At 42.7% G+C, this 564681-nt stretch overlaps 27 protein-coding genes, 1 long non-coding RNA gene, 3 other non-coding genes and 4 pseudogenes across 104 annotated transcripts; 19 read left to right on the top strand and 16 right to left on the bottom strand.

The window, feature by feature from the left end:
- The first annotated feature begins 9854 nt into the window (after positions 1–9854).
- Positions 9855–18409, top strand: SELENBP1 (selenium binding protein 1). The gene is made up of 12 exons (XM_045545076.1): positions 9855–9931; positions 13088–13144; positions 13306–13418; positions 13683–13868; positions 14564–14684; positions 15875–16057; positions 16322–16500; positions 16880–16958; positions 17050–17171; positions 17426–17518; positions 17675–17793; positions 18021–18409. The coding sequence occupies exons 1-12, from the start codon at positions 9928–9930 to the stop codon at positions 18181–18183; spliced, it is 1419 nt and encodes a 472-aa protein (XP_045401032.1). The 5' UTR covers positions 9855–9927; the 3' UTR covers positions 18184–18409.
- Positions 18410–29326: 10917 nt separating this feature from the next.
- RFX5 (regulatory factor X5) lies at positions 29327–35102 on the top strand. Of its 8 annotated transcripts, none has more exons than XM_045545074.1 (11): positions 29327–29503; positions 30108–30226; positions 30382–30510; positions 30720–30753; positions 30935–31017; positions 31280–31399; positions 31614–31733; positions 31874–31955; positions 32252–32453; positions 32694–32794; positions 32956–35102. In XM_045545074.1, the coding sequence occupies exons 3-11, from the start codon at positions 30395–30397 to the stop codon at positions 33934–33936; spliced, it is 1839 nt and encodes a 612-aa protein (XP_045401030.1). In that variant the 5' UTR covers positions 29327–29503; positions 30108–30226; positions 30382–30394; the 3' UTR covers positions 33937–35102. The 8 variants fall into 8 exon arrangements, with proteins under 8 accessions (XP_045401030.1, XP_045401029.1, XP_045401024.1 ...); XM_045545073.1 differs by having other exon boundaries at positions 29417–29503; positions 30108–30135; XM_045545068.1 differs by having other exon boundaries at positions 29417–29503; positions 30108–30233.
- Positions 35103–43351: 8249 nt separating this feature from the next.
- PI4KB (phosphatidylinositol 4-kinase beta) lies at positions 43352–71480 on the top strand. 6 transcript variants are annotated; one of them, XM_045545062.1, is made up of 13 exons: positions 43352–43760; positions 45460–45602; positions 51444–52380; positions 56977–57021; positions 59459–59686; positions 61080–61307; positions 62939–63048; positions 63642–63746; positions 63977–64100; positions 64887–65152; positions 69056–69188; positions 69421–69541; positions 70607–71480. In XM_045545062.1, exons 3-13 carry the CDS (start codon positions 51472–51474, stop codon positions 70786–70788), a joined length of 2451 nt encoding a protein of 816 aa, XP_045401018.1. In that variant the 5' UTR covers positions 43352–43760; positions 45460–45602; positions 51444–51471; the 3' UTR covers positions 70789–71480. The 6 variants fall into 6 exon arrangements, with proteins under 6 accessions (XP_045401018.1, XP_045401017.1, XP_045401019.1 ...); XM_045545061.1 differs by having other exon boundaries at positions 45403–45602; XM_045545063.1 differs by lacking the exon at positions 56977–57021 and having other exon boundaries at positions 45403–45602.
- Positions 61640–66453, bottom strand: LOC123633972. Its single transcript, XR_006733838.1, has 2 exons — positions 64675–66453; positions 61640–64094 (listed from the first exon to the last, which is right to left on the bottom strand). It is a non-coding gene; the product is annotated as an uncharacterized LOC123633972 (long non-coding RNA).
- Positions 71421–81537, bottom strand: ZNF687 (zinc finger protein 687). Of its 4 annotated transcripts, none has more exons than XM_045545058.1 (9): positions 80655–81537; positions 75249–77380; positions 74783–74889; positions 74353–74529; positions 74092–74254; positions 73578–73970; positions 73343–73455; positions 73013–73154; positions 71421–72864 (listed from the first exon to the last, which is right to left on the bottom strand). In XM_045545058.1, the coding sequence occupies exons 2-9, from the start codon at positions 77361–77363 to the stop codon at positions 72367–72369; spliced, it is 3708 nt and encodes a 1235-aa protein (XP_045401014.1). In that variant the 5' UTR covers positions 77364–77380; positions 80655–81537; the 3' UTR covers positions 71421–72366. The 4 variants fall into 4 exon arrangements, with proteins under 4 accessions (XP_045401014.1, XP_045401015.1, XP_045401016.1 ...); XM_045545057.1 differs by lacking the exon at positions 74783–74889 and adding an exon at positions 74923–75101 and having other exon boundaries at positions 71712–72864; XM_045545059.1 differs by lacking the exons at positions 74353–74529; positions 74783–74889 and adding an exon at positions 74923–75101.
- A 1956-nt stretch (positions 81538–83493) lies between these two features.
- Positions 83494–83555, top strand: LOC123636222. The gene has a single exon (XR_006734418.1). It is a non-coding gene; the product is annotated as a U7 small nuclear RNA (small nuclear RNA).
- Positions 83556–96516: 12961 nt separating this feature from the next.
- Positions 96517–97819, top strand: LOC123633967 (annotated as a pseudogene).
- An 11512-nt stretch (positions 97820–109331) lies between these two features.
- Positions 109332–118997, bottom strand: PSMD4 (proteasome 26S subunit ubiquitin receptor, non-ATPase 4). 2 transcript variants are annotated; one of them, XM_045545054.1, is made up of 10 exons: positions 118892–118997; positions 113157–113297; positions 112338–112452; positions 111886–111972; positions 111573–111641; positions 111204–111419; positions 110687–110804; positions 110368–110499; positions 110224–110291; positions 109332–109616 (listed from the first exon to the last, which is right to left on the bottom strand). In XM_045545054.1, exons 1-10 carry the CDS (start codon positions 118915–118917, stop codon positions 109446–109448), a joined length of 1143 nt encoding a protein of 380 aa, XP_045401010.1. In that variant the 5' UTR covers positions 118918–118997; the 3' UTR covers positions 109332–109445. The 2 variants fall into 2 exon arrangements, with proteins under 2 accessions (XP_045401010.1, XP_045401011.1); XM_045545055.1 differs by having other exon boundaries at positions 110696–110804; positions 118892–118980.
- On the top strand, positions 116078–117031 carry LOC123634137 (annotated as a pseudogene).
- LOC123636252 lies at positions 116160–116294 on the top strand. The gene has a single exon (XR_006734446.1). It is a non-coding gene; the product is annotated as a small nucleolar RNA SNORA70 (small nucleolar RNA).
- Positions 118998–125783: 6786 nt separating the features above from the next.
- PIP5K1A (phosphatidylinositol-4-phosphate 5-kinase type 1 alpha) lies at positions 125784–163630 on the bottom strand. Of its 9 annotated transcripts, XM_045545049.1 has the most exons (16): positions 163109–163612; positions 145985–146019; positions 145864–145893; positions 144063–144143; positions 141883–142013; positions 140663–140780; positions 139639–139791; positions 138645–138944; positions 136143–136348; positions 135310–135393; positions 134078–134126; positions 133783–133867; positions 132586–132732; positions 132280–132409; positions 127716–127761; positions 125784–127468 (listed from the first exon to the last, which is right to left on the bottom strand). In XM_045545049.1, the coding sequence occupies exons 1-16, from the start codon at positions 163188–163190 to the stop codon at positions 127466–127468; spliced, it is 1680 nt and encodes a 559-aa protein (XP_045401005.1). In that variant the 5' UTR covers positions 163191–163612; the 3' UTR covers positions 125784–127465. The 9 variants fall into 9 exon arrangements, with proteins under 9 accessions (XP_045401005.1, XP_045401008.1, XP_045401009.1 ...); XM_045545052.1 differs by lacking the exon at positions 145864–145893 and having other exon boundaries at positions 163109–163630; XM_045545053.1 differs by lacking the exon at positions 145864–145893 and having other exon boundaries at positions 145985–146016; positions 163109–163630.
- A 5614-nt stretch (positions 163631–169244) lies between these two features.
- On the top strand, positions 169245–180573 carry VPS72 (vacuolar protein sorting 72 homolog). Its single transcript, XM_045545044.1, has 6 exons — positions 169245–169447; positions 172766–172918; positions 173440–173554; positions 173946–174122; positions 179504–179648; positions 179995–180573. Exons 1-6 carry the CDS (start codon positions 169331–169333, stop codon positions 180380–180382), a joined length of 1095 nt encoding a protein of 364 aa, XP_045401000.1. The 5' UTR covers positions 169245–169330; the 3' UTR covers positions 180383–180573.
- A 1075-nt stretch (positions 180574–181648) lies between these two features.
- Positions 181649–185656, top strand: TMOD4 (tropomodulin 4). The gene is made up of 9 exons (XM_045545042.1): positions 181649–182312; positions 182519–182675; positions 182994–183110; positions 183621–183710; positions 183895–184025; positions 184120–184227; positions 184620–184763; positions 185009–185153; positions 185540–185656. The coding sequence occupies exons 1-9, from the start codon at positions 182190–182192 to the stop codon at positions 185560–185562; spliced, it is 1038 nt and encodes a 345-aa protein (XP_045400998.1). The 5' UTR covers positions 181649–182189; the 3' UTR covers positions 185563–185656.
- Positions 185657–186173: 517 nt separating this feature from the next.
- On the bottom strand, positions 186174–188418 carry SCNM1 (sodium channel modifier 1). The gene is made up of 7 exons (XM_045545041.1): positions 188246–188418; positions 187930–188000; positions 187459–187547; positions 187264–187361; positions 187083–187171; positions 186476–186661; positions 186174–186328 (listed from the first exon to the last, which is right to left on the bottom strand). The coding sequence occupies exons 1-7, from the start codon at positions 188333–188335 to the stop codon at positions 186229–186231; spliced, it is 723 nt and encodes a 240-aa protein (XP_045400997.1). The 5' UTR covers positions 188336–188418; the 3' UTR covers positions 186174–186228.
- Positions 188419–188499: 81 nt separating this feature from the next.
- LYSMD1 (LysM domain containing 1) lies at positions 188500–198086 on the top strand. Of its 3 annotated transcripts, none has more exons than XR_006733837.1 (4): positions 188500–189346; positions 196111–196475; positions 196875–197080; positions 197724–198086. XR_006733837.1 is itself a non-coding variant. In XM_045545038.1 (3 exons), the coding sequence occupies exons 1-3, from the start codon at positions 189167–189169 to the stop codon at positions 197011–197013; spliced, it is 684 nt and encodes a 227-aa protein (XP_045400994.1). In that variant the 5' UTR covers positions 188500–189166; the 3' UTR covers positions 197014–198086. The 3 variants fall into 3 exon arrangements, 1 of the variants encoding a protein (XP_045400994.1); XR_006733836.1 differs by having other exon boundaries at positions 197438–198086; XM_045545038.1 differs by having other exon boundaries at positions 196875–198086.
- A 4-nt stretch (positions 198087–198090) lies between these two features.
- TNFAIP8L2 (TNF alpha induced protein 8 like 2) lies at positions 198091–200881 on the bottom strand. 2 transcript variants are annotated; one of them, XM_045545039.1, is made up of 2 exons: positions 200797–200881; positions 198091–199172 (listed from the first exon to the last, which is right to left on the bottom strand). In XM_045545039.1, exon 2 carries the CDS (start codon positions 199138–199140, stop codon positions 198586–198588), a length of 555 nt encoding a protein of 184 aa, XP_045400995.1. In that variant the 5' UTR covers positions 199141–199172; positions 200797–200881; the 3' UTR covers positions 198091–198585. The 2 variants fall into 2 exon arrangements, with proteins under 2 accessions (XP_045400995.1, XP_045400996.1); XM_045545040.1 differs by having other exon boundaries at positions 198091–199196; positions 200797–200880.
- A 9913-nt stretch (positions 200882–210794) lies between these two features.
- On the top strand, positions 210795–224497 carry SEMA6C (semaphorin 6C). 10 transcript variants are annotated; one of them, XM_045545037.1, is made up of 19 exons: positions 210795–212778; positions 214493–214664; positions 217063–217177; positions 217456–217519; positions 217670–217726; positions 218085–218186; positions 218414–218504; positions 218716–218835; positions 219022–219110; positions 219410–219627; positions 219911–220042; positions 220340–220492; positions 220739–220912; positions 221195–221341; positions 221598–221675; positions 221803–221858; positions 222033–222077; positions 222436–222531; positions 222981–224497. In XM_045545037.1, the coding sequence occupies exons 2-19, from the start codon at positions 214547–214549 to the stop codon at positions 224015–224017; spliced, it is 2892 nt and encodes a 963-aa protein (XP_045400993.1). In that variant the 5' UTR covers positions 210795–212778; positions 214493–214546; the 3' UTR covers positions 224018–224497. The 10 variants fall into 10 exon arrangements, with proteins under 10 accessions (XP_045400993.1, XP_045400984.1, XP_045400986.1 ...); XM_045545028.1 differs by lacking the exon at positions 222436–222531 and adding an exon at positions 213128–213182; XM_045545030.1 differs by lacking the exon at positions 222436–222531 and having other exon boundaries at positions 221201–221341.
- A 12787-nt stretch (positions 224498–237284) lies between these two features.
- Positions 237285–263935, bottom strand: GABPB2 (GA binding protein transcription factor subunit beta 2). Of its 3 annotated transcripts, none has more exons than XM_045545024.1 (9): positions 263585–263935; positions 257515–257660; positions 255953–256120; positions 254833–255027; positions 252241–252391; positions 244672–244785; positions 242642–242827; positions 237998–238131; positions 237285–237847 (listed from the first exon to the last, which is right to left on the bottom strand). In XM_045545024.1, exons 2-9 carry the CDS (start codon positions 257620–257622, stop codon positions 237545–237547), a joined length of 1359 nt encoding a protein of 452 aa, XP_045400980.1. In that variant the 5' UTR covers positions 257623–257660; positions 263585–263935; the 3' UTR covers positions 237285–237544. The 3 variants fall into 3 exon arrangements, with proteins under 3 accessions (XP_045400980.1, XP_045400982.1, XP_045400981.1); XM_045545026.1 differs by having other exon boundaries at positions 257515–257622; positions 263585–263628; XM_045545025.1 differs by lacking the exon at positions 244672–244785.
- A 2465-nt stretch (positions 263936–266400) lies between these two features.
- Positions 266401–272338, bottom strand: MLLT11 (MLLT11 transcription factor 7 cofactor). 2 transcript variants are annotated; one of them, XM_045545020.1, is made up of 2 exons: positions 271195–272338; positions 266401–266909 (listed from the first exon to the last, which is right to left on the bottom strand). In XM_045545020.1, exon 2 carries the CDS (start codon positions 266901–266903, stop codon positions 266631–266633), a length of 273 nt encoding a protein of 90 aa, XP_045400976.1. In that variant the 5' UTR covers positions 266904–266909; positions 271195–272338; the 3' UTR covers positions 266401–266630. The 2 variants fall into 2 exon arrangements, with proteins under 2 accessions (XP_045400976.1, XP_045400978.1); XM_045545022.1 differs by having other exon boundaries at positions 271241–272082.
- CDC42SE1 (CDC42 small effector 1) lies at positions 272071–280278 on the top strand. Its single transcript, XM_045545023.1, has 5 exons — positions 272071–272263; positions 275609–275926; positions 276457–276567; positions 277561–277649; positions 277959–280278. Exons 2-4 carry the CDS (start codon positions 275873–275875, stop codon positions 277633–277635), a joined length of 240 nt encoding a protein of 79 aa, XP_045400979.1. The 5' UTR covers positions 272071–272263; positions 275609–275872; the 3' UTR covers positions 277636–277649; positions 277959–280278.
- Positions 280279–280690: 412 nt separating this feature from the next.
- C3H1orf56 (chromosome 3 C1orf56 homolog) lies at positions 280691–282974 on the bottom strand. The gene is made up of 2 exons (XM_045545015.1): positions 281768–282974; positions 280691–280817 (listed from the first exon to the last, which is right to left on the bottom strand). The coding sequence occupies exons 1-2, from the start codon at positions 282767–282769 to the stop codon at positions 280797–280799; spliced, it is 1023 nt and encodes a 340-aa protein (XP_045400971.1). The 5' UTR covers positions 282770–282974; the 3' UTR covers positions 280691–280796.
- Positions 282975–283054: 80 nt separating this feature from the next.
- BNIPL (BCL2 interacting protein like) lies at positions 283055–293153 on the bottom strand. 4 transcript variants are annotated; one of them, XM_045545017.1, is made up of 9 exons: positions 291881–293153; positions 291060–291112; positions 290251–290317; positions 286299–286481; positions 285944–286046; positions 285646–285777; positions 284717–284839; positions 284182–284280; positions 283055–283687 (listed from the first exon to the last, which is right to left on the bottom strand). In XM_045545017.1, the coding sequence occupies exons 1-9, from the start codon at positions 291894–291896 to the stop codon at positions 283651–283653; spliced, it is 813 nt and encodes a 270-aa protein (XP_045400973.1). In that variant the 5' UTR covers positions 291897–293153; the 3' UTR covers positions 283055–283650. The 4 variants fall into 4 exon arrangements, with proteins under 4 accessions (XP_045400973.1, XP_045400974.1, XP_045400975.1 ...); XM_045545018.1 differs by having other exon boundaries at positions 290251–290475; positions 291881–292030; XM_045545019.1 differs by having other exon boundaries at positions 284717–284803; positions 290251–290475; positions 291881–292030.
- LOC123633952 lies at positions 288036–289645 on the bottom strand (annotated as a pseudogene).
- Positions 293154–293453: 300 nt separating the features above from the next.
- On the bottom strand, positions 293454–312930 carry PRUNE1 (prune exopolyphosphatase 1). 2 transcript variants are annotated; one of them, XM_045545012.1, is made up of 9 exons: positions 312870–312930; positions 311346–311693; positions 304702–304794; positions 303843–304045; positions 301874–302058; positions 301006–301164; positions 299848–299942; positions 297769–297927; positions 293454–295396 (listed from the first exon to the last, which is right to left on the bottom strand). In XM_045545012.1, the coding sequence occupies exons 2-9, from the start codon at positions 311382–311384 to the stop codon at positions 294968–294970; spliced, it is 1362 nt and encodes a 453-aa protein (XP_045400968.1). In that variant the 5' UTR covers positions 311385–311693; positions 312870–312930; the 3' UTR covers positions 293454–294967. The 2 variants fall into 2 exon arrangements, with proteins under 2 accessions (XP_045400968.1, XP_045400970.1); XM_045545014.1 differs by lacking the exons at positions 301006–301164; positions 301874–302058; positions 304702–304794; positions 311346–311693; positions 312870–312930 and having other exon boundaries at positions 303843–303918.
- A 449-nt stretch (positions 312931–313379) lies between these two features.
- On the top strand, positions 313380–321138 carry MINDY1 (MINDY lysine 48 deubiquitinase 1). 5 transcript variants are annotated; one of them, XM_045545010.1, is made up of 10 exons: positions 313380–313465; positions 315639–316446; positions 316858–316915; positions 317330–317394; positions 317722–317880; positions 318206–318308; positions 318660–318802; positions 319653–319844; positions 320188–320313; positions 320600–321138. In XM_045545010.1, the coding sequence occupies exons 2-10, from the start codon at positions 315994–315996 to the stop codon at positions 320678–320680; spliced, it is 1380 nt and encodes a 459-aa protein (XP_045400966.1). In that variant the 5' UTR covers positions 313380–313465; positions 315639–315993; the 3' UTR covers positions 320681–321138. The 5 variants fall into 5 exon arrangements, with proteins under 5 accessions (XP_045400966.1, XP_045400965.1, XP_045400964.1 ...); XM_045545009.1 differs by having other exon boundaries at positions 320161–320313; XM_045545008.1 differs by having other exon boundaries at positions 320188–320686.
- On the bottom strand, positions 319895–334720 carry ANXA9 (annexin A9). 6 transcript variants are annotated; one of them, XM_045545003.1, is made up of 17 exons: positions 334603–334720; positions 333284–333438; positions 331145–331214; positions 330953–331058; positions 330708–330816; positions 330352–330442; positions 330080–330176; positions 329444–329538; positions 329107–329220; positions 328784–328874; positions 327403–327482; positions 327156–327215; positions 325864–325948; positions 325636–325731; positions 325479–325537; positions 322362–322484; positions 319895–322108 (listed from the first exon to the last, which is right to left on the bottom strand). In XM_045545003.1, the coding sequence occupies exons 5-17, from the start codon at positions 330797–330799 to the stop codon at positions 322046–322048; spliced, it is 1146 nt and encodes a 381-aa protein (XP_045400959.1). In that variant the 5' UTR covers positions 330800–330816; positions 330953–331058; positions 331145–331214; positions 333284–333438; positions 334603–334720; the 3' UTR covers positions 319895–322045. The 6 variants fall into 6 exon arrangements, with proteins under 6 accessions (XP_045400959.1, XP_045400960.1, XP_045400962.1 ...); XM_045545004.1 differs by having other exon boundaries at positions 333284–333426; XM_045545006.1 differs by lacking the exon at positions 330708–330816.
- Positions 334721–336769: 2049 nt separating this feature from the next.
- Positions 336770–346144, top strand: CERS2 (ceramide synthase 2). 2 transcript variants are annotated; one of them, XM_045545000.1, is made up of 11 exons: positions 336770–336787; positions 342232–342405; positions 342815–342932; positions 343132–343250; positions 343455–343512; positions 343619–343669; positions 343865–343957; positions 344150–344278; positions 344475–344581; positions 344718–344871; positions 345062–346144. In XM_045545000.1, exons 2-11 carry the CDS (start codon positions 342233–342235, stop codon positions 345200–345202), a joined length of 1143 nt encoding a protein of 380 aa, XP_045400956.1. In that variant the 5' UTR covers positions 336770–336787; position 342232; the 3' UTR covers positions 345203–346144. The 2 variants fall into 2 exon arrangements, with proteins under 2 accessions (XP_045400956.1, XP_045400954.1); XM_045544998.1 differs by lacking the exon at positions 336770–336787 and adding an exon at positions 337197–337311.
- LOC123636145 lies at positions 340414–340520 on the bottom strand. The gene has a single exon (XR_006734355.1). It is a non-coding gene; the product is annotated as a U6 spliceosomal RNA (small nuclear RNA).
- Positions 346145–346332: 188 nt separating the features above from the next.
- Positions 346333–380768, bottom strand: SETDB1 (SET domain bifurcated histone lysine methyltransferase 1). Of its 8 annotated transcripts, none has more exons than XM_045544992.1 (22): positions 380669–380768; positions 379329–379599; positions 377888–378039; positions 364493–364527; positions 363660–363759; positions 362419–362544; positions 362051–362252; positions 361411–361484; positions 359792–359982; positions 358901–359030; positions 358058–358232; positions 357810–357968; positions 355870–356511; positions 355478–355594; positions 351173–351342; positions 349971–350599; positions 348642–348670; positions 348393–348525; positions 347940–348105; positions 347349–347560; positions 347001–347089; positions 346333–346840 (listed from the first exon to the last, which is right to left on the bottom strand). In XM_045544992.1, the coding sequence occupies exons 2-22, from the start codon at positions 379586–379588 to the stop codon at positions 346723–346725; spliced, it is 3909 nt and encodes a 1302-aa protein (XP_045400948.1). In that variant the 5' UTR covers positions 379589–379599; positions 380669–380768; the 3' UTR covers positions 346333–346722. The 8 variants fall into 8 exon arrangements, with proteins under 8 accessions (XP_045400948.1, XP_045400953.1, XP_045400949.1 ...); XM_045544997.1 differs by having other exon boundaries at positions 357810–357965; XM_045544993.1 differs by having other exon boundaries at positions 380500–380672.
- A 7611-nt stretch (positions 380769–388379) lies between these two features.
- Positions 388380–388644, bottom strand: CTXND2 (cortexin domain containing 2). Its single transcript, XM_045544989.1, has one exon. It carries the CDS (start codon positions 388573–388575, stop codon positions 388408–388410), a length of 168 nt encoding a protein of 55 aa, XP_045400945.1. The 5' UTR covers positions 388576–388644; the 3' UTR covers positions 388380–388407.
- On the top strand, positions 388582–410475 carry LOC123634773 (annotated as a pseudogene).
- A 2956-nt stretch (positions 410476–413431) lies between these two features.
- On the top strand, positions 413432–474016 carry ARNT (aryl hydrocarbon receptor nuclear translocator). 12 transcript variants are annotated; one of them, XM_045544931.1, is made up of 22 exons: positions 413432–413652; positions 432967–433078; positions 437765–437809; positions 442722–442766; positions 445797–445841; positions 448261–448474; positions 451099–451312; positions 453126–453228; positions 455118–455183; positions 455599–455684; positions 457227–457303; positions 458449–458583; positions 460674–460748; positions 461953–462104; positions 467361–467471; positions 467666–467738; positions 467902–468025; positions 468217–468319; positions 468702–468849; positions 469922–470084; positions 470861–471027; positions 471980–474016. In XM_045544931.1, the coding sequence occupies exons 1-22, from the start codon at positions 413628–413630 to the stop codon at positions 472067–472069; spliced, it is 2373 nt and encodes a 790-aa protein (XP_045400887.1). In that variant the 5' UTR covers positions 413432–413627; the 3' UTR covers positions 472070–474016. The 12 variants fall into 12 exon arrangements, with proteins under 12 accessions (XP_045400887.1, XP_045400891.1, XP_045400893.1 ...); XM_045544932.1 differs by having other exon boundaries at positions 413473–413652; positions 469925–470084; XM_045544933.1 differs by lacking the exon at positions 413432–413652 and adding an exon at positions 430823–430919.
- A 1625-nt stretch (positions 474017–475641) lies between these two features.
- On the top strand, positions 475642–487100 carry CTSK (cathepsin K). 2 transcript variants are annotated; one of them, XM_045544970.1, is made up of 8 exons: positions 475642–476680; positions 478151–478271; positions 478743–478865; positions 478949–479104; positions 481422–481640; positions 483934–484099; positions 484358–484463; positions 486408–487100. In XM_045544970.1, exons 2-8 carry the CDS (start codon positions 478152–478154, stop codon positions 486505–486507), a joined length of 990 nt encoding a protein of 329 aa, XP_045400926.1. In that variant the 5' UTR covers positions 475642–476680; position 478151; the 3' UTR covers positions 486508–487100. The 2 variants fall into 2 exon arrangements, with proteins under 2 accessions (XP_045400926.1, XP_045400925.1); XM_045544969.1 differs by lacking the exon at positions 475642–476680 and having other exon boundaries at positions 476835–478271.
- Positions 487101–511816: 24716 nt separating this feature from the next.
- CTSS (cathepsin S) lies at positions 511817–537408 on the top strand. Its single transcript, XM_045544964.1, has 8 exons — positions 511817–512072; positions 513370–513496; positions 519819–519941; positions 522597–522749; positions 524672–524899; positions 526031–526196; positions 528623–528725; positions 536957–537408. The coding sequence occupies exons 1-8, from the start codon at positions 512047–512049 to the stop codon at positions 537054–537056; spliced, it is 1026 nt and encodes a 341-aa protein (XP_045400920.1). The 5' UTR covers positions 511817–512046; the 3' UTR covers positions 537057–537408.
- An 8222-nt stretch (positions 537409–545630) lies between these two features.
- Positions 545631–563066, top strand: HORMAD1 (HORMA domain containing 1). 2 transcript variants are annotated; one of them, XM_045544959.1, is made up of 14 exons: positions 545631–545663; positions 546427–546571; positions 548950–549013; positions 549450–549486; positions 551923–551943; positions 552193–552219; positions 553832–553899; positions 554376–554527; positions 556058–556317; positions 558361–558427; positions 558504–558580; positions 559310–559393; positions 561547–561615; positions 562969–563049. In XM_045544959.1, exons 1-14 carry the CDS (start codon positions 545631–545633, stop codon positions 563047–563049), a joined length of 1185 nt encoding a protein of 394 aa, XP_045400915.1. The 2 variants fall into 2 exon arrangements, with proteins under 2 accessions (XP_045400915.1, XP_045400913.1); XM_045544957.1 differs by lacking the exon at positions 551923–551943 and having other exon boundaries at positions 562969–563066.
- Positions 563067–564681: the final 1615 nt, after the last annotated feature.

Below are 564681 nucleotides of genomic sequence, written 5' to 3'. Positions count from 1 at the left end.
CCACATGGCACTTTCAGCATTTCCAGACAGGGCTGTGACCTTGGGGAGATCCCAGAGGAAACCAGCCCGATAGACATGGTGTATGGAAGACTGAGCAGGGTGGGCAGTGAGGCTCCTTCCCAGGCCCCCTCTTTGTTCCACGTAGAACTGAGGACCAGCTTCCCAAAGTCTCCAGATGTCAGTCTTCCTGGGACACTGGGAGTAGGATGCCCTACCTCCTTCCCAGGCAGCATCTAGGTGCTGAGGTGAGAAAGCAGAGGCCCTGGGCTCCCCAGAGGAAAGGATTTGTTTCTGCCTGTCCTGAGCCTTAGTAGAGAAACTGTGACTCAGGGATATGACTCCAGGGACCAAAGGTCCTTCCCAGCCCCAGTTGGAAAGCCTTTTATCTTCCTTTGGATATTTTATTCAAAGTATTGTAACATGTCTAAAATGGAAGCTTTATTAAGGGAGTTGATGGCTTAATTTGGGCCATTAACCAAGACTGATGTAATTCTGTCTTCTCAAGGCTCTTAAATGAGAGGATGCTAGCCAAGTGGGCCTCTGTGAATGTGGGGATTATTGCATAAAAGCCATTTTATTGCTCCTGTCTCAGCTCTTCTGGAGCCAGGCTTGGCACAGGAGGACGGCTGACGAGAGGGGGATGGTGATGGCAAATGTCACCTGTGTCCCTGTAACCAAAACTGCTACCTCTTCTAGACTGCATAATTGGTTTTCAAACCCACTTCACCTTTTCTTCTTGTACATTAGATGTGTAACAAGACACATAATTTCTGTTCTAGTCCCTTCTTTCTCCTTTTTTTTTTTTTTTTTTTTTGAGATAGGGTCTTGCCCTATCACCTGGGCTAGAGTGCAGTAGCAGCACCATAGCTCACTGCGGCATCCAATTCCCGGGCTCCAGCAATTCTCCTGTCTCAGCCTCTCAAGTAGCTGGGACTACAGGGGTGCACCACCACACCCAGCTAATTTTTGTACTTTTATTAGAGACAGGGTCTCATTCTTGCTCAGGCTGGTCTCAAACTCCTGGCCTCAAGTGATCTTCCAGCCAATGTGCTAGGATTACAGGAGTGAGCCACCGCAGCCACTGGCTTCTTTTTCCATTTTTTTTTTAAAAAGCAGGACATTTCACTGTGTTGCCCAGGCTGGACTCAAGCTCCTGGGCTCAAGGGATCCTCCCCCCTCAGCCTCCTTAGTAGCTGGGACTACAGGTGTGAGCCACCATGCCCTGTGAGCCTTCTTTTAACAGAAAATCAGTCTTTAGTGTACCTCCCTTTCTCGCCTATAGGTTAAAGATACTTAAGAGATTTATCAAAAGAGACAATAAAGGCTGGGCGCGGATTGCTTGAGGTCAGGAGTTAGAGATCAGCCTGAGCAAGAGCAAGACCCCCTTGAGGTCAGGAGTTAGAGACCAGCCTGAGCAAGAGCAAGACCCCGTCTCTGCTAAAAATAGGAAAATTAGCCAGGCACCATGGTGTGCGCCTATAGTCCCAGCTATTTGGGAGGCTGAGGCAGGAGGATTGCTTAAGTCCAGGAGTTTGAGGTTGCTGTGAGCTAAGCTGATGCCACGGCACTCTACTCAGGGCAACGGAGTGAGACTCTGTCTCACAAAAAAAAAAAAAAAAAAAAAAAAAAGACAATAGAAAAGTATGGACCCTCTTTAGATCTTGATTCAAACAAACTGTAAAATAAAAACTTATGGGACAATAAGGGAGGTTTGAACACTGAATATTTGGCAAGTAAAGACATTAATTTGTTTAGGTGTGATTATGGTATTGTGGCTTAAAATTTTCTTATCTTGAAGAGATGTATACTGAAACATTACTATGATGTTTTAAAAAATTCAGGGTGGAGGGAGGCTGGAAGGTATATTTGAAAGAAAATGGATTATAAGCTGATTTTTACTGAAGGTGGGTGATGTACCTGGGGATTCATTATACCATTCTCTCTACTTTTACATATATTCAAATTTTCCACTAACAGAAAGAGAGAGAGAGAGAGAGATCTCACTTTCTCTTTATTCTTTTCTTCTCTCTCCTTAAGAGATAGAGGTAAAATAGTGCAGAAGATAATGGTTGATTTTTATTTTTTTTCTTTTTAAAGTTCATTAATACTATTATTAACAATAAATCATTCAACTTTTCAGTCTTTGTGATGTTTTTGTTTTAAAGATTAAGTTTATTTCAAAAGTCCTCATGTAAACCAATCAGACATGAATAAAGTTTTTTATAATGAACTCGAATAAATCTTTGTAATAGCTATCTTTATTCTTGGGGTGACAATAGTATTACTGTGATAGTATTGTTTCCTTATTTTTATTAAAATTAGCTCTTCTCAAGATTGTTACTAGCAAATCTTGATTTTTATTAGTGTGCTAAGGCCAGATAGAAACATGATACTTTACAATTATATTTTAATTTCCTATGAACTATTTTATAGTAAAAAACTATTTGGCATTAAGTGTTCATATGCTCAAATTCTAAAACTAATCTTTAGTCCCCAACGGAACTTTGTACTCCAAGAGTTTTTAAATTTTAAGTACATTTACATAATAAATATCATTTGAATCACTAAGTTCTTTCTCATTGCTGAAATATTTGCTTTCCCTTATCCTTGGGCGTCGTGAATCACCTGATGTTGAGGGCCCCTGCGCTGGGTTCCGTTTTCTTGTTCGTCTTCAGTTCGGGCTGCCGGGGTGCTGCGGCCGGGCTGGGCTGTGGAGAGCGCGGCCGTCCCCCCCATCTTCACTTTCTTCTGCTTCCTCAATTTCTTCTGCTTCGGGAATTTTCTTTTTTTTATTTCCTCTTTGGAGGTTCACGTTCTCCAGGCACGTTTTTAGGACAGGCATAACAAGCGACCGCTTTCCCCACGTTCCTAACACTTGGATTTATCGGAGTAGTTTCGCCTCCGAACTCAGCTGCTCTTCCACTGTCGATAGCAACGCTTGCGTTGGTCACTCCACCAAGTAACTGTTTGTTGCCTATTGCGCTGCTACAGTTCTGTGCAGAGTCTTTATCCAAAAAGAAAACAAATGCAACCCCTTTACTCTTCCTGATATCTTTATCTTTCATTACAGTAACCTTTACGACTTTGCCATACTTGGCAATCATCCTGTATAAGTCACTGTTCGTCAAGGAAAAGGGCAAGGGGGATATACAGGCTGTGCTCCTATTTGGAGCCGATCCACCACGCATTTCTTGTCTTTTGGGTTTTTTTTGTGTGTGTGTGTGTATGTGTTTGTGACACAGTCTCACTCTATTGCCTGGGCCAGAGTGCCGTGCCGTCAGCCTAGCTCACAGCAAACCTCAAACTCCTGGGCTTAAGCGATCCTCCTGCCTCAGCCTCCCGGGTAGCTGGGACTACAGGAATGCGCCACCATGCCCGGCTAATTTTTTTTCTATATATATTTTTGGCTGTCCAGATCATTTCTTTCTATTTTTTTTTTTAATAGAGACGGAGGTCGCACTCTTGCTCAGGCTGGTCTCAATCTCCTGAGCTCAAACAATCCACCCACCTCGGCCTCCCAGAGTGCTAGGATTACAGGCGTGAGCCACCGCGCCCGGCCCCAGCACGCATTTCTTCAGGTGGGACGGGTCCAGGAGACCAAAAGAGCGTGAGCCTAGAGCCTCAGCTCAGCCTGGGGCTCAACCGCAACTCTTCCCTGTCCCTCGTAGTGGCCCTGGCTGGGGTCAGGCGCGGAGATGAGATCCTCACAGTTGCTTTTTAAACACCTTCCTTCCTCCACTTTGGTTTCTCCCTGGCCGTCATTAGGCTGCTAGCCCCTCCTCAGCACTGCCACTGGGAGGCCTGGGGCTGAGACAACCCACCTTCTGTTTCTGAGTTATTTCACTTAGGGTAACAGCCCCCAGGTCCATCCACGCTGCTGCAGAACACACACTTTCATTCTTTTTATGGCTGAATAGTATTCCATGGTGTATATATTCTCACTGGTAAGTGGGAGCTGAGTGACGTGCACACTCAGTCATAGAGAACTGGATGATAGACACTGGCTACTCGGGAGGCTGAGCCGGCGGGAGAGTGGGAAGCAGGTGAGGATGAAAAATTACTTAACAGGTACGATGTACGCAATTTGGGGAATGGTTACCCTAAAGGCCCAGACTTCACCCTACGCGCTATATCCATGCAATAAAACTGCATGTGTATTCCCTAAATCTATAAAAATAAAAAAAAAATTTAGAAAAACAGAATGAGTGGAAAAATTGGTGACATCTAAATAAAGTCTGTAATTTATTTAAAAAAAAAAAATACCGAATGGAGCTGCAGTGCCAGGAGCTTAAAGTGTTACTATCCCAGAGATAATTCCTGCAGCCCAGAGGTGAGAAGAGTCCATTCTGTAGTAACACAAAGAAGTAAACCATTTCAAGCTCAGTGGCAGGCCAGAGGGAGGATATTTCTGAGTGGATCGGCAGGGGGAGGAAGCCCTCCAAGTGCCCCTCAAATCACGCTCTTTACGGACAGCCTTGGCAGAGGGCAGTTAAAAAAAAATGTATTTCTCTTCTCTGAGCCATATTTTATTATCCCGAGCCCCAGGCTTTGAACTCATTGTCGTTCAGACACAGTGAGGTGACCGTGGCAGTTAGTAGACTGGGAAAATTCTGTTTCCTCAACGCAGGATGAAGAAAAAGGCCATTTGCTTCTCTAGGTTTGCTGTGAGCAGTACCTGAGCTAACTGCTAGTGTGCACGCCAGGCCTGGCGCCAGCCACCTCTGGTAACAGGTTCTCAGTAAACGCTACTCCCTTCATGTCTCCTACACGCCTCCGAGGCTGTGGAGTTGGTCTGTTAATCCGGGGAGAAATGAACAGGGCTCAGAAACCCTGCTTAACTGGTAAAAACCTCAACCTGTCCAGCCAGTCCTGCCTCGGGCCTCCACAGACTACTACATTTATGAGGTACAGGGATTTTGTGCACATTTGGGGTTTTTGGGTTCGTGCTAGTTGGTTTATGCTGTTTGTTTGCATGCAACTCTGGACCTGTGCTTACGAGGCAACCCCATCTAAAGTTGCACTCAGTCACCCTTACATAACCCTACTCCCTTCATAGCACTTGTCTGACTTGATCTTATTTGTTGGCATGTTTGGTGAGTAATGGCTCTCTGCCTAGAAAGTCATCTCTAGGAAGATAGCAACTTTGCCTTGTTCACCACTTTGTCAACCATACCTGGTTCAAAACAGGTGCTCTGGAAATGTTTGTGGAATATGAGAATGAATGAGTGAGTGAATGAATGAATGAATGGCAGATAGCAGGGGGTGGGGGGGAGCTACAGTACGAAAGGGACCAGGGCCAGCGCTTCTCCCCAGCACAGGCCTTCTCTGTGGCCCTCACCTGCATCGTATTTGATCTTCCATCCTTCCTTTCTTTCTCCTTATAGTTTTTCTTTTGATACCTTTATCTGAACTTTCGGTTACAAAACTAGTACTCATTATTTTAAAAAAATACAAAAGTATATAAAGTAAAGTAAAAATGGAAAATCATCCCCCTCCTTTCATTGCCTCTCTCCAAGGGAAAGCATGGTTAGCACTGATGAATACCCTCCGGTCTTTGTTCCGCAGCACAGGGCGTCTCGTCCTTCCCCCACCGCCCCCATGAAGACCCCACTGTTCAGTTCGGGACACAGCTGCTTCTTCACGCCAGAAAGAGTCCCTCTGTCCTGGGACTTCCAAGAAACAAAACCCCACAGCCTTCCACATGCCTTCTGGTTCTTCTGCCTCCTACTCCCCGTTCCCTGCAAACCAAACCCAAACATAAAACAGTGTGGAGTGACTGGAGAACCCGACAGCTCTGGAGTCAGTGGATCTGGGTGGGAATCCTGTGACCCTCTCTGAGCCTCAGTGGCTTCAGAGGTAAATGGGGTGGTATCCCCTGCAAGGTTAAATGGGCTGATGCCTACTAAGTGGTTCATACGTGTTAGTTCTCCTTCTTCCCTAATGTCCCTCCCTCTTATGGGACTTTTATTGCTTCCCTTTCATTTTGGTTTAGAAAACCAAGTTTCTTTTATTTTAATATTAAATTATTCTTAAAGACTCTAACTTTTTTGTTTTTTGTTTTTTGTTTTTTTTGAGACAGAGTCTCATTCTGTTGCCCGGGCTAGAGTGCTGTGGCTTCAGCCCAGCTCACAGCAACCTCCAACTCCTGGGCTCAAGCAATCCTCCTGCCTCAGCCTCCCAAGTAGCTGGGACTACAGGCATGTGCCACCATGCCCAGCTAATTTTTTTTCTATATATTTTTAGTTGTCTGGCTAAATTCTTTCTATTTTTAATAGAGACGGGGTCTCACTCTTGCTCAGGCTGGTCTTGAACTCCTGAGTTCAAACTATCCACCCGCCTCGGCCTCCCAGAGTGCTAGGATTACAGGCGTGAGCCATCACTCCTGGCGGAGACTCCAACTTTATCATCTCCCCTCCCTTCTCTCTGCTGGGTTAGCCTGTCTTTCCTCATTTCCCCATCTCATCCATCAGCGGTCTTGGGACCTGTTTAAAGAGGCCCAAAGTCATCTGGCCAAGGGTGGGGAAAAAACAAGGGAAGGAGCAGAGTCTTCCCTCCCCCTCTCTGTGGCCCATGGCCAGGCCTGGACTCCACTTCCTGTTTGTGGAGGCCAGGGCCAAAGTTCAGGGGAGCAGCAGTTACATAATCACCTGACTTTCCAAGTGTCAGCTCAATAATCTACCTCCTGCGATACTATGCGGTTCCGGGCTTGAAACAACAGAAATGAACGTCCACCCCAACTACCCCAGCCTTCCCACGCAGCCGCCTTGGGGTGAGGGTGCCCAGTATGGTGGTAGTGCCCTCCCTTCCAAGGTTTGCAGGCGTGGAGCTAAGTCCGACCCTCGGCTCAGGATCTGCCCAGAGCTCAGATGAGGGGCAGGAAGCTGGGCTGTCCCCAGCCAGCATCCCTTGCTGTGAAGCTCTGGTTGGCCTCTACCTGGAGACGGCAGATCAGACAGAGGAGGGAGCCCTTAAGCTCGTAAGAGGCAAAATCAGGAGTGCTTAGGAGATGATGCTGCTGATTGGGGTGCAATTCTCCCCACCTATTGTGGAAACCCAGGTTTTGTCTGTTCAGAAGAAGTACAGGTACCATGGGGCACTTCTCTGTTATCAGCCTGACCCCTCTACCTGGACCACCTCCATCTGCAGCCCAGACTGGGACAACTTTCCCCAACCACCTTGCTGGCTGGAGAGCAGGGTGCAGGCAGAAAGCTGCAGGCAGAGGTTGCTGGTGCCATGGAGGAGCCAGAGACCAGCCAGGTTAGAGCACAGGGATATGAAAGAACTATAGTCGACTACAGATTCTAGAACAAACAAAATAATAGCTTTTTTTGAGTTAATGACTCAATAACATTTTTTGTTGTTGTTGTTGAGACAGAGTCTCACTTTGTTGCCCGGGCTAGAGTGCCATGGAGTCAGCCTAGCTCACAGCAACCTCAAACTCCTGGGCTCAAGCGATCCTCTTGCCTCAGCCTCCTGAGTAGCTGGGACTACAGGCATGTGCCACCATGCCCGGCTAATTTTTCTATATATATTTTTAGTTGTCCATATAATTTCTTTCTTTCTATTTTTAGTAGAGACGGGGATCTCACTCTTGCTCAGGCTGGTCTCGAACTCCTGAGCTCAAACGATCCACCTGCCTCGGCCTCCCAGAGTGCTAGGATTACAGGCATGAGCCACTTCACCCAGCCTCAATAACTTTTTTTATTTTTGAAATAGGGTCTCGCTCTGTTGCCCAGGCTGGAGTACAGTGGTTTCATCATAGCTCACTGCAGCCTCAGTCTCCTGGGCTCAAGAGTCCTCCTGCCTATAGGCCAAGCCACCACGCCCAGATAATTTTTCTATTTTTTTGTAGAAACAGATCTCACTCTTGCTCAGGCTGGTTTCAAACTTCTGCTCCTCAAACAATCCTCCTGCCTTGGTCTCCCAAAGTGCGAGGATTACAGGTGTGAGCCACCGCACCAGGCCAAGAACTTTTGATAAGAAGGGGAGAGTTTCTTTGGATAGTGGGCTACCTCAAGCCAACAAGCAGGAGAGTAGAAAGGAGGTCAGAGACAGAGATCTCAGGAGAAAGAGGGGCAGAAGGGTGGAGGCAGGAGGGTGAGTGGAGGTAGCCAGGGCCTAGGGAAGCTGGCAAAGGCAAGGTGGCAGCCTTCGGGGAGGATTACTCTGATGCCTGGCAGGCTGGTGCAATGGTGAGGATGACAGACATAGGACAGAGCCAAGAGGGTTGAGTGACATTGGGAATAAAAGAAGACTCCTGCCCTGGCAGCCACAGAAGGTCTTCCTTGATGGACACATGACACTGATGGGAACCGGGAGGACAGATACCCATTGCACCAGGGCCCAGTTCTGCTCCCTTTCTCTCCACTCTGGTTTGGAAAGCTAGTAGCTCTTTCCACTGGCAATCTGAAGCCCAAATTTCGTCTTTTTTCCTGGCCAATAAAAACTGCATCCAAGGCGATGAAAATGGCTTCTGCAGACATAGTCAGCAGGTTCCTAGCAGAGTGGAAGGAGTTTCTCTAGGCAAGAAAACAAATCTGAGGAAAGAGGGGGACTTATTTTTAAGATGAGACAAATTTGAGTGGGTTTCACTGACCTCTCACTTATCCAGCCCTTTAAATACTGGCTTCGCAGTGGCTTCTCAGGGCGAGGGCAGTTCCAGAGGGAGTAAACGGGATCCATCCCCAACCCTGCTTTGAATAACCCTGCTTCAAGCTCTTCAGCTAGCAGTGAGCATTTACCTGGAAGCCATGGCATGTAGGGGCGGGGGGCATGTGTGCGTGTGTTATGTTAGCAGGCTCAGAAGCCCTGGAGAGTCATCAAATCCTCCAGTTGGATGATTCCTTCCCAACAGATAGAGACCCTGAGAGTTTTATGACTTGTCACAGGCCAGCAGCATGTTGGGCTGCTCTGGGCCCTGCCACCCTAGGAGCCGCTGAGGTACAGGCTGGGAGATGAGGCGGAGGCCCTCCACTTTCACCTCCTGAGGCTTAGAAGGGTGGTGGAGAGCAATAAGGGGCGCGGCTGATGTCCCTTCCACTTCACAGCTCAAGAGGAATGAAAGAAGCCGGGAAAAATGGTGTCTGGACACACTATTCAACCTGGGTGTCCCAGGGCGACTGTGGCAGGAAGACATGGCTGAAGAGTCCTTGGGTGAGTAGGACTGTGCCTTTTGGAGCACGGGTGTCTGGAATAAGAGGACAATCTTAGGAGAAAGCTGACCCTGGCTGTGGAGGTAAGAAGAGATGGGCCCACAGCCCTGGGTGCCCTTAAATGCCAAGAGACAGGTCTAGGGACATAGATGAGTATTTGGAGGCCCAGAACATGTGCATGCATGTGGCTACACAAGCACCTGCTCACCCTCACAGGCACACACCACACAAACGCAGGCACACACGCACATGCCACCCAGGTGTAAATACTCCGGCAGACACACACTGACATGCTAATGTTCGCAATTCCAGACATAGGCGCACACACACACACACACACACACACACACACAAGCACATGAGCACACTCACAGGTACACACTCACACACAGGCAGGTACACACTCATGCAGGCACACACGTAAAGGCACACGCATGGGCAACACATAGGTACACAGGAACATGCACACACCCAGACAATCCCATGCATACCCAGGCACGCACTAAAGAGCACAGGCACACACACACACACACACACACACACAAACACACACACCGTAACTCAAACACCAGCCACCCAGGCCCCTTGAGAGCCTCCTGGCTGGCTGCCCTGAGTAGTTTGCCCTGGGCTGCAGCCCAGGCCCTCCCCCTGCCCCGCCCCACGCCCAATTGGCTGTATAAATTCCCTCCCTTTAACCCTTCCCCGGCATAGCTGTCTCATCGCCTCTGCCTGCTCCTAGCAAACCCATCCAGACCGGAGCATACCAGCCAGCAGCATGGGTAAGGAGGGCGCTTGCCGGTACATTGCCCACCATGAATTTGGAGGGCCCTACCTCCAGGAGAGGACAGACAACCCCGAGGGGCAGCTAGGGGAGGGGCTGGTGGACTCTGCGTCATTGTCCCTACCCTGCACACTGCCCCCTGCATTTCCCAGCTTAGCCAAAGTTTCTGGGGAAGGAGCACAGAGGGACTGCTGGGAAGGGAGGTCCTGGGCTCCCACATAGCTCCATCCAGCAGGGGCTGAAGCCGGGGGTGCCCTTCTGCAGCTGAGACAATCAGGTGGGGAGCTCTGACCGTAGGAGAGAGACAATCCTGATTTCTTACAGCAGGGAGTAGGGAACCTGAGCCTTCAAGATCAGTGCCCCTGCCCCTCAAGCCCCCAGTTCTCCTACTCCTCCACCCATGCGTTCCTGGAGTGAACTCCAGGAGGAGTCTGAGCAGGCTGAGGAGAAGTCTGGGTTGGGTTGGGTTGGGAGCACTGAGGTCCCTGCTCCCCTGGAGCTGGCTCTTCCCTGGGCTGGCAGAATGCCCAGCAGCCAGCCTCGCCTGGAAAACCCAGTTGAACCTGGGCACAGTGGTGCACACCTGCAGTCCCAGCTGCTGGGAAGATCACTTGACCCCAGTGTTAGGGTGGAAAGCCTAGTAGCTGCTCACGGTGCGGGTGGAGAAAGATTTCTCATGCAGAGATGAAGATACATAAAAGTTAAAAAGTTTATTTTATCTTCTTAGGAAGAGAGAGATTGAGAGAGTGAGAGAGACAGAGGAAAGAGAGGGAGAGCAGGGAGACGGCATGGCATCCCAAAACCAGAGAAGGGGGTACCAGCACTGAGGCCAAGTGGCTTGCTGATTTTATGGGGACAAAAAGAAAGGAAAAATATAGTGATTGTCGTCAAATGAATCAGTTGAAACAGAAGTGGCTGCTACGAGATGTCTGGTTGTCCCTCTTTCTTGTTTTCTCTGCTCCTGGAGACTTGGTTATCTCTGAAATGTAGTCGAGCTTATCCCAGGGGATGTGATTTTGCCCCTGAGATATGGCTTGGGGCAGGAAACTGAGGCCTGGAGTTGCTCCCCTGCTGTCCGTCCTGGGGCTTCTCAGGATCTCCTGGAGGTTATACAGCCAGGGAATGTGAAGAGAAAGGTTTCTGTCTCCTTTCTGTCTGTCGGGCTGCTTGCTGGTGTTTGTGAAAATGGAACCCTACAAGACATCTCCCAGCTGGGGAGAGAAAAAGTGGGGAGAGCTCAGGATTGATCTTTAGCTGTTATTAGAAAATTGGGGGGTTAGATATTTTCCTGTTATTTCAGCAAAACCACCCCTTTCACCCAAGAGTTTGTGACCAGCCTGGGCAGCATGGCGAGACCCTGTCTCAAAAAAAGAAAAAAGAAACAATTGAGGTTTCCCTGGGTTCAGTTCAAATCCACAGAAGCTCAGGGACCTTGCTTGAGGTGCTTAAGACAGGCGGGTATTTCCCAGAAAGAGCAACGATTCTCCCTGGGACGGAGTGTCAGGCAGCGCTGACCCTAAGCAGTGGGGGGTCGGGGAGCTGTGAGGGTAGACGCTGTGGACTGGGCAACATCTCCTTCCACCTGTGTCTCTCTCTCTGTCTCTCTGTGGCTTTGTGGTGTTTGTATCTCTGTCTTGACGTTTTGGAGTTTTTTAATCTCCTTCCCCTTCTGTGTCCAGCAACCTCCTTCCCCTTTGGCATCGGTGCCAAGCCTTGACAGAGCTAGGTTGTGTTGCAGAACGAGTCTCCCTAATCTCTTTGGACTGGGCCTCTCTCACCCTGCCCCCACCCCAGCCCTCTCTTGGGGCACCAAGCACAGGCTGGCATTCTCCCTCCTCCGGCACAGCCCTACCCATATTTATCCAACACCTCACCTTGATGGAAATGCTTTAGAATACATTGTTTCTTCTGCCCCATATTTATGCAACACTTTTGTGAAAGTACTTTTGAATATGTTATCTTATTTGACTTTCACATCTACCTAAAGTAGGTAGGATGTTACTATTACCTCCTTTTAGCAAATGAAGGGGAGAAAATGGAGAATGTCCATTTTCTTGAACTTGAAACCAGTTTTCCAGACTCTCAAATGCTGCTGTTGCCTCTCAGCTTCCTAAGTCACTTGGCTGCTACGAGTGGGGGTTGGGCACCCGTGGAGGCTCCACTCTGGCTACTCCTGGCTCCCCACTTGCAAGCCCAGCCCTGGCCAGACCTGCGCGGGACAGGGCAGGGGGCAGTGCCCAGGCCTGTGAACTCCATGCGAGGATTTCTTTCAGCCTGCGGCTCCCTCTGGGCTATTCGTCAGCCCTTCTCCCCTGTTCATCACCCCTCTGATGCTGGGGTCCTGGCAGCTGTGATGTCCCAGCCCTCCTTCACAGTGCCGACTTTGGCCCTGTGGATTAGTGTGGTCTTTCTTGCCAGATTTCAGGGACAGGGAGGGCCTCTGAGCTCTCCAGAGTTGGGCCAAACTCTTACTTTACAGACAAAGGAAGTGGGGCCCACCCAGAAGTAGAAACTGGCCTCAGGACACCCAGCTGGCCCTGGCTGGCAGCCTGGGATCAAGACCCAGGGAAGAGAAAAGCAAGAAGTGTCCCGGCCCCTGGTCTAGACAGTTTGGTGAGGGAGCTGAGCAGGCCCCACTGCCACTCCCTAAGAGCGGGTCCCCAGAGCAGCCCGGGCTTCCCGTGCTTCTGCCAAGCTAGCGCAATGCTGCATACGTCACAGCCCCTCTTGCCTGTGTCTCATAAAGGCCCACTGTGGTATTCGTATTGTCCTCTTTTTACAGAGGATGCAGAGATTGAGGCTGGGGTGGGGGCCGGCTTGAGTACTTTGCCCACGTTCCCATGGCTAGTCCGTGGCGGGCTGAGGTCAGGACCCAAGTCGGCGTCATAACCACTGCACCACACAGCCTGGGCTGCACCTGCCCTCCTGCCACCCTCCCCTGGGCCCTGCCAGAGTGTCTGTCCACTGCAGGTCATGTCTCTCCAGCTCTTCCTGCCACACCCTCACATTCCCCTGGGTTCTGAGGGGGCCAGAGTGATGGGGCTGAAGAGGGGGGACCTGCCTGGCCCACCAGGGCAAGTGCTGCGGGACATAGGGAGGGAACCTTCAGCCTCCGGTGCAAAGTCCAGCCAAAGTACCCCCATTGTTTCTGCAGCTACCGAATGTGGGAAGTGCGGACCTGGCTACCCTACCCCTCTGGAGGCCATGAAAGGTAATCGCCGAAGGTCTGGAAGCCGGCACCCCTCTCCTGAGTCCAGGGCTGGTGGGGTTGGGGGTACCTCAGATCTGGCCTCCACCCTCTGGCACACCCAGGGCTGCACCTGCCATTCCTTCCCACCCTGCCAACCCCACTGCCTGCTTTCTACCCTCCAGGACCCCGGGAGGAGATTCTCTACCTGCCCTGCATTTACCGAAACACGGGCACTGAGGCCCCAGATTACCTGGCCACCGTGGATGTTGACCCCAAATCTCCCCAGTATTGCCAGGTGAGGTGAGACTTAGGCATCAGCTACCTTGAGACCCCTCTGGCCCTGGCCCTGGAGCTGCCGTTCCCCAGCTCCATCCTTCTTGGCCCTCCCTGGGTATGGTTGTGTAGGCTGTTCACTGCACCGAGGACAAGGGCAAGGGGAGTGCTAAAATCCAGCTTGTGCTACACTGTCAAACCAAATGGGTTGGGGGCAGGGGGCGCCTCTTCCAAAAGCAGAGAGGCATGGCCTGGTGGAGCACCACCCGCTATGTCCCCATCCTAGGTTATCCACCGGCTGCCCATGCCCAACCTGAAGGACGAGCTGCATCACTCAGGATGGAACACCTGCAGCAGCTGCTTCGGTGACAGCACCAAGTCGCGCACCAAGCTGGTGCTGCCCAGTCTCATCTCCTCCCGCATCTACGTGGTAGACGTGGGCTCGGAGCCCCGGGCACCAAAGCTACACAAGGCACGTCCTCTGCCCTTGCCGGCTCAGAGACCCTGATGCACCTGCAGCCCTCAGCAGCCTATAGGCAGGAAGCCAGCCCTAAACCAACTGCCTCTGGCTCTTGCACAGAATCTTGTTCAGCAATGGGGAGGGAACTGAGACCTCAGAGGAGAGTTACCTGGGCTTACTGGGCTGTCACCATCCAGCACCATGGGCCAGGATGGTGAGAAGAGAGAGAAGAGGGAGGCGGTTTCCTATGTCACACTGGGAGAGGGAGGGAGGCTTTTTTTCCCACCCAGTTGTGAGCTCAGGACTTCCCTTAGGCAGGAGTCTCCAGTCCTTCCTCTCAACACTTTGTTCAGTACCTTCTTGGGGCCAGGCACTCACTGTTGGCTGCTGCTGATACAAAGTTGACACTGGCATCAGCCCAGCCCAGAAGGAGCTTATGGTCTCACAGGGCTGTGAATGCCTTCAGGACCGACAAAGGGAGAAGTCAGTGCTTCCGCCTGGGGAGTTATTAACAATCTCTGACTTTCCCTTGGTGCTCTGTGGAAGTTACCAGACTGAACTCTGCCATATCCTCATAGGAAGAGTTGTGTCCCTGTTCTGAAGGAAAAGAGGACAGGCTTGGCAGATGGAAGTAGGGGACTATGAGGGTGAAGGGTGGGGACTCTCAGCCCTGTAAGATTCTCATGCCGTTCCCCACCCCTGCCCAGGTCATCGAGCCCAAGGACATCCAAGCCAAGTGCGGACTGGCCTACCTCCACACCAGCCACTGCCTGGCCAGCGGGGAGGTGATGATCAGCTCCCTGGGAGACCCCAAGGGCAATGGCAAAGGTACCAGCGGCTCTGTGTGCTCGTGAAAACTTCCACAGCTATGAAAGGAGGGAAGCCTCTGTCTGCAGGAGGAGCAGACCACAAGCTGGGGGAGGAATAGAATGACCTCCCAGGGAAAACCAACAGCCTGGGTCCCATCCAATGCTTAAAATGTTAGCAAGTAGCTTCAGTTGTTTTGATTATTTCTATGGAGATGAGCCTTGACTGATTAATTTGTTTAAAAGTTATAGTCAGAACAGTCATCCATGGGGAATGTGAGTACAGACATGGCCCCAGAAAACACATACATTTAGTAGCAGCCTTTGTGATATATGAGCGTATCTCACAATCTTTGGGATTCTTAATCTCCACATTTGCTAACTCATTACAGTGTGATCAGAGCTGACACTTATAACATGTCTACCGTGTGCTAGTGTAACCCCTGTTTTGCAGATAAGAAAGCTGGGGCACAGACTGGTTAAAAAACTTACTCAAGGTCACACAGCTAATAAGTCACAGAGCTGGAACTCAAACCCAGCAATCTGCGTCCAGAGTCTATGTCCTGCTTCTCCCAGAGCCTCATCTATTTCATCAGAACCCTCCCTCCGAGGGCTTGCAGGGGGCCCTCAGCTAAGGTCATCCAGCTCGGGTTACTGCACTAGACTCCATATGACTGCTTTGTCCAGGAGACGGGAGGAGTGTGACATTCCTAGACTTCATAACAGTTGGAATAGACATCTGGTTGTATTTGCAAGGATGTAGCAAGTTGTCATAACATACTCACTCATCAAGGGAGCAACATATTGGGCATTTGAGTTGAATTACAAATAAATATATTTTCACTGTCCTATTAAAAAAATGTAGTGAGCAGAATGGAGCTTAGGCTGTGGGAAGAATCCCACTCCAGAAGGACGAGGCTGGGCAAGGATGCTGAGTCCCAGATCTCTTGGCTCAAGGGAAGAAAAATTTCCCCTGTGGTCTGGCAGAGTGATGAGGTTGATGGGAGATGGGGCACTAGAGTAAAAGCCTCCACCTCCCACCTGGGCCTCTGGGTGGGACCCCTTGAACACCTAAATTTAAGGAGCTGGCAAACCCAGAGGCAGGAGAGGCAGGCAGCGGGCTGAGGGGCTCCCGGACATCCCTAGGTGAGGGCTGGGAGGGGTTGTGTCTCCACTATCTCTACCTGCCCCCCCACTTCCTTCCCTGCTCAGGGGGTTTCGTGCTGCTGGATGGGGAGACATTTGAGGTGAAGGGGACGTGGGAGCAGCCTGGGGGTGCTGCGCCAATGGGCTACGACTTCTGGTACCAGCCTCGACACAATGTCATGATCAGCACCGAATGGGGACCTCCCAATGTCCTTCGAGATGGCTTCAACCCCGCTGATGTGGAGGCGGGTGAGAATCCGCCCGTGCGTGGGCAGGAACCTTGGGCCCACAGCCCCTGCTTTCTGCACTGAGACCCCACTCCAAACCTCCAGCCCCCTCACTTCCCTCATGTGGCCCCGGACTCAGGGTGATGGTATAGGACGTGCTGCACGCTCAGACTCGCCCACGTGCCCTTCTGATCCCTCCCACCCGTTTTTCAACCTCCTGCCCCAGCCCTTGCCCCTGCCCTCCTGCCCTGATCCTGAGCCCATCCTCTGTCCCCACCCACCCCAGGGCTGTATGGGAGCCACTTACACGTGTGGGACTGGCAGCGCCATGAGATTGTGCAGACCCTACCCCTGAAGGACGGGCTTATTCCCCTGGAGATCCGCTTCCTGCACAACCCGGACGCTGCCCAGGGCTTCGTGGGCTGTGCCCTCAGCTCCAACATCCAGCGCTTCTACAAGAATGAGGTGACATGTCCTCTGGCCTTCTGCTCCCAGCAGTCATGTCAGCACCCCTGCCCGGGTCCCACCGGCCCAGGCTTCTCCAGCAACAAAAACACGAGGCCACATGCTCTGCCTGCCTCTCTTCTCTCAGTGCTAGGCCACCTTCCACCTGAACCCTAAGTGGCCATGTTTATTCACTCATTCAGAAACTATTTAGTGAGCTTCCTTCTGTGGTGGGTACTGTGCTGTGTGCTGGGAATGCAGGCGTGAAGCCCACCTTAAGGGGCCTGCATGCAGTTGGACCCTACTGGCAAGAAGACCCGATGTGACCCCCGGCCCCCAATTCTGATAAGCTCACCTCTCTGCCTCCTGTCCTCACCCTGCCCCTCTTGCCCCAATGTAGGGAGGTACTTGGTCAGTGGAGAAGGTGATCCAGGTGCCCCCCAAGAAAGTGAAGGGCTGGGTGCTGCCTGAGATGCCAGGTGAGTGCCTGGGAAATCAGAAGACTGGCTCCTAGCCTGAGAAACAAAAGTCCTTAAAGACTCTGACCTCAGTCACACCCACTCCCCCCAGGCCTGATCACTGACATCCTGCTGTCCCTGGATGACCGCTTCCTCTACTTCAGCAACTGGCTGCATGGGGACCTGCGGCAGTATGACGTGTCGGACCCGCAGAGGCCCCGCCTCACCGGACAGGTGGGAGCAGACGTCAGGGAGGAAGGAAAGACAAGAGGGTGGGGAGGGGGCAGAGGGTACAAACTGCCTAGGGATGACAGAGGAGGTGCAGGAAAAGCAAAAGATGGGCAGAGGGACAGTGCAGGCCCAGCACTATGGGGCCCAGGCCAGGCTTGGGGAAGGTGTCTGGATGGAGGGAGGGATCCTGAAGCGAGCTGCTCTGGCTTCCACACCTCCCACCTTGTCCTCCTTCGTCCTCCGCCTCTCCCCACCAGATCTTCCTTGGGGGCAGCATTGTTAAGGGAGGCCCTGTGCAAGTGCTGGAGGACCAGGAACTAAACTCCCAGCCAGAACCCCTGGTGGTCAAGGTAAGGGCCTCTCCCCCTACTCCCGGGACCCCTCGGACCCGGACTTGAGGAGTATGGGGGCAGCTTCTAAGCAGGCTCTGGGGGTTGGGGTGGTACCTGGGACCCACTCCTAGGATCTGTGTGTCACCCTGGAGTCTGACCTCTGGTTTTCTCAAGGGGAAACGTGTGGCTGGAGGCCCTCAGATGATCCAGCTTAGCCTAGACGGGAAGCGTGTCTATGTCACCACATCGCTGTACAGTGCCTGGGACAAACAGTTCTACCCTGATCTCATCAGGTGAGAGGCAGACTGCTCGGGCTCGCCTTCCCAGCCCTCCTCTCCCAGAGGGGTCATTTGGCTTTCTGAAGCCTCCTCAGGGACCCACCTGCACCTCCCCGGACAGATGGCCCCTTCAGAGCCTGTTCCGTGGGTTCCTTGGGAACCCACCACCTACTCTCACAAAATCGAGGGAAGGGGGTGGCCACCTCTGACCTCTCCTTTACCCCCTTCTCCTTTTCCACCAGGGAAGGCTCTGTGATGCTGCAGATCGATGTAGACACAGTAAAGGGGGGGCTGAAGCTGAACCCCAACTTCCTGGTGGACTTTGGGAAGGAGCCCCTCGGCCCAGCCCTGGCCCATGAGCTCCGCTACCCTGGGGGTGACTGCACCTCTGACATCTGGATCTGAAGTCCACCCCTCACAACCCACGCCCCACATTCGAACCCCTCACTTCTTCAGGGACCTGGCTTCACTCTGCTCTCTCTTGCCCCTGGCAGCTTGTCCCACCACAGCCACACTGAGCCTGTTGAAACATAGTAAGTCATATCTCCATTTACTGACCACTGCTGCTTCTTTCACTGTGCTGTTTTTACATGAGCTCTTGGAAGCACCAAGAAATAAACAGGTGAACCTATTCCTCGGACTGCCCGCCTCATCTTTGGGGGTATGGGGCGCACGATTCCTCCTCTGCTGACCCTTTGTGTCTTGTGTGTGAAAGGGATGAAGAGGACTCTGGGGGGGGTTATGGTGACTAGTTCAAACCAGTGATTCCAACATGATGCTAGTGATGCCCAAATCTCACTGTTATGGCCAGACAGAACCCAAAGATTTTGGGGGTGATTGTCACAAGGAGATCTGGGGGAAAGAATGTAAATCACTGTTTCTAAACTTCTTTAAAAAAAATCTGTGTTTTTTTTTTTTTTTTTTTTTTGAGACAGAGTCTCATTCCGTTGCCCTGAGTAGAGTGCTGTGGCATCATCATAGCTCACAGCAACCTCAAACTCTGGGGCTCAAGCAATCCTCCTGCCTCAGCCTCCCAAGTAGCTGGGACTACAGGTGTGCACTACCACACCCAGCTAATTTTTCTATTTTTAGTAGAGACGGGGTCTCACTCTTGCTCAGGCTGGTCTCAAACTCCTGAGCTCAAGCAATCCTCCCACCTCAGCCTCCCAGAGTGCTAGGATTACAGACATGAACCACCATGCCCAGCCAATGTGTGTGTGTTTTTTTTTTTTTAATTTGAGATGAGGTGTTGCTAAATTGCCCCGGCTGGTGTCAAACTCCTGGGCTCAAGTGATCCTCCCATCTCAGCCTATAGGTATGTGCCAGCTCACCCAGCTGTGCTTTTTTTTAAAACAAACCTAAAATCTCACACACAACCATGAGAATATAATCCTCTTACACATAGGAGACCACCCTTGATGCGAATGTGAAATCTATTTCCACTGCTGATTAGACTACTGGGAGAACACAGTTGTTGGGACGTTAAGTGTGTCACCTTCTACCTGGAAGGCAGAAACATGCAGGGGGCTGGAAATACCATGGTGAACCAACCCAACATACCAGGCCGTGGTACTCTTATCTCCTCACCCGGACGGTGTTTTAGAACCTTGCCCAAATTAGAGATGTCTCCTCTCCCTGTGCTAGGTCTTCAATTCTTTTTCTTTTTCTTTCTTTCTTTTTTTTTTTTTTTTGCGACAGGGTTTCACTCTGTCACATGGGCTAGAGTGTGGTGGCGTCATCACAGCTTACTACAACCTCAAGCTCCTGCCTCAAGGAGGAGGCTTGAGATCCTCTTGTCTCAGCTTCCCAAGTAGCTGGCTCTACAGGCATGTGCCACCACGTCTGGCTAATTTTTTTATTTTTTGCAGAGACAGGCTCTCACTGTGTTGCCCCAGCTGGTCTCGAACTCCTGGGTTCAAGTCATCCTCCCGCCTTGGCCTCCCAAAGTGCTGGGATTACAGGTGTGAGCCACTGTACCCAACCTTCAATTCTTTATAAAAGGAATCTGATAGAAGTTACAGGATCCTTAGAGACCACAGCTAAATAGTAATTCTATTGACTCCTTTATTTTCTGCCCCAGATAATATTAAGCAACATTCAGGTATTAGGTCAGGCGCGGTGGCTCATGCCTGTAATCCTAGCACTCTGGGAGGCTGGGGCGGGTGGATCACTCGAGGTCAGGAGTTCAAGACCAGCCTGAGCAAAAGCGAGACACCATCTCTACTAAACATAGAAAGAAACAAAACAAAACAAAACAAAATCATTCAGGTATTGACTCACATTCTTTTCAGTCATCTCCAAATATGTCTTTGTTTTAAACACTGGGGCAGTCTAGGACCCCCAGGATGGCCTGTCCACCCCAAGAATGCAGCATTCTTTCCCTGTGAGGTTCTTTTGTTTTTGTGTTTTTGTTTTTTGAGACAGACTCTTACTCTGTCTGTTGCCCGGACTAGAGTGCCGTGGTGTCAGCCTCGCTCACAGCAACCTCAAACTCCTGGGCTCAAGTGATCCTACTGCCTCAGCCTCCCGAGTACCTGGAACTACAGGCATGCGCCACCATGCCTGGCTAATTTTTTCTATATATTTTTAGCTGTAGAGATCATTTATTTCTATTTTTAGTAGAGATGGGGTCTCACTCTTGCTCAGGCTGGTCTCGAACTCCTGAGCTCAAATGATCCACCCGCCTCGGCCTCCCAGAGTGCTAGGATTACAGGCGTGAGCCACCATGCCTGGCCTCTCTGTGAGGTCTTTAAATATGCTCACTGAAACATCTACCTCAACTAGAGTCCTGATCTTGCCCCCCCCCCCCGCCCCCAACGCCTTAACTGCCATCTGAGCCTGGCTATCACATCCTCTGGAAAGCCCCCTTCCCTGACCCATCCAGGTCAGAGGCCTTTCTTAATGTCCACAAAACCTCCTGCACTAAACCTCAGCACACACACAGGCCACTTTGAATTGAAACTCCCTGTTAACGCCCAGCACCTAGCTTGGATATCAGCACTTAGCAAGCTTTAATGAATAAATGAACATAAAGGAAGTGCTTAAGGTGAGTAAGGAGTTACAGGGAGCCATGGGATTTACTGGGCCTTACCAGAAGTCTCTCTCCTAGGTCTCTGTCCTGTCTTCTTCAATAACTAAACTTCTGAATGAGAAAGGATAATATAGTTCTGTATCATTTCTCTATTTTCCCCAAAGTTTAAAATTCCCTTCATCAAGAGGAATCTTGAGCACTTGTCACACCAGAAGGCAAGGAAACTATGGAAGACAACTGGGGCTATGTCTAAAGGACACATGACATATCTGTATCTGACAAAAGATTTGTATCTAGAATGCATGAAAAACTCTCAAAACTCACAGTAAAAAAAACAAACACTCCAATTAGAAAATGGGCCAAAGACACAAACAGACATTTTACCAAAGAGTTTATATAGATGGTAAATAAACACATGAAAAGATGGTGAACATCATTAGCCGTTAGGGAAATGCAGGCTAGAACCATATGTGATATCACTACACACCTATCAGAATGGCTAAATAGAAAATAGTGATAATGTGAAATGGCAAGAATGCAGAACAGGATCATTCATAGGTGCTGGTGAATGTAAAATGGAACAGCCACTGTGGAAAACAGTTTGGCAGTTCTTTGTAAAATTAAACATGCACTTACCATACGGCCCAGCAGTTGCACCCTTGCTCATTTATCCCAGACAACTGAAAATATATGTTCACATAAAACCCTGTACAACATTGTTCATAGCGGCTTTACTGGTAATAGCCAAAAACTGGAAACAACCCAAATGTCCCTCAGTGGGTAAGTGGTTAAACACACCATGGGTACATCCACACCATGGGATACTACTCAGCAATAAAAAGGAATGAATAGTCGTTGATATACACAATTTGGATGGGTCTCAAGGGAATTATGCTGAGTGAAAAAAGCCAGTCTCAAAAGGTTACATGTAGTATAATTCCATTTGTATAACATTCTTTTTTTTTTTTTTTTTTTGAGGCAGAGTCCAGCTCTGTCACCCTGGCTAGAGTGCCATGGCGTCAGCCTACCTCACAGCAACCTCAAACTCCTGGGCTCAAGTGATCCTTCTGCCTCAGCCTCCCGAGTAGTTGGGACTACAGGCATGCGCCACCATGCCTGGCTAATTCTTTCTATATATTTTTAGTTGTCCAGCTAATTTCTTTCTATTTTTTAGTAGAGATGGGGTCTTGCTCTTGCTCAGGCTGGTCTTGAACTCCTGACCTTGAGCAATCCTCCCACCTCAGCCTCCCAGAGTGCTAGGATTACAGGCGTGAGCCACCATGCCCGGCCTGTATAACATTCTTGAAATGACAGAATCATAGAGTTGGAGAACAAATTAGTGGTTGCCAGGGGTTAGGGATGAGCGTGGCATTGGGGAGGTGGGTGTGGCTATAAAAGGGTAGCATGAGGGATCCTGGTGGTGATGAAACTGTTCTGTATCTTGACTGTGGTGGTCACACACAAATTTACAATGTGATACAATTACATAAAACTAAATACACATACACACAAATGAGTGTGTGTAAAACTGGTGAAATCTGAATAAGTTAGGTGGACTTTATCCATGTCAATCTCCTGGTTGTTCTACTGTACTTTGGTTATGCAAGATGTACAACTAGGGGAAACCGGGTAGAGGGCACATGAGATCTCTCTGTATTATTTCCTGCCAACTGTATGTGAATGTACAATTATCTCAAAATAAAAAGTGATATTAGGCTGGGCGTGGTGGCTCATGCCTGTAATCCTAGCACTCTGGGAGGCAGAGGCGGGAGGATTATATGAGCTCAGGAGTTCAAAACCAGACTCAGCAAGAGCGAGACCCTGTCTCTACTAAAAAAATAGAAAGAAATTCACTGGACAACTAAAAATATATATAAAAAACTAGCCAAGCATGGTGGTACATGCCTATAGTCCAAGCTACTCAGGAGTCTGACGCAGAAGGATTGCTTGAGCCCAGGAGTTTGAGGTTGCTGTGAGCTAGGCTGACGCCTCCACGGCACTCTAGCCCAGGCAACAGAGTGAGACTCTGTCTCAAAAAAAAAAAAAAAAAAAAATCAATAATGGAAATAGATTAAAATACAACAAATATGTTAAAATACAAACATTTATGATAACACACACATAAATCCCTGACTGGTCATGTTTGGAAGATGCTAGGATATCATCTCATTATTCTGAAAACTGGAAAATAAAGGAAAAGAATCAAGGATTTATCTTGCTTTTCCTCAGGAATTTGCTTCAGGGTAATGAAATAGTTGACCAGGAAAAGTTCTTTATAGAATTCCAGGTAGTAAATTCAGAAGGAATAATGAAATTGGAATAGCACCAATTTGTAACCTCTAATGACAAATGGATCTAGGCTATGATCAATGGCTGCTAAAATCATTAAATGGGACTGGAATGGAACCTTACAATGGATAGATCAGAGTGACAAAACCTGAACCCACTAATCAATTTTTACATCATAAAAGGAGAGACAACTAGGCATTCTGTGCTTCCTGTTGTAATGAGACAGAAGTACACACCACCACCTATGAAGTATTCTTGTCAAAAAATCAAAATGATTAGACTGAGCAAGAGTGAGACCCTGTCTCTACAAAAAATAGAAAAATTAGCCAGGTATGCTTGCGTGCACCTGTAGTTGCAGCTACTTGGGAGGCTGAAGCAGGAAGATCACTTGAGCCCAGGAGTTTGAGCTTGCAGTCAGCTATGATGACACCTCTGCACTCTAGCCCAGGTGACAGAGCAAGACCCTGTCTCAAAAAAAAAAAAAAAAAGAATCTGATCAAGCCTCTAGATCTTACATCAGTTTAAAGCAAATATAAGGAACAGAAGAACAAGTTTAAAAATACTATAAAGATCACACCTAATGGATGTGGTGTGCACGGTCTAGGGAATGGACATGCTTGAAGCTCTGACTTGGGTCAGGCAAAGGCAATATATGCAACCTAAATATTTGTACCCCCCGTAATATGCTGAAATAAAAAAAAGAAATATTTTGAAAAAAAATACTATAAAGACAGAAAACCCAGACTGTGGGAAATAAAATAGAGCAAATGACCTGTTTAGTGAACAAATAAATTAAGAGAGAGAGAGCCTATAGATTAGAAAGAATTAAGAAATACATTAACCAAAACCAAATGCAATGGAATGTGTAGCCTTTGTTGATCCTGGCTTGAACAGATCAATGGCAAAACATATTTTTTTAAGGAAACCTGGAGAAATGTGAACACTGGATGTGTAAGGATATTAAGAAATAATTTTTAATTTTTTAGGTGAAATAATGGCACTGGGACTTGTTAAAAGAGAGTCGTTATTTTTTAGTCATACTGACATGTTTACTGTAAATTCTGAAGTATTTACAAATAAATAACATAATGAATGCCTTTATTATATTAATTTAGAGTGGGTGAGTTGGAGATCAGATCAGATGTTGACAATTTTTAAAGCAGGACGATGGGTGTGTGTATGTGGGAGTTTATATGTTCTTCCTTCTCCTCTTGTATGTTTAAATATTTTCCATAGATTTTAGCTGCTCTTGCCACAAAAACAAAAAAATTAGTAACTACGTGACATACGTATTAAATATGTTAATTTGCTTCACTATAGTAATATCATGTATATCTTAAGTATACAGAACAAAATTAATTTTTTAAGAAAGAAAATTTTCCATAATAAAAACTAAAAAAAAAAAGCCCAAAAAACCCTATTCACCTTTATCCTGATCCTGGCCTCCTCTCACCATCTCTGATCCTACATCACTACAATAGACACTCCTAAAACAAGAGAGGCCCTCCTGTCACAGACAACCCAGACACCAGCAATCTGTGATCCATGCTGTACCCATGCTGACACCTCTCTCCGCTGCGTTTACAAAGATTCCACCCCACACCCCTGCACCAGGTGAGATGGGCAAAAATAGCAAAGCTGCGTGCACCATGGGAAAAGTCTCAAGTATCATCTAGGCTATCTCCTGCCAGCACCTCGGCCAGCTCCACACATTGGACTACAAGGCCAGGTAAAAGGTTCTAGAGAATCTGCTAAGCTCAGGGACACCCCAGAAAAGCTATAGTCCCAGTCCACCAGGACAAAGGATGTGACAGAGTGTTGAGAAATGTTCACCCATCATTGGTCTTTCGAGTGTGATTAGCCCTGTCAATCCAGTAAGTCTTCACAGGTAGCTTCGGGCAGTGGCACTCATCTGAGGGATTAGTGAGGTCCTCCTTCGTCTTGCCTTCCTGCATCCTACTTTTCCTACCTCACCTTCCAAGCATTTGGTTGCCTGGCTCCATGCTGGGAATATCTGCTCCTGGCTGCCTCTGGCACAGTATTGGGAGACCTTCCCTGACCTCCTGATTTCAATGCCCAGCAGACTCTCTGCTGTCAATACTACTGGACCTGGAGGAATATGTACAACATACGGCTAAGTGGAAAAAATCATCTGTAGAGTTATCTGTATAATCCCCACTTTTAAGAACAAATTCAACCACAACAGCAACAAAAACCACTATTTAGGTGGACATATGTTTCCAAGGACATCAAAGTGAGTAGTGAAAGATACTTACCAGAACATATTACCTCAGAGGGGCGAAGGTTTTTTATGAAATGTGACAAGCTGCTTCTAAAACTAATCTGGAAATGTAAATGTATAGTGTTCCAATTATCTAGTGCTATGTAACAAAGCACCCCAAAACTTAGGGGCTTAAAGCAATGATAATTATTTTTGCTCCTAAATCTGTACTTTGGACAGAGCTCAGTGGGAATAGCTTATCTCTGCTCAGTGTCAGCTGGGGCAGGTTAAAGACTGGGGGCTGGAATCATCTGATGGCTCACTTACATGCCTGGAGACTCATGCTGGCTGTCACTTGGAACCTCAGCTGGAGCTCTGACCAGAACACCCACACGTGGCCTTTCCATGTGTCTGCTTGGCTCCTCACAACATGGTGGCTGGGTTCCCAGGGTAAGTGTCCCAATAGAAAGAGCAAAGAGGAATCTGCAGCACCTATTCTAACCTACACTTGGAAGCCAAGCGCGTCACTTCTACCACATTCCAATTATTGAGGCAGTCACAAAGGCATTCCTGGGTTCAAAGGGACAGGAACCAGACTCTATCTCTTGATGGGGAAGTGGTAAGGTTCTGAAATACTGTGTGGAACCAGAAATGTTGTTGTGACCATATTTGAAAAATAAATCTTCCATATATAGGAATAATTTTTTCTTAACAAAACTAATAATGGAAAACTTTCAGCATTAGATACCAAAACATACTATATAATTACATTAATTAAAACACTGTGTTATGGGTAAAGGAATAGAAAAATAAGAATATGGTCCAGAAACACAACCAATTATACAAGGGAACTTAGCATATTATAAAAGTATATGATAAAACTGTAAAAGGAAACTTGGTTACAATAAGAAAATGATAAAGATATTGAAATGACTGGCCATCCACTTGGAAAACAAATTAAATTAGATGCTATGGAACATGTTCTTTATTGGCTGCTGAACAACCTCTTTTCCCTTGACTACCATAAGTAACTTCTATCTTCTATTTTATGTAATAATTCTATTGTTTTTTATTACTTAATTTTTTAACCACATATGTTTTTATCCATAAACAATATATTGCTCGGTTTTGCCTGACATTAAATATTTATAAATTGCATTGCACTGTATATTTTCTTTTGTGTTTTAGTTCTTTCACTTTCTGAAGTTCATCCACATGGAGGTGTATAGTTGCAGCTCATTCCTCTCCCTTGCTCTATGACATTCCATCAAATGAATATATCACAACCTGTCATGCCACTGTTGATAGACACTGGGTTGTTTCCAGTTTGTGCTAATGCAAGCAGCAAGACTATAAACTTTACTACCTTTGTCTTTAGGGCATATGTCTAGGAATAGGATTGCTGAGATATTAAGCATATACTGAGATACTCACCTATTCAACTTCACCAGGTAATAAATTATTTTCCAGAACAGCTTACCAGATTATATTCCCACAACAGTGAATGAGAGCTCCTGCTGACCCATAACCATGCCAACCCTCGATATTGCCACACTTTTTCTTTTTTTAAACAGAGTCTTGCACTGTCACCCTGGCTAGAGTACAGTGGTGTCATCATAGCTCACTGCAACCTGAAACTCCTGGGCTCAAGTGATCCTCCTGCCTCAGCCTCCTGAGTAGCTGGGACTATAGGTACATACCACCACACCCGGCTCATTTTTCTATTTTTTGTAGAGATGGGGTCTCACTCTTGCTCAGGCTGGTCTCAAACTCCTGAGCTCAGGCGATCCTCCCGCCTCGGCCTCCCACAGTGCTGGGTTTACAGGCGTGAGCCACTGTGCCTGGCCCTTTTTATTTTTTATTTGTAGGAGGTATTTATAAATTCCAGATAATAATCCTTTGTCAGTTATGTCTTAAAAATATCTTCTCCCAATTTGTAGCTTGTCTTTGTATTATTTTTATATTTTTTTAAAGTGAATTTAAGTTTTTAATATTAATGCCTCTGAATTTATCAATATTTTCCCTAATAGTTTGCATTTTTGTGTTTGGTTAAGAATTTCACACCCAATGTTAGTAGGCAATATATAACAGTGCCTAAGAGTAAATTCTGAATCCAAAGAGCCTAGATTCAGATCCTGGTTCTATCAACTACTAATTGTGTAACCTTGGGCAAATTATTAACCTCTGCATTCCTCAGTCTTCTCATCTGTAAAGTGGGGATAATCATAATATCTATCCGATAGAGTTGCTATGAGATAAAGAACTAACATATGTGAGATCCTTAGAACAGCCCGCAGGACATATTAAGCACTATATAAATATTTGCTTTTATGATGATGCTTATCAGACAATTTTCATTGTTACTTCTCAGGGCAAGGACCATACCCTATCTTAGCACAATGCCTGGTGTAAGTTAATAGTTCCCTTTTTTCCCCATCTCTAGCCTTTTTCCCCACTCAACCTCACCTTCTACAGTGTTGTCGAAATCATCTCCCATACATAGCTATGATACTTTCTCTCCCCTCACTGAAGCTTCCAATTATTTCCTGTTACTTGCACTTTTTTAAGCCAGCATAATTTACCCAAAACTCTATTTCCAATCAAAATGCTCTAGATTCTCCTTTATACCAAATAATGGTGTTTAGGTATCTATCCATCAATCTATACTCATGTTTGTACATGAGTGTCTGCAAATAAGTATCCATGCAGTCTGGGGCAGTGTTCAAGAGAATGGCCTCTGAAGGCAGATTGCCTGCCTTTGAATCTTGATTCTAGCACTTACTACAGATGTGACTGTGGACCAGTCCCTTCACCTTTCTAAATCTGTTTCCTCATCTGTAAAATGGAGACAGTAATAGTACCTATCTCAGAGAGCTGCTATGAGCATTACGAGGTGTTTGCATTTGGTATGGTGTCTGACACACAATAAACACCAAATAAATTTTAGCTCTTATTAGAAAACCTTGTTGCCAGTATATCTATATTCCCCAAACCCCACAATCCACTGGGTTCCTCCAGTGCTCACAGAAGCTGGTGATAAGGAAATGGAGGCTGTAAAGTGCAGCGGTGATAAGGCAGCACCGCTGTCTTCTTCACAAAAGCACATTGATGATAAGCCTGGAGAACATATTAGAAGTCAGGGCGGGCAAATACAGTTTTGCGTGTAACATGTGCCGTGCAAAACAAAATACATCCATTTAACAGACTGGCAACCTGTAGTCCATTTCCACTCTATAAAACTAGATCCAAAACTGGGTCTGTATGTGCATTTTTCATGGCAGAGTGTCTATTGCTTTCATCTGATTCATGACCTAAAAGAATTTTAACCAAGAGGGTCCAGAACCCATGCCTTACTCGGTATAATGTTCTCTGAGGGTAAAAAGCTCATGTGGACATCCAGCACCCCGTGTGGCAGTCAGTCAAAATTCCAGTGTTCACTGACTGCAAAACCAAGGGGATGCAAACGCATTAACAACTCCTTGGAAGGAAAGTATTATACATACGGGAAACCAAGGAACACTAAGGGGGATAACAGCATTTTTATTTAAATGTGGTACAACTGTTGAGGTTTCGAGGCCTCCATTAAGGATAAAGGAGAGCCCAGTGATTGCAGATTTGTTGTGAGTGTGTCTGCAGGTTGTATTGCATGTGGTTGGAGGGGTGGGCTATGTGAGCTTACAGCGAACTTCATCACTACTACCCATAATTTTCGGTTATTTTATCATCCATTGATTCTTTGCTTCCGGCATCTCTTAAGACAAAACTGAAACACAGAAGGAGAGGGCAAAAGAAAAGAAAGCTCCAAAGGAAGCCCAGCGCCTGGTCTCTCGTCCTGCGGTCCCTTTAAGAGAAGAATCTCTCGGGACCTGCAGTCCCAACCGACCCCAGTTTTAACCGAAACCTAACCCGGACTTCCCCCTCTCGACTCAAATAAGACCAACTTTGGATTTTCCCTCCCCTATTGACCAATCAGATTCTGTTACCAGGCAGACTTTAGCTGCCGCCGGTGCGAGCCTGGCGCCTTCTGTCTCCGGGTGGCAGCAACGACCAATGATAGAGCAGGCTGTCCGTGTATCTAGGCAGATCGCGGCTGTTGCAACCATTCAGAAAAAGGAAAATAAAGCAACGCACGAGCCGGCTGGGCCAGGACCGTGGGGCTGGGCTCCAGTGAAGGTGGCTACGAGGTAGTTTCTCTTTCTCCCCTACCTTTTATTGTTGCTTGTGTTGGAAGGCGACTGACTGTTCAGAGGTAGGGAGGGGGCAATATCAGTTGGGAGGAAAGCAGAAAAAGATTCTGGCTGTATTTTCAACAGCTTCCTCACCCATGTGCACGTGCCCCGAATCTGGGACCCCATTCCGCCTACCGGGTTTCCTACACCCAGCCCATGAGTTCCGTTGCGCTGAGCCCCCCACTTTGCAGCAACCAGGGATTGCATGGAGGGGGCAGGGAGGGAGGTGGGGGCGCGCTTCGGGATGGGATGTTGTGGAGATGACGTAGGGGCCGCGGACGTGGGGAGGGGGAGCGGCGGGGGAAGTCGTGGCGAGATTAAGTAATGAGAACTTGGGCCCAGTATTTTTTCCAGCCTGGAAGGGCACACAATATGTTCGTATCCTTTCTGACCTCCCAGGCATATTCAATGGTGAGGCGTATATTAGAGAATTCAGAGAACTTTGTTTTGTGGCTTGTTATTGTTGTTTTTGAAGGGGAGGAGGAGTTTGGGGTCAGAGACAGAAATGAAAATTTCGTTCTAACGTGGATTCCGCATCCCCCTGTCTCTTCCTTTACAGTTTTCCAGATTTAGGAGACTTCAGAAAGGTGGGGCAGATAGAATGGAGATGGCAAAGATCTCTTTGGGTATATATGGGCCTGGCGAAGTAATGGAATAATTTCTAATTTTTTGGAGAAGGCAAGTGGTGAGAAAAAGACCACTGGGGAAATTCAGAGGCTTTATTTCTGTTTCTCTGTCTTGGGGTGGAGAGATGAGGAGTGCCCTGGGGTCTGCAGGGGAAGGGGAGGCCAGTGTGAGTTAAATCTTCATGCCCTGTCCCCTCTCAACTCTAGCCCTCATGCCGGGATGGCAGAAGATGAGCCTGATGCTAAGAGCCCCAAGACTGGGGGAAGGACCCCCCCAGGTGGTGCTGAGGCTGGGGAACCTACCACCCTTCTTCAAAGGCTCCGAGGTACCATTTCGTAAGTACTCATCACCCTCTCCAGAATCCTGTTCCAGACCCTGAAGCACTTCACTTCCTCAAGTGCATCTGAGCAGGAGGAGATTCTTGGTCATGGCAGCAATTCTTGAGCACCTGCTAGGCATTTCAGTCCTTTTCCCTCCCTAGCAATCAGACAAAGGGATGGGGAAATCTCTTGTATGACCTCTAGCTTTCTCCTCTTCCCCACAGCAAGGCCGTGCAGAACAAAGTAGAGGGAATCCTGGTAAGTATGTTGGGGAAGAGCACAATAGAGAGATGGGATTGGCGGGGAGTAATTTCTAAGGTCCCTTTTTGGTCTGACAACCTCTAAGTCAGCTAGACTTTGTGGTAGGGATCAGAGGGTCCTACAATGGGTCCTTCTTGGCCTTTATTATTTCTCCTGCCTCTGTTCCCCACTACCTCAGCAAGATGTACAGAAATTCTCAGACAACGACAAGCTGTATCTCTACCTTCAGCTGCCCTCAGGGCCCAGCACTGGAGACAAAAGGTAGGTTTGATGGTAGAGGTTTAGATGTCAGAGGTTCTGATTCTTAGAGAAAGGCTCACTGGGGAGGGGGTAGGTGAACAGGAAGACTCATGACTACTGTCTTTGATCAGGAAGAAGGGTCCTTGCCCTGGCTTGGTTTACCAGGGAAAGGTAGATTCTGGATGGCATTATTTGGTCCAGCACTATTGAAGTGTTAGTCTGGGAAGAACCAGGACAACTGTTAGGGTCTTAGTAATGTTTGTCCCTTTTACTTGTCCTGCAGCTCAGAACCAAGTACGCTCAGCAATGAGGAATACATGTATGCCTATAGGTGGATCCGTAACCACCTAGAAGAGCACACTGACACCTGTCTGCCAAAGCAAAGCGTTTATGATGCCTATCGGTGGGTAGAGGGTTTGGGTGGGTGGGTGAGTGTGTTGGTAGGCACAGGACCACCCCCTCACTGCTGGAGAGCTCCCTGCCTTGATAGAGTCTGCCTTCTTAAAGGGTTCCTCACGCCTGATCCCTAGGAACCCTGAATTCCTCACATCTGATCCCCCTGATCCCATGGCCTCCTCCTCCTCTGAGTAGCTTCCTACCCTGCCCCCCTCACTCAGAAAGTACTGCGAGAGTCTCGCCTGTTGCCGCCCACTCAGCACAGCCAACTTTGGCAAAATCATCAGAGAGATCTTCCCTGACATCAAAGCTCGAAGGCTTGGAGGCCGGGGCCAGTCCAAGTATCCTTGACTGGAGAGGCTGGGGCTGGAGGACCTGGGGAAGGAAACCTAGGATGTGGAGAGGCAGGAGCAGAAATGGCTTAACTTGCCTGTGGGGCTTGGAGATTACCATGTGTTGGCTGCTCCTTAACTTGCATCAGATATTGCTACAGTGGCATACGAAGGAAGACCACGGTATCTATGCCATGCCTGCCTGGCCTTGACCTAAAGGGTTCTGAGAGTGTAAGTAACAAATAACCCTCCAATTCCACTCTTCTCTCCCAGGTAAAAGTCAGAGGTCTCTGGGAGATGTTTTGAGAGCTGACACAGTCTTGGTCATTATGTACATAGCTTCTGAGTGTATAGGATATGCCCTTCTGCCTACCCTATGGCTGACTCAGAGGATAAAGGGAATTTGTGGGTTTGGGGAGCTACTCCCATCCCCAGTCTGGTCTCAGCTTTGGTCAATGGTAGTGTCAGAAAGGGGGAAAGAGTCCTTTAGTTTGGAGGGTGATTGGGCATGTCCTTCCCCACTACAGCCAGAAATGGGCCCAGAAGTAACCCCAGCACCTCGGGATGAACTGGTAGAGGCAGCCTGCGCTCTGACCTGTGACTGGGCAGAGCGAATCCTGAAACGATCTTTCAGTTCCATCGTTGAAGTCGCCCGCTTCCTCCTACAGCAGCATCTCATCTCTGCCCGATCTGCACATGCCCATGTGCTTAAGGCCATGGGCCTCGCTGGTGAGTGGATGTTGCCTTATGTCTGAGAAGCCCTCAGCCACTTTCAACTTCAAAGGCCCCCCACATGCTAGAATAAAGACACCCCGTATTTGCCTCCTACTCATGGAGGCCCTTCTAAGACATGCTTTAGACACACCTCTTTCCAGTCTCTACCCATCAGTCAGTCAGAATCACCTCACTCCCGTATTCCTCAGTTTCCTCTTCATCCTCACTTTATTACCTTTTCTGGCACTTCTGCAGAAGAGGACGAACATGCCCCTCGGGAACGGTCATCTAAATCCAAGAATGGGATAGAGAACCTAGAGGGTGGAGCCCACAAGAAACCAGAGAGAACAGCCCAGGTAAGAAGGTTAATGACCCTGACTGCCATCCCGGGCTGGGAGCTTAGCATACCCTTCTCCTGTTGGATCTCATACTTTCTTACCTCCTGTGTGTCTGGTGCTTATGTTTCCTCCAAAATTCAGTCTCCATGCCTTACTGTGTTCTCCTCTTTACTTTTTAGCCTCCTAAGGAGCTGGAAGCCCGGGCTGGGGCTGGCCCTCCAGTGCGTGGAGAACGGAAGAAGAGTGTAGTTGAGAGCCCTGCCCCAGCAGCCAGTAACCCACAGGTTAATGCCCTAGTGGCCCGGCTGCCTCTGATCCTTCCCCGGGCCCCTCGCTCACTTATTCCACCAATCCCAGTCTCTCCACCCATCCTGGCCCCCAAGCTTTCTTCAGGTGCCCTGAAAGTGGCTACACTGCCTCTGTCCAGTAGGGCTGGGGGACCCCAGGCAGGTGTGCCCATCATTAACATGATCGTACCAACTGTTCCTGCTTTGCCTGGACCTGGGCCTGGGCGAGCTCCACCTGGGGGACTCACACAGCTCCAGGGCACAGAGAACAGGGAGGTAGGCATAGGTGGTGACCCAGGGCCCCATGACAAGGGTGTCAAGAGGACAGCTGAAGTACGTCTTAGTGAGGCCAGTGGGCAGGACCCACCAGCTAAAGCAGCAAAGCAGTATATAGAGGATACAGCAAGTGATGCCAAAAGAAAACGGGGGCGCCCTCGAAAAAAGTCAGGTGGAAGTGGGGACAGGAATTCTACCCCTGAGAAGTCTGCCATGGAATCCGCCCAGTCCTCGAGGTTACCATGGGAGATGTGGGGCTCTGGAAGGGAAAGCAACTCAGCTGGAGGGCCAGAGAGGCCAGGGCCAATGGGAGAGGCTGAGACGGGGGCAGTGCTCACCCAAGGTCAGGAATATGGTGCTGTTTCCAAAGGAGGAAGGGGCCCCAGTTCCCGGCATGCCAAAGAAGCAGAAGATAAAATTCCTCTTGTCCCCCCAAAAGTGAGTGTCATTAAGGGTAGTAGAAGCCAAAAGGAAGCTCTTCAGTTGGTAAAGGGAGAGGTAGACACTGCAGCACAGGGTAATGAAGACTTAAAAGGGCATGTGCTTCAAAGTTCCTTATCCTGTGAGCATAAAGACCCCAAAGCAACACCCCCATGATAGGTCTGTGGGGAAGAGTGTTTATATCCCATATGTTAACTCTACCTGTCTGCCTTGTAGGGGCCCTTTTCTGCACTTGCTTCTTATTCGGCTATTCTTTTCCAAAGGGAGTCCATTCTCCTCTGTATAGACAGCTGAGTCACCCAATCTCACATAGTGCCTAGTTGCTGCCTCTGACCTTTTCAGCTTGATACCCTTGGCTTTAGTGTAACCAATAAATCTGTAGTGACCTTCTTACCTGGATCCCTGTGCTATCCTGTGGGAAGATAGGGATGGGGTAAGTATGATGAATGTATAGGTTAAGGATCTTTTGAGTTTAAATCACAGAAAAACCTAACTCAAACTGGCTTAAAATAAAAAGGATTTATTGGCTCATGTAACTGGAAAGTCCAGAGATAGTGCTGGCTCCAGGTGAAGCTTGATCCAGTGGCTCCATATATCTCTAAATACTTTTCTCATTGCTCCACCTTCTGCAGAATCATCTTAAGTCTGGGCCATCTCATGTCGACAAGCATTCCTAGGGTTATATGTTTCCCCATTTCTGTCCAACCAGAAAGAGAAGGCATCTCTGTGCCAGGAATCCTAGCAAAAGCCTCAAGATTCACTCTGATTAGGCAGCCTAGGTCACATGTGCACCCCTGACCAATCACTGTAGCCAGGAGGATGGCATATGCTAATTTGCTTATTCTACATTATGGACTACACCTTTGGGGAAAAGGGTGGGATCAGCCTCCTCAGAATCACATGAATTCCCCAAATGGAAACTGGGAGAGGGAGTTGCTGGAGGAGCAGCTGACACCCACTGACACCCAGCTACTACTCTGCAGTACAGGTACTTTTAGCTTGCTAGGTTGAGATCAGCTAGACCTGCTCCGTTTTTCCTTCAGTCATGCATTTCCCTTGCTGCAACTGTAACCTCTTTTGATCTCAGAAGGAAGGAGAGGGAAGTCACTCTCCTGTGGGGACTGGCTCTTTAGTCTCATTTAGATGACAGTCCCTTTTTTTTCCTACCTACATCTCACAGATGGAGCTCCTTCCTTCTCCTGTTTCTTAATTTTCATTTTTTCCTCATTCTTGCTTCCCTATCCCTCACCTTATTGCCGCTTTCACCAACTAAAGTGAAAGATTTGCCTCCTAGTCATTTCATTAAATTCATTCTGTATCCACCAGGTGTCAGTCTCTTGTCATACATGTGTCAAGACTTGGCCAGCACTGTGGGGTTTAGGCTAGATGTATGGAAGGAGGTAGTTCTGCATGTCAGGGAGCACCAAAGGGAAGGGAGTCCAGACCCCCCAGGTGTGTCTTTGGGAAAAGCAGTAAACAAAGCAGTATTTATTGAGGATCTACTTTGTCCTCTACATAGGGTAGCTTCTGTCAGGGAATCTTGGTTCTTCCCAAGAAATATAGATCTTCTTTCAGGGAGACTTCATTTGTTCATTTATAATTTCGACCACAGCAGATTTTAAGAAATTATAATATGTATTATTTGATATCTATAAAGAATATATGTAACATGAATAAATTATGAAGCATAATAAAATGAGTACCTATGACCATCATTCAATGTACACATTAAAATATTAGAAATATCACTGAGTTTGTGTTCCTCCCTATCCTGTCCCCGTTCCTCTTCTTAGAAGTAACCACTGTCCTTAATTTTGTGTTTATTACCTGATGTGTATATATATATTTTTAACCACCTATGTATGTATTCTTAAAAAATGTTCAGTTTTGCCTGTTTTTTAAGCTTTACAAAATGTTATACTCTAACAGTCGCCTGCAGTTTGCGTTTTTTCACTTAACATTGTTTCTAAGATTCATCCATGTTGTTGTAGATAGCTATGATTCATTCATTTTCATCTGTATCATATTCCATCAAGTGCATAAACCACAAGTTATTTATCTATTTTACCTATCAATGGATATTTGGGCTGTTTCCAGTTTTTTGCTATTACAAACAATGCTGCTATGAACATTCTTATATGTTAGTGCCTTTGTTTTTAGAAGATTTCTAAAGAGGTTTCTAAGATGGTCCTTTGGTTTATTCACCCTCCAAGTTGGGGACTGTTCCCTCTCGTCTTATTCTCTGGAAGAGTTTACATCAGATTGAAATGAACTATTCCTTGAAAGTTTGGCAAAACTCACCTATAAAGCTATCTGAGCCTGGTGTTTCTTTGTGGGAATAATTTTAACTACTAGGCCAGGCGCGGTGGCCCATGCCTGTAATCCTAGCACTCTGGGAGGCCGAGGTCGGGAGGATCGCTTGAGGTCAGGAGTTCAAGACCAGCCTGAGCAAGAGCGAGACCCCTGTCTCTACAAAAAAAAAAATAGAAAGAAATGATCTGGACAGCCAAAACTATATATAGAAAAAAAATTAGCCGGGCATGGTGGCACATGCCTGTAGTCCTAGCTACTCGGGAGGCTTAGGCAGAAGGGTCGCTTGAGCCCAGGAGTTTGAGGTTGCTGTGAGCTAGGCTGACACCACGGCACTCTAGCCCAGGCAACAGAGCAAGACGCTGTCTCAAAAAAAAGTAATAATAATAATTGTAACTACTAGTTTAATTTCTTTAATAATTATAGACTATTTGGACTTTGTAATTTTTTTTTAATTCTTTTTTTTTTCAGAGACAGAGTCTTGCTCTGTCACCCAGGCTGGGGTGCAACAGTGTGATCATACCTCACTGCAGCCTCGAACTCCTGGGCTCAAGCAATCCTCCTGCCTCAGCCTCCTGAGTAGCTAGGACTACAGGCTTGCACCATGACGCCTGGCTAATTTTTTGTAGATAGGGTCTTGCTACATTGTCTAGGCTGGTCTCAAACTCCTGAGCTCAAATGATCCTCCTCCTGCCTCTGTCTTCCAAAGTACTGGGATTGCAGGTGGGAACCACTTTTTTTTTTTTTTTGAGACAGGGTCTCCCTCTGATGCCCAGCTGGAGTGTAGTGGCGTCACCAAAGCTCACTGCAACCTCAAACTCCTGGGCTCAAGCCATCCTGCCTCAGCCTCCTGTGTATCTGGGACTACAGGTGCATGCCACCATGCCTGGCTAATTTTTCCATTTTTAGTAGAGACGGAGTTTCACTGTTGCTCAGGCTGGTCTCCAACTCCTAGCCTCAAGCAATTCTCCTGCCTCAGCCTCCCAGAGTGCTAGGATTACAGGCGTGAGCCACTGCTCCGGCCCTCTATTTCTTCTTGAATTAGTATAGGTAAAATGTTTTTCTAGGATTTTGTGCATTTCATGTCTTTTATTACATGAAGTTCATATATTTCTAGATTTTCTTTTTTGCCTCTATTCTGTGGGTAGGCATATTCTCCTTTTCATTTTTACTGTTTACCTGTGCCCTCTCTCTTTTTGTTCCTTGATCAATTGCATCAGAAATTTGTTTATTTTACTTGTGTGTCTTCAGATACTACTTTGGGTTTTGTTGATCCTCCCCTTATGTGTGTTTTCCATTTCATTAATTATGTGTTTTATCTATAGTATCTCCTTTCTTCTGATTTCTTTAGGTTTAATTTTATGTTCTTTTATAACACCTTGACACTCAGCTAATTGATTTTCAGGCTGTCTTTTTTCTATGTTAAATTTTCAAGAACCTGCTTCCCTACATCCCATAAGTTTTTCTGTGCTGAACTAGTATTTTGTTAATCTGTCTTTACTATTTTACTGTCTTTACTATACTATCTTTACTATTTTAAGTTTTCAAGAACCTGCTTCTTTACATCCCACAGTTTTCTGTGCTGAACTTATCTGTTCTTAGTCTATGAAAATCCTATACCCTAAATTGGGGGTACTTCCCTCCAGAGAGGATTTGCATTTGCTTCTGCTAGGAACCAGGGGATGCTCCTGACCTGGGACTTGTATTAGTCCCTATAAGAGTCCAGGTTTAATTCAGGAGTCCCAGGTTTTTCTCCCTTCCTTGGCTAGGCCCAAGGTTTAGACTCTGTTCACAGTGCTGATATGGGGATTTGTCCTTATGGCAAACCTGCTTCTACTACTCCATGTTGCTCATCCTTTATATGGGTCTCAGCTTTTTTATTTTGAGGCAGGGTTGCTGTGTTGCCCAGGATGGTGTTGAACTCGTGGGCTCAAGTGATCCTTCCACTTCAGCCTCCTGAGTAGCTGGGATTATAGCTGTGCAACATTGCACCCAATTTGATTTTTTTTCTTTTTTCTTTTTTGAGATAGAGTTTTGCTCTGTCACCTGGCTAGAGTGCAGTGGCGTCATCATAGCTCACTGCAACCTCAAACTTCTGGGCTCAAGTGATCTTCCTGCCTCAGCCTCCTGAGTGGCTGGGACTACAGGAGTGTACCACTCTGCTGGCTGTTTTTTTCTATTTTTAGTAAAGATGTGGTCTCACTCCTGCTCAGGCTGGTCTCCAACTCCTGACCTCATGCAATCTTTCCGTCTCAGCCTCCCAGAGTGCTGGGATTACAGGCATAAGCCACTGTACCCCTTACTTTCTAATGAGCCTCCCTTACTTTCTAATGAACCCTGCAATGTACTAAAAATTATGTTTGCTGTAATTTAACGAGGATCTGGATGTATTTTAATGAGAGAGCCCTTTCACTTATCCATGATGCCAGAAGTAGGAGTCCATTACTGTGGTTTTGATATTTTCCCTCTTGTTTTCTAAGTGTCGGGCATTTGTTAGAAGTTGGTTTACTTAGACTCTGTCTTCAAACATTCTAGTTGGAGAGACAGACAAGTAAATAATGGTCACAGCACAGTGTGAATTATGTGAATAGTAAGCACAGAGGAGCAGCATATAGGTCAGACAGGGATCAGAGATGATTTCCTTGTAGAGGTGGGTAGGAGTTAGCTGGATAAATCTAACTCATAAAGCAAGGACAGAACAATATAAGACGTACAGTAAAAAGAGCGAAGTCATGATACTCTACTGCCTAAGAGCTGTAAATTCAAAGATATAAGTTTGGGCTGAGTAATTTGGGAAGGCTTCATGGAAAAGGGAGGCTTGAGTTAATAAGCCTTTAAGGTAAGTAGAGCTTGGAGAGGTGAAAAAGAGGAAGGCATTCCAGAAAAAGCAGAGGTGTGGATGTGGCATGGCAATACAACCTAGTAAAGAGACCTGTCAAGCAGAAGAGATATATATGAACAATAGTGAGAAATAAACTAGAAGAAGAACACACGACCATTGTAGTTATCTGTTGATTGAGTAAATGAATGAATGAACGAAAGGTATGAAGTTTGTATTAGAGGATGGAGGCACTGGAGTCTAAGGAATGAGCCAGGCAGCTGTTGCCTTTATCCATATGGGAGATGAGGGACTGGACCAGGCTGCAGACAGATTAGAAGTAATGGGCATATGGAAAAATAAACCACTGGTGATAGATAGATAGAATAGATAGAATCATCCAAGGAAATATTGTCCCAGACATTGGGGATATATTCATTAACTTTGGGGTACCAGACCTCCAGATGACTTTGAGATTTGCATATTTTAAAATGTAACATGGAACAAGTTATTCTTCTGTAGTTCAAGCAAACTTCACTTTATTAGGTGAAGGGCTAAACTAAGATTCACGGGAGTACCTACTGTTTCCTCTTTACCATTCCTCACTCTTCCCCCTTCTCTACAACCCCCCGTTCTCCACTCCTGTTACCTTCCTCACAGTGTTGTCTTCTCTCATTTTAGCTCTATCATAAACTTATTAAAGTTTGAAATAATCTTTTGCTATTAAACTAAGACAAACTCTGCATGTGTAGTCTATAGCCCCAAATAAACGAATCTGTTGTTTATTTTTGTGGTTAACAATCAGCTTTCTTTAGAAAATAAAGCAAATGCTGCATTCACAAAGCATACTAAATAGGGGAATTAATGTCATCCTATATGTGTCAAAGTATTTTGTCTCATGGTATGGTTCCTCAGTAGGCCTATATCTTTGTCTGAAAACATCCTACTGGTTCCATCCTATGAGATAAAGCTAAGCATTTTAGATAGGTAGGTAGGTAGGTAGGTAGGTAGATAGATACATCTATTTCGCATAGTATTTCTTAAGAAATGTTCATAGAGAGGCATTTGTTTACTGGAAAGAGCATGAGTTAGGTTCAAATCAGCTTTACCACTTACATATGATTTTGAACATTTCTTTAGCCTAGTTTTTTCAAACTGTAGATTGCAAACCATTAGTGGGTTGTGAAATAAACTTAGCAGAATGCAAAACAGCATTTTTAAAAAGTGAAATAAAATAGAATAAAAAATATCAGAGTGCATTGCACATAGTAAGACTATTGTTTCATGAAACTTTTATTTCAGTTAACACATATATGTATGTTCTTCAGTGGTCATGATAGAAAATGCATTTCTTATTGTGGGCCGAAGTAAAACAATTTTGAAAAACAATTAACCACTCTGAAGGTCAGTTTCCATAAAGTGGAATAAAATCTCTTTCATGGGATTGTAGTGAGAAATAAATGAGATAATATTTTTATTCATACACAGTAGGGGACTCAAGCAATAACTGCCAGCTTCTTTTTCATTTCCCTGAAAAGAAGCCCATAGTATCTATATATGGTTCAGGAAAAAAATTCAGTCTTTTATAGAAATTTCTTTACCCACAAGGTATTTAAGATATAGCCAGACACAGGTCCTCTGGTTTTACCAACTTTTGAATAATAAGCCAACTTCTTTCCCCAATTTGATGAAATTTCAATAAGACAAATGACATTATCTTACCCTGTTGGGACTTTCCTGCCCTTCCCACGCTCCAGTGTGCCACACACATACATACTTTCCCACCAGAGCAAGAGGAGTCACGTGCACAGAGGGCAGCATGGATTCTCATAGGGTCACCTGTCATCCATGTGCAACCATCCCTACCTGCAGTGGCTCCCTGAGATCTAAGATAGAGGTGAGTGATATTTGTTTCTATCAAAAGAGAATTAAAAAAAAATAGGTTCAGAGAAGTGAGGAATTTTAGGGAATATCACAGATATTATGCTTTTAAATTTAATATGAGGAAAAGAATAGCATTCAGTTTTATAATTTTACAATTAAGGAGACTAAAGAAAAGAATTGAGGCAAATGGGGGAAGAAAATGTAGTCAAAATATTTATTTTAAAATATTTTTATTAATTCATTTTTGAAAAATATCTTTATTTTCCCAAACAAAAAAATCAGTGAGACAACTGGCATTGTTTTAGGATTTTGGAACTCTAATGCCTGACTGGATTCTTATATCTTCTCCTGTAGTCAGTCTGTTGCTATATCAATAAATACTTTTCCCCCCTGTGGTAGAAACTAGGGATACAGCTAGATTACAAAGATGAGTTCTTTCCTGCCTTGAGGAGCTCAGGCTAGGGAGGACTAATGGCTGATAGAAACAAAGGGTGATCAAAAAACCTCCAGATACAGGCAAAAAGACAAAGTCATAAAGAGACACAAAGAAACTTACATATAGCCCTTAGAGCTATAAACAGAAAACTTGAAATAAACTCTTCTACTTAATACTGTGTGTTTATGTGTATTGAGGGGTGGTCTCACTTGGTTGATAAAGAACTTACAACTGACTGTAGCTAGAAAAAGTTCCTACTTCAAGTTTGAATGGAGATATTCCCGAAATTTTGTTTTTCTGTCATTGGAAAATAAGAAAACTTTCTACTATAAAAAGAGCTGTCATATCTCTTTCTACAATGTAACAAAAAGCTAGTTTTGTGGCCCCTTTGGAACCTATCCTTTGAGGGGATGTATGACATTTTAAACTCTAGGCTAATGCAGGGTCATTGCCTCCTGTTACTTGTGGGACAGCTGGTTGGAAGTTGGCCCAAAGCTGCTAGGCCTGACAGGTGGATTGGTGATTCCCCACAACAGACCAGTGGTGACAAATTTAAACTATCTTTGGCACTCTTGTCCTCTTTCTCTGCTCATCTTTCATTACTGTACTCCTGCTTTAACCGAGTTTATCTGCTTCCCTGCCTTTTTCCTCCTCATGATTTGAGCAAATTTCCATTTCTATACTTCAACATACAACTTTCTAGCCTTCAAAATGCTCTCTCGTCTTTTTTATTCTGCTGGATCATATCCAATATCTCTTCTAAGACCTGGCTCACAATATTCCAAAGAAGCCTTCCATTTATTCACCATATATTGACTGACATATATATCATATATATGTCCATATACATATAGGCCTTCTGTACTAATTTAACTAAACTCCACTATGTTCCTTCAGGAATTAGGTACCTCATTTGTTCTACTTTTGTACATACTGCATGTTTTATGCAGGCATTTTCAAGCTATTATTTTTCATTCTGCCTCCAAATTAAACACTGAAATAGTTACTCTCTTCTTTCATCTATCTATCCTATATTATTGTCTCAATAATAGTAACAATACTATAGTAATCTGTACTCTCTTGATCGTCACAAAACCCTGTAAGGTGTTAATATTACTGCATACACTTCAAAGACATAGAAAATGAGGTTCAAAGAGGTTATCTCAGATCAAACAGTGGCAGGGAAGATGACATCCAAGATCTGGGATCAAATAACTAGCCTCAATGAAGAATATTAAGTAAGGCCCTATGAAGGGTGTTGAATATTAAGCCCCAGTTAAGGCATTAGGAGAGAGGTTCCCAGGAAGAGGGCTCTCAATCAATATGTTAACAGACAAATCCACAAAACTAGTGTCAGAGGCCCTTTTGCAAGGCGTGTTTTTGCTTATTTGTTTAGTCTTATATGGTTTGGTTTTGTTTGGAAGGGATTATGCCCTCCAAGCCTTTGCCATTGCACTCACCTCTCCCAATCTGGCCCAGCCCAGCCCCTCCCTGGAGGACTCAGCGTCTGGATGCTGGAGGCCAAAGGCTGCCCAGGCAGGTGGTAGTCTTGGAGGCAGAACCGCGGCCTCCAGTCGGCCGAGCTAACGACGCGCCTAACAACGAAAGATTGACGCGGTTGGACCGCGCCATCCGCGAAGCGACAAGGGGCGTAATCTTGGCATCGTTCTTAAAGATCAGTAGGAAAAGAGTAGTGAGGGTGACTGTCTTCCCTGCCGGCCATCTCTTTCTCCTCTCCCTTCTGGGCCCCCGGCGTCCATCCCACAGCCAGACTTACTCAGGAGTCGTGTAGCAATGGGGAGGGGGAAAAGTCACTGATTAGCAATTATGGTAACTCGGTTGCTAACTCAAACGGGCTCATTTACATATAAGTTGCAAGTTAACGTTCTTTTGGAAGTGCGCAGTATGTACATAGTTCCCTAACAGGGCGCCCACGCCCACCTGCCCACCCGCCCTGCCACTTATCCAGCAAATTTTACTTCCTTCTCGGCTTCCTTAGCCTCGCCAACGCTATCTCTTAGGTCCTCCTCTCCACGATTGGCCCCTCCTCCCACCCGTAAGTCCCTCCCCTCGCCTTCTCCTCCCTCCCCGGCTTCCAAATAGCTCTTCCCCGCCCCCTTTTCTATTTCTGAACAGGCATGTTCCAGGCAGCTCACACGACTCCTTAGATTACTATGGCATCGATAGGGTCCTGAGCGTCGGGGAAGCCGGAAAGCGTGTCCTGGGGAAAAAGGCTTGGACGCAGAAGAATAATTTTACATCGAGATCTGCTGGGGAATTTATTTATTTTTGGTCTTGGTTGTACTGAGGGAGGAAGCGGAGGGTGTGTGGGTCAAACCTGAGGCAGCCTGAAGGCCCCCTCAGGCGGCGCCGCGGGCAGCCCCTCAGCCGGGGCCTGGTGCAGCCGCCGCGGCCGCTGTCAGGGAAGCGCAAGCGGCCAATGGAACCCGGCAGTGGCCGCTGCTGCTGAGGCGGCGGTGTCGGCAGTCCGACCCCGACCGCCCGCACCCCCTCCGCGGGAGTCACCCAGAGGTAAGCTACTCCTCCCCCGTGAGTCACCTTTGCCCTGCTGGTGGTGGTGGGGTGTTCTACCCTGTCCCGTACAGCCTCCCCCAACCTGGGTTCGACTACAAAACTGCCCTCCCGGTGGCAGCTGCACCCCGGGTTCCTTCTCCACCCTTTCCTCTCAGGCCTGGGGTCCTCCTCTGTTTTTTGGCTTCCTCTTCTGTTTAGCTCCTCCCTCTGCCCCGGGGATTCCCCCCTCCCTCACTGTTATCCCTGTTGCCTCCGTCTCGAATTATTATTTTTAAGTCATGAACCCTTTCCACATCAGAGTTCATATATGTTCATTCTTGTCTGTCCTTGTCTGAGTTCCTGTCCCAAACCTTTCCCGTGGACTTCGCCTTTATCTCTTTCCCTATTTTGCCCCTTTCCTCCCAGGTCTCTGCATCCCCAGCACGGGGTTTCCATTTCCCTGAACTAAAGATTGTATCCCTCCCTTCCTCTGCTTCTTCTGATTCCATTACCTCACCGTCACCCACCCACCTACCTAGCTCCTGGCTTCCAAGAACCGCCTAGTTCCTCCTCTTTAAGGGATCTCAGGCCTTTGTCATCATTCCTAAAGTACCATTTACATTCTACTTTGACCCTAGCCTCACCCTTCTTCTCTGGGGTGCTTTATGATCCCTCTAACTTTCTTTAGCTTCTCTTTCCCCCTCCTCAATCCCCCAACCCTCTAGAGGTTTGTTTCTGTAGGAGAGAGATCTGACAGTACCCCTTCCCATTCAGGATTTCCAGCTTTGACACCTCCAACAAGTTTCAAGGATTTTGCTGATCCCTGTGACACTTGGTTGTTTTCCCTATGGTCTTTATGTGTTCTCTTTCGTACTTTTTATCTCCTCATACCACTTATTTCAGGATCAGCTAAACCTTGAACTAAGAAGAAAAATGTGTTGGGAGGAGGCGGAGCCTCAGCTGTCTCAGGCTTTTTGGGATAAAAGGGTGTTTCTGAAGGATGGAGCAAATTTTGAAGAAGTCCCTATCAGATTACACTTTGCTGACTCCTCAGGAGCAGCCACTAGGAAGGTTGAGCAAGTCTGCATGGAAACTGAGGTTGTGCAAAATTTTGTTTCAGCTTATTTAATTTTAGGCTTGTGTTAAAGGAATTTACAGAATAGAATGTCTTCTCACCCCTGTCCAGATACAGAAGAATCAGTTTACTGTCTGTGGCTTACTAGAATAGTTTTGGTTGGTTCCATAAGAGCTCAGGCCTTGGGTGGAGTGCGGAGGTGGGTAACTGGGAAAAGGAACATGAGACAGTGGAAAGAGCTTGTACATTCACACTCAGGACTCCTGGGTTCAGCATGTAACTTCCTCACTTGACCTCTATAGTAATCTTCTTGGGAAAATGGTCCACTGTATAGTCATCAGTGCAGTACTAGGCTACTAGCAGGATGTATGTTGGGGGAAAAATTAGACTTGGTTTATTTGTTTACAAAACATTCTGGGTTTCTCAGACAAAAGGTATTTATTAGTGGTGGTTCAGTCATCCTGAGAATTTTCCGTCATCTTGGTCTTTCTGTTGGATCTTTCTAGTCTACAACCATGAATGTAAGTCATTTTGAAAGACAAGCTTCAGTCCGGTTTCTTTCATCTGCCCTGTTTTTTTCCCCAGTGCATTAAGTTGCTGATCACCTGTGCTGATCTTCCCATACTTGATCTATAACTCCAGATTCTACAGGTGGGAAGTATGTTTATTGGAAAGCCCTTTGAGGAAGATGACTGGAAAAGAGAACTTGGAATGAGCTGGGACTTAGGAATCTAGTTGTGGCCTTGCATGCCATGTCTCTTTCTTGGCCTGTGATAGCAAAGAAGGTATGTGAAGTTCCATTCATATTCCGACTCTAGGCCTGTTTGGAAGTAGTTATGCCACCTCGTCCCACTTCTCCCTTCTCTCTCCTCATTAGCCGGAGTGCAGCCTCTACATAATCCTCCTTTTTAGGGGAAGCTTCACTCCTTGGAGGCATCCCCAAGCAGAAATATGATTTCCCCTAGTTTCCCTGCTTCCTTCTCAGAGCTGAGTCCACACTGCATGAAAACAAGTTTGTTGAATGCCATCTGAAGCAGCAAGTTGAGATTCTTTGATTTGGGGAAGAGGTTTGGGAGGAACGTTTAAATAATTGGCATGAGACAAGAGAAGGCCTAGTTCAAGCACATTTGGGACTTGCAGTGGGGAAGAACAGTTCAGAGAGGAGTGAACATACAGGTTGCTTTCTTTGCCATCTGTCTGTTTCAGCAGGGGCTCCCAGAGCTGGCTTGGGCTGTCTGGCTGGAATCTGCTTATACCAGCTCCATGGCTCTGCACAGAGTTCTCAGCCTGATTCAATATTGACTTAACTATCTTGAGACCACTGCCCTCACTACCCTCCTTCTGGTAGCTTGGGAATGCCCTCTCCCCTGATGCCACCACCCTTTGGGGCCTTGAGTAAGCATTTACCTGTTTCAGGGGAGCTTGAGCCTGCCTGACTACTTGGCCCTGAGTTTCTACAAGGAAAAAGGAGTATTCGATCTCCACCTTTACCGTTGAGATCAAAGAGGAAAGATAGGTTGAGACCTTCTAAAAGAAAGGTTTGAGTTAAACCTTAAGACACAAGGAGGAACTTCTTAACAGCAGAACAGGCAGTCTAGGGTGATATGGAGCCTCTTTTGAAGAGCAACCTCTTTTTAAAAATTATTATTATTTTTAGACACAGGGTCTTTCTCTGTTGCCTGGGCTGAAGTATAATGGCACAATCATAGCTCACTGCAGCCTCAAACTCCTGGGCTCAAGTGATCCTCCTGCCTCAGCCTCCTGAGTAGCTAGGACTGCAGACACGCACCACCATGCATGGCTAATTTTTAAAGTTTTTGTAGGGACAGGGTCTGGCAATGTTGCCCAGGCTGGTGTCAAGTTCCTGGCCTCAAGCAATCCTCCTGCTTTATCCTCCCAGAGTGCTGGGATTACAGGTGCGAGCCACCAGGCCTGGCCCTAAAAATTATTAAAGGAATATATGCACTTGGTAGCAAATCCAGTGGTACTGAAAGAGTTTAATGATGAAAACCAACAGTCCCTTTCCATTCATTCCTATTCCTTCTCCCTCACAGTTAACCTCTTTAATTATCTGTGTTTAGTCCTGAAGGTTATCCCTTAGCTTTAAATAAAATGCTTATGCCTGTATTTCTTGACTTATTGTTACAAAAGAGAATTTAGCTTTAGAGAATTTATACCTCTTGTTTATGTAATTATGTCATTTTTATTTTTTTTCTACTGGATGCCTGTGAAACTTTAATATATTTGAACCTCCCTTTTTTTTTCCATTAACTTTTAACAGTCTCTCTTAACCCACCTTGCAGGGTGAAGACATTTCCACATCTGATGGATCCATCTCAAAGAATCATGAGATGTGGAAAAAAGGGTAGGGGAAAAGGATCCTTTAAAAAGAAGAGGAAAATTGAGCTCGCCTGCCTGCTTGGAGGCAGAGCACTAGATCATATGATCCCTTAAAGGCCATTCCATGAAAATAGAGGAACAGATAAAAACATCATGATTGGTCTGAACCAGTCCATATTTATCTAGCCCATGGAGAAAGATTTTAAGAAGGGAATGGCGATTAACTGGGGATTGATTATGGGTAGGGCTCTTTACCATTCTGTCCTAGCAGAGACCAGTCCAATAAGTCCTTTAATGGAGGCCAATGGAAGGTTGTTAGCCTAGAATCTTTTGAGGTGATGAGAAGTGGGAAGCCAGGTTAAGTGATAGTATGTATCCCCTCCCCCCAGAGTCCTCTGCAGACATGCACTTAACTGCTCAGTACACAGAACACATGTGTACACCCTCTCTGTTCTCTCCAGCTGCTGCTCTGCCCTTACTGTAACAAACCTTGATGCTCAGACCAGGATTCCCTACTTTGCCTAGATGGGAGTTATGGAACCCATTCAATTCTCAGCACTCCCTCTATTCCCACCTCCCTTTCCTAGAGGCCAGCTGCTAGGCTGGGGCACGGGAGGCCTCTTTTATTTCCCCTGCAATCTGGAAGGAGAGTTTAGGCTCCCAGGGTGAAGTTTGGAGCCTCAGTTGTCTGAATGTCCTTGAAGGCCATAGCAGTCATTTGGTATTAAAGGTTTGAATTCTATTCTGTCCCTTTTTTCTTATTCTTCTGACTTACAAGAGGAAGGATAGTGAACAGTGGACTTGTTCCTACTCTTTTTCTTTTGTTTCTAGTCCTTTTGCTTTCTTTAGAATGGCTACCCTCAAAGGTAAATTTTTTTGCATTCAAAAATGAATGGGCTGGGCGCAGTGGCTCATGCATGTAATCCTAGCACTCTGGGAGGCCGAGGAAGGTGGATGTAGATCGTTTGAGCTCAGGAGTTCGAGACCAGCCTGAGCAAGAGTGAGACCCCATCTCTATTAAAAATAGAAAGAAATTATATGGACAGCTAAAAATATATATAGAAAAAATTAGCTGGGCATGGTGGCGCATGTCTGTAGTCCCAGCTACTCGGGAGGCTGAGGCAGGAGGATTGCTTGAGCCCAGGAGTTTGAGGTTGCTGTAAGCTAGGCTGACGCCACGGCACTCTAGCCCAGGCAACAGAGTGAGACTCTGTCTCAAAAGAAAAAAAAAAAAAAAAAATGAATGAATTGATATTGAAGACCGTGTCTGGATTTAGGTTTTGAAGACTCCCATTTCTATTGTCTAAATTGTCAAAACAATCTAACCCTGTTCCCTTCAACCCCTTCTTCTCTCCATGACTTGCTTCAGATGTAGGTAGTCCCCAAGTCCCTTAGAGGCCAGTAGGGAGGCCCAGCTCCAGTTTGGTGGTTTCTAGTGGCAGAGCTGCTTATATAGGAGAGGAGTCTGGCTTTCCTGCACCTCTTGACATTGTTTGGTTCCCTGAGGAGTAAAGGCTGCCAGATGGGGAAATCTGTTCAGTGGTGAAGTCCTGTGAATACTGTGATGTGGGGTTCTTAGCTGAGCCCTGGGAGTTTCTCTTCTTTTGCCTTCCTCATGTAATAATCCCAATTGTAACTAGTTGGTATAAGCATCTGCTAAATTTCCTAGTGAGGTCCGAGATGTTGTATGTCGGAGAATGTCTGAACTCTGAACTTCATTTCCTTTGAAAGTTTTGAAAAGTGGACTTTTAGGAGCTTTCAGTGACTTGGAAGTCTCTGGAGTAGAAAAAAAGGGAAAGATGTACCAAGCATACAGAGATTGAGAAAAAGAGTTGGTTGTATAGGATGATTGAGGCCATCATGTGAGTTTCTAAGCAGACCTAAAAGGTATTGGTTCCGGCTGAATTACAGTGATCCTCTGATGAGGGTGCCCTACAAAGGTGCGGCAGGGAATGATTAAAGCTTCTTTCTTAATATTCCTGTGCCACCCATAGTTGCGAGTAGAGACAGATCCACATAGGCAGCCATGCTGGTTCTACTGCTCAGAGGACACTGCCTAATTTTGAGAGACAACAGAGTGAAAGAGTTGCCACTTTACCAATACCAAGCTCAAGCTGCATCAGGGATATTAAATTCAGGGATGAACTTCTTGTTTGACACAGTTGGGAGAAAGAAACTGAAGTAGGCTTTTTTGGTGATCTCTGAGAACAGAAGAGTTCCCCATCTGTCTTTCTGCAAAACTTTGGTGGTGACTGCTGGGAGGCAGAGAGCTGGACTATATGATATTGGCAGATCAAAGGAACCTTGAGTCTTAACATTTCAGAGGTGCGAGAAGAGGTACTGGAAGGGTGGTAGTGGAAAACGGCCTTCCAGAGTGACTAGAGAATCCATGGGCCTCCTTCTTCCACCTACCCAAAGTATATGCACCCAGGGTCACCAGGGTCAAAGGTAATGTCACTAATAGGTGGACATTACGTGCATTCAAGCTCTACAAAAGCCTTTCTCTTGCTCACACTTTTGAGCATGTTTGTGAAGAGGCCTCTGAATCCACTGTTAGCTATAGCCAGATTCTGGAGCCAGGTTGATCTGATGAAATTTCCTCCTGTTCTGCACTCACTCTCCTGATCTGGATTTGGTGAAGCTCTGAAGAATTGCACTTAGAGGGCAGTGGCCTTTTGTCAGCAGTGTTCTCTCACTGAATTTCCTTGCCAAGAGTCCCTCTGGAGAGGGGTTCTTAGTTATGTGGTTCCTGTTCCTCCTTGTTCTTTGGAAGTTCTAGACCAATGAGTCCTAGCCTGATTTCTTTTTGCCTTCTCACTGCCCCTTCTGTTCTTGGAGTGTGTATATGATAGTGGGGAAAGTAGCGTTGGGGTGGGAGAGCGCTATCATAAGTGTTTTACTCAAACAAGTATAACTCTAATTCACTTCCTTTATAAAACAATAGTAGTTTTATATTACACATACATACACACACATTGTTTACTAACATTTTAGGTGATTAGGATTCAACTAGCATTTATTGAGTACAAGTACTACTGTGTGCCAGGGACTGTGCTAGATCGTTTCACACACATGAAGTTATTTAATCCACACAGCAACAAGGAGAAGTATTTTTCCCACTTTGCAGTTGAGGAAGCTGAAACTCAGAAGATACGTGGCTTGCATAGGTTTATACATCTTATAAAGGCAGAGGATTTTGAACCCCAGCCTGTTTGCCTCCAAGTGCAGGGCTCTTTCCACTGTATGTCAGCTGTCACAGCACTAGAGAAAGGGAGGGTGATATCATGAAGTCAGGCAAGCAGAGAAATGGCACAACTTCAGCAGGGTTGATGATGGGTGTTTTAGAGCTGTTTTCTTCTAAGTGAAGCCTGGCGTAGTATTTGCTGGCCTTTATTCCCTGGGAGCTTTGAGTCTAAAAGGGACGGTAAGAATGTATCTGTAACTAGAAGAATGTATCCAGACTTCAAGGCCAGGCACGGTGGCTCACGCCTGTAATCCTAGCAGTCTGGGAGGCCCAGGCGGGAGGATCGCTTGAGCTCAGGAGTTTGAGACCAGCCTGAGCAAGAGCAAGACCCTGTCTCTACTAAAAATAACAAAAATTAGCCAGACAACTAAAAATAGAAACACAAAATTAGCCGGGCATGGTGGCGAGCACCTGTAGTCCCAGCTACTTGGGAGGATCACTTGAGCCAAGGAGTTTGAGGTTGCTGTGAGCTAGGCTGATGCCATGGCACTCTGGCCCAGGCAACAGAGTGAGACTCTGTCTCAAAAGAAAAAAAAAAAAAAGACTTCAATACTAAATAAAGGTGAGATGCACAGGACCTGTGTGTGGAATGTTATATAAGTAAGGACATACTCCTAAAGAGGAAAAGGAAAAAGGTTATGGCAGGCATTTAAAGGGAGACAGGAAGAGCAAGAGGATAGAAAAGTATTTGAAGAGGAATAAGGGAATAAAATTGAATTGCTCCCCAATCTACCTGAAGAATTTGTAAACCTATGTAAACATAACACATATAAAGCAACATTCACATATATTAGCTAAGAACAGAGGCTAAGCTGAGTAAGTGCAGAAGAAATAAAGAGTAATGTAGTGATAAGAAGTGGAGGTAGTCAGGGAAAGCTTCCTGGGAGGAGATGGCTTTCATCTGATTTTGAATGAGCCCAGGAAGACAAAAAGAGGTGCCTGGGAAGGTTTCATGGTGAAGGGAAGACCTGAGGATGGCACCACTAACCAGTGTGTGTATGTATCTCCCTTTTTGTTCCTTTCTTCCTCCCTCCTCCTATAGCTTGGAAGCTCGAAGTCTGGCTGTGGCCATGGGAGACACAGTAGTGGAGCCTGCCCCCTTGAAGCCAACTTCTGAGCCGACTCCTGGCCCAGCAGGGAATAATGGGGGATCCTTGCTAAGTGTCATCACAGAGGGGGTCGGGGAACTACCAGTGATTGACCCTGAGGTAGCCCAGAAGGCTTGCCAGGAGGTGCTGGAGAAAGTCAAGCTTTTGCATGGAGGCGTAGCCATCTCTAGCAGAGGCTCCCCACTGGAGTTGGTCAATGGGGATGGTGTGGACAGTGAGATCCGTTGCCTAGATGATCCACCTGCTCAGATCAGGGAGGAGGAAGATGAGATGGGGGCCACTGTGGCCTCGGGCACAACCAAAGGAACAAGAAGGCAGCGGCAAAATAACTCAGCTAAACAGTCTTGGCTGCTGAGGCTGTTTGAATCAAAACTGTTTGACATCTCCATGGCCATTTCATACCTTTATAACTCCAAGGAGCCTGGAGTGCAAGCCTACATCGGCAACCGGCTCTTCTGCTTTCGCGATGAGGATGTGGACTTCTATCTGCCCCAGCTGCTTAACATGTACATCCACATGGATGAGGATGTGGGTGATGCCATTAAGCCCTACATAGTCCACCGTTGCCGCCAGAGCATTAACTTTTCCCTCCAGTGTGCCCTGTTGCTTGGGGCCTACTCTTCAGACATGCACATTTCCACTCAACGACACTCCCGTGGGACCAAGCTACGGAAGCTGATCCTCTCAGATGAGTTGAAGCCAGCTCACCGAAAGAGGGAGCTGCCTTCCTTGAGCCCAGCCCCTGACACAGGGCTGTCTCCCTCTAAAAGGACTCACCAGCGTTCTAAGTCAGATGCCACCGCCAGCATAAGTCTCAGCAGCAACCTGAAACGAACAGCCAGCAACCCTAAAGTGGAGAATGAGGATGAGGTAAAATTCTGGGGAGGGACAGAGAGGCAGGTGGCAGAGGGCTGCACAGAGACAGGATGTCTTATATAGAGTTACTCTGTCCTTTCTGTCCTTCCCTCTGTTTCATTTCACTGATAAAAACATGGAATGTTAGAATGGAAAATGACCTTAGAATTCATGTATTCCAACTGCCTCATTTTACAGAGGAAGAACTCAGAAACCCAGAGATAAAGTGACTTGCCTCCGGTCATATGTGGCGAGGCTGATACTCCTGACTCTGTTCAAAGTTGTTTTTATTAAACTACACTCCCATTCCATTAACTGCCTACTTAGAATTGTGGCAGAGTCACTCGCCACCCTGACTTGAGACCTGGGATAGCTACTAGAGCCTTCAGAACAGCAACCATGGGAAAGGAAAAGGGGCTATTGTCTGTGTGTGTTGGGGAAAGGGGATGTTAGACCATCAGCTTCATTCTCCTGGCCACTCCTCCTCATAATCCCTCTCCCCTACCTCCTGAAGATCCTGGCTTTTGTTGACATAAGGGTAAAGTTCATTCTTATCACTGAGGCATCTGCAGAATGCCCGCCTGCCTGACCTTTCTTTGCAGGAAAGATTGCCTTGCTGATATCTCTCCCATATCATTTGGAAGAAGCATGAAGGGAAGAGAGAAGCAATCTTAGTCTGGAGCAAATCTAGTGCCCAGTCAAGGACCTGGAGGCTGGGAAGAAGAGGAAGCTACGGCAGCAGTTGGGGATATCCAATTTAGGAAATAGAGCAGGGAGGAGATGAGCACATCAGTAGGTTATACCCCCCCTACCCCACTCCACATCTGGACAGATAGCAAGGAAAGTTGCCCAGAGGACACCCAAGTGTTGGTGACCTGGTGTCCCAGCCAGACAATGGTGCCCCAGTCCCCGCCTCTGACTCACGATTGGCCAGGCTCCCATCCTGGCTGCCAGCCCAGCTTAGAAAAGAAGGGAGAAAAAAATGAGGAATTTGCACTTGTTGGAAAATGTGTATAGCCATGGTCCTGGCATCTGCTTCTGTGGGGCACATAACTCACCCACATTTTTGACACAATAGAACTTCTTTCAAGTAAAAGGAGGTTAGAGTGACTAGGGAAGGGAAAAGGCAGGAGGGAGGGGAGACTACAGAGCTTGCTCTCTCTGGAAATTTGGTATTTTATTATGATAATTTAATAATGGTAAAGCTAAAAGTGCAAACATTTATTGAGCACTTAATGTGTCAGGCATCACACCAACTACTTTATATTTAATCCCCACAACAACCCTAAGAGACAGGTATTATTTTACCAGTGAGGAAACTGACGCTAAGAGAGATTAGATGATTTGCCCAAGGTTTCTCAACTAGTGAATGTCAGACCAGGCCTCAGATCCACAGCTGGTGCTCATAACCATTCAGCTGAACTGCTTTGATTATTTCTCAGCATCTGGTTCCCCAGGTCTCCAGCTGTCAAAGGCCATTTGGGGAAGAAGAGCCCAGGCCATGGCCATCTTCCACATCCATGCATAGGCAAAGCCCAAGCTGTTCTCAGAAGCAGAATGGACCATTTTCATTTCTGGTTGAGCTTGGCAGTGAAGCCCAGGGTCATGAAGGGAGGTTGTTGCAGAGCAAGAAGAGTTTTCCCAAGTCTAGTATAACTAAGGTCATGAAAGATTTGAGAGCTGTCTCTTCTTGGGGTCAAGCCTGTAACCATATGAGTGTGAGCAACTGGAAGTGAATTCCTTGGTGCCTTTTGTCAGGCTTGGCTTTTCTCTGTATCCATTTTTAGTCCTCATCTTAGGACCAGAAAAGTTGAGGCCTCAGGGCTTTTCTTACTGTGTGCTGATCCTTGTCCCCTCTTCCTCACGTCTAACTCCCACTCCTACCTGCACTTAGAGGCAGGTATTCTGTGAGTCCTTATATCATCTAGGGGGAGTTACCTGACTCCTTATCTTGGGTTACTAGATCCAGGAAAGGAAGGAGATACTGCATCCCTGGGCACTCCTAGGTTATTCCATGCTGGCAGAATGAGACACCTGAATCCACTATGGCTCCTCAGAAAATGAGAGAGCAAGAAAGAGGGACAGAAGATAAATATGAATATCACTAGGTTTCTGAGCATTGGAAATCTTCAGCACAGGGGTCTCTCCTAACCCCTTTGTCATTTTGAGGATATGTCTATCAAGGCCTTTGTCTTCCAAATACCAAGGGAATTGGTTTTCCTTCTTCTGCTCCTCCCTGTCTCCTGTCATGCAACATTTATTCACTCAACAAATAGTTACTGACCTTGTACAGTGTGCACAGGTGTGGAGGATTGAAGATAAAATGCTGTCGTTCTCTCTAGGATCTTTTAAGGTAATATGAAAACCCCCATTTCTAGGGAACTGTTTAGTTTGTGACTCTCTTAAAAAGTTGTTTCCTGCCATAAGCATGAAGTATACAGCTTACTAAAATGAAGCACATAATTTTCTTAAGGCCTGAGCAGAGACACTATAGAAGGAGAATCTCTAGGGGGACCCTGACACTCTGCTCCCAATCTCTTGCCTTTTGGGTTCTGAGTTTATTTCTATGTTCCCACCACCAGTAAAGGAGCTCCAGAGGATGCGGTGGGGACCCAGGGACTGCTTGTACAGTTCTCTTCCTGCCTGGGGTCTTCCTGCAGAGCTCATCTAGATTTCACAGAGGGTTCCATTTCTTTCCTTTCCATGAGGATTCCTTTGCATCTCCCACCCTCAGCCTGTGCCCACCCACGCCCCTCCCCCCAACAATCAGAGGGCTCCAGCACTGATTTCTCCCATCTCCCACCATTTCCTCCATAAAGTGTGCCTTTTCAAAGCAATTTTATCAGCCTAGTCAGGGAACTTTGCTCAGGCAGTTTTCCTTCCCATTTGTAACCAAATTATAAATATTTTGGCATAGGGTGAAGGTATAGGAAGCAGAGAGTGAATTTAGGTACCACCCCCTCTGCACCCCCTGCCCCACATAATGACACTCTTAGTAGATCAGCTTTGTCTTTTCAGGACTACAACCTTTGTGCAGAGAAATCTGCTGCGTGTCACACTGGAAGCCCAAGTGGGCCTTCCAACCTGATATGGTGTGATGTCAGCTCTTGGCTTCAGCTTTACTCCTTGGAGCTGACTTAGTGTGAGTGACTCAAGCCCAGGGAGTAGGAGGAGAGGAGCAGGTCATAATATATACTTCTCCTTCCCCGGGGAAGTTAATGAGTCAGATGGGACCTGTGTGTGAAAGACTTATCAAAAGAGTCCTGCCTGCTGTTCCTTTCCCAACCAGCTCATGGGCAGAAATTGAACCACTAAGTCAAAATGGACTCTGACATCCTCTGTGCCTTAATTCGATCCAAAGTGGAATAGTTGTTGCCTTAGGGGAGTGTTTCCAAGTGTGGCTTCTCAAAGTGCTGCTCTCCCCAGATTCTTTAAGGAAGGACCTGACTATAGGACCTCCAGCTAGAATAGAACTTAAACCATGGAACTGAATTAAGTAGAATTTGAAATGCTGATCCAGAGAAGAAGCTGCCTTCCTGCCCTGGGAGCTCTCAGAACTTTGTCTCTTAAGTCCAGGCCCGCCACATGCTGCCTGTTTGTGCACACATGCTGCCCCTGCTCCCTGCTGTGGTAGATACTGTGGGATAGAACCCAGGATGGGCCCTGTGCATGAACACGGCTGCAGAGCTGCTGAATGAGAGTTTGACCACCATCTCTTTTTTCTGTCTTGCTCACAGACACCAGTAAGACACAGGGATGGGGTGTTGTTTAGATAAATCCTCTAGACTGGAACTGAGACAGCTGCTCTCCAGCTAGTCAGCTTTCTCAGATGAATTTAACTAGGATCCTAATTTATGTCAAAAAATTGTAATATATGGATGATTGTGCCATTGCACTGCAGCCTGGGTGACAGAGCAAGACCTTGTCTCAGAAAAAACAGTTGTAATATATTGAGTATCATGTGGAATAGCCTGATAGAGAGCCTAATGGGGGTTATGAGATTGATTTCTCCTCCACTCCTACCAGCGTCCAGCCCAGAGATTTCAGGTTCATAGATCTGGGATGCCCTTTGTCACACAAGTTCAAAGTTGGGATTCAGCTTTCCAGGGGGATAATGAGGCTGATCAGAGAGAAAGTATACGTGCCATTGAAAGTTTAGCTCTTCTTCCTCCCTGAGATTTCCAAGAAGCTGGAGGAACAAGGGGTTTCCAGTGTGGGGTCACTCAACTTGTTAAATTCAGTCCCTCTGTGGTGGTCCCCACGGAGGAGAGTTTGGTTGGCAGTGCAGAGCTACTACCTGAGGGACCCAGCTTTAGGGTTTTGTCCTACAAGGAAGATTCAGGTGAGAATAGAAGGGAATAAAATGAAAAGCGGAGGCTGCTTTGTCTCTTCACCCATTCTGACTTCAAGGTCTGAACTGGCCTTCTAGCATCTCCCACAGTGTCTGGGCAAGTGGCATTTCTGGGTTGATTTTCTTTCATTAAAGCAGAAAGGTAGAGCTTCACAAGAGAAGCAGTTATGATCCAAGTTGGAGCTAAATTCTTTGCCTTTGTCTCTCTCCCCTCCCTCCCTGCCCCCTCCTCCTCCCCTTGCCCTCTGGCCCTTTCCCAGGAGCTCTCCTCCAGCACCGAGAGTATTGATAATTCATTCAGTTCCGTAAGTGGGGCCAGGCTGGGACTGGGTGGCAGGCTCCCCCCATGGCCGCATTTCCTCTCCGTCCCCAGGTCTTCTGAGCCCCACCAGCCAAGGCTGGAGTTAAAGGCCCCTTTTCTCCCTGTGAGATCAGCTCCTCCCTCCAAGGCCTCCCAGATCTGGAGGAGTCTCCCTGACCTCCTCCATTTGCTGCGGATGTCCTGAGCCTGGCTGAGATGTACTCAGTTGATCCTTCTCTCAGAGACAGCTGGGATGCAGTGCTACTCAGCCCTCAGCTCCTTGTCTCTGGAGTAAACAGCTGGGAGAGAGGTAGAGTTCACTCCTGGATTGGAGCCAAGAACTGCCTGGCAGAAACCCCCAGGATCCTGTTTCTCCCACCCTTTCCCCATGGCTTCTGCCACCAGATTATCAAATATTTATTCAGAGTCTTCTAAATGATAGAAGCTGACTCCAAAAGCAAACAGGACTTGGCCTGAAGGAAAGTTTTACCTCCCCACAACTGGTTTTCTTTTTTAACTTCAACCACATTTTTTCCAGGTCTGAGTTCTTCCCTTTTCCCAGCTCACTGCCCAGGATGTCTCTTAATCCCATCCTCCTTTCTTGTTCCCTCTGGACTAACCTCTGACCCTCTGGTCCCACAGGGTCTTGGACCTTGTTGCTGGGCAAAGACGTGAGAGGAAATGCAGGACCCTCAGGGAGTTTGGATAATTCTTTACATTTTATTTTTGATTTGTCTACCCAATCAGTTTTCTATGTTCTGTGCTAATCCCCTTTCAATCATGATCCTGTCTCCTCCCATGTGGCAGAGCCTCTCTTGAGGCCCGGGGTCACATTTTCAACATGCTCATGTAATTTAGGGGCCCCCAAACCCAAATGCTGATGGGAAGGAATTCTGTCTTTTCTAATCTGAAATGACTAGGAATTGGTGGAGGTGGGGAGTCCTTGGGACAATGACCATTTGCCACCTGAATGGATGGATTAGGGGATCTGGATGAAGGAAGGAATGAGTCTTCATATTTCCTCTTCTTTTCTTTCTCTTTCTCTATTAGGCCTCCAGGATATTTCCAGGGACCATAGAAGCCCAGTTCTATTGTTTTCCTTCCTTTATCTCTTTTCAGCCCAGCCCCCTAAAGCATTCCTGACTGATTTAGACACCCTATTTCATTATTTGTGTGGTGAGCCAGCCCCCGTGGGGCAGAGGCTGAGAGATGAGCTTTTCCTTTGAACCCTGGCTTTGTTGCACATGGAGAGGCAGACCTGGTACTGCCCAGTTTTCAAAAGAAGCTCTTTTTTTTTAGCAGTGTGAGGGAGTGAGGGTAGAAATTCTCAATCAGGAAACTAAGCAAGGCACACATAGAAAGGGAGAGAAAAGCCTGGTGAGTGAAATGCTTCTAAAAGAGGGGGAGATGTCATTCTTATATGGCTGAGGGGAGATGGGATGGGGAGTTGGGGTGCTATCTTGATAAAATGCCCCTTATAGTAAAAGGACCTAGACTGTGAAAAGAGCCCTTCTTCATGTCTAGCCGAGTCTGTCTTTTTCCCCACCCCAACCTTACTCCCCAGACTGACTTTGCCCTTTCTGGGGATGACTGAAGTGCCCAGCATGAGGAGCCAAACTCACAGCAGGGACCTAATATGGGGAGCCTAGTTGCTGAGAGGTAGGAGAGGAGGACCCAAGGAGAAATCACTAGAAGAGACAGACCTTCAGGCTCATGACCAGGACCTAAAAGGAACTGTCGCTTTCTCCATCCACCTGCCCCCGCCTTCCTCCCTTCATCTGCTTTTTCTGTCTCCTTGATTGTTCTCTCATTAATGCAAAGTCTGCTCATCCTTGTCCCATCCCCTGCATGTGCATCACCTTGTAAGAGGTTGTGGGATGGATAGGAGAATACTGTGGAAATCAGCAGAAGTAATTGAAGGGCACCTTCCTTCTTCGAAAGCGGAAATATTAACTTGGAGCTCCCTTCCCTAGCCTTGTGGGCTTTGGCAGAGCCCCTTGGCAGAGTTCCAGCTCAAGGATCCAGATGGGGCGAGGGACAACCCTGTTCTTGAGATGAGTGAAACACTTCAATTGTAAGCAGCTATTCTCTCTGGGGCCCTGGCTAACCTCTCCAGATGTTGTCCCTCCACCCATTCGGAAGGCTTGGGACAGTCATTATGGAACTCAAGTCCAAGAGAAAAGGGGTACATCTCAGTTACCTGGACTCATGGCCCCCCTTACTCTCAAGATAGCCTATGGAGAAGGAATGTGCTGGCTATTCTCAATTCAAACAGCAAGGGATGGGTTGGAATCTCCTACTAGGGCCAAAAGGTCGCTCCTTTCCTGGAGTTCTCCATACACTAGGGCCTCTGGCCTGATTGGCCAGGAGTAATTGAGTGGGTGGGCCAATTTTTTCTATGGTTTCTTCATCATCTTTTGTTTTATCCCAATCCCCTGTAGCCTATTCGACTGGCTCCTGAGCGGGAATTCATCAAATCTCTGATGGCAATCGGCAAGCGGCTCGCCACGCTCCCCACCAAAGAGCAGAAAACACAGCGGCTCATCTCAGAGCTCTCCCTGCTCAACCATAAGCTCCCTGCCCGGGTTTGGCTACCCACTGCTGGCTTTGACCACCACGTGGTCCGCGTACCCCACACACAGGCTGTTGTCCTCAACTCTAAGGACAAGGTAGGTGCGCTCTGGCCCAAACCCTACCCCTGACATGACTCTACTGCCATGATTGTCCAGGGTTTGTGTGTATGCCCATGGATGCCTCCACCAAAGTCCTACACTTCTTCATAGTTCATGATCCATGTGTCAACCATGACTCTATCTCAGTGTTATTGTAATTTTGAGAGCCCTCATGTCCTCCTTCTTGGGCTTTGGTTTTTTGGGGGGTTTTTTTGAGATGGGTTTTAACTATGTTGCCCAGGCTGGTCTCGAACTCCTGGGTTTGAGTGATCCTCACACCTTCCTGAGAAGCTGGGATGACAGGCATAAGCCACTGCACCCAGTACGGGCTTTGTTTTTCTGTACCAAAGCCAAAGAAGCCTAATCTTTTCAGCTTGCCTGCTGTATCTTAGGAGAATTGCTCTCCACCTCCTCCTTATAGTCATTTTGGTAGCTCTTTCCCAGTACTTCTGTAACTCTTAGGATTTCCAGGTACAGCAGCCATGAAGGTAGAGAAATATTTTGTTTCTAAGACCTTTTTTGATCATAACGGGCAGACAGAAGGAGACAAAGATGCCCAATTCACACTGGAGAGAATTAGCTGAATTTGTCTGCCGGTTGGAATGAGTACTCATGGTTCAGGTTCTTCTTCCAGAGGAAGTATTAAAGATTAGAATCCTCCTTGGGAAAGTGCCCGGCTTTGTCCCAGTCTTTTTTTTTTTTTTTTTTTTTTTGAGACAGAGTCTTGCTTTGTTGCCCAGGCTAGAGTGAGTGCCGTAGCATCCTCCTAGCTCACAGCAACCTCAAACTCCTGGGCTTAAGCGATCCTACTGCCTCAGCCTCCCAGGTAGCTGGGACTACAGGCATGCGCCACCATGCCCTGCTAATTTTTTCTATATATATTTTAGTTGGCCAGATAATTTCTTCCTATTTTTAGTAGAGACGGGGGTCTCCCTCTTGCTCAGGCTGGTCTCGAACTCCTGAGCTCAAACGATCCACCCGCCTCGGCCTCCCAGAGTGCTAAGATTACAGGTGTGAGCCACCGCGCCCAGCCTGTCCCAGTCTTTTTGTTCACTTTAGCTCCCTGGGCCCTGTGTTTAGGACAAGCCCACAGAGGCTTCTAGTCCTCTCTTACAGGCTGTAACTGATAGGCTAGAGTGGTTTTTCCCAAGTGCATCATCTATACATTTTGAAACTCAGCTGAAACATTTTGAAAACTTGTGTACTTTCTCACCCAGATTCTTTATGTTGATGGTCATAGGACACATGCCTGCCCCAAGTATGGTGTTCACGGTATTGGGCTGATGGGTGAAGGCTAGAGCTAGGAGTAGGCAGCAGGAAGAACTGTGTTGATAGAGTTGAGATTTGTGGTGGAGGTAAGTTGCAAATACTGTTCTCACTCCCCCGCTAGGCTCCCTACCTGATCTATGTGGAAGTCCTTGAATGTGAAAACTTCGATACCACCAGTGTCCCTGCCCGGATTCCCGAGAACCGAATTCGGAGTACACGGTCCGTAGAGAACTTGCCCGAATGTGGTATCACCCATGAGCAGCGGGCTGGCAGCTTCAGCACTGTGCCCAACTATGACAATGATGATGAGGCCTGGTCGGTGGATGACATAGGCGAGCTGCAAGTGGAGGTGAGGGAGCTCCAAGGAGGTAATACTAGGACACAGCACTTATTCCCCAGGAGCTTCCAATATATCTGAAACAAGACAACATACCCCAAGGCAGGGTGAGGCAAGTACCCAAATGAGTGATGCAGGTGGTGAGGGGTACATAAGAGGGCAAGGCTCTGAACTTCTTTAGTCTAGAATAGATTCAGGAGAAGCTTGTACTCCTGCAGAAGGAATTCAGATTAAATGTAAAGAGATTCCAAGCCTAAGGGAATGAGGGAAATTTGATGAAAATATTTACTAAACATCCACTATATAAAGTTGTCTTAAGATAGCAGAGAATGATAAGTCATGCATTCATTCAAGAAATATTTATTGAGGATCTTCTGTGTGCCAGAGCTGAGTGCTGTGTGCTAGTGAACAAGACTTGGCCCCTGCCTGCAAGGGGGCTTAATAGGAGAGATAACAAGGCCAATAAGCTAGTTGTAGTATGGTATGATCCAGGTTGTGGTGGAGAGGATGGGCCATGATAGGAGCACCTGAGGGTGGGGGTAGCGCTCACTCCAGATTTGTGGTGAGCATCATAAACGATTTCCTGGAGGAAGTAATCTCAGCTGAGGCCTGAAGCGTGGGTAAGAATTAGCTGGACAAAGAATATTCTGGGCAGAGGAAATAGCATGTGCAAAGACCAGAAGATAAGAAGGAGCTTGGCCTATTACAGGAACTGAAAGAAATTGTGTCTGGCTGTGATGTACCCGTGTGAGGTGAGAAGTAGTGAAGAATGAGACTGGAGAGGTTGGCATGTGCCAGACTGTAGGAGGGGCCTTGTAAACTAGGAAAGAAACTTGAACTTTATTCTGGGGTCAGGAGGAGCCCCAGAGCAGGACCTTATGTAGGGCCATTAACGTGGCCAGATTTCACTTTGTGAAAAGACAGTATCTCTGTCTCAAGTTTACAGTCCAATTGGGCAGATTAGATACAGATATTTAAGAAAAAAAGTAATTGAGATATACAAGGCAGTGTGCTCTAGGTGACAAATGGAGTTGAGGAGAAATGCTCTGGTATAAAGGAAGGAGAGAAGGGACTTGATATGGGCCTTGGGGTCTGATAGAATATTTCATAATTAGAGATGGGGAGATAAGAGTGAATGACTTAGATTGAAGAAATCGTCAGAGGAATCTAGTCTGAAAAGGGTCTGCTTAGCACCCTAGCAGAGAATGGATCCCCAGCCTTGGGGGCAGGGTGGGGTATGAGGCTGAAAGTTCAGGCTTCCATGATGGTCATGGCAGTGGTTTGCAAACTTTAGTGCATTGGGAGTCTTCTGGAGAACTTGGTAAAAATTCAGACTTTCAAATCCCATTCCCAGTGATTCTAATTCAGATTGATGGTGGGGCCTGGGGATCTGCGTTCTAGCAAGCATCCCAGGTAATTCACACTTTGAGAAACACTGCAGTAGGTAGGGTCTTTGTGAGTGCTAAGCAGTTTGGGGTCCAAGTGATCAGGATGGTGTATAACCAGGGAGGCTTTCTGGAGAAGAGTTTAGAAGAGGGGTGGAGGTAGGATGAACATGCCATGGTGATGGCAAACAGGCAGGAGGTGGCAGAAAGGAGACCTGTGCATAGCACTTCTGACGAGTGCTCCCCTGCTCTCCCCAGCTCCCTGAAGTGCACACCAACAGCTGTGACAACATCTCTCAGTTCTCCGTGGACAGCATCACCAGCCAAGAGAGCAAGGAGCCTGTGTTTATTGCAGCGGGGGACATCCGGTATGGCCAGATTACATTGCCCCTCATACTTCAACCCTCTTTCAGGCACTGATTATCTTTTTGTCCCCTTCTTCTCTGTCTTAATCACCTGTTGTCAGCCTGTGTCTTTCCCTTTTCTCTCCTTATTCCATCCTTGTCCTGAAGCCACCAAACTTGAGGCAGTGAAGGTGCAGGTTGAGAAATTACTTGGGCTACTACAGAAGGAAATTAAATTTTAAAAGGACTCCAAAAGGATGAAAGCACCAGAGGAAGGAATTTGAGCAGTGTTTCTCAAAGTGGGGTCTCAAATTGACATGTGTCAGAATCAAGGGTGAAGGAGGAGGCCTTGTTGAAAGTGTAGATTCTGGAGTCAGACCCCATTCTGAATCAATCTTGGTGAAGGAATAGAGAGGCCTTGGTAATCTGCATTTTTACATGATTACAAACCACCAGGTTAGCAAAAAGTTTCCTTCCATGAGTCTTTCTCAGTCTGGGTTCCTATCTCTGTGTGCCCAGAATCCAGGAAACAGAACAGGAAATGCCAGCATAGACAGGGACATAAGACTCTGGGGTAGTAGCTCCTCCAAGCAAATGATGTATTTTCTTCCGGCTAGACGGCGCCTTTCGGAACAGCTGGCTCACACCCCCACGGCCTTCAAACGAGACCCAGAAGACCCTTCTGCAGTTGCTCTCAAAGAGCCCTGGCAGGAAAAAGTGCGGTGAGTTGGGTGGGGGGGGTGGTCTCTCTACCCCTCTTGTAGCCCGGAGGCAATTGCAGGTGCTCACTGCACCATCTTTATCATCCGTTAGCCTCCAAAAAGTCTGTCAGGCTCCCAGGCAGTCTGAGTCCTTGTCTTATGGGGCGTTTGCTTTGGATTTTTGGTAGAAGCCATATCTCTGGCTTCACCCTGGCCTTGCCCTTTGACACCCTTTTCTTCTCTCTTCACAGGCGGATCAGAGAGGGCTCCCCCTATGGCCATCTCCCCAATTGGCGGCTCCTGTCAGTCATTGTCAAATGTGGGGATGACCTTAGGCAAGAGCTGCTGGCCTTCCAGGTGTTAAAGCAACTGCAGGTAAGAGAAGGGAAAGAGAACGGAAGGGAACTCAGCCCAACTCCAGCCCACCTGAGATGACCACATAGGTTGTTCCGCAGGGAGCTCTGCTGGGGACCAACTTCCTACCCAGGTCTTAATTGGAGGTAGATTAAACTAAAGCTGGTGTTCCTTTCCTCTGGGAAGCACAGCCACAGAAACAGTGGCCTCTTTTGGCCCTTTTGTGAACTGCACCTGCCCTGTTCTCCAAACTCTCCAGACTCTAGTTTGGATCCACTGAACTTCAGGGCACTGGGTTTGTTTAGATCAGAACTTCCCAAATGGTCTGCAGCAGGTGGGTTGTAGTGTGCTGAGATATTGATCCCCTGAGCCCCTGGGTTGGTCACCTGCAAGCAGTTTTACTTGTTTGATCCAGTTCTTTATACTGTATACATATTTTCATTTTCTAAAGAAGCTTTCTCTGGACCTCAGTCCTTTATTCTTTGAACTTATAGTAATACCTCCCATTCTCCCTGCTTATGAAGTGACAATGAGGTTTCCTGCCCTCCCTGCCTTTCTTGGACTTTCTACCTATGTGATACCTTTTCCCACATACACTGGAGTGTAGTTTCTTGACTTTGTCAGGACTTGGACTTCCTTTCAGAACTTATTGGTCTTCAGTAGGATCAGGGAGTCTTATTCATTTGATGTGATGGCTTCAGAATCCAATGCTGCCAAGGAGAGGGGTTGGGGAAAACGGGGAGTTTTAGCCACCTCCTCTAGTTTGGAGAAAGATGACAGCCCCAATACTTCCATGTCTCCTCACAGTCCATTTGGGAACAGGAGCGAGTACCCCTCTGGATCAAGCCATACAAGATCCTTGTGATTTCGGCTGATAGTGGCATGATTGAACCAGTGGTCAATGCTGTGTCCATCCACCAGGTGAAGAAACAGTCACAGCTCTCCTTGCTCGATTACTTCCTACAAGAGCATGGCAGTTACACCACTGAGGCATTCCTCAGTGCCCAGCGCAATTTTGTGCAAAGTTGCGCGGGCTACTGCTTGGTCTGCTACCTGCTGCAAGTCAAGGACAGGTGGGTGTTTCCTGCCTCTCATCCTAACCTCTCTCTGGCATTCCCTTTATCACTTTATGTGTAGTTCTCAATTGCTTATTACCAGCCTCCATTGCCAAGATGTAATGATGAAACAAACGACATATTTTAAGGAGAGACAGATGTGTTCATATGACATTAAGCCAAAGAGACAGACTGACCAGTGCTAGGGTAAAAGGGCAAAGAAATGAAGGATTAATGGGACAAGTAAGGGTTTGAGTGAACAGGGTATTAAAGGACAAGGGAAAATGAAGACAGAAAAAGCTGTGAGGGAGGTGTGTCCCAGGTAGAGGAAATAATTCAATGTGATTAGGGCTCTGGCGGCACTGCAGGCAGGTGAGTAGTAGGCAGTGACATGAGATAGGTAAATTGAGGCCAGGTTAAGAAACGCCTTCATTGTGAAGCTGAACAGTTTTATTTTGCAGGCAGATGAATGACATGATCCAGTGTATTTAGTAAATAAATGCCCTATGGCATGTGCATGAGGGCAGATGTAACTGGGCCTTTGGCAACACAGTAAGAGGTAATGGGGTGCTGAGGGTGGTGTCTGAGAACAGGAAGAAGAAGATGGGTATGAGAGACATGGTGGAGATAAAGCTGAAACTCCCAGCCATGAACTCTCCTTACTTCTTATTCCAACATATGATTTCCACAACTCAACTATCTGTTATTTTGCCCAGAGCTGTCATTTCTTGCAAGATCACATGACGTTTTTGTACCTGACTACACCAATAGGTGAACCACATATTATACAAAGATAATTATACCACCTAGGCCCTGCCTTCTAAGAGGATTCTCCAGACAGTGACTCAGGGCCTGTGCTTTGAATGCTCCTGTGAGTTTCACCTCTCCCTGGGCACAGGGCAGCTTTCCTGCAAAGGCAGAAATGCAGTGCCCTGTACTGTCAGGGCTCCCAGTAGTATGGTGGCCCATTAGGATCTAGCTAATAGAGCAGCTGTCAGAAATCTAGCATCCATTAAGTGCCTGCTGTGGGCTGACATTCTTATATTTAAACCAGATGAAAACTCTGTCACACAAGTGTTTCCTCATGAGGGAAATAAAGGTCAGGTAGCTTTTGGAACCTGTGCTCATTCCATCCTGTCAGTCCCACAAATGAACCCAGCATAGGCTCTGCATTTGAGGGCTGCAGGGGAATGTAATTATTAATGAGGAATTTGGTTGCAAGCTTTAGACTGTCTCTAAATTGCCAGGATTTTTTTCTTTTTCTTTTTTTTTTTTTTAAGAGACACTGTCTTGCCCTATTGCTCAGGCTTGAGTGCAGTGGCATGATCATAGCTCACTGTAATCTTGAACTCCTAGGCTCAAGCAATCCCCCTGCCTCAGTCTCCCAAGTAGCTAGGACCACAGGCACATGCCACTATACTTGGCTAATTTTTTTTTTTAATTTCAATATATTTAGGGGGAACAAGTGTTTTTTGTTACATGTATGAATTATATAGTGGGGAAATCAGGGCTTTTAATGTACTCGTTGCTCAAATAGTGTATACCATACCCGATAGGTAATTTTTGATCTCTCATCCTCTGCCTTTTTAAAATTTTTTATAGAGACAAAGTCTCACTATGTTGCCCAGACTGGTGTTTAACTCCTGGCCTCAAGCCAGAATTTTTTTTTCTTTTATTCTTTTTTTTTTTTTTTTTTTTTTTTTTGAGGTAGAGTCCCGCTCTGTCACCCTGGCTAGAGTGCCATGGCATCAGTCTAGCTCACAGCAACCTCAAACTCCTGGGCTCAAGCAATCCTCTTGCCTCAGCCTCCCGAGTAGCTGGGACTACAGGCATGTGCCACCATGCCTGGCTAATTTTTTCTATTTTTAGTAGAGATGGGGTCTCGATCTTGCTCAGGCTGGTCTTGAACTCCTGACCTCAAGCAATACTCCCACCTCAGCCTCCCAGAGTACTAGGATTACAGGCGTGAGCCACCACACCTGGCCCAGAATTTTTTTTTTACAGACAGAATCTCATGCTGTCATCCAGGCTGGAGTGCAGGGGCACCGTCATAGCTCACTGTAGCCTCGAACTCCAGGGCTCAAGTGATCATCTGCCTTAGCCTCCCGGGTAGCTACGACTATAGGTGTGAGCCACTACACGGAGCCTAAGGTGTCAGGACTTTGAACCTAGGGCCCAGAGAGCCTAGAGCTCAGCACCAGGATTAAATAGATGGGTGGCAGGGAAGCTGGCACTAGTCAGGCCCCAGGGCTTTTCTTTAGAAAACTAATATGTTTGGAAGATGAGGAGTCCACTTGCCCAAGGCTTCTTGGGTGTGGCTCTGGGTCATGGTCCTCAAATTTGGCTCGGAATAAATCTCTTTATATTATTAAAATAATAATAACAGTAATGTGTTTGGAAGATCAGAGTCCATCTTTAAAGAAAAGAGGGCAGGTAGCTGGTAAACCATTCATAATAACTCAAAAAAGAGTAGATGTAGTCAAGCCATGAATGGAATCACCTACTGGAACAAAGTGGCAACAATGAATGGGTCCCCAAACTGGAAGCAGGTTTTAAGGTCTCTTTAACTGCTTCAAAATCGGTCCCAAACAGCTTTCTAGCTGGAACTAACTCCAGTAGTTAGGAAAGGAAAGGAAACTGCTCCTCACTAGCATTGGGACTTGGGCAAGTAAGTTATGTCCTTTCAGGGCCTCTGTTTCCTCACCTGTAAGAGGTTGGACTAGGACATCTCTCAGAAACTTTCTGGCTCTTAAGATTGTGCTAAATCTTAAGATTGTTGCTAAATCCTTAGTGTTTTCCCGGAGGGGGAAGGACTCAGATGGACTCAGTTCTCCCTTTGCCCTTCTCCTTTTGGCGGGTCAGACCATCCCCAGAGAAGGTGGCCCTCAGACCATGAACTCTTAGCCTAACAAAGCCTTCATTGACACTGAGGAGGTTGGTTATGCTGAATAGGCCAGGCCTCACGTGCTTAGCATGTTAATTGTTCCTTCATCTACTGGCCATTCATGTGGGAATCACAAAGACCTGGGACTTATCTTCCTTTAACTCTTCTACGGCTGCCCTGTAGTAGTACTATCTCCTGAGATATTTTACACAAGTGATTTTTTTTTTTTTTTTGAGACAGGGTCTCTCTTTGTCACCCAGGCTAGAGTGCAGTGGCCTCATCATAGCGCACAGCAACCTCAAACTCCTGGGCTCAAGTGATCCTCCTGCCTCAGCCTCCTGAGTAGCTGAGACTACAGGCGCATGCCATGATGCCTGACTAATTTTTCTACTTTTTGTAGAGACGAGGTCTCACTCTTGCTCAGGCTGGTCTCAAACTCCTAAGCTCAAACAATCCTCCTGCTACGGCCTCCCAAAGTGCTGAGATTACGGGGGTGAGCCACCGCGCCTGGCCTACACAGTGATTTAAAACTTACCCCCTGAAGCCCTCACACTGTTTTACTTTACAGCTCCACTCGGCCTACTTGCTTCTGTTGCTCCCTTCTGGTGCTGCTTCTGCTCTGCAGCGAGCTGATAGGAATTACAAATAAAACACTGGTAAATAGGTTCGGAATGGAGGCTTCCCTCTGAGCAAAGTGCTTGGGTTCCTTCCCTTGCTTCTGGATTCTCTACTTCATTGGGATCCTTCTGGGTGCTGTAAGTGCAACTTCTGGGAAATTGGAATAATCTTATGCTATTCTTATTAAATTGTTAATAATAGCAATTCTAGACCCGACAGCCTTTGTTAGCAGGTTACTTTTCTGACTTCCTTTCCTTCCACTGCTAGCTTTAGGTCCTAGGAGACTGGACCCAGAGTTATAGGCAGAGGAAACATGGCAGGAGACTCCCCCATGATGTCAGGTGGTCAGTGTATTGTGGCTTGAGCTTCCAGCCTGTCAGACTGACTACCGCCTCTTCCTCTGCTCTCCTTCCCCTCAGACACAATGGGAACATCCTTTTGGACGCAGAAGGCCACATCATCCACATCGACTTTGGCTTCATCCTGTCCAGCTCACCCCGAAACCTGGGCTTTGAGACGTCAGCCTTTAAGCTGACCACAGAGTTTGTGGATGTGAGTCAGGAAGGAGAGGTGCCTCTGGGGTCACTGTTCTTTCTCTGTCATGAGAGGGGAAGCTGATGGCTCCCCACAAATTAGGGTGAGGCAGGATTTCCTGGGAGCTTCCTGCCTGATTAGGGAGTAGGGCAACAACGGAGTTTGGCATGACTGCCCCAAGAGAGGAGGGAGATTGTTCTGGTAGGCCTGTTAGTCCACTTGTGCACACAACTGTCTTCTCCCTTCCCAGGTGATGGGTGGTCTGGATGGTGACATGTTCAACTACTATAAGATGCTCATGCTGCAAGGGCTGATCGCGGCTCGAAAACACATGGACAAGGTGGTGCAGATCGTGGAGATCATGCAGCAAGGTGGGGCTGGGGAGAGGCCAGGTGTCCACAGTGCTTCAGGATTCCTTAGGTTGGGGCCCTGGAGCATAGCACTTCTGGAAAATTGATGCCACCTTAAGACTTGGGTTGGGTGAGCCAGTTCCCAGAGGGTTTCCAGCTCTGATCCAGTGCCTTGTTTCTCCTTCAGAACATTCCTCCTGATCTCGGCAGGGCTAGGTCCAGGGGGTGGGGGAAAGGGCTGCAGAAACTACCTCCTAGGCATCCTCAGGGAGAGAACAGTCCCATTTACAGCCTCCTGGTCCCTCTCACCTCCCTACCCCTTGTCCAGCTCTGAGTTTTTCAGTTTCCTCCTTCCATTTGTCCTCCCTGTTCCACTGTGACCTCTGATTGCCCTGTCCTCGGCCACCCTTCCCTTTCCCACTACTCACCCCTCCTGCTCTAAACTGAGAAGTATATCCTCTGTCTCTCATCTTTATCTTCTTTCATTTTGGTTTTTCTCATTGCCTGACCATCTATAGTCTTTGGCCCAGAATCCCCTCCTGTCCCCATCCCCCTCCCCAAGGCCCCAGGTGCACACCAGGTCTGAGCTGCCAGTCTCCTCCTCCCCATCCCTGCCCCTACCCTACAGGTTGCCGTCGTTGCTCAGGAGCATCCCCGTCTGGCCCCGTGATGACGGTGGCCCAGGTCATCTGTGAGTGTCAGACGTAGCATAGGCAGAGGCCTGCAACCAGATAAGTGCCCAGCTCAGGGCCCATTCCCAAGAGCCTCTTCCCAGGCTGCCCTCTGGGTTCTAAGATTCTGCCCCCTTCCCCCTTACTTGGGGAGATGTGTTGGTCCTCTTCCCCCTCTACCCGTACGCCCTCACCTACAGAGGGGCTGAGGAGCATGGGATGATGAGGAGCTCGAGTCAGGGCCTTGTGCCATTTCCTTCTTTCCGCCCAAGCAGAACTGCATCCACGCTGTCAGGGATCTCTGAGGTGGGAGGGAAGGGGCACTTCAGATACCCCGGCTCCGTATTTGCTGTGGCTGTTGCTACTGCCCGCCTCCTACCCATTCATGACCCTCAACCCCCACTGCTTCCCCCAGGTTCTCAGCTTCCTTGCTTCCATGGCTCCAGCACCATTCGCAACCTCAAAGAGAGGTTCCACATGAGCATGACTGAGGAGCAGCTTCAGCTGCTGGTGGAGCAGATGGTGGATGGCAGCATGCGGTCCATCACCACCAAACTCTATGACGGCTTCCAGTACCTCACCAACGGCATCATGTGATACCCTCCTTCTCAGGCCCAGGGGTGGTGGGGGATCCAGGGGACCCTCCTGGAGGGGCCCTTGTCTGAGAAACCCCAAACCAGGAAACCACCTACCCAACCATCCACACAAGGGAAACAGAAGGCAAGAAATACAAAGGATCATGTGGTAACCGCAAGAGCTTGCCGGGGGGTGGGAGAGCCAGCTATGGGGTCCAGACTTGCTGGGCCCCCCTGCCCTCAGGCTCTGTGTCAGTATTACCACCTGACAGACTCCAGGACTCACTGCCCTCCGGAGAACAGAGGTGATGAATGTGAAGGACGCCAGGGCCTTCCTTCGCACCAGGATCTGAGAGGTTCTCCACAGGCCATCCTCGTCGTCTGTTCTGGGTCCCAGGCAGGTGGGAGAGCAGGTTCTTGGCACTTAGGACTCAATCCTGTGGTTGGCCTTTGGCCAGGCTGCTGCCCCGCTCTACCCCTCCCAGGAACTGGCCCCAAGCCCAGGTTCCCCCCGATAGGTGGGCTCTGAACTTGCTGAGGTTCCACACCTCAGGGGCGAGGAAGGGAATTACCACAACCCCTCCTGTGTATTGAGGGTACTGGCCTAGCTGTGGGGAATTCTTTACCCTGCTCCCTTCCCCACACCCAGGGAAATAGCTCTCAATTTTTTATTTTTAATTTTTGTTTGAAATAAAGTCCTTAGTTAGCCATCTGTGTCATTTCCAAATTGGTTTTCCTGGCGGTGGGGGAAGGGAGGGGATGGGTGATGAGTAAACAGACACCTCAGTGTCCAAGATACAGAAAGCAGCACACAGAAAGGGGAGGCGGCAGACTGCCTTTCCCCTGCCTGTCTTGGTCAACACTGCTTCTTCCCCGAGAAGTTTTGACTCTTGCTCCCTCCCAAGTCCACGTGGTCTAAGTCACATAAAAAGAGAGGCCTGAATAGGGGTTAAACCACGAGCAGTTTTAATGGTCTGGTTTTCTCCCTCCTATTTCCCCACTGTTAGTATTATTACTACAAGAATAAAGGATTCCTGAGAGCCTGTCCCCTCCTCTCCCTGGGCCCCCCCTTGACAGGACTCACCCCCACTAACCCAGCCCCTGAATTTCTGGGGGGAAAAAAAAAAAGTGAAAGGCACTGCAGGGGTGGGGGGCTTGAGTGCCAGGGACTTAGGGGTGGGGGGTGTTATGGCAGGGCCCGGCCCAGAGTAGGAAAATGCCAGTCTGTGCCTGAAGGAATTGTGGAGGGGTGTCCATGAGCCTCCCATCAGTCCTTCCCTGTGCCTGTCTGGCAGGCATATGAAAGTCCCACCCTCCCACCCCCAGTCCCATACTGGGGGTTCTGCAGCAGGAGCATAATTAGTGTTGGGCTCAGAAAGGAGAAATGGAGACCCACTCTACTAGGGCCCGAGGGCCTAACCCAAAGGGAGGCTGCAAATAACTATTAATATAATCCTCAAAAGCTTTTTCTTCGGGGTTGGGGAGAGGATTTGAACAAAATATGAATGTTAATGAAACTTCCCAGCCCGGGGACCAGGCAGCAGCAGGGAAAACTGGGCTCCTGGGAAAGAGGGGGGCTGGTGAGTCCCAGGCTTGAGGCCTAGTTGTCCCCACTGCCCCCTTGCCGAGCCCTGATGAACGCCATGCCATGCGTGCGGAAATGGGTCTTGAGGTTGAGAGGGCTGTCGCAGCTCTTGCCACAGACCTTACAGGTCAGAGGGCCTGCAGAAGCAGGCAAGGGTGAATCTCCACCATCTGGGTCAGACCTTGACAGAGGGGGGGCCTCTTCCTCCCCATCGCCCAGCCCCAGGGCACTGGCTCTACCCACACCCCGTCTCTTCTTGTGGCTGATGAAACGGTGCCGGCTCAGGGAGCCAGGGGAGGCAAAGCACAAGCCACAGTCGAGGCACTGCTGGGCACCACCACCCACCCGCAACCCGATGGCAAGGCTCTGTTCCACCGGTCCACCGCTTCGGTAGCGCAGGGGGCCATGGCCTCCCAACCCGGGTCCTCCTCTGGGGGACTTGGCTGGCGGTGTTGTGCTGTCAGGCTCCTCACTGCAAGAGTCAGAAGACTGGCGGCGTTTCCGACCTGTCCCCTGGAGGAGAGTGGCAGAAACCAGGCCTCACCATCTTCCCTAGTCTAGTCTCCAGCATCCCAGACCCCTAAGTTCCTGAGGCCAGAGTCATTAGCCAACACTTTCCCACTTTCATGGCCCTAACACAGCAGTTTGGGCCTACACCTACCTGGGCTCTGGCACCGGGACCGCGAGCCAGGGCATTCCCCCGGCCAGGGGACTGGGGCCCAAGCTGCAAGCCATGCCGGACCTGGACATGTTTCTCCAGGATCAGGCGGCTGCTGAAGGTGCGCTTTCCCTCTGTGCAATACCTGCAAGGGGGAGAGTGGGCAGGATGGCTCCGGGCACAGCCCCAAGGCCGAGGCTCCTGAGAGGAGGGGGCCACCAGAGCAGACAGAGACCTCAACCCTCAGTCCACTTAGACAAGCTCCATTGAGAAGATTCTGCAGGGTACTGGGGAAGTCACCTGCCAGGAAGGGGCTGGGGGGTCAAGGGTTACCTGCATGGGTAAACTCGCTTGATTCCCTCGTGATTGACTCTGACGTGGCGCCTCAGGCTGGGGGCAGAGCAGAAGGAGCGCTCACACAGGCGACAGGGAAACTTCTTCACTGACTAGGAGAGCAGGGATAGGAAATATCAGAGGCAGGCTCCAGACCCCATCCCAGTTGTCACACACACCAGTCCCAACACTGCCCTCCTTCCAGTCCATCTTACTCCCCTGGGGGCCCACTCACCTTGCCATGTTCCTTCTTCATGTGAGCCACATACTCATCACGCTCAGGGAACCAGGAGTGACAAAGGCCACAGGTCCAGCCGCTGCTGCTGCCGCTGCCGCCACCACTGCCACCACCATCGCCACCACCGCCACCGCTGCCGCCACTGCCACCCCCCCCACCCTTGATGCCTTTGCTCCCTACTTCCCGCCGGGGCCGTTTGGTTGGGCGGGGACGCTCAGGGGAGCTGGGTAGTTCCTCCTCTTCTGAAGATGAAGATGATTCCTCAGTAGCAGGGGCTGCCCCCCCCTGAGACACAGCCAGCTCCTCGGGCTCAGTCTTGGGGGTCAGAAGGGCACCCCCGGCTCCTTTCCCAGCAGGCTCCTCCCCCACATGCCCAGACTGATGGGTGTTCTGTGAGAGGGAGACAAGGGGGGGGGCCTGCTGTGGGGGAGGGCCTGGCTGCTGAGGTACAGTGACCCCAGCCCCAGGCCAACACAACTAAGCATTCATCCCCCATCCCTTTGTCCTGTACCTTGAGATGTTCCAGCATGGTCCTTTTTTGGGCAAAGAGCAGAGGACAAGATGGGCACTTAAAGACACTGACACGCTGGGGCAGCACGTGCTGGTCAAAGTGTGAGGTGAGGAGGGGTTTGTGAGTGTAGACCGTATCACACATGCCGCACTTGTAGATCATCCTGTGGAGGTGGAAAGACAGTGGGACGTTAGGCGGGGTGAGGGGGCCCCCTGTCCTCCAGCCCGCCCCCTCCTCCTCCCATCCTGCCCCAGGTCTCACTTGGCCTGCTGCGTGAGGAAGCTAGGATGCTGGCTGTAGAGGTGGGCATGGGCGCTGGGTGCAGACTTGAAGGCCATGGGGCAGATGGGGCACTTGTGGAAAACCTCGCAGTGCGACGCCTGGATGTGGGACTTGACAGAATTCATACCCCCAAACACCACTGCACAGCTGGGGCACCTTGGGGAGGAAGTGGGAGGCCCTATGGTTAGGTGGGGGGCATCTCCATGCCCACCCCCACCCCACTTATTCTGAGGGGCTGGGTGTCCTCCAAGAAGGAAATGAGCAACAGAACGTGAACAAGGCGGGGCAAGAAGGAGCCGCAGAGGCCCAGTTCCCCAAGGGAGGCCTGGCAGGGCAGAGCTGGAGCTCCAGAGGCAGCGCTGCTTCCCCCCAACTCTATGAGGAACGACGGGAAGGCAGGATATGATACCTCAGGGCTGAGTCTGCCAACACGACAGGGCTGAGGGATGCAGCAGGAGAGATGGGAGAGCTCCCCAAGAGGCCCTCTGAAAGGCAGGTGCCAGGAGACAGAAGACCCTAAAACAGCACGGAAGGAGGGGTATGAGGCACCTGTATCCTACACGGCGAGAGAAATGCAGACAGGCCTCCCGGAGATGGGTCTGAAAATTGGCTTGTAGGAAGTTGCCCCCACACTCGGGACAGACGTGCGGGGGTCGACTCTTATGCATGCGCTGGTGGGCGCTGAAGCTGCAACCATTGGGGAGCATCATGGGGCAGGTTGGGCACACCTGTCAATGGGTTAAACAAGGCAAGTTGGTGAGGAGTGGCCTGGCCCCCTTACGTTTCCTAACCAAGCCCCCAACACCTTTCTAGATCCTATCCCCACAGCATCTGGCTGTCCCTGCCCCAGATAAGAGCTGTGAAGGGCAACTCACAGTGCTAGTGGTCCCAGGGGCAGGAGGTCCGAGCTGCTGGAAGTGGGCTGCCATGCCAGCCTTGTCCCGGCACTGCTCCTTGCACTCCAGGCAGCGAAAGCACGTGTAAGCAGAGGTGGCAGGGGCAACAGGAGGCTCTGCTGAGAGCGGCAGAATAGGGGCCTCAGCAGCAATTGTTATAATGGTAGAGGAGGTGATGGCCCCCTCACCCTTGCCTAAGGCAGGCAAGACCAGAGGTCCAGGGACAGGTGGGACAGCCACAGGTAGCAGGGGCGTGATGTCCGGCTGCCCCACCATCTGGTCAAGGGCCACAGGCCTCATGACCAAATGCGAGCACTGCATGATGAGGCCCTTGTCCTTGTGCTCGCGGGCATGCAGGAGCAGACTGCACTTGTTAAAGAAGACCAGGCGGCGGGCACAGTGGTTGCAGGTGACCTCGATGCGCATGCTCCGGCGGTCATAGTGCCGTGCCAGACTCTTCTCCAGTGAGAAGGCGTCCCCACACTCAAGGCAGCGGTAGCCCGTCGGAGGCAGGGCCAAACCAGCCTCTGCCGGTGGGCTCAGGTTTGGCCTGTAGGCAGGCAGCAGGCTCTTGCTGTTGAGGACCTTGTTGAAGGCCTCCACCAGGCTGGACTGGGTCCGTGAGATCACTGTGCCAGCCCCGGAACCTGGCCCAGTGGCCGTCTTTGAAGGCTGCACCATCACCACTGAGGCACCATTCACCTTCTGCCCCCCTGTCCCCAGCCCTGCCCGCGCCTCAACCTTGGACAGGGCTTGGGGTACCAGGCTCAGCACATTCTTAGCAATCGTCTTAGGACTGGTGGCGGTCCCCCCAGGCAGAACCACAGCTTTGCGAGCCACGCTGGCTGCCATCAGCATGGCAGTACTGGCATTCTGGATGGTGGCCACAGGGAGCACGGTGCCCTTCAGCCTCGTACCATCACCCAACTGTACGCTCACCACCTTTGGACCCTCAGGGGCTGGTGTTGCAGGGGACAGCTTCAGGAGGCTAGCCTCAGCCAGGAAGGCCCCCTCAACCACGGGGACAGGGGGATCAGGGTCTGAGGGGACCCGGGTTACAGTCCTTGTGATACTCCCGCAGGATGTCTTAATGGTCTTGATCCGCACTTTAAGAGGCCTAGAGGAGCTGGAGGAGGCAGGGGAGTCATTGCTGTCCTCATCTGCAGCCTCAGCTCCACTAGAAGGACTATGGGGACTTCCCCGGGGAGACTTGTCCACCGGCCCCTCATCATCTTCTTCCTTCAGGGGCCTACAGCTAGGTACTTTGGGGGAGGCAGGAGGGCTCTCATGCTCTGGAGACTGCTTGAAGAAGGGCACTCCAGCAACCTGGGGAGGCGAGGCGCTGGCAGGGATGTTCGCGGCTTCGGGGCTAGAGCCTGAGGCTCCCTGGGCTACACCCTGGGGCTGAGGGGGGCTGCAGCTGCCCTGTTTCAAGGCCCCCAGTGGTGGGGAAGAACCAGATGACAGCAGGCCTGGGCCATTCTCCGGGGCCAGCTCAAAGGGAGAGGGGAAAGGAGGGGGGGTCACGGCCCCTTCCTGAGGAGGGGACGGTGCAGATGGAGGTAGGGGATCTGGGTGCTCCGCTGGCTCGGGCCCAAAATTCACAAAGAGGTCCAAGGGAGCTTTGCCTTCCATGGCTTTTTCTTTCCAGGTACCCTCAATGAGAGGAGCTGGAGAGTGAGGGTTTCCTGGGAGGGATGGCTCAGGGCCCCCAAAACCATTTTGCATTGGATGAGGCTCCACAGACCCTTCCTTAGTCAACCCCACAGCCTGGGCCCCGTCCCCTTCTGAACCCTCAGCCAGGGCCTCAGACTGCTCAGGACACACAGTGTTCTTGACTATGACGCTGACTATGGAAATGTCTGGCTGTGGCAGGCCATGGTCAGAAGCCTGGGCTGGAACCCCAGGGTCATCCCCAGCAGAGGCTGCTTCTGTGTCTCCAGATTCACTCCCCACACTGGGTTCTGGCTTCCCTGGGCCTCCTGGCCCCTCACTTTCTTCTGGCCCAGAGTGGATGGCTTCATTCGCATCAAGGTCAGGGATGTCAAAGGCAGCAAGGAGGTCATCGAAATCAGGGGTCTTCATGTCCCCCATAGCGGCAGGTCCCAGACCTGATAAAACAGGAAGAAGGGGGAGAAATTGAGATGTCTGGAAGAGAGCCCTGGACTTCTTCCCTCAGGATCTCCATACCGATCTTCTCTCAGAGCCTGTACACATTCCAACTTGTGTACTCCTCCACCATAGCAGGAATCCTAGACAGCTGCTGGAGGTGCCGCTTGGCCAAATCCTAAAATCAGAAGAGAGGCAGCATGCACATACCAGGGCAGGCTCCAAAATCCAGACAAAGCAGAGGAAAAGAGACTTCTCAGAAATACAGAGAAGGGCTGGGCATAGTGGCTCACACCTGTAATCCCAGCACTTTAGGAGGGCAAGGTGGGAGGATTGCTCGAGGCCAGGAGTGCAAGACCAGTCTAGGCAACACAGCAAGACCTCGCCTCTCCAGAAAAATCTAAACACTTAGCCGGATGTGGTGGTGTGCACCTATAGTCCCAGTCACTTGGGAGGCTGACGCAGGAGGACTGCTGGAGCCCAGGAGCTAGAGGCTGCAGTGAGCTATGATCGCACCACTGCACTCCAGCCTCAGTGACGGAGTGAGACCCTGTCCCTAAAAAGATAAAATAAAATAAAGAAAAAATACAGAGAAAGGTAAAAGAGCCAGAGGGAGCTCAGTGAACATCTTAGTTGAAGTCAGCTCATCTACCCCGTGTCCAGCAAAGAACTAATCAATTGATACTATTATTAAGAAGGAGGACATACACAATGCTGCTTTCAGTTTAAAGGCTCATTCACGTCAGCACAGGAACACTTCCTATTCTTCATGGGTCTTCTGGGGTCCACAGAGATCTGAAAGGCCATATGCACAAACGGGCAGTCACTGAAGCCAAGACTTAAGAAATGACTCTGGGTCAGCTTGACCATGGGCCTGCCATAGTAGCAAGTTACTTCAGTGCCTTCCTTTTGCTGTTTGAAAAAGTGGCATGTGATCTATATATCATAGGGTTACTCTGAGCATGACATGAAACTATAAATGTAAAAGTTAGATCCCGAATATGACTATTCATTCCAGCTGGACCAAACAAGGACACCTCAAGTCAAAGAGGACCTGGGAAGGAATAAACACTAGGAATCTGGGGCTGGGCTCACAGATAAGAGTCAAGGATCATGTAAGGTCAAGTCTGGAGCACTTGGGGCCATCACTTGCACCTGGAGATCTAGCTTGGTCAGCAGAGAGAAATGGACTCAGTAAAATCACCCAAGAAATCTAGACGGAAAGAATAAGACACAGGAACAGAAAGAGACAAAGAGAAGAGAGACAGAGGGGAAAACGGTGACGGCAGCCTGGTCACAAGGGCCCCAGCCTACGCCTCTCCTGTCACAAACACCTGCTGCTCGCTCACTACCTTCCCCAGCAGCCCGTCCTCCCCATCTTGCTCTCTCAGGGCTAAAACCCCCAGGGTACAAGCTTATCCAGCACAGCTGCCATAATAGGGACAAGCCAGGCTCCTCACCTCAGTCTACCCCCGACTCAAACTCCTTGCCCTTGCAATCTTCCTTTGGCAATAGTAGCCCAGAAGTCTCACCCAACCCCAACCTGGCACAGCACGGAACAAAAAATCCCACAAGACTTATATGGCACTAAATCAACAAGGAGGCCAGCTCAGAGTGTGTGGGGGACCCAGGTCTGTCCCCTACCAGTTTCTCCCCATAAGTGTTTCTGTTCTCAAAGAGCAACTAAAGAAGTCTCTATCCTTACACATTCCCTGCCCAGGATGCAAGCCATTTCCTAGGGCAAATTCTCTCACCTCTTCCAGCCTTCAAACTGTAACTAGAGACAGTCCCAGCAGGTGGCAGCTGGCATTGCTGGGGACCAAGGTGGGGGTGGGGGGAAAGGGTGCCAACTAGAAGAATAAAGTAGGAGTCCTCCCCTCCCCTCACCCCCTCACTTAATTCTGCAGACTCTGTGCTTAAACAAAGCCTTCATGCCTTGTCCCAGCCCTGATGAATCCATAGGGCCGTCCTCAGCCTGGCTCCCTCCAGGACCACAGAGGCCTGAGCAACCTTCCACTCAGGCCTCAGGAGAGTGGACTGGTAAAGCTCAGGCCAGGGGGGACTATGAGAAAACACCTGTGAACTCGCCTCCCCCAACCACCTCCCCCTTTGGCATCCAACTGACTTAGAGGTCATCCAATCACCACCCACCCAGAGCAAACAGTTGACTAAGCAGGAACCTCAAGGCCAAGCAGACTCCCCCACCCCACACCTAGGCCTTTCTGCAACTGCTGCACCCTGTCCCTAGGGCTCCCATCCCCCCCGCCCTCTTTTCCCACCGTTCTTCCCCGAAAGCCAAAGGAAGGGGCAGTACAGAAAGAGGGTGAACAGGACCAGGTAGGGTGGAGGCTCCACTGCTCTCTGCCCAGGCCCAAGGCCTGCTGCGCAGGAGGGCGAAGGGCCGGCGATTAGGTTGCGGCCAAGCTGGGCAGCGGGTGGAATTAAGTCCCTGCCATCTGCCGTGGACGGGCGCGGGGAGCAGGTCTGGGGTTGCGAGGAGGGGGCGGGGTGTACTTAAGAGAAGCTAAGGGGGAAACTGAGGCGCACGGCGCTTCTCTCGCTCCCACCGGCGTGCGAAGTGAAGATCCTGCGCCTCAGCCATGCCAGGCCCTTTGGGAGCCGCTGCGCAGTATCCTGGGGCCCAGGACTGCACAGGAAGGGGGGATGCACGGAAAGAGGGGGAGTGGGAAAAGGGCGCTCTCAGCATGACTCTCAGCTCTCCAGCCCGGGTCCGTCCCAACTCGGACCTCGTCCCCTCCCGTCTGTGCGCAGTGCAGCCTCCTCCCAGCGCGGACTCCCGGGGTCTCTCGAGACAGAGGAGTGATGGGAAAGCGCGCAGCGGGCCCAGGGCGCGAACCGGAGTACTGCTCAGGCCCCGACGCTGACCCGCGCCCAGTCGGGGTGCAGGCTCCGCTCCGGCCTGGCCCAGCTCCCCCGCCCCCACCCCCCGGACACGGACACCATTTTAGGTCGCGACATCCCGCAGCCTCCAGTCCCCGGGCCTCACTTCGGGCGCCTCTTGGGCTGGGGGCGCCAGGACTTGGGATCCCCGACCCTCCTCCTAGATTTACTCGGCTACGGGCTGTGCTTTCAACAGGCTGGGAGTTTCGCCCACCCACCCTAAGGGATGGAGGCGGCGTCTGGGCCTTCCTAGAAGCCGCCCCAGGGGGCGGCGCGGAGAAGGGGTAGTTGACCAAGTGGGGGAGGGGCGGGGGCATTTACCCGCCCCCCCAGGGGGCGGGGCCAAGGGCGGGTGTTTACGCCACGCACTCTTACCTGTTCCGCTCCTCGTGCGGGCCGAGACCCGGCGGTCTCTACCCGGCTCCAGCCGCCACGGCCGCCGCCGCCCTCCCGACGGCCGCCGCTACTTCCTGCTTCTCTCCGGTTCAGCCTCCCCCCTCCCTCCGCTCCCTCAGCGCTCCGGGCCTGGGCTGCCCGCTTTCGCACTCGCCATTGGCCCGCACCCCCGTCGTTCAGCGCTGCGCCCCTCCCAGCCCCGCGCGGGGTTGGCCTTAGGTACTGCCGCTCGGAGCTGGCCCCGCACGGTCCTCTTGTCCTCATTGGGCACGGGGCCTAGGCCCCCTCAAGATGCCGCTCCTCATTGGCTGCGCCGAGGTCCACCTGCCCCATCTGCACATCTCAAAAACGATTGGCCTCCGTCACTGTCGCTTAGAGAGCAGCCAGCCTGCCTCCGGGCTTTCCCACTGGAGGGGTGACTATCCCAGGTGCGTCTCCGCCCCCTCACTCCCTATTGGCCGCTGGAAGCTTGAGCTGCTGTTCCCTTATGCAAATATAAAGAACAGCCTCAGCGTGGTGGGCACTTGCAGCAGAACCTCTTCGAGTCGGAGCGGAACCTAGAAGGGTCGATCCGTTTGCGCTTTTTCAAACTAAGCCCCAATGTCAGTGATGCCGTGCAGAAATCACAGAATGCGACGCCACCCCAAACATTACGTCATCCGGTTGACTATTTCCTCGCAGTCTTCCCATGTCTAAATCGTCATATAATCTGGATGGATGTGGTCCTTGCGCGCGCGGGTCAGCTCCTGGGTCATGGCGTCACCCACAGCCCCTCCCTCCGCGGGAGGGCTCGGAAAGAACACAGAATTCGGAGTTTGGAAGGAACCGGGACCTGAAGGCTAGGAAGGGCTTGCGGACCGGAAGTGGGGGACAGGTGACGTTAGGAGTGCTGGCGTGGCTTGGCTCATTTCCAAAGGGAACTTAAAGCGGCAACGGATGGGCTTCCTGAGCATGGGAGGGAGGGGCCCCAGATCCATTTCCCATTTGAGGGCTCGTCTTTTCCCCGCCCCCAGCACAGGTGGCAGGGTGGGGTCGAGGCCGAGTTTTCCCGCGCTTTGTCGCCCCACCCCCCTGGAGGCGGGGGAAGGGGAGGAGTTGCTCGGAAAATGAATAACTTTGATGTTCTAATCAGCACTCACTTGCAGAATTCATCTGCAAGGCCGGTGTGCCACCTTGCGCACACTCAAGCCCCCCGGACGCCTCCGCAGCCTACAGCACACGCAGCCGCTCGCAAGAGGCGTGGTTTTCAGAGGTGGTTTTGTTAACCCCGGGTCCCAGGACACTAGACCCAGGCTCTTAGGTGCGCCCAGAGAATTTTCGTGCTGCATCTCAGTGTGAAGGAGAGCTTCTGGATGGGAATCTTGGGGCCACCACTTACCATATGGTGGCATCGGGCAAGTCGCTCAACCTCCTGTTTTCTCATGGGTAAAATGGGGATTGGATTATAATATCCACCCGACAAGATTAATTTTGTGAGGACTGAAAGAGGACTGAATGTAAAAGTGTTTTGTAAAGTAATTGGCAAATGAGATTAGTGCTCCTCCCTCCCCCCAGCCTCCTCCTCCCCCTTGCTCCGGCTCCCTGCGCTCTTCCTCCTCCGAACAACCCGTTTAGAATCCCGAGCTGGCTGTAAGCGCCTGGCACTCCATCCCCACCTCCCGCTCCGGGTCTCCCTGTTCGGAATAACAAAACTACTCGTATACGCGTACTATATGCGGGGTTTATTAGAACTTTATGTATATGAACTCAGTCAATCCTTGCTACAACCCTGGAGGGAAGTACTATTATTTCTTAGTCTTTTTGATTGTTTGTTTTGTTTTGTTATTTTTTTGAGACAGAGTCTCGCTCTATTGCTCCAGCTAGAATGCTGTGGCGTCATCATAGCTCACTGCAACCTCCCGCTCCTGGGCTCAAGCGATCATCCTGCCTCAGCCTCCCGAGTAGCTGGGACTACAGGCGCGTGCCACCACGTCTGGCTCATTTTTTCTATTTTTGTAGAGATTGCGGGGGCGTCTCACTCTTGCTCAGCCTGGTCTGGAACTCCTGACCTTGGGCAATCCTCCCAACTCGACCTCCCAGAGTGTTAGGATTCCAGGCGTGAGCCACCGCGCCCAGCCGGGAGGTACTATTATTATCTCTGTTTCACTGAAGAAAAAATTGAGGCACAAACAGGTTAAGTCAGGTGACTCATCCAAAGTCAGAGACAGTGGAGTTGAAATTCTAGGGGTCCAGAAAGCTAAACACTATACAGATTCCCTTGCCAGGAGGGTCCTGGATAGAGTAGCTCGTTCTTCTGTCACCATTCATTTAAGAAAAGTTTAAATCAACCAATATTTCTGGAACACCATCTGTGAGTCCAGCACTATTCAGGCGCTGGGGATACAGCAGTGAACAAAGCAGACGAGATTTCCTGTCATGAAACATAGGTTCCTGAGGCGAAAACAAACAACTATTAGAATGATAGCTGCCAAGGAAAAAAACAAAGCAGAGCTATCAAGCCATGAAAAGACAGGGAGGAATCTTCAATGTGTATGACTACGTGAAAGAAGCTCATCTGAAAAGGGTGCATACTGTATGATTCCATTCTAGAAAAGGCAAAACTACAGCGATGTGGAAAGACCAGTGGTTGCCAAGGGTTCAGGTGGAGGGAGAGAGAGAGGAATAGGTGGAGCACGGGGGACTTTTAGGGCACTGAGATTATTCTGTGTGATACTATGATAATGGATACATGACATTGTACAATTGTCAGAAGCCATGGAGTGTACAACAGAGTGAACCTTAATGTAAACTGTAGACTTTAGTTAATAATAATGTATCCAAGTGTTATAGCTCTTTTACAATTTGTCTAGCAGGTTTTCTGGTTCTCACTGGAAGACCCCTCCTCCCCACAATTTTTTATAAAAAACTTAAAGAAAAATAAATAATGTATCCATATCGGTTCATCAGTGGTAACAAATGTACCACAGCAAGGTAAGATGCTAATAATAGGGGAAAATGGAGTGGGAGGATACATGGAAACTCTTTACTTTCTGCTTGATTTTTCTGCAAACTTGAAATTGCTCTAAGAAATAAAATATATTAATTTTAAAAACAAAAACCCCCAAATTTTTAAAAGTATAAAATGAGGAGGCAGACAGGAAGTATGGGAGGGTTGTAATTTTAGATAGGGTAGACAATAACTTTAGTTAAGTGACAAGTAAGGGCCAGAAGGAGGTGAGAGAGTGAGCCGTGCAACTCTCTGGGACAAGAATGTTCAGGAAGAATGAACAAGTACAAGGTGGGAGTGTGTTTCAGAGAAGTAAGAGGGTGAGGAGTGAGTCAGGTCCCAGCGTGCTTTGGAGGCTATTGAGAGGTCTTTGGCATTTCCTCAGAATGGGATTGGAAGCTATCAAAAAGAGACAGATGTCATGGTAGCCTGACTTACCTTTTAAAAGAGTTGGAAGTGGGGTGTGAGAGAAAGAAAGACACTCAAAAGTGTGGGGCCTGAGGAAGTAGAAGCATGATGCTGCCACTTCCTGAGGTGGGAAGACTACAAAGAGAAGCAGGTTTCAGGGATTAGGTCAGTAGCTCAATTTCAGTCATGTTGAGTTATTACACATCCAAGTGGAGATATAAATTTGGGTGTCATTGGCTTATAGGTAGTATTTAAAACCCAGGTCATATGGATAAGATCACCAAGGGAGTGTGTGAGGATCAAAAGGAGAAAAAGTCCATGCATTGAACCATGGGGAACTCCAGAGTTTAAAGGTCAAGGAGATGAGAAGAACCAGCAAAGGAGACTGAGAAGGAATAGCAGAGACATGAAGGAGGGAACCAGGAGATTGTTGTGACCTTGAAGCCAAATAAAGGGTTTGCAGGAGGAGGAGGAAAAAGTGGTAAACAGATTCTACTAAAATATCAAGTAGGATGAAGCCTGAGAATTGACCAATGGAGTAAAGCAAAATGGAGGTCACTGGTGATCGTGATAAGGCAGATTTGGTGGATTGGAGGGGACAAAGTCTTGCATGGAATGGGTTCAAAACAACAGAGGAGGAAAAAAGAAAAAGGAGACAGTGACTACAGATAACTCTTTAAAAGGAGTGAAAGAGAGAAACGGGGTGGTAACTGGAGGGAAAAGAGCAATCAAGAAAGGACTGTTTCAAGATGAAGAAATTGTGGTGTTGGTACACTGGTGGGAAAGACCCGTAGAGAGAAAAAACTGATGTTGCAACAGAGAGATAAAGAAAAGTTCCTGAAGCTGTGTCCTTACAAAATGTGAGCAATGGGGTCTAATTCACAAAAAGAGGGGGTGCCTTACATAGGGCTAGGGACAGTTCATGCATAATAACCAGAGAAAAGGCAGAGTGCGTGCACGTGTGGCGAGGGCGCTGTGGAGTGTCTCTCTTGTTACTTCTGTTGTCTCAGTGGTTCAAGATCATCCTCTAGGATGATCTTGGAGTGAGGATGATGGATAAGCTAGGAGTTTGAGGAGAGAAAAGGTAAGAAATAGACACTCAGGAGAGAGGAATGCATGAGGAGAGGAGACGGGGACTGAGAGGCCAGGGGCTGGAAGGCTCATTGACATAGATATTGACATCGTCAGGAATTAGGACAGGAATAGTATAGGAGAGGCTGACAGTGGGGTGAGGCAGGAGACAACTACAACAAAGAAAGGTGGTGGATGCTGGAAACAGAAGGTACTGCTGCATGCACTTGTGTGTGTCTACGTGTGCATTTCTAGCTCTCCAAAGGTTCCTCTTACACTTTCCCAGGCAATAGTTACCACTATTCTGCTTCTATCACTATTGATTTACTGTTCTTGCACTTCAAATAAATGGAATCATACAGTATATAATTTTTTTTTTTTTGGTGAGACAGAGTCTCACTCTGTTGCCTGGGCTAGAGTGCTGTGGTGTCAGCCTAGCTCACAGCAACCTTAAACACCTAGGCATAAGCAATGCTTCTGCCTCAGTCTCCTGAGTGGCTGGGACTACAGGCATGTGCCACCATGCCTGGCTAATTTTTTCTATATATACTTTTAGTTGTCCAGATAATTTCTTTCTATTTTTAGTAGAGACGGGGTCTCACTCCTTGCTCAGGCTGCTCTTGAACTTCTGACCTCAAGCGATCCTCCCACCTCAGCCTCCCAGAGTGCTAGGATTACAGGCATGAGCCACTGTGCCTGGCCTAATTTTTCTATTTTTTTAGAGATGGGGTCTCACTTGTGCTCAATCTGGTTTTGAACTCCTGGCCTCAAGTGATCCTCTGGCCTCGACCTCCCAAAATGCTAGGATTATAGGCATGAGCCACCTTGCCTGGCCTGTGCTGGTTTTATGTATAAATACACTCTGAATCCAAGTCCTGTGTCAAGTATGTTAACTGCAGGTATTTCCTTACAGTCTGTGACTTGCCTTCCCACTCTCTTAGTGCTGCTTTTTGATGAACATTAAGTCCTTACTTTTTTAAAATTGAGGTGAAATTCATGTAACATGAAATGAATATTTTAAAGTGAATGATTGAGTGGCATTTAGCACATTCATAATGTGTATCTCCTCCACATCTTTCTAGTTCCAAAACATCTTCATCACCCCGAAAGGAAACCCTACATCCATTTAGCAATTGCTCCCCCACCCCTGGCAACCACCGCTCTGTGTTCTACCTCTATGGATTTTCCATCTGGATATTTCATATAAACGCAGTCCCTCAATATGTGATCTTTTGTGTCTGGCTTCTTTCACTTACATACAAATGTTTTCAAAGTTCATCCAAAAACCTCTTAATGTTTTTTAGAGCCTCCTCATTTTAATAAAATCCAGTTGAGCAATCTTTCTTTTATGGTTGGTGCTTTTTGTGTCCTGTTTAAGGTCAAGAAGTTGTTTTCCATTTCCCTTTTTTCTGTAAGGCTTATTTGTTTTACCTTTCACATTTGGGTTTATGATTTATCCTGAATTAACATTTGCATATTGTGTGAGGTTAGGGATCAAAGTTCATTTTTTCTCCATAGGGATAGTCACCATTTATTGAAAAGGCCATCCTTTCCCCACTGATCTGCCGTGGGGTAGTGCTGTGTTCTTGAGCCCCGTAACCTCCTGACACCCTCCCAACCTCCTGATCACAGCAAGGACAGCAGCCTCCCTGACAGACTCGTTCTGCCATGTTCTGTGGGGAGCCCAGACCAGAGCCCCCTCTACAGCCCTTCTGATAGCTTTAGAAGCACTGAAATCAGTAACTTAAATTCCTTTCTACTTGAAATACCTGGACTGGATTTTGTCTTGTGCACTGAAGCCTGGCCAATCAAACCCTCACAGTTGTGCATACAACTGTATACAACTCATCTGGCCTGTCCCCAGTGCTGTTTGTGGCATAGATTGTTACCTAAAGCTTAAGTTTCTTATTTCCCTAGCAGGTACCTTGTTAGAAGGTAGGTGGGATTATGGTGACAAAGAAGGGAAGAGCTTGCCTGTGGTTTGTTGTAGATAAACCTGCCACCTAAGGGAAAAGTGAGCCTCAGAGAGCACTAATACATGAGTCTGCAGAGTCCAGCCTCAAAGCCCCTCAGCCTCCTCCTCCCCACTACACTCCCACCCGGGGAGACTCACTCTTCAGAACTGGAAGTCCCCACAGCCCTGACCCCAGCATTCCCTCCTCAATCCACACCCTCTCCCTGGGGGACATCACCCACAAACATCTCTCACCTTGGCCTAACAACATTGCTTGGGTGTCACTTGCTCAGACCTCCTACCTGAGCTCCATGTGCCACCCAGAAATGCTACAGACACTTCCCAGCCCCACCGTGAGAGCCAAATTCACTGCTTTCTACCAAACGTTCTCTTGTTGTTGAACTTACATCTCAGGGAAAGTCACCACCACTAACCCACACGCAGAAACCCGGTGTCATCTTTTACCCGTCCCTCTCCCTTATCGTCTGTGATGACCGATCAGTGCCAAGGCCTGTCAATTCTACCTCCAAAATCCAACCCCAGGCCCAAGATTGCAACCCTTGTTCCAGCCACCACCATATCTGGTCTGGCTGTTCACAACAGATTCCTCACCCTTGTTCCACTCTGAGATTTTTTTTCTATAAAACAAAATTAATGATATTTAGATGTTTAAAACCCTTAATTCCCTCCAAATGGCTGCACAATCAAGGCCAAACTACTTGGCATGTCATACTAAACACTCTATTTAGCCTCATACGCTCCCTGCCAGCACCCTGTACAGACTGCGTGGCAGGTCCCTAAACACGCCACACTATTTGATGCCTTTGCACTACAGTTCTGTCAACATCAGTTCACTTCCCCTTTCCTTGTCTGCCTGGGACACTCCTCTTCTTGCAAAGCTGTGCCAGCGCTATCTTGCATACGTAGCTCTACTACTGCGCCTGTCATGATGATATGATTCATGTTCAGCTCTTTGTCTTGTCCCACTAGACTGTGGCATTCCTAAGGCCAGTCTCATCCATCTTTGTACCACCTGAAGCTACCTCAGAGCTTGGCCCAGAGCAGACACAAAATAAATATTTGTTAAATGAGTGAGTGCATAAGTGAATAAATAAATAAATACGAAACTGAGCAAGTAGTTTAATCTCTCCACACATCAGTTTTCTCATTTGGAAAATGGGAATAACACCTACCCTGCCTGCCTTCCAGAACTGTAAGACCTGCCAAGATAATGGACGTGACTGCTTTGTAACCTGAAAAGAAATGAAACTTGCAGACAGTTTACTCCTGTGTAGTGGATGGAGGTCCTTAGGAACCATATTCTTCCACTTTCTAGGACAAAGACGGCAAACTATGGGCCCATGGGCTGAGCATGGACTTTGTATTTTTTTTTTTTTTAATGTCAACATCATTCTTGTGGGCCCATGGGCTGAGCATGGACTATGTATTTTTTTTTTTTAATGTTAACATCATTCTTGGCTGGGCATGGTGGCTCATGCCTGTAATCCTAGCACTCTGAGAGGCCGAGGTGGGAGGATCACTTGAGGTCAGGAGTTCGAAACCACCCTGAACAAGAGTGAGACCCGTCTCTACTAAAAATAGAAAAAAATCAGCCAGGCGTGGTGGTGTAGGCCTGTAGTCCCAGCTGCTCAGGAGGCTGAGGCAGGAGGATCACATGAGCCCAGGAGTTTGAGGTTGCTGTGAGCTAGGCTGACGCCACCTACTCTAGCCCAGGCAACAAAGACTCTGTTTCCAAAAAAAAAAAAAAATCATTCTTTCCCAGCAATATAAGAAATGGAATATCACTGAAATCCCACCTGGTACCAGAGTGCCTTTATTCACTAGATAAAATATTTTAAATATCTTTCTTCAGATTTTAAAACATACTTTGATATTCTGAAATTTTTCAAACACATACAAAAGTAAACGAAAAAGCATAATGAACCCCCAGGTAATCATCAGCCAGCTCTAGCAATTATCAAATGAGGGCCGATATTTTTTTATCTGTACCCTGACAGATAAAACCTCCCTTATTATTATGAAAAAATGGGGCAAATTAAAACTGTGTGCCATCTGATACAATACAATGAAAGTAACACAGCATCATTTTGTGACATCCCTGCCAAAGAGGCATAACCTGAATCCATACATGAGGAAACATCAGACAAACCCAGATTAACGGACGATTAAAAATAACTGGGCTTGGGCCCAGCGCGGTGGCTCACGCCTATAATCCTAGCACTCTGGGAGGCCGGGGCAGGTGGATTGCTCAAGGTCAGGAGTTCGAGACCAGCCTGAGCAAGAACGAGACCCTGTCTCTACTAAAAATAGAAAGAAATTATCTGGCCAACTAAACATATATATAGAAAAAATTAGCCAGGCATGGTGGTGCATGCCTGTAGTCCCAGCTACTCGGGAGGCTGAGGCAGAAGGATCGCTTAAGCCCAGGAGTTTGAGGTTGCTGTGAGCTAGGCTGATGCCACGGCACTCACTCTAAGCCCGGACAACAAAGCAAGACTCTGTCTCAAAAAAGAAAAAAAGAAAAAACGAAAAACTGGGCTTTACTGAACAAGATCCTCTTAGGTTAAAAAATAATAATAATGATAAAATAACTGGGAAGCCAGGTGCAGTGACTCACATCTGTAATCCCAGAGAATCCAAAGGCTGAGGCAGGAGGATGGGAGGATCACTTGAGGCCGTAAGTTCAAGACCAGCATGGGCAACATAGGGAGACTACATCACTAAAAAACTGACAAAAGAAAAAAATTAGCTGGTCATGGTGGCACATGCCTGTAGTCTCGGCTACTCGGAGGCTGAGGTGGGAAGATCACTCAGGAGTTGAAGCCTGCAGTGAGTGAGCTATGATCATGCCACTGCACTCCAGCCTGGGGCACAGAGTGAGACCCCTTCTCTTAAAAAAAATAAATAACTGGCCAGTAATATTCTGAAGTGTCAAGGTCATAAAAATCAAGGAAAGATTAGGAAGTTTTCTTGGTCAAAGACATTTAGAAAGATACAACTAAGGCCAGGTGAGGTGGCTTATGCCTGTAATCTTAGCACTTTGGGAGGATGAGACCAAATGATCACTTGAGGTCAGGAGTTCAAGACCTGAGCAAGAGCAAGACCTCATCTCTACAAAAAATAGAAAAATTAGCCAGGCATGGTGGCACACACCTGTAGTCCCAGCTACTTGGGAGGCTGAGGCAGGAGGATCACTTGAGCCCGGGAGTTGGAGGTTGCAGTGAGCTATGATGACACTATTGCACTCTACCCAGGGCGATAGAACAAGACTCTGTCTTGGAAAAAAAAAAAAAGATATAACAACTAAATGCAAATGCAATGTGAGATTCTAAATGTTTTTTTTTTCTTTGCTATAAAGGCCATTTTCAGGCTATTTGGTGAAACTAATAGTCTGAGGATCATATCATAGTAATATAACAGTGTTAGTTTTCTGATTTGTGTGGTTGTTTTGTAGTTATGTAAGAGAATGTCCTTTTTTTATAGGAAATGCACACTAAAGTATTCAGAGATAATGAGCATTAAGTTGGCAACTTCCCTTTGGATGATTCAGGAAAAAATAAGTCCTTTGGACTATACTTGCATCTTTTATGTAAGTTTGACATCAGTTCAAAAGAAAAAAGAAGAGCACTCTGGGAGGCCGAGGCGGGTGGATCGTTTGAGCTCAGGAGTTTAAGACCAGCTTGAGCAAGAGCGAGACCCCGTCTCTACTAAAAATACAAAGAAATTATATGGACAACTAAAAATATATATAGAAAAAATTAGCCGGGCATGGTGGTGCATGCGTGTAGTCCCAGCTACTCGGGAGGCTGAAGCAGGAGGATCACTTGAGCCCAGGAGTTTGAGGTTGCTGTGAGCTAGGCTGACACTACACAGCACTCTAGCCCGGACAACAGAGTGAGACTCTGTCTCAAAAAAAAAAAAAAAAAGGCCGGGCGCGGTGGCTCACGCCTGTAATCCTAACACTCTGGGAGGCCGAGGCGAGTGGATCGTTTGAGCTCAGGAGTTCGAGACCAGCCTGAGCAAGAGCGAGACCCCGTCTCTACCAAAAAATAGAAAGAAATTATCTGGCCAACTAAAATATATACAGAAAAAAAATTAGCCGGGCATGGTGGCACATGCCTGTAGTCCCAGCTACTGGGCAGGCTGAGGCAGGAGGATCGCTTAAGCCCAGGAGTTTGAGGTTGCTGTGAGCTAGGCTGACGCCACGGCACTCACTCTGGCCTGGGCAACACAGCGAGACTCTGTCTCAAAAAAAAAAAAAAAAGAAAGAAAGAAAGAAAGAAGAGTTAATGGCTAATGGTGTTCTGAAGTTAATGAGATACTAATCCTTAGATTCAGGAATCCCAAGAAATCCCAAGCATGAAATATGAAAATAAATCTTCACCTAGACTCTTTATACTGAAAGCATAGAATATCAAAAACAAACAGAAGATATTACAATAAGCTGCAGAGAAAAAAAGACTTTTACAAAGAAATGGCAATTAGATGGATATCTGACTTCTGTACAACAACAGTGAAAGGCCAACAGTGGAGTGGTATCTTCAGAGTGCTGGGAGAACACATTCACCAATTCAGAAGTCTATCTAATATCTTTATGTATGAGGGTGAAATAAGAACATTTTCACACAAGCAAAAGCTGAGAAAGTTTACTACCAACATATCTTCACTAAAAGAACTATAGGATTTACTTCTAGAAGAATAAAAATTATCCCAGAAGGAAGGTCTAAGAAGGAAGAATTGGTGAGAAAAAAATTAGCAAACTTGTGGGTAAAGCTAAATCAACACAGCATGTATGAGACACTAATGATAATATCTAATTTATGTGATTAAAAAGCAAGATGGGCTTTTGGGTAAAGATAGTGCATTGTATATCCTCATTTGTTTTTGCTCCTTCCTGAAATCTACTGAAATGACAATAAGGGAGTTTTAAAAAGACACAAACTCACAAAAGCAAAGAGAATGGAAGAGACAACAACAGTGAAATCTTAGAAGCTAGAAAGCACATACTGGATGTGTTAACTGGGTAGACCAAAGAAAATAGAATTCTAAGTCAGTGGGCAAAGCTGGAAAACAAGCTGGTTATCCTACAGAACCCTATCATGATCAGGAGTCAATAATGCCAGATATGTCTAGAAGGGGATGATACAAGTGGGATGAAAAGTAGAATTATTTGAAAATCTGTTTAGGGAGGGTTGTATTTCCCTCTCCAGTCCGTGCAGCTCTGTGACTGCCCCTCCTCCACCTTGGCAGAAAACTTGAGGTTTATGCGCCAGAGAAGGCAGGAATATTATTCTAAAAACAGGAGGACTAAAAAAACATTTACATCCTAAATGCTGAGAACCTTAGCCGTGTTCCCCAACTCAGTACCCAGACCACTAGCAATCAGAACTATACTCTCCAAGTAGGCGACTGGAATATGTTTGCTTTGGAGAATCTGATCTAAAGATAAAGACCTTGAAGTTTCCCCAAGGAAAAGACCTGGCCAGATCATCCTAGAGAAAATCTTTCAGTTAACAGCTCCCCATCAGGGTTCAAAGATACTGTCTCCCATACACTCTGAGAAAGTAAGCTTAGCTGTGACCAAGAAAGTAACATTCCGCTCTGCCATTTGTCAAGCTGGAGTAACAAACACAGATAGTGCCAGCTGCAAAGTTCACAGGAAGCAATATTTCTCCTAAGGTATGCAGCAGTAAAGTGCAGAGGACCCCCTTTTGTGACTACTCCTTTCTTACTCACCGAGAAACTTTGTTCTCTGAAACCATAGGCTATAAGAAACATTGCTGTTTGAAATCATATCAGTAAGAATGAATATTCCACTTTCGCCTGAGGATCCAAGTTGCCTTGAATCAGAGAAGCAGCCTTGCTTCACAAACCAGGTGCAGAGCTTCAGCTAGGGGGTTTCTGGACACAGTATTCCATCAATGTTTACTTTGCAGTCCAGACCCGATATTAACTGTTTACAAAGATTCCTATTTACTATGAACCTTTTTGGCACCAGGGACTGGTTTCATGGAAGACAATTTTTCCATGACTGGGGTGGAGGATGTACTTCGGGATGATTCAAGCACATTACATTTATTGCACACTTTATTTCTATTATTATTATTACATTGTAATACATGATGAAATAATTATACAACTCACCATAATGCAGAGTCAGTAGAAGCCCTGAGCTTGTTTTCCTGCAACTAGATGGTCCTATCTGGGGGTGATGGGAGACAGTGACACCCGAAGTGTGTTGCTTATGTCCAGTCTACTGTGTGATCTCGTGTTGGTTGCTGTCACTGCAGAAAACCCTGCTTCACAAAGATAGGATGTTGCAAATGGAAGCAGGCTTTTCAGTGCTTTTGTGGCAATCTCAGGATATTCCGCCTTGACTTTAATCCAGAACATATGGAGATTTGAAGTGGTCTCAAACCTACTTTTAAGGCTACTGTCGTTTGTGATCTCAAGCAGTTGATCTTCTTCTAGCACAGACAAAGTCGATTCACTTGGCTTATTCAAAAATGGGCAGATCCATTCCTTCCCATTTGGGGGGTCTCTTGTGGTTGGGAAGTAATGGTCAAACTCTTTTGAAATCTGAGATAGGTGATCGTGTACCACGTGGGAGAAAGAAGGCCCTGGGTCAGTCTCTTTCAAAATCTCTGCTAATGTTTGAAACATGTCAAAAATCCCAATGTCACCCCCATAACTTCAGTTTGGCTTTGAATGCAGCCACTTTATCTGCTGACTTGAACACAGTTGTCATTCTCCCCTGAAGTGACAGGTTGAGTTCCTTGAGCAAGTTGAATATGTCACACAAATAAGTTTTGCGACCCATTCTGTGTCACTGAAATGTGCTGCCAGTAGTGACTGTTTTCTAAAAGAAATCTTTGGAGCAGCTCTTGTAACTCAAAAACTCTGGCCAGTGATCCACCTTTAGAAATCCAGCTCACTTCTGTGTGTAAGTAAAGATGTGTGCTCTGCGTCCATCTCCTCACAGAGCTGTGTGTGTGAGCAGACGTGAGTCAAGGGCAGGTACTTTAGTGTGGTTGATAATTTTAATCACATCCTGCAAAACATTGTTTAGTTCAGGTGACATTTTTCAGCTACCAGCATTTCTCTATGGATAACACAGTGCGTAGACTCACATTCAGAAGCGACCTCCTTGACCCAAGTAGTGAAACCAGAAAGCTGTCCAGTCGTGGCAATCGCTCTATCTGTGCATATACACGAAATGACCAATTTAGTTTTCTTGGTACGTAATCATTCAAAGACTTGAATAGTTCTCTAGCTGTGGTGTTGGTCGGCAACAAAAGTGCACATAACACATCCCCATGCACATCCTCCTGAAAACATATCTCACAAAAACAAGCATTGTGGCTGGGCACAGTGGCTCATGACTGTAATCCTAGCACTCGGGGAGGCCAAGGCGGGAGGATCGCTTGAGGTCAGGAGTTTGAGACCCGCCTGAGCAAGAGCGAGACCCAGTCTCTACTAAAAATTAAAAAAAAAATTAAAAAAAAAAGCATTGTTGCTTTGTTGTCAACATTGGTAGACTCGTCAACCTGGATTGTGTACCATGGTGACTGATAATCCTCTCTAACAATTGTGCCTCAATATCCTGTGCTGTTTCATCAACGTGTTTAGTTATGGTGCTAGCCAAAAGAGGAATACGTGCCACCTTTTGAACTGCAGCCTCTCCTAAAAGTTCACGGCAAATGTCCTCGGCAGCAGGCAGGATCAATTCTCCACCAACAGTAAAGGGCCTCTTAGCTTTAGTAATGTGGTTAGTCACTAAGAGTGAGGCTCTCAGTGCAGACTCATCTGATGAAGTGGTAGCCTTCAATAACTGCTTCTGTTCTTCATGTTCATGTTTTTTTCTTTTGAAAAATTCCAAAGGCTTGTCTTTTAATGCAGGGTGCTTGATCTCCATGTGGCGAAGCAGTTTTGAAGGTTTCGTGGCTTCAGTGGGTAGCCAGTGGCCACATGTTATACAAAGTGGGCTTGGAGAATGTGAATCACCTGTTGCAATGAACCCATAATTGAAAATACTCTTGGTATCTTCTTTTAAATGCAGCTTTCATTTTGTTGGCAGTCTTAGAGTCTTCTGCTGTCCCATCATTGGGTCTTTCCCCCTTTTCAAAGAAGCTCTCCAGCGACATTTACTCTTTACTCATTTTTGCTAGCCTTAGCTTGTGGGCTTACCAACACTGTGACTGAGACAAGCACGCAGTGCGGGAAAGAGGCGCAGACAGAAGTGGTAAGTACAATAATGGGCGGGCCACACATGGGCTGAAAGAAGTGTTGGATACTGACTTACAGCCTGTCACCAAGATGCAGTTATATAATTGAAGTACATCAACTCACTTGCCACTATAAAGCCTGCCACCAGATACAGCTTAATTGTCACTTGTCACTCAGCGATAGGGTTTTGATATGAGTCTACAAGCAATTGATTTATTATGGTCTTTGTGCAGTCAAACCTCTCTGCTAAGGATAATCTGTATATGCAGCTGCTCCCCAGCACTAGCATCACTGCCTCAGCTCCACCTTAGATCATCTGGCATTAGATTCTCATAAGGAGTGTGCAACCTAGATTCCTCGCAGGTGCAGTTCACAGTAGGGTTTGAGCTCCTATGAGAGTCTAATGCCGCTGCTGATCTGACAGGAGGTGGAGCTCAGGTTGTGATGCCAGCAATGGGGAGCGGCTATAAACACAGACGAAGCTTCACTCGCTTGCCCCCCTGCTCACCCTCTGCTGTGCAGCCCGGCTCCTAACAGGCCACAGGCTGGTCCTGATCCATGGCCCAGGGGTGGGGACCACAGTATTAGAACACTGCTTCATTCACCCAAGCTCCCCCCTTGCAAATCCTATAGTGTACCTATCTCTTCCTTTGTTTGGCAAGATGCCTTTCAGTACCTTTGATATGTGATATTCACTGCAACAAGCCAATAAACCCATCATGGTATTTGGCTGATGAGCTAGGATAACCCCCTTAAAGAAAACTAGAATCTTTGGCTTAGCAAAGCAAAAGAGTAAATCAAGAATGAAGTCTATAAATATATAGAACTATTATGTATCCATAATAATTTTTTTTTAAGGCAGGGTTTTGCTCTGTTGCACAGGCTGGAGTACATGTGCTGGCTCCTTCATGCTGCTTTTAGCAAAGTCCTACATGAGACACATCAATCAGGCTCGAGCTAGTCAGTAAACACAAAGAAATGAAGAGTTCGGGGTTCAGCAAAAGTTGGCGGCCCCCAAAAGTGGTTGGTGCTTGTATGAGTTGTTGAGGGTTTTTTATTCGTTATTCTTCCCTGGGCTAATTGTATGTTGAACTTTATGTGTATGTTTGATCACTGTCCTTTGGGGAATCAGACTGCTGCTACAGAGAAAGGAAAAGTCAATGTCAACTAGCAAAAATGGGAAAAATGAAATGGCGATTGCATGTTTTCATCCATACGGCAGTGCTGATGGAGGCGGAGAAAGAGTTTTATGGTGTGCCTTAAGAGCCCTGCAGAAAAAGTAGGTATCCTGAAGCAGTTTATGTTGTTTATACCAGCGACGATAACTTCAGGGGTCAACAGATACTAGAAGGTGCTTTCAGAAGATTTAACATCAGATTAACTCACCGAGTGCAGTTTGTTTTCTTAAGGAAATGCTACCTTATAGAACATTCACTCTATCCTCACTTCATACTGCTGGGCCAAAGTCTAGGACACACTTTTCTCGGCTCGGAAGCTCTGACGCAGTGTGCTCCTTATAACAATTCAACGGGATTCACTTTCACACTTCCTCTGTAAGTACACAGGGAGTTGCTGAGTTGGAAGCTATGTTCATTTGGCCACTATCAGCACTGACATGCTCTCCGTAGTGAAGAATCAAAATGTTGGATTTAATAATGCAGCCTTCATTACCAGCAATCCGTTACTCAGCAAGTAAAGCCCATCTACTACTATTTATTTGCTTTTATTTATGGACTTGTTGGTTCTTGCAGTAACGTGGTCATGGTCAATTCTTCTTGGACACTAAACCATATATTCTCTCACTGTGGAAGGCTGGGTGTCGCTCTAACATTGTTTATCCACCTTGTGATGTGCAGACATTTCTGGACATTCCCTTACATGAGAAAAAGTTGACCCCAGGACAATTTACTGGTTTCTGTTGGCCAATTTAGGCCTGAAAAGAATCATCCTTTGCAGATCAGAGCCTTTGCTAAATTGCTGAATAAGAAGGTGACTGAGTCATCCCCTTCTCTTAAACTTGTCCTCATTGCACGTTGTCGTAACAAAGATAAACTCAGGGTAAACCAACTGGGAAGGCTGTCTGAGGACTTAGGAGTTGAAGAAGATGTGGAATTTAAAATAAACATCCCATTTGATGAATTAAAGGATTACTTGTCTGAAGAAACAGTTGGTCTGCATGCCATGTGGAGTGACCAGTTTGGGGTAGGAGTTCAGGAGCGTTTGGCAGCTGGCACAGTCATCCTCGCTCACAATTCAGGGGGCCCGAAGCTTGACATCGCTGTTCCTCATGAAAGAGACGTAACTGGATTTCTAGCTGAGAGTGAAGAAGGCCATGCTGAGACTGTGGCTCATATTCTTTCTATGTCTGCAGAAAAGAGACTCCAAATCCGAAAAAATGCTCGAGCATCTGTAAGCAGATTCTCTGATCAGGAGTTTGAAGTGACATTCCTACCATCTGTGGAAAAGTTATTTAAATAATGCAATATATGTACAAGTTAAAGGTATTTTATATTAAAAAAAGAAGTGGTAATAATACTCTAGTAAAGAATGTACTTAGGAGCCCATACACAAAAAAAGCAGGAATAGAAAAGTTGGCTGAGGGTCTCATTACACAGAGACTGCTGGCTTGGAAAAACAACTGCTTCTCTAACCCGCTGGAGAAGTTAAGAACGGTAGCTGCTTAATAGCAGCTAAATAGCAGGAGATAACACTGTGGCCCCAAACCTTCTCCAAGCACCTTCTGTTAAGAGTTCTGCGACTGACAGTAGCGCAAGACTACGAGCAAAGATCAGATTAACGGTGTTGTCTCCCATTTCAAGCTACCATTAATCAGAGAGTTGGCAGGATGGTACAACAATCAAAATATAAGAGTTTTTAGGCTTAATATGATATGTAAGATCTTTGGCTACAGTAACTCATGCTTAACAATTGACTGGAAGTCTACTAATTATTTCAGGAACCACATTACCAAAACAAACTAGCTAATAAAAAACCCACACCTGGCCCACAACAGCCTATGACTAATATCTTGGATCCCAAACGCATCCCTCTAGAAGTGGCTGCCAAAGCTGTGGAGCCTTTAAGGAGCGTGTTAACCACCTGAGCCTCCTCAGATGGGCCGTGAGTGATAAGGGACAAAGAACAACCTCTCTGAGTGCAGAGCCAGGGCCATGGAGAACAGGGGAGTTTATCCCAGTGGGCAGACCTAGGGGAAGCCAGATAGACTAACCAAGCAACTTCCTCCTCTGTCAGCATATGTCATCCTTATTCTCCCAGATTTGATACACATTGTTGTTCTGGTGAGCTAATGCTGTGTAACACATCACTCTTGCAGCTAAGAGTGGCCATGTGACAAAATTCTGGCCAATGAAGTGAAAACAAAAGTTGTTGGGCAAGACTTCCAAGAAAGTTTTTTAAAAGAGAACAAAAGGCTGATATGGATTCTTTTCTGCCCTTTCCCCATTCCTTCTGATTCCCAGCTGGAAGGCAGATGTGATAGCTGGAGCTCCAACAGGCACTGTGGACCATGAGGTAATCTTGAGAATGAAAACCACAGGCTAAGGATGGGGAAGAGAAAGACAGAAGGAGCCTGGGCCCCAGTGATGATGGAGCAGCTTATGAACTACCTACCTATGGAGATTTTTTTACATGAGAGAAAAATAAAACTTGAATCTGATTTAAGCCACTGTTATTTTGGTCTCCATTATTAGCAGCCAAATGCATTTCCTACCTTAGGCAGTAGGTCTTCCTCACTGATTGTCTATGGGGGTAGGAATCCTTCAGTTTTGCTCATCATTTTTATCTTCTGCAACCTACATAGAATCTGGCACAGAGTAGGTATACAGTGAAGACTGTTGAATGAATCCTAGCACTTTAGGTCATAGCTGGTTTATCGAGCTGTCTGAACACAATAGGTACAAAGAGGAACAGGCCTTTCTTGCCTTCCCTCCCAACCACTGCCTCCAGCCCTGCTCTGTCAGCAGCCTTCCCCATCCCTGGAATGCATTTCTCAAGTAGGCCCGTAGCTTTCTGGTCATGTTCTTGGATGACAAGTCTTGAACAGTCCATTTTGAAGCTTCAATCTATTATCCTATTGCAAGCTTCCCCTCCCCCAGCACAGCTGGACCCGCAGCACAGAGACCTGCAAGGGCAAAGTGGAGAGAGCCTGTTCTTTGCTCTTCTCTCATCCTCCCTCTGGCTTCTCCAGGATTGGAATGGTGGGAGAAAGGAGAAGAGCAAAGTCTTACATATCTGAGCTCTTAGAGCCTTCTATGAGACAGGTACCTAAATGGCTTTCTCTTGGGGGTCCTTAGGGGACCCCCAGGCACCTGTACACTGCCCAGTTCTCTGGTGTTTGCAGTGCACTCCCCAGCCGACCTCTTGCATTGTACCCTAAGCTTTTGCTCCATAGCATCTTACCACTGGGGCCTTCTTGCCCTGCAGATACCCCTCTTGGGCAGAGTTCCACCCAGATCGCTCAAGCTTGGATACTTTCCATGCTGTCCTCTTGGTCTATGGGAAATTCTCACCCTTACCACGCCAGGTGCAGGAGTGCAGGCTACCCCAGCACCACCATCCCAGTCTAGGCCCAGCCAATCTCCCCCATGACCCATTCCCCACGCTGCCAGCAGACACTTGTTTCTATACATCTCCCAAATACCAGTAAATTCATGTCAAGCTCTTCCAGAACTCTCAGTGCTTTGCTTTTGTTCTTTGACAACACTGGGACAATAATTCTGCCACCCAGAAAACATCCAGCCAAGGACTGTGATGCCCACCTCTGTTTCTTGCAGGCCCTCCCAGTCTCTCGGTACTCTCCTGCCATGGGCTGTGACTTCCCCTCATCTCCCAAGGATTGAGGGAGGGGAAATAACGAAGCACTCCAGAACAGACCAACAACTCTACTGTGGTTTTTTATTTTTTCTCTTTTCAGAGACAGGATCTTGCTCTGTTGTCCAGGGCAGTCCTCCCACCTCAGCCTCTCAAGTAGCTAGGACTACGTGTGCATGCCACCACACTAGATAACTTATTTTTGTAGAAACAAGGTCTTACTATGTTGCCCAGGCTGGTCTCGAACTCCTGGCCTCAATGATCCTCCCACCTTGGCCTCCCAAAGCGCTGGGATTGCAGGCGTGAGCCACACATCCAGCCTATCGCCATGATTTTTTACTCCCAAGTCAAATTTGAAATCTCACATAGGCTTTCGGTGGTGACGGAGGCTGTCATGGCAGGAGCAGTTGTGCTCTTTCGTCTGGCCAGTAAAGTCTTTCTCTGCAATGTGGGGGCACCTGTGTGCACTTCTCTCCTTGAAGACTCAGTTCAAACTCCATGACAACAGGAAAAATCTCTCTCAACCACCTTTAACTTTCACAAGTACCATATGAGTTAGAGGAGTGAAGTAACTAACTGAAGGAAGTAGGGAGCTTCTGGTTAAATGCGGTGAACTGAGCACACATATTTACTCCCGTTCCCCCCAGAAACCACATTAAAATGAGAGTAAAGAAGTAAAAAAGCACAAAAGCACAAGGACACAGAGAGAAGACTCGTGTACATGAGAAGTGTAATCAGAAAAATGGAAAGCCAGATGTGTGAGGTAATGGACTGAAATTTGAGGATTTCCCATTCGACCCACGATGTGGGCAGGGAAGAGCCAAAAAGGAACAAAATAATCAGAGTCTTAGAACCCATAACAACTCAAAAAATTAAAGGTCCTTAGTCCTCTGAAAGCAGAGGGAGGGGATTGGAAAATTCCCTTTTGGGGATAATAACCGGCTCAGGAGGAAAAGCTTATGGCAGCTCAAAGGCTGGTCCCTCCCTCACGACCCCCAGGGAGGCCAGCAGCTGACAGTCTCTGCACGCTCCAGGGTTTCCAATCAGCTCTTTGGGGGTCTCTCGTCACTAGGGACAGGCAGCTAAGGAGCACCAGAGAGGGGAAAGCAGCCTCAAACATAAAAGACAGTAGCCAAAAGAAAAAGAGCCCAGAGGGTATCAGATAGGGAAGGAACCAGAAGAAAATGCCCCCAAAATTGCAATAATATCCTCAGAGAAGATATTACAGTCATGATATAAGAGCAAGATGCTCCTAGCACTCCGGGAGGCCGAGGCAGGAGGATTGCTTGAGGTCAGGAGTTCGAGATCAGCCTGAGCAAGAGCAAGACCCCCCATCTCTAATAAAAATAGAAAGAAATTAGCTGAACAACTAAAAATATATAGAAAAAAATTAGCTGGGCATGGTGGCGCATGCCTGTAGTCTCAGCCACTTGGGAGGCTGAGACAGAAGGATTGCTTGAGCCCCAGGAGTTTGAGGTTGCCATGAGCTAGGCTGACGCCATGGCACTCTAGCCTGGGCAACAGAGTAAGACTCTGTCTCAAAAAAAAAAAAAAAAAAAAAAAAGAACAAGATGCTATTTTTATTTATTTATTTATTTTATTTTTATCGCTCTTGCTCAGGCTGGTCTCAAACTCCTGAGCTCAAACGATCCACCCGCCTCGGCCTCCCAGAGTGTTAGGATTACAGGCATGAGCCACTGCGCTCAGCCAAAGATGCTATTTTTAAAAGGAACATTAAAAAAATAATAAAGACTTCTTGGATATTAAAAGTATGGAAACAGAAGTAACAAACTTAATAAAAGGATTCTAAGATAAAGTTAAGGAAACATCCTGGAGTGTAGAACAAAAAGACAAAGAAATTGAAAATAAGAAATAAAATGTAAGAAAATTAGAGATTCCATCCAGGAGATAGAATATCTGACTAATAGGAGCTCTAGAAAGACAGAACAAATAAATAGCTGAAGGGGCAAGTTATTAAATGAATAATTCAGTAATATTTACCTGAACTGAAGGAAATGAATTTCCAAATTAAAAGGGCCCATTAAATGCCCAGCATGGTAAATTTAAAAAACAAACATAGAGGCCAGGCACAGTGGCTCAGCCTGTAATCCTAGCACTCTGGGAGGCCGAGGCGGAAGGACCACTTGAGGTCAGGAGTTCAAGACCAGCCTGAGCAAGAGTGAGACCCCGTCTCTACTGAAAATAGAAAGAAATTATCTGGACAACTAAAAATATAGATAGAAAAAATTAGCTGGGCCTGGTGGCACATGCCTGTAGTCCCAGCTACTTGGGAGGCTAAGGCAGGAGGATTGCTTAAGCCCAGGAGTTTGAGGTTGTTGTGAGCTAGGCTGATGCCATGGCACTCTAGCCTCGGCAACAGAGTGAGACTCTGTCTCAAAAAAACAAAAAACAAAAAAACATAGTGAGATGCCATTTCTTAAAAAAACAGGAAAAATTAGTCAGGTGTGGTACACACCTATACCCCAACTACTAGGGAAGCTGAGGCAGGAGGATTGCTTGAGCCCAGGAGTTCAAGGCTGCAGTGAGTAACGATGATGACATTGCACTCTAGCCTGGGTAAAAGAGCAAGTCCCTGTCTCTGAAAAAAAATAAATAAAATTTAAATAAAATTTTAAAAGTTTTAAATCAAAGACTCAAGGTTTACATCATCATGAAATTTTGAATAAATATCAAGAACTTCTAAAAGCTTCCAGAGAGAAAATCAGAAGTCAAAAGAAGAAAAGTATTGGTGAAAATATGACATTGGGGCCAGGCGCAGTGGCTCACGCCTGCAATCCTAGCACTCTGGGAGGCTGAGACAGGTGGATCGCTCAAGGTCAAGAGTGCGAGACCAGCCTGAGCAAGAGCGAGACCCCGTCTCTACTAAAAATAGAAAGAAATGATCTGGACAGCTAAAATTATATATATAGAAAAAAATTAGCCGGGCATGGTGGCGCATGCCTGTAGTCCCAGCTACTCGGGAGGCTGAGGCAGGAGGATTGCTTAAGCCCAGAAGTTTGAGGTTGCTGTGAGCTTGACGCCACAGCACTCTAACCCCGGCAACAGGGCGAGATTCTGTCTCCAGAAAAAAAAAAAAAAGAAAGAAAATATGACATTGGGTATAAAATTAAATCTGACGGAAAATATGATATAAAAAACTTATGTGAAATTTGACCCAAAAAGGGAAGCAATACTAAAAAGCAAAGAGCTAATTGTCCAGTTTAGGAAGTTAGAAAAACAACAGAGTAAACCTGAAGAAAATGGAGGAATCTAATAGAATTGTAGGCTGACATTTATTTTGAATTAAGATTTTAGATACAACTGTGTTTTTGTGTCTGGCATTGCTGTCTAGAAGCCTGCTGTCAGCCTGACTTCTTTTCTTTCTTTCTTTGGTAGACGATCTATTTTTTCTTGCACTCTGATGTGTGCAGGTGGGGTGGGGAGGGAGGGTGAAGTGAGGGTATTTGAAGAAGGTAAAAGGGGCAGAACTTCAACACTGCTTGACAGTGAGAATGGAAGAGAGAAAAACCAAACATGAGTCATCCCGTTAGGAAACACCAAAAACAAAACAAGGCACAGGTGTGGGGGAAAGAAGATGAGACCAGCTTTGGGCTGGGGTGCTGCAGGCCATCTCGTGAAGATTCCCGTGTCTGTCTGGATGGTTCCACAGGTTTGAAATGTTGGAAGGGGAGCCAGGTGGAAGCACAGAGGCACGGGTCATTGGCAGTAGATGGGATAGATGCCAGATGTTGGAGACCTGGAGGGTGAGAAGCTGCGAATGTTGAAAGCAAGAGGGTGCAGAGTGAGGAGGAAGAAAGCTCAGGCCGCATCCCCAAAGAAAACTAACGCTTCAAAAAACAGCAGAGATGTATGCAACTATTACATACCAAGAAAGAAAGAGAGAGACAGAGAAAGGGAGGGAGGGAGGAAAAAGAAAAAAAGAAAAGAAAAAAGAGAAACCCTAAAAGAAAGCTGAAACAGAGGGGTCAAAGGTAGCTGGGAGAGATTGACTGGCACAGAAGCCAGGAGAAGTGTGTCCCCAGAAGGTGACAGCTTGCAGTGCTGTGGAGAGGGCAAGCCAGATAAGGGTTTCGTAAAGAGGTCACATGGACCTTGGCCAGAGAGGTTTCCCCAGGGAGGCAGGGGGTAGAGGAAGAGCTACTGTGCTGGGCTGAGGGGTGAGTAGAAGGTGAGGAGGTGGAGCTGGGAGAGCAGATTGTTCTGGAGTAGCTGGAGTGTGAAAAGGGAGGGGGCTAAAAAAGGAATTTTGTTTTATTTTTTAAAGATAACATTCTGATTCCAAAAATAGTTACATATTCTTTTCATAACACTTAGCACAGAAAAGTTCAAAGGATAGACAATTCTTTTTTTTTTTTTTGAGACAGAGTGTCACTTTGTTGCCCTGGATAGAGTGAGTGCGGTGGCATCAGCCTAGCTCACAGCAACCTCAAACTCCTGGGCTCAAGGGATCCTACTGCCTCAGCCTCCCGAGTAGCTGGGACTACAGGCATGCGCCACCATGCCCGGCTAATTTTTTCTATATATATTTTAGTTGGCCAGATAATTTCTTTCTATTTTTAGTAGAGACGGGGTCTCACTCTTGCTCAGGCTGGTCTTGAACTCCTGACCTCGAGCGATCCACCCGCCTCGGCCTCCCAGAGTGCTAGGATTACAGGCGTGAGCCACCGCGCCCAGCCTTAGACAATTCTTCTACAAACCCAGCTGACAGGGGCAAGTGTTCATCCTTAGGTGATGGTCCCTTAACTCGCCCACACATATTTGAATAAAATTTGACTACTTTGAGGGATGCATGTTCATTTCATGTATCGTGAGCATTTCTGTTTCAGTAAATAATCCATAATATTTTGTTTTTATTAAGGAAATAGATGTTTACTGTAAAATAAGCAATATTTAAATAGTAAAGTATAAAGTCTTACTTAAGGTAGGGCTATTTGTAGATCAGACTTGCGGCATACACGCTGCGAGGAAAGGGCCAGCAGGGCGGACTGGGAGGACAGAAGAGGCTGGGGAGAGAGGGCGTCATGGGTGGAGGGAAGGGGAGCCAGAGCTTCCTGCCTCCTGGCCTCGCGTCTCTGAAGAAGTCAGGTGTCCTGCTGGGAGTGGTGGGGGAGTGGAGGAAGGCAGGAAGTAGCTGCTACAGGGAACTGACCTGCAAGGCTGACCAGGGTCACTGAGGGCTGCTGAGCAGTGGCAAACTTCTGTTCAGCGGTGGCTCAACTTTCAGTAAGACAGGCCTGGATTTCCGTCCTGGTTCTGCCCCCTAATTAGCTACAAGTCCCTGGCCAAATTACCTAATCTCTCTGAACCTTAGAAGTCCAGATGAAAAAGTTGAAAAGGTAGATAGTTGAGGACCAATAATCCATGCTTGGGATTTAGCTGGGTTTGAAGTCAAATTATTGGCAAGATGGTGGTTAAAATGAGAGATTATGAGGTCTTTGCTCATTAGAAATGGAAGCACAGGAAGGAAGAGGCTAATAGTGAAAGAAAATAAGGGGTGAGTTCAAAGAATTGAAGTTATTTTTACATGTTTTACTGTACTACAAAAGACATTTTGCATTTTGAAAGTCATAAAACCAAAATAATCTGCATTTCTATCCCCCAGAAAAAAATATGACGTTTTCACTTACATCTTGTCAGTTCTTGCACTAAGCTGGCAAATGATCGGCATTGCTTTGTGACCTACAGTATAATCCAATGTTTTAGAGCATGGATTTGCTCATGCCTGTAATCCTAGCACTTTGCAAGGCCAAGATGGGAGGATCGCTTGAGGCCAGGAGTTCAAGACCCACACAAATATTGTTGTTCACTTTTGGTAATTCATTTCACATAATTCAATAAATTACATGAGATATTCAACATTTTATTATAGAATAGACTTTCTGTTAGATGATTTTTCCCAATTATAGGCTAATGTAAGTGTTCTGAGCACGTTTAAAATAGGCTAGGCTAAGCTATGATGTTTGCTCTGCATAGCTATGCAAGCTATGATGTTAGCTCAGGTGTGCCAATGCATTTTTGACTTATGACATTTTCAACTTAACTATGGGTTAATCAGGATATAATCCATCATAATTTGAGAAGCTTCTGTAACCAATATTGATTTAGTAGCAAGAACAGTTAAAGAACCCCTGCAAAACATTGGACAATCCAATAAAAAAAATGGACAAAAGACATGAAGAGACATTTCAGAAAAATGGAAATACAAAGATCTCTTAAAAAATGTGAAAGATGGTTTCATTAATAATCAGAAAAAGGCAAATCAAGACCATGTTGAGTTATCATCTTATCTTCACTAGACTGGCAGAAATTAAGATATCTTAACGATACCAAGGGCTGGAGAGGACATAGTCAATAGAAATGTTTTGTTTTCTGAGACAGGGTCTCCGTCTGTTGTCCAGGCTAGAGTGCAGTGGCCAGTGGCATCAGCACAGCTCACTACAACCTCAAACTCCTGGCCTCGAGTGATCATCCTGCCTCAGCCTCCCTCAGCCTCCCGAGTAGCTGAGACTACAAGCGTGTACCACCACACCCAGCTAATTTTTAAATTTTTTATAAAAATGGGGTCTCACTATTGCCCAGGCTGGTCTTGAATTCCTGGCCTCAAGTGATCCTTCCGCCTTAGCCTCCCAAAGTGCTAGGATTATAGATGTGAGCCACTGTGCCCAGCAATAGGAATTCTTATTCTACAAGAGTCAGTAGAAATTCATACAACCACTTTGGAAAATAATCTGGCATTATCCTTTAAAGTATCCTAAAGAAATTCTTGTATAGGTGTAATAGGAGAGATGTACAAAAAATTCCACTGTAACCCTCTTGATAAAAGAAAAATAACTGGGCTGGGCGCCTATAGTCCTAGCCACTCAGGAGGCTGAGGTGGGAGGATCCCTTGAGTGCTAAGATTGTGCCACTGTACTCCAGCCTGGGTGACAGAGTAAGACGCTGTCTCTCAAAAAAAAAAAAGAAGAAGAAGAAGAAAGAAAAAAGAAAAATAAACAACTGGAAGCAAAGCAAATGTCCAAAAGGAAGATGAACAGATTATAGTAAATTTACAGACTACTACACAATCATGAAAAGTAAATGAACAACAGCTACATGAAACAACTTTGATAAACCTCAGAAACAAAATGTTTTGTTAAAGAGCGGGTCCCAGGGCCAGGCGCGGTGGCTCATACCTGTAATCCTAGCACTCTGGGAGGCCGAGGCGGGAGGATCGCTCGAGGTCAGGAGTTTGAGACCAGCCTGAGCAAGAGCGAGACCTCGTCTCTACTAAAAATAGAAAGAAATTAGCTGGACAACTAAAAATATTTATAAAAAATTAGCAGGGCCTGGTGGCGCATGCCTGTAGTCCCAGCTACTGGGGAGGCTGAGGCAGGAGGATTGCTTGAGCCCAGGAGTTTGAGGTTGCTGTGAGCTAGGCTGATGCCACGGCACTCCCTCTAGCCCGGGCAACAGAGTAAGACTCTGTCTCAAAAAAAAAAAAAAAAAAAAAGAGCGAGTCCCACAAGTCTTACAGTATTATAAAACCATTTCCTATGAAGCTCAAAAACAAGCAACACTGAACATATTCTGGTTAGGAATCTATATGTACATGAAAAAACTGTGAAGGGGGAAAAAAAAGGAAACAATACATACAAAATTCAGGGTAACAGCCACTTCTGAGGGGGATGAAGAGGGGCAGGTTCAAGAAGACACACGCAGGTACGTGGCAAGGCACGAGGAACACTCCAGCTCTTCAATTCAGTGGCTTCTCATATGTTCATTTTGTTATGTTTCATGATTTAGATATAAGTTAAGTATTTTCTTTGTATGTGCCAAATATTAATCACTCTTTTAACATAATAAAGTGGAGGGGATCATGTGAATTTTGCTTTCTACTCCTATAACCCACGAGAAAACCTGGTTTGGTGCTCCACGAAGATGCGCTAGGTCTCACACTGTGGCTTCACAGACCCACCTGTGAAGGTCAGGCCCAAAGCATTCCTGGTCCTCGGTGTCTCAGTGTTGCCTGCGTTTCCATGTCTATCTCCTGCTGCTTGAGCCAGTCTCTGAGCTACTCAATTCCTCAAATATACGGGACTCAACTGTTACCTCTAGGAGCCTTCCCAGAGGCTGCCAGAGTTTGGCTCTTTCTCCTCCCTGTTCCCAAGTGCTTTGTTCATGCCTCTTTCAGCACTTGTCAGACATAAGGAATCGCTCTTCCCTAATCTCTGAGTCCCCAAGGATCAATACTGTTTTCTCTCTCTTTTTTTTTTACAGTCCAGCGGCTTTTATTAGGTTTGTCTCCTATGACATGAATTCATAGGGAATAGATTGAAGCAGCTCAAGGTCCTTTCTTTTGCTTCTGACAATGTGTGCTATGCCTATTATGCCACAAATTCGTAGGGGAACAGGTCCCAGCAGCTCAGGCTCCTTTCCATTGCTTCTCATGAAGTGTGCTTCTCTGGGTGGAGCAGGCTGGCACTTCAGTTGTACCAAGGTAACTTTCTCTTTGGCTTCCTTCTTTTCCTGATCATTTTCCTTCACGCATTTCAGGAGGCTATCTAGGCTCTTAGAGTGCTTAATTGCTCAATACGCACATTAATCCTCTTGACAAGAATCTTGCCCTTGTTTGTTTACAATTCCAACAGCATGCTGGGTAACACTGTAGACTCTCCCAGTTTTGCCATGGTAACATTTGTGGGGCGTGCCTTTTTCAACAGTACCCATTCCCTTGATGTAGACTACAATATCACCTTTCTTGTAGATTTGCATGTATGTGGCCAAAGGAACAACTCCACGTTTTCTAAAAGGCCTAGAGAACATGTATCGGGTGCCTCTCCTCTTTCCCTTTGTGTTTGTCATTTTGGCGAATTACTGGAAGATGGTGGCTCCCCAGTACTGTTTTCTATTCACCTCTGTGGCCCCAGGGCCCAACACAAAGTGGGCTCTTGGCAAAGCTTCTGTTAATGAGAAAGCGAGGAAGCCCCTAGGCAGGAGGAACTGAGGAGGGACTGTCACGGATGGAGCTGCGAGGAAGGGGAGCAGGTCAGGATTTGGAGACCAGGAAGCAAGACTTAGAGAATTAATAGGGAAGCTCGGGCCATGCACTCCTCTCCTCTCTCGCACTCAAAACTACGACTATTTGAAGAAAAAAAGAAAAAAAAGTTGCCAAGCTTTATTTAGATTGTAACGGTTACAGACAGCACACATCTAAACCCATATCCCGCCCCCAGGCAGTCTCTTGAGCAGGCTCAGCTGCCCTTTCCCTCCAGTCTCACTTCTTTTCCTCTTCCTTTTTGTCCTTCTTGCCATCCTTGGTGGCCTGGGAGGCCAGGGAGCCCATAGCATTTCGAATGGCTTCATTGTTGGGATCCACGCCTGGAAGGTTCTCTAGGACACTCTGAAGGAACTCGGGGTCCTGCATCACATCATAATCATCCTCTTCCTGAAAAAAGGCAGCGTTAGCTCAGGGCAGGGTGCGGGCCAGTGGAAAGCAAGCAGGTGTGGGGGACGGGAGCAGGCTGCGTGCGGCCTGAGCCCCCTCTCCTGACTGTGGGGGGAGGGGGGCGGTGAGGGCATCTCTGGCAGAGGGAAGGAAAGGACAAGTCAGCAAAATCCTACATGTGGTAGGAATGCAAACATTTATTACTGACCAAACCAAGAAGCCTGAGAATTTTGCTAATTGAACTCAGAGGGTAAACAGATGCCATCACATCTAGGTTTCCTGTTTTATCACACACCAGCCCTCCTCTATCTTCTTCCCAGACCCTCTTTTCACCCTCCAGGAAGATGAAATCCTAGATAACTGTCCAGACTGCTCCAACCAGCAAGGAAGGAAACGTACAGAACATTAGGACATTTCTCCTACTCTGCCCACTAGCACTCCGTTACCTTAGCAAGGTCTACACATAAGGAATTCATATCCACGTGTTTCCTTCCGTTCCTCACAGGACCCATCGCTGAAGCCCTGGGGGAGCAATGGTCCCAGCCCCAGAGGGCTGAGGATCACAATACGAGTGGATTTTAAACCCGGGGGCAGGGTTGGCCCTCACCTTGGCTGGCTCAGAAGTGTCCATGGCTGAGCTGGCATCAATGTCTGCTGAGTCCGCCTGGCCAAACTCTGAGGAAAAGAGGTCAGTCTGTTCAGTTCCATTTCCTCCCCTACCCTCTGCACCACCACCCAGGCCCGGGCTCACCTGCTCCCTGCAGGGACATCTGCATAGCATAAGCGATCTGCTCTTCCTCTGTCATGCTGCTTAGGTCAGGGAGCCCTGTGCGGCCAAATTCCTGTTGGCTGATGGTCATCTTCAGCAGGGCATCATCTGAGTCTGGAAAAAGGAAGAGAGGGGCAGGGTAGAACTGGTACCACACCTACACAGACCCACCCGCAAAGCCATTCCCTCAGCCCAGCGCCCCCATACACCCCTTCGCTGCTACACCTCCCCAGCCCCCTGCACCGTCTGCACCCAGCTTTCAACATTTAGCACCCTGCAGCCCCAGGACTTCAGATTCCACCTCTTTCACCTTCAGCCCCAGGCGTAGCAATCCCGGCCTCAGCAGCAGAAGCTGCAGCTGCCCGCCGGGCCTCCTCCTCCTGCCGCTGCCGCTGCTCTTCCATGGAAACGCGAAGGGCCTAGCAAAGGGCAGGACAAGAGCAGACGTTCCCCTGCCCTCACTCCTCCTGGGAGCAGGGGAAGTCATCTGGGTATGGGAAAGGAGCACAAACAGGTAGCTTCTGATTTTTCATATGGGAAAAAAGCTGGAGGGATAAGCAGTGGTATGGGAGAAAGGGAAGGATTTGGAAGAAGCCTGGGGTTTTAATCAGAAGAAGCAAAGGAGAAAGTCAGACATCGGTACCCGTAGAGATCAGACAGAATTATGGGGAAGAGGGAGTGAACTCAGGTCTTGGAAAATGAGTGAGTACTAAGGGAGTGTTTAGGACTGTCCAGCAGCACTGAAGCTCTATCATGAGTGTGTCAGTAGAGAACAAGGAAGGACCCCTGGGCTCTCCCCGGGGTCAACATTTGCTCACCAGGGCCAGCTCAGGATCGGCACTGGGATCCACTCCAAATTCAAAGTCACTGGCTCCAAGACCCAGCATGGCACCACCTTCACCAGCCAAAATCGGAGAACTAATGAGAGCATCAGCCAAGCTGGGCCCAGGAGGCACTGTCACCAGATGAGAACCGGTTCCGTCTTTGCCATTCAACGTGTTTACAAAGGCTGTCAGCTTTTCTGTGTTCACCTCCTGGGGAAGCAAGAACACACGATGCCCTCCTTCACGCCTTGCTCCCCAGTCTTTGCCATTTCTGTGCTACTCTCCCACAGTATGGGTCCTCCTCTGGGTAAGGACTGCTCTGTTTACACCCAAGTCAGCACCCCCCAATCAGTCCCTACTTACCTCTTCCCCAAAATTGATAATGTCAACATTTACTTTCTCCTTCTTAAGGCGTTTAGCCAGTTTCACCAGCTGGGAAGAAGGGGAGAAAAATCAAGAAATTTGTTCCATACTTGAAGGGGAAGGGATGCCCTCATAAAACCATACAGAAATCCACTGGCCTCCCCAAGACGCCCCAACAGAAACACTGAATTCTGCATGTCCACTTTTCCCCCAAGTGAAGAGCCCAATGCCTCTGCCAGCTTCTCCTAAGGGCTAACAGATCTCATTCCCAAACACGGGCCGCCCGCATTCCCCAGCTGTCTGTTGGACTCACATCCTTCTCGTTGTCCTCCACCGGACTTCCCACGAAGGCAATGATGCGCATCTTGTGATTCTTGCCTTGTCGGTGCTTCAGAGCCAGCTTGCAAAGGAAGAGAAATTCTTACTGTCAACCAGCTCTTTCCTCTGTCACTATTCTTGTTTCTTACAGTTTCTGTGTACCTCGTGTCTACCATCACACAAGACTGAACACCCCTCTTCTTGCTGTTTCTCTTTGTGGATAAAGAACAGGGGTTAATTCTCAGTTCTAGGGATTTTTCCTTTCACAATCCTCAACAGTTCTAGGATTCATCCCACCACATCCTCGCCACTCTAAGTTAGCTTTCCCTAGGTCCTCTCACTTTTCCTGCTCTGGTTCTAGCTCAAGATTCCAGGGCAGAAATGAATATGTTGGCGACAGAACCTCAGAGCAGAGAGGAACAATCAAGGGCACCCAGTGGGACTCACATGGGCCACACGGATGCCAGTGCAGAAGGTGATCTTGCCCTTGGGCTGCACAGTGTGGAGCTTGGACAGGATGCGGCCGGTGTCAGGGGTGAGTGTGGTCAGCACTTCACAGTCACTGGCATGTGGGAAAAGCATTTCAGTGGGTTCAGGTCAGCACAAGTACCTCCCAACTGCATCTGACTCACCTGTTCTTTAGAGACCTGGATTATAACCAATTTCTATTCTCCTTAATCAAACATTTAGTGTTTAGTAGATACCAAGCACAGAAATGGTAAGTGATTGGTTTTGTAAGAACTTGCCCTCTAACTCCCAATATTTCCCCCTAACTTCTCTCATCTTCCTTGCTCTCGGCCCTGAGAATCCTCCATAATCGGATGCTACTTTGTATCACTTGCACCCTTTCCATTTCCAGACCCATTTCCCAGCAAACAGCATGTACACTGGAGTGGGAGGTTACTCATTTGAGGATTATCAGGTCTTAAAACAAATCACTTCTGGGGTAACAGGATGCGTGATATATGCCCAGGGGCTCTGATCCAAAATTATTTCTCGTTGACTTTAAAATACACTGGGAAATTTCACCCTAGGAGATTTAGCTTCATAACTAAATTCAGGTTAATATTAAAAACAAGTTATAATATTATTTACATTTACACTGACCAGTGAGAAATACAGTCTGGAAGGCAAGGGGCAAAAGCAACCTCACAGAATCTACAAAAGGGAAGCATGTAACATGTGGCATGCAACATGTACCAGCAGGTCACATGAGGGAAATCAACCACCCACCTACCAAGGCCCCTCCTCCTCTGTCCCCCATACTTGGCCAGTGTGATGAGGCCCACGTTGTTCTCAGGGTTGCTGCGGGTCTTTGAGTGACATACTATGTTGACAGCATCCTGCTGAGCCTGCAGCCGGGTGGGTAAGAAGTCCCCGTTCCGCATATACTCACTGTTGTCCACACTGTCAGATTAGGGTTCAAGAAGGAAAGAGAAGAAATGTTGGAGAATCTCTCTGAAATCTTCTCCCCAGATCCAGGGACCCCCTTCGACACCACTCGTGTGAGGTATACCGTGGTGTACAAAAGCAGCTCTCAGTCTTTGTGGAACACAGAATCACCTGAAACTTTTCTTTTTAAATATGCAGATGACTGATTCTTAGCCCAGACTTACTGACTCAGAATGACCAGAGTAAGAAAACTTTTAAAAATCTCCATAAGCAACTCTGATAAGCACCAAAAGTAGTGATCTACTGATGTACACAGCATATAAAAATGTACCTTTTTATAAGCTACATTTAAGTGTTATTAAGCATTGTCAGATAAATATTCCAAGTCTGTCATTAAATGGGAGTAGTCCAAATACAGGAAACAAAGAAGATAATTTAAAAATATTTATAAGCTGGGCACAATGGTTCATGCCTATAATACCAGCACTCTGGGAGGCCGAGGCAGGAGGAGTTCAAGACCAGCCTGGGGCCGGGCATGGTGGCTCACGCCTGTAATTCTAGCACTCTGGGAGGCCGAGGCGGGCGGATTGTTTGAGCTCAGGAGTTCGAGACCAGCCTGAGCAAGAGTGAGACCCCATCTTTAAAAACAAACAAACAAAAAAAGACCAGCCTGGGCAACATAGCAAGACATCTCTACAAAAAATAAAAAAAAAATAGCCAGGCATGGAGGTGCACACCTGTAGTCCTAGCTATTCAGGAGGCTGACGCAGGAGGATCCCTTGAGCCCAGGAATTTAAGGTTGCAGTGAGCTATGATGCCACTGCATTCCAGCCTAGGTGACAGAATGAGACTCTGTCTCAAAAAATAATAATAATAAATTTATAAAATAACACACACTTGGCAGCACTAAGTGCAAGAAAGCGCAATACAATCATCTGATTAAATGCTTAACAGCTTTGGCAGCTGGACTGAACTGCAAAAATGAGGTTTCATGGATTTCAGGTCTCATCTCTTCTAGCCCTTCAACTCTTCACAATCAAAAGTATCCAGGCCGGGCGCGGTGCCTCACACCTGTAATCCTAGCACTCTGGGAGGCCAAGGCAGGAGGATTGCTTGAGGTCAGGAGTTCGAGACCAGCCTCAGCAAGAGCAAGACTCCGTCTCTACAAAAATAGAGAAAAATCTGCCGGACGTGGTGGCTCAGGCCTGTAAGTCCCAGCTACTTGGGAGGCTGAGGCAGGAGGATCGCTGAGCCCAGGAGTTTGAGGTTGCTGTGAGCTAGGCTGACGCCACGGCACTCTAGCCCAGGCAACAGAGTGAGATTCTGTCTCAAAAAAAAAAAAAAAAGCATCCAGATATAAAAAAAATAAAGTGGTTACTTAACCACTGACTAAAAATTTTTAAAAATAATAAACTAAAATAAAAATATCCAGATATGAAATATAATCTCCAGCTTTCCAGAGACCAAAAGAGGGCAGGTAAACGAAGCAGTTATTAAGCCCCTGGAGAGGATCAATTCGTGATAACCAGAGATCCCTGAAAGCTCTAACAGTCAATGATTCTATCTGTCCTAATGGAAGGAAGCAGTGCCCTTGACAAGATATCTCATTACTTTTTTTTTTTTTTGAGACAGAGTCTCGCTCTGTTGCTTGTGCTAGAGTGCCGTGGGGTCAGCCTAGCTCACAGCAACCTCAAACTCCCAGGCTCAAGCAATTCTCCTGCCTCAGCCTCTGAAGTAATTGGGACTACAGGCATGCGCCACTATGCCCGGCTAATTTTTTCTATATATTTTTAGTTGTCAGGATAATTTCTTTCTCCCAGAGTACTAGGATTATAGAAGTGAGCCACCGCGCCCAGCCAAGATATCGCATTTCTATTGGCAAGTAAAATATGGGTTTGGGGGCAATTTTTTTTCTTTAGTATGTTCTGTCTGGCAATAAATACAAACCAAAAATGGCAGAGAGGTAATTGAGAAGCTACTGGAAAACAAGTAGAAAAGGAAATGTGGGTAGAGTATCGCTAATCAGAAGATCTGAAATCCGAAATGCTCCCCAATCAGAAACTTTTGAGTGCCAACATGATGCCACGGGTAGAAAACTCCATACCTGACCTCACATGGCAGGCTGAAGTCTAAACAAAGGTGCACAACAGTTTATTCAGTATCTCCAATGGGAAAAAACACCTTCCAAGCTCTCTTTAGTTGCGATATACTGTCTTTTTTCTGATCACGCCCAGATTCCCCCACACAAGCACACCCACAAAAGGTAATAAAATGGCACTGGGCAGGCTGGTTGCACGAACAGCAGCTTCCCCATGACGCCCTCGCATGGAGGCCAAGACCTACGTGCATTATTCACTGTGATTTTTTTGCTTATTGTCTGCTCTGTGATATAAAAATATTGTTGAAAATGTCAAAAAGGCCTGCATGATATCCTCTGGGTAATGCCAATATTCCAAAATCTAAAAAGACCCGAGAAGTGAGACACTTCTGGTTTCAGGCATTGTGGATAAGGGATACTCAAGCCTGCATTAAAAGTCACACTATGGCCGGGCGCGGTAGCTCATGTCTGTAATCCTAGCACTTCGGGAGGCCAAGGCTGGAGGACTGCTTCAGGCCAGGAATTCTAAGACCAGCCTGTTTCAACAACAACAAGAAAGAGTTCCACTTGGTAGCCGGAGCACAGAGCAGATCCCAGAGAGCCCGGAGCAGCCACAGCTGCCGCAGCCAGCCCCAGTCACCAACACCGCAGCCATGAGCCACGAGGCCTCAGCGCTGCCCACACCAAGCCTGGCACCATGGGCAGTGGCACAGGGAGCGGTGGCTCAGGTGGCCTCACATTGGTGGCACCTGCTGGCGAGGACAAGAAGGTCATCGCACCTGCAGCCAATTAAGCAGACCGTGCTCCTTTCCTCATGGGGGCCCAGTGTGCAATAGCTGCAAACAGCAGCCTCCTTGGTAGTGTATGCAGCCTGTTGCTTGTATGGGTTGCTCTAAGGGACCTTGGAGACAGTCCCTTCTGATATATATTCATGTGTCAGACCTTGTGCTGTCCCCAGTCTGGGCTCCAGACAGGTATGAGCAGTGCCTTTGGAAAGCCCCAGGAGAAAAGGGTGCGGAGGTAGCAAATGTTACAGGTCCTGGTGGAGTTCCAGTTCAAGGCGGTAAATATGCGGCAGATCCTAACCAGTACAGATGCTATCCACACTGCAGGGGTCCTCCATGCAATTACCAGAATTACCAAAATAGTGAGAGTGGGGAAAAGAATGAGGGACTGGAGAGTGCTCCTGAAGGCTAGGTCCATCAACGCCAGCCCTACTGCCGGCAAAAGTTCCCACCTTACTATATGCGCAGACCCTATGGGCATCCACTCCAGTATTCCAACCCTCCTGTGCAGGGAGAAGTGATGGAGGGTGCTGACAACCACGGTGCAGGAGAACAAGGTAGGCCAGTGAGACAGTATATGTATCAGGGTTACAGACCATGATTCCGCAGAGGCCCTCCTCACCAAAGACAGCCCAGAAAAGATGGCAATGAAGATAAAGAAAATTAAGGAGATGAGACCCAAGGTCAGCAGTCACCTCAAATCGGTAACTTCAATTACACCCAGAAAACCCTAAACCACAAGATGGCAAAGTGTCAAAGAGACAAAAACAGCTGATCCACCAGCTGAGAATTCATCTGCTCCTGGGGCTGAGCAGGGTGGGGATGAGTTAATGCCGGCTTACATTCTCTGCCATCATCCGGTTTAGTAATCCAACAAGAAGAAATGAACATGAAATTCCAGCAAAAAGAAATGAATAAAAGATTGGAGCTGAAGACCTTAAGTGCCTGCTTTTTGCCCATTGACCAGATAACTAAAACTATCTGCATTATCTATGCAGCATGAGGTTTTTATTATTTTTACCTAAAAACATCTTTTTTGATAATAACAAACATGTTTTTTTTAAAAGCTTGGGTTTTCTCAATATGCCTTTAAAGGTTTTCAAATTGTTTCATATCTAGTCAAGTTGAGATTTTTAAGAACTCCATTTTGAATTTGTAATAAAAATTTACAACTTGATTTTTTTTAAAAAAAATCAACAAACTGTTGAGCTAGTAATACAGGTCTTAAATAATTAAAACAAAAAAAACCCCAAAACCCACACACACTAGTTTCTATTCCCTACTCCCTAATATGCTGGGTGTTTACACTTCACAGCCTTGTATGTACCTTTCCCCCTACCCTTCTCCTTCTTAGCATGTGTCTACCCTTTCAAGGCTCCTCTTAAATTTTTTTTTGAGGACTCCCCAAGTACCATGGCAACTAATATTTGTACAGTGCTCTACAGTTTACAGAGCACAATCACATACATTTCACTTGCCTGTGCTATAAGGGAGGTTGATGTTACCACTATTCCCGTTATATAGATAAAAGTGAGAGATTTACTAACATTCACAAGAACACGCAACTGTAAGTACCAGAAAACACAGGTTTTTGGATTCCAAATCCTGCCCTCTTTCTACTCTATCATATTTGTTCTCTCCCAGAGATTACCAGAGTTAGAAAACAAAAATATAAGATTCCCAGTTAAATTTGAATTTCAGATAAACAACTTTTTAGTATAAGTATGTCCCATTCAATGCTTGGGACATATTTATACTCATTGTTCACACTAAAAATTATTCATTGTTCATCTGAAATTCAAATTTAACTGGGAATCCTGTATTTTATCTGGCAATGCTATCCTCCTCCAAAAAAGAAAAAAGACGAAACCTCTTAGGTGTCTGTTCCATCCAACTGGCAATTTGTATGTGTTCATGTACTATTCTGTATTATAGTCTATGGTCACACTTAGAAAGAACTCTTGAAATCTTGCAAAAGTTTATGTCCTAGGCTTCTAATGTGACTCATAACAGGTACTCAGCCCAAGTCTGAGACTGGTGAAGAGATCTAGCTCATCGGATAAGAGCTTTTGTGTCAGACAGCCTTGGGTTTAAATCTTGATCCAGCACTTAACTAGCTGTGTAACTTTGGGCAAGTCACTTAAAATCGCTGGGACTTATTCTCATGAGACTTATACAGTATTCTCAACTGTAAAATGGAGAAATGTTTTATCTTAAAGTGTTGCCGTGAGTTTTAAATGACATATAGCAAACACAACGTCTGACACATAGAAAGCAATCTATAAACTGTACCTTTGAAGATGATACAGGGAAAGGTAATGGGGTTAGAGACGAGTGAATGGGGAAAAGGAAGGGGTTTATAATCTTCTTGCTAATATCCATTATTTTGACAAGAGAGGAGGGCAAAAGACTATCACGATGAGTGCGAGAAACAGGACTCTGGCTAAAGACAGAACTGGGGCTAATCGAGAGAAGACGACGCTGGAATAGAGAAAGACAGCAGGGGTCGCCGGGTCAATGCTGTCCGCGGGTTGGGGGTAACCCGGACCTGTCCGCCTCTCCTCGCCCTGGTATGACTCAGGGAGTTGATGGGGCTCTTTCCCTCCGGGCCCAAGGCCGCATCTCGCTCATGAGCCCCCCGCCCCAAGCCCAGGTTCGCCCGGCCGCGGAGCTACACGCACGCCAAACGCAGTCCCGCTCCCACGGGTCCCGAGCTAATTGCTCACCAAACCATAGTGCTTTCCAACACCATCTTGCCACCTTCCTCTGCTGACCCGTTCTCCGAGACTGCCTAATAACAACTCCTCCAATTGGCCCAGCGTTGTAACCAATCAAAGACCTCGGCGCAGCCAGTTGGTTCCGCCCCGTCCTCCGCGTTGCATTCTGGGAGTTGTAGGCGCCGAAATAAATGGGATTTGGGGGCGTGGGTAGAGGCTAGTACCACATAAGAAAGGCCTCACCTCCACTTTCTCTGCCATTCCAGCTCTAGGTCTCAGTGGGGTCCCCGCTGGCCGGATCTAAGAGAAAATATGGAAGAACCCTTGAAAGTGCTGTGTCTGTGTCTGATCCAGCATCGTCATTTTTAATCAGTGGTGGGATCACTAAACGTTCTAGAGCCTTCAGTTCCCCATAGCACTTTGTTAATCTAACTACTACTACAAAGCCCTCATACTCCTGAATTGAATTTCTTTGCATATCTATCTCCCCCACTTAATTAAGGGAAGGACAAGTGTCCTAATCTTTGCAATTCCCTAAGCCCAGTACAGAGCCTGACACATGGTAGGAGCCTAAAAAAGATTGGACAAATCAATTATTTTAACTAATCTCCCAAAGAACAAACCAGTAAACCATTTTGGTTTGTTAATCAAGAGTAACATTTAAAAATACTTTGGATTACTGTACACACACACACACACACACACACACACACACACACACACCCCTGGAAATTCCAGATCTCTATTTGGAGGAGGGAGAGGGAGAGGGAAGGATCATGTGTGGCGACAGAACAGCATACTTGGAGATGGGAGAGAGGAGTGTTGCAGATATTACTTAGATGTTAGTGAAGTTTTAATTAATATCTTAAAAATTATTGATAACCATCACAGTTTGTACAGGAGTAAAATTTCATATCCTTAGAAGAAAAAAAAAATCTATCAATATACCCACAGACAGGATAGAGGGAAAAATAAGAAAGCATAGGAAAAAAAAAATAGCCACAAGTTCAAATATAACAACCAAAATATTTAAAAAGTAAGATAAAAATTGTTTTTTAGAAAAACAGTTATGCAATGTAAACAGAAACCTCCAGCAACACTTCAAACTAAATGACCATAAAAGGTGAAAATAAAGGGTGAAAAAAACATCGGAATATCAGGAAATTGTAATAAAAGAAAGCATGTGGGCTGGGCACGGTGGCTCACACCTGTAATCCTAGGACTTTGGGAGGCCAAGTCTGGAGAATCACTCGAGGTCAGGAGTTCAAGATCAGCCTGAGCAAGAGTGAGACCCTGTGTCTACTAAAAATAGAAAAAAAATTAGCCAGGCGTGATGGTGTGTACCTGTAGTCCCAGTTACTTGAGAGGCTGAGGCAGGAGGATTGCTTTAGCCCAGGAGTTTGAGGTTGCTGGGAGCTAGGCTGATGCCATGACACTAGCCTGGGCAAAAGAGCAAGACTCTGTCTCAAAAAAAAAAAAAAAGAAAAGAAAAGAAAAGGAAGCATGTGCAGCTATAATAATATACGAAACAGAAATGAACAAATAACTGAAATTAGTTCAAAAGAAGAGTATTTCATAAAAGATTCATCAACAAAAATATGCTCTGGGTTAATTAGGCTAATGCAACTCCAAAACCAAGTTGAACATAAGGAATAATGTAAGTTAGTATTCTTCTAAATGTAAAAATATAATCCCAAAGACAGACATTCAACTCAAACAAATGACTAGGAACTGAATGAATAACGGCATTACTGTTCTGGGAAAACATGATCAATGATATCTGTGCAGAGAGGTGTCACTTTCTCACCTTTAGTCAGACACTTGATAGACTGTGACCAGTTTTTGGTTACAACACTTTTTAAACAAAACCAATTCATTTATTTGCCTTTGGGTAAGGCACTATTCTGGGCACTTAGAAGGGAACAAAAAATTCCTGTCCTCTTGGAGCTTACATTCTATGGAACAAGGCAGACAATAAACCAGTACGTGTGTATGCATATATACATATATATATATAATTTTTTATTTTGCAATAGGGACAGAGAGAGAGAAAGGGAGAGAGAGATCTCTCCAAATAATGGTAAAGTACTGTGGAGAAAAATAAATCAGCTGAAAAACAAAACCATGGTGGGTGAGTTTATTATTTTACATAAATAGAATATTAGAGAAGACTTACACTTGAACAGGATACCTGGAGAAAGGGCAAGTGCAAATGCTTTGAGGCAAAAGTGTACTTAAGAACAAGGAGGCCAGGCAGGGCATGGTGGCTCAAGCCTATAATCCTAGCACTCTGGGAGGCCAAGGCAGGAGGATTGCTTGAGATGAGGAGTTCAGAGTCTAGCCTGAGCAAGAGTGAGACCTCATCTCTACCAAAAAGATAGAGCGGGGCAGGGAAACTCAGCCGGGCATTGCAGTGAGCACCTGTAGTCCCAGCTACCCGGGAGGCTCAAGCAGAAGGATTGGTCAGAGCCCAGGAGTCAGAGGTTGCGGTGAGCTACGATGACACCACTGCACTCTCTCCAGGGTGGCAAAGTGAGACTCTGTCTCAATAAAAACAAACAAGGCAACTGAACACCCCTCCTCACAACCTCCCTCCCCTTCATTAAAAAAAAAAAAAAGAGCAAGGACGCCAGTAGAGGCTGGAATAAAGGGAGAAATGAGGCCAGAGAGGCAGAGAGTAGAGAGGCTAGATTATGTACAGCCTCATAGGCCATTTTAAAGACTCTTTTTTTACTGAGTGAGAAAATGAGGTATTGGACAGTTTTCAAGAGAAAATTGATAGGATCTGACTTATTATTTTAACAGAATCATTCTGGCTGCTGTGCTGAGAACAGATTGGGAGGGAAAAAGTGCAGGAGATAAATCATTAGAGACTACTTCAGTGATCAGATTATATGATGGTGGCTTATTCTAGGATGGTAACAAGAGGTGAAAGTGGTGACACATGGTTGGATTTTGAGTATACTGTAAAAGTAGGATACGAAGCTGACAGAATATGCCAAAGAATTTCATGGAGAATATAAGCACCAAGGAAAACACCAGAGTTGTTGGTCTAAGCAACTAGAAGAATGGAGTCACTATTTCCTGAGATGGGTGAGAAGAGGCAGGCACCAGAAATGCAGCTTGGTGTATACTAGGTTTTAGGTGCCTTTTAGACACCTAAATGACAATGTCCAGTAAGCAGGTGGATATGGTTATCTGAGTTTGTAGTCCAGAAAAGAGATAGAAATTGGGGGGTGAGTGAATGTAGACTAAGAAGAGAAGGGTCCTATGATCAAGACCTCATATTTCAACATTTAGAAGTTAGAGAGAAAAAGAGGAAACAGAAGAGAGGATGGAAATGGAGTGGTCCCTTGGTGAGGACAACCAGGAAAAAGTAGCATCCCAGAAGCTAAGAAGAAAGTGTTTCAAGGAGGAAGTAATAAACTGTCAGATGCTGCTGACATGTCAAATAAGATAAGGACTGAGCAGCATGGAGGTCATCAGTGACCTTAATGAGATGCTTTGGTTGGATAGTGGGGGCAAAAACTTGGAGTTCAAGAGAGAATGGAATAAAAAGCACTCTGTAAAAATTCATTGTAAGAAGACAATTGTGGGCCAGGCGTGGTGGCTCACGCCTGTAATCCTAGCACTCTGGGAGGCCGAGGCGGGTGGATCGCTCAAGGTCAAGAGTTCGAGACCAGCCTGAGCAAGAGCGAGACCCCGTCTCTACTAAAAATAGAAAGAAATTATCTGGCCAACTAAAATATATATAGAAAAAATTAGCCGGGCATGGTGGCGCATGCTGTAGTCCCAGCTACTCGGGAGGCTAAGGCAGGAGGATCGCTTAAGTCCATGAGTTTGAGGTTGTTGTGAGCTAGGCTGATGCCACGGCACTCACTCTAGCCCAGGCAACAAAGGGACACTCTGTCTCAAAAAAAAAAAAAGAAGACAATTGTGTAACTTTAAACACTGATCAGATATTTGCTATTAAGGAATTAATTTTTTAGGCACGACAATAGGGTTACAGTTCTTTTTTTTAAAAAAGAGTCCTTATCTCTTAAGAGTTGTAAATTAAAGTATTTGTGGGTGAAAGCATATAAAGTCTGGGATTTATTATATTTTACCATAATCCTTTGGAGGTGCAAAGAGAAAGTGGGGATAGGGCAGGAAGTATAGATGAAACAGATTGGAGTTATTTATGTTGATAATTATTGAAGCTGGGCTGTGCATACATGGCAGTTCACCATACTATTCTACTTTTGGCTTGGAAATCTCCATAATAAAAAAGAAAAAAGGAGTGGAAAGGAGAAATTGGAAACAGCAAGCAGATCCTTTATGATGGACTTTAAAAAAACAATTTTATTTATTTTTATTTTTTTGAAACAGAATCTCACTCTGTCACCCCAGCTAGAGTGCAGTGGCGTCATCACAGCTCACTGCAACCTCAAACTCGTGGGCTCAAGTGATCCTCCTGCCTCAGCCTCCCAAGTAGCTAGGACTACAGGGGCATGCCACCACACCTAGCTTTTCTATTTTCAGTAGACACAGGGTCTCACTCTTGCTCCAGCTAGTTTTGAACTCCTGACCTCAAGTGACCATCCTGCTTCAGCCTCTCAGAATGCTGAGATTACAGTGGTGAGCTAACACACCCAGCCCACAAAAAAACAATTTTAGAGATGATATTGACCTGATTTTCATGTCCTTGAGAAACCAATGCATAAAGGGTTTAATCTGGAATCTATTTTAACTGGCAAATGTGAGACTCCATCTCTGATTAATTATCTTTCAGAATAGCTAAGGTTGACATGCTTGGGAGTAAAACATTGGCCCAGATGAGGATTTCTAACTTTATCATTTTCATTTCCTTTTTAGTTTTAGAGGAAGTTTTACACTCATAGGCCCGACTTGCATTAATATCTGAATATAAATTACGGCATACAGCTGTAGATTAAGCACTAGCTGCTGAGCACCACTAGAGGGACCCTCTGATCCTAAGAGTGTATTTGCTCCACTCATTCAGCAGTTGAGAACATTGAAGAGGGAATGACAAAGTCAGGGTAACAGAAAGACCATTTATGCCTACATGCTCAGATCCAATTTCTTTAGGCAAAAGTTTTCTCCTTACCCAGTCCAAAGTAGGGCTGAGCCTGTGGGCTCAAATCAAATTCAAACCTTTGAAAATTCTCTATTCCTCTTCCAATTACTTGTTCTATCCTAAAGTTGTTTTTCTCTTACCATCTCAATATTCTCCCTTCCTTTCCAATTGTTGTCACTATCACCCTAGAGCCACATCACCTTACGCCTTAATTATTACTCCAACCAATCTGCTTTTTCTACCCATTCTGATAGAGCTTTAACAGATTAGTCCCTGAATTATTTTTTTTAGAGACAGCGAGTACAGTGGCTGGATCATTGCTCACTACAACTTCGAACTCCTGGATTCAAGCCATACTCCTGCTGCAGCCTCCTGAATAGCTAAGACTACAAGCAGGCACCACCATGCCTGGGTAATTTTTAAATTTTTTGTAGAGAGGAAGCTTCACTATGTTGCCCAGGCTGGTCTTGAACTCCTGGTCTCAAGCGATCCTCTTGCCTCAGCCTTACACAGTGCTGGAATTATAGGCATTAGCCAATATGCCTGGCCTGTCTCTGAATTATTTTGTATCACATCCTACTTAGGGGCAAAAATATTTCATGGTTCCCCATTGCCTACAGTTTAAAGTAAATTTTCCTTAGCCTAGCAATCAAGGTTTCCAATGTTGCCTCCATCCACATCTACTCCAATATTCTCACCACGGTCTCTTCCTTGTTCTCTAAAACAGACCATTCTCATGCTTCTATGTCCTTGTGCTGAAGTAAAACTTTCCAACACTTTTAGCACACAGTAACCTCTAATTTCCTTCCATTTTTATGTTCTGTACCACTCTTCCAGAGAACTTAAATCCTTGGCTGTATCACACCTAATATGTTGTTTTTGTGTATATGTATGCATGTATGTTCCTCCTAGACACTAGAAACTCTTGAAGGACAATTGCTTCTTTTGACCTCCAACTACCCTGTGCATTGCCCATCAGCTGCTACATAAATATTTGTAGAATGATCTTAACAAGATAGAGAATAGTGATATGGAAAGGAACAATGCTTAGTTAACTTGCTTCTATCCAAAGCTTCCTCACCTTCATGCCTTAGAAAGAGCTCTCCTCCCACCCTTTTTTGTCCAGTTTCCTATCAAAATAAAAGAGCCTAAGCTCATCCTCATGGAAGAGGAAAACACAGAGCTGGGGGAAGCAGTCTATGATTTTCTAAGAGTGACACTATAGGGCCAGGTCAGGGGAAGGAAAGGGAAAGAATCCTGACCTCAGACTTGCTTTTCCCAGTGTCTCTCTCCTTTCCTCCTAAACCTGAGTAAACTTTGAGCTTTAGATCTCCAAATCCCTCAGTTAAATTGGGCTGCAACCTAGGCCAGAGACCTATAGTAATTCCCTTCGTAGTCACTCACAGCTTTTCCCTGTTAAGTTAAGATGGTGGGTGTCATCACCTAAGAGCACATTCAGGAGAAACATTAATCGAGTGTCGGGCAGATGTGGGTAGGGGAGGGGATGGGTGTATACATACACAATGAGTGCGATGTGCACTGTCTAGGGGATGGATACATTCGAAGCTCTGACTGGGGGAGGGGGGGCAAGGGCAACATACATAACCTAAACTTTTATACCCCCACAATATGCTGAAATAAAAAAATTTAAAAAAAGAGATGGTGGGTGGCTGAAAAATAGGGAATGAAGCCATGGACTGAGGCTGGAGTGAGGAAAACAGGAAAGGATACAGCTTTTGTTCATGGCAACATGTATAAAACTGAGCCTGGGTGGTGAAGTAGGAGGGTGGAGCAGGTAGTATATGAAAAATCAAGAATAAGAGATCTAAATAACTGATTAAAGTTTAATACATTAAAACCAGATATTTATCACTTATACTGCATTCGCCATTTCTGAACAATACAAAGTAGAGGCAAATAGTGACACCTCATAAAAATGCTGATTCCCCATTCCTTTCCCTAAGACCCAGCCCTCCCTCAAATATTCCCTCCCACCCCTTACAGAACTCTGTCCTGAATAAAACACTTAAATACATCATAAATAGTAAATTACAAAAAAAAAAAAAAAATAGCAAGAATTCTTTCTTTCTTGTAAAAAAGAACATGGCAGCAAAGACAGGCAGCCAGAAACTGGCTGAGGGTGTCTAATATAGACAGTTATTTGGAGTATGGGCTGACCTACTATCAAGGTAGGGTGGGATGGGGAAGGGATAGTATGGGAATTCAACAATCTGCCTGAGACACCAGGCCCCCTTCTTCCCCTGACAAGAGTGGAAGGATCAGATGGAGGACCATAACTCTTGGAGATGGGGAGGAGAAAGCTTATGTAGCCCCCATTTCCAACTTCCCTGCTTGAAGACAAGGGGCAGGACATGTGGCACAGCAATGACCTCACCAAGGCAAAAATCTGCTGGCTCTCCATGAATTTAAGAAAATATTCTCTAGTCTCATAGATATGGACTGCCTGTTAAACAGACACAGGTGTCCCCCTCTCCGCCTCAGCTCCAGGAACAGCAGAACACTGCTGGAAAAGATGGGAAGAGCAAAAAAATCTCCTTTGGAGAATGATCTAAAATTCATTTGATTAAGTCTTCATATTTAGAAAAACAACCAGCATATATTTCAAATTGCAAAATATTAATAATCATTATGGCCTGGCAATGAGTAGGCTCCTGCCTAGGAAGGGCTCTGATATCTCAGCCCAATGACTGCTCTACCATTTTAACAAAAGGGATAAAGATTACCCCATGTCTCCTCTCTGCATTCCTTCAGCCTGCAAGAAATTCATCAAGAGAGGATTTGTTAAAGAGGAGCTGCTCCTGGCAACCACCACACTTCTGCTTCATAAACACCAGGTCCCTTCTGAGAGAACCCTATGAATAGGTCATAGGCATCTCTTCAACACTTCTAAAGTTTTGATCTGAAACTAGCTTGAAATTGTGTAATGTTTGTTCTTTTCCTTTTTTAAGGGGGAAAAAAAAAAGAAGAAGGTTAGGAGGTGGTTAAACACCCATACTCCCCCACAAAAAAACCTTTACAAAGTTTAAAGGGGTCTTCTTTCAGGTACCAGAGAGAAAGACTGAAGTGGGGATAATGTGCCAGCTAGTCTATCCTGAGGAAACTAAGAGTCCAGCTCCTGGTGAAAGGTAGATGAGGAGGAAGAAAACCGTCAAGTCTTGCAACTCTACTTCCAGCATAAAGAACGGGGGTTTGAAAAAAATATTCAGTTGCAGAAGCCAAGGTTAGCCAGTTGAAAATTCGTGCCACCCAACTCTAGAGTGGAAGGGATGCTGCTGTCTTCAACTGTCCAAGGCACTGATGCCCATTCATGAGGAAGGGGAAGGAGAAGAGGTTCTTCTTCAGAAAAGTGATGGAGAGCTCCACGCACTTCCATTATCTCCTTTTTTGATGACCAAGAAGAAAATTCAGCATTGCTGAAGCAAGGACTGACATCTTGGATCACAGAGACGGTAGAATCTTATTCCAGGTCTTCTGAGGTTTTCCACTCACTGAAAAAGGAAAAGGGTGTAAAGTTAAGGATGTGGAGTATGAGATAAGGTAGGAATGAAATTCAGGTTAATTTCAACCTGGCTGGCAAAGTTAAGTTTTCTTCTATTTCAGCCTTAGCTTCCAACTGTAAGGTACCAAAAGCACAAAATGTTCAAAAAAGCAAGATTTAACTTCTTGCTCCATTTCATCAGTGATTCTCTTTATTCCCTTCAAAGCATTTACCTCCCCCACATCCCAGACACTCACATGGGTGAACTCTGATTCTGCAACTTCAAGTTTTTCCAAGGTTGTACTAACAGGAGAAGAAAAAAAAAAAGGAGGCAGAGAGGAAAAGAATTAGAAGATAAAAAAGAATTCTCCTCTCAAGCCAAATCTTACCTTTTGCTTCTCTGTATTTCACTTCAGAATCAATTTAGGATTCAGAAAAAAGAGACTAAGCAGCTACTAGATTTAGAAGCACATTGTTTTAATTAACTATTTAGTTTCTTGAAAACCATAAAATATTTTCCCTTTTCTTTTCTGAGACAGAGTCTTGCTCTGTCACCCAGGCTGGAGTGCAGTGGCCCGACCATAGCTCACTGCAGCCATTAAGTCAGGTGATAGCCCCACCTCAGCCTCCTGAGTAGCTAGGACTAGAGGTATACTGGCTAATTCTTTTTTTTTTTTAATATTTTGTAGAGACGAGGTCTTGCTATATTACCCAGGATGGTCTCGAACTCCTGGCCTCAAGTGATCCTCCTACCTGGCCTCCCAAAGTGCGTGAGCCACTGAGCCGGCCCCTAGTACCCTTTTTGTCAATCTTCAGGGGTGATAGGCAGCCTCTAAGATTACCCACAATAATCCCTGCCTCCTGATATTTGTGCCATCATCTAATTCTCTCCTCTTGAGTATGGACTGCACTTAGTGATTCTCTTCTAGTGAAGAGAATGCAGCATAAGGAATGGAACGTCAATTCTGAGATTACGTTACAAAAAGCTTCCTGGACACATGTTCCCTCATTTGCTTGCTCTGAGGGAAGGAAACGGGGGGAAGACTCTGAGGGAAGTCAGTTGCCCTATGGATGGGGCAATGTGACAAGAAACTGAAGGAGTACCACTGGCCAACAGCCCTGAGTCCAACAGCCTTCAAGGCACAGAATCCTGCCAACAATCATATAAGTGAACTTAGAAGTTGATCCTCTGCCAGGTGAGCTTTCAGTCTGACAGCCTGACTAGAACCTCCTGAGAGACCCTGAGCCAAAGGTATTCATTCACCCAAGCCACAGAAACTGAGCTAATAAATGTTTATTGTTTTCAGTTACTAAGTTCTGGGGTAATTTGTTATACAATAGATAATATGGATTTTTATACCTGGAAGTAAGGTGCTACTGTAACAAAAATCTAAAACGTGGGAATGGCTTTAGGGAGTTTTAGTGAAAACTTAGTGTCCTGAATATGCCCAATATGTAGAATTTTGGACTTAAAGAGGGTTGCCTGTGAGGGTTTAAAGGAAAGTGAGAAAAACTTCACTGGAAATTGAAGAAAAGGAAATCCTTGCAATACAGGAGAACAAAGTTTAGCAACAATTTCATCTGTAAGGCCAGGCCCAGTGGCTCATGCCTGTAATCCTAACACTTTTGGAGGCCAAGGCAGGAGGATTACTTGAGGTCAGGAGTTAGAGACCAGCCTGATCAAGAGCAAGACCCCATCTCTACAAAAAATACAAAAATTAGCCAGGCATGGTGGTGCACAGCTATAGTCCCAGCTACTCGAGGTTGAGACAGGAGGATTGTTTAAGCCCAGGAGTCTGAGGTTGCAGTGAGCTATGATCACGTCACTGCACTCTAGCCTGGGTGACAGAGTGAGACCCTGTCTCAAAAAAAAAAAAAAAAAAAAAGACATAGGTAGTTACGTGAAAATTAGAGTATGTGCCTACTAATGTATCGTGTGATCTAACTAATGAGATTTCCAAGCAAAGTCCTAATGATGCCTCCTGGTTTCTTCTCGACACTCACAATAAAATATAAGAGAAGAGAAACAAATTAAGGAATTAAGGGAAGGACTTAATAGTTAGGTGGCCAGGCATAGTAGCTCACACCTGTAATTCTAGTGCTTTGAGAGGCCAAGGCAGGAGATCATCGCTTGAGCCCATGAGTTTGAGGTTGCTGTGAGCTAGGGTGCTGCCACGGCACTCTAGCCCAGGCAACAGAGAGAGACTCCGTCTTAGGAAAAAAAAAAAAAAAAAGACAGACAAAAAGATTAAGGGTATGGGCCGGACGCGGTGGCTCACACCTGTATTCCTAGCACTCTGGGAGGCCGAGCTCAGGAGTTTGAGACCAGCCTGAGCAAGAGTGAGAGAGAACCTGTCTCTACTAAAAATAGAAAGAAATTATCTGGCCACTAAAAATATATACGGGAAAAAATTAGCCGGGCATGGTGGTGCATGCCTGTAGTCCCAGTTACTCAGGAGGCTGAGGCAGTAGGATCACTTAAGCTGAGGAGTTTGAGGTTGCTGTGAGCTAGGCTGATGCCACGGCACTCACTCTAGCCCGGGCAACAAAGCAAGACTCTGTCAAAAAAAAAAAAAAAAAAGATTAAGGGTATGTTTCACAGATCCTCTCAACTGAAAAATAGGGTCTCTAAGCAGCTTAAGGCTCATTAAGAAGATACTCGTGAGTGTGGCTTTTTTCTAATGGTATGAATCCCAAGGAAATTCACAGGAGGCCCACAGAATCTTTTCAGCATAGCTCATTACAACCTGGAAATCCCAGGCTCAAGTGATCCTCCTGTCTCAGCCTTCTGAGCAGCTGGGACTACAGATGTCCGCCACCATGCCCAGCTAATTTTTCTATTTTTTTTTTGTAAAGACAGGTCTCACTATGTTGCTCAGGCTAGTTGTGAACTCCTGGCCTCAAGCAATCCTTCTGCCTCAGCTTTCTAAAATGTTAGATTATAGGTGTGAGCCATCACGCCCAGCCTCTACAAAATCTAAATCAGCAGAAACAAACCAGCTTGGACCAAGTGGGACAGAAACAGTGTGAAGTGAAAAGAAAACAGTGGATCCAAAATTCTACTGGAAAGAAGCAGGCTAAGAAAACTACTCAGTTGCAAACACATTCTAGCTTTCATAAAAAAGGAAGACTCAGAAGACAAAACCAAGAGTCCAGAGAGTACAGGCAAGAGCTATAGAGAATTATTCTTTTGCTTTGGGGCCTGATCAAAGAAACTCCAACAATTTCTGGATTTTGGAATAGCTAATGAAATCAGTGACTTCTTTGTGCCTCCTATTTTCCCCTTTTTGTATAAGAATGTGTACAGTGGTTATCTAATACCCATTACCACTGTATATTGGGCATGTGGGGAGCAGATAGCTTGTCTCTTTAGTTTCACAAATTGAGAGGAACTGTACACGAGGAGCTGTGCTTAAGGAATTACACCTAGGGAGCTCATCCAAACCTGGACCTAATTTAGGTAATAGAATTCTGGACTCTGAGCCAATGCTATAATGGGATGAGACTTTTGGAGACCTTGGATATTTTGCACAGTGATGTGAATCACTGGGGGCCAGAAGGCAGACTATGGCAGGCAGTTTCTAAGATGTCCCCCTGCCACCTTTTTTTTAGACAGAGTCTTCTCTGTTGCCCCGGGTAGAGTGCAGTAACATCATCATAACTCACTGTAACCCCAAACTCCTGGGCTCGAGCAATCCCCCTGACTCAGCCTCCTGAGTAGCTGGGACTATAGGTGTGTGCCAAAACGCTTGGCTAATTTTTCTATTTTTAGTGGAGACAGGTCTTACTCTTGCTCTTGCTCAGGCTGGTCTCAAACTCCTGACCTCAAGCAATCCTCCCACTTCAGCCTCCCAGAATGCTAGGATTACAGGTGTGAGCTACCACACCTAGCCTGATGGCCCTCATTGATCCCTGCCCTTGCATAATTCCTCCCTCTTGAGTATGGGCTACATTTAGTGAATAGAATGCAGCACAGGTTAACAGAATGTCAATTCTAAGATTAGGTTTCAAAAAGACTATGGCTTCTGCTTAGGCACATGATCTCTTGCTCACTATGAGGAAAACTAGCTGCCATATTCTGAACTGTCCTATGGAGAGGCCCATGTAGCAAAGAACTGAGAGAAGCACCCAACCAACAGCCAGCAAGGAACTAAGGCCCTCACAGTTTGGCAACCCATAAGGAACTGAATCATGCTGGTAACCACATAAGTGAGCTTAGAAATGAACATTCCCATTTGAGCCTTCCGACAAGAACCTAGCCCTGGCCAACAGCATGACTGCTACCTCGTGGTAAACCTTGAGCCAGAGGACCCAGCTAAGCTGTGCCTGGATTCCTGACCCACAGAAACTATGATATAAACAAACAATGGAGGCAGTTTGTTATTTTAAGCCACTAAGTTTTGGGGTAATTTATTATGATGCAATAGATAATATACTAGGTAACAAAATTACATCATGATCTTCCTACACTCAGACTCTTGAAAGATTGATGTTCATTGTTTTTACCACCCAGGAATCTTTCCAGCCTTAAATCCTAAACTGAAAATTCTCACTTAACTCATCAAAAGATGATGGGTTAGTCTGGATATTTGCTTGAATACCAGAAAAGTCTGCACACAGAGGCTTACCCCCACCCTCTAAAGATGCAAAGATGTTGACACACTTTTCCATATAGCTAAAGATGAGCTCTTAGGAAGTGAATCTGTACAATGTTAGTGAAGAGCAAAAGACAATGATCCCTTGAAAAAGAGAATTATGGAGCTCTCCAAGGACCTGAAGAGAGAGATAAGATTACATGAAGAAAGGGGCCAAGAAACCAACCTTGTAGTTAGCATTTGCAATGTTTCTCCAACTACAGGTGAGAAACTGGGGTCAGGAAGAGGCGAGCCCTCACTTATTTCCTCCAAAGGTGGAGTCTGAGGTAAAACATCAGGACGACCAATGTGAACGCCTAGAAAAAAGAGAGGAAAAGATGGGGTGGGGAAAATGCAAGGAAAAATATGTAGCAACTTGGCTTTTCCTGCATGGAAACGGGGAGTAGAGGTCCTGGCCAGACAAGGTAAGGGCTCAGAAGGAAGGGAGGGAGGGAGTACCCAGTCACTTGGGGACCCCAGCCCTAGCGCTGACCTGGCTCCACTTCCGCCTTTGTTGTCACTTGTGCCTTGTGTTCCCCAGAGACCGATGGCTGGTAAGTAATGCAGAAGTTGCCGCTGGGGCCTGCTCGCCGAGAGAAAGATGAGCCAGACCGAAACTTTTTGGAAGGAGAGGGCTTCACTTCAAAAGGGAAAGAGAGAGCCTACTTAGCACCCACCTCAGAAACCATCCCCAAGACACAGATACAAACTGCTAGTGTCCCCAACACACACCCCAAATTGTTCTTCTGAAAAGTGAGAGGAAAGGTTAATGTCAACAAAGGTGGGCTCTATGCACTACTACTAAGAGGATGGGGTTTCAGTTCATTTCACTTTGGAAAGCAGCAGAAAACCTAGAGGAAAGGTGATATACACACATCTCCCCCCTCCAACAAGGAACCTTGATGGCTTTGCTTCCACCTGATAAAATGTCCTCCATTCCATAATTCCCTTGTTCTTTAATGGTATACTCCAATAAAACCTGACAAAGACTCTTTCACTCTACATCTTCTCAGCACTCATGCAAGCTGCACTGTGATAATTTACACTTGTTTATTAACCATTTTAAAAACACTAAAATGATTTTTTTCATGTCCCTTAAGACTGTCTGGCATGCCTTGGTCCTCTTTGCCTCACTAAGGGACTCTGGATGATTATGAAAATGAGACTGGAAGCAGCATTTTAGATTTGTTAAAAAAAAACAAACAAACAAAAAAAAACATTGGCACTTCCCAACCAAGAAAGTTGGGGGAAGGGACTAAGGACACCTGCTAAGCAGAAATCACTTCTCCAAGATCTGAGAACTCCTTGGCACTTGGGATACACATGGAAAATAGAACACTGATAATATCCTCGCCTATCTCTGTACATCAAAGTCTGGCTCTGCCTATCTTAGCCTGTGACATGGATCCTACATGCACAACTACACATTTTTTTGCAACCCCATCAATTCCCTAGAAATGGCTCTCACCCCAACGACACATGTAGGGAGAGCCGGGGAAAAGCGGCAACTTGGAAACAACTGGGACAGACAGAGTGCCTGACATGAGGATGAAAAGCAGCTCTGGAGGGATGTAGGTAGAGAAGGAGAGGCCTCTGGCCTTGGCAGCGCTCTGACAGAAGTGTCCTGTACCCCAACTCTAGGGGTAAGGGAGCCATTGGGGAGGGGTGTCATTTGGTAGAAACCACTTACAGGGAATCTTCTTGAACACTGTGTTGCACATGAAGCGCTGAAACCGTTCAGCGTAGAAGCCTGGGCGATGTACCGATACGGTGTCCTACAAAACAGAAGAGATGGCTACAGAGTTAAGAGAGAGGGAGGCCCAGCAAAAGGACCTCTAGTCCAAGGGCCATTTCCTTCTAGATTGAGACCCTAGCAGAAGGGTAAAATCTACAAATGAAATAAATAAGTGGAAGAAATTGAGGGTGCAAATCACAAGTGGCAGAGGCAGAAGTGGGGAGAAGACCATCTAGCTATTGTTACTCACCCCATCATGTACCAGGGCTTTCCAAGAGTGCTCCAACTTCTTAACAAACCTGCCAAGAAAAATTTTATATCACACTCATAGTTTTTCAATGAATGACCTTAATAGTTTTCTACTTAAGGAGGGGCAATGGTAATAGAAAACCTAAAAAAGACAGAAGCTAGGAAAGCACATCCACTGGGGTATACTGGCTTTCCAAAGAACAGGCAGTGCTTGTTCAGCATGGAGACCAATGTTGTTTCTAGGTAAGTCAATTATTCCCCCATGGGAAAAGGGTAGTTTATATTTCTGTGCCAAATCAGGGACAAGAATACTTATTATAAAAGGAGACCTGGAGATGGGTAGTTAAAATTGGATAATACTCTGAACCAGTAAATCAAGTATCGTCCAGTCCTCATTAGTACCTGAAACCTTACAGGAACAAAAGTGGGGTCTAACATTTCAAGCTCCTCCCTCATCATTATTACTTCACTATCTCTTAGTTCCATAGGCTAATATTTTTTTTTTTTTTTTTTGAGACAGAGTGTCACTTTGTTGCCCTGGCTAGAGTGAGTGCCGTGGCGTCAGCCTAGCTCACAGCAACCTCAAACTCCTGGGCTTAAGCGATCCTACTGCCTCAGCCCCCCAGTAGCTGGGACTACAGGCATGCGCCACCATGCCCGGCTAATTTTTTCTATATATATATTTTAGTTGGCCAGATAATTTCTTTCTATTTTTAGTAGAGACGGGGGTCTCGCTATTGCTGAGGCTGGTCTCGAACTCCTAACCTCGAGCGATCCACCCGCCTCAGCCTCTCAGAGTGCTAGGATTACAGGCGTGAGCCACCGCGCCTGGCCCATAGGCTAATACTTTTTATAGAACACAGTGACCCCCTTGTTTTTCCTCTGTGAAAAAGGGGAACATGTTTCCAGCTATATCCCAATGTGGAGAATGACTCATCTCACAGGTTTTTCACAAAGAGCCAGACAGATATTCTACCCTGGTGCTTCCAAGGACTGACTCAGCTTTCCACAGAAGGCATACATTATATGTGGGGAGATAATGGGGTAAGAAGGCTAGGGAGAGAGGCAAAATCAAGGAAATAAAACACTGGAAAACCAATGAGGTAAGAAGCCAAACTGCAACTCACTGTTCTTGCTTCAGGAAGAACTTGGTGACCAACCCATCTAAAAGAAAAATGTGAGTGGCTATCTGCATGCCACTGTCTCCTAATTTGGGATCCATATGCTCCTCACCTGTAAGACTGCAGAATGTCAATGATGCCAATATAAAGCAGGAGCCTTTCTCCTTTACTATTCCGGGCAGGGATGCCACCCATACTGGGGAAGACAAAAAGAGAAAAGAAAATTTGTTGGCTAGAGTTGGTAGAGGCTTCTCCCAACCTTGAGTCAAATCAGGACATGGAAAAGACCTAAACTTTAACTGTTTCATCCTCCATGAATTTGGAGAAAGTGAGACTCTTCCTCCAATCCCACGAACCACTCTGGAGTAAGTATTATAATCTCATTTTCTCCAAATCTTTGCCTAACTCTCCCACCCCAAAGAGAATCTAGTCACCACGACTCAGCAATTTTGGGAATGGTCCCCAAATTACCTCTGAACTTCCTCAGTACTTTCATACCTTAATTTGTGCCCACTAAGACACTTTTCTTGAGAATCATATTATAGGATACCTTAAAAATGAAACCACCTAAGACATTTATGATATTTCATTAACTACGCTTACTAGATACATGATGTACAGAGATGCCTTACAAAGAAGTCTATAATAAATTGTTTGATATTCTAACGTAATTTGCAGACATATCTAAGACTGAGTGTAAATTTTTAAGCCTTTTCATCTCAAAAATACATCTTCCTAGAGGTATTACAAACCCCAAATTAAAGACATCTTCCTTTCCTTTTATATTCTTAAGAAAGTTCATTCTATAGCTCTATAAGCATTAATGTTGCTGACATAACTACTGAATTAATGCCACTCCACTCCTTTTCAGGAGTGGGGTCCCTTCCTCAAGAAAAGGTGCTATGAGCCTATGTTCTCCTTCCTGGTGCCCCTGAGCCCACTCACTGGTCATCGGTCTCCATGGTGCCACCCCGTCGAGCCTCGCCCTGGATGGATTCCATGGCCGTAGAATAGAGAGCCTTTTGGGGGGCTGGTCTGCGAGTGTCAACGAAGTATTGTGTTTCACAGCTTAGGGCCTCTCGTTGTGCATGATCTATGTTGTGGATTGACATCAAGAGGCTATAATCCATTATCTTGAAGCTCTGCAGCACCTAATGGAAGGAAAAATTGATCTGAGCCTTGGAGGAACATAAGGATATTTTTAAGGATCTGACAGCTTTCATGATCTAATTATTGTTGATGGTAAACCTCTAGGGCTAATCATAGGATTATCTTTTGCTCCTCCTACTTCTTAGAGAAGAGTATGTTAATATTTGGTCAGTCTTTATTTACATCCCCTTAGCTGGCTCTCATTTGAGTAAATACAAGTTATTTTTTCATGTCCCACTGCCTACCTAGCCAAGTGGTCGCCAACCTTTTTGGCACCAGGGACCAGTTTTATGGAAGACGATTTTTCCATGGACTGGGGCAAGGATGTGGTGATGTTGGGGGGCGGTGGTTGGCAGAGCTCTGTAGCCTGGTCCCTAACAGGCCATGCACTGGTACTAGGGGTTGGGGACCACAGGGCTAGCCCATAAAACCCTCTTTGTTCTTTTCATGAATCTTTTCATGAAAAGAACACTACATTCTCAAGGGAACAAGGAATGCATATTTGTGCTACAAAGAATCCACAATAAGGGTCCAGTAAAAGTATACTTTGTGACAGAGTAGATCTGTTGCAGGATCTTATATGACCAGCTCCAATTCAGTTCAACATTTATTGAATACCCACCATGTGTAGGCACTGTGCCTGCTTATAAGGATATAAAGATACTTGAGAAAGAGTTTCTATCCTCGAGAATATTATAAATTTAGAAAGTGATACCAATGTAAAATAAATGCAGTATAGTCTACTATGTACAATAGAAGTGTTTATATGACAATTAAGGTCCAGGAACTACACATCCTATTGTTCTCACATCCCTATTATTCTCCCTTCTGCACTCGAGAACAAGGTGGCAAAGGGTATACTCCTATAAGTTCCAGTAGCTCACTCTGGCAGTGTAGCTCAACCAAGTATGTCTTGGTAGGTGGGTGGAATAGGGGATAAAGTGAGCCTGGCATTGACTCTTATGTGCAGTCTGAAAAACCTATGGCCCCAATGGCTGAAAAGTCTCCATTCCTTGCAACCAAAGGAGACAAACTGAAATAGGCATTATCCTAAAAGGAGATGCAGAGTGAGCAAACAAGGTTAAAAAGATGGATAACATTATGCACTAAGTAGAGGAAGATAATCCCACGAAAGCAGTTTGGGGAAAAAAAAAAAAAAGCAGAGATGCAGAAAAAACAGTAGGGAAAGGTGTCACAAAAACCAAAAGAAAATATGTTAAGAAAAGTGGAAATAGTCAACTGTCAAATGCTGCAGAAAATTCAAGGAAAGGCTGAGAAGTACTCTCTATTTGGCATCTAGCTGGTCGTTGGGGAGAGTAGTTCTTTTGAAGTGGTGAGAGCAAAAGCCAGGACACAAAGGGTTAAGGGAGGAATAAGAGATGAGAAAGAAAAAGGAAAAACAGAAACATCAGTTAGTCAAAGGCATTGAAAAAAATCCTCCTAAACTTAAGATAGAAAGAACGAGCTTGCCTGTATATGGAAAGAAAAGAGCCAGGAGGACTAAAGCTAGAGGAGGGAGAGGAAGGAAGTGGTGAATGAGGTCCTAAAGAATCAGGAGGAAATGGATCTAGAACAGAAAAAGGACTGACTTGAAATAAACTAGCAAGTTGAGAAGAAAGGAAATTAAGGATTTTTAAGTGTAGATACATTTATAAATTGGTGATGGGGGTAGCATAAAGGGATTGAACAGGATACAAAGTTAAGGCAGTTTGTTGAGAAACAAAGGTGGGGAGATGGGAGTTAGGAATGGTTTTAAGATTCCAGAAGAATTCTGGAAGAAAAACAAAAAGGAAAAAAAGAAAGAAAAAAAGAAAAAAAAAGAGAAATGGTTTTAAGAGTGTCAAACATCTAAAATCCCTGTTGAGAGCAACAGGAAATGGACAGAATAGCAATACTAAAGGCCCAGGTGGGGATGGATATCATAAGTCTGTAGAAATGCCAGTATACACAGTTGTGTGATTTTCTTCAGTAGCACTTAGCTTCCAAAATATAAATTTGGATTTGGCAGGCAAGGACCAGAGGAATAATGGTGCTGGTATGAAAATCAGCAGAACATGTGACTATGAGGCATAGGCTAGCTAGAAAAGGAAAGAAAGCCCAGTGGGAGGATAAACGGAATAAAGTAAAAAATGCAAAGGTATGGCAATGAGCTAATTAAAGGTTATTTTAAATAAAGTCTGGGACATATGGAGCTAAGGAACAGAGTCCCATCTCCCACAGACTTAATACCGAAGAACAACCAAGCTGTTCTGGTGATTGAGATTTATGGTATCTGAGAGGGAAATATGACAAACTCACCAAACAGTCACGCTGCAGGGTCTTACAAAGAGCATTATACATGTCAGCATCCAAAAAAAGACCATCAGGGATGTCTTGTAAGAAGTCCAGGTCTTTAAAGGTGGGGAGAGGCTTCTCTCGCTCTTTTTGGGAAGCCCGTCGTTTGTAGGTTGAGCCCTTGAGGTCATATTTGATATGCATTTTGACTGACCGGGGTAAGAGATTGTTCATCACCACAATTCGAATGTTCTTGCCACCCGCCTGCACACAGTACAGTCCGTAAAATTTAGGCAACAAAGTCCGAGGGTTCTGGTTGAGGTTCTGAGAGCACAAAAGTAAAAAGTCGTAGGAGAACAAGTTAGCTGTTTTTCAGTGAAACTCAAGGACAAAAGTTGCCACCCATCCTCCCTTTCTCTCCTACGTGGGATTCAGACACAATCTGTCTGCCCATAAACCCACATCATATTTGTTTAAAATTTCCTAATGCATCTATTTCAATGATGACATCACCACCAAGCTGAACCACAGACCCCCTGATATAATAATCAGTCAGGATACCAAGCATATGACTGATATATTCCTTCAGAAAGATTTAACAGAAGGCTATACCCTTACTTAGCCCTTGGTACACAGTATATTCTTGGGGGTATTATGGGAGACAAAGAGAGTTCCCTAACTTTTCCAGAACCTCCAAGAGCTATCAGAGTGAGACTGTATAGAGCATTATTAAGAAAAGTACTCACTTCATTTCCCAAACTAGGAACTGGACTAAAGAACAGAAAACAAAAACATCTTGAATCTTGCCTCTGGGCAGGACAGTCTAAGCCAAATAATAAACTAGAACAGATAAACAAAACTCTTTTTAACCATAGAGAGGCAAAACAGGGTAAAAAGCACAAAAATGAACTACATTCTTAAGACAGAAGCAATGACATTGTTTTGCCCTGCTAAGGTAGCTTCCCCAGCCTTGTCCAGGAGTAGGCAGCACACTCAGCCAGTGCTCCTTTCCCCTTACCATGTAGTATCCTGGAAGCAGCTTCTGCAGAAACTCTGCCTCTTTATGTTGGACCGTCTTAATGATGAATTCATCATCACTGGACACATAGAAGAGGGAACCACTAGCTCCAGAGCTGCAGAGTTCAATCAGTGGTTCACTGCAGAGGGAGTACTACGGCAAAGAGAGAAAAGAGTAAGATATCCAGACACACCAGGACCTGCCCAACAGAGAAATCAATTACAGATGCAATTCTGTGCTGAAGACAAACTAGAGTGAGGCTGTGGGGAGAGAAGGCCTCTTCTTTTGGAAATATCCCTCTGGCTGGTGCAGTGGCTTACACCTGTAATCCTAGCACTTTGGGTGGCCAAGGTAGGAGGATTGCTTGAGCCCAGGAGTTTGAGACCAGACTGGGCAACATAGCAAGACTCTGTCTCTAAAAAAAAAAATAGAAAAAAAAAATTATCTAGTGGTGGTGCACGCCTGTAGTCCTGGCTACTCAGGAGGCTGAGGCAGAAGGATCACCTGATCCCAAGAGTTTGGGTTACTGTGAGCTATGATTGTGCCACTGCACTCCAGCTGGGGCAAAAGAGCAAACCCTGTTTGTTTGCTCTTGTTTTTAAAAAAAAGAAAAAAAAAGAAAAAAAAGAGGCCAGGCACGGTGACTCATGCCTGTAATCCTAGCACTCTGGGAGGCCGAGGCAGGCGGATTGTTTGAGCTCAGGAGTTCAAGACCAGCCTGAGCAAGAGCGAGACCCCATCTCTACTTAAAATAGAAAGAAATTATATGGACAGCTAAAAATATATATAGAAAAATTAGTCGGGCATGGTGGCACATGCCTGTAGTCCCAGCTACTAGGGAGGCTGAGGCAGGAGGATCGCTTGAGCCCAGGAGTTTGAGGTTGCTCTGAGCTAGGCTGATGCCACGGCACTCTAGCCCAGGCAACAGAGCAAGACTCTGTCTCACAAGAAAAAAAAAAAAGAGGAAAAAAGGAAATATCCCTTTAATATTGAAGTTTCAGGGTCCTGAGATCCAGAAGCTTACCAAATAATCATCAGGCCGGATGCCAAATAGCTCCCGAAAATAGCGGAAGGCAACAGGTGCATATGTCTTGAAACGAAAGTCATTGTAGTGATGAGCAGGCGTTAGGTTGCTTCCTTCACTGTGAGGTTAAATAGAAAAATATATATAACTTCCCAGTCCTTATCATCTAGGGAGTCTGCCCTAAGAAGACACTCAGAGTCACAGGGGCGGGGGTGGGGTGGGGGTGTACATCCCTCCTGAGACAACCAGAGGGTTTAGATGAGTTACTTAGTGGGACAAAAGCACAATATGGAGAATAAGACATGGGCATAGGCCGGGCGCGGTGGCTCACGCCTGTAATCATAGCCCTCTGGGAGGCCAAGGTGGGTGGATCGCTCGAGGTCAGGAGTCCGAGACCAGCCTGAGCGAGACCCCGTCTCTACTAAAAATAGAAATAAAAATTATCTGGACAACTAAAAATATATATAGAAAAAATTAGCCAGGTATGGTGGCGCATGCCTGTAGTCCCAGCTACTCGGGAGGCTGAGGCAGTAGGATCGCTTAAGCCCAGGAGTTTGAGGTTGCTGTGAGGTAGGCTGACACCACAGCACTCGCTCTAGCCCGGGCAACAAAGTGAGACTCTGTCTCAAAAAAAAAAAAAAAAAAAAGACATGGGCATAGGGGATCATACTTCCTACTACCCAACGCATTAGGCTGTTTTTTAGGGATCACTCCACAGTCCAGAAGTATGGCTCATGGCAGTATCTAGAGCTGCGGTCCCCAACCTTCAGGCTGTGGACTGGTAGCGGTTGGTGGCCTGTTAGGGAGTGGGCCACAGAGCTCTGCTGCCCCCAAGGCTCCCCACCCCAGTCTGTGAAAAAATTGCCTTCCATGAAACTTAGCAACCCTGTGGGTGTGGGAGAGGCAGCACACACAGGAGCGACCAGGCAGTGAGTGAAGTTTCATCTATATTTATAGCTGCTCCCCACTACATCACTGCCTGAGCTCCCCCAGCCGCCATCTGTGGAAAAATTGTCTTCCCTGAAACCGGTCCCTGGTGCCAAAAAGGTTGGGGACCACTAATCTAGAGGATAGCACCTGCTCTCCAAACTCTCCAGCACCTATCACCCTGATTAGGACCGGGTTAAGGATTAGTCAGACCAGAACCACAAAAATTGCCCTGGGTTGCTATGAAGAAGCCAGATTTTCCAGAGCATTCCATTGAACATTAACCTCGGTACCTGGGGAAAAAGATACTCTCCACTACGTAGAAATCTTGCATGAGGACATCTCGCTCAGGTTTGGTACTCAGGCTTCCCACAGTGTGAGTAATGCCCAACTGGATGGCTCCTTTCAAGGCTGATGAGGTTGTCTAAGAAACAGAAAAGAAATGAGAGGAAAGTTCCTAGTATTAAATCTGACTATAACAATAAAAACTCAGAATGGAGGAGCTAGAAGGAGCACCTGAAAGCAAATGAATGCCCTTTAGTCTGAACTACTATTTAGACTAAACTGGGACTATCTAGCTTATCCATTCCTCGTGCTTTACTTTGCAATTAGGCCTGGCAAAGATTGCAAGGACAGTGAATACACACAGTTGCAAAGGTGGGACTATCTGAGCCAGCCTCAGCTAGGCAATGTGTTCCTTTCTATCAGCCTGCCTAAACAAAAGTTCTGTATCTACATTTGGAAGATACATTGTATTGAAACAATAATCTTAGTTCTCATTCCTAAAATTCCTCCAAACATTTATCTCATATAGAATGTAACTAAAATCAAACAATATTCTGATTTGACTACCTGGCTACAAAAGCTTCAGTCCCCAACCTGGTACCAGTCTGTGGCCTGTCAGGGACCAGGCTGCAGAGCTCCACTACACGCACCACCACCCCTCCCCTGACTTCCATGGAGAAATTGTCTTTCATGAAACCTGTCCCTTATGCCAAAAAGGTTGGGGATCGCTGCTCTAAGGAAGGGTCTGACTAGTGTCTCAATGACAATACAGTGGCAAAAAGAACTGCTAATTGAAGAAGAAAGCATGAAAGATTCAAATTATTTCTGAAAAAAGAATTTAGAATTATCGTAATATGGTTAAAATACAAATACTAGAGCCCTACTCTTACAATCCAGGATTCTAATCCCACAGGAAAATATTACATCATCTAGATTTGTGCTGCCCAATACAGTAGCCACTAGTCACACATGACTATTTAAATTTAAGTTAATTAAAACGAAATAAAAACCACTTCCTTGATCTTAGTAGCCACAGTTCAAATGTGGCTAGTGGCTAACATATTGGATAGCACAGACATAGCATATTTCACTGTAGAAACTTCTATTGGACAACTTTACTCTAAATTATCTCCCTTAGCCCCAACTTCCACCAGACATTACTCATATTTCTACTTAGTCCTCAGTGGGCATTAAAAATTATAATAAGTATTTAAAGTGTTTGCCTCCCCAATGAGGCTATAAACTCATCTTTTTATCTCAATGTTCAACACACAAAAAGAGCTCAATAAATGTCTCTTGAATTGATGTGGGCCTCACAACCCATTTTGGGGATAGTCAGGTCCTCGAGAATGTGAGTTAGTCCATCTCTGCTACTTGAGACAATGAAATAAAGTCAGAGAACAGACACAAAATTTACATGGGCCAGAAACAGGACTCCAAGAAATCTTTATGATCTATATCTGATAAAGTACAGATGCTAAATGGGAGGTTGAACATTGTTCCTTGGGAAGCCTAAACATCTCCATATTAGTCCAAACTGAAGAACTGGGATCACCCCAGGGTCCAGGATGCTTCCTTTCTGTTTCCCCTTCACCAGTTCAATTTCCTGTTCTTGGCTATCACTACTACCTTTCATGTCCATTTGATACCTAGAGCTCAAAAAAGCAGGTGTTCTAGGCACTATTCACCAGTTGAAATGACAATCTTAAGCTAAAAAAAAAAAAGAAAAAAAGAAAAGAAAGGAAGGGAAAGGAAAAGAGAAGAGAGAGAAAGAAAAAAACATTTGACCTGCTGCCTGTATCACCAGGCTGGAATCTGGCCTTCAATTCATGTATATCCAGCAATGGAGGAAAGACAGAAAAGACTTCAAGATACATGGTTCCCTGTGGCAAGGTAAGAATGGCCTTCAGGGCCTATTTACAAGTTTATACCTAACAGGAAAACCCAGTTTCTTCAGCTCAGTGAAATAGCAAACAAGACCGGATTTGTTCATTAAAAACATTCTCATTTAAACATAAATATACAAACAGGAGACAATTTACCCTTTGTGAAATAAATTCTAAAGTCCAAGTTGTACGATGTGCAAAGACTCAGAATATCAAAAAATAGGATAGGCTGTGAAGAGTAATACCAAAGAGACAGTGCTGAGGTTGCTGAAGTAAAATGACAAGTTTCCATCCAGACACACCTTTTTATATGTTGTCTCTCCTGAGGAATCAACACCCCGGTGGCCTATTTTCTTGATGGGCATGCCAGAGGTATAAGGCACCTAGAAGAAGAAGAGTAATGATTAGTATGATTCCCATGTAATACACCAAACAGCTACCATGAAGGTATAACAAAACAAAATAAACCAAAACACTCAATATACCCTTTCTAGATCCAGAATGTTTTATAAAATCTTCAGAAGACCCACCCCATGCAAACACATTGCTTCCCAATGAATTAACTACCTAAAAGACCACAGAAGAAGACTCTAAGGGACATACATTTCACCTTTGATCCTCAGAAAAATGACAGAGAAAATAAAAATAACTACCATCTAGCTGTTAGGAAGATATGCTACATTAAAGAAAAGCAGAGGCTAAGCATGGTGGCTCATGTCTGTAATCTTAGCACTTTGAGAGGCAGAGGTGGGAAGATTGCTTGAGCCCAGGAGTTCGACACCGGCCTGTGCAATAGTGAGACCCTGTCTCTACAAAAAATAAAAAAATTAGCCAGATGTGGTGGCGCATGCCTGTAGTCACAGCTACACAAGAGTCTGAGGCAGGAGGATTGCTTGAGCCCAGGAGTCTGAGGCTACAGTGAGCTATGATGATGCCACCGCACTCTAGCCTGGGTAACAGAGAGCCCATGTCTCAAATATCAAATAAACAAAAAGAAAAGTAGAAACAGGGGAAGTAGGGAATAGCAACCACAGAAAAAAGGATAAACCCCTCAGTTTACAAAAGCAAGACAGGTTAGAAGTGAAGTTCCACAGATGCGTTCTTTTACCAGCTTCCTTGCACAAATTACTATCCTTCTAATCCTCAACCCAACCTCAATGCTATTTGCTCAAACTGAATTCACTAGCAGAAATGATTTAGCCACTGGGCAAATCCAACTAATTCTTTATCCCAAGAATTAAAAGGCTGAGGCAATAAGATCGCTTCTCTGAGATAAGGACCTCAGTTTCTTGAAGAGATTTTTGAGAACATGACGTAAAATTGTTTTCAACCCACACAACAGCCCCTGAAATAACAGAGGAGTAAGACCAGTAAAGCAGAGTCCAGAAGGCTATTCCCAAGAGCCAAGATGCCGGCACAACAGACATGAAGGTACTCTTCATGAATGTCCATACTCATTAAGTTAATAAGCCAGGAGGCAAAAATACTATTAGAAATAAGATGTCATAATCTTAAGACCAGATATTCAAATTCTATTATTCTTGCCAAGGCCCTTAGTATCAGAAAATCCTCAGTACCTCACCTGACAGATCTTGGAAGATGTTCTGAAAGAATAGCCTGAAGTTCCAGGCCAAAAGGACCAGCATTCTGAGGCCCTTGCCACAAAACCCAGGAGAGATTTAAGAAGTGAGAAAGATTAGGAAATACTCCATAGGAAGAAAGGTAAGCAAGCTGAAGATATTCTGAGCACAAAAGAGAAACTTCGGAAATCATGGCGACTAGGAGGCAGTAACAGCAAATCAAAGACAGTGAGCTTTAGTATCAGACTGCCTAGTTTTAATCCCAGCTTTATTAATCCCACTTATTAACTGTATAACCTTCACTTTTTTCATCTGTAAAACATGGATAACAACAGTACTTAATTCACTGGGGTTGTTAGCAGGATTAAATAGGAATATCTATCTATAAAGGGCACTTAGGGACAGTATTTACTCTTTGGTACACATTGCCTTTGATACATTAAAAAAGCTCAATAAATGTGAGATATTGTTAATATTCATAATAAACTACAACAAAAGTAGAGCTGTATAATTTTTAGCCTACCAAAGAGGTATCTTGTCCATATACTAAGACCTAAGTAGGAAAAAAATAAAGATGTCATAAATAGGTATCCTTCTATCCCAGATTAAAGTTTTAGTAACCATTGTATCAATATGAAACTCACCTCAGATGCCGTGGGTCTCTTAATTCCAGACGCTGCTAAAATAAATAAATAAAATACAATCATAAGCATGTACACACACACACATACACACACACACAATCTCTATAAAACACAATGAAAAAAATCAGGGTATGAGTCAAACTAAACATGAGCATAAATTCCTGCCTCTGTGATACCAGATCCTTACCAGATAGTGATTTTAAATGTCCCTTCCTCCTAACTCCTCCATACTCACAGAGGCCTTATGTATATTCCATCCTTGTTTTAGCCCCTCTACTTACTGAAGTATTCATATTTTCTCTGGGAAATATAACTATTCTTTTTTTTTTTTTTTTTTGAGACAGAGTCTCACTCTGTTGCCCCAGATAGAGTACAGTGGTGTCATCATGGTTCACTGCAACCTCAAACTACTGGGCTCAAATTATCCTCTTGCCTCAGCCTCCTGAGTAGCTGCAACTACAGGCGTGTGCCACCATGAATAATTAATTTTTCTATTTTTAATAGAGCCAGGGTCTTGGTCTTGCTCCAGCTGGTCTTAAACTCCTGAGCTCAAGCAATCCACCTGCCTTAGCCTCCCAGAGTGCTAGGATTACAGGCATGAGCCACCGCACCCAGCCAATAACTACTCTTAATACAATTAACCATCAGAGTCAGAGGGGCTCATTGATACCATGGTTGAAAGGCAGATGGGGGGGAGGAGGGGGGAGCAGGCACAGTGGCTCACAACTGTAATCCTAGCACTCTGAGAGGCCAAGGCAGGAGGATCCCCTGAGCTCAGGAATTTAAGACCAGCCTGAGCAAGAGTGAGACCCCATCTCTACTAAAAAAAAGAAAAAAGTAGCCAGGCATGGTGGTGCACACCTCTAGTCCCAGCTACTAGGGAGGTTGAAGCAAGAGGATCGCTTGAGCCCAGGAGTTTGAGGTTGCAGTGAACTATGATCATGCCACTGCACTCTAGCCGAGGTGTTAGAGCCAGACTCTTATCTCCAAAAAAAAAAAAAAGAAAGAAAGAAAGAAACAGAAAGGGCATGAGAGATACTCAAGACTCACTGGAGACACTGGAGCTTGACTGATAATTTTTTCTTTTAGAGCTAAAAGGGTAAGAACTTTTAGAGCATATCCATGGCACTTTACTCCTGTATTAATTATTTCAGGAGAAAGAGTTGGTCTATGGAAATGAAGAGCTAAGGATAAGAAAATGCATTGTCAAAAAATAATGAAGAAGTATTCAATGCAGGAAGAAGCTGATTCTATATTCCTACAACCCCATCTTGAATTCTGCTGTAAACTTGACAGGAATTTGTTGGCATTTAAAGTTTATTTATTAAATATTTATTCAGTGCAGATGTATAAAATAAGTCTGTGGCTAAATCTCACAAGTATTATTTATGACTTTTATCCACTTAAATTTAGGAAAGACTTCAAGAATAAGTATGTTTAGGCTGGGTGCGGTGGTTCATGCCTGTAATCCTAGCACTTTGGGAGGCCACAGTGGGAGGATCACTTAAAGCCAGGAGTTCAAGACTAGCCTGAGTAACACAGTGAGACCCCATCTCTACAAAAAATAGAAAAATTACCTGCACGTGGTGCACTGCCTATAGTTCCAGCTACTCAGGAGGCTGAAACAGGAGGATCATTTGCGTCCAGGAGTTTGAGATTGCAGTGAGCTATGATGATACCACTGCCCTCATGCCCAGGCAACAGAGCAAGAAGACCTTATCTCAAAATAAATAAATAAATATAAATAAAAGAATAAATATGAAGTATGTTTAGAAAGTGACTAAATTATCGTATCTATAGAAAATCTACTCTAAAAGGTTAAATCAACTCTTAAGGGTTTGCAATCCCATAACCCTCACTCATGATCACACTAGAAACACATGATCACATAATCAACTCAGAAAGACAGACTTTCTTGCCCTCATATTGGAGAAGATTGGCTTTTATCTTCAAGGACCACTGAAATATGACTTTGACCTAGTTAAAAAGAATTCAAAGGAATAAAGATTAGGTAAAGAATATTAAAGAGTCCGAACGGAATGGATCTTCAACAATATACGTTAACATCTGAGTAGGAAGATGCCAGTCCACATATATGGATTAATGGTGAGGCAGCAATGGAGACACACAGGATTAAGAATAATCAGGTAAAGCTCTAATTATGATTAAAACAAAAATGATCAAGGGCCCCCTGAATTTCAGAATATATAATAGCTGGGCTCATAGACTGTAATAGCTCTTAGCAGTAGAAAGCACTACATGTCTATGTTACCAGTCAGCAGAGCAGCAAAATTTCCTTCCTCATAGGCAGGGTAGCAAAAAATGGGTAAGACAGTTTTCATTTCTCTTCTCAAAAAAGGAAGCATGAGCAATGTCATATAGCTGTTAGGAAGATATGCTGCAGAAAATAACCTAGAAAATTGGAAAAACAGACCAATTTTCACTGATGCTGCTCTCCAGCAGAGCCCAATAATTTATACCTTTTCTAGGATGATTCCTCTTCAATCAGTTCAACTTCAGCGGGGTGAATGACTAATAAATTACAACTGACAGCCTAAATTAAAGCTTTCAAGGAACAATAAGCCAGGACAACTCAAATTTATGGTTAGAACTGCTGATAACTTACTGGAGAACTTAAGGTTGTTCACCAACAAAAAGTCAAACCTTTTACATCTTACAACCTTTTAGGCTGATAGTCAAAATGCCGAGCTATTTAAAAATCAGAAGACCTGGTCCACATGTTACAGCAGGCAAATTGTTTCCTGTATTTAACTAAAAGGAAGAGGAACCTATAATATAAGGCTTACGTAAAGATGAAATGAGATAAACTAAATCAAAATACTTTATAGAACGTAAAGTAACTAGACAAATATGTTGTTACATGTTATTTTAATGCAATAGCAAAGTTGGGCCCACAGCAAGGTTTAATGTTCAATTACCTAGACCTTCATGAAATTCTAATTAGCATCTCAAAGTACTTGGCTCCTGCCAAAGCCCTCAGCTGTGCTGTCCTGTCCCCTAACATACCCATATGCATGTGCATATTTGTACCCATACAATCAGTGATTCTCAATGAGGAAATCTGTATGCTTTCAGCTGAGGAAGCGAACACTGGTTCTAGACTCTTTGGTCAGTGCTTGGCCTAATCCCTCCTCTTTTACGCCAGAGGAGAGGGTTTGGAGGGGAATTGACAGAACCAAGAAGAGCCAGCATCCAGTCCTAGTCTGGCCGTTAATCAACTAGAAAATAAGCTCCATATATGCAAAAAGTAACTGGACAAAGTTTAAAGAAAAAAGTAAATAAGTGATTTCAAGGAGAAGAGTGGGTTTGAGTCTTCCTTACTCTCTAAAAAGTTCTACTTTGCTACCTTTCCTAGTTTTATCACACAAACATGTAGCTTTAGGGCTACTACACTCTTACAAAGAACCTAGAATGAGGATGGAAGGACTTCACTCAGTGGAATTTTGGAGCCAGTTGCTTAGCTATCTGAAAGTACAAAATTAATTCCAAGAGCACAGACAGCTGAAGCAGGAAAAAAAAAAGATACTGGGGTCTAAGTAATAACATTCAGACCAAGTGACACAGGGAAGAAGAGAATCAGGACACAAGACTTACTTTCTTCTTTGCCTGAAGTTTTGCCTCTAGTGGATGGCACAAATGAGATATCTAACCTACCAAAGAATGGAAGAGAAGAGAAGAATACCTAGAGAATTTTACCATTGTTGGTGAAACACTCAGCTTCGTCCAGAAACCCAGTAAAGAGCAGAGTGACAGTACAAGGAACCAAATACCATCTGCTGAGGCTTGATCATTGGGCCCAAGGCTCTGTCAGTGAGAACTCATTTACTAAGGAAGTCCTTGAAACTGCAGAGTCACCAGCACTGCACTTGTTCACCTCATAACCAAGCCTTCTCTTCTATCAAGAGAGAAGTAGGAGGAGAAGGAGGAGGAGGAAAAGAAGTGGGAATGAGAAGAAGAGGGAGAGGAGGAGGAGGAAGACAAATGAAAGAAAAAAACACAAGAAAACCACCCTATAAATAAGATCAGAAATTTTTTTTTTGAGACACAGTCTCCCTCTGTTGCCCGGCTAGAGTGCCTGCCATGGCATCCAGCCTAGATCACAGCAACCTCAAACTCCTAGGCTCAAGCGATCCTCCTGCCTCAGCCTCCCAAGTAGCTAGGACTACAGGTGTGTGCCACCATGCCTGGCTAATTTTTTCTGTTTTTAGTAGCGATGGGGTCTCGCTCTTGCTCAGGCTGGTCTCAAACTCCTGACCTCAAGTGATCCTCCCGCCTCGGCCTCCCAGAGTGCTAGGATTGATTCCAGGTGTGAGCCACTGCACCCATCCTAAGATCAGAATATCACTCAAAAAATTTTTCGGGCCAGGCGCGGTGTCTCACGCCTGTAATCCTAGCACTCTGGGAGGCCGAGGCGGGAGGATCGTCTGAGCTCAGGAGTTCGAGACCAGCCTGAGCAAGAGCGAGACCCCGTCTCTACTAAAAATAGAAAGAAATTAGCTGGACAACTAAAAATACATAGAAAAAATTAGCGCATGCCTGTAGTCCCAGCTACTCGGGAGGCTGAGGCAGGAGGATTGCTTGAGCCCAGGAGTTTGAGGTTGCTGTGAGCAGGGCTGACGCCACGGCACTCTAGCCTGGGCAACAGAGTAAGACTCTGTCTCAAAAAAAAGAAAAAAAAGTTAAGGAAAAAATATCACAGAAAAAAATAAAGCAAGCTTCTTCATCTGAGCTGGCTTCTTTTTGAAAGATATTCTCAGGCAAAAGTAAGCCGCCACAAGGATAAAGTTCTAACAATGAAATTATTTTTGTATTACACTAACTTCCCAATTTATGTCCATAGAGTTTGTTTCTTCCATGACTGTGAGATTCCAACTATATTAACAGGCCCTAGGCCAAAAAGCATTCTAAAAAACTAGCTAATGTTGCTTTATTAGAAGCAAAAAATAAAGCCACAACAAATAGTCTGCATTGAAAAAAAGTTTCAAAATAATTTGTTTTTGAATGGGTCAATAGATGATACAGAGCCAACCATGGTAATTTAGAGCCCCAGTTCCTCTGCAGTAAGAAGAATGCAAAAGACCTCCAAGAGCAAGGGTGTACTCACTTTGGGAAATAATTTTAAAATTCTGGCCAGGGCATGCTCAGTCTAGCTTAACTCTATAGCTGTTAATGAAAGTTGATTTTTAAACAGACCGAGTTGAGAACTTAGCTCCTTGAGGCACAAATGAAGCTACTGCCAATTTTCAAGCTAAAAATCAATACCCATTTATATTATTGATTCACAATTCAGAAAGGGCCTTTGAGACTTTTAGTCTAATCCTCTTTTTTATAAATAAGAGCAAAGAGGAACAGAGGTTAGGGGATTTACTCAAAATCACAAAGCAAAGGCAGTGACAGAGTCAGAACTGGAACCCATATTCCTATCCCCAGTTCAACTCTCTTTCTTCTAAATCTTCTTTTGTTTTTCATTTCCTGGCCAGTATTGCTAGGACAAGGAAGCACCAAGGGAACTAGAATGCTCTAACAAATCAAATAAATCTTAGATTTACTAATGGACAATATGAACACATAGTTCTTCCCTTGAAGTATCCTTGTCTTTTTCACTGATAAAGGATTAAATGTATAGTCCTCCTTCAATTCCTCTCCATGAAAGTAACAGTACTCTACTTCTCTGGCAATAGTTATCAGTATCACTGGCAAAGATAGTAAGACAGTACCTTTTTTTTTTTTGAGACAGAGTCTCGCTATGTCGCCTGGGCTATAGTGCAGTGGCACCTTTGTAGCTCACCACAACCTCAAACTCTTGGGCTCAAGCGATCCTTCTGTCTCAGCCTCCCAAGTAGCTGGGATTACAGGTACACGCCACCATGCCCAGCTAGTTTTTCTATCTTTAGTAGAGATAGATGGGGTCTCGCTCTTGTTCAGACTGGTCTGAACTTCTGAGCTCAAGCAATCCTCCCACCTCAGCCTCCCAGAGTGCTAGGATTATAGGCCTGAGCCACCACGCCCGGCCAACTTTTCATTTCTTTTACTGAGATTATCTTTGTTCTAACTCAGGCAATGCCAGTATTCTAGGAGCACAAACTGTCCTTCAAACGTGATATCTGAAGGAGTAGTTTGGATTTTATAGATATTATAGTCTTTACTAGTAGTAGAAAGTATCTTTTTGTCTTTGTAATAAGCATTAATTTAAACAGGGGGGAAAAAAAGCTCCATTCATCTCAGACTATTAGTTTTTTTTGTTGTTGTTGAGACAGAGTCTCACTTTGTTGCCTGGGCTAGAGTGCCGTGGCATCAGCTTAGCTCACAGCAACTTCAAACGCCTGAGGCTCAAGCAATCCTCCTGCCTCAGCCTCCTAAGTAGCTGGGACTACAGGCATGCGCCACCATGCCCAGCTCATTTTTTCTACGTATTTTTAGTTGTCCAGGTAATTTCTTTCTATTTTTTTAGTAGAGACGGAGTCTCGATCTTGCGCAGGCTGGTCTCGAACTCCTGAGCTCAAACAATCCGCCCGCCTCGGCCTACCAGAGTGCTAGGATTACAGGCGTGAGCCACCGGGCCCAGCCAGACTATTAGTTTTTGGGGGGTGTTATGTAGGACCATGACTTGCTCTGATCAAAAGCATAAGGCTTGTGAATGCTGAATTTGGAATGGACAAAAAGAATACTTCCCATAAGCAAACCCAAAAGTTTGTTTTGTTTTAGAGATCTTAGAATTGACCACAGAATTAGTTAATCCTTGGCAAAAGTCCACATTGACTTTTAAAATAGTTTCTGAAAGAATGATCAATTACTCCACATACTATGCACTGAGAAGCTCAGAATCTTTTTTGCTTTTTTAGGAAGGCCAAGGTGAGAAAGAGGTTTCCTCTGTACTATTCTCTCCTTCACCAAGGACTCCTTGAAGGTTCAGACAGTACGCATTCAACAACAAATATTTAATCTGGTTTAAAGTCAAGTTAGTTCAGACACAGGCTTTCAAATTAGTGAGGGGAGCAATAACAGCACAGTGAGCAGGAATGTGGGCTCTGAAATCAGAACACCTAGGTTTGCTACGTTTGAATACTAGATCCAATATATACTAACTAGGTAACCTTGGACAGTTTGGTTAAAACTTCTCTAAGCCTTGGTTATCCTTACCTATAAAATGTAGAAATAATAACACATACCTCATGGGGCTAAGAATTAAATAAGTCATGTACAGACTTAATTTACAGTAAATGCTCTATAAATACTAGCAATTATCATCATCATTGTGAATTATGAAACCCCATCTACAAGATGGGAAGGGTCAGGGGAAATGAGAGGTACAATAGAAAGAAAAAAGGAAAAGATTGAGAGACTAGTTTACGGAAACAAAAGGAAATGAAGTTATAGGAAAATTTTGAGGGAGACAAAAGGTAGTCAATATTCATATTATACTGGAGAACTGTATGTTAAGATAACATCTTTTCCAAACAAGGTAGAGGGATATGGGAACTATAGTCAAATAATGCTTGCAGGATGTCCACAGCCTTCTCAGAAGAAGACCATGCACTACCACTACAAAAAGACACAATTGTTATGGGGAAGAGGAGCTGGCTGCTAGTTACTGTGAGGAGCTCATGCTTCTTCAGCACAGATACACATCAAATCTACCTCTCTTATGGTTGACCCCACAGCACAGAAAGTTGAAACCTAATGAGGAAAAACAGAAAGTTATTTACTTACAGTAAGTTATTACTTACTTCTGGGGTTCTACTGGCTTACGGCAGAATAAGCATATTTTTAATAAAAACTCTAAAGTTTAAAATTATGAACTGGACCTGGTCCAATCCCTAGCATCATACCGTGAAATGTGAGATAAACGTCCAAAAAATGACAGAAGGAGAAGCTGTGGCACAAAAATTCCAGGAGTGGTCACAAAACTTGTACCCCTAAATCATTTCACTCTGGAGTGAATTCAGATTGCCAGAATTTTTCACTTACAAGGTTCCTCTGCAAGCAAGCTTCTGCATATGCATTTTGTTCAGTGGTTTTCTACACCTTGAGGGCAATTTGGCACTATCTAGCAAAAAGCTTTAAAAATAAATATGTAGGGCTGGGCGTGGTGGCTTATGACTGTAATCCTAGCACTCTGGGAGGCCAAGGCAGGAGGATTGCTTGAGCTCAGGAGTTCAAGACCTACCTGAGCAAGAGGAGACCCTGTTTCTACTAAAAATAGAAAAATTAGCTGGGCCTGATGGCTCGTGCCTGTAGTCCCAGCTACTTAGGAAGCTGAGGTAAGAAGATTGCTTTAGCCCAGAAATTTGAGGTTGCAGTGAGCTACGATGACACATTGTACTCTAGCCTGGGTCACAGAGCAAGATTCTGCTTCAAAAAAAAAAGAAAAAATTAAAAATTAAAAAATAAATATGTAGGCCAGGCACAGTGACTCACACCTATAATTCTAGTGCTTTAGGAGGTTGAGGTGGAAGGATCACTTGAGGCCAGAAGTTCAAAGCTGCAGTGAGCTACATTAGCATCACTGCACTCCACCCTGGGTGACAGAATGAGACACGTCTCTAAAAGTATAAAATAAAAAATATCTAAAATTTGATCCCAAAGTAGTAATTTATCCTAAGGAAATAATTAGTCAAGTGGACAAAGATGTATATACATTGTAGCACTACATATATAACTATAATTGCATAAATACTGTTATTGGAAAGAATCTAAACGAGTAAGAGGGGACTGGTGGTATAAATCACTGTACAATCATAAAATGGAATACTATATAACCATTATTTGTATATACATTTTTGGATAGGATGTCACAATAAAGTGCTGAGTGGAAAAAGGTCAAAAATTACATAGTATGTACCACAAACCCAGTGGCTTAAGAAAATTACATAGTATGATATCTTTATCAATAAATTTATATGTACTTATACACATAAAAAAAGTTCATTAGACTGTATGCCAAAACATTAAAATATAAGAACCTCTGGATAGCGAGATTAGGTTAATTTTGTAACATTTCTATTTTTCCTTCACTATATAAACTTTTTATAACTATTTTAATGCATATATAATTTAATAATTAAAAAGGGATAAACAGGGATAGACTTACTGTCATTTTCTTTGCTTTATAACCCATTTTTCCCAGTAAACCACCACTTAACAGTCCCACACATAAAAACCACCATCACTCCCTATACCCACATTAACTTAAGCTCATTATAATCATATTATGCTGTTGCAAAGATAAGCTAGAAGGAAAAAATGTGAAAATGCCTAGAATGCTGCTGACAATCCCAAGCTAAAAATAAGTATGATTCTCATACTCTTGCAGTCCCTTTCTCAAATACATGTTACTTTGAGATGCCTATATAACCTGAAACAAACCTATATCAGCACATATGATAAAAGGTTCTCTCTAAAAAAGGGAACTATATCCCTCAGAATACTAATGGTCTTCTATAAAACAAGGATATCCAGTTTCAGCATATCTCCTGGATACCAAGACTTGAAAAATCTTAAAGATCTAGCCTATCTGCTTCTGGAAATGCTGTTGGCGAAAGGAAAAAAAAAAAAAAGATCTAGCCTGTAAATTATGAAAATAAACCAGGAAATCACTAATATTACTAAGATAATTTCAGAACACCATAACCAGTCAAGTCAAATGCCAAAGTGGTAACAACCCAGTCAATTCTTGCTATCATACAAAGTTGAATCATCACATTGTGTCACAGAAATTTTTTCTGAGTACGTGTCTGTCGTGGGGGGGTAAAGGAAAAAAAAAAAAAAGAAATTTTTTCTGAGTAACTTTGTACTAGTCTTAAGGAAGCATTCCATTTTGGTCCTTGGCCCCACCTAAATTGTGTCTGTGGTGAATTAAGTACTGGAAAAGCTGGTTTCTAGCCACTTGGCAAAATACCACTGTTATTCTCCATAAATTTACTTGCTACTACTGAAGCCACTGGAGACTAAGATTCACTATTGGGAGGAAGGAGAAAATGGAAGGAAAAGAAAAACCATTAATATAATTCTGAGAAGTGTGAAAAAGGTAAACTTCAGAGAAGGGAATGGGCTGGCATTAAAATAAATAATTTAACAAACATATTTCAGACAATGAATAGCTGTGAACAAGTTGTTTTCCTCCCCAGCGTGTGGAACAAAACTGAGTTGGCCTTAATAGCAGAGCCTCTCCCAGAGCTTTCAGAGCAGAAGCATTTCCGTCGGAGACAAGATGACATCACCTACCAGATGAGAAACTAAGAGGCAGCGTGTGACTGACTTCAATGTTTAAAGTACACATATAATTTGGGATGCTAGAGGCTGGCTGGATGTGCATTCCTCAGACAACTGGAGTTTTGCCTGAATAGGTCATAGAGAAGCAATTTCAGAAACCCAATTCAATTACCTACCAACACTACTGCATAAATATACCAATAATTCCTACATAGAGCACAAAGAGATAAGCAGGCTGGGTGTGGTGGCTCATGCCTGTAATCCTAGTGCTCTGGGAGGCAGAGGCGAGAGGATGGCTTGAGGTCAGGAATTTGACAAAAAGATAAGCAGGCTTTTGGGAAGCAAAATGCTAACTCTTAGTGGACTCTTGGTTGGTGAGACTGACAGCAAGAGATTTTAAAGGAGGAGAAAAAAGCAAAAGTAAAACCCCCTACAACAAAACAAAACAAAAATAATATCAACCCAGTTGTTTACTGGAATATCTGAAGCAATCTCTCTCGTCCTAGTGAACTTGGAATACTGAAAGCCATTCTAACTATACTCCTGCAGGTGGGAGGCACAATATGTTCTCCAAATGAAAATACTCTGAAATGTCAGCCTGTCTTCTGAGAAGTATTGCTGAGACATAGCTCTAAGCAGCAGTGTTAAAAAAAAAAAAAAAAATTGTGCCATCACTACACTTTCAATAATAACTGAACCAAGCCAATTAGGAAAACCAAGCCACAGTTCAGAGAAAAAGTTAAATTTTGTTTCCTAGCGGTTGTCAATTTTTCCTAAAGGATCTTCTAGGAAAAAGTCAGAAAGGCAAGGATGTTCCTAGAAACAGAAGCTGAAAAGCACTTTGGTCTACCATTCCTGGGATCACCTCAGCTATAGCTAACTAAAAGTAGTATAGCAAGGAATGAGCCACAAATTTATTATTACTAAGATTCATCTTAATAATATATATCATTTATGTATACATCTTCGCCACTAGTAACAATCTCTCTGAACCTCAGCTTCCTAATTTGGAAAATGGGGGGGTTAAATTAAAATACCTCCACATTTCCCTCTAGGGAACTTTTGCTTCTAGTTCTATAAGAGCAAGTTTCATGGTTCTCAGGCCTAAAATATGTATCCCTTGGCACCAAAACTTTGCTTGAAATTAGGAAGAAAATTCAAGTCCTTCCTTAAAAGACCTAGGTCTCTTGAATAGCTAGCCACCCATGGCCAAGAGGCATTTGAGATTTGGGGCAGATTGCCACCTCTCAATTCTATTTCCAAATCTGGCTCTATCTATCTTGAAAAAGCAATGAATTCTGGTGGGTTAGAATGTTCATGTTTCAGCAGAGAAAGCCTAATGATATTTAATGATATCATAATGAGCATTAATTCCCCCAAGAATGCACTTAAAGGCAATTATTATTTGCCTTATATACTTAACCCCCACACCAAAGGAAATAAAGCCAAATTACTTCCCTGCCATCAGGTCCTTTTTATACAGGTTCTTGTCAATGAGAGCTTGAAGTTTACTGTATTTGTTTAACTACATTGTGCAAAGAAAAGCTAACATACTCTAGCTAATTATCTCTTAAACATCCTAAAAAGGGGGGGGAAAAAAACCTCTTCCCATTTTCCCATTCTCTCCCCTCAACTTCCCTTGCTCACCAGTCCCCACCAACATCACTAATTCTTTGGGATAGTGATTATTCTGGGTTAATTCCATATTGCTTAGTTAAATACACAAGGAAAATAATAAGATATATTGTGTTCCCTAGAAGGGACCTGCCCTCCTCTCTTTTTTGCCTAAGTCTTCCTCAGATCCCAACAACAGAGAGAGTTTCCGAATCAGATGTTTATAAATTAATACATATTAAATACAGCCATTACAAATAAACAGATTGGAATTTCACTGGAGGTGAAAGAAAAATGACTGGAGACAGAGTTTAACAAGATGGAGGGACTGAGGGAAAAAAGTTCACTTCAAACAGAAAACAGTAAAAGAATAAAAGCTCATAGGACATATGAACAAAACAGGATGAACACATGTGGAAATTAACTTTCTTTTGATGGGAAAGGGTGGAGAAGTGAGGTACGATAGGGGAAATGGGCTAGGAAGGGGTTTCCTCTAGGAAACACCATTAGTCCAAACATTCTGTCTTTGAGAATCAGTGATGGACTGGGTTTGGAACATATAAAAAACAGAGATTCCCTAGACCTGGCTATCAGGAAACAGCATATTTCCTGAAGTACACTTTTACCCAGTAAAAGGAAGAGAGAAAAAGAAACTGACAACATTGATCTTCTTGTTGCATACTTTATGTCAATTAAAAATACTTCAAAATTCTAGGAGAGAAAATGTCCAGCTTGAAGAATAAAATAACCACCTTCCCTCTCCCCAGTTCTGCTGCTGGCCTTGTGTTATCTCTGTTGTCCACTTCATAGGCTATAGTTTCTATTATATTATCAAACAAAAACAGGCTAATAAAACACTTAACAGCTGTTAGCACATACTTAAGAAAAGGTATTAATCAGAAGAGTTTTTACCAACCCGGAAGAGCCCACTGACATTAAGAAGCAAAATACTGCTTTGATACTCAAAGCTAACTTGCAAGTACACATTACCAATGAATAATATCAGATACCAGATAACCTATAAGGCATTATACTTGACATTGGGCTTGAACAGCCATAGCAGAAATAAATGGTTAATCAGAAACAATGACATTCTGATGTCAGTTTTCCAGCAGAATCTACCATGGAAACAAAAGAAAAGGAGGGTGGGGGTGGGTCAAAAACCCCCTGTGAGAGAGCAAGCAAGCAGAAAACTCTCTCTCTACTTATAAAATATCAACCAAAATGGTATCTGGTGATATTCTGACTACATTACATTGTGTTCTATCTTTACATTTCCAAATTTCAGCTTCTCACTCAAGTAAAGTGGTCTAAATTACTTTACTTTCACTAGAGTGGAAGAACTGGAAAAGAGCACAGAGCCTACAAATAAATGACTTACGCTGTATATAAAGAACACAAACCAAAAAATCATCAACAGGAACCCCTATCATTGTACTGGTGGGGCTCTGATGGGAAGAACAAAGCCACCAGAATCATGGAATGAGAGGGGCCCTACTATAAAGGTCCCAAGCAAAAATGCTTCAATCCTGCATCCTCTGGGGTTTCCCTCAGCCCTTGGGGAGGGGGGAGTCAGGTTAAGGAGCTTGTAAAGTTACCTCCAAATCATTTGTGTTCCTGATAAAGTCATATAGGTGAGGGGTGACAATTTCAAAAATGTTCTGGTCTGAAGCAGAAGCTACAGTTCATGATCATCTATAGTTCCAAGGGCTTCTTTCCTTGGGGTAGTCACACGTGATTTTATAGCACAGCTCTTATTCCAGGAGAGCAGTGAACACCTTAGCATCTTAACTTTCCTTTCTAAGCTCTCCACTAACTTCAAGTCTCCAAAACAGAAACTCTTTACTCTCTTCATGGTGGTAAAAGGGTCACTAAACAGCTGAATTTCAAGGTCTTGATGGACTAAAGGAAGTTAAACTAGAGATAGGGAAACAGGCTCTCTACTCACTGGTGACAGATGGTTGCAATGTCAACAGAATCTCATCAGGGCTGATTTCATTATTAAGTGGTGCCACTGTCCAAATAATGATGGGGGAGAATGGAAGGGAACAAATAAACTTCCTTTATACACCAAACAGCTGAGAATAGACAGCAAACTGCATCATCTTTTATTAACAATTAAAGTGTAAGAACAAGCACATGATGATGGCTGCTGTAAGCTGATATTCACTTATAATTGCCTCCCCCAAATCCAAACATGGTAATTACTCCAGTGGGAAAAGATGTTAAACATCTCTTAGAGCTTATGGTTTGCTTTAGCCTCTGTATTTCACTTGTCAGTAGTATAAAAGACTGGCTCTGGCTTAATGGTAAAACAATCTAGACAGGGATTTAATATCAGCAGGGAACAACTCTTCTAAATAACTCTCCTTCTCAATTTGAATGCCAAAAGATTGAGCCCCCAAAGGTAATGAGTGGCTAATCTAAAACTATGTCAGTCCATCTGTCCCTGAACTATGACATTCTTATTTTATATCTTTTGACATTGCCAGAGAACCCTGTCTTTAGAATTTCAGGGTTTCACCAAAACTTAAGTGGAGTTGAGCTAAACATCAAAGAACAATAAATTGGTTTTAGGATGGTTGAAACACACATACACCTTGAATTTCTACAAGGCCAGCCTTAGAACGCCTTTAAGAATTTAAGAAATCATAAACCATCACTTATTCCTGTCAACTTTCTAATTCTCCTGGTATCATCCAGACAGAGAAGACTCTCCACCAATCACAGATAAAACCCTTTCTTAACAGCCTTTTTTGCATCAGAATCAAACATCTTATACTCTTCAAAAATATATCCTTGAAAGAAAAAATTCTACTAAACTCACTAAGCCCAAAGCCTAAATGAATATGCAGATACATACAAAAAAGTCTACACTTTGGTACCTGCTCACAATAATTCCATAATGTTTTTAGGTATATTTATGAACAGTTTGTCTTAATCCAACTATTTCAATATTTGCCAAAGAAGCAGAGAACAAGGGAGTGAGAAACAAAAGTTAAAAGGAAAAAAAAAAAAGGAATCCAAGGCCATTTATTTTTAACTTAAGAGATTTTTACACCTTGACTTCACATACAAACATAGGGTCAAGGAACTGTAAAGTCCACTGAAGCCTAATATTTGACTTTCTGGTGAAAACAAAAACATTTATACAATCTGTATTAACTGCTAGCCCGAGGATCTGACAAAAACAAAAAAAACCTACAAAAATATCAAATAGTAACATCTAAAAAAGATATTAGGACCATCTGAAATATGAGTAGGGACAGAAAAGGAAGATGTATCAATAAGTAACAAAGAAATATTTCCTTGTTACTCCTAAACCACTATACCTGGCAGGTAATTCTATGAGATAGTGGCTGAATCAGACTTTGGAATATAAACACATCACTTTTAAGATTAACCTGGCTTCATTCAACAGAGCAAATACCTGACTTCAGAAGCCTGCTTAAGGACCACACACACAACCATTCTTCCTTTTTGGGTCGGGGAGGAGGAGCAGGTTTCAAATTAAAGAGCTACTATATTAAAAAACTTGTAACTTCTACTTTATCCTTTTTCACGCTTAGAATGCAGCATGAATTGCTCTGACACTATAATGCTTTTTAGAAAAGGCAAAATTCACCTCTCAAGAAACTAAAAATAGATGTACATAAACAAAACTGCAGCTTATGAAGAAGATACTAGTGACTAGGTATTCCCTGAGATGGAATGTAAAAGGTGGAATCCTCTATTTAGCCAATTCAAAATGGTAAGGATGCAATCCGAGGCCTAAGGAAATGTCAAAATCTCAAGTAAAGCATCCAACATCTGGCAGCCTCTCCTATTCACAGTGTAGAGGCAACAGTTACTGTAGGACACCAGAAATTTCTGATGGAAGCTCTAGAACAGTTTCTGACTCACCCGCTCCCCTCCCAACATACACACATTTTCCCTCCTACACACAATCTGTTTCTTTTCTTGTGGGCTTCCTCAGCCCTCCCTCCCTCAATCTGCATTAGTTTTTAACTACTTTGAGCTCTATTACCTGGTTTCCTTCTCCAAGTTACAATCTCCTGACACAGCCTAAGCATTCTTCCAGTCCATCTTTTACTATACAATATTCCCCTACAGCACTTACAGCTAGCCCCACATATCTTTCTTTTACTCAGGCCTAATTCCCAATATCACTTTCCTCAGTCTCTACAGCAATTCAAGACTCCATTCCATCTTCTTCCCATCTGATTTTAGGGTCTTGTCTTTTTTTTTTTTCCCTTTCCCTAGAGGCAGGGTCTTGCTCTGTTGCCCACGCTGGACTACAGTAAGGCCAGCACAGCTCACTGTAACCTGGAACTCCTGGAATCAAGCAATCCCCCCATTTCAGCCTCCAAAGTAGTTGGCACTACAGGCGCGCCACCACGTCTGGCTAAGTTTGTTGTTTTTTGTAGAGACAGGGTCTCCCTATGTTGCTCAGCTGGTCTGGAACTCCTGGCCTCAACGATCCTCGCGCCTCGGCCTCCCCAAAGCGCTGGGATTACAGGCGTGAGCCACCACGACTGGCCTGTTTTTAGAGTCTTTGGAGCCTCATTTCCCACATTCTTCAGGAGGATCTCTTCAAAACTTCCCATTCCTTCCCAGATTTGGGTAGTCCAGAGATGGCAGTCACCAAAGGAGTTAGTTTGAGAAAGTATGTGTGTGTGTCAGTGCACGCGCGTCTGGGGTGTGGGGTGCAAAGTGAGAAGAAATGACGTATTAGGGGGAGTCTCTAAGGAAAACGACAGATTTAACAACTCCCACTACCCAACAAAATTCACGACTCCCTAACTCCCCAGGACCGAAGGCATCCCGTAACTCTTCAATACCTTTTAAGTCCAATAGCTTCTCATCAACATTTTAATCCAATTAACCCACAATCAACTTGGATTCTACCTGCCTCTCACACCAAGTAGTTCCTCTCTACTTACCAGGCCTCCATTTAGTTTCTCTACTGCCTTCCGTTTCTCTTCTGTTTCCTTCCTACCCCACCTTCAATCTCCATCCCTCCTCCTCAAGGGCCACAACCACGTCTCCTCAAAGATAGCCACCGTTTTCGACATCTTCTCTTTTCTCAGTTAAACTCATCCTTTCCTCAGACTCCGCCTGCCAGTTCAGAAATCTCTGCCATTTGAAAGCCCGCCCTCTGTCCTCCTTACCGGCAAACCCTAGGACATTCCCAGCTACAAGTGCCCTCACAGATCTCGCTCTTCCTCCCATCACACATTCCTCACCAGCCCTTTGCCCACGCTCTGCCCGGCATACCTGAAGTCGAGGCACAGGAAGGGACCCCGGGATCAGAAGACGAAAACCCGACCGCCGACGGCGCAGGGGAGGCCGACGCCATCTTGGCAGCCCCCTCCCCCTCAGAGGCCTGGCTCCCTTTCAATGCGGCTCTTCCTCTTCTCGGAATCGAACCTTCCCCACGTCTTTTCACAGAACCGGCTTTCTGCGGGCCACCGCGTCGCCCCCTCAGGGGCCTCCCTCAGACACGTCCAGCCGGCTCCTAGACCAGCTCAGGGCCGCACCATTCGCCCGGCATGGGGGAAAACTCCCGTCTCACTCCCACTTCGCAACTTTAACCGCTTTCCGCAGTAGCTTCTTTCCCTTTTCGCAAAGGAGTAAGCTCAAGCCGGCTGCTAGGACCCTGCGTCCGGACCAAACCACACCGAAAGGAAAAACGAGGCATGAGAAGCACCGGAGTAGCAACCACCCCCTCCCCCTCCAGTCTAGCCACAGCCTGTTTATCGCCCTACCCCTCCGCTCAACTCCCGGTGGCCAAGGAAATCCAGACACTGCGCGTGCGCCCGACCTTCTTCTCAGGGTTTCCACCCCTCCGATGGGGAGGGAGAGAAGCAAAGCCAATCCGGAGGCCGCTGATGGTCACGTGAGACGGGTCCTTCAAGCCCTAATCCTCAGGTTGAAGATGTGCGCGCCCCAATCCCCTGACAGCCCCTACGGTGGCTCGGTAGGTAAACTTCGATTTGGCTCTTTGGAAGGATTTTTGAGAGCTCTGAACTTGGCGTAAGTGTTGGCCGGGCCGGTCCTCTCAAATTCACAGCCCAGGAAAGAACTTCGGACTAAAGGACTGGAGTCAAGTCAGAGACGTTAAGCTGTCGAATATCACACAACATCATATGCCACCAAAAACTCCTTCTAGCCCTTTTCCGATTTTACTGCCATGTTTACTATTAATTTAACATGAGTGCATATGTTACCTTCCTCTTAAAGACATTCGAAACAGATCTATGTTTTGTTTGCCTTAAGCACAATGCTGGGCACAATGACGGAGTTCAGCAAATATTTGATAAATGCATAAATGAAGACCTATCAAAAAGGACCATGGGCAGGGGGCTGTGGCTCACGCCTGTAATCCTAGCAGTTTGGGAGGCCCAGGCCTGAGGATTGCTTGAGGCCAGGAGTTCGAGACCAGCCTAAGCGGGCGGGGCAAGGGCAATATACGTAACCTAAGCTTTTGTACCCCCACAGTGCGCTGAAATAATAATAATAATAAAAAGACCAGCCTAAGCATGAGTGAGACCCTATCTATGAAAAAAAAAAAATAGAAAAATTAGCCAGGCGTAGTGGCGCTTTGCCTGTAGTCCCAGCTAGTCCCAGCTATTCGGGAGGCTGAGGTAGGAGGATCGCTTCAGTCCAGGAGTTTGAGGTTGCTGTGAGCTACGATGTCGCTGCTGCACTGCTGGACTCTGGCCAGGGGAACAGAGTGAGATTCTGTCAAAAAAATAAAAAGGACCACGGAAGGCCATGAGACCATATCACAACCTTCCCGCCATCCAAGCCCTTCTACTGTCAATTATCTGTGCTCCAAGGGGCATGGAGATATGGAGATGCACAGAGAAATTTCTACCATTCTAGTCTTCACTCTAATTCTCCTGGGTTTTAATAAAGTACCCTGTAGGTCGTGAATCCTAGTGGAGATCTGAAGACCTGTCTCTGAACAGACTATAAGCTTCTGGAGTGCAAGGACTGTGTTAGTTCACTCTTGTTATCGCTAGCTCCTCCCATGACTTTATACATAGTAGGGGCCCAATTTGTGGAATGAATAAATAAAGAGGAATAGAAAAAATCCTAGGCTTTGCAACCTCCAAAATGTCGTGGTTATCCTCTTTCCGAATATCTTCTCGGTCCTCGTAAGGGAACATAGGACCCAAACATCCATAGACTGTCCCCACACATTTACCTCAGCCTTCTACCCCTCCCTCATCAAGATCTGAAATAATTGTTTCCCTGCTGCCACCTGCTGGATTATTCATCCTTCTTTGGACACTGAAGGTAGACAAACTTCAAATGATTAGATTGCCATTTGTAATTCCTCTGCAGTGAAATTGTGTAGTGTTGAAGTATTTTATGATTGCCTGTACCTGTACCCCCTAGTCAACTAAAGAGGATAGGAATTAGTGTGGGGCACACTGTTCAGCACCAGATTTGACTCATAGGTATTCAAAAAATAAATATTTGTTGAATAAATTATCCTTGTTTCCAGAAAAGGCATTGCGTTGCTACCATTTCCTGAGTTAGTTTAGAAAATCAGCTTGTGTTGCTGGGTGCTGTGTTTTGTGCCTGTAATCCAAGCAATTAGTCTGAGGTGAGAGGATTGCTTGAGCCCAGGAGTTGTGGGCTGCAGTGCCCAGTAGGTGTCTACACTAAGTTTGGCATCAATGTAGTGATCTCCTTTGAGGGATGCTGGTGGTGGTGGTTGGTGGTGGTGGTGGACCAACAGGTTGCTGAAGGAAGGATGAACTGGCCCAGGTCGGAAACAAAGCAGGTCAAAGCTCTTCCTGCTGATCAGTAATGGGATGACACCTGTGAATAAGCACTGCACTCTAGACTGGGCAACATAGCAAGACTCTGTCTATACAAAAAAAATTTTTTTTAATTAGCTGGATGTGGTGGCGCATGCCTATAGACCTAGCTACTGGGAGGCTGAGGTGGGAGGATCGCTTGAGCTCCAGAATTCAAGGCTACAGTGAGTTATGATTATGCCACTGAACTCCAGTCTGGGCAACAGAGCAAGACTCTGCCTCTAAATAATAAAAATAATAAAACAAAATAAATTTATTTAGTTTAAAAATTTTTTAAAAGAAGTCAGCTGGTTCAGAGGTAAAGCTGTTTCTGATTCAAAAATTGGAAATAGGCCAGGCGCGGTGGCTCACGCCTATAATCCTAACACTCTGGGAGGCCGAGACAGGCGGATTGTTTCAGCTCAGGAGTTCGAGACCAGCCTGAGCAAGAGCGAGACCCCGTCTCTACCAAAAAATAGAAAGAAATTATATGGACAGCTAAAAATATATATAGAAAAATTAACCAGGCATGGTGGCGCATGCCTGTAGTCCCAGCTACTCGGGAGGCTGAGGCAGTAGGATTGCTTAAGCCCAGGAGTTTGAGGTTGCTGTGAGCTAGGCTGACGCCACGGCACTCACTCTAGCCTGGGCAACAGAGCGAGACTCTGTCTCAAAAAAAAAAAAAAATTGGAAATAGACAAATAAATCCCTGAGTGACCAAGACAGTCAAACAGGGGAACCTTCTCCGTGGAAGCTGATCTGTGAATTTTATTTCAGCCCTCCTAAAAGAAGAAATTCCTGTTAAGTAGCTTCTTAGGGGTGTTTGTTCCTCCTTTATGTATCAGAAAATGACTACTGTTACACCTACTACCTTGTATTATGTCAGTCTTTTTACTTGTTTGTCTCCCTCATAAGACTGAACTCTTCAGGGCAAAGATTACAGCTTATCCACTTTTCTATCCCAAGCATCTAGAATAGTGCCTAGCACAGAGGAGATGCCCAATACATGGCTCCTGAATATGTGAAGGGAAGAAGGCAAAATTCAAAAAGTGGAGCTTAGGGTATCTAAGAAGGTGGTGTCTCCTATCTTTTCCCCTAAACCTTGTGTTTGTCCTCACTCCTGCTCAATCCCTTGGGTGCCCTCTGAGTCATGAAGCCACTCTTCCCCAGTAACATTCCAAGCATAGCAGAACTGGGGTGACGTGGCAGGGTGTGGAAGCAGGGGCAGAGCAGGATACATTGGCTTGGTGCCCCGAAGGAAATGGAAAAGGGAGTTCACCAATACATACTTTGGGGAAGGGAGGCAATCTGGTGACCTCAAAATAGCACCATGCATACAGACTTGAGTACATTTGAGCATGCACAAATACCTTTATTAAAGCATCCTTCATGTTTTAAAACAGTATCTAAGGTCAGAATGAAGGGGCTGAGGACTGGCAAGAGCAATGTAGAGGCAAGAATAAGAGGATGGGTACCTTATTCATTCAATTAGTCATCCGTTCATTCAGTTAACATTATTGGCCGGGCGCAGTGGTTCATGCCTGTAATCCTAACACTCTGGGAGGCCGAGGCGGGAGGATTGTTTGAGCTCAGGAGTTCGAGACCAGCCTGAGCAAGAGCGAGACCCTGTCTCTACTAAAACATAGAAAGAAATGATCTGGACAGCTAAAAATATACAGAAAAAATTAGCCAGGCATGGTGGCACATGCCTGTAGTCCCAGCTACTCGGGAGGCTGAGGCCGTAGGATCGTTTAAGCCCAGGAGTTTGAGGCTGCTGTGAGCTAGGCTGACCCCATGGCACTGTAGCCCAGGCAACAGAGTGAGACTGTGTCTCAAAAACAAAACAAAACAAAACAAAACAACATTATTTAGCCCCAGCTATGTCTCAAGCACTAAGAGAGTTCCTGATATACACAGATGAAGATAAAGCCCCTGCCCTCAAAAGGATCACAGACTAATTAGGGGTATAGGCACATAAATCATTAGAATAAAATGTAATAGGTGCCATCATAGAGCTTGTATAAGTGCTATGGTTTGATAACTATATTTTCAGAATAAACAATGGGAACAGGATCTTGACAATATAGCAGACTATTTGGGATTGGAACTATTCCAGAGAACCTAGAAGGCATGATCTCTATGATTATGGGAACTGTGCCTGGAAAGATAGGAATAGATTTTCAGAAAGAATTCACTATCCTATAAAATTAGAATTTTGCCAAATAGACAAGAAAGGAAAGGAATTTAAGGAGAAAGAAAAGCATGGAGGCATGACAGAGAATTGGGTGTTGGGGGGGTGATGCTGGAACAGAATGATATGGCTGGTAAGAGGTGAAGCTAGAAAGACAGAGAGGCTAAATTATGAAAGATCTTGAATGCCATGTTACTAGTAATCACCTACTAAACGTTTACTATGTGCTTAATAAACACTGTGCTAAGCAGTTTACAAGGATTATATCTCTTAATCTTCTCAACAATCTTAAATAAAAGATAGGTATTATTATTAGTGCCACTTTACAGATGATAAAACTGAGATTCAGAGAAGTAAAGGAACTTGTCCAAGGTAACAGCTAGAAGACCTTGAAGTTCACACTCAAATTCAGGTCTGGCTGGCTTTAAGGCTGTGTTCTTTTTCTTTTTCAACTTGTTATCTATCTATCTATCTATCTGTCTATCTATTTATAGACAGGGTCTCGCTCTGTTACCTGGGCTAGAGTGCAGTGGCATAAGCATAGCTCACTGCAACCTCAAACTCTTGGGCTCAAGCAATCCTCCAGCCTTAGCCTCCCCAGTAGCTGGCACTACAGGCACACACCACAACACCTGTCTAATTTTTCTTTTTTTTTTTTTTTTTGAGACAGGGTCTTAATCTGTTGCCCAGGCTGGTCTGGAACTCCCGGCCTCAAGTGATCCTCCCTGCCTTGTACTCCCAAAGTACTGGGATTACAGGCATGAGCTACGTGTTCCTGGCTTATTTCACTTAACATAATGTCCTGCAGTTCTATTCATGTTGCAGCAAATGACAGAATTTCATTCTTTTTATGGCTGAATAGTATTCTATTGTGTCCAGATAACACATTTTTAAATCCATTCATCTGTTATTGGACACCGAGGTTGATCTCGTATCTTGGCCATTGTGAACAGCGCTGCAATAAACGGGGGTGCATACGTCTCTTCTATGTTATGATTTCCTTTCCTTTGGATAAATGTCCAAGGCTGTGTTTTAGCCACAGTACTATGCTTTCTGCCTCGAAGATTTAGGACTTTATCCTGTAGGTAATGGCAAAAAAATTTTGAGGAGAGGAGTGACAAAGTCTGGGTTTTTAGAAAGATTCTACTGGCAGCAGAGTAGAAAAAGGACTGGAGAAGAGAGAAAATGACCTCTTCTAAAAGAAAATTTGTTGACTCCCAAATTCTGGACTTAGGGCTGTGGGGGGTCCTCGTGTGATCCAATGGACTCATTCAGCAAGCCGGACGGCCAGGTGCCAGGGCAGGAGGAGGGACTGATGAATGAAGGAGGCACAGAGGGTGGAACTAGGAGCCCCTCGACACTCTGCTGCTTCTGCCTGTGGACGCCCGACTTCCGCCGCTGGCGGCCACCCGCAGGTAGTGGTGTCGAGCGCCGAGCTCCGAGAACAGAGCTGCGTGAGGGGCTGCTGGTGGCGGCGCAGTCTCGGTAGGCGGTATGAGTTTGGCTGGGGGTCGGGCCCCCCGGAAGACCGCTGGGAATCGGCTTTCTGGGCTCCTGGAGGCAGAGGAGGAAGATGAGTTCTACCAGACGACTTATGGGGGTTTCACAGAGGCAAGAGCTGGGCCCAGGAAGAGGGAGGGAAGGAAACGAAGAGGAGTCCTGAAGGGAGAAACCCCGGACAAAGAAGAAGGGGGCGGGGAATGGAGAGGAACTCTGGGAGCTGATACTGGAGATGGGGTGGGCGAGTCGGGGAGATACAGTGGATTTCTAGAAGGGAGAGCCCTGGATGGGGTTGGAGGGGTCAGGGAAGGAGAAGCTCTCAGGGGGTACCCCAGAGGACGGCAGAAACCTGCTGTGTACTTCTCTAGTTGCATCTCTCACCCCATTTCTGACATCTAACATTACGCAACGCACACGGTAGTCACCCGGTGTGTGTATACTCTTTGGCTCCCTTGCGGGTTATTCACCTAAGGTATAGAAAGGAACTGCCCCAGAAGTAGAGGAGCTTAGTCCACTCCTTTTTCAGCTTTCAAGTTTCATTGTAAATGTTTTCTTAGATAACCCTTCTTTGACTATCCTAAAAAAGTCTCCGTTTATTTCTTCCATAGAACATATTTTAATTTGTAATTAAGGTTTGTTTTGATTACTTGTTTATATTTTCCTATTGCACTGTGAAGTCTGTAAAGTTAGACATGATCTGTTTTGTTCAACATTATACGTTCAGCGTCTGGACTGGGCTGGCGCTTGCTAAATTTTTATTGATTGAATTTATCTATTTATTAAATATGTGTTGAGCACCCAGAGCAGGCCATTGGTGATAGGTTGTGATAGGTTCTAGGGAAAGAGAGAATATTAAAAACACTGCTCTGTCCTTACATGTTCCATATCCCAGTGGGGGAACTGGTTGGGTTAACAGTCAGTTAAAATACTGTGTGGTAAGGACTAAAACCAGAGATAAACATAGGGTGCTACATCACACATGTGAACCAGAGTTGTTGGTCAGGAGAGGCATCCCCAGGGGGATGATGTTTAAGCTGAGGGCAGTATGACAAATAGTTCTTGGCTGGATGAAAAGCAGGGGGAGGAAAAAGGATAGTCCGTGGAGGAGGGTGGGGCAGAGTGTAAAGGCATTGCGATCCTTGTCTGGCACCTGCAGGTCTACTGTCATTCTCCAGAGCATGGAAAATAAAGATTGGTAAGGCTGGAGGGAGTAGGGCCAGATCTTGTAGGGCCTCATGAACCAGCCATGTTAAGGAATTTTGCTTTTCATCCAGAAGAAACAAGAGTCACCAAAGTTCCATGATCAAATTTGTACTTTAGAAAAAATATTCTGTAATGAGAATGGTTTGAAGGGGGCAGTGGTGATAGAGAAACATGGACCCGGCAGGGTTCAAGAGAAATTAAAGAAATAGAAGCCACAGGACTTGATGACTGAATGGGAGTCATTACTTACACAGCCCTAACCAACTAGTTTAAAATAGAACTTTCTCATCCCTCCTCCAAGGCCATTTTCCTATTCTTGTCATTTTACGAGTCGTTATTTAATATGTACCCTTCATGCTTCCAGAAAGGATTTAAGGAGGCTTACAATATAAACAAAAAGTAGGAACAGTAAAAATAGAGACAGATCAGAAGTAATTGTACCAGGAACCTAAGCTAAAATGGTAATAGCAATTGATATTAAATTTAGCTGTGAGCTTCCTGGCAGCCAAACTCTGTATTTCTTTTTTTTAGTAAGAAAGAAGCATACACATTCTTTAAGAGTGACAACTTATTCAGCATTAAATCCTAGGGAAAATTTATCATTACATCATTATATAAGATGTATATAAAGTAATGTGTTTGGTAGATGATATAAAAACATTCTCTTATCTTGTCATGTCTATTAATGACTCTCAATAAAAGCCGAAGCAATGGTAGTAAATCCATAATTTAGCAAAAGCATTTTGATTGGGCACTAAGCTAATGTGGTTCATCTGCTACCCTCTGGTGATATGGCTTAGTACCAGATTAGAGCTGAGAGGATTAATGTGTTCCCAGGCTGCCTTTCACAAACATCAATTGGGAGGAAATGATGGTCATCAGTACAAGATTGAACTCTGGCTGGCTTGGAGTGTCAACCATCTGTGTTATTTGCTTGCTTTGGCAGCGTGTGTACCAAGATTAGCCTGTTAGTTTGCATCATTGGTTGAAGAGAGAGCCACATGTTTGAGGTGCCACCCAGCCCAGTTGACTCCCCCTACCCAAGTGGTTTTTTCTGGTTTTCTTTCCAGTGTGACTACGATTCTAGCCCTAACCTTTATCACCTCAGGTCTAGGCTGTACTTCAGGTTCTTTAGCCTATGCACCTCCTGAGCTTTCTGAAATACCCGTTGTACATACTGTTACCCCTCCTCCAAATCTTCAGTGGCTCTCCATTATCCATAGTACCAGTACTCAACTGTTTTTCTGTCCCTACACACCTGAGGAATGACACATATTTCTCTCAGTAACTTTAGTTTACCTCAACAATGATTATTAACTCTGGGACAAGTAAGGAGATGGAGAAGACTGAGAGTCACTGGCCTACAGGTTGAAATCATAAGTTTATTAGCCTTACATTTAAGTTTCTCCATAAACCAATGCAATCTTCTTTTCAGATCTTGCAGTTCTACAAGGCAATCAATGTTGGAAGGAGGCTATGCTGGAACCAAAGGCAGTCAGCTAAAAAGAGGCATCTTGCCAGAGATAAACCTACTTTACTTAGGTCTAAATCCTTATTCCGTAAACAAGCTGTACACATTACTGCTTCTGCACCTTTGTTCTTGCTATTCTGTCTGCCTGTGATTCTCTCTTCTCTCTTGGCTATCTAAATACTACCAGTGTTTTAAACCATGGCTCAAGTCATCTTTATCCTTTAGAATCTAAAGCAGGATTCAGCAAACTACAGCTTGTGGGCCAAAGCTGGTCCACTGTTTTAATCTGGCCCTTAACAGAAAAAGTTTCCTGACCCCTAATCTAAAGAATGAAAGTCAAACGTTTAGATCTTCTCATACCACCAGCCCATAGCAAGTATGCCTCTTCCCCTGATCTCCTGTAATATTTTATTGCCATTGGTACTTTATATATTGTCTTGTGTTTAAACTGCTTTTTAAGATTGTATTCTGTCCCCTTCACAAGACTGTGACTAAAGGCCAAACCATATTCTTTTTGTTCCTCAGTACTTAACACAGTATGTTGCAGGTAAATGGTAATCAGTTAATGTTGGAAGCGGGTGGTAGTGGTGCTAGAGCCAAAGGCCATCAGCTGGAAAGACATCTTGCCTGAGGAATAGGAAGGGCTGGATTGGGAAGGAGAGTAGGGCAGCCCTTATCAGGAAAATGAAGATTCTATCCCTCCTGAAGGGACGTGAATGATTCCAATGCCAGCCTTCATCTCCCTGTGTCCTCAGGAATCAGGAGATGATGAGTATCAAGGGGACCAGTCAGACACAGAAGATGAGGTGGACTCTGACTTCGACATCGATGAAGGGGACGAACCATCCAGCGATGGAGAAGCAGAAGAGCCAAGAAGGAAGCGCCGAGTAGTCACCAAGGCCTATAAGGTGCAGAGAGAATCCTGGTTTTCTTGGATTTCCTGTTCTTGCTTTCATCAGGTCTCAGTACTCCACATACCAGTCCCATTTCCTTCCTACAATGCTAGTTTTCTCTTTTTTTTTTTTTTGAGACAGAGTCTCACTCTGTTGCCTGGGCTAGAGTGCTGTGGTGTCAGCCTAGCTCACAGCAACCTCAAACTCCTGGGCTCAAGCAATCCTACTGCCTCAGCTTCCCGAGTAGCTGAGACTACAGGCATGCGCCACCATGGCCGGCTAATTTTTTTTTCTATATATTTTTAGTTGTCCGGTTAATTTCTTTCTGTTTTTTAGTAGAGACGGGGGTCTTGCTCTTGCTCAGGCTGGTCTCGAACTCCTGACCTTGAGCAATCCTCCCGCCTCGGCCTCCCAGAGTGCTAGGATTACAGGCATGAGCCACCGTGCCCGGCCACTATTTTTCTCTTATAAAGATCCTCATCTTTTTTCTCCTTATCTTTTCTATTCCATGATGTCTAATTCCAATCTGTCCCCAGGAGCCTCTCAAGAGCTTGAGACCTCGAAAGGTCAGCACCCCAGCTGGTAGCTCTCAGAAGGCCCGAGAAGAGAAGGCACTGCTACCTCTAGAACTACAGGATGATGGCTCTGACAGTGAGTAGGGATGTTGGGGTCAATTGACAGAATTGCAATATGAGGATAAGTTAACGTATTATATCAGTGTTAAATTTACTGATGTTGGTAACTGTACTGTGGTTATGTAAGGAAAATTCTTATTCTTAGGAAATACATGGAAGTATTTAGGGGTAAAGGCCATGAAATGTACAACTTTACTCTCAGATCATTCAGCAAAAAAACCCCACACAGAATGCAAATGGGGCAAAATGTTAATAGTTGGTGATATGCATAAAAGATACAGTGATATTCTTTGTACTATTCTTGCAATTTTTCTGTAAGTTTGAAATTATTTCCAAATAAATAGATAAATAAGTAAAGTAAGTGGACATGAATTCAAAGATTTCTTCTTATCTGACTCTTTTCTCAGGTCGGAAGTCCATGCGTCAGTCTACAGCTGAACATACACGACAGACATTCCTTCGGGTACAGGAGAGGCAAGGCCAGTCACGGCGGCGCAAGGGGCCCCACTGTGAGCGGCCACTGACCCAGGAGGAGCTGCTTAGGGAGGCCAAGATCACAGAAGAGCTCAACTTACGTTCACTGGGTCAGTTTGTGGTTTCAGTAAAAGTGGGTTGAGGGGCTGAGGAACCTGAGAAAAACCATAACCTGGATGACCAGAGAATTGGAGAAGTTGGAATTTGGAACCAGGGAATGAGAAGAAAGAAATGGGGAGAGTAGGTGATTAGGAGCAAGGGCCTAGGCAGTTATGAGGGCTCTGAAGAACAAGCTATACTGAGGTACTTCAGTATAAAATAAGAATTGTGTAGAAGTGGGTTCAGATCCTAGTTCTGCTATTCACTTGCTTTAAGACTGAAGACATATTACTTAACCTATTTGTGTCTTGCTTTCGTTTTTCACAAAATGGGGTGATAATGCCTACTTAAATGATAATCATGAGAATGGAAGGTCAGTAGTTCGTTCATGAGATAAATTGCTTTAAAGTAAACATTCTTAAAAATCTCTTCAGTTCGTGTGCTATTAGGTAGAGAACCGTGTACAGTAATATATTGTGCAAAAACATATACTTCTTTATTAAATGGTGAGAGTCTCAAATCATAAGAGGTACATGAGAAATTGAGGGAACAGCAGATGTGCACCTCCTATCACGTGCTTTCTGGGGCATACTTTCATTAAGTGAAATAGCAGGTAGAATCACCTGTAGTATTTGGTATGTTATTTTTCTCTCTCTGAATCTGTTTCTCTTTTTTTTTTTTTTTTTGAGACAGAGTCTCACTTTGTTGCCCGGGCTAGAGTGAGTGCTGTGGTGTCAGCCTAGCTCACAGCAACCTCAAACTCCTGGGCTCAAGCAATCCTTCTGCCTCAGCCTCCCGAGTAGCTGGGACTATGGGCATGCGCCACCATGCCCGGCTAACTTTATTTATATGTATATTTTTTAGTTGTCCATATAATTTCTTTCTATTTTTTTTTTTTAGTAGAGGCAGGGTCTCGCTCTTGCTCAGGCTGGTCTCGAACTCCTGAGCTCAAACGATCCACCCACCTCAGCCTCCCAGAGTGCTAGGATTACAGGCATGAGCCACCGTGCCCGGCCTGTTTCTCTTTTTTTTTTTTACCAAGCACATATATAGTTGAACATGCATAAGTCAAATGTGATTCCACTGTGGAGTGGAAGATTATTTACCTGGAATATCTAGGACCCAACCTATTCCAGTTTAATGATAGTTTTGAAATTTAGATAACTTGGCTCCAAAAGGACCCAGTGACTGAGAAAAGATTTAATTCAGCCCCATCTTCAGGATGTATTCTTGTAACTCTTTTTTCATTATATTGGTATTAAAATAGGATATATAATCTTTTTTTTTTTTTTTGAAAGTCGGCGAGTGAGGAGGGAGAGTTCAGTTTCCTTTTTTTTTTTGAGACAGAGTCTCACTCTTGCCCTGCCCTGGGTAGAGTGCAGTGGCATCATCATAGCTTACTGCGACCTCAAACTCCTGGGCTCAAGTAAGTGATCCTCCTGCCTCAGCCTCCCAAGTAGCTGGGACTATAAGCATGCACCACAATGCCTGGCTAATTTTTCTATTTTCAGTAGAGACAGGGTCACACTCTTGCTCAGGCTGGTTGCGAACTCCTGAGCTCAAGTAATCCTTCTGCCCTCGGCCTCCCAGAGTCCTGGGATTATAGGTGTGAGACACCAAACTCAGCCAGGGACATAAAATCTTTATCTATATAATAGCAATTCAGTATTTTAAAACAGTAGGTATCTCTCAAAACATACACAGCAATGACTGAAAACCATCACAAGCAGTGAGGTCACCTAATGTGACTGTAATTACAATCTGCATCCTTTGTCTACATTTATTGGTTTGGGCCACTGTAGGGAGGGCGACTCCCAGGCTTCTGACATCAGTAATAGACATAGGAGACCCTGAAGGGGGAGCAGGTCTGGCAGAGGAAAAAATAATAAATTCATTTTTGAGCCTGTTGAATTTGAGGAGTCTGTGAGCAATTCATGCAGTGCTGAGAAGTCAGTTAAATATGCAAATCTTGTGTTCCAACAAGGGATCTGGGCTGAAAATATAAATTTGGAAGTCTTTAGAATATGGATGGTAATTGATGACATTGGAGTAGATCAGAGCATGCAGGGAGAAAGCATATAGTGAGAAAACAGAGACCCAAGAGAGTCCTGCAGACACTATGTAATAAAATGTAGTGGTTTCACACAAGAGGAGGAGCTTAGAATAGAACCTGAGGAGTCATCAGGGAGTTGGAGAAATCCAGGAGAGTTTATGTTAAAAACAGCAAGGAAAAAGAATGTTTCAAGAGAGAATAACTGCTGAATACTACTGAGACACAGATTAATAGGAGAACTGAGAAGTGCCCATTGGTTTTGGTGACATGGAGGTCAGAGATGACCTTATGGAGCAGTTTTTGGGGACCAAGCCATACTAAAGTTGATTGGGGAGTAAAACTTTTTAAGTTTGGCTGTGAAGGGTAGGAGAGGGAATAGAAACTATAGGGCAGTCTAAAATCAAGGTTGAATTGTTTTTATTTTATTGTATTCAAAGATGGTAGAGATTGGATCCTCAGTGAAAAAAAACTGAGAGAGTTTAGAGGTAGAAGAGAAAGAAAGGACTTTAATAGTGTAGGTTTTTGGAGAAGTGGGACACTAGGGTGAGAGCTAGTGGAGAAATTGGCCTAAGTTAAGAAGGAGGAAGGGAGAAAGGAAAGGTGGCTTACAGTTGGTAGGTTTCTAATCCAGAGCAGGACATTGCAGTGATTCTCATCTCGTATCTTTCTCTGTGAAGAAAACACTATTTGTCAAGCATCGAGGATAGAGTTGGAAGCTTGAGAGTGAGGAGTATTTGAAATAGTTATTGAACCCTTTTGGGACCATGAATATATGTTTGTTCTAGTCTACCCTGTTATGTAATTTTTCTCCAGTAGCACTCCAGATCTGGGCAAGGGAGTTTTGACGAGAAAATGACTAAAATGATAGTTGAGGAACCTAAGCTCGATTTAAAAAGGAAAATGGCCAGGCTTGGTGGCTCACGCCTATTATCCTAGCACTCTGGGAGGCCAAGGCAGGAAGATCGCTTGAGCTCAGGAGTTCAAGACCAGCCTGTGCAAGAGTGAGGCCCCGTCTCTACAAAAAATAGAAAAACTAGCCAGTCATGGTAGCATGTTCCTGTAGTCCCAGCTACTTGGAAGGCTGAGGTGGGAGGATCATTTGAGCCCAGGAGTTTGAGGTTGCAGTGAGTTATGATGACACCACTGCTAGGGCAACAGAGTGAGACTCTGTCTCTAAAAAATCAAAAAACAAAAAGGAAAATGAAGGCTGGAAGGGGCTGATGGATAGAATGAGAATGCCCTAGAGGTACTGAAGAAATAGAACAGAATAGTTGAGCAAACAGACCTAAAGGATAGGATTTTGTGGTCAGAGCATGGGATGTATGATTGTTAATATTTCAGAGGTGGGAAAGTTTCCAGGAATGACATATTCTAGGCTGTAGCTGTAGCAGAATTGAGTAGCTCAAGTGTCATGGACAAGAAGGTTGTTAGATAATGAGGTGGTAAGGAAACTGTGGGGATGGAGTGTTGAAGGGGCTACCTACATGCACTTTGACGTCACCAAGGTGACCTAAGATGATAGGAGCTGGGATGGAGAGAAAAAGTGGATAACACTGCCAAAATCTTCAGTGAGTAAGTGACTGTGACTAGGAAAGGGAAGTTAATCTAGACTGTTGGCACAGGTCTCGAAAGAGAAGGGAGTTTGCAGGTGGGTGGAAGAGTAGTGATCTGAAAGCTGTGTCATGGGGCTCAATAGGACACAGGCATATCCTGTGTGGGAGGTAAGAGAATGAGCAGCCTCCACCAGAGAACTGCAGGGTGGAGTGATGGCCTCAGTGAATAACCAGGTTTCTGGTGAGGCAAGTTGTGGAAGGAATGCTGAGTGAAGAGCTTGAGGGTATAGGTGAGCTGTCTGATTATAGAGCAGGAGTTTGAGAGGGTACAGGGAAGTGTTCAGTAAGATAGAGATTGGAATGTTGGCTCAAGGGAGAGAAAGCAATATTACCAACCAGAATTCAAGTTCAAGAGAAGTCTGATCACTGGAGGTGTTTCGAGAAGACTCTTTTATGGTCAGACTTTAGAGGATTATGTTCACAGTACCCACATTTAAGAAGGACACAGAAACTTGGACTTCCTTCAGAGGAAAGGGTCGGGCATGGTGGCTCACGCCTGTAGTTCTAGCTTCCTGGGAGGCCAAGGCAGGAGGATAGCTGCAGCTCAGGGCTTCAACACCAGCCTGAGCACAGTGAGACCCCATCTCTCATTTCTAGAAAAAAAAAAAAAAGACAAAAAAAAAAATACTCAAAAACCTTCAGAGGAAAGGGATCAGGAATATTTTGATCTATTTATTCATTAACAAATATTTGTTGAGTGCCTATAATGTGCAGAATGCTTTATGACCCTGGTAATATGTAGGTAATGTGAATCACAGTCACTGGCCTTAAGGAGGAGACATGTGAATTACCATCAAGCAGTATCACAGGAACCAGGCAGGTAACATAAAGAGTGCAGCCAGCCGGAGGATTCTGGTAAATTGAAGAGGAGTGCCTGAAAGGAAGAACAATTACTCAGCTCAGCTAATTGTTGCCCTGTAACAATGCCGACCCAGGATTCCCAGATTTTCTTGTTTTTTAAGAGGGACCAGAAATCTCTATATTTAAATATAATTTCCTAATTCTTAAGTGTCAGCATCTAATTAAATTTTTCTTTAAAACACTATATAGATCAAACAAACACTTAAGTGCCAGCTAGCAACCTCTGCCATATACAATAAGTACAGTAATAGAAGAGTATACTAGGCAAAGGGGTGGTAAAATTGAGGGAGTGACTCAAAACCATGTTGTATGAGGAATGGTTCAATGGAATGGGTGTTGTGATCAGCCTAGAGAAGACTCAGTGGAGATATGGACACTCATTTCAACTATTTAAAGGACTGTCACGTGGAAGACAGACTTTTATCCTTTATGGGTTCAAAAGATAAAACTGTCTTCAGGAAGAATATTTCAGCTTAAAAGAGGAAAGAACTCTGTAACATTGTAATGTGCCATTTTGGATAGGAGCGAGTTAACAGAGCAGTTATAGAGGAGATTCTGGTATCTGGGGAATTAACAAGCTCCTCATCAAAGGGTCCCTTCCAACACTGAGGTATTACTGGTCTGAGTGGGTGAGCGCCCGAGCGTACTTGAGAAATGAGGAGAAGAGAGGATGTAGAGAGGGGCAAGCAGGAAACTTACGAAGTGGGAGATGCCAGAGGGCCTCAGGGGACTTTCATAGTTGGCTTGGGTAGTTAGTTGGCAGTTATGGCTGGGAAGATAATTGAGAGATCTCGGGATAGAACCATCATGTAGGAAAAGGGGAAACTGACCATCCGTCCCTTCTTTTCTTCCTTTGACCCTGAAGAGACATATGAGCGGCTGGAGGCTGACAAAAAGAAGCAGGTTCATAAGAAGCGGAAGTGCCCTGGGCCCATAATCACCTATCATTCGGTGACAGTGCCACTTGTTGGGGAGCTGGGCCCCAAGGAAGAGACTGTTGATATAGAAGGGTAAGTGAATCTTGAGGGGAAAAGCGAGTGCGTCGTCAGCTCGTGTTCTCTCAGCCCCATCTCACTTGCTTTCCTCACATGGCTCTCCCTAACTCTTGGATTTCTTTCAGATTCCTTCCTCTCTTCAGCTCATTTCTTTCTTAATCATTTTTCTTTTAGCCTCTTTCTTCTCCAACTCTTTCTTGTTTTTCCTTCTAGCCTAGCTTCCTTTTCCAATTAGTAGGTTCTCTCGGAACGTTCCCACCACTGTGCCTCCTTTTTCTCTTTCTCATCTCTCTGATTTCGTTTTTTATCTGTTTTCTTCTCTCCTCAGCTCTTTGTGTTTTTCTCTGTCTTTTGCCCTCAGACTTGATCCTGCTCCCACGGCTTCTGCATTGACTCCCCATGCCAGGACTGGACCCGTCATCCCCCCTGCTCGCTGCTCACGTACCTTCATCACTTTTAGTGATGATGCAACATTTGAGGAATGGTTCCCCCAAGGGCGTCCCCCAAAGGTCCCTGTGCGGGAGGTCTGCCCAGTGACCCATCGTCCAGCCCTATACCGGGACCCTGTTACGGACATACCCTACGCAACTGCTCGAGCCTTCAAGATCATTCGTGAGGCCTACAAGAAGTACATTACTGCCCACGGACTGCCACCCACTGCCTCAGCCCTGGGCCCTGGCCCACCACCTCCTGATCCCCTGCCTGGCTCTGGGCCCCGAGCCTTGCGCCAGAAAATTGTCATCAAATGAAGAGATGTGTAGTCCTTACAAATCTCTTGAGCCCTGACTTGGGGCTCTTGACGTTCTTTCTCTCGTTGCTTCTCCCCTTGTCATCTCTGTTCTTTGCCAAACACTTTTCTGTATTTCTTTCTTCATCATTTTCCTTAGTTCCCACTGGTTTTGTTGTGTTTTTTAATCTAATAAAATAGAAAGATCCCTTTTGTCTGGTGTGCAATGTAGAGTTGGGAGCAAGAAGTATTTGTGAATGTGTGAATATATATGGGTCTTTGTATTTACTTGATAGCATTTATTATCATCTGTCCTTTTTAAATTATAAAGTATTCATTACTCTAACTAGATTATAAATGCCTTAAAATGAGACACCAAAACAAAATCCTTACATTGACCTTTATATCACCTTATATTCACTGCTTTGAGCATAGCAGACACCAAATAAGTACGGACTGCCTGATTCTAGTAGAACTCCAGTGTGTAGAACTCCAGTGTGTAGGACTCTGCCTTGTATGAAGAGAAGGGGAGGAGGTGCCATGGCTGTTAATGGCCACTAGAGGCTCTCAGGGCTGGGCAGGGTATGGGGGCTGTGTATATGTGATCTCCCACTACCCCCCACCTGGCCAGAGCTAAAATAATAAAATGCTGAGCTCACTGTTCCCCCACCCTTTCCCCCGGCACTGGGCTCCTCCTGCTGCCGGGACAGTGCTCCAGTAGAAGAGACGGACCAACCAACAGGGGGAAGTGAGAAGGGAGGTGGCCACAGGACTGGTAGGTGTGGAAGGCAGGGGGCTTATGGGCAAGAGCCTGGTGGGAGATGGGAGGAGAAGAATGGCTCCTATGGGGAATGATACGGAGTATGTCTCTGTCTCTGTCACTCAGTGTATGTCTCTGCCACTGTCCGTATGATCCCTTAACTGTGTATAATTTACATTGTCAATGTAAGTGTCACATACTTTCTAGATCTTTCATATTCAGTGTGATGTATATGTGTAGTTTGTATGTATTTTTTATATTGTAAAAGATTGTGCAAGTTTAATCGTCCCACTGTTTTTAGAGAAACTTTACCCCATTTAGAAGGCATTTCCCACCCATTGGTCTGGTGTCACCTTCCTATCCAAAGCTAGGGACAAATTATGGGGACTCAGTCCTTTCTCCTGAGGCCTTACCGCTTTTTCCCCAACCTGGAAGTCCCCTAGCTTCTCTGAGCCTTGCTTTCCCTTAGGATTTAGAATTTTAGCATATAAAGAAAGTAAAATTTTGATCCCCCACAATAAAAGCAGAAATTAGGGTGGGGTAAGAGATTGTCTCTTTCCCCCGCCCCCAGTTTTCTTTGCTTTCTTTAACCAGTTTAGGGAAAAGGCTGGATTATGGGGAAGAGAGAAGGAATTTCCCTGAAGCTCTTGGTCTCCCCCTCAACCCCTTTCAATAGGAGCTGGGCAAGGGCCAGCTGTGTTGGCAGGGCTTCCAGCAGCTGTGCTAGGGCAAGAGACACTGCAGGGTGAGGTTATAGGGGAGGGGTACTGCCAGGACTTTTCCGTCATACGGTGGGTAGACAAACCCAGCTTGGATGCCTGGGATCCCCATCCAGAGTGGCTGGAAGCTGGGGAAGCAGGAAGAAAGAGACTCTGGTTCTAACTGTAAACAACCTAACCTTCCCCCGTCTTCCCATCTCCAGCTAGATTTCTAACCTCCAAGGTATCCAGTTCAATGTTCTGCCCCCAGCTGGTCTCTTTGTGTCCCTACTGTGTTCATGTCCAACCACTTTTCCCATGTTCCCCAGGCTCTGTGAGTGCCACACATTGGGGAGGGGGTGGGGGCCATCATGTCATCGTATCAGAAGGAACTGGAGAAATACAGAGACATAGATGAAGATGAGATCCTAAGAACCTTGAGCCCTGAGGAGCTAGAGCAGCTGGACTGCGAGCTACAAGAGATGGACCCTGAGGTAGGGGCTCTAGCACAGAGTACCAGGGGCAGTCTCAGGCATTTGGGAAGGGTGTTGGGCTCTGGGTGGCTGAGACCAGGGCTACCTACAGGACCTGGAGTCCCAAGAGGGCCAGGGAAAAGGTGTCTGGAGATGTTTTAGGGAGCCCTAGAGGTACCCCAGGTCAGAGGGGAGGCCTGACTTGCTCCCCAAAACTCATCCCTAAGAACATGCTCCTGCCAGCTGGACTAAGACAACGTGACCAGACAAAGAAGAGCCCAACGGGGCCTCTGGACCGAGAGGCCCTTTTGCAGTACCTGGAGCAGCAGGCACTAGAAGTCAAAGAGCGTGATGACTTGGTGCCCTTCACAGGCGAGAAGAAGGGTATGGGGACCCTGACATCCATGCCTCCCAGAACCCAAGTGGCTATCTCTCACATGTATCCCCTCCAGCTTCCCTCTCAGCCTTCCAGCTCCCAGCTGCCCAGGGACTTGAGTGTCCTGACACTTGCATGCCAGCTTGCCTTCTTCAGTTCTTATGAGAGATCAGGAGACTCAGGAGTCCTGAGCTCGTAGAGGACTCAGACTTTCCAGTGTTCCCTAGTGACCCAGCATTCTACCTCCTGGAGAAGGAAAGGAAGCCAGAGGCCAGGATCTTGGGAGAAATTACCTCTACCTGAACCATCCTTCATCTCCTCATCAGGGAAACCCTACATTCAGCCCAAGAGGGAAATCCCAGCACAGGAGCAGATCACCCTGGAGCCTGAGCTGGAGGAGGCGCTGGCACATGCCACAGATGCTGAGATGTGTGATATTGCAGGTGGGCAGCTGTGGGTAGCTGGAGGGTGAGAGGATTAGGATGTAAGGGCAGGGGGTCCTAGCTATGATGTGGGACTAGTGAGGAAGGCCCTGAACCAGGACATAGATGTCTGAGAAAGTCTCAGGCAGTGAATTTATAATTTTCTTACTTATTTTTCTGTTTATATATGTATTTTTTTTAATTTAGTAAGTAAAATCTTGAGCAATTTTCCAAGGATTGTAAGAGCAAATAAAAGTGGAGCTATTCTGGCTGAAATCAGGTCTCTGCAGACTCCTTTACCCTCTAGTGGTGCCTTAGGGACCTTCCTATAGCCCTTTCTCAATGTTTTAGAAACTATTGCTTTAGGCAGTTTATGGAGGGGACCCCTGGTGCTGAGGGAGGGTGGAAAGCCTTTTTGGAAGAGTGGAAGGGATCAGACTTTAAAATTGTACCAGATTCAGAATGAGGTAGGTGGGGGCTTAGAATAGGTCCCTTCTCATTCCCTGTGCTGCCTCTGCTTACCCTCTCCAGCAATTCTGGGCATGTACACATTGATGAGCAACAAGCAATACTATGATGCCATCTGCAGTGGAGAAATCTGCAACACCGAAGGCATTAGCAGTGAGTGTGTTTGGGGAGCGTGGTCCCTAGGGCTCTGGGCAGGCAGTCCCAGAGTCTGGGAAAAGGTAGCAAAGGGTGAAGCAATGAATCCAGGAGAAGACATGTTGCATGAGTGGTAAGAGAACCAATGGGGAGGAGATTGTGGGGGACATGTTGGGGTTCCCTTCCTGCCCTCACCCACTAGGTGTGGTACAGCCTGACAAGTATAAGCCAGTGCCGGATGAACCCCCAAATCCCACAAACATTGAGGAGATACTAAAGAAGGTTCGAAGCAATGACAAGGACCTAGAGGAGGTGAACCTCAATAACATACAGGTATTTGACTCCCATCTTCCAAACAGTAACACCAGGATAACTCTGCTGACATATGAGAGTCCTTAGCCTATCATCTCCTATTCTCCTCTGATAGGACATCCCAATACCCATGCTAAGTGAGCTGTGTGAGGCAATGAAGACGAATACCTACGTTCGGAGCTTCAGTCTGGTGGCCACGAGGAGTGGTGACCCCATCGCCAATGTAAGGCTAGCTGAGATCCCCAGCCCTCTCCCCACACATTACCCCTGGAAGGGCTGTCCTAAAGGTTGTGCTAGAGGATGCTATTCCCATCATGCCTTCTTAGGGCAGCCCTCCTGGAGACTCCTACCCTCAGTCCTATGGCTAACAACTCTGAAATCCAGAGATCATTTTCCCAAAGGGCTACAACCCTTTCTAATACCCCCAACTCCTCTGCACACTTAATTTCCCTGCTTTCCCTTACTACCTACCCTCACTTCTGTCTCCCTCTAGCCCCACTTACAGCTCCTCCAGGACTCTTCTCAAAGAGCTGTGTTTCCCTCTTGCTCCTGTTCTTTCTCTCCTCAGTCATCTGTGAAACTCCCCTAATCCTAACCCAAGTCCCTACTACCCAGGCGGTAGCTGACATGTTGCGTGAGAATCGTAGCCTCCAGAGCCTGAACATTGAATCCAACTTCATTAGCAGCACAGGGCTTATGGCTGTGCTGAAGGCAGTTCGGGAAAATGCCACACTCACTGAGCTCCGTGTAGACAACCAGGTCAGTGTTCCCTTCCCCTGGTCTTAGCATTCAGCTAATACTCATTTAGCCTCTTCCCTGAGCCAGCTACGGGGGCAGCTATCTCACTTAACCTTGTTTGAATTCTCCTCTTGATTGTCTGTATGAGGGGAGCCAAGTCAGCACCTCCCTTCACCCACTTTGGAACCTCCCAAAGGGGTCTGTGGTGTGGGATGGTGAGCAACCCAGAAAGGGTGACTGACGGCTTTTGCCTCTTCCTCCCCCAGCGTCAGTGGCCTGGTGATGCAGTGGAGATGGAGATGGCCACCGTGCTAGAGCAGTGTCCCTCCATTGTCCGCTTTGGCTACCACTTTACACAGCAGGGGCCACGAGCTCGGGCAGCCCAAGCCATGACCCGGAACAATGAACTACGTGAGTAAACTGTAGACGTGGTGTGTGAAGAGAGCAAGGAAATATGGAAATGGGTGAATCTTTCTGACATAGTGACAAACAGCCTTGGGTGCTACCAAAGAGATATTCACATGAGAAGTTCAAATCCCATGAGTGATCAGAAGGTAGATAGAAAAGTCCCCCTGCCCCAAATATATACCAGTAGAGAAGTGGAAAGGAAGCTAGACATAATAATGTTTATTTGTTTATTTGTGGTATAGTTTCTTGCTAATGTAGGATGGGCCTGTCAGGTGGCCTAAGACACTACCACTTTATGAGTCTGGCTAAGGAACTGGAAAGGAGAAAAGTACCTTTGCAGAAAGCAGGAGCTGGAACAAATACTTATGTTTTCTCTCCCTCCTTTATAGGTCGCCAGCAAAAGAAGAGATAACACTACCTTTCCCTTCACCAACTAGAGCTGGGAGCACTGGACACTTAAATCCTCATCTATCCCCCTTTCCTGTAAATAAAAGCCCTTATGTCCACTCTGCCTGCCTTCTTCCTTGGGCTTTGGCATGAGAATCTTGGCGTAACCCCCAAGGGTTACTGCCAGTTCATCAGGGGATTATTTATACTCTGGGGATCAGCAGGCAGGGAGGTTCAGGTTACTAGGAAGAGGTGGGTGGGGGAGCTCCCTCCCTTGGTGTTCCCCATAACCCTGCCAATGCCTTTTTTCTCTTCTACTTTCACAGGGTACTTAGCCTCAGCCTATTTCCAGATGTGGCCAGGCCCCCCCCCAGTGCCTACCCAGTAGCCCTCATGTGCTATGAAAGGCGAAAGGACTTTTTGAGTGGAGGTGGGGAAGGAGGCAGACAACATGAAGGGCAAAGACCTCTTTTTGACAGACTTATTAATAGGGCACTGAGCTGCAGGCAGCTGACGCTTGGCATGACTTTGGTAGAAGGTGGGGGAAGGGTTATAAGTACGGGGAGCAGGGGAGGAGTGACCAGGCTGAGAATGAACATATCCTGAGATTAGACAAGGAATCAGACTTGAGGAAAGTTAGATTGCCAGAACCCAATGTAGTTTATTTGTGAATGAATGGGGAAAGAAGGTGTCAGTCCAAAGGGAGATCAGGGGGTTCCTCCTCATCAGAGTCAAACTCAACATTTTCATCTTTTACCCATCGACCTCGTCCATCTGGGATCCATCCAGAGCTGGAAACATCAGAGAAAAGAGAATTGGTCAAGAAAGAAGTTTATTAAAAATTTAGTGTCAATAAGAAAACACAATTGAATAGGTTTGAAAAAAGGAGGGTCAGAGAGAAAAGAGAAAATCTGAGGAAAGTGATTTGGCATATTCACCTTCGAAGGGTGAGGTAATGATCCAGGGCTCGTCTTCTCGTAGGGCTCATAGGTGCTGGGGCTGAGACAGTAGCTGACTCCTTGGCCTGTGGGCCAGCCCCAGGCTCAGGTTCCTCACTGATCTTCCCACTTTGGAGTTCGACCTCTGGGGGAAGACAGGAGACAGAGGGACCAGGGGCTTCTGATCTGGGTAGAGAAGAATCAGAGTCTATAAACACAGTAAAGGAAAGAGCCAACTCTCCTATGACTCCCAACCTCAAAACAGTACTTCCTAAACTGTGATACTAAAGATATTAGTAAGTGTTCTACTTAAAAAGGATTTCAGAATCATGAATTTGGGAAATGCTAGCTTAAAAATTTTAAAGTTCTTTTAATCTTAGGACTTTGTATGGCCTCTAAAATATACTAAATGTTATAATCCTTCAAGTAGGATTACAAAGTACCATTTCCCAAACTTTATTTAAAATCATGAAATTCTCTTTTTCCTGAAATACCAACTAACATCTCCAGAACACTAATATTCCTCAGAATACAATTTGGGAAACGATAACTTTACAGCCATCTATCTCCTGATCCTTCCTGCTTCTGGATTTCCCATCCCACAGACCTGTACTTCCGGCGGCAGCAACTGTTATAGTGGGGAGCTCTGTGCAGAGCACTCTGGGTGATAAGTCGGGTCTGGGTTAGCAGAGGAGCCTGGTAAGGAGATGGAAGACAGAGTCAGAGCCCTTTAAGCCTGGTGTGGGCATCAGGGTTCTGCCTAGAATACACCCTCCACCTCTCATTACCTCAGCTTTAGTCTCTTCCCTCCTCAATTCATTCTGCTGTTTTGGATTTTGCTTCATTCCCTTTCCTGGCTGCTTCTTGCCATAGAAAAGCTGCAGGCCTGAGGAGAAAGGGAAAGAGAGTTAAAAGCACCAAGAGTGGTCTGCAGAGATTTCAAGGGTTTATTCTCTATCTTCCCTGTCTTCCCCTAAACTTACTGGACAGATGTTTCTTGCCTGCACGGTGGGCAGTCAGCATGGCCAGGGTGTCCAGTACAGGTCGGTGGGGACAGATGGCACAAGCAAAACTGGAGAAGGAGAGAGACTAATTGGTCTGGGGTAGGGCTGTTGTTGGGGTGGAGGCCGCGGGTGGGGGAGGTCCCTGCTGTAGGTCCCACCCTGTCTTAGCAGTCCTTTCCAAAGCTCAACTCCCAGGTCCCCTAATCTCCACCTCTTCCAGTCCTCACTCCCCGCCAAAGAATCCTAGATACTCCTGATCTCCTCCTTAATAACAAGTTCGTTAAAGCCGAATGCAGTAGCATCTCCAGTCCCAGTTACTTAGGAGGCTGAGGTGAGAGGATGGCTTGAGCTCAGGAATTCAAGGCCCATCTGGACAACACGGACAACATTGTGAGCCTCCATCTCAGGAAAAAAAAAAAACCTAAGGCTTGATCCACTTCTCGCCCTCACCGTCCATCCCGTAGCATCAGCGCCTCATCCTCTGGGATGTAACTGGCCAGGAGGTCCCCGACTCTTCGTTTCTGCAGGGAGTATGAGAAGTCCAGACGGGATCAACGGGATAGGAGGGAGGGATGGAAGGGGAATGGTAGGGATGAGGAGTCAAAGGGAATAAGGACCATGGGGAGAACAGCAATCACAAGACGAAGGGGTCACTACCGAGCTCTAGTCGCCTGGCTACCTCCCACACCCCCGAGCTGTTGCCAAAGCAACAAGACAAAGCAGAGAGCAGCTTCAGCTGCTCCAGACCCTCCCCGCTCACGCTTACTTTGAGCACATTGAGTTGACTCCAGTCGTCCCCTTCCCTCTTGAAAGACATCACGACTGCGAATCTCAGAAATGAGAAATTCTGTTGCATCAGTTTTCCCACTCCTCTAGGCCACCGTAGCAAGGTGGGACATCTCTCCTTTTTCCGGTCTCTTTCTGGTTGGCCGCCGCACTTCCGGAGAGGCACTTCCATGCATGCACTGCGCGATACCGAAAGCCAGCCTCTAGCGCGCTGAGGGGAACTGCATTTCCTATGGTGCCCTGCGACTCCACAAACGCGGAGCCTTCTGGGAAATGAAGTCTTTCTTTTTTTTCTCCAAAGAGCTTGCCGCTCCCCTGATCCAGGCCCTTGCGAGGCCTTTGGAGGGACATGAACCTAGATGTGGAGCAGGAATTTGAGGGTGTGACCTATCTGATGCGGCGCGGGCCTTTGAGGATCTCTGAGTGGAAAGTGTACTAAAACGCTATCGTCACGCGTTTCATTTGCGGCGACAGTCCCCCTCGGGTGGGCCTGATTTGTTCCTGACCCTAGCAGACAAACCCCAGGACGGGGCGGTGCCGGAATGGGGGAGCGCCCCGAGGCCAGGCTGCCGGACGTGGGGGCAAACTGAAGAAAGAGTGTTGAGGAGGGTGTTCAGAGTTCAAAGGTCAGAGGTCAGTGTAGCAGGGAGGGGGCGCGAACGTAAGAAGGGTGCTAACTCAGGTAGGGACTGAATTCTCACGGGACAGATTTGTGGGTAAGGGGTTTGGCGGGAGGAGAAGCAAGGTGCCGGGCGTAGTGCCAGGGGACGTGGGGAAACTTGAGAAGAGAAAGGGGAAAGAAGTACCCTGAATATCCATTTCCAGACTTCAGGCCCATCACTCTCAGTCATTTAGCGGAGCCCCCACCAGTTGCAACCCCGGCTGTCCTCAGGGTGAGGAGATGACTTCTCCCTCTAGACAGCCCCCCCTCGGGGGATCAGGACTGCTTCAAGGGAGCCGGGCTCGTTCTTATGGAAGCCTGGTGCAATCAGCCTGCTCCCCAGTGAGGGAAAGACGCCTGGAGCATCAGTTGGAGCCCGGAGACACTCTGGCTGGAGTAGCACTCAAATACGGGGTGACGGTGAGTTTTCAGGATTGGGGTACGGACAACCAGTTAGAAGGGATTTAGTCCTCGAGAGAATGTAGTGGACCTTTTAGGCAACCTCCTTTGAAATTTTCCTAATTGTGTTGTGGTCTCTCCTGCCTTTACCTTTTTATTTTCCCATCTCAGTGTTGCACTGTCTGATTGGGACAAATCCTGTCCTACTATTGCAATAGAGAGGAGTAGCTCCTATTTATTATGTCAGACACTATGCTAGAGGGTTTCCATACATTAGCCCATTTGACCCTCACATCCCTATCAAGTATACAATTATTGTTCCGTTTTTGCATATGAAGAAACTGATATTTAAATTGGTTAACCAATTTGACCAAGATCAAATACCTGAGTGTCAGAGTTCGGATTCAAACAGGTCTAACTCTTTTAACCACGTAGAAAATTTTTAATTGAGAGTGATTACACATTTACAGCAAATAATGGAGAGCTGATTTTTAGTTCTAAGTACCTAAAGTAGCCGGGCATGGTAGCTCACGCCTGTAATCCTAGCACTCAGGGAGGCCAAGGCAGGAGGATTGCTTGAGGTCAGGAGACTAGCCTGAGCAAGAGTGAGACCCTGTCTCTACTAAAAATAGAAATAATTAGCCGGGTATGGTGGCACACACCTGTACCAGCTACTTGGGAGGCTGAGGCAGGAGAATCGCTTGAGCTTAGGAGTTTGAGGTTGCTATGGGCTAAGCTGATCCCACGGCCCAGGCAACAGAGACTCTGTCTCAAAAAAAAAAAAAAAAAGTACCTGAAGTGCCTGTCTCTTCTTGTTCTTGTTTCCTCCTCAGTGCTCTGCCTTCTTCCCAGTAAGGTGGCTTCCTTGATGCAAAAGAGGTACTCTCTACACCAAGTATTTCAGGTCACGCATAGGGGAGACTTGATAGGTGTAAAAATGTACTGCATTAAAGTTGATGAGGTTATCCATTCCCTCCCACCCCACACTCTGCCCCAGCCAGATCTTGTTCCATCACACACAAGCAAATATTGAATTTAGCCAACATTTTATGGTTGCTGTATTTAGAGCTGTGTAGTAACTCTTGGGAGAGAAAAACATAATAAAATGTATAGTTGCTGTCCTCATATAATTTACATGAGCAATTGACAGGGACACAAATAATGACTATGGGTGACAGACAGTGGTGAGTTTGTAGGGGTATTAACAGAGGGTGGAAAATCAGAAAAGATTAATTTTACTTAAGGGGGCAAGGGTGGACATTGGTGCAGATTTTCAGCGTGCCATCACAATGGGCCCTGAAAGACTTAGACTTCCTCTATGGCCCGTCTTACAATTCTACATAATACAGTTATTTACGTCTTTGTCTTTCCTATAATGCTTTCCTATGCTCCTTAAAAATAGAACTATTTTTTTAACTTTATATCTCTAAAGTCTGGCATAAGCTGGGTGTGGTGGCTCATACCAGTGACTCAGGAGGCTGAGGCAGGAGGATCACTTGAGGCCAGGAGTTCAAGACCAGCCTGGGCAACATAGTGAGACTCTGTCTCTAAATAAATAAATAGATAGATAGATAGATAGTCTGGCATAGACCCCAGCATAAAGAAGCTTAAAATATGAGGGGTTTCTCTTGTTTGTTTGTTTTTTTTGTTTTGAAAGAAGGTCTCACTCTGTTGCCTGGGCTAGAATGCAGTGGCATCATCTTAGCACACTTTAGCCTCCAACTCCTGGGCTTAAGTGATCCTCCTACCTCAGCCTCCTCAGTAGCTGGGACTACAGACATGGACCACCATGCCCAACTAATCTTTACATTTTTTTGTAGAGACAGGATCTCACTATGTTGCCCAGGCTCGTGTCAAATTCCTGGCCTCAAGTGATCCTGCTTCGGCCTCCCAAAGTGCTGGGATTATAGGTGTGAGCCACCGTTCCTGGCCTTTTCTGTTTTTTAGAGATGGTATCTCACTGTGTTGCCCAGGCTGGAGTGCAGTAGCTATTCACAAGTCATAGTACACACAGCCTCCACATCCTGGACTCAAGTGATCCTCCTGCCTCAACCTCCCAAGTAACTGGGACTATAGACATGCATTACTGCACCTGGCTGAAAGATGTTTTTTGAATGAATGAATGAAAATGTGGCTAAGATTTCCACACATGGAGATTGGGAGTACAGGAAAGAAAACATTTCAAGTAAAATAGTCCCCCCTTATCTGCAGGGGTTATGTTCCAGGGGTTATGTTTCACCCCCAGTGGATACCTGAAATTGTGGATGGTACTAAACTCTACATATACAGTACTGTGTTTTTTCCTGTATATACATGCCTACGATAAAGTTTAATTAATTAATTAATTTATTTATTTTTTTGAGACAGAGTCTCGCTTTGTTGCCCAGGCTAGAATGAGTGCCGTGGCGTCAGCCTAGCTCACAGCAACCTCAGACTTCTGGGCTTAAGCGATCCTTCTGCCTCAGCCTCCCGAGTAGCTGGGACTACAGGCACGCACCACTATGCCCGGCTAATTTTTTCTATATAGATTTTTAGTTGGCCATATAATTTCTTTCTATTTTTAGTAGAGATGGGGTCTCGCTCTTGCTCAGGCTGGTCTCAAACTCCTGACCTCGAGCAATCCACCCGCCTCAGCCTCCCAGAGTGCTAGGATTACAGGCGTGAGCCACCGCACCTGGCCTTAAAGTTTAATTTATAAATTAAGTATAGTACTCTTGCACTTTGGGGCCATTATTGTGTAAAATAAGGGTTACTTGAACCCAAGCACTGCGATACCCTAACAGTGAATTTGATATCCAAGATGGCTACTAAGTGACTAATGGTCACTGGCGGTATGGATATGCTGGACAAAGGGATGATTCATGGCCCAAGCTGGACAGTGCAGGACAGCGCGAGATTTTATCATGCTACTCAGAATGGCACACAGTTTAAAACTTCTGAATTGTTTATTTCTGGTGTTTTCCATTTAATATTTTCAGACTGTGGTACACTGAGGGTAAGGGGGGACTAGTGTAGAGGGAATGGCCTAAGCAAAGGAAGTAGGTATGAAAATACAGGGCAGCCCCTGGGTCTCAGCAGGAGGTATGTAACAAAGAAAACAGGGCTACCAGGGATTCAACAATTTTTTTTATTATGTGTGTGCTTTTTTAAATTGTATAATTCATTTATACAAATATTCAACAATAATTTATCGAGGCTTTCTGATAGCCCTAAAATTTGTGAGTACAGGAAAGTTCTGGGTCTAGTGAAGAAGAGTTTTAGGTTCTAGTTCCACGTTTCTGCTTCCTGGCTGAGTCACTTCCCCCGTCTGGGATCTTGGTTTCCTCACCATTTGTAAAATGAAGAAAATGTGTTAAATAATGATAACTATTTATTACCTACCTATCATTTACAGTACACTGAGTATGTGCCAAGCGTTATACATGAATTATATTATCTTCCTAAAACTATGAGGTAGGTGTAACTATCCCCATTTAAAGATGAAGAAACCAGGGCTCAGAGAGATAACTTGCCAGAGACTACACGGCTAGTGTAATTGCTAGAGCTAAGATTCAAACTAGGTTGTCGTCTTCTAAAACCCTCCCTTTTAACTGCTTTGTTATACCAACTAGATTCTAAGGACCTTTCTAGTTCTAGTTAAAGACTGTGGCTTGATACTGTGTGACCCCTCTGGGCAATAATAAAAGCAACAAAATTCACGAATCAATTCATAGCATCTTGGAGCTAGAAAGGGACCCAGGATAATATCCAGGCAAAATAAATTTAATAGCATCAAAGCATTTGGCAAAATAATAGTATAAAAGTACAAGCCAATTTTATCTTTTTTATTGTTTAGATTGATTCAGTTTTATTTTTAAACACATTGTAGTATAAGAGTTTATTAGTCAAGTTTATTGTAGTACCCTTGCCCTAGGGTAGAAAGAGCTTTGATATTTGACAGATATAAGAAATATGATTTTCCAAACATGTGCCAATATGGGATGAATTTTCAGTAAAACTGGCTCTCTGGCTTCTGATAATAAAATACTAGTACACTATATCTGCTGTTTCTTTTCTTTTCCTTTTTCTTTTTTTTTTTTTTTTTTTTTGAGACAGAGTCTTACTTTGCCTCCCCAGCTAGAGTGCAGTGGTGTTGTCATAGCTGACTGCAATCTCAGAGTCCTGGGCTCAAGAGATCCCCCTGTCTCAGCCTCCCGAGTAGCTGGGACTACAGGTGTGTGCCACTGCGGCCAGCTAATTTTTCTATTTTTGGTAGAGACAGGGAGACAGGATCTTGCTCTTGCTCAGGCTGGTCTTGAACTGCTGACCTCAAGCTATCCTCCCACTTCAGCCTCCCAGAGTGCTGGGATTACAGGCGTGAGCCACCCTGCCCAGCCTCTGCAGTTTCTGTATTTTATTATCTAGTTTATTTTTGTGCCAAGCTCTGTGTGATGCTAAGGAGCACCTCAGGGATACAGTGACAGCGAGTCACCATCCCTTCCCTTAAAGGACTCGTAGGGTTTCAGCAAGGCAAATATTCAAAGAGGTGAATAACAGTATAATAGGGTAGGTATTATTACAGCAATATTTATAGTATGCATTGGGAGCCCTGAAGAAAGTAACACAAAATGGAATGACAGTTCATGAGTAGATGTTTTCTAAGCAGGGAAAGGGATAGTGGGGAGGCATTTCAAGCAGAAGGAGCAGCATGAATAATGAAAGATCATGGAATGTTCAAAGAAAAGTGAAAAGTTCAGGATAGCAAAATGTATAGGTGGGGCTGGGTGCGATGGCTCACGCCTGTAATCCTAGCACTCTGAGAGGCCGAGGCGGGCAGATTGTTTGAGCTCAGGAGTTTGAGACCAGCCTGAGCAAGAGCGAGACCCCGTCTCCACTAAAAAATAGAAAGAAGTTATCTGGACAACTAAAAATATATAGAAAAAATTAGCCGGGCATGGTGGTGCATGCCTGTAGTCCCAGTTACTTGGGAGGCTGAGGCAGAAGGATTGCTTGAGCCCAGGAGTTTGAGGTTGCTGTGAGCCAGGCTGACGCCACGGCACGCCACGCCTCTAGCCTGGGTGACAGAGCAGGACTCTGCCTCAAAAAAAAAAATTGTATAGGTGGCAGAAGAAGAGAAATGAATCTATACATTTCCTTTGGGGGCTAGATTGAGAAAGTACTTGCATGCTAATTTGGATTTTATCTTTTAGCTAATGAGCCATAGGAGGTTTATAAGCAGGGTACTGAGTTAATCCAATTTATTATTTTTAGAAAGATAGATGCCAAAAGGATAATGAGTAAAGATGGAGAGAGGAAGACCAGTTAAACTATTGCAGTAACCCAGATGAGAAATATTAAGAGTCTCTTCTAAGCCAATGGCAATAGCGTGAAGGTGAGACCAGATGTGAGAGATTTGGGAAGCACTTTTGTTGATCAGTTGGTATGGGTGATGAAAGTATGAGTTAAAAATTAACATTGATATTTCTACCTTGAAAGCCCTAGTAGATAGATGATGATGCCAGTCACTATATTCAGTAATGAATAAATAGGTAAATAGGTACAAAATAAATATTTGATTAGTAAAATTATTTAGAAATTTTTCTAAAGACGGGGACTCGCTATGTTGCCCAGGCTGGTCTCGAACTCCTGGCCTCAAGCAATCCTCTCACTTCAGCCTCCCAAAATGCTGGGATTATAGGCATGAGCTGCTAGCCAGGCCAAAATTGTTAATATTATAGTGTGAAAACCATTCCCAGAAGGAGTAAAAAAGGCTGAGAATCCTAGTTCCAGCTCTGTCATTAACTTGCTAGATAACCTTCAGCAAGTAGCTTAACCTCTCTGAACCTCAGTTCCTTGATTTTTTTTTTTTTTTTGAGATAAGGTCTCACTGTGTCCCCAGGGCTAGAGTGCAGTGGCATCATCATAGCTCACTGCAACCTCAAACTCCTGACCTCAAGCCATCCTCCTGCCTCAACTTCCAGAGTAGCTGGGACTATAAGGCACACGCCACCATGCCTGGCTGATTTTTCTATTTTTTGTAGAGATGGATTCTCACTCTTGCTCCAGGCTGGTCTCAAACTCCTGGCCTCAAGCAATCCTCCCACCTCGGCCTCCCAAAGTGCTAGGATTACAGATGTGAGCTACTGCACTTAGCCCAGTTCCTTGATCCTTAACAGTGATTCTCAAAGTGAGGTCCAGGGACCCCTAGGGGTCTGTGAGACTCTTCAGGGGCCCACAAGGTCAAACTACTTTCATAGTAATAATAATAAGATGTTATATGCCTTTTTCACTCTCATTTTCTCATGAGTATACAGTGTTTTCCAGAAGCTGCATGATGTGTGATACTGGAACAGATTGAATGTAGAGGCAGATATAACAATCCTGTTGTCTTCTGTTAAGTTAGATATTAAAGTGAATTGCAAAAATGTAAAACAATGTTCTTTATTTCTTTGTTTTGAAAAATATAGTTGTTTTTCATTAAGATATGTATGTTAACATGTAATGTGTTATTTTTCAATACATTTTTTAAAATTTCTCAGCTTTGATAATACCTTAAATACTGATAGCTTTTCAGTAATTAAAGGCTTTTTACCACAGTGATTTTTAAAAGTGGAAAAGGGCCCTAAGACCAAAAAGTGTGAAAACCACTGATCTATAAAATAGGAACTATCAGCCTTCTTGTCTGTTCTTTAGTTTGGTTGTTATGGGGTCAAATAAGCCCCTGTACAATCACTTTAAAAAGTTCAAGCTGCAATATAAGATTGATCATTATTACTGTCATTAATTTTGGTGACTTTTCTTTAAAGATGGAACAGATTAAGCGTGCAAACCGTCTTTATACTAATGACTCCATCTTCCTGAAGAAAACCCTCTACATCCCCATCCTGACAGAGCCCAGAGACTTGTTCAATGGTTTGGATTCTGAGGAAGAGAAAGATGGAGAGGAAGAGGTACGCCCAAGTAAGGATGAAGTTCGGCCACACTCAGCTGAGAGAAAGAAACAGGAGACAGGTTCAGGACGTGCCAATGGTAAAGTCCTCTCTGCACCTGGCCAAGAACCCCCCACACCCATCCACGACCTCTCTGCCTCTGATTTCCTTAAGAAGCTTGACTCACAGATCAGCCTGTCAAAGAAGGCTGCTGCTCAGAAGCTGAAAAAAGGGGAAAGCGGGTGAGTCTTGAACGGTTCGTTATATGTCCCTCCATAGACTCCTCTGTCCCTCCAGTATTACCTAACCAGCATAGTGCCATCAGAAGATGCAAGGTGATACCTTTCTCCCAGGTGGCCCCAAGACAATGAGCAGAGCCAATGGCTACTGGAATGGGCAGAAGCAGTGGGAAACTGGGTTCTGTGTTCTTTTTGGAGTAAAAAAGTTGACTGTTTTTACTGCCTGATCATCCATGAAGGAGCATTAGGGTTAGGATTTATGCAGAGGGTATTGAGATTATCTTAGAGCAACCAGCTTGTGTGTTAGGAGAGGAAGACAGCTTCCCATGTACCTCTTCACTTGGCCCATTCTCAGGTTGTTCCCTTGATCTGTCACTCTTTGTCTCTTTTCCTCACCTGCAGGGTACCAGGGGAGGATGCAGGTCACCACCTGAGCTCCCCTCGGATGCAGCAACGAGCAGTCCTAGGTCCTGTGCCATTGACACGTACATCTCGGACCCGGACACTACGGGACCAGGAGGATGAAATCTTCAAACTCTGATGTCCCCAGAACTGATTGTGAGAAGCAAGATGTTGAAGGAACAACTTGAGGGGGAGAGGAGCCCGAGGTGAGGCTCAAGAACATGGCTTCCCAGCCCGCCTCCCTCTACTCTAGCCATCTTCCCCAGCCTCCTTCTCTGCCAAGGATTCCTTGGCCTGGGGCAGTTTTATTGGCAAGAGTAGGGGATGGGCACTAGACCCCTTCCCAATTCTTAGGCTGAATCTAGAGTTGTCCTTTAGATTCAAAAGTCTCTTTTTGCATCCCTGCTGCCTTTTGTACCCCTTTCACCATTCCCTGGCGTTAGAGCAGGGAAGCAGAGATTCCCCCTCAACTTCCTCCTCGTCTCCAACTACGTTATCTAATTTATTTGGTGCTATATTGAACTAATATTTATTTGCTGTATCCTATTCCTTCCTACTCTTAGCTGGCAAATGGGATGTCTGTAGCCCTGGGATGAGGGGAGCCCTGGAACAGTGAGCCAGTGACTACTGGTTCCTCACCTTCCCCACCTCCTCAGCCAAGCACCTTACTGAGCAGCAATCAGTGATCCAGCCCCACCGTAGAGAATAGCAGACTGTGCCAGGCCTTTTCCTCAATCTCGAAGTAAAGGATTTGGGCTCAGGCTTGACTAACCAATTCCCTATGACTTTTCCACAACTCTTGCCCTGAGAGAAGTAGCCTTGTGGGATCTGACCTCTCCTTTCCAACAGTTCACCCTTCCGGCCTGTTCCTCTGCTCGGCCTGTGGTGGGGCTAAGGGATGGAAGAATTTCCCTGCGGTTTGAAGAAGACAGCTGAGCAAATCTCTTTGTTATACTCTCTCCCCACCAGAGCCTGTCTGTCTATGCCTTGCTCCTCACTGTGTATTTATTTGCAGTTTGTAGCACTGATATGCGGTACAGGTTTTTTTTGTTTCTTAAACAGAAGTAGGCAAGAAACCTCAATGATACTGGAAATATGCCTCAATCTCCTGTATGGAGATGGTGAGAGGTGAGATGAGTGGTGTTTATATATCTCCTTTTCTCTGTGATGATCATAAGGTATAAGAAGCTGGAGAGATTAAACATTGAGCCCTGTGCATGTTTTAGTAGTTTTATTTCCCCTAAGAGAATCTCCCTTGCTCTCGCCCCTTCTTCCTGCACTGTGGAACAGAGCCTCTGGTATCTGTCCAAGCTCTGTCTCTAAGGGCCACCTTACCCCCTTCTGTCTTTAGTGTCCCCAGAGGGGTTATATAGGCTGTGCCCCCTTCCCTGGGTTCATAGAAGAGGGCTTTCCCTGTTTCAGAAGTCCCTTATGGGAGAAATAGAGATCCAAGTTTCACTTCGCCTTTTTCACGCAGCTCTGTTTCCTGTCCTGGGGCTAGAGTGGGAGAGGGGCCTCACCCCTCAGCATTGCTCCTTCTCCACCAGCAGTTTGGGGGTGGGGTGGTCTCAGAGTCAAAGTGCTCTTGGGAAAGAATGAAGCCTGAGGATTGAAAAGCGTTAGTGCAGATGAGCAGGGTTAGGAAGCCCGCTGTCTGTTGTTTTCTCAGTCAGCCATTTTGCCAAGGTAAAATGTGCTAGATTCGGGGCTCTCAGAGCTTCCCCTCGTCCAGCAGCTTTCTGAGCCCATCACAAATCTTGCCAAGGTGCTGAGTGAAGTCAGGCCCATAGAGGGCCGTGAGCAGGTCCTGGTCAGAAAAGTGATCGAACACATGTCGGATGCGACCATGTGACTTGGATGTGAGGTGGTGCTCCACTAACTTCAGCAGCACATCCCGGCACTCGGTCAGCTTGCCTGCCAGAACAGCAGCCTCGAAGGTGAAGGCCACCTCACCAAAGCTAAGTGCTGTCATGGCTCCCTGCCGCAGCTTCTCTCGAAAGTGGGTAGCCAGGGCCAGCTCACTGGGGCTGAAACAGCCACTGCGGTGCAACACAGCCACCTTGACAGCCACCTTGATCAGGTCCTTGATAACCCGCTGGGCCTGGGGCCGGCTGTGCGTGTACTCCTTGGACACACGGTAGAGCTCATCTAGCACCTCACTGCTTGTCTCATCAATGAAGAGATGAGCCACAGACCGACCTGCCATCTTACTCAGTAGCTTCTTCTCTGCTTGCAGTGCCAGACTCTTTGAGCTGAAGGACTCCATGGTTCCTGGGGACTGGGGTATGTGGTCAGTCGCTAGAAGAAAGGCCAACAGGCTTCCTTAGAAAGAAAGAAATGGCTTTTTCCCTTTCTGTTGCTTCTTTGGTTTCTGTCTCATCATCTTTGTTTGTCATCTCTTTCCCATGGGGCCCCCTCGTTCCCTGTGCCTTCTTCCTGCTTTTTCCCTTTAGTGCTGTTGGAAATTTTGATCTCCAAAACAGCCTAGGAGGACAGTGATGGCTCTGGAGCAATGTGGGCCCACAGGAGGCTGGCCTACTGTGAGCTAAGTCTCAACGGGAAGCAGGCTATTGCTGCTGCAATGGAGAAGGTAGGGCTTACCTGGCAGATCATTCTTACAGCTACCATTTGTGAACACTGACTGTGTACCATCCATCTATGAGGTGCAGGTATGGCTCTCCTTATTTCACAGTGAGCAAACTGAGGCTTATGTTAAATAATATGCCCGAGATTAAACACAACTATTTTTCTGACCCCAAAAGTTCCTGTCAGCTAGTGTGCTGTATTGCCTTTAAAGAATTAAGAAACATGGGAGTCTCAGGAGTCCTAATAAGAATAATAATTAACATTTACTGAGGACCTACTATGTGCCAAGTGCTTTATGTGAATTATCTCAGTTTTCTCAGCCCTCTGTAAGGTAGGTATCCCCATTTTGCATGAGAAAACTGAAGCTAAGAAATTAAGCAGTTTGGCCCGAGGCACTGGTAAATGATTAAAATGGGCTCAAAAACATAATCCAAAGAAACCTCCTTTCTTGGAATGTGCTCCATGAGGTTGAAGTGCACTGCGGAAGCCTGAGAAACAAGCACCTCAAACAGGGTAGGCAACACTAAAGGTCTACAGTCTTCTGCTGTTTGAACTGAGGACCCTTCTGGTGGCATATCAGCCGCACATGTCCAGGGTTCTCTCCCCATGGTGTTCGCCTGTGGTTCTTCTGGTTGTTTTGCTTCTTACTTCCCCCTCCCCTGCTCTGCAGGATGTGGCTGTGACCGCAGTGAGGAGCAGCCTTATCCTCTCCCCCAAACCAAAATGGGAGTCTGAAGAGGCAGGGGAGATGGGTAACCGTGGGGGTTTCTTGCCCAGCCAAATCATTCCAGTGGGAACCTAGAACTTTGCTTTTCTCCCTCCCGGCTTGCCCTGGGGCTTTCTGGGCCGTGCTCCTCAGCCGGAAGAGGAGATTGCTCCATGTGAGCCTTCCTTCCTCCTTGGCCTTCCTTTTACCCAGCTCTCCATTGCCTCCATTACCATCTCGCATTTGGTCCACTGTCCTCTCCCTCTCCCTGTTTCGGTCTCCCTTTTTCTCTTATCTGGGTCCTCACTATGATCCTCTGCCCTGGCCATGCTTTCCCTCTGGCCCTTACTGGCCTGTCTCCATGTCTTCTGAGATTTCCTGGCATTTCTCTGTCACATATCCATATCCATCCCCATGTCTCAGCCCTGCCCCCCACTCCCATCCCAAACCAGGTCTTTCTTTCAGAGGCTGCCTTGCCCCCAGGGAAAACTAAGCTCTACAGGGGACTCAAGAATTCTACAAGTGACAGTTTCCCAATATGGCAAGCTAAGGCTGAAAGTGCTGGGGACCCTTCTGCCACCATCAGCCCTAAAGTCTACCCTTCCCCTTCTGTCATTGCTGGTCCCTCACCTGCTGTGCTGGGTGCCAGTCTTGCCTTGGATGTTCCCGGAGAGCTGACAGAATGGAGAAGCTCCCAAGTGAAAGGCCCTTTGGCTTGGCCCCACCCCTTGAGCCCCGCCTTCCTACTCTCTGCTCAACCTCCGGTTCATCACCACTGTCACCAAGAAGGCCTATGGCCCAAGAGCAACCTAGAAAAAGTTTTGACAAAAGTAAAACAAAATATAATTCTGTGGGAAAGTCTTGATTCTTGAAGGGGGGAGGAGGGGTTTGCACATCCCCACTCTCAGATTGTCTCCTTTCTTTATTTGCTGCCCAGTTCCTTGAGATCCTGTCCTTATATTTCTACAGCACTGGATAAAATGTAAAGTCCAAACTGCTGGGGTGGGGGTCAGGGGGGAAAGTTCTGAATTACTAGGGGGCAATGTTACCACAGCATATTCTAACAGTGCCTGGCAGGTAGGGGCGCAGACTGTCCCAATCTTAATACTGGAGGGAGGAAGGTACTGGGGCCAGGGCTGCTGAACCACATGTGACCAGCAGGTGTCAGCACAGCACTGAACCACTAGAGGAACAAGACTACTGAGCTTTGTGGCTGCTAAAGTGATAGAAAAACAAGAGGGAAATCACAATTGTTGATAAGGCGAAAATATTTACCATCAAGAATCTTAGGCCGGGTGCAGTGGCTCACGCCTGTAATCCTAGCACTCTGGGAGGCCAAGGCGGGTGGATCGCTCGAGGTCAGGAGTTCGAGACCAGCCTGAGCAAGAATGAGACCCCCGTCTCTACTAAAAATAGAAAGAAATTATCTGGCCAACTAAAAATATATATAGAAAAAATTAGCCGGGCATGGTGGTGCATGCCTGTAGTCCCAGCTACCCGGGAGGCTGAGGCAGTAGGATCGCTGAAGCCCAGGAGTTTGAGGTTGCGGTGAACTAGGCTGACGCCACGGCACTCACTCTAGCCAGGGCAACAGAGCGAAACTCTGTCTCAAAAAGAAAAAAAAGAATCTTACAGGCCAGGCGCGGTGGCTCACGCCTGTAATCCTAGCACTCTGGAAGGCCGAGGCAGGAGGATTGCTTCAGGTCAGGAGTTAGAGACCAGCCTGAGCAAGAGCGGGACCCTGTCTCTACTAAAAATAGAAAGAAATGATTTGGACAGCTAAAAATATATGTAGAAAAAAATTAGCCAGGCATAGTGGCACATGCCTGTAGTCCCAGCTACTCGGGAGGCTGAGGCAGGAGGATTGCTTGAGCCCAGGAGTTTGAGGTTGCTGTGAGCGAGGCTGATGCCACGGCACTCTAGTCAGGACAAAAGAGCGAGACTCTGTCTCAAAAAAAAAAAAGGAATCTTACAGCCTGGGCACAGTGGCTCACGCCTGTAATCCCAGCACTTTGCGAGGCGGAGGCGGTCTGATCACTTGAGGCCAGGACCAGCCTGAGCAAGAGCAAGACTCTGTCTTTACAAAAAATAGAAAAATTACCCAGGCGTGGAGGCTCATGCCTGTAGTCCCAGCTACTCAGGAGGCTGAGGCAGGAGGATCGTTTGAGCGCAGGAGTTTGAAGTTGCATTGAACTAGGATGAGGCTACTGCACTCCAGCTTGGGCAACAGAATGCAACACTATCTCAAAAAAAAAAAAAAATCTTAACAACCTGATCAGAGAGAGAAACTTAAATATAGATAGCTGTAATGCAAGTGAAACAATGCCATTACTTTAACAGAGATTTAAAGAATCATGAGAGTAAAGAAGCTTAGATTACTTCTGATAGGGCTGAGGAGGTAGGCTTGGAAGGATGGATTCAACTATTTAATAGCCAGAGCTGGGGAAGAAATGCTTCCCAGGTGATAGGGGCAGGAATAAACATAATACAGGGCATTCTCAAGAAGTGGTGATTTATTTTATATGTCTGGAGCACAGGCTGTTTAAAAGATAACAGAAGGAAAAAGACTAGATCATAGCAAGCTTTAAAGAAGTTGCTCAAGAGTTCAGACTTTTCCTGTAGGCAGTGGGGCAGCATTAAAGGTGTGTGATGAGGGGAGTGAAATAATTAGCTCAGTGGGAATGTGTTTGATACTTTGATAAATTTTTAGCTGTGGAAAGGGCATACTGAAAGGAATTGATCAATGGTTTACTTAATCACAGGATGAGAAGCCGTAAGAGACCTTGGGATGTGGTGATTTTACAAAAAAGTTCTAGAAGGGGAAGGATTGGGAAGTTGGTTGGTTGTGAAAAGTTAAAGAATAAGTTGAAGTTCAGAAGGAGTCAGCATACCACTGACTCCAAAGCCATTGGTTCTCCTTGGAGATAGTGGCCAGGTCTCAGCTCCTTTCTTAGTTCCACCTCTCTTCATCACTCCCAGGGCCAGAGCGGAGGGTCCTTCATAGAGCTTGGATTAGAAAATGTTGACAACTCTTTTAAGGAGTTTGTTGTCAAAGGGTTGAAGAGAAATGGAAAGCTTAAGGAGATGTAGACCTGGAGTAAAAGAGAGGGACTATTTTTAGCTTTTAGTTGAGAGTGTTTGTAGGCTGAGAGAAAGGAGCCTGTGGAGAGAGAAAGGCTTAGAAAATGCAAAGGAAAGGGAATGGTTATGGAGTAAGGTGTGAGGACAGATGGAAAAGAATGGACTAAGAGTTCAGGGGAGGGAAGTGAGAAGTAAAGAAAGGAGCTAGCATTTGTTGAGTGTACTCCGCTGGATGTTATATGAATATCTCATTTAATCCTCATTTAATACCCTCATGAATTAAATGTCACTATGTTCTTTGTGCTGATGGAAAAAACTGAGGCTTGAAGAGGTTACATAACCTATCCTCTAGTTACAAAGGTAGCAAATGGTGGAATGAAGACCTTTTGTGATTCTCAAGCATATGTTTTTTCTCATAATTACCTGACAAGGTTATGAGGTAATGATGTCAACCTCATAATGAATGTGACATCAGTCTACTTCTGCATGCTCTGTCAATACAGTGATCACACACTTTGGGGACAAGACTAGGTTGCACTACCAAAATCACAGGAAAAGTAAAAATCCTTTTTGTAAGAAATGTATAATCTAGTTGGAAAATAAGAATGAGGGAATGAAATGCAATAAGATGCAAATATAGTAAGAACTTCTGAATCCAGAATTCTGCTAGTAACTCTCTACCTACTTTCCTCTCCAGCTTCAATTCTTGTCTGTCCCTTCTTGTACTCTGCCCTAGCCATGTTGGAATTCTCTTAGTTCCTCCAATACTTGGTGGTATGTCTCTCTTTCTGCCCCACCTCCCTCCCTCCCCTTTTGCCTCTGCTCTAGACCTTCCCACTTCTTGTGCCTCTGCCTAGAACTCTCTTCTCATCCATACCTCTTCCCTGTCCCATCAATTCCATTAGACCCTTCTGGTAGGTAGTCCCATAGAACCACATACCTTATTGTAATAATCACCCTTCACTGTAATTTGCAACTTTATTAACTGCCTTACTATTAGACTGTAAGCTCCACAAGGGCAGAGATTATGTTTTAGTTTCTGCACAGTGCCTGGCATATACTGTGCTCAATAAATATTTGCTGAAAGGTGGCCAGGCACAGTGGCTCAAGCCTGTAATCCTAGCACTTTGGGAGGCCAAGGCAGGAGGATCCCTTGAGCTCAGGAGTTCAAGACCAGCCTGAGCAAGAGTGAGACCCGGTCTCTACTAAAAATAGAAAAACTTAGCCAGGCATGGTGGCACACGTCTATAGTCCCAGCTACTCAGGAGGCTGAGGCAAGAGGATCCAGGATCACTTGAGCCCAGGAGTTTGAGGTTGCAGTGAGCTACGATGACACCACTGCACTTTAGCCTATAAACAGAGCTAGAGTGTCTCAAAAAAAAAAAAAAAAGAAAGAAACAAAGAAAGAAAGAAAAGAAAAGAAAAGAAAAGAAAAGAGAAGAGAAAAGAAAGAAAGAAAAGAAAAACACCTCCAAGAACCAGGAGATAAGAGGAAAATGGTAGCAACATAGCAGTCACATGTAATAATGTTCATTTACTTCACTCATGGGGAAGTCTTTCTTTGATTATCTCTTAATCTATTCCAATTTCTAGTAATCTCTGAACCCATAGCATATAATTAGCAGCAAATTAAAAGAGGAAAGAGGAGTTTTTAAAGGCAAGAACACTGAAAAAAAAAGGAGAAAAAAATAAAAGCAAGAAGATAGCAAGGAGAATTAACACAGATAGCAAGAGAAGACTAGGAATCCAAGCAAACAGTTGAAAATTACAGCCTTTTTGGCCATGTAGAGGAGGAGCAAACAGTATTAACTACATATATCCTAGGCTTTGGGCTTACTGTTTTCCTGGATGATTAAGTTCACATTGCTGCCTCTGAGTAAGCAAAAAATAGTCAAATGATGGTATCTTAAATGTGTGAGACACATGTGAGTTTACAGAACATTTCACCTACATTATCTTATTCAATCCAGAGAGGTTGGCAGAAAGGTAACATGTCCACTCACAGATGACAGACTCAGCCATAGAGATAAATGGTTTATCCAAAGCCATACTCCAGAGGTGAAGCTAACTAGGTCTTAATGACTCTAAATTGTGTTGTTTCCACTATATAATACACAGGAAATTAATAATACCTTTAAAAATAATCTCCATTTGGAACAGAATGAAGATGTTTGCACTTAACTGGATAAACTTCAGTTATCTGGAAAAATATTCAGAATGGAACAGTCCTGTGTTTGGTTTAGCTGAAGTTTTACCATAGTTAGGATCAGTACTCATATCAGTTCAGGAAGAGAAAGTTCCATGTGATTTAAAGCAGTCAAGCAGGACTTCAGCTTAACATAGCTGGAGATAGTTCACAGCTTTTATTTTATTTATTTATTTATTTTTTGCTTTTAATCTTCAAGGCACTTATTTCTTCCTCTACTTACTGTATGCCAGGCATTATGACTAAGTGCTGGAGTTAAAAAATAAAAGATAGGCTGGGCACGGTGGCTGATGCCTGTAATCCTAGCACTCTGGGAGGCTAGGGTGGGATAATCGCTTGAGCTCAGGAGTTTGAGAATAGCTTGAGCAAGAATGAGACCCCTTCTCTACTAAAAATAGAAAAATTAGCTGAGTGTGGTGGTGCATGCCTGTATTCCCAGCTACTCCAGAGGCTGAGACAGGTGGATCACTGGAGCCCAGGAGTTTGAGGTTGTTGTGAGCTAGCTAGGCTGATGTCATGGTACTCTAGCCCAGACAACAGAGTGAGACTCTATCTCAAAAATAAATAAATAAGGCTGGGCGAGGTGGCTCATGCCTGTAATCCTAGCACTCTGGGAGGCCAAGGTGGGAGGATCACTGGAGGTTAGAAGTTCGAGACCAGCCTGAGCAAGAGCGAGAGTTGGTCTCTACTAAAAACAGAAAGAAATGATCTGGACAGCTAGAAGCATATAGAAAAAAATTAGCCGGGCATGGTGGCACATGCTTGTAGTCCTAGCTAGTCAGGAGGCTGAGGCAGAAGGATTGCTTAAGCCCAGGAGTTTGAGGTTGCTGTGAGCTAGGCTGATGCCACGGCACTCTAGCCCAGGCAACATAGTGAGATTCTGTCTCAAAAAAAAAAAAAGAAAGAAAAAAACCCACGAAATAAAAAAATAAATAAATAAAAGACAAGCTTCCTGTCTTTAGACTGAGTGGTAAATACATAGGAAAAATCCAATGGAAGTATCCAATAAGCAATTGTATACATGAGTTTAGGTGAGGAGTTAAGGCATTAGTTGAATGCCTAGATTTTATAAGCAGCACATAAGCAGTTATTGTAACTGTTGATGTGGATTATCTTGACTAATGAAAATGTGTAGAGCAAGAAGTATCTAAGAACATGCGCCTAGGGAACACCAACATTTAAGGAGAGGCCAGAGAAGGCTGAGAATAGCCATATTAATAGTAGTGAAGCCATTCATTCATTCAAATATATATATTTGCTGGGTGCAGTGGCACACGCCTGCAGTCCCAGCTCTTTGGGAGGCTGAGGCAGGAGGATTGTTTGAGCCCAGGAGTTTGAGGTTGCTGTGAGCTATGATGACACCTATGCACTCCAGCCTGGGTGACAGAACAAGACCCCTCTAAACAAAACAAAACAAAACAAAACAAAAGCACATATATATATATATATATATATATATATATATATATATATATATATAATCTCCTCTAGTCTCTGTCAAGAGAAAGAAGGACCCCAGGAGCCAAAAGAGGAGAACATTTCAAGGAAAGAGGGGTCAACAGGACCTTTGCCCACAAAGAGAGGAAAAGGATAAAAACCAAAGAGCTGTTTATTGAATGTGACCAAGAGGGCAAAAACGATTATATTTCATGATTGAGCATGAAAATCACGAAAATGGATGCAGCAAGTATAGGTGACTCTAGAAGTTTAGCTAGGAAGGGAAGAGAAAAATTGAGTGACAACTAAATACAAGAATCAAGAGAAAATTTGGAATTTTTCCTTTTAATCATGGGAGATACTTGCATGTGCATATGCTGAGGGGGAAATATCAGTAGGAAAGGTTCAAAATGAAGGAGAAAGGATTTGAAGACATGTGAAGTCCTGAAGTAGGAGATACAAAGTACAAATTTGTTCAACTAGTTGAGTTAACAGTTAACAACTACTATGTGCAGACACTGTGCTAAATGGAACGGATACAGTGGTTAACCAGACTGACCTAGCCAGGTCCTGACTGCATAGAGCTTACAGTAAAGTGACAGGTGAACCTTGAACCTTGGACAGGTGATGTGGATGGCTCATCCGTTAGGAGGAGAGAGACCTGATGATGCAGCTAAGTGTATCTGTAGGGGACAAAAAGTTGGTGGAATTCACATTTTATTACCTCTCTTTTCTCTGAAGATGGATGTAGGTTTTGCTGAAATGAACAAGGAAGTGGTGAGGAAAGGACAAAGCTTGGAGATTCTGAATTTATAGACTCCAATCTGTGGGACTGTGGGATTTTCTTCAGAAAACTAGGGGAGTAGAAAGAGTCGGCCGGGCGCGGTGGCTCACGCCTGTAATCCTAGCACTCTGGGAGGCCAAGGCAGGAGGATTACTTGAGCTCAGGAGTTCAAGACCAATCTGAGCAAGAGTGAGACCCCGTCTCCACTAAAAATAGAAAAATTAGCCAGGCGTGGTGGTGTGCACCTGTAGTCTCAGCTACTTGGGAGGCTGAGGCAGGAGGATTGCTCGAGCCCAGGAGTTGGAGGTTGCTGTGAGCTAGGCTGACACCACGGCACTCTACTCAGGGCAACTGAGTGAGACTCTGTCTCAGAAAAAAGAAAAAAAAAGAAACAGAGAGAGAGTCACTTTGATTTGTCCTTTGAAATAGCTCTAGATTCATCCATTTCTTCCTATACCCAATCCTATCATCCTTGTCTGATTGCCCCTCTCCCCTCATCCTTAGGCCTCCCTGTTTTCTTTCTAGCAGGTCTCTCTGTCTATTGCTAATAAACAAAACAAAACAAAATCTGACAAATTATGCCCTTCTTCTGGAATTTAAAATGACATCCTACTCCTATCAGATTATTTCAACCTTTTCCCTCTCCCCTACTCCTAACTCCTACAAATCAGCCTCATAGAACCTTTTGTTATCTATGCTTCAGGCTCCATGCTCACCAAGTAAAACCTTTTGCTTAAACTGTGTCCTTCTTTGGAACATTTTCTTCTTTTTTTTTGCACCAAGCCAACTCCCACACCAAAGTTCTCCTGTCTTCCATGATAAAATGTATCCAACATCTTTTTCTGCAGTCATCATGGAGAATATTTCTTGTCTTTTCTTTACATTTAGGAATTTATGCTCAATGTAGCCTTTTTTGAGACTTGGTATTGCTTTTTAATCATTTAGTACATGTAAATCTTATTTTAATTCAAATAGATGGTCATTTGCTTAAAGACTGGGACCACATCCCACAGTGGATTGTGCAGTAGATTGTGTCTGAAGTAAGTGTTTAATATTTATTGGATTGAATTGAGATTTGAGCTGGGCCCTAAAACTTTAAATGAATTATACTGTAATCCTCATTCACTAATCTATTCAATAAGCAGATACTTGAGTACCTAAACCCTGTGCTAGGAGCTGGGGAGATTTCTTTCTTTCTTTCTTTCTTTCTTTCTTTTTTATTTATTCCTACCTCCAAGTTTCTGCCAAGTTTCTGCTTGACGGGGAGATTTCTTTTAACCTCTCAGTGCTTGTGTATTTGGGAAGTGTCTTTCTCCCAAAACTTCTTTCCAGCCTATAAAACAACCCCAACTGTGTGTTTGCTGAAGTGCCTTGGACCCAAAATCCCTCAGCAATTAATCTTGTGTAGGTGTTATTCCATTGTTTCTGATCCTGTTTATCTTACTGGTTCACCTGTCCTTAAATCTATGTCTGTCTGTCTTAGTGTGTGTGTATGTGTTTGTGTGTATGTGTGTGTGTTTATGTTTCTTGCTTACTGTGAGGCTTAGCCTTGTTGGTGATGCTGCCCACTTTGATCTTGGTCCAGTTAAGGTGTCCTAGCAGTGGCAGACCCCTGCCCCTCCTTTCCTCTAGTCCAGAGACTAAAATGTGGGTGGAAGTGCTCACTCAGATAAAACTATCTGAGAATACCAATGTCTCCCAGGCCACCCACTTTCCTGGGAATTTTGAGAATGTCTTTTGTCCCAGCCCCACACAGGGAAGAATCCTAACAGGCAATACCAAGGTGGAAGCCAAACAGTACTGTCTGAAGTGGTCTCATTCTTCCTCCTCACTGACATTCCCAGAATCAAAGGGTCTTTATGAGGATAAGGATGGAAAAGGATCAGTTTTGCTGTTTGGAGGGACGTCCAGAGTCCTCTGAGGAAAGATGGGACATGTGTCTGTGATCCTGTGTCTGTGGGCGCAGTAAGAGTACATGGGATTAGGGCAGACGCTCACTTTCTCTCTTTTTTGGGTCTCCATGTTGCTCTTCTTTCTGTGTGATTCTGAGTCAATTAGTCTTGGTCTCCACATCTCTTTTGGCTTCAGCCCTTCTTACCTGTCCTCTTCCATCAGCCAGCTTCCAGCCAGTTCCTGGCATAGTGGCCCGAGCCCATCCTGCTTTAACTGTAGAGGTGGGAGGGGAGGACACGATGGGGACAAGGAAAACCCCCTGCTGACACCTTCTTTTTCCTTTCCCTGGCCTCAAGCCCCCAAGTGCATGCTAGGCCTTATTATTGGGGTCAGGATGAACCAGAGGAACCATATGGCGAGAAATAAGGAGGTTGACATAAAAAGCGTAAGGAGGAAAAACGGAGGGTCGGGGCAGAGCCAGGGAGAGGCGGGAGACTCCCTAGGGAGCAGGGTCGCCAAAGCCATTAAGGAGGGGAAGGGAGGAAGGATCGCGCAGGCTCTGACGGCCCAGCCCAGCCCAGCCCAGCCGAGGCCCCCAGGTTTCCTGTCTCTCTCTTCTGCCAGCTTTCTGTTCCTTCCTTTTGTAAGATTTCTCCCCAGAGCCTCTCCTCTGTCAGCTCGTCACTGTTTCTGTGTGCGTCTCTTCTTCTGTCTGGGTGTCAGCGACTGTCCGTGGGTCTGTCCATCTCGCGCCTGTCTCCGGTCTTCAGCTCACCCTCCCGGCCTGGCCCTCTGGGTGGACGGTACTCCCGGCGCCCCTCCCCCTGGCGGTGCTATTGGCGGAGAGGTGACGAGAAGGCGGTGTCTCCCCGACCTCCGGGGGCGGGATTAGTTTCAGCGACCCAGAGGCGGGCAGGAGGTGGGTCCGGCCGGGAGCGGGCGGGGCGGCTGGGGCCGAGCCCAGAGCTCCGGGCGGTCGCATTGTTTTCCTCCGCGGATCCTCGGCGGGAGTCGGGGTTGCGACTTGGACCTAGGGCTCTCCTGACCCGACAGCGCCCCGAAGCCCAAATCCTAGCACCATCCTATTCGGACGCTTATCACATCTCGCCTGAGCCCCAATCACAGATTGCGAACTCTGCGAGGCGCGTGGCCGCCGGCCGCCGCTGCGGTCTCCATCCCGCTGACCCGGATCCCCGAGCAAGTACCCCGGGCAGGGACGGGGCTGCAGGGAGGCGGGGAGGGACCCGGGCGCTGCAAGCCCGGGGCAAGCTTCTGAAATGCTGGAGAGACCCATGAGGGTGTCGGCGCTCCGTATGCCTGGCAGGCGGAGGGGGTCAGCGAAGTTGGGGTGCAGGTAGGAAGGAGGGACCGTGTCCGAGCCTCGTCACTGCACTGCTGGGCGTAGGGTCTGGGCACCTTTTCAACTGGGCTTTCTCCGAGTCGCGTCCCGCTTGGTTGGGGAGCACGAAAGGGTATTATTTGAAGCGTGCACTGTGTAGAGGATGGAAAACCTGGCCCCTTGCCTCCTCCGCAGGGAAACTAAGGCTCTGAGACCCGCGGAGAACTACACTTTCGATGCCCCCGCAGGGATGGGAAGGGGACTCGTTATTTTGGACTTTGTGTCACGGCTGCACCTCTGTCGCTGTGCAAGCGGGAGTCTGGGCACCACCCCCGTGGGGTTGCCTTGACACAGAGTCAGGAAATGGAGCCCCCAAGCAACCTCGGTCCCTCCTTCCTTCACTCCGCTCGGCCCGGGGCTTTGTTAGACTGAGGTCGCTCGGGGAGGGGATCCGAGCTGGCTAGTGCCTCCCGAGCCCATGGACCCCGCTCAGCGTCGGCCCCGGGCCCGCCCTCGTCGGTTCTCAGCCTTTGGCCCTGTTTCCCTGGCCTGGGAGACCCGCCTCTGCTCCCCAACCCCCGCTCCCATCCCCACTCGGTCTGAGCTTGCAGGCCCCTCCAGCCCCTCCTCCCGCTAACGTGGCTCTGGGACCCGGTCCCGGCCCAGACTCTGCTACCCGCCCCTCCTCGGAGCCCCGGATCCAGTGAGGGGGAGACACGTCGAGCCCCTGGCCCCAGGCCCACCTCTTGCGAGGTTATAGACACCTGGATTATCCTCGTTGGGGGTTGGGTGGAAGGGAGGGTAGGTGCTGAGCCTGGGGCTGAGAGCTAAAGGTGGGAGAACTGTCTTGGAGAAGGGAACGCGCCGGTTCCACAAGGCTCCTTGGAGCACCCCTGCTCCTCCTGAGGAAGGTGGACTGGAGTGGCGATCAGCCCGAAGGCTTTCTGCTATTGTCCCCAGCCCGGCCTCCCCTTCTCCATCCCTTCCCCATCTCCGCTAGACTCTATGACCCCGGCCACTCCCCAGAGGTGGCTGCAGGGCCAGGAGCAGAGAGAGGGGCTGTTTCCTCTTCCCAGCAAGGGGGGAATCTAGAGGGGAGAGAAAGAGTTGGCCAGGTCTCCCCCTTTTGCTTCAGATGGGGAGGTATGAAGGATTCCTCCAGGGCAGAGTAAGCCTTTCTCCAGGCCAGGGGTTGGATGAGAGCTGCCCAGATGCTGCTCCCCAAAACAGCTATGGGAAGCCCTCTTAAAAATGTATTATAGTTGAGTCTAGGGAGCCAATGCAAAGGCCAACCAAGTGTTTTTAGAGGCTAGACTAATCCAGCCTAAAGTGGGGGGTATGTGAAGAGAGATTGGGTGGGAGTGGGGCAGGGCCTGCTCTTTCAGGAAGGAAGGAAGGGGCTGGGGGTGCTTGCTATCAGAGCATTTGCCTGGAAATGAAGAGCATGTAAATGAGATGCAAATTAGCTTCTATTGTCCCTAGCTAGGGTGCTTTTGCTAGGAAGGCTGTTGGATTCTGAGGGTTTTAACGTGGGAGTGGTCTTCATGCCCCACAAACTCTCCCAGTGACCCCTTTCACCAAGGCTGGCCCTGCAGTTCCAAGAGTTTCTGGCCAGGGGCTGTCCCCATCTCCTGCCCTCACATCTCTGGGCATGAAGCCACCAGGACCTTTGTAACTGAACTAAATGTCACCCATCCCCCCACTTCCAGAGCATCATCTCCCCTACCCTAACCTCAACAGACGTTTTCTGAATTTTCTTAAGAGATGTGGTAAGGGAGGTGTAACTCAGTCTCTTCCTTCCTTTTAGCCCATCTTCTGTGAGGTCAGAGGTCTCCTATCCCTCTCAAACCCCCACAGGAGTCACCTCCCCAGGTAAGGAAAGGGCAGCAGCTCCTGAGGACAGGGGATGGAAGTAGGCATGGCCAGGGAGCAGGAAGAGGGTCTGGCTATTCTCCCCACTTGCCAGAGACCAAAGTTGTTTCCTGGGTGAAGACATCAGTTGCTCAGGGCAACTGGTTGGGGGGTGGGGCAGGTTGGGGAGGATAGAAGATGAGCCCTGTCCCTTTCTCTTCCCCTGGGAGCATCAGCATCCGGAAACACGGAGTGGGAGGAGGGAGGAAGGCCCAGCCTTTCAACACCAGAGGGTCGTTAGCTAGCTGACTACTCTGCCTCTGGGGAAGGGGGTCATCATTAGGTGTTCCTACCCCTTCCTCTCCTCCAGCTCTCGTGGGACCCCACCTGACGTCAGCCGCCCCACTGGTGATGCTGGATTGAGGGTGAGGGGACACTTGGGTCCTGGCTCCAAGAGTGAGATTACTGCAGAGATGGAAGGGGACTGGGCTTGGAAGCCCACGGTCTCTCTTTTAGGGGATATGGTGAGATGGGCAGCTAAGGATTGGTGAAGGGTAGTTATCTGTTCATAAAAGAAAGGATTCTCATCTTCCTGACCTGATTTCTGGAGCCTAGCCAGCCCCTCACTTCAATTTTAGGAGAAAGCAAGAAACTGGTGTGCACCTCCCACTGTGGGTCCCAGCTAGGGTCAGCTGGCTGGGGGAGGCTGATGGCTGGGAAGGAGGCCTGTCTCACCATCCCTTCCATCATATCCATCTTTTCCTGGACTCCAGGTTACAATTGCCTGCCTGTCATTGAATTATTTATATTTCAATTTCAGAGGCAACCTGATGAGGGAAGGAAGGGAAAGAGGGACACGTTCAGCCCTTTCACCTCATCAGTCCCTTCTGTCCCTAGTTCCTCATAGGGGGTGGGTCTGCTCTTCCCCCCTTTAAGTACATACACGGGTTCATAGGAGCCAGGGAGGCAGCAGGGGGCTGGAGAGGCTGGGAGGGGGCACAGTGGGTCGGGGGAAACAGCTGCAGCCAGAGCTAAATTTAGCCTCTGATCTGGCTTTGATGCAGATTCATTTTTGGCTAAGATAGTTGCCCCCCCTCCCCCCGTCCCTACTCAGCTTCTTCCCTAGCAGCAGGAAGGGCCCCCGAAGCATGAGCTTAGACCAGGACAGTGACCCCTAGGTTGCCTCCTCCCACTCTGTCTTCCTCAATCCTAGAGAGGACAGTGGCAGCCACACAGCTGCCCCTGCCTGGGCACAGTGCCTGCATTGCTCTCAGGGTGCTGTGGGGGTCTGCAAGGGAGGGGGAGGCAGACTTGGTGCCCTCTTCCTCCTCCTCCTCCCAGTGCCAAGGAGTCACTATTTATAATTTTAAGGCTTCAGTGTCTAATTATAGCTGAGAAGGGGTTAGCAAGAGGGGGGCCAGGAGGTGTCACCTACTGAATGTCCCAGACCCAGTCAGGAGAGAGGAAGAAAGGCTGAGTGAGAAGGCTGGGAGGGGGAGAGGGTATGTCTTGTCCTTACCTGGGGTCACAGGGCTCACTCCAGCCAGTTTGGGCCAGTTGGAGAGGGAAGGGCCTTGAGTGACAATGACAGCTGGCTGGGACAGGGGCAGTGCCAGAGAGAGGGTTCTTTCCCCTACCCGACAGGGTCTTCTGGGGATAGACTGGGAGAGGAGCCTGCCTGCATCAGGGTGGAGGGAGCTTGGCCCCTCCCCCACTTTTCTGTCTCCTCTTTCAGGGCCAGCATATGGGTGAGGGGTCACCCCCTGGGGCCTGAGCTGCCCCGCACAGGATGCCCCGTGCCCCCTACTTCATGCCCTTGCTGCTACTGTCGCTGCTGCTCTCACTTCCTCATACCTGGGCTGCCTTTCCCCAGGACCCCCTCCCGCTGTTGAGCTCTGACCTGCAAGGTGAGTGCCCCAGAACCTACCTTGCCACCCTCTGTGGGCAATTAGAGACCGAGACCCCATGTGTGTGAGGCAAGGTGCAGGAAGGCTCTCAGCTTCAAGGAAGCTAAAAGCCTAATCAACAAAGGAGGGCAAACAAAGTGAGCTGACACCTCTGGTCAGTTGTTTCTCTTCCTGTCCTGATTTCTTCACTTAGAGACAGCATTTGGTGTTTAAGAACATGGACTTGGCCAGGTGTGGTGGCTTATGCCTGTAATCCCAGCACTTTGGGAGGCCAAGTCTAGAGGATTGATTGAGGCAGGAGTTCAAGACCAGCCTGGGCAACATAGTGAGACACGATTTCTACAAAAAATTTAAAATTAGCCAGGTGTGGTTGTACATGCCTGTAGTCCCAACTACTGGGGAGGCTGAGGTGGGAGGATCCATTGAGCCTGGGAGGTCAAGGTTGCCATGAGATACATTAGCATCATTGCATTCTAGCCTGAGTGACAGAGTGGACAAAGTGAGACTTCATATCCAAAAAAAAAGAACACAGATTCTCAGCCAGACCAAACCTTGACAGGTTTGAATCCCTGCTTAGCTGCTCACTAGCTGTGTGATCTTGGTTTGGTTATTTAATCTCTCTTTGCCTGGGTCTTCTCATCTGCAAAATGCAGATAATAATAGTATTCTAGGCTGGGTAAGGTGGCTCACACCTGTAATCCTAGCACTCTGGGAGGCCAAGGCAGGAGGATCGCTCGAGGTCAGGAGTTCGAGACCAGCCTGAGCAAGAGCGAGACCCCGTCTCTACTAAAAAACAGAAAGAAATTAACCGGACAACTAAAAATATATAGAAAAAATTAGCTGGGCATGGTGGCACATACCTGTAGTCCCAGCTACTTGGGAGGCTGGGGCAGAAGGATTGCTTAAGCCCAGGAATTTGAGGTTGCTGTGAGCTAGGCTGACACCACAGCACTCTAGCCAGGGCAAAAGAGCAAGACTCTGTCTCCTAAAAAAAAAAAATAATAATAGTAGTATTCTAAAATAATAATAATAGTATTCTAAGCCAATTGGGCTGGAACTCTCCTGTAGTCCCAGCTACTCAGGAGGCTGAGGCAGGAGGATCGCTTGAGCCCAGGAATTGGAGGCTGCAGTGCACTATAATCACACCTGTGAATAGCCACTGCACTCCAGCCTGAGCAAGATAGTGAGACCTAAAAAACAAAGCAAGTATTCTATCTTATGGAGTGATTTAGGGAATTTAGGGATTAAATGAGATAATACATGTAAAGTGCTGACAATACTTCCTGGCCCAAAGTAAATGCTTTTTATATGTTTGCTATTATTCTTAGCTACAAAATGAAGGTTGGGGCCGGGCACGGTGTCTCAGGCCTGTAATCCTAGCACTCTGGGAGGCTGAGGTGGGAGGATTGCTCGAGGTCAGAAGTTCAAGACCAACCTGAGCAAGAGCTGTGAGCTAGGCCGATGCCATGGCACTCTAGCCTGGGTAACAGAGCGAGACTCTGTCTCAAGAACAAAAAAAAAAAAATGAAGGTTGGGACTAGTTCAGTGGTTCCCAACACCTCTTACCTTCCTCTCTACCACTTGTACCACCAGGAAGCCTAGGTTCTACCATGATAGAAACCACAAACCCACTTTTCCTGAGAAGAAAAATTTATTTGCAGTTCCTATTATATATGTAGGGTTTAGAGTAATTTTAAAGATGGATGAACTTTAAAATTGGGTTAGTGGGAGTAATTGTTGAGGGATAGATCAGAAGAGTGAACACTTGTACGTGCCAGAAGTAGTTCTGAGCACACTATGAATGTTAAGTTGCCTATCCCTGAACGCTGGGCTCCCTCTGGCCACCGATGATTGTAGTTGCCATGATCAGGCCAGGTGGAAGCTGGAGTTGGTCAGAGGAGGCAGAAAGGTTGAAGGGCTGAGGTGGCCTGTGCAGAGCCACGAAGGGGGGATGCAGAGCGGGCTGGGGACAATGGAGTGAGCAAACGCTCCAGATGGGACAGTGCACAAGGTAGGCTGGAAGGAAATTGCTGGCCCTAAGGCAGTTCCAAGAAGGGACTAGGCTCAGCTCTGGAGGCAGAGGGTCCTGGATCTGAATCCTGGTGCCTGCCATTTCCAAGCCAAATAAACTTATGCAAATCCTTAATGGCTTTGAGCCTCAGGCTCCTCATCTGCAAAATGGAACCCATGTTAGTACATTACTCATAGGGTTAATGTATTAAAATGAGACAACGCATCTGAAGTGCTAACACTGTGCTTGGCACAGATTAAGTACTCAATGTTACTTTATTAATAGCTTTTAGCTACCTCTAACATCACTTATCCACTCTGTCCATGGCTGGGTTTCTTCTGGGGGGAAATGTGTGGTAACCTAGCTGGCCCTTTCTGTGTCCTCTAGGTATTTCCCCATTATCCTGGTTCCGGGGCCTGGAGGATGATGCTGTGGCTGCAGAACTTGGGCTGGACTTTCAGAGGTTCCTGACCTTGAACCGGACCTTGCTAGTGGCTGCCCGGTAAACTGACCGTGGCACAGTTGTGGGGCAGACATGCATGCTCCTGGGCAGACATGGGACCTGCATGGCCACTGCAGCACCTTGCAGGGGACACATGCAGGTGCACAAGCCATGGGACATGGACATGCTTGGACCCAGAGCACAAATGCCAAGGCATGAAGTAAGGGGGGAGGGTAGGGGACAGGAGGTCTGCACTGTTTGTGCTGGAACAGCTGACCATGGGAGCTCAGGTGGGGTGTCTGGGCTTGGCTCTGACTCCTCCTTACCTACCCCTTCAGGGATCACGTTTTCTCCTTCGATCTTCAAGCCCAAGAAGAAGGAGAGGGGCTGGTGCCCAACAAGGTGAGGAGCCGTGTGGGAGGAGGTGCAGGCATGGAGATGAGGCTGGAAAAGATCTAATGGGGGTCAAGTGGGTGGGTAGAAGGATTCAAAAGGAGCCATAGTGAGGAGGGATCCAGGTTGCCCCATGATTTCTTCTCCCTCTCCCTTCAGTATCTAACATGGAGGAGCCAAGATGTGGAGAACTGTGCTGTACGGGGAAAGCTGACGGTGAGGAGTGGAATGAGAATTTGGAGGGAAGGAGGATTACCCTGCCTCCAGGCTCTGTCCAAGTGGTCCTCTACCATGCCCATTTCCTTCCCATTTTTCCCATCCTAGGCCACAGAGGAAAATGGAAAGGAAAGAGAATTGATAATTTTTAGTTTCCTTTACATGCCTCGAAAAAGAGAAAAGTAAGGCTCAGAGAAGCCACAGGACTTAGCCAAGGCCACAGGGCTAGCAAATAGCTTACTTGGGACTTTATCCCACATTGCTCTGACTGTCTCAAGAGGAGTAGCTTTCCTTCCTGTTACCCCCTAGTCCCAGTCCCAAGGACCCTGTCACTGACCCAGAACTTTGGGTTCTCTAGGACGAGTGCTACAACTACATCCGTGTTCTTGTTCCCTGGGACTCCCAGACGCTCCTTGCCTGTGGAACGAACTCATTCAGCCCTGTGTGCCGCAGTTACGGGGTACAAAGGAGAGGGCAGGGGTCAGGGTGGGAGTTGGGGAGAGAACGCATGGTGGGCAATCAGTTTGATGGGAAGGGAGCGGGAACTGGGGTCAGGGAATGGGAGTGCCCAGAATGCAGGGATCCAGAAGGGATTGGGGAAGGAGGCAAGGGGACATGAGGGAGTGGGCTATGGAGTCAGACTCCCAAGACCCTGAGGTTCCAGGAACCTGCTCCCTCTGCCCCCAGATAACTTCGCTGCAGCAGGAGGGTGAGGAGCTGAGTGGGCAGGCTCGATGCCCCTTTGACGCCACCCAGTCCAACGTGGCCATCTTTGCAGGTGTGCATGGGCATGTGAGAAGCAGGCATGTGGCTGGAGGGAGCTCCCACCTTAGCTGCTCTCGCAACTTGGTCTTTTCCCGATGCCCCTGAGTGGACGGTTGATGTAGGGGCCAGGGCCAGGCCTAAGTAGGGGTGTGGGAGGCCCAAGAAGAGGCAGATACACATGCCTGAGCCCTCCTCCTCTGACCCCACCCTTCCGATCCCTCCAGAGGGCAGCCTGTATTCAGCCACGGCTGCAGATTTCCAGGCCAGTGATGCTGTAGTTTACCGAAGCCTTGGGCCTCAGCCCCCACTCCGCTCTGCCAAGTACGACTCCAAGTGGCTCCGAGGTCAGGGAAGGTCTGGGGGAGGGAGACTGTTCTTGGGGAGGAGGTGCAGAGGGAGGACTGTGGTGGGGAGCAGGCAGATGGTGTGGTAGTGTGTATGTGTGCCGTGGGGAGAGGCGGTGGGGAGCCAGGAGTTTCTGAGCAGATATAGCTACTCTTCCATACCCTTTCCTGTCACTCCCTCCTTAGAGCCACACTTTGTCCATGCCTTGGAGCATGGAGACCATGTCTACTTCTTCTTCCGAGAAGTCTCTGTGGAGGATGCCCGGCTGGGGAGGGTAAGGACGTGGGCACCAGGGGTGGGTAGCTGGAGGGTTCTGCTGGATCCTAAGGAGCTCGTCTGAGTTGGAGGAGAGCTCCTGACCCTACTCTTCACAGCACAATCCCCCCAACTTGGAATAGCCCCAGCACTCTACCCCCACATCCTGCTGTGTCCCTCATCCTTGACCCAAGTTGACCTCCCACACCATGCTCCTGCTTTGCTGTGACCCTCACATTTGTCTCTCACCACATTGCTTTCACCCAGCTGGCCCCGTGGCTCTTTTTCACTGTTCCCTTCCCCACTCTCTTCCCCCAGGTGCAGTTCTCCCGCGTGGCCCGAGTATGTAAACGTGACATGGGTGGCTCACCTCGGGCCTTGGACCGCCACTGGACATCCTTCCTGAAGCTGCGGCTTAACTGCTCTGTCCCTGGGGACTCTACCTTCTATTTTGACGTCTTACAGGCCTTGACTGGGCCTGTGAACCTGCATGGCCGCTCTGCTCTCTTTGGGGTCTTCACCACGCAGACCAATAGGTTGGTACCAGATCAATAGGTTCGTCAGCTGACTAGTGTGACCTGATCTGTGCCCTCCCCAACAAGCATCCAAGCCCACTGATGGGGACAGTGAGAGGAAAGCTCCAAGCAAAGCCAGACTGCTGTCCTGCCCACCTTCCTTTCTCCTAGCATGGCACCCAGTGGCTGCCCTAACCCCAGTCTACCTCCCAACAGGGTGCATGAAGGATAGCCAGCTCTTCTTACCTGGGAGTTGTGTGGTTCCTTTCAACATCTATCCCACATTTCTTTTGGGCTCCTCCAGCATCCCTGGCTCTGCAGTCTGTGCCTTCTACTTGGATGACATTGAACGTGGATTTGAGGGCAAGTTCAAGGAGCAGAGGAGTCTGGATGGGGCCTGGACCCCTGTGTCTGAGGACAGGGTTCCCTCACCCAGGTACCCAGGATGGGGGCAGCTTTTGTGGGGGCAGAAGCAAGCAGTGTCTGTTCCCAAGATGGGACTGTGAGGAGGGGCAAGATGTCCAAGGCCTGGGAGGGAGCTGTAGTGGGTTGGCAGTGGGACTGAAGGGCTGCAACAGGGAAGGGAAGCAGTGGCCTGAGTGTATGTGTGTGGGTGGGCCGGCCTTACCAGTCATGTTTGGGAGCAGTGGTGGGGGCGAGAGGGTGGGGGCGCATAGAGCTGAACTAAGCCCAGGATTCCTGCCCTAAGGCAGCCCCTTCCCATGCCCACCAGGCCAGGGTCCTGTGCAGGAGTAGGTGGAGCTGCCTTGTTCTCATCTTCTCGAGACCTCCCTGATGATGTCCTGACCTTCATCAAGGCTCACCCACTGCTGGACCCTGCTGTGCCACCTGCCACCCATCAGCCTCTCCTCACTCTCACTAGCAGGTATGAGCTAAAAAAACACTAACCTCCACCCTCCTGCCCTCAGCCACTCTCCTCTATCTCCAGCCTCACAAGATAAATCACATGGGTGGGAGGAAAAACCACGAGAGTAGAAAGGAGAGAGTTAAGAAGGGAGCCCTTGGGTGTGGGGGAAGGGTGCAGGTGTGGGCACCAGGACACCTGAGCTCTCCTTGAAATGTTCAGGCTTCCGCTAGGCAGGTTACCCTGACCCCAGGCCTATTCTTTCAGGGCCCTACTGACCCAGGTAGCTGTGGATGGCATGGCTGGTCCTTACAGTAACAGTACAGTCATGTTCCTTGGCTCCGATGATGGGACAGTGCTGAAGGTGCTGCCCCCAGGTGGGCGATCTGGGGAACCTGAGCCCATCCTACTGGAAGAGATTGATGCCTACAGCCCCTCGCGGTGAGGCCCTTGGAGGGCAGGCCCCCTGCAGAGCAGGGATGAGATGGAAGGTGGCAGATGGGGATGTGGGAATGGGTTGGAAACGCCAACATTGGCTTTGCGGAGCAGGAGCTCTGGGGTAGAGAAAGGCTTGGTGAGAAGACTTGGACCGTGTGGTAGGGCCTGGTGGTTCATGGGTTGTGCTCAGATTCTTGTGCATCTTCCCACTTTCTGTTCTTCAAGTCACTAGGAAAATAGTAGCCTTGCCTGCTCCATCTCTGATTCCTTATGGCCTCACCCTAGGTGCAGTGGGAAACGGGCAGCACAAACAGCACGACGGATCATAGGGCTGGAGCTGGACACTGAGGGTCACAGGCTCTTTGTGGCTTTTTCTGGTTGTATCGTCTACCTCCCTCTCAGCCAGTGTGGCCGGCATGGGGCCTGTCAGAGGTGAGAGGGGCCTGAGGCCAGGCCCTGCCTGGGCCAGCAGAAGCACAGAAATACAGGTCTTGGAGATGGAAGGGAAATGTAGGGGGTGGTTGAAGGGGGACAGCAAGCAGAGTCTGGAGTAGGGATTAGGGTGGATGGGATAGAAATATTGGGCTGGGAGCTTCCTGTAAGCCAGGGTGAGAGCAGAAGAGGCAGCAGAATGGAATGTGACTGGAGTGGAGGGGGTCCCAGTCTCACATGACTCAGTTTTCCCTAGGAGCTGTCTGGCTTCTCAGGACCCATACTGTGGATGGCATAGCTCCAGAGGCTGTGTGGATATCAGGGGACCTGGTGGGTAAGTGAGAGGCTCCTGGATCTCCTGAGGATAAAATTCCTCACCACAAAGAGAGAAAACTGAGGGCCAGGGTGGTAGATGGGGACAAAGTGTTGAACTGCAACGAGCCCTTTCCTTTCCCTTCTAGGACTGATGTGGATCGGGCTGGGAAGCAGGAATCCACGGACCATGGTGACTGCCAAGGTAAAGTGAAGGGGCGGCTGCATGCAGCCGCAGCCAGGTTGCACATGACCATGATGGCCACAGACACCGTCCCAGATGTGGGCTTTGTCTTTTTCTCCTTCTGTGGCACAGCCACCCTCATCAGTTCTTCATGAAGCTTCCCCTTGAAGCTTCACTCTTTCTCTCCCTTCATAGATGGAGCTACTGGGAGTCAGTCTGGCCCCGGGGATTCCGCCTATGGTGAGTTCTCTTGTCCCAACTTCACCTTCCCTTGCTTACCCCATACACCCAAGTCTGTGCCCTGTGGCAGCAGCAGACTAGCACCCTGAACACCCTAAGTCTCAGAAAACGGCCAACACCCTCCAAATACTCAGCATATAGCTCAGTGCATGGCACACAGTAGGGTACTTAAAAAGTAGTTTTTGAACAAATAAATGAAAGAATGTCCTGCATGGTGAGCCCTTCTCCACGCCCAGAGGAAGGTAGAGGCTGGAGTTCTGGACTCTTGGGTTCCAAAGGAGGGAGAAAGGACCCCTGGATGGGTGGCAGGGGTGCAGATCAGGAACCTCACTGGCTCTGACCTGGTCTCTGTTACCAGTGCTTCTGGGTCCTGGCCCTTCCCCTGGGACCCCCAGTCCCCCCAGTGATGCCCACCCCTGGCCCCAGTCTTCCACTCTTGGAGCTCATACTCAGGGTAAGGGGGCTACCTGGGAGGGATAGGAGTGAGTGTTGGGCGGCTGATTCTTGGAGAATTCTAAGGGCCTCACAGTTTTGGTGTTTGGTGCTCACTAACGCCTATCGGAGCCCTCCCTCCCCAGAGCTGGGATCCCAGCCCCACCGCTTCTGCACTGACAGTTTGGCATTTGCTCTTGGCATGGCTACAGGGTCCAGAACGGGGATGGGGACTCCCCGGGCGCAAGCTCTAGCCTGTGCGTGAGCGGTAGTGCGATGGTAGTGCGAGCCGTAGTGCTGTGTGTTGCGGGGTCAGGGGAGGTGAATCCTGAGGAAGGTCGAGGCTTTGGGAATGAAGTCAAATAGCAGCAGGAGAGTCCATGTTAGACCTCGGAAACTGCTGCACCCTCCAGGCCCAGCACCATCCCACGCCCGGCCTGCCCGTGGCTGAGCCTCCCTCCTCCTTCTCAGGCGTGCGGGACTTGCCCCCAGCCTCGGCCTCCCGCTCGGTGCCCATGCCACTCCTCCTGGCCTGCGTAGCCGCAGCCTTCGCCCTGGGCGCCTCAGTCTCTGGCCTCCTGGTCTCCTGTGCTTGTCGCCGCGCCCACCGACGTCGGGGCAAGGACATCGAGACTCCGGGGCTCCCGCGCCCTCTCTCCCTTCGCAGTTTGGCCCGGCTACACGGTGGGGGCCCAGAGCCCCCGCCGCCGTCCAAAGACGGAGACGCGGCCCTGACGCCGCAGCTCTACACTACCTTCCTGCCTCCTTCGGAGGGCGTGCCCCCGCCGGAGCTGGCCTGCCTGCCCACCCCGGAGTCCACGCCAGAGCTGCCAGTCAAGCACCTCCGCGTCGCCGGGGGTCCCTGGGAGTGGAACCAGAACGGGAACAACGCCAAGGAGGGCCCGGGCCGCGCGCGGGGCGGGAACGCGGCTGGGGGCCCTGCGCCGCGCGTGCTGGTGAGGCCGCCGCCACCCGGCTGTCCCGGACAGGCGGTGGAAGTCACCACCCTTGAGGAACTGCTGCGCTACCTGCACGGCCCCCAGCCGTCCAGGAAGGGGACGGAGCCCCCGGCCCCTTTTACCTCCCGGGCGCTGCCGCCGGAGCCTGCCCCCACGCCCACCCTCTTTGCGGGTTCCAGCCCCCTTCCCCGGGAATGCGCCCCTCCCCTGAGGCTGGACGTGCCCCCGGAGGGGAAGTGCCCGCCTCCCACCACCCGGCCTGCGCTCTCCGCGCCCGCTCCCCGGCTAGGGGTCGCAGGGAGCCGGAGGGTGCCCTTCTGCACGCACCGTGCGCCCCCTGCCCTGCTCACTCGAGTCCCCTCGGGAGGCCCCTCCAGGTACTCCGGGGGCCCCGGGAGGCACCTCTTATACCTGGGCCGGCCTGAGGGGTACCGGGGCCGCGCCCTGAAGAGGGTGGACATCGAGAAACCCCAGTTGTCCCCGAAGCCTCCTCTTGTCGGGCCCTCTTCCCATCCGGCTGTCCCTAACGGCAGCCATTTTAACCTTTAAGGGGAGCTGCCCCGACGGCCTCAGTGGGGCCCCTGAGGCCCATGTCCTCAAAGGCCGTAAGCATGGACGCTTCTTCAAGGACACATCCCCTCCCCCTCTCTTGTACCGCACCTCCAGTCTTCCTGGACTCTGAGAGTCTCCCGAGGCCCCTTCTTGCCTCGGGGTTATTTATTGACTGTCGACTGTCTTTCCCCCTGCCCTCGAGAGAGAGGAATGGGAGGTCGGAAGCTCATCCCCCCAGTGAGCCAGCATTTCGGGGGGAACTGGCAGACTCCCACTCCCCTCTCCTTTCCTGCCAAGCTGCCTTAACTCGCCCCTCCGGGCTTCCTCCACGGACTGGGCCCCAGGCGGGCCGCATGGCGGACGGACGGGGCTGGGGCCACGCGCGCGTTGTGTAGAGTTCTCGGGCCTCTTGGGACTGGGACGTGCCTCCTCCTACTGTGTAGGAGCCTCTGCTTCCCAATACAGCTGTGTCCCCGAGCCGCTGCCTGACTTTACTCGCGGTGGGGGAGGGGGAGGGGCGGGAACCGGTCGGCTGTCTAGCTCCGGGCGCTTTGGCCCCTGAATCTGCCTCCTTGGCCTAGCGCTCTCTCCCGAGTAATTGGGGCGGCTGCAGTCCCACCGGGGTTAATCAGGAAAGGTTTCCTGAAGGAGGCAAGCGAAGAAATGGTGTTGAGATGAGCCAGGGCCCAGGAGACCTACGGTAGAGTTTAGGTGGGGTTGGGGAAGGCACTCAGAGCTCGTTTCTGGATTGAGGTGAGAGGGGCTTTTTGTTATGGCCCATTCTATGGGATGGAGGGTGGGGGAGGGAACTTTTTGAGAAATAAAATGAAGCCGCAGCGTAAGTGATTGAAGTTTCACATCAGGAAATCTTGTCCTAAGGAGGATTTGGTTGGAAGAATTCGGTCGCTTGAGAGGTAGGCTGCAAAAAAACCTGCAAAGGACTCAGCCCTATTGGAGGCAAGGAGCAACTCCCCTTCAGATAGCTGGAGGAGGTGTCGAGAGCGCGTATTTCATCACACGCATGCGCAGCCTTCCTGGCAGCGCCTCCCCGCCGCACTCGAGCCCAGCGCGCGGGGGATCTGCTGGCGTGTGGCCGATGCTGCCATACTCGGGCTAGGACTGGCTGTAGATGGTTGTCCGTTATCCCGGGAGCCAATGGGAGGAGCAGACGGGCCCACCTGCCCCGCCCACCACCCTGGCTCCAAGGACGCTTAAGACCTTGCGCGGGCGTTGGACTCTTGTGCGGATTTACAACTCAGGTTTTTTTCGCTGGCGCGTGGCGGGAGTACCCGCCCAGTTCCAGCCCCAGGCCATTCGCCCACTGACTCCGCCTAGGGGACGGGCCAAACCCTGCAGCTAAGGAAGCATCACAAGTCCTTCACCCAATTTGCTACGTAAATCACCTCGGCGGGAAACTGCTGAGAACAATTTGGTGAGAACTCTCTCCTAGTTCAAAACTCTGTTCTAAGCCTCCGTTTCCTCATCTGAAAAATGGGGTTGAGAAGCTCAAGTAACGATAAAATGCTTTCTGAAGGAGAAAGCATGGTACCTTGTGAGATAGTGATTCTTCCATACTCAACACTTAGGCTATTACTAACTTTAGCACGTGCTTTACTCTGGCAACCCATTTCCATTTGCACCCTTACAACCTTCATTTGTAGATTACTCTCAAGGTTGTAAAATACCGTCTGAACATTCCTTTCACCTCAGTTAAGCTTTTTTGACCAAATTTGGTTGACCTCTAGAGTCTAACCTCTTTGCATTTGGAGCTTGTTTCACCGAGTTGGAGTGGTCCCTTAGGCCTCAGTTTTTCCCTCATTGGGACTTACTTAAACCAAGATGCTTTGGGGCCAGTGCTAGTTTCCTAGATAGTAGAGGAGAGCAAGGAAGGAGTGGAGATTCTTTTCAGTCACTTCATTATTTTCTTCAAACCACGATGTTATCCAACCCATGGAGAAGGAGTATATAAATAAATAAAGAAAAAAAAAAACCCACGATGTTAAAGCAAGGACAAAAAAATTTCAAGACTTTATCCCTTCACAGTCCTCTGAAGGACAAATCTCACAAATACAGTTCTTGCCCTGAAGATGGTCACAAGCAAAAGGGGTAAATAATCCTCAGGTTTAAATATAGATCCAAAAGACAAGTACTTGACAATAGAGATTTAATGTTTAATTCTTTGCAGACAGGCAATTTAGAGGTCAAAGTCCTGGTTGTAGTTTTATTGTAAAGGATGTTCGTTTATTGGTATTTATGAGTATGGTGACTTCTCTAGCCGAGAGTGTCTAAACTGGGCTCTCAGAGCTAGTGGAGAGCTCTGAGGGCTGTGTTGCAGTGAGAGCAGCAGTCCTTGGACTCTAGCACTTGTTTCGTATGTGACCTTGGCAAGTTCAATTAACCTCTTGGAGCTTCAGTTTCTTCTGTAAGAAATGGAAAGAACATATGCCAACAGGTATTTGTAAAGCACCATATAAATATATAGGCTTAAATTAAATGCTTTGTGGGACGGCTATTTGCCCAAAATAGACTACTACCAAGTACGCAGTTCATTAATTCATACTCAAGAAATACCTCTTCCTGGCAGTGAGTAGTGAATAATAAATTAAGGGGATGAATTCTAAAAAATTGTTATGACTGTCAATAGAGGAATAAGCATGAACTCAATTAATCAATCTGGCCAGACACGGTGGCTCACACCTGTAATCCCAGTACTTTGGAACGCCAAGGAGGGAGGATCGCTTGAGGCCAGGAGTTTGAGACCAGCCTGAGCACAAGCGAGACCCTGTCTCTACAATAAAATAGAAAAACTAGCCAGGCTTGGTGGTGCGTGCTTGTAGTCCCAGCTAGCTACTCAGGAGGCTGAGGCAGGAGGAGGACTGCTTGAGCTCAGGAGTTTGAGGTTGCAGTGAGCTATAATGAAGCCACTACACTCTTGCCTGGGTGACAGAGTGAGACCCTGTCTCAAAAGAAAGAAAGAAAGAAAAAAAAGGTACTCCTGCCAGGTGGGAATAATTTAAAAAGAAAAGGAATCTGCTGATAGTCTTTTTAAAAAATCAGAATATTAGCTAAAACTTTATCTTTAGAAAAACCAGAATGTGCCAACAGAAGGATATAGTCATCATCCTCAGGGATTTCTAAGCTGATTTCTCAGAGGCATCCTGGGAGGTTATGGAGAAACCAGGGCCCCAGCAGGCAGAGTCCATCAGCTTGTGTTAGGCTTTGGGGACCTGAAACACAGAAGGTTCTGCAGTCACAGAGCTTGAAAAGCTGTTCAGCAGCTTGGGTTCTTTGGGGCCTAAGTCACAGGGGCCTGAGCTATTATTATTTCTCAGATTTATGTCTCCTTGATGCCACCTTCATCCCATGCTTGAGAACCACACAGGTATGAGTCACTCTCTTTGCTTCTGAATCCAGCAGTTGACCCTTCAGAATATGATTCATAAGAATTTAAAGTTATATGTATGAGAGTAAGGTTCAAGTACATGGATAAAACATGAAGCCTATGAATCTAATCACCTACATTTACCAGGTATATTGGACAGGGTCCCAACAGGAGAGAGTGCTCAAATAATGAAGGGCTATTTTATTTTATTTTATTTAAATGCTAGTTAAGTGAAGCAGTGGGAGTGGAGAAGGAACAAAGGAATCTGTAACTGATTGTGATCAATTAGTTGTAAACACCACGGCACTGGGACCAGCCACTGAAGGGCTATTTTTGAAAGGTATGGGCAAGGGATAGGTGAGTAACTGGAGGCTAATAACTGCCTTAGGCCTGAAAAGACAAAGGGAGGTAGTGGTTACTAGAACCTGGAGGGGAAGATTACCTTGACAGGAACAGTGATTTTTTTTTTTTTTCTTTTGAGACAGGGTCTTGCTGTCAGGTACCTGGGCTAGAGTGCAGTGGCGTCATCATAGCTCACTGCAACATCAAAGTCCCAGGCTCGAGCGACCCTCCTGCCTCAGCCTTCCAAGAAGCTGGGACTACGGGTACATGCCACCATGCCCTCTTAATTTTTAAAAATTTGTCGTAGAGACAGGGTCTTGCTGTCTCTATGTTGTTCATGCTGGTCTTAAATCCCAGCCTCCAGCAATCCTCCTGCAGCCTCTGCCTCCCAAAGTGTTAGGATTATGGATAAAAGCCACCATGCCCAGGCTTCTTCCTAGTTTCTTTCTTTTTTTTTTTTGGAGACAGAGTCTCACTCTGTTGCCCTGGATAGAGTGCCATGGCATCAGCCTCACTCACAGCAACCTCAAACTCCTGGGCTCAAGTGATCCTCCTGCCTCAGCCTCCCGAGTAGCTGGGACTACAGGCATGCACCACCATGCCCAGCTAATTTTTTCTATATATATTTTTAGTTGTCCATATAATTTCTTTCTATTTTTAATACAGACGGGGTCTCGCTCTTGCTCAGGCTGGTCTCGAACTTCTGAGCTCAAACGATCCACCTGCCTCGGCCTCCCAGAGTGCTAGGATTACAGGCATGAGCCACCATGCCGGCCTTCCCAGTTTCTTAAATACAATGAGACGAATTAAACTACCCAAGGCCAAGTGAAGGGAGTTTGCCCTTCTGACAAAAGGGCAAATTCCAGAGGAAAGAACACTAATTAATTAACTCAATGTAGAAACTGTAGTTTTAGAATGGAGAACAATTTTTACAAGTGCATGACTAGGCAAAGTCAATCCTGTTTTTGCAATTATATAATGAGAATGATACCCACCTTGCAAGACAGGTATGTATGTGTGCATGTAAAGTGCCTATCTCATTGCTAGACATGTAGCAAAAGCTTAAAGCATGATAGCTATTGTTATTATTTATAATACTGAGGTTGGGCATCGTAGCTAGGCTAGTGGCTCAGGCCTGTAATCCCAGCACTTTGGGAGGTTGAGGAGGGAGGATCACTTGAGGTCAGGAGTTCAATACCATCTTGGGCAACATAGCAAGACCTTATGTCTGCAAAATATAAGAAAAATTAGCCAGGCATGGTGGAGATGCCTGTAGTCCCAGCTACTCAGGAGGTTGAGGCAGGAAGATTGCTTGAGCCCAGGAGTTCAAGACTACAATGAGCTATGATTGTGCCACTGCACTCCACCCTGGGCAACACAGCCCTGTCTCTAAAAAAATTGGACCTCTCCCAAACATCAATTTCCTTTACAGTAATAAATTCCTTAAACTTTAGGACTTGTTATAGGAGCAGAGTGCAGCCCCACACTTTTGCTCAGAGGTCCCCTATAGTTTTAACTTATACTCTGAAGAGCTATCAGACATCTTGCACAAACCCTACATAGGTGTAGTTATCACTAGGTTTGCTAGTCAGTCACTTCAGTCTTCTCCTATATATTCTACTGTTGATCTCCTTGAAGTAGAGGGCTCTCTTTTACAGCAAAAGAAAATCTTAAGAAAGTTGCCCTAGTTCATGATTTTTCCCATTTAAGAATATCACTCATCAGGGAACTCTAGATTCCTCTCTCTCTAGTTCCTTCCAACCTTCCCATCTTCCTAATGTCTCTCACCAGGACTTTAATTCAATAGGTCTTTTAGTTCTTTGCTTCTCAGGGCTCAAGTTCCTGCTCTTCTTCCCTCAGAACAGCCAAGACTGTATATATATTTATGAGGTACCTGTCAGAAGTAATTTGTAATTGATATATGCACAATATTTGCTGACTGTATGTATTTACCAAAATACATGTAGCCTAGTACATGGCAGTTGTCTAATTTCCTAAATATTGACTTGGAGAGCTTGCCTTGAGTTTTATCATCCTCCTTTTTTTTTTTTTTTTAAAGAAAGCCATCCTTATTACCAATGGAGCTTCTTTTGAGAACACTATATACTAGATGGGGACATCCACCTAGCTAGGCAATCAGTCCATTCAACACTGGCTCTCACTGGGGATTGTGCTACTACTAGACTGCTCCTGGTATTTTCTTAATAAATGTGTGCTGAATTTAGACTGAGATAGCAGCAAGCACTCTATTAACCAAGAATAGCTGAGAAGCCACTCTTTCCAAGTCTCCCTGAGCCTGATGTTTTCTCCCCCTATATCTCAGCATTGGCTTTACTCCCACACAAAGTACAGAATCATTTTTTTCAGGTACTGTTCTCATCTGTTGGTTGGTTGCTTTTAGGGATGGGGGTGGGGTATAAAAGAGAAGGAAGGAAAATGTACATTTAATAGGCCAGTCAAAAAGCTCTCTCCATTCTCACTTGAATTCTTACTTTAACTTACTCTGCCTAACAAGAATACCAGACTGGAGGCCAGGTGTGGTGGCTCACGCCTGTAATCCTAGCACTCTGGGAGGCCAAGGCGGGCAGATCGTTTGAGCTCAGGAGTTTGAGACCAGCCTGAGCAAGAGCGAGACCCCATCTCTACTAAAAATAGAAAGAAATTAGCCAAACAACTAAAATATATACAAAAAATTTAGCTGGGCACGGTGGCATATGCCTGTAGTCCCAGCTACTCGGGAGGTTGAGGCAGAAGGATCACCTGAGCCCAGGAGTTTGAGGTTGTTGTGAGCTAGGCTGATGCCACGACACTCACTCTAGCCCGGGCAACAGAGACTCTGTCTCAAAAGAAAAAAAAAAAAAAAGAATACCAGACTGAGGGGTGGGTAGCTAGATAAGGAAAAGGCAGAGGGTGTGAAAGAGTTACCCTCTCCCTCCAGTTTGCTCAGTCAGGTAGGGAAATGTTCTTGAGGTTTATCTGTAATCAGAGAGTAGATAAAATTTTTACCCAGGAGATAAAAAAAATTCAGTGACACCCTGAAATGGTAAGACTTTGACATTTTATTAAGAAACATCTTTATTTTAAATGATAGTACAAAAATTGTATATGTAATATAGATCTGTATAAGTATATATACATACAAATTCTCATACACACACAAAACTTACTCATCAGAATCAAACCCTATTTTATCCTAAATAAAGAAGAGAAGTATATTTAAGTTTTTCTAAAAACACACTGTATATAAAGCTGTCAGCAACCTGAAAAACTGAAGACATTGTAAGAACAATCTAGGCACATTCCCCCCGACCTGCCCCCAACACACATATAAATTGCCTTGGCAAAAGGAGAGCCCATGGGCAAAGCCAGGAAAGAGTGTTGCTACCATTATTGTGGCTGGAACAGACGCCTGAAACCAACTGGGAAGCCCAGGATATAGAAGGTGACCTAGATTAATGCTCAGAAACAGACCTCCTCAAGATAAACAGAAAATATATGGTAGGGAGGTAGCAGAGTAGAGGGAGAAAAGACAAAGCTCAGAAATTGGAAATGACCTACTAAGTTCTAGTGCTTGGGAAAGACTCAATGAGGTAAAAACGATGGGGTCACAAAAGCAGGAGGGGGAAGAAATAGGGAATTTCCTGCCATTAACAAGCCAATTGCTACTGTAGAGTCTTGGCATATCACCCTACCCCCAATCCTAGAGAAGCTAAAATATAAAAAAATAAAAATAATGAAAGGGCAGCACCAGAGGCTCAAAGCTATTTAATTCCAATTCACATCCTTCTTGCTCCTGGTCTCTTGTTAAGTAAATTGGCATAGGAAATAGAGTACTAATTCAGAAGAGGGAAAGATTCATCACATAAAATGGAGATAGATAAGAACCTAGAGTGCATACAGGTGGTCGTGACATATATTCCATTCTAAAGCTCCTTTTCTAGCCATCTAGAGGCAGGACTGCATAAGAAGTAGAGAATAGGAAGGCTTCTCCAATAAATTAGGACAAAAACTGATTCCCACTTAATATTAAACTTCTATGAAGAGGAGTTCACTACATGCCTCAAATGTTCTAGCTCTGGAGGTTTATGATGTTAGAGAGCCACACAAGCTTTTTCAAAATGATCATGACTTTTCAAAATGATTATTTCTAAACTGGGAAAGTAGATGTATAGAGTCTGTTCCTTCTGCAATGGCCCTCTGTCTGGGGTTTCCTTCCTGTTCAGAGGTGTAAGATATTTTATGAGTAACAGTCAAAACTGCTTCCACAGGAGTGGAAAGGAGGCCTGCCCTGTGGAGGGGCAGCTCGGTCTCTATCCCTGATACTACTCTGAATCTTTCAGCACACATGGTGTCATCACATCTGCTAAACAAATTCCCTTTAAAGCAAGGTACTAACAGGGTGCAGCACATGCCTGTAGTCCCAGCTACTCAGGAGGCTGAGGCAGGAGGATCACTTGAGGCCAGGAATTCAAGGCTGCAGTACACTGTGATTATTTGGGTGAATAACTACTATACTCCACCCTAGGCAACATAGCAAGACCCCTTCTCCAAAAAAATAAAAATAAAAGCCAGGTACTGGTTCTCTCTGGAGCCTTATTCCTCGGGTTTTTCTGTACTTCCAGGTAAAACACATTTCTAAGAGAAGGGCCAAAGTAATGCTTTTTCTTTCTCAGTCCATGCTTTTTCTTTGAATCCAAAGAAACTCTCTCTATGTGTTTAATGAAATAAAAATATTTCCAGGTTATACCAGGTACTTTAGAGTTGAATTTCAAATAAAAAGGGAAAGGTGGAAAATTCATAAGTATTTACAAATGTATCCCCTAACATACACTTAGCAAATAAGTATAAAAAATGCCCTAGTCTGGGAAGGGATGGGTGTATACATTCATAATGAGTGCGATGTGTACTGTCTGGGGGATGGACTGATGTGGGGTGAGGAGGGAGGAGGGCAAGGACAATATACGTAAACTAAACTTTTATACCCCCATAATATGCTGAAATAAAAAAAATGCCCTAGTCTACAAAATTTGACTCCAACTGGAAAGCCCTCTGGTCAATTCATTTCTTTTACATCAATATAAAGAAAGAAAGTCATTTTGTATGCCAGAGATTTCTAACATTACTGAGCAGACCCAATTTTAATAATGCAATGACAAGGCTGAAGAAGGGGGAAAGCCAACGTGAAAAATAACTAAATGCCCATCTGACAGAGCAAAATAACATCCTTTAAGGCACTGAGTTCAAAAGATAAAAACCTAAAAGCCAGCCGGGTGTGGGCCAGTAGTCCCAGCTACTTAGGAGGCGGAGGCAGGAGGATCACCTGAGCCCAGAAGTCTGAGTTCAGCTTGGCAGCATAGCAAGATCCCATCTCTAAATATAAAAATAAAAATAAACAAAACCCCTAAAGCTAAGGTCTCTGATATTTCAATTATGAGAACTCAACTCTGGCATTATAATTAAGAGATCCCACAGAGGTAGTGATGGGAAGGGAATGCACATTTATACATTTATAACCAATTTCCCTGAAACTAAGAACAAAAATAGAAGTATTCAAATTTATTTCTTTCAGCTGGGTGTGGTGGCATGCGCCTATAGTCCCAGCTACTCAGGAGGCTGAGGCAGAAGGATCGCTTGAGCCCAGGAGTTTGAAGCTGCAGTGAGCTGTGATTGCGCCATTGCACTCTAGCCTGAGCGACAGAGTGAGACCCTGTTTCAAAATAAATAAATAAATAAATAAAATTTGAAAAAAAAATTTATTTCTTACTATTTTGGGGACAAAGGCTTAAGACTAAAATGCAAATGTAGAGTCTAAAATTCCTGATATTAATACTGATATTGCGGCCAGGTGCAGTGGCTCACACCTGTAATCCTAGCACTCTGGGAGGCCGAGGTGGGAGGATCGCTCGAGGTCAGGAGTTCGAGACCAGCCTGAGCAAGAGCGAGATCCCATCTCTACTAAAAATAGAAAAAAATGATCTGGACAGCTAAAATTATATATATAGGAAAAAAAAAAGTAGCCGGGCATGGTGGCGCATGCCTGTAGTCCCAGCTACTCGGGAGGCTGAAGCAGAAGGATTGCTTAAGCCCAGGAGTTTGAAGTTGCTGTGAACTTGACGCCACGGCACTCTAGCCCAGGCAACAGAGCAAGACTCTGTCTCAAAAAAAAAAAAAAAAAATACTGATATTGCTAAAGCAGCTTTCTTTTGAAGTAGACAACCATCTTAGGCTCCAAGTTTCTCCTCCTCAAGCACCAAGTTGAACTCCTTGTCTGTTATTTGATTCTGAATAATCCAACCTTGCCAATAAGACAGTTGGAATCCTCTGACCCAGAGTATCTAAGCAACATTTTCCCAACTTCCATGATTGATCCAGAAAGATATGCAAAATCATAAAATGGTATTGCCATTAACACATTCCAAATTTAATTTCTAACTACTTCAAGGCATCCTGACCTACCATTCTCACCATGGCAATACAAATGGAGATCAAATCCTATTTCCCTTCTCTGGGATGCTAAAAGTTCTATTCCACATAAATAAAAATGGATACCTTTTTCCTATCCACCTGTTTTCATGTATTTCCCTTCTTTTCCTCCCTACCCCAGCCTCTCCTCTATGTCCGAGACCCCATCATCAAAAATGACTTGGCCTGTATCAGAGATTTTTTTTTTGGTGGGAATGATAGCTTCCACAGAAAAGAGAATAACTCCTAAACAGTTCTCCCCAAAATGAGGACTCTGTATGCTCAAAAGTAAGCCTTGGATGGATATTTCCCTGTTCCCAGTTAGCAACTACCCCAGAGAATGAAGTGGTTGGGCCTGGATTTCTTCTGCAGAGTTAACCTCTACCCCCTTAATGAAGGTGAAGGGGGTGTGGGGGGGTGGTGGAGGAATTAAAGTGAACATATGCACCAAGGACATAAACAAAAGATATCTAAAATGATACTTGGTTCCTTTATAGTTAGGCTAAGGCTCCAAAATGCCGTACATAGCAGCTTATTGTTAGCATCTGGTTCCCAAAGGGACTCAGAAAATAGAAAAACATTGCTAATGGGAACAAGATGATTTGATAGCAGATACCACAATTTCATCCTCATCCTTACCTAGGCTACTCCACTGCATTTTCCTGCATTTCCCCACCAACCCAGAATAATCTCCAATCATCTGGGAAGTGCTCAGTACTCAAATCCATGGAGAAGAACTAGCTAAGGTGGCCAGTAGCCAAGATTAATTTCAAAGTTGATGTTTTTGCCTATAAACTTCTAATAGCTAATTCTGTTTGTTAAATTTGGTTTGGGGAGTTATGTTTTCAGTTTATTTTGAGCCCAAAATGATTCTGCACCTCTGGAACACTGCAGCAAATTACTTCACTAATCAAGGTAAATAGAACCATGTTCACTGTCAAGTTTTTTTCCAAATTAAAAATGCATGTTTTCCCCATGATCACTAATTAAGAAAACCATATTCTAAACAGTCATTCAAATGTTTACTTGGCACATCTCCCTCTGGTTTCTTCTTCTAATTTATAATAAAGCAAGCAAGCAACTCCAGAATGCTGAGGGCCCAATTTCAAAGGCAATAACCTCTGTAATGTAACCTGTCCACAACCTCTCTCTCTCTCTCCATTCATAGTCCATTTCTTTGGGAAAAAAGCCATACTGACATAAAAAGAAAACCCAGCAATGAAACACTTTCCAACAGTCTCTGGGCAGAGGGAATAGGCTTAGTGGGAGAGCAGGGAAGAAGATAGACAAAGTGGCCAGAATCTTTGGTTCTTTACTTTATGGCACTGGTAGTTCTTATTCCCTTTGTCAACATACACTGAACACCTGTAAGGCACAAAGCTCTGTACCAGGCCCAAGCTTAAGGAAATAGAGCAATTTACTCATCCAAAATCAAATGGAAATAAAACCATACAACATCATTAGCATTTATCTCCACTCCTCCTTTTTTTTGCACATAGGAGGATACCAAGTAAGCACCACAGAAAAGCAAACTTATATTCTGAATGACACTTAGAAAATTCAGCAAAGTTTTATAAAATAGAGTTTGAGCTTTATATTACATAAATAAATGTTTGGAAGCAAGTTTTTCTCACAACAGACTACACTCCTGATTGTAATTTTATAAAATCCAGCCAGAGTAAAGTCTATATCTCAAGACCAGAGTTTCATAGCCCCACAAGCCTCTTTTTGGCTACTTCCTAGCACTGTGGAAACACAGCCTGAAGGATTCTAGTTTTCTATACACTTCTCCCACATGAACAAGTTTTTTTCCTTTTTAGTTTTTAAAAACTCTATTTCAGTTCTTAAATTGGCATCTGAGCTATGGATACACTGCATATACAAATTTGTCAGGCATTCAAAAATTTCTTTTCTGTGAAATTAACTCAAGATAGTTGGGAGTTCCTGCTCCTCTGGACATGGAATATATTCCTTTTTTCTTTCCCAAAGCTTGCCTCTAGGCCAGGCGCAGTGGCTCACGCCTGTAATTCTAGCACTCTGGGGGGCCGAGGCCAGTGGATCGTTTGAGCTCAGGAGTTCGAAACCAGCCTGAGAAAGAGTGAGACCCCCATTCTACTAAAAAATAGAAATAAATTTGCTGGACAACTAAAATTATATACAAAAAATTAGCTAGGCATGGTAGTGCATGCCTGTAGTTCCACCTACTTGAAAGGCTGAGGCAGAAAGATTGCTTGAGCCCAGGAGTTTGAGGTTGCTGTGAGCTAGGCTGATGCCACGGCACTCTAGCCAGGGTGACAGAGCAGGACTCCGCCTCAAAAAAAAGAAAGCTTGCCTCTAACATTCCTCCCAATTAGTTTTTCCAACAGATACATATCATAAATCTAAGGCAAATTTTCAGGTCACTTGATGGTATAATTATTAAAGGCTCTTGGTATGTATGTATTAGGAATGTTACCTTAAAATCTTTTGAAAGAAAGTCAGTTATTTAATACATTGTCACACTACAAAAAAAATTTTTTTTCCTTGGGGCCACAGTGTTTTATTATGAAAATAGAATAAAAACTTTGAAAACAAAATGATCCTTTCCAATTGAATGAAAAATTTGTTATTTTTTATTGTTTTCTGTGCGTGAGTTATATGCAACTCGAAAAAGTTCATGGGCTGGGTGTGGGGGCTCACACCTATAATCCTAACACTCTAAGAGGCCGAGGCGGGAGGATCGCTTGAGGTCAGGAGTTTGAGATCAGCCTCAGCAAAAGTGAGATCCCATCTCTACTAAAAATAGAAAAATTAGCAGGCTGTCATGGTGTACACCTGTAGTCCCAGCTATTCGGGAGGCTGAGGCAGGAGGATCACTTGAGCCCAAGAGTTTGAGGTGGCATGGCACTCTACTCAGGGCAATGAAGTGAGACTCCATCTCAAAAAAGAAAAAAGAAAAAGTTCACGCAGCTTCCAAGGTGAAGAGATGTGTGAGTTACATATGCTTCATGAGGCCTCGGGCTCAAAACTAGCATAAATTAAAACAACTCACATGGCAGTTAATGTGTTAAAAAAAAGAATCAACCTACAACACCTGGCATTCCTTTACCTCTATGCTTGAAACAACGATATGGACTAAGAAATTTGGTCCTTATTCTTTTGGCCCCTCAGAAGAAGTGTTCCCTAAATATGGCTTTGAATTTTCCAGTTGCATAGAGATCCTTCTTGAGCCCAAGCACTGTACCCTGCTATAGTTTTCTTCTTAAGGACATTCTTGATTTTTATACAATGTTTGTCTTCTGTAATTTTTTTGAAAAGACGAATAAGATGAACACAGTGCAAGTTGTGGCCCTTGCATGTTAAGATGAAACAGTTTCCATGGAAACTCCAGTGTGAGGAGGCTCTTTGGTCCCTCCTGACCCAGTCACTTTTGTCTCTCTGTCTTCCACCTCCCCCTCTGTGACTATTAGAGCATCTACTTCAGCCACCTCTTCAACCATAGTGAAATCAACTCCATTGGGCTGTTGTCGGGCCATGGCCTCCAGCTTACGACGGTACTGTTCTGCTTCTTGCTCTTTCCTTAGGAGCTGGTGTCGGTATTCCTGGGCTCTTCTATTGGCCTCTTGAAGTTGCTGCTGTAGTAGCTCTCTCTCACTGCCTTCCTATAAGAGCAAACCAGTCACCACCAGGGTAAGAATTCCAGATCATAAATTATCCAGACAGTAGACAAAAAGATGAGGAAGGGTTCAGGCCTTAATAGTTACAGCTTTTGATTCTTTCTTTTCTCTCCATCACTGCTAAAAAAACATTACCTTGCTTTCCTCCACACTGTTTGTCATCTCTTCTATTCTTGGTTTCTTTGTCAGTGGCAACTTCTCTGCTTCTTCTTCCTCTTCCTCTTCAATTATAGTCTCCTCTGCAACCTGACCAGCAGGTACAGTTAGAACTACAAGCCAAAGGACACCAATTGAAGGTGATGAATACATAGTAAACAAGGAGGTTTTGCTTGCTTTTAAATTAGGAAAATAAATAAAATATCTGATGTATAATTTTTCATATTTTTTTGAATTTAAGAATCAACAGGTAAGGCATGCACCTTAAACAGAAAAGATTAAAGGAACACTAAGAATGGCTCAGAAAGCAAGGGTATAGATTTGCAGGCTGGAAAGCCATGCAGGTAAGTCCCAGGTCTGAGGCTGTAGTATAAAGATGTCTGAGGAGTCTCTCTGAACCTGTTCTGGTTCGGGGATGCCCAATTCATTTATTTACTCAATTAAACTCTGTTTTTTTAAAAAAAAGATGTCTGACTCTAGGTCAGCAGCTATGGCCAATTAGTTTATCAGTTCTGCAGGAATAATCTATCTAAAGAAGGTGTAAAGTCTTTATATAATATTTTTGAGAAACCTCTAATAAAAGCAGTTTGCTATTAACTATACCTAAATTATTTCTCTTCTCATAGACACATGAAAAAAGGGTCAACACACACACACACACACACACACACACACACACACACACACACACACACACACTACACACCTATCAGAATGGCTTAAAAAATAGTGATAATACCAAATGCTGGAGAGGATGTAGAAAAACTGGATTATTCATAAGTTGCTAGTGGGAATGTAAAATGGTATAGCCACTCTAGAAATTAGTTTGACAGTTTCTTACAAAACTAAACAGATACTTACCATATGACCCAGCAATTATACTCTTGAGCATTTATCCCAGAAAACTAAAAACAAACTTATTTCCTATTTCTCATAAGAACCTGTAAACAATCAAGTTGTTCATAACAGCTTTATTCATAGGTAGCTGAAAACTGGAAACTACTCAAATACTTTCAGTGGGTAAATGGTTAAACAAATTATGGTATAGTCATACCATGGAATAATACTCAGCAATAAAAAAGAATGAACTATTGATACAAACAACTTGGATGGATATTAAGGAAATTATGCTGAGAGAAAAAAAGCCAATTTCAAAAGGTTATATACTGTATGATTCCATTTATATAACATCCTTGAAATTCGAAAAGTATAGAGATAGAGAACAGATTACTTAGTGGTTACCAGGGCTTAGGAATGGGGTGAGAAGGAAGGTGGCTATAGATATAAAAGGGCAGCACAAGGAATCGTTGTGTGGAACTGTACTGTATCTTCGCTCTGGTGGTGCTCATAGAAATCTACACATACCTTAAATTGCAATGAACTAAGTGCCCACACATACAAATGAATGCATGTAAAACTAGAAAAATATCAATAAGGTTGGTGGATTATATCAGTATCAATTTCCTGACTGTGATATTGTACTATAGTTATGCAAAATGATATCATTTGGGGAAATTGGGTGAGGGTATAGGTAATTTCTCTGTATTATAATCTTTTTTTTTTGGAGACAGAGTCTCACTCTGTTGCCTGGGCTAGAGTGCCATGGCATCAGCCTACCTCACAGCAATCTAAAACTCCTGGGCTCAAGTAATCCTCCTGCCTCAGCCTCCCAAGTAGCTGGGACTATAGGCATGCGCTGCCATGCCTGGCTAATTTTTTCTATGTATTTTTTAGTTGTCCAGCTAATTTCTTTCTATTTTTTTAGTAGAGATGGGGTCTCACTCTTGTTCAGGCTGGTCTTGAACTCCTGAACTCAAATAATACGCCCGCCTGGGCCTCCCAAGAGTGCTAGGATTACAGTGCCATCTCACCCAGCCCTCTCTGTATTATTATCTTAAAAGATGAGGTCTTGATCTGTCGCCCAGGATAGAATGCAGTGGCACAATCATAGCTCACTGCAGCCTGGAACTCCTGGACTCAAATGATCCCCCTGCCTCAGCCTTCTGAGTAGATGGGATTATAGGCAAACACTACCATGTCTGGCTTTTCTGTATTATTTCTTAGAACTGTACATGAATCTATAATGATTTCAAAATAAAAAGTTAAAAAGTATATTTAGATTTTAGGATACATTATGATTTTTTTTTTCTTTTTTGGAGACAGTGTCTCACTCTGTCACCTGGGCTAGAGTGCAATGGTGTCATCATAGCTCACTGCAACCTCAAACTCCTGGGTTCAAGTGATCCTCTTTCCTCACTCCTGAGTAGCTGGGACTATAGGCGAGCATCACCACACCTGGCTAATTTTTCTATTTTTTTTGCAGAGACAGGGTGTCACTGTTGCTCAGGCTGGTCTCAAGCAATCCTCCCGCCTCAGCCTCCCAAAATGCTAGTATTACAGGCCTGAGCCACCACACCCAGCCCATTATGATGTTTTTTTTTTTTTTTTTTTTTTGAGACAGAGTCTCACTTTGTTGCCCAGGCTAGAGTGAGTGCCGTGGCATCAGCCTAGCTCACAGCAACCTCAGACTCCTGGGCTTAAGCGATCCTACTGCCTCAGCCTCCCGAGTAGCTGGGACTACAGGCATGAGCCACCATGCCCGGCTAATTTTTTTGTATATATATTTTTAGTTGGCCAGATAATTTCTTTCTATTTTTTGGTAGAGACGGGGTCTCACTCTTGCTCAGGCTGGTCTCGAACTCCTGACCTCAAGCGATCCACCCGCCTCGGCCTCCCAGAGCTAGGATTACAGGCGTGAGCCACCGCGCCCGGCCCCATTATGATGTTTTAAAACAGAAAATTTACCTAGTTATTTGGTTTGGCTGATTTAAAAATTAGCTTGTATACCTTGATACTCAACAACTGATGGCATTGGAAAGCAGTTTAGATATATGTTGAGTGGAAAAGGGAGTTTAGTCTGGGATTTAAAATTTTCTGCAGATAATTTACAAAAATCTCAGTTTTCTTTCTTTGGGCCTGGTTAAACCCATTTGTAAAAAGTAGTGTAGTTCATTTAGGTAAAATCTCAAATTGTATTTTTCTCCAACACAACTTAGTTTTCATTTATCACCATTATAAGCAGAGACTCCACCTACTCAGTGAGCCCTAAAAAAACCTTAAAATGATAATTGTTTTCACAAAAATATCAGCAGTATATAAATAAGAATTCATGGTACCAAGTTTGGATTATAAAGGTTTAATTCCCATCTTATCTTCCTGTACTGCAGAGATCCATCAATTCAAATAATTCAAAAATTATAGGCCGGGCATGGTGGCTCATGCCTATAATCCTAGCACTCTGGGAGGCCGAGGCGGGTGGATTGCTCGAGGTCAGGAGTTCAAGACCAGCCTGAGCAAGAACGAGACCTCGTCTCTACTAAAAATAGAAAGAAATTATCTGGCCAACTAAAAATATATATAGAAAAAATTAGCCAGACATGGTGGTGCATGCCTGTAGTCGCAGCTACTCGGGAGGCTGAGCCAGTAAGATCGCTTAAGCCCAGGAGTTTGAGGTTGCTGTGAGCTAGGCTGATGCCATGGCACTCACTCTAGCCTGGGCAACAGAGTGAGACTCTGTCTCAAAAAAAAAAAAAAAAAAAAAAAATTACAAAATCTCCATAATCATTTAGGCCAAGTCAAAATTTTGGTGACATAAAAAAGGAAATTATACCAATGCTCTTCTTTTAATCTCATATATATATATATGTATTTGAGACAAGGTCTTGCTCTGTCACCCAGGCTAAGAGTGCAGTGGCATGATCACAGCTCACTGTAACCTCAAACTCTTCGGCTCAAGCAATCCTCCTGCCTCAGCCTCCCAAATAGCTGGGACTACAGTGTGAGCCACTGCCTCACTATTTGTCTTTTTTTCTTTTTTCTTTTTTTTTTTTTGAGACAGAGTCTCTCTCTGTTGCCCGGGCTAGAGTGAGTGCCGTGGTGTCAGCCTAGCTCACAGCAACCTCAAACCCCTGTGCTTAAGCGATCCTACTGCCTCAGCCTCCAGAGTAGCTGGGACTACAGGCGCGCGCCACCATGCCCAGCTAATGTTTTTCTATATATATTTTTAGTTGGCCAGATAATTTCTATTTTTTAGTAGAGACGGGGTCTCACTATTGCTCAGGCTGGTCTCGAACTCCTGACCTCGAGCGATCCACCCGCCTTGGCCTCCCAGAGTGCTAGGATTACAGGCGTGAGCCACCGTGCCCGGCCTATCACTATTTGTCTTAATACCTCATTTTTAGGGGAGTATAGAGTATCTAAAATATCTTTTAATTAGCCAGGCATGGTGGCTCACCCCTGTAATCCTAGCACTTTGGAAGGCTCAGGTAGGAGAATGGCTTGAGGACAGGAGTTTGAGACCAGCCTGAGCAAGACCCTATCTCTATAAAAATAGAAAAATTAGCCAGGCATGGTAGCACACGCCTATAGTCCCAGCTACTTGGGAGTCTGAGGCAGGAGTATCACTTGAGCCTAGGAGTTTGAGGTTGCAGTGAGCTATGATGACCCCACTGCACTCTAGCCTGGGAGACAGAGCTAGACCTTGTCTCCAAAAAAAAAAAAAAAAAAAATACCCAAATATATATATATCTTTTAATAAACAATTGTTTACATGAGATAACTCACCTTGCTGTCCATCTTGCATAGTTACAATAAATGGCTGGCCAATCCCTCCAGTAGGAATTGCAGTTTGGATATTACCCAGAGGGACTCCGTCAGTCACTATAGTGATGACCCTCTGGGCTCCACTCCCCATCACTTGCTGGATTGATGAGTCAACAGAATTTTCCTCTATGATTTCCTCTGAATTGGCTAAAGATGACAAAAGTGAATTTAAAATTTCAGCTTTTTTAAAGAAATAGGAGTACAGTAGTTTGATAATATTCAGGGAGAGGAAAAATTGGAAAAAAAGACTCAATAGTTCACAAAGCTTTTGTGAACAATGCTAAGTCAGAGGAGAAAAAATAGGGAATGCATTAGAATAGTAGTTTTTAAAATGTCTTCACTGAGATGTTAATAGCTTTCACTAAAGATGGGTTCTATGTATAAATACATTTTGAAAACGCTGGTTTAAATATGCTTAAACTTTTTTGTTTGTTTTATAGGAAGTATCAGAGACTTCAGTAGGCTAATGGGCATTGTGATTCTCCAACAGGGTATAAGATATGCTGAGTTTCCCCAACATATTTGATCTTAGAACCCTTTTTTCAGGGGGCATCTTAAAAATCTAAATAAATCTATGGAACTTAGAAAAATAACTATAAATTAGAGAAGATCATTTCTATAAGAAAATAGGTATACTTAATAGTGAATTAACAAAATAACATGTCAAGTAGTCAAAACGCTGAAGTTTGACAGACAAAAATGGTAGGTGGCTTTTCCCATCTGATAGATCAAGAATAATATTAATAACAGCTAATGCTTACCAACTGTTTATTATGTGCCAGGTACCTGTCTATGAGCTCTACACGTATTATGTTGACTCAAGATTTTCAGTTTGGTTAGTCAATATCCCAATAAACTAAGCACTATTAGAGGAAATAATTCCTACCACTATGGAATTTCTCTATCTAAAGAGTCACAGGTAGAACTCTGTAATAATAAGTGGGGTATGGACCATATATATGAGACACATTTAGGTAGTAGTTCAATGCAAATAAAGCATTCACACCTCTTAGAAACAAAGAACAGTTAAATGTTATAGCTGAAAGAATCTTGACAGCTAATCTAATCCAACCATGATGCCAGAGATGAGGAAAAGAAAACCTGGAAAAGTTAAGTGATTTATCCAAGATCAAAGAGCAAACCAAAAGAACAGCAAGGACAAGTTTAATACATTGCTTTTCCCTCTGCCGTGCTGTTCACTCACACATATCTGTGTAGTGATCTTTATGATTAATGCCAGTCAGAAAAATAGGATTGGAATTGGAAGAATGTTCTCACTACCCAAATGTCAATGACAGAAAGACATCAGAACAATCCGCTTTCATTTATGATCGAGCAGAATACCAGGGGTTCCAGAAAGATTTCTAGATGACTGCTGAGCCCTGCCTGTTTGCCCCTACATACATGAAGCCCTAAGCTTTCTTCCCATACATCGCCAGATCTGGCTAAGTGACTTGAAACCTTTTTGTTTTAAATATCAGAAGGGCACTATATAACATATATCTGCCCAACTCCATTGGAAATGCAAAAATAACATCTCCAGTGGAAATAAAAGCAAGCTCTCCCAAGTACACAGGATATGATAATCAGAAAGGTAGCAGTTCCATGTATTTTGATACTTTAATACGAGATATCTAGGCTGCTATTTTGAATCATTCTATGATAGCATCAGTCAAAACATAACAGAGTATCTCCAAAAAGTCTGCTAATATAAGAATAAACATTTCAATCTGAAGCAACTGGAGTCAAGGCAAACAAACTTCAAACTGTAAAAATACAAAGGAATTACTCAGTCATTACCTAATATTATTCAGCTATCTGATTTTATCACTTAGTGATTTTTTCTTTCTATGCTCAATGACTCTAAATCCCTTTTTCCTAGCTGCCTCTAATTAACTACAATTCTTTAATATTTATGCAAATTAAATCTGCTGGAGACTTAAAAACAAAAGAAGAAATGGTGATTCACCCAGCAGATATCCCTTACCTACCTGTGGCTCTGTCTGGGTTGGAGAGGGGGGCTGATGCCTCAGCAAGAGCTGCAAGAGTGGCCAGCACTGAGGTGGTAGAATTTGAGAACTGTACTGTTGAGACAGGGGTGTCACCTATTTCAGTAAAAAAGGCAAATGAGGTCCAGTGTAGAGAATAAATTGAGGCAAACTAAAAATGGCTTATTAAATCAAACCTCAGCTTTTCACTCTAATATGCTTAATCTTGTTCTCTAATCCAAACTGATAACCGATTATCATGGCGTTAAAACTCTTTTAAGGTTTAAAAAGTCTCTCCCTTAAAGTGGATTAAATTAATGTGCTTGGTACAGGGCCACTACATTCCCCTCATTTGATCATTCTCTTGGCACTGTCAGGGTTGAGCATTAGTAGCTAACAGACCAAGAGTACCACCCACTCCCTAGGCTGGCTGTGCAGAGCTCTCCTTGGCAGCAGGCATCGTAAGTATATAAAGGATGCTTCAAGCCAGGCTCAGCAGTGGTGAGGGAACAACCCCATCCTGGGCTTTACTCAGCCATACTACCTCTGTTTATCAGCTAGATAGATGGGAAGAATATGATTCACCTCTAGTACAAGGACAGTTAAAAAGCTTAAGTTTCATATATCAAATGTCAAAGGGTTAGACAATGGATTAATGCTAAAAACAACTATTTACTTTAGTTATGTCATGATGTACTTTTTTTTTTTTTGGAGACAGGGTCTTGCTCTGTCACCTAGGCTAGAGCATAATGGCATCAGCATAGCTTACTGCAACCTCAACCTCAAACACCTGGGCTGAAAGGATCCTCCTGCCTCAGCCTCCTGAGTAGCTGGGACTATAGGCATGTGCCACCATGCCTGCCTAATTTTTCTATTTTTTGTAGAGATGGGATCTTGCTCTTGCTCAGGCTGGTTTGAACTCCTGGCCTCAAGTGATCCTTCTGCCTTGGCCTCCCAGAGTGCTAGAATTACAGGCAATGAGCCACCATGCTCAGCCATGATATGCTTTAAAAAAAATTTTGTTCATAACCTTTTTCTCTTTTTGTTCATAACCTTTTCTCTTGTATCTGTGTGCTATTTTCACAGCTAAGTTCTTAGAGGGAAGTGCATTAGGTCTGGCAACAATATGCCTAACTTTATGAACTGAAAGTACTACTCAACTGTTTTTTATAAATTTAACTTTTATAAGATGAACTGCATTTCCCTATGTCCTTCACTATAATTTCAGACATAATTTTGTGCCAGTTATGAATTTATTGCCTTTAGTTGCAAATCCACCCTTCTTTGCCCTGCCTTAGTGATGTTGGAGCTGGACCCTATAACCATTTTTTGTCAGCTGGCATGAGATTAAGCTTTGTCCGTATAGAAGTAGTGGCTGCTCTCTACATATTGGCTATTCCTGTATTCCTTAGAGTTCTCTTCACCACTTTTTAGTTAACCTACTGTTCCTAATTTTTTTTTTAAGAGACAGGGTCTTGCTCTGGAGTGCAGTGGCCCAATCAAATCATAGCTCACTGTAACTTTGAACTGCTGGGCTCAATTGATCCTCCGACCTCAGCCTTCCGAGTAGCTGGGACTGTAGGCACATGCCAGTATGGCTGGCTAATTTTTTAATTTTTTGTAGAGATGGGGACTCCCTGTGTTGCCCAGGCTGGTCTGGAACTCTTGGTCTCAAGTGATCCTCCCACCTCAGCCTCTCAAAATGCTGGGATTTAGGCATGCACCCAGCCCTATTCCTAGTTAATAGGAACAGTGTGTAAATTAAATAAAATTTTAAATGATATATTTAAAAAATTAGAAATTATATGTAGATAAATTTATAGAGTTAAATTTTATAAATCATCATGTATTTTATCTTCTGACTAGACTCTGCATGACGTACTTATCTTCTTTTTAAATATATTAAATGTATAGCTCATTGTAACCTTGAACTTCTGGGCTCAAGAAATCCTCCTGCCTTGGCCTCTTGAGTAAAGGTACTCTTAATTTTTAAGTTTTCCCACTAGCTATGCTTAAAGATTCTTTCTAGCTTTTCTTCTATCAAGAAGTCAATTATCTGTAAAATACTTAAGGAAACTTCTATTTAATATTCCTTATAGAAAATCCTTCCGCAGAGCAACTTTTCTGATATGATTAATCTAGATAATTTAACTAGTTTATAAATTTAAATTTCAGCAGATTTTCCTTAAAAAGATGAAATACATGTGTAGTACTCCTCAAGCTGAAACCATCTTAATTAAAGCTTTTGGTTGACAACTGTGGGAGAAGGCTGGAGATAGTGATGATATCTTAACTTTATTCTAACACTATCATAAAACACCCAGGGAACCAAATGGTCTGAGTGGAACACAGTGCTTGACCTCCAGTAGGAGCCCATGTCTATCAAATGACTCCACGCAGAGCAAGATTCAGCTACAGCCTAGTCCCAAATTTTCCTTAGTTCATACTTTTCTCATAACTCAGTCTGTCATACCAAATGCTGATGAAAGAACTCACAAATCCTCCTAAAATGAAACAAAGAACAACCAATTTTTAGATATATGTCTGTCACAAAGGTTGGAATATATGTGACTGTAAGTCATTAGCAATCAAAAAGCAAGGCTGTTATTATTTTATCACAGTTAAAAAAACAACACCACATCTGTGCAGAATGTATTCAGGGGAAAAAAAAAAAGAAAAGAAAAAAAGAAAAACAAACAAAAAAAACCAACACCACAAAGAAACAAGGCTCTTATAATAAGTAATGTTCAAGTAGGCCAAACATCAGTTAGGCCACCAAGCTAAAGGAGAACTGCTGAGTAGAACTGCTTCATAAGAAAAGCATTATATACGCTCTTTAGCATATGATGATTCCAATCTAAGTGTGCTCCCCTCTGATTCAAACATAACAACTCACCCAACTTCCCCTCAATAGTAAAATGAAGAAAGAACATTTGTGAAAATTCAGGTTTAATACTCTGACATACATAGTTGAAACTGAAAATAGACAATAGAAATTACTTCTTTAGAGTTATTCCAGTGAATTATAGGAAAATAAAATAAAGTACTTTATTGTTCAAGACTGTGTAGTTTCTTTTTTTTTTTGTTAGAGACAGGATCTTGTTCTGTTACCCAGGTTGGAGTGCAGTGGCATGATCATAGTTCACTGCAGCCTTGAACTCCTGAGCTCAAGAAATCCTCCTGCCTCAGCCACACTTAGCTGATTTTTTTTTTTTTTTTTTTTTGAGACAGAGTCTCACTTTGTTACCCGGGCTAGAGTGAGTGCCGTGGCATCAGCCTAGCTCACAGCAACCTCAAACTCCTGGGCTTAAGCGATCCTACTGCCTCAGCCTCCCGAGTAGCTGGGACTACAGGCATGAACCACCATGCCCGGCTAATTTTTTTGTATATATATTTTTAGTTGGCCAGATAATTTCTTTCTATTTTTAGTAGAGACGGGGTCTCACTCTTGCTCAGGCTGGTCTCGAACTCCTGACCTCGAGCGATCCACCCGCCTCGGCCTCCCAGAGCTAGGATTACAGGCGTGAGCCACCGCGCCCGGCCAACTTAGCTGATTTTTAAAATTTTTTATATAGATAGGGTCTCACTATGTTGCCCAGGCTGGTCTTGAACTCCTGGCCTAAAGCAATTCCTCCTGCCTTGGCCTATCAAAGTGCTGGGATTATAGGCGTGAATGAACCACTGTGCATGGTCTGTTCAAGAATGTAAATTGCTTCCTTCTTCTCAATGTAAGATCCAATATCACATAAAGTAAAATGTGTATGGATGCTGTTGTTTTTAGAACGAAAAAGGCATTATCAGTGATGACTCTTGTTACCTATTGAAAACATGGCTTATATAAATACTCTTCAGACCAGGATTTAGAAGGGTGTGCTATGGTAGGCTAGACAATCTCAATGAGTTACTGAAAACTAGACCCAGAAAAACTAAGTAACTTGACCAAGTTCATATAGCTAGTGTCAGAGCCCAGATAGAACCTAATTAATCTGATTTCAAAGCCTATGGTCTTTATGAACCAATATAAAGCTATTTATATTCGACTTTGGAATGCATGTTACGATTGTACAAACACAGGAAATTCATCTTCATAAATTTATTTTACCCTAATTAATGTTTAAATTAGTCTGCCTTCCCAAATCCCTGAAGTTTGATGGTGGCATGGATGATGACTGATATCCTTAATTAAAAATGTTAAATTTGAAAGCAAATTTTGTAATCTGGATTTTGGTATCAAAAATATCCATTAAGGCAGAGCGTGATAGCTCACACCTATAATCCTAGCACTTTGAGAGGCCGAGTCGGGAAGATTGCTTGAGATCAGGAGTTAGAGACCAGCCTGAGCACTACAGTGAGACCCAGTCTCTACAAAAAATAGAAAAATTAGCTGGGTGTGGTGGCATGCATCTGTAATCCCAGCTACTCAGGAAGCTGAGGCAGGAGGATCACTTGAGCCCAGGAATTTGAGGTTGCAGTGAGCTATGATGATGCCACTGTACTCTAGCCCACCAGGGACAGAGATAGACCTTGTCTCAAAAAAAAAAAAAAAAAAAAACCAACAAAAAAAATCTGTTAAAATGGTGACCTCAGCTGGCCAGGCATGGTAGCTCATGGCTGTAATCCTAGCACTTTGGGAGGCTGAGGCAGGAGGATAGCTTGAGGCCAGGGGTTTGAGGTTGCAGTGAGCTATGATGATGCCACTGTACTCTAGTCTATGGAATAGAGCAAGACCCTGTCCCCCCTGCAAAAAAAGAGATAATCCTGGGATACTTTCAGTTAATTCTTTAAAAAACATTCTTTTGGCTGGGCGCAGTGGCTTACGCCTGTAATCCTAGCACTCTGGGAGGCCGAGGCGGGCGGACTGCTTGAGCTCAGGAGTTTGAGACCAGCCTGCGCAAGAGCGAGACCTCGCCTTACTAAAAATAGAAAGAAATATGGACAGCTAAAATATATATAGAAAAATTACCCAGGCATGGTGGCACATGCCTGTAGTCCCAACTACTCGGGAGGCTGAGGCAGTAGGATTGCTTGAGCCCAGGAGTTTGAGGTTGCTGTGAGCTAGGCTGATGCCACGGCACTCACTCTAGCCTGGGCAACAAAGCAAGACTGTCTCAAAAAAAAAAAAAAAGATAGAGTCTTGCTGGGTTGCCCAGGCTGGACTCAAACTCCTGGCCTCAAGCAATCCTCTCACCTCAGCCTCCCAGGTAGCTGGGACAACTGGTGCATGCCATCAGTGCTCTAATTCTCAAAAATATTCGTAGATAATGTGAAACAAGAAACCTGCCCACCATGCCAGAAAAGAAAATCCTTTAACCCAGCTGAATAACACACAACCCAAATTTGTCTTATTAACTTTTCTCCTTTCCTTTATCTGTACTGATTAAGCATCAGGTGGGCCAATCAGCTAAAGGTAGAATTGCTTCATGAATAAGATGACATTGGAGAGGTCAGCTCTATTATGTGATGGTTTAGCAATTTCAATTTGCAATTGTCAATATAGAGAGGAAAGAAAGAAGAATAGGTCTGCCAAAAGCTACGTGACAAACACAATATCAGCCCACAGGAACCAAGGCAAAGAATCTATATCCTGAACTGTGTTCAATTTTGCTTGTTATTCCTCATCTGGAGAATTTCAACAGTTAGACTAAAGATCAACCCTAGCTCTTTTCACGTTTGTGAATACAACTTTATTGATTTCTAAAGACTTTTGAGTTATAAAATCATTTGCTTTAATCAGTGTGGCCTGAACCACTACAAATCCAAAAGGTTGTGAATGTTGTAATTATATGTATATATATATTTAAGCTAAATTTTTTGGATCATTCAACTGAAAGTAAAATGATTTGAAATGACTGTTGCTAGCCTATAAAATGAAGATCACTACTGCCCCCTTGTGGGCATGACAGGGTCAACCTTCCCTGAGAAATTATTGATATATTTTCATTTAATAGCTACTATTGAAGCCTTGCTATAAAATGGACCCTGAAATACAAAATCTCAAAGTCTCACAACAACCTCATAAAGTAGGTATTATTATATCTCAATTTTACAGATAGGTAAACAAGGCTTAAAGAACTAAGTAGTTTTCCCAAAGTCAAGCAGCTAGTCAATCAATAAATATTTGAACACAATTCTGATTCCAAAATTCTGGGTATATTATGTATATTGCTTCTTTTCTTTTATCAAACTGCCTCTCAATAATAATACCTTATTAAAGATCTTTCCTTTGATGTTATACAAACTTAGCTAGGAATATATATGTGTATTTTCAAATGAAAGTCAGAAAAAGAAAGCAAGAGTCAATCAGAAAATTTAAATGAGGACACAGATTCTTCCATTGTAAAATAAATATTTGTAAAAGGAGATATTGAAAATAAACTCATTTGCTCCTTTTAAGATAGAAGCTTTTTGTTTTTGTTTTTAGAGACAGGGCCTTCTACTCTATCCCCCAGGCTGGAGTACAGTGGTGCAATCATTGCTCACTGCAGCCTCAAGCGATCCACCTTCCTCAGCCTCCTGAATAGCTGGGACTAGAAGCTTGTGCCACCACACTCAGCTAATTTTTTTAATTTTTTTTAGAGATGGGGTTTCTCTATGTTGCTCAGGCTGGTCTCAAACTCCTGGCCTCAAGCAATCCTCCTGCCTCAGCCTCCTGAGTTGCTAGGATAACAGGTGTGAGCCACTGTGCCCAGCTTAGATAGAAGTTTTTGCTTAAAACATACAGGTCTCGGCCGGGCACAGTGGCTCACACCTGTAATCCTAGCACTCTGGGAGGCTGAGGCGGGTGGATCGCTCGAGGTCAGGAGTTCGAGACCAGCCTGAGCAAGAGTGAGACCCCGTCTCTACTAAAAATGTAGAAAGAAATTATCTGGCCAACTAAAAATATATATAGAAAAAATTAGCCGGGCATGGTGGCGCACGCCTGCAGTCCCAGCTACTCGGGAGGCTGAGGCAGTAGGATCGCTTAAGCCCAGGAGTTTGAGGTTGCTGTGAGCTAGGCTGACGCCATGGCACTCACTCTAGCCCGGCAACAGAACGAGACTCTGTCTCAAAAAACAAACAAACAAACAAAAAAACATACAGGTCTCAAAAGAGCAATACTGAGTACTTCTCTAAGCTATTTTGTTTTCATATATGCTCTCAAGAATAAACCAAGACTTTTATACTGTATTGAAATAATCACATTTACTGCTTTTATATTAGCACTCCAATAGCCACTTTTGTTTATTCTGGTTTATTTACTACTTTAGACTATGAATGTTTAACTATTTCCTTTAGTAGTACTATATTGAGGCACCCTTATATTTTCTTTTTGGGGTCAGGTATAACCCTTCAATAGATTAATCTGTAGAATATTTTACTTTTAACACAGTAAGTATTCATGTATAATCCCTATATATGATCTACCCTTCCCCCAGAAAAAATAAGTGCCTTGGCTTTAAAATCTATTATAAATCTTCTATTTTGGGGAATAATTTAATAAAAGAGTAGCCATCAAACCATTTGTCTCTAGGAAAACCTGGGGTTCTGTTCACTTTTAACTCTAAAATAAATGTCACATTATCAGACTGTTACCTGAGGTAGTTTTGGTGTTGGCTGAAGAAACAAGGCTAGTGAGGTTAACAACCTCTCCTGATGTAAAGATGAATGGAGCAGCCACAGTCACAGGATTGTTCACAGGGTTGGGTCTCTCAGGATTAGCATTCACCTGATTTTGCATTGCTTCCTACCAAACAAGGCAGGATATTTCAATATCAGAATACTTATTAGCTTTAGTTATACAGTTACTGAACAGCAGACCCCATGCCAATGCTTTATCAAGCAGAACTAGGTCCCGCACACAATGTCCCAGGGAGCTCAGAGTTCTCGTTAAGACTACTGGTGTTTCCATACGAAGCATAGAACTAAAGAAGAAAATAAAAAGACTACTGGTTTTTTCAAACCAGGGCAAAAGACATGTTAGGTTGTTTTCCCAAACTTGTTTCTACTTGAGAAAATCAAAGGTGTATTATTTGCAAAAACTTCTAGACAATTCAGTTAACCTCTCTGGATCTTTTTGTTTGTTTGTTTGAAAAAAAAGACTTGCCTTGAATAGTCTAAAAAGTAATTTCCAATTGTGATCAATTATCTACAAGTCAATGTGCTAGCAGGAGATCCCTGCAGGGTACCCACAGAGAACAATTATTCTCTAGAGTTTTGTCCAACTACTTGTTCCATTCTGCCATTGAAGAAATTCCTAAGAGAATATATAACAAGCAAATAAATAAGTTCCAGATTTTAAGCCTAGTTCCACATGCTACACTTTTGTTTCCAAGGATATTTGCTCAATTTTGGAGAAAAGATACTTATCTTTATTTTATTTTTTTACTTTCAGACGCAGTTTTCTAGAAATATGATGACTACTAAAAAAGTCCAGTTATGAAAGGGCTCTAAACAAAGAATTTGAAAGTTGAAGAGGGTAACCAGTCTATAGGGAACCATCCATCTGCCAGAACAAACAAACAAAAAACTGAGAATGCAGCAGAAATGGCTATTTTTCATATATAATTATCCCCTTGACTAAGAGCTTCAATTAAAACAGATTATTTATTCTTCAGATACTGTTAAATTCCTTCTTGAATCTACTCCTTCTTCTATCCTCCACTATCACTTCCTTAGTTCAAGTCCTCAGTGGCTTTTGCCTGGCCTAATAAAAGTCACCACATGCTTATTTAGCATTAAGGGTCTTCTCTTTCCCATCTGTGTGCCACACTCCAAACAATCATCTTTTTAAAAGAAATTTACTCGTATCAGTCCTCTATTTAAAAGCTTCTATTGGAAACCCATTGCCCACATAACAGTTCAAACTCCTGGCAGGGCGCGGTAGCTCACGCCTGTAATCCTAGCACACTGGGAGGCTGAGGTGGGAGGATAGCTTGAGCTCAGGAGTTAGAGACTAGCCTGAGCACCACAGTGAGACCCTGTCTCTACTAAAAATAGAAAAATTAGCTGGGCATGGTAGCCCATGCCTGTAGTCCCAGGTACTCAGGAGGCTGATGGCTTTAGCCTAGGAGTTTGAGGTCGCTGTGAGCTAGGCTGACGCCATGGCACTCTAGCCCGGGCAATGGAGGGAGACTCTGTCTCAAAAAAAAAAAAAAAAAAACTCCTTTGTGTGCCATGTAACACCCCTGTATTCAGAACGCAGCCTAACTCAAGCCTTAGCATCTGCCACTCCCCAAACTCCACTTCCTTTGCTCATTTTCTAGATACACAACTACTTAATCTTTCCTGAACATTCCAGTCTTTCACACCTCTATGTCTTTGATTTACTCTTTTTCTAGCCTAGAAGATAGTCTTTTCACTTCTTAGTTTACTTCTTGAAAACTCAGTTCCAATTCTACATATACTTAATCCTTCTCTTAAGCATCTACTACTCCCTACTCCCTACTCCCTCCTCTGTGCTCCCGTAACACTTGCTAGGTATCTGTTAATCATGTAGTATTGTAATGCTTTATTTCCTGTCTCCACTTTTATCATGCTGTGAACACTCCAAGGGCAGGGCATGTCCTATTAATTTTTGTATCCCCCATCCTATTGTTCCCAGATATACAAGTACTGGTTTAAGAAATTAATGGATGAGATCACCACAGCTAATTTTTAATTCTGAGATGGCTTTAGAACTATACAGATGGTCCCTGACTTACAATGGTTCAATTTAACCATTTTTTTACTTTACCATGGTGTGAAAGCAATTCAACTTACTTACAATGGGCTTAGGTCTGGATAAGCCCATTGCAAACTGATCTGGACATAATCCTCTCGTAAGTTGAGAAGCATCTGTATACTGTCTCACATCAGCTGATGTATATTCAGAAAACATAAAGTGACTTTTAATATTGTTCCAAGTCAAGCTTAATTAGAAAGGGAAATTTTCATGTAGAAAAAATATCCTAAAGCCAAATAAATGTTTTTTATACTGGCCACATTGTTCTTTAATCACCATGAGTAATTCAGGGCTTTATAGAATGTTGTTTTAGAAAGATACTAATGACACTGAAAGATAAGATAGAAACATATTAGAACTATTACTTTGATAAGATAGGAAAAATTCAGTTTTGATTCAACTCCTATAAGAAAATCCTTAATTTCAAATGAAGTATCCTCTGAGGAGTATAAAAAGAACCACACCTGGAGGATGACCAAAATCTCGGCATTGTTTTTTTCCAGGGCTATGTCGAAGGCAGATTTATCAAATTTGCTGAACGCATGGACATCAGCTCCATATTTGATAAGTAACTCTACAACATCCCGATGGTGGTGCTCTGTGGCCCAATGTAAAGCTGTCATCTTCAACATGTCCTTGGCATTCACATCTGCACCATTCTGTCATAGAAAAGCAATTTTTTCAACAGATACTGATTATAGTAGCACAAGTGTAACAGTCTATCATTAAGTACAGAGGCTTTCCATATAGATTGTACATACTCAAATTTAGATCATGTTTAAGGAATATCACAGGGAAAAACATTTCTCAAATTTTCCTAAATGCTGGTAGACATAAAATGCTTTCAATGAGTGGGTCTTCTAAGGACATCACTGGGAAATTAAACAGATGGGAGAGGAAGGGGGAGAACAGATTTTTGTTGCCTTTATTAACAGACAGCCAATTGCCTGAAAAAATGGGCATAAATGCAGAGACCACCTGCAGAAAGGGAATGAATAAAAATCAATAAAGTCTGTTTAGCATTTAAAAAATTAGAAAACAAACTCCTCATAGACATGATGACTCTTTTTTTTTTTTATTTTTACTTAACTATTTTTTTTTTTTTTTTTTTTAGACAGAGTCTCACTCTGTCGCCCGAGCTAGAGTGCTGTGGTGTCAGCCTAGCTCACAGCAACCTCAAACTCCTGGGCTCAAGCAATCCTCCTGCCTCAGCATCCCAAGTAGCTGGGACTACAGGCATGTACCACCATGCCTGGCTAATTTTTTTCTATATATATTTTTAGCCGTCCAAATCATTTCTTTCTATTTTTAGTAGAGATGGGGTCTCGCTCTTGCTCAGGCTGGTCTCGAACTCCTGAGCTCAAACGATCCTCCCACCTCAGCCTCCCAGAGTGCTAGGATTACAGGCATGAGGCACCACACCCGGCCCATGATGACTCTTGAAAGAGAGTCATGCAATTCAATGCTATAAACTGTCCTAAACTTAATCCTTCCCAGCCCAGTTTCCTATCACCCATTTAAGTAAGAAAACAAGGAGGTGGATGTCTCTTTTACAGCATAGGACCTCCACTATTCTTGCTTTACCCTAACAAGAAGTTCCACAATGTGCGCATGTCCATCGGCTGCAGCCATGTGCAACGGAGTCCTGTCCACTTTGGTCCGGGCATCCCTGCTAACACCTGCTCGAAGGAGTACTTCTGCAGTGGAATAATGACCATACTGAGCTGCAAGGTGAAGGGGTGATGTTCCAAGCTGTGGGAAAATAATACTCATTGAATATCCATCATGTGCAGAGTCCTAGATCATTACTGGAGAGAGACAAATGAACAAGAGGTGATTCCTATGGTTCTTGTCCTTCAAGAGAGAATCTGGTTGGACAAATGGGATTGAAGAAATGATTTAATTTAAAAATTAATATACTAATTGGCAAATAAATATACCACCAATTAAATAAGTGCTAAGTATAATGGCTTTAAGTCAGGTGAATTTATCAGGTAAGATTCCCTGAAGGACATGATTTTAAACAGGGATTAGAAAAAGGTTAAAAAAAAAAAGGATCAAAAGAACGTTCTGAGTTGGGATAAAGGAAGGGGTAGACAGGTTCAAAACAATTCATAGAAAAGGGGTAGAGACTAGAAAGTTATATTTGGGGTACAAATTTGATCAGTCAGAAGTTTTTTGTCACAGTAAGGCAGAGCAAAAAGACTGAGATGAAGAGACAATAAAAATTTAGCAATGGTGTCTCAACAGCAATAAGCAAGTCTATTGTCTCAATGTAAATCTTGTAAGAGTTATCTATCAGCATCCACTCTAGCCAGAGATCTATTCCTTTCTTTGTTATGCTCTTTATTTTAAGCCTGTTTATTCTTTGCGTTTCATATGTTCAGCCTCTCTGTCTGACTGGATTTAATTCACATTGCTTTTTTCGGGTCTATTTATAGAAATGCTAATCTAATGAGTTTCCTTTTCTTCCTTTTTGTGAAGTGCTAAGAACCTGCTGGCCTCTGAAGTTATGAATTAATCACCCTAGAATAGAGGTCACTCACTCATCAAAATTGTTAAAATTAGGCAATGCTTACAAAATCTGTGAATGCTAAGAAAGCCCACATTATAACTTGAACCCGGATCTTTTGAAACTCTCTGATATCCACGCTGATTGTTTAGGCTCATTAAAATGCATCTTCCTCTTTAATGTTTTTTAAGAATGGTAAAGGAAACAAAATGGCTATACTATTCTTTAGACCAGGAAATATCAGAGAAAAGGAAACAAGAGTTTATTGGTCTAGAAATGCACTCGTATACTGATTTTGTTTAATTTCTAGCTAATTACAGAAGCCTATGACCCAAGTATACTCCAGAGAGAATTAAGCCTTTAGAAAATACTCTAAAAAGCATTATAGGAAATTACAAGTATATAATACCTTACAATTATCACCTATATATCCACAGGAGACTCTTTCAATTTGGAAAACTAAAAGAAAAAGAAAACCACATATTCAGATGAGACAAAGAAAATAAAACTCTTATAGGGGATATGAATTAGAAAGGGAATGAAGAAAAATCAATAAAGTCTGTTTAGCCTTTAAGAAAAAGGTTGGTAAAAGCACACATTGGAAATAATTAAGAGACCTTTCTGCTAAGCTTACCCAGTCTGTGGTGAATGGGGCTCCATTTGCCATCAATGTTCTCACTTCATCATCTTGGCCTTTTCTTGCTGCTTCTAGTAACCTCTTTCCCAAGTCCACCAAAGACATCTTTATGCATAGGAACAAAAGTTTTCAGGTAGCTATAACTTAAACACAAGGAAAGCTGCCTGTAAAATGTTTTTAGAAGACTTCTTGTACTTGAATATATATAAGATACATCTCAAGTTTGCTATCTGGTAGTCACTTTGTTTCTACCTCATATAACACAAACAATAAGATACCTGGGAAAGTTTTAGGCCCTAAGGAATAGTTCTTCACTTTCACTCTCCAGAAAAATACTTTGGAAACATGTGCAACATACTACTTAAGGAAAATGGTACAAAGTAATAAAGCATGCACCCTGGTTTTCAGGCAGGGAGCAAGAAGGATGCCCACCTGTGAAACTGCTGCTTTGTGCAAATTATGGGAGCCCTTATTAGCAACTAATTACTCTTTCTGAAGGTTTGTAGGTCTTTGGAAGGCATAATGAAACAGGATATATCAAAGTTTCTAAATCAAACTGCAACTCTATTAATCTTGTTTTTATCTTCTGACTATGGTGTAAAGATGCAATAGTCTATGGCCATACCACTCTGAATGTGTCCTATCTTGTCTGATCTTGGAAGCTAAGCAGGGTCAGGCCTGGTTAATACTTGGATGGGAGATGTGATAATTCTTAAAGTTTAAGGAAAGCAAACCCTTACTGATCTGCTTAGTCCAGTAGTTCAAAAAGTGCGGTTCATGGACTACTTGTGGTTCCTGACACACTCTCAGGGATCCATGAGGTCAAAACTATTTTTATTATAATACAAAGACATATTTGCCTTTTTTATCATTTTAACATTTGCACTAATGATACAAATGCAACAGTGGGTGCCTTTGTGCAATTGTTCTGGTGCCTTAGCACAAATCAAACTGTGCTATTAGTTAATTGTACTCTTCACTGCCACGCACTCTCACGGGGAAAAAGCCAGTTCTACTTAAGAATGTCCTTGATTAAACAGTAAAATTATTAATTTTATTAAATCTCAAAATCTGAATACATGTGTTTATAATTTCTGTGTGACAAAATGGGAAATACACGTAAAGTACTTGGGCATATCGAAATATTATGGTTTTCTTGAGAAAAGGCACTTTGCAATTGTGAGCTGAAATAACTACTTTTATCATGGAACATCTTTTTTGTATGAAAGAACAATGAACAGACAAACCAAGGACCATATGGCAGATATTTTTTTTTTAAATGAACAAGCTGGATGCACTGGCATGCACCTGTAGTCCCAGCTACCTGGGAGGCTAAGGCAGGAGGATCACTTGAGCCCAGGAGTTTAAGGCTGCAATGTGCCATGATCATGCCTGTGAGTAGCCACTACACTCTGGCCTGGGCAACACAGTGAGAACCTTTCTCCACAAAAATTTTAAAAATTAGCTAGGTATGATGATGCATGCCTGTAGTCTCAGCTTCTCTGGAGGCTGAGTCCAGAAGATCCCTGGAGCCCAGGAATTTGAGGTTACAGTGAACTATGATAGGGCCACTGCACTCCAACCTGGGCAAAAAAGCAAGACCCTGTCTCTTTTTTTGTTTGTTTGTTTGTTTCTGAGACACAGTCTCACTCTGTTGCCCGGGATAGAGTGCCGTGGCATCAGCCTAGCTCACAGCAACCTCAAACTCCTGGGCTCAAGCAATCCTCCTGCCTCAGCCCCCCGAGTAGCTGGGACTACAGTCATGTGCCACCATGCCCGGCTAATTTTTTCTATATATATTTTTTTAGCTGTCCATATAATTTCTTTCTATTTTTAGTAGAGATGGGGGTCTCGCTCTTGCTCAGGCTGGTCTCGAACTCCTGAGCTCAAACAATCCACCCACCTCAGCCTCCCAGAGTGCTAGGATTACAGGCGTAAGACCCTGTCTCTTTTTTTTTTGAGACAGAGTGTCGCTTTGTTGCCCTGGCTAGAGTGAGTGCCGTGGCGTCAGCCTAGCTCACAGCAACCTCAAACTCCTGGGCTTAAGCGATCCTACTGCCTCAGCCTCCCGAGTAGCTGGGACTACAGGCATGCGTCACCATGCCCAGCTAATTTTTTCTATATATATTTTAGTTGGCCAGATAATTTCTTTCTATTTTTAGTAGAGACGGTGGTCTCACTCTTGCTGAGGCTGGTCTTGAACTCCTGACCTCGAATGATCCACCCGCCTCGGCCTCCCAGAGTGCTAGGATTACAGGCGTGAGCCACCGTGCCCGGCCAAGACCCTGTCTCTTAAAAAAATTTTTTTTAAAATAAAAAGTAAGACTTTGTCTCAAAATAAATAAATAAATAAAATTAAAAATTAAAAAATTAAAATAAAATAAAATAAAAAGTGAAGAAAGTGAGCCTGCCGCTTCAAGGAAAAAATTCACCATATCTGTTGCCAATTATCAATTATAATTTAAGCTTTCAAGGAAAAATTAGAATTTTGGAAAGCCTATATCTACCACCATGAACTTGACAGCTTACTACCAATTAAAGACTTTTCTGATGAAATTAGTTTGGATATAAATGAATGTGATTTTTTTGATATTATAAAATGCATAAACATGTGGATGATCTGCATAATTTGGTGAACCAATACTTTCCAAATGACTGATGTTATAAAACCATGCATGAGTAAAAAAGTTCAAAGTGAATCACCAATGGCTTTTAAGGTAACAGAGTACAAAAGTTCATTGATTTGGTTTCAAATTCCTCATTGCAACTCTCTTTTAAGAAATTACCACTTGTCAAGTTTTTGTGTAGCATCAAAGAATGCTCACAATTATCTGAAAAAGCTGTTAAAATACTCCTTTCTTTTCCAAGTACATATCGCAACAGACTGAATGAAGAAGTAGATATGAGAATGCAGCTGTCTTCTACTAAGGCAGAAGTTAAAGAGAGTTGCAAAGATATAAAACAATGCTATTCTTCTATTTTTTAACTTGGAAGATAATATTTTCATAAAAATATTTATGTTAACATGTAAGGATTTATTAATATTTTAAAATAATTTCTAAATTACTAAATACAGGTTGAACATCCCTAATCTGAAAATATGAGATCTGAAATGCTCCCAAATCTGAAACATTTTTCTTTTTAAGAGACGGGGTCTCACTCTGCTGCCCAGACTGCAGTGCGGTGGTGCAATCATAGCTCGCTGCAACCCTGAACTCCTGGGCTCCAGTGATCCTCCTGCCTCACCCTCCAGGTAGCTGAGACTATAGGTGTGTGCCAACACACCCAGCTAATTTTTTTCATTTTTTGTAGAAATGGGGTCTTGCTACATTGTCCAGGCTAATCTCAAACTCCTGGCCTCAAGTGATCTTCCTGCCTCAGCCTCCCAGAGTGCTGGGATTATAGGCTTGAGCCACCATGCCCAGCCCAAAATCTGAAACTTTTTGAGTACTGACAGTATACCACAAATGAAAAATTTCATGCCTGACACCTTTGCTTTCTGATGGTTTGGTGTACAAAAAAACCCCTTTGTCTTATGCACAAAATTATTTAAAATATTGCATAAAATTACCTTCAGGCTATGTGTATAAGGTATACATGAAGCATAAATGAATTCTGTGTTTAGACTTGGATCCCATCCCCTAGATATCTTCTTATGTATATGCAAATATCCCATAATCCAAAAAAATCAGAAATCCCCAGCATTTCAGAGAAGGGATACTCAACCTGTATTAATAGATTTAACACAATGGAATCCTCAATAATTTTTAAGAGTGTAAATGGGTCCTGAAACCAGAAAATCTGAGAATAAATGGCTTAGGCAAATCATTCAGCTACTTCGTGATTTAATTTTCTGATCCATATCATAGAGCTTTGTGTTCAAACCACCAGGGAAGTTTGTTCAAATGGACTATATTACCTGAGGCTCAGGTCCAGGCTGAGTATTTCCAGGAACAGAGCATGAACTTTAATAGTGTGAACTTCTATAATCTGATCTAAGTGTCAGTTTTTACTATTCAAAAAAAGAGTAGAGAAAATTTATAGCAAACCCTTCTTATAGAACACTGATACATCATATTTTTCCATGGTTATCTTCCTTTTAAAATATCAAAACTGTGTTTCAACTCAATTTTTTTTGCTAATAGTTAAAAACAAGAATAAATTTTTAGATGGTTCATTAATTAAAAATGACTCCTTCACATTTTCCAAAATATACTATATATAAAAGGTATCACCAAGACTTAAACACCTTGTAATAACTCATCCCAAAGGGAAAGAATGTCTCACACAGGGACGTTCAGATATGCTGAATCAAAGTTAAATTAATCTATTCGAATAACAAAATTCCAGCTCTAATCTCTACCACACACACAAAAAATTTCAGTTGAAGTTTGGGGTATCTGTTTAAGAAGTCTGGTTTGCTTCATGTTCCTGGGAAGCTGGTACTTCTGGAAACAAGATCCTTTAAATAAGTTGATTTTTATCCTACTGTAACTGGTGTCTTCAACACCTGAACTCTTGCAAAATCTTTTTGAGCAATTTTTCCACTGTAGTCTGCCTTCACATATACATCTATCACTTTTCTTTAATCATATTTGTGAGTCATGCATGAGTAGCACTAAATGGCAACCAACCCAAATATGTCATCCCATTCTTTAAACAAGCCATGAAAAGCCTTATTATGCAGAGATATAATTAAACTTTGGGATTAGAATGTAAATAGGGTGTTATATTCATCACCTGATATAAAAAAGGTCTCCTAGAAATGTGCTCTTCAAGGCACTTTTCTCTCCCTATCATCAGTGACTCCTTTGAGTTAAGCTGGAGCATCTGTCTTAAGTAAAATGTATTTTTAAATAATATCATTTTGAGGGGGACTATGTGCCATTCTCATTCTATCCTATCAATGCTGGCAGAACCAAGAGACCAAAGATGTAGCCTAATAGACTGGAGAACAGTCCAGGTACTTCCGACTCCCTCATTACTGACAACTAACAGCATTCTCCCTCACTGGATGTACCTCCGCTTTCGCTATATATAATTAGGAGACAAAATCTGGTCTAACTTGCCTTCTAGGATGTTGGAGATGAATAAAATAACAAAGCACACGCTTTCCCTCCGGAACAAACACACAAAAACTTTCAATAGTGTGTTTTAATAATTTATGAAATGCTTGAGCTCTTGACAACAGACTATTATCAAAGAGTAATTACTTTGGTTTATATAAGAATTTGGGTAGGGCAGTTCTCTCCTCATTGTTATCAAAGTAGGGATGAAAACAGATGCTTAAGAACATCTCTACTGGAATGGGTAGATCAAGTGGTAAAATGAAAATGTATTCCCGGATGGCCAAAAATGTTAAATCGTTGAAGATAAGCCATAGACTGTCTCCACAAATGTCAGAAAGAAAGACAGAGATAGACACGCCCTAGAAAGAAGCCCTTCTGGGAAAACGGAGAGGAATGGAATAACCTCTGATTCAAGAAAATCTGTGAGAATAGGGGAAAGCTAACGGAAAGGAGGGCTGCCATCGAAGAATCCACGGTTCTTTTTGTATTGCACACGTCCCCACCGGGCGGCCAGCTGTACAAACAACTGTGCAAGAACTGGAGGCAGGGTCCTTACTGCTGTTGTTCAGATTACTGAGTTCACTGATACTCTGTAAGTTATTGGTCAGAGAATTAGAGTCCCTCTTTCCCCCTCTATCATAAATCCTCCAGTTCCTCACGCCAATGTTCTCAGCCCACGGGGCGCAGCCCTCGGCTCCGGCTCCACGCCGCCCCCTAGTGGTCACCTCTGTGGCCTTGGCTTCCCGTGGTCCAGCTCCCCAGCCCCAGGTCTTACACCCACCCCTTTCTTCACCTTCCAGTCCCCTCCCCTTCCTCCCGAAAGCATCCCCTTCCTCTCCGTCCCCCTGCCCCAGCTGTCCCCGCTTCGGTGAGGGGGCGCCGCTCGGTCCGCACCCAGAAGTCCGGGGTTGGGCTAGGAAGCGGTGCGCCTTCTCACGGCGCTTTCCATTCCAGCCCTGACGCCCCCCAGGGTCCACGCATCTCTTCTTCCCCCTCACCTCCTCGTCCGGGACGCTGCCGGCTGTGCTTCCACCGAGCCCGCCAGTTTAGTCCCGTTTCCTTCTCTAGTTAAGACTCCCTGTCAGTGACAGTTACTTTTTGGCCTTTTCATATATGCATACTTTGGGGGCCTTTAACCCCCCCTCGTGGAGAAATGAAGGTAACAAAATGGCGGACCCGGAAGTGAAGGCGCTGCCTGTATGATTTCTGGCGGAGGAATCTGTAGAGGGAAAATGATTAGAAACCTCATCCTGCCACTCGAACAGAAGGATGATACACCTCCGAGACTCATTTCCTATCTACCGAAGGACTTCTGAGATGGAAAAATGTGTATCCGAGAAATCCTAGACGGGACTATTTAACGAGGCGGAGGATTATTGATTACGTGTCTTACGTGTCTTATAGTTCCAGCAGGGGACGGACCCGATGGGTGTTTTGGCGCCAAGAACCCGGCGAACGGCTGAGGGGAAATCAGATTATGCATCAGTCCTGAAGTTTGCGTCTTGCCTCCTGGCTGCTTCTCCTGGGGGCCAGGCTTAGGGTTGACAGGATAGCCTTGCTTCCTTGTCCTTGGACGTTTCTGGTTTCACTCGTGAATTGGGCTCTGGTGCTTGATGGACACGTTTCCAGTCAGAAGACCCCAGAGCCAAGCTGTCAGTGCGCAAATAACTGAGTCATTTGTATGGGGTGTTGGTGGGGGGGGCATGAGTTTGCAAATCCATTTAGTCACTTTATTTACCAGTTGATCCCCATCTCCACCCACCATTTGCCATGACTAAAGGACTCGGAGAAATCAAAATTAGTAAAAATAGAAAAGGACACAGCACTTAACCCTTCCTGGCCCCATCCTTGGACTTTGACCATCTCTAGACGGTAGGCATAGGAGGCCTAGGAGAAGAATTTACCTTTCTCCCCCCTCCTCTGAACAACTCTAGATCCTATTCTGTTCCTTTTTTTTTAGACCAGTCAAGTGCAGTAGTGAGAGGGGGAGAAAGTAGCGAGTTCAGTATGTAACTGTGAACAATCCAGTGAGATAACTCACTACCTTCGGACCAGCCTTTTCCTTTCTTTTTTTTTTTGGAAACAGGGTCTCTCTGTTACCCAGGCTATAGTGCAGTGACATCATCATAGCTCACTGCAACGTCAGACTCCTGGGCTCAGCCTCCTGAGTAGCTGGGACTGCAGGCAAGTCCCCCCCCCCCCCCCCCCCCGCTAATTTTTCTATTTTTAGTAGACACGGTATCTCTCTTGCTCAGGCTGGTCTCAAACTCCTGGCCTCAAACAATCCTCCTGCCTCAGCCTCCCAGAGTGGTAGGATTACAGGTGTGAGCCACAGCCACTCCCCCTAGTTTGTGTCATCTTTAAAGTATTTTCAGCGTAATGCCCAATGCTATCCATACTGGTATTTATGGCTCCCCATTTTGAGAGTCAGAATCTTGTTTCATTTCTTTTTACATCCCCTTGTCTAGCTCATTGCCTTTCATATAGTAGGCACACAAAAGCTATTTGGAAGTTAGTTTCAAATAGTTTTTTGGAATGAGGTGAGAAAAACAGATAATATATTTGGATGAGTTAGTTTATTTTCTTAGACACCTAAGAGAATTATTACCTGAAACATAATGTTGGTAGGGAATGGACAGAAGAGTGGTTGTAGCTTTAAGTACTTTTCTAATTTGAAGTTGATTTCACCCTTTTCTTTGTTACCTATCTGTTCAACCCAAAGTTCAGCTTTTTTTTTTTTTTTCCTTTTTTTGAGACAGAGTCTCACTCTGTTACCCGGGCAAGAGTGAGTGCCATGGCATCAGCCTAGCTCACAGCAACCTCAAACTCCTGGGCTCAAGCGATCCTCCTGCCTCAGCCTCCCAAGTAGCTGGGACTACAGGTGTGCACCACCATACCTGGCTAATTTTTCTATTTTTTGTAGAGACAGGGTCTTGCTCTTGCTCAGGCTGGTCTCAAACTCCTGGCCTCAAGCAATCCTCCTGCCTCAGTCTCCCAGAGTGCTAGGATTACAGGCGTGAGCCACTGCACCCAGCCTGGAAGTTCACCATTTAATGTATATATAAATGCTATTCAAATAAATCATTCTTCCTAAAAACTGAATATTAGAAACATAAAATGTAAAAGCTGAATGTGAAAGCACGGCTAATTAATTTCTGAGATTGATACTGCTTCACTGTGAAGAAAGAGAAAACTAGAATCCAGTCCTGGGATTGAATGTCTTTATTAAATAAATGAGTAAATGGCAGCACAAATCAGCAGCAATAATTTTGGAAGGAGTGGGGACAAAGTATAAGGTCAGAATGTAATTGTTCATTTCATAGTCTCAATGTAATTGAAGAACTGTGCCCAAGGCCCATTGATCAGTATTATATATTGCAAGACACCAAGACTAAAATATTAAGGACCAAACCCTATGTCTTTTAGAAGACAGTCAAAACCTTACAGATTATCATAATGGTCAGCAAGATTGCACCTTAAGATTTGATATCTAATTTTCCTCAGCTAGTTAGCTAGTTTTTAACTCGCAGCAGCAAACATGTAGAGTAGGCTTGAAGAAGGAACACCCTTTTGAGAAAAAGAACTTAACTATTTCTGAAATGATTCAATGTTTTTCCCTATTTTCATTTTGCATGACATATTATTTCCTCTTGTTTTACACCTTTAACTACCCTCAATTTCTTTAAGAAAAAGAGTGTATTATAAGCAGCAACAGGAAAGCAAGAGTGCTTAGGCTTTTAGAAATCCTGTTTTATAACGGTTAATCTGGAGTTAATATTTAGGGGGAAAAGGAGAAATCCCTGTGACCCAATACTCCATTGCTTGACCCCTTTACTTTGTGGCTTGAGGGCTTTTGAGAAATATGGAGTAGATCGATGGATAAACAAATAAATAAATAAATACAACTCAACTCTGGCAGATTCATCAGCACCACCAACACAATAGAAGAGAGAGAACAAGATTAAAATGGGAAAGGAGTAGAAAGAAAAGGGCTTGAAAGGGAAGACAATGAGGGCAAGGTGGTGGGAGAGAGAAGTCTTGGCCTTAGAGCAAGTCCAGTTCAAAGGAGTGGATGCTGGCAATGGGAGCTCTCCAGAAGTTGAAGGTGCTATACTCAAGCAGGGCATCACCTTCAGGGTTTTTCTCCTGCTCTGCTCCAGTTGCTTGCCCGGTCATTTTGCCAACGCTGCTGTCTTTGATCTTGAAGGTGGATGTATCTGACAGACCCAGGCCTTCTAGTTCTGACAGATCCAGTTCTGGGATGGGCATCCTCCAGAAAAGAAAGGAGCTGTACTGGCTACTCACAGGGTCCCTCATAGCTTCCTGGAAAGAAACCACTTGTCAGTCTTCATGCTACAGCAACTTCTTTGTGGCCCGTAGCCTGTAGCCTTTCCTTGCTTAGAAACTCCATATCCCCATTTCCCTCCATACATAATCCAATTTCCCTTGGACAAGCTTCAGGAACCCTGCCTTTATTACCATTTCTACCATTTCCTAACTTCTCATCTTGGAATGACTTTTTTTTCTTCTTTTTTTGTGATTCAGGGTCTTGCTCTGTCACCCAGACTGGAGTGCAGTGGCATGATCATAGTTCACTGCAACCTCTAACTCACAGGCCTAAACAATCTTCCCCAGCCTCTCAAGTGGCTAGGACTATAGGCACACATCACCATGCCCCGCTAATTTTCTTATTTTTTGTAGAGGCGGGATCCCACTATGTTGCCAAGGCTGGTCTCAAACTCCAGGCCTCAAGTGATCCTCCTGCCTCTGCCTCCCGAAGTGCCACCAGGCACGAGCTACTGAAAGCGGCCCAGCAGAATGATTTATTTACTATTGCATCAAATTGATCTTGGGTCTGATTTTCAAGGGCTTCCAAAATCTGGCCCACTCTTCCTAGCAAGTATACAGCCTCAACTATAGTTATGCTCATTCCTGTCTTGCTTAACTCTCTCCATTCTCCACCTTAAAATACATCCCAAGTTTCAAGACTCTAATCAAGTCCCTAGAAGAATCCCCCTCTCCCAAACTCATATTTATATTTATAGATACTTGACCTCTTCTTGACTTTGATTTCATAGATCATGGTACTTGTGAAAAGGCCTTCCATGGCATTTCTGCTTTCTATTTTCCTTCTTGCCTTATAAACTCTACTATAAACTCACCTCTTCCAGGACAACTTTCTTAAATTTACTCAGCTTCATCTACTCTATTTCCTCCATCACCTCCCCCAACACCCTGTGGAGTTTTACCTGACTCCATCAGTTTGGGGTTACAGATCACTGTTACTGCATTTTATATACAGGGATGGTCTTATCTCCTTCAACAGACTGGGAGTTTTCTTAAGGGTAACTACCAGTCTACTTTCTTCATACTGCAAGTGCCTGGCTCCGCACACAAAGACATTCAAGGCTGCTGATTAATTTCCCTTCACTATTTAATACAATGAATACTTTGCCGCTCCCATCTATTAGCTCATAGGTAAGCCTTAACAGTCTACTATCTCTCCTTCAGAGCAAAACCCAGGTGCTAAAAGAATTTACCTATGCTATAACAGGGTCTCTTTTCTCTGACCCCAGTGCTAGAGTATAACTGATGATAGTGAGAGCAAATGGATTAGAAATTCCAGGTAAGAAAGTAAAGCTTAGATTGGAAAGAGATTTTAACAAAATTGGATACTTTTCCATGCTTTATTGGGTAGTTCTATCACCTTTTTGTTCATGCTACCCACACTTTGCCTGATACTATATGACTATTACAGCTCCCTGCAGCTTCCACCCTGCTACTTACTGGCCAAGGGAAGGGGCAAGAAGCATTAGTTGAAATGTTCCCAAAGGAGCAGAAAGAACATTCCACTGCCTCCAAAAATAGAACCCCAAGTTTCAAAAGGCCTTTCTCCAAATACCCCATTGGCTCTCACCAGGCCTGAGACTTTTAATAGCAGCCTTAAATAGGTTCCAAAATGCTCTCGTATAATGTGAAATGACTCTACTGAGGCAGAAAAAAAAAGCCTTAGTCTAGAATGTGGTGATATGTGAGCAGGGGTGCATGAGGGGGGTGCTTTAGAAGTGGTGAGTGGGGCCGGGCAAGGTGGCTCATGCCTGTAATCCTAGCACTCTGGGAGACTGAGGCAGGAGGATTGCTTGAGGTCAGGAGTTCGAGACCAGCCTGAGCAAAAGCAAGACCCTGTCTTTACCAGAAATAGAAAAAATTAGCCAGGAGGGGTGGTGCGCACCTGTGATCCCAGCTACTGGGGAGGCTGAGGCAGGAGGATCGCTTCAGCCCAGGAGTTTGAGGTTGCACTGAGCTATGATGACACCATTGCACTCTACCCAGGTGGCAGAGTAAGACCCTGTCTCAAAAAAAAAAAAAAAAAAAAAAGTGGTGAGTGGGTTGGTTAGGATGTTTTTAATGTTAAAACTGAGTTCTGAGTTCATCTTTTCTTCTTAGGTTCACGCTCCAAAATAAACCTGGGAACTGAGCATTACTCAGCAGAGAAGCTGTTTAGAAGGAAGGTGATGCACAGACTGGAGCAGGGTGGGGGAGCATGTTGGAAAGGTGAGGTCATCTTCCTATGACATTCAACTCTGATCATCTCCACAATAATTTGCAGAGACATTTGCACAGAAAGAGAACTACAAAAATGGTTCAATACTGTTACTGACTTCTGCCTACATATTGTTTACTGTGTTAACAGTTATTTCTCTAGCTAGCTGGCTTCTTTCATAGCTCCTCCCTTACAAGTCTATTCCAGAGTGAGCTTAGTACAATGCTGGGCACATAATAGGCTCTCTAAAAAATAGACTCATAGTGGAAAAAAATCAGAATTTTTAAACTAGAAAACACCTTACAAATTACGTAGTGACTTAAGTCTTCTAGCCAGTTTGTATAGAACTCAGGTCTCATAATTCCCAATCTGATCCCTTTTTGTGTTGTACATAGATACGTGCTCCACAGCTTTTATAACCCTATACCAGTATTCTCAAAACTTAAAAGAATTCTTAGTTCCTGAAGAACAGATATTCTGTGGATTAGGCATTGATTGTTCCTGTAATTCTGATTTGAATGGTGAAAAGCAAAAGGCAGTATAGAGCAAGCTAGAATCTGAGAAAGGGAAAAAGCTCTTTGACAAACTGACTCCTTTTCTTAAAATCAGAGTATGTATGTATAAAAGCTGCCTAAACAGTCTCTGAGTGTTTGGCAGAGCTATCCTGCAATTTAAAAAGCTAAAGAAAATTTTATGAAAAGAAGCCCTAAAATCTCTAGCTATGTTATTGACCCAGAGACATATACAGAGGATACCAAATGCATTCCAGAAAGACACTCATACAAGCATATGTGGCATTAGAATCAAGTCAAGAACATAAAGACTACACACAGAAAATTGAAGTTAAGATACCAAAAGATACTAATGTAAATAGTAATTAAATTTTTGATTTAATATAGTAAGGATTTAATTCCCAAGTCCTCCAAATTTTGCAAAAAGTCCCTTTTCAGCCAGCTTCCCCTTCTCCTCCCCAAATGCTCTCCGCCCATACTTCATCTGTCTTTACATCTATCATTTGCTTAAAGGGTTTGGACAGTGCCTTGTACCACAATATATGCTCAATAAATGCTTTCCACTATCCTTCATTTTAAATTATCCAGATATTTATGCAAAGGTAATTTCTAAATATCACTGTCTTTTCTTAGAGATACATGATTAGCAAACATATAGATTAGAAAGATATACTCCCTCTGAGCCACACAGACATGCCCATATACCCTTTGTCCAGATCCTCTGTGGGCATCCAAGGCCTACTCAACAGGGCCTTGCTGTGTCATGCTGCCATCATGGGGGCTGGGGAAGGAGGAGAGGTGGTGGTGGTAGAGAATGAAAGCTCTCTGGCTTCTTATTATGTGTGCCTCACTCTGAGTTTGGATTTTCCTATTAGCCATGTCCTTCCCCCACATATTCCACTGAGCTGCAAATAAGCATTCCTTTTCCAGAATCTATCCTCATACCTAGCTCCTGTGGGCTGTACTAATTACAATACAGGATCAAGCAGTTCTCTACACAGAGACCCCCACCTTTCCTACTTCAAGCTGCCTCTTTGGAGCAAAGGTTTGAGATTGGGAGGAGATTGTCAAAAGAAAGGTCAGGATTACTCTCAACACTATCCTATATCCCTTCCCCCAAAACTCCCTCCTACAGAGACAAATAGAAGACTACAGAAAAAAAATGCAAGTATGGGGAAGTAGAGGCCAGAGAGATACAGGAGGACTACAGAGTCATCAAATAACTGGTAGAACAAATTATAGCTTGAAAAGGAAGATAACTGGACAGAAGATATTAAATAAACAGGCCAATAAATTATAGAAAAACATACTTGAAATAAGGAGGTAAGTGCTGAGAAATAACTGCATGTAAATTGCTAGAAATGAATGTCTGGGTACAGGATAACAAGGCATGGAAAACGGTGAACAAATAAATACCCATTGTTTGTAGCGCCCCCTTCTCTCTTCTTGAACTGTCCCCCAACTCATCCTTATTTGAGGTCTTCAATCTAACCAGAAGAAACTGCTCTTCTATCTTTGCAGCCCCCTGCCCCCCTCCCTCAGTTAAGTTTACCTGTTATCAATGAATTACTAGCGTGTTCCAAAGATGGAGGGAGTACCTCGGGGGCTCCGGGGTCTGCTCTGGGCTGGAGAAAAAGAAAGCTGTTGGGGCTTTGACGGCTTTGTCTTCTCACTCCCTCTCCCTCTTCAGTGACTGAATCTGTCTGCTCAGTCTCCCCCTGCAATGCAGCCCCTCCTAAGAAGGGCGGAAGGACTCCCCGCCCCCTCCCTGCCTGACTCGGCTAATTCAAATGATAGGTTCCAGAACACTTCAGGGAGGGAGAGAGGATTAAACCATCTCTGTAGGCTCATTGGTCTGCACAATCATTCCCCATCTTTTCCAGCACCCCCGTGCTGACTGGGGGTGCAATGAATGAGCCGGCAATTGTCCTCCAAATTTAGGTTTATGGATTAAAAATATTAACACTACACAACAATGGAAAGGAGGAGTGTCCCTTTCTTCCCCAATTTAAGGACTTGAGGTTACTAGGTGTTTTTGAGAATCAGAAAAATTCTGCACCCCTTCCCCCAATGCCTACTCCTCCCGACTCATCTCTCCACCCTCACAATGGGTACATAAACCTAGCCTTATTCCAGTTTGGGTAGGGCACAAGAGATTGGTGGTGGGGAGGTGCTTCTGCGAATCTCTGGACTTGGTTAGGTCTGGAGGATTTGGGGGTTCCACTTCGTATTGCCCCGCAAGCCCTGGCGCGCAAAGGGAACGTGCGATTCCGGGGTCCCCAGGTTGGATGTCAAGCCCTCATCGAGGCGTCCACATCCTGCGACTCCCCGGGCATGGGCGGCGGCCTTCGGGGCCCGCGGAGGCCCCCTCCCACATCCCTCCGCTGTGCAGTGCCTCAGCAGTCCAGGGGGGAGCTGTGCTCTCGGCTCCGAGCCGGACGGGTTTCGTAATCGCGTCGCTGCCGCTTCCGCCCTCCGCCAGCCCCACCTCTGCCGGCCCGCCCTCGCTCCCCCACCGCGCCGAGGAGCTAGCCGGGGAACCCCTCACCGGCGGCCCCGGAGCCGGACACCCCCGCCCCCCACCAGCTGTAGGTGGACGCCTTGATGCCGGAGAAGAGCAGGTGAGACCGTAGAGTTGGTCTCCGGACCCGCCCGCCACGCCTGCCAGGCCAGGCGGAGACGCACCGGATGCTGGGGGTGGGGAAGGAGGGTGTCCAGGGTGGTCGAGATGCTGGGTCGGTGGGAAAAGGGGTCCCCTCCCAGGGTAACAGTTCTCATTCACGGTCGTGCGGTACGCAGGTTAAGGCTGCTGAAGAGTAGAAGGGAAAGAAGGGACTGGAATGTTGGGGGAGGTGGGAGAGAGGGTCTGAAAGATTGACAGAGAAGTCCCGATCCTAGTTCAGGGTTGGGAGGAGCAGAGAATTTCTGGGTAGAGTTTGGGGGACAGAGATGGGTTCTATGTGATTGAATGTATTAGGGGAGGGGAAGCTTAGGGCCTAGTGCTGTTTCCTGATAAACCCCCACAAGACCTTTTATGGGGAAGGGCAGGGTTGGTGCTGGGGACTGTCACTTGGGTGAAATATGGGTCTACCCCCCTTTTCCAGAGCCCCTCAGGAACCCTCCATGTCTGGGGGTCTCCACACAGGGACCAGCTGCAGCCCTGGGCTTACAGAATTGCCCACTCCATTCTCCCAATTCTCTTTCTCTCCAGCTGCTTCTTGTGAGGGCTTGTCAGGCTGCAGGTTGGAGGCCTTGGGGCTGGAGGCAGAGAGACCAGGAAAACCGGTTTGGGGCTTGAACAGGACCAGGGAACTACCTCTGTACATCCTTCCTCCCTGGCACCTTTCTCCTATCCTTTCCCTTGCTCAACGCCTTTGAGGTCCTTAAGTCCTAGTGTGACCTTGGTAGTTGTGGGGGGTGTCTTTTCCAGTTCCATATTCACTCTTCCTATTTGAGGCTCAGAGAGGCCAAGTTCTCAGCACCACTTGGCTATCAGGTTGTGGCCTTATGCTGTCTAATCCTGATCCCTCCTGTTGTTTTCCTAGCCCTTTCCCATTCACTGTGAAGCTGAAATAATGGGTAGTGGATTCGGGTGGCTCCTCCTCTGTGGCTTACCAGCTCAGCACTTCATTTTTTCTCAGCCCACTCTTCTCTGGTTGCTTTAAAGGAGAATGACAGCCAATGGCTTTTACTTCCTTTTCTGGCCTTGTTCCCCGTTCCCCTCACCCTGCACTAACGCCACATTCACCCTGTCCTGTCTTCTTCACACTCTGACCCCACCCGTAAGTTTCAGAGACCCTAATGTCCTAGGGAATGGAATTTCCTGGTCACTTCTCATCATCATTGGTCATTTCATGCCAAGTCCCACACACACACTTTGCCTCCACCCAGCTCCGGTCAGGTCCCTGGAAAAGAAACAGAAACGTCCTTGTTCCCGCCACTGCCCCTTTCCCTCTCTCCTCCTCCTCTCCCCTCCTCTCTTCTTCCCTCCCAGCACCATCCACCTCTATCCACTCAGCTTTGAGCAGGGTGGGGAAATGTTGGGGGGAGAGTCCTGTCTCAGTACAGCCTGTCTGGTGGTGTTGGGGGTTTCCTCTGATTCTTCATTGTTTTCTCCATTCCCCCCCATCTTCACCACCTGCCACCATCACCATCACAACAAACCCTATGACTGACTGACTGACTGACTTCCCCACTAACCACAGCTCCCCTCTCTGAACAGCTGTGCTCTGACTTCCACCCTGTTTGATTACTCCTCCCTTCCAGGGGTGGGAAGGGAAGTAAGAGAAAGCCCAAACTCCTGGGTTCTTTCCTTCCCGAGAAGCTGTATTTAAGTGTTTGTGTAATTTCATCTCAAGCTTGTTAAAAAACATAACAAAACAAACAAACAAAAAAATCCCTCAGTTTTTAAATCAGTCTAGGGTGCCAGAACATCAGGGTTCCAGGCCTGGGAGGGAGATTCCTGTTCATGTTAAAACATAATATTCATGAAACTGTCCTGTTTGGAATCTTTGATGTTATCTGTACTATAAGACTGGGGAAGGCTGGGCGCGGTGGCTCACGCCTGTAATCCTAGCACTCTGGGAGGCTGAGGTGGGAGGATAGCTCAAGAGGTCAGGAGTTCGAGACCAGCCTGAGCCAAGAGCAAGACCCAGTCTCTACTAAAAATAGAAAGAAATTAGGCAGACAGCTAAAAATATATAGAAAAAATAGCCTGGCATGGTGGTGCGTACTTGTAGTCCCAGCTACTCAAAAGGCTGAGGCAGGAGGATTGCTTAAGCCCAGGAGTTTGAGGTTGCTGTGAGCTAGGCTGATGCCACAGCACTCTAGCCCGGGCAACAGAGTGAGACTCTGTCTCAAAAAAAAAATAAATAAATAAAAGACTGAGGAAATGCAGTGAGTACAGGAAGAAACCCAGATGTACCCTACCCTGGCTGGTACTAGTGAAGAGGGAGGAAGATCTTCCTTGGACACTAGTATTATTGGAAAGTTCCTTGTGTCTGGTTGGCTGATGAAGCTTGGGGTGGAAGTGGTAAGGAGGGAGGAGAGAACAGGTCACAGCATGAGGGCAGGAGGGAGGGAAGCCTGGGCCCTGTAGCATGAGAGGCAGAGCAGAGTGGCAGGATAGAACATGTGGAGAGGGTGGGGAGACTGGAAAAAGATTTCTCATGGGACAGAAGATACCTGGCACATCTACCTACAGCCTGTACACAGATGATCTATACAAGACACACATGGAGATATGGCCATGCCACGTATGTACAAACAGGCGTGCAGTGATAAAGGACACAGATAAACAGAATGTACACAGCCTTGAGAAAGTATCTCAAGGTCAGGTAATAAAGGAACTGCTAAGTGGCTTCTGTGTGGGGTTGGATCTCACTTAAAGGAAATGAGGAAGAACAAAGGCAGCAAACTGAGAGAGGGAAGAAATTTCTCACTATAGAAAGTCTTTCTCAGGTCCAACCTACTAGAGTTAGTGTCCTAGGACCTGGGTGGTCAAGGTTTCTCTTGTTCTTAAAGAAAATCTAGGTGTTGAGGGCAAGGTAAGGAAAAAGGGAGGGGACAGGGTGGAGGCCTTGTTTGTGAGAACAAAAAACCACTATTTCCTCTTCAAAGTCACTTAAGTGCCCCTCCCCTTCTGCCCCAAACCCAAGGAGAAGGAAACTGGAGCTTGTAGCACCCCCAAACTTTGCTCATTTCTGCCACTATCCTTTGGTCCTCCCTCTTACCCTAAGTGCTTCTAGCCCCCTTCTACTCCCTTGGTACCACCAGCCACTGCTTCTTAACCCGTTGGTGTCCTTTTGGTTCTGTTCCTTTTTCTGAGAGTCAAACTGTGAGGTTCTTACATTTGGAACAGATTAGTGTTGGGGTACAGGACTAGGGCTTCTAAGGGAGAACTGAGAAGGTACAGGCTCATCAGGAGGTTTCTCATTAACTTTTCTTTTTACTTTCTGCTGATCCAGGGTTGCAACTCTGAGGAAGACATAACCTTGTGCCTGCCTGCCCACTTCTCTGTCTCTGGCCCTGTTAATCTCTCAGGATCTGAGACGCTGACCTTCATTGTTCAGCAAAGAGTTCTGAAGATTCTACTTTCTCTAGACCCATCCAGCTGAAAGAACCCAGGGTGTTGTTACGACTTAGAAGAGTGAGGAGTGGGTGGTCAAGGCACCAGAGCAAGAGCCCTCTGGGGCCCAGACAGAGGAGTGAAGCTGGAACCATCAGGGAACATGAGTGAATTTTGGCACAAACTGGGCTGCTGTGTGGTAGAGAAACCCCAGCCGGTGAGTCTCCCCACCCCCACCCCAACACACATAGAAATCAGTTACTATGTACTGTGAAGTAAACGTACCATGTAGGACCTGCTGTCTGAAAATCACATTTCTTGTCTCCCTCTCTGTCAGGATGGTTTCTGTGGCCAGGCAGGTGTATAAGTGGAAGGGGGATTGGACGATGGTCCTATCACCTCTTGTTCCTGTCCATCCTGAGTTGGGCAGTGGTTGTAGGTGGAGCGTAATACCTCTTTTCCCCATTGTTTCCTCAGCAGTCAGAGGTGACTTTGACACATCCTTTCTTTGTCCAGTATCCACTCTGCAGGCCACTGCCCTCACCACTCTGGTCCATGTCCTCTTTGTGTTCATGTTGTTCCAGGTTTGCTTTTCATACCCTAGTGATTTCCCTATTATAATGCCACATGCCTTCTTCCCACCAGGCCCTTAGTTCTTCCTTTAGTGGTTTTTAAGACTCTTTTCCCTTCCTCCACTCTTACTGGAGGAGGGAGCTTCAGATATGACTTCCTGTCTTCTCCAAGCAGAAGAAGAAGAGAAGACGGATTGACCGGACCATGATTGGGGAACCAATGAATTTTGTCCACCTGACTCACATTGGCTCTGGGGAGATGGGGGCCGGAGATGGACTCGCCATGGTAACAAGGGAATGGGAAGAGGTTGATAAGGGGGTATGGTCTATAACTGTTCCTCTTTTTAGAAACTACAAGCAAGGGATATAACAAAATACTGGGGTAGCAAGAATCTGGGATTCCAGTCTGGTCACCAGTTATATAAATCTGAGACCTGGCATTTCAGGTCTCTGGGCCAGTGTTCTCTCAACTTTATAATTAGCAGATTGTTCTTCATTATGGTGGGGCATATATATGTCTTAATAGTTAATTGGAGGGAGAAAATTAGTTGGAGGGCTTTTTCCAAAAACTATAATCTTTTCTTCTCCTAATTAAGAACTGCTATCTCAGTGCCACAGTAAGTCATATGTGGTTAGGAGTGTTGGGGCAGGAAAAAAGCTAAGCATTCTATCCTAAATAATGTCTAAGATGCCGTTCTGCTCTCAAAAATGGGAAATACATTTAGATAGTGAAAGAAGTGGCTCATGCCTGTAATCTCGGTACTTTGGGAGGTTGGAGGATCACTTGAGCCAACCTCGTCAGTATAGTGAGATTCAGTCTCTACAAAAAGTAAAAGCATATCCAGATGTGGTGGTGTGCACCTGTAGTCCCAGCTACTCAGGAGGCTGAGGCAGAAGGATCGCTTGAGCCCAGGAGTTTGAGGTTGCTGTGAGCTAGGCTGATGCCATGGCACTCTAGCCTGGGCAACAGAGCAAGACTCTGTCTCAAAAAAAAAAAAAAAAAAAAGTCTTTTCGCCAATTATGAAACTCAGATATGTATGGGAGAGTCCTTTATGAGAGGATCTTATTAGTAAAATATCCATTTTACCTCATCCTCAGGAAGGCCAGTATGAATACATCGAAACTTCCCTGGCAGGAATGGCTGTTAGTTTTAGCCTTTTCAGATTGATGTTACATTCAAGGCCGTGGGGCCAACCTCTTTCCTGGAATGCATCAGGTAGACCTTTTACTGTGGGCTATGAAGACGTAAGAGGGTGTCTCATATGTGCTTTTTCACAGACAGGTGCAGTTCAGGAGCAGATGAGGTCCAAGGGAAACCGAGACAGGCCATGGAGTAATTCTCGGGGCTTGTAGCTCCAACAGGAATGGTGAGTGTTTACAGAATCCCATCCAACACCTCAGTCCCTGCCAACACATCCTGATACCCTGCTTCAGAACCCTGACCCTCTGATGCAAGAATGGGAAGTAAGGGGAAGGAGAGAGAATTAGAATGAAAGACTTAAGCATGTAGGAACTAGAAGGACAGAGAGAGGGTGTTGTATAGACAGAAATAGAGAAAAGACCACGCTGTGGAAATAGTTAAAAGTCTGCACTAGGTCGTGCCTTTTATCTAAAGCCTTGGTGTTTCCTTTGAGGCTAATCTTTCTTCTTTAAAAAAAATTTTTTTTTTAATCCAGGTTTTGCTGTCTTGAAGCCCCCATTCTGTGTTCAGCCTAGAAGAAATGCTGCCCCCACCAGATGCCTCCTAGAACCAGTGACCCAAGGGCCCCTCTTTTCCCTATCTGCCTAACAGTGCCTCAAAAGGCTTAGGGGGCTGGACTCCCTCTACTCCCTCTGGCTGTAGCCCCTCCTGGAGATGGGGTCAAGGCAGCAGGACTGACCAAGTGACTACTGGTTGGCCAGAGGCATTCAGCCGAAACCGTGGACATCCTCAGATCTGAGATAGGAGTTCTGGGAGCCTGGAATGAGTTCCCTTTTCCTGAATGATGGTCTGGGTACCACTTATTTTTAAACTCTTAACCTGGAACTCCTTAAATGGGGTAGGTGGGTGACATAACCAAAGCTGATGCCAGTTTTGCCAAGAAGCTCCCTACCTCCCTGCCTTTCTCCTCTTTCTTCCTGGAATGAACTAAAGCAGATGTTAAGCCGAGCAGGTGACTACTGCCTAGCCTACTCTTTTTCTTTAGATTTCAGACCTTAAGCTCACAGCCTCTCAATCCCTCTGCCAACACCAGAGTGTTTCTCTAGTTAGGCTTCTAATGCTATGTTTCTGTAGCATTACTAGTTTCCCAGCAACTTTCCTTTTTTAAAAAAATTAATTAAAAATTTGAGTTCTCTTAATTATCTCCATCTACTTCTATTGCTATTCCTTCTGCCTTTAACCCTATCCCTGTTAGGAACCTTATTGTTTCCCATTGAATAAGTGTTAATCTGATGACATTCCATGTAAGTCTTGGGGAGCTTGGCCTGCCCTCTGCCACCCTCCCTGCTGGCCCAGGTGAGAGGAGGAAGAGAGGTCAGGAGAGAAATCCAGAATGCAACAAAACTAGGGGTTATATATCAGGGTAGACTTCTGACTATTGAGGATGGGAGGGGTGGTGAGATAAATAGGTTGAAAATAATCATCTTCGAGTTTAGGGGTCTCATGATCCTCACAGATTGGAAACAGGGAGAGGCTCTAGAACAAGGTCTCTCAATCTAGACACTTTTTAACATTTTCAGATGGATAATTCTATGTAATGGAGAGCTGTTTTGTGCATTGTAGGTTGTATAGCGGCATGCCTGGCCCACCCTAGTTATGACAACCCAAAATGTCTTCAGATGTTGCCAAATGTCTCCTAAGGGCAAAATTGCCTCCAGTTGAGAACTGTAGCTCTAGAGTCAAAGATACTTTTCTCTTAAGTGATTTCTACCCTGCACCCTGTCTTCATCCCATTATTCACCTTAAGCCTGAGCCATGGATGAACTAGGACTCCTTGTAAATTAGGCTCAATAGGGCTGCACATAATTTCTAAACAATTCTTTATTCAGCGTGTTGCTTGTGCTTGTGTGGTCTCATGTCTTTGTGGTAGACATGTACTATGCTTCTACATTCTTGTCCCCTGGAAGAGGGGTTCCTGCAGTGTCGAGACATGAACAGGGTATTGTAGGATAGGGGTAAGGGGAGAGAAGAGCAGTAGAGACACCCCAGCTTATCCTCCCCAAATTTTCAGTTCTATTTCTGTGCCCTGGTCCTAAAACCAGATACAAATAAGACTCAGGGAGTTTTGTCTGAAGACCAGGTCCCGCTGCCCACCTGGCTGAAAAGTCTGCTTTAGGTAAGAAAGCAATGTAGGAGCAGGGTCTTTAGGCACTTTCAGTTTTCTCAGGTGTTTTTTGTTCTGGCCCTTTCCTTGCAGGCTAATTAGGAAGGCAGAACAAGATAGATGAACTCCTGCCTGCTCTGAGACAAGAAGGCTGGAGTCTCTTATTATCTCTGCAGCCAGAAGCATCCTCGTTTATGGTAGTGGGGGTCAGGAATGTGGGAACTGGTATGCACTCTCCTGATTCTACCATCCATCCAGTTTGCTCCCACCTATAGTACAGTGACTGAGGTTCTAATTTTTTTAAATTTTGGTGTATTTCCTGCTGCTTTTCAAGATTGGTCATAGAATTACATTCCCAATTTACTCTTAGTTTCAGTCTAGCTAGTTGCTCTGATCAATAGCCTGAGTGTTACACTAGAGATCTAAAATGTTAACAGGATAGGGTAGAAAGGTTGTGGACTCCCAGAATCTCTGGTCACCATGATCTTCAGCCTCATTCTAATACCTGTTCTTTGGACACAGTCTTCTCTTTTCTTTGGTGCTCTTTTGCCTTTAGCTACCTTCTCTAATGTGTATGCTACGATCACTTTAACAATAAAGTGATGGGAATGGGTTTGAGAGTCATAATTTATATTAAAAAATTGTTGGACTTTTAAATACATTTTTCAAATAAAAACATTTAAGCAAAACAGTTGCAGAGTAATCACTACAGGTGTGTGATGGATAAAAGGATAGATATGGCTGATGACGATAACTCCTCGAAAGTGGCTGAATTGGAATTTTGTACCAACACTGTCCTATCTAAGGAGAGAGAGCCAAGTATTGTTGAAGGCAAGGAGAAGACCACCGTCATCTTTCAAGGGCTTGACTACTAGTTCTTCCTATCCCCTTTTCTTAGTGTTTGAGATTTTTCAAGTTTTTAAGTAGTACTTGTGTAAAAACATTGGAAATGAGGAAAATGAGCAACATTAACATTTTATCCTGGGGGACGGGGAGTTGGGGAACAAGCCAGAGGCTGCTAGCTACACAGTTCAGTTTTAGGGTTGAAGAGATTTATGGTCTCTCAGATACCTCTGTAAAAAGACACAAGACCAAACAGTGTATTTTCCAGTTTTGTTTTTCTGTACTAAAAATATATCTAGTGGGTGCTGGAATTGAAAAGGTAAGAGGTTGAGATGCTGACACCTCCTCTTGTGGATGAAGTGGCCATTACCTCCGGTTTCTGTCTATCTGAGTAAGGAAAAAAAAATAGAGAAAATGGGAAATTACAACCACATCTGTATTCTTTTCCCTTCCTTGCTTCATCTCCCCCTCCCACAAGCCCTCATTTCTTTAACCCTACTGCCCCCTCATTTATATTTCTTTTTCATATTCAATAATGGTATTGGACACACAAGGAGAAAGACAGAAACCAGCAAAATGACCAAGTACACCCTTTGTTTATTGCCTTTCCCTCTTCCCCAAAGGTCCTGTCATCCCTCTCAGTTGAGACTACCTTATCAGATCAATCAGAACTTTTGGTAACTCTTGGTAAAGCAGAGGACTGTCCTTCCTTGAGAATTCGGTTGTTGGGAAGAATCCCAGAAGGACAGTTCTTCTGGATGGTGGTGATTAAGAGGATGAGCACTGGTGTCGAACAAACCTGTTTTAAATCTCACTTGTGGCTCTGCTGCTTACTAGCTTTGTAAACCCCAGTTTCTTCATTTGTAAAGTGGGGATAATAATACCTCGAAGGATTGTGAGGATTGATCCAGTTAAGGTACATATAAGCAAGACCTCAAATATTGGCTGTTTATTACTGTTAAGCTGCATTAATTAGGTCAAAACTATTGATATCCTCCATATCCATTAATTATCTGTGCATCAGGAAGTCTTTATATATTTACAATGTTAACTATTTGGTCAATAATCATCTAATGACCAATAAGAAATGTTGCCTAATAACCAACCAGCAGTTGCTCAAGAAATAATAGGTGGAATCAATGGCTAACGATAATGTGAATAACCAATGCACATTATGAATCAATAACCAAATAAGTCTTCACACACTTGGGCAACCAACTAGATAAGTTAGTAACAGTTCAGGAGAACGTACTGGCTGGCTTTAGCAACAAGAGTTTTGAATATCAGGACTTTTCAGATCCACCACCAAGGATCTGGGCTCATCACCAAACACTTACTGGTTGCATCTCTGTGAACACTGAAGAGAGGCTATTCCAAATATCCTCCAGGCCAATCCTGACCCGTTTCCAAAAAGTCAGCTCGGGGCTAGGGCTGGGGGTTGGGGGCGGCATTATGGGTCGGCGTCTAGCCTGGATGCTGGGGAAGGGGGGGGTGGTGGTGGTGGTGGTGGTGGTGTGAGAGGCACAGCTGGCGTCAGAACAGAAACCTGAGTCCAGGGGACACTCCTCCCGAAGTCGGTTGCAGGGACATTGCTGGTAGGTGCAAGGTCTGTGCTCCGTCCGGAGTTGGCTCAGCGCCCCAACTCGAAGGCGCCCGGAAAGGCCTTGCAGCTTCCCGGACCTGGTCCGGCTCATGGTGCCTGACTTGCAGTGGCAGTGCCACGGGCCCCAGGGCATCAGCACCAGACGCAGATCCTCGGGGGGTGGCATGGCTGTGCGTGAGGGTGATGGCCACCGACTTGGGGTGGACCCAGCTGTCGACCACTGGCTCAGGGTGGTGGCCTCGGAGAGCAGCGGGTCCTCTTGGGACGTTGAGGTAGAGCGAGGCAGGCTTGAAATTAGCCTAATTTCGGGTTCCTGGTCATTAGCTACAAACGTCGTGGTGGAACCCCCCGCTGTATGGCGAGTGGCACCTGGCGTTGGTAGGCTGATCTTATTCTTTCTGGCATTAATCACAACCCCCTCTTCCAAAGACCCATCGCCATACACAGACGACCCGCTGTCCCTTGTGGACACCGTGGAGGCCAAGAGCTCAGCAGCTGCTGGGCCTGCCAGGCGGTCGGCGTTGGCCGTGGCGTCATTCTCATCCTCCAGAGTTATCCTTGTCCTCCGGGGAAGACGGGTCCGGGCGGTCCTCCGGTAGTTGCGGGTCAGGGGACCGTCGAAGCTGAAACTGACCTGCGTCCCGGTCGGAGTCTGGGTCTGGTCTTGGGCCCCCGCCGCCCAGGACCCCAGACTGAGCAGCAGGGCCCAGAGCAGCACGCTGGCAGCGGGGACCATGGGGCTGCGCGGCTTGGGGTTGGGAGGGAGGCCAGTGAGCGAGGCCGGACTCCTACCTTCGCTGCTCCCTCCCGCTCTCGACCCCACCGGGCGTTTGAACGGAGGCCCGCGGGGAGGGCGGGGTTCCGATGCGTGGACACGCGCACCACGCGGGGCGCTCCCGCAGCCCCAGGGGCTGAGGTGAAAATCCTAAGGAACCTCTGCTGCAAGAACTCCGTGCCAGAACCGCGAGACGGATTGTGATGTAAGGGGTTAGGGAAAGAGTAGTTCATTTCCTCGGCGCAGTTTAAATCTCTCATCGAAGTTTATTAGCCGCTACAGATCTGAATTTACTAAGGAGGGATAAATACGGGTTTTGAAAGCACTCCTTCCCAGGCTCACAGGCAGCAGACATGACTCAGAAGGAGAGAGGGCATATGGCAGTTCTTCAAGATTTAGCAAGCTGGCACTCCCGGCTCCCAGCAGGCTGGCTGGCTGTCAACAGTTAAGCCCCTCCCGTCCAAGGTGAAAAGGATCACAGCCCCTTCACTTACAGAGGAGGAAAATGAGACCCAAAGAGATGAAGTTATTTGCCCAGGGTTCTACAGCTAAACCAGAATTATAACCTAGAGCTCTGCATTTCCCATACAAAATACCTCTACACTCAGCCTTTCACCCCACTCCGCTGAAATGAAAGTCACCCAGCAGATCAGGTTCCCAACCTCAACTTCCTGCTGAAGGCAGGGTCATGGAAAGGATGACATCCCATTGAGAAGTGAAGATCCAGTGGTACTGGGGTTGAGGGTAAGATGATTTACAAAATAGCTCAGATGTTTCAGGGATTAGGGTGTTGGCAGATCGCTATCTTTGCTGGCTTCTAAGGCCCTTTATCCAGTCCTGTGCTAGGTCCTTCCAGAGCCATGGAGATCCTGGTCCAGCCTAGGAGAGGGAGGGTGAGGTGGAGGAGAGAAGTGGTTCAGGGTCAGGACTTGGCTTTTACTTACTGGTTTGGGGTGCAGAAGCCAGGTGAATTGGAAGAGCTACAAGATTGGGTGCTTGAGTCATCATTTAGCATTAGCTTTAACATTTAACATCCTTTGCTCTTCCCTACTGGATATAATCTCCTATTCATTGCCAATATATTTTCCTAATTTCTAGGGCCAGTCTGAATCTCCTCTAACTTCTGTACTGTGATTATTCCTTTATTCCCTGATGTTTCTGCACTTATATGTTTTTTTCATTTGTTCCTCTTGGATGCTCTAGTGTTCTTACTTTCTCCTCTGAGTATATGCAGTTTTTCCAGATACATTGAAGCACCTGAAAGCAAGGCCTCTATCTTTTAATTCCTTTGTATCTCCCCCAAGGCTTCAACAAAGTGGGGATTGGCTTTACCTATCCCACCCGAAACCTTTATCCTTAAGCACAGGACTCACTGTCTGACAGCTTCAGGGATGTGAACTTGATCCAGGGAGATGAGTTGGGCCAGCTCCCCCAGGCTGTCCAGAAAACGGATCTTTCGTGTAAATTTGGAACTGAAAAGAGAGGATAAACCAAGTGTGTTTTGTACTGGGAGGAGGGTTCGTGGAACCCCTTAGAAAGGGACATGTAGCAAGCAGAGCAGTTAAGGCTAGGAAGAATCAGGGTGGGGCAACATCTTCTTAATTTTTTTTTTTTAGACAGAGTCTTGCTTCTGGGCTCAAGTGATCCTCCTGCCTCAGCCTCCCAAATAGCTGGGACTACAGGTGTGCACCACCAAGCCCAGCTAATTTTTTCTATTTTTAGTAGAGACGGGGTTTTGTTCTCGCTGAGGCTGGTCTCAAACTCCTGACCTCAAGCGATCCTCCCACCTTGGCCTCCTAGAGTGCTAGGATTACAGGCGTGAGCCACCGCGCCCAGGCAAGATCTTCTTAATCTTGATTTTGAAAATGGGGGGAAGGGGAAGGGAGTCCTTATCCCCAGAGCTAGTACCTGATGAAGGGCCGAAGCAGTGCCAGAAATGCCTTCACATACCATGTAGCATGGACAACCACCACAGCTCGAAGGTTTTTCCGGAGCCTGAAGAATATGAGATCATCCAATTTCTTCTTCCACCTTCATCCATGAAGATTAGGTGGAGCTATCTTCTGTATTGTAACTTCCTTCACTTCTCTAATTTCTAGATTTCTCTATCATTTGAGTCTAATCCCCATTCCTTTATCTGTAATCTCACCTCCAACCATTTTATTTAGACCTCCATGATCCTCATTTTTAGAAAACTCTCCGTTCAGAATCCCCCGGCCTGGACTTCTCTGCCCCATTTCCCTCCTTTGCCCTGCCCTCACATAAGTTCCTTTTGCATACTTCTCCCTGTCTCTATGACCAGTACTATTATAAAACTCCAGGTAGAAGAAGACCAGCAAGGAGAGAAAAAGGAAAAGAGAAAAGCGAGCAAAGGAAGATGGGGAAAACGAAGGGGATAAAAGGACCATGAGGGGGAAAAGGCATATAGGTCAAGGATGAAGGCAGAGAAGACAATGGAGATGTGGAAAGGGAAATGCATGGCATGACGGGGAGAAAAGGTAGAATGCCATCTATGTGCCAGGCAATATGGCACATTGATTTACATGATTTTCACAAACACCCAGTGGCAAAGGCATTACCATTGCTATTTTACAGATAAAGAAACTGAGGCCCAGAAAGGTTAAGTGACTTGTCCAAAATCATACAACTAGTAGGTGGTAATGGCAAGATTTGAAACTGGATTTCTCTGACTCCAAGAGAGGATAGAAGGCAGGAGAGGCTTAGAAATGGGTGTAAAGGGACAAAGAAAAGAGGAAGGGACTAAATGGAGGAAAAAAGAATGAAAAGATGGAAAGAAAAAGATACAGAGTTGCAGCTCTCTTGTCCTAGGGTCTCACCGCCGATCCAGGGTATGGTAACACTGGCGAATCCAGCTCAGAGGTGGAACTTGGGCCCTGCTTGTACCTCCACTCAAATGAACAAGCATATAATTTTCAGCTACCAGCAGTTCCAGAGTTCCCACCATATACCTGGAGGGATGAAAGTGCAGGGAAGGTACGTTCTGGGGTTGCAAGAAGTGAAAGGAACATTACTGTAGATTAGATTCTCCAATCAGCTACTGATTCTGGAAAGGGTCCTTTTTTACTTTTCCCTCCCTGATACCCTCCCTATAGCACTTCAGGCCTTCCAACTCACTTAAACAAGTGTTCCATGACGTAGGTATAGTTGGGGATGCTGCTCCTGGGTAGATAACAGGAAGCAAAGAGGATGACAGCATTGAGGCCATCGCCATGGTAACCTGGGAAGGATAAAAGGGAAAATTCATTCGGTCAACAAATGTATATCAACAGATGGCACATCTGTTTAAGCTGCGAGACTCTGGATCGCCTTCCTTCCCTGCCCGGCCCCCATATCCAAAACAAAAACAGAGAGACTCTGAGGATCTCTGGAAGTTACAGGAAGGATTTTGAACCTAATCACTGAGTCTCCAGCGTAGGCATTTTATTCAAGAAGCCAAAGTTCTTACCCCTTCACTCATGCTAGCCTTTACCTCCATGAGACAGGACTTTCTTATAGGGCTCAATGACAGTCATGTCCACTCGCTGCTCCCGCTGTCCTGTTCGGAACACCCTCCAGCGACGACCATCTTCTCCAGCCACATCCCACATACAACCCCGGCCCAGCCTTTCAGCTGCCTCACTGGCCGCCAGACCCTCTGTCTGGGGAAGCTCATCTAAAAGAGAAGGATGGGCAAGGAACACCAACGTGACAGATTTCCTACCTTCAGTTTTTTTGTAATTTCCCTAGATTCCTAGAGTTTATTACTCTAATCTTTCCTTCCTCAATTTTTTCCGTGACTCTTAAGCTCTAATTTTTCCAATCAATCCAATCCCTTGCTGGTTTCTTTTTCCTGTTATTCATTATCCTAACCTTTTCACTTGACAATGGCCTTGGGCTGACCTACAGCAGGTCTATGGCCCTTACCAGTGTCAGGTTTTTTGTTTGTTTGTTTGTTTGTTTGAGATTCTCTATTTCTTTCTTTACATGATTTTTCCTAGGTGAGCTCATCTATTCCCATGTCTTCAATCACCACCAGTAAGGTGACGGCTCCCAAATTTGCCTTTCTAACCTAGGCTTCAGTTCTAACTCCAGATCCATAATCCCTAAATGCCAAGAGTGGACATCTCCACTTTGCATCTCCCTGTCATCAACAAGTCATCAGATCCAAAATGGAACTCAAAATCATTCTCTTCTTACTCTCCCCCACGTTTCCTATCTTGATAAATGATCCCATCCATCTATCTCTATTATATCCTTAAATTTTTTTTTTTTTTTTTAGAGAAGGGCTCTCATTATGTTGCCCAGGCTGGTCTCAAACTCCTGGCTGGCCTCAAGGGATCCTCCTGCCTAAGCCTCCCAAGTAGCTGGGATTACAGGGTATCTCTATTATATTCTCTTATCATCCTTTCCACTACTACTGTCCTAGTTTGGGTTCTTAGCATTTCTCACCTGGCCTTAGTACTAGCCTCCTAACTACTCTCCCTGCCTCTAGTCTCTTTTTCTCTAATCCATCTTCTACACCACTGCTAGAGCAAGCTTTTTTTCTTCTCTACCTTTTTACTCAAATGATAATGTGCTGTGCCCACCATTCTGCATGATCTTTCCATAGCAATCAAAAGATCTGCCTTATCTTTAAAAAGTTGCACAGAATATAGTATTCCATTGGATGGATGTACCATAATAGAACTAATACCTTACTGATGGATCTTTAGGTTGTTTCCAATTTTTTCAGTCATTAAATTTGACCATGCTATTCCCTTGATTAAGACCTTTCCATGACTCCCCATTGCCTACGGGATAAAATCTAAACTCCTTACTTAGCATGGCAGCAAGGGCCTCCATGATCTCACCTTTGCCAGCACTCTCTTTTGTCATTCTCTCTTTACCTCCCAGCCCTTCATATTTGTTTATTTATTTTTTATTTTTTGACAATCTGATTTTGCTATATTGACTACTATCCCAAATCTAATATTTACAGATGTAAAATTAAACAATTTATAAGACTACAATGTGGAACATTTTAGAAACTTAATCTGAAATACTCAGTGAACATCATTAATTCATATGTGTTACAATACAATAATTAATTTATAACTTTTCAGCTAATATCCATGATGGTTCATTTCATTAAAAACTATTTTCAAGAAGAGATAAATCTGAGGTAATACAAAAAAATTTAGAAAAATATATCCATATCTAGTCACAATCTTCCAGATTTTCTATGTGGTCAATAGTTGATCATCTTTCAAAGGGCATCATAGCACTTCCATTTGTCTGGGATGTAGAATGGCTCAAAAAATGTGAGGAAGGCCGGGCGCGGTGGCTCACGCCTGTAATCCTAGCACTCTGGGAGGCTGAGGCGGGTGGATCGCTCAAGGTCAGGAGTTCAAGACCAGCCTGAGCAAGAGCGAGATCCCGTCTCTACTAAAAATAGAAAGAAATTATCTGGCCAACTAAAAATATATAGAAAAAATTAGCCGGGCATGGTGGCGCATGCCTGTAGTCCCAGCTACCTGGGAGGCTGAGGCAGTAGAATCACTTAAGCCCAGGAGTTTGAGGTTGCTGTGAGCTAAGCTGACGCCACGACACTCTAGCCCGGGCAACAAAGCGAGACTCTGTCTCAAAAAAATAAAAAATGTGAGGAAATAGTATGTCATATCCACATACTGTTGATATAGAAGCCTCTAGGTTCAAGAAACATTCTGCCTAAGGCCAGGTGTGGTGGCTCATGCCTGTAATCCTAGCATTCTGAGAGGCCAAGGCGGGCGGATTCCTTGAGCTCAGGGGTTCAGGACTGGCCTGAGCAAGAGCGAGACCCCATCTCTACTAAAAATATATAGTAAAAAAAATGTAGCCAGGTGTGGTGGCAAGCGCCTGTAGTCCCCGCTACTCGGGAGGCTGAGGCAGGACGATTGCTTGAGCCCAGGAGTTTGAGGTTGCTGTGAGCTAGGCTGAAGCCATGGCACTCTATTCAGGGCAATGGAGTGAGACTCCGTCTCAAAAAAAGAAAAAAAGAAACGTTATTCCTGAACCGTAGAGCTGATCTCCAATGCAAAGCCCCTGTCAAGGGAGCCTCATGACTGATTAGCAGTCACCGTGTTTTGATCACAGCCTTAACTGTATTCACATCCCAAGGTGTTATAGTCCTCAGATCAATAACTTCATGAGACACTCTAAGGTTTTCGTTTGTCATGGAAGCTACCTCCCAGATCACATGAACCTGAGTGCCCCAGGCAACTAAAGTAACATAACTCCCTTCCTGTATGACTTTGGCCTAGGACAGTGTGATATACGGTTCTATTGGAACCTGTTCCACTGCTGCCCTGTAAAATATTTTAGGTTTAAAAAATATACAAGGACTTTTAACCTTTATGCATGACAAAAGAAGTTCCCTGGCCTGGAAAGGACTTCTGGGTATAACCATCTGATCAAAAGCAGGTAAAATATAATCTACAAACTGAATTTCTGCAATGGCAGTAGCACCAGTGACTGCAATTCCAATTCCAAATCCAACAATTCCTTGTTCACACATTGGAGTATTAAAAACTCTGTCTTTTCCATATTTGTCTCTCAAGCCAACAGTGCATCTAAAGACTCCACCAATGGCAACATCTTCACCAAATATTACTGCAGTAATATTAGCCAATGAGTTATCCAAGGCACTTGTTACCGACTGGAAAAGATTCATTCTTGGAGTGTGCCTGCACTCCTGGGGCTCTGGGTTGGGCTGCAGAGTGAAGTGAGCCACCTGCTTGCTGCCTGTGGCTGGCATCCTGGCCAGCCCTGCGCCACACATGGAGAATAGAGCATGGAGCTGGAGCAGCTGGCTTGTAGTCGCAGCCCTTCATATTCAAATGGTCATGCTTTATCCTTTGCATTCCCCAAGGTGCCATGCTATTGCTTGAGTTGCTTCTTCCACCTAGAAAGCCCTCTCTCCAACTACCTGATTAACATCATCAGCTTCAGCTTTTAACGCTCAACTCAGAATCACCTCGTCTGTGAAGTCTTTCCTAACATCTCTCAGGCAGAACTGTGCTTTTCCTTCTCCCTGCCTACCCTGTCCCCTATACACATGTAGATCATAACCTTTAACTGTAATTATTTGTATGTATGTTAATTTCTTACTAAACAGAGAATTCCCTGAGAGTAGGGCCTCTCTTGTTCATCTTTATAACCCCAGTCCTGGCTCAATGATAGCATGTAACAGGCATTCAATAAAGCTTTCCTTAATAAACAAAGGAAAACTTTCCCCCTTTACTGACTACTCTCACATTGGATCTATAAGCTTTACTTTTCCATTCTGAGGAAATTAATTTTGCTGGCCTTACCTCTTGGTCCCCACCTTATTAGTTCTAATTTCAGTCCCATTAAATCCATCCTGAGCTTCTCGTAACACTGGCCTCTACTTCTACCAGCTCGAGATCCTCAGGTTTGCTTCCCACCTTCCCATTCAAATTCATGTCCACTGTCCAGCTGCTCCGAGTCTGAAGGTGTCTCCAATTCGTCTACCTGCAGGTCAGAACTGCCATCAGGAGAGGAAGGTGCAGAGTGGGTAGGAGAAGCTCCATTATCTCCAGGCCCCTCAGTCAGATTCAGCCACGACTCTGGGGCAGGAAGACGCTTACGCATGGGGCGCTGGCCACATAGGGCTAAAGTGTTGGGGGTACCTGGGGATGGAGGAAGGGGGAAAAAAGAACAGAAATATATGTGTGTTGACGGGGTGGGGGTGGTTAGAATTCCTGTGTGTGGAAGTGAGAATATGGGGTGAACTCTGAAGAAGGAAGGACTAATGCAGGGGACATTTGGAAAAGAGGGAAATGGAACTGTGAAAGGATAGTGGTGGCGTAGCCCTTCACTGGACTAGAATCAAGAACTTGAGGCCTAGGCCGGGCTCGGTGACTCACACCTGTAATCCTAGCACTCTGGGAGGCCGAGACGGGAGGATCATTTGAGCTCAGGAGTTCGAGACCAGACTGAGCAAGAATGAGACCCCTTCTCTACTAAAAATAGAAATTATATGGACAACTAAAAATACATATAGAAAAAATTAGCTGGGCATGGTGGTGCATGCCTGTAGTCCCAGCTATTGGGGGCGGGGGGGGTGGGGGCTGAGGCAGGAGGATTGCTTGAGCCCAGCAGTTTGAGGTTGCTGTGAGCTAGGTTCACACCACGGCACTCTAGCCTGGGCAACTGAGACTCTGTCTCAAAAAAAAAAAAAAAGAACCTGAGGCCTAGTTTCTCCTTTACCTACCTCTTTTAGGGTCTTCAGAATCTTCAGAAGGACCAGCCTCCTCAGGAAGCAATCTAGAAGGGAAAAGATCAACACATTGTCTGCCATGTGAGTTGTATTTAACTCAAGCTAGTTTTGACCCCAGGGCCTCATGAAGCAAAACCCTACAGTTGGTTTGTGTTCGTGAAAATCTTACTTGTTGATGTTCTTGTTACAATTAATATCGAAAATTTAATTCTAAAAATGTGGATTGCGTTGCATATAACTCATGCACAGAAAACAATAAAAAATAACAAATTAGAAAGGATCATTTTGTTTTAATAAAACACTGTGGTCACAAGGGAAAAATTTTATTTTTCTAGTGTGGCACTCAATGTGTTAAAAGAGGGCAGAGATGCTATCAGCACCAAGCCAAGTATCAATTTATAGGTTCTCTTTCCCTGACATGATTTTATCACCTCTGCTTTCTTTTTTCCACCTTTCTTTCAATTTTTTTTTTTTTTTTTTGAGGCAGGGTCTCCCTCTGTGGCCCAGGCTAGAGTATAGTGGCATCACCATAGCTCACTGCAACCTCAAGCTCCTGGGCTCACTCGATCCTCCTGCTTTAGCCTCCCGATTAGCTGAGACTACAGGCGCATGCCACCACGCCTAACTTTTCTATTTTTTGTAGAGATAGGGTCTTGCTATGTTGCTCAGGCTGGTCTTAAACTCCTGAGCTCAAATGATCCTCTCACCTTGGCCTCCCAGTGTTAGGATTACAAATGTGAGCCCCCACGCCTGGCCCTCTTCAAGTTCTAATTCACCATCCTTCCCTTCTCCCAGTTGCCCTCACATTTCCTCACCTAGGAAATTCTTCATCCTGCCATTCCTCCTTTAGCTCCAGTTCCCCAAGTCTCAGAGCTGCTCCTCGTTCTACTGTTTCTGCATTCTCCCTGACGCAGAAGAAAAGATTAAGGAACTGGGTAGTAGTAGGTGGAGACACTGAAGTGAAGAACAATAATTAAGATACAGAGCAGAGGGTGGGCCTTAAAAGGAAATCAGATCTCTCCTCTCCTATAGAGATATTTCTGCCTCCTTCACCACTTGCTAGCAGCAGATTACCTAACTACTGTTGGGTTTAGGAGCAGAGGAAGGATGGACTGTAAAGCTAATCCTATTTAACTCTATGGCTGTTGCTCCACCTACAAAGTAGGGCTGAGCGATGTCCCACATTACAATTGGCTGGAACCCAGACAGACCCACCCAGCTATCACTGGGCAAAGTTGGGAAAGATGGCACCTCGTCAGGCCTGCCTTTCCTCCACCAAGCTGGGGAGTGGCTAGGGGAAAACGGCATAAGTGGAGGGGTAGGGGAAGAAGGTAAGGAGAAAGATTTGCCGGGAAAGAGAACCTGGACCTAAACTCAGTTCTGGGTCAGCTTTCCTGATGGCCATTCTGGATGGTGAGGGTTAGAGAATAACGCGCAGATTATCAGATATGAAATACAGAAATTCCCTTATGTTCAAACTAGGGAATTTTCCTGGAATTCCGTTCCCCAGTTCCATACCATACTGATATTTTCTACCTAGAGCCACCCCCATTCTTTCTCTACAAATTCATTCTCTTGCAGTCTTGTCTCCTGCAGGAACCCCTGAGATTTGACCTAGTGAGAGCTGAATGGTGGGAAAGTCCTTTAAGACTATTTATTCACTCCGTTTCCAATCAAGTGGGCCAAGATCTTACTTACCCAAGATCTAATGTCTTTTTTCCTGCCTCCTGTACAGTTCCCATCTTCACAAGTCCTCCTGTCTTCTTCTTTAAACAGAGTTGTTGGGAAGCTGGTTGTTCCAGCCCCCAACACTCCTTTACCCTTTTTCTGTCTCAGCTATTGTTGCTCTTGCATTCAAGGAGGAGGGAGGTGTGGAAGGGAGGTAACCTCATCTTCAAACAGGTTTTGCCACCTCCCCTCCCAAGGAGCAGGTTTGTCCAAAAGAAAAACCCTGCCTCCCATGAGGGGGCGGGTTTGGGGGAGGAGAGTGCATTTCCTAGGGTGGCTGGTATTGGGTGAGTCTGGGAAGAGAATTTGTTCTCCTTTCCAGATTCCTTATAGCCTTCTGAAAGTTGCTCTTTAAGGAAAAAAAAAAAAAGCAACAGTAGAAACCATTTTGGTTGTAAGACTATCTTGGGTCTACTTTTCAAGTATAAGCAAAACTGGGGAGACAGAGGTATAAGGAAGGTTCTGGGAGAAGAAATAAACTAAAGGAAAAGCTGAAGATGAGGAGAGATAGAAGCCTGTTGCTCCTTATTCCCAAAAATAGTTGACAGAGGAAGATATTAGGTATAGTAGGAAGAAGGGAGATGAATCTTTAGGAGGCAAAAACAATTAGCAGAGGGAAAGGCTTGATTATAGTTGTAAAAAAGAGACACTAAGACCCTAAACAGGAAAAAAGTATTTAATACTTTAACAAAATGAAAAATAAAGTACCCAAGTTACAAAACATAAATTCCTTTGGTTGGTTCAGTGATCACACCACTATTTTTTACCTTCCAAATGGCTACAAACATATCCTCAAAGTGAAGTCAGACTGCCCCCCTTATACTGGAAGATGTTATGCCAAAACCATCACATACCCCACTGTTCAGTGAAATTGTTGGCAACTTACATGGAATAGAGCTGTGGGGTAGGAAAAGAGGGAATGGGTTTGTCTGAAGAAAAAAGGGAGACTCTACACATGCAGAACAAGTCAGTGGGAGGGAGCTCTCTGCTGGGCCACTACGGTATGGATCATACCCCTATACATGCTACATGAGGCTGAGTCCCTTAGTACAATCATACATAAATATAGACAATCCAGTGACCCCGAACATTCCCAGGGAAAACAGAAGAAAAATACAGAGAAGCAGAGGAGAGAAAGAATGGCAGCAAGAGGCAGATCACAGAATACCAGGGCACATCTAGTATAAACCCTGTTTTACAGATGGGTAAAATGAGACCTAGAATAGTCAAGTGCCTTGCCAAAAGACACAGAGTTTGTGGCAGTATTGAACTCCATGCTTCCTTTTAATATGAGCAAGAACAGAAAGAGATGGACAAGAAATTGATAGACCTGCTAAGGGAGGGACAGACCTAGGGCTCTCATTCCAGTTCTGCTGTCTTTAGGGAAGAATGTCTATGAGGTCTTAAGGCCTTCCTGGGTGCCACCTGAACTCTTAGGAATCAGGGGTCTTCAGGGTCTCTTTAAGGCGCCCGTTGGCTCTGGGACAGAGGAATTCAAAGGAACAGAGAGCCAGGCCACTTGATCAGGACGGAAGACAGTGGCCTCTAATCTGCTCCCGAAGAGGACCTGAAACATTCACAATAAGCTCAGAATAGGAATTCAGCCATCTCTGAATGAAACACCATCACCTAACCAGGGGCAGAAAGAAGAGTCATGGAGCTGGAAATCTGCTAAAGGCTGAAAACTGGAATAAGAATTTCCAAACCCACTCTCTTTTCTGTCTTGCTTGAAGCAGGTATTCAATAAATACTTGAATAAATGAATACATGGAGACAATTGATGAATGTCTGGGTTCATGACAGATATTGATTCTGTTCAAGATCTTTACTGAGGGCACTTTTGGGGTCTACATTCTTTTTGCCCCACTCTGCTAGGACTGTGGATATATCACATTGTGCCCCTGGCAAATGAAATACAGGGAAGTCAATGTAGGTTTAAATAATAAAATTAAATAATAAAATTTGTCTGATTGGTAGCGATTGGGGAAAAGGGGAGAAAGCCATTCTTAAAGCAGCTGCTTTCTTTCATTTCTTTCTCTTCCCAGTTTTATGAAAACAGCATACCAGATTCTGGAGCAATGAAGACAATTGCTGAATCTCCACACATCTCAAAACATGCATTTGAGGTGGGTCATGTAACCTCACCCACCATCCATCCCCTGCCCTCCCAACAGTCACTTCTTTGACAGGGAGGCAGTGGTAGACTGTGACAGCGAGATTTGACTGCACTTCTCAAAGATGGCCTCAGCGGAGAGTTTAGGCAGCCCCTGATCCAGAGGGCACTCATCCACCAAGCTGTTCATGGGTGTGGGGGGCAGTGGAGGGTCCTCCTCATCTTGACTCAATCCAGGAATCAGGGAGTTACTTGCCCTGTCCAATTCCTTGTCCACCTGCTCCCTAGACACAACCACTGTCTCAGGCTGCCCTGAAGGGATCTTCATGGAGTCAAAATACACTGACAGGGCTTCCTGAAGCAGAGGCAGAAGTTTTTTTCGAGAGACCTGGGTGTTGCCTTGAAGATAGGCTTGGAGGTGAGGGTGGGTGCTTGGGGCAGGAGTCAGCTTCAGGGATGGAGAGCTGGAGCTTTCCAGGACTCCACAGATCTACAGAGGAAACAATAATGGGGAAATGATATATAACTTGGTGTAGCAAAGAGCTGAGGCTTCTAAGTGAGAGGCTTCCTTTATAGATGAGAAAACATTTTAAAATTAAGTTATCCAGAGTTCAGTTTTATTGCTTGCAACAAAAGGAATGTCACTAATATACACAGTATTTTAGAAACAGAAGAAATGTTTTAGATCATATATTTCATTTTATTAATAAGGAAATTAAAGTTCAGAGAGATTAAGTATCTTTTTTTTTTTTTTTTTTTTTGAGACAGAGTCTCACTGTGTTGCCCGGGCTAGAGTGCCGTGGCGTCAGGCTAGCTCACAGCAACCTCAATCTCCTGGGCTCAAGCAATCCTCCTGCCTCAGCCTCCCAAGTAGCTGGGATTACAGGCATGCGCCACCATGTCTGGCTAATTTTTTCTCTATATATTTTTAGTTGTCCATATAATTTCTTTCTATTTTTAGTAGAGACAGGGTCTCGCTCTTGCTCAGGCTGGTCTCGAACTCCTGAGCTCAAACGATCCACCCGCCTCGGCCTCCCAGAGTGTTAGGATTACAGGCGTAAGCCACCGCGCCCAGCCTGAGATTAAGTATCTTGAGCAAAATCATGCAGATGATGGCTGAATCTGAACCAGAACTCAGGACCCCTAGCTTTTAATCTAGTGTTGTTTCCAAGTATATACCTGTGCTAAAGAACTTGAACTCTGTCCTTAGCTGGGAGAGGACTAGCATCTATCTAGAGGTCAGAAGAAGGAGGGAGGCAGAAAGAATGAATAGAACAAAATGGGGGTGGGAGATATGCCAAGTATGGTGCAAAGTCTGGCCATTTACAAATGTTATCTCACTTACCTCACACCTATTACTATTATCCTCACTTACATGTAGGCAAAGTGAGGCTTAGACAGATTAGGTAACTTGCCTAAGGTCATGATCTGTGTGAAGCAAAACTGACATTCGAACCCAGATCTGTCACCAAAGCCAATATTCTAAGTCAATATATTATACTACCCCTAACATAGGAGGAAGCGACAAGATGGTGGGCAGACTGTGAAGGAGGACTCCTGTTTCCCAGTGCAGAGGCATCCTGGGCAATGACAGAGTCATCAGCTTCAGAAGAGCAACACAGCGGGGATGAGATTCAGGAAGGTGGGAGAGGCACTTCCTATGGCCAAAGCACACTTTTCTTCCTGACAGGATTAGTAAGAGCCACCATTTACTGACTGCTCACTCTGTGCCTAGCAATGTACTTTACATATGATATTACATTTAACGGTCACATAAGACCAATCAGTAAGTACTATTATGCCATTTCCAGACTCAGAAGTTGTCTGACTTGCCTTAGCTCAAAGAGCAAGTAGGTGGCAAACCTGAAGAGAAAAGCACATCTATCTGACTTTAAAAGCTGTAGTTCTTTTCATAATGCCAAACTACCTTACACTAAATGAAATTACATTTGTTTCCTAGGGGAGAAGACAGAGGCAAAGAGAGGTGGGAAAGGGCAGATAAGCCTTCCATGAGTTGAAGGGTTTATCTGGCTGTATTCTGTCTTTAGTAGTCATCACATAGCCCAGGCAACCTTACGAGTCCCCAAACTGTCTTAAACCCACTTTCAAATTCTTTCCTGGGATAATCAGCAACCAACAGAGGAACAGAAAGGGGAAGAAGTAGGAAAGGGGGCCAAATAGATCAAGAAGGAAAACAAATCTGGTCCTACATCACTTCTCTGTAGAGTTCACACTGTACAGAATAATTAATTCCTGCATGTTAAGTAGTAAAAATTGTTTCTCTTGTGTTTCTAATTTCCAAGCCAATCGAGTAGAAAGGAAATGATTTTTTAGGGGTGAGGAATTAATGATTAAACCAAGAATGGAGTTTTAACTCCAGATTGATAAAATATCCTTCTTCTTTTTTATCTTTTTGAGAAAGGGTCTCACTGTGTTGTTGCCTGGGCTAGAGTGCCATAGCGTCACCATAGCTCACTGCAACCTCAAACTCCTGGGCTCAAGCTATCCTCCTGCCTCGGCCTCCCAAAGTGTTAGGATTACAGGCGTGAGCCACCACGCCCAGCCTAACATTTCTTTCTAACCAGATTTCTTTCAAGTTCCTTCAAAGTATGAATTGTATCTGTAATTCTCTTTGGAATCTCCCTTTTTCAACAATGGTATGATTAAAGATATCCATATAGAGACAAAGAATGGAAAAAAAACAGGGAGGGGAGATTCTGGAAACAGGTCAAAGGACCTCTGTGTAAATATGATAATACAAGAACCAAGGAGAGGTCCTTACAGCACAAAGCTATAGAGCACAGAGGTGCATACAGGCAAGCTCTGTAAGGCCCTCAGGTTGGAGAAGGGAAAGAGACTCACCGTCATTCGGAGTGCCCCATGGGGACAGAAAATAGCCAACTGCCGCACTGGCTCATTGTCAGTGTTGAAAAAGATAGTCATGGCGACAAGGACATCATAGCTGTGAGCCTGGCAGAAAGCATGGAGATCTGCAAGGAGGTCAGACCTCTGCAGAAAGGCCTGAAAGGAAAGAAATGGAGAGGGATGAGGGCTATAGCTGGACCCTCCTCGTCATCACCAACAAAACATACTTATCAAGGGTTTCTTTGCATGTTAACTGGGGACTTGTGCTCCATAAAAGAGGTGTTTAGTATTTACTCTCTGTTATCTGTGTGCTGGGAGGCAGTGTGGTAGAAGGAGGAGAATACAGGCTTTGGATTAAGACAGAATTGATTTGAAAATCACCTCTATTACCTCTTAGCTATATGGTCAAGGAGTTATACTAACCTCCCTGGACCTGAGTTTCCTTGTCTATAAAATAAAGATACAACACTTACTAAATATAATTGTTTTAAGAATGAAAACATGATAATGTATGTAACATGCCCAGCATGTTCAAGGCTCTCCTGCTTTTGCAATCAAACAAGCAAGGTCTTTGGCTTGTGGGAATTTGTATTCTAAAACAGAAAACAGGGTATACAAATAAGAGCAGACATGTAACAAGTACATCCTTGGCCCTTCCTTCTTTGCCAATCTATATTCTTCTCCAAAATCTCATGCAGTATTTCCTAGAATAATATCACCACCAATTTCAGATCAGGGCTCTTCTCTGTTCTTGGCATTTCTTTCTGCTTTCTTCTTTCCCACCCTTCCCTCTCTTCTCTCTCTGTCTCTCTTTCTTGAGACATGGTCTTGCTCTGCTGCCCAGGCTGGTCTTGAACTCCTGGGCTCAAACAATCCTCCTGCCTTGGCCTCCTAAAGTGCTGGGATTATAGGCATGAGCCACCACACCTGGCGGATTCTTGGCATTTCTAATGTGTCGATTTATACTATGGTTATAGTACTTGGCAAGCCTTTCGTATTCCCATGTTTGTTTCCCAAACTAGGTTATAAACTGTAAGAGAAGAGACCGTGCTATTTTGTTTTATTTGATTATTTAATTATTTAAGTACGTGTTCAGATCAGGTGAATAATTTAAACTAATATGACATGGAACCAGGTATTAAAACACCACCATTAAGGTTATATTCATTCACCCATTCAACACAATTTACCGAGCATCCACTATGTGCCAGGCACTGTCAAAGGTGCTAGACATATAGCTGACACAAAAGAAATAGGGTCCCTGTTCTGGTGAAGCTGATAAACTAGTATAGGAATATAGACAATAAACAAGGAAACTATGAAACAAGATTATTTCAGTCTGTTAAGTGCTATATATAAAAAAAAAAAAAAAGAAAACTGCTAGAGGTTTCTTGAGCACAAGGGATATTACTTCAGTTAGGGTGGTTAGGAAAAACCTCCCAAAATAGGAGACATCTGTGCTGAGACCTGAATGATAAGAGCCAATCTGCAAAGAAAAAAGCAAGTTCAAAGGCCCTGAGCTGGGAATAAGCTTAATGGTGTGAGGAACAGAAAGAAAACCAGTGTGCCTACAGTATTGTGAGTGCAGGAGTGGCGCTGGAATGAGATGAGGCCAGAGAAAAAGATAAGGCCAAATCAAGTAGGGCCCTGTAAACCACGGTAAAGCCTTTAGATTTTATTAGAAGTACAATGAAAGGGCAGTAAAGGGAGGGTTGATCTGATATGATTTGATTTATGTCTTAGAAAGACACTCTGGCTGCTATGGGCAGAGTGGTTTGTAGGGGTGCAAAAGTGGAGACAGGGAAAACAATACAGAGGTTTTACATTGGTACAGTGAGAGATGATGGACTGTGGCAGTCACAGTAGAGATGGAGACAAGAAGATAGGTACAAGATATATTTTTGAGGAGGGAGTGAGAGAATGGGTGGGTGAGTGAATGAGTGAGTGAGAAAAAAGAAAAAAAAAGGAAAAAGAAAAAAAAAGACATATTTTGGAGGTGAGCCAGGAATGAGGGGCAAGGCTACCTGCATAACTAAAGATTTTTTCTCCCCACCCACACCAACATCTTGCTCTTACCTCCAAATCCATATATATTGCACTAATGGCCACCTTGATGCCTTGTCTACAGATGGTCTTCTGGTCCTTTCTCAGCATCTGCTCGGTGGTCAGTCCTAGAAAGTGAGTGTGAGACTAGGGTCAAACAGGGGAGCCCAGACTCCCAAGACCAGGAATGCGAGGATAGCAAGATGAGTCAAGGAAGAAGAAAAACATAGCCTCTCTCCGGGGCAATAACAAGGAGATAACCGAAAATGTAATTATACAATCAAAAACTACCTTAAATAACTGGGTGATAATAGTTACCTTTAGAGCTATGGACTTTGAAGAGGACAAAAGTAAGAACAGAGGCTGTTACTTTCGATTTTTACCCTTTCTGCATTGTTTCAGCTTATTTTCTTTCTTTCTTTTTTTTTTTTTGAGACAAGGTCTCGCTCTGTTGCCTGGGCTAGAATACAGTGGCATCATCATAGCTCACTGCAACCTCAAGCTCCTGGGCTTGAGCAATCTTCCTGCCTCAGGCTCATGAGTAGCTAGGACTATAGGTGTGTGCCACCATGCCTGGCTAATTTTTTATTTTGTATACAGATGGAGTCTTGCTATGTTGTTCAGGTTAGCCTCAAACTCATGGCCTCAAACGATCCTCCCATCTCGGCCTCCCAAAATGCTAGGATTACAGGCATGAGCCACCAAGCCTAGCCTGTTTAAATTTTTTTAAAGTACATGTGGTACCTTCCTTTTTCTTTCTTCTTTTTTATGTCAACTGGTGGTAACTGGGTAGATTATGGAAGATTTTTTTGTCCTCTTCCTTTGTCTTTTACATATGCACACCAAATGTTTCTTCGTTTCTCTAATCTATTATATAGACCTCACTCTGATAATTTAGTGTACCCTCAGCATATTTTATTTATATGTCTTATATTCTCTAATTAGACTGGAACCTCCGAGACTCTTAGGATATTCCTCCTTATCCTACCCAAGAGCCAGGATAGAACAATCCAGTAAATGATGGATTAGTTTATGATCAGACTCATGCTACCTCATTTCTCTCTGGTGTAAAGCTTAAATCTTTATGCATGCTCTGAAAGTATTTTAATGTTATTTAAGAATATAATGAACAAGTCTTGTCCACCTGTTTTCTCATGTGGGAAACAGAGAAGTCAGCTTAACACTTCATACCTGATACATCAAACTTTGCCTTTTGTAGGGAATCAAAGATGTCATTTCTCTTGGGCAGATCTGGGAAGAGAGCCTCTAGTTTCTCCACATATTTTCTGTCCTTGAGGGTTGCCTTTCCAATTTTAAGGTCCATGTTGACACAGTCTAAGATGATGGTTCCTGTGGAAAAGGGAGATGGCGGACTCCAATCCTATGACCCTCCATGCATGACCACTAGAACACACATAACCTTCAAACCCAATGGACACAATACAGACTTGTATGATAAACCCACTAAAACCAAATGAGAAACTGGGACTGTGTTCTGAATAAGACCTCCTAAATCCAAACTAAAATGTAGGCAGGGAAATGGGGAAAAGACAGAAAGAGAGCCTGAGCATCTTAATGCTTAGAGATTTTGCAACTTAGAGAGATGGTATCTCTTCTGTAGGCCAAATTCCATCAAAGAATCTTATAAGTTGGAAGAGACAATCTAGTCCATCTCTCTTTTTTTTTTTTCACAGATAGAAAAAATGAGAACAAGAAAGGTTAAGAGATTTGCTCAAGGTCATATAACTATTTCCTGGAGGCACTAGTATTAAAATCCATTTCTTGCTTCTTTGGCTAGTCCTCCTTCCCTTATACAGTGACGCTAATAGGAAGCTTCTGGGTCTGTTGCCCTGTACTTCCTTTCTGTTTTCTCCAACAAAGTATCCCACAGGCCTTTAAACAAAAGCCCAATTGTCCCCCACAAGAATCCCATCCTTTGGTATGAGCTGAATGGCTTTGAGAGCATATGGTTAGGCTAGAGGAGTCTAGACTTTTCCACTCTCCCTTCTCTGGGATGGGAATAGAAGTAGTCAAGTCTCAGTCCCAAAGCTACCCTCACCATGCAGAAGGGCCGCAGTTTGCCTGTCCAAGATCTCTGGTGCCCCCTGCAGGATTCTCTCAGTCACCAGGGTAGCGCAGGACCCCACCAGTTCAACCGAAACATGACAGGGAGGGCAGTGTTTCTGCTCAATGGGTCGATGGTCTAGCACCTCTACTACTGCCTCCTCTAGGGCTGCATCACTTCTGCAGAAGAGGAAGGGTAGGGGGAAAGAGAAAGAAAAATAAGTAGGGGCACTTCAGCTGCTTCTAACCAATCTTCACCCCAGCCATAAAGGAAAACACAAACACTTTTCACAGTTGATGCTCTCAACTCTCTTCTGGTATAATCACTTCTACCTCTGCCTCACTCTTCTCAATTCTTTGATGTTATAACTGAAGTCATCTTTAATAGCATATAAGTGAATTTTGCGAAGCATCTACTGTAAATATCTTATTCACATATTTGATGTCCTTTAGGGTTGCTTTTCCAACTGATACCCTTGATACCCAACAAGTTAATCTCTCCTGTTTCTTCAATCCACTCAATACTCAAATTCCAGGCAGGTCACCAGGTCCTGTGGCTTCTATCCCCATTCCTATTCATGCCCTTGCTTTCAACTCTCTGTTAGTTACTGCCTTGTTCTAGGGCTAAGGCCCTCAATGTCTCTCATCTGAACCAGTCCAGTAGTCCCTTAACCAATCACCTGCTTCCAACCAAGGGCTCTCCTAAACCCCCTTCACAAAGCTGCCTGAATGATCATTTGAAAAAAGCTAATTTGATTCTGTTAAGGCTTGGAATAAACATAATTACAATAGTTCCCCATTGCCTAAGATAAAGTCCAATCACTTCAGAAAGGCCTACCAGCCTCTATGATCTGCCTCCTGCCTACTTCTCTAGTCCTGTCTTTTTCCATGCCCTACTTCTCCTTCATATTTTATGCTCCAGCTGTGCAAAACAAATTCCAGTTGCCCTAACTCACCATTCTATTTCATGACTGCCTGCATTTGCTTCTATTATTTCCCTCTGCCTGGAATGCCTTTCCTAACCACCTTCCCTCCCCATTTACTGAGCAAACAACCTAGTCCTCTTTCAAGGCTGAGATCAAGGTCAACTCTGCCAGGAAACTTTTCCTGATGCTCTCAACTCCCCTCTGGTATAACGAACCATTCCATCCTTCATGTGCCTCCTGTCCCCTAGAGCTGACAGTTATCACTTAACTCTAACACCCATTACAATCATCTGTTTGCCTAGTTCCCTCTTCCTGACTGAAAGCGTAAGAACAGGGACTCTGTCTCACCTCCATCCTCTAAATAAAAGTTTATTAATGGAATGAATGCATAGATGGATCAATGCTCTTATGCTACCATCAAGGTCCTGCTATAACCACAGTGTATGCAAAGAAAAAATTATACATTTTAATATTAGTAGGAGCCAGATAGACTTAGGAAAGTCTCATACTTGTGTTGTTCTTTTGGCAGTTTTTTTCAGTCCTAAATTAGGGATAGGATTATTAGAGCTGTGTACACTTGTTAAAGAGATACTAATGAGATATTTATAGACTCTGCCATAACACATTATTCTAAAATTGCAAGAATTTATGGAGGAAATACTTTTGCTAACTTTTAAAAATTAAAAATATAGTTTCAAACATTTTTCAAAGGTTCCTAATACAATAAATCTGCCATAAAATCTTAAAATAATGATACCAAAGGCAGATTTAAATGATATGTGAGTTATCCTTTAGTGTGAATTCACCATGTTCTATTTTTTAAAATTATTACGGTATATGTCTTTATGCCATAGACATACATACAACTGGAGAATTGACAATATTTTCTGTTGACCTTCTATATCTAATATGACCCTTCAATTATGACTGGCCTATGAGATCCCTGAAAGCAAAAACTCTTTCTTCCTCTCTTTATATCTCACTCATCAGAACTCAACATGGTACATGTAACTATCAACTTAATTTTCTTCTACTTACTTTGGTAAGACATGATGGTCGACAAGGATGAGGGTGAGTTGGCCAGCCTGGTGCAATGCATGGAGGTCAATCTCATCTCGAAAAATCAAGATGGTCTCTGGAATGTGAACCTTCTGAAGGAAGAAGATGTTGTCACCTCGTAGAGGTAGCTCAGAACGTTTTATATTTAAAACTGGCACAAAGACTTCCTCTGCCTCAGTCGTCTGAATAGGAAAGTGAAAAGATGGCATCACAATGAATAGATGGGAAAAAGTAACATGACTATTGGGACCAAAGGAAACATAATTTTGGGTAAGTTACCACTTTTCTCAAAGCCACAATTACCCAGTCTATGAAAATAAAAGGAAGACTCTTGACCTCCCTCCTTCTTAACAATAACATGAAGGTCAACAAGAAAACTCATGGAAAAGACTAGATGCAATGCTGCAGAGAAGGGATTATTAGTCCTCAAGAGCTGACCTGGGCAAGAGGAGGACACACTAGGTCACTGATACCTATAAGGAATGCAATAATAAACTATTTGAATATCGCTTTTATGGTGTACAAATTCTTAAAATATACTTATTTATTTCTTACTCACAGCAACATTGTAAAATATTATCATTTCAGATTTTATAGACAGTGCCATGAGACTCAGCAAAGTTAAGGGATTTAACTTACCCAATGCTAATGCTGGTAAGTGGCAGAGCTAGGTCTTCACTCTAAATCTTTTCATTCTAAAGGACTCAGGTACTCACTTTTTTTTTTTTGAAACAGGGTCTCACTCTGTTGCCCAGGCTAGAATGCAGCAGTGTCATAGCTCACTGCAACCTCAAACTCCTGGGCTCAGGCAATCCTCCCGCCTCAGCCTAGTACTCACCTTTGCTAGGTAAAAAGCCAGGGCGAGAGCAGACACCATGGAGTCCAAGTCACAGGCTTCATTTCCTAGTACAACATGTAGAGGTCGGGACTCCTGGAGAGGAAGAATGGGAAACTAACAAAAGTATCTCTACCCATTTCCATTTATTTTATACTCATGTAGGGCTTCATGTACTTCCTCTCATTCATCTTCAAAGAGGAGACAGGTCAGATAATCTTATGGGTCCTCATTTCATAGATGAGGATATTAGCAGAGAGGGCATAAATGTTTCAGCTAAGCCTTAAGCATTCCACACACATCCATCCAGTTAGTGGAAAAGTGCACTTTCCTCTCTACTAAACTGTCTCCTTGAATGTTACAAAAGAGCAGTAAATACTCCTCCAATTTCTTATGCTTCTTTGGACACTCAAGTAGTCAAAAGCAGAGCATTTGGGGTAGCAGATATCTTCAAGCCATGCTCTTGGGCATATCAACCCTGGGTGTTTGTTTTTTTTTCCCCCCCTTTTTTTGAGACAGAGTCTTGCTCTGTCACCTAGGCTAGAGTGCTGTGGTGTCAGCCTAGCTCACAGCAACTCAAACTCCTGGGATCAGGGGATCTTGCTGGTTCAGCCTCCCGAGTAGCTGGGACTACAGGTGCGTGCCACCACACCCAGCTAATTTTTTCTATTTTTAGTAGAGACAGGGTCTTGCTCTTGCTCAGGCTGGTCTCAAACTCCTGAGCTCAACCAATCCTCCCGCCTCAGCCTCCCAGAGTGCTAGGATTACAGGAGTGAACCACCGCACCCAGCCTCTTCCCATTTTTATAATAGGGAAAAGAATGCTTACACTTCTAAATCGTGACAACAGGTGAAAAGGCTTTGAAAATAAAGATAAAAATAAAATCTAGTCCACTATCCAATTATCCAGGAAAACTCCCCCTACCCCAAGAAGGCCCAATAATAACCATATATAACCAACAGCTTTCACAACCCAAGCAGCAGACACTTTCCCAGCAAGTTTGGATTAAAGCAAGAACAGTTATTGCTGGAACTTTTATTTTTAAAGCTTTAAAAAGTCCAGCTGCTGATAAGAACTCTGAGGAGAAAGAGACAGCTGCTATTATTAACCTTGTTCCCTTGCATCTCCTTAGGTTTCAGAGTTTTAAATAAAATATGCTAAAATTACAGTATCCACAATAGCAGAGACAGGGTTTGGAGTTTTGTTTTTAAGCATTTATTGAGTGTGCCAGGCATTATTCTAATATTTTTACATGCACTAATTAATCATTTAATCCTCAAAATAACCCAATAAGGCAGGTACTTAAATTATTATTTCATTCCAAGTATGAGCATTCTGCTGTGTGGAATGAAACCATAAAGCCTATGGCTGAGCTAAGGGCACAATAACTCTCTTTTACCAGTTTACTTTTTTTTTTTTTTTTTTGAGACAGAGTCTCACTGTGTTACCCGGGCTAGAGTGAGTGCCGTGGCGTCAGCCTAGCTCACAGCAACCTCAAACTCCTGGGTTTAAGCGATCCAACTGCCTCAGCCTCCCGAGTAGCTGGGACTACAGGCATGCGCCACCATGCCCAGCTAATTTTTTTTTTTCTATATATATATATTTAGTTGGCCAGATAATTTCTTTCTATTTTTTTTTAGTAGAGACGGGGTCTCGCTCTTGCTGAGGCTGGTCTCGAACTCCTGACCTCGAGCAATCCACCCGCCTCGGCCTCCCAGAGTGCTAGGATCACAGGCGTGAGCCACCGCGCCCGGCCTACCAGTTTACTTTTGATCTTCTATCCCAGCCTGTTTCTGAAAGAGGATGGGATGAGAGAGACAAAATGAGACATATGCACTATAGGAGGGCTTGTCAATTTCTACATTATTGGTATTTTGGACTGGATAATTCTTTGTTGAGGGGCCTGTCCTGTGCATTATAGGATATTTGGAAGTATCCCTGGCCTCTACCTGCTAGATGCTGGTAGCACCTTCAGTCCTGACAATCCAAAATGTCCCCAGACTTGCCAAATGTTCCCTGGGAGACAAAATTGCCCCTAGTTGACAACTATTGGGTTAAAGGAAGCTGAAAATCCATACACTCTGCCTTCTTCAATCAGGGAAGATTTGCTAGATACAAGAGTTTAGCAAAGTAGAAAGGGGGTTCAGAGGAGTAAAAATAGCAAGAAACAGTTATCAAGTATTGTAACTTTAGGAAAAAAGAATGTAGGGAAACCCAGAATCATCTTCCCTGTATAGGCTATCACACCCTCTCTGAAGCCACCGGAAAGCCACAGCCTGAAAGGGGCAATTTTAGAAGCTTTCTGGTGGTATAAATTGCCTATCTAGTTACTGGATAGGCTTTTGTTTTTGTTTTTAAACCACCCTCTTTCCCATCTCCTACTCCCACCCCTAGAGAGAAGGGCAGAGGTTATCTGTCAGGGTTCTGGGCAAATGGCTGCTGGGGGAAGTCCGCCCTTAGATTCTCCCCACGCCCATTTCTCTAAGCCTACTTCAAGAGTGCACAAGCCAAGGCCCATTCATACTGAACAGCACTGGGGAGGAGGATTCTTTTCCAATATTAACTCTTTTCCAAAGCACTAAGAGAATTCTGTACTCGAGACCCCAGTCCTATGTAACTGCCGTGACTTGTAATTCCTCCTTCTGATACCAGAGAAGGCCCCTCTGTTTCCTGGATACCAAGAGCTGCCCAGATGGCCGTGGCCCAAAATGACAGCAAAGCACTTGAGATAAGCGGCTGCAGAGATAACTTGCTCACTGAAGCAGTGAGGGGGGCCACGATGTTCTCTAGAGAGGGAGCTATATAAACATGACAGACCACAAGGCCCTGACTCTGGAGAAAAAAGGTAAGAGGAACAGAGAAAAGGCAGAGCAAGCGGGAAAGACCTACTGCTGGGTACAAAGAGGTCCTCAAGAATCTTTCCAAAACTCATTTACACAAGCATTGCTTCATTGCAAACGGCAGCTGAATTGGGATCAGTCAGGTCCCTAGCATGAAGAGAAAGCTAAGCAGAAAAGCAGAAAGTAGGGACCAAATACAACTTCACGGCTCTGAGAAGAGAAGAAATCATCTCCAGAGGAAGGTGAACAACTAACCCCTTGTGCTCAGCCAACCCCAGAGAGCAACCAAAAACAAAAGGAATACTCTGGGACTTGTAGCAAATCTTGGAACTGGGGTGACCAAGGGAGGTGGTAGCATTCCTTTCCCCCATCAACACCCACCATTACCCCAGCCTGACTGGACTATTCACCAGCAGCAAACCACGAAGTGCACATTCCCAGCTCTGCCCTTTGCACTATTTGTTCTTCTCTGTCCGAAAGTAGAACTGCCACTTGAAAAGATCAGACTCTTGAATCCCAGCTCTGCTTCTTATTTGTTGTGGGACTCAGGCCTAAGCCTCATTTTCCTCATACAAAAATAAGGAGAATACCATAACCAATCTCATGAAGTTGTTAGGAGGATTAAATGAGATAGTACAGAAGTGCCTACTCTGTAAATAGTAAAGCTGAGATCCCTTCCATCTTCTCCTTTCTTTACCTCTCCAAGCCCATTCAAGTCCTACCTAAAGCCCCCTTTCTCTGTAAAGCCTTCCCGACCACCCAGGTTAGAGCAATCCTCTTCCTCTAAACCTCCAGCTTCCAGCACTTGTGGCTCTCAGATGGAACTGACTTCTACCTTGAGGAGCTCACTATCTTTTCATGGCCATGTATCCCTAATCCTTAACATAGCTTATGAGTGGGGTGACACTTCTGAGAAGGAAAAGGGGCACTATTAATGATTATGCTGGTGAAAACTAATACTGCCCTGGGCAAACCGGGGTATGGCTGCCCAACTTAAAAGACAGAATTCTCCTCTTCATTTAGGAAAAACATGTGTAACTCTGAGCTCCTACTACAACCCCACCAGCTGAAAGCACAAGCCAAACAGCCTCAGTTTTCTGACCATCAGAGAAAGAGTTCAGGGAAAATATAGCTGTACTTAGCAGCAGGAAGAAACCTGAGCTGCCAATGGAAGAAATACAATCTGAGAGCCACAAGTAAATAAGCATAAACTTTTTTTCTTAAAAAAAAAAAAAGACCTACTAGTTGAAATGACTCTCTTATTCAGATGTTTTCTTTGTGGCCTCAGTGGTTGCGGGGAGGGAGTTCTACGGCTGGCAAAGTAAACCACTTCCCTTCTGAAGCTGAATATGGTCTGATAACTACTATACAAAATAGTTCATGAAGGAGAAAAAAAAATGAGACAAAGAGCCAGAAACAGACAAACCCTCTCAGCAGAGAAAATGCGAATGATACTGATGCCGGGTTGTAAATTCCAGCTCCTGATTCCTGTCTCATGCCTGAGAAGTGCACACAATACATTATCCAAAGGCTGCTGGATGAACACCTAAACTGCAATGCAGCCCCGCTCTGAAGTGAAGATTTCTCCCCCCTTGAAGTGAAAGATGAGTCACCATGAATAGGACATTTAGTTAAATAGGATTTTTAAAAAATGGAACATCCTATTGTCTTGTGGCAGAGGCTATAGAAAATTTCTCTGGTTACAAATGCTAAAAATATGGTAGCAACAAGAGACTTGGCTGGATTATCAGCTGTCTCTATCCTGTGCAAAAGCCAAGCATTCACAATTCCCTTAAAGTTATAATTAAACTATAGTTTAACAGGAACATTCAAAATTATGAGTGTATCTAAGTCATGTCTCTCTTTATAAAATAAACATAATAGGGTAGCCTCCGGGGAATGGGATGGGGAGGAGAGAAGAAAAACGATCTTTATCTTTTTCATTTCATGCCCTTTTTGTATTTAAAATTTTTCATTATGTGCATTTACTACTTCTATAATTAAAAGCAATCTAGACTGTTCCTTATCGGAGCAGTCCACTCTCTACCATCTCTGAGAGTGGTATACTTTACTTTACTTTATAATAAACTATACTTTATTATACTGTCTTTAATAAATTTCTTTGCTTCGCCTGTGACCATGCGTTCAAATAATAAAATAAAATGTAAAAAAGCAATCTAAATTGTTGGCATCCACCAGTATGTCCTGCTACCAGTTTACCTGCTAACATTCCTAGAGTCTAATTTTCTCATTTCTCCAGGCCCTGGCAAGGATGTATGATTATGAGAGTTCTAAGATACAATCTCACCGTTACAAGTTCACAAAATCATGCTTCTCGGGAGATGAATGCAGGGAGGGATACCAGCAATACTGGAAAAATCAAGTATTTTTCCAGCTTGATACTGCTGGAGAGGATATACTGTTAGCCTGGGTGGTGGGGAAGGCTCTGGAGGGTATATGTTGGAGAGCAGTTGCATGCAAAGAAATTCTATTTGCTGAGGTTTCAGGTCCAAAGAATCTACCAAACAGTGAATAAGAAACCAGTCGTTTGGGTTATCAGTGGGAAAAAAATCCAACTGCTTAGCATTTAGAATGGTGCCACAAAAACTCTATTAATACATTGGGTCCTCCAATGAGCTCCCTGTGGCGGAATGAGAGGTAATCAAAACAAATTGGCTCCAAATGGCCTTATGCATCGAACCAACTTTCCCCAAATTTGTTTTTCACAAGGAAATATTTGATGTCATTGGTGTTAAAACTGAACTTCACCTCAATTCAATATAACGACATTCATTTATCCCAGCAGCTGAGTCTGCAGCAAGAATTAGGTGACTTAGGATTTGTTAAAGACCAGAAACCACCACCCCGGGGAATTTGTAGAATTTTATTTAAAAAGAAAGGCATAGTCGGCCATCAGTAGGTTTCCTCCAAGGCAGTATAACTCAAAGTACGGGGGCCAGGTGACTTCCTGGAGCCTCTCTCTGGCTAGCTTTTTGCTAACTGGGGATACAGCCTAATGCCTCACAACCAGTCAGCACGGCTCATTAAGTCCAACTGGATAAGAAAGCACCAAAAATAAGCCACAAAGCATTCAGGAGTCATGTTTATGGTTTTGATTCCAAACACACTTTCTGTGTATCCCTTCCAAGCGAGGGATTTTTATGGAACTTATGAGCGTTAAGGCCAAGGGAGAAAGCTGGAGGGAAAGGAATCCAGGTTGTGGGTCAATAAATAATGCACGATGTTCAGTGTGGCTGGAAAACACTGATTTAAAGTAAAACACCATGACCATCTCTAATCTAGAAATAAGTTCGATCCGCCAGGGAGGAACAGCCGTTCAGAGGAAATAAAGCCTAAGCACAGCTTCCCTCCACACACCCCCAGGTTCACCTGGAGGCCAGTGGGCCAAGCGAGGCCCGGCGAGCGGGGAACTGGAAAAGGGGCGGGGAGAAGGCACAAACACACCTCGCGGGGCACGGCTGGCGGAGGCGCTGCCCTGGTCCTTTTCACTGAAATGGCCCGGGAGACAGCAAGCAGAGGATCAAATGCAGGACTCAGACCCAAGACTTCTCCCCGCTCTCGGGCAGACCCCAAAGGTGGGGTGCTAGAAACGGGGAGACTGAGCAAGCTTGTAAGCTTGGTCCTCGCTTCTCGCTCCTCAAGCTCCAAGACTGACCAGACCCAAGTCCCCTCCTCACAACTCGGTATTCCCTCCACACGGACCGTCGGGGCTCCCCAGATCCCACATCTTCGCCCTTCCTGGACCCCGTGCTCCATTCCTTACACTCATAGACAGTAATCCGTTACCTGCAGAGCAGCTCGACAACCCTGCAGGTAGTCCTCCATGGTGAAGCTCAAGGTACGCCGTCGCCCCTTATCGAGGAGAGGTTTTACCAGGCGAATGCACCCCGCCCGGGATTCAAGGGCCAAAGGCCAGAGTCAGGAGGCGGGACTCGAACCCGCCACACGGCGATTCGGCCTCAGACCCGGAGAGGAAGTGCGTAAGCGGGCGCTCCCGAGTCCGGCGCCGCCCCGCCCCTAGCGGCGGAGGCGGAGCTCTGCGCCCGAGACTCCAGGGACGTGTTTCCGGAGGTGCGGAGGTGGGCGTGGCGCAGGGCGCCGTGGGAAGCGTAGTCCAGGAGCTTCGAAATGTTCCTAGCGGTTGAGGGAAGGAGAATTTTCTGAGGGATCGATCATTTATTTTTTATGTATTTATTTTTTTTAGTAGACAAGAATAAGAGGGAGGGTTCACTTATTTGATATACAAATGTGTGTCACAGTAACTCATCTTTGTGACGTCTGAACTTTGCTTTTCAGAGCAGGCTAAGTGTAGCATCTTTCCGTATGTTACACTGAGCATCTGGTTGATATCTTAAACTACACATGGCCAAAAAGATCTTCATCTTCCTTTCTCTAATTCTCCCCTTTACCAAACTGACCCATTACCACAAATTTTGTGGTTGTCTATGCTAGAAAAACAGAATAATGTTTGGCCCCTCTTCTTTACTTAATACCTGCAGTTTCTTGACAACTCCTGCTGCTTCTTCCTTTACAGCTCTGTAGGCTGTTTTTTCTACAGCCTCTGCAAATATCTGCTCATTCCTTTCTTGGATGGTTGTCACCTTGTCTCTTTGCTCCCTCCCTCCCTAATTGTTCCAACTACTCTTTCAATCCTTCAGAGTTGCCTGAAGTTTCATCCTGTGGCAGCCCGTTAAGTAGAGTTTGGAGGACCCTTCAGAATGTAGAGTTAGGTTCCAACCTCCCTTAACTGCCACTTTCCAGCTGCAGGGTAGTGCAGAGTACTGCAAATAAATGGACCCTCATTATCACATGTTCCCTCATTTATTAATCTGTCCCTTCATTTCCTACTGTCAGTCTCACACTAGCTTTTCCTGCTCCTCAAGCTGGAAATTGAGAGGAGGTGACCAATGAGAAGCTGAGGCCTGTGACGGAAACAAGAGCCAGAGCATAGGGGTGTTGAATCTCTTGCTGGCTCTGCTAGTTCTGCCCTGCTGTGCTCTCATCCCCGAGCCTGAGACTTCTTCCACACCTGTATACTAACAAGCCCAACCAGTTTCATTTCTAGACTTAAAAAATGATGTAGCAAGGACTTGGGAAGGAGCCCTCTGAGAGTTCCAGAGGGAAAGAAGTAGGAATTTTTTTCATATTAAGTGAGTAAATATACAAATATCATGCTCTTTGGCCCTGCCTCTGTGGATCCACAGCAACAGACTGCCATACCCTGGGAGAAAGCCCAGATCCAACACGCTGCTGCTGTCCAGCCCTGCTCCTCCCCATTCAGCAAGGGCACTTGCTCTTCCCTAGTCTCACCAGAGAGGCACAAGCGCTCCGTCCCTTCCAGAGGCAGGCGGAGGGAAGAGAAAGGGTCTGTTGTTTTTCTCTCCTTGTTTCTCTCTCCCTCTCTGCTGATCACCAAGCTGCTGACCGGTCAGAAAGCCCTGAAGGAAACCCACCAGTGCTGGGCAGGCCCCTCCTCCTCCAGGGAGCTTGTCCTTGACTAATTTTTCTTCATCCCGATGGGAAAAAAAGAAAGAGAGAAAGAAGAAAAAAGAAAAACAACAAACTTCCTTTGAAAGCTAGCTTGTAGTCAGGGCCTGCAGTGCCCGCCCTCGACTCGGCGACTCAGGGATCCTGAAGACGCTCTGAGCGGCTGGGGGACACCTGGGCTGCACCCCTGCCTGCCCTCACCCTCCTCCTGTGACCCCAGTACTGGGCGTGAGTCCGGAAGTGGTCACGACCCAGCCAGGAGCGCCGCTGGTAAACCTGTGTAAACCTGTATAAGCTCTGGTGTTGACAGCTGGAAGGCAGCTGGACTGGCCGCTCCCTTCGTTGTACCCACCTCCCTCATCGAATGGCCAGAGCTGAACCCTCCTGCTCAGTCCTGGAGCAGCACCCACTTCTTTAAGGTAAAAACTTTGTTTTAACCATCGTCTCCACCTCTTCTCCCACGCCCATCTGTCCATTTCCTCTCCAGCACTGGGGAGTTGACACCTGACTGTCCTCCCACCTTTGATCTCTGCAAGTCGGGACTGCTTAAAGGGGCAAGGACAGGAGAGATATGTACAGAGGATGCTGCTTGGTCCCTTCATTTCCTCCTTTTAATGAAACCCTCCTCTCCTTGTGAGCAAGTAGACAGGGCACCGTGGTAGTGTTTGACTTATTCTGAGGGGAAAATTGTGAAGATTTGGGTCAGACTGAGGAGACTGGAGTGGGACAGTCAGGACTTACCGGGAGAGCAAGGTTCCTGGGGAAGGAGGAGTGTCTTCTTGAAGCTTCATAGCTATTTTATGTGCTTCTTCCAACTTTTGGCTATTTACTGACATTGATTAGGGAGGGGTTGGGGCTATTTTAACTCCCTCCCCTACCATCATAGGATAATTCCAGCTGGAGAGAAAGTGTGGGACTTGAGGAACTGAGAAAAGAGTAAGAAAAGAATGAAATCCTGGTTTAAATACCCTTCCCCTCATACTTTCCTACTCTGAAATACTTGGTGCCCTCCCCACAAGGAATGTACCTGGTAGTGTGGAAACCCTCCAGTACATTTCCTGCCCCTGCCTCTTAAGACTTAGCCCACTTGGCTCTGCCCAATTTCTCTGAGACCCTACTCCTTGGGTGTCCAGCTCCAGGGTTCTTTTGGCTCATCCCTCTAGCCAGCTAGCTGCCCACCCCCTGCGTAATCATTGATTAATTCTGGCACTGGACAGAAAAGATAAGAATTGAGCCCTGCTTTTCTTCCAGCTTTTTTAACTTTCCCAGGCTCTGACATCTGCTTTGAGGTGCACCCTAAGTGTCATTTGGGAGGGAAGGAAGAAGGGAGAGAGAGAGGGAAAAAAAAAAGTGTAAGGCTTGCAGGCAATTTTTGCTACTCTGATTCTAAATTAACAGCATGTAAATTATGTGCAGCTAGCATAAATTATATTTGATTCAGGAGGATGATCAATTTGGGTGACTAGGCTTATTTTATTTCAGTAACTTCAATGTTCCTCAGCCTCATCTCCCAGGCCTTCCCTAGCCCCCAATTCCTGTAGTTTTACAAGAAGGAAGCACAGTCTCAGGTTAGGAGGAAGCTAGAGAAAAGACACAATTTCTAACTAGTTTACTTTCTCCCTATTTCTTACGCTGGCTAAAGAGAGGTAGGAAGGGGCAAGAAGATTGAAGGGAGATGTTTTCCAGGGTTGGTGGTTTTTTTAAATGTTTACTATCCACGATGTCAATGAAATGTCTTTCTGTGCTTGCCCTAATGCTTAGTGCTGATAGAGAGCAGGTTAAACAGGTCCAGTGTTGACATCTGCAATGACCTAGATGGGAATAGACATGAAGAATTTATACATAGGTAGGTGACTGTAGAGGGAATATTTTTTTATGTGAATCAATAATCAGCATTTTCATATTCCATATGAATAGTGAACAAAGAGAGTATCTCTGGGTTTAGGCAGTTTTTGGAAAAGAGGGAAACTGAGGAGAGGTTGCTATCGCAACTCCAGCTGTCAAGAGAAGCTTACTGGAACAAGTTGTGGGAATGCTTTTTGTGTCCCTAATCTGAAGTTACTTATCAGAACCCATCTCTCATTCAAGTGCCCCATGACCTACGTTTCCCCTCTCCAGCCTACAGGAAGCCCCTCCCAAGATCTTTTTGCTGTGGTTTGGGATTGTGTAAGGTTTGGCAGAGTCCTTTGAGGAGAAAGACTTCCCCTTCCTCAGCAGCATTTCACCTTTAGGAGAGGTGATACTGACTCTGCACTTCCTCCACTCTTCACCCCAAGCACTATGTGACTATTTGTCTTTCACACTGGGGCTGAGGCAAAGAGAAGGTAACCCTAAGGATACAAGCAGCCTGTGTGTGCTCAGGAAGCTCTGTGAAGGGGCAGGGCGTGGTGTAGGGCAGAGGAATTACCCTGTCCTGGCTGTGGTGGGGGTTGCCGATGTGATGCCGATTACAGGGTCAGCTAAAGATCACTGTATTAATAACCATTAGTGTAGATTTAACATTTTTTTCTCCATCTCTTTCCCTTCTGTCTTTCTTCTTTGCACTCTCTGTTTCTCTGTCTTTTCCACATTCTCTATCATTATCTGTTTCAGGGAAGCGGATTCCACCCAAATCTTCGATCCCCTCTCAAGTCTGGAAGCCCTTTGCCCTTGTTGGTCTCATCTGGTCACAGCAAGTTAGAGGTGGAAAGAGCTCAGCCTGGGACTCTTCTGTTTACACAACCTGACAAAGACATGTGCTACCCATAGCCAGGAGTGACTGTACAGACAATAGCCAGCCTTCCACATTACAGTCCTTTCCCAAGACTTTTCTGGGTTCATTTGCTTTCCAGCCCAATGATTTTCTTCTTATTGGACAAGTCCCTCTTTTGTATACCAAGCCTGGCTTAGGCAAGTACCTGAGGTCAGTAAACACCTTCAGTGCCCCTCAGTTGACTCCCTTCTGACCATGGAACAACATCAGCCTGAGCATCCAGCCCCTGGTAAAGCCAGGATTGCAGAAGCAGTCACCCTTGAAAACCATGAGGTCCTGTCGGGACCAGATGAACACCCTCAGGACAAAGACACAAGAGATACCAATGGGGCAGCTGGAGAACAGGAGCCAGTAGGCCAAGCTCTGCTGCCTGCCCAGGGTGGGGATAATGTTGAGTCCCCTCCACCTGAAACTAGCTCAGGTCTACCAGCTCCAGCCCATGAGACATCACCTGAGACAGAGACAGTGGGGATGTGTTCTACAACCCAGGAGCTTCCGCAGTCCCCCAGGACCCGACAGCCTGAGCTAGATTTCTACTGTGTAAAGTGGATCCCCTGGAAGGGAGAACGAACACCCATCATCACCCAGAGCACTAACGGCCCTTGCCCTCTCCTTGCCATCATGAATATCCTCTTTCTTCAGTGGAAGGTAAGAGAGAGTTCAGATAAGGGCTCAGAAGATATTGGGAGTACTCTTCTCTGACCCACTTCCTTGGTCATCCTGATTTTCTCAAACCAGTCAAAAAATTTCAGATTATTCTCCCTATTTCTCCATCTTAAGCAAATGAGATAATATGGTTCTTAAAACAAAGCAAAAAAAAAAAAAGAAGAAGAAGAAGAAGAAGAAGATCTATCCCTGTTCCTGTATCTCCCATTCCCTAGCAAATGGGAATGCCTTGCGGTATTTCACATTCATTTCCTCATTTCCTTGCTCCCGTTGCAAGCCTTTTCTTCCCGCCCAACCTGACCAGTGGAGCCTCCCCGACCCCTGCTTTCCGTGGGTTCCTCCTTTAGTGCTCTGTGAGGGAGAGCATACATATAATCACTCTTCTGCCTCCAGGTGAAGCTTCCCCCCCAGAAGGAAGTGATCACATCAGATGAGCTCATGGCCCATCTTGGTGAGTGACTGGGCCTTGAAGGGGAATTACCCAAGGGATTCCAGAGCTATCCAGTCAGCCAGAAATCCAGACCATTGAGGGATCTCCATTTGGGCCTCTAACCTGGCAGGGAGGGCAAAGGTCTATGGGGCTTCCTTGTAAGGCTGGAGAATGAAAAGCAAAGGTCAAGCTGTCAGGAGTCCTGGATTGTCACACCAATTATGCCCTTAGCTTTTATTGTGACCTTGGGTGGGTCCTTCATCTTTGTGAGTCTGTTTCTTCCCCTGAGATATGAAGGGTGTGGATCAGACTCTAAGTTCCTTTCCAGCTCTGACATTTATGGTTCTGTGACATTATCCCCATTTGCCAGGAGAAGAGGAAGCTGAGCTTTTGGGACAATTGGTGGGTAAGTTGATAAGAGATCCTGTCTTGCAGGAAACTGCCTCCTGTCCATCAAGCCCCAAGAGAAGTCAGAGGGACTTCAGCTGAATTTTCAGCAGGTGAGGCAAGAGGTCTGTGGACATAGGGTTTGGCAGGTTTGTTCGGAGACACCCATTGATATTAAGAGAAGCCTTTTTGCTACTTCTTTAGAGGGCTCCTTGAACCATGATTTCATTTTGCAGGAGGAGGAGGAGGGTGTATCTTTGTCCTAGAAAATAATGCTCACTTATATGAGATAGAGAAGGGTTGAAGCAAGGGAGGAATGGAATGGCTTGTAAGAGAATCAGGGAAGAAAAGCAACAAGATTATTTTTTTATTCTGGGGAGGTGGGAGTAGGGTGGTGGGAGAGAAGGCTAGAATACCCACCATTTTTTTTCTGTCCCCAGAATGTGGACGATGCAATGACAGTGCTGCCTAAACTGGCCACAGGTCTGGATGTCAATGTGCGATTCACAGGAGTCTCTGATTTTGAGTATACACCTGAGTGCAGCGTCTTTGACCTACTAGGCATACCTCTGTACCATGGCTGGCTTGTTGATCCACAGGTGAGAGTGGGAGAGGCCCCAATGAGACTCTGAGGCAAAATTTTGTGAGGTAGAGGTTGGGAGGTAAGGGTTAGATTGGCTTGGGAGAGCAATAGGGTTTAGAAAGTGGACCCAGTATAGAATTCCTTGAATTTTAACCTTTTATGAGGGGGGGTGACATTCAAATATAAGCAAACCACATGCAGATAGGATCAATTCTTTAGAAATCAAAAGTTCAGAAAACTTTCCTCATATAAGGTTGCAGTCCTTGTGGGCTTGGTTCATTTCCTTCCTTAAAATAAAAAAACAGCTCATTCTGTACTACCCCACCCTACTACCCATGTAGAGTCCTGAGGCTGTGAGTGCAGTTGGGAAACTGAGTTACAACCAGCTGGTAGAGAAGATCATCACCTGCAAACACTCCAGTGACACCAACCTCGTGACGGAAGGTGATATTCCCTCCCTTCTCCTGGATATTACGTGGAGGGAATGGTGGCTACTTAGGGTTGTTGTTTATTGTCTGTCATCTCCCACCACATCACACTAGAAAATAAGCTCCACAAGGGGGAGTTCCAGGAGTTTGTTTAGTTCTCTGATGATGTATCTATCCCCCAGTGCCTAGCACAGGGTAGTTGCTCCATAGGTATTTATTGAATAAATGAATACAGCAGGTTTCAAGGAAGGGATTTCAAAAGGTGGAGCTGACCTCCAGGGTTTTTGACAGGGGCTTCTCTGGGTGAACATTCCAATCATGGACTTTGAATTTAAGCCAAGTTGCCCCATCTTGTGCCCTCTGGCAGGCCTGATCGCAGAGCAGTTCCTGGAAAACACGGCAGCCCAGTTGACTTACCATGGACTGTGTGAGCTGACAGCAGCTGCCAAGGAGGGTGAACTTGGCGTCTTTTTCCGAAACAACCACTTTAGCACTATGACTAAGCACAAGGTGATGAGGGTTCCAGGGTGGCGGGTTGGAGTGCCATCGTTTCCTCATGGCTTTTTCTCCTGGGTCAGTGTGTCAGTCAGGATAAACTAGATTAAGCCTAAGCCAGGGTAGCAAATAACCCCTAAAATCCCTATGGTTTACCACAACAAAGGTTTCTTTCTCACTTATGCTGATGTCCACTGTGGAGTGGCTACAGTTCTGTCCCACACCATCTTCACTCTGGGACCCAGCTGACAAAAGAGCCTTTATCTGGAAGATATGAGAGAGAAGGGAGAGAGGGACACTGTGCCCTCACACTTAGTGCTTCTGCTTGGAAATGATACACGTCATTTCTGCTTACGTCACACTGGCCAGAGAAAAAGAAGGGATGAGCCTGCCTTCAGTGGGACAGGAAAGTGTAATCCTCTCTCAGAAAGGGGCAGGGGAATTTTTGAATAATGCCAGTCTTCCAAAGTTAGAAATTGCCAAAGCTCTCCAGGAATTGAGTAGAAGAGGGAGGGGGTCTCTGGTTCTCAAAGGATTTATCCTTGTAGCCATCAGGCAAACCCAGAGAACGATGGGAAATAGAGGGGGTGGGACAGGATCTTGTGTGGCACCGCAACCCTGAGGACTCCATGCTTGACCAAACGACTGCCATACTCACACCCAGCTGGACATACACTCACATATCCCTTTCCTCTTCCCAAGACCACACGTATTTATGAAAGCTCCACATGCTCACACTGACGTGTTCCAGCCAGCACACCAATCGATTCACCTGGTCTCCAGCTGTGTATCTCAGATGATTTCTGGCAGCGAACTGCCTCTATATCACCTGTCCCACCAATTAGCTCTGTTCTTTTCTTTGCAGAGTCACTTGTACCTCCTGGTCACCGACCAGGGCTTTCTACAGGAGGAGCAAGTAGTATGGGAGAGCCTGCACAACGTGGACGGAGACAGCTGCTTTTGTGACTCTGATTTTCACCTAAGTCATTCCCTGGGCAAGGGTCCTGGAGCAGAAGGTGGGAGTGGCTCCCCAGAAAAGCAGCTGCAGGTAGACCAGGTGTGTAGGGCCTTTGGGAAAGGTACAGAGGGCGCATTTGCCTCAGAGAGCTTTTTGCCATAGGAGACTGCATGCATTTTATTATCTACAGACCGTAACAGGACATCCTTGCCCCTTCGCTCTCTGTTACCTCGGACCAGCTCCTCGCTTGGTGTGCCTTCTCTGGCACCACAGATGATACATTTGGCTGTGTGTTTTGCTCTGGAGGGAGAAGGCGCTAGAGAATTTGAAGGATGGGGAAAAACTGATTTGGAAACTTAGCCTGAATATCCATCCCCCCAGGCCTTAGCCCACCTCACAACTCTGTTCTTTCTAGGACTACCTGATTGCTTTGTCCCTGCAGCAGCAACAGCAGCCACAAGGCACGTTGGGTCTTAGCGACTTGGAGCTGGCCCAGCAACTCCAGCAGGAGGAGTATGAACAGCAGCAAGCAGTCCAGCCTGTGCAGGCGCGGGCCCCACCACCACAGGTGAGCCTGCTGTGTTCGCCCCTCAGCGGAGCTCCCCAGGCCTGTGCCCACATCCCCAGGTGGCTATCCCTTGCTTTGCCTGGTCCAGACACTTGTTACTCCTGCTCTTATCTCTTCAGGGTTTCTTCTCTTGGGGTCCTTCCCCTGCTTGTCCCTCTCCCCAGGTGCTCCTTCCTGTCTTTCTGTCCCCACTGCCCCTCCTGATCCGTGATTCCTCTCCCTTCTAGAATCTCTGTCTCATGCTCTTCCAAGGTTGTTGGATGACCAATTGTTAAATCCAATACAGGGGAGAGGAGCCACATCTGGACGCCCAGCCGGGGAGCGTCGGCTAAAGCCCAAGCATGAGTCAGACTGTGTCCTGCTGTAGCGCTGCCCCAATGCCAGGCTGACCAGCCCCCTTTTTTGGAGGCTATGGCTAGTTTGCTTGCTCCCCCACCTCAACCCCTGAGATGTGCAGGGTGACTTATTTATGGACTGCTGGGGATCCGAGCAGGCAGGAAACGCCAAGGTCAGACTCGGTAACGTCCTTGCCCTCACATGCTGCTGCCTTTCTTCTTCTCATCCAGGGCAACATTGAGATTAGTGGGGTGAAGATTTCTGGTTCCCAATTCCCTTTCTCAGAATAGTCACATGAATATACAGACTCAGGCTCCAGGGTGAGGTCCCCATCTGGAATGCGTCTCCCCTCCTTCCTATCTCTGACGGGCTGGGTGGCCCTGACTACCCAACAGGCCTGTCTCCATTTGTTTCAGGGTTTGATTTGGGTTTCTATCTCCATTATTTGTAATGCCTTCCTAAGGTCTGGAAATAAAATTTCTTTCCTGAGATCTGTTGTTTGCCTTACCCTGCAGCAGTGGGGTTAAGTATTTGACCCAGTTGAAGAATGCAAAAAGGGGGAGCGGGAGAAGAGGTGGAAGGAGGTTGCCTGTCATTTCTAATGGAGCCAGCAGGGGGAGCCAAAGCCTGATATTTTTCTTTTTTGCTTTGGTTTATGTGTTTATGCTAAGTCTTGTATGGGAAATAATGCTCTAATGGCAGGTGAGTTTCCAAATCCCTGCTTGGCCAGATGAGTTTGGGGGTTGTGCTCCCTTCTAACCCAAGACTTCCCAGACTGAGGAGGGCAGGTTCACCCTCTGCTTGCTTTCCAGTCATTGACCTTTGCTACCTTTGACCATTTCTGATCTTGTTCTTGTTTTGGCACCTGTTTCTTAATTATTTTGCCTGATATTTCCTGGGGAATGAGGGTGAGGAGAGACACCGGGGTGGGGGAGGTGCATGGATTACTGCATCACCGGGGCAAAAACAGGATTCCTGTTGAATAGCCAAGTGCACATCAAAGGCGCCTGCAACTCCAAGGCCTCTTCCCGGTCCATGTCCTGCTCCACCCAAACTTCAATCAGGGTACACAAACGACAGTGAAGTTTGCCAAAAGAATTCAGATACCAGTGAGATGTTCTGATCAGGGTACAGGAAGAATGAGTGAGGCAGAAACTAGCAAAGAGATCTCATTATCCCACCGCAAAGACAGCTAGAGGACCCATGTACAGACATCATTTTGAGATGAGGGAAATTAAGAGAGCTAAAAGAAACAGTTCCAGCCTCAACAAGAAGCGAAACATGTGGTGCTCAGTGAGGGGTTATCCTATGTGGAGTCCCTGCTGGTGTCCTGCAGGCTCAGCCAAAGACGGGACTCTCAGATCCTAATGTCCTGTGGGGTGAGAGCAGGGAAGTCTCAAATGTCTTCAGCCCTGCACAGGGCCAGTAGGGCTGACTGGCAGTCCCCTTTCACTGCATCCTGCAGACAAGGGAGTCAGGTGTTAGAAAGACCCACCACTACTATGGCCCAAACACTCTGTTCCCTCTCTTGTGCTAGTCCATAGCTGGTCTGGGAGGGAAGGATCCTCCTTGGTGCTTGGAATCCTGCACTAAATTAACCAAAGACTCACGAGTTCTACAGGGGAGAATATGCTCAGCGGTGTGCAGAGAGTGTGGGCAGAGGATAGGAGTGTAGCACTGGGGCTCCAGGCTAAGAACTAGCCAAGTTTCACCTGGAGAGAAGAGTAGAGGGACTTCCCAAATTTCTTCTTGAACTCAGTTCTGATACTTAGAAGGTCAGTCTCACATCGAGAGATAAGGATGCGCATCAGGACTTGGTAATTGGGCTCAGTTTCCTAGTAGAGGGAGAAACAGATGGAGGGTAGTTAGACAGTGAGGTTCTCAGTGAGAGTAGGGACTGAATGGCACGGAGGGTTATTGTAGGAAATGGAAGCAAAGTGGAAGTTAAGGGAAAAGAGAACTATCCATAATCTCAGGGCAAAAGTTATCCTTGTCCCTCCTTGTGGAAGATGATACAACAGGAAAGATCAGTCCTGTGGGGTCAGCTTGAGTATTTCTCTTGTTCCTTCTACATGTCTTTCCTGGCCCTGCCACTAGCTTCAAGCCTTGCTCCTCCAGAACTCCGTGGTGGGCAGCTCCAAAGACAGGCACAACGGGAAGGCTAGAAAAGATTTGTTGCCTATAAAGACTGCCAACGTGGAAACCAGGAAGATTGCTGTTAACTTCCAAGTTAGTGAATGTCCAAGGAGGATACACCTACCCTACGCCCAAACTGAGCTGATGGGGCTCTGATAGGGATCAAGGCTGTGTGACTTCTGGTTCTGATCCTGACCCACCAGGGCATCTCACATCCCTGTGTCTGCATATCAGTTTCTCCTAGTTGGACACTTGGGGTTCAACATCGCTGTCTTCCTCCCATATGTGCACCAGGCCTCCTGCCTTCTGGCTAAAGAAAGCAATGGGGGGCTGGGCATGGTGGCTCACGCCTGTAATTCTAGCACTCTGGGAGGCCAAGGTGGGAGGATTGCTTGAGCCCAGGGGTTTGAGGTTGCTGTGAGCTAGGCTGACACCATGGCACTCTAGCCCAGGCAACAGCGAGGCTGTGTCTCAAAAAAAAAAAGAAAGAAAGAAAGTAATGGAGGGTTCAGTTTAGAAATAACAGAGGTACAGTAAGTCACCAAATCATGAATTATAATTGATTATACTAAATAACATGTTATGAGAGATTTCTTCCCCCCTCATGAGAGATTTCTATATAAAAACTTTTAATTGTAAAATTTCTTTTTTTTTTTTTTTTGTGCACTAGTGCTGTCACCATCTCCTAATAACCTCTTTTTAAGAGTTTCCTGAGTCACTTACTTACAAGACCCTTCCCAGAACTGCCTGTAACACACACTTAGGGCATCCCCACAGATCATAAATTCCCATGAAGAAACAAAAGAAAATGATAAAGTAAAACCAAGATGCTCTGTTTCATTTAGACTCATTACCTAACTGCCAGGGACCTAATGTCTCCTTCATTTTAACTTTCATGTTTCGTTAGTTTTGTCTTGTCATAAAGATTGCCAATTGCTCCCTGATTCTTCCCTTCTTCCAACTCTTGCTACTCCAAAGTTGTAGAATTGGTGCAAAAGTCATTCATTAACTGAACGTTCTCATTGGCATACGAGTACCCTTTATACCAAAGCTATGTTAAGTATAATTCTAGTCTTAATAATGATATACTTGGCATCTCAGACTGCCCCAGGATCTTCATCATGAACATTCATCTTATAGTACAAATTCGTCCAAATTTGTCCTGAATCAACATTTGCTGACTTTCTGAAGGTCATTTTTCTGAATAAATATTCCTCACAATCTATGTTTTCACATATCTCTCATAAAAGAATGGTACAAAAGTATGATTTTCTTCCTTTTTAATAACAATTCAGAAAAATGGGCCCATATTATTTCCTGACTCCTACTTCTAAGATAAATCTAGCATGTACACACGAGTGTGGGTACTGCAATCCAGAGACACTATAAAATCACTTACTGCTTGGATACAAGTTTGTTTTTCTGACAGGAATTTATTTATTTAAATGTTTTCTTTTCTTTTAGAAACAGGGTCTTGCTATATATTGCCCAGGCTGGTCTTGAACTCCTGGGCTCAAGCAATCCTCCCACCTCATCCTCCTCAATAGCTGGAATTACAGGCATGTGCCACCACGCCTGGTTTATGACAGGAATTTAGGCAGATAACCACAACTCTTCAAATGAATTTAGTGTTGACTCATAATAATACAGGCTTTATTGGTTAAGTATAATAATCTACTGTGGAGATGGAAATCTCTGGATGATAGAATAAGTGCTTATGTATACTGTCTTTCTAATAGTCATTAACATGGCATGATGGCTTCTCAACCAGTCTATGGAAAGCTATTCCACTGCCAAAATAATAACTACTTCCCTTCTTCCAATTTTACATTTTCTCTAATTTAGTGAGTTTTTTATTTATAGGTTTTGGGGATCAGTTCTACTAATAAAGATTCTGTTGGTAGAATATCAAATCAAGGTTAATATGGAGGAAAATCTGACCAATGTGGAGAAAGGGGCCCTGGGTGCTAAGAGCACTTACGGTGTAGCTGACAGGGAGTTGACACTGGATGGTAAATGGTCTTTTTTTTTTTGAGCAGGGGTCTTGCTATGTATCCCAGGCTGGTCTCAAATTCCTGGCCTCAAGCCATCCTCCCGCTTTAGCCTCCAGAGTAGCTGGGACTACAGGCACATAACACTGTGCCCAGCAATGTCCTGTGTCCTATATCATTAAGTGTCTTGTAGGGAGACTGTATAACTTACTAGCTGTGTGACCTTGGCAAGGTACTTTGTGCTTCAGTTTTTTCACCTATAAGGATGGAGTATGGTTGTAAGGATTAATCGAAATGGGTGTGACATGCTCAGGAGAGGCCCTGGTACACTGTCAGGACCTAAGAAATGCTGGTCCTTGTCATTATTCTTGCTAGTGTCATCACCATCACTCTGGCAACAACTGAAACTGGACAAGGCACTGTCTTACAGAGCAAATTCATACCTATATTTGGCCACCTAGATTTGACAAGGCCAAAATTTTAGTTTCAGTGCCCTTATGAGTCAACTCACTTAGTTCTAATCAGAGCTCACTCCTCCACACTTGACAGTTTGTAAGCCCAGAGAAAGAGACTAGTGTAGGTTTATAAAGTATATATGAGATTGTTACATTAGCAGCAGTCTGAAACTTCCTCTCTCCTGCCCAGGAAGTATCTCCCCCCAGTTTTTTTTCCAAAGGGAGAGAAAAGGAGTGCCCCTCTCACCTGGAGGGCTTGGTGAAGTTTCTCAGCAAAGTATAGCGGTGTGTTCCTGATCACCGAAGCTGGAAGCAAAGAGGGAAGGATGGAGGTTCACAACTAGGGCCACAACTTCCCATCCCACAGGGACGCCCGCTCCACATATCCTGAGCAGGTCCCTTACCTAGGCTAAGCAGGGCCACCTGGGTATCTCCATGGAAACGGATCCGGACAGCCTCTTCCAACTCTTGCCCAGTGTACTGCTGGTACTGATCAAACACTTGTGTGTGGGGGGGCATAGTTAGAAAGATAAATTGAGGGGGATTAATTCATCATTACTCCCCTATCATAATCAAAACTCATCATTAGAACAAGCTAGGGGGACAAGACGGCCAAGAAGGCTTGTGTGTACCTCGGATGAGGTGTTCAGGATTTCGCTGGGTGAAGATTAGGACCCATGTCCTCTCTGTGCTGGGTCCTTCAGCCTGCTGTAGTGCCTGGGAGAGGGGAGTGAATCAGGATCATTGGTGGGGGCCTAGGGAGCCATGGTTATGATGTCCCCAGAATCATAATGGTGCAAATGGGATTAGGAGTGGAAAAGGCTATTTTTTTTTTTTTTTTTTTTTGAGACAGAGTCTCACTCTGTTGCCCCGGCTAGAGTGCCATGACATTAGCATAGCTCACAGCAACCTCAAACTCCTGGGCTTAAGCAATCCTTCTGCCTCAGTCTCCCGAGTAGCTGGGACTACAGGCATGTGCCACCATGCCTGGCTAATTTTTTTCTTTCTATATATTTTTAGTTGTCCAGCTAATTTCTTTCTATTTTTTTAGTAGAGACGGGGTCTCGTTCTTGCTTAGGCTGGTCTCGAACTCCTGAGCTCAAATGATCGGCCCTCCTCGGCTTTCCAGAGTGCTAGGATTACAGGCGTGAGCCACCACGCCCAGCCGAAAAGGCTATTTTAACCCATAAATTAGTTGCTTTTATTTTTTATTTTATTTTGTTTTATTTTATTTTATTTTGTAACAGGGTCTCACACTGTTGCCTGGGCTAGAGTGCAGTGGTGTCATCATAGCTCAATGCAACCTCAAAGTCCTGGGCTCAACTGATCCTCCTGCTTCAGCCTCCCAAGTAGCTGGGACTACAGGCACATGACAATACATCTGGCTAATTTTTCTATTTTTTTATAGAGACAGGGTCTCACTATGTTGCTCAGGCTGGTCTCAAACTCCTGGTGTCAAATGATCCTCCCGCCTTGGCGTCCCAAAGTGCTAGGATTACAGGCGTGAGCCACTGTGCCCATCCTATTTATGATTTAAAAAAAAGAAAGAAACAGGGTTAAGAGAGGGGCTCTACCCTCACAGCTCTATTCATTGATTTGGAAACATCCTGGTACCCAAGGAATTAAATTATCCCTAAAAAAGGGTCTGGGGAGGCTTCCTCCACCCAAATTCCCATGAGCAGGAATCTGTCAGTTGATGAGCTCACTTCCTGTGAGTTCAGGAGTCAGGGGCAGGATGAGTGAAAAGGCCTCAGCTGTGCCACTACCTGACACCTCACACCCCCAACACTTCACTGAGGACTCCCTCCCCAAGGCAGGGACAGGTTTGCAGGACAAGTAGGTATATGGCCATTGGCTGTATGATATGTTGGAGGAAGGTGTCTTATGTACATGGCTGTGCAAACCCCTAAGCCCCCTTGCTCACCTGGACATCCTGTTCTGCCAGATTATAGTCAATGATTCCAGAGTAGCTCTCACGGCCCCCCTAGGAGGAGAAACTGTTCTTAGAAGGACGCTTTGAAGGGCAGCTTTTTATCTCCAGTCCAATAAGCCAAACCCTGGTGACCCTGATACTCTCTTTTGTCCATTATAGGACAGCAATGCTCCCCACTCTAGCTCATCCGCTATCTGGGAAGTGTCACGCCCCACCCTTGCAGACCAGTCCTCCTCACCTTGGCTAGGGCGAGGAGCAGGTCCTGCAAGATGCCACTGGTCTCAGACTTGATGTCCTCCTCAGCCTCCACCTGGAAATCTGGAGCAAGGTCAGGAGCTCTCTGAACCTTCTGATTTTTCCCGGTGTAGAACCAGGACCTGTCAAATGCCTGCCCAACTGTGCTCTGCCAACCGCGCCACCTCCTGTTTGGAGTAGCTTGATGCCTGCTAGTTCCCAGGCTGTAAGGCACAAGTACCATCATGGGCACTCTAAAAACATCTCTAAGCTGTGAGGTACGGGGTGGCTTCATCTGCAAGCACCAACCTGACGAGCAGGAGGATCCGTTTTTAGAGTGGCGGCCAGCCAGTGAGGAGGGCACGGGGAAACCCATAGTACGAGGCAAGATGGCCGGGGCTGCTGCCCTCACTGCAGGTGAGGAGCAATGATGTGAGAGGTAGGATATGAAGAAGGTAAAGAGTAGGAAAGGGAGAAGAAAAATTGAAATGAGAAAAACAGCTGCCAAGAAAGGAGAAAGGTAGGAGAGTGATCCAGAACATAGGCCAAGATTAGACATCAAGGGAAAATCGAGGAAAGCAAGGAAAAGCAGGGGGAGTAGTAAGGTGAGGATGGGGCAACACCAGTCACAAATCAGTGGGTGGCGCACATTGCAGCCAAGCAAGGCAGACAGCCAAGGACATGAGAGGTGACACTCATAACTTACAGAGCAGGTTCCTACCTTACCCCAGGCTGCAGCAAGACTGAATTCAGCTTGGAATATGGCGTGATAGCAGGGACAGCAAGGGACTGGGAAGGCCACCTGGGTACCTTTGTGCCTGTCACTTTGGAATCTGCCCTGGAGCTCCAGACTAAGATGGTTAATCATTGCTTCTCTTTCTTTAATGATCACATCTGCTGTCTCCAGTGGAGAGACTGAGGCACTGGCAGGGGAGGGAGGAGAGACCCCAAGGGAACAGAACTTGGGCAGCCAGGTTCCCAGATGGCTCGTGTGTAGGGAGTGCAGCAAAGGAGTTGATTGTCCTACAGATCCCTCTCTAGCTCTTGGGACCCCCCCTCCCTCCATGTTTTTTTGTTTTTTTTTTTGAGACAGGGTCTCCCTCTGTCTCTCTGGCTAAAGCGCAGTGGCATTATCATACCTCACTACAATCTCAAACTCCTGGGCTCAAGCGACCTCCTGCCTCAGCCTTCTGAGTAGCTGGGAATATAGGCACATACCACAATGCCCAGGTAATTTTTTAATTTTTTGTAGAGATGGGGGTTTCGCTCTTACTCCAGCTGGTCTCGAACTCCTAGCCTCAAGCAATCCTCCCACCTTGGCCTCCCAAAGTGCGAGGATTATAGGCATGAGCCACCATGCCCAGCCCCTCCGTCCATATTCCTACCATGTTTATATATAGTCATGCACTCCTGTAGCCGAGAAGGGGGTCGGGTGGCGAGAATTTCCATGGCCACATCTTCAGCAGAACCTGAGGCCTATAAGAAATTGAGAGACCACTTGGAGACTGGGCTACATCATTAGGGTGGCAGCCAGAGGGACAAGGAGCAGACACCGGCCACTTCTTCTAAGGGTCACTAAGGGATGTTTACAGGGGACCTCTGCCAAGTCCACCCTTCTGGAGTAAGCAAAGACAAGGCAGTCAGCCTCCTCCTTCCCTCACTGGTGCCCTCAATTCCCAGACACCCCGCAAGTCTCCTCTCCTGGTACCTTCAAAGCTCTTCTCAATTCTTGGGCATCAAATTGGGCCGTGGGCTGCAGTAGACCCACCACAATCTTCTCCAGGTTGCCGGAAAGTGCTGCCTGCAGGGACTTTAGCAGGTCCTACAACAAATGGTCCCAATGGTAAAGGTGTGGGGGAGAAGGGAAGGGCCCTGGAAGTGTGGGGAGGTTTGGGAAGATTTGGCTGGTTTTCATCTCAGGTCTGAAGCACCTGGCCCTTGTTTAGCCAGGAAGCAGAGGCTGGCCTCAGCTGCTATTGCTGTACCCCACATCCTCCAGGGGGTTTCTCACCCCAGTTCCCTGCTCCTGGGAAGTCAGATCTCACCTGTTGGGTGCGCTCCTGGAAGGCTCGAGAGATGAGCTGCCTCTGCTCTCTGCTCCGATTAGTCAGCACGGCCACAATGGCATTATGGTCCACGCCTGAACCAAGATTAGGGCTGGGCTGTAACCAGGGTCTTTGTAGAAATGGGATCCCCCTACTCCTTGGAGGAGAGAACAAGGCCTAGGAAAGGGCTGGGAGGGAAAGGAGCAGGGGCTGTATCGCCCCCACTTCCATTTGATCTCAAATAAGATGCAAATAAAATGCCAAAAAAACATGCACATCTGACCCAAATTTAGGCAAAGTTGGTCTGATGTGATGGTAAAAAATGATTTTGGGGGGATTAGCTGACCTAGATTAGAATCCTAGCTCTGCCATTATGAGCTGTGTGACCTTGGGCAAGGCTCTTCCCCTCCCTGAGCCCCAGTTTCCTCATGTGTAAAATGGAAATAATAAGCCTTACCTCACAGGGGCGTTGTGAGAACGGGGATGACACACCTACTATGGTACTTGACATACAAGAATTAAGGCATTCCACAAACATTTCTCCAACCTCATTAGTTCCTCCTTCCTGGCTCCTTCTTGGTCTATAGATCGGCTTCTAAAAGGTAGATTGCCAAGTGCAGAGGGAAAGGGGCTCACCTTGGCCTGTAATGGCCCTCAGCAGCCTCTGTACATCCTTTTCCACAGTGAAGCTCAAGAAAGTCCTGAGGGTCCCCAGGGTCCCCCAAGCTGCAGTCTGTAAGAGTATGGGGTGATTAGGAGGGCCATGGCCTGTGTTCTGCCCACACTGCTCAGTGCCTCAGCCAAGTCCTTGGCCTTGCGTAGCTCAGGACCTGCCCTCCCTTCCCTATTCTCCCATCCTCTCACAGCCCCTGAGCTGTTTTAAAAGTGATTTCTAAAATCCCTCCTACCTTGTTGGCAAGGCCCAGGTGGCTGAGGATCTCCTGGATCAGGGATGGTGCTGTCTTCCCGCAGCTCACAGACATGGCGCAACTGGCTGCCCTGGGGACACACACAGGAGCCCACAGAGCTGAACTTCCCAGCCCTTCTGGGCCTCTTTATGACCCCTAGACCCTGGAGTCTGGGCCCCCCTTGCCTATTCCTTTCCCTTGCTGCCGAGAGAAAGATCAACCTGCTAAGCAGGTTTGGGAGCCAGAACTGGAGCTGAAGTGGAGGGGTCAGAGGAAAGCTCCCACCTTCTCGGCCTCTCACCCCCTCCTTTAGGAAACAAGGATTGATCAGGGATGCTCCTAGAACAAGCACCAACCAAACCCTCCCTGACTCCAAGGTGCTAAGGCTCCTCAATCCTTGGTCTGAGGTGGATGCTCCCCTTCTGAGGTCCATGTCCCTTCCTTCCATGGCCTTGCTGGGGGCTCCTGGGAGAGTGTAGGGGAGCTGAAGTTAGGTGGCAGGAGTAAGTAGTGGAGTGGGAGACAACTCCAAATAGCATCTTCCTCCACCGGCAGCCCCAGCCTACAAGCAACCCCAATTCCCGCCTACAAAGCTGCCTACCTGATTGTCTGCCTTTCACCCTCAGAGTCTCAGGCCAGAATCTTTAGGTCAGCGGGTGCAGTCTCTGAGCTGATGTGACTAAGTGTTCTTGCAGGTACATGGGTGCCTGGACAAGAAAGGAGGCATTTTCATGTTGGAAAAAGAAAACTCATTCCTCCCTCCCCCAAGCAATCAACAACGTTCAGTGCTTACCCAAAGGTGCTAGAGCTGAGGTGGCTGTCGTCTTTGTGGCCTGGTAGCTTGCCCGTGTGGGCACCAGCTCCTGTGTGGCCAGGCAGAGAGGGGGGTGTGTACAGCCCAGGCTGAGCAGCCAGTCAGATGACCTCTCTTGCAGACCAACCCAGCTGTTGTCTTGGACTCTGGCCCCTCCCAGACGTGGGAGAAGACCAGGCTGTACTAGGTCCCACATCAACACCTCCCTGCCTAGCATCTCTTCTCCTAGGAACTGGGCCTCAACCTGCTGAGTGAACTCCACTCAGCCTCTCAGCAGCTCAGCCCCAGACACAGGAGGCTTTGTGCATGGCTTTCCCTGTGGGGCCAGGTGGACCACAGAAGCCTAGTCTGTAAGTCCAGCTTCTGACCTGGCTCTGCCTCTGGCTCTAGTTCCCTGGGGGGCAGGTCAAACAGGCTCCAGGCTGATTTCAAGGCTGATAGAGTAAAACCTGTTGGGGCACATACCAATGGGGCACCCCAGCCTGTACCCCAGAGAGGGTCCCAGCCCAGAAACTCCCTTAACTACTGTCTTATTAGAATCAGCAGCCTGGGTGGGGAGGGTGAAGGGACTCTCCACATCTCCAGGGAAGGAAGGGCACAGGTATTTGTGGGTGGGAGCAGATTAGCAGAGAAAAAAGAGAAAAATGCAAAGGGCGCTACTGGCAGAGGGAAGCATCCTGCTCTCAACAGGCAACTGGGAGATGGGGGAGGCTCCCTGGGCCCCGGTTTCTGTTGCCTTTTGGCAGCCAGGGCTCCCTGGCTGTTTTAGCTGCAGGTGATGCAACCCCAGCAGCTGGGCTTGAGGCTGTCAGTGCACAGAGCAGCATGTGAACAGTCCCAGGGAGACTCAGCACTCCCTCCTCAGCAGTTGCTCAAACCTCGCATTCAGCTCCCTCAGGTCTGGGCACAGTCTCTTTCCTGCCTCCCTGGGGGTCAGGTGGGGTTGGGCACGGAAGCTAGAGAGCTATCTCCACAGCTCTGCCACTTTCCCAACCCTGGAAGGCCCTCACTGGTTTCCCTACATCCCTGAAGGAGGGACCTGCAGACTAGGCCTGAAGAGACACCATGAAGGGACATTTCTGTGGTGGTAATCACTGCTCCTCACTTTTCTATCCCGTTAAAGTGGAAAACATGCACCAGTGTTCGAATTGGAGAATGTGGCTTCAGTCCCCAGCTCTGCCGCTTGTTATATTCTGTAATCTTAGCTAGTCACTTTAGCTGTCTAAATGGGAATATTGGGAGAGGCTGAGGTAGGGGGACATGCTGGGGCATCTGAGGATAGGTTTTCTGGGACAATTAAATGAAGTAATATGTGTGATGGCATGTGGCAGAGAAAGTGTTTTGTAAATTAGAGGTGTTAGATTAAGTAAATAAAAATACAGGAAACATAGTTAAATCAGAATTTCAAGTAAACAATGAATAATTCATTGGTATGACCAAAATATGTCAAGGAACATACCTATGCCAACAAATTATTTGTTGTTTATCTGAAATTACAATCTGTGTGCCCTGTATTTTAGCTGGCAATGTAAAAGATGGGACCCAGTCTCAGCATGATGGCTAAAAGCAAAGGTTCTGGAGCCAGAGCCAGACTTCTTATAGATGGAATTCTGGTCTTCTGTGTGATCTTTGGCAACTACCTTAACCTTTTTGTGCTCAGTTTCCTCATCATTGAAAAAGAGATAATAATAGCGTTTATGTTATAGGTTGTTGTGAGAATTAAATAAATTAAAACAGTACTTGTAAAGCACTTAGAAGAGTGCTGGGCACAGAGTAGTAGTATAAATGTCAAAATGTTAACTAATTTGTAACAACAAATATTGTTATATTATTTTGTAATGGTAACTGTTACTACGCTTCTCCCTAAGAAGTCCAATCTTGATTCTCTTCTGCAACTTCTTCCTTGCCAATCCCCAATCTGGCCACAAGAGGGCATCAGCAGCCACCGAGAGTCTCCAGTCCTCTAGTGGCCAAGTGAGGTCTCTGGCTCCACCCTCAGACATCAAGGGGCTCTTTTAGCCCACTTGGGAAGTGCAGCCTCCTGAGGACTTCAGGTTCCTGGGTGGACTTGCTAGGCAGATAGGGTCGGGGAAGAGCCTCAGGTAGGTATCTACTCACGGGACCCAGTTGAGGCAGACCTCTGGACACACGCAGGAGACTGGGTTACCGCAGTTAGGCTGGGTAACCACAGCCTAGCAGCTCCACAGCCAGGGTATGCATGCCCTCAGCCTTTTGTACCCTTCGGAGTTTCTTCTGGCTACCTGTCAAGCAGACTTAGAGGAAAATAAAGGGAGAGTGAAGCTTCCTGTTTCCCTAATCCAAACCTCTCCAGGGGACTCCTGGCCAACCTGCAAAGCTGGACTCTGAATTTGGAGAAGGCCAACAGAAGCCCAGTCACGTGGCAGAAGCAAAGTCCTCCTTGCCTATAAGGAGTGTGAGGATTGTATGTGTGTGTGATGCATTTATAATTTCTCCACTGAAACCTGAGTGGAGTCTTACTCCTTTTATCTCTGGGCTTTGTTTTGTTCAGCTGCACAGGCCAGACTTTGTTTGTTTTCAGTTTTACCAATCACCTTCCGCCCCCATGCTCTAAATTTTAGAATTTCAGAGTTGGAGGAAATCTTAGAGATGACCTAATCTACCTACCAGCCTTTCTTTACTGATGAGGCTGAGTGACTTCCCAAGGCCATGGAGTTAGAAACAGAATCCAGGTCTCCCAACTCCCCCTCAGTGTTATCTTTGTCACTTAATGAGGACATGGCTGATTTGGGGTCCTTCTTAGTGGAATACATGGGAAAAACAGTAATACATAGTGCCTTGGCTATTGACTCACGTATACTTCTTCAACTCCCAAACCCCATATTGCTTTTCCACAAATAGTTTGCATTGCATAATTTCAGAATACATATATATATATATATATATATATATTTTTTTTTTTTTTTTTTTTTTTTTTGAGACAGAGTCTCGCTGTGTTGCCTGGGCTAGAGTGAGTGCCGTGGCGTCAGCCTAGCTCACAGCAACCTCAAACTCCTGGGCTTAAGCGATCCTACTGCCTCAGCCTCTCGAGTAGCTGGGGCTACAGGCATGCGCCACCATGCCCGGCTAATTTTTTCTATATATATATATTTTAGTTGGCCAGATAATTTCTTTCTATTTTTAGTAGAGACGGGGGTCTCGCTCTTGCTGAGGCTGGTCTCGAACTCCTGACCTCGAGTAATCCACCTGCCTCGGCCTCTCAGAGTGCTAGGATTACAGGCATGAGCCACCGCGCCCGGCCCCAGAATACATATTAATAAAAATTCCTTCTGGTTATTTTACCTCTTGTTAGGAAACTTTTAATGCGCTTGAATCTCTCTGTTCAGGTACTAACAGACTCTGCTCCTTACCCAAATAGGCTTCTTGTTGTACAGGTCAGCCTGACCTGAAAAACTCACCTTCCACAACTGAGCTCCATGTGTTTGCCTGTCCCAGAAGCCTGCCCAGATAACCTAAACTCTAGCCTGAAGGCCTGGTGATGGCCTGTCCTCTGCCTTGGGACACCTCAGCAGCCCATACAGAGGAAGTGAGTCACCAAGGCAGGCAGTGCTTGGGGCACTGTGGGCGTGGCCGTGCCAGCCTGGATGGTGGGGGATGGGTTGCAAGTGTGGTTGGTGATCATAATCTAGTCCAGCCAAGCCAGATGAGTGTGTGGCCTGAGTATGTTGGCAGAAGTTAGCATCATCTAATGCTCACTGAGGCCTAGTTTCCCCTTCTCAATCCACCTTCTCCTTTGTCTTCTGGGGGAGGAGTATACCCTCTTATCTTTATTTCTCAGGCTGTGGTTATCCAACTTCTGCACCAAAACTTCCCCTCCCCACTGCTATCTTAAAAAAAAAACTTAACCAGTCTTCTGTCCTCTTGAAGCATTTAAAAAGTGTGGTGAGGACCATGTGAAAGACTGGCACTTAGGAAAACCACCGGAGAAGAGGGTTCAGAAACTAACAAAGGGGAGACAAGCAGGACAGAGGTGTGGAGAGGGGGTTAGAGAGGGACCCAAAGATTAGCTGGGACCCAAAGAGACACTGGAACCCTCTTGAAAAAGGTGTGTGTGGGTGCAGCAGATGAGGATAGCGCTGGGGAGGGAGCTGAAGAAAGGTAGAGGGAACTTTGGAATTGGAAGGCTGAGAGAGGCGGAGTTACAAAGGGGTAGAAAGTTACAATATAAAATATGCTAAGAAGGGAGGAATTCTGACAGGGGCAAAGGAAAACAGGGCTGGAGAGGTTCTGGGAACTGAGAAACCAATACCCCTAGAAAGCCTGGAGAAGCCCCTGGGGCTGGTTCAGGGAACACACCAACAGGTCGCATTTCCCCTGTGGTACCTGGGCTGGGGGTCCCACCACAGACAGCAAATAAACAGGTTGGAAGTCAGTCAGCTTTTGTCTTTTTTTTTTTTTTTTTTGAGACAGAGTCTCACTCTTTTGCCCTGGCTAGAGTGCCGTGGCGTCAGCCTAGCTCACAGCAACCTCAAAGTCCAGGGCTCAAGCGATCCTCCTGCCTCAGCCTCCCTAGTAGCTGGGACTACAGGCATGTGCCACCATGCCCGGCTAATTTTTTCTATATATATTTTTAGTTGTCCAGCTAATTCCTTTCTATTTTTGGTAGAGACGGGGTCTGGCTCTTGCTCAGAGCTGGTCTCTCAAACTCCTGACCTCAAGCTATCCTCCCGCCTGGGCCTCCCAGAGTGCTAGGATTACAGGCCTGAGCCACCTTGCAGGGCCAACTTTTGTCTTTCAGACAAAAGAGCCTCCAGAAGAGGCCTCCAGAAAGAGCCTTAGATGAGCAAGCCCTCAAACTGGATTAGTGTGAGGTCAGAGGTCATGCTCCTCCTTAAGAGAACTGTCAAAGCACAAGTGGGACTTGACTAAACCATGAAACAAGCCATCATCAGAGGTTCTAACCGTGATAGCATTAAAAAGCCAGCATTTCAAGGTACAAAAATTTAAAAGTACCTCCACAGAGTAAGCTGTAGCTCTCTCTATAAAGAAACCCTCAAACACATCTTAGTCATGATTTTTCCCACTAGGAGTTAAAGGCCAGTTTTCTAGGATAAACATGTTGGATTTTCCTGAAACAGCAATTTACCAGACTATTTAAAGGGGAAAATACTTGTTAATATGAAATCAAACACGGATAAACGTGGTGTAGTTTGAAACCTCAAATAGCTTTTACAAAACAAGGTAGGGGGTGGCTCTTTCAGACCCTACTGCAGTAGGATTTGTGTGCAAGTAGGACTGTGCTCTTCTCTGCCACTGAGGGTGGGTTCCACGGCACTTGGCTGGAAACACTGGGTTTGACTGGGAGGAATGGAGGGTCGTCGGCTCCGCGCTGGGAAGGCAGTTGAATCGCAAGGGCCTTGTGCTTCGGTGGCCGTGGAGAGGCTTTCAGCCCGGCGCGCGGCTCTCGGGCAGGGCTCCGCAGGGCGCTGCCCTCCCTCCGCTGGCGGTGGGAAGTGTGGCAATCCGCCGGCCAGAGGGAACTGGGGGCCGCAGCCTCCGGCCTGAGGTCGCGAACCGCAGCAGGGGACGGGAAGGGTGGGGCAAGGGCCCCGCTACTCCGGGCCCCGCATCCGCTGGCACCTGGTGGGTGTGTCTCGGGGTCCCGGTGGGCTACATCCCACCCCGAACGGAGAGACCGAAGTGCTGGAAGAGTCCGCACTGTTTTCCCTCATCGGGGGGCTTCTCCCCGGGCGTCGTGATTACAGTGGGCGCGGCCGCGGGCCCGAGCGTCCCGAGCGCTTGGGTTCGGGGCCCCGCGGCCCGCCAGGGCTGGCGGCTGGCGGCAGTCGGGAGCGGGGAACCCGGTCGCCGCCGCCCCGCGCAGAGGCCCGGGCCCGCTCCCCTCCCTCCCCGGCCCGCAGGCCCACGCCCAGTCTCCCGGCTTCGGTGTCGCTCGCGGCCTTTTTCCCCAGCTGGGCTCGGACGCAGCTCGCCTGGGCTCGGGGGCGGCGGGAGGAGGAGGAAGGAGGGAGGGAGCGGGCCGGCGGGCGGGCGGGCGGAAGGGGGAGGAGAGGAGCGAGGAGCCAGTCGGGAGGGGGCCCGGAGCAGCGACCCGGGGACAGACGGAGCAGCGGCGCCCGGCCCCGTCAGCTCCGCGCCGCCGCCGAGTGAGTCGCGACCCCCGCCCGGCGCCCAAGGCAGCGCGCGCGGGGTGGGCGCGGGAGGGGACCGCGGAAAAGTTGGGAGAACTGGGGGCCACCTCGACGTGGATCCGCGGAGAGGGGCCCGGCTGGGGAGGGAGCGGAGGGGCGAGGAGGGGAAGGGGACCTGGGCGCGGACCAGGGAAGCCGGGCGTGGGGGCGGCAGCTGCCGGCTCGGTGGCCTCAGCCTGGCGCGCTTATGGCGGCGGGCCTGGGGGAGGGCGCGCCGGAGCGGCTCGCGGGAGCGGCCGGGCCCCCACCGCAGCCCGGGGGCAGGCTGGCCTGGCGCCTCCGTGTGCCCGGGAGCGCCGGCCCGAGCCCGGAGAAGCCCTCCTGGGCAACAGGTAGGGGCTGGGAGGTGGGGACGCGGGGGCTGTTTGCCGAGGGGCCCTAGCCACGGGCGCCCCTTTGTTGGGATGTAGAAAAGCATGGTGACCACTTGCGCCAGAGCCCCCACCCTGGCAGTGGGCCCGCGGTGTTGCCTCGGCCCGGACGGGCCCTGTGGCTAGAGTGGGAGAAGAAAGGAGGGTCTTGCTGCTGCTGCTTCTTACAGGCCCGTGCCCACTCCTGGAGGGAGGTCAGAGCTTCCATGTGCTTAACGGAAACAGGAAGGAGTGGCTCTGAGTGCCTGCCCCGGCCCCCTGGGCTAAGAGTCCCCATACCGTTATGAGCTTGTGTGGCTGGCTTGGGGAGCTGCTGGAGAAACTAGCTTTCTGGATGTAGCTTGTTAATTACAGGTTTGGAGGCCGGCTGGCAAGTGGGTTAACTGCAGGTGTGTAGCAATAATCTGCAGCCTGAGCTTGGGAATTTCTCTCTTTCTCCAAGCCTGGCTCCTGGCGTCAAAACCTGGTCTCAGTCACCTGAGTTGCCAGGCCCAAGGATCAGATGGTTCTAAGGATCCTGAGGAATGGAGTGAGCCCCTCTTCCCAGAGAACTGAATCAGGGAAGGCTTCCAACAGGCAATCACCCCCACTCTGTGTTGGGGAAGGGAGTAGGGGTCGCTGCCCATACTAGAGTTGGGTTGACTGCATCTGAATGTGAGTGGCTGACTGCACTTGTGATGGGGCTCCTAAGGGTAAGGACATGTCTGCAGCCCTGTCCCTTAGGACCTGGCTCTGACCTGCACACACTCTGTTCCAGAGAAAGAGATCCTTGTCCCCCTTGGTACCCTTCACTGGGGCCTCTGGCCAGATTTTCCCCTGGGAGGAAGGGTCTCCTCTTTCCCTTGCCACTGGCCACAGGCTGGCTAATTCTCCACTGTGTCCTTCAGCACTGCCCCCAGCTGTTTCTTCTACCTGCTGGCCTCTCCTTCCCCCTGTAATCTCATGCAGTGTTTGGGTGTGTTGGGGCCTTTGGTGGGGCATTCCAGATTAGCTGTAGGCCAGAAGAGGCCCAGGACCATTGTACTACTTACTGCCTCCCACGCACATCTTTTCCATAATCTGACCTAAATTTTTGGGCCTGTGCTGCAGCCTGGAGCAGTAACACACCTTTTCTTGGCTTCATCCATTGCTTGCAGCCTTCTAGTTCATGACTTGCTGCTGTTGCCTGACAAGAAAATTTTTAACAAGAAAACTATTCAGGACTTTTTCCACCTTTTTTTTGTAGTCACTCAGGCTTCAGTGGAAGTGGAAAGCCTTTGAGATACTCTCTTTGTCACTTTCTCCTTTCTTGTTGACCCCTTTATATTTTCCTTAGTTATTCCTCCAAACTCTGAGAGCTAGTGGGACTGTTACCACACTCAGTCTGTGAGAATTACTTCCTCACAGACCCAAACTTCTGCCCTCCCAGCCCTCTGGTTCTACAAGCTCTCATGGGGACCCTCTGCCTCTTTTCATCCACCCAGGAGGGTCTTGAGGGGGTGTCAGAGTTGGGACAAAGGTTGGAGCTGGGTGGAGCCCTGCTCCAGTTCCTGGTAATCCAATGCCCGTGAAATCCCTGCTCTCTGGCCCCTCTCCAGCCTGTGCCTCAGAAAGTGGCATCGGTGTCTCTGAGGCAGGTGTGTATGTGCGAGAGAGAATAGAGAGATGTCTTGTGTGTGGGAGAGTGAATCCTATGAGTGGAAAAGTGTCTGTAGTTGTGATTTTTCTCTGCAAGAGATCAAGTAACTGCCCTGAGGGCTGAGGTGGTCTGGAAAAGCAGGGTCATCACCCTAGGCTGTGTGCACCTCACTGCTTCTTGCCCCAGCCTTTTTTTGCCGTCCCTTGCTTGGCTTGGTGTGCTGCTGCTAAGGAAGCCACAGGCCCTAGCCGACTCCTTATGTGGGACGTGCAAGTGAGGCTACCAGGGAGCCCCACTTGTCCTCCCTTCCCTTCATGTTGTCAGAGGTCCCAACCCTGCTGAATCTGGTGCTTCTCCCTGCTGGGCTAGGCTGTCAGGGTGGGGGGATGGGAGTAATGCTTCTTTGCTAATGGAAGTACAGGACAACAGGGGAGGGCTGTGGTCATAGAAAGCCTGAAACCCAAGTGTGAGAGAGCCTCGATTAACCTGCATTTCGAAAATCCTGATACATCATAGGCTCTCACTCCTGTTTTCCACTCTCCCCGCTTGGAGTGGAAGAGGATAGGTGCTGTCTTGCCCTGGGGCTGAGATAGTTGCACTACCCTACCCAAGTGATTGCCCTGGACCATTCCCTGACACCTACTCTGCTTACCTCCCCAGCTCCTCACCTTCTTTATAGGCATAAGACATTCCTGGACCCCAGGAGATCTAGAGGCCCTCCATCCACCCTCCAGCATCCCAGTCAGCCCTCTGAATCCTTAATTCTCAAAATGCATCTGACAAAAGAAACATCCCTGCCAGGATGGGACCCAAAAGTCTAGGCCTGCCTGTGCCCTTGGCGGCTTTACATTTCACTGGAGGAAAAGTTGGGCTGCAAGAGATGGCAGTCAGGTGACTAGGTCAGGTATATTTCCCCACTTTCAATCCTGCTAAGCAAAAAAAAAAAAGGTGGGAAGGAAGAGGGGGAGGTGTGAAAACACATCTAGGTGTTCTGCATTGTCCCTTCACTGCTTAATTTTCTACCCTGTCCCCTCCCCCTCTCTATTCAGTTTTCTTTTTTAAAAATATAAATTTAATATTTACTTCACGAATTTGCGTGTCATCCTTGTGCAGGGGCCATGCTAATCCTCTCTGTATTGTTCCAATTTTCGTATGTGTGCTGCCGAAGCGAGCACTCTATTCAGTTTTCTACAACTTTTCTCTAGGAAAGTAAGCCTGTATGTGCTTGCATGGGGAAAGTTGGGAAATTTCTTAATTTTGTTCAGTTTAGAAGGCTTCCATCTCTTTAACTAATTAAATATTTATTTTGGCTAGGACTGAGGGGGAAGGGTCAGTGTCCTCAGGTGCTGAGGCCTGGAATGTGTGTGTGTGTGGATTGGGGGAGGAGGAGGGGAGAAGGTGGAGCTGAAGCTCCTTTATTGTCAGTGCTGACCTCTGATTTCATCTGAGAGAGCAGTGACCAGGAGTAGGGACAAGAGGGTGAAGTCCTTGAGCTGGAATACTGACCCGTGACAGCCTGAGAGGGATTTCGCAAGGGCTTCTGTGGTGTGTGGGGGCGGAGCTGGAGCTGTCATAGGAGCAGGCAGAAGGACCAGCCCAGCTCAGCTGTGGTCTGAGGGTTCAGCTGTCATTAGGTGGCACCAATTGGTCTCCACTTCACAGTTGGTAACAGTCTCCATTCTCTTTCCTGCCTGGCTAGGAGGGGACCACCTTCCTTCTGTCTCAGCTTTCAGTCTCTAGGCCAGCCTGAATATCATTGCTTCTCCTCCCTTCTGGGAGGAGAATGAGGGGTGTGGACCCTGGAAAAGACTACCCTGGTCATCCTGCTGGCATTCAGTGCTGAGCCCTAAGACTGCCAGGTGTTGTGCTGGACTCAGCATCACTGAGTCTTCAGGGCTGTCTTAGTGCTTCTCTCAGCCCCAAGTGGCTGCTGTCCCACCCCTACCCCCAGACCATTCCCTCCTTCATCTGGGTATCCAAATAGTCACTTCCACCTTGTTCTTTTCTCTTTCAGTGGAGGAAGGGGGTAGGAGGCAGAAAGTAACAGCTCTTTCCTGGGCTGAGGGGGTATGGGTGTTCCCCTACAGGCTAGTATTTTGTTTTCTAGATGAGTCTTTATAAGAAATAGCTCTTAATTCCATAGATATCTTGGCCTGCTGTCTTGATTCCCTGTCTCACAAACCCTGACTCTCTGCAGCCTTCACTTTCTGAAAAGTCTGACAGATAGGGTTCTTCTGCTTTACGTGGGGGGACTGCATGGCTTGGCATGGGGTGTCAACCTTGTGTGCAGCAGTTTGATGTCCACTGATTGTTCTGAAACCCAGAATCATTTGGGGACATAATTTTGCTTTACCTTGGCCTCTTAATTTTTCCCTAGGGACATGCTGCTCAGATGGGTTGTAGGAAAAGGGAGGAAGAGTTTGTCCCAGCCCTTCAATGTTTCTGGGCTCCCACCAACAGGGAAGCTTCTAGCTGTGAGTTGGCCTAGGGTCTGGAGGAGGTGGCTGGAGAGTAGAGAAGGGAGGATGCCTCTGACTTTACTCAGATTGTTGGCTATAGCTTCTAGGGCTACGTCCTGCCTGTCTTCCAGGTTGGGATAGCAAAATGACAGAAGACCCCAGGGTTCTTAATTCCAGGGAATTGGGACTTCTAGGGTGTCAGCATCTCCTTAAGTGGCTATAAATAGTAAATGTTAAAACTAGAAAGCTACCATATTACAGATGAGGAAACTGATTTGCCCAAGGCCATAGGATTCTGGTCCATAGCCAGGACCAGAATCCTGAGTCTCTGCCCCCTACTCCTTTTGTTGCACCTTGAAAACTTTCATTCATCTCTCTTCCCCCATAGCTGCCCCATCTTGATGCCCTCTACCTTCCCCTCACTCAGGATGCTCCAGACCTTGTATGATTACTTCTGGTGGGAACGGCTGTGGCTGCCTGTGAACTTAACCTGGGCCGACCTAGAAGACCGAGATGGACGTATCTACGCCAAAGCCTCAGACCTCTATATCACACTACCCCTGGCCTTGCTCTTCCTTATCATTCGATACTTCTTTGAGCTGTAAGCATACCAGCCTACCCTCAGGCCATCCCCAGCTGCCAGTCACATAGTTTCTTAGACTTCAAGTTTGTCTCTTGCTGTGTAGTAAGTACTGGACCCTGGTGTTCCGGCTACCCAGGTCCCTGCCCACTGCATCCCCTTCCCTGAGGTCACCATTGTCTTCCTGAGGGCTCAGCACCCCCGGGCCCTTTCCTTCAATGGTTATTTGTTCTCACCCTCCACCCGCCACCCCGCCTGGCCACTAGTGAACACAGGCAGCTTTGTCAGCTGTGGGCAGCCCAGGTGGCTAGAGGAAAGGGGGTTGTCAGGAAACTGGGGAAACTGAGACCCAGAATAAAGTTGCTTGAGCTTGCAGTTCTTTCCCCTCCCAGAGAAAGCCAAATACCTCTCTCTCATATCCCGTCCTCAGTTATGTGGCTACACCACTGGCTGCCCTCCTGAATGTAAAGGAGAAAACTCGGCTGCGGGCACCTCCCAATGCCACCTTGGAGCATTTCTACCTGACCAGCGGCAAGCAGCCCAAGCAGGTATGAGCTGTACACAGCTCCGGCTTTGGGAATTACTGAGTTCTGGTGGGGAGGGGGAGGAGTTTGAATGTAAACTCTGGTGGGTGAAGAGATGGGAAAGCAGTGATCCTGACTTAGGTTATTACTGGGAGAGGCTGGCAGAGTGGGGGGCGCTCTTGAGTTCTGAAGCTAAGTGTAACGGGATTCTTCACTATACCAGGCAGAGGTAGAGCTCTTGTCCCGGCAGAGTGGACTCTCTGGCCGTCAGGTAGAGCGCTGGTTCCGCCGCCGCCGCAACCAAGATCGACCCAGTCTCCTCAAGAAGTTCCGAGAAGCCAGGTGGGGGAAGTTGGGGCAAAAGCAGCTGGGTGGCAGAGGAAGGTCTGTTGTGTCTTGCAGGGAGGGGTGGGCCATGGCTGCAGGGAGACGTGAGGAGGTAAATTTAGTTATTAATGGGATCTTGAGAGGGTATCTTTGGGTATTTGGGGGCTGCTGGAGGGCTGTGCCATCCTCCTACCTAGCCATTTCTGCTTCCTCTTTCAGCTGGAGATTCACATTTTACCTGATTGCCTTCATTGCCGGCATGGCTGTCATTGTGGATGTGAGTGGTCATTACTGGGAGGTGGGAGTAGGTTCTCCAGCAAGGTTGGGGGAGGCCATAGAATTTAGGTCTCTCCTTTTTTAAACTTCTCACCATCTCTCTGCAGAAACCCTGGTTCTATGACTTGAAGAAAGTTTGGGAAGGATATCCTATACAGGTATGAGATGACTCCTACTTCCTCATGTGGGGGTGGACTGAGACATACATACCCTTGTGAAGAGATGGTTTCTGGAACACGTGGCAGAGGGCCCAGAGAGTCACGGAACTAGGAATAACCTCAGGGGCTGGAAGGGCTGGGTTTGGAGTGGTGAGAGCCTCGGGCCTAGTTGCTTTTACCTCTCTCCTCTCCCAGAGCATTATCCCTTCCCAGTATTGGTACTACATGATTGAACTTTCCTTCTACTGGTCCCTGCTCTTCAGCATTGCCTCTGATGTCAAGCGAAAGGTGGGCAAAAGGGCTGGGCAATTAGGCCTAAGAGCCAAAGTGAGGCCCTGGGATGAACAGCCTCACCTTTGACTTCTGGGTGCTTTGGATGGAGTTGTTGGGATATGGGGAACTAAAGGTGAGGGGGAAGAAGGGATAGTGGGGGCTGGGGAACAGGAAAAAGTTCCCTTGGAGCCTGCATCTTTTCTGCAGGATTTCAAGGAACAAATCATCCACCATGTGGCCACCATCATCCTCATCAGCTTCTCCTGGTTTGCCAATTATATCCGAGCTGGGACTCTCGTCATGGCTCTGCATGACTCTTCCGACTACCTACTAGAGGTTAGGCTTCCTCAAACCTAGAGACCCTAGTACAAGTTCTTCTGTCCCTTTGTTTTTTGGGAGGGGCTTAGGGAATGACATTCCTGGGACCAAGGAGGGGTGGGCACAAGAGCCAGTGCTGTTAATTGGGGTGTATGTATGAACGTACCCGGGAGAGTCAGGAGCCCATGATGATGGATGAGGACTATCTATGCAGTCAGCCAAGATGTTTAACTATGCGGGATGGAAAAACACCTGCAACAACATCTTCATCGTCTTCGCTGTTGTTTTCATCATCACACGACTGGTCATCCTGCCTTTCTGGTGAGTTGGAGGCCAGGCTATACTCCTTTTCTCAAGGAATCAGGAGTTTTGCCTTTCCCCCCCTCATTTATCTCCCCTCCATCTTAACCCCTTCTCATCCGTGTTTAGAATTCTGTCTCTCCCTTCGAATCTGTAGGATCCTGCATTGCACCCTCGTGTACCCACTGGAGCTCTATCCTGCCTTCTTTGGCTATTACTTCTTCAATTCCATGATGGGAGTGCTACAGCTGCTGCATATCTTCTGGGCATACCTCATTTTGCGCATGGCCCACAAGTTCATAACTGGAAAGGTGAAGGCTCTGTCTCGTTTTGTAGGCCTTACCACTCTCAACTCTAGAACTCTCCAAAGTCCCTGTCTTGAAGCAACCCTCTAAAAAAACTAGAGCGGGGCCCTGGGTAGACCAAGAACAAGCCCTTGGAGAGAGGCAGTCCTTAGGGGTTTCAGGATATCACGTAACCCTTTTTATCCCTTTTCCACAGTTGGTAGAAGATGAACGCAGTGACCGGGAAGAAACAGAGAGCTCAGAGGGGGAGGAGGCTGCAGCTGGGGGAGGAGCAAAGAGCCGGCCCCTAGCCAATGGCCATCCCATCCTCAATAACAACCATCGTAAGAATGACTGAACCATCATCCCAGCTGCCTCCCAGATTAGTGGATAAAGCCAAGGAACTACCCCACCCTCCCTGTAGGGTCACTCTAAGCTCTGGGGAGAAAGGAGAAAGAGAGAGGAGAGTTCTCTGGGCCCTCCCTCCTTGCTTCTTTGTCACCCAGTTGCCTTTAAACCAAAATCTAACCAGCCTATTTATCCCTAGGTAGAGGGGAGGTTGGTTATATCTTTGTTAGAGGGGGGATGGTCTTATTTTCCTCTCTATCCTCCAGGTTATCCTTTCTATTGCTTTTGAGACCCTTCCTCAGCACTGGGGGTAGGGGTTACAACTCACATTCCTTATTCTTGGAATTTGGCCCTAGCTGTCTGCCTTTGACTCCCTGACCTCCAGAGCCAGGGTTGTGCCTTAATGTCCCACCTGTGGGCCTCATCATTCTGCCAAAGTTGGACCAAGGCTCACCTTTCCATGCTCCCTAACTCAGGCCAGAAACCAAAGCTGAGCTGACTTTTAACTTCTTCCCTCTAAGACACAAAGGAATTGAGTGTAGGAGGGTGCACACGACACATGACCCTTACCCTACCTCTGCCAAAAAGAGGGGCTGTACTGGGGACTGCTCAGATGATCTTTGTGTTACTTCTCTGCCAGCCGTCTTGTGTAGCCACAGGTCCAAAATCTGACTGCCTCCTTTCTCTGGCCTCTTCCACTAGGCTAGCTGGTTTGGAGTAGAATGGCAACTAATTCTAATTTTTATTTATTAAATGTTCGGGGTTTTGGCTTTAAAGCCAGAATTACAGCTAGCACCTAGCATTCAGCAGAGGGACCATTTCAGACCATAATGTACTGTTAATGGTTTTTTTTAATTAAAATATATTAAAGATTAAATAAAATATGGCAATAAGCGTCAGACTTTTAGGAATTGAAAAAGGGGGATCAACTAAATAAACTATGATAATCTTTCTTATGCCTTCCTTGCAGTTATGTAACACTTTCCTTTTTAAATTTCAAATGGCAAATGAGAAAACACAAAGGTAGAGAAAGTACAAGATTAATGACTTGTTCCACTGGGGAGGATGGAGGGAGAGATCTCACTGAAAGATCCAGAATTGGAAGTACCGGGGCTGAGGGAGAGAAATCAAATCACAATCTTAGTTTTACCATCTTATTAAGACTTTCAAGAAAAATACAAACCAGGAGTAGTACATACACAGCCTCCATTCCAGGAATAGAGTCTGTTAGAAGCATGAACACTTGAACAAATGTGGGATGGGAGGGATGAGCAGCAGGAGGACTGAGGGGTATCAGGCCTAGGTTAGAGTGGTAATCTCTCCCCACCCTTTAGTGCCTTAGGTGGAGAAGGGATCCTGCCGGCTAGCACCACATTGAAAGGGATCTCCTGATCCAGAACCCCCATTTCTATCTACTAGGAGCTGGGGGGAGTAGCTAGACCAGAGACTTGGGGTCAGAGTTCAATAGTCAGGAAGACCCAGTTCCTGAGGAAAGGACAGTTCAAGCAAGGTTAGGAGGAAGGCCATCCTCTAAAGAAGACGCCCTCTGCATTCGATGGCTCCACAACAGCAAAGCAGTTCCTTGCCTTCCACACTGCCCACCTCGTAGTTGTAGTCCCAAGTAAGTTCTGTCCCAGCTCGGATTCTCCTGAAAAGGAAAAGGATGGGTGTGGTAAAAACAGCAGATAACCCAGGCACCTAAGATTATAGAGTATGTAGGTGAAACTGGATCACAGATGGAGGGGAGGCCCTTAGAATTTCAATGGTCTTTGCCCCTCCCCGGTCATCCCCTCCCAACTCCTCCTTACTTGCTGGCAAAGAAGGCCACCCAGGGGAAGCGAAGATCATGGGTATCCACGAAGACATTCTGGACAAACAGGTTGGGGCTGCAACTATGCTGTAGGTTTAAGGACAGGATCGAATAAGAACCAGGGAAAGAGAATCTGGCTTTGTGGGTTGAGAGGTAGAAGAAAAATGATGCCATCTGACCCTTCCCATTACAGCAGAGATATTCTGAAAGCAAGCCACCTCTTTAAGATCCTCTGAGATCAAGAATTTATAACAAAAAAAGGTAGGTTTACAGAGCATTAAAGGAAGTACAAATCTGAGGACCATGGGATAATCCAGCATCTAGAGGTACGGGGAAGGGGTCTCACATTGAGGTAGCGGCCCAGGTTGCCTTCAAGCTTGGCATCGATGATGTAGCAAGACTCCTCACCATCGTAGAATTGGCGTGTGTTCTTACGAACAGGTGCACTCTCCCCCTTCTCCACGGAGGCCATGTTGGTTGATTTAATGGCAATCCCATGGGTTGATTTAAGAGCAAAACCTCGGGTTGATTTTACTGCCACTTGGCGCTTCATTGGACCTGGACAGGAAAGAGAATGAGGTCAGGATCTATCCCAACTCATGACTGGACATTCTACCCCCATTTTTTCTCTCACACATTGTAGCTCAGGAATACCAATAACCTAGGACTCAGGCAAAGACCCTAAGTGGAAGTTCTTTCAAGCAGAATTAGATCTGCTGGACAAAGGAGTTGAGGGAAAAGAGTAGGGAATTAGAAGAGAGGAAAGGGACATGTCAAACAATATTAATAGTTTAGTTTAGAGTCAGGAAGCCCCCTCAGAGAAGCTTCAGCTCTTAGGATCTGAATTTTTCTCCCCTACTTTAGCTTCCTTAAAAAATGCTCTATCCCAACTTTCCTACTGTTTCTTCCTACCACTCCCCAAATTTTTCCAGACTACCAGACATATTCTTCTTGTCCTCAAAGTCATCCCCTTCAGAGCCAGAGGAGATGGTCTGGATATCATCACTGTCAACCGCTGTAGCTGAAGTCTGACCAGCAGTGGGCTTTCGGCTTGTCCCACTTTCCCCCTCACTTTCTGTGCTGCTGGACAGTGTCAGGACATCCTGGGGAAGCAGAAGGGTAAGAAGGAAGAAGAGTAAATGGAAAGGGCCCCTTCAAGTCCTTGCTCTCACCTATGGTTTTGTAGGAAGGGACTCAGAATGTAGCAAGGAGAAAATTAGATGTTGGATAAAAGAAAATGAGGCAGCAAGTAAAGACCAAAGAAGCAAGACAAGACCTAACAGTAATTACAGTGAAGGACTTGATGAGGTGAGAATGTTCCATGTTTCTTTACTTAGACTCCCAATAGAACAGAAAGCTGGGTAAGGTACAGTTTCAGAAGGTCACTTACATCAGGGTTGGACTGAGCAGAGGCCACAAGTCTCTGGCTCTGAAGCATACTAGTCTTACTAGGTGGGCGGCGAAGTCCTTCAGGCTTCACGGGAGAAGGATTATAACCATAATTTCGAGTGCTTTCAGTAACTCTGATGGGAGGGGAAGAAATGAGAAGAGATCAAGTTATTGGCTGTTTCTTAGCTTCTTTCATAGGCTTGAGAAGAGAAGGTAGATTTGTAAACAGGTCGAAAAGACAGGCACTTACACTAACATCTTGTTTTGGTCATCAGGGTCCTGGAAAAGAACAAGTGAAGGGTTAAATGCTTCATGGCCCAAGGTAACAAATCCAATAATTAGACTTAACTTTAAATGACCTTCAAAGATAACATTAGCCAGGGAGAGGTACACCATCTAAAGGGGGGTGGGTATGAGGAAATCACTCTGCAATGTGACAACAACAATCATATTCTCAACACTAAACCCTCTTGCCAGAAGCCTTTAAGCCTTCCTCATGATGAGGCATAATGCTCATGGAAAACACCACAAGAGTGTTATACAGACCAAGAGCACGGTTTCACCATCTGTAATGTGGAAAGTTTCAATACCATTAAAGATATAGTTAAAATCAATTCTTACTTTTCTACTTTAGTAGAAGGAAGAAATGATGTAGGTAACTTGAAATAGCATTTAATTAAAAAAAAAAAACAGGCCAGGCGTGGTGGCTCATGGCTGTAATCCTAGCACTCTGGGAGGCTAAGGTGGGCGGATCGTTGGAGCTCAGAGTTCAAGACCAGCCTGAGCAAGAGACCCTGTCTCTACTAAAAAAACAGAAATTAGCTGGACTACTAAAAAATATATATATAAAAAATTAGCCAGGCGTAGTGGCTCATGCCTATAGTCCCAGCTACTTGGGAGGCTGAGGCAGGAGCATTGCTTGAGCCCAGGAATTTGAGGTTGCTGTGACCTAGGCTAATGCCACAGTACTCTAGCCTGGGCAACAGAGTGAGACTCTGTCTCAAACAAAACAAAACAAACAAACTTATCCTTCACTTTCAAATGAACCAAAGTCATCCCCCCTCAAGTGGATTTTAATATAATTTGTGATTTAAAGAAAATTTTTTTTAAGAAACAGGATCTCACTTTGTTACTCAGGCTGCAGCACAGTGGCATGATCATAGCTCGCTGCAGCCTTGAACTCCTGGGCTCAAGTGACCTTCCCATCTCAGCCTCCTGAGTAGCTGGGACTACAGGCATGCCACCATGCATGGCTACTTTTTTTTTTTTTGTAGAGATGGGGTCTTGTTATATTGCTGAGGCTGGTCTTGAACTCCTAGCCTCAAGCAATCCTCCCACCTTGGCCTCCCCACGTGCTGGGATTATATGGTTCTTTTTTTTAAATACCAAGAAGCATCCAAGTAAAATTTGGTTCTTTAAACAAACACTAAGAATGTGCTGGGTAGAGGAGGGATATAATGAGGTTGTCTCAGAAATATCTATCAAGTAAAATAATCTACATGCACTCATGGTAAGACTTCATTAGGTTTGTTACTGTACCAAAGTTAAAAGCCACTGCTCTGTTTTCTGCCCTGCTTACCTCTTTTTTGGCCTGTTTGATGTCTCCTTCATCCTTGATGCCCAATCCTGAGGTGCAGGCCTTCTCAGCCTCCATTCTGCTTCCCCCACCACGACCCTCCCCACCTTCACTGGTCTTGAAGGATGAACGGCTATCAGAGTCAGCAAAACCACCTTCACTGACGCTATTGCAACTCAACCATGAGGCCACCTTGTTCTTGGGTGTTTCTTCAGAGGAAGGTGGATTGCAGCCACCTATAGGGATTGAGGGAGGAACAGGAACATGTGGGGGCCCGAGATCTGGAGGGCGGGAGTCTTTGGAAGCTGTTTCGGACAGTCCATTCTCCTTCTGGCCCCGTGTCTGCCTCCGGGTAGCATAGCTCCGCCACACTGAGCTGGTGCTGAAGTCCTCATCCTTACAGAAGTTATCATCTGAGCTATCGTCATTGGACTCTTCGGGGTCCTCTGTACCGCTATTGCCATCTTCCTGGTCCTTCAAATCTACACCACTGCTGTCAGAGGAACAGGGGGCGTCACTCTCATATCCTTCCTTGAAGTTCTCCACGCTCTCGATATGGTCCAGATTTGCAAAGTACTCATCACCCATTTCCAGACCCTCCTTGTCTGCAAAGTCATCTGTCAGGATTTTGCCTGAGAATGAAGAGAATTAAAGGCCTTCTAGGGTTATGGGGACCTTTTAGAAAGAACAAAGGTCATTCCATCAATACCCAGTCTACCAGAGTCAAAATGTCTCTACTCTGGTCTGTCATTTCTCTTTGACGATACCTCCTTTGTGTCTTAACAATGCCACTATGGGAAAGCTTCCTATACTTCTTAATCTTGCCTTTTCCAACTTCCCATTTTTGCCACTTTACATTATCAAAAGAGAGTTCTCAGCTATGCTAAAACTTCTCTGGGTAGAGTGGAGTGATATGGGAGAAAATGATACAATGGAGTAGACAACCACATCTGTCCTCTGAAACATCAACATGTCCAAAATTTCATCCCCTTCCATTCTTTTCTTTATGAAACACTTCTGTCTGTCTCTCTCTGGTCTACCTAGATAGGCATATCATTCATCGTGTTCTTTATAAAAACGTCCCCGGCCTCCTCTTACTCCCAGTTCACATGTCAAACACTTTATTCTTATGTTCAACTTGTCTCTGATTCAATTCCCCACCATGTCCCAACCCCGGAAAGCAATCCTTATATTTCATCACCAACCTGCATAAATACACACAAAAGAGCCTTTGGCAATGTCATCCAAGCAGCGGATACCCCAGCCCTTGTTCTGTGTCTTGAAGAGTTGTAATCGAACCTGCAGTCCATGTTGCACCAGCCGATTTGTGCACATGTTTGGGTCACATTTGCAGCGTTTATTACATTCATATACCCTGAGAAGAAGGCAGAATAAAATCAATCACAATATGATCACTGGAACACAAGAAATTCACAATACTGTTATAATTCTTAAGCTACCATCATTTATAATGTTTTGTGGATAAAGATTAAAAATTAGGTAATGATCTAAGTGAGTGGATTTATTGAACTGTCTATACTCGTTGATTCATTTGGAAATAAAGGACAAGGAAATAATTCAGAAGGGGAAAAAGTGATTTACAAAGATGTTTATAGAAATACAGTTCATAACAGTGAATTCCAGAATGCCTAACACCCAGAAAAAAGCAAACTATGATGGGAGGACAGATAACAGAACCATTAAAATAAGTACAATACATACCATGTAAATTTATAGAAATAGATGCATAAAATAAAGGTGTGTGAGAAAAGCAGAAGTCAATATAACAGACACTGAAAGGGAGTAAAGGGACAGGAGGAACTGGTACTGATGATGTTCATGGGATTCTTTTTTATGGTAAGGTTGATTTTTTTTTTTTTTTTTTTTTCTCAGAGCCAAATGTCAGTAGGTAAGGTTGATTTTCATTCTTTCAGTAAACACATATTAAACACCAAGAACTCTATCAGACACCGGGAATACAACAATGAAAAAGGCCATAGTCTTTACCCTCAAGAAGCTCATATTGTATCTAATTTAAGAATTTAAGGCCGGGCGCGGTGGCTCACGCCTGTAATCCTAGCACTCTGGGAGGCCGAAGCGGGTGGATCGCTCGAGGTCAGGAGTTCGAGACCAGCCTGAGCAAGAGCGAGACCCCGTCTCTACTAAAAATAGAAAGAAATTATCTGGCCAACTAAAATATATATATAGAGAGAAAAAAATTAGCTGGGCATGGTGGTACATGCCTGTAACCCCAGCTACTTGGGAAGCTGAGGCAGTAGGATTGCTGAAGCCCAGGAGTTTGAGGTTGCTGTGAGCTAGGCTGATGCCACGGCACTCACTCTAGCCCGGGCAACAAAGCAAGACTCTGTCTCAAAAAAAAAAAAAAAAAAAAAAAAAAGAATTTAACAATTATTTTAAAAATAAACTATTAATGGTAATTAAACACCAACGTTAAAGAAAGATAACAGTTATACTGAGAAAACTGTAATCATTTCAGCTATCAATTTTTCTGCTCTATTTGCTTTGTTCATTGTGAGGCTTTTACTTCTTAATTTCTTGGTATGTAAATTTAAGGGAGATACTTTTGGAAAGATGACAATAGTTCATTTAGTTGGATGATGACATTAGTCATACCTCTGGATAAAGATAAGTGCAGCTTCTAGTTACTGAACATATATTTTGTGTTTGGTATTACATAAACGCTTTATATATATTTTCATATTCTATCCTCAAAGCAACCCTATAAAGGTGTTTTTTCTGACTGTACAAAAAAGATTATTAAACCTCACTGGGGATGGAGGGAAGAGGAAATATTTGTGTTGATATCCTATGTTTACAGATCAAACAGGATCAGCTTGGTAGGGGCAGAGCTGGAATTTGAACTCAGGTCTAATCACTACCACATGAAACCTTTAGAAGAGCTATATTGAGTATTCATTCATTCATTCCACAAAATTTGTTTAAGTGGTTACTATGTGCTAGGCATTGGGTACTTTAACTGCTGGTTGTGATACAACGGTGAGCAAGACAAACAAATGGATAGACAAGGCCCCCACCCTCATTCAGCTTACATTCTAATGGCAAAGACAGAACAAAAGTAAATCAACAAATAAAATTGTCATAAATGCTATAAAGAACACAAACATGGTACTTAATGAGAGAATTAAGGGAGTAAAAATGACCTAGTTTTAAAGTGACCAGGGAGGGTCTCTCTGACGAGGTGATAACAAAGCTGAGAGCTCAAGGTTAAAGAAGATAACCACACAAAGAAAACTGCAGGGATGCCAGGAAGAAGGCACAATATGTACAAAGTCCCCAGGGGTAGGCTGGAAAACACTGGGTGAATCGGATCCAGGAACTAAAGAATATCAGTGTGGTTGGAACAATTTTGGAGGGAGAGAGATACGAAGGGGCCAGATAGTACAGTGTTTTATAACCCAAGGTTAAGACTTAGAATAAAATCCAAAGTGCAGTGGGAAGCAATTAGAGTTTTAAGCAGTGGAGTGAAATAATACTGTGGTTACCTGAATTTATTATTTTAATGGAACATTTCAAGCACGTAAAAAAAGGTATCATGAATACTCATGCAGGTACTACCCACTAAGACAAGGGTAGGAACCTGTGGCCTTCGGGTCACATGTGGCCTTCTGGATACTTGAGCACGACCTTTTGACTGAATTCAATTTTACAGAACAAATCCTTTTATTAAAAGGGATTGAGGCCGCAGGTTCCCCACCCCTTGCTAGGGCTCCCTAGTAGTCTCAATCTCCTTTGAAGATACTCAGACACGTCAGGTTTTCTATCAAACCCATCTTCCTGAGGAAGTCACTGCTATAGCCATCTGACCTGCTCTAGTACAGGCTGCTCTCTTCTCTACACTTAGTACACAGCTGTCAGCCTGGAAGTTCCCTTTACTGCACCATCATTGCTTTCCTCTTTCTTGGCTTTCCCCCTCATTTTGGCAAACATTTCCAGTAACTTTTGGAGAAGGGGAATAATGGAAAGCTTTGAGGTACTGCATGTCTAAAAAATGTCTTTAGCCTACCTTAACACTTAATGGATAGTTTGCCTGAGCTTAGAATTCTAGGTTGGAACTAATTTTCCCATAGAATTCTAAACAGATTCCTGAATTGCCATCTAGCTAACAATGTTATTTTGGGAAGGCTGAAGTCATTTCAAGTCTTTATTTTTTTATGTGGTCTATTTCTCTTCTGTAGAAGCTTTCAGGATTTTCTCTTTGTCCTCAGTGGTTCTGACATTTTATGATCATGTCTCTCAGTGGGGATCTATTTTCATCTATTATGCTAAGACCTGACTGGCCTCTTCAATTATGGGATATTTTCTGAATTATTTCATTGATGCTTTTCTCCTCTCCAGGTCTGTTAATGATGTATCTTGAGCACTAAGTTTACTAGTTCACATGTTTATATATATCAATTTACCATACCATATTCTATTCTTTCATTGTCTTCCTCTTTCTTGTCATCAATCTTGGACACTGGCTCCATCTCTTCTGCTTAACCCCTAAAGAGCTGGGGCACCCAGGGCTTACTCCTGAGCCCCCTTCTCTATATCAACATTCTCTCTAGGTGAAATCATTCAGGCTTTAGATATTACTCATGCACTGATGATTCCTAAATCTTTATGTCCCACCTTTACATTTCTCTCCAGAAATCCTACCGCCTTCTTGACATTTGCACTTGGATTGCCTAACAGGCATCTCAGACTTAACATGGTCAAAACAAAAGCTGAATTTTGCTCAAACTTGCAATTCCTTTGGTCTTCCATCTCAGTAAAAACCACTAACATTCACTTAGTTGCTCAAGCCCAAAATTTAGGAACTGTCCTTGATTCTACTCCTCTCCTTCCACTCCAAAGTCAACCTATCAAGTTCCGTAGCTCCACCTCCTAAGCATCCCAAGTCTTTCTTCTCTTTCATCTCTTTCACCTCTACTGCCACCTCTATTCTAATAGAAGCCACAGCCACAACCAACTCTCTCACCTATACTTCTGTAATTAATTCCTAACTAAGCTTCTAAATTTTGCTTTTGCTGTCCTAAGACCTATGCTCCACAAAGAAGCCAGAGTAACCTTAAAGAAGATCACATCACTTGCTTGCTTAAAATCCTCTAACAGCACCATGAATTTGATCCTAACTTTTCACTCTGGTTTACAAAGTCCTATATAATCAGGTCCCTGCCTTCTTCTCTCTGAACACATTTCACTTGCCAGAGCAAATCACAATCTGTTAGAATGTTCATACAGCTATGAAATTCAGATAATCTTTCTCTACAATGAAACCTGCTATTAAATCATTCCATACCTTCATTTCAAGGAAAGCCCACAGAAGAAATTCCTGGGAATTCAGGAAATAAGATTTAATTAATAAAATGGCCATTTTGGTATTCTATTTTTGGTTCTAATTTTTACATGATGGTTCCTCTAAGTACAGAAAAGTAAGTACATGTTCCTCAGTCTCTGAGTTGTCCCAACATCCCCCGACTACTTACCCAGTGGGTAGACACTCTTCTAGTCTCTTGTACTGGTAGCCAGAGTTAGGGTTGATTTGGCCCCCTGGGGTACAGGCTGTAGCCTGGATAGTTAGTTGATGGCAGGCACACTTGGATCTGTACAAGACAGAAGGAAGCAAAGGAAAAGGGGAGAGGATGAGAGAAAAAAAAACACCACAAGACACACACACACAGGGTTACTCAGTGGGGCCACATCAGACTCTAGCCTCCCTACCTCAGAGCTTTCATGGAGGCCCTGTGGGAGGAGTTCCAGCTGAGGGGGAAGGTAAAGGGAGATAGGGAAAGCAGTACAGATATAAAGCAAAGGAAGAGGTAAAAAGGCAACTATGATAAAGCTGGAGGCAGGGGCAGCAATTCCCCTACCAACTCACTTGTCCCGACACCCATCCTTGCAGTCACAGCCAACCAGAAATTCAGGGCCTGTGTTAATGAAAACACCCTTGCCCGGGATACGTTCCTTGCTGTAGGCCACCTGGGGTGGGGGGGTTGTGTCAATCTCATTGACACAGGATAGGGGAACATCTTCCTTCCCATAGGTGATGTCCAAAATATAGTAAAAAGGCTTATAGGGCTGAAACTTCCGGTCCACAAGAACATATGGATCCAAACAGAACATCTCCAGGAAGAGAAAGTCACAACCAGTCTCAAAAAGGTAGCGTTCGATCTCCTGCATTGTCCGAAGGCAGAGGCCACAGGGTGTCTTATAGATGACATGAAAGCCCATCTTGCGGTTAACTCGACGCCGGGCTGTCATCCGCCGGAAATCATATAGTAATGGGACCAGCAGAGGGTTCTTGCCCCGGTACTGCTCATTTCTCATAGGTCTGATCCGAGACAGACAAGTATAGCTGCAGACATGAGGTAAGTAGAATAGCTTCTCCATGGGAGCACGGTAGGAGGGCTCTGCTGGGGCCCGCTCTAGCATGCCATGGAAGGCTGGGGTTACTGGAGGCGCTGGAGGTGCTGGAGGTGCTAAGGATGCTGGGGCAGAGGTTGTTAAGCCTAAAGGTGATCTGCAAATGAGATGCAAAAGATCAGTTCAGAAAGCAACAGGACCTCTGTTGTATAATTATCCTTCCAGCTAGCTAAGCCATTTCTCTCATCTTTCAAATGGCTGTGCTACTGAAGCTAAAGATGATATAAGAAAGATCTTCCCCAGTCTTATCAAGCCTGGACAATGGAACTCCCTGGTTATTCTTTTTCTTTTTTCTTTTTTTTTTTTTTGAGAAAGAGTCTAACTCTGTTGCCCGGGCTAGAGTGCTGTGGCGTCAGCCTAGCTCACAGCAATCTCAAACTCTTGGGCTCAAGCAATTCTACTGCCTCAGCCTCCTGAGTAGCTGGGACTATAGGCATGCACCACCATGCCCGGCTAATTTTTTTTCTATATATTTTTAGTTGTTCAGTTAATTTCTATTTTTTAGTAGAGACAGGGTCTCGCTGTTGCTCAGGCTGGTCTCGAACTCCTGACCTTGAGCGATCCTCCTGCCTCCGCCTCCCAGAATGCTAGGATTACAGGCATAAGCCACCACACCCGGCCTATTCTTAACCGACTGATAACATCTCTATTTCAACAGTGCACCTTTTCCTAAAATGTATTTGCTGGTGAATTATGGAAGTAGAGTCCAGTATCTTATCAATGCTTTTTGTCTGCTGTGTGTCCTCTAAATGTCTTTACTAACTCCAAGGATTCAAGGAAAGAGACTGTGTAGTCTTTCCTTTTTATTTTACCAATGATGGCACTATGTTCAATAAGAAGTTTTAACAAATGACTGGGCCGGGCGCAGTGGCTCACACCTATAATCCTAGCACTCTAGGAGGCCAAGGCGGGCGGATTGTTTGAGCTCAGGAGTTCGAGACCAGCCTGAGCAACAGCGAGACCCCGTCTCTACTAAAAATAGAAAGAAATTATATGGACAACTAAAATATATATATAGAAAAAATTAGCTGGGCATGGTGGTGCACGCCTGTAGTCCCAGTTACTCGGGAGGCTGAGGCAGGAGGATTGCTTGAGCCCAGGAGTTTGAGGTTGCTGTGAGCTAGGCTGATGCCACGGCACTTTAGCCTGGGCAACAGAGTGAGGCTCTGTCTCAAAAAAAAAAAGACTTTCTGGTGATACTGTATTTCCAGGCATCCAATTATTCTTATTTTGTGTTTCTTAGAAATTTCTAAGGTTAAAGCTTCCTTTTCAAGTCCAAACTTCTCACCATCTTAACCTTAAACTAAGCCCTTTGGAGCCAAGGAACTTTCCCTACACAGTGACCACTCAGTTCACATTGCCAACCAACCCACAGAGAGCCTGAGATTTTCTCACCTGTATGTCTGGTTGATCCCAGATTTCCCACCAGGGACATTTTCACTAAGTGTAGGAGATGTAGGGGAGGAGTGACCAGAGCCCACTGATCCTGGTCGAAAGGATGTGCTCTTTTTGGCTACCTGCTTCCGTGACTGGGCAAGCTGGCTTTCCAAGCTTCTAGGAGATTAGAGAAGAGATAATATGGTAAGGGATGCAGAGAATATAATATGAAAAAAACTGAAGAAAAAAGAAGGAATAGCACTCACTCACTGTCACCTGCTTGGGGGGATAGAGGTGGAGCAGGTGGGGCAGGTGGGGCAGGTGGGGCAGGTGGAGCAGATGGAGCTGTAGGCTGTGCGGGCTCCATTGGCTTGAACTGGGTTCCGGTACTGGTCAGGTCCTGTGTGTATTGGACAACTGGGCCTTTGCTCCTCACAGCACCTACAGGAAAAGGGAAATTGACCTCTGAGAAGATGATAGCTGTGTCAATTGCATTCACTCACATACCTGATCTTTAATTTATGCAATATAAAAAAGTAGCAATGGAAACATTTTAAGTAAGTGCTAAAACTGTCAGTTCCCATTATTTACACCAATCAGTGAGGATGCTGGCACATGCTGGTTTTGACTTAGTTAAGACTGTATCTTCCTGCCTCAGATGATTTACCTCATTAACTGTTACACTTTGGTGAATATTTAAAAAAATGCATTCTTTAATCAGCTCTTGTTGGCAGGAAAATAATCAACCAGAAAGTATGACAGGAACATGAACAAACAAAAAACAAAAACCAGTCTGAGTTTTAAAGAAAACTGACCATGGATAATACACAAGGCAGATAATTCTCATGTGGCTAACAGAGGTAACTGCTACCACCCTAACCTAAGCCAGTTGTCTCAGATTTTTATGTTGTTTAGAACAAATCAGAGCCACAGCATGTGGAAGCAGCATCACAAATCCATCACCACTACTGGAAACAACTCAGGGTACACATCCTGTTTCCAATGAGTCAGTAGTGTCACCCTGGTAAACAAAGGATAACCATTGTATGTAATCTCCTTTGCTAGTTTTCCCTGTTTCTTCCCTCCCCCAGGTATCTTTTAGGACATACCCATATTTGGACGTGTCCTGAGCTGTCCCCCTTGCTTCTTCTCCAGTGCAGAGGCTGAGGATGTTTTCATGCTGAACATTGGTTCCAGTCGTGTAGATCCTCGATAGATCCATTCACATCTTTTGTCATCCTGGGTGATTGGGAGGACAGGAGGGTGATGGGGAAACAGGTTAAAGGCTAGAATCTATCCTATCACGTGTGGAGATTATACATCATGTGCCACCTCTGGGAAATCTCCCTGAGGAGCCCCCGACTCTGTATCTACTCAATAAACTTACAAGCTAGGCTCCATGAAAAGTATTAGGAACATAAAGAAGAAAAACATATACTCCTTGTTTAAGAAATTAAGAGAAAAGACATCTACACTGAGTATAAGAAGTGTGATAAAGATCACAAGGCCCTAGGAACAAAGGGCTGAGATAACACAGAGAAGAAATATAATTGTAAGAGGGAGTGGGAAAGGTGAGGATGAGTGCAAAAGATCTAAGAGTTAAATGGACCCTTGAAAGATAATCAAGACCCTCAATTCCTTGATCCCTCTTCTTTGTCCCACTATCCCACTATTAATAAAACCTTAACCCTGGAAAAACAGAATTGGCTGCCTTCTCTGTACCTACACAAAATGTGAATATTTCTAGAGAAAAAAAGATAATAAATCAAAATCATGCAGATTAGTGTCATAATTAAATTCAGAGATTTTATTTTCAACAACCATCCAAAGCGGAACAAAAAAAGAACAAAGTAAAATTTGACTGGAAATACTGAGAACAGATAGGAGGATAAGAAAGAGGAAAGATATAAAATAGTTATGAAATCATTCTCATTATTGCTGGTTATGTCCGTCAACCCCATCCTGACCCCGGTCTCCAAAATTCTAGGGAAGAACAGTACCAGGAAGAGGATCCTGACTAGGCTGCCATCCACTTCCTCAACTCGGGACTTCCACCATGTGCCTTCCCATTCTGTCTTGATAAGCTGGCCGCTCTTGAGCAGCACCATGGGGCGGTTGGGGTAGGCAGTGATATATTCTTCTATGAAGTCTCGGCAGGAGATGTCTTCTATGTCCTCCCAAGTCTTTTTCACTGCTCCAAGGAAAAAGTAGAGCTGAGAGATGGCAGGTAAGGCCTGTCTTGATAGGGAAAACTAGCTGGCAAGGAGACATTTGATATTTTTCAAGTTGGGAGGGAGAGAAGAAATGAAGCAATCATAACCTCAAGGGAAGCAAAACTAAAACCACATAAGCAGTGAACCTAATGTTTAGATTGCACAAATTTAAAAATCAAATCCTAAAAATCAAATAAATACTAAATAAGCAATATACAAATAGAAGTGATTCACTCATTTCATATAGGATGTTTGTCCTTAGGAAAATTTAAGTGGAAATTCTTGCTCACTTGTTGATATAAGTGTAGTGGTAAATTAAGAAAGATAGGGTGGCACCATGAAATTAATAAAAAAAATTGTCCTCCTTTCTCATTCTCCATCAGGTTTTTAAGGGACTCAGAATATATTTATCATCATGTTATATGGAAACACAGCAGTGTTAGTTGACTCTTCTGAAATTAAAAACAGTTGCTTATATAGGAGTCTGTCCCCAAGCCAGAGGAACAAGAGGACACTATGAAGCTCCATCTAACACAGCTTCTGTAGAAAGCACTATGCACACTACAGATTAATACAAATGCCAGGAGCAGCATTAGACGACGAAAGAAGTAACACCTTTTTCAAACTAAATCACTTAGAAATAAAATCAAAACACATGTATGAGTAGTCCACCCAAGGTCAGTCATGACCTTCTAATGTTTCACTCTTTTTTTTTTTTTTGAGACAGAGTCTCACTCTGTTGCCCTGGCTAGAGTGCCGTGGCGTCAGCCTAGCTCACAGCAACCTCAAACTCCTAGGCTCAAGCAATCCTTCTGCCTCAGCCTCCCGAGTAGCTGGGACTAAAGGCATGCGCCACCATGGCCGGCTAATTTTCTTTTTTCTGTACATATTTTTAGTTGTCCATATAATTTCTTTCTATTTTTTTAGTAGAGATGGGGTCTCGCTCTTGCTCAGGCTGGTCTCGAACTCCTGAGCTCAAACGATCCACCGGCCTCGGCCTCCCAGAGTGCTAGGATTACAGGCATGAGCCACTGCACCCGGCCCATGTTTCACTCTTTGACTGAAAAGACATAGCCCTAGAGATGAACAGTGAAAGTATAAAAATGTATCTCCCAAAGGACATCAACCAAACTTATGGTCTTTGATTTTTTTTTTTTTTTTTAAAGAGATGAGGTTTTGCTATGTTGCTCAGGCTGGTCTCAAACTCCTGGACTCAACCAATCCTCTTGCCTCAGTCTCCCAAGAAGCCAGGATTACAGTTGCACACCACTACACCTGGCTTCAACTTATGTTCTTTGAGACTGAAGTACCAAAAATACTAGGACTTTTCAACTGGTGTTTTAAGAGGAAAAACAAGGTATAGGGGAAAACTGATAAGAGTTAAGGAAGAATGGAGGGACACTCACGTGGCCGACAAATGGGATACAGTTCAGACTGTGTGACATAGGAAGCATAGCCATCATCAAAAAAAATTAGAAACCTGTAAAGAGTGATGGTAGAAAGATCTGGAGGTTATGATACTTAACATGATCTACAGAAATTATTTCATCATAGCTTCTGCTCCTCTGGATGATAACAGGACACACTTCAGGGAAGACATTCCAGTCTACTACTTTCTTCCTATTTTGTTTTTCTTTCCTTCCCATCTTAAGAGTTAGAAATTCTCCCTTAATCTAACCAACATATCCCCCACTTTTTAAAAAACCATTTATTCTTGTTCCTCTATAAGATTCCTATGATGCTGCTAAACATTTGGTCTCCACCTCATTTCTTCCTCCTATGGGAATCCCTCATTCCCCCAACCATTAATCAATTTTTATTACTCTCCTCCTAGTTTTCCTACAAGTTTTCCCCTTGAGAAAAGGAATTTAAAAAAGGAGGGAGAAAGAATCACCCACATGACTCCTGTGGCAAAGAAAGAGAAAGGGTTTCTGGCCACTGGGGACTAAGAACACAAAAGCTAATTGTGAGATCTAGACTATGGCATAAACAGGGCAGGTGCTGTGCTCCCAGCCTCTACTCCTTTACAGTCCTCTGTTCAGGTACCTGAGCTTGTTTTTGACGTTTGGTGTCTCAGCTACAATGCCAGCATAGAGCCAGACCTGATTCCCATCTTTGTATTTGGCCACCACCCGACTGCCCACATACAGCTTGTCAGCAGGAGGGTGGTAATCATAGGCAATATGGTTCCCCGACAGTAGACTCTTTCCTTTGTTGTCAAATTTCACCTTGTACTTCTTCCCTGGCCCTGAGTAAAAGGGAAAGATAAACAAAATTTTTAAAAACTATCAGTTTCTATGTAAATCCTGGCTGCTATATGAGAGACAAAAAGAAAGTCTGTGGGGAAAAGAAACAAATAGCAATGGAGATGTGCAGGTTGCCTTTCATTAGTGCTTCCTCTAGTTTGGACATACCAACTGTTTGGATGGCAATAAGGGTGCCTTTGTGCCACGTCTTAGTTCTTTTCTTGCCCAGAATCCGCATGCTGACTATCAGGTCACCATCTTTGCTTAGTTCTCCAGACATCTGACTCAAGGTTCCTATGGAAGAAAGCAAAGTTCTAAAGAGTTATGCCATAGATTGGGTAGAAAATAGAAAGGTAAAGAGGGAAGTAACCAGGGAAAATGGGGCAATCTTTGAGCCTTAGCCACTTTTGCTATTCTCTTGGCCAAAGGCAGAAACACAAGATACAGATAACTCAATTGTTTATGCTAACAGAACCTTAAATAACTGAAGACTCTGTGTAATTCACAAACATCTCACTCTAACCAAATGTCTCCAACTCCTTATTAACAGTAACTACCACTTGTTAAATACTAAGCAGTATTTATAAAACATTTTGAGTACGGTATCTATTAATTAGCTCCATTCTACAAACAAAGTTTCCTTCTCTTAAGAGTTTGAGTTACTCTATTCTTCCTAGTCTCTACCTGGGTTGGAAGAAGTAGTCATGAACATGGAAATGGTTTAAATGTAGGGGGCTAAAAAGGTATTTAGATAATACTATCACAGATTGGAAAATCAGCATCAGTATAATTGGGATTTGATAACTACTAAGGATAATGAGTTTGGCATATCACAAACAATCAGCAGACTAAAACTAAAGCAGAAGACAAGGAAAACAAAACCACAATAATTTTATATTGATCAAAGGCATACAGCTAGGCTGGGCGCGGTGGCTCACGCCTGTAATCCTAGTACTCTGGGAGGCCAAGGCGGGCGGATTGTTTGAGCTCAGGAGTTTGAGACCAGCCTGAGCAAGAGCAAGATCCCATCTCAACTAAAAATAGAAAGAAATTATATGGACAGCTAAAAATATATGTAGAAAAAATTAGCCAGGCATGGTGGCACATGCCTATAGTCCCAGCCACTTGGGAGGCTGAGGCAGGAGGATTGCTTGAACCCAGGAGTTTGAGGTTGCTGTGAGCTAGGCTGATGCCATGGCACTCTAGCCAGGGCGGCAGAGTGAGACTCTGCCTCAAAAAAAAAAAAAAAAGAAAGAAAGAAGAAAAAAAAAAAGGCATACAGCTGGTAGTGTTAAAAGAAACAAATGGAGGTGGAAAAGGATTCTGAGATACTAAAGCGAGCCAGTAATCCATGAAATCTCCGTAAGAAGTCACCTCCCATCTGTACCCAGGTACTTCTTGACCCTAACCTTTATGCAGATCCTGGGAACTGCTCTTCTTGTTGACAGCATCCATGAACTTTTGGACATCTTGAGCTGATTTTCTTAAGGCAGCCATAGCTTCACGGAGCTGTAAGGAAGGAGATGAGGAAGTAAGTTTTAAAATAGTAGCATGGGTTAGAAATAAATTGAGAGTAAGAAATAACTTGTCTTTCAAAAAACAAATGGAATGAGTTATGTTTGGAAGTTTATGGTTACTTTATCAGGTAAAATTGCCCTTTCCTTACAAATCTGGTTCAAAAATCAACTTTAAGAAGCTTTTCTTGATTACATCTCACCTAGCTGAATATTGCTAAATTCTACTTTCTTTCTTTCATTTTCTTGAGATAGGGTCTTGCTCTGTTGCCCAGGCTGGAGTGCAGTGGTGGTGAGATCATAGCTTACTGTAACCCCTGGGCTCAAGCAATTTCCTGCCTCAGCCTCTTGAGTAGCTAGGACCATAGGCATGCACTACCATGCCTGGCTAATTTTTTTTTAATAGAAACAGGGCCTCCCTATGTTGGCCAGGCTGGTCTTGAACTCCTGGCCTCAAGCAATCTTCCTGCCTCAGCCTCCCCAAGTGCTGGAATTATAGGTGTGAGCCACCATGGCCTAAATGCTTTCATATAGTACTTAATGCATACATTTCTTGGTAACCTCTTTTTGCATTCCTATAACATCTATTAGAGGAATACAACCCACAAGGCTGATTACAGGGTTAATGGTTATATGTTGGTGGCTTAACTGACTAGATGGTCAGGCCAAAAGTTTCTCCCATTTTCATATTCTTACCTCTCGCCGTTCCCTTATCCACCCCAACTCACCTTCTGGTCTTTTGGAGTTCTGCTCCCAGCATCACCTATGGATGAGAACTCTAATGAGTGTTAGAGACTTATACACAAGAATTTCTGAGAAGTCAAGAACTAAATTACTTAAAAGGATTATCACAGGACCATTATTGATGACAATTGCAAACAATTTAGATGTAGATAAATATACATATATAAAAGTACTCAAAAGGGTCAGAACGATACATGGTAAATGGATGACAGTGTTTACCTCTGGATAAGGTACTAGGATGGATGGTGGTCTATGGGATTTGGGGTTTTCACTGCATATTTGAATTTTTATAACAATTTACTTATGAATTATTTATACAATTTAAAAAATGAGACATGGCCAATGAATTAAGCAAAATGTTTATTTTTTATTTTTTAAAATAGAGACAAATCTTGCTATGTTATCCAGGCTGGAGTACAGTGGCTATTCATAGGTGTGATCATAGTGCGCTACAACCTTGAACTCCTAGGCTCAAGTAATCCTCCTGCCTCAGCCTCCCGAGAAGCTGGACTGCAGGCACATGCCACCATACCCAGTTAGCAATGTTTATTCTTGAATAGTACTGTCCCACAAAACTACCCATGATGACAGAAATGTCCTGTATCTGTATTATCCAATCTGTCAGCATTTGGCTACTAATATCACATGAAATGTGGCTGGTGCAACTAAGGAAGTGAATTCTAAATTTCAATTAAAAAAACCTTTTAAATTAAGGTACAATTCACATGCCTTAAAATCCACCCTTTAAAAATGTGTAATTCAGTGGTTTTTATTATATTCACAAGGTTGTGAAACTATCATCACTATCTAATTCCAAAAAATTTTCATCACTCCAAAAAAACCCCACACCCATTAGCAGTCATTTCCCATTCCTCCTTTTCCCCAACCCTGGCAACCACTAATGGATTTTCCTATTCTGAACATTTCATATAAATGGTATCACACAATATGTGGTTCCACATACAAGGTTCATCTATGTTGTACCATGTATTAGTATTGGATTCCTTTTTATGGCTGATTAATATTCTATTGTATGGATATACCATATTTGGTTTATCCATTCATCAGCTGATGAACATTTGGGTTGTTTCTACCTTTTGGCTATTATGAGTAACGTTGATGTGAACATTTGTACACAAGTTTTTATGTGGACATATGTTCTCATTTCTCTTGGTATATATAGTTAGGAGTAGAATTGCTGGGTCATATGGTAAATCTACATTTAACCTTTTGAGGGACTGAAATACTGCTTTCCAAAAGTGGCTATATGGTATACATTTTATATTCCTATAAGCAATTTATGAGCGTTTCAATTTTTCCATATCCTCCTCCTCAAACACTTGTTATTGTCTGTCTTTTTTTTTTTTTTTTAAAGAGATGAGGTTTCGCTATGTTGCCCAAGCTGGCCTCGAACTCCTTTGCTAAAGTGATCCTCTTGCCTCAGCAGCCTCCTGAGTAGCTGGGACTCTGGATGAGTGCCACCGTGCCTGGCCCTAACTGTTAAGTGTACAGTTCAGTGATACTAAGTATACTCATACTGTTGTACAACCATAATCACCATCCATTTCCAGAACTCTTCTCATCTTGCAAAACTGAAACCCTGTACCTGTTAAAAATTAACTCTCCATTCTCCTCTCCCCCAATCCCTGGCAGCTACCATTCTACTTCCTGTCTCTATGAATTCTAGGTATCTCATGTAAGTGGAATCATACATCATTTGTCTTTTTGTGATGGCTTATTTCACTTGGCATAATGTCCTCAAGGTTCATCTCTGTCTTATTTTTTTTTTCTAGTCAGCTTATGCAAACCACAGATTATTTTTTTAAGGTTGCATAATAATCTCTTGGATAATGATACCACATAGTTTAATTTAATCACTTATTTATAAGTACTTAGGGTACGATCAGTTGTATATTATAACAAATAATGCTACAACGAACATCTGAAGTATCCCATGTAGGTCTGGTATGAATGCAATCACTATGAAACTAGGTTTGTGAGTAGTAGATAAATTTGCTACAAATATTAATTAGAGGTCATGTCACTAAGCTAAGATCTTTGGAGCAAAATAGAGCGGTTCTAGGGAAGAACAGGAGACATTAGTTCTAAGTGATCAAGATAATAATCTGTGTGAAAGACCTGAATTAAGAATTAAATGTCAAGCCCCACTAAAAATATAAGCAGAAACTTTATACCAATAAATTGAAAACTTAGACAAAATGGATAAATTAGTAGGAAATTACAAATTACCAAAACTGACTCAAGGAAATAGAAAAGTTTCGCAAAAAGAAAATAGAGACCTAGGTGGCTATGCAAGCAAATTATATCAAACATTCAAGGAACAGGTAATTCCAATCTTGCAAACATTTCCCAAGAATAAAAAGAAGAAATACTGCCATCTCATTCTACAAAGTATCTGAAATCTCAATACTAAAACCATGGAAGTACAAAAAAAAAAAAGGCCTATCTGTCATAGAAGTGAAGCTGCAAAAATCTTGAATATTAGCATACCAAATCTAGCTATGTTTAAAAAAGAATATCATACTCAAGTTAGATTCATCCAAGGACTTTAAAGTTGGTATAATATTTGAAAACTGATTAATGGAAATTACTGCATTATGAGATTTAAAGGAAAGTATTCATGTTATCTTACCATATATAACAAGTATGTTCAATAAGATCAACATCTACTCACAATAAAAACCCTCTGCAAACTAAAAATAGAAGTTCTATTTCCTGACAAATGACATCTACAAAAACTTTTAACTAGGAATCAGACTTAATGGCGTAAAGTTGAAAATACTCCTTTTAAAGTAAGCCATAAGGCGGCCAGGCGCGGTGGCTCATGCCTGTAATCCTAGCACTCTGGGAGGCCGAGGTGGGAGGATCACTCCAGGTCAGGAGTTCAAGACCAGCCTGAGCAAGAGTGAGACCCCATCTCAACTAAAAATAGAAAGAAATTATCTGGCCAACTAAAAATGTATATAAGAAAAAATTAGCTGGGCATGGTGGCGCATGCCTGCAGTCCCAGCTACTTGGGAGGCTGAGGCAGTAGGATTGCTTGAGCCCAGGAGTTTGAAGTTGCTGTGGGCTAGGCTGATGCTACAGCACTCTGGCCTGGGGAACAGAGTGAGACTCTGTCTCAAAAAAAAAAAAAAAAACCATACAGAAAAAAAGAAGTTAGATCTTTACCTCAAATAGTACACAAAAATAAATCCCAGTTGGATTAAAGACTTAAATGCGAAAGGCAAAACTATGAAATTTCAAAAGGAAATACAAAAGAAAAGCTTCATAAGCTCAGGGCAGCAAAGGATATAAAAAGCATTGACTATTAAGGAAATCGCTAAAAATCAGAATTTCTGTTTATCAAAAATTAACATAATAAGATAAACTATAAACTGAGAATGATAGTTGTAATTCACAACTGCAAAGGATTAGTAATTAGAACATATAAACACTTCCTATTCCCTTAAGAATGTGAGCAAAAGACATGAATAGGCATTTCAAAGAAAAACTACAGATGACCCACAAACACTTTTTTTTTTTTTAATTTTTTTTTTTTTTTTTGAGACAGAGTCTCGCTCTGCATGGATTAGAGTGCCGTGGCATCAGCCTAGCTCACAGCAACCTCAAACTCCAGGGCTCAAGCAAACCTTCTGCCTCAGCCTTCCGAGTAGCTGGGACTACAGGCATGCGCCACCATGCCTGGCTAATTTTTTATATATACATTTTTAGTTGTCCATATAATTTCTTTCTATTTTTAGTAGAGATAGGGTCTCGCTCTTGCTCAGGCTGGTCTCAAACTCCTGAGCTCAAATGATCCGCCCACCTCGGCCTCCCAGAGTGCTAGGATTACAGGCGTGAGCCACCGCGCCTGGCCGACCCACAAACCCTTGAAAAGATATTTAAGTTCATTAGTAGTCAAGGAAATCAAATTGAAAATTACGATACTCGAGACCAGCCTGTGCAATAAAGTGAGACCTGATCTCAAAAAAAAAAAAAAAATCATAGGGCAGGCATGGTGGCTCACACCTGTAATCCTAGCACTCTGGGAGGCCGAGGCGGGCGGATCGCTGGAGCTCAGGAGTTCGAGACCAGCCTGAGCAAGAGTGAGACCCCGTCTCTACTAAAAATAGAAAGAAATTATCTGGACAACTAAAAACATATATAGAAAAAAATTAGCCGGGCATGGTGGCACATGCCTATAGTCCCAGCTACTCGGGAGGCTGAGGCAGTAGGATCGCTTAAGCCCAGGAGTTTGAGGTTGCTGTGAGCTAGGCTGATGCCACGGCACTCACTCTAGCCCAGGCAACAGAGCGAGACTCTGTCTCAAAAAAAAAAAAAAAAAAAAAAATCATACTACCAAGTGTTGTCAAGGATATACACAATGGCCACTCTTATCCATTGGTGGTAAAAATAGACATTGGAGCCTGGGTAAACATAGTGAGATTCTGTCTCAAAAAACAATTAAAAAACAAAAAATTAGACGTGTAATCACATGTCCTAAAGTGCCAGCTACCTGGGAGGCTGAGACAAGAGGATCACTTGAGCCCAGAAGTTCAAGGTTGCAGTGAGCTATGATCATGCCATGCACTCTAGCCTGGGTGACAAAGTGAGACTCTGTCTCAAAAAAAAAAAACAAAACCAGAAAGAAATTGGGTACAACCACTTTGGAAAGCTGTGTTTGCCTATTAATTATCTAGTAAGGCTAAGATTTCCATAGTCTAAGAATTAGTGACTGTACTCTCATAGTATGAATCCTAAAAAGACTCTTGCACATATGCATTAGGAGACATGCACAAGAAAATTTAGAGCGGCATGATTCATACTCTCAAAAAACTTAAAATCAATTGTCTACGGTCAGGAAATAAATTGTGGCATATTTATACAATGGAATACCATACTATAATAAGCAACTGAACTAAGCATCACACATCAAAATGAAGCTGAAGAATGCACACAGTATGTTATTATTCCAGTATATATGATTCCATTTGTACAGTTCAAAATAAGCAAGACAAAGGCACTTCTCGTAATAGTGATGTGAAAAGGTCAGACAAGTCCCCTATGCAGAAAACAAGTATGAAACTAGATAAAATTATCAAAAACAATTATTTTAGGGCACTGGAAATTGACTAAAGGCAAATAATAAATTGAGCAGTATTTATTTCTGAAAAACTACTAAAGCTTCTGGAAAGAAAAGTAGGAGTCTGTAGACCTCTTGCAACTCCGATCTATACCTCAACCCCTAGCAAGGTGGACCAAAACTGTAGCTTTATCAACAAAGGACTAAACATAACAATGAGGAGTTGTGCTAATCTGAGGCTGCAGCTCTGATTGAGCTGCAAACCAGTCAGAATTTAACAAGAGCCGAAATAAGCTCTTCATACATTCTTGGCTGACTGCTAAACAATGTGTATACAGAAAAGACCCAAGAGAGTCTTTTATTTTTTTTTTATTTTTTATTTTTTTGTGAGACAGAGTCTCACTTTGTTGCCTGGGCTAGAGTGAGTGCCGTGGCGTCAGCCTAGCTCACAGCAACCTCAAACTCCTGGGCTTAAGCAATCCTACTGCCTCAGCCTCCCAAGTAGCTGGGACTACAGGCATGCGCCACCATGCCCGGCTAATTATTTCTATATATATTTTTAGTTGGCCAGATAATTTCTTTCGATTTTTAGTAGAGACGAGGTCTCGCTCTTGCTCAGGCTGGTCTCGAACTCCTGACCTCGAGCGATCCACCCGCCTCGGCCTCCCAGAGTGCTAGGATTACAGGCGTGAGCCACCGCGCCCGGCCCCAAGAGAGTCTTTTAAAAAAGCCAAAGCTAAAGGAGATATAAGAACTAAACGCAACTCTAAATGCATTCCCCAGACCTCTATAAAACTCACTGGCTAAACTACGCAAAAAAGTCAATACTTGGGAGCCAAGCTAAAAAATAAAAAGTTAAAAAAACTACATAGAGACATCAGCAGCTGCATACTGCAGGGAAGATAGACTTGGCAGTTTAAGTTCAGGAAAATTACTTAAAAAAAAAAAAAGAAAAAAATAGAAACTCTATGGAAAATAATTAAACTTTGGAGTTGCTAGATTATCTAAAATATCTGATTTTCAACAAAAAGTGATTAAGACATGCAAAGAAACAAGAAAGTGTGATCTATACTCAGGACAAAAAATCCTGTCAATAGAAACTGACTCTGAGTGGGCCCAAATATTGGATATATAAATATGCTCAAAGAACTACAGGAAATTAAGTTCAAAGATTTAAAGAAAAATATGCTAATATTTAGTCAACAACAGAGAATCTCAAGAGAGAAACTGAAACTATAAACTAAAGAAGCAAATGGAAATTCTACAGTTGAAAATACAAAAACTGAAATGAAACACACATTAGAGGGGCTAACTGGCAGATTTAGAATAGCAGAAAAAAGAATCAGTGAGCTAGAATATAGATACCAATATACAGACAGAAATTATCCAATCCAAAGCACAGAGAGAAGACTGAAGGAAAATTAATAAAACTTCAGAGACTTGTGGGACAATGTCAAGCATTCCACCATGTATGTAATGGGAATCCCAGAAAGGAGGGAGAAATGGCTAGAAAAAAATACAAGAAGATATGATGGATGAAGCATTTCCAAATTTGATGAAAAACTTGAATCTACAATCCAAGAAGTTCAATGAACCTCAAGTAGGATTAATACAGAGAACTACACCTAGATATATCCTAGTCAAACTAAAATTGAAAGACAAAAAGAAAATTTTAAAAGCAGCAAGACAAAAATCACATACATGGTACAAAAATGTAATTTCATCTGACTTTCCATCAAAATTAATGGAGGTCAGAAGACACTGGAATAGCACATGTGAAGTGCTGAAAGAAAACTGTCAATCAAGAATTCTATATTTCAGATAAATAAAGACTAAGAAAATCTACTTTCAAGAAAATCTACTTTGTTCAAAGACTGAGCAAAACTGTACTATAAGAAATATTAAAAGAAATCCTTCTGGCTGGAAAAAGATGACACTGGATGGTAAATTAGATCCCTAGGAAGGAATGAAAAGCAACAGAAATGGTAAACATCTGGGTAAATATATGTATTTTCTCTTTTCTTCCCTTACCTTCTTCAAACATTAGGTTGCCTGAGGCAGTAATTATAACACTAAATTATTGGCTTTAAATGTATGTGGATGTGAGGCCAGGCATGGTGGCTCGTGCCTCTAATCCCAGAACTTTGGGAGACTGAGGCGGGAGGATAACTTGAGGCAAGGAGTACGAGACCATCCTAGGCAACATAGAAGACCCTGTCTCTTTAAAAAAAAAATTAGCCAGGCATGGGGGCATGCACCCGTAGTCCTAGCTACTCAGGAGGGTGAGGTGGAGGATCACGTGAGCCCTGGAGTTCATGGTTACAGTGAGCTACGATCATACCACTGATGTACTCCAGCCTGGGTGACAGGGCAAGATCTGTCTCTAAAAAATACAAATAAAACCAATAGTATCACATAGGAAGAGAGTGAAAGTGGAGCTATACTGGTGGAGAGCTGATATATTTTACCAGAATTAAGTTAGTATTAATTGTAATAGATTACGATTATGTAAAGATGCAACCACTAAAAAAAGCTAAAAAAAAAGAGAGGAATTTTAAAAGGTTTACTGAAATATTTGTTTGACCCAAAGGCGGCAAAATAGAAGAAATAAATGATCACAAAAGACATAAGACAGATAAAAAACAGTAAGATGGTATATGTAAATCCACTTATATGGATTCACCTTAACCTTGCATGGGTTCAACACTTTAGGCCGAGACTGTGAGAATGGATTAAAAAAAGACAAGATGTAACTATATATTGTCTACGAGAGATACATCAAATCCAAAGACAAAAACAGATTGAAAGCAAAAGACAGAAAGAGATACACCATGCAAACAGTAACTATAATAGAAATAGAAAAGCTACATTAATATCAGATAAAGCCGACTTCAAAACAGAAATATTACAGGAGAAAAAAAGGGACATTTTATGATAAATGGTCAATATATGACAATATAAAACAATTATAAATGTATATATGACAAACAACAAAGCCCCTAAACACAGGAAACAAAAACTGACACAAAATTAAAAGAAACAGATAGGTATGGTGGTCTGTTGCCTGTCCCAGCTACTCGGGAATCTGAGGAAGGATTGCTTGAGTCCAAGAGTTCAAGGTCAGCCTGGGCAACAAAGTAAAACCCTGTCTCAAAAAAAAAAGAGAGAAGAAGAAACAGACAATTCAACAAGTTGAAGATTTCAAAAATCCTTCCCAGTTGTCAGAACAAGTAGACAGAAAATAAGGCTTGAATAACACTATCAGCCAACTTAACCTAACCAACATTTACACTCCATTCAACAGCAACAGGATACAAATTCTTCTCCAGCACATAATGGAACATTCTCAAGGACAGACAGCCAAGAGCTGTAGCCCATATCTGTAATCCCAGAGACCTGGGAGGCCGAGGCAGGAGCACTGCTTGAGCCTAGGAGTTAAAGGCTGCTCCAGTGAGCTATGATTGTGCCATTGCACAACCTGAGCAACAGAGCTAGACCCTGTCTCTTAAAAAAAAAACAAACAAAAAAACATAATATGTTAGGCCATACATAATGAAAACATCAATGAATTCAAAAAGACTGAAATCATATAAAGTATGTTCTCTGATCACAAATTAAATTAAAAATTAATTTTTTTCCAGAAAGCATTCTGGAAAATCCCCAAATATCTGGAAATCAAACAACATGTTTCTAAATAGTCCACTGGTTAAAGAAAAGCCACAAGGGAAATTAAAAATGATGCCAAGTTGAATGAAAATTAAACACAACATATAAAAATTTATGAGATGCAGTAAAGCAATGCTTAATACGAAATTTAAAGCTTTAAATGCTTATATTGGAAATCAAGGGCTGGGCCCGGTGGCTCACACCTGTCTGTAATCCTAGCACTCTGGGAGGCCAAGGCGGGCGGACTGTTTGAGCTCAGGAGTTTGAGACCAGCCTGAGCAAGAGCGAGACCCCATCTCAACTAAAAATAGAAAGAAATTATATGGACAGCTAAAAATATATGTAGAAAAAATTAGCCAGGCATGGTGGCACATGCCTCTAGTCCCAGCTACTCGGGAGGCTGAGGCAGAAGGATTGCTTGAGCCCAGGAGTTTGAGGCTGTGGTGAGCGAGGCCGATGCCATGGCACTCTAGCCTGGGCAACAGAGCAAGACTCTGTCTCAAAAAAAAAAAAAAAATTAAAAAAAAAGAAAGCCAAAAAAGGTCTAAAATTAATAATGTAAGCTTCCACTCTAAGAAGCTAGAAAGAGAAGGGCAAATCCAACCTAAGTAAGTAGAAGGACGAAAATAACGAAGATCAGATTGGAAATCAATGAAATAGAAAACAGTAGAGAAAATAAATCAATGAATCCAAAAGCTGGTTATTTGAAAAAGCAAAACATGAATAAACCTTAGCTAGACCAATCAAGGGGTGAAAGAAAAGATCCAAATAACCAATAATGTGAATGAAAGAAGAGACATCACTATGGAATATACAGAAATTAAAAGGAATCACAAGGAATACTATGAACAACTTTATGCCAATAAATTAGACAACTTAGATGAAATGAACAAATTCCTAGAAAGACACAAATTATCAAAACCAACCTGAGAAGGAATAGAAAAATCTGACATATATCAGGTAAATAAAATAAATTAGTAATCAAAAACTTTTCCACAATAAATTCAACATGGTATCTTGCATTAGATCATAGAACAGAAAAAGTCCAGAAACTGAATAAAGCCTGGAGTTTAGATAAAAGTAATGTGTCAATGTTTGCTTCTTAGTTTTGACAAATGTACCATGGTAACACGTTAACAGTTTCTCTCAAGAAACTGGATAAAACCTTTGTTCCTTCTCCACTCCCACTGCTTCACTTGACCAGCTGTAAAAAAAAAAAGAAACCGGATAAAAGGCATATAGGAACTCTGTATTATCTTTTCAATTTTTCTGTAAATCTAAAATTATTCCAAAATAAAAAGTTTATTTTAAAAATCTTTCCACAGAGAAAGTCCAGGCCAAAATGGCCTCATGGCTGAATTTATCAAACATTTAAAGAAGAAATATAACATTCCACACAAACTCAGAGGAGGGAACACTTCCCAACTCATTTTATAAGGTCCATATTACCTTGATACTAAAGGAAATAAAGACATCACAATAGAACTACAAACCATATAGCCCTCATGAACACAGATGTAAAAATTCTTTCAAAAAATTAGCAAATCCAATCCAGCAACATATAAAAAGAATTATACACTAAGATCAAGGGTGGTTTATTCCAGAATGTGAGGCAGGTTTAACATCCAAAAAGTAATTACTATAATATACCCTATTAATAGGACAGAGGATAAAAGACATATGATCATATGATGATGATACATAAAAAGTAGGTGACAAAATCCAAAATCCAATTCAGCTACCATAAAAACTCACAGCAAACTAGGATTAGAAGGTACTTCCTTCACCCTGATAAGGGACATCTACAAAAAACCTACAGCTAACATCATAACTAATGGTTATCAGACCAAATGTTTTCACCTTAAGATCAGGAGGAAGGAAAGAATGTTTGGTCTCAAAACTTTCACTGAACATTGTACTGGAGATTCTAGTGAGTATAAATAATATGGAAAGAAAAAGAAATAAAACACATCCAGAGTAGAAAAGAAGAAGTAAAATTGACTTTATTCGCATGATTTGGTTTTAGAAAATCCTAAGGAATCAACAAAAAGCTTCTAGAACTAATATGTGAGGTTGTAAGCTATAAGATCTGTACACAAAAATCAACTGTTTTTATATCCTAGCAACAAATAATCTTAAAATGAAATTTAAGAAAATAATCCCATTCACATTAGCATCAAATATACTTAGGAATAAATTTAACAAAAAAATGCAAGACTCTGAAACATTGCTGAGAGAAATTAAAGACCTAAATAAATGGATAGAGATACCATGTTCATGTTGTTAAAAAGGCAATACTCTCCAAACTGATCTCTAGATTCAATACAGTCCCTATTAAAAATCCTAGCAGGTTTTTTTTTTTTTTTTGGTAAAAACTGACAAGCTGATCCTAAAATTACATAAATAAAAATAAAAATATATATAAAATACAAATTTTGGTCTTACAACAACTGATTTCAATACTTACCATAAAGCTACAGTAATTAAGAGTGTGGTGCTAGTGTAAAGATAGACATTTAGATCAATGTGACAGAATAGAATGCAGAAACAGACTCTCATATTGACTGGATGGTTGATTTTGACAAAGGTATCAAAAGAGAGTCTTTTCAATAAATGGTGGTGAACAACTGGATAGCCATAAGCAAAACAAACCCTTAACCCTTAACTTAAGAACTTTTAACTCTTCAAAAGACACTATTAAGAAAATGAAAAGACCAGCCTACACTTCTGGGAGAAAATATTGACAAAATTTATAAAATCTGATAAATGAATTGTACCTAGAGCACATAAATAAGCTTTCTAAGTCAATAATAAGACAATTCAATTTTCTTAAAAGGCAAAGACTTGAATGGGTTATTTCCCCAAAGAACATGTATAAATGGCAAATAAGTGAAAAGATGCTGAACATCATTAGTCATTAGGGAAATGCAAACTACAATGACAATATGATACCACCACTCACCAACTAGGATGGCTAAAATAAAAAACTGACAATCAAAAATATTGGCAAGGAAGAAGAGAAACTGGAACTCTAGTTTGCTAGTGAGAATGTAAAATGGTATAACCACTTTGGAAAACAGTCCGGCAGTTTCTGAAAAAGTCAAATATACACTTGCCGTAAAACCTAGCAATTCCACTCCTTCGTGGAATACCCGTGCCCAAAAAGAATCATTAACACCCACCCAAAGACTTACACATAAATGATCATAGCATTATTCATAATAGCCAAAACTAGAAATAAAATGTGTATCAACTGAGGAATGGATAAAAACACATGGTACATCCATATAATGGAATATCATTCACCAAAAAAGTACCAAACTACTGATACATGCAACAACGTGAATGAATTTCAAAAACATTAAGTGACATGAGATGGAAGAAGTCTTTGGAAAAAAGAAAAAATAACAAAATAAAATTAAAAAAAAAAAAAAACCCAAAGTGACAGAAGCCAGACACAAAAGACTACTTATTGTAGGATTCTATTTATATAAAATTTCTAGAAAAGACAAAGCTGTAGAAAAAGAAAGCAGATCAGTGTTTGCTGGAGGTGATTGGGGACTGATAACAAACAGGCACAAGGAAACTTTTTGGGGTGATGCAAGTTGTTCTAAAATTGTGTTACTGTAAAAATTTCCTAAAACTCAAATTGTACACTTAAAATGGATGAATTTTATGGTATATCAGTAATATCTTAATGAAACTGTTAAAAAAGGACAAAAAAAAAACCCAATCTCTTGTTTTGGCATCCATACGTAGGTGCTAATGCTACCTATACAGAAAAGCAATAGAATTCACCATGTCCCATTGATCCTGAAAGAGCAATACAATTCAGAATAGAGCTTACAAAGAATGGGGAAAGGGACTGGAGAATTGCAGCAGAATTGGTCGATATACTGCAAAGAGCAAATCAGAACATCCCGGAGGTGCTTAAGGGAATGTGGGAAAGGTAAAAAGCACATCAGTTGAAAAAACAAATGGAAAGAAAAATGGGAAGAACTCAAGGCAAGCCCAAGAAGTTTTATTAATGTCTCATTGAAAAGTGCTGCACAATTCAAGATATTTTACAAATACATACTGGATATGGCAGTATGGGAACATATTGGCAGTTATGAAGAGACTTCCTGATTCTTAAAATAATAGTGTTTAAAAATGTAGAATTCAATATTTTATACTTCAACAAAATGAAAAGTATTTAAATGTGAGTTAAATTTTTTCCTGGATATTTGTTAAGGAATGTAACATGTAGAGGTTTTCTTTTACTTAAAACTTTTTCTATTTAAAAAAGAATTTTAAATTGTCTCCTGTAATGTTGCTGTACTAAGGTCACTCTTTAAAGAGTTTAATGCTTTTTCAGATGTCATGGCAGTGAAAAAGATACCATTAACAAAATAAATGTTAATTTATGTGATTAAAAAAAAAAAGAATGGGGAAAGGAGAGTAATGCAATCATGGTGTACCACATAGGGAAGATCTAAGATATTAACAATGTTGCATTTTTCTCTATAAGTCTCGCATTTTGGATTATAGAGTTAGTGATAATGGTTTCTCCTCTCTTCTATCTGCTTATCTTCCAGTGTTTCAACTTCAATTATGAGACTTTCCTATCCAAAGCCTCATCTCTTACCTGAATCAATACTGAGGACATCATCATCTTCATCAGGAATCTCAATTATTTCTGTAGGCCTGGAAGCTTCATCCTCAGAGCTACTGTCCCGGTACTGTAGGCCCAGCTTGGAGTAGAAGTCCTTCACCAAAGACTCACAGTTAGTCACTGCCCTAGTATTGGAACACATGTAGAAAAGATCAAAGCCAGTAGAGGAAGTAGAGGTATAGAAACAATTAGAATTTATATATGTTTAAGCCAGGCATGGTGGCTCACGCCTATAATCCTAGGACTCTGGGAGGCTGAGGCGGGAGGATCACTCGAGGTCAGGAGTTCCAGACCAGCCTGAGCAAGAGCAAGACCCCATCTCTACTAAAAATATAAACAAATGATTTGGACAGCTAAACATATATATAGAAAAAAATTAGCCGGGCATGGTGGCACAAGCCTGTAGTTCCAGCTACTTGGGAGGCTGAGGCGGAAGGACTGCTTAAGCCCAGGAATCTGAGGTTGCTGTGAGCTATGCTGATGCCACGGCACTCTAGCCAGGGCAAAAGAGTGAGACTGTGTCTCAAAAAAAAAAAAAAAGAAATTAGCTGGACGACTAAAAATATATATAGAAAAAATTAGCTGGGCATGGTGGCACATTCCTGTAATCCCAGCTACTTGGGAGGCTGAGGCAGGAGGATTGCTTGAGCCCAGGAGTTTGAGGTTGCTGTGAGCTAGGCTGACGCCATGGCACTCTAGCCCGGGCAACAGAGTGAGACTCTGTCTCAAAAAAAAAGAAAAAAAAAAAAATTTATATATATTTAAGTATAGACTATTCTCAACTTAAATGGGCCATATTCCAAAGTGTCTCTGTTTAGAATTTAGAATGCTTTTCTCATAGAAAAATGTTTTAAATAGTGATTTGGTTTCTAGACTAATTCCTCAAAAATCCAAAATAAGTGCAAAGTACAGTACTTTCAATCTTTTTTTTTTTTTTTTTTTTTTTGAGACAGAGTCTCACTCTGTTGCCCGGGCTAGAGTGCCATGGCGTCAGCCTAGCTTACAGCAACTCAAACTCCTGAGCTCAAGGGATCCTCCTGCCTCAGCCTCCTGAGTAGCTGGGACTACAGGCATGTGCCACCATGCCCAGCTAAATTTTTCTATACATATTTTTAGTTGTCCATATAATTTCTTTCTATTTTTAGTAGAGATGGGGTCTCGCTCTTGCTCAGGCTGGTCTCGAACTCCTGAGCTCAAACGATCCATCCGCCTCAGCCTCCCAGAGTGCTAAGATTATAGGCGTGAGCCACCGAGCCTGGTGGTGAGGTTAGATTTTAGACTTTGAGGAGGGGTAAGGTTCTACACATCTGTACTTTGTAAAGTATAAAGTGCTTATATACAATGTCATGAACAATTATACTCTAAAGATGTCTGTCAATGGAGAGATTTCCTTCTATTTCCCATTAGTCCTCACCTGGATGCATCATCAAAGAGTTGGTCAACATGAGCCACCTCAGATTCTTTCTGAATTACCCATGTCTCCAACTCTGCTAGCTGCTTCTTACGCTGCTGTACACAGTCCATCTTCTCCAGTTCTTCATCAATGAACTGCCGCAGTTCCTCCATAGAGATACCCAACTCCTCAACCACTGCCTGCTGTAGCTCTGCAATCTCTTCAGATTCCACTGCAGCTGTTGCTGCATCTAAACCAATGCACCCAGGAAGGGAGGACATACTTTTGTCCTCTGCATGGAACAGAAAAACTAAAATTACTTTGTAGTAATTATAATCACAATTAATACAGAATTTCAGTTCTGTACTAAAACTCATTCCAACTCTGCTACTGATTATTTGTTATTCAAACAATCTATTTTCTCTTCTCATTCTCCAGAATCTGATGCTGAGATTTAGTAGCATTCTCATCACCTGCTATAGACTAACATGCCTGAATAAGATTTAAAAGTTTGTGAAGGCACGGAGAACATTCATTATGCAATAGGGAACTACAGAAAATAATGCTTTAGGAAATCAAGAAAACTGATCTGGAGAGGAAGATATTTTTGTGATCTAATCTGTTCCTTACTTGACTAACTTTATAAATCTTTGTCTACTTGGTGCAGGCGCTGATCTATATAACTCACTAATTTGGTGTTGGTGTTTTCTCTTTCATTACTTGTTCCCCTTACATTACTTTGTTTCCATGTGGAAATTTACTTTTTAAAAAGCCTATAATATTTAAGCACACAAAAGTTTTTGCCACAAAAAGGTTTCCCCAAAGAAAAGGGAAGTAAAGCAATCTGGGAATAAAATGTGGTTACCTAATACCCACAACCCAAATAACCCACACATTCATGTTAACTGCTTTTTTTAATCAAACGGTAAACCAAAACTAACGCCAGAATGCCCTACGATGCCAATGCCAGTTGCTCACAGACTTCATTTTTCCTTTGCCACATACCGGCCCACCCCCAAGTTACCTATTTCAGGGGTGCGTCCCACCCATCCGCAAACCCAGCTCAGCCCCGCCCCCGCTCGCCTCTCGGGTACGACTTCCTTCACACACTCGCCCGACCTCCTCCCACAAACAAAACATCCCAGATAAGCCTTTGGTCTTCAAATAACTCAATTAACAGTATTCCCCACACCTCCCTGCTTCCAGCTATAAGGGCTCTTTTTCACCAACCAGACTCCAGACTCACGACCCAGGGGTCGGCCTCGACGGAAAAGAGCGAAACCGAAGGGAAAAGGGAGCAGGGGGAGGGGAAGAAGCGTGAGGGAGGAAAGGGGAAGCAAAAGAGAAGCCCGGAAGCAAACCTTTAGCGCCGTTCCGGTCACCGCGACGGTAGCCTGGTGGGGTCAAATCCAAAGCCGCGGGGCGCCCCTCAGAGGCTACGAAAACTAAGATGACTACGCATGCGTTAAGACAGAGCCTTCAAGGACACACGTGAGACGCGACTGGCAGGTCAAGGTAGGCGTGGCCAGGAGGCTCCACCTCTCCCACCATCCCCCGACTAGTAGCAGCAGTTATACGTTTATTGAGTAAAGACTTAGTGGGCAAAGACTCTTAGGTTTAGATTTTTTTCTCTCAGTTTTTCTTGAGTTTTGGCTTTGTGTGTGTGTGTGTGTGTGTGTGTGTGTGTGTGTGTGTGTGTGTGTGTGTTTTAGATAATCTCGCTCTGTCGCCCCCGGGTAGAGTGTAGCTCACTGCAGCCTCAAACTCCTGTTCTCAAGCGATCCTCCCGCCTCAGCCTCCTGAGTAACCAGGACTACAGGCGCGCGCCACCACGCCTGGCTAATTTTTTCTATTTTCAGTAGAGTCGGTTCTGGCTCTTGCTCAGGCTGGTCTCCAACTCCTGAGCTCAAGCAATCCTTCTGTCTCGGCCTCCCAGAGTGCTAGGATTATAGGCATGAGCCACCACGCCCAGCCTTGGGTTTGTTTTTTATTACATAAGTCTTACAAATTGTGAAGGATATCAAGATATAATAAGAAAAACGTGATAATATCCTCTCCTTCCCCATCACTTACACTCGGTTCCTTTGAGGTAAAACAGCTTAGTTTTCTAGTCTTATATGGATAGACTGATATGTATAGTGTTATATGTACAAGTTCATGTGTGTAGATTTTTTTGTTCTGTTTTCCTCTAACATATGGGCATTTCCTGAAGCCAATAAAGATAAAGTTTGTCTTTTTGACAGCTAAATAATACTTGGTAGTATGGTTAAACCATATTTAGAAATTTAGATTGCTTTCCGTTTTCAGCCTCTACAAATAATGCAACAATAAAAATAAACATCCTTTTCAAGTAGTATCTTTATTTCTGTAAAACAGATTCCCCAAAATGGAATTTGGGTTAAAATAATATGCATTTTTTTCATTTTAATAGAATCTGCCGTCAAATTCTCCAAAAGATAGTAACAGTTATTCCCACTAGCAAATCTCTGAAAGTATGTTTCCCCACACCCTCATTAGGACTGGATGTTAACTTTTTTTTTTTTTTTTTTCCGAGACAGAGTCTCACTCTGTTGTCCAGGCTAGAGTGCCATGGCGTCAGCCTATCTCACAGCAACCTCAAACTCCTGAGCTCAAGCAATCCAACTGCCTCATCCTCCCAAGTAGCTGGGACTACAGGCAGGCGCCACCATGCCTGGCTACTTTTTTCTATATATTTTTTTAGTTGGCCCACTAATTTCTTTCTATTTTTAGTAGAGATGGGGTCTCGCTCTGGCTCAGGCTGGTCTGGAACTCCTGACCTGGAGTGATCCTCCCGCCTTGGCCTCCCAGAGTGCTAGTATTACAGGCATGAGCCACCATGTCCAGCCTGGATGTTAACTTTCTAATTCTTACAAACTTGGTATGTGTTAAAGTAGTATCTGTATCAGAATAGACTAGGTTCTGTTGTGGAAACAACTCCAAAATCTAAGTAGCTTTTTCTTGCTCATACTGCATAGTCATGTCTGGAAGGTTGATGGTGGGGCACTGCTTATGAGAGCTACTCAGGAACCCAGACTGATGAATAGTCATGCCAGAAGGAGAAAATGCTAGAGGGGCTCACATTGACAAAGTGACTCAGTACACTTTCATTTACAACTCATTGGCCTGAATGAATCACAAGGCCCTAATCAACCACCAGGGGGCCAGGAAGAGCAGTCATGTCGTTTGTGGAAGGAGGAAGAACTGGGTATACTTGATGAACCAGCACCATTATTGACTACCACAGTATCTCATTATTGCTTTAATTTGTTCGTCTGTCTTTACACTAATTGTACTAGCTATTGAATCTAAGCACCTAATTTCATTTAAAAAGCAAAGACTCAAACCTTGTATGTAAGTGTGGAAATAGTGCCCAAGCAGCCAGGATTGTCAAGCCCTTGAAATTCTCTCCTGCTGACCACATTTTTACTTGTGCTCGTTTTACCTGCTCACCAGTTTCTTGGGACCACACTAAATGCTTATTTCCAATTTTTAAGACAGCAGAAATTGAGGTATAGAGAAGTGAAGGGTTTCTCCAGATATTTGAAATTCAGCATGTTCCGCATTCATCATGATGTCATCTTCTAACCTGAGCTAGAAATTTTAGACATAGTAGCCCCTATAAAACACACATAAGATATTTATTGAGTACTTATTACAAACCAAGCACTGTTCTAAGCACTTCACAGTTATTTATTTAATCCTCACAATATTCCTATGAGGTAAGAACTATTGTCTCTTTTTTATGGATGAGAAAACTGAGGCACAGAATTTAAATAAATTTTTCCAAAGTCACACAGCTAAAAAGGCACAGAGTCAGGCAATTTGGTGCTCTTGAACCATTATTTAATGTAGCCTGTTTATCCCAGGTTGGAAGGAAATGTTTATTATATCTTCCCCCTTCTTTCTTTTCCTATTCTACTGCCTTTCTTTAGCTCTTATTTCTTGCTAGGACAAAATAGCCTCCTAATTGGTAGGCCTTATTATAGATCAATCCTACATGTAGCTCTAAAATACAGTTCTGCTCTTGTCACATACCCCTGCTTTAAAACTTTTTTTCTATATGTCTGCAAAATAAAGTTCAAACTCCACAGTATAAAATTTGAGGCTTTCATAATTTGGCCCCAATTTACCTCTTTGGCCATATTTCCCATCCCTCCCTTCACACTCCTGATTATGTATTGTTTCTCCAACATGTTTATGTATATGACTTTTACATCTCCACACCTTTGTTCATGGTGCTCTATCTCCTAGAATGTTCCTTCTTTTTCTCTGCCTAGAAAAATATGAGTTCTCTAAGGTTCAAATCAAATGTCTTCTCTGTGAAGTTTTCCTAAACTAGTAGTTGACAACCTTTAGCATGTATCAGAATTGCCTGGAGGGCTTGTTAAACCACAGATTGCTGCTCCATGACCGACCACTGCTGGAGTGGGTCTGTGTTGAATCTGAGAATTTGCGTGTCTAACATTAATTTTCCCAGGTGATGCCTATGCTACTGGTCCTGGGACCAGAGTTTAAGAATCACTGTCCTAGACCATCACTCATCCCCTGCAGAATTAACTCCTGCTTCTGTGCTTCCATTACCTTAGTTCATTCCACTTGCAAGTTATCAGTGTACGTCTCTGTCTCCTCTAATGGTTTGTGAACACCTCAAGGCTGAGATCCTGTCTTTATCATCTTTGTTCCCCCTAGCACCTGATATATTGCCCCGCACATGTGGTACTCCATAATGTATGATGAATAAGGAAAAATCTTTGCTGATTGAATGATATTTCTACTAGTTATATTTTTCAGCTTTTCAGTATGAGGGGTGGGTGGGGTGGGGGAATGAGGAATGCTGAAGAGAAATAAATAGCATGCTATTTTGGAGCATCATATTTTTAGTCTCATTTCTGCATTGCCCTGAAAAGGCTGAAGTGGTCAGTCCTGTAGAAACTAGCAGAAGGAAATCAGGAGGTGTCTTCTAAGCCTTAGAATCTGAGGACTTGCTATTCAATGTGTAGTTGGGGAGCTTGTTAGAAATTTTAAATTTCTGGTCCCACCAAGATCTACTGAATCAGAATCTGAATTTTAATAAGACCTCCAGGTAATTTATTTACTAAAATTTGAGAGACAAAATACTTTATATGGCAGTAATTCCTCAATAATTAGGAAGCCATGCCCTAGCTTTCTGCTTTTAAGGTCTGAAGACTAACTCTTGTCAGAGGTGATGAGGCCCTGACATAATGACGCACATTATCAAAATTTACACATTATTGGCTGAATGTGGTACTTCACACTATGATCCCATGACTGCACTCCAGCCTGGGCAACAGAGTGAGACTCTGTCTCTTAAAAATAAAATTACAAATTATTGTAGACACCTTATTGCCATTATTACTATAAAGTAATAAATAACTGGTACAACAACTGGGATACTCATTTTAGTGTGCTCAGCACATCACTCCTGTAATCCATTGTATAAATTGGAAAACTACAACTACACACTACTTAACACTTGAATATGAGACATCATAGCACATGATCCTTTCCCTGCAGACAGACTGAAAGGAAATTAGATCATAATCTAAAGGTTGTTGGGTGATCTCAGAATCAAAATAAAAAAGGTTTCAGGGATTGAAAACTCAAAGGTTTGCAGGCACCAGAAAAGAAAAGGAGCAAAATGGGGCAAGTGAGGACTGTGGCGCCCTGGAAAGTACATGTATTACCCACAGGGAGCATTTGCTACTTAGCTTCAGCTAATGTTTGTCCTGTGCAATACAGTGTTCCTATATATTCCCATTTTTCAAGTGAACTTAAAAATCCATATTTTGTATGAAAGCTTCTGACTTTTAGATGTTGGCAACTTACTCAAAAATTTTATAAATTCTGCAATACTGTTTAAATAAGCAATTCAACTTCTAGGACTTAAGCTACATACTTTTAATTTGCATACTTTTGAATTTGCATACTTTTGGAATGATTTAAGTGCTAAACCATCTTCTGCAGCATTATTTGAAATAGCACAAGATTTGGAAACAGTGTAAATTTCTATTAGTAGGGGTTGGTTAAAGAATAGAATACTCATTCAGCTGTGTTTTTAAAAAGCCAAGGAAGGTCATTGTGTCTTGATGTGGAATGATCGAGAGACAATATTAAGAAAAATAGGAACAGAACATGGTATATAGTATGGCATTATTTGTGTAAGTAATGGTAAAAATATTTTTTCCCTCTCTCACATATACATAAAATATCACTGAAAAAATACACAAGAAATTGTTAGGTTATCTCTGAAGAGGGAAAATGGAAGGCTGGGGTGGGGGTAAGAATTTTCACAGAACATTATTTTGTACGTTTTGACATTTGGAACATGAAAATGGATAGTCTATTCAAAAATGTTGCATTAAAAAGGAAAATGTTTGGAAAGATATACATACATACAGAAACTAACTTAACAGCAGTTACCTTTGGAAAAAAGGAATGAGAAACAAGGCAGTGGTCTAGGAACTTTTTTTCTTTTTATACTTAATGTTTTAAAAAAAAAATTTACCGTGTGCATGTGTTACTTTTACAATAATAAATTTAAAGTGTTGATTCAAAAAATAAATATAGAACCCCAACACACACTTTATAGATTAAAACTAGATGGGTTCTGACTCAATAAAACTTCTCTGCAGACTGATTGGACCTGTAAGCTGCCAGTTTGAAGTGAGTGAAAGGAATGGTTAAGGATGTCACATTAACAGAGATAATATGAGCAATAAACCACACAGATCCAAGGTCTGTGGGCTCCAACTCCCTGAATCTCCACACCAAGGATTATCTGGTCACTGGGACTGGAAGTACTCTATTGTCCAATGGCTAAATTTCCCTCTCTCTTGAACAGCGTTCATTTGGTCCCATATGAGTTTGCCTTAAGTTGCTCTTCTTTTTCTGCTTCCACAGATGATCTACTTCTTCTGAGTGATACATTTTTTTTCTTAGGTTATTAGGGGAAGTCAGATAATTGTCAAACCTGTGATTCTCTAGTGACTATATACTGATGCACTCATTCATCATGTGTTTGTCTTGCAGCTTATAGTAAGAAGCCAGGGGAGAGGTGGAAGGCTAATTTCTGAGTTCCTGGAGGGAACACACTGCAGTCCTCAAGTACCAACATCAATCCTAATCTGCTTTTCACATGACCTGCACCTTGCCCTGACTTTCTTTTCACCAAATCAAAATACAAATCATCTTTCTCTACCTCTCCTCCCCAATTCCAGTTTAACTAATATAGCACCCTGTCTGGTGCAAAGTCTAGTAACTCCCTTGAAAGGCTTTGATTCCCCTGTCCACATTTTCAAAGAATGCTGGGGCTTACTCAAGCTAAGAAAGGGGGCAGTACCACTTCCAGGAGTCAGGAACGGAGACAATAATCAAGTCTTTGCTAACAGTGCATGGCTAGAATTGTGTCTTCATACCATGTGGTATTGCTGTTAAAGCCTAGTCCAGCATGGTCCCATGGATACATGATTTCTCGGAGGTGACTGCTTGCTTGTCCAAGTCCCTGCATAAGCCCAAGTGATGTCCCATACTTAGAGTCCAAGGTTATAGCTCTCAGTTTATGCTCACATGCTAGGTTACTGTTGCCTAGAATATTTGACCAGTGTGGCTGGATGTGAGGGCTTTAATTCTCCATCACTTGCTGTGCTAAAACCAGTTCTCTTCAGCCAAATACGTGTTAAGCCTTGGTCAACAGCCTAGATGCCCCCTTTCTTTCTAGTGAATTTCCTTGGCAACCTTCCTCCTAGTTAGCCCATAGCCCACTCTACCAAGTTTTCCTAACTTCAGATTTTGGAGAGTAGGAACAATGATTTCTTTCCCTTTTCTTTTAAAAGATCCCTGGGATGATGATTATTGTGTAGTATATATTAATTTCTTGTGACTACCATGACAAATTATCACACCAGGTGGCTTAAAACAACAGAAATTTATTTTCTCACAGCTCTGGAGGCCAAAAGTCCAAAATCAAGGTTGTCAATGAGGACACACTGCCACCAAAAGCTCTAGGGGAGTACCCTTCTTTGCCTTTTCCAGCTTCTGGTGTTTCCAGGCAAAGGTTCCTTGACTTGTGGCTCCATGATTCCAATCTCTGCCTCTATCTTCACATGTCCTTTGTCTCTGTCTCCTAGTGTCTTCTCTTCCTCTATTTTTCACAAGGACAATTGTCATTGGATTTAAGGTTCACTTAGACAATCCAGGATGAATTTATCTTGAGATTATTTTTTTTTTGTCTAGTCAAGTGCAGTAGTGAGAAGGGGGGAAAGTAGTAGAACAAGGAGTTCAATCTGTAACTGACTGTGAACAATCGAGTGAGATAACTCACTACCTTCAGACCAGCCTATCTTGGAGATTCTTAATTACATCCCCAAAGACCTTTTTTCCAAATATGGTCACATTCATAGGGTCTGGGGTTAGGGCATGAATATATCTTTTTTGGGGCCCCCATTCAACCCCGTACATGTTATTTTATAGATGAGGAGATTAGATTTTGGCTGAGGGAGATTAAGGGGTTCACCCAAGGCAAATTAGTCCCCCCTTTACCACAGAGCTCTGCCCACTTGAGAAGAACAGCAGATTTTGCAAATCCTTACACACTAAAAGGGTCTTGTTAGACTCTTATCATGGGACAATTGGTTCCCGCTGACCTTACATTTATGTAACTAAAGGGACCTTTCACATTTGCCACCTCTAGGTGGGCTTCAGATGGGCCTTATTAAGCATAATGATATTATGTTACATCATAAAATTATGGCCCACTGTCTCATCCTAAGGACGCTAGATACCACAGGATTGAAACCCATAGCCTTATTCTAGCCAATAAATTCAGCCTATCTCTGTCCCACTTTAGGAACCCATTTCCCTGAATAGGAACAATACAAACTGGCTTGTGTGTCATCTCCTTTTATTATTCTTAACTCACCTTCATGTGCCTGTTGTAAAATCAAAGAGTGAGAAGGCTGAGAAACAGGGAGGTGAAATAATATGAAATCTATATTATAACAGCCTGTATAAAATATTTCAAATCTCTTGTGAGGGGGAATCTACAAGGTTTTATCATACTTCAGCTCAGAGATGGTTCTGTGGTTGTGGAGCCAGCCTTGTAGGGATTCTTCACCAACTTGGCACACCGAAAAATCATCACTATTAGGAATAGAAACAGAAGAACAACAAAGGCAATGGCAAAGCCTTTGTCCACATCAACACTGCTAGACAGGCTTGAATCTTCCATGGGGACATGTGCCTCTTTACCATTGTCCGGGTAGAGCTACCTCCTCAGGTATATCTTCAGATTTGTCATATCCTAAACAAAAGAGGATAAAACAAGTTCATTGCTTTGTGTGTATACATTTGTGTTTTCTCAGTAATACAGTGTGGAAGCCAAAAAAAGGACCAAAGGTTGAAAAAAATCAGGAAGACATTTAAGAAGCAGTTGTGAAACTTATAAATATAGATGACTGACAAAATATACACATACATAAAAGCATAAAATATCTGGAGAATTACTTCGAAGCAAAACACAAGCAAATATATATAACCTAGAAATCAACTGGGGCTTCCTTGCCCTGTAAGATCCTGGTAAGATTGTCTTGAACATCCCAATTCTGTGTTAGGTCCAAATCCCTCTTTAAGATGATTTCTTCAAATTCCAAGAGTACTTATTATACCTAATTTGCTGTATAGTCTTAATTCACTGGGTATGAACATGAAATTGTTTTATGTTTTCTAATCACTACATTTATTTTTATTTATTTATTTTTTCTATTTTATTTATTTATTTATTTTTGAGACAGAGTCTCGCTCTGTTGCCCAGGCTAGAGTGCTGTGGCATCAGCTTAGCTCACAGCAACCTCAAACTCTCTGGCTCAAGCAATCCTGCCTCAGCCTCCCGAGTAGCTAGGACTAGAGGCATATGTCACCATACCCGGCTAATTTTTAAATTTTTTGTAGAATCAGGATTTCATTATATTGCCCAAGCTGGTCTCAGATTCTTGGCCTCAAGCAATTCTCCCACCTGGGCCTCCCAAAGTGCTAGGATTATAGGTGTAAGCCACTGTGCCTGGCATAAAGCTGTTTTTAAAAACTTAAAAAAAAACTTATTCCAGCTCAGTTTTAAGTTTCTAACCTTATAGAGAATGCAGAGTTCTATAGCTCTTCTCCCTTTTCCAGGCTTCAGCTCCACCAGCATGTAGGAATAGGGAGAAAGAAAGGGTAAGATGTGAAGTGTTTCTCTACTTAACGGACTCAGTTGTGGCCAGCTATGAGTAGATGACCTGGTCTTATTCTGGTTAGGTCTGGTAGTTTCTGAGTGAAGGATATTTGTGGATTTTTTGAGTAGTGTTTATCTTCATGCTGGACTTTTCTGTCATTGAAGACCCCTTCAAATGGTGCTGCCTATTTCCTATTTTCCCAACCCAAACTCAGGCTGGCTGTCCCATTGCTTTGTACAGTGGTATCCTGGAACCTCCCATTGCTCTTGCTCCTTCTGAGACAACTGAAGTCCTTCAAGGGGAGTTGCCAAACTGGGATGGATTGGCCACATTTTCTTCCTCAGCACACTTCCCCAACGTACCTACAAACCCTGCTGGCACAGATTATTCCAGTGGGCCTTCCACTTTTAGAAATCTCTAGCCAAGAAATTGACATGAGTTTTCATGTTTGCTTGGGTTAAACACACACACCACACTTCACCCCAACATGACCAGAGTGGGTTGGCAGGTCATGCAGTTTGAAAGCATCTATCCAGGGGATGAATTGTTAGTTTCTCCTCCTTGCTGGTACCACTAATCTTACCAGTGTCTCTCTTGGAATGCCCTCATCTTTGGCATTGGGCAGAAGGGGAAACACTTTCCTCTTTTCTGCCTTGGCAAGGGAAGTAAATATCCTCCCATTACAAATACTCTACATACCATAATACAAATAGTGACTATTCCCAACTGCTTCCCCAGTTCGTTGTTTATATATACTGTGGTGGGGTGAGGAGTGGTAGTTGACAGAGATATGATTGACTATGCCACCTCCTCATAAGATTTGGGAGTAGTTCTGGCCCCAATTGTTGCAGCCTTCTTTAGAATAAAGAAGGGTCCTTAGTGCCTCATGTCCTTACTTTGGGACATGACCACAATTCTGGGCAACAAGGGAAGTTGCACTCAACATCTTTCACATTGGGTTCTTATGGCCACCTCCTGGACTCCTCCTTCCACATGAACAGATGGAGTGGACAGTAATTACAAGTTCCTGATAAAAGGGTGGTTTTTTATAAAAAAAAAAAAGTTGTTGTACTAAAATGATCAGATTTTCTAAACAAAAACACATGGGTTGACAAAACAGATGTAACAGGTTATTAAAAGGGGACTCTTTCTGTCTCCACTATAGCTATGGCACGAAGGCCAAGATAAAATAGCAGGTACTCTATGTTCCAAAGAAAGACCTCATAACCAAGCATTGCAAAGCAAGTAGCTAAAGACCATTTTTGAGATATTTAGTTCAATATTCACTTTGAGGGTACAAAAAGGGTTGAGAGTGAAGAGGCAGCAAATTTTTTTAGAGAAAATTGTTGGAATGTTGGTATTTTTCCTCTGTACCTTGTGGGAGAAAGAAACAGACTGCTTTCCCTTCAATCTTTATGTATGTTCCCTGTAGTTTGTGGGACATAGTGGTCTGCTTTTTTGTCATTTTCTCTCACTTGAATTTCATTTTTAGAGTTTTCTCCCTATTCTTACTGCTTTTGAGTATGTTAAATATTAATATAGTTACCAGTCAGAATTATACAAAAAAGTTATACTAAGAAGTGTCACCCCTCCCCATCATTCTTTCCATTCCATCCCACTCACATCTTATCCTTTTTACCATTCCTACCTTCTTCCTGTAGGTACTGAATTACATTCACTTCTGGTTTATACTTCTGAGTCTTTTGCACAAGTCAATAATTTTTTATTTCTCCTTTTTTTTTATACCAAGGATAGCAGATTACAGATAATCCTGAATTTTCCTTTTTTCACTTAACAATATATCCTGGGAATTCCTCCTCCTAATCTGAAGTGATATGTTCCTAGATAGCTTCTACACCTTTGTTTTAACAACTGCAAAGTACTCTGTTCTGTGGATAGCCACTCTTCTCACACATTTCTTTCCAATATTTTTTTGCAATTATAAATAATGCTACCATGCTTATTCTTGTATATTTTCCTATGAAAATGTATCATCATGGTAAATTCCTAGGAGTGGATTTATTGGGTAAAAAATAAATGAATTTGTAGTGTTAGTAGATATTGCTAAATTCTCCTCTGTAATGGTTGTATGATTTTTCATTCCCATCAACAACTAATGAGAATGTCTATTTCTCCACAGCCTTTCCAACAGAATGTATTATCTTTCATAATTTATAATCTTTGTCAATTTGATACATAAGACATTATATACTGGCATAGTTTTAATTTGCTTTTCTTGTATTATGAGTAATATTGAAGATCTTTTAATATAATTTAAGAGCTGTCAGTTTTTTATAACAACTTTAGAGATATAATTCACTTACCATATAATTGACCCACTTAAAGTGTGCAATTCAATGGTTTTTAGTATATTTATAGAAATGTACAACCACCACCACAATTAATTTTCCTCTTAACCATCACCATATTACCCCCAGCCCTAAGCAACAACTAGTCTACTGTCTCTATGTGAGTTCCTCATTCTGGATTTTATAAATGAGATTTTATAAATGAAAAGTATCCAGCCATGGATACATGGATACAATGGCTGGATACTTTCTGGACAGCCTGTATATATATTAATATTTTGTGACTGCCTTCTTTCATTTGGCGTAATGTTTTTATGGTTTATCTGTGTTGTAGCTGATATCAGTACTTGTTTTATCTCTATGGCTGAATAATATTCCATTGTATATAGATATATACCACATTTTGTTTATTGACCCATCAGTTTATGGACATTTGCATTGTTTCCAGTTTTTGGCTATTATGAATAATACTGTTGTGAACATGAAGTTTTTGTTCGGACATATGTTTTCCTTTATCTTGGGATACACCTAAAAGTAGAATTACTAGGTCATATAGTAACTCTGTTTAATCATTTGAAGAACTACCAGATACTGTTTCACACCTATTAGGGTAGCTGCAATCAAAAAGTCAGATAAGTGTTGGTGAGGATGTGGAGAAATCAGAACCCTCATATGCTGTTGGTGGGAATGTAAAATGGTACAGCCACTTTGGAAAGCAATTTGGTAGTCTCTCAAATGATTAAACATTGACTTAACATTTACATATCTCTACCTCTTTCTATATATGTTACAACAATAATAAAATGACCAAATAACTAAAGATTTGCAAAAATTTCCTTCTATTTTGTGGGCTGTCTTTTCACTTTCTTGATAGCATCCTTTGAAGCACAAAAGTATTTTTTCTTTGGTTGCTTGTGCTTTTGTTGTCATATCTAAGAATCCATCGCCAAATCAAAGATCACAATGATTTACCCTTATGTTTTTTGTTTTGTTTTGTTTTTTGAGACGGTCTCACTCTGTACTCCAGGCTAGAATGTAGTGGCATCATCATATCTCACTGCAACCTCAAACTCCTGGGCTCAAGTGATTCTCCTGCCTCAGCCTCCCAAGTAGCTGGGACTACAGGCATGTACCACTACGCCCAGCTAATATTTCTATTTTTTGTAGAGACAAGGTCTCACTCTTGTTCAAACTGGTCTTGAACTCCTGGCCTCAAGCAATCCTCCTGCCTTGGCCTCCCAAAGTGCTAGGATTATAGGTGTGAGCTACCGAGGCCAGCCCCTATGTTTACTTCTAAGAGTTTTATAGCTTTGGCTCTTACATTTAGGTTGTTAATCCATTTTGAGTTAATTTTTTTTGTTTTTGAGACAGATTCTCACTCTGTTGGCTGGGCTAGAGTGCCGTGGTATCAGCCTAGCTCACAGCAACCTCAAACTCCTGGGCTCAAGCAATCCTTCTGCATCAGCCTCCTGAGTAGCTGGGACTACAGGCATGTGCCACCATGCCCAGCTAATTTTTCTATATATATTTTTAGTTGTCCAGCTAATTTCCTTCTATTTTTAGTAGAGACAGGGTCTCGCTCTTGCTCAGGCTGGACTCGAACTCCTGAGCTCAAATGATCCACCCGCCTTGGCCTCCCAGAGTGCTAGGATTACAGGCGTGAGCCACTGCACCCGGCCTTGAGTTAATTTTTGTATATGATGTGGAAGTAAGGATCCAACTTCATTCCTTTGCATGGGATATCCAGTTTTCCTAGCACCATTTGTTGAAAAGACTACTCTTGCCCTGTTGAATGTTCTTAACACCCTGGTTGGAAAATCACTTGGTCATAGATATGTGGATTTATTTCTGGACTTTCAATTCTATTCCATTGATCTATATGTCTATTCTTATGCCAATATCATACTGTCTTGATTACTTTAGCTTTGTAATAAGTTTTAAAATTGAGATATGTGAGCACTCCAACTTTGTTCAAGATTGTTTATGTTATTCAGAGTCCCTTGAGTTTCCATATGAATTTTAGAATCAGCTTGCCAACTTTTACAAACAAGATTGTATTTAATCTGTAGGTCGGTTTGGAGAGTGTTGCCATCTTAACAATATTAAGTCATCTGATCCATGAACATGAGATGTCTTTTCATTTGTTCTTTTGATCTTTTCAATTCCTTTCAACAACATTTTGTGATGTTAGAGAATAAATTTTGCATTGCTATTGCTAAATTTATTCCTATTTTATTTTTTGTTATTTTAAATGAAATTGCTTTCCTAACAGTTCTATCTTTTATGTAAATTGCCTATTCATATCTTTTATCCCTTTTCCTATTGGGTATTTGGTCTTTTCCTCCTCTCAATTTTTAAATATTGTTTACGGACTAGGGATAGTAACACTTTATATATGATATATATTGCAAATCTTTTCTCATAGTTTGTCAGTTGTCTTTTGTTTTTGTTTGTGGGTTTTTTGGCCATGTAAAATTTTTTTAACATAATGCAATTTATCAACTTTTTCTTTTATCACCTCTAAATTTTGAGTTATTATTAAAAAAAATTTCCCCACCTTCAAGTTATAGAATGTACTCATGTTCTTTTCTACTATTTTTATGGTTCCATTTTTTCCCCCATTTAGATCCCTGATCCACTTGGAGTTTATTTTAGTGTATGGTATAAAGAATGAGCAATGGTTACCAGCTGGTGGATTGGTTTCTAATTTATACCTCCAAAGCACTATAGAAAAGAGGTTGGCTGAAGCAACCTATAGCAACACAGAAGAGGGGAGTGTTGGGACTGAACTCAATAAGGAGGATTTTTAAATCTTTAGGGCCAGATATGGACCTTACATATAGGGACCAGCCTGGGAGGCATATAAAAGAAGATCCTGCTCAAGAGGGCCTCCCGCAAGGATGAAGTTACCTTAACAGAAAGTGGCTGGAGGCGAACTTGTCAGATTCAGCATTGTAAAGACCAGCCAGAAGAAGGACATCGAGTCTGAGGAAGATCTGCAAGTAGATAACCCTAATGAAGAAATTTCTGAGGAATCCATAAACAGCACATCTGGAGAAAAAGAGCCCTGAATGTCATTCAAGACTGGAGAGGAATAAAGGGCCAAGCTGGGCCTAGTGGTATGTGCCTGTACTTCCAGCTACTCAGGAGGCTAAGGCTGGAGGATTGCTTGAGCCTAGGGATTTGAGGCCAGCCAGTGCAACATAACAAGACCTAATTTCTTAAAAAAAAAAAAAAAGCCCAATAGATTTGTTTTGAAAAATGGTTTAACAGGTCAACGGGCCTTTTGGTTACACACACACACAAAAGTGAAAGCTAAAATCTTGTTTGGGAAAAAATTAATTAGGATGGTGAGGAGGTAACTGCTCAGTGAAATAATATCAAGAGTTGTGGTCATTATGGTACAGAGTTGTACCTTGGCAGAGAATTGCAAGGAGGTGGTCCTAAGACTTAGGATGAGAGAAAACTGGTCTAGAGCTCCTCCTGATGGCTGAAAACTGTGGGAAGATTGGTAAATATTTGCACCACCCTTAAGGGGGGTGTGTGTGTGTGTGTGTGTGTGTGTGTGTGTGTATTTATATATTTATACACACACATATATATTATTTATAGATATATTATATCTATATTATTACACACATATATATATTATTCACACACACACTATATATCTTATTACACACACATATATATTATTTATAGACATATTACATTATTCACGTGTCTTATCTTTCTACAGTACTCTTTCACAGCAAGGTCATGTGCATTTTTGTGTTCCAAGTTGCAGTAGTTTCACATTCTATTAATATTCTTTTGGGCCTACTTCCAAAATATTTCTCAAATCAATTTCCTTCTCTTTTTTACTACTGCCACCTCTATATTCCAGGCCATCAAATGCCAGACTCCTGTAAATACCCTATGATTTCCTGAAAGCACTCCCCTCCATAACCACAAAGTGATCTTTAATAAATATAACTTGATCAGTCATCTGATCAAAATCTTTCTGTAGTTTTCACCATCTTCAACTTCTTCTTATCTTTTTTTTTTCTTTTTTTTTTTGAGAGAGAGTCTCACTCTGTCACCCAGGCTAGAGTGCAATGGCATCATCCTAGCTTACTGCAACCTCAAACTCCTGGCCTCAAGCGATCTTCTTGCCTCACCCTCCTGAGTAGCTGGGACTACAGGTGTGTGCCACAATGGCCAGCTACTTTTCCTATTTTTAGGGTAGAAACCAGGTTTTGCTCTTGCTCAGGCTGGTCTCGAACTCCTGAGCTCAAGCAGTCCTCCTGCCTCAACCTCCCAAGAGTGTTAGCATCACAGCTGTGAGTTACCATGCCCAGCTGTCTTCAGCTTCTTAACAGGGCTCCACAGTGTGGTCTAATGTTGTTTCTTACTGCTGTGTCCTTTGTACTTTTTGGTCCACCAAAGCTAGTCTTATCATAGTTCAATGAATTTTGCATGATCCCCCTTTGCCTTCAAGCCTTTTCTATTAACATTGTCTTTTTACTATTCTCCTCCCTCTATATTCAACTTTTGGGCGTAAGCTTAAATATTAGTTTCCCAGGGAGATCTACTAATATTCACTATAGTTTATTATAATTATGTTAATGTCTGCATTTGCTAATAAAATGGTAATCCTCTGAGAGTAGGAAACATCTTTAACTTGTTTTTTTAACTCTCAAAAGTTTGTGATATATTAGATGTTCAATAAATATCTGTTCAATGAATAAGTGTAGCACTATACCTTGCTACAGTCTGCTGTAAAAATGTTTGTTGAATGAATGAATGAGTTTGAGATGTAGCATTGGCATTGAATTACGAGAAGAGACTACTGGTGATTTAAAAGGAAATAGCGTTAGCAGAGTAGTAAAGGAGAAATCCAGACTTTAGTGGATAAAGCGGGAATGGGCAGTGAGAACATGAAGACACTAAGATTGTAAATCATTTATGAGAAGTTCAACTAGGAAAGAAAGAAGAGAAGTAGACTAGCAGCTGAAAGGCTATTGCAGAATCAAGTGAGGGATTCCTTTTCACAGGCAGAATAGAAAAGTATCAGGTGGAATGCTTTTGGTTCCAAGTGACAGAAAAGCCCACTCAAGTGAGATTTAAAAATACATGGAGTTTATCAACTCAAGGCTAAAAAGTCCAGAGTGAGGCTAACTTTATGTATGCTTGAATCTAGAGATTCAAAGTGTTACCAAGATTCTGCCTTTATGTGTCTATGGCTTTTCTCAACCCTGCCTTGCTTCTATGTTGACTTTATTTGCCAGGTTGCCCTCCCTTATGGAATCGAGAATGGCTTCAGCAAATTCAAACCTCATATATTCCCCTTACATATCATTTCTCCCCCTCCATTCCAGAGGGAAAAAACAACACTTTTATATCAGTGAGGATTCTTTTTTTTAAGCAATAGAAATGGAGTTTCCCTAACTTAAACAGAAAAAATGCTTACTGTAAAAAGACTAGGTAACTCTTAGAAGGAGAACTAGTCTTATAAACAGGCAGAAACCAAGAGAAGCGAGCCATCAGGAACCATAGCCAAAGTCAGCACAGGAAAAGCCTGGTTAGGGCAATGCTGGCATTAGACATTACCACCACCGGACATTGCTATTGCTGAGCACTGCTGCTACTGTCATTGTATACTGCTACCACTGGCATGCCTGAATTATAAATTATGTCATCTTTGTGTCACTCAATATTCCAGTCCCTGGCTAGAGCATCTGACTAGTCAAGGCTGAGTCACGCGCCAGCGCCTTAGCTGCCAGGGGGTGAAAGAGAGAATATTTGATCTATTTAGGCTTCTGTAGTAGGAATGAGGTTCTGTCTCCTACAGATTCATATAAAGGAATATTTTCCCAAATAGGAAAGATATTTGAATGTTGGGCAGACAAAAAAGGGCAGACATTCATTTTTTTGGTCTTGGCCCCAATCCAGCTATATGCCATTTAAAAAATACCTAAAATTTAAAAACATTGAAAGGTTGAAAATAAAAGGGATAAAAAACATATACTGGGTAAATTCCAACCAAAAGAAAAATGAGGAGTTATATTGATATCAGACAAAATGGACCTTAAGACAAAAAGCATTATTAGAGAGGATTAATAGATAATGATAAGGGGTTCAATTCAACAGGAAGATATAGAAGTTCTAAATTATATGCACCTAATAATATAGCCTCAAGATAAATAAGAAAACAGAACTATAGGGAGAATTTGATACAAACCACTGTTATAGTGGCTAGTCAATACACTCTTCTCAGGTGTTAATAGACTAGGCAAAAATCAGTGAAGATTTGAATAATACAATTAACAAGCTTGATTTATCGAACATTTATAGAAACCTTGCACCCTTCACTTAGCAAATTCATACTTTTCCATGTATTGTTTAATCCCATTTGAGTTGTGGTTTTTGGTCATGTGTAACTAAGCATCCTAGTTCCATGTATTAAATCCCGTTGTTTTAAATAGCTAGAATGGTTTGTATTCTCCGCAAATAAACCTTTCTTTATATATTTAAAATTTTTTTTACATAACAAACTTTACTATATGCAAATAAACCTTGATTGACACAAATATCAAATTGAGTTTTTCCTAGGAATGCAAGGTTGGTTTACACTAGAAAATCTGTAAATGACATTTATTGTATACAGTATATAGAATAAATGAAAAAAACAAGCAACTACCTCAATCATTACAGAAAAAGCATTTGATAAAATTCAATACTAATATAAAATACCCTTATTAACATTCTTAGCAAAATAGGGATAGAAGGAAACTCCTTTAATCTGATAAAAAGTATCAATCAAAAATGTATATCAGACTGGGCACAGTGGCTTACACCTGTAATCTAGCACTTTAGGAGGCTGAGACAGGAGGATCACTTCAAGCCAGGAGTTCAGACCAGCCCCCAGCAACATATCAAGAACCTGTCTCTATAAAAATAAGAGCAATTAGCTGGGCATGGTGGTGCGCACCTCTAGCTCCAGCTACTCAGGAGAGGCAGGAGGATAACCTGAGCCCAGGAGTGCAAGGCTATAGTGAGCTATGATGGCACCACTGCACTCCAGCCTGGGTGACAGTCTCTAAAAAAGAAATGTGGTATCCAATACAGAGTACAAGACCCATGCAAACTCAAGATTATTCATCTAGATACTATACTTCTAGTGTTTGAGATAGGATATATTGAGCCTTAAATGTCAGGGTAAGGAATTTGACTTTATTCTTTCAGGCATAGGGAAAGCATTGAAGGTTTCTGAGCAGAGAAACACTTTGAGAGCAGGAGCCATATTTTACTGCATATCCAACTGACTGTAACTGGAATGAAAGTTCTAGGTGTCTTTCCTGTTCATGGTATAGTTTCAGTGCCTAGGGGAGGGCTGGCACATTGTAAGCATTTAATACGCCTACATGAATGAATGAATATCTTTATCAGTTCCTGCCACATTATTCATACACAATTCATGCTTGTTGAAAGAAGGAAGGCAAATTATCAAAGCCATACTTTAGGAAGATAACTGGCAAGAGTGTGTAAAATGTATTGGAGATAGGAAATAACACACACCACAGGGCAAAAACGATAGGGAGGAGTTGAAGCAGTCTCAACAAGGGGAAACAAGGGGGGCTGGGCGCGGTGGCTCATGCCTATAATCCTAGCACTCTGGGAGGCCGAGTCGTGAGGATTGCTCAAGGTCAGGAGTTCAAGACCAGCCTGAGCAAGAGCGAGACCCCCGTCTCTACTAAAAAATAGAAAACAATTATCTGGACAACTAAAAATATATAGAAAAAATTAGCCGGGCATGGTGGTGCATGCCTGTAGTCGCAGCTACTCAGGAGGCTGAGGCAGAAGGATTGCTTAAGCCCAAGAGTTTGAGGTTGCTGTGAGCTAGGCTGACGCCATGGCACTCTAGCCAGGGCAAAAGAGCGAGACTCTGTCTCAAAAAAAAAAAAAAAAGAAAAGAAACAAGGGTTAGGATAACAGTAACAGAAAGGAAAGAATGGATGTGAGATTGTGAAAGAGGGTTTGGAACAATTTAGAAATTAAATGGACATATAGTGGGAAGAAGAAGGAAGTGATTAAAAGAAACTCTTGAGCTTGAATTTGGAAAGCTAAAAGAAAAATGTTGCTATTCATAGACTTATTTATTTTAGGAATAGCAAATTATTTTATGGGACTGTGATGAATTCAGTTTGAGGTAGGTTGATTTTAAAGGTATTGCTACAACATACTTAGGAGGCAGAAAAGTGGGACTGGAATTTAAGAGTAAAGAAGAGCAAGATCTTTGGAGTTCAGAGTCACCCAAGGATAGGATAATTGAAATCACAGTAGATGAGATGGCCAAGGGAGAATTAGAGACAAGGAAATATCTGCATTTATGGAGAAAAGAGGTCAAGGAGCCACAGATGAAATAGTTATTAATACAAGTAGGAAAACAAGAGTGGGGGTCATGAAATTGAAGAGATGAGAAAATTTCAAGGAGGAGGTTTGTCAACAGCCTCAAATGCTACAGAGAGATTGAAAACCTTCAATATCTGGAAACTGGAAAGCATTGAATCATCTTTGATTCTTCTAATGTAATTAAATTTGAATTCCTGAATGTTGAATCAAAGGTCCTTTAGTTTACTTATAATCAGACTTCCACTGATAGCTGCCAAATTCCAATAAGCTAGTTTGGCTCCTGTTAAGCTTATATCTTTCCTTCTTCCTCCTCAAAAAGTAAAATACATTCTTATTAGGAAAAAAAAAAGGCTGATATTGTTTTAGTTCTAAGTATGCCATACATATTCTTGGTTTTTATTCATATTTTCATGTGCACAGATCTAGGTTTGGTAGGGCCTAAAGTTTATACAATCTGAAGGTCCCTCTTGAAGAAAAATAAAAGATTTTCAATACAAAATTAAGTAAAAAAGTTTTTTAAATGGGAACAAAAGTCAGAACAATTTATTGAAGCTTTGGATATTGTTTCTTTTCTTTGAGACCTCTTAGGCAATATAACTTTTCTTGAGAAATACGCTATAAAAAATGGTAAATCCAAAATCTGTTTCACAAAGAGAAACCTGTCTTAGAATTGTTCTTTTAGTGGCTTTTAAGGTTCTTGTTTTGTTTGAGATGAGTAGCAGCACTGCTCAGGAAAAGTAGGGAAAAGAAGGTGTGGCATGAAGCTATTGATTTATGTTGAATTTGGTCCTGCTCACAATTCACAATTTTTTTTTTTTTTTTTTTTTGAGACAGAGTCTCACTCTGTTGCCCAGGCTAGAATGCTGTAGCATCAGCCTAGCTCACAGCAACCTCAAACTCCTGGGCTTAAGCAATCCTTCTGCCTCAGCCTCCTGAGTAGCTGCGACTACAGGCATGCGCCACCATGTCTGGCTAATTTTTTCTATATATATTTTTAATTGTCCAGATAATTGTTTTCTATTTTTTAGTAGAGATGGGGGTCTCGCTCTTGCTCAGGCTGGTCTCGAACTCCTGACCTCGAGCAATCCTCCTGCCTCGGCCTCCCAGAGTGCTAGGATTACAGGCATGAGCCACCACGCCTGGCTGCACTATTCACAATTGCAAAGATGTGGAAACAATCCAAGTGCCCATCAATACATGAGTGGATTAATAAAATGTGGTGTATATATATATATATATACACCATGGAGTCCTACTCAGCTATAAGAAACAATGGTGATACAGCACCTCTTGTATTTTTCCTGGATAGAGCTGGAACCCATTCTACTAAGTGAAGTATCCCAAGAATGGAAAAAATAAGCACCACATGTACTCACCATCAAATTGGTTTCACTGATCAACACCTAAGAGCACATATAGGAATTACATTAATTGGGTGTCAGGCAGATGGGAGGGGGGCAGGGGATGGGTGTATACATACATAATGAGTGCGAAGCGCACCGTCTGGGGGATGGACACGCTTGAAGCTCTGACTGGGGGCGGGGGCAGAGGGGGGGGAAGGGCAATATATGTAACCTAAACTTTTGTACCTCCATAATGTGCTGAAATAAAAAAAAAAAGTTGGTCCTGCTAAAGTGAGAAATAGAATAACAGCATTTGCAAATCTTCAGCAAAGTCAGCTTCTCTTTCACTTTCAGAAAGATCGCTTCTTCCTTTCCATGTGTTCTCTTCCCAAATCACTTCATTCTTCCCACCTGGAGTGCCCTACCATTCTTGAAAAAAACCTCAAACACTAAAAAGATAGTTTTTCTTTCCTGGCCATTAGTGTAGTCTTAAGAGAGGTGATGGTGAAGAAATACAAGAATGAAGATTTCTTACTATAATCCCTAAAATCAAAGACATTCTCTGGCTAATCAGCTGTCCCCCCAAACTTGCCTCAAAAAGAGACTATGCCTAAGACATCCCTTCTCAGATGAAAGTTTCACTTTTCCAAGCAAGTTTTTCTAACAAAAAAAAAGAAAGCTCTTAAGCTGAGGCTGGAGGTTCACTTGAGCCCAGAGGTTCCCTTGAGCCTAGGAGTTCAAGTCCAACCTGGGCAACATAATGAGACTTCTGTCTCTTAAAGTCTCTTAAAAAAAAACCAGACAAACAAACAAACAAAAAACCCCTCTTACTTCCTTCAATCATTTCTCCACCATTTCCCAAGCTCATAGGAAGGTGCTATTAAACTCATAATTGTTGGAATTTTTCCCAGTGAAAACTCCAAAAGGAAGGCAATATGGATAGTTATTTACCTTTTAAGAGAGTGATATCCGAGGCTGGATTTGGCTTTTACCAGGGCAGTCTCCTCCTACTCAAGCACATCTCTTGGCAGCCTCTCCTCTTTTTATCAACCCCCTATTACAAAAGGAGAGTGGTTGGTAGCTCACTCACTTCCCCACTCTCACACTGAACTCAGAAGCTTCATGAATAGTTCAACTAAAACAAGATCAAGTTTCAGACACTCCCATAGTGAGTAAGAAAATGATCCTACTAGATTAAATTGGAGCCTAGATCAGTGGAGGAATATTTCCACAACTCTGCCAGGGCTGGGGCAGCCACTGTTAATAGCTCAGGTAATAATTTCTAAGTAGGATCACATGGGTGGTAGAGGATGGATCATTAGCCAGCTTTTGGGTCTATACAATGGGTCTCTCTGGATTAGCAGCATTACCTGGGAACTTGTTAGAAATGCAAATTTTTGGACCCCTATCCTGGCCTTAATGAATAAGAAACTCTGGGAGTGTTGGCATTTGTGTTTGTGTTTTTTAAGAGACAGGATCTTGCTATGTTGCTTAGGCTCCACAGTGCAGTGGCTACTCACAGGCATGATCATCATGCACTACAAGCCTAGAACTTGGGTCCAGTGATCCTCCTGCCTTAGCCTCCTGAGTAGCTGGGACTACAGAGAAGCACCACCATGCCCTGTGGCATCTGTGTTTTAACCAGCTCCTCTAGGTGATTGTGATGTACACTCAAATTTGAGAACTACCTGTCAACAGGATTAGTGAAGCTTTAAATCTTTTCCCCCTTTCCTTAAAAGAATTTACCTGAGCCATTTGAATCAAAAGTCAAAACGATTTCACTTAGCATTTGTTATTATACATGTTCATAAATACCTCCAATGGAAAATTTACTATTTTCTTGAAGGTTTTATTTTGTTCATATTTGGTTCATTGGAAACATTTCTGAAGGACATCTATATGTGTGAATGTATGCTTATAAATATACAGAATATTTCTGGAGGGAAACAGGGCTTCAAGAGAGATTGGGGTCTGATATTGTACCGTGTGCATATTAGCTACTAAAAAAAAATTTTCAAGCTGGGCACGATGGCTCACACCTGGAATCCTAGCACTCTCAGCCTGAGCAAGAGTGAGACCTCCATCTCTACTAAAAAAAAAAAAAAAAAAAAGAAAATAGAAAAATTAGCCAGGCATTGTGGTTTGCGTCTGTAGTCCCAACTGCTCTGGAGGCTGAGGCAGGAGGATTCCTTCAGCCCAGGAGTTTGAAGTTGCAGTGAGCTAGGATGATGCCACTGCATTCTACTTAGGGAGACAGAGTGAGACTCTGTCTCGGGGAAAAAAAAAAAAGGAAATTGAAACTCACTCTCCCTTCAAAAAAAATGAAGGGAAAAAAATTTTCAAGTAATTTTTCAAAATATATTATCATACCTTTAAAAAGTAACTCTCATGAAAGATGTGCTATACTTAATAAATATTTACTGAATACCTACTATGTTTTAATCACTGTGCTAGATACTGGGGATAGAATAGAGAATGAGGTATAGTTCTAGCCCTCAAACTTGTATTTTCCTAAATAATAATAACTACAACAATCAAAAATATTTTCAGTTCCCAAGTTTCTTCCCCTTGAGGTAAAGGTAATATTTATTTCTTTCTAGGGTAGGGAAACTAAAACAAAACCAGACTTTGGGGCTCATTATAATAGCTACCATTGATTTGGTGATGGACCTTTAAAAATTATTATATGTTTTTGCTTTTTATAATTATAAATTTGATATAAAGTCATATCACATTCATTATAGAAAAACATACCAAAAGACAAAAATCTCCTATTAATCCTACCCTCCAGAAGTATATTGTTAACAGTTTGGCAGTTTTCACCAGCTTTAATTTCTATATTTGTTGTAATTATTATTATTTTTTAAAAATCTTATGCTTTTTTCATTTAACAGTATATCTTGGACATCTTTACATTTTAGTATATATACATCCACTTCATTCTTTTTAACAGCTGCTGAGCACTTGAGTATTACATTTTCACTACTGGTGGGCATTTGGGTTGTTTCAAACTTCTTACTTAAACCAACATTGCAATGACTATCCTTGTACATATTTCCCTAGGCACTTGTAGACATGTTTTTGTGGGATAAATTCCTCAAAAAATTGAAAAAAGCCTGAGTGCGGTGACTGATGCCTATAATCTCAGCTCTTTGGGAGACCAAGGCAGGAGGATTGCTTGAGGCCAGGAGTTTGAGACCAGCCTGGGCATCATAGTGAGGCCCTATCTCTACAAAAAAATAGAAAAATTAGCCTGGCATGGTGGTGCAAGCCTGTAGTCCCACCTACTAGGGAGGATGAGGCAGGAGGAACACCTGAGCCCAAGAGATCGAAACTGCAGTGAGCTATGATCATGCCACTGCACTCCAGCCTGGGTGACAGAGTAAGACCCCATCTCTTAAAAAAAAAAAAAGAAAGAAAGAAAAACATAAACATTAGGTTGTAGGATACGCACATTTAGAATTTTAATAGATATTGCCAAATTATACACTAAAAAGGTTTAGCAATTTACACTCCCATATTATAGGCATGAAAGTGCTTGTTTTTTCACAGCTTCACAAATATATATTACTCTCAATTGCTGAAATATTTGTTCAGCTAATTGGCTAAAAACAATGTCTCAGTTTTTAAAAACACTGTCTTTAATTACTATAGTATTTGAGTCTCTTGTTTGTACATATTTTGCAGATTGCCTTACCTATCCTTTTCCCTTTTGATTGAGCTATTAATTTTTACTTATTGATTTGAAGGTGTGTATCTATCTACAAATATATGGAAATATATATAGAAAAGTATACACACACAGATATATTTAAAAATATTTTTACTTATTTATAACTTTTTGCAATATATGTTGTTCCCAGTTCCTATCCTCTGCTACTCCCATTCCTTTACTTTGAATCTGCACTCTATCAACATCAGCTTCCAGAATTCAACCTCTCTTCTCAGCCCAATAACTTCTGGCTTCACTTGTTTCCCAGACCAATCTCATCCCCTTCCACAGACTTTTAAACTGTGCTTCTTTTGCAGCTCTAGAATCTTCCCTCTCTAAGATACTGATCTAATCTGTCCATCAGTTCTCCAATTGTGGGTAAACTGCTCTGTTTACTTTCTTTCTTCAGGCTTCTGAGGATTGACAGAGAAAGTATTAACAATGCTATGTAGTTTCATGAAAATTTATGCCTTCTAACCTTGTCTAGGTCCTCAGAGCATTCAACAATCTTTTTATTCATATCTAGTTGACCTCCCAACCAATTGCCTACAGCTGTACAGGTACACCCAACCCTATTTCTACCTCTTATTCTCAGCAGAAGTTTCACTTATTAATTTTATTTGAGAATCAAAATCATCACACAGGTTGTTAACTTCCCTTTCTTCCACTTCAATATATCTACACATTTTTGTAAAAGAGTGCCTTGGTTTCTGAGAATAACACTTCCCACACGCTGCCCTAACTCTATCTTCTTTTCTCTCCTAGGACCAGTTTTGTTTTCTTAGGCACATATATTTACTTGCATTTTTAATTTGTCCCCTTCCACAAGCTCAGTGTATCACCATATTTTACTATTTCCAACCCTATCCTATACCCTTACCCAGCTACCACTTGATTACTTTCTCTTCATTGCCATGTTTCTTGAAAAAGTAGTCTATCCTAACTAGCTGCTTCTACTTACGCCCTTTCTACTCACTTCTCACCCATTTGTAACTTGGTTTCCATTCCTTAGATTTGTTCATCCATCCTAATCCTCCTTAACATCTCTGAACACATGATGCTGTTGCCCAAACTCTTTTATCTTGAAACTCCTTTGGCTTCCATTGCCCTACTCTTTCCATGTTATCTCTTCATCTGCAACAGAATTTCTTCAGGCATTTTTTGTGTCCTTTTTCTTGTCTCTTTTAAGTTTAGTGCTGTCATCCTCTACAACCATAATGTTTCTTGCAGTTGATGAATGAGTTTAGGTGTAGTCCCATCTCTCTGTGGGGCAGGTGCCCTATGATTTCATAGGGTGCGGTGGCTCACGCCTATAATCCTAGCACTCTGGGAGGCCAAGGCGGGTGGATCATTTGAGCTCAGGAGTTTGAGACCAGCCTGAGCAAGAGCAAGACCCCGTCTCTACTAAAAATAGAAAGAAATTATATGGACAACTAAAAATATATATAGAAAAAATTAGCCAGGCATGGCGGCACATGCCTTTAGTCCCAGTTACTCGGGAGGCTGAGTCAGGAGGATAAGCATTTTTATCTGGCTGTCCCACCAATCAATCCAACAACTGAACTTCTTCTTTTTTTTTTTTTTGAGACAGAGTCTCACTCTGTTGCCCAGGCTAGAGTGCCGTGGCATCGGCCTAGCTCATAGCAACCTCAAACTCCTGGACTCAAGCGATCCTCCTGCCTCAGCCTCCTGAGTAACTGGGACTACAGGCATGTGCCGCCATGCCTGGCTAATTTTTTCTATATATATTTTTAGTTGTCCACATAATTTCTTTCTATTTTTAGTAGAGACGGGGTCTCGGTCTTGCTCAGGCTGGTCTCAAACTCCTGAGCTCAAATGATCCACCTGCCTTGGCCTCCCAGAGTGCTAGGATTACAGGTGTGAGCCACCGCGCCTAGCCTGAACTTCTTTTTTAAAAAATTTATTTTTAGCTGGATGTGGTGGCTCACGCCTGTAATCATAGCACTTTGGGAGGCTGAGGTAGGAGGATTGCTTGAAGTCAGGAGTTTGAGACCAGCTTGAGCAAGAGCGAGAACCCATCTCTACAGAAAATTAAAAAAAATTTAGCTGGGCGTGGTGTTGAGTGGCTGTAGTCCCAGCTACTTGGAAGGCTGAGGCAAGAGGATTGCTTGAGCCCAGGAGTTTGAGGTTGCAGTGAGCTATGATGATGCCATTGCACTCTAGCCCAGGCAACAAAGAGAGACTTTGTCTCAGAAAAACCCAAAAATTTATTTTTAATTATTATCTATACATAATAGCTGTACATATTTGTGGGGTACATGTGATATTTGGGTATAAACATACAACGTGTAATGATTAAATCAGGGTAATTGGGGTATCCATCACCTCAAGCATTTATAATTTCTTTGTATTAGGAACATTCCAATTCCACTCTTTTAGTTGTTTTGAAATATACAGGAAATTATTGTTTTGTTTTGTTTTTTTCTTTTAGACAACATCTCACTGTATTGCCCAGGCTGTGGCAGTGCAATGGCCTGATTATAACTCACTGCAATCTCAAACTCCTGGGCTTAAGCGATTCTCTTGCTTCTTCTGCTCTTCCTGAGTAGCTGGGAATACAGGCATGCACCAACATATCCAGCTAGTTCTTTTTCAGTTTTGTAGAGATAAAGTCTCATTATGTTGCCCAGGCTGGTCTCAAACTCCTGGCCTCAAGCAATCCTCCCACCTCGGCCTCCCAAAGTGCTGGGATTACAGGTATGAGCCACAATGCCCAAACTGATTATTGTTAACTATAGCCTTATTGTGCTACTGAACACCAGATCTTACTCATTCTAACTGTATTTTTGTACTCATTAATCATCCTCTCCTTATCCCTCTTTCCCCACTACCCTTTCCAGCTTCTAGTAACCATCATTGTACTATTTCCATGAGTTCATTTTTTTTCTTTTTAACTCCCACATATTGGTGAGAACATGTGATATTTGTCTTTCTGTGCCTGACTTACTTCACTTAACATTATGTACTCCAGTTCCATCCATGTTGTTGCAAATGACAGGATTTCATTCTTTTTAATGGTTGAATAATATCCCGTTGTGTATAGGTACTACATTTGGTTTATCTATTCATCTGTTGATGGACACTTAGGTTGATTCCCTATCTTGGCTATTGTGAATAGTGCTGCCATAAACATTGGAGTGCAGATCTCTCTTCAATATACTGATTTCCTTTCTTTTGGATATATACCCTGCAATGGGAATGCTGGATCATATGGTAATTCTATTTTTAGTTTTTTGAGGAACCTCCATACCATTCTCCATAGTGGCTGTACTAGTTTACCTTTCCACCAACAGCGTACGAGTGTTCCCCTTCTCCACATCCTCACAACTGAACTTCAGCTGAACAAATCTGAACTTCCACTTAGCTCCCGTCTCTGTTATTGATATTCCAAAGCCTTCTTTGGCATCACAGCTTCCTTTCATTCCATATTCAATTACATGGCAGGCCTTGTTGATTATTTTGTCACAACAGTATTTGTGGCGATCATTTTCTTTTCAGTTTCATTGTTGTATGTCAAGTCCTTGTGGATTTCCTGGTTCTAGTATAATGTTTCCCCTATCAAAAATAGCCTAGATTGGTGTTCCTTAAAATTTTAACCTCCAAGAGTAGGGTTACCAGATAAAATATGAATCATTCTTTAGTATAAATATGTCCTATGCAACATTTGGAACATACTTATACTAAAAAATTATGTATTGTTTATCCAAAAATTCAAATTGAACTGGCCTACCTATATTTTTATTTGCTAAATCTGGCAAACATATCCAGGGACACTTAATAAACCTTTGGAGGTTGGTCAAAGTGCAGTGGTCTTTATAACTAATTGATCACAACCAGTTACAGATTTCTTTGTTCCTTCTCCACTCCCACTGCTTCACTTGACTAGATTTAAAAACAAACAAACAAAAAAAAACAGAAACAAAAAACCAAACCCCTCACTGCAAAAAAACTTTGGCTTATCTGCAGACTATCATTCAAAGTAATTTAACAACCAGTTTATCAAAACGATTATGATAACAGAAAAACTTACAATAGTTTAAAATTAATAGTAAAAAAATTAATAATAGTAACTTTAATACAGTTAAGCTTAATAATAGTAACTTTAATATAGTTAAGGTAAAATGTGTATGAAAATATGTAGATCAGGCTTCACATTTCATTTCTTAATTTTTATTTCTACCAAAATTAGAAAATCTGAATTTACAATGAGTTTGTCAGATATGGCAAGGAGCTTGGATGGCTACCAGATAATTCTGAATAGGTAGAGCTAACAAGGGTCTATTACCATGGAAAGTTTCTAATTAAAGACAGCTTTCAATAGTTTGTCAGATTCTAAGCAGAAGAGCATGGAGTAACCTCAAAAGTTGAATGTTTCAACTTGGGAGAAAGCACGAGTTGTATTCAGTTTCATTGGTTGCATTCAGCTCTAGGAAGCATTTCCCCCCATTCTGTTGCAACATTTGGATGTGGTTTAGAGTATATTCAATAATGTGTCACTCATTGTTTTTCTCTGAAGAAGGAAATTATCATGTGTTGGGAAATAATAAACTCTTGGCAGTCAAGGCATTTGCATCACAGTCTGGTTTTCTTACAAAATCCTGATACTTTGTTCTTAACATTAAAAATCTTAGCTTTGCAATCTGCCATCTGCCGTGGAACTGCCACCAAGATGTGTTAATAGATTTTTGCCAAAACCCTTATGGAAAAGACCATCCCTCTTGAGGTTGAACCCTCCAATACAATAGAGGATGTGAAGGCCTTCCCGGATAAGAAAGAAATTTTTACTGATCAGCAAAGACTGATCTTTGCTGGCAAGCAACTGGAAGATGGATGTACTTTGTCTGACTACAACATTCAAAAAGAGTCCACTCTTCATTTTATGTTGAGATTTCATGGTGGTGCTAAGAAAGGAAAGAAGTCTTACACCACCCTCAAAAATAATAAATGTAAGAGAAAGAAGGTTATGCTGGCTGTCTTGAAATACTATAAGATGGATGAAAATGGCAAAATTAGTTGCCTTTGTTGAGAGTGCCTTTCAGATGAATGTGATGCTGGAGTTTTTCTAGCCAGCCACATTGCCGGATATTACTGTGGCATTATTGTGGCCTGACCTATTGCTTTAACAAATCAGAAGATAAGTAATTGTATGTGAGTTAATAAAAGATATGAACTAAAAACAAAAGAAAAACAATCCCAAACCATGGCATTTAGAACTTCACATAATAAGTTCAAGTTAATGAAAATACTGCTCAGATAAGCCATTTGAGCAAGCCCACTTGAAATAATAAAAATGGTTTCTGTTAGTATTATCCATAGCATAAAAAAGGGATTTTTACTTCAGCCTTTATTAAAAAACTTGTGACAGCCTCTTCCCTATTACTGGCCTCCATACTTCATTGTGGAAAAAGCACCTATTTACCTATTTCTTTTCAAAGATTATGCTCACTGGCTGGCATTTTACTATATTTATGGTTTGTACTAATTTGTTCCATGTTGAATCAAAATCAGGAGAAATTTTTGTTATTTTTATTTTTAGAGCTGCGATCTCACTATGTTGCTTAGGCTGGCCTCTAGCTCCTGGGCTCAAGTGATCCTCCCACCTCAGAGTCCAGAGTAGCTGGAGTAAGCTTGCACCATTGTGCCAAGCCAGGAGAAACATTTTTTGACCACTTACTGTTCTCTGAATAAAACAGAAAGTGGACTGACATCTTATTTGTAGGAACAATGTCCTTCGGCATCCAAAGCCACAACTCCATCAGTTTTGATCCCAAAATATCTTTTTCAGACTGTCTCTTACCTCACAAAATAATTATTATCTAAATGAAAAATGTCTTCTTCTGTAATTTGAATTTTTAATGAGAGTCCAAACAGGAAGTTTCTGCTCATTTTTCTTTATGTACTGCATATATGCTGTAAGCTGATGCATATTGTGTACATCAGCAGTGTCCACTCTTAAGGCAAACAACTCTTAGCAGGTACAGGTCTAATATTGCCATTTCATGTTGTACCCCATGATTCTGAATGATATTTGATAAAGAATTTGGCCAATAGCTTGTTATATTTTCTCTAAGCAAAATATTTGTTATTAACTTTGTAGCTAGTTATACGAGCATCTCTCTAACAAAATTACTTCTATCATTTTTTTTCTATGAGGGATATAATTTGATCTCTTTTATCCATAAAATTCATGCATCTCATATTGGAAAACATTATTTGGCATTTATTCTGGAAAAATACATTTTACTTGGCAGATATTTTGTTAAAATATGTCTTGAAAACTTTGATGGCTTTCCAAGTTATTGTTTGACAAAATTTCCTAATAGTGAAAGGGCTGGCCCAATAAAATCCAATTTTTAGATATTCACAGTTGTACTTGTTATGTACATTTTAATTTTTTGGCTGTTTGAACTTACCACATTTAAAGACACATAATTCATATTCTGTATCTGCACTGGAGTCTTGTTTAATAGTTGCCTACCTTTATTATATAATTATGAATTGAAGTACTAGTTACTTCTTTGTTACTTTTTTCATCACTCCTCTTTTTTTTTTTTTGGAGACAGGGTCTATTTTGCCCAGGAGGGTCGTGAGCTCCTGGGCTGAAGTGATCTTTCCAATCTTTCTGCCTCAGCCTTCTGAGTAGCTGGGATTACAAGAGTACACCACCATGCCAAGCCACTACTTATTATGTTTTAAAAAGCATACAAAACATATTCCTTTTTTAAACTTTCTTGAGTTTTTTTTTAAGTTGTGTTGACAAAACCCCATAACATGATATCTACCCTTTCAATGTACTTCTTTTGAGTGGATGAATTAGAAATATAACACAACAAAATGAAAGAAAAGTGAAATTTTAACAAGTGCATACAATAATATGCAAATTATATTAAAATGCCTTGGCTGTTAACAAAATGAGATAAATGGATCAATGACATCTTTATAGTACACATATAACCTCTAAAAATGTAAAGATGCTCAATAGCATAATGGGATTTTTGTTAAAATTCTAATTAAATTTATATTAAAAATATGTGAAAGATACTTGAAAAGGTAGTACCTTGTAGTGCTAAAACAGAGGCATGGGTGGAACAGGTTTCCAGGATCAGAATCCTTCAATTTGCCTCCCACACCACTACTTACTTGCTGGTTGTCCCTTGTTTAACCTCTTTGCTTCTGTTTCCTTAATTACAAAATGGAAATAATAGTAGAATCTACTCACAGTGGTGTTATGAAGATTAAATGAATATAAAGCATTTTTTTTTTTTGAGGCACGGTGTCCCTCTGTTGCCCTGGCTAGAAGGGCATAGTTCACTGCAACCTCAAATTCCTGGGCTCAAGTGATACTCCTGCCTCAGCCTCCAGAGCAGCTGGGACTACAGGCATGGGCTACCAAGCCTAGCTGATTTTTTCTATTTTTCTGTAGAGACAGGATCTTGCTATGTTGCCCAGGCTATATAAAGCATTTTGGACAGTGTCTGGCCCAAAGTGGTGACTGCCACCTATTATAAGAAAATAAATCCGTGCAGCTATCATTTTATCAATTCCCTGCAAAAAACCCCTCACTATGTCCCTATCATTGACCAAAGGAAGTTACCCACTCTTAATCAAAATACCTTTTTCATACTTTGCCTCCAGTTTTGGCTATTGGTATCTCCCTTACCAGACCATAAGCGCCTAGATCCTACACTGTCAGTTCTACAACAAGCATTCAAAAATTAGTCACAGAACTTTTTTCACCGGGGACAAAGGTCTTTAGAAGAGGAAAAAAACTAGAAAAGATTACAAATCACCACGTGAAGTATTAGAGCACCTAAAGATTTACTAAGTCGACCGTCTATAGGTTAATTACTCCGACGAACGCACCACGAAGCGAGCTCTTCAGCAAAATACCCACTTTGATAGCTTTTCACTGACGTCACTCAGTCATCCACCTCTTAAGCAAAGAAGGCGGGATTAGAAGACAGCTGGACTTCTTTCTCGCCCTCCCTCTACTGGACAGGCTAGCGCAGTGACCAGCCCCGCCCCGGGTCGATTTGGCGTTTCTATTGGTCAGTTTTCCCGAGGAGGCTGGCTGTGACGTGACTCCGCCCACTGAGCGGGCGGGGCCGCTCCACCACGGGGGTTGGGGATGGGGGGGGGGTTGCTGAAACCGCCATCTTGGATTCCGCGGTAGCGGTGGCGGCGGTAACGCGCCGCTTCTGGGGAGTGGCTCTTCTCTCCCCCTCCCCCCGGTTCGGTAGCGGCAGCTCCTCCCACTGAGGGGGGGTGGCGGGGCGGCGGTAGCATCTACGGCCATGGCGGCGACTACTGCTAACTCCGGTGAGGAGACGGAGGACTGGGGCGCCTCTGAAGGGGGAGGGGCTGAAGGGGCTGACAACTGAGGAGACCCACGGTTGAGGGGACGTAGCTGGAGCTGGTGGCGCCGGGGCGGGGCGGGGGCGGCTAGGGACGGTGGGGGAGGGGAGTGACCTGGGGGAGGGGCTCGACCCTTGGGGAACACTGTAGACCGGAGGGGGAGGGAAAGAGCCGGCGGGTGGGAGTTGGGGGTTCCCTGCCCGGAGCTCTATTGGAGCGATGCCCGTGCGGGGCTGGGCCCTCCTCCACTCTTCTGGCGGCGGTCTGGTCTGTGGTGTGGTCTTCTTTTAACCCTCTGCCCGGTGGAGGTGCTTGATGCCGAATAACTGTAGGCAGAGTGGCTCGTTTTACTTTAAGAGTAGTTTGGATTCGTAAGCACTAGACCACGTTGCTGTTAAATGAGGTGTTGCTTCCAAACATTTAAACATTTAGGTTTAAATTTAGATTTTTTTAAAATTTAAAATTCTTTGGAAGAGAATATATATACACACTCAGTTTCTCTAGGCTGTACCTCCTCCCTGCCTATACTTTGAAATTTGCATTTATGTGTTAAGAGGGCCTGTACTGTCTTTAGTTGCTGAGGGGCAGAGGTTTGTGTAATGGTTTGTGGTTCGGGACAGATCTTTCGTCCAGATCGCCAGGTTTAAATCTTGTTAGGCCTAGGTTGAGGCAGTTTCCATTCTTTCAGAAAAGTTTAGTTCCATGGCATTTCTCAATTTCAAAAAAAATCTAATCAGTTCAAGAGTGGCATGTATTGCAGGTCTGGAGAGATCAAATCTTCAAATTCCTAGTCCTAGTCCTCTTTCCACTATATTACAGTTATTTCTCCCCACAAAGTATTTCGTTTTAGGAGGCCTAGTTTATCTGCGGGCCTTGGCCAGTCTCTTGCAAAATAAAATCTGTCCTTTCTTGGAAAGCCTTATCTTTGATAACCTTTAAAAAAAAGACGGGGGCGGGGCGGCGGGGGGAGGGTTGGAAGTGTCTGTGAGAGAATTTCTTGAATATATAACAGTAGGTGGGATTCCCTCCTGTCCTCATGTTGAAATTTAAATTTAATTTTTTTCGTGTCTCTGAAAGGCAGTATTATCTTGCAATAGCCAGGTTTTGATATTATAGTTAAATCACTGTGAAATTTACAGTCTTTTCCACCATGTTTCTGGGAACAGAGCTATTTTAAGAAATGATTAATTCGTTACATGTCAACATCATTTTTAAAAATCTTTTACTGTTTTTAAAGGAAAAGGAGATAAAATTAATGACAAATTCCATTGCAGTGCTGACTGATGGAATAAAACTATAAAACTGGAAAAATGCCATATGGCAAACCTAACCTTGTAGTAAAATAACCTATCTGTGAACTAGGGAGTTAATAAACAAGATTTTAAACTGATGGCACATTGTAAAATGCTTATATAACCCTAGTCAAATTGCAAAGCATTTCTCTTATTAAGAAGTGGCCTGGGTAAACAAGTTTTAGTGTACATGTCAGAAGCTTTTTTCCAGCTGTGTGGGTGGGGTTGCTTTATTTTGTTTCGGTTTTTAAACAACAGCAACCAGAATGACAATCTCCTGACTGAATTTTCATCCGCTGATCAAAATCATTTTAAATCTCTAAGCAGAAAATAGCATTTTTTGTGTTTTTGTGCAGAATCCTTGTTAATGAAACAGTCAATTTTGTTTATTGTCCTCTGGCTGCTTGCTTCTGTAATTTTTACATTTCTTTTTTGATGATGAAAAGTTCTTCCATGTCTTCTAAGTTATTGATCCCATGTTCAATACATAATAAATCAGGAAATGTATTTTCTTTTTCATTTCTCTCTTTGTACCTTTATGTCAAAAGGAAGCGATCATAAATAATGATGTAGATTTTTTCAGTAGCCTGTTGCATTTTGGGAAATGAGATCCATGAATGGAGGGATACAGTGTGGAAATGTACTGTGCTTAATGAAAAGAAAGAAATGGTTTTCAAGTCAGAATTCTTTGCTGCATTGTCATACCTTCTTTCCTTAGAGCCATCGTAGGGACCAGGAATATCATACCTATTTCTTTGAGTTTTTTCTACTTTGTATTTTTGCTAGAGTACTGGCTGATAAGTTTCCCTACAGTTCTTGTTTGTTCTGTCTTCACGTATGTCTGCAGAAGATTTTTAAAAATAATTATTTCAGTCTTCTAAACTTCATTTAAGTTAATCCTTGGGGTTAATAACAATGCTTGCTCACGTTAATTGTACATGATTTAAAGTCTGCTTGTGGCCCCTCACTGTCTTTCAGGGGACCTGGTTCTTCTGCATTTTTCACTATCTTAACATGGCACTGCATCAGAAGAAGAGTAAAATAAATGGTTTATACTCTCTTCTCTGTAAGAGTTGTGTTGAAATAATAGTTGTAATGTGACGATGACTTTTTTCCCCCGAATTGATAATTCTTCATATTCTATCCTTTTTCACTAATTCTTCCACTGGCAAGTAAAAGTGGATGGGTAGATGGTCCATGAAGCTTTAGGCTATAACTTTTGTCTATGGATTACTAACAATTTTGAGGAACACTTTTTAAATTGGATATGTGATTTGTAATGCATTGGCTAAGGGACTGGTTGGGAAGAGATTAGGTATTTGATTTACAATTTGATACTCAAACTGGAGACTCGAATGAGTTTGTAGTAAGTGTAGGTTTTTCCACCCTTGATTCTGGTATTCTCATTAACAGAAAACTCTTTTTGTGCTATTATGTGCAATTTATTGTGGATGGAGAACGCAAACACTGGGTTTGTAAGGCTACCATTTAAGAAAAAAATTTCTCTTTCGATAATTTTCACCTGTATAAATTATAGTTTTAAATTCATCAATTAACAAAATTCTTATGTCACTTTTATTTACCTTTTCCAGATATGGGAAAATTGGAATTCATGCAGTGTAAGATTAAGATGTCAAGATATTCTTCTATTATTAACATATATTCTACTGCAAAGACCTTTAAAAGTGTATTTTACTAATTTAGTAGTTGAAATATGATTAACATTTTTGAAAAGGAACCTCAATCTGCATAGTTTTTGTGCAGTATATTTGCATTACCAACCTGCATCTTCTTTTTCTATTTTCTTAGAAATTAAGAAGTAGATACTTATGTATTCTTGGAAATCTAGTTTTTTGGTCATTTTGAAATAGTGGTCTCTGAGCTTAATTTTTTGCATTTCGGTCCTCCCCTTTTCCTCAAATAGTCCACTAAGAAATGAGATTAATATGTTTCATGGATGTTTTTTGAAAGTCTTTTGCTGTTCTCTGCTATTGATGACTTTCTTCTAAGGCAGTAACAATAGGGATTTCCACAGTGCCAAGTGGTGGTTGATCTTCACAAACTAAATTGCCACACTCAGGCCTGGCGCGGTGGCTCACGCCTGTAATCCTAGCACTCTGGGAGGCCAAGGCGGGTGGATCGCTCGAGGTCAGGAGTTCAAGACCAGCCTGAGCAAGAGCAAGACCCCCGTCTCTACTAAAAATAGAAAGAAATGATTTGGACAGCTAAAAAAATATATATATAAAAAAAATTAGCCAGACATGGTGGCGCATATCTGTAGTCCCAGCTACTCGGGAGGCTGAGGCAGGAGGATTGCTTGAGCCCAGGAGTTTGAGGTTGCTGTGAGCTAGGCTGACGCCACGGCACTCTAGCCAGGGCAACAGAGTGAGACTCTGTCTCAAAAAAAAAAAATAAATAAATAAATAAAATAAATAAATTGCCACACTCAAGGAAACTAAGCCCTTTTCCTTGATTTAACTTAGGCTGTGACACCTTGGCTGTGTCTAATTCCAAAACTAGTAAAATTTGAATCCTTGATTTGTGAACACTGCCTTTGGAGCTATCTTTTTCTTTCAAGATTAGTTACAAGACTTATTTAAAATGTTAATTCCCTGGTGTTATAATACTGTAATGGGGCACAAAGATAACATTTCTGTTGACACTATCCAGTATTTTTGTGGTTGTATAGCTGATTTTATTTAGATGTAATAATAAAAAAGCACATTTAAGGTGCTTCTGAAATGCAGGGCCTGAGCTTAATGGAGTCTGGGTTTACCACCCACACCTTGTAGAGACATCTGTTTTTAAGAATGCTGCCTAATATGCAATGATGACTTCAGTAAGTAGACATCAGTGAGTGTTTGAGTTGGAAACATGATGACACGATGCCTATCATTTAAGGAAACAAACCCAGAGAAAGGAATGGACACATTTATTAAGTTCCTACTATATGCCAGGCCACACTTTCCTAGTTTGTTGACTAGTCTCTATATTAGAAACTGTCTCCCTCTTTTCAGATAAAATTCTTTGAATTTATATATTTTTTCATCATTTCTTCATTTTTTATTTCCCTCCACATTTTCACTGTAGTTGAACGGACAAAGGAAGTTATGGCTTCAACAATGTAATTAGAATATAAGTTTCATGAGAGCAGAACTTTTGCTTCTCTTGTTCACCACAGCACCCTGGTGCTTACGATGGTGCCTAGTATATAGGACTAGAGTTCAATATTTGTTGAATAAATGAACAAATGTAAAACCCAGCATTGGTGGTTCATTCCTTATGCACTGTTAACATGAAAATACTTTTGAAAGGATAATACTAATTAAGCCATTGACATCATGAATTAATTTATACCAACTATAGTAATACCTAATATTTAACAATGTATGCCAGCTATTTTAAATGTATTATCTCATTTAATAATTACAACAATTTTATGAAGTAGGTATTATCCTTGTTATACAGAGGAGCAAACTAAGGTACCAAGTGCATAAGTTAACTTGTCTGAAGTCCCCTAGCTACTAGGAGGTAGAAACAAAATTTGATTGCTGGCAGTCTATTTACACAGTCAGCATTCTTTTTTTTTTTGAGACACAGTCTCACTCTGTTGCCCGGGCTAGAGTGCCATGGTGTCAGCCTAGCTCACAGCAACCTCAAACTCCCGGACTCAAGCAATCCTTCTGCTTCAGCCTCCCGAGTAGCTGGGACTACAGGCATGCACCACCATGCCCGGCTAATTTTTTCTATATATATTTTTAGTTGTCCAGCTAATTTCTTTCTATTTTTAGTAGAGATGGGGTCTCGCTCTTTCTCAGGCTGGAGTTAGCATTCTTAATCTCTAAATTATAAGACTTTTTCCAGGCCGGGCATGGTGGCTCACGCCTGTAATCCTGGCACTTTAGGAGGCTGAGATGGGAGGATTGCTTGAGGCCAGGAGTTCAAGACCAGTCTGAGCAACAGTGAGACCGCATCTCCACAAAAAATAGAAAAATTAGCCATGCATGGTGGTGTGTGCTTGTGTAGTTCCAGCTACTTGGTAGGCTGGGGCAGGAAGATCACTTGAGCCCAGGAGTTTGAGGTTGCAGTTAGCTATGATGATGCCACTACTCTTCTGTAGTCCAGGGAACAGAGCGGGACCCTGTCTCAAAAAAAAAAAAAAAGACTTTTTCCATTGTGATGTAGAGTCACTTCCTACTGAAATGTAGTACAAGTGGATATCTTTTGAGGAGGAGTGTGGGGCATTGTCTTGAGGTAGATGAAGGAGATGAAATACGTTAGTCAGCTTGGAGGGCACACTATTGCTGAGATGGAGAACTGAGTGCAAGGTGCTGAAAAAAGAGCTGGAAGAGTAGTTTTCTAAAATCTATTCTGTAACTTCCTATATTCTTTCCTTATAGTTCTGTGTTTCAGCTCTTTAAATACTTTTAAGCTTCTTATTAGAATCCTTCTCTGAGTTCTTTGTACTCCATAATTGAGCCTCTTCTAGAAACTTGGCTTCAGAGTCACTGCACATGCTTGTTTTTCTCACTGACTGTTTCTTATTTGTCCCTTTTGCCTGGTCATTTTCTTTTTCTTTTTTAGTAGGCTTTTACTTTTATATTCTGAGTCCTATGGCTAGAACTCTTAACTAAATAGTAAACCAAGCAACTGCCTTCATTTCTACCTATTTGCCCAGCTACTTGCCTTCGTACCTCAATTTAGCATTTACTTGGTACTTATTATATCTCTTTCCCTTCATTTAACTTTTTTATATTAAAGACTCCAAAAATTTTGTTCCTGGCTCTCACATAAACTGCTTTCCTATATTTTCATCTATTTAAAAGACCTCTCTCTCTCTTTTTTGAGGGGTACAGGGTCTCACTATGTTGCCCAGGTTGGTCTCAAACTCCTGGGCTCAAGTGATCCTCTCACTTCCTGAGTAGCTGAGACTATAGGCACAGGCCAGTGCACCTGGCTACATCTCTATTTGAATAATCTTTAACATACTATGTATATGTTCTCCAATATTTCCTTCAAATCTGCTGTCCGTCTTTTCAGTATCTTTCATGATTATCACAGTTTTCCAATTCCCCAGGCTAAGCAACTAGAAGTATTTGGGTTTTTTCCTTTTTATGAGTTAATCTGGGTAGTTATCATATGTTCTTGGCTCTTTTGCTTTAAAAATAAATGTATATATTCATTTAAAGTTATTTTAATCAAAATTATACATGCATATATTATATTTAAAGTCTTAGATAGTTTTACAAGGTGTATTACAAAAAATAGCAGTCCTCTACTCCCTTTCTCTAATTTCTTTCTCTGTAATGGCAACCATTTTTATTTCTTTAACAGAACTTTTTGCTTTTGTTTAAATAAAATGTCCCAGAACTGAATGAAAAACATGAGTTTCCAAACTGAAGGGGCTAGATGAGTGGATGAAAACACACTCACATCAAGGCACATTATGCTGAAATTTCAGCATCAGATACAAAGAGAATATCCTAGAAGCTTCAGGGAGAAAAAAATTGGCCGCATTCAAAAGAATCAGGAATCAGATTGATCTTGTTGCTTTTTTTCTTTTTTTGGAGATGAAGTCTTGCTCTGTCGCCCTAGGTAGATGATGGAGTGCACTAGAGGGTGTGCTCCACCAGTAGGAGAGAGATATGGAATATGGGAAAGAGGCAGTACAACCCAGGAGAAAAGTGAAGCATCCAGTATGCATACATTGCTATTAGTTTCCCTGTTTTTTTTTTCTTTTTCTTTTTCGTTTTTGTTTTTTGAGAGTCTTACTCTGTCACCCTGGCTAGAGTGCAGTGGTGTTGTAATAGCTCACTGACACCTCCAACTCCTGGGCTCAAGTGATCCTCCTGCCTCAGCCTCCCGAGTAGCTGGACTACAGGCATGTGCCACCATATCTGTAGTGGCAAAAACCAGAAAACAGTTTTTTTCTATTTTTGTTAGAAAGCTGAGTCTTGCTCTTACTCAGGCTGGTCTCAAACTCCTGAGCTCAAGTGATCCTTCCATCCTGGCCTCCCAGAGTGCTAGGATTACAGGTGTGAGCCACTGCGCCTGGCTGGTTTCCCTGTTTTCAATAGGGTACCCCCACTTTCACATTTGCCTGGTGTTCCCCAAGTGGGAAGACCTTTGGTTTACACTCTCCAGAGAAGTCTGTCTTTCACAGGGACACAATATCAACCTCTTTAGAAGGTTAGGAGCAATCAGTTTTTTAAATGTGCCTACCCTTAGACCCAGCAAGTCATTTTCAGAAATTTGTTAGTATAGAAATCCTGGCATCTATGCATAAAGATATACAAAGATATTCACTGTAATATTATTTATTTTATTTTATTTTTATTTTATTTTATTTTTTTTGAGACAGAGTCTCTCTCTGTTGCCCGGGCTAGAGTGAGTGCCGTGGCGTCAGCCTAGCTCACAGCAACCTCAAACTCCTGGGCTTAAGTGATCCTACTGCCTCAGCCTCCCCAGTAGCTGGGACTACAGGCATGCGCCACCATGCCCGGCTAATTTTTTCTGTATATATTTTAGTTGGCCAGATAATATCTTTCTATTTTTAGTAGAGACGGGGTCTCGTTCTTGCTCAGGCTGGTCTCGAACTCTTGACCTTGAGCGATTCACCCGCCTCGGCCTCCCAGAGTGCTAGGATTACAGGCGTGAGCCACCGCGCCCAGCCTTGTAATATTATTTATGATCGTGATAGTTTGAATGTCATAATCTACATACATTTATACCATGAAGTACCATACAGCTATTAAAAAGAATGAGCTACACCTGTATTTACTGTCATGGCACCCTCTCCAAGATATATTGTTACATGGAAGAAGAAAGGTTCAGCGTAAGTACAGATGTTTCTCCATTTACGATGGGGCTATGTCCAGATAAACCCATTATAAGTTGAAAATATTAGAAGTCAAAGATGAATTTAGGGCCGGCCGTGGTGGCTCACGCCTGTAATCCTAGCACTCTGGGAGGCCAAGGCAGGTGGATCGTTTGAGCTCAGGAGTTCGAGATCAGCCTGAGCAAGAGCGAGACCCCGTCTCTACTAAAAAAATAGAAAGAAATGATCTGGACAGCTAAAAATATATATAGAAAAAAAATTAGCTGGGCATGGTGGCACGTGCCTGTAGTCCCAGCTACTCGGGAGGCTGAGGCAGAAGGATTGCTTAAGCCCAGGAGTTGGAGGTTGCTGTGAGCTAGGCTGACGCCACGGCACTGTAGCCTGGGCAACAGAGGGAGACTCTGTCTCAAAAAAAAAAAAGAAAGAAAAATGAATTTAGTACACCTAATCTACTGACATAGCTTAGCCTAGCCTATCTTAAACGTTCTAAAAATGCTTACATTAGTCTACAGTGAGCAAAAACATCTAACATAAATTCTACTTTTTTTTTTGATAAAATGTTGGCTATTATGTAATTTATTGAATATTGTACATTACTTCAAAATTGCAGTGTTTTCCTACCATCATAAAGTCAAGAAATCTTAAGTGGAGCCATCACAAGTTGGAGACTGTATAATATGATCCCATTTTTTGCTTGTTTGGTAAAAATTAACAAAACCTTATATACAGTACATAGTGTAAGTGTACAGAAAGAACTCTGGAAGGATTCATATCAAAATGCTAATAGCAGTTACCCATAGGGAGGAAAGTAGAATTGGGATATGTATGTGGACGATTTTACTTTTGACTGTTTGCTTCTGTATTGTTCAAATGTTTTTAGTGACTTCTGTATTTGATTTTCTGTACATCCTTATTGTATTTTAATGTATTACTCTTGTCATGAAAAATTAATTTCAAAATCAATCAGTAGTTTGGTGTTTGGTATATTTAAATAAAGCTACTATTTAAGAAGTAGTTACAGTGCACCAGGCACAATGCTAAGTAGTTTTTATATTCATTATCTAATTTAATCCTCCCAAAAGGTAGATACTGTTATTAACCATATTTCACAGATAAACTCAAGTGATAAAGTAATTTGCCCAAGGTCTTACAACTGGTAAGTGGTGACCCTCTGACTGGAATGTGGATTAGAGTTTAAACTGTGTTTTCTCAGATTTTTCAGTGCATGCCACACAGATAGGCATGCACACATGTTATTCTTTTTAAAAATTGGCATCATGCATTCTTTGGTCATAAAAATAATATATGATTATTGTAAAAGATAAAACAATATGGATATTTAGAAAATCAAATGTAGAAGTCTCCAAATGCCATTTTGGAGATAATCACTGTTAAGTTTATTGTGCAATATTTGCTCACGATGTCATCCTCAACTATTTCTAGAACTTAACAGGCATGCTTTCACCTCAGGGTCTTTGCAGTTTGCCTAAGGTGCATCCCCAAGACACCTGCATAGTTGTTTATTCCCTCATCTCCATCTGATTTTTCCTCAGATGTTACCTTTTTTAGCAAGGCCTTCCTTCACCATCTAAAATTGCAGCCTCCTACCCTTGCACCTTTATGTACTTCTGTTTGACTTTTCCTAGCTTATTTTTCTCCGTATTTATCATTGTTAACATACTATTAGGGTAAACAATATGAAATTACCAATATTTGTCCATTTTAACCTATAAAATGGCAATTTCAGATTGTCAACCTAATTTATATTTTGATTATTTCTCTTGTTTATCTCTCTCACAATAGTAAGATTCATAAGGGTTAGGATTTTTGTCTTGTTCTATTTATTGCTTTATTTCCAGGGCCTGTAACAGTGCCTGACATGTAATAGTCATGTAGTAAATATGAGTCTTTACAGACTTTTGTTACACATATAATATTAAAGGAATATATTATATATTTTCTGCAACTTGTTTTTTCTATAATCATGTATGGTGGATAACTTTTCATTTTAGTGATACAGAATCACTTCAGATTTCTAAAATATATTTTAAAACTTTTTTGTTGTGGCAGAATACATATAAAATTTGCCCCTTTAACCATTTTTAAGTATACAGTTCAGTGACATTAAGTACATTTACATTGTTGTGCAACCATCACCATCATCCATCTCTGGAACTTTTTTCATCTTACAAAACTGAAACACTGTACCCATTAAACAATAACTCCCCATTTACCCCTCTCCGCAGCCCCTGGCGATCACCATTCTGTCTCTAAATACGGCTAACTGTAGGTACCTCATGTAAATGGAATCATACAGCATTTGTTCTTTTGTGAAGGGCTGATTTCACTTAGCATAATGTCTTTAAGGTTCATCTGTGTTGTACAGGTGTCAGAATTTCCTTCCTTTTTTAAGGCTGAGTAACATTCTATTATAATGTATACACCACATTTTCTTTATCCTTTCATCTGTTAAGGGCACTTGGGTTGCCTCTACCATTAGCTATTGTGAATAGTGCTTCTGTGAACATGGGTGTACAAATATCTCTTTTTTTGTTTTTTAGAGACAGGGTTGCACTCTGTCACCCAGGCTGGAATGCAGTGGCCCAATTGTAATTCACTGTAACCTTGAACTCCTGGGCTTAGGCAGTCCTCCTGCCTCAACCTCCTGAGGCTAGGACTATAAGTGCTCACCACCACACCCAGCTAATTTGTGAAGTTTTTTTTACAGATAGAGTCTTGCTGTGTTTTCCAGGCTGGTCTCAAATTCCTGGGCTCAAGGGATCCTTCTGCCTCAGCCTCCTGAGTAGCTGTGACTACAGGTTAACATCACCATGCCTGGCTTTATTTTTAATTTTTTGAGGCACCACCATACTGTTCCCCATCGTGGCTGCCCTGTTTTACATTTTTCCAGCAGCACGCAGTGGTTGCAGTTTCTCCACAACCTTGCCAACACTTGTTATTTTCTGTTGTTTTTTTTGTTTGTTTGCTTGTTTCTTTGGGGATGGCTTCTCATTGTGATTTTGATTTACATTTTTCTAATGATTAGTGATGTTAAGCACTTTTCATGTCTTTTTTTGGCTATTAGTATATCTTCTTTGCAGACATGTCTATTCAAGTTCTTTGCCCATTTTTAAATTGTTTTTTGTTGTTGTTTAGTTGTAGGAGCTCTTTATGTTAATATATTCTGGATATTAATCAAATATCACATATATGATTTGCAGTTTTTTTCCCATTCCATGGATTGTTTTTCACTTTGTTGATAGTGTTCTTTGATACACAGAAGTTTTTAATTTTGAGCTGGATGTGGTGGTGCATGCCCATAGTCCCAGCTAGTTAAGAGCTGAGGCAGGAGGATCACTTGAGCTTCTGAGTTCAAGTCCAGGCTGAGCAACTTAGTGAGACCCTCTATCTGAAAAAAAAAAAAAGTTTTTAATTTTGATGAAGTTTAATTTATCTATTGCTTTTGTTGCTTGTACTTTTGGTATCATATTCAAGAAATCATTGCCAAATCCGGTGTCATGAACTTTTCCTCTGTGTTTTCTTTTAAGAGTTTTATAGTTTTAGCTTTTGCATTTAGATCTTTGATCCATTTTGAGTCATTTTTTGTATATGGTGTAAGGTAAGGTTCAGCTTCATTCTTTTACATAAGGATATCCAGTTTTCCCAATACCTTGTGTTGAAAAGACTGTTCTTTCCCCATTGAATGGTCTTAGCACCCTTGTCCAAATCATTTGACTATATTTGAGGGTTTATTTCTAGGCCCCTTTCTATTCCTCTATTCTGTTCTATTGGTCTATGTGTCTGTCTTTATGCCAGTACTACACTGTTTTGATTACTATAGCTTTGTGATACATCACTATTTAAATGTGGATATTTAGTACTGTCTTTATCCAGTATTAAAATGGATATGTATTAAACATGAGTTATAACTGCTTGGATCTTATAATAAAAGACATGCATAAAAGCTGTTTTGTGTTTGAGGTTAGGTGTAATTTATTATAAATATAATTTTGAGGTAGATTTTGGGATTAATAAATAAAACATTTAAAAAATCCAGGGTAGTTCATATACTAGATAAGTTAGGAATATTATAAATCATTGTTACCAACATAAACATTTTATTATCTATTCGATTTGTAATGCTTCGTTTATTGTCCCTGTTTTCCTGTGATGTGTTTTCAGTAATTTAGTTTTATAGTTACTCCTGTCTCAGGAAACAAATTACATTCAGAAGTAGCTTTGATTTAAATTTGGTAGGCTATGTTGGCTGACTAAAGTATGTTGTATTTACTATTTTTCTGTAATTTCTGTCAGTTACATTGTGATTTTTATAGAAGGTATAAATTCAGTGCAATAGGAATACTCCTTAACTGTACTACACTTATACTAAGTTCCTCTTCCATTTAAAAGGAGCTTATTTTAGCAAATTAAATCCACCAGTATATTAAAAGAATCATACATCATTATTGTATTAGCTTCTTAGGGCTGCTCTAACAAATTAACACAAATTGGAGGGATTAAAACAACAGAAGTTTATTCTCTCACAGTTCTGGAGGCTTAGAGTCTAAAATGAAGATGTCAGTAGGGTTGATTCCTTCTGGAGGCTCTGTAGGAGAAACCTTTCCCTCTCTTCTGGCTTGTAATCACATCACTGTAATCTCTGTCTTCGTATCTAAATCTCCCTCTCCTTTCTCTTATAAAGACAGTAGTCTTTGGATTTAGAGCACACCCTAATCCAGTGTGACCTCAAGTTTAACTAATTACATCTTTGGAGACCCTATTTCCAAATAAAGGTTACATTCTGAGGTCCTGGGTGGACACACATTTTACACTGTTCAACCCACTGTTATCAATTAGGGTTTATTCCAGGAAGCTGAGGGTGGTTCAGTATGAGAAAACCTATATAATTCATGTCATAAACAAACAGGAAAAAATATTATATCAATAAATGCTTTAGAAAAGCATTTGTTTCTGATAAGAAACACCCATTTTTGATTAAAAAATACAGTTAATCAGAATAAAATTAACCCCCCTAAATTAAGTCCAGTGAAATCATGAATAAGACGGAGATATCCATATTCATTTTGGAAGGTTTCTTACCCTTTTGTATGCCATGGACCCTTTTTGCTGTTTGGTGACACCTGTTGAACCTCCTTAGAATGTAACTCAGTGCGTAAAATAGCAATATATAGCATTATAAAGGAAATCAATTATATTAAAAATACAGTTATCTACATATTAAAAAATTACCATTTTATGAAAATTATGTTTATTTCCTTTATTAACAAATAGCATGTAGTGACAAGTCTATATATACCATATTTTGAGGTAGAATATAACAATTCTAGATATCTAATAACTGTCATGTGATATGAAAATATCTGATTTCTATTGATTATAGCCACAGATACTCCTAATACTTCTGTGGTTTACTGTCTACATTCCTGCATAATTGAAGGAAATGCTAAATTTCATTTAGAGACTAATGAAAATAAAGATATAATTTTTCCTTATTTAAGTTCACAACTCCCTTACTCCCTGAATTTTATCCTTTGACAGAATAAGAACTCTTCTAGGCTGGGTATGGTGGCTTACACTCGTAATCCTAGCATTCTGGGAGGCTGAGGAAGGAGGATTGCTTGAGCTCAGGAGTTCAAGACCAGCCTAAGCAAGAGTGAGACCCCAACTCTACTAAAAATAGAAAAATTAGCCAGGCACAGTGGTGTGTACCTGTAGTCCCAGTTACTCAGGAGGCTGAGGAAGGAGGATCACTTGAGCTCAGGAGTTTGAGGTTACAGTGAGCTATGATGCCACTGCACACCAGCCAGGGCGACAGAGGGAGACTCTGTCTCAAAAAAAACAAAACAAAACTAAGAACTCTTATAATAATATACTAAGAGAAGAAAACAAAATAAATAGTGAAAATATTGAATAAGGGAGGTAAAATCATCATTCCTTAAAGATGATGTGAATGTATACTAAGAAAATCATAAAATATCTAAAAATAAAAAGATATAAGACCTACATGAAGAAAAGTATAAAATTTTATTGAAGGACATTAGAAAAGATCTGAATAAATGGAAGACATACCATATTTTTGTATGGGCAAATATATAGTATCATAATGGTACTGTTCTTTCAAATTAATAAATAAATTGAATGTAATTGAATTAACCTCATGAGTTTTTGATTGTTAGAACTTTACATAGATTTTAAAGTTAAAAAGGAACATGAAGTGTATGACATTAAAAAGTATTTTTAGCCTTTTGTTATGGGGGCGGGGGCCTGTTTGTCATCTGTGGTGAATGTATCTTGCTCTTGCTCTGTAAAGCTATTTAGCCCTTCCTCAATAAACTTCATTTTAGGCTTGCAAAAAAAAAATAAAAATGTTTTTAAACTTTTTATTTTATTCTCTTGAGACAGGGTCTTGCTCTGTCACCAGGCTAGAGTGTAGTGGCATGACCTGCAATCATAGCTCACAGCAACTACAAACTCCTGTGCTCAGGCAGTCCTCCTGACTCAGCCTCACAAAGTGCTGTGATTACAGGCGTAAATTAACGTTTTTATTTTGAGATAGCTTTAGATTCACGTATAGTTATAAGAAATAATACAGAGATTCCCTGTACCTTTAACTAATTTCCCCCAATGGCAGTATCTTGTAAAACTATAGTACAGTTTTTGTGTACAGTATAGTATACAAGAGTCCCCCTCATGGTGCCATTTATAGCCACATCCACTTTTGTCCTACTCCCACCCTCTTTTTAACCCTTGGCAGTCACTAATCAGTTCTCCTTTTCTATAGTTTTGTCATTTCAAGAATGTTCTATAAATGGAATCATATACGTTGTAACCTTTTGTGATTGGCTTTTTTCATTCACCATGGTTTCTCTGGAGATTCAGTCTGTTCTTTTTTTATTGCTGATGTAGTATTCAATAGGATGGGTATATCAGTTTGTTTAACCATTCACCTATTGAGGGACATCTGAGTTTCCCCCCCCCCAATTTTTGGCTATTAGAAATAAAACTGCCGTAAACTTTTGTTTACAGATTTTTGTGTAAACATACATCTTCCATTTTTCTGGGGTAAATGCCTAGAAGTATGGTTGCTGTGTTGTATGTTAGTTGCATTTTTAGGTTTTTTTTTTTTTTTTTTTTTATTAGCAGTAATTGAAGGCCACATTTTTAGGTTGTTTTTTTTTTTTTTTTTTTTGAGACAGAGTCTCACTCTGTTGCCCAGGCTAGAGTGCTGTGGCATCAGCCTAGCTCACAGCAACCTCAAACTCCTGGGCTCAAGCAATCCTTCTGCCTCAGCCTCCCGAGTAGCTGGGACTATAGGCATGCACCACCATGCCCGGCTAATTTTTCTATATATATTTTTAGTTGTCTTGTTAATTTCTTTCTATTTTTTAGTAGAGACAGGGTCTCGTCTTGCTCAGGCTGGTCTCGAATTCCTGACCTCGAGCAATCCTCCTGCCTCGGCCTCCCAGAGCAATCTCCATCTTTTACTTGGTGTATTTAGACCATTTACATTGAATAAAATTATTGATAGGGCTTAAGTCTGCCATTTTTCTTCTGTTTGCTTTTCCATGCCTTTTTGTTATTTGAACATTTTTTAGAATCCCATTTTGATTTATCCATAAAATTTGTTAGTGTATCTCTTTGGACAGCTTTCTAGTGCTTGCTGTAGGTATTATATATACATAACTTATCACAGTCTACTGGTGTTGTCATTTTACTAGTTTGATAAAGTGTTAGAAAACTTACCTCTATTTATGTTTCTTTACCATTTCCTCTTCATAATATAATTGTCTTAAATATATCCTCTGCATACATTTAGAAACGCACAGAACAGGTTTGTAATTTTTGCTTTAGCCATCACACATAATTTAGAAAACTTGAAAGAAGGAAATCCTGTTGGTTTTACCCATATTGTTGCTCACCATGTTCTTTCTTCTTTCCTAATGTTCCAAAATTTTTTCTTTTATAATTTCTATTATGTGTAGACAACTTTCTTTAACCAGTCTTTTAGGATAGATCTGCTGGGGATAAATTCTCCTTAATTTTCCTTTATCTGAGAATGTCTTAATTTCCTTTTCATTCCTGAATGTCTTCACTGGGTATAGGATTCTGGGTTGGTACTTCTTTTCTTTCAGAACTTAAAAAATGTTATCCGGTTCCTTGGATAACTTCTGTGGATGGCCTCCATGATTTCGGATGAAAAGTCCTCTGTCATTAGAATTATTTTCCCCCATAAGTAAGATGTCATTTTTCTCTGCCTACTTCCAAGACTTTTTCTTTGTTTTTAGTTTTCAGAAATTTAAATACATGATGTGTGTTGGAATGGCTTTCTTTAGGTTAATCCTTTTAGGGGTTTGGACAGCTTGAATCTGTAGGTTTATGTCTCTTGCCAAAATTGGAAAATTTTCATATGTTATTTTTCAGTCCTGCCTTCTTTCTCCTCTATTTCTGGGACTATAATGACAAAGATGTTAGATCTTTTGTTTTAGTCCCTAAGATCCCTGAGGCTCTATTAATTTTTTTCTCTCAGTCTGTTTACTCTCAGTTCAGATTAGGTAATTTCTAGTGTTCTGTCTTCCATTTCACTGATTTTTGTCCTTTGTACCCTCCATTCTGCTTTTGGAACCCATCCACTGAGCTTTTTATTTCAGTTACTATATTTTTCAGTTCTAAAATTTCTATTTGGTTCTTCTTCATGTCTCCTATTTCTTTGCCAAGGCTTTCTATTATTTTATTTGTTTTAATGTGTTTGTAATTGCTTGTTGCAGCATTTTTTTTCATGATTGCTTTAAAAATCTTTGTTTGATAAATCTAACATCTGTGTCATTTCAATGTTACCATCTGTTGATTGCCATTTTTCATTCAGTTTGAGATCTTCTTGATGTTGGGTATGACAGGGATTTTTTAGATTGAAACCTGGGCATTTTGTATTATGTTATGTGATGTTGCATCTTAATTAAACCTTCTGTTTTAGCTGGCTTTCGTTGACACCGCTTCGGCAGGGGAAGAGGGAGTGCTGCCTTGATACTGCTAGGTGAAGGTAGAATTCCAGGTTCCCTGCTTGGCCTCTGTTGACACCTAAGGTGAGGGCTCCTTTTTATTGCTGGATGAGGATGAGAGTCACAGCTTTACCATGATCTCCACTGATATGGCGAGAAGAAGGGTCCCCATTTCTGACCAGTGGAGATGAAAGTTCTGGGTCCCTTGTGGGTTTTCTCTGACACCACCCTGGCAGGGATATTGGGGTGCCTTGGTCTAGCCTTGCAAGGGTAAAAGTCTGGGCTTCCCACTCAACTTTTGCTGGCATGAGTGAGAGTGGGGCCAAAACTTTTCCCTGTCATATTTGATAGTTGTTTAAAAATTTGTCTTGCTATGCTGCCCCTTTTCCTGATGCTCAGAATAGAGAGGGATTTTAGAGGGCTATGTTTGTCCACGCCCCTTGGCATTGTCAGGTTGCTGACTTCTTCAGCCCATGTCTAGGATAGATGAGGCGAAAAGAAAACCTTGGGAACTCATTACCATGTCATTCCTCAGGTACTAATGTTCCTAGCCTGTCTGCCTTCTTTTCTCCACCTTTCAGAATACTCTTATATTTGTTATATATGTAAAATGCCCAGGATTTTTAGTTGTATTTAGCAGGAGGAATAGGGAAAAGTCCATTTACTCTATTGTTCTGGAAGCGTAAGTCAGTGTATGACATCTAATAAGACTATTTTGTAAAATAAGTTAATGGGGAACAGAGGACCTTTCCTATTAGACAATTAAAATATTAAAATATACTGTAAAACTATTATAATCAAAAGTGTTTGGTACTGACTGACATAGGAATAGGAAAATATATTAATTCAGAGTAAAAGTGTAGAAAGAGATCAAGTATCTATAGACATTTAAGGTATAATAGAGGAGGCACTTCAGGTAAGTGAGGAAAAGATAGACTATTCAGGAAATGATATTAGAAAAATTAGCCATCCATTTGGAAGAAATGGAAGCATATATATTAGAAATACATAGTAGACAAAGGGCTTAATATCCTTTTAATACTGATATATCCTATAGATTCATTAGAAAGAGATGCATTGTTTAGCATAAAAATACTAAAGATGTGAAGAGTCAACTCTTTGGTTTTAGATAACTCGAAGGTAAAAAGAAATATAATAGAAATGAAAACAAGTAATGTACCATTTTTACCTGTTAGGTTTCATAAAAATAAAAAGTATAATGTGTCCAGTGCTAGTGAGGGAAATAAGTACTCTCATATGCTCTTAGTGAGAGCATAAGTTGTAGCAGCCTTTTTGGAACATAATTTAGTAGTATCCATCAAAATATTAAATGTTTATATGCTTGGAACAACAAATTCCACCTCTAGAAATCTGTTCTAAATAGCAAAAGAATTTAAAGCTGTATATGTAAATGTTCTTGGAGCATTATTTATAATAATAAAAAATTGCAAACAACCTAAATAAATATAAGTCAGTTGGGTACTGGTTGAATAAAATATGGTACATTTGTACAATGTGAAGTAATAAAAAAGAATGAGGTATATATGTGTGTGATTGTGAGTGCGTGTAGATAAATATCCATGATGTATATGTATTTAAATTACAAAAGCAAGTTGCAGATCAAGATTCTAGTGATTACTGCTGAGAATGAGATTGAATTAGAAGGAAGGGGAAGGGTACATAATGAGGGACTTTAAGTTTTACTCTGCATAATTTTATTTTAAGTATTAGAATTTAGGTGATTTTTACTTTTGGGTTTTTCTGAATTTTCCAATCAAAATAAATTTAAAAAGCTAAATTATAAATATTTATTGCATGAATGAAATATATAAACCAATTTGTATATGTGGTTGTTTTAAATTATTATTTCACTGTTACAAGCTTTTTAAAGTAAAGGCTGCAGAGTATAGTACTCCTTCTAAATCCTATGAAGTGAGGAGAACCGAAGTATGGAGAAATCTTTTACCAATGTAAGAATTGAAGAAGAAAGCAATCTGGATGTGCACATTTGGAATTTTTGGCAAACCGCTGAGATCCATAGCTTGAGCCTTTCTTTTAGCCAGCTTGATGATATTGATGGTAAACAAGGACTTTCTTTTTGAAAATACATATTTCTTTTTTGTTCTGACAGAAATGACATCAGATGTACCATCATTGGGTCCAGCCATTGCCTCTGGAAACCCTGGGCCTGGGATTCAAGGTGGAGGAGCCATTGTCCAGAGGGCTATTAAGCGGCGACCAGGGTAAGTTTGAGTATGGTATGTTATGAATGTTTCTCCTATAAACCAACTTAATTTAGTTAGTTACTGGACCCATTTGGCTATTCCTGACTCTCTTTCTTCAACTGATTACTTACTACATTGCTGTCATATAAATCTCCTTGGTCTCTGGATTTTTCCTTTTTTTTTTTCTTGCACCTGTGTTCTAGGGGAGATTTGTCTTTTTGTCAAATTGATGTTTTTATCTAAGCTTCCCATAGCATTTGTTTTTTTAAACCAAGAATCTCTACAAGGTAAAGGACTGTGGCTAAGGCCAGAGATGTCCTCACTATTGCTGAGAAAACTACTGCTTTCATTAAGCTTTATGTCTATATTTCAAAATCATTTTGATAGGCTTCTTTTCTGAATTTAGGGAGTGCTGATCTTACTAATTTCTATTCTAAGTTATTGATATGTTGCTTGATTTAGAATGTAGAGTCTATTCAATTCCAAAAGTACTTATTAAATGCCTAATTAGTGTATGGCATTGTGCCGATTGTGAATAGGATACAAAGATAAATAGGACACAGTCCTTGTCTCCAAGTTGCTTATGTTTTGACAGGAATAATCATTACACACATACATATAATACAAGATAGAATATACCAAGTTTTATAAGAAGGGAACAAATTCAGTGCTGTGTTTTTCTGTGTACAGAAATACCACATTTGAAGCTGGGCGTGGTGGCTCACACCTGTAATCCTAGCACTCTGGGAGGCTGAGGCGGGCAGATCACTCGAGGTCAGGAGTTCAAGACCAGCCTGAGCAAGAGTGAGACCCCGTCTCTACTAAAAATAGAAAGAAATTATCTGGCCAACTAAAAATATATATAGAAAAAATTAGCCGGGCATGGTGGTGCATGCCTGTAGTCCCAGCTACTCGGGAGGCTGAGGCAGAAGGATTGCTTGAGCCCAGGAGTTTGAGGTTGCTGTGGGCTAGGCTGACGCCATGGCACTCTAGCCTGGGCAACAGAGTGAGACTCTGTCTCAAAAAAAAAAACCAAACAAACAAACAAAAAGAAATACCACATTTGGTAGGTAAAGATTGGGAAAAGCTTTAGAAAGGAGGCTGCTATAGAGGTGCCTGGATGAATGGGTAGTGTTTTATCCACTTTTTGGTATTACATTTCCCTTTTTTCTCTTTTCAAAAATTGTATCCCTACTATTATAACTAAGTTTCTTCTCACCAAAAGTAATTCAGGAGTGATCCATGAGTTAAGTGGTAACATGAGTAACATATTAAGATTTGCTACGTGTTCAAGAACTTTATACATTTTAACTCATTTATTGAGGCAGAGGGTATATAAGTAACTTTCTAAGGTTCTAAAGCTAGTAAGTGGCAGATCTAGGGTATAAACCTTGGGAGTTTAGCTTTAGAGTCCACTCTCTTAAACACTGTGTTATTGTTACATATAATAGCAAACAATTAGAACCAATATAAATATTTAAATTAAGGGATCACTTGAGCAAGTTACAGTATATTTAAAATGGAATACTATATTGCTAGAATTGGCAAATATGTATTAGTACAGAAAAATGTTCACAATATATTAAGAGAGGTTACAATATTACAGTAATATTTCATTGTCAGAAAAAAACATGAGTGCATAGCAAAAACACTGAAAGAATACTCATCAGATTTCTGGATGATGGGATTATGGGTGTTTTATTTTTTCTTTTGCTTTTAATTTTCTGGATTTTCTGAAATGAACATATATGATTGGTAATCAGAAAAATATATTAAAAGAAAGGTTGGAAAATGTAGAAAGTTAGAAAGAAGAACAAAATGACCAAAGTCAACTACCATCAGTTTTTTAGTGTATTTCCTTCAGTTTTTATACTTAAATTATTTTTAATAGTTATAATCATATAATTACATAGTTTTATGTAGCCTGGTCTTTTCACCTAAGCATATATAATAACCTTTGTTTGTATTGTTACATATTCTATATTAGCATAATTTTTAATGGTTGTGTAAAAGGATGTACTTAATTCCTGTTTGGGGACATTCAAATTGTTTTAAAAATTTTGCTGTTATATGTAATGCTGCAATGAACATCTTTGTATGTAAACTTTTTTTCTATTTCAAGTTATTTCTTTAGATTCTTAGAAATTGAGTTATTGAATAGATGGGTAGGATTTTGACAGGTGATCAGGGACTGCAGGAAAGAGGAAGAGGAATGAACACTTTTGGGATTGATGCTGTACACTTCGTATGCAACCCATCTAGACTACTCACCCATAATATCAGGTTATGCCACTAGAGAATAAGTGAGAGTGACCACAGGGTTACAGTGATAACATGAGCAACGTTGTAGTTTAATAGAGTATAGAGATTAAAAGGAGATTGGCCTACTCTATTAGCTATAATCTTTCCTAATCCCTCGAAATGAAATCCACCTCTTCTTTCACTGCACATTTAGGTCATTAAATCTGAAATGTCCGATTTTGAATCAGAAGTTTAGTTTATTATATCTCAAATAAAAAGCAGTACAATTAATCAAAGCATGTGCCTAAACTATCGACACAGTTTCGCCACCTTAAAGGTGTATGCCAGCAGCAAAGAAGCCTGGAGAGCGAGTAGCGATGAAATCGCAAAAGGTTTTTTACACAGCTTGTTGAGAATTGAGTATTTTTTCCTTGCAAGAAGTAGTCCACAGCCTGCAAGAAGTGGTAGTCAGTTGGTGCAAGGTCTGGTGAATATAGTGGATGACAGAGAGTTTCCAAGTTCAGCTTCTGTAGTTTGAGCAGCCTTGTTTGTGCAACATGTGGTCGAGCGTTGTCTTGCAGGAGGATTGGCTTGTATCTATAGACCAATCTCAGCTGCTTAATCACAAGCATCTTCATCATTCTGTCCAATTGGTTGCAGTAGACATCCACCGTAATGGATTGACCAGGTTTAATGAAGTTGTAATGGATAATACCAGCGCTGGACCACAAACACACCTTAGCTTTTTTTGATGAATGTTTTGTTTTATTTTGTTTTGTTTTGTTTTTTTGAGACAGAGTCTCACTCTGTTGCCCAGGCTAGCATGCCATGGCGTCAGCCTAGCTCACAGCAACCTCAAACTCCTGGGCTCAAGCAATCCTCCTGCCTCAGCCTCCCAGGCAGCTGGGACTTACAGGCATGTGCCACCATGCCCAGCTAATTATATATATATTTATTTATTTATGTATTTTAGTTGTCCAGCTAATTACTTTCTATTTTTTTAGTAGAGACAGGGTCTCGCTCTTGCTCAGGCTGGTCTTGAACTCTTGAGCTCAAACGATCCTCCCGCCTTGGCCTCCCAGAGAGCTAGGATTACAGGTGTGAGCCACCGCACCCGGCTGAATATTTTGTTTTTGACTGTGTTTTGGCACTTTATCTTTATCCAGCCATTGTGCCCAATGCTTGCGATTGTTAAAAAAAAAAAAAAAATCCATTTTTCATCACATAACAATACAGTGTAGAAATGGTTCACCTTCATGTTGTGACAGCAAAGAAAGGCAAGGTTTGAGACAATTTCTCTTCTGACACTTGTTTAATTCATGTGGAACCTATGTATTCATCTATCCAGCTTCTTTACCTTGCCAGTTTGTTTCAAATATTGTTGGAATAGTAACGTCAAACTTTGCTGCTAATTCACGCATAGGTTGAGATGCATTCGCTTCCACTACAGCTTTCAGGTCATCATTATCCACCTTGATCTCAGGTCTCCCACATGGCTCATTTTTAAGATTAAAATCACCAGAATGGAACTTCTCAAACCATCTACATATTGTGCGTTCGTTAGCCACATCCTTCCCAAATACTTCGTTGATATTTTGAGCTATCTGTGCTGCATTGGTTCCATGACAGAACTCATTAAAAAATAATTGTTCTAAAAAAAAATTTGACATTCCAATGATTATTCCAGTGATAAAAAAAAATTTTGACAGATAATCACAAGCCAGACCATGCATTTGAAAGAATGAGATGTACCTTAAAAATAAAAATAAAACAAGAAGTGTTAAAGTGAAATGTCAGAGATATCAACTGTCAAACTTAGTACTTAAGGAAATCAGACATTTCATACTTAATAACCTAATAGCATGTTGATTATGCTCGTCACATGGCACTTTTCCATTTTCATTTGTTTTATATTTGTATTTTTCCAGGCAAAGAGCGCTTTGAGGGCAAGGGTCTTGTTTTTATCTCATTTACCACAGTGTCTTAAATGTAGTATATATTTCCTGTTCACTAGATGAATGGTAGAAAGGAGCATTATCTAACAATCTTCTTAGGTCTAAAGTCACTCTCTCATGCAACATAACTGTTTTGAAACATGTTTCAGAAAGCTAGCAACATGGCTTAGAAATGAAAACTGGACCTGAATTTTATTTATGTTAATTTTTTCCTTCTATGTTTTGAATGAATTCCTGCTCTTTTTGTAGAGGTTATAGTCTGACATAAAACTTTGGCAAAGGTGGACTGCTACCCTAGGGAAGTGTTAAGGTAGCAGTAGGTACTCTTTGTCTATTGCCCAGTTTGGCACTATGAGGAAAAGGTAATGTAGCTTTGTTTGACTTCTGCCCACTTACTCTTTTCCTCCTTCCATTTGGGTGGGTGTAAAGGTAGCTTGTGTTGAGAAATTTTAATTTCTTAATGTTCTGTATCAGTCGGCTTGCAATATTTATTGTTGGCTTTCCCCAGGCTGGATTTTGATGATGATGGAGAAGGAAACAGTAAATTTTTGAGGTAAGAGATTGAAAAACTTTCTGTAGGCTTCTCATATTAAAAATCAGTTTATGATCTTTATACTTGCGACTTATGTTTTTGTCCTTAGGCCTAAGGAAAGTGCTTCATGCTAAAAGTATAAATATTCATATTTAACTGTATCCCAGAGAAATTTCAAGCATTCTGTTAATAACTCCAGAGAAAGGACCTCAGTGAGGAGTGAACAGAACATTTATAAGACTCTGTATCAGTTATCTATTGCTGTTGCTACATGGCTTAAAAAGAACAACAGTTTATTATTTCTCAATTCTGTGGATTGACTGCATGTTTATTCTGCTGATCTCACCTAGACTCACTCATAAGACTGCATTTAGCTGGCTGGTAAGCTGAGAACTGGACTTAGCTGGGGTGGCTGGGTATTCCCTGTATATGGTCTTTTATCCTCAGGGAGGCCAGACCGAGTTTATTCATCTGGTGATGGCCACAATCTACAGGACAAGTCTCAGTGTGCAAGTGCTTATTAAGCCTCTGCTTGTATGACATTTGCTAATGTCCCACTGCCCAAAGCAAGTCATATGTTCAAGTCCTGAGTCAGTGTGTGAGGGGACTACACAAGGGAGTAGATACTGGGAGGTGTAAATCATGGGGGTCTGGGGGGGTCTTTAATGTAAAGCCCCTGATACCTGTTGACTCTTCCTACAAGTAGCAGGAATTGGAATTTATATTTTTGTGTATTGAATCTTATGGAGCTATGAAAATGGACTATTTAATATATTGATTAAGGGGTTCTTTCAGAAAAACTATCACAGTTTATTCTTGCTGAAGACCAATTGCTTGGCTTGTTTTCAAGTAAGAAGAGCAGTAAGCCTCAAAGAGAGATAACTTTGACCGTAACCTGCCTTTTTTCTTTCCAAGGTTGAAAGTATTACCTAGGTTGTCTCTACATTTCTGAGTAAAAGATATTTGGTAAATAAATAAAGGAGCGCTATTTTTTAAAAAATTATTTGATTATGTGGATACCCAGATTTGATTTCATTTATTTGTTTTATTAACTAAATTTTTTAATTGGAAAAGTAATATAAATATATTTTATTGTAAAAATTTCAAACAGTACAAAGTTATATATAATGAAAGTACATTTTCCTTTCACTTTGGACCTTAAGAACCCTTCCCTTTAGACAACTATAGCTTCCGGTTTATCGAGTATTCTTCTGGAAATATGCAGTGCATATCCAATTGTATATAAATGAGTATGTGTGCACATACACATACTCATAATCTTTCCAGTTTTTGTTTTTACGCAAAGGATGTCTATTATTGTAAATTGTTTGCCATTGTTTAGTTTTTTAACACTTAGTATGGTCAGTGACATTTATCTTTTTTTTACTATAGTAACGTTTAAAGTTAAGATTTGTATTTTCGCTACTGACTAGTTGATGAACCTTGCCAGGTACTCTCAAAAACAACTGTAACTTGGCCACCATAAAGAAATAGCTGCAAATGAAAGTAATTCTCTTAAGAGGTCTCTTGAGACTTAAAGGGTCTCAATAAATGTGAAGAGGGGAAGAGATTTCAATTTCTGGAGAAGGATAGACCTTTTCAAACTGTTTTTTTGGGAAGTCCTTCGATTGAAAATCCCTAATTACAATGATAGATGTTATTAGTGGCACTATGTTGTGTGTATGAATGGTATGGAGGTAACCACTAGTCTTATTTATACTTATCAATTAGCTCTAATCCTGAATTATTGCTTCCACAAAATCCAGTAGTCACAACTATATGCAAATCCAAAGAGAGGCTCATTTGTTCTTTTCCTAACCATAAGAAAAAACTGTCACGGTTTGTCTTACCAAGTGGGTCATTATGCCTGAGAAAAGAATCGCCAAATTTCTTTGTTCATTAATACAATCTTTTTTAACAATTGGAGTTTTCTAAAAGTGTCAAGGTTTTGACATTCTAGGTTTAATATCAGGGTTATTAGTATCTAGAATAGTGCTTTTCAAACTTGAATGCATGTACAAATCTATGTGGGGTTCTTGCTAAGATGAAGATTTTAACACAATAGGTCTAGCACAGGGTCCAAGATTCTGCATTCTAATAGATTCCTAGGTGATGCTGTTGCTTCTGGACCATAGAACACAGGTTCAGGAGGAAGGATCCGGAAGACTCATTTTTGAGATTCAAGGTTAACATGTAAATTATAGGTCTCTTATTTCAGCTTAAGTCACTTATTATAAGTTTGTAGTATCTGATTTACATCATGTTTTGCATCCTAGAAACATCATTTGTTCTTAAGCTGAAATGCCATCATACCTCCATATTGGCACATCATTCTATTAATATTTAAATTTAAATAATCTTTAAAGTATTTTCAACATACTGCCCAGTGCTATCCATACTGGTATTTATGGCTTCCCTTTTTAAGTTTGAGAGTCAGAAGCTTGTTTTGTTCCTGTTTACATCCTCTAACTTGTCTAGCTCATTGCCTTTTATATAGTAGGCACACAAAAACTATTAGGTCACTAAGTCTGAAATGTCTGATTTTGAATCAAAAGTATAGTTTATTATATCTCAAACAAGAAGCAGTACAATTAATCAAAGTGTGCACCTAAACTATCACCACAGTTTTGCCATCTTAATGGTATCTTGTTTATGCCATCAGTGAAGAAGCCTGGAGAGTGAGTGGTGATGAAATCACAAAAGGAGTTTTCCACAGCTTGTTGAGAATTGAATATTTTTCCTTGCAAGAAGTAGTCCAAAGCCTGCAAAAAGTGGTAGTCAGTTGGTGCAAGGTCTGGTGAATATGGTGGAAGACAGAGAATTTCCAAGTCTAGCTTCCACTACAGCTTTCAGCTCATCATTATCCACCTTGGTCTCAGGTCGTCCACGTAGCTCATTTTCAGTATTAAAATCACTAGAACGGAACTTCTCAAACCATTGACGTACTGTGCATTATTAGCCACATCTTTCCCAATCACTTTGTTGATATTTTGAGCTGTCTGCGCTGCATTAGTTCCATGACAAAACTCATTTTCCAAAATACCATGAATTGTTGACTTATCCATGGTTTCACAAAAATTGCTCTAAAAAAAATTTGACAGATAATCACAAGCCAAAATGCACATTTGAAACAATGAGATGTACCTTCACAATAAAAACAAAACAGTGTCAAAGTGAAATATCAGAGATATCAACTGTCAAACTTAGTACTTAGGAAATTGGACATTTCATACTTAATAACCTAACTTCTGCTCTCTGGTTATTTTCAAAAACTTTGAAAATTCTTGGGGTCAGATTAGTTGAAGATCTATAACCTATGAAGGAGTAGTATGAATTCTGACTCTAATAACTATTTAAACTGCAAATTTTGTGAGAGTTACCTATTTCCTACTTTCTGTCCAAAGTTGATAGAATCTTTGCTTGTATCCTATGGTAATGACAAGAGGAAAATTTAGATCTTCCAGAGAACAGAATAGTGTTTTAGAATTAGGTCTTCCTCCCTTAATATAGCCTCCTTTGTAGTTTCTGTAGTAGCAGTCAGGTTTTATCTCCCTATTACGTAGAAGTTGTTGGGATGAATGGAATAAATTTCTTTGGTCAAAGAGATAAAGAGCATTGTTTAAATTATAATTTAAAACTATCTCTTAAAAACTTCTGTATATCAGAGGAAACAATACAGTGATAAAGCAGCCTATAGAATTAGGAGAAAATACTTGCAAATCAACTATGTTTTAAGGGATTAATATCTGGAATATACAAAGAACTCCTACAACTCAACAACAACAAAACTGATTAAACAATGGGCAACGGACCAATAAGCAATGAAAGATGCCTAACGTCACTAATCATTAGAGAAATACAAGTCCAAACTATGATAAGATATTATTTCATACCTATTAGGATGGCTACTATCAAAAACCAAAAACTAAAAAAACCAAAAGAAAAAAACCGCAGAAAATAACAAGTATTGGTGAAGATGTAGAGAAATGGGAACCCTTGTGCTCTGTTGATAGGAATGTAAAATGGTGCAGCCACAATGGAAAACAGTACAGTCTTGCCTCAAAAAAATTAAACATAGAGTAACCATCTGATCCAGCAATACCACTTCTGGGTATGTATTCAAAAGAATTGAAACTAGAATCTTGAAGAGATAATTTGCACACCCATGTTTATTACCCCATTTTTCACAATAGCCAAGAAGTGGAAGCAGTCCAAATGTCCATTGACAGATGAATGGATAAAGAAAGTGTAATGTGTATATATATGTACAATGGAATATTATTCATCCTTAAAAAGAAGGAAATCCTGTCACATGCTACAGCATGGCTGATCCTTGAGGATATTATACTAAAAGAATAAGCCAGTCACAAAAAGGCAAATACTGTACGATACCACTTACTTCTACAGTAGTCAAACTCATAGACACAGAAAGAATGGTGGTTGCCAGGAAGTAGGGGAAGGAAGAAATGTGAAGGTGGTATTCAGTGGGTCTAAAGTTTCAGTTTTGCAAGATGAAAACATTCTAGATATCTGTTGCACAACAATGTTAATATGGTTAACACTATTGAACTGTATACTTAAAAATGGTTAAGATGGTAAATTTTATGTGTTTTTTTTACCACAATTTAAAAAAACCAAAACTATCCCTAACTTTAGAGTGGTGCTGACAGGGCAGTAACTATATTCTCATTAGATCACCATCTTTTTTTGGAGTGTCTGGTAAGGGTAGTAGAGATATCAGAAACCTAACCAATAATAGTCATGGGTTTTTAAAGTTCTGTGGGATGCTGTTATTATCTCTATTGTTTTATGGTGCTTTTTTCCATTGGCTTTTTTCCTATGGAATATTTTTTCCTCTTTCTAGTTTTCATTATAGAGTGAAATAAATAAAACAAGTGTAATGCTTTGAAATAATCCTTTTTTCCTCCTTCAGGTGTGATGACGATCAGATGTCTAATGATAAGGAGCGGTTTGCCAGGTAATGTAGTAGAGCATCTTGGTCCATGTTGTGGGACCAGGCAATCCTAGCATATCGAATTTTACTTTTATCTCAATGAGAGTGAATTTCATTGTCCAGTCTCCTTCCTATTCTGAAAGCTGGTGAAACTTAGCATTGTAACTATCATTTATGTTCAGGTGACATCGCTCTAAACTAGCAGTATATTTTATGTACTGTCTTTCTGTATATGTGATAGCTATAGCTGTGTGCTGGCTAAGCGTCCAGAGGAAAACAAACTATGGATTTTGTGGTTGGCATTTATTATTAAATGCATCACTACAAATAATAGGTGTACAGATAATGGTTTTATTTTATTAATAACCATAGAGAAATATTTTTTTTTGGAGACTGGACTTTTGATTGAAATAAACTTAAATTTGTTTAAATTACCTATCAAGATGATGATATACCTTGCTTTTTTTTAAGAGTTAGAGTTTCACTTTGTCACCCAGGCTGGAGTGCAGTGGCATGATCACAGCTCGCTGTGACCTCGAACTCCTGGGCTCAAGTGATCCTCTTGCCTCAGCCTCCTGAATAACTAGGACTACAGGTGCACGCCACTATGTCTGGCTATTTTTTTTTTTATTTTTAGTAAAGACAGGGTCTTGCGATGTTGCCCAGGCTGGTCTTGAACTCCTGGCTTCAAGTAGTCCTCCCACCTCAGCCTCCCAAAGTGCTGGGACCACAGGAGTGAGCCACTATGACTGGCCATTTTGCTTTTTATTAAACAATAAATCCTTTTCAACTTAGATATTGGTTTTCTTTTTAGAAAGTTCTTGTCATATATTATTAAGCAATAAATTATTAAAAAAATTAAGTTTGTAGCTACTTCAGAAAAATGAATAATGCATTATTTCAAAATCCAGTACTTAACTGAGCATTTGGTATTTATTCATTGCTGAAGCTGCTGGTCTGGGGACCATGCTTTCAGGACCATTGATGTAGAGGGATAAGAAATATCAGGTGGAGTAGTTTTAAACTATTCTGAAGCAGTAAGATGTCATCTCAGGCTTTGAATTAGAGGATATTATATAAAATACATTGTAGGGATATTTGTCTGGTAGTAGTGTATAGGCTTGATTAAAGAATAGGACTATAGGGAGGTAGAATGGAAGCTGTTGAAATAATAGGACAGCTTGCCATAAAGTTATGAGGGCCTGGGTTAGAGTGGTGGAAATGGCAGTAGGAATGGAGTAAAGTAAAGAGGTTTTAGAAGAAGAATTTATTTGTCAAAGCTAATTGAAATAAATACTTATAAAGTCTTTAGCATCATCTAAAATGAGAAATTAATCATAGATATCTGGGGAATAGTTTTTCAAGCTTCATTAAAAATTCAGGACATCAGCTGGGTGCAGTGGTATATACCTGTAGTCCTGGCTACTGAAGAGACTGAGGGGGGAGGATCACTGGAGCCCAGGAGTTCCAGGCTGCAGTGTACCATGACCGTGCCTGTGAATAGCTCCTACATTCCAGCCTGGGCAACATAGCGAGACCCTATCTCAGAAAATAAAAAAGTCAAGTCATCTATTAGTATTGGTAAGTACAGGTTCATAGTATCTTGACTGAAATTTCAAAAAGCCATGAAAACATGACCTGAACTATTTTAGTCTTCATTTGTCCTGCTTAATGTGAATATTTATGCATTTATACATTTCATTCAGGAATATTGAAGTGGATAAGGGGTTGTGGATGTATAGTAGTAGGAGTAGTACATAGGAATTTTAGGTATTTAACTGTTTTTCAAACCACAGAACTCATTCCTTTAAGATACGATTTGTTAAGGTAGTTCACTTCACCATGTCCTCCTCAGGAATTCGGTAAAGGGTCTTCAAAAACTGGGAATATGTGAATTTTCTCAACTTTCTGAAGAAAATGTTTTGTAGTTTGTTAAGGAACTCTCTAGAAGAAATAACCCAAGAAACATGAAACTCTAAACTACTTAATATCACTCTGTTCTCTTTCTCTTCTCATCAGAATATATACATAAATTTTTACATTCTTCTTCTTGTTACTATATTATTTTCTGTATCCTGTTTCTTTTGCCCATTTTATAGAAGTTTTCTCATATATTGATAAAATTATATTTGTCATTTTTAATAGCTAACTAATCTTTCAGCCTGTTAATATGTCATACTTAGACATTTTATTTGGGCCTTCTTTATATATCCATATGAAATAGAAATATTTGAAATGGAATTTAATACTGTTATACTGGCCAACCAACACTTTGATGTTTCTTCACTTGCCACCCACCCTTTATAGTATCTCAGTTTTCTGGAAAAATTTAGTAATTATCCTTTGTATACTCTTCTAAGGGAGGGGGAATTGTTACTGGGGATCCACCCATGCGGCTTTACTGCAGAGAAAAGATAAAGTGACTGAATCGAAATTAAGAATACTTTAGGAACAAACTAATGATAGAGGACATGCCAGAAACCTAGCTCTTAGTTTTATTTACATAATTTCTCCAGTGAAATCTGGTTAGGTGTTTTTTCTGTGTGTGTGGGTGTGTGAGAGGGGGTATATTTGTGATCACTTTACACTCTCTTTAATTTACCCTAATTTTTTCATTATAGCGTAGCATGTGTGGATATCAGTTTCTTTCCAGATTGGGAGCAGTATATGAGACTGATACTCCTGAATTCCCTTGATTGAGTCTGATTCAAATTCTGTATATCCTTTGTCCCTGCAGAGATTGATTGGCTAACTGCTTTCTGTGTTCAGATGACAATATTTTGCAGTATATATTGGCCTTTTATGTTGACATTTATCTTGTAAGTTACTTTTTCTTTATCCTAACACAATGGCTTTGTAAGTTACAGGCAAGGTTCCTGCCCATAATTCCATTCCCTCCCCCTCTTCTCTGCATCTATTTTGCTCTATTTCCTTTTCTCTTCTCTTTTCCCTCTTCTCCTCCCTCACTTCCTTCCTTCTTCCCTTCCTTCTTCTTCTCCTTCCCTCCTTCCTTTTTATTTTAATTTTAGCTTAGTTCATTAATTCTATTTTTAGGTCGGATGATGAGCAGAGCTCTGCGGATAAAGAGAGACTTGCCAGGTAGGAGAATGGTGTCTTTTAGCATGATGAAGCAGATTATGCTGCTTTTTCTATCCTTTTTCTAACTCTTTCTTTTCTTCTCCTTCTCTTTGTATTTTTCCTTACCTGTAGCAAGAGAGGGCATGATGTTTTAGAAGTTTGGGTAACAGGAACTTTGGCTTCCTCCATCAGAAAGTGGGTTGAGTTGAGGGAACTTTACTTAGGAATTTAAGAAATTGCTATTAGTTTTAAGTTTTTTCTTTTTCTTGTTGTCAGCACTAAGTTTCACAGAACAGAAAGCTTTTAGAAATAATGCAGCGGTGCAAGTTGGTGCTTTAGCAGGGAAGAGTCTTTTTATCAGAAAACCAATACATCATCTGTATGTGCAATTAGTTCCCACTATTTAGGCCTTAACATTTACTCTACGCCTCTCTACAAAACTTTCCTATGTAGACACAATAGCCTAGATTACTATCACAAAGAACTAGTGTTGTTTTGGTGACTGAATCCTTTCTTGTGGTGGTTTCCCAGAAAAGTTTTAGCTGCCTTGATGTGGCCAGATCAGGTTTCTGTACTTTAGTGTCAGAAATCTGTCACATACTAGGAAGACGGGTGCTTTAAGTTTGAAAGTAGAATTTTTTGTGTCTCAGGAAAGGTAACTAAATATGGACCTGTGTGATGAGAGTCCTCATCTCCTGTGTAATGAGAACCTTTTGCCACTTGGAAAAGTCACTCTACAGTTCTTTTTGGAGACTTGTTCATAATGTGGAAATACTGCAGAAGAAATGTGCCCAAACTTTTTTGCCTTTGGTCTGTGTGGTTTGTGATTAACTTTTGAGACTTAGGAAATAGATCAATGATATGATAACATCTGTTTTTACCATTTTCCCCCTTTTATCTATCATTTATTTCTTTAAGCTGGGCCACAAATTCATTTTGCTGCCATTTCAACCTGTGCCTCCCACTAACCATTTCACTCTTCAGAAAACTGGTTTGGCATGATGTAGAGAAAGCACTGTATTGGGAATAAGGGCAGTCCTAGGAAAAGTCACTTTACTACTTGACCTCAGTTTACTCTTCTCAGAAAAAAGAGATTTATCTTAGATTATTAGTTTTCATTTTTCTTTCCTTTTTTTTTTTTGACAAAGAACTTTTGTTTAGATAAAATCTTTAAATGATGTTATAAGTAAATAAAAGAAATGATGCAAAGCTGTTCAAGTAGAAGCAGAAATGCAGCATGTTTTTTGGTACTTCCCTTGAGGCATCCTCATGAGGACACTCAGGAACCTACTGGGCTTTTAAAAATTCCTCTTTGAAAACTACTGGATTATTCCTCTTAACAATGATATCATTTTCTCTTGATTTTTGAGGATGTCATTGTTGGATATGTGGTCTACTTAACCTGGTAAGATCCAAATTACCTTTTTATACCTTTAAGCATCCTCCACTCCACTTCACTCTAGCTCCGCAGTTCATTTTGTCTCAGACTGGGGACCCATATGAGATCTAGTAGATGGTATTTTAAGTCTCTTAAGTTCATTGTACTGGCACCACGCCCAGATAAAGAAGGTAGAACTTAATGCAATAATGGGACAAATAACACTTCTAAAATCTTGAAATTCTGCCTTCTAATGTTATGAATAGGAGAGATACTTACAACAAAGCAATATTTTACAGACCAAGGGAATCTATACTATCAATTCTTTTTTTTTTTTTGACACGGAGTCTCACTCTGTCACCTGGGCTAGAGTGCCGTGGCATCAGCCTAGGTCACAGCAACCTCAAACTCCTGGGCTCAAGTGATTCTCTTGCCTCAGCCTCCCGAGTAGCTGAGACTACAGGCGCGTACTACCACGCCCAGCTAATTTTTCTATTTTTAGTAGAGAAGGGGTCTCGCTCTTGCTCAGGTTGGTCTCGAACTCCAGACCTCAAGCGATCCTCCTACCTTGGCCTCCCAGAGTGCTAGGATTACAGGTGTGAGCCACCGCGCCCGGCCCTATACTATCAATTCTTACGTCAGCTACTGAGCAGCATACTTGAGTTGGCAGAAGTTGGTCATTTTCTAGCCTTTTAAATAGTTGAATTAGTAAACATGGAGATTATTTGTCCCTTAGGAACTTAAGTGAATGACATCAACATTTTTAAGTACTATAATTTCCTAAAACATTTTTTGTTCTGAGAGTGGTAATTTACATAGAAAGTGAAGTTTCCAGGAGATAGAATTGCAGCATCTGCTTGTTCTCTGTTTGCCTTGTTAGTTCTATTCCATGCCTGCTTTGCATGAGAAAGTTGGCAAACCTTACTTTAACTTCTGAGACTTAAGCATCACTAAATCTAAATACCACATTCTTCAGCAGCTCACTTGGTGTCCATATCACTCTCCTTGCTACCAAATGACCAGATGTGACCACCTGGATGGGGCTTCTCTCTCTCCATGCAGGGAAAATCATAGTGAAATTGAACGGCGGCGACGGAACAAGATGACAGCCTACATCACAGAACTGTCAGATATGGTACCCACCTGTAGTGCCCTGGCTCGAAAACCAGACAAGCTAACCATCTTACGCATGGCAGTTTCTCACATGAAGTCCTTGCGGGGAACTGGCAACACATCCACTGATGGCTCCTACAAGCCGTCTTTCCTCACTGATCAGGTCTCTGGGACTCACAACTCTGAGAGGGTCTAGAATCTGGGTGAATGTTGAAAGTTTTGATTTTTTTTTTTTGGACAAGAATTCAGCTCTTCAGGAAAAATTCAGATCATGGGAAAATGAATTTCAATCCTTGGCTATAACATTAATCAGCACTGGGACGATGAGAAGTAGAGAAGAATTGTGAAAACTATTTAGCAAGTTTATAGGTATTTTAGAACTTGACTCATAAATACAGCCTGCAAGGTGGAAGAAGAACAGTGGAATCACAGAGAGAGGAAATGACAATGTCCATGGAACCAGTCCTCTTCCTTGGCTTTAGGGTTGTAGAGGATGGAAGAAATCTATTTCTCATCTCTGAAAGAGCTTCCAATTTTAGTGATAGGAGTCTAACAGGCAGTCATTGTTGCTCAGGGATGTGCTTTGTTACATTTAATGTACTATGAAAAAACTAGAGAAGACAAACATTTTCTGCCTTTCAGGAATTCAGTCTGAATATAAATATATGAGTGGCAGGATACACACACAAGTGAAAAATGATAGGAAAATGCGTATAGAAAGGAAGTACTTTTTTTTCTTCTTAATAATTTATGTGGGACTAGATAAATACATACTAGAGGGATGGCTAAAGTGAATACAATGGCCAGACTTTAGTGAGGGTGGTTAGGGAAAACTCAGAGTAAGGAAACCATGTTCTATTTTGATTATTAAAAGTAACACAAGATCATTGCAGAACAATTTGGGAAATACAGGAAGAACGGAATAAAAAAATATACCATAACATCAATCAAGGTTATACTTCATGCCACTATTTTAATCAAAGGATTAGAAAGAAGGAAGGAACATGGTTTGGGAGAATGGAATAAGAATTTTCCAAATAGAATGGTCTATTCAAAAGCATATTTACCACAGATTTTTTATACTTGTATACATTGAAGTAGTTAATTTGCTCTAACAGTACATGTGCAGATATTGATTCAGCAAACTCCAGTTATTCACCTTTTGTGGGCAAACCAGGTGTTTTGTGCTGTGAGAAATATGAAAAATGGTAAGAGATAGTTACTGGTGGAAACAGACATGTAAATAAATCATAACCACAGAACCAGTTCTATAATAGAGGTGCAATAATAAGTCCTATAGAAGTGCAGATATGGAAAATGAGTTGGGAATAGTGCTATGGATTTTGGGAATAACAAGCAAAAACTTAGAAGTGTGAGAGTAATTGGATTACTCAGGAAACTTGCTAATTGGTTTAGCATGTTTTGGGAGATGATAATAGGAATGAATGTGGGCTGGTATCTGATGATGGAATGTTTGGATGTTATGTTAAAGAATTTATATTTTAATTTTCGTATAGTGTGGAGCCATCAAAAATAAGCTAGTAGATCTGGTAGCATTTTAAGGCTAGATTGAAGAGAGAGAAAGCAGGGAAACCACTTCATTAGAGTAAGATGACTAGGACAGTGACATACCATTGTAAAGTAGAATTGATACAATTGAGTTGTCACTGGAATGTGAGGGAGAGTAGTTAGATTTTGAGGCTTCTAGTTGGAAGGATTCTGTTAAGAAAGGGAATGCTGGAAGAACACAGGAGATTGGTTTTTGGAGAGGGAAATAATGATTAAGGTTTTGAGATGTTGATGTTGAGTTGCTGGTAGAATATCTGTTTGGAAATGTTTAACAGATATTTGGAATTCAGGTCTGCTGAAAGCTCAAGAAAAAAAATTAGACAAGTCTAGGGATATAGACTTGGATATTATTATTTCATAGTGGAAAGGAGTGGATGTGATTTCCTAGGAAGAAAGTGTGGTATGAATAGAGAAGAGGGCTTAAGATAGAACTTTGGAAATATCTACATTTAAGACTTGAACAAAGGAAAGGGAGCCTGAAGCAGAAGAGGAAGCAGACATTGGACTGCAGTGTCATAGATGAAGTGAAGGGAAAATAAATTTTAAAGGATAGAATGGACAACACTGTCAGGATTCTGCAGAGAGGTTAAATAAAATGATGAAGATCCAGGAAAAGGAACTTGAATTGGCAATTAGGGGGACATTAATAGCCTCCAAAAAAACCAAAATCAATACAGTAGTTTAGAGTGAAGATTGCATTGGGATTGAGAAATAATTCCAAGGTAAGAGAATAGAGCCAGTAAGTGTAACATTATTCTTAGTCTAAGTTTGTCACTGAAAAAGAGAGACAAGTTGGGCTAAGTTGAGGGAAAATTTGTATAGAATTGAGAAAACTTGATCATTTTTATAGGCTTGAGGGGCAAGAGAAAGTGGGGAATATTTGTTGAGCAAGATCCTAAAAAGAGATCAGAGAGGATGGAATCAAGAAGTCAGTTATTTTTAGTGGTGAGCCTGTTTATTCTCCCTCTTGACTCCTCTGAGATAAAGAGGAAGAGGTGGATAGTGACATAGAGAAATTGAGGAAATATCTGTTGGAAAAAACCTTGTCAATTGAGGTAATACATTTAGGATGGAAACCTGTGGCTGTGGTTCAGGTGTGAGCCATCAATTGCTTATGGAGAGATATATATGGCCTTAAGTGTCTTACTACTTCCCATGAATAGAAATACTTGGTTTTTCAGAGTTCAGTATTAATTTTTATTTCTTTTCCTTGGGCAGGAACTGAAACATTTGATCTTGGAGGCAGCAGATGGCTTTCTATTTATTGTCTCTTGTGAGACAGGCCGGGTTGTATATGTCTCTGACTCCATAACTCCTGTTTTGAACCAGCCACAGTCTGAGTGGTTTGGCAGCACGCTCTATGATCAGGTGCACCCAGATGATGTGGATAAACTTCGTGAGCAGCTTTCCACTTCAGAAAATGCCCTGACAGGTGAGAGTTATGTGGATGGAAAATGAATGGAAAGTCTTTTTATTCTGAGGCATAAGAGATGTTTTAGCTCTTAAATTGATTTGTTGACTCTGGCAAGGCTTCTAAAATTTTCTCCTTTAATGACTATAATCAGTTCTTTTTATCCACATGCAGATTATCTAATTGTGGTTCATGTTTAGAAAATGTTTCATTAGTGATAATGCTCATATGAAAGTTTACTTTTATCTTAGTATTAGTGTAAATAAAACGGTAAAAACCAAACCTACATTTTTTTTTCCATTTTTAAATAATTATCTATGCTTCTATCTCATTTGTATGGATAATTACCTGGTATTTTTTCTACCCACTTGTGCTTGGCTTTGTGTGCTAGGTTCTGTGATTAACAGATTTTTATTTTATAGAGAGTAGTTATTGGTCAGCATGTAAGGTGTTTTTTGTTGTTTTTTTCCACCGTATTTCAATACTATTCAGTCCTTTTGACATAGTTTGGCTAGAGAAAACAAGTCAGATCTGTTCCTGAGCAACTCTAGGAAAAAATTTATCTTTTTTTTTTTTTTTGAGACAGAGTCTCACTCTGTTGCCCGGGCTAGAGTGCCGTGGCATCAGCCTAGCTCACAGCAACCTCAAACTCCTGGGCCCAAGCAATCCTTCTGCCTCAGCCTCCAAGTAGCTGGGACTACAGGCATGCGCCACTGTGCCCAGCTAATTTTTTCTATATATATTTTTAGCTGTCCATATAATTTATTTCTATTTTTAGTAGAGATGAGGTCTCGCTCTTGCTCAGGCTGGTCTCGAACTCCTGAGCTCAAACAATCCGCCAGCCTCAGCCTCCCAGAGTGCTAGGATTAGAGTTGTGAGCCACCACTCTGCCCGGACTCCAGGAAAAAATTTAAAGTGGAAGCAGGTAAAAACTGGTAGTTAAAATAAAATGCAAGAAATTTCAATATGATGATATTAATGTTGGTTTTTAGTTTTCCCTACTTTTACGTTTTTATGCATTTCATTTTTCTAGTTTTCATTTTTACCAGAAGTTGCCCTTCGTTTCTATATAATAAAGGGGAGAAACAATTTTGGCTTGAAACAGATATTTGTTTCCATAGCATATAAAATTACTTGTTTTGGCCGGGCATGGTGGCTAAACCTGTAATCCTAGCACTCTGGGAGGCTGAAGCCAGAGGATCTCTTGAGGGCAGGAGTTTGAGACCAGCCTGAGCAAGAGCGAGACCCTGTCTCTACTAAAAATAGAAATAACTAGCTGGAAACTACTAAAAATAGAAAAAATTAGCCAGGCATGGTCATGTTCGCCTGTAGTCCCAGCTACTTGGGGGGCTAAGGCAGGAGGATCGCTTGACCCCAGGAGTTTGAGGTTGCTGTGAGCTAGGCTCACCCCATGGCACTCTAGCCCAGGCAACAGAGCAAGACTATGTATGTATGTATGTATGTATAAAAATAAAATTACTTGTTTTTAAATAATGAGATACACTCTGTGTCTATGTCTGTATGTGTATAAAAATAATCAAGCACGAGAATATAGCCTTGCCTTTGCTTTCTACCACTACTTCCACTGCTACATTCTCTTGCACAAGGTTATTTTCAGTGCTGCCTTTGAACTTAAGAGTGAGATACATTGATGAAAAAAGAAGTATTTTAGGCTTGGAAAAGAACCCATCTCCTGCTTGGCCTATTCTGTTTAAGCAAGGAGATTAAGGGCATGAATAGGATGTGTGCTTGTTTTTGCCTCCAGTATCTCTCTGCCCTCCCCCACCCCCACAAAAAAAATGCACTCCAGACTGCTCTTCACATCCTCCTTCAGGGCGTATCCTGGATCTAAAGACTGGAACGGTGAAAAAGGAAGGTCAGCAGTCTTCCATGAGGATGTGTATGGGCTCAAGGAGATCATTTATTTGCCGGATGAGGTGAGTGTCAGGCTAAGCGTTACAATTTGGCATAGGAAGAATCAAGACCTGAGGGTTTTATTTCTGTCAGAGGAGTTAAAATTTTAAATCTAAGCTCCAATTGGATTAAATTTAACTCTCAAGATCCAGATGGGTTGTAACACAGAATAAAGTATTTGGCAAAGGAACTAACATTTTACTGAACTCCTCCCATGCCAGGCACTGTGATAGGTGCTTTATGTCTGTCATTGTATTTAATCCCCACAATTGCCCCATAGGGAAAGATTCATAGTTATTATTTTGCTGATGAAAAAGCAGATTTAAAGAAATGAACTTCCCCAGACTGTTAATACTTACAGTGTTTGATATAAGATTTGTTTTAATTCACAGTAGTCTGACCTGTATTTATTTCCCATTACATTTCAAGAAAACATCCATTTACTTAGATCATTTCTGCATTTTTTTTTGGTTAGAAATTTGAGATTTCCTTATGTCTTTTAGTTAGTGTTTAGTGTTTGTAAATTATATATTGTAATTTTAGAATTCTGTAGAAAGGATGGTAGTCCTTTCTATCCAGGTAGAAAAAACATCTCTTAAAGTCACAAAGTAAGTTCAAGTTATAAAATGGAAATTGACTACATTTTACTGAGAGGATGGTTGTTAGAAATGATGGGTAGAATATTAAGGAAAATTTTCTGAGAGAGGTACAAAATTGAATGTTATGTGGCTTAGTGATTTAGAGCCTCTGAACTCAGGCTGCTGGATTTTGTGGGGGTTTTTTGTTTTGTTTTTTTTTTTGAGACAGTCTCACTTTTGCCCGGGCTAGAGTGAGTGCCGTGGCGTCAGCCTAGCTCATAGCAACCTCAAACTCCTGGGCTTAAGCGCTCCTACTGCCTCAGCCTCCCGAGTAGCTGGGACTGCAGGCATGCGCCACCATGCCCGGCTAATTTTTTCTATATATATTTTTAGTTGTCCAGATAATTTTTATTTCTATTTTTAGTAGAGACGGGGTATCGCTCAGGCTGGTCTTGAACTCCTGACCTTGAGCGATCCACCCGCCTCGGCCTCCCAGAGGGCTAGGATTACAGGCGTGAGCCACCGCCCCCGGCCTGGATTTTGTGTTTCAATCCATAGTGTCCTGTGGATTTGAATTCTAGCTTTGGCACTATCTTCTGAAATGTTGGACAGATTACATGACTACTTTGTGGTTTGATTTCATCTAATATTGGAAGTAATAGTATCAATCTTATAAAGTTGTTATGAGAATTAGATAAATTTTAAGATATGTAAAGATGTTTAGAACAGAGCATAGCACCTATTAAACTATGTTTTATTATTATTTTAAGGAAATGACAGAGGGAAAGTAGGATTAGAGGGAGTATCTCATATGTGGTATGTGGCTAATTTGAAGACATAGGCAGGAGAAAGATAAATAACAATGAAATGTAGCAATTAGATTAGGTTATTGTTAATGTAGAGCAGGAGTAAGCAAGCCATAGCCCTATATTTGTAAATAAAGTTTTATTGGAACATAGCCATGCCCATTTGTTTGTGTATGATCTGTGGCTGCTCTCGTGCTATAATGCCAGAGTTGACTAGTTGCAACAGACTGTATATGGTCCACAAAGCTGAAAATGTATACTATCTGAGACTTTACAGAAAAAGTTTGCCAGCTGCTGATGTGAGGAATCTTTGCATTTGAAGAGCATATAGAAACTTTTGACTTCAAATTCTAAGACAGTTTTAAAAATACCAAACCTGGCTAACCTTTTAGGTTAGCTCCTTTTTAGGAGCATTACCAGTTTTCTGTGTCTAGTTGTATCCAGAGCCTGTTATCCTGCTGTTACTATGGAAAGTTCTTTGATAGTGCAGACTGACTTGCTTTTAATCTCTTTTGTTCATTGAAATAGGTGTGGCAACAGTTCTGTGGACCCAGTCTCTGTGAATAGACTGAGCTTTGTGAGGAATAGATGCAGGTGAGGTCCTAAGCAGTGAAAACCAAAAGAATGGCCAAGTACCTGTAGAAATCATCACTTTTTCCGCCAGTAGTCCTTCCCTCAGCAGCCCTCCACCCTTATCCCTTACCTCCTGGCTACTTTTTATTCTGGCAGTATTTTCCTGAACATCTAGAGCTTCTCTTGCTTGTCCTGTTTAAGGAAGTTGCCCTGCTACTTTACCTGCTTTCCTTCTCCTGCAGTACCTTTCATTGCTTTACTTTGGTAACAGGGTCAAAAATATGGTGGTCACTTTTGGGTGGGAAAGGTCCGACCACGGATTATCTATCCTGTTTTCAAAACACCCAAGAGCCATCAGTTAAAGGTGCTAAGCTAGCATTGCTCTTTAAGTTTTACTAGGTAGAATTTTTCTCCTGACTTCCTATAACTCTTCTAGGAATGGACTTGGCTCTGTGAAGGATGGGGAACCTCACTTTGTGGTAGTCCACTGCACAGGTTACATCAAGGCTTGGCCACCAGCAGGTAGGAATGTGGGATAGTGATTTCTCTCCTGGTACAGTTGGTTCCTCACACAGTCCATGAAAGTTAGCTAACATTTTATTATGTACCTGGTATATGAAATGTGCTTGGCTGAAAGAAAATAGGAAAGAAAAACCAGACTCCTTCCCTTCCATTATTAAGCTTATATTCCAGTTGAGGAGATAGATTACTCAGACTTGAAAATGACTCAATATTGGCTGTGTACAGAATGTAGTTTTTAAATGCAAATGTAAATTTTAAAATGTAAATGCATAATAATCTATATTGAGTACCCATGTTCTAAGCAGTTGTTGGAAAGAAACATTGGCATTGAACACAGTTAATTTGGGAAAGCTTTCTAAAGTAGGAGTAAGACTGAAGGAGAAGGAGAAAATGGCTTAGTTCTAACAACTTATAAAGGGGTTATTTTCTGCTAAGGTTTTAAATCAAGCTGTGGGAAGATTAGTTTTATTAGAATTTGAGATCAAACAAGGAATGTGACAAAGGTGGTTGGGATGCAGGGATCATCTTTTTAAATTGGCTTGTCAGAGTTTCCAAATCTTAGCAACTTTATTACTTCCCTGCTGGATAGGTATTATTGAGAATTGGGGAGGGGGATCTGGGGAGAAAGAAACTAAGAGAAAAAGAGGCAAGGATGGTATATTTTGGAAAGAGATTAAACTTTGGTTATGGAAAAACCTGGGTTTGATTCCTGACATTGTTATTTATTAGTGGTATAACCCAGGGTAAATTGCTTGACATTTATAAATCTCAGATTTCTCATCTATAATTTGGAGCTAGTACATACCATATAGGGTTATTTTGAAGGTTAAATTTATGATTTAAGGAAAACACCCAGCCCAGTGCCTGCCATATTTCAGCCACCCAGTAAATGGTAGTTAATGTAATTTTTAACAATTAATTTGAAGTAGTAATGACATTTGAACTTTTTACTCTATATACTGTATAAACCATACATTTAAGGTATGTGTGATCTTTCATACTTCTGTGTAGCTATCAATGAAATACTGTTTTTCTGGATAAAAAGAAGATAACTATGCAAAGAATAGGGGGAAATAGTTTTCTTTCCTTTCCATGTAAAATATTGGCATCTCTCTTTTCCAGGTAACATAAGTAACTCTTGGTGTTTGGTATGATTTCATTTGTGGTTGTTTGCTTACTTTAAAAGTCACAGGGTGGGTAAAACATCTGTTCTTTGAGTATGATACGGTCATAAAATGGCTGCCTTTATATGTGTTTGGTTTGGCTGGCACAGTTTCTTAGAATAGGTGAGACTTTACTCTCCAGTTTGTTATAATTAATATGAATAAAATAAATGAATTTATTTTTATATATACATATAAAAATACTTAAGACAATGACTCTATGTAATTGTTTATCTTTATTCTTATCATTATTTATCATTTTCTTTTGCCTTATACCTCACCACTTCATACCTAAATGTATTTTGAATCATCTGTCTGACTTTTGAAGGCATTTGAGTTTGAAAACCCCGTTAAATATTTTAACTTGACCTTCCTGAAGGTGTTTCCCTCCCAGATGATGACCCAGAGGCTGGCCAGGGGAGCAAGTTTTGCCTAGTAGCCATTGGCAGATTGCAGGCAAGTGTGAATTTTCCCCACCTATCTATATCCTTTTTCAATTAGAAGAAATCTTCAGGATTCATTCATGTTAATTTTCTTTTCTGAATACAAATGAAGAATTCCATAAAACTCTAAAAATGTGAAGGCATGTAGCATTCATAGCGACCTTTTCATTTTATCATTACATGACGAATGATAGAGAAATGGAATTATTTTGATTATTTTCATAAGTGTAGATAGGTTTCTTGGCTACTTGGACAAAGATTTATAAATCTGAATAATGAGCATAGCTTACCCAGATGAAGTAAGTGATTTTGGGTTGAATTTTTTTTTGTTTGAGACAGGGTTTTGGCTTGAGTGCCATGGCATTGGCCTAGCTCACAGCAACCTCAAACTCCTAGGCTCAAACGATCCTCATGCCTCAGCCTCCCTAGGAGCTGGGACTACAGGTACATGCCACCACGTCCGGCTAATATTTTTTCTATTTTTAGTAGAGGAGGGGACTCGCTCTTGCTCAGGCTGGTCTCCAACTACTGACCTCAAGCCATCATCCCACCTTGGCCTCCCACAGTGCTAGGATTATAGGCGTGAGCCACCGAATTCATTTTTTCTTACTTTACTAACTTGGTAAAGAGTGTATGTGTGGGCTGGGCTCAGCGGCTCACACTTATAATCCTAGTGCTTTGGAAGGCCAAAGTAGAAGGATTGGAGGATTGCTTGAGACCAGAACTTCAAGACCAGCCTGGACAACATAACAAGATCTCATCTCTACAAAAAAATAATTTTAAAAAAATTAGCCAAGCATGGTCATGGGCACTTGTAGTTCTAGCTACTTGGGAGGCTGAGGCAGGAGGATTGCTTGATTTCGAAGTTACAGTGAGCTATGATTGGGCCACTGCACTCCCGCTTGGGCTACAGAATAAGACCCTATCTCTAAAAAAGGAAGTAAATAAAAAAAAAAGAGTACCTGTATGGAAATAAAGCCAGACCTTATGCCCTCCCTGATTGTCATTGTCATTGTTTTCCTCTCTGGATGAAATGTGAAAGTTTAGAAATTCTTAAAACTGGGAGTCTCATGTCTATGCAAATGACCATAAGGAGATGGGAAATACCTTTGTAAAGAATGGTGTCATTTTACCTCATTTTTATCTCTTCATTCTCAGGTAACTAGTTCTCCCAACTGTACAGACATGAGTAATATTTGCCAACCAACAGAGTTTATCTCCCGACACAACATTGAGGGGATCTTCACTTTTGTGGATCATCGCTGTGTGGCTACTGTTGGCTACCAGCCACAGGTGAGGAGCTGGAACTATTACATTAATGATACAGAGGCCTTTGTTTTTCTTGGTGTATGTTGAAATTATGCAATCAGGTAATTACTAAGTTAGCCAAAACATAGCCCCAGTTCAGAAAAAGAGTGCAGTGTTGGTATAAGGATAGATAAATAGATCAGTAGGCCAGAACAGAATCTGTTCTCATATTTGTCAGCTGAGTTTTAGCAAAGGTGACAAGAGCAATTCAATGGGGAAAGGAAGTCTAACAAATGGTGATAGAACAATTGAATATCCATATGCAGAAAGAGAAAGAAAGAAAGGGAGGAAGGGAGGAAGGGAAGGAAAGGAAAGAAAAAAGGAGAGGAAAGGAAAGGAAAAAGGAAAGGAAAGGAAAAAGGAAAGGAGAAAGGAAAGGAAAAAGGAAAGGAGAAAGGAAAGGAAAAAGGAAAGGAAAGGAGAAAGGAAAGGAAAGGAGAAAGGAAAGGAAAGGAGAAAGGAAAGGAAAGGAAAAAGGAAAGGAAAGGAAAAAGGAAAGGAAAGGAAAGGAAAAAGGAAAGGAGAAAGGAAAGGAAAAAGGAAAGGAGAAAGGAAAGGAAAAAGGAAAGGAAAGGAGAAAGGAAAGGAAAGGAGAAAGGAAAGGAAAGGAGAAAGGAAAGGAAAGGAGAAAGGAAAGGAAAGGAGAAAGGAAAGGAAAGGAAAAAGGAAAGGAAAGGCAAGGAAGAAAAGAATAGAACTTAGACCTTACTTCACACCATAACGAAAATCAACTCAAAGGCCTAAATGTTTAAGAGCTAAAGTTATAAATAAACTTTTAGGAGATCATGTTTCTGATCCCGAGTTAGGCAAAGATTTTTTATACGACATTAAAAGCATGAATCATAAAAGAAAAAATGGCTAAATTGGGATTTAGTTGAAAATTAAAATTTTTCCTCTTAAAAGGATATTATTAAGGAAGCGAAAAGACCAGACACAAACTGAGAGAGAACATTTGCAAATCATATATCTGAAAAAGGATTTGCATCAGGAATATATAAACAACTCATTAGGACAAACAGCCAGTAAAAAAGGGGCACAAAATTTGACATTTTACTAAAGAAGAAATATGAGTAATACATGAAAAGATGCTCAACATCTTTTTATCATTAGGAAAGTGCAAATTAAAACTGCAATTAGATACCACTGTATACTCGTTACAATGGCTATAATCAAAAAGTGTTGGCGAGAATGCGGAGAAGCTGGAACCCTCATAAATTGTTGGCAGACATGTAAAATGGTATAGCTACTTTGCAAAAAAATTTTGGCAGTTTCCTAAAAAGGTAAATATATACTTTCATCCTACAACCTAGTAGTTCTACTCCTGGGTATCTACCCAAGAGAAATGAAAGTGTATGTTCACGCAAAGGTTTGTACGTAAATGTTCATAGCTATATTATTCATAATAGCCAAAAAGTGGAAACTGTTTAAATGTCCATTATCATTTTGTGAATGAATACATAAACTGTGGTATGTCCATGTTAGAATACTGGTGAGCAATAAAAAGAAATAAACCACTGATAATGCAACAACAGAGATGAACTTCAAAAATATTATGCTAGTGAAAGAAGCCAGACCCAAAAGACTATATATTGTATGATTCCATTTATATGAAATTTCTAGAAAAGGCAAAACTGAAGAGGCAGAAAGCAGATCAGTGGTTGGCTGGAGGGTGAGAGCAGGGATTAACTGCACATGAGCCCAAGGGAACTTCTTGGTCCAATGAACATGTTCCAAAAACTGGATTGTGATAATGGTTGTACAATTGTATAAATTTAGTAACAATCAACAACTTGTACACTTAGAATGGGTGAGTTATAAATGTAAATTATATCTAAAGTCTGTAATACTTATAAATGTGTATTCGAAAAAATAAAAGTATTCTAGAAGCCATTTGTTTAGCAGATTTCATCTTAGCAGATTCCATCTCCTTTTATTTCTTGTCTTTTTTTTCTCCCATTTATCTACAATCTTAGGATAAAGACAGAAGAAAAATAAAATCCAAGTTCCCAGCTAATTGACCCAGAAAGTTAGATGACCATAAAAGTATATATTTTACTTTTCTTTCTCTCTTCTAGGAACTGTTGGGAAAGAATATTGTAGAATTCTGTCATCCTGAAGACCAACAGCTTCTAAGAGACAGCTTCCAACAGGTAACTTTTCTCTTGGTTTGGATTTGAATAAATATTTATCATATTTACCCCACAAATATTTATTGACCACTGATTGAGCACCATAGCAGGCACTACAGTTTTATGTTCTTTAGTACTTAGCATATATTTTTAAGTAATAGAAAAGATTTAATACTTTGAAACTATGGATAATGTCCAAGGTATTTCTGTTTGGCTTTGGCTACTTATTGTCTTGTATCCAGCTATCTGTATCCAAAGAGCTGTCTTTAAAGTATTTGAGATATTGTATGTGTCACTGAGCTGTGGATTGTAGTAGGAAAATTCATTTCACACAGTTCTTTTATAGCTACGTGAGAGTTAACTCTTAGTTTAAGCTGGCTGTTAATTATAATTGTCAGTCCCTAGCTCCTGCAAATATCTGGTGAATTTAATAGACTTGGCGTTAGATAATAGCTCTTGCTTTATATCATATAAGTTAATTAACCTCTTTAAGTCCCAGTAGTGTCCTTATGGATACAATGGATATTAGTGTAATAGTACTTAAATTCAGAGGTTTGTTTGAAAGATTAATTAAGATAATGCACATTAAGCACATAGCCCAGTGATTGACACATAGTAGTTACAAAATAAATGTTAGCTGCTATTATTGTTTTTTTAATGATTCAGAAGGGAGAGTTAAAAGATTGTTTTCTGTTCTATGAGACTAGAAATGAAAATAACCTAAAATTACTTACTTTAAAAAACAAAAGCAAAACAAGACTAAAGCCAACTTAGTTTTATTTATGGAAACCTCTGTGGGTGCCAGAAATTCTCAGGTTTAGGGGGAAAAGCTAGGACTGAAGAGCAGTATATGTAAGCTATATTCAGTGTCATTAGACTTACCAAATTTCTGGCATAGACTTGTAAAGCTAGTTCAGCATATCTTTAATGGTCTTTCCAAGGGAAGTGGGGAAACAGTCTTTCCCTGCTGGAAATAATTGTTATTCCTGTTTTGACTTTGACTAGAGTGGTCAGGTAGCTTGAGATTCTGGGAAGAAACATGATAAATATAACTCCTCCTTATTTAGTCACTTAATTTTTACTCCCTCATGTTGTTTTAACATTGAAAAAGACTATTGCTTCAAGAACACAAGAGTCTCAGTGTTGTAGAAATCGGAAATTTTTAATTTAAATTTCTAAAGAAAATTTTCTGTGTGTTCCACTAATGGCACGAAAACTTTTTCAGGTGGTGAAATTAAAAGGCCAGGTGCTGTCTGTCATGTTCCGGTTCCGGTCTAAGAATCGAGAATGGCTCTGGATGAGAACTAGTTCCTTTACTTTCCAGAACCCTTACTCAGATGAAATTGAGTACATCATCTGTACCAACACCAATGTGAAGTATGTACCATACAGGCTGAGTAGAAAAAGCAAACTGTTTTTCCTCTGCTCTCACAGCACAAAATACTTCTGACACCAGATTTGTGTGGGTTTTTACTCACACACCAAGCAAGCATTCATTTCTGCAGCGGACACCAGGTGGGTGTCCTTCAGTTCAATTCAGTTCACTGTCCACCTGGAGATAGCATCAGATTTCTCAGGTTGAGGGCTCAGTGTCATAAGACTGCCCCCACTTCTGATGCCAGTTACAAGCTCCAGATTGTTTTACCTGTGCTTCTGACCGACCTGCTATAAATTGGGATTCCTACAATCATCTCCTTAGGTTCGATTTTTTGCTTGAGTGTCTCACAGAACTCAGAGAAACACTTACTTACGTTTACTGGTTTATTATTATACAGGATATTACAAAGGATACTGATGAATACCAGAAGAAGAAATAGATAGGGCAAGGTATAGGGGAAGGAGCCCAGAGCTTCCATGCTTTTTCCAGGTGTGCTACCTTCCAGGAATCTCCCCATGTTTATCTATCCAGAAGCTCCTCAAACCCAGTCCGTTTGGATTTTTATGGAAGTTTCATTACATAGGCATGATTGATTAAATCATTGACCGTTGGTGATCGACTTAACCTTCAGGTCCCTCACCTCCTCAAGGTTGGGGACTGGGGCTAAATTAAGTCCCAGCCATCTAATCTTGCCTTGGTCTTCCCATGACTGCTCCCATCCTGAAGCTACCTAGGGGCTGCCAGCCCAGAGTCAACTTGTTAGCATACAAAAAGACACCACTTTGAAGATTCCAAGAATTTTAGGAATCAGGAAACAGGATGAGACCAAATATGTATAGTTGACCCTTGAGCAGCCTGGGTTTGAACTGTGCAGGTCCACTTATACGTTGATTCTTTTCAATAAATATATTGAAAAGTTTTTTCGATATTTGTGACAATTTGAAAAAACTTGCAGATGAACTGTATAACCTAGAAATATTAATATCAAAAATTAAGAAAAAGGTATGTCATGAATGCATAAAATATATGTAAATTATAACCCATTTTGTTTACTGCCAAAAAATATACATAAATCTATAAAAAGTTCAAATTTATCAAAACTTAGGCAAACACAGACTATACATGGCACCATTCTTAGTCTACAGAAATGTAAACAAAAGTAAAGATTCAAGTCTTGATAAGGCAGCTCACACCTGTAATTCTAGCATTTTGGGAAGCTGTGCCAGAAGGATTGCTTGAAGCCAGGAGTTTGAAATTAGCCTGAGCAACATCGCAAGACCCCCGTCTCTACAAAAAATTAAAAAACTAGCAAGGCATGGTGGTGTGTGCCTGGAGTCCTGCCTGTTTGGGAGGCTGAGGCAGGAGGATCACTTGAGCTCAGAAGTTGGAGGCTGGCAGTGAGCTATTGTCATGCCACTGCATGACAGAATGAGACCCCGTCTCTTAAAAAAAAGAATAAAGATGCAGTATTAAATCATCACTGCACAAAATTAACTGTAGCATATATTGTACTGCTGTAATAATTTTATAGCCACATCCTGTTGCGATTGCAGCATGCTCAACTGTTGCAAGTATCCACTTAAAATGCTGTGTGACACCAATCATCTCTGTGTGAGCAGTTTTTCTCTCCAGTAAATTGTATTATATATGGCAGTAAAAACTGATCTCCCGAGGTTCTTGTGTATTTTTGATTGTGTTTAGTGGAATACGAAGGGCCACTAGCGATGCTGAAATTGTTTCCAAGAAGCAGAGAAAAGTAATGTCCTTATAAGCAAAGTTGTTTGATGTATACCATAGATTGAGGACTGCAGGTGCAGTTGCTTGCCATTCCAGACAGACCATTCATCTCATAAACAGATGATATCAATAAATACAGTATAGGCCGGGCGCGGTGGCTCACGCCTGTAATCCTAGCACTCTGGGAGGCCGAGGCGGGTGGATTGCTCAAGGTCAGGAGTTCGAGACCAGTCTGAGCGAGACCCCGTCTCTATTAAAAATAGAAATAAAAAAAAAATTATCTGGACAACTAAAAATATATACAGAAAAAATTAGCCGGGCATGGTGGCGCATGCCTGTAGTCCCAGCTACTCGGGAGGCTGAGGCAGTAGGATTGCTTAAGCCCAGGAGTTTGAGGTTGCTGTGAGCTAGACTGACGCCACGGCACTCATTCTAGCCCAGGCAACAAAGTGGTGAGACTCTGTCTCAAAAAATAAATAAATAAATAAATAAATAAATACATACATACATACATACATACATACATACATACAGTATAGTACTGTAAATGTATTATCTCTTCCTTATGATTTTTTCCTTCTACAACAGTCATCTTAGACTTACGATTTTCTTAATAACACATTCTCTTCTCTAGCTTACTTTATTGCACGAATACAGTATATATTCCATGTAACATACAAAATATGTATTAACTGACTGTTTATATTATCAATAAGGATTCTAGTAAACAGGTTATTAGTAGTTAAGTTTTGGGGGAGTCAAAAGTTATTATACTCAGAGTTTTTACTGTAAAACTGGGGTTCAATGCCCCAACCCCGACGTTGTTCAAGGGTCAGGTATGTTTCATAATATCACAGAGGTCTTTTCCAGTGTTGGGACTTCTCATGGGCCAAGTCTGCTTAGCTTTATCAAGCTATCTCCTTCTCCACTTCTCCAATATTAAACGCCATTAGTTTGAAGTTCCTCATTTTCCAACTTATAGGATTTGGGGTAGTTGATCAAGGTAGAGTAAAATGTTAACAAACAGTAGTTCAGAGACTAGGTCATGAGATGGAAGGGTTTATGTTTCAATTTTATGTATCAACCCTTTCTGGAAAGGATTTTGTTTTGTATGCCCGTTTATTGCTGTAGACTGGCAGGATTTTCCTCTAGAGCAGGGGTCAGCAAACTCTCTGTAAAGGGATAAGTAGTAAGTATTTTAGGTTTTGTGGGCCATATGGTCATTATTGCAACTGTTCAACTCTGTTGTAGCATGAAAACAGTTATAGACAAATGAAAGAACATGCCTGTGTTCCAATAAACCTTTATTTACAAAAACAGGCAATGGGCCGGATTTGGTCCATGGACCATAGTTTGCTTTAGAGCATAGCTATATCCCACGCTTTCAATAGTTTCTGTTCCTCTCTCTGATTGTTTTTTATTTGAGCTTTCTTTCTCAGTTTCTTTTTTAAAAAGTTTTTATTGAGATACATTTTATATATCATACAGTTCACCCATTTTAAAGTGTACAGTGTTTTTTTAGTATATCACACAGTCGTGCAACTATTACCACAATCTAATTTAAGAATATTTTCATCCCCCCTAAAAGAAATCCTGTACCCACTAACAGTCATTCCCCATTTTCCCTCCTCCCTCCTGAGCCCTATATAACCACTAATCTACTGTCTCTATAAATTTGCCTACTCTAGACATTTCATATAAATGGAACCACAGAGTTTATGGTTCCTTTGTGACTGGCCTCTTTCACTTCATATAATGTTTTTAAGGGTCATCCATGTTGTAGCATGTACCAGTAGTTTATTTATTTTTTGTTTTTTTGGAGACAGAGTCTTACTGTCGCCCTGGCTAGAGTGCAGTAGCATCATCATGGCTCATTACAACCTGAAATTCCTGAGCTCAAGCAATCCTCCTGCCTCAGCCTTCTAGGTAGCTGGGACTACAGATGTGTACCGCCATGCCCGCTAATTTTTTTCTATTTTTAGTAGAGATGAGGTCTCGCTCTTGCTCTGGTTGGTCTTAAACTCCTGACCTCCAGCGATCCTCTCACCTCGGCCTCCCAGAGTGCTAGAATTACAGGCTTGAGCCATTGCACCTGACCAATTCATTTCTTTTTATTGCCAAATTATATTCCATTGTATAGATACACCACATTTTTTCTGTCAGTTCATCATTTGATAGACATTGGGTTGTTTCCACTTTTGGGCTGTCAAGAATACTGCCATGAACGTTTGTGTACTAGTTATTGTGTAGATATATATTTTTAGTCTCTTGGGTATATACCCAGAGGTGGAATTGCTAGGTCACATGGTAACTCTGTTAACCTTTTGAGGAACTACCACACTATTTTCCAAAGCTGCCCCATCATTTTTATTTTTATTTTTTTTAGAGATGGGGTCTTACTCTTGTTTTGTTGCCCGGACAGAAGGGCAGTGGTGCAGTCATAGCTCACTGCAGCCTTGAACTCCTGGGCTCAAGTGATCCTCCTGCCTCAACCTCCTGAGTTCCTGGGATTACAGGCGTAAGCTGCTGCATCCAGCAGAGCTCCATCATTTTAAATTTCCACCAGCAATTTCTTGTTTCTCCACATCTTTGTCAACTTTTGCTATTGTCTCTTTTTAATTATAACCATCTAGTGGGTGTCAGTTGTCAGGTTAACTTCTTTGCCATTTAATCTACTTCTGTAGAATTGGCCTTGAACCCAGCTCTTGAAGATCAGATTATGAATACTTAGCAAGTGTGCATAATACCTGGTGACAACAGTTAGTATTGTCCAATTCAATCTTTAGAACTCATGAAGTTTAATTCTTTGCTAACTAAGTATAACACAGTGGATTGAGTTAGAAACTTTTATTAATTAAAGACTCAAGTGTGTGGTCATGGTCATTATAACTTTTTGTTTTTGTCTTTTTCATTTTGCATCTTTATATTACACAACAAATATTTTGTGCTTCTATTTTGTTTAAAAAATTTTTGAGTCCTTTTAATCACTAAAGTTGCTTGAAATAATGGCTTTATCTACTGCTACATATAATTTTCCCCCATCTGCAATTAATTTTAATTAGCTTTTAATATTTTCTTTTTAAATAAATATTCTTTATAGAAAATCTGGAAAGTATTGAAAACTATAGAGAGAAGGTAAAAAATTCTCACACTCCTGATGGTCTTTGTTAATGTTTCAGAGTGTGTATTTTCAGTTTCTTTTCTGTGCTTTTAACAAATATACTGTGTGGATATATATACATCCACAATGACCAGCTATTGAATATCTAGGACTTAGAACCCAAACAGGATGAAACCTTGTGCCATTGGACGTAGTTTCTGTTTGTACCATGCTGTCCGTAGTGTGAATTATTTGCTGAAACTGAGGTCTTAGGTTACTTGTAGGATTGGACTTTAAAGGGGGATTTATTATTGATTGTTCCACTTACAGATGAATCTGTAGAGCTTTATGCAGAGTCAGATTCTTTTTTTTTTTTTTTTTTTCCCCTTTCTCTATTTTGTCTACTCTGTTTTCCTAGGAACTCTAGCCAGGAACCACGGCCTACACTATCCAACACAATTCAGAGGCCACAGCTAGGTCCTACAGCCAATTTACCCCTGGAGATGGGCTCAGGGCAGCTGGCACCCAGGTAAGAAATGGTGAAAGAATCATTTTCCACTATTTGAGTGGAAGTCAGTAGCAGTCAGTAGCCCAGGGGTGGCTATTTGCAACCCTGCTTATTTTTTGTTTGGTTTTTGCATATTTTTTTTTAAGGCCCTTTCTCCAGATTCTTTTAAAAAACCTTTTTTCCTATTTCTCTTCTCACTGGCCTTTGACTTATAGGCAGCAGCAACAGCAAACAGAATTGGACATGGTACCAGGAAGAGATGGGCTGGCCAGCTACAATCATTCCCAGGTGAGTGTGTGTCTTCTTCCTTGAAGAGGATAGTGAGCATTTTTTAAAGAAGTATCCTTCAGTGCCAGTTAGAATGAGTGTATGCGTATTTTATATGAATTTTAGGGTTATTGAATTGTCACGTTAAACCTTTAATGGTTATTTTTATCATTGTATTCCACAGGTTTCTGTTCAGCCTGTGACAACCACAGGACCAGAGCACAGCAAGCCCCTTGAGAAGTCAGATGGTCTGTTTGCCCAGGATAGAGATCCAAGATTTTCAGAAATCTATTCCAACATCAATGCAGGTATGTTTCTTTCTCATTCCCCTTTTAAATTCTCATTTAGATCACTTACTGACGGGCCTGCCACTGCCTAATCAGTAATCTTCCAATGTATTTCCACTTAATCATAATACCTCATGAGTAAATAGGAACTTGCTGAACTAATATACTACAGCCCCTTGACTGGCCCTCCCCCAACTCCTTTTGGTCCACAGATCAGAGTAAAGGCATCTCCTCCAGCACTGTCCCTGCCACCCAACAGCTATTCTCCCAGGGCAACACATTCCCTCCTACCCCCCGGCCGGCAGAGAATTTCAGGTGAGCCCCACATATGTGTGCCGCTTTACAAGGCTCTAAGAGATTCAGTTACTGAATCCAAATTTTATTCTTTCCTTGCTTTCTCTGGTTATTTCAGATATAACAGTGGAGCCGGTAGGGCCTAGGGTGAGGCAAACAAGCTGCTTTTTTTCCTCCTGTATCTTTGCACCTGTCCTATTGCCATGTTCTAGGCTCCATCTCTGTGTGTCCTGGTCAGTGTGTGACTGTCTTTCTTGTCTTTTCCTAATTATATTATCAAATTTTCCTTAACCCCAAGGAAGTCAAGGGAATCTAGGGATAGCACTAGATTGTCCTTTGATTCCTAGCTTCTGTGGTAAATCCATCCTTTTAATCATTTACCTCACTATTTGTTCAAACCTAGGAATAGTGGTCTGGCCCCTCCTGTAACCATCGTCCAACCATCAGCTTCTGCTGGACAGATGTTGGCCCAGATTTCCCGCCACTCCAACCCCACCCAGGGATCAGCCCCAACTTGGACCCCTAGTACCCGCCCAGGCTTCTCTGCCCAGGTAAAACTTCTCATCTGTTTGACCTCTGTACGGTGTTTTTTAGTTGGTTGGGCTTTTTTTCAATATGTAAAATTACTGTTTATTTTAAATAGTTTCTTCCTAGCCCCTGTACTCCACCTTTCAATTTTCATCTTGGTGTGAGAGTAGCTAGGTAATTAAAAATCACAGATCATCCAAAAATCTTATTAGAGTCCATGGTTTCCACATATTCATCTTACATCAGAATTGCTCACACAGAACATTTTGAGCAGGTTTAATTTTCAGATTTGGAGTAAATTCTAAGAGATTTCCTATTTGTTTAGGACTATATAATATAGGAACAAGGGAGAAAATTAATTATACAGTGATGTCTATGTACAAAAAAATTGAAAAATTGTTATATAATATACATACTCATGTGTAATATATTTATGTTAAGTCTAAATCTAATATTGCTATATATTTATATAAGTAATATTTTAAATTAAAAAGTCAAGACCAAAAGCAGGCTCCAGAATGTTATATGCAGTATGATCTTAATTGTCTACAAAATGCATAGGAAAATTAAAACTGGAAGAAATTATACAAATATATTAAACCATAGGTCGCTGGTGGTGAAATTATGAATGATTCTTTTATTTTTCTTTTCCTTCACTTTCCAAATATTCCACAGTGCATGTGCATTACTGTTATGATGACAAGAAATGTTTAGTTTTTATAAAAAAGACATCATTAGGAACAAATGAATGCAGAACAGACTGAATAATGGTGCAAAGAGTTTTTTCTTTACATATAATACTCCACTATTATTAATGCCTCTAGTTTTATATAACTTTACAGTTCATAAAATGCTTTCATTTAATACAACTTTTCTTTAATCCCACAGTTCTTTGATTTTTGCACTTTTATCTCTAGCTGCCTAAAAAAATAGTGTTAAGAGAGATTGGGATTTAATCAGAAGAAATACACAGTAGGAAATAAGCAATAAGCTCGGTTCAGAAGGATGACGTGATTAACAGTGTTGACTGTCATAGGCATGGTTTGTACAATAATCTTAACATTCCATTTGTTCTCTTTCCCCTTCTCTCTTTAGCAGGTGACTACCCAGGCTACAGCCAAGACTCGTACTTCCCAATTTGGTGTGGGCAACTTTCAAACTCCATCCTCCTTCAGCCCCATGTCCCTCCCCGGTCCTCCCACTGCATCACCTGGTGCTGCTGCCTACCCTAGTCTCACCAATCGTGGATCCAGCTTTGGTAAGTTCAGACCAGAAGGAAGGTAACAGGAAAATCATACCACTAAGTAGAAAGGATTAGGTAGTTAAAATCGTTTGCTTGTGTCCTGGGTGCACTGACCTAATTGTAGGGAAATGCAAGGTGACCGTCTACTTGGAATTTAAAACTTACCCACATCAGGCCGGGCGCGGTGGCTCACACCTGTAATCCTAGCACTCTAGGAGGCCGAGGTGGGTGGATCGCTTGAGGTCAGGAGTTCGAGACCAGCCTGAGCAAGAGTGAGACCCCGTCTCTACTAAAAATAGAAAGAAATTATCTGGCCAACTAAAATATATATAGAAAAAATTAACCAGGCATGGTGGCGCATGCCTGTAGTCCCAGCTACTCGGGAGGCTGAGGCAGTAGGATGGCTTAAGCCCAGGAGTTTGAGGTTGCTGTGAGCTAGGCTGACGCCACAGCACTCACTCTAGCCAGGGCAACAAAGTGACACTCTGTCTCAAAAAAAAAAAAACTTACCCACATCAAAAACACTTTTAGCACATATAACAAGCATGTAAATTGTTATAAATTTAATAGTATGCAGATTTAATCTAAATGAGCAAAGGACTCTTCGGAAAGGCTGCCTAGAGAAGAAAAATTAATCTGGGGATGGGTTTTGAAATAGAAGAGGCATTGATTGGCAGAGAGAAGGACAGAAGTTATCATTGGTAAAATTAATGGCTTATATGTAGTTACGTGCTGGTTTCTCCTCTCCAGTGGAGATTAGAGTTATTTATTCTTCCTGGCTGTGTTTCTAGCTCCTGAGACTGGACAGACTACAGGACAATTCCAGACACGGACAGCAGAGGGTGTCGGTGTCTGGCCTCAGTGGCAAGGCCAGCAGGCTCATCATCGTTCAAGTTCTAGTGAGCAGCATGTTCAACAGCCGTCAGCACAGCAACCTGGTCAGCCTGAGGTCTTCCAGGTGAGAGAGTGAAAAGATTTCAGAAAACTATTTACAACCAGCTACGTCCAGAAAAAAAAAAAAAAGAAAGAAAGAAAATCAGAAATTGAGAGAGAAAGGGTCAAGGAGGAGAAATGGAGAAGGAAGCATACCTGAATTGAATTTGGTTAGGGGTGTATATGAGAAGACAGGGATTAATGTAGGAATAAATGTCAGTAATTGCAAAGATTATGGAAGCCAGGCATAGTGGTGCATGCCTATAGTCCCAGCTATTCAGGAGATTGAGGCAGAGGATCCCTTGAGCCCAGGAGTTTGAGGTCAGCCTGGGCAACATAGTGTGAACTCATCTCTTTAAAAAAAAAAAGATTGTGAACTTAGTGTAATGCACACCCTTTAACCAGAATGAACAAGTTCAGTGATGTGAAGCACCATAGGAAGATGTCAAAGAAGGTTACTCCACATCCCCACTTCCCAGTAGCTTTGGATGATTTTAAAAAATGTATAAAAAAAAGAACATATTGATTATACCTATAAAAGTCTGTTTACACAAGTTCTGAGGGGACCACAAAAGTGAATGGAGTAATCTTAGGCAGGACAAAGGAGGACCTAGTTTAAAGCAAAGAGTGAAAGAAGGCAAAACAGGTTTGGGTAGAAAACAAATAGAATAAGAGACTCCATGTATGTCTATAGGGGGTTGTATGAAATGTGGCAAGCAGATTTTTCTCCCTTTAAAAATATTAAGGACTAGAAAAAGGAAACAGAACTGTAGGAAGAAGACAGAGAAGGGACTAGGAAAAAGGCTGTGATCTAAAGGAGTCAAGAGTTGCTGGAAGTAAGGAAAGCTAAGAGAGCTCAGAACAGCAGAGACTCTTGGGGTCAAGGATGGTGGTGCAGGGGAATGTTGTTGGGAGGAAACTTGATAAATGGAAGGGATCAGGTATGTGACTCAAACTTAATCTTTTTCTCTCATTAGGAGATGCTCTCCATGCTGGGAGACCAGAGCAACAGCTACAACAATGAAGAATTTCCTGATTTAACTATGTTTCCCTCTTTTTCAGAATAGAACTATTGGGGTGAGGATAAGGGGTGGGGGAGAAAAATCACTGTTTGTTTTTTAAAAGCAAATCTTTCTGTAAACAGAATAAAAGTTCCTCTCCCTTCCCTTCCCTCACCCCTGACATGTACCCCTTTTCCCTTCTGGCTTTTCTCCTGCTCTCCTCCCTCTCTAAGGTAACATTTATAGAAGAAATTGACTGAATCCCCAAGGCTTTTAAGGACCCTTTGAAAATTCGAGGCTGGGTAAAGTTAGAATGCCTTTGTTTATGCCTCCTGACCAGAAGTTGTACAGTGATGATTTGTGCTAGGGTCAAGAAGCAGGTTAGAAGAACCCGACATCCACTATTTGCCTTCAATACTATGTCTTGTTTTTGGAAAGAAATTCTTCACAAAGTGTGGAAGAGAGGAGAAATGTCCTCATATTTGAGGGCTATGAAACATGGTAGGTATATATGGGCCTTTAGGAAGCTAGCATAGGCTCTTTCTACTGCCTGTGAGCAATTCCTCTGGAAAGAAACATGTTAGAGAGAGAGAGAGAGAGAGAGAGAGAGAGAAAGAGAGTGTGTGTGTGTGTGTGCGCGCGTGTGCGTGCACTCGCACGCATGTGTGCTTCGCACGTTTCTTGTATTTCTTTCTCCCTATTAGGGAGTTATGCAAAATTTGTCCCAGATTTTATCTTTGTCTTTCAGTGTGCTTTTCAAAGAGTCCTAAGGAGTTAAATCTTCCAGGCATTTTCTACTTACTATTGTCCAGCCAAAGAGTATTTAAATAAATGTCTTTGCTGCGCTTACATCCATGCCACCATGCAACTGTAAAGCAGATTTATACAGTCTTCTGTTGATATGGTTGGTCTCTCATTGAACATATTCAGTGATAAAGCTGGATTACTCCTGCTTTTGGTGCTCTCAGTTCATTTGGAAGATCTGCAGACATTACTGAAATAGGCTGGCAAGATAAACACTTTCAGAAACCCTAGACTTGGCCATAAGGATAATGCTGCATTTTTCTGTCAGAATCACATATGATGTGTGTTCTGTAGAGGTTATTTCTGCATGGAAACTCAACTTCTTGGATTACCAGTCCAGTAAAAATCCTCACTATTGGACTGTAAACCAAACACAAAGCCCTCTTTGCAAAGTAGCCTCTTTCATCCCATTCTCAAAATATCTATTTTAGCAAGAAACTGAGATATAGGTGTTTCCTGGGCCTATAGTTCTTCGTTTTTTGCTCCCTCTCTAATCTTGAGATTGGGTTTTGCTTTAGAGTGCAAGTATAACAACTCTGTGTGATGGATAAAGTCTGGATGCCCATCCTAACAGGGTCCCTTGGTAGTTAACTATAGCCATACAGATGCTGATACAGGTTACTACTCTCACCCTTTCCCTTCCTCAGGTAACAGTCATGTATATCAGCTTTTTTTTTTTGTAATTGGCTCCGGCCAGTATGTAAGTGCAAGAATGAATTAATGAGAAGATATATTAAATGTAGTCACTAAGGAGCACATTTGCCCTTGGAGAGGCTGAAGGAATGTCATTTACTGGGTTTTCCCTCCCTTTTGTCTCCAGTCTGGTGCCAGGTAGTGGAGTGAAAGAGGAGACAGTTTATTTTTTTATTCTATGTGCACACAGTATACATATATATTTATATCACAATTTACGAAACCAAAAAGTTGAGTTTCCAATGGAATCTGTGTTTTTTAATAATCAACTGTTTTTAAATGTGATCAGGACTATAATATTGTACAGTTATTATAGGGCTTTTGGGGAAAGGGAGGATAGGGAGAAGATGCTCTGGGGGTTTTGTTTCTGCTTTTCCTTCAGGGTTTTATTTTTGATTGTTTTGTTTTCTTCTTGGCCATTTCTGTATTGCTGGCATCTGTGCTAAGCGTTACAGTGGCAAAAATAATGATATGTAGCAAAGATTTTAAAACAAAATATTTTTTCCTTTTGTAAAATTTCTTGTGTTGTGTGATCTTGATTGCGGCTTTATCATTCCTTTTCAGCTCTTAAACAACAAACACCCACAACTAAAGGGATCCATAGCTTGAGCTCCAAACATGCAAGCATAAAGCACATTGTGAGTCTTTAATTTCAGGAATCAGAAATCACAGGGCTCTGATCACTCTGTGTCCCTCCCCCTCACTAGTCCTCCTGATCCTGACACATTCTGAGTAAAATCAGCCTGGACATTCTGACTGCGAGATGGGGGTTGGGGGGTGGGGGTTGCCCAAGTCCTTGGGAGAGAAGGGGGAAGAACTGGAACTTGAAACCACATATGGATACCTTCCTTCAGTATGTCCTCTTCTGGATTAAAAGGAGTTGGGGATGGGGAAATTTTAACTGTTCAGGTCTGGACCTGGTTTCTCTCTAGCACCAGAGCCCTAAGCCTGTGTTCTTGAGGGTCTACGTGTGGAATCCAGCTAGAAACTGAATCTAGGTCCCATGTATTAGGTCATTAAATATGAAATGTCCGATTTTGAATCAATTGTATCTCATATAAGAAGCAGTACAATTAGAGTACGCACCTAAACTATTGACACAGTTTTGCCATCTTAAGGGTAGCTTGTTGATGCCAGCAGCGAAGAAGCCTGGAAAGCGAGTGGCAATGAAATCGCACAAGGTATTTTCCACAGCTTTTTGAGAATTGAATATTTTTCCTTGCAAGAAGTAATCCAAAACCTGAAAGAAGTGGTAGTGAGTTTTGGTGCAAGATCTGGTGAATATGGTGGACGACAGTTTCCAAGTCCAGTCTCTGTAGTTTGAGCAGCATTGTCTCGCAAGAGGATGTTGACCAATCTCAACTGCTTACTCGCAAGCATTCTCATTTCATCAATTGGTTGCAGTAGACATCCGTTGTAATAGATTGACCAGGTTCATGAAGCTGTAGTAGATAAAACAAGCACTGGACCACCAGACACCATTAGGCTTTTTTTGATGGAATATTCTGTTTTGGACTATGTTTCTGCACTTCATCTTTATCCAACTTTTGTGCCAAACACTTGCAATTGTCAAAAAGAATCTTTTTTCATCAGATGTAACAATACGGTGTAGAAATGGTTCACTTTTATGTCATGACAGCAAAAAAAGGCAAGCTTCGAGACAATTTCTCTTCTGATGCTCGTGTAATTCGTGAGGTACTCATCTATCCAGCTTCTCTACCTTGCCCATTTGTTTCAAATGTTCTGATATTGTTGGAATAGTAACGTTAAACCTTGCTGCTAATTCACGCAGAGGTTGAGATGGATTCACTTCACTACAGCTTTCAGCTCATCATTATCCACCTTGGTCTCAGGTCGCCCACATGGCTTATTTTTAAAATTAATATCACCAGAACGGAACTTCTCAAACCATTGATGTACTGTGCATTTATTAGCCACATCCTTCCCAAACACTTCGTTGATATTTTGAGCTCTCTGTGCAGCATTGGTTCCAGATGGAACTCATATTCAAAAATAACACAAATTTTTGACTTATCCATGGTTTCACAAAAATTGCTCTAAGAGAATCATGAGCCAAACCATGTGTTTGAAAGAATGAGGATGTACCTTCACAATAAAAACAAAACAAGAAATGGCAGAGAAACTTAGTACTTAAGGAAATCAGACATTTCACACTTAATAACCTAACATCCTTTCTATTACAAGGCCCCTCTTTCCCTACATCTGTTTATGGAAGAAAATGAAGTTGAGGAGTGTGGTTTGGGAACTGAGCTAGATTCTTGTGATCTGTCACATGCCTGGATGTTGGGGAAGCATTTGGAGAAGCTCATGTGACTGGGACTTAGATTAGGGATTTTAATAATTGAGACATGATGTTCATCAGGCATCCCACCATCTGAGAGTTTTAGCAACAGAGTCACATGTGAATCCATCAGGGCTTATGGCATTGATTCATATGTTGTCATAAATAGCCAGGAGTGCTGGGTTTGGGTTACTTTTAGAGCCAATTTCATCTGAACGTTCCGGGCATATGCTCCCTCAGCAAAACATGTTAAGCTGGGAAAACTATTCCCCTGCCTGGAAATGATAACAGCTTCTAGCCAGCAAACATAAAATGCAACTTTGGAGCCTATGACTTCCCTTACATTACTCTTTTCTAGCCTTTTGTGTTTATTCCCTCATACCAGAGGTGAGGGTCAGACACAAATTTAAAAACAGTTTTCAGTGTTGGGGAGGTAGGTCATAAAAGGAAAATGGTAGGAAAAGATGTAATCCTCCAATAGTATAATAAAAGATATTGAAGAAGAAGGATGGAGGAGACTAGGGCTGTGTTGTTCCATTTACTCACCAAAAGAGAAGGTAAGCCCCTACTTGAGTAACATGTATTGAGGTCTTTTTTTGTCTGCCACCAAAGACAGTCATGTGAGAATACCTAGCAACTCCACCCTGGCACACGCACTGCACACACACAAAAACAATGGAAATCCGCTGCCTCCTTCCCTCCTCCCTAAATCCCCCTTCTCTCAACATTTCTATCCCCGCCTCCTCCTCTTATCCAAATTTTCCAGCCGACTGCTGAAGCTGACTTCCGCAATTCTGGTGGAATAAATCTGGCAGCCCCAGTCATCTGCCCACACTTCGTTGCCGAAACCAGGCCAGACAACAGATTCCCATCAGCAGGTAACATTTTCAACTTCCTAGATCTTTTAGTTTTTCTTTCCTACCAATTTTCTATTTTAGGAGTATTAGGGACATAGTGACTTGGGGATCAAAATAAACTTTGTGGGCTCTGTGAATGAAAACAGAGATACCCTCCTTAGGTCATTTCCTGGCCAAATCTGCCTGGAAATCTTTAGGATTCCTTGTATGATATTTATGATATGATATTCCTTATATGATACATATATGGTTGTTAGTAAAAGGATATAGGGAATCCTTACCCATCCCTCAAGAGTGGCCCCTCGGGTTTCTGCCTTGGCCAGAAAGGACCAAAAGTGTTAACTTGCTAATGAGGAGGAGGAATGGTATAGAAAGGTGGTACCTTAGTGCTTCCTATTCTCTAAGACATCTTAAAGCCCTTAACACTCCAGCTGTTAATTTTGCCAGCTTCCAAAGATTACAGAAAAATGGACCATAAATTCAGAAATTATGCAAGCTGTATGACTTGCTGCAGGCTGCAAATTTTTGCTAAAATGGAGGAGTTATAATTAAGCAAGCCAATGCAAGAAATGAGCTAAGGCAGAGTAAACTGAATTATCATGGAACATTGCTTTTCCATCTTAAATTCTTCTAACAAATCTTGGTTCTGAGGCTTTTTGTCCTGCATTGTGGCCGCAGGTTTTTTTTGGGGGAAAAAAAAATCTAACTGCCCACAACATCTGGTTAAGATTAGGGCAGTTTCCTGCCTAAGGAGGGAGGGGAAAGAGAAAGGAAGAAATGCATAAGGAAAGTGAGGCAATAGTAAATGTCTCATAGAGAACAGGAAACACTGTTAACTTTTACATTGTTCTCTTCTGACAAGATCTAGAAAAGTGCCAGAATTTAGGCAAGGAGGAGAATGCCCTGAAGAAATAATCAAGACACAAAACTTAGCCAGAAATCTCTCCTTTCTGTATTCTGCAACCCCACTCCCACCTTGCCAGTACCTGTTCATCTCCAAGCCTGCTTGGGACAGTGGAGGAGGCAGAGATGAGTCCATTCTGGTTGTACAGTTTGTACCCCTTTTTTGGTTGTCTGTGCAAGCGTGTGTATGAGAGAGTGTTATTTGAATCTCCCTAGGTCAAAATACTTGGAATCAGATGTACCAGTACCCCATCGAAATTTAGGCCCTCCTATAAATGATTAATTTATCATATGAAAAATCACCATTCTCTGTTTCCCTTCCTCATATAGCTTACTTTTCGCTGCCTAATGGTTCAGAGGAAGGGGTTCTTTGAGATCATGAATCCCTGGATTGTTACTGTGTGTGCATGCATTTTTCTGATGAGAGGGACTATGTACTTTTATTAGTTTCTCAAGGGAGCCTATAACTCCTAAAAGGTTAAGAGCCACCTGTCTAGGAATATGACTCCAGCTATTTCCTAATCCCAAGCCAGGCTGTGAACCTCCTGCCAAATGAAAAGAGTCTCCCCTAATTATGCCCTTCCCTAGGATGTGGGGACTCAAGGTTCTGCTGCTACCGATGGTGACCTTTGCTCTGTACCCTGAGGAGATACTGGACACCCAGTGGGAGCTATGGAAGAAGACCCACAGCAAGCAGTATAATAGCAAGGTGTCTGGGTACTTGGAGAGGAGAATGGCAGGGGAGCTGAGACTTGGGATCTCCTGTTCTAGCTTCCAGACTCCCTTCTTCAATCCAAATACTTTATTCCAAGCAAACCTGTCTCTGTTCCCTAACTCTCAACATAGGGTTTTCATTCCTATGCCTCAACTCACCTTCCATCAAGTTGTATCCTTCCTTTGCTTTATAACAGTCTTATATTTCTCTTTTGGGAAGACTTCTCAGATTAATGTTATTAATCTATAAGCAATTTTTCTCTCTCTCTCCAGAGTTTTGCATTGTATTATTTGTATTTGTTTACATATTTATTTTTGCATACTCTTAATAATCCACGGTTAGTTCCCCAACTAAATTGTAAACTCTTTATGATAGTGAGTTTCATCTTTTCTCCTAAAAACCTCCACAGCATTGCATATGTGACGTTATACACAGTCTATGCGACATTGACTATGCTCTGTTTAGGTGGATGAAATCTCTCGGCGTTTAATTTGGGAAAAAAACCTGAAGTATATTTCCATCCATAACCTTGAGGCATCTCTTGGTGTCCATACATATGAACTGGCCATGAACCACTTGGGGGATATGGTGAGTTGAGCCTCAGCTCCTGGCCCACCTGCCCTATTTGCTTTAGTTCCCGCTGATGCTGGCCTCTTTCTTCTTTCTCTCAGACCAGTGAAGAGGTGGTTCAGAAGATGACTGGACTCAAAGTACCCCCTTCTCATTCCCGCAGTAATGACACCCTTTATATCCCAGACTGGGAAGGCAGAGCCCCAGACTCTATTGACTATCGAAAGAAAGGATATGTTACTCCTGTCAAAAACCAGGTACTCTCTTTTTTTCTGGGTATGCATGTGTAATCTGGAATGACTTCCTTCTTTTGCTGCTGCTTTGTTCTTGAGATGGGAGGGCACCAGGAAGCGGGGAGAAGGAATTATGGTACATCTCCCCATGCTAACAGAATATAGCTTAAGCCATTATTTAACTCATCACCTACTTTTGTACATTTGCTTTTATTATTATTACAAATAGTGTTGCAGTAAGCATTCTGGTGCATATATTTTTGTGCATATGTACAAATAATTATGCAAAATAAATTCTAAAATTGGAATTGTTAGATCATAGAGAATCCTTTCCAAAAAAGCTTTTACAATCTTACATTCTTATCAGCATGAGAATGCCAGTTTTCCCACAACCTTAATAACACAGGATTGTATCAGCAAGATGAACAATTGATTTAACATTGATTGAACAAATACTTTTTTCCCCCAGAACCTACCAGGTACAGTGCTACGCAGTAGAGATTTAAGATGACTAAGATAGCTGAGCATGTTGACTCACTCCTGTATTCCTATTACTTTGGGAGGTCAAGGTAGGAGGATCGCTTGAGGCCAGGAGTTCAAGACCAGCCTGGGAAATATAGTGAGACAACATCTCTACAAAAATAGAAAAATTAGCCAGCATGATGGCATGGCCTGTAGTCCCAGCTAATCGGGAGTTCTGAGGCAGGAGGACTGCTTGAGCCCAGGAGTTTGAGACTGCAGTGAACTATGATCTCACCATTGCACTCCAGCCTGAGTGACAAAGCAGGGCCCTGTCTCAAAAAAAAAATGATTAGGCCGGGCGCGGTGGCTCACACCTGTTTGTAATCCTAGCACTCTGGGAGGCCGAGGCGGGTGGATCGTTTGAGCTCAGGAGTTCGAGACCAACCTGAGCAAGAGCGAGACCCCATCTCTACTAAAAATAGAAAGAAATTGTATGGACAACTAAAAATATATATAGGAAAGTTAGCTAGGCATGGTGGCGCATGCCTGTAATCCCAGCTACTCGGGAGGCTGAGGCAGGAGGATTGCTTGAGCCCAGGAGTTTGAGGTTGCTGTGAGCTAGGCTGACGCCACAGCAGTCTAGCCTGGGCAACAGAGTGAGACTCTGTCTCAAAAAAAAAAAAAAAAAAAAAGATGATTAGGACATAATCTGTGTCCTCAAGAAATCCTCAATCTTAAAAAATAGAATAGGAAATAAAGACAAATCTACAGTCTAGCTGAACAAACATTAATAGTAATAGGTAAAACTTTTTTTTTTTGAGAAAGGGTCTTGCTCTGTCACCCAGGCTGCAGTACAGTGGCACAATCATAGCTCACTGCAGCCTCGAACTCCGGAGCTCAAGCAATCCTCCTGCCTCAGCCTCCTGAGTAGCTGGATCTATAGGCTATGCCACCACACATGGAAAATTTTCCTTTTTTTTTGAGACAGAGTCTCACTTTGTTGCCCGGGCTAGAGTGAGTGCCATGGCGTCAGCTCAGCTCACAGCAACCTCAAACTCCTGGGCTTAAGTGATCCTACTGCCTCACCCTCCCGAGTAGCTGGGACTACAGGCATGCGCCACCATGCCCGGCTAATTTTTTCTATATATATATTTTTTAGCTGTCCAGATAATTGATTTCTATTTTTAGTAGAGACGGGGTCTCGCTCAGGCTGGTCTCGAACTCCTGACCTCGAGCGATCCACCCGCCTCGGCCTCCCAGAGTGCTAGGATTACAGGCGTGAGCCACCACGCCCGGCCAATTTTCCTATTTTTTGTAGACATGGCATCTTGCTGCCCAGGTTGGTCTCGAACTCCTGGCCTCAAGTGATCCTCCCACCTCAGCCTTCCAAAGTGCTGGGATTACAGGCATGAACTACCATGCTCAGCCATAACTAACACTTTTTGAGAGATTATTATGTGTCAGGCACTTCTAAGCTCTTTACGTGAATTAAATCTTTTAATCCTCATAACAATCCCATTAAGTATGTTATTGCCCACATTTTCCAGACAAGGAAACTGAGGTACAGAGAGGGTTAGTATAATAACTTAACCAAGGTCACATAGCTAGTGACCAAGGTTAGAGCCCAGGAGAACTACTTTCAAAGCTAGTACTCTGCTCCACTCTGCTTTTCTGCTGCTAATAGTAAAGATGGTAACAGTTATTAATAGTAATAGAACAGTGCAACAAATGTTAAATGAAGGGTAAAAGGAAGACTTTGCAACAAAGGAAACATTTGTGCTGAAATTTATAGAATGAATGGAATTTCTTCAGGCAGGTAGAGAGAAGATACAGAAAGTGTGAACAGCAATGATTGATAGTTCCTCTGTGTGTCTCCTAGGGTCAGTGTGGTTCCTGTTGGGCTTTTAGCTCTGTGGGTGCCCTGGAGGGCCAACTCAAGAAGAAAACTGGCAAACTCTTAAATCTGAGTCCCCAGAACCTGGTGGACTGTGTGTCTGAGAATGATGGCTGTGGAGGGGGCTACATGACCAATGCCTTCCAATATGTGCAGAAGAATCGGGGCATTGACTCTGAAGATGCCTACCCATATGTGGGAGAGGTGAGGTTGCCCCACACAGTTACACACCTCTGTAAGCTCCTTCTTCCTCAGCATGGTATTTTGTACTTGAGGCAATTCCAGAAATCTTGTTTTCTGTTATTCTATCCTGCTTTCTGGATGGGATAATTTCCCACAGCAGGCCATGAAGATTCCCACAATCTGGGAGAATTTAGGGAGTTTAGGCTACCACAGTTCTATTTGCCTCTCTTTCCTTGAGAGAAAACAGAGGATAGGTTACCCCACAGACCTCTGAGCAAGTATCTATAATCCTCTGCTCAATCCCGACCCCCCAACAACAAACCCACACAACCACCATGCTATTTTCATGAATCACGTGGCTTTATTTTACATGATCTGGGGCTGATAGGTAATATAATATGAGGCCTTTCTGACAGGAGCCTTTGGAGCAGGGTTACAAAGCTGGAGTAATAAAAATGATGGCTACTATGTGCTAAGCCATGTGTTTAGTGAATTTTCTCACTTAATCCTCATAACAGCCCTGTAAGGTAGACTTATCCTTACTTTATAGGTGAGAAAATTGATAAAACAGCATACTCAAATTCATACCACTAGTATATATCAAAGACAAGATTTATCTAACAGTTCTGTTTGCTGCAAATATTCCCAGGCATGTCTCCCATGCACATTTGTAAGAATTTCTTACCAGGACATAATGCCTTAGAACAGAATTGTCTGGGTCTTAGGGTATGTGTATCTTCAAGTTACTGCATAATGTCAAATTGTTTATCAAAGTATTTGGAAAAATTGGGAACACTCCAACCTGTGGTGTGTAAGAAATCCCATTGAGTCACATCTTTGTCAGTATGTTTATCTGGCCATTTGCATTTCTTCTTCAATGAATTGACTATTTTTATTTTTTGCCCATTTTTAATTGGGTTATTTTTCCTCTTTCTTACTGACTTTGGGAATTTTAAAAAGATATTTGGATACTAATATAATACAATGTGTGTTGTAAGTTGAGGTTTGTCTTTTCATTCTCTTTACTATGTCTTTCAATCCAGAAAGGTTCTTAATTTTAATATAGCAAAATTATTAATTTTTTCCTTTGTAATGTATGCCTTTTAAAAATACAATAGGAATGAGTTTTATTCATTCATGAATGGGGGGAGCTAAGGAAAAATAAAATTTAAAAAAGAGAAGAAATCTGATAGGGCAGTAGACAGTTAAGAACATTTTAAAGGGACAGTAATATAAGTTTATTCCAACCATAATGCAGCTTATTCTTACTTTAAAGTATCATCACATGACATCCTTCTGAGTCCATTCCTAAGACACCCAGTTTTATTTGTAGGTCTGTGGAACTTTTGGCACCAGAAGGCATCAGGGGTTTGGATCACATGGCAGAGAACAAAGGGACCTTGAGAAATTATTAAGACCATAGACCACTGTGATCTTAGAATGTCATGTAAAATGCTCCCATTACTGTTAATATTTAGATTATATATATATTAGTATATATATGTGTGTGTGTGTATATATACATATATATGTATATGTGTATATATATGTTTTTCAGGGATGGGATCATAGTACCTCAACATTCTGGGCTCAAGTGATCCTCTTGCCTCAGCCTTCTGAGTAGTAGATAAGGTATTCTTATAGATGCAACCTTAGAGTTTTGAAGGGGTAGTCTGTAGGAAAATGAATTGCCAAAAAGAATATACCACCTTGATACAAGCTATCATTAGATTACATAATGGATCACAGGCTAAATTGATAAGTTCTTTAATTAATGTATTTTAGTGTCATGTTATGTGCTTTTATATTCTATCTTTAATGAGAGCATAAGGATCCAGCCAAAACTCTTTGCCTTATACCAGCTCCCCTGATATAGTAGCTACAGAGGGCCCAGCTCCTCCCCTTAGCTAGGCCTTGGCCTTAGTCTCCACACAGCAGTTGATGCCTTCCTGTGCTCTGTGGCTCACACATACTACATAGCCAGAAGATGATTTGTGCATTTTTAAAAAAATCTTATTTCAGAAATCTTTTTCTACTCTGAGGTAATAAAAATATTCTTTCTCCTTTTTAAGTTTTAAAGTTCTTCCTTCCACACTTATGTTTTCAAACTACCTAGAGTTGATTTTTATGTGTGGTAGAAGTTAAGAATCTACTTTTCATATTCTTTTTATAGTTTAATAAAATGGTGAGGAGACTCTAGTCTGCTGCCCCTGTTAGTTCACTGTCATTACTCAAGACATTGGTTGAGTTTTTCACTCACCAGCTCATTGCCTATTGGTTCATCCTAGTTTTCTTACAACCTTGTTTCTTCCAGGACGAAAGTTGTATGTACAACCCAACAGGCAAGGCAGCTAAATGCAGAGGGTACAGAGAGATTCCTGAGGGGAATGAGAAAGCCCTGAAGAGGGCAGTGGCCAGAGTGGGACCCGTCTCTGTGGCCATTGATGCAAGCCTAACCTCCTTCCATTTTTATAGCAAAGGTAAGGAGCTGTTCCTGTATAGAACTGTTTTTTATGATGTAGGCATGGCAGCTTCTTGAAGGACCCGGAGTATTTTCAGTACTTAGTTTTCATATTCTGATTGAGTCTGCCAAAGAGAAACTAACAGTTGCTGCAATGCAGAGCATCTCTGTTGCAAACTCTCCTGACTGGGATGGAATTCTAGAGTCTCCTAGACTGGGATACCCCACAGGGCATATTGGATTGCAGAGATCCTCACCTTGATAGTTTGTTTTCTAGGTGTATATTACGATGAAAGCTGCAATAGTGATAATCTGAACCATGCAGTTTTGGCAGTGGGATATGGAATCCAGAAGGGAAACAAACACTGGATAATTAAAAACAGGTAATGATGGAAATACTACTTTTGTCTCTCAGTAACCCTTAGAGCACTCAGACTCACCTCTAGCTTCCCAATATTCCTTTCTTGCTTCCAAATCAAGAGAAAACTGTCTCAGGCGTTTCAGTTCTATCTTTCCAGTCAGAGGCTTTTAATTCTGAGTCTAACATTTAATAGTCAGACAATAGTACTCAAAGTACATGTTGAGCAGCTGCTCCATGTGCAAGGTGCTTAGTAACATACGCAAGAAATGGAGCAGATGTCTGCTTTAAGTGATCTCAGAGCCAATAAGAAAGACAGACCTAACTATGACATAAAGAAGAAGAAAAAAAAAAAGCCAGTAGAAGCTTTGGATTTATCTATTTTTACTTTCTTTGGTCTCTAATGTGATCAGTTTCTTAGGGAAGTTTCCATTATCAGTCTGTCTAAAAGCAGCAGGGGAACAATGTAAAGTTTTAATATTCCCTTGTGCAGCTTTTTGTTCTTTAAGATACACTTGAAGAGTATAAAGTTTTATATATATAAGAACTTGCCAAAGATTGTGAAGTCTGTGAAGAGAAACACTTTTTAGAAATAAGACATGAACAAAAACAAATTAGTGTTTCTTTCCCTATTATTGGGAACAAATAGAACTCTAGGGCACCTTGCTTCCCATCTCTCTTTAGCCCCTTGTGTCTTTGGGAATGGGGGACAGATTTATGGGAACTATACTTTTCCTTTCCTGGTTGGTCACCACCAACCTGGAAGCAGCACTGATGAAATTTGCTATCCTTGCTGATCTCCAAGGAGCAAGAATCCTAGACTCTCAGGAGTCACAGAATAATGCAGTGGTATAGTCAAGTTGGGCTGCTACCTAAAAGGCTAGCAAGCTAAATTGTGAGGCTGGGAGTTGCTTCACAGTCCCAACTCAGGGTGAACCTGAGCACTTTTCTAATCTCCCATAGCTTCTGTCCTTGTGTTGTCCCTTTATCAACTCCCAGCCCCAAGCACTTACCTTGTTCTTTCTTGATCAGGTGCCAAGGGTACAGGTAACATCCAAGAGAGCTGGGAGGAATAAGGGACACATCCAGGCAGGATCAGGAACAATGGGGGCACCTGAAGAAGGAGAGAACAGGGGTAGGGTACAGGTCTTAAATAAAATATACTGGGTAATTTGACAAGTTGCTGGTTGGGAAAAAAGGACAGAAAACTCATGAAAACAATTTGGAAGATATACAGACCAATCTCTCCTCTCTCCTTTCTCTCTTTGTCTCTCCTGTCTTCTAGTCTCTCCACTCCTTTTCTTTGTAATCTCATCCACTTTCAGAGTTCCATCCATCTGTCCTATGGGGTTTTCTCCCAAATTAAAATCACCAGCTACAGTCTCTCATGCATCTTTCTTATGCTCCAGACTTACATTTTCAAGAGTAATCTTCCCCAAATACAGCTCTAATCATATCACTCTCCCACTCAAAAACCTTCACGGGCTCCTCCATGATGGTGGGTCACAAGTAAAAGTCAAACTCTTTAGCCTTGCAATGAAGATAATTCAGCCTGATCCCAATCTATCTTTCCAGACATGTCTTCCACTACACACTGTCAGGTACACTATTTTTCAGCCATATGATCCTAACACACATCCCACCCTTTCCTGCCTCTATTGTTCATTTCACACCCCTCCACCAGCATCCCCTTCCCACAGGTCAAAATTCTACCCGACCTTTTGGCTCAGTTCAAATGCTACCTCTTACATCAAGCTGTTTTTGGTTCTCTTGATCAGAAGCAATCTCTCCCACCTTTGAGACCAATAGCATTATGTCGTTTCCTCACTTCTTGACTTTAAATTCTTTAGAGATAAAAAATATTTTATTCATTTTTGTATACCATCAGTACCTAGCACAATACTCAGTAAGTGTTTTAAAGAATAAATAAACTGAGGGTACTAAGTATTTTTCTTGATTGGTTCTACAGCTGGGGAGAAAACTGGGGAAACAAAGGCTACATCCTCATGGCTCGGAATAAGAACAACGCCTGTGGCATTGCCAACCTGGCCAGCTTCCCTAAGATGTAATTCCAGACAGCCAACCCTGTCCTGGTATTCCATTCCTTCTATGATGGTACAATGTAATAATGTACTTTGGAAGGGAGTTAGTGTGCCATTCTTGAAGCAGATGTGGTAGTACTGAAATTGTCTCTTCAGTTTCCCCATTGTTTGTACTTCAAGTGATCCCTGCTACTTTTCTCCTCTCCACTGGAGTCTTTTTTCATCATGGCCACAGCAGGAATTTCCCTGACAGATGCGCACTCTTAGGCTAAGAGATGTGACCACAGCCTGCCCCTGTGAGTTGTCCTGGGGCTGATGCTGTCCAGATAGAGGCTAGAGATCGTCATGTAGGCTAGATTCTCATTCACTAGGATTAGTTAGCTTTAACCACCCTGGAGGACTAGGGTGACCTGACTTCTCAGTTTCCAAATACCCTTCTTCTATATCCTCAAGGTAGAAAGTTCTGTATTTTCCACTGCAATTCATAAATCTATTCGTAAGTCTTTGGTACAAGTTTACATGATATAAGAAATGTGTTTTCTTTTCCTTTCTTTGCATTTTTGAAATAAAGTATTTATCTCTTGCCTACAATTTAATAAATAGTATTTAGTACACATTCATTTTGTGTTGGATAGTTGCTAGAGACAAAAAGATGAATAAAACATGTTCTCGATACTTTATGCACTCACAGTCTGGTTGGAGAGACTGTCACATAAATAATTCATCTCTATTTATTTATTTGTTCATTCTTTCAACCAACATTTATTGAGTGCTTATTCTATTCCAAGAACTGTACTAAGTTTCTGGGATTAAGTGAACATAAGGAGTTCTCAACATGCAAGTCTGTTGCGGGGGAACCAGATTAAGTGACATGTGAACCTAGGTCTTAAAAAATATCTTAAGGCCCTTTCTGAGGTTCTACAACCTAAACTTTTGCTGTCACCAAAAGAGGAAATTGAAATTCTTTACTAATAGTGTCCAACCAGTATTAATTCTAAAAGAAATTAGCTGGCTAATAAATCAGCACAGTTTGTTTTGCCGTTTTTCACAAAATGTTTATTAAGTACCTATTCTTACCACTAGAAAGAGTTCCTTACTGAATACTTATCATGTGTCAGATACCCTTTTATTTCATTCTATGCAAAAATCATTTATTTTTGTTTGTAAATATTTATTACCATGTGGTAAGCAATCTGTTAAGGCTAGGAAGATGAAAAAATTAATAAGACATCACCTTGACTTCAAGAATGTTGTAGACTAAGGTTAGAGACAGAAATAAACAACTAATAATACCAACCATAATGAAATAAATACTAATTATGCAAGCTTAGGAATGAGTCATTAATTCTTTTTTTTTTTTTGAGACAGAGTGTCGCTTTGTTGCCCTGGCTGGAGTGAGTGCCGTGGCGTCAGCCTAGCTCACAGCAACCTCAAACTCCTGGGCTTAAGCGATCCTACTGCCTGCCTCAGCCTCCCGAGTAGCTGGGACTACAGGCATGCGCCACCACGCCCGGCTAATTTTTTCTATATATATTTTAGTTGGCCAGATAATTTCTTTCTATTTTTATTAGAGACGGGGTCTCGCTCTTGCTCAGGCTGGTCTCGAACTCCTGACCTCGAGCAATCCACCCGGCTCGGCCTCCCAGAGTGCTAGGACTACAGGGGTAAGCCACCACGCCCGGCCTAATTCTTAATGAGATTTTAGGTGAGGTTTTATTGAGAGCAGAGCTTTGAAAGATCTTAATGGGCAGAAAAGAGTGGTGGGGAGAGTATACCAGGCTTGAGGTTCTGGGTAAACAAAGGCACAGAGCTGTGTGGGTGAACGGTGAGGGCAGGGGTGGCTCAAGTGTAGAGTGCAAAGGCATACATGGTTAGGCTGAGGCAAGAAAAGTAGGTTGGAGGTGAATCCTGCATTGAATGCCCCAAGAAGTTCATACTTTATATTTTATAGACACACAGGCATTTAGTAGGCATCAAATATTTTTGAGCAAGAGGGAGGCATGATCAGATCTATATTTTAGCAATATTCTTCTGGCAGTAATGTAAAGAACGAACAAAAGATGAAGAACAAAATGGAGATACAAGAGATTAGAGGAAAGTCAACATTTAGGAGGCATTGCGTACTCTATTGTTTCTCAAAGAAAGAATACTTCATAAAAGTGACTCCAGAACTTTACTGAAGCTTGAGTATGAGTTTGGCAGGTAGGGAAGGTAGGAAATGGCATTCTAGATCCAAGGAAGAGCATATTCAAATGGGAGAGCATGCACATTCTGCAATCTGCAAGTATTTTTTGTTGAGCTTTGAAAGGATTAAAGACAAGCCAGGCAAATCTACACAGGGTTCTGTTACATTGATCTGGGATTTTTCCCCTTCTGCCTGAAGAATATCCCTTAGTATTTCCTTTTGTGTGAATATGTGGGCAACAAATGTATTCCATTCCTAAATGGTTTTATTTCTCCATTTTCGATTCTGGTCAGTTAACATGTGTATCTATACTTGACCAGTATCACAATTAATTAATGGAGCTTTTTTTTTTTTTTTTTTGAGACAGAGTCTCACTTTGTTGCCCGGGCTAGAGTGAGTGCCGTGGCGTCAGCCTAGCTCACAGCAACCTCAAACTCCTGGGCTCAAGCGATCCTACTGCCTCAGCCTCCCGAGTAGCTGGGACTACAGGCATGCGCCACCATGCCCGGCTAATTTTTTCTATATATATTTTTAGTTGGCCAGATAATTTCTTTCTATTTTTAGTAGAGACGGGGTCTCGCTCTTGCTCAGGCTGGTCTCGAACTCCTGACCTCGAGTGATCCACCCGCCTCGGCCTCCCAGAGTGCTAGGATTACAGGCGTGAGCCACCGCGCCCGGCCGAATGGAGCTTTATAATATGTTTTAATATCTAGTAGGCCTAGTCTTCCTGTCATTACTTTCTTTTTCATGAATAATTTTGCTTTTTAATTTTGTCCATATGATCTTTAGAATCAGCTTGTCAAGTTATTAAAAATCCTGCTGGTATTTTTATTTGGATCACATTAAATTATATCTTAATTTAGGGAAAATTGACCTCTTTATACTATTGAATCTTCCTATCTAAGAATAAGAGATGCTATATATATAAAAAAAAATTTTTTTTTTTTTTTGAGACAAAGTCTCTCTATCTCCTGGGCCAGAGTACAGTGGCATCATCATAGCTCACTGCAACCTCAAACTCCTAGGCTCAAGCAATTCTTCTGCCTCCGCCTCCACGATAGCTAATTTTTCTATTTTTTCTAGAAATGGGGTCTCGCTCTTGCTCAGGCTGGTCTCGAACTCCTGGCCTCAAGCAATCCTCCCACCTCTGCCTCCCAGAATGCTAGGATTACAGGCATGAGCCATTGTGCCCAACCAAGATGGTCTTATATTTTTTCAAGTATTCTTTTATGACTGTCTCATAGATCTTTCTTTTTCCTTACTAAGTGTTTTTCTAGGAACTTTGCCCTTTATTATTATTAGTAGTAGTAGTTTTTTTTTTTTTTTGCTGTTGAAGATAGAGTCTTTTCCAATATATCTTAAAATTGGATGTATTTGTATATTTGAAAGATACTGATTTCTGGTATATAAATTTTGTACTCAGCTACCTTATCTATAATGCTGTTTTTGTTTATAAACTTTTCAGTTGACTCTCTTGGATTTTTTGGAGTATGTAAGTGTATGATTTATGGAGGTAAATTTCACCTCTTTCTTTCCTCTAAATTTTATGTCTATGTTACCTTTGAGGTCACCTAGAAAAAATAAATAAATAAATTTTATGTCTAATTTTTTTTCTTGTCCATTTGTATTAAATAATTCCTCTAAAATGATTCAAAGTAATGGAGGTGATAGATCCTGACCTAGAAATATGATTCTATACATAGATTCATGAAACTCTACTGTAAAGATGTAAATAATTTATTTAACTAGTCCTCAATAAGTGAACATGCTGTTTTCAGTGTTCTCAGTTATGAATAATATTGAAATTAATGATTTATATTTAACACAAGACATTTTAAATTATTGTACAATCAAATTTCATTCTTTTAACGTTTTATTTCTTTCATAATAACAATATTAGCTAACATTTATTGAGCTTTACTTTGTAGCCCACACCATGTTAAGTGCCTTACACTCAGTACCTTTATTATCCCCATTTCTTAGGCTTAAATAACTTGCCAAGATAACCTAGCTAGTAAGTGGCTGGGCCAGGACTTAGACTCAGGTCTTTTTTTGTTCTGATATTGCATTTTCTAAATTTTATTATTATTATTTTTAACTTTATTGTATGTAACATTTCAAGCCTATACATACAGAGAAGATAGTACAGTGAAGCCCCATGTACTCATCATCCAACTTCAATAATTACTAACATTTTGCCAATCTTGTTTCATCTATCCCTTCCCCATTTTTAAAAAGCATTTTAAAGCAAATCTCAGATATCATTTCATTCATAAATACTTCATCATACATCCCTGAGTGAGGAACTTTTTAAAATGTAATCACCATGCCATTAGCATACTGAACAAAACTGACAATTGTTTCTTAATATCATCTAATATTTAGTCCATTTAAAAATTTCTCCAATTGTTTAAAGGTGTCCTTTTATTGTTAGTTTATTCAAATCAGTATCAAAAAGTATTATGTATTGCATTTGGTTGTCTACTGTATTCTTTTTTTTTTTATTTCAACTCATCATGGGGGTACAAAAGCTCAGGTTATATACATTGTCCATGTCCCGCCCATCCCCCTGAGTCAGAGCCTCAAGCGTGTCCATTCTCCAGACAGTGCGCCTGGCACTCACCATGTAGTCACACCTCCATCCCCTTCCCCCACCCCCCACCTCCCCAAGTCAGCACCTTCAAGCATGACCATTCCCCAGACGGTGCGCAACGCACTCATCATGTAGGCGTACACCCATCACCTCCCCCCACCCCCCGTCTCACTCTGATATCCAATTGGTATCCTTCCCCAATGTGCATTTAGGTGATGATCAGGGAAACCAATTTTCTGGCGAGTACATGTGATGCTTGTTTTTCCATTCTTGGGATACTTCACTTAATATAATGGGTTCCAACTCTCTCCAGGAGAACCAAAGAGATGTCGTATCACCGTTATTTCTTATAGCTGAGTAACACTCCATGGTATACATATACCACAGTTTACTAATCCATTCGTGGATTGATGGGCATTTGGGTTGTTTCCACATCTTTGTAATTGTGAATTGTGCTGCTATAAACATTCGGGTACAGGTGTCTTTGTTATAGAATGACTTTTGTTCCTTTGGGTAGATGTCCAATAATGGGATTGCTGGATCGAATGGTAGGTCTACTTGAATCTGTTTAAGGTATCTCCATAATGCTTTCCACAGGGGTTGCACTAGTTTTCAGTCCCACCAGCAGTGTATGAGTGTTCCTGTCTCTCCGCATCCATGCCAACATGTGTTGTTTTGGGACTTTTTGATAAAGGCCATTCTCACCGGAGTTAAGTGATATCTCATTGTGGTTTTGATTTGCATTTCCATGATATTCTTAAACAGTCACCACTTCTTCCCCCAGCCTCACAAATACCCATATTTTTTTCTTGTCATTGATTTCATGGATAAACTAGTTTATTTGTTGAGTAGAATGTTCATACTCTGGATTTGGCTGATTGTGTCCTCTTTCTGAATCCAAGGTCCTAGTGCTCTCAAATACTATAATATACTCTGTTTTTCACTATCCTTCATAGATATTATGAGAAGGAAATGAAAACATACAAGTGATAGCCCATTAAACTTTTTGATTATACAGACATTATTAAAATCTTGGGCAGTTTTATAGTACATATCTTTTTGGCTGGACTTTCAGGGTCTTCTGCCATTGAAAAGGCTTTTCATCAACAGTCTTCATAATTCTTATAAGCTGGATTTGTCAAGGACTACGGGAACCTAGTCCTTCACCTCTGACTGTCTACAGCCTAAAAGCTTGGTTTCCTTGGTTTTATATATAAAATAAGATCTTATATATAGAAAATTCTAAGGCATTAACTAAAAAACTATTAGAACTAATAAGCTCGGAAAAGTTACAGGATACAAAGTCAGCATACAAAAATTAATTTTATCTCTGTACAGTAGTAATGAACAAACTAAAATAAACATTAAGAAAACAACCCCATTTACAATAGTATCTAAAATAATAAAATACTTAAATTTGACAAAAGAAATGTAAAACTTATACTCTGAAAACTACAAAATGTTGAAAGAAATTAAGAAGACCTAAATAAGTGGAAAAACATCCTATGTTCATGGATTGGAAGACACTATTGTTAAGATTGATGTACAGATTTAACACAATCTCTATCAAAATTCCAGCTGACTTCTTTGCAGAAATTGGCATGCTGACGCTAACATTCATATGGACATTTAAGGACTCCAGAATAGCCAAAACAATCTTGAAAAAGAACAAAGTTGGAGGATTCAGCCTTTCCAATTTGAAAACTTACTACAAACTGACAGTAATCAAGACATTGTGACATAGAAAAGGCATATAGATTCTTGGGATAGAATTAAGCCCTTACATTTATGTTCCATCGATATGGGGTGCAAAGACAATTCGATGTGGGAAAGAATAATTTTTTCAGCAAATCATGGTGGAACAACTGGATAACCACATGCAAAAGAATGAAGTTGGAATACAGCTCTACACCATATATAAAAATTCAAAATGGTTCAAAATCTAAAGGTGTGAGCTAAAACTATAAAACTTGGAAAACGCAGGGATAAATCTTCCTGACCTTGGATTTGGCATTTGTTTCTTAGACATGACACCACATGAACAGTAACAAAAGAAAAAATAGATAAATTGTACTGCTATCAAAATTAAAGTTTTTCACGCCTGTAATCCTAGCACTCTGGGAGGCCAAGGCGGGCGGATCGCTCCAGGTCAGGAGTTCGAGACCAGCCTGAGCAAGAGTGAGACCCCATCTCTACTAAAAATAGAAACAAATTATCTGGCCAACTAAAAATATATACAGAAAAAATTAGCCGGGCATGGTGGCACATGCCTGTAGTCCCAGCTACTTGGGAGGCTGAGGCAGTAGGATCGCCTTAGGCCCAGGAGTTTGAGGTTGCTGTGAGCTAGGCTGACGCCATGGCACTCACTCTAGCTGGGGCAACAGAGCGAGACTCTGTCTCAAAAAAAAAAAAAAAAAAATTAAAGTTTTGTGTATTAAAGGACACTATTAAGAGAGTGAAAAGACCACATACAGAATGGGAGACAGTATCTGTAAATCATGTATCTGATAAGGAATTTATATCCATAGACCATGAGATGCTGCAAAAAAAAAAAAAAAAAGGGAATTTATATCCAGAATATATAAAGAACTCCTACAACTCAACAATAACAACAACAAAAATTTAAAACGAGCAAAGGAAGGCCGGGCCTGGTGGCTCATGCCTGTAACCCTAGTACTTTGGGAGGCCGAGGCAGGTGGATTGCTTGAGGCCAGGAGTTCAAGACCAGCCTGAGCAAGAGGGAGACCCCATCTCTACTAAAAATAGAAAAATTGGCTGGGCATGGTGGTACATGCCTGTAGTCCCAGGTACTCAGGAGGCTGAGGCAGGAGGATTGCCTGAGCCCAGGAGTTTGAGGTTGCAAACTCCTTGAGCTGTGATGATGCCACTGCCGTTTAGCCTGGGTGACAGAGTGAGACCTTGTCTTTAAAAAGTATATATATATATACACACACACACACGAATGGTCAGTAAGCACGTGAGAACATGCTTATCATCACTAGCCATTAAGGAAATGCAAACCAAAAGCACAATGAGATATCACTTCACACGCATAAAGATGGGTATTATATATTTTACAAAATGGAATATAACAAGTATTGGTGAGGATGTGGAGAAATTGGACCTCTTGTACATTGTTGGTGGGAATGTAGAAGGGTGAAGCTGCTGTGGAAAACAGTTTGGTGATTCCTCAAAAAGTTAAACATAGAATAAATCATATAATCCAACAATTCCTCTCCTAGGTATAGATCCAAAACAGTTGAATGGAGGGATTCAAACAGATCCTTATACACCAATGTTCTTAGCAGCACTATTCACAATAGCCACAAAGTAGAAACAACCCAAGTGTCCATCAGGAGATGAAAGGATAACCTAATGTGGTAATATTCTATGCCATCGAATATTATTCAGCCATTAAAAGAACTAAAATTCTGATACATGCTACAACACAGGTGATCCTTAAAAACATGATAAGCCAGACACAAAAGGACAAATATTGTGATTCCACTTAGATGATTCATTTAGAATAGGCAAATTATAGAGACATTAAAGAAAGTAGAATAGACACTACCATGGGTTGGAAAGGAGGTAGAATAGGAAGTTATTGCTTAATGGGTTCCGAGTTTCTGTCTGGGATGATGAAAAGTTCTACATGGGAGACGTTTGGGTTTGTGAGCATAAGGATCATCTTGGAACTTTCTGTACTCAATTTTGCTGTGAGCCTAAAACTGCTCTAAAAATAGTCTATTTTTTTTAAAAAAAAGTCTGGAAATAGTGGTGATGGTTATACAACATTGTGAATATACTTAATGCCACTGAATTACATACTTAAAATGTTTAAATGGCAAATTTTATGTTATGTGTATTTTACCAAAATTAAAAATTTTTTAATTAAAAGAAGTTGTAGTGACTGTTTAAAGCTTTCTTATCCAGCCATGTGATTTGGAATTCAACATTGCTCAATCACTGTTTTGTTGTTATTCTTGTCTTCTCTACTTCTCTCCTGGTCCATATTAGCAAATTCTGTCCCTCCCTCTTCAAAATATAATAAAAATGTGGCCACTTCTACCTCTCTCCCCATAATTTCCTCCTTGAACTTCTGTAATAGCCCTCTAACTGCCTACTTTCATGCTCCAGTCTATTCCACACTATAGTCTCTCTCCACACTACAGTCTATCCTCTGTACAGCAGATCATATCACTTCCCTATACAAAGCCATTCCCATTACACTTTCATTTGTGTAACAAATATTAAGCATCTACTATACAATAGGCACTGTTCTGGAGATTCAAAAGTGACAAAAATTCATGACCTCATTGAGTTTATATTTCAGTGAACTTAGAATATAATACAAAGTTCTTAAGTGGCAAATAAGCATGATATGGCCCTAAGCTACCTCTCTGACTTCATTTCAGCCCATGGTCTTGTGGAAAGTGGTTATCTAAACAAAATGAGAATTCTGTTGGAAATGAAGTAAGGGAAGAATGGTAGCTGTTTAAGAAAGGTTCATGCCTATATAAAAGAATGCTTATCAACAGCCCTTCCTCAATGAGAGACAACCCAGGGCCTTATCAGATCACTGTGTTCAGCTGTGAGACCAGGATTTCTGGCTGATGTGTAGTCTTTCTCAAGTTTGGATGTGACTCCTTGAGACCTGGCAACCTATAGCTAAAACCTAAGTTATCTTAGCCAATATGTCTGAAAAATAATTGAGAAGAAAAAACATGGTAATTACAATGAAAATTCCAATTCTGGAAAGGGAAGGATGGATGGAAAATAGCACACAGTTATCATTGATCTGTAGCATATATTATGTCCTGCTAGGCAGGAATGTGGAAGACTCCCTCTCTGGCAGTAGAATGAGTTCCCTGGGTAGGCAACTGGGAACCTTCAGGTTTGCTCTCTGTGGGAATCTTCCTTATTGTTCACCATGGCCCCTGCTGCTTCCTGTTAGAGGATCTTACTTGTCCTTTATTCTCCATGGCTATGCCAGAGACAGGCATGGGAAAATGCCATTTCTGAGGCCTACTCAACTTTAGCTGTGGTACAAGTTGGGAACCTAGAAAGTACAATAGATTGTTAGGCTTGGGTTTCTTTAGCAATACATTCCCACAAAAGCTCAGTAGCTTTTGGTCTATTTGTTTCTATTCAATTCCTTCTGCTGGTTACCACAGCCAAAGATTTTCTTTTTTTTTTTTTTTTATAGATATAATGTTTTAAGCCAGAGAATTTCAAACTCCTGGGAACCACCTTCAGTGCTCTACCATCTCCTGACCTCAATTTAATAGTACTTTTCTTAAGTAGCTCAAAACAAAAGCCATAGGAGCAGATGTACCCTCCATAATCTTAGCTATGCCCTCTTTTCTGAGAAAATGCTTAACTGGATGTGCATAAGAGAAGCCTGGAACCCCAGTCTTATTTCCTGCTGAGTCCTTGGCCTCCTGGCCTCTGCATTAAGTTTAGTTTCGTTTTCTTTCTTTCTTTCTTTCTTTCTTTCTTTCTTTCTTTCTTTCTTTCTTTCTTTCTTTCTTTCTTTCTTTCTTCCTTCCTTCCTTCCTTCCTTCCTTCCTTCCTTCCTTCCTTCCTTCCTTCCTTCCTTCCTTCCTTCCTTCCTTCCTTCTTTCTTTCTTTCTTTCTTTCTTTTCTTTCTTTCTTTTTTTCTTGAGACAGAGTCAAGCTCTTTTGTCCTGGCTAGAGTGCCATGGCATCAGCCTTGCTCACAGCAACCTCAAACTCCTGGGCTCAAGCAATCCTTCTGCCTCAATCTCCCAAGTAGCTGGGACTACAGGCATGCACCACCATGCCTGGCTAATTTTTTCTATATATTTTTAGTTGTCCAGATAATTTCTTTATATTTTTTAGTAGAGATGGAGTCTCGCTCTTGCTCAGGTTGGTCTCCAACTCCTGACCTTGAGCGATCCTCACGCCTCGGCCTCCCAAAGTGCTAGGATTACAGGCGTGAGCCACTGTGCCCGGCCAGTTTGGTGTTTTTTCTACCCTGTAAGACTCTAAACTATGGGATTTTGTATTTCAGGCCATAGGCAGAAAGAACCTCTTTTAGCAAAGCCATATATTCTTCTCTCTCTGCTTTTAGATAGACCACTTTCAGACTAAATTACTTTCCTATATTCTTACCGAAGCCTACAAAAGGAGCGAACATATGCTAACATGCTGGATTTTTCCTATCATTTCTTCCAATTCCATACTCCAGTGGGCCTGGAGTCTGAGCCCAAAATAATAGGCGACATATGTTTCATGAATTCATAATTTGCAATTTGGACTAGAGTCCTCACTGCCTCCCCTATTCAGCCAGTTCCACATTTTAGAGTCTGTTACTTGTAGTACCAAATTCTGATCAGCCAAAATTGACTTCTTTGAAACAAAGAACCTGTGATACAGATCTTGCAGGCTGTGATTGTGTCACATGATCATACCTGAACCAGTCTTTGGAGCCAGAGAGATGCAAAGCTTTGATGGGCTATCTTGGGACTTATCCTCACTCCTGAGGCTAGGGGTGAGGTTGGTTCTATCTTAAGCCCAGGAGTATGAGTGTGGAATGGGAGGAGTGTCCTCATTTTAAAAATCAGTGTACAGTTACCACAAGAAGTGGAAATGGAAGATAGGTGGCAAAAAACAAGTAATATATACTTCAGACATCCTTTGGCTCAACTATTCTCAACTTTGCCCCATTACTACAGAGAAGACAGATGTTGTTCAGATTTACAAAATAATGTTGGTAGCTATTCATAAACTCTCCCCTTTTCTTGCTCTTCAACTATATTGGAATGCATATATATCAACATCATATTATTACAGGGACCATATGCTATTCTCTTATACAGTCCATTAAGAGTATTCTTGGCCGGGTGCAGTGGCTTACGCCTGTAATCCTAGCACTCTGGGAGGCCAAGGCAGGAGGATCACTTGCACTCAGGAGTTTGAGACCAGCCTGAGCAAGAGCAAGACCCCGTCTCTACTAAAACTAGAAAGAAATCGGCTGGACAACTAAAAATATATATAGAAAAAATTAGCTGGGCATGGTGGCATGCACTTGTGGTCTCTGCTACTCAGGAGGCTGAGGCAGAAGGATTGCTTGAGCTCAGGAGTTTGAGGTTGTTGTGAGCTAGGCTGATTCCACGGCACTCTAGTCAGGGCAACAGAGGGAGACTCTGTCTCAAAAAAAAAACAAAACAAAAGAGTATTCTTCATCTTACCTTTGTGCATTTCTTGGACAAAAGGGTCAGTAATAAGTGAGCTTTTTTTGTTTTGTTTTGTTTTTGTTTTTGAGATAGAGTCTTGCTCTATTGCCCAGGCTAGAGTGCCGTGGTGTCAGCCTAGCTCACAGCAACCTCAAACTCCTGGGCTCAAGCAATCCTCCTGCCTCAGCCTCCCGAGTAGCTGGGACTACAGGTGCACACCACCGGGCCCGGCTAATTTTTTGTTTCTATTTTTAGTTGCTTGGCTAATTTAGTGAGCTATTTTTTGTTGAAATTAATGTCTATTATTAAATTCCTAGCACACTTGAGTAAATTAACAAAGAATAAAACTAACATCAGTATTATTCTAAAATTCAGAGTTCTTTTCTTTAAGACTAAGATAGCTCCTCAGAGAAACTTGAAGTAGCTGGTTTTCAGGGTACTTGAGGAGGCTAAGAAATGGTGACTTCAAAAATTAGAAAAGGCACAACTGTAACAAGCAGGCATGAGTCTTCCTTATTCTGCTTTCATTTCCCTTTTCCCACATCATTCAGGAAATGTTTCCTCATCTATGATGGAAGGGGGCCAACATTCTAGATAAGATTTAGTATTGTGCTGAAGACTTGCCTTGTTTTTTGTTTTTAATCTCTCTAGTTAAATATATTTGCAACAGCAGAAATGTGCCCCATTTCAGGGCAACTTACTGTGCAAAAATCCAACTTACAGCTTTGGAATATTGCAGCATGATTTTTAAGTTACAAAGTATATTAATTGGTCACAAAGATAGATTATCTAATGACATGGTTCCCTAATGTATTCAAGTACTATATTTGTTTACAGAATTTTATATATTAGGAGGAGATTAAAAGAAACGGAGAAACTCAAAGCTAAAAGTCTCAGAAGCCACTGTCAAATGGTGATGAATCAGAAGTGAAAGGCTGGGCGAGGTGGTTCACACCTGTAATCCTAGCACTCTAGGAGGCAGAGGTGGGAGGATCGCTTGAGCTCAGGAGCTCGAGACCAGCCTGAGCAAGAGTGAGGCCCTGTCTCTACTAAAAATAGAAAAATTAACCAGGTGCCGGGGTGTGTGCCTGTAGTCCCAGCTACTCCGGAGGCTGAGGCAGGAGGATCCCTTGAGCCCAGGAGTTTGAGGTTGCAGTGAGCTAGGCTGACGCCACTGCACTCTACCCAGGGTGACAGAGTGAGACTCTATCTCAAAAAAAATTGAAGACAAAACATGCAGAATATTCTAATTATGAAAATTAATCCAACAAATATTTATTAGTTATTATCTATACATATGTTAAGCCACAGAACAGTACAAAGAATAGTAAGACAGGATCCTGTGTCTGCAAGTTAGCTGGTGAGATAAACTATCTTATGTAATAGAAATAGAGAATAAGCTCCAAACTTCATTACAATTGTAAGTGTCATAAAAGTAAAAATGGAGGAAAGATGAGTCGGGTAGTCAGAGAAGGCTCTGTGAAGAGGCAGTACTTGAGGTGGATCTTGCAGAATATAGAGGCCAAGGACTGGAAAGAGCCATTCCAGAAAGGAAGCAAGAATGACTAGGCAATGTGGGAGATCCACATGACTATAGCGCAGGGCGAGAGTTTAAAAAAATCTGTTCTAAATTGAGTCAAATTCTCAAGAATGGGCCAGATCATAGGGAAAGAGCCTTGAAAGGCAGAGGATAAGAATTTCATGCAGCAGGCAACAGAAAGCGTTTGTGAAAATGGCATGATAAAAATGTGTTTTAGGAGCACAATTTGGCAGTGATGTGCAGGATGAGATTGCACAGTAGATTGCGTTGCAGGCTGCTGAAATAATTTACATCAAGTCAGCAAATATTTATTGAGTGCCTTCTGTATAACTGTATCTGTGGAGGGTACAAAGATGAGGAAGATATACATAGCCCCTGGACTTTAAGGGCCGACAGGTACATATGTAAGACAAGGATACAAATAATTGTAATTTTAGGCAGAAAATTAAGAGGATGATTTTTCTGCTCTCAGAGTCTATGAGTCTGCCACAAGAGAGCCTTAAAGGCTTAAAAGCACTGTAGAGGCTTGAAAAGTAACATCTAGTTGGGGATAAAGAGGTTTTTTAAAAGAGGTGTTTTCTGAGATGAGCCACGAAGGAAGAGCAGAATTTCAAGAGCCAGAGATGAAGGAAGGAAATTCCAGATGGTGGGAGAGAAAAATGATACTATTGGGAAAGCATTACTTTTTTGGGGGGGTGGGGGATGCTTTACTTTTACAACTAGATTCACTCCCAGGTCAGCAACCAGTTCTGTCCTCTTGAACAAGTTACATAGCCTCTCAAAACTCTAATTTCTCGTATGTAAAGTGAGGATAATAATTGCACCTACCTGGTAGTATTGTGAAGATCAAATTGTAATGCACAAAGAGTATATTCATTGGCATATAATGACATCCAACAAATGTTATCTAGGGCTATCATATTAATAAAGTGAGTAAGAAGTGCAGAGGGATCTGGGAACATGAAGAAAGTAGTTGCGATGAGTATAAGGTTTCATGTCTGAGGACAGTAAAGACAAAGCTGTAAAGACAGGGTGATGGTTTTTTTGTACAGAATCTGAACTACTAAAGATAAATTAGTAGGCAATATGGAATCATTGAAGTTTTTTTTTCCTTTTTATAGAAAGAGGGTCTAACTCTGTCACCCAGGCTAGAGTGCAGTAGCATCATCATAGCTCACTGTAACCTCCAATTCCTGGCCTCAAGTGATCCTCCTGCCTCAGCCTCTCAAGTAGCTGAAACTACAGGTGCATGCCACCACACCCAACTAATTTTTAAAATTTTTGTAGAGACGGAGTCCCACTATTTTCCTGACTGTTCTCAAGCCCTGGCCTCAAGTGATCCTCCCATCTTGGCCTCCCAAAGTGCTAGTATTACAAGCATGAGCCACCATGCCTGGCCAATTAAAGATTTTGAGACAGGAAATATTTTGATCAGCATTCTGTTTTCAGAGAAGTTATGAGTGTTTAGACCTGTGTGGTCCAATACAGTAGCCATTAGTGGCAAGTAGCTATGGAGTACCTGAGATGTGGCACTTTGAAAAGTCTAAATTGAGATATGCTATATGTATAAAATATGAAACTGGATTTTGAAGATGGTACAGAAAAGAATCTCATTTATAATTCATTGATTATGTATAGAAATGATAATATGGATATTATTGTATTAAATAAAATATATGTTAAAATTAATGTTACTTATTTTTTTGTTTGTTTTGTTTTGTTTTACTCTTTAAATATGGGTACCAGAGACTTAAAATTACTGTGTGGCTTACATTATATTTCTGTTGAACACCACTGTTTTAGAGGAGTGGAGGATGATAAAATGGTGAATCAGGGATTCAGGGATTTGCCCTTCTAGCACAGTGAACTAGGTATTATAACTCAGACCAACCTTCTCACTGAGGGCAAATAGAAAAGTTGGAAAAATATGCAGCAGGTACCTACTTGAAGCCCTCAAAGACCTAACAAACCAGTGAGGATTTAACTGGGACAGATTAAAACCTTGAGTCATATTGCAGTTTGAAGTGTGATGGTGAGATATTAAAGTAATCAGGGGAAGGCCTGCACCTCCCTACGCTCAATAGAAATTTCTATCTGGATTTTCCTATACAATAATAGTTCACTGTAGCTTTTGTAAACTTTCAAAAAGGAGCCCCTAAAATCCCCATCACTCAAAAAAATAATTTATCACTTGCATTCAATCAAAAAATATTTTCTGAGTATCTACTCTATACCAGGCTCTGTGTTAGCTTAATAAGTATGTTATTGCCTGCCACACCAACACCCTTGGGAATCAATTACTTTCCCTTTCCTCTCTATTGAATTAAAAATTAATATGATAAAAGCCAATTATATTTTAGTGAAAGGTAACATAATACAGTGGTTGACAGCATGAACTCTGGTGCCAGACTGCCTGGATCCTGATCTTGTCTCTTCCATTTACTAGCAGGGTGGTCTTGGTCTAGAGCTAAGGCTGTGTAAAATAGGGGAAATAATAATACCTACCTCACAGGAGTTTTGTTATGATTAAATGAGTTAACATACATAAAGTGCTTAGGACAGTGCCTGGCCACAGCCAGAGTGTCTGCTATATAAGAGTTTGCTCCCACTGTTGTATTAAAGGGAATGAAATTCAGACTCAATCTGTGGAGGCCCAGTGTCAGGAGGTGCTTGTGTAACAAGTATAATTGAAGTCAAGTCCATCATGTTTACAGCAGTATTTCTTGTACTGTTTTTCACTGTGCAAGTATAGATTTTTGGCTACATTATAGATTAGATAGGCTTTTATTGGCATGTTTAAGAAACTAATCACCACTTTATAGTACTTTTTTTTTTTTTTTTTTTTTTGAGACAGAATCTCTCTCTGTTGCCCGGGCTAGAGTGCCATGGCGTCAGCCTAGCTCACAGCAACCTCAAACTCCTGGGCTCAAGCAATCCTTCTGCCTCAGCCTCCCGAGTAGCTGGGACTACAGGCATATGCCACCATGCCCAGCTAATTTTTTCTATATATATTTTTAGCTGTCCAAATCTTTTGTTTCTATTTTTTAGTAGAGACGGGGTCCCGCTCTTGCTTAGGCTGGTCTCGAACTCCTGACCTCGAGCGATCCTCCCACCTCAGCCTCCCAGAGTGCTAGGATTACAAGCATGAGCCACCGTGCCTGGCCTATAGTACTTCCTTAGGAGAGTATATTCTTGGTTCTAAACAGCCTCCTTACATGTCTTTTAGAACAACCTTCCTAAGGTTGGAAAACTGCTTGCATGTATGGGGCCTAAAACACACTGAATTGAAGAAGGCTATTACTGAGCCTGCACTTGAACTTTACAAATAAAATAAAGCAACTGTCGTTCATCTTCAGCCTTAATACCACCTTAGGTATCTTCACAACCTCTGCCCCTTCTTTGTTGCTGCTGCTATTGCTAACAAGTACTGATAGAAAAGAGCTGTGCTGATTTACCAGGTCAGGCAGGATGTAAAAAGGAGAAATGGTTTGAAGAAAAGTTGATTTCTCATGATTGAGGCTCTGTGCTTATGTTTCCTATTTTTAATATTTGTGGCACTATGCCTACACTTCCACCACTTCCTTCCACGATGATCTTGCTTAAGGCTAAGTCCCAGTTTCTTCATCTGTAGAATAGGGACATTGCTGATGCCGCCACCACCTCACAGGTGTAGCTGCAATTGATGTTTTTAGTGGCCCTCACAATAGAATTAAATAGAAGCTTCAGAGTCCTGCCCCTATCATCATAAATTTGAAAGATTTCAATCTCATTGGTTCTGCAGATTTCTAGGGAAAATTAGTGGACCATGGAAAGGCTCTACAATTTGTAGCAAAGGCATTTTTAATACCTTGAATAAAGACACTACACAGTTCTCTTAAAAGTCTGGGGTAAGCAATTTGATGTTAATTGTCTATAAGATGAAGCCACCTTGAGGCCTGCATCTTCTATACCTCCCAACTAGATTTTAGCAACCTAAGATAGAAATGGTGCATATTTTTTTTCATATCTTCTTAAATACTTCCAATATGTTAGCGGACTGACGAACCCAGTTGTCAACTTGGGTAGCTTACATCAGTGGTGGCCAAACTTTGGTTATCAGATTAGTGCATATCCTTTTTTCTTTCATCAAATATTTACTGAGTGCCAGATACTGTTCTAGATGCTGAGATACCTCTGAAAAACAGAGATCCCTGCTTTGTGGGATCTTTGTCATTAACAATATTTTCATTAGTGTTTCAGTTAAATGACTAAAATATGGACAACAGAGTAAGTTTTATATAAAGCCAAATATAATCTACTTCTAAATTCTGAGGTTATGTCCTTTCTGTCATTTTTGGGTGTTAAAATGCTCCTTCAATTTTGAAATGATGATGAGTAAAGATAATAAATTTTAAATATCCTAACTTGATAAACCAAAAAGATAGCAGTTTTAAGTTGGCCCTCTAATATTTTCTTAAAATTTTACTACTCTGTGAAATCTGAAACTGAGAACTATACTAATTCAGGTATTGCAACTTCTTACAATGCCAAATCTTGAACAAAATAAGAAAGACTCAAAGAAAAGGAACTTAAAACAAGCTAATTCAATGCCTCCTGAGTCCCCCCTAGTTGTATGCCGGTAACCACTGGCTGTCCAGATTAAAACAATAAATACAATAAATAAAAGATATATAGAGTTTGGCTATTTTAAGCCACCAATGCAATGCCACTGAAGATAGAGTTATGTAGGAAGAAATGGGATAGGTATAGTTAGTTTTCATGAGCCAGTATCAATACAAGCCAGCTCTGGGACACTACTGCTCCAGCCTAGCATGAAATGCAGTATCTAGCCCAGGCAGCAGGGGTGTTGGAAAGAGTGTGGACTTTGGAGTTCCAATTCCATCACTTCCACAACGATCTTAGATAAGCCTTTCTAAGTCCCGGTTTCCTCATCTATAGAATAGGGATACTACTGCTACCACTGCTACCTTGCAGGTTGTTGGGAGGCTCAAATAAAATAATGGACATGAAAGAGCTTCAGTGCCTTGTACATTGCCTGGTACAGAAAATGCATAATATATGCTTTTAATTCATTAAACTATTTCCATTTTGGTATTTCTTATTTTCTATATTTACTGGAAACCTTGTATTTTGAGAAAAAAATAACAGTTTGAGAGTTCAAAGACAAATGAACAACTTAATAAGGTTTATAGAAAGTGCTTTTCTTTATGGTTTTGCTGTAAGTGCTTTTCTAAAAAGAGTACTGCCAGGGTAGTTCTTTAGCCTTTATTTAGTCCAAAAGAAATACAAAACATCCTGTGATGTTCTTCCATTTGTTTCTTGAGACGGTAGCTTAGACCATTGATTTTTAGCCATTCTTCTTTTCTAATGTATGCATTAAAAGGCTGTAAATTTCTTTCTAAGCACTACATTCGCTGTATCCCACACATTTTGATATGTCATTTTTATTATTGTTCAGTTCAAAATACTTTCTAATTGCCATTGTGATTTCTTCTTTGACACATCAGTTATTAAGAAGTGTATCACTTCAATGGGAGATTTTCTAATTATCTTTTCATTATTGGTGCCTAGCTTAATCCTGCTGAGGTCAGAAAATAATTTCAGCATTTTATGGCCCAGCACATACATAGTCAATTTCGTTAACTACTCCAGTGCCCTTAAAAGTAAGTATTCTGTCTTACACAAGGTTGAATGCGGAAAGAAAAAAAAAAGTATTCTGTTTTTGTTGAGAATAGGCTCTATATATCTCAATTAGGATGAGTTTGTTAATTGTGTTATTCAGATCTTCTATATCTTTATTGATTTATTCCATTTGCTTGTTCCACTAGCTATTCAAAGAGGAATCTTAAAGTGTCCCATTATGATTGTAGATTTGTCTATTTCTCCTTTCTAGTTCTGATAATCTTTGCATTATATAGTCTGAGGCCATGTTTTAAGGAGCATACAGATTTAGGGTTATAATCTCTTCTTGTGGGTCTATCTTTTTGTCATTATGAAAGTTCCCTCTCTTCTCTAGTAATGCTTCTTGCCTTAAAGTCTCCTCTGACTGATTTGAATAACTGCACCAGCTTTTTGTTGTTGCTAGTGTTTGTATGGTCTTTTACCTTCCTATTATGTTCAACCTTTCTGTGTTTTTGTATTTAAGCTGTTTTTCTTATAAGCACCACACAGTTGCATTTTGCTTTTGTTATCCAGTCTTATAATCTTATCTTTTAATAGAAGTACTTAGTCTAGATTTACGTAACGTTATTACTGATAGCAATTAGATTTATATCTACCATCTTACTATTTATTTTCTATTTGAGCCACCTGTTTTATTTTCCTTTCTCTCTCTCTTTTTTTTCTTTTTTTGGAGACAGAGTCTCGCTTTGCTGCCCAGGCTAGAGTGCTATGGCATCAGCCTAGCTCACAGCAACCTCAAACTCCTGGGCTCAAGCAATCCTTCTGCCTCAGCCTCCCAAGTAGCTGGGACTACAGGGATGTGCCACCATGCCCAGCTAATTTTTTCTATATATTTTTAGTTGTCCAGCTAATTTCTTTCTATTTTTTTTAGTGGAGACGGGCTCTCGCTCTTGCTCAGGCTGGTCTCGAACTCCTGACCTCGAGCCATCCTCCCGCCTCGGCCTCCCAGAGTGCTAGGATTACAGGCATGAGCCACCGCGCCTGGCCCTTTTTCTCTCATTTATTACCTTGTTTTAGAATAACCACACATCTTGGCCGAGTGTGGCCACCAACTGTGCCAAGAATCTGTATTGTACTTTCTACAGCATAAAAGCAATATTTAAAAAGTATATAAATAACAAAAATTCTTACATAGGAATTTGTTTCCTCCAAGAAAATGCTTGTTTTTGTTCAAGCAGTAGTAATTAGAACCCACTGAATGCCGAAGTAAAAAGATGACAAATGGAAAGTCGATAAATGAGTGCCAGGAGTGTTAGTATTTCAAATAAATGTCCTAAATGGTAGCACTTGCTCATAACCATCTATCTTAACACCAAGTACTTTATTAGAATCTTGTTCTGCAAAGAGAACAGACATAGGAATAATTAGTTCGAACTATAAAATCTCACCAATTCATGGGAGACACTATAATTACAGTCTGTTGCTGGTGTCTTCCACTATTTAGTTGCCATGAAGTCCATGTTTCTGGACTACTTACGCGTCAGGAAAGTGAGCCACGGGTATGTTCACGTTGCTGTAGGCCTTATAATCAATAGGTGGCAGAACCAAGACAAATGCAAAAGCTTTTAAGCTTTATATTCAGCCCATTTCCTGACAACAGAATATACAATAGCAGTTAATATGTCACTTGTTATTTTTCCCACAAAAGGAAATTCACTTGTATTCTCCCTGCCTTCTATCAGTGAAGCTGGTTTCTTCTACAACCTATGCATTAATGAGGGGTCGTGTATATCAAAGAGCAATAAATGTAGTCTCTGCTTAATTATTGAGTCCAAAGGCAGTCTGGGAAAAAGTCGGTATGTTCCTGAGAGGCCTGCTTCATTTTGGAACCAACTGAACTTTGTTTCACAGTAAATCTAGAATTCATTTACAGATTTGAAAATGAAAAAGGGAAGGTATTTAGATGGCAGTTGCTGCCCTGAATTCTGTTTAGAGCACCACTAGACAACACAACTAACCCCTAATTCTCATCCCTAATTTTTTTGCCTGTTTGGTAGAAGATTACCTGAAACAGCTAGAGAAATAATTTCATACACAATCCTCTTTAGGCAATATCCAGTAATGGAGGCAGGAAGCCCTTATCTGTTGCCCAATTACCATATTTATGCTCTGTACTGAGTGTAGGATTATGACCCTGTCAAGCAGAGAAATAATGACTGGGGAAAAAAAATACAGTTGCTTGTAAAAAACAGTTGTCTACCATTTTTATCTTGATAGAAAGACATTTGTTTTTATGTTCATTTCCTCATTAAGGAAATTGAGCCATATGTTTCTTGGGTACAAATACATATAAAGGCACCAAGACTAAAAGCAAAATACCAGGTATGGTATCAGATGTGTAAAAGAAAGACAGAAAAGACAATCTGAAGTGACTGAGAGTTCCACAATGGCTTCCTTCTTGCGTTCCTCTGTTCACAGCCTGAGAAAAATACCTTCCCAATGTCCCTTCTGAGACCCAGCCCTTGTTTTTCCAAACTCAACACTTCTGTGAATGTCATTATTGGGTTCATCTATCTGGGTACTATAATTTATTCAACAAGGGCAGGAAGCTCACAGAATCTCTGAAAGGCCAGAGAGTCAGTGAGGCTTGCAGATTATGTAACCATGACCATCACCCAAACCACACAGAGAAGGCTGCTCAACCTATGATGCCACTGAACAAATACAGTATTTGACATAAACACTACAACTTGTACAGGTGACACTGGGGACCAGATGTCAGTGTATCTGCTGCTGCTACTGCTGCTTCTGGGCATCAGCTCTACTGCCAGGCTCATCAAAAGGAGGATTCCACATGTACCTGCTTCCTCACCTACACTCTCAAAATGATGTTTCTTATAGGTGAGTTTGATTGACAAAGGCTATCTGCCTTAACTGCGATGGAGCCTCAGAGATGCAGGTTTGTCTCCAAGTTGGAGAAGCAAAATTTATAATGTGGGAAATTCTCTAAACATAGGAAGATTGTTCAAAAGAAATTCGATGGCCCTAAAAATAAAAGAGGACTATATATTACTGTGGAGTTATTTTCAGACTTTAATTGCTAAAGTGTAGTTTCCAAAAAGCTAAGAACATGACTCCTTTACAAATATACAATGAACACATGTCAAAGATTTTATTCAACTCATTAATTAATAAGGGATCAGTAAGATATTAAAATTGTTTCAAATAAGAATTTGAGTCACAGAGATTTACATTCTCTACTCAGTAAAATCTAGCCAAAATTCATTTGCATTGTTATGTATAGGAATAATTTGCATGGTTATCAGTTTTTTACAATTTAACTTTACTCCTATAGAGTTAAAAAGAATCAAACAATCCTCCCAAGGTCCAGATGAAAGAACATCCGATAATCTCTTTTTCCTATTTCTAAGTATTGAATAATTTTTCTTAACACAATGTTAAGTGAAAAAACAAGATAAAGAAAAGTACGTATAATATGTTAGCATTCACTTAAGAAAGGAGGAATACTAATATATATGTATATTTGCATATATTTAAAAATGGGAAGATAAATTATAAATTGTTTAGATGGCTACCTGTCAAGGGAGAAAGTATAGAGAGGACAGAAATAGGGGCTAGATTTCTTTGAATATACTTCATTTTGTTGATTTGACTTTGGATCCAAATAAATGTTTTACACAATTAAAAAACAAAATCACATAAATTTAAAAAGCAATCCCTAAAAATCAGAAGTAGAATGAAATAAATAAACCTGTGTACAGAGGTGGTGGCATAACCATACAGGGAACTATTCCAGGTGACTTCAAAACGTAGTAATTGACTTATATCCTTAGTGGGATATGGCCCAAGGGGTAAAAAACATCTGTCCCCCTTTAAAATCCTAAATTTGTTCTCACTAATAATCTTATTGGTTGTAGACTTCTTGTTATTCTGGAATATTATAGGACAAATTAAATGAGTACTTGGTATTTTAGAGAACTCAGATTTTTTAGCATGTTGAAAAGAGGTACAGATACAAGACTGGTGAAGTTGAGTAAATCCCAGAGTCTCAAATTTGAATTTGAAGTATCAGTGTGAGCTTGTGGTCTATATTTTTAAAAAAGGATATTTCCTAGCTATGTCTATTGAAAAGACTTAGAAACAATGGTCAATCTGCTATCAGCAACACTTCTAGTGCCTAGATTATGGTATTTAAACATCGTTTCCACTAAAAGGAACCAGAACTCCTTGGAGTAATGGCTGATTCCAGGTGTGGGGCAAGAATTGTTTAAGATAAGCCTGCAATAGCTTGTCATAAAGAAATAGTGGAAACTTTTAAAGAGTACAAATGTCATGTCAAATAGAGACTCAAGACCCAACAGCCAATTTGAATAAATTCCCACTGACCAAAGATGAGACAATATGAGTGTCAATAATGGTAAAATTGCAATGGATTGAAACACATCAAATATGTTTAAATCCATATATTATGGATTTGGTAATGATACAAACACAACTCAATGATTTTAAAATATATTGAGCTTACATGGATCTCAATTCAAACAAACAAATTATTAAAAAATGTATAAGATGGTCAGTGAAATGTGAACACTGACAGGATGTTGGATAACATTAAGCAATTATTGTTTATTTTAGATGTGATAATGGTATTGTGGATATATTTAATAGTCTCTATGTTTTAGAGATACACATAGGGATATAAGACAATATAATGTCTAGGATTTCTTTCAAAATAATCTAGGTAGTGGGAGCATAAATAAAACAAGATTGGCCATGTACTGATAATTGTTAAAGCAAGATAATGGTTTTATGGGGGCTCATTTTACTATTATCTCTACTTTTATATATGTTTAAAGTTTTCCATAGTACAAATCTTTTTAAAAAACCTAGATGGCTACAAATATGAAAATGTCTACTACAGATGAGAAGATTCGACATTGTAATGATGTTGAGTCTCCTCAAATTTATGAATATATATGTATTCAAATAAAAACTCTAAAAGAATTTTTCAGGGAACTTGATAAACTGATTCAAATAATTCATATGGAAAAGTTAACATTCACAAAATGCCAAGACAACTTTTAAAAAGAAGACCAAACATGGGGGTGGCAAGGATGACTTGCTCTACCAGACATAAAGACATATTACATAGCTGTTTTAATTAAAACTTCTGATATTGAAGTAGCAATAGATAAAAAGAATAGCTCAGCGAGCTCAGAAACTGGCCCATGTATTTATGGGAATTCGGTGTATAACAGAAGTAGCACCAAAATGGAAAAACAAATAAAGTAAACTCCCTACCTCACAGCATACATAAAACTAAATTCCAGATGGATTACAGACATAAAGGCAATAACCATAGGAAAGAAAAATAAAACACTCTCTAAAACTATGAGAATAAAATTAGTGTATCTTTATTACATTGGGATGAGGAAAGCTTTCTTAAACAATACACGGAAAGTATAAATGATAAGGAAAAGCTTAATAAATTTTTCTACCTCAATATTTTAAAATTTCATATAGGAAAACTCACTTTAGACAAGTGGAAGACTGAGAGAAAATGGTTTTAGTGTATATGACTGTCAGAGATTAGTAGCCAGAATATATTTAAAAAAAAAACTCCTACAAATCACTAAGAAAAAGCAACAATAGAAAAATGAGCAAAAGAGATGAATAGGCAATTCATGGAAAACTCAGATGGTCAATAAATGTGTGAAAAGATGCTGAACCTCAGTGGTACTTAGGAAAATGGAAATTTAAAAAAGTGACAGTTCCTCTTGTTCCCGCCCCACCCAGGTAAACACTCTAGCAATTAGATGTATATGGATGTATCCTTTTTTCCATGAATATCCTAACATATATACATATGTATAATTATACTATCTATAGTATATGTTAATAAAGATATTTTGAATTGATGAACATAGGAATAGCTGAGTGAGAATCAGACAACAGTAGATCATGGATGAGTTGTGTTGAAAGCAGTAAGACAAGTTTTCCTAGAAAATCACAGGAGATGTGATTTCAGGAACTTAATCCTAATCTCTTTATAACTAAATTTTTTTCCACCTAAAAATTGGTGTTTTTAATAAAGTGGACTAACACAATGAAGGATTAAAGCGTAAACTTGCACTGTTCTTACTTTGCTGGGTTTGTTCTACTCATCCCCTCTACTGGGGGTCTTCCTGATGGCTTCTGTACCCATTTTGTCCCCAAGGCCATAGGGAGAGGGCTAGAGGTAGCTGATCTAGTCAGATTTTAAATGAAACTGAAATGAAAGTTCACTTCCTCATTGTGGGTACCTCATGTGACAAGTTCCAATTTCTTTTTAAAGTCAATTCGACTGAAGTTTCCTTGTTGCCTCTGAACTCTTTGGAGAGAGCTCACAAATTCAAGCACTCTTCCCATGGGAGCACCTGCTGGTTCCATCACGTAAGTACTGTTTTGTTCTCCTTCTCTCTTTGGTCTTTAAATGCTCTGTTTACATTTTTTAGCTTGCTCTGCATGCCAGGTTTTAAATCTTCGGTTTCAGGAAGTAAACTAAAAAATCATGTCACTTAATTTGCCTCTTCTCTTTCTGATTAAAAAGACTCCATTTTTTTTTTTTTTTTAAAGTTAGTGTTTGCTTGAGCATCTAAGTTGAGGCTGAAACATAGCTTTCTTTGGAATATAATTTGAAGGTGTATACGGTTCATTACAAATGTTTTGAATTACAAAGAAATGGAAAAGAAAGTAGAATCCAGTTTGAGGGAACTAGTCACTGAATTTGTGTTAAAGTCTCTTTGAATTAAACCTAGAAGTGGTGTTTTAAAGAGTAGTTAATTGCTTCATTTGAAATACATATTTGATCATTGAAAAAAAGTTTAAAAAGGAAAATTACCTAAGGATGTGAAAGCAATAAATGGGAGTTGTCTTTTAACTATCCCTAAAAGTTGTAGATATTTAAATAGACCAGCTAAGAAGAGCTCATGTATTCAAAAATTCAGAAGATAAACTGATTTTTCAGAGGTTTGTCCTCTTCTTAAGGATAATTTTTTTCTTTTTTTTTTGGAAAGAGGATTTCTCTTGATTAGATTTGTTGGCAAAGCCTGGAAAATCCCTGCTTTTTAATCCTCTAGGTGTGTCTGATTTACCAGATGCTGGAAAATTTTTGAAAACTACTTTTTAAAGTGTTACTAAGTATTGGAAGTAGTATTTCAGACATAAATCTGCAGTTATTCCCTGTGATTATATACCCCAGGAAGTTTCCTGTGTAATTCTGATTTATAATAGTCATCCCTTTGATAGACTTTGCATTGCTATTTTTTGTTAAAAAGAAATATGGTCGGCCGGGCGCGGTGGCTCACGCCTGTAATCCTAGCACTCTGGGAGGCCGAGGCGGGTGGATCACTCGAGGTTGGGAGTTCGAAACCAGCCTGAGCGAGACCCCGTCTCTACTAAAAATAGAAAGAAATTATCTGGACAACTAAAAATATATATAGAAAAAATTAGCCGGGCATGGTGGTGCATGCCTGTAGTCCCAGCTACTTGGGAGGCTGAGGCAGTAGGATCGCTTAAGCCCAAGAGTCTGAGGTTGCTGTGAGCTAGGCTGATGCCACGGCACTCACTCTAGCCCAGGCAACAAAGTGAGACTCTGTCTCAAAAAAAAAAAAAAAAAAGAAAGAAAGAAATATGGTCACAATATATGCAGCTAATAGCTACACTTACTATGTTACCTTTCCTTAAACAGAATGAAAAGGCTGGTTTGGGTGCTCTTGGTGTGCTGCTCTGCAATGGCACAACTGCATAAAGATCCTACCCTGGATCATCACTGGCATCTCTGGAAGAAAACCTATGGCAAGCAATACGAAGAAAAGGTAGATGGGATTGTCACTCAAGCAACACGTTTTTACATGAATACCCTGTTTTCTACCTCTCAAAATTACATTCTTACAAGCAGTGTTTTCAATAAATATTATGCACTCATTTTTTGACAGATACTGTTCTCAGTACTACATAGCAGGAAACAGAACAAAGGTCCCTAGCACTCTGGGAGGCCAAGGCGGGAGGATGGCTTGAGGTCAGGAGTTGGAGACCAGCCTGAGCAAGAGCCAGACTCCAGCCACTTGGCCTAACTGCTGGCATCTCCCTTCCTTTTCTTTGGGATGCCAGGCCATCTCTCTGCTCTCCTCCCCCCTACCCCTCTCTCTCTCTCTCTCTCCCTTTCTCTGTCTCATTCTTTCTGTCCTAAAAGATAAGATAAATTTTACTTTTATAACTTAAAAAAGAAAAGAGCAAGACTCCATCTCTACAAAAAAAAAAAAAAAAAAACTAGGAAAATTTAGCTGGGCGTGGTGATGCGCGCCTGTAGTCCCAGCTACTCAGGAAGCTGAGGCAGGAGGGTCGCTTAAGCCCAGGAGTTTGAGGTTGCTGTGAGCTATACGGATGCCACTGCACTATAGCGGGGCTGCAGAGCGGGACTCTGTCTCAAAAACAAAAACAAACAGAAAAAAAAAAAGTTCTTGTTATTATGGAGCTTATATCAGAGAGGGAGAGACAGTAAGTAAGTAAATAAATAAGCATATATGCAGTATGTTAGATGGTAATAAGTGCAGCAGAGAAAAATAAAGCAAGGCCTGGAGAGTAGGAAAGGCCCTGAGGGGTGGTGGTGAGAATTCTATGGATGTGACAGGATAGTCAGGGAAGGCCTCACCAAGAAGGCAACGCTCAGACAGAGAATTGATGGAAGCTGGAGAGCAAGTCTAATAAGTAATGGAGTTAAGGTTGCTGGCCATGGGAAACAGAGTGCAAGACTCTGAGGAAGGAGCACATTTGACATGCTTGACAAACAAAAGGGCCGTATTACAGTCTCTGGTACATTGAAGTGCTACCAGATACTGTTTACTGACTTTCATTTCCCACTCAGTCCTTCTGGTTTTATTTCCAAGCATACTCATTGGTTGATTTTAAGACCTTAACCCTATTGCTTCAAATAGCTAAGTCTATAACTATAATATCTCTATGTTTGTAAGCTAGCCTCACATATTTGGGTATCTGGTGTATTATTTTTGTATAAAAATGACACTCTAAGTTTTCTTTTTATTTATTTATTTATAATTAACAAATAATAATTGTATATATTTATAGGATACAAAGTGATGTTATGACACATGTATATACTGCAGAATGATTACACTAGACTAAATAACATATCCAACACCGCACTCACATACTTATTCTTTCTTTGTGGTGAGAACATTTAAAATCTACTCTTTTAGGCTTGGTGTGGTGGCTCATGCCTATAATCCCAGCACTTTGGGAGGCCTAGGTGGGAGGATTGCTTGTGTTGAAGAGTTTGAGACCAGCCTGGGCAACATAATGAGACCCCGTCTCTACAAAATTTAAAAATAAAATTAAATCTACTCTTTTAGTAATTTTGAATATACAATACATTGTTAACTATACTCACCATGTTGTGCAATAGATCACTAGGACTTATTCCTCCAGTCTAACCAAGACAACGTACCCTTTGACTAACATTTCCCCTTTCCTGGTCCACCCTCCCCTCAGCCTCTGGTAACCACCATTCTATTCTCTACTTCTATGAGTTTGACTTCTTTTAGATACCACATGTAAGTGAGATCATGCAGTATTTGTCTTTCTGTGCCTGGCTTATTTCACTTAACGTAATGTCCTATAGGTTCATCCATGTTGTTGCAAATGACATAATTTCCTTCTTTTTTAAGGCTAAATAGTATTCCATTATGTATATATACCACATTTTTTAATTCATTTATGTTTTGATGGACACTTAAATTGATTCTATATTTTGGCTATTGTGAATAATGCTACAATGAACATGGGACTGCAGATATCTCTTTGACATACTGATTTCATTTCTTTTGGATATATACCCCAAAGTGAGATTGCTGGATCATATGATAATTTGATTTTTAGTTTTTTGAGGAACCTATATACTGTTTCCAAAATGACTGTACTAATTAACATTCCCACCAACAGTGTAAGAGGGTTCCCTTTTCTCCATATCCTCACCAACACTTATCTTTCATCCTTTTCATAATAGTTATTCTAACAGATGGGAGGTGATATCTTATTGTGGTTTTAATTTGCATTTCCCTGATGATTAGTGAAGTTGAGCATTTTTTTTCATATATATATTGGCCATTTGTGTGTGTCTTATTTGGAGAAATGTCTATTTAGGTTCGTTGCCCATTTTATAATAGGGTTATTTGTTTTCTTGTTATTCAGTAGTTTGAGTTTCTTCTATATTTGGGATATTAGCCCCTTATCAAATGTATGACTTGCAAATACTTTTTCCCAATCTATGGGTTATCCCTTCACTCTGTTAATTGTTTCCTTTGTTGTGCATTAGCTTTTTAGTTTGATGCAGTCCCATTTGTCTATTTTTGCTTTTGTTGCCTGGGCTTTTGGGGTCATATCCAAGAAATCATTGCCTACACCAATGTTGTGGATATTTTCCCCTATGTTTCCTTCTCATAATTTTATAGTTTTAGGTCTTACATTTAAGCTTTAATCCATTTTGAGTTGATTTTTGTATGTGGGGTGACATGAAGTTTCAATTTCATTCTTCTACATGTGGATAGCTAATTTCCCCAATATCATTTATTAAAGAGAGTTCTTTCCTTATTGTGTGTTCTTGACACTTTAGTTGAAAATCAGTTGACCATAATGCATGGGTTTCTTTCTGGGCTCTTTCTCCTATTCCATTGGTAATGTGTCTGGTTTTTATGCTAGTACTATGCCTGTTTCAATTACTATTAGCTTTGTAATATATTTTGAAATCAGGTACTATGATGCCTCCAGTTTCATTGCTTTTGCTCAAGATTACTTTGGTTATTTGAGGACTTCTGTGGTTCCACATAAATTTTAGGATTTTTTTTTCTATTTCTATGAAGAATGACAATGGAACTTTGGTAGACGTTGCATTGAATCTCTAGATTGCTTTGGGTACTATGGACATTTTAACAATATTAATTCTTCCAATCCATGAACATGGAATGTCTTTCCATTTATTTGTGTCTTTCATTCCCTTCATCAATGTTTTATCATTGTTTATATACAGATCTTTCACCTCCTTGGTTAAATTTACTCCTAAATATTTTTTATTTTTTATTTTTTTTATTTTTATTTATTTATTTTTTTGAGACAGAGTCTCACTCTGTTGCCTGGGCTAGAGTGAGTGCCGTGGCATCATCCTAGCTCACAGCAACCTCAAACTCCTGGACTCAAGCGATCCTTCTGCCTCAGCCTCCCGAGTAGCTGGGACTACAGGCATGTGCCACCATGCCTGGCTAATTTTTTCTATATATATATTTTAGCTGTCCATATAATTTCTTTCTATTTTTAGTAGAGACGGGGTCTCGCTCTTGCTCAGGCTGGTCTTGAACTCCTGAGCTCAAACAATCCGCCCGCCTTGGCCTCCTAGAGTGCTAGGATTACAGGCATGAGCCACCGCGCCTGGCCTATTTTTTAAATACTATTGTAAATGGGATTGTTTTCTTAATTTTTTTTCAATAATTACTGTACAAAAACACTACTGTTTTTGTATGTTGATTTTGTATCCTGCAACTTTACTAAATTCATCTATCAGTTCTAATAATTTATTTGTTGACGTCTTTAAGATTTTCTATAGGATCATGTAATCAACAAACAAAGACAATTTCACTTCTTCCTTTCCTATTTGGATGCTTTTTATTTCTCTTTCTTGCCTAATTACTCTGGCTAGGATTTCGAGTATTATATTGAGTAGAAGTGGTAAGAGTGAGTATCCTTGTCTTTTTCCAATCTTAAAGGAACGACCATCAATTTTTCACCATTGAGTATGGTATCACCTGTGATCTTATCATATATGGCCTTTATTATGTTGAGGGGAATTCCTTCTATACCTAATTTGTTGAGAAGTTTTTTTTTTTATGTTTGTTTGTTTTGAGACAGTGTCTTGTTCTGTTGCCTGGGCTAGGGTGCTCACTGTAACCTCAAACTCCTGGGCTCAAGAGGTTCTCCTGCCTCAGCCTCCAGAGTAGCTGGGACTACGAGGTGCACACCACCATGCCTGGCTAATTTTTCTATTTTTTGTAGACAGAGTCTTTCTCTTCCTCAGGCTGGTCTTGAGTCCTGGCCTCAAGCAATCTTCCCACCTTGGCCTCACAAAGTGCTAGAATTACAGACATGAGCCACTGCACCTGGACGGTTGAGAGTTTTTATCATGAAAAGTTGTTGAATTTTGTCAAATGCTTTTTCTGCATCTGTTGAAATGATCATATGGTTTTTTTAGTGGTGATGAATTTCACCCTCAGCCCCTTCCTTTTAGGACAAGATCCCTAATTTCAAGTTTGACTAATGTTAGGTGTGCACTTAGCACAACTATCTGGTTAAATGAATGCACTCCTTCTTTTTACTAATTCCAATCCCTCAGGAGAAATGAACATGACTTTTGATTAGTATCCTACCTTTATAGTTTATCTCAAAGTTTACTTCTTTTTCCTTTTCCTGTACTTAGATTTAGTTTTCTTTACTCCATTTTTTCCAATTTAGTGATCTGAAGTATGCCCACCATGCATGGCCATTATGTCCATTAATGAGGTAACAGTGAAATCTTGCTCCAAAGGGGAGAGGTGTGCATCCAGACTTGCTACCTGGTACCTAGAGCTAGAGTCCGGACATGGGCTCACCCACTCCATGAAATAAGGCAGAACAGAGTTTTTCCTGGCTGCTGACTGGGGCTATAGCTTATTGGAAACTCTGGCCTGTGTGGGGGATGTTCAGCTATTTTAGGAGGCACCATATATATTGTATTCTATGTAAATGAATTTCCTGGTGGACAAGAAAATCATTAGCCAGCATATGAATTCACTTTTGATAAAATTAAAATAATAGGACCAAAAATTACTTTTAAAAAACCATATAGGCCAGGCGCGGTGGCTCACGCCTGTAATCCTAACACTCTAGGAGGCCGAGGTGGGTGGATTGCTTGAGGTCATGAGTTCGAGACCAGCCGGAGCAAGAGCGAGACCCCCCGTCTCTACTTAAAAATAGAAAGAAATTATCTGGCCAACTAAAAATATATATAGAAAAAATTAACTGGGCATGGTGGCGCATGCCTGTAGTCCCAGCTACTCGGGAGGCTGAGGCAGTAGGATCACTTAAGCCCAGGAGTTTGAGGTTGCTGTGAGCTAGGCTGATGTCACGGCACTCACTCTAGCCCAGGCAACAAAGTGAGACTCTGTCTCAAAAAAAAAAAAAAAAAAAATCATATAAAGGAATAACATCCACAATAATGAACAAGAAATTGTGAAATAAATGATAAATCTAGATCAATGAATTTCCAGACTGGAAAGAGTTGGACAGAATCAGTAATCTGAAAGATAGTACAGAGGCATTCACTCAGAATGCAGCACATAGAAATAAAAAGAAAAATCTATGAAAATGCAAGTAAGAGAGATGACAGAGTTTGAGGCTGCAAAATACTTCTGACAGCAGTTTCTGAGGAAGACAGTTAGATGGAATGGCAAAGAAACAGAATACAAAGAGATACTAGTTGAGAATTTTCCAGATATGAGAAAAGGTCCTGAGTCATCCAGTCAAAAGTATCCCGGACAAGATAAATAAACCCACACCCAGACACATGTAATGAAGTTGCAAAATATCAAAGAGAAAGAAAAAAATCACAAAAGCTACTGGAGTTAAAAACAGAGGTACAATAATTAAGTTTTACAACAGATCTCTCCTCTGCAGCAAGAGATAAGAAAAGATAATGCAGAAATAATCTCAAATAGCTGAAGAAAAATAGCTTGAAATTTATAATCAGCTAAACTGTTTTTCAAGAGTGAAGGTAAAAAAGCCATTTTATAAAGATCTATAAAAATGAAGAGAATTTATCATCTACAAAGGGTATACTTCAACAAACATCAGTTTTAAGAAAACTTTTTAGCTTATTAAGGAAATTCATTATGTATATCATAAAATAATATTAATCACTATCAAAGCCATTAAGAGCAAGAATTAAGATTATTATATGATTTTAGCAGTTATACTGGATATATTCATTGATTTGCATGGTCTCCAGTAGATGCACATTTAGTAGAATGCTTCATGAAATGCTATCTTCGTTATTGAACAGGATGTAGTATAACTATGTTCTTTTTCCTTATATTTTAGACTGAGGAAACAGTACGGCGTCTCATCTGGGAAAAGAATCTAAAGTTTGTGATGTTACACAATCTGGAACATTCAATGGGAATGCATTCATATGATCTAGGCATGAACCACCTGGGAGACATGGTAGGAAAATTACAAATAATCCTCCTATCACGTCTGAGTAAGCATAATTTCTGTCTCCCCCGAAGCAGTTTGAAGGTAAACAACAAAACAATGATAAAGGAGAGAGTATAGCTATATAAGTACAAAGTTAGCAAACAGTAGAATTTAAGGACATAAGAATTTGTATAGAGATTCCTTATTTGGTTCTACTTTGACCACTTTCTTTAACAAATCTCTTATTTAGAGGAAATTTTAAATTCATAGACTACTATTACTTTTATTTTTTATAAATTCTAGAAAGCACTGCCTAAGGATTATTGGCAGTCTTTTATAGTAAGTTGTCATACTTATGTAAGACTTAATTGACAATTTAATATGATCCACCTGCTTTCTTAATGGGAGCATGTGGGTATTTAATAACACAAATAATCTCCCATTAGTTTTTTTTTTTTTTTTTTTTTGAGACAGAGTGTCACTCTGTTGCCCAGGCTAGAGTGCCGTGGCATCAGCCTATCTCACAGCAACCTCAAACTCCTGGGCTCAAGTAATCCTCCTGCCTCAGCCTCCCAAGTAGCTGGGACTACAGGCATGTTCCACCATGCCCGGCTAATTTTTTATATATATATTTTTAGTTGTCCATATAATTTCTTTCTATTTTTAGTAGAGACAGGGTCTCCCTCTTGCTCAAGCTGGTCTCGAACGCCTGAGCTCAAACGATCCTCCCACCTCGGCCTCCCAGAGTGCTAGGATTACAGGCGTGAGCCACCTCGCCTGGCCCCATTAGTTTTTAAATTCTGTTCTACCCTACAAAACTTTAACACTGTCACCAAAGTTAAGAAGGGAATAACCTCGGTAGACCAAATTCCTTCTTAAATGCAGGAATCTCCTTTGTAATTCTTTCTGACAGGGAAAACCAGTTTAGTCCACTTTTTGGACAGAATAATTTCTGCCTTGCTTTGAACCAATAATCTGCCTCCTCGTAACTTCTAGATTTTACTATTTTCTTTTTTTCCTTCCCAGTAATGGTGCCTAACTGAGATGCTAATGCAAAGTGCAAGACTAAAGGGACCCAAATAATTCACCCCACCAGATAGTAACAGAACCTATGTTGGTCACAACTACTGCTGGTTTTTCTCAGTTTTAAAATATATGTACAGTTAGAGTTATTAGGATATTAGAAAGAAGGCTATAAGTGAAAGGGATATATAGTCACGTGCCCCATAACGACATTTCAGTCAATGATAGACTGCATATACAACTGTGGTCCCATAAAATTGTAATGGAGCTGAAAAATTTCTGTCACCTAATGATGTCGTAGCTGTCATAAGGATATAGTGCAATGCATTACTCGCTTGCGGTGGTACTGGTATAGACAAACCTACGGCACTATCAGTCATACTAAAGTCCAGCACATAAACTTATGTCCAGTACATAATACTTGATAATGATAATAAACAACTATGTTACTGGTTTATGTATTTACTATACTATACTTTTTAATGTTATTTTAGAATGTATTCCTTCTACTTACGAAAAAAAAATTTGGCCCAGCGCAGTGGCTCATGCTTGTAATCCCAGCTCTTTGGAAGGCTGAGGCAGGAAGATCACTTGGAATTCGAGACCAGCCTGTGCAACATACTAAGACCTAGTCTCTACAAAAAATTTAAAAAATTTGCCCAGCGTGATGGCACAGACCTCTAGTGCCAGCTACTCGGGAGGCTGAGACAGAAGAATTGCTTGAGCCCGGAAGTTCAAGGCTGCAATGAGCTATGATGACACCACTGCACTCCAGCCTGGGCAACAGAGTGAAACCCTGTCTCTTAAAAAAAAAAAAGTTAACTGTAAAATAGCCTCAGGCAGGTCCTTCAGGAGGCATTCCAAAAAAGGCATTTTTATCATAGGAGATGACAGCTCTATGTGTATTATTGCCCCTGAAGACCTTCCAGTGGGACAACACGTGGAGGTGGAAATAGTGATATTGATGATCCTGACGCTAGGCCTATAGGCTTAGGCTAATGTGTGTGTGTGTGTCTTCATTTTTAACAATAAAGTTTAAAAAGTAAAAAATATTTAAAAATAGAAAAAAGCTTATAGAAGGATATAAAGAAAGAAAATATTTTTGTACAGCTATACAATGTATTTGTATTTAAAGCGAAGTGTTATTACAAGAGTCAAAAAGTTAAAAAAATTAAAAATTTTATGAAGTAAAAAATTATAGTGAGCTAAGATTAATTTATTATCAAAGAAAGAAAAAACGTTTTATGAATATACTCTAAATGTACAGTGTATATGAAATAGGGTGCAGTAATGTCCTAGGCCTTCCCATTCACTCACAATTCAGTCACTGACTCCCCTAGAGCAACTTCCAGTCCTGCAAGCTCTACACAAGTGTACCATTTTTTATCTTTTTTACCATATTGTTATTGTATCTTTTCTATATTTAGATATGTCTAGATACATGAATACTTACCATTGTGTTACAATTGCCTACAGTATTCAGTATAGTAACATGCTGTACAGGTTTGTAGCCTAGAAGCATAGTCTATCATATAGACTAGGTATGTAGTAGGCTGTTCCTTCTAGGTTTGTGTAAGTATACTCTGATAGCCTAACAAAGCATTTCTCAGAACATATCCCCGTCATTAAGCAATTCATGACTGTGTATTTGCTTTGTAGACCAGTGAAGAAGTAGTGTCTTTGATGAGTTGCCTGAAAGTTCCCAGCCAGTGGCAGAGAAATGTCACTTATTATAAGTCAAGTCCTAATCAGAAATTGCCTGATTCTCTGGACTGGAGAGACAAAGGATGTGTTACTGAAGTAAAATACCAGGTGAGTATTATCATCCCAAGCCTCTGCACCCTAGATAGAGCTCTCTTCTTTAAATGCTTATTCTAGCTACATAATTTGGCAGTGAACCTTATAGTCCCTTATGTTACTTTCTAATTATTTTTGTTATTCTTGTGTTCCCAACTAAATTGTAATCTCCTTAATGGAAAGGATCACATATTATACTTTATTATACAATTGGCCTTCCATATCTGTAGGTTCTGCAACCACAGATTCAATTAACCATGAATCAAACATATCTGCAAAAAATTAAAAATATTATTAATTTTAAAAAATAGTATAACAACTATTTACATAGAATTTACACTGTATTAGGCATTGCAAGTAATCTAGAGGTGATTTAAAGTATATGGGAGGATATGCATAGGTTATATCCAAATACTACCTCCTTTATATAAGAGACTTAGCATCTGTGGATTTTGGTATCCTTGAGGGTCCTGGAATCAATCCCCTATGGATACTAAGAGACAACTGTATTCCCCACAGTGCTTTTCTGAGTGGTTATAGAGCCACCTTACACAAAACTGTGAACTAACAAATAGGTCTTTAAGACAGACTTTTAATGCTCATATTATCTATTGGCTGCACCGGACCATCCAGGAAGCCAGTTGCTTGAGAAGCAGTGTTACGTTTGTGAGAGAACCGTGATCAGGGAGTTTCTCTCTCCATCTCACTTATAAATTTTAGAGTCGAAGGAGAGGAAAGAACTAGAGCTACAGTGGCCTATAAATAGTACCACTCAAGTTAATTCATGGCTAGGCTTGCATTGTTAGAATATGAAATACGTGCCCTTCAGGTGTCTCAGGAAAATTTAAAAAATTAAAAAAAAGAAGAAACAATGAAATATGTGCCTTGTAAAAACAACTACAAAAGTACTAAATTAGTTAGAGATAACTAAGGTTAAAACACATGTTTCACCTTCGCAGTCAGGGTAAGGGAGAAGAATCAGAGCATTCTGAGCAGATGACCCAGCTTGTGACCAATGAAAAAAGTCAACATTTATTAAGAAGTGAATGATATGCTCAGGAAGAAAAGTCCAGTAAAAGAGTTAAAAAAAAGAAAAAAAGGTGAATGGTACTGCTAATCTTTTATTCTTTTCCACCTACATATTTTTCTTTCAACTAATTTTGGGTGTCTTACCCAAGCTTCTCTAAAATAAAACCTTGGGAAGACCCAATAAACTACATCTTTAGGTGTTAACTGAGTAATTTAATGAGCTCCTTTCCTGGGTGCTCACATTTTAATGAGCAATTTTGCTTTAACCAAAGGCAATTCCAATTTGCTTCCTTTGGGTAGAGAGAGGGTGGAAGGTTGGGAGGAGAGAGGGAGAGGGAGCAAGAGAAAAAACACTTATTATGGGTCTAGACACTGCATTTTTTAAAACTAAAAGTAGCTTTGTGTTTTGCTGTTTATGCCTTCTTGTAAAATATCTTTTGATCAGAAAATTCTGAGGATAACAATGTTTGAAAAATGCTAACCTAGGATTAAAGCTCTTATGTTTCAGGCATCATTTGGCAGGAGGAAGTGCATTTTAGGTCAAAGAAATCATCCTAGCTCCTCTCAAAATCCCTTTTTGTAGGCATCTATCTCCCTTACTTCTAGGTGAAAATCGGTGGGATTTGGTATATGCTCAGTGAGTACTATTTGTTAACATATTTGAAGACGGTCATTATGCTCTGAGTTTTGTCATTTGCAAATCTCCATCAAGGTTAGACCTTGCCTAGAGAACAATCAAGTATTTAGTCTTCATTGCCATTGTCTAAGAGTGAAGGAAATTGTAATGGGGGAGCTCTTCCTGGAACTAGTGACAGGCCTGACATAGTTGGGAGTTGTCCAGTTTGTGTTATGGAAGTCATCTCTACTTATTTTCTATGATTGCCTTTGTGACCTTCCGTCTGTTTTAGGGTTCTTGTGGTGCTTGCTGGGCTTTCAGTGCTGTAGGGGCCCTGGAAGCACAGCTGAAGCTGACAACAGGAAAGTTGGTATCTCTCAGTGCACAGAACCTGGTGGATTGCTCAACTGAAAAATACGGGAATAAAGGCTGCCATGGTGGCTTCATGACAGAGGCTTTCCAATACATCATTGATAACAAAGGCATCGACTCAGAAGCTTCCTATCCCTACAAAGCAATGGTGTGTCTCAAGCAAACTTTTTGTGCTGTCCTATGACTTCATGCTATACATTGACTGGCTGCACTGGACTGGACACCAGGGCAATTACTTGACAGTCAGTGTTGTATGTGTGAGAGAATCCCAATCAGGAATTCCTAAATTCTCAAGAGGTCTCTTTCTTATGCAGTAGTCTCGTAATGTATCAGTAGTGCAATGTTTTTAAATAAGCAAGTAGCATTCATGCTTAAAAACAGGCTTTAAGCAAACTATCCTCAAAATTCTTTCTGTATATTTGCCTGATATTTAAACTTTTTTCTCCTGCAGCCTCCCATGATCAACCTTATTCTCTGATCATCAACCACATCATTCTTCCACCTACTAATAAGCTAAATAATGTTTTCCTCCTCTTTGCAAGTTGATTACACGTTTTGTTAAATAAGTATTATGCCCATATTATGGAAAATTTAGAAAAGATAAAAATATCATTCAAAAACCTCCTACCTTAACCACTATTATTTTGGTTTATTTCTTGCAAGTTCTTTTCCTATTAAGCATCTAAAAAACATAGCTGTACATACAACAAACATGAATTTGTAACCTCTCTTTTCCCACTTGAAATATTTAATTTAATTTATTTTTTTTTTGAGACAGAATCTCACTCTGTTGCCAGGGCTACAGTGCCATGGTATCAGCCTAGCTCACAGCAACCTCAAACTCCTGGGCTCAGGCAATCCTCCTGCCTCAGCCTCCTGAGTAGCTGGGACTACAGGCATGTGCCACCATACCTGGCTAATTTTTTCTATATATTTTTAGTTGTCCAGCTAATTCCTTTCTATTTTTTTAGTAGAGATGGGGGTCTCGCTCTTGCTCAGGCTGGTCTCGAACTCCTGAGCTCAAACAATCCACCCACCTCGGCCTCCCAGAGTGCTAGGATTACAGGCGTGAGCCACTGTGCCTAGCCATCACTTGAAGTATTAATATGAATGTTTCCTATTTTATATGGTATTTGTAAGCCATCATTTTAACGGCAGATCATCTTGCAGGCTTTATGTGATCAAAAAGATTTTAAAGCTAGACTTAGGATAGTGGTGATTTATAAAGGAAAGTGAAGTATACTTTTTAATCTGATTTATACTTTTTTTTTTTTTGCAGGATGAGAAGTGCCAATATGACTCAAAAAATCGTGCTGCCACATGTTCAAAGTACACTGAACTTCCCTATGGCAGTGAAGAGGCCCTGAAAGAGGCTGTGGCCAATAAAGGACCTGTGTCTGTTGGTATAGATGCAAGTCATCCTTCTTTCTTCCTCTACAGAAGTGGTAAAAATTCAGATATGTTATGCTCTTGTTATATATGCTGCCCTTGCACTAAAAGAAAAAATGTCCTGCCCCATCACTCCACTTCTGAAAGTTTAGATGGGTTAAACAGAATCCTACATTTCATATAAGTATTTTATACCTAGTTCTAGTCAGTAAAGTAATACTTACCAAAGCTTATCAACCTTATATGCCGGCTACTATGCTAAATTCTTTGTGTGTATTAGCTCATTTAATCTTTACAATAACCCTAATTTATGGGTGAAAAAAACTGAGTCTTAAAGGGGTTAACTCACCTAAGATCACACAATCTGAAAGTGGTTGGGCTGGTATTAAAAACTATGCAGCTTAACTCCAGAACTTGCACTTTTAACTACCAGAGAGACTGCGTAGTGTAAGTGTAGCACAGCGGTATATAAGGAGGACACCTAACTATTTTTTTAAGCTGAGGCTTAAAAATATTATAGTCAGTTATACAAAACTGAATATTTCCTAAGCACCCACTAAGAGTAGAGAACATTGTGTCAGACAAAATAGAAGGCTGTAATATATTTTTAAACCTCATTAAAGAGCACTTAATCTACTAAAGGATGAAAATGTGTGAAAACAATTAGGAATACAAGCATACCTCAGAGGTATTGCAGGTTCCATTCCAGACCACCTCAATAAAGCAAATATCACAATAAAGTGAATCACACAAATAGTCTGGTCTCCCAGTGCATGTAAAAGTTATGTTTACATTATAATGTAGTCTATTAAGTGTGCAATAGCATTAAGTCTAAAAAAACATATCTAAAAATATGTCACTGCTAAAAAACACTAACGATCTGAGCTTTCTTTTGGGAGGGCCTTATCTCAGTGTTGATGGCTACTGACTGATCAGGGTGCTGGTTGCGGAAGGTTGGAGTGGCAGTGGTTAATTTCTTAAAATAAGACAACAATGACATTTACTACATCAATTGACTCTTCCTTTCACCCATAGAATTTTCAAAATTGAAGTCATTCCTCCCAAACCTCTGCTAGTTTCAAACGTTCTTCTCCAGGTTCCTCACTTCTCAGCCTTCATAAAATTGAAGAGGGTTAGGGTTTCTGGATTAGGCTTTGGCCTGAGGGCATGTTATAGCTGGTTTGATGTATCCAGACCACTAACATTTTCTCCATATCAGCAATCAGGCTGTTTTTGTTTTCTTATCATTCATGTGTTCACTGGTGTAGCATTTTTAATTTCCTCCAAGAACTTTTCCTTTGCATTCACAACTTGGCTAACTGTTTGGCACAAGAGGCCTAGCTTTCAGCCTATCCCAGTAGTCAACATACCTTCCTCAATAAGCCTAATCTTCTAGCTTCTGAGTTAGAGTGAGAGAGGCTGGGCACGGTGGCTCACGTCTGTAATCCTATCACTTGGAGAGGCTGAGGTGGAAGGATCGCTTGGGACCAGGAATCTAAGACAAAACTGAGCAAGAGGGAGACCCCATCTCTACAAAAAGTAGAAAAATAAGCTGGGCATAGTGGCACGTGCTTGTAGTCCCAGCTACTTGAGAGGATTAAGCATCATAGCTCACTGCAACTATGATTACGCCACTGCACTCTAGCCTGGGAGACACAGCAAGATGCAGTCTCAAAAAAAAAAAAAAAATTAAAGAGAAAGAGAGATGTGATTCTCACTCTAACTTGAACACTTAGAGGCCATTGTAGGGTTATTAATTGGCCTAATTTTAATATTGTTATGTCTTAGGGAACTGGGAGGCTCAAGGAGAGGGAGAAAGATGGGGGAATGGCCAGTGGGGGAATGGTGGAGCAGTCAGAACACATATAACACTTATGGATTAAGTTCACCATCCTGTATGGGTGGGATTCATGTTGCCCCCTCCCCCAAATTGCAATGGTAACCTCAAAGATCACTGATCACAGGTCACCATAACAGATACAATAATCATGAAAAAGTTTGAAATACTACAAGAATTACCAAAGTGTGACACAGAAACACGAAGTGAGCACATGCTATTGGAAAAATGGTGCCGATTAACTTGAAAGATGCAAGGTTGCCACAAACTTTCAATTTGTAAGAAATGCAATATCTGTGAAATGCAATAAAGCAAAGTGCAATAGAACATGGTATGCCTGTATACACAAAGAAATACAGTAACTGCATAGAAGTTAAAAAATAACTAGAAAAAGTGGTGGTTTATCAAAGGTTTCTGAGGGAACTGTGATTGGATTGATGCCAAATTTGGCAAGAAAACTGACAGATATAGCATTGATGGCAAAGAATTATGAGCTCTAAATCATTTAACATGACAGTACATGTTCCTAACATTTTAATTAACCTTGATATGTATCCAGAACAGTCTAATAAAAAGTAACATTTCAGATGTCTTTTATTATCATATAGAATTCACCCTTTTCCCTGACTCATATTTTCTTCTCAGGTGTCTACTATGACCCAGCCTGTACTCAGACTGTGAATCATGGAGTACTAGTGGTTGGCTATGGAAACCTTAATGGGAAAGACTACTGGCTTGTGAAGAACAGGTAATATATTTGCACTTTAATGTATATTTAATTAAAATTAGGAACCTGAGGGAGCCTCAACAAAGACTCTCTTGTGATTTATATCATGATGATCATGATATTGACAATGATAAGCTTTATAGCTTCTTACAAAATGACCTAAATTATTCCCTACCCCAATTTCCTCACTTACTATTCTGCCTTCATCACTTTGTTTTCATGACTTATCTTCTACAACACTTCTCTGATCATTTCTTCTCAGCCTCCCTTATGAACACCTATTACTCTGCTGCCCCAAATGTTGGTATTTTCCCCAGAGCTCTGTCCTCTGCCCATTACTCTTCTTATTCTGCTTTTTCTTGGGTCCCATCATCCCACTCTTAGAACTTTAACTATAACTTATATGCTGATGGCTTTTGAATCTCTAGCTCTAGCTCTGACACCTGCCCAGAACTTCAGACTTATCTGGACATATCCACTTACATATCTTAAGTCTCTCCAAACTCAGTATTCCTTGGGGAATTTAGTACCCTCTCTACCATACTGCTTCTCCTTCAGAATTTTCCATGTCAGTACATGGCAACATCTCACACACAGAGTCACCCAATAGTATACTATGGATTCATCCTAGACCCTTCTAGGTCCGATCAAGCAACAAACTAGTGAAACTAATTTTACCTCATTATGTTGTTTATTCTGTCCCTCTTCATTTCTTCTATTACTGCTCTAGTTCACCTCTTGCCTGGACTATTGCTGTAGCCTTCTAACTTGTCTCCTTACCACTCTCTTTTTTCCCCCTTTACTCTCTAATCCATCTTTCATACTGCTGCCAAACTGATTTACCTAAAATATGAATGAGTCTGGGCTTATAACTCTTCTACTTAGTACCATTCAGTGTAAAATTCAAGTTCCCTAATAGAGAAGACAAGTCCTCCGTGCCATAGTCCTTACCTGCCTTGCCAGCCTCAACTCCTGGCATTTGCTGTCTCATACTTTTCACTCTAGTTATATTGAAGTATAAACAGTTAAAGTTCCCATACAAACTACCTTATCTTTAATATCTTTGTATCTTGACTATGTGTTCCCTCTGCCTAGAACATCTTTTCTCCTCATTTGGTTTTTTCCTCCTTTTCCTTCAAAAGCAGCTCAGTCGTTATCTGTCCCACAAAGTCTTTCCTAAATCCTTGGGCTGAGCAAAATGTCTTTTTTTTCCTGTGCTGCCAAAATGTCCTGTGCATACTGGATCATAGCATTTCATGCATTATATTTAAATTATATGTTTGCCCGTCTGTCACAGAGATTATGTCTTGTCTTTCTGTCCTCAGCACTGCCCATGTAGCACCTAATGGCCCCTTGATATATGCCTTGAACTGATATCTGTATAATTCACAGACAAAAGCAATATAACTTCTAGAGGGGAAAAAGAGAGGAAATATGAAGAGTTGAGTTTTAAGCACACTTGAAGTTTCTCTTTTTTTTTTTTTTTTTGAGACAGAGTCTCACTTTGTTGCCCTGGCTAGAGTGCCATGGCATCAGCCTAGCTCACGGCAACCTCAGACTCCTGGGCTCAAGCAATCCTCCTACCTCAGCCTCCCCGGTAGCTGGGACTACAGGCATGTGCCACCATGCCGGGCTAATTTTTTTCTATATATATTTTTAGTTGTCCAAATCATTTCTTTCTATTTTTGGTAGAGACGGGGGTCTCGCTCTTGCTCAGGCTGGTCTCGAACTCCTGACCTTGAGCGATACTCCTGCCTCGGCCTCCCAGAGTGCTAGGATTACAGGCGTGAGCCACTGCGCCCGGCCAGAAGTTTCCCTTTATTTTAGTTTCCTAGGGTTGCCATAACAAAGTACCACAAACTGAGTGGCTTAAACAACAGGAATTTGTATCTCTCAGTTTCAGAGGCTACAAGTCTGAGATCAAGGTGTCAGCAGGGTTAGTTCCTTCTGAGGGCTCTGAGGAAGAAAATGTTTGTAGACACAGAAAGAAAAATACTAAATGATCTCACTTATATGTAAAATCTAAAAAAGTTAGACTCATAGAAACAGAGTAGAATGGTGGTTGCCAGAGGCTAGGGGATGGGGGCAGTCACAGGGAGATATTGACCAAAGAGTACAAACTTTCTCTTCTAAGATGAAGAAGTTCTAGAGATCTAATGTACAGCATGAGTCATGATAAATGTATTAATTGGTTTAATGGTGATGATTATTACATAATGTGCATATATATCAAATCATCACATTGTACATCTTGAATATATACAATATTTGCCAATTAAGTTTTTTAAAAAATTTGAAGAAAAATATTTGATGCCTCTCCCCTAGCTTCTGAAGTTTTGCTGGCAATCTTGGGTTTTCCTTGGCCTGTAGAAGCATCACCCTGATCTCTGCATCCATCTTTCACATGGCATTCTCCCTGTGTGTGTGTCTGTCTCTGTGTACAATTTTCCCTTTTTATAAGGTATCAGTCATATCAGATTAGTGCCCACACTACTGACCTCATCTTAATTCAACTAATTACATCTATAATAACCCTATTTCCAAATAAGGTCACATTCTGAGGCACTGGGGGTTTGAATTCCAACATGAATTTGGGGGGGACAAAATTCAACCCATAATACCCTTCAAATCTTTACTGGAAGTTCATAGTCTACAAATCACAAACAAAAAATGTGCTTTCCTACCTTTTCCATGTTGTGGCACACACAGAAGATGATAATGTTTGTATAGAACATTGGAAATAGCTGAGGGGACTGATGTCTTGGTTCACTGATAACCTATTCACAGCACTGATCGTCTTGGCTACAGACCAATGATACCTTTTTTGAATGAAGCAATACTTTCCCTCATATTTTACTGACTCCCTAAGGGGCTTCCTACAGTGGTGTTCTCAGGTCCCTTCTCTGTTGAAGCTGCTCTTCTTGAAGATCATCTATATCTTTTAGTGTTGAAATTCAAAACTTGTTTTCTGTACTCATGCGTTCAACAAGCATTTACTACGTATCCACAATGTCACTGGCATTATCTAGGCCCTGGAGATACAAAAAATAGTAAGAAACTATCCTGTCCTGAAGATGCTCACAATTTAACATGGAATTAGATATATTTTTAAACAATACAAAGCAACATGACATATTGTGGTATAATAATACACGCCTCAATGGCTATGGGACTATAGAGGAAGAGAAGCTTAACTGCCTAAAGCTCCACAGAGAAGACATTATTTGCATTAAGTTTTCAGATGAGTGGAATTGCTTATGTGTTGGAGGAGGAAAGTGTTTTGGAGGTTGGAAAGTTGTTCAGTGGCCCAAAAAGCATATACAATGGCCAGAAATGCAAAATATTTCCCTGCTTTATGATCTCTGTACTGCATTTACTTCTATGACATCTATGACAGCACTATCTTGATTCATTTCCCTACATCAGCTTTAACCTCATATCTTAGATTATTTTTTTCCACCTGCTTCTTACATGAGTTCACTATACCAAAGCAAATTCATCTGTTCCTTGAGTTTCAACTATTGCTGTTATGTTGATGATTCCCAGTTCACAATCACTAAAAATGACCCCTCTACTAAGTGACAGACTTTCCTGTCCAACTTCCACCTTGGCAACTCTGCTTGAAAAATCAAACTTCCCCATCTACTCCCCCTACTACCACTCACAACAATACATATTCTCACTCTCGACAAGTCTAAAAATTTCTTCTCTTCCTCCATTGCAACTCTCCCTTCATCCTCCATCCCTGAAAAGGATTTTAGAATAAGCTCATGGGAAAACCACTCCCTATTTTGGGTTATACATTCCCATCTTCACATTATTTTTTTTTAGTTTGTTATTTTTTTTTAGAGACAGGGTCTTGCTTTTTAGCCCAGCTGGAGTGCAGTGGTACGTTCACAGGTCACTGCAACCTCGCACTCCTGGGCTCAAGCCATCCTCCCGCCTCAGCCTCCTGAGTAGCTAAGACAACAGTCATGCACCACCATGTCTGGCTAATTCTCTCTCTGTTTTCGAGGCTGGTCTTAAATTCCTGGCCTCAAACAATCCTCCTGCTTTGGCCTCCTAAAGTGTTGGGGTTACAGGTGTGAGCCACTGCATCTGGCCCTATCTTCGTATTATTAAAGCTTTGGCATCATCTTGGGCTCCCCCTTCTCTTAACCCTCACAGCCCTGTCCATTCAGCCTCTGAATCATATTATAAAATATAAAGTATATTTTATCTTTTCCATTCCCAATGGCCCCACTCTAATTCAGATTCTGTTCTACCCAGCTATAGAGGTATCTTTTAAAATATAGATCTTGTCAATCCGTGCTCAAAAATTCTAAATGGTTCAACATTGTCATCAAAATAAAGTCTAAACTCCTGGCCAAGCATTCCAAGATCCCCATTATCTAGCTTTCAACATAGCTTTCTAGGCATTTCTTCCACTATATTCACATACTCCCACACTCATATTCTGGCCTCAGTAAGTTTATAGATACTTACCTACCTCTATTTCCTAACATGTGCCATTTTATCTTTCTGAAATGTCCTTGAAACCTATTGCTGCCTACAGAAGTCCCACCTGTCTTGGTGAAACGGTCACTCTTGTACAGTCTGATGAGAAAGGAAATTGTTACAATCCATCTTGAGAGCAATTTAACAATATAGAAAATGTTCATTCTTTGTCCCATTATTTCCATTTCTTCAAGTCTGTATGAATAAAATATTCCTAAATATGGGAAAACCGTCATACTCAGTTTATGTAAACTATAGCATTGTTCTTTAATAGTAAAAACTAGTAAAGAGCCAAAAATGCCTAACAATTGAGATACAATTAAATAAACTATGACATAACCAACTCCATGCATTAGAATTATTCAGACTACTACTAATAACCTAATATAATACTTGGAATATATATTTAAAAGAAAAAAGATACATATAAATAAAAAATTTAGGGCTGGGCATGGTGGCTCATGCCTGTAATCCTAGCACTATGGGAGGCTGAGGCAGGAGGATTGCTTGAGCTCAGGAGTTCAAGACCAGCTTGAGCAAGAACGAGACCCCATCTCTGTGAAAAAAAAAATTATATATAATATAAATATTAAGTTAAAAATAGTATGTCTAACTTCTCTGATATACATTATAATAAAGGACCAGAAGGAACTATACCAAATGTTAATAATTGTTACTAATAGTTGTATTTGTCTATCTTTATATATTTTCAAAATTATCTTTAAAAAGAAAGTTATTACTTTTAAAATGAAAAAGGTCATTAAAAATTCTATTCATTCTTCAAGACCTACCTCAAATGCTATCTCCTTCATACCCCATGCACTTAGAATTTTTTCTCTAATTTCTAAGCTTTAACCAATGCTTTATAAATTTTGTTATAGTATTTATCATATATGCTTTGTGTTACAGCCATTTCTATAAATCATGCTCCATTCACTAGAATGTAAACTTCCTAAAGGTAGGGTAGTCTCGTGTTCATTTTTGCATCTTCATTCATATATTAATTCAACAAACATATAACCTAACGTGACAAGCTAGGAACTAGGGATTTGGCAATGAAAAATACAGCTTTTTTCTCATCCCTCAAGATACTTACAGTCTAACAGAATCCTGGAAACAGGTAGGTGCATGTACATACCATTGCAATAAAATGTGACAAATGCTAAAATAGAGGGAGCATAAATTGCTGTGGAAGCATAGAATAGTACTTTGCCTAGCCTAGATAGTCAGGAAAAGCCTTTGAGCTAAGTTATTTAGCTAAATCTTGAAGGAAAAAGGACCTAACCAGGTGAAAAAGAGCAATCAGAGTAGAGAAAGCTAAATATGCAAAAGCAGAGAGCTGAGAAAAAGTAAATAAGTTAAGGGAACTGCATGTACTTTTCTAAAGGTTATATTATACAGTGCCTGTTAGAGAAAGATGCAAGCTACACAGGGACCAAATGATGAAACATCACAGCTATTGCTGGCACTAAGTCCTAACAAGGAGAGACTGAATGTGCACAAGAATTACAGGCTCCACAAAGGGTATACTAAAAAAAAAAAAATCTTCTTAGATTTTCAAATTTGTTCTTATTGATCTCATAAAAGGTTGAATTATGTGTCACTCCCAATGCTACCAAGTTAACCACAAGTAAAAGAATGTGGAGTTTTTCTCTATTTGATCTCTTTTTATATCTTTCTTTTGTTTATACTTAATCTTCTAAACATTGACCTATTTCCCTGAATTTTTCTCCCCTTTCTTTACATGGGTCAGGGTCTTTATAAAATACAATATAGCATAACGAGTAAAAACGTTAACTTTGAAACCAGGCAGATCTTGGTTAGAATCCTAGGTTTCTTTATTATCTGTATAAACTTTTGAAGTTATTTAACTTCCTTAACTTTTAGTTTCCTTATCTGTAAAATGGGAATAGTAGCCTCAAGAATGTTATAAGGATTAAAGAAGAAAATGCATGTAAAATACTCAGCACGTAGTGCCTGGCACATAGTAAGTGTCTGATAAATCATAGTAATTATTGTTATTATTTTTATTATTCCTTTGTATCTCTATGAAAAGAGCACTATGTGATGTAGAAAACCATGCTCTCAATAACATTTCAACACTAAATATAGTAATAAGTTTTACAGAATATTTTCATAATGTCTAACAATATAGACTAATGATAATTTAATGCCAAAGCATAACTGAGTAAAAATCATTTTATGGTGGCCAAAATGCAAAATACTGGATTGTATAACTCTCTGATGGTTTGGCTTAATCCAGAAATCAATGAAGAACAATGAACTACATATTATTCAGGGACATCTCCATAAATATTAACAGAGATCTTGAGGTTATACTAATTGGATAAGATCCTGAAGTATTTGGATAGTCTGTGCTGCCAATTATGGATAGATCCATAAATTTAGAAACCTAGCTCAACTAAAGATAAAATTGCTATCAACCTAGAAAAGTTTAGAAGCCTGACAAAGATACATAGTTGGCTAGAAGGCCACCTCAATCTAAGAGTCTTCCCACAAGATTAACCAAGGTTGCCTTTGGAAAAAAAGGGGTGGGGGAGGTTTTATAGAGATCAATGAGTAATCAAGGCCCCAGAGTTATTGGGCATAGGATTATTTAAATAAACCTGCTACTGGGCATAGTAGTTCATGCCTGTAATCCCAGAATTTTGGGAGGCCAAGACAGGAGGATCGCTTGAGACCAGGAGTTCAAGACCAGCCTTGGCAACAAAACAAGACCCTGTCTCTACAAAAAAATTAAAAAAAAAAAAATAGCTGGGACTGGTGGTGTGTGCCTGTAGTCCTAGCTACTCGGGTAGCTGAGGCAGGAGGATCCATTGAGCCCAGGAGTTCAAGGCTGCAGCGGGCTATGAGCGCCCTGCTGCACTCCAGCCTGAGCAACAGAGAGAAGTCCTGTCTGAAAAAGAAAAAGAAAAAAATCCTTTCTTTTGCAACATGGTGGTGATAGTAAATGGTATGGGTTTTTAAAATGCTAATTTACATACATGCTAATTTAAAAATGGGAACTGTACATCAATCTGTAAAATATTTTTGAAATCCTCTTAAGTCTATGAAATCAAAAAGTGAGAGAACCATGGAGCTCCTCTAACCCTTACCTGACACGTGAATTCCCTCTGCAACATCTCAAACAAGCTATGCAATAAGCCAGAGCTTAAACACGCTCAGTGCCAAAGAGCTCACCTCCTTACAAGGTAGCATATTCCATTTTTTGACAGCTTTATTTATGAGAAAATCTCAGCTCCTTTTCTAGATCAGAAAGCTCTTTCAGAGCTGCACTTTTTATTGTTTACTTTAGAATTCCCTGCCTTATCCCTTTTTAATAGTAGTCCCTCAAAATATTTCTTAATTGAGTCTCCAGAGGAATTTAAGTTTGATAGAAAATCATCACCCATGATACTATTATACAAAAAAATTAGAGATAAAGCCTTATGAAGGATAACAAAACTCTTTCCTTACAGGAAGTATATTTATAAAGTAGCAGGATTAACTGGGATGGATCTTATGTTGCTTTCCTTAGGTATTAAGTCTATTCATCAATATAGCACTAAAGCCTTTTAAACTATCCTTTACAAATTGCCCAAAATTCCTGGAGAAATTATTATATTATTTCATTCTAATCTTGTTTTACAGCTTTTCATATATGATCACTTACAGAAGAAAAGCAAAAAGATAAAAACTGATAACATGATTTGATTGTATTCATTTGTAATTTTGTGTTATTTCTTTTTTTAAAGCTGGGGCCTCAACTTTGGTGAACAAGGATATATACGGATGGCAAGAAATAGTGGAAACCATTGTGGGATTGCCAGTTTTCCGTCTTATCCAGAAATCTAGTGAATCTCTTCATTTTATAACAAGAAAGATGAAACCATTTCTCTTAACTTAACTCTTAACTTTTACCTGCTGTATCCAAAGGAAATCAGTGTGACATGATCTATGTATATTTACTGTACTAATTAAAAGATATAGTTTGACTCTTCACTTTTTAACTTGGCAGACATTGGGGAAAAAGTTTGCTAAGCAAATTAATAATACACTATAGATATAACTATGAGAATTATTCAACCTAAGACAGTCTGTGTTTGTCATTGTTTTATTTTATACTCTTTGTCTTTTTAAGTCCCCTAATAGCCTTTTGTAATGTGATGGCCCAAAAGTGCTTAATAAATCTGTCATTTCAAATTTCTATCATTGCCACATACCATTCTTATTCTTAGGTAACTATTATAATCTATCATGAGAATGTTAATTGTGATATGCTGGTGACGGGCTGTGACAACTTTGATGGAAGAAAATATTAGGTTACAAATGTCCTGAGGGTTCAGATTGTATCTTTGCACATAAAAGAGTTCAATGAACATTTTTTTTTTTTTTTTTGAGACAGAGTCTCAGTCTGTTGCCCTGGCTAGAGTGAGTGCCGTGGCGCCAGCCTAGCTCACAGCAACCTCAAACTCCTGGGCTCAAGCGATCCTTCTGCCTCAGCCTCCCGAGTAGCTGGGATGACAGACATGCGCCACCATGCCTGGCTAATTTTTTGTATATATATTTTTAGTTGGCCAGATAATTTATTTCTATTTTTAGTAGAGACGGGGTCTCACTCTTGCTCAGGCTGGTCGCGAACTCCTGACCTCGAGCGATCCGCCCGCCTCGGCCTCCCAGAGTGCTAGGATTACAGGCGTGAGCCACCGCACCCGGCCTTCAATGAACATTTTTAAATTAATTGTTGTTAAGTAGACAAATGTTTAAAACACAATCTATTTTCAAGCACTTTGAAAGAATTACTTTAATGATCAACAATTTAATATACTAGTCTAAATTATTTGTCTAATCATCAATAATTTGAAAGATTAGGATCTTTTTTTTTTGGTAAACAATTAAGCCAACCTGAATAAAATAACCAAACTGCATTTCTTTAATAATATTCCACTACTCATATTTTTATCTAATTCAGATGGCTCTTCCTGACAACTGCTCTATATTAGTAGATAGGTTCTGAACAGGCAGCAGGAACTTTAAATTCTATAAATTCATGCCTATGACATGAAAAATGTGTGGGATGATGTCATTAATATATCCTAAACTGGGCCAGGCATGGTGCTCACACCTGTAATCCTAGCACTTTGGGAGGCCAAGGCAGGAGAATGACTTGAGGCTAGGAGTTCAAAACTAGCCTGAACAATATAGCAAGACCCTATCTCTACAAAAAGTAGAAAAATTAGTCAGGCGTGGTGGTACATGCCTGTAGTCCCAGCCACCACCTGACCCAGCAGGGTCAGGGAAACCAGGTTCTCCTAGGCATACCTAGCACAATACCCACTGCTCTGCAACTGCCTGCTGTGAGACTGACCTCCCTATAGCTTCTTGCCCATGCTGCTTGCCCTCTCTGGTGGCAGGCCCACAGCCAGAGCCATTTTCAGAGTTTAAGGCTAGGCTGTACCCTGTCTTCAGGCCAAGGTTAGGCTGACACAGTTGTAGCTGCTGCCCAGCCAGAAAGGGAATGGGAAACCAGGTGATGCTAGGCATTCTTAGGACAATACCCACCACCCTGCTACAGGTTGCTGTGAGACCAAAACACAAGCAGACTGCGCTCCCCTCAGCTTCCTGCCCATGCTGCTTGCCTGGGAGGAGCTATGTCCTCCCTGCTTGCAGGCCAAAGGCACCATTTTGAGAATTTAACACTAGGCTGTGCCCCACGAGTTTGGGCTGATGTCCAGCTGAGGAGGGACACAGAAACCAGGCTCTCCTGTGCATATCTAGGACCACACCCACTGCCCTGCTACAGGCAGCCATGGGACTGAAGACTAGCCTGCCCGACCCACCTTGGCTGCCACCAATGCAAACACAGACCCTTGTAGTCCCAGTGTGTTGCTCCACCACCACTACTGCCATCATCCACATCACACCAGCCACCCAGGGGCCTGAGAACCCGCCCACACACCTGGTCCACTCCTCCCACTATTAGCTTCTGAGCAAGTCACTTGGAGGCCCAAGAATTGGCTCTACAGGGCCCATTAACAATGATGCCAGCGTAAGCTACTTTGGAACCTAAAAACATGCACATTCAGCCCACTGATGCCACTTCCAGGGCTTGAAGACTGGCTCAGTTGGTGTCCAAGTCCCAAGCAAAACTTCATCACAGCATTAACTAATAACCATACCCTACGCCACTGAGGAAATCACAGATACCACTGACCCTGTGTACTGCTGGAAAGATCATATAAAGATCACCCTACTGCAGTCACCCAAAACCAAAGCCAAAGTGTCCAACTCAACCAACAACATATATACCTCTCCAGGAAAAAATTCTCCCCTCTGAAAGCAATTTCAAAAAATAGGAAGAAGTGACTGCTACACCAGATACACAGATACCAATGGAAAGACACAGGGAACATGAAAAAGCAAGGAACTATGACAGCATCAAGGGACCATAACAATTGTTCAGCAATAGCTCCCAATCAGAAAGAACTCCTTGAAATCCAGATGAAGAATTCAAAATATTGATTTTTAAAGAAGGTCAGTGAGACACAAGAGAAATCTGAAAACCAATACAAAGAAATCAGAAAACCAATTCAGGATATGAATGAGAAATTTACCAAGGAGATAGATGTTTTCATAAAAAAACAAACCGAAATTCTGGAACTGAATGTGCAAATCCAATAGCACATTAAAAAGATAATACACCATGATCAAGTGGATTTTATACTAGGGATGCAACGATGGTTCAATATATGCTAATCAATAAGTGCAATACATCACATAAACAGACTTAAAGACAAAAAAATGATAATCTCAACAGATGCAGAAAAAGCATTCAATAAAATTCAACCTCTCTTTATGATAAAAATCCTCAACAGACAAGGCATTGAAAGAACATACCTCAAAATAATAAAGACCACATATGACAAACCCACAGCCAACATCATACTTAATGGGAAAAAGGTGAAAGTATTCCCCTAAGGACTGAACAAGACAAAGATGCCCACTTTCACCACTCTTACTCAATGTATTGATAGTACTAGAAGTCCTCGCCAGAGCAATCAGGCAAGAGAAAAAAGTAAAAGGCATCCAAAAGGTTGGAAAAGAGGAATTCAAATGGTCCCTGTTCGCTGATGATATGATCTTACATGTAGGGGGGAAAAAAAAAGTAAAGACTCCACTAAAAAGCTTTTAGATCTGATAAATGAGGCCAGGCGCGGTGGCTCACGCCTGTAATCCTAACACTCTGGGAGGCTGAGGTGGGAGGATCATTTGAGCTCAGGACTTCAAGACCAGCCTGAGTAAGAGTGAGACCCCATCTCTGCTAAAAATGGAAAGAAATTAGCTGGACAACTAAAAATATATATAGAAAAAATTAGCCAGGCATGGTGGCACATGCCTGTAGTCCCAGCTACTTGGGAGGCTGAGGCAGAAGGATTGCTTGAACCCAGGAGTTTGAGGTTGCTGTGAGCTAGGCTGACACCGCAGCACTCTAGCCTGGGGAACACAGTGAGACTCTGTCTCAAAAAAAAAAAAAAAAAAAAATAGATTTAATAAATGAATTCAGTAAAGTTTCAGGATACAAAATCAAAGTACTGAAACCAGTAGCATTCCTATACAGCAATAACAATCTAGCTGATAACCAAATCAAGAGGGCAATCCCCTTTACAACAGCTACCAAAAAAATGGAATACCTGGGAATGTATTTAACCAAGGAGGTGAAAAATCTCTACAAGGAAAACTATAAAATGTAGATGAAAGAAATTGTAGATGACACAAATGGAAAAATATCCCATGCTCATGGATTAGAAGAATTAATAACATTAAAATGACCAAACTGCCTAAAGCAATTTACAGGTTCAATCAATCTCTATCAAGATACCAATGTCATTTTTCACAGAATTAGAAAAACAAATTCTAAAGTCCATAAAAAGGAAGGAAAAAAGAGTCCAAATAGCCAAAGCAATCTTGAGCAAAAAAAAAAAAAAACCCCAAAAAACAGGAAGCATCAGATTGCCTGACTTTAAATTATACTATAGGGCTATAGTAAGCAAAACACCATGGTATGGGCATAAATAGACACACAGATCAATGGAACAGAATAAAGAACACATAAATAAAGCCACATATTTACAGCCAATTGATCTTTGATGAAGTCAACAAGAACATACACTGGAGAAAGGATACCTTTTTCAATAAATGGTGCTGGGAAAATTGGATTGCCATATGTAGAAGAATAAAACTAGACTCCTATCTCTCACCATATACAAAAATCAACTCAAGATAAATTAAAGACTTGAATATAAGACCTAAAACTATAAAAATACTAGAATAAAATCTAGGGAAAACTCTTCTGAACATTAGGCAAAGAATTCATGACTAAGACCTGGAAGTATGGACAACAAAAACAAAAGTAAATAAATGGGACCTAATTAAACTACAAAACTTCTGCACAGCAAAAGAAATGATGAAGAGAGTGAACAGACAACCTGCAGAATGGAAGAAACTATTTGCAAACTATACATCCAATAGGGGCTAATATCCAGAATTTACAAGGACCCAAACAATTAAACAACAACAAAAACCAACTCCATTAAAAAGAGGGCTGAGGACATGAGCAGACATTTTTCAAAAGAAGACAAATGGCCAACAAGAATATGAAAAAATACTCAACATCACTAATCATCAGAGAAATCCAAATTAAAACCACAATGAGATGTCATCTTACACCAATCAGAATGGCTTTATTATTATTATTGTTATTATTATTACTATTTTTAGAGACAGGGTCTTGCTCTGTCACTTAGGTTGGAGTGCAGTAGCCCAATCATAGCTCACTATAACATTGAACTCCTGGCTTCAAGGGATCCTCCCATCTTGGCCTTCCAAGTGCTAGGTTTACAAGCATGAGCCACCACCCCAGGCACAATGGCACTTATTAAAAAGACAAAAAATAACAGATATTGGCAAGGATATGGAGAAGAGGCAACTCTTATACACTGTTCATGGGAATGTAAATTAGTGCAACTTGTATGGAAAACAGTATAGAGATTTCTTTTTGGTGTTTTTTTGTTTGTTTTTGTTTTTTGTTGTTGTTGTTGAGGTTTTTTGTTTTTGTTTTTGTTTTTGTTTTGAGACAGAGTCTCCTCTGTCACCCAGGCTAGAGTGCCGTGGTGTCAGCCTAGCTCACAGCAACCTCAAACAACTGGGCTCAAGGGATCCTCCTGCCTCAGCCTTCCAAGTAACTGGGACTACACACGTGTACTACTATGCCTAGCTAATTTTTTTCTATTTTTAGCTACCTAGCTAATTTTTTCCGTTTTTAGTTGAGACGGGGTATTGCTCTTGCTCAGGCTGGTCTTGAACTCCTGACCTCAAGCTATCCTCTTGCCTCTGCCTCCCAGAGTGCTACAAGGATCGAGAGGATCCCTTGAGCCCAGGAGTTTGAGGTTGAGCTATGATGATGCCACTGCACTCTACCCAGGGTGACAGAGTGAGACTGTCTGAAAAAAAAAAAAGAAAAAGAAAAATTACTAGTCATTGACAATGCACCTGGCCACTCAAGAGCTCTGATGGAGATACACAAAGAGATCAGTGTTATTTTCATGCTTCTAACACAATATCCATTCTGCAGCCCACCGATCAAGGAGTAAATTCAACTTCCAAGTCTTATTATTTAAGAAATACATTTCATAAGGCTATAGCTGCCATTGGTAGTGATTCCTCTGATGGATCTGGGCTAAGAAAATTGATAACCTTTTGGAAAAGATTTATCATTCTAGATGTCATTAAGAACATTTGTGATTCATAAGAGGAGATCAAAATATCAACATTAACAGAAGTTTGGAAGAAGCTGATTCCAAATGTCATGGATGACTTTGAGGGATTTGAGTCACTGAGGATGCAGTGGAAAAATAGCAGGGGAACTAGAATTCAAAGTGGAGCCTGCATGTGGGACTGAATCGCTACAATCTCATGATAAAGTTTGAATGGATGAGGAGTTGCTTCATATAGATTGAGCAAAGAAAGTGGTTTCTTGAGATAGAATCTACTCCTGGTGATGATGCTGTGAACATTGTTGAAATGATGACAAAGGATTTAGAATATTATCTAAACTTAGTTGACAAAGCAGCTTCAGAGTTTGAGAAGACTGACTCCAATTTTGAAAGAAGTTCTCCTGTGGGGAAATGCTATCAAACATGCTACAAAGAAATGTTTTGTGAAAGGAAGTCAATTGATGTAGCAAACTTCATTGTTTCATTTTAAGAAATTGCCACAGCCACCCCCTCCACCAACAGAAAGATTACAACTGGCTGAAGGCTCAAATGATTGATAGTATATTTTAGCAATATTTTTAAATTAAGGTATGTACATTGGTTTTTAAACATGATACTCCTACACACTTAGTAGGCTACAGTAAATATATTAAGACATGTAAAGTAAACATATTAAGATTTTAATAGTGTAAACATAACTTATATGCACTGGGATACCAAAAAATTTATCTGATTCGCTGTATTGCAGTGGTCTGGAACTGCAACCCACAATATCTCCAAGGTATGCCTGTAATTATGATATGTTTACACTGCTAACCCAATTTATTTGGATATGTAACAATCCGTGTACTAAGAAACTTGTACTACTGGACAATTTCCAACTACCTACCCAATCTGATTTTATTTTTATTTTATTTTATTATTTTATTTTATTTTTTTGAGACAAAGTCTTGCTCTGTTCCCAGGGCTAGAATGCCATGGCACCAGCCTAGCTCACAGCAACCTCAAACTCCTGGGCTCAAGGGATCCTCTTGCCTCAGCCTCTCAAGTAGCTGGGACTATAGGCGTGCGCCACCATGCCCGGCTAATTCTTTTCCTATTTTTAGTTGCCTGGCTAGTTTCTTTCTATTTTTAGTGGAGACGGGGGTCTCACTATTGCTCAGCCTGGTCTCGAACTCCTGACCTCAAGGGATCCTCCTGCCTCTGCCTCCCGGAGTGCTAGGATTACAGGCGTGAGCCACCATTCATTTCTTAATGAGTCAATTTACCGTCAAAGCTTCCATTGTTCCCATAGACATAACACAGTAGAAATACCTCAGAAAGAGACTGCTTGAGCCACTGGTTTCCTGAAGACACAGGAGACTGGAAGGTGGAATGCAATATGTGGTAGTTCCAATAACAAAATAAAAAGTCAGAAAACAATCAGAACTTAATATGATTTATTAAATAGTGGCTGAGAACACTTTGGTCACTGCAGGAAAGCTATGTATATTGCGAAGGCTTTGGACATGCGATTACTTAACCTTCCCCTGCTGGCGTCCGGCATTTCCCTGACTGAAACATGATGCTGCAGTCTTCCCACATCGGAGGTTCCCGGCGCACCTTGCGCTGCTCTTGGCGGGAAAAGTGACCTAGACTTGGGGGTTAAAAGGCCCCTGTCGCGCCCCTGCGTGTGACGGTTGAAGGAAAGCGCATGCGTATTAGGCAAAGCACGAGCCGCCTCGCGCAGCTTCTCGGGTCATCGGCTCCCGGTCCTCAGACGTTACGTAATATAAATTAGTATATATATGTATTTTTTACTTTTTAATTTCTTCTTCTGTCGCTTCCCCCTTACTTTTAAGTTTCTTAAGGTCTTAGTGGCAAAACATTTGGGGGTGAAAGTGTATACATATTTTTAACTAGAGGTTCTTGAGGCAGGGGTAACACTGGCGGCTAGTCGAGGCCTTATCGGGGGAGTTGAAAGGTTTAAAGTAAATAGACTCTTCTGTGAAGTTTGACTATTCTGTGAGAACTCTTCTCGTTGAATTGTCTGATTAGGAAAAATGAAATTGGGACAAAAAAATTTGAAACTTACATCAACATACCAAGTTTATAATGGGGAAATCAGCATCAGTCATGATAATCTAGAATATTCTCTGTTGCCTTTTTACGGCTGTACCACAGAGCAGGCAATATTTATATCCCAAGCTATGCTACAGTTCAGGGAAGGAAAGTTACCTGATTTGGTTTTTTTGATGCTAGAAATTTCAGTAAAATTATTAATAAAAGATTGTAAAGGGGTTGCCGCGGCAGTTTTTCATTACCTAATACCTACCAGTGCCGTGTTGTCCGTGCTTGAACACTGCGTTGTGCCTTCTTAAAAAGTTCTTTTAAAGAATTTTTTAATAACCCATTTATGTGAAACTTGCTAGTCAAATGGCTTAAACTTAAGACCTTACTCAAAATCGTTGTATAGCAATATGGATCAATGCGGTTTTGAAGGTAACGTTTTAAGTAAAGAAATCCTCAAATTTTTTTCACATAAAATTCTTTCCAATTTTATATGTAGTAACCTAGAATGTTAAAGATAAAAGGCAGATTTAAAGTTAGTAAGATCTACAGTTAAAGCTTGTATTTGTGTCACAAGGTTGAATTAAAGGAAATACTTTATCAGAAGATGGCCACTGCGCAGTTGCAGAGGACTTCCATGGTATGATTTCTTGTATTTTAATATATTTTAACTTAGCTGATTTTATTGTTTCTTGGAGTCTCAACTACTTTATTTTTATTTGGAAGTTAGAGTCAACTGTTTGAAAGTTTAATGATACCAAGAAATTCCATGTTTTAAGAAATAAAGATATTCATTAAACTATTTTGAATTAATGGGAATTTCTACTGGATGTTTGCTGCTTTGTATTAAATTGCTGGTTCGAATTTAATTTACTTTAGATATTAATGAATACTGTTATGTTGCTTTGATGAAATTATTGTCGATAGCAGTCCACCTATAGAAAAATTAATGTTCGTGACCCAGAGACAAAGATAAATTTGTCATCTTTGCATAGGATCTTACAGCTAACCTATGTTAAACCTAGCAGTGACCAAAGAGAAAATCAATGTGTATCTATCCTTGTATTATGCATTTATAGACGATTTGCAAGAGGATTTTTTAATTATTAATTTGCAAGAGGATTCTTAAGATTTTTAAGTACTTTTTGCACGTTTCTTTTAGGTGATTATTATAAAAACACCCTCACATTTTAGAAGCCACCCTGACTTTCCAGGGATTACTAACCAATATGGGGAGGAATTCTCTGGGGAGTCTTAATGTCATGCTTATGCAAAATTGGATCTACTTTAAGTCCAAGGAAACTTTATGTTTTTTCTTTTATTCTAGCATGTATATATGTCTAAAAGGAAACTTTATTTTGAACAAATATAAATAAAATGTTTTAATTTCCCTTGAATTTTAGAGTGCATTGGCATTTCCCAGTAAGATATCAACTGAGCAACAGTCTTTGGTGTTAGTGAAGAGGCTCCTAGCAGTTTCAGTATCCTGCATCACATATTTGAGAGGAATATTTCCAGAATGTGCTTATGGAACAAGATACCTAGATGGTAATATAATATATATTTTAAAACTTTCTTTTAAAAGTTTCTTTTAAAACTTATTTTTGCTTGCTCTAAGATTATAACTTTTGACTTAGAAATTTTATTTTTTTGTTTTGTTTCTTGAGACAGGGTCTCACTCTGTCACCCAGGCTAGAGTGCAGTGGCATCACCATAGTTCACTGCAACTTCATATTCTTGGGCTCAAGTGATCCACCTGCCTCCGCCTCCTAAGTAGCTGGACTACAGGCACATGCCATGATGCCCAGCTAATTTTTCTATTTTTTGTAGAGGTGGGGTCTTGCTCTTGCTCAGGCTGGTCTTGAACTCCTGGCCTCAAGCTACCCTCCTGCCTCGGCCTCCCAAAGTGCTAGGATTACAGGTGTGAGCCACAGTTCCTGGAAGAAATTTTTTTTAATAGCATCTTTATTAATATAATTCACAAACCTGACAGTTCACTCATTTAAAGTGAACAATTCAGTGATTATTAGTATATTCAGAGAGTTGTACAAACATCACCACAGTCAGTATTACAACCTTTTCATCACCCCAGAAGGAAACTCCATGCCCGTTAAATGACTGTCCACCTCCCCGCAACCTTCTTAGCCCTAGGCAAACACCAACCTACTTTCTGTCTCTATGGTTTCACCTATTCTAGTCATTTCATATAAATGAAATCAAACAATTTGTGGTCCTTTGTGACTGGTTTCTTTCACTTAGCGTTAATGTTTTTAAGGTTCCTCCATGTTGTGGCACAGATAAGTGCTTTATTCCTTTTCATTGCTGAATAATGTTCCATTGTGTGTCTATACCACATTTTTATTTATCCATTCATCAATTGATGAATATTTAGGTTGGTTTTTTTTTTTGCTATTACGAATAACACCACATTCATGCACAAGTTTTTGAACATCTAAATGGTTTTTAAAAAAATATATTCAATACCTTAAAAGCACGTAATTGTAAAATTTTTATCTGCTTCTCAAGTATAGTTTCACCCGAAATTATGCTTATAACAATGAAATAAATAGATAAAAACATTCTATTATTTATAAATGTGTACAGTGGTAGTGTATTTCTTATACTATTTTAAGGAAGTAAAAATAATACAAGCAGTTTATATTACAATAATAGACTTATTTCCCAGCACATGAACATAATATTGTACACCAACTATGTGCTAGGCAATATATTAACCACTGTGTTCATACAATATCTTTTAAATTCATATAACAGTCCTACAAAGTTGATATTATCCCTGTTTCTCAAATGAGGAAACTGAGGCTATGAGATGCTTTCAGTCCTTTCCACCGTGCTAGATTTGTTTCTTTGCAGGACTCTCTGTCCTTAATAGCTAGTTAAAGACCACTTCTTGGCCTTTTACAAGTATTTTACTGGGATAAGGTTCCCTATCAGATATTCTAAGATTCCTGGGTAATGATGGATAATGATGGCATGAAAGCATTTTATCCTATGTATTAATATTTTATAATTTTAAAAAATGCAATTTTTTCTACTCATCAATTTGCATCCTAATCATGATGGCATTTTATTATAAGGATAAAAAGACTATTTTCATATAACCTTTCTTCCTTTTATTACATTAACAATACCAATCATCTGGAAGTTTATTGCCATTAATAATAAACCTGGGTGCAGAGGCTCACGTCTGTCATTCCAGCGACTCGGGAGGCTGAGGTAGAGGTTTGATGCCAGGAGTTCAAGATCAGCCTGGGCAATATAGTGAGACTCTGTCTCTAAAAAAGAAAAATTAGCCAGATATGGTTGTGTACACCTGCAGTCCCAGCTACTCAGGAGGCTGAGGCAGGAGGATCACGTGAGCCCAGGAGTTCGAGGCAGGAGTAAACTATGATCAGGACACTGCACTCCAGCTTGGGCAACAGAGCAAGATCCCATGTTTAAAATGAATAAATAAATAAATAAATAAATAAATAAATAAATAAATAAATTTTTCAGAAGTAATATACAGCTGAAAGAAATCTTCATTTAAAATTTCTAGTTGTTTACTAGGTTTTGTTTTTTGGTTTTTGTTTTTGCATAGGGTCTCACTCTATTGCCTGGGCTAGATTTCTATGGCATGATCATAGCTCACAGCAACCTCAAACTCCGTGGTTCAAGCAATCCTCCTGCCTCAGCCCCCTGAGTAGCTGGGACTACAGGTGCATGTCACTATGCCTGGCTAATTTTTCTATTTTTTGTAGAGATGGGGTCTCGCTATGTTGTCCAGGCTGGTCTTGAACTCCTTGCCTCAAATGATCCTCCCACCTCGGCCTCCCAAAGTGCTAGGATTATAGGCATGAGCCACTGTGCCCAGCCAGTTTACTGTTTTTAAGCAACTATATTTAGTTCATCATTTTTGTCTTTAGATCTTTGTGTCAAAATTCTGAGAGAAGATAAAAATTGTCCGGGATCTACACAGTTAGTGAAGTGGTAAGTATAAGAATACCTAAAGATAGAAAATTATTTTTGTCTTAAATTACATTTTTTGTACCTTGGATACCTTTCAGTGTTTAAATTTTAGTGAATCACCCTTTAATGCTAGTTAGCATTTTTGCACGTCTTTAAATTTTCACATTAAAATTTTTCTTTATTTCATGCCGCATGTGAACAGGCTTCATTTATTTTATTATTATTCCCCACAAATAGCTGTCAGGTATTTTATATTTTCCCATCTATGCCCTATCATCATTTTATATTTCTGCCACATTGTTTTTTGTTTTATTTTGTTTATCCTAGTTAAGAAGAGAGCTTTAATAAGACATTTTTGTGTTATTTAGTAATGAGACAATAGAGAGATTTATGAAAAGAATTATTTTCTGTAAATGCATTCACTCTATAAATGAATCCTTGATATTTTTTTTTTTAGGATGCTAGGATGCTACGATGCTTTACAGAAAAAATATGTAAGTCTTACAATATCTCTTTATCCTTTTTTCTATAATTTATATTCTACAAATCTAACTGGAATTATTATGTAGTAAAACATTAAACTAACTTGAGGATAGGACAGTCTGAGTTACTGAAAAGTGTGAACATTTATATATTTTATTTATTGATTTTTGAGACAGAGTCTTGCTCTGTTACCCGGGCTAGAGTGCCATGGCTTCAGCCTACCTAGCTCACAGCAGCCTCAAACTCCTGGACTAAAGCAATCCTCCTGCCTCAGCCTCCCGAGTAACTGGGACAACAGCACCCAGCTAATTTTTCTATTTTCAGTAGAGAGTTCTGGCTCTTGCTCAGGCTGGACTCCAACTCCTGAGCTCAAGCAATCCTTCTGCCTCAGCCTCCTGAAGTGCTAGGACTATAGGTGTGAGCCACTGCACCTGGCCCATTTATGTATTTAAAGACTAGGCCGGGCATGGTGGCTCAGGCCTGTAATCGTAGCACTCTGGGAGGCCGAGGCGGGCGGATTGTTTGAGCTCAGGAGTTTGAGACCAGCCTGAGCAAGAGTGAGACCCTGTCTCTACTAAAAATAGAAAGAAATTATATGGACAGCTAAAAATATATATAGAAAAATTAGCCAGACATGGTGGCGCATGCATGTAGTCCCAGCTACTCGGGAGTCTGAGGCAGTTGGATTGCTTGACCCCAGGAGTTTGAGGTTGCTATGAGCTAGGCTGACTCCATGGCACTCTAACCCGGGCAACAGAGTGAGACTCTGTCTCAAAAAAAAAAAAAAAAAAAAGAATAATCTTCAACTCTATTAAAGTTAATGGAATTAATACCAAACAAATTTTGCAAGCTAGTTTTGGTTAATTAACACTAATTTTTATAGATAACACTTAACTTACCAAAAATTAATGAATCAAAAAGTTTTTTAAAATACTTCATTCATTAGTTTCACATGCCTTCTACAATCTTGTATAAACAAATAATTTAATAAATTATTTCTTAATTAGAATTCAAAAACTTTCCATATAATTTAGGTTAAATTGTCAGAAATTCTGAACTAGTGAAATTAAGGCTTATGAGCCTTTTTGCATACTTAGCATAATTTTATATCAACATGTATAAAGCAGTCCAGTTGTAGGCAAACTGTGAAGATGAATTTTTATCCATGGTTCCTAACCTTCCTCGTTAAGGCATAGCAAATACTGAGTGCCTGTTATATGCTTAACAGATATTCTAAGTAGGAGGTGGGCAAGCTAACAACAATCAACAAAACAAAGAGTTCCTTCTATAGTAGGAAACCAAGTAGTCAATAAACCAAGTAAGTCACATAGTTTCTGATAGTGTTAAATGCCATTAAAATTTTTAGCAAAAGTATGTAGTAAATGGAGAGGTGGGGTAACTTTAGATGGGATCATCAGAGGGGTTTCTCTGAGGAGGTGACATTTAAGCTGAGACTTGAGTGAGAAACCAACCAGGCATTGATTTTGGGAGAGAATATTCCTGGCACAGCAGCAAATACAAACAGGTGGAGGGGAGTTTGGAGAGTTCCGGGAACAAAGAGAAAGCCAGTATGACTGGAGTGTAATTGTGCAATGGGGGAGAATGGCATGAGATAAGCCTGGAGAGATAGGTAAGGCTAGAGCATTCAGTGCTGTGTAGGTAAAGAGTTTGGATTTTATTTTAGGTGTAAAGAAAAGTCATTTGAAGGTTTTAAGCAGAAATGTAACACCATTTGATTTACGCTTTAAATTTTTAAAAATCACTCTCCCTGCTACTTAGAGAATTTTCTATAGAAGGAGAATAAGATTAGGAGTGAGAAGAATAACGCTTCGGCCATTACTGTAGTATCGGTGAGAAATAATGGTGCCTTAGACCAGGATAGCAAAGGAAGAGATTCAGGGTATATCTGGCAATAGAACTGATTAGATTTGTTGATGAATTGGTTGTGGAATATAAGGAAAAAATCAGAATCAAGGATGACTCTTAGATTTTTGGCAGATTACTTGAGTGAATTATTTCCTGTGTTTTCCTATTCCTATGGTCTCCAATGCCTCTTCCTTTTATTAAATGTGGAGGGCTCTGAACTCTGTACTTTTTCTCTTTCCAAAATCAGTTATTTTTGTTCTCAATATAACATATACATTGTGTTATCTCACAATATATATTTTCCTAGTAACTGGCAGTAATATCCTGTTTGCTTAAGTTAATGAAATAAAATGTTGACATGAATTTCAACCATCAATAATAAGTCAAGCAGAAATAGATATTTTGGGGAACAGGAAAGCAAATCTAAGGTATTGCCCCATAGGCATGATATGAAGTCAAGATCTACAATGATTGTGTTATTAGGAATACATGTTGAAATAAGACAAAGAATTCTTATGATCCATCATGAAAAACTATTTTATAAAACATGAGTAAAATTTTTGTTCTTTGTTGTATTTCAGCTAAGGATGGTTGTTCTAGCTGTAAGTATTTATAAATTGTATGTTCTTTTTTTAAATACTGTCAAATTCAGCCTTGCTTAATTAAATGACACTAAAACTCAATTATGTCACATTATTCTCTATTCAATGGAAAAAAGTAATAAAGTAATATTTTGGGGGGTTGTTTTGTTTTGTTTTGCTGAGTTTGCTTAATAGTTTAGCCTAACAGCCAATTTAGTTTTTTTGAATACTTAGTCTTAAATAACTCAATTGTAAATTATTTTTAAATAGGTATACAGCAATCCAGAAGACCCTCAGGTAAGTGTGCTTGAGTTAGTAAAGAAACATAATGCCTCTAATATCTAGAAATAACATTAACCTATAATATAATAATATATTATGCTTTTTATTGCACTTTAATCAATGCATTTTTATATATGTTTTCACATTTGAACCTCATAAAACTCTTCTGAGGTAAGACAGGGCTTGTATTGTTATCTTTAAACAGATTAATACACTTAGTACAAGAGAGATTATGCGACTGATCCTAGGCCACAAAGGTTATAAACAGTTAGAAATAACTTAAATCTCCTGACTTCTGGTTCTTTACAATATTCTTTATCTAGAATTATGAAAGGGCTTGAGGTTGAGGAAATTAAGAAACTCATCCTTAAACTTTGAATATTCATCCCAATCCAGTCACATCCACCTGTTCATCTGACAATTAAAGGAGACAAGGGAGGATAAGAAATGAAAGGGAAAATCAGAAGACAAGAAACAAAGGGGAAAGATCTATTGAGTACTTATTTTATATTAGGCTCTGTTCTTTGGGTCTTTATGTGCATTGTCTCATTTACTCATCATAGCCTTCATGATATAACTACTATTATCATCTCCACTTTACAGATTAGGAAATCTAAGTATACGATTTCTTGCCTAAGGTCACAGTGACAGAAGTGGCAATACCAGGTATTGAGCCTCAGAAGGCTAGTTCACAATCTGGTGCTTAACCACTATAGTACAATATAATGTTACAATGTAATGTTATGGCATAATATCTTACATTATATTTTACATTATATTATAAAACAAATATGTTTTTCTCAGTCATGGAAAAGCAGATATAAACTGATTTAAAAAACAGAGAATGCTGATCCCCAGCCTTTTGTGAGCACTGAAATATAAAGAAAGCAATAAAAGAATCTGAGCTTCAAGAGGGCTGGGAATGTGTCTTTCTTTGTTGCTCACACCTGCAATTAATGTTGAATATATGTCCACGATGACAAAGCAGATCATTTGGGCAAAAGGTGTAAATTAATTGATTGTTCAGAAAACTAACTGATTGTTTAGAAAATATTCATTTATTTTCATATGTTTTATAATTGTGTCTTTTTCTATCAGTAAATCAGCAACCTTACTGATGCGCTAATAATATTTATTGTATGTTTACTGTATGTCAGTCAGTTTATAAAGTGCTCTGCATAAATTATCCCATTTGTGAATATTTATTCACAACCACCAATGAGACAGGTACTGTCTTTGCCCTATTTTTTTTAGCTGGGGAAACTGAGACTTAGAAGGCTTAAATTGCCTGCCTGTGGTTACAGTATAGCAAAGATTTAACCCCCGTGCTTAGCCACTCTGCTGAGGTTTGGTGCCTCTCTGACTTGCCTGCTGAGTTCCTTCCATCTGGTATACATAACATACATTGCAATGCGTAGGGGAGTAAGTATCTCTCCAAGACTGAAGCCCCAAATCCTAGCCTATGGGAATTGACTGTAGGGACTTAAAATCTTCAATGGATCAACAGCATTTAACATGGCAGAAAAAAGTACTGATTAAATATTAAGAGTCATACAAAAGCAGTATATAGCTATTTGGCAGCCAGTACTGTATATAAGATACATAACTGCAATGTTTTCTATTTAAGACAATTTCAGAATGTTACCAATTCAAATTCAAATACACCACAAATGGACCAGCCATGGACTTCATAAGGTATTGTTCTATAGTTTTCTTTTTGTATTGCAGATAACCACTTCATTCATATTAATGCTATACAGCTAAACTTCAGGATTAATTCTGAAACTTCTCGAACATCCCCAACTAACCATCAAGATGTGGCTGTGCAAAATGGAGTGGTGGTGGCTTGGAGTAGCTGCAAGCCAGAATTCTGTGACTAATTATATACTATTTTAATTGTGGAATGAGAACTTAAGTGATTAGAAATATAATTAAAATCCATCATTTGTTTCCTATAAATGCATATTAATTTATGTAAAATTATTGGTTTATAATAATGATTTTAATAGTGATATTAAAATTTTTATAATAGTGACATTAAAACACATTTTATGGTAATTTTCCACTTGATGCTATAACGGGAATAAGACTCTCAAGTAGTTAACATGTGAAGTTATGATATCAGAAGCCACAGAGTTTATAAAAGAAATTAATGTGTGATTCTCTTCTAGTAAAAACCAAAGCAATGAATCTAGCATGTCGTCTGCTGACACCAGGAAAGCAAGTATTCTCCTCATTCGCAAGATTTATGTGCTAATGCAAAATCTGGGACCTTTACCTAGTGATGTTTGTTTGACCATGAAACTTTTTTACTACGATGAAGGTACTATTTGTAGTACATCCTGTTTCAGTTGATATTTATGTTTTATTATAATTGAAATAATTGTTCTCCATTCCAAATGTTTTTAGCACCTAAATTGTTATATTTATTAAAATTATAAAATTTACATTTAATATCCATATTTTAAAAAGAAAGATTTGCAGAAATAGGCTTTAAAATATATATTTCTCTAGTGATAGGAATATAGCCACATGAAGTATCACCTCACTCATAATTAAAGAAATGATACAGTAAGGCACCAGTTTTCACTTATCAGATTGGTAAAACTTATAAACATAATATTGGCAAGGGTCTGGGGAAGCAGGCACTTTTATACATTTTTTTTTTTTTTTTTTTTTGAGACAGAATCTGGCTCTGTTGCCCGGGCTAGAGTGCCATGGTGTCAGCCTAGCTCACAGCAACCTCAAACTCCTGGGCTCAAGCAATCCTTTTGCCTCAGCATCCCAAGTAGCTGGGAATACAGGCATGTGCCACCATGCCCGGCTAATTTTTTCTACATATTTTTAGTTTTCTGGCTAATTTCTTTCTATTTTTTAGTAGAGACAGGGTCTTGCTCTTGCTTAGACCGGTTTCAAACTCCTGACCCCAAGCAATCCTCCCACTTCGGCCTCCCACAGTGCTAGGATTACAGGCGTGAGCCATGAGGCCCCCAGCCATTTTTATACAGTCTTGAGGGAATGTATATAGGTACAACATTTTTAGAGGACAATTTGGTAGGATCCAAATTTTAAATTCACATTTTATTTAGCCCAGAAATTCTATAGCTAGAGAAATATCTTCAAGAAATCACTGCACAAATATACAAGGTTATATATTTAAAAGGATTTTCATTATAACATTGGCTAAAATAGGAACAAACTGGAAACAACTTGAGTGTCCTTCATTGGGGATTGAGTAAATAAATTATGGTGCATTTGTATGATACAGTACCATGCAAGCTGTTAAAAAGAAGGTGCTAATAAATTAAGTTATCCAAGAGATATTATTAAATTAAAAACAGCTAGGTACAGAACAGTATGATCTCATTTGTGTTTTTTAAGGAAATATATATGTATGTTTTCCTAAAACTTATATAAATGTGAAATATTTTATTTTTTATCGCATATATAACGTCTTCTAGAAGACCGTAAAGCAGTAACAATAACAACTAATACTTATTGAATACTCACTTTATACAAGTTCTGTTTTCAACATTTTATAATACTTTAATTTATTTAATACCTACAATGACCCTGTGAAGTAGGTATTATTATTTTCACCATTTGACAAATGAGAAAACCAGACCAGGGATGATAAATAATTTACTCAAAGTCACACAGCCAATCAAGTGAAGAAAACAAAATTATCTTTAGGGAATAAAATAGGGACTTGGAAATAGTAGGAGGATGATTTTTACTTTTTAGTTTATGCCCTTCTATACTATTTGAAATATCTTTAATCTACATAGTTTTTATAATAATAATATTTTCTTCAATTTCATGAACAGCACAGTTTATACTTACTTTTTTGCAGTTACACCCCCAGATTACCAGCCTCCTGGTTTTAAGGATGGTGATTGTGAAAGAGTAATATTTGAAGGGGAGCCTATGTACTTAAATGTGGCAGAAGTCCCAACACCTTTTCACACCTTCAAAGTAAAAATGACCACTGAGAAAGAACGAATGGAAAATGTTGACTCAAGTATACTATTACCAAAACAATTAAAAACACCACTTCAAAAAATCCTCATGGACAAAGATGATCTAGGAGATGAACAGGAGCATTATATAAATGTGAGTTATATTTAAAGATTTATAAAGTACAACAGTAACAAATGTTTGACTCAATTCTGAACACTTTCATAGTTCCCATTAATATTATTGTAAATACTGTATTAAAATCATAAACTCACACTTGGAAGGGACTTTAAAGAAGGGCTAGGGCTAGGCCTATGGTTTTAAAACTTTTTACCTTGGTCTAAACAACATTATACTCAGAATTTAAAGGCACAACTATTCTGATTGAAGCAGGGAATGGTCCTGGAGGCCTATCTACTCACTGTCTCACCTGTTACCCTCATAGTGGACTCTGAGGAAACCCCTAGGGCTCCAGGGCATAATTTGAAAACCACTGAACTACCAACCCTCCAACTAATAATGGAATCTTCTCTATAACGTATCTACAAAGTGTTCAGGTAACCTATGCTTGAATTTCTTCAGGGCCTGGAAAGTCACTGTTCTGAAGCAGCCTGGAAGTTCCTGGAAAGAAGGAAAAGTGTCTTATTCATCTTTTTATTTGTATTTTTTAAATTTTTTTGAAACAGTCTCACTCCTTTGCCCTGAGTACAATGCTGTGGCATCAGCCTCGCTCACAGCAACCTCAAACTCCTGGGCTTAAGTGATCCTCCTGTCTCAGTCTCTGGAGCAGCTGGGACTACAGGCGCGTACTGCAACGTCCCGGCTAATTTTTCTATTTTTGGTAGAGATGGGGTCTCGCTTTTGCTCAGGCTGGTCTTGAACTCCTGACCTCAAGCAGTCCTCCCACTTTGGCCTCCCAGAGTGCTAGGATTACAGGCATGAGCCACCACGTTGTCTTTTTAATCTTCCTGTACCTAGCACTTAAGATTCTCAGCATTAATTGAGTGAATGGATGAGTAGAAGTATAAAGGAGCTTTTTATGTTGCCTCACTCCCAGCAAATGTGAAAGTCATTTTTGCTTTAATCTTTCAAGCATCAACATTATGTCCTTTAATCTCACCTATCTTGTTTTCTCTTGTCTCAATTTATACTAAATTATGACCATAGTACTTATGTACAGAGGCTCAGTATTCTAAATTGGGCTCTGTGGCTATGTTTTTACAAATAGAAAATTCAATAAATTTTCAACCAGTTCAAAGAAGAAAACTTTTACCTAAAACCTAAATCCCAATCTTGCTTTAAAAAAACATGGCTGGAATTTTTGTAGCATTCTTTAAAATATTTTAATCTTTTTCACATGTAACACAAAGGGAACAATAATTATAATGTAGATATTAAATCTGTTGTTATTTGTGCCATAACATGACTGAGCTTATCATTCACTAACTCCCTCAAGATGGTTGGGGCATATTTAGAGCATATGCTACCATTTGTGCAAAAATTCCAGAAACATTCAAAATACTCCTCATACTAAAAAGAAAAAAAGAAATTCCAGAAATATGGAAGTGGAAGTTTATAGTGTGAACATGTCTAATTCAATGCATGCAAACAGTAGTAAAATCTAAGGGTTCTTAGAATCATCATGCATTTTAGGAAAGTTGTATATTTATATTATTTGTCCTTAAAGCAAGGCTGCAAAGTAAAGAAAAATAGTATTTTATATTTTGTTTGGATAAATAAATTGCCATGTGATAGTAATTCTAGGGCTACTTTTATTTCTAGCAAGCATAATGTAGTTGTATTTTTATATTGTATTTAGCCTTCATATTTGTTTACTGGGCATGGTGGCTCACACCTGTAATTCCAGCACTTTGGAACGCCAAGGTGGGATGATTGCTTGAGGCCAGGAGTTTGAGACCAGCCTGGGCAACACAGTGAGACTTTGTCTCTACAACAAATTTAAAAATTAGCCAGGCATGGTGGTTGCATACCTGTATGCCTCGGCAGACTGAGGCAGGAGGATCACTTCAGCCCAGGAGTTCGAGGTTTGTGAGCTATGATTGGGCCACTGCACTCTAGCCTGGGTGACAGAATGAAACCCTGTATCTAAAAAAGAAAAAAAAATATGTTCATAAATACTTCTGCACAATTGTTTTAATTTCTTTCTGAAATATGTCCATCTTTTTCTTTTACTTATAGGATGATTTTGACATTGACATTAAAGTGGAAGAGCAGGAAAAAAACCTTGGATCTTCTGAATTTGCAGGTAAGAAGTTAATGAAAATGTGGATTAACTCGCTTCCAATTCAATTTTATACCCTTTTAACTTTTTCTTTTTACAGAACCAAGTTTAGTTTGTGAGGAAGATGAAATTATGAGGTCTAAAGAAAGTCCAGATCTTTCAATTTCTCATTCTCAGGTATGAACTTGAGAGTTCCATCTCATTTTTAAGTTGTTTTTTCAAAACACAGTTGCAAATATGCTTATTTAGTTAATTTTTCAGATTTTTCTTATTCTAGGTCTTTTAAAATAAAATATTTAAAATGCTTATTATTAACAAAACCTGGCAATTATATGTTGAAAAGTCTTGAGTGTATTGCTAGTGGATTTGTTTAGTATTAAACCCTAATTACTGTTTATAGAATCTCAGGATTTTAGAGCTAGATAGAATCTGACACAATTATTTATTCCACCCTGCTTTGTATTTATTTTATATGGACATATAATACATTTTTGTTGTCTTGGAGCATAACATGTTTAATTTTGTTTTCCATATAGAGTAAAATCCTAAAATAACAGATTTAGATAATTTGAACTTGGAAGTAATAGGATTGATGATTGTCTACCTTCCTCTGCCAGCCCCTTTCCCAAAAGAGAGTGGGCTGAATTTCTTATCTTCTGGAAGAGGTAGTATCTGCTGATCATTTGGGACTTTCTCAGTCCAGTGATTGATCAATTGTGTACAGTGTCAGTTTCACTATCTTTATTTTCGTGCTTTTTGTGACAGTATAAACCAACTCAACATTTTTGGTTTTCATTAACTTAACAACACCCTGCATTTTATGTGGTTAAATTCTTGGACCCCATTTATTTTGTTATGAATGGGTTTTATTATTATATGGTTTTGTGTAATTATTTTCTTTTCTAGGTTGAGCAGTTAGTCAGTAAAACATCTGAACTTGATATGTCTGAAAGCAGAACAAGAAGTGGAAAAATCTTTCAGAATACAATGGTAAATATCTCTTTATGTTTGTTTTCTATTCTAACCATGTAATTTCCGCCCATATGAGTTTATTTTAATATTTCATTTATTAGACCAATATTTACTAAGTACCTATTATATGTCAGGTAGTTTACTAGCTGCTGGGGACATAACCTGAGTAACACATAGTTCCTGGTCTTAGCTAAAAGTTTAGTAACTGGAAATAAACAAGCCCATGACATAGGGTCATTATAGAAGTCTGAATAGGCTATATAATTTTATTTACAGTACATTAGAGAATCCAAGAAAGTCTTTGAGAAGTGATATTATGATCCAGAGTCCCAAGGAAATTTCCTATAATGCCAAAATATTCCCATGCTCTATCTTGTAAATTGATTATCTTGTTAATAAGATATTACAATTTAATCTTTTGTATATATCTTATATAAAATGAATCTGATGTTCTTAAGCAAAAAAATCACTGCTTTATTTTAGCTTTTGGTATGAATTATACTAATTATAAATTCACATTTCATTTTGGGCCTTTAAGTTACTCTCAAAGGTTCAGGAGTAAAGAAAATGAATTCTGTAAAATACATAAAATATTATATCCTAAGTTAGGAAACAACTCACTCTATCAGTAGTGTGCTAGAATATTTCTTCCCAGCTCCTTATTTGGTGACATCATGTTGGTAGCTTAAAATTGGACAGGGTGGTAGTATTCACAGCATGGAAATCAGCAGATACCTCAGGGTTTCTTTTTCTCATAGAGCTGGTTGTTAAACATCTACCAGAACACCACTGATTATAGTGCCATTTTTTAGGTGTCTTTTTTCCCCCTACATTCTCAATGGGAAGTTAGAACTGGCAGAAGGCAGCATTCGAACTAGTATGCTGATGAAGCAAGAGATAAAGGAATGTCAAGAATTACTACTTCTAGCAGCAAAATATTCTTCCTAGACAGCTTCTATTTACCATGAGTATCCTTTATTAGGATATAGGGATAAAGGCAAGTGTTTAAAAAAATATTAAGCAAGATTTCCTTATAATGTAACATGAAGATGCTTTGGAGACAAATTTATTTCTGAAACTGCACGTGTTTTTTGATAGGAACTCTGAGCTAGCGTACTCTTGATTTTGAGATTCATGACTGAATTATGATTAGGAAAGGGCAAGAAATGAAAATATTTAATAGTCTTTATGTTAATAGTAAGGAAGTTATCGTTGGAAAGGGCATTTCAAGTATCAAAAAAGAAGTATGTCCTTTTAGAGAACAGTAAAATGACAGCTAATGACTTGTCATTTTCCAATATTCATTTTAATAACTGCATATACAACATTATTCACAGTAGACAAAAGGTGGGCAAATCTTAAATATCTATCAACAGATGAATGCATAAACAAAATGTGTATATCCATACAATGGAATATTATTCAGCTATAAAAGGAGTAAAGTACCAATACACACTACAACTTGGATGAACCTTGAAAACATTATGCTAATTGAAAGCAGTCACAGAAGTCCACATACTATATAATTATTTTCATTTGAAAGTCAGAATTGGGAAAGCGGCTGGGGGCAGTGGCTCACACCTATAATCCTAGCACTTCAGGAGGCCAAGGCCAGAGGATTGCTTGAAGTCAGGAGTTTGAGAACAGCCTAAGCAAGAGCAAGACCCCATCTCTACAAAAAATGGAAAAATTAGGTGGGCATGATGGTATGTGCTGTAGTCCCAGCTACTCCAGAGGCAGGAGGATTGCTTGAGCCCGGGAGTTTGAGGTTGCGTGAGCTATGATGATGACACTGCACTCTAGCCAGGGCAACAGAGCAAGACCCTGTCTCAAAAAAAAAAAAAAGGAGGAAACCTATTGAGACAGAAAATCTTAAGGCTGGTGGGAGGATAGGGGAATAGGAGAGTGATAGCTGAAGAGTATGGAGTTTCTTCTTGAGGTGATGAAAGTGTTCTAAAATTGATTATGGTGATAGTTGCATAACTCTGTGAATATATTTAAAATCATTTAATTGTACACTTTTAGATGGGTGAATTATATACTATCTGAATTATGTCTCAGTAAAGTTGTTTTTTAAAAACTTCATATAGTTGCATAAGGTTGAAAAATCAAATGTTGGCTATTCTTTGAGAAATAACCAATTAGTAATTAATTATTCTATCCTTGTGCAGGCAAATGGAAATCAACCAGTAAAACCTAAAGAAAATCGGAAGAGAAGTCACCCCAAATCTGGGAAAATAGTAAGTCTTATGATAATGTATAGGTTGAATAAAATGGCAAGTACAAGAATATCATTACTGTAGACTAAATTTAAAATGATAAATTTGATAATATCCCTGGATATACCTGAGAGCTCTGATATTCAAATGTTGCTTATTATATTTTATTCTAAAAATTGAAGTGATTTTGAAGTAAGATGTGCTACGTAGGTTTATTAATTTTTTCCATGTAAATATCGACTGTCTCATTCCATGAATGATTTAAAGTAATTAGAAGAATTTATAAAATAAATAAAAATCAGTATCAGGAAGAATGAGTAGAATGAGAAGGTGACAGCACAAGAATATTCAGGCCATTTTGTTTATATAGAGCTGAAATCAGGCCACAAATTTGATCTGAGCTTTTTAGAGACCAAAACTAAAGTAGAAGCAGGATAAGTTACCAAATCCATGTGTTCCCTAAAAACATAGTGTTTCCTTTTAGTACCTCAGGCGAAAGAAAACTTTTCCTGACCTTAATCCTATAATTGTTTTATATTTGAACCTTATTTTACCAAATCAGATCATGTATTTGTCATTTCTGAGATATCCATATTTTACCAACTAGACATATTAGTATTATTATTAGTAGGTTAAAATTAAACAACTGAAAACATAAGACTGTGTTTAAAAAAATCAAATGTTAAAGGAGTAATTATAGTTGGCTAATACTGTTTTCAATTTCTGTAACTTAGGAAGGAAATGCAGTAACCTAACATTTCATTAATAAAGGTTCTTTAATTTTTACCAATGTATTAAGCCCTGATTTTTTTCCTGTAAAATCTGAATTCAATTTGTTATTCCTAGTGAGTTTAACTTATCAAAATCAAAGTTCAATAACTCAGAGATAAGAATTCCCTAATTCATCCTCCGATTCATTCAAAAGTATGCATTCAATGTCTAATATATATCAGGCATTGCTAAGTACCAAGAATACAAAATTGACATGATTTAAATCTTCCATGGTGCCAAAGTAGAATGCTTTTCTATTTGTAGATCATTTTAAAATCTTTTTTCCCTTCTCATTCCTCCAAAGTATTTTACTATTTTGAGGACATAATGTTAAATCTGTCTTCTAACTACTACAGCAACCCTAATGAAGATCTTACATTTTGCAAGTCCATACTTTCAGTAGCCATTGGAAGATGTACATATGTCAATAATAAGTTTTACTCTACTTTTAAAGAACCCAGGTATCCTAATGTAGTAGGAAATAGTTATGCTAGGTATAATTTTTTAAAAGGAAAGAAACCTCAGAGACATGAAAAAAAATCTAAAATTAAAGACATTTAAACTGGAAAGTACCTGTTCTCAGTAGTTGTTTTCTTTTGACAGGTCCTCCATCCCTTTGATTCTTCTAGTCAAGAGTCAGTGTCAAAAAGGAGAAAGTTTAGTGAACCAAAGGAACATATATAAAAATTACTTTTTCTTCTAAACATTTGCAAAGTTCTTCTCAACATTTAAATTAAAGGACACTATATTTCTATTTTAAGGTGTGTTTTCCCTAACTCTGAAAATATATATGTAATTTTAAGCAGTTCATACACTAAATTGAAGTTCTTAGCTGACTGTCATATTGTGGTCCTTAATCTTATTTGGGATAAATCCAACAGAACTTTTGAATAAAACTAAAAGTATAAATGTCATGATTCTGTGCATTACCTAGTCAATATTGATCTGTCTTCCACTTTGGTGGACACTTCCTTTAAATATATATTAACTTTTAAGGCCTTCTAAAGCCATTTTTGAAACAAGTAATGTTTACTTTGATATTAAAATTTGGTAGGGTTCACTTTTTACTTGTGTTAAGACTATACCATTTAACTGCGTGTTTTAGTCATTCTGGTGTTATTGAAACAATGTTCTTCGAGCCGGTGCGGTGGCTCACGCCTGTAATCCTAGCACTCTGGGAAGCCGAGGCGGGAGGATCGCTCGAGGTCAGCAGTTCAAGATCAGCCTGAGCAAGAGCGAGACCCCCGTCTCTACTAAAACATAGAAAGAAATGATCTGGACAGCTAAAAATATATAGAAAAAATTAGCCGGGCATGGTGGCACATGCCTGTAGTCCCAGCTACTCGGGAGGCTGAGGCAGTAGGATCGCTTAAGCCCAGGAGTTTGAGGTTGCTGTGAGCTAGGCTGACACCACGGCACTCTAGCCCAGGCAACAGAGTGAGACTCTGTCTAAAAAAAAAAAAAAGAAAAGAAAGAAAAAATTAGCCGGGCATGGTGGCACGTGCCTGTAGTCCCAGCTACTCCAGAGGCTGAGGTAGAAGGATTGCTTGAGCCCAGGAGTTTGAGGTTGCTGTGAGCTAGGCTGACGCCATGGCACCCTAGCCAGGGTAAAAGCGAGACTCTGTCTCAAAAAAAAAAAAAAAAAAAAGTTCTTCAGTACTTTGATATAATGTATTAACATAACATACAACGTACAATTCAAAAATTGGTGCTTTCCTTTTTTTTTACATTTTTTACTACAGGACAAAAAGATAACTGATTTTTAAAGTCTCACGTTTTTAGCAGCATAAATAAAATATTGTTCAGTGTATAGGCTTTTTCATGGCTTCTAATTTTTATTTAATTAGCAGAAAATGTTTGGGTATTATTTTTTAGATCATTTGTTAAGTATTACTTTGGAAGAGTTGAGCATACTTTCTAGATCTTTTGAGTGGTAGTATGAAAGATACTGTGCTTTTAATGAGAAACCTAAGAGCTAGTCCCAGCCTTGCCGGTTTGCTTTAGAAAAGGAAGATTTAAAACTTGTCTGTTTGTCCCTTGTAGTTTCAGCAGCCATATTCCAAAAATAAACACTATCCATAGGTTTGTCCGTAATAAGCTCTATAGGGAATGTTGGGTATGTATGCTATGGTGGAAATGCATCCCTCCTTTTTAAGGTAAACCAAATAAACGTCCACAGACTGACCCAGATCAGATTTTTCTGGAACAGTCAAGTCCCGGATAAGCTGACTGCCAGAAACAACCAATTTTAAAATGTTTATTTATTCTTAGCTGCGTTGCTTGGATCTCAACACATCTCACGTAATTGTCCCCGGT

This window comes from Lemur catta, chromosome 3, assembly GCF_020740605.2.
Source record: "Lemur catta isolate mLemCat1 chromosome 3, mLemCat1.pri, whole genome shotgun sequence".
Classification (NCBI taxonomy): Eukaryota; Metazoa; Chordata; class Mammalia; order Primates; family Lemuridae; genus Lemur; species Lemur catta.
The sequence above is the reverse complement of the archived record's forward strand: the minus strand, read 5'-3'. Positions and strand labels throughout refer to the sequence as shown.

What these genes read in the sequence shown, in the direction of transcription:
- SELENBP1 (XM_045545076.1), top strand. An exon ending in GGGCACCAAAGCTACACAAG is followed by an intron (nt 13,869 to 14,563) that starts GCACGTCCTCTG and finishes ACCCCTGCCCAG; the next exon opens with GTCATCGAGCCCAAGGACAT. An exon ending in CAGAACCCCTGGTGGTCAAG is followed by an intron (nt 17,519 to 17,674) that starts GTAAGGGCCTCT and finishes GGTTTTCTCAAG; the next exon opens with GGGAAACGTGTGGCTGGAGG.
- RFX5 (XM_045545074.1), top strand. Translation starts at nt 30,395, where the DNA reads ATGGCAGAAGATGAGCCTGATGCTAAGAGCCCCAAGACTGGGGGAAGG. An exon ending in ACAAAGTAGAGGGAATCCTG is followed by an intron (nt 30,754 to 30,934) that starts GTAAGTATGTTG and finishes CCACTACCTCAG; the next exon opens with CAAGATGTACAGAAATTCTC. An exon ending in TAAGGCCATGGGCCTCGCTG is followed by an intron (nt 32,454 to 32,693) that starts GTGAGTGGATGT and finishes GCACTTCTGCAG; the next exon opens with AAGAGGACGAACATGCCCCT.
- PI4KB (XM_045545062.1), top strand. Translation starts at nt 51,472, where the DNA reads ATGGGAGACACAGTAGTGGAGCCTGCCCCCTTGAAGCCAACTTCTGAG. An exon ending in AAGTGGAGAATGAGGATGAG is followed by an intron (nt 52,381 to 56,976) that starts GTAAAATTCTGG and finishes GCCCTTTCCCAG; the next exon opens with GAGCTCTCCTCCAGCACCGA. An exon ending in TAGGCGAGCTGCAAGTGGAG is followed by an intron (nt 61,308 to 62,938) that starts GTGAGGGAGCTC and finishes TGCTCTCCCCAG; the next exon opens with CTCCCTGAAGTGCACACCAA.
- ZNF687 (XM_045545057.1), bottom strand. Translation starts at nt 77,363, where the DNA reads ATGGGGGACATGAAGACCCCTGATTTCGATGACCTCCTTGCTGCCTTT. An exon ending in CCCCTGGGACCACTAGCACT is followed by an intron (nt 75,102 to 75,248) that starts GTGAGTTGCCCT and finishes ACCCATTGACAG; the next exon opens with GTGTGCCCAACCTGCCCCAT. An exon ending in TTCCTCACGCAGCAGGCCAA is followed by an intron (nt 74,255 to 74,352) that starts GTGAGACCTGGG and finishes CCACCTCCACAG; the next exon opens with GATGATCTACAAGTGCGGCA.
- PSMD4 (XM_045545054.1), bottom strand. Translation starts at nt 118,917, where the DNA reads ATGGTGTTGGAAAGCACTATGGTTTG. An exon ending in TGGAGGACAACGAGAAGGAT is followed by an intron (nt 111,642 to 111,885) that starts GTGAGTCCAACA and finishes CCTTCTTCCCAG; the next exon opens with CTGGTGAAACTGGCTAAACG. An exon ending in TTATCAATTTTGGGGAAGAG is followed by an intron (nt 111,420 to 111,572) that starts GTAAGTAGGGAC and finishes TTGCTTCCCCAG; the next exon opens with GAGGTGAACACAGAAAAGCT.
- PIP5K1A (XM_045545045.1), bottom strand. Translation starts at nt 163,190, where the DNA reads ATGGCGTCGGCCTCCCCTGCGCCGTCGGCGGTCGGGTTTTCGTCTTCT. An exon ending in GAGAGACAACATATAAAAAG is followed by an intron (nt 142,014 to 144,062) that starts GTGTGTCTGGAT and finishes TCTGTTTCTTAG; the next exon opens with ACAACCTCATCAGCCTTGAA. An exon ending in AGTGTTCAAGAAGATTCCCT is followed by an intron (nt 132,733 to 133,782) that starts GTAAGTGGTTTC and finishes TCCCTTTTGAAG; the next exon opens with TGAAGCCCTCTCCTTCCAAA.
- VPS72 (XM_045545044.1), top strand. Translation starts at nt 169,331, where the DNA reads ATGAGTTTGGCTGGGGGTCGGGCCCCCCGGAAGACCGCTGGGAATCGG. An exon ending in TAGTCACCAAGGCCTATAAG is followed by an intron (nt 172,919 to 173,439) that starts GTGCAGAGAGAA and finishes ATCTGTCCCCAG; the next exon opens with GAGCCTCTCAAGAGCTTGAG. An exon ending in GCTCAACTTACGTTCACTGG is followed by an intron (nt 174,123 to 179,503) that starts GTCAGTTTGTGG and finishes TTGACCCTGAAG; the next exon opens with AGACATATGAGCGGCTGGAG.
- TMOD4 (XM_045545042.1), top strand. Translation starts at nt 182,190, where the DNA reads ATGTCATCGTATCAGAAGGAACTGGAGAAATACAGAGACATAGATGAA. An exon ending in TGAACCTCAATAACATACAG is followed by an intron (nt 184,026 to 184,119) that starts GTATTTGACTCC and finishes CTCCTCTGATAG; the next exon opens with GACATCCCAATACCCATGCT. An exon ending in GTGGTGACCCCATCGCCAAT is followed by an intron (nt 184,228 to 184,619) that starts GTAAGGCTAGCT and finishes CCTACTACCCAG; the next exon opens with GCGGTAGCTGACATGTTGCG.
- SCNM1 (XM_045545041.1), bottom strand. Translation starts at nt 188,335, where the DNA reads ATGCAACAGAATTTCTCATTTCTGAGATTCGCAGTCGTGATGTCTTTC. An exon ending in AGGCAAGAAACATCTGTCCA is followed by an intron (nt 187,362 to 187,458) that starts GTAAGTTTAGGG and finishes CTTTCTCCTCAG; the next exon opens with GCCTGCAGCTTTTCTATGGC. An exon ending in CATTACCTCACCCTTCGAAG is followed by an intron (nt 186,329 to 186,475) that starts GTGAATATGCCA and finishes TGATGTTTCCAG; the next exon opens with CTCTGGATGGATCCCAGATG.
- LYSMD1 (XM_045545038.1), top strand. Translation starts at nt 189,167, where the DNA reads ATGACTTCTCCCTCTAGACAGCCCCCCCTCGGGGGATCAGGACTGCTT. An exon ending in CACTCAAATACGGGGTGACG is followed by an intron (nt 189,347 to 196,110) that starts GTGAGTTTTCAG and finishes TTTTCTTTAAAG; the next exon opens with ATGGAACAGATTAAGCGTGC. An exon ending in CTGAAAAAAGGGGAAAGCGG is followed by an intron (nt 196,476 to 196,874) that starts GTGAGTCTTGAA and finishes CCTCACCTGCAG; the next exon opens with GGTACCAGGGGAGGATGCAG.
- TNFAIP8L2 (XM_045545039.1), bottom strand. Translation starts at nt 199,140, where the DNA reads ATGGAGTCCTTCAGCTCAAAGAGTCTGGCACTGCAAGCAGAGAAGAAG.
- SEMA6C (XM_045545037.1), top strand. Translation starts at nt 214,547, where the DNA reads ATGCCCCGTGCCCCCTACTTCATGCCCTTGCTGCTACTGTCGCTGCTG. An exon ending in CGACTCCAAGTGGCTCCGAG is followed by an intron (nt 218,836 to 219,021) that starts GTCAGGGAAGGT and finishes CTCCCTCCTTAG; the next exon opens with AGCCACACTTTGTCCATGCC. An exon ending in GACAGGGTTCCCTCACCCAG is followed by an intron (nt 220,043 to 220,339) that starts GTACCCAGGATG and finishes CATGCCCACCAG; the next exon opens with GCCAGGGTCCTGTGCAGGAG.
- GABPB2 (XM_045545024.1), bottom strand. Translation starts at nt 257,622, where the DNA reads ATGTCTTTGGTGGACTTGGGAAAGAGGTTACTAGAAGCAGCAAGAAAA. An exon ending in CCCCATTCACCACAGACTGG is followed by an intron (nt 256,121 to 257,514) that starts GTAAGCTTAGCA and finishes ATTTTCCCACAG; the next exon opens with CTTGGAACATCACCCCTTCA. An exon ending in CAACCCAGACAGAGCCACAG is followed by an intron (nt 242,828 to 244,671) that starts GTAGGTAAGGGA and finishes TGTCATCTTTAG; the next exon opens with CCAATTCAGAGGAAATCATA.
- MLLT11 (XM_045545020.1), bottom strand. Translation starts at nt 266,903, where the DNA reads ATGAGGGACCCTGTGAGTAGCCAGTACAGCTCCTTTCTTTTCTGGAGG.
- CDC42SE1 (XM_045545023.1), top strand. Translation starts at nt 275,873, where the DNA reads ATGAGTGAATTTTGGCACAAACTGGGCTGCTGTGTGGTAGAGAAACCC. An exon ending in TGGTAGAGAAACCCCAGCCG is followed by an intron (nt 275,927 to 276,456) that starts GTGAGTCTCCCC and finishes TTCTCCAAGCAG; the next exon opens with AAGAAGAAGAGAAGACGGAT. An exon ending in CCGGAGATGGACTCGCCATG is followed by an intron (nt 276,568 to 277,560) that starts GTAACAAGGGAA and finishes GCTTTTTCACAG; the next exon opens with ACAGGTGCAGTTCAGGAGCA.
- C3H1orf56 (XM_045545015.1), bottom strand. Translation starts at nt 282,769, where the DNA reads ATGGTCCCCGCTGCCAGCGTGCTGCTCTGGGCCCTGCTGCTCAGTCTG. An exon ending in TGTTCACAGAGATGCAACCA is followed by an intron (nt 280,818 to 281,767) that starts GTAAGTGTTTGG and finishes TTCCTTACTCAG; the next exon opens with ATAGACAGAAACCGGAGGTA.
- BNIPL (XM_045545018.1), bottom strand. Translation starts at nt 290,437, where the DNA reads ATGCGTAAGCGTCTTCCTGCCCCAGAGTCGTGGCTGAATCTGACTGAG. An exon ending in TACCATACCCTGGATCGGCG is followed by an intron (nt 284,840 to 285,645) that starts GTGAGACCCTAG and finishes TCATGGATGAAG; the next exon opens with GTGGAAGAAGAAATTGGATG. An exon ending in CTGCTTCGGCCCTTCATCAG is followed by an intron (nt 284,281 to 284,716) that starts GTACTAGCTCTG and finishes CTCTCTTTTCAG; the next exon opens with TTCCAAATTTACACGAAAGA.
- PRUNE1 (XM_045545012.1), bottom strand. Translation starts at nt 311,384, where the DNA reads ATGGAGGACTACCTGCAGGGTTGTCGAGCTGCTCTGCAG. An exon ending in GACCATCATGTCTTACCAAA is followed by an intron (nt 302,059 to 303,842) that starts GTAAGTAGAAGA and finishes CCTCTTCTGCAG; the next exon opens with AAGTGATGCAGCCCTAGAGG. An exon ending in AACTGCGGCCCTTCTGCATG is followed by an intron (nt 301,165 to 301,873) that starts GTGAGGGTAGCT and finishes CCTTTTCCACAG; the next exon opens with GAACCATCATCTTAGACTGT.
- MINDY1 (XM_045545007.1), top strand. Translation starts at nt 315,994, where the DNA reads ATGGAACAACATCAGCCTGAGCATCCAGCCCCTGGTAAAGCCAGGATT. An exon ending in TCCTCTTTCTTCAGTGGAAG is followed by an intron (nt 316,447 to 316,857) that starts GTAAGAGAGAGT and finishes TTCTGCCTCCAG; the next exon opens with GTGAAGCTTCCCCCCCAGAA. An exon ending in CACCAACCTCGTGACGGAAG is followed by an intron (nt 318,309 to 318,659) that starts GTGATATTCCCT and finishes GCCCTCTGGCAG; the next exon opens with GCCTGATCGCAGAGCAGTTC.
- ANXA9 (XM_045545001.1), bottom strand. Translation starts at nt 328,464, where the DNA reads ATGGAGGGAGGGGGGGTCCCAAGAGCTAGAGAGGGATCTGTAGGACAA. An exon ending in TGCTCCTCGCCCTAGCCAAG is followed by an intron (nt 327,216 to 327,402) that starts GTGAGGAGGACT and finishes TTCTCCTCCTAG; the next exon opens with GGGGGCCGTGAGAGCTACTC. An exon ending in GGTGGCCCTGCTTAGCCTAG is followed by an intron (nt 325,538 to 325,635) that starts GTAAGGGACCTG and finishes CTTTGCTTCCAG; the next exon opens with CTTCGGTGATCAGGAACACA.
- CERS2 (XM_045545000.1), top strand. Translation starts at nt 342,233, where the DNA reads ATGCTCCAGACCTTGTATGATTACTTCTGGTGGGAACGGCTGTGGCTG. An exon ending in ATTCGATACTTCTTTGAGCT is followed by an intron (nt 342,406 to 342,814) that starts GTAAGCATACCA and finishes TCCCGTCCTCAG; the next exon opens with TTATGTGGCTACACCACTGG. An exon ending in GCATGGCTGTCATTGTGGAT is followed by an intron (nt 343,513 to 343,618) that starts GTGAGTGGTCAT and finishes ATCTCTCTGCAG; the next exon opens with AAACCCTGGTTCTATGACTT.
- SETDB1 (XM_045544990.1), bottom strand. Translation starts at nt 379,684, where the DNA reads ATGAGTTTTAGTACAGAACTGAAATTCTGTATTAATTGTGATTATAAT. An exon ending in AACGTCAAAAACAAGCTCAG is followed by an intron (nt 361,485 to 362,050) that starts GTACCTGAACAG and finishes CACTCTTTACAG; the next exon opens with GTTTCTAATTTTTTTTGATG. An exon ending in TCAAACAGGCCAAAAAAGAG is followed by an intron (nt 348,671 to 349,970) that starts GTAAGCAGGGCA and finishes GTTCTTTTCCAG; the next exon opens with GACCCTGATGACCAAAACAA.
- CTXND2 (XM_045544989.1), bottom strand. Translation starts at nt 388,575, where the DNA reads ATGGAAGATTCAAGCCTGTCTAGCAGTGTTGATGTGGACAAAGGCTTT.
- ARNT (XM_045544931.1), top strand. Translation starts at nt 413,628, where the DNA reads ATGGCGGCGACTACTGCTAACTCCG. An exon ending in GGCGACTACTGCTAACTCCG is followed by an intron (nt 413,653 to 432,966) that starts GTGAGGAGACGG and finishes TTGTTCTGACAG; the next exon opens with AAATGACATCAGATGTACCA. An exon ending in GATAAGGAGCGGTTTGCCAG is followed by an intron (nt 442,767 to 445,796) that starts GTAATGTAGTAG and finishes TTCTATTTTTAG; the next exon opens with GTCGGATGATGAGCAGAGCT.
- CTSK (XM_045544969.1), top strand. Translation starts at nt 478,137, where the DNA reads ATGCCCTTCCCTAGGATGTGGGGACTCAAGGTTCTGCTGCTACCGATG. An exon ending in TTACTCCTGTCAAAAACCAG is followed by an intron (nt 479,105 to 481,421) that starts GTACTCTCTTTT and finishes TGTGTCTCCTAG; the next exon opens with GGTCAGTGTGGTTCCTGTTG. An exon ending in CCTACCCATATGTGGGAGAG is followed by an intron (nt 481,641 to 483,933) that starts GTGAGGTTGCCC and finishes TGTTTCTTCCAG; the next exon opens with GACGAAAGTTGTATGTACAA.
- CTSS (XM_045544964.1), top strand. Translation starts at nt 512,047, where the DNA reads ATGGGAGCACCTGCTGGTTCCATCAC. An exon ending in TTTCTTCCTCTACAGAAGTG is followed by an intron (nt 526,197 to 528,622) that starts GTAAAAATTCAG and finishes TTTTCTTCTCAG; the next exon opens with GTGTCTACTATGACCCAGCC. An exon ending in TACTGGCTTGTGAAGAACAG is followed by an intron (nt 528,726 to 536,956) that starts GTAATATATTTG and finishes CTTTTTTTAAAG; the next exon opens with CTGGGGCCTCAACTTTGGTG.
- HORMAD1 (XM_045544959.1), top strand. Translation starts at nt 545,631, where the DNA reads ATGGCCACTGCGCAGTTGCAGAGGACTTCCATG. An exon ending in ATGCTTTACAGAAAAAATAT is followed by an intron (nt 549,487 to 551,922) that starts GTAAGTCTTACA and finishes GTTGTATTTCAG; the next exon opens with CTAAGGATGGTTGTTCTAGC. An exon ending in CCAGCCATGGACTTCATAAG is followed by an intron (nt 553,900 to 554,375) that starts GTATTGTTCTAT and finishes ATTCTCTTCTAG; the next exon opens with TAAAAACCAAAGCAATGAAT.